The sequence below is a fragment of the Giraffa tippelskirchi genome, chromosome X, assembly GCF_054371585.1.
Source record: "Giraffa tippelskirchi isolate mGirTip1 chromosome X, T2T-mGirTip1v1.2.pri, whole genome shotgun sequence".
NCBI lineage: Eukaryota > Metazoa > Chordata > Mammalia > Artiodactyla > Giraffidae > Giraffa > Giraffa tippelskirchi.
Window position 1 is genome coordinate 51,385,055 of NC_137289.1, and position 444,946 is coordinate 51,830,000.

General features: G+C 39.9%; 8 protein-coding genes, 1 long non-coding RNA gene and 1 pseudogene across 23 annotated transcripts in view; 5 read left to right on the top strand and 5 right to left on the bottom strand.

Annotated features, from left to right (window-relative positions):
* Window positions 1–12,720: 12,720 nt before the first annotated feature.
* Window positions 12,721–13,413, bottom strand: CLDN2 (claudin 2). Its single transcript, XM_081565384.1, has one exon. It carries the CDS (start codon window positions 13,411–13,413, stop codon window positions 12,721–12,723), a length of 693 nt encoding a protein of 230 aa, XP_081421510.1.
* Window positions 13,414–39,868: 26,455 nt separating this feature from the next.
* Window positions 39,869–51,769, top strand: RIPPLY1 (ripply transcriptional repressor 1). The gene is made up of 5 exons (XM_081564042.1): window positions 39,869–42,198; window positions 43,074–43,149; window positions 43,769–43,833; window positions 44,395–44,587; window positions 51,587–51,769. Exons 1-5 carry the CDS (start codon window positions 42,053–42,055, stop codon window positions 51,767–51,769), a joined length of 663 nt encoding a protein of 220 aa, XP_081420168.1. The 5' UTR covers window positions 39,869–42,052.
* Window positions 51,770–70,697: 18,928 nt separating this feature from the next.
* TBC1D8B (TBC1 domain family member 8B) lies at window positions 70,698–146,760 on the bottom strand. 2 transcript variants are annotated; one of them, XM_081565385.1, is made up of 21 exons: window positions 146,468–146,760; window positions 130,000–130,110; window positions 126,586–126,704; window positions 125,849–126,074; window positions 124,872–125,112; window positions 121,083–121,290; window positions 120,258–120,425; window positions 107,860–108,009; window positions 106,904–107,054; window positions 104,059–104,273; window positions 93,496–93,613; window positions 92,123–92,408; window positions 87,454–87,583; window positions 86,818–86,916; window positions 82,001–82,069; window positions 81,592–81,832; window positions 80,259–80,324; window positions 78,709–78,792; window positions 77,589–77,645; window positions 76,114–76,211; window positions 70,698–73,864 (listed from the first exon to the last, which is right to left on the bottom strand). In XM_081565385.1, the coding sequence occupies exons 1-21, from the start codon at window positions 146,595–146,597 to the stop codon at window positions 73,469–73,471; spliced, it is 3,363 nt and encodes a 1,120-aa protein (XP_081421511.1). In that variant the 5' UTR covers window positions 146,598–146,760; the 3' UTR covers window positions 70,698–73,468. The 2 variants fall into 2 exon arrangements, with proteins under 2 accessions (XP_081421511.1, XP_081421512.1); XM_081565386.1 differs by lacking the exon at window positions 107,860–108,009.
* Window positions 146,761–158,132: 11,372 nt separating this feature from the next.
* Window positions 158,133–261,308, bottom strand: RNF128 (ring finger protein 128). Of its 3 annotated transcripts, none has more exons than XM_081565394.1 (7): window positions 260,903–261,308; window positions 191,238–191,485; window positions 174,540–174,611; window positions 171,459–171,541; window positions 170,179–170,275; window positions 169,225–169,393; window positions 158,133–159,553 (listed from the first exon to the last, which is right to left on the bottom strand). In XM_081565394.1, exons 1-7 carry the CDS (start codon window positions 261,306–261,308, stop codon window positions 159,420–159,422), a joined length of 1,209 nt encoding a protein of 402 aa, XP_081421520.1. In that variant the 3' UTR covers window positions 158,133–159,419. The 3 variants fall into 3 exon arrangements, with proteins under 3 accessions (XP_081421520.1, XP_081421518.1, XP_081421519.1); XM_081565392.1 differs by lacking the exon at window positions 260,903–261,308 and adding an exon at window positions 221,924–222,629; XM_081565393.1 differs by lacking the exons at window positions 158,133–159,553; window positions 260,903–261,308 and adding exons at window positions 167,940–168,755; window positions 221,924–222,629.
* A 6,285-nt stretch (window positions 261,309–267,593) lies between these two features.
* RADX (RPA1 related single stranded DNA binding protein, X-linked) lies at window positions 267,594–350,806 on the bottom strand. 6 transcript variants are annotated; one of them, XR_014075742.1, is made up of 15 exons: window positions 350,027–350,806; window positions 341,147–341,289; window positions 339,311–339,503; window positions 320,371–320,479; window positions 320,081–320,172; window positions 319,851–319,973; window positions 316,827–316,931; window positions 315,308–315,472; window positions 313,971–314,131; window positions 310,827–311,002; window positions 295,614–295,687; window positions 286,074–286,364; window positions 281,749–281,926; window positions 276,866–277,033; window positions 267,594–267,777 (listed from the first exon to the last, which is right to left on the bottom strand). XR_014075742.1 is itself a non-coding variant. In XM_081565389.1 (14 exons), exons 1-14 carry the CDS (start codon window positions 350,667–350,669, stop codon window positions 267,647–267,649), a joined length of 2,574 nt encoding a protein of 857 aa, XP_081421515.1. In that variant the 5' UTR covers window positions 350,670–350,806; the 3' UTR covers window positions 267,594–267,646. The 6 variants fall into 6 exon arrangements, 4 of the variants coding, with proteins under 4 accessions (XP_081421515.1, XP_081421514.1, XP_081421517.1 ...); XR_014075741.1 differs by having other exon boundaries at window positions 286,074–286,367; XM_081565389.1 differs by lacking the exon at window positions 281,749–281,926.
* Window positions 350,807–350,935: 129 nt separating this feature from the next.
* LOC145536301 (uncharacterized) lies at window positions 350,936–378,140 on the top strand. Its single transcript, XR_014075744.1, has 3 exons — window positions 350,936–350,980; window positions 370,228–370,308; window positions 373,497–378,140. It is a non-coding gene; the product is annotated as an uncharacterized LOC145536301 (long non-coding RNA).
* A 124-nt stretch (window positions 378,141–378,264) lies between these two features.
* On the bottom strand, window positions 378,265–394,692 carry LOC145535647 (nuclear RNA export factor 3-like). The gene is given in 19 exon segments (XM_081564043.1): window positions 378,265–378,441; window positions 378,444–378,492; window positions 379,038–379,110; window positions 379,671–379,716; window positions 379,812–379,924; window positions 380,031–380,089; window positions 380,210–380,317; window positions 380,422–380,474; window positions 380,557–380,625; window positions 380,986–381,022; window positions 381,618–381,727; window positions 381,875–381,979; window positions 382,309–382,407; window positions 382,511–382,591; window positions 382,704–382,808; window positions 382,912–382,995; window positions 383,598–383,751; window positions 383,969–384,039; window positions 394,530–394,692. Coding segments are annotated over 19 exon segments (1,587 nt in total). The 5' UTR covers window positions 394,575–394,692; the 3' UTR covers window positions 378,265–378,315.
* Window positions 394,693–406,793: 12,101 nt separating this feature from the next.
* Window positions 406,794–408,507, top strand: LOC145536993 (E3 ubiquitin-protein ligase RNF168 pseudogene; annotated as a pseudogene).
* Window positions 408,508–414,343: 5,836 nt separating this feature from the next.
* On the top strand, window positions 414,344–423,426 carry LOC145536302 (nuclear RNA export factor 3-like). 4 transcript variants are annotated; one of them, XM_081565395.1, is made up of 18 exons: window positions 414,344–414,607; window positions 416,898–417,054; window positions 417,276–417,429; window positions 418,077–418,178; window positions 418,267–418,371; window positions 418,495–418,575; window positions 419,109–419,216; window positions 419,364–419,473; window positions 420,026–420,062; window positions 420,426–420,476; window positions 420,559–420,614; window positions 420,715–420,822; window positions 420,943–421,001; window positions 421,107–421,222; window positions 421,319–421,361; window positions 421,871–421,943; window positions 422,488–422,622; window positions 423,120–423,426. In XM_081565395.1, coding segments are annotated over exons 1-18 (1,500 nt in total). In that variant the 5' UTR covers window positions 414,344–414,603; the 3' UTR covers window positions 423,121–423,426. The 4 variants fall into 4 exon arrangements, with proteins under 4 accessions (XP_081421521.1, XP_081421522.1, XP_081421523.1 ...); XM_081565396.1 differs by having other exon boundaries at window positions 418,077–418,160; XM_081565397.1 differs by lacking the exon at window positions 420,026–420,062 and having other exon boundaries at window positions 419,364–419,483.
* Window positions 423,427–433,556: 10,130 nt separating this feature from the next.
* Window positions 433,557–444,946, top strand: part of LOC145536304 (nuclear RNA export factor 3-like) — a 12,926-nt gene continuing 1,536 nt past the window's right edge. The window contains exons 1-18 of one of the 4 annotated variants that reach the window (XM_081565399.1): window positions 433,557–433,858; window positions 439,997–440,153; window positions 440,359–440,494; window positions 441,110–441,193; window positions 441,297–441,401; window positions 441,514–441,588; window positions 441,699–441,768; window positions 441,921–442,009; window positions 442,126–442,209; window positions 442,357–442,466; window positions 443,037–443,073; window positions 443,435–443,503; window positions 443,586–443,641; window positions 443,781–443,888; window positions 444,016–444,074; window positions 444,180–444,295; window positions 444,392–444,434; window positions 444,944–444,946. The exon at window positions 444,944–444,946 is cut by the window's right edge and continues 70 nt beyond it. In XM_081565399.1, the coding sequence (XP_081421525.1) occupies window positions 433,579–433,858; window positions 439,997–440,153; window positions 440,359–440,494; window positions 441,110–441,193; window positions 441,297–441,401; window positions 441,514–441,588; window positions 441,699–441,768; window positions 441,921–442,009; window positions 442,126–442,209; window positions 442,357–442,466; window positions 443,037–443,073; window positions 443,435–443,503; window positions 443,586–443,641; window positions 443,781–443,888; window positions 444,016–444,074; window positions 444,180–444,295; window positions 444,392–444,434; window positions 444,944–444,946 (1,681 nt within the window). In that variant the 5' untranslated portion in view covers window positions 433,557–433,578. Of the gene's footprint in view, window positions 433,859–433,957; window positions 434,126–439,996; window positions 440,154–440,358; window positions 440,495–441,109; window positions 441,194–441,296; window positions 441,402–441,513; window positions 441,589–441,698; window positions 441,769–441,920; window positions 442,010–442,125; window positions 442,210–442,356; window positions 442,467–443,036; window positions 443,074–443,434; window positions 443,504–443,585; window positions 443,642–443,780; window positions 443,889–444,015; window positions 444,075–444,179; window positions 444,336–444,391; window positions 444,435–444,943 lie in introns of those variants that run through there. The other 3 variants (XM_081565401.1, XM_081565400.1, XM_081565402.1) reach the window with 3 other exon arrangements.

Sequence of the window (444,946 nt, forward strand, 5' to 3'; positions counted from 1 at the left end):
AATTCCCTTCTGACTTCAGCCATGCTCAGTTGATTCTTCTCACATTCCAGACAGAAACCATGTTCCATCCAAGCTGAACTCTCAGTTTCTGAATCTGCCTTGAGATTTTTCTTCTTTTCCATCTTTGCCATTCTATTCTTTTTACCTGGATTATTTCCTTTCATCATCTTTCTTTTGGCTCTAATATCACCTTCTTTCCTGAAAATTCCTCTGATTAACCTAGCCAGATAAGAATCTCCTTTGAACATATAAGTTTGTTGTCACTTAGGCTCTTATCACAAGTGACCTTGTCCTAGGTTTCCTGTTAGAAAGCTCCACATTCAATAAGTTCAACTGCCTACTTGACATTTGCACTTCTAGGTCTCACAGACATTTCAAATAAAACCTGTTAAACAGTGACACACACACTCTGGGACTATTCCCCCAATTTTACTCATTTTAGAAAATGACACCTCCACCCATTCAGTTGCTTAAGCTAGAAACCTGGAAGTTATCCTTAATTTTCTTCCTCTAGTCCCACAATATCCAGTCTGTCAGAAAGTCTGTCAATTCTGTCTTCAAAGTATATCTTGACTCCACTCATATTTACTACATCTACCTTAGTCCAAACTACCATCATCTTCCTTCTGCTATTCTGCTTAGTCACTTCAGTCGTGTCTGACTCTGCAATCCTATGGACTATAGCCCACCAGGCTCCTCTGTCCATGGCATTCTCTAAGCAAGTGGGTTGCCATGCCCTCCTCCAGGGGATCTTCCCGACCCAGGGATCGAACCCATGTCTCTTATGTCTCCTGCATTGGCAGGCATGTTCTTTACCACTAGCGCCTGCAACTTCTAACTGGTTCCTTGCTTCCATTTTTGTTCTCACAGCTGTCTTACACTGCAACCAGAGTGATTAAAAAAAAAAAAAAATACAAGTCCGAGTACATGGCTCCCTGTTTAAAGCCCTTCCTCACTGCACTTAGAATAAAATCCTCACTCCTTACAATGTCCTATGAAGACCCCTGCCTGCTGCTTTTACTTAGTCTCTTACAACTCTTCATCCTATCTCACTTTTCCTCTTGCTCATGGTGGTCTTCCCCCAGAAATAGTTCAGGCTCTTGCTTCAGTAGAGCCTTTCTCCAGACTGTTTCCTCTCTTGGAATGCTCATATCTCCAGTCTTGGCATGGCTGACTATTTCTCATGCTTCAGGCCTTAATGAAAATGTCAGCTATGTCAGACAGGCTTTCCCCTGCAGCCATTTTTCTCTACCCAATTCTATCATGTGTCTGGTTTTGTTTAATCCATAACACTTCTCACAGTTTGCTGTTATAGATTTGGCTGTTTAATTTCATTTATTTAACGTATTTATTGGGTACCTACTATGTGATGTGTGATATGCAGTGGAGAGAGAACACGACACAGTTCCTGTCTAAAGTGAAGTGAAGTCACTCAGTCATGTCTGACTCTTTGAGACCCCATGGACTGTAGCCTACAAGGCTCTTCTGTTCATGGAATTTTCCAGGCAAGAGTACTGGAATGTGTTGCCATTTCCTTCTCCAGTTTCTGTCTGCCTCTCACTAATAAATTCCATGAGGGGAGGGACCACACCTGTTTTTGCCAGTCACTGTACGCCAGAGCTTATCATGGTACCTGGTATAGAGTAGATAACCAATAGTTGTTCATGAATGAGTTAATGATGGAATGTGTGTTTTGCTCCTATATCCATCTCCTTCAAGAACCTGAAACAGTGCCTCGATTATAGGAGGGGGTAAAAAAATACAGTATGGGTGAGGTAGATAATCCTGGGCCTTAAACTCTGAAAATGAAAGACTTAAGTAATTTCTGCAGGTTATGGGAGGCAAACACTGTGAGCTGGAGTGGCCTAGTGTTTCTCCTTAGCTGATCTTAGAATAATTAGAAAGGCTACCAAGAAGAAAGGGAATACGGGTGTTCTTTATAACAAATATTTGAATATTATCACAAGGAGGCTCCCTAGATTTCAATTTTAAAATACTGAGAATTATAGAATATAATCACAAGTTTATAGACACCAGATCTTGAGAATGAGAACTCAAAAGGAAAAAAAGAATTCTGAGGAATCTTCTCAGTTTTTCCAAGAGCAGTGATAGTTACTTCAAGGGAAGAGGAGCTATCCTTTTTCAAAGGACAGACAACACACCTCAAGGAAATGCAGTCATACCTCATATTGTGCCTTGCAGATACGCGTGGGTTTTTTTGTTTGTGTTTTGGTTTGTTCTGTTTTGGGTTTTTGTTTTTGTTTTTGTTTTTTAACAAATTGAAGGTTTGTGGCAACCCTGTGTGGAGTAAGTCTATCAGTGTCATTCTTCCAACAGCATTTGCTCACATCATGTCTCTGTTTTACATTTTGGCAATTCTCATGATATTTCCAACTTTCTCACTATTACATTTGTTATGGTGATCTGTGATCAATAATCTTTGCTGTTACTCACTGAAGCCTCAGATGATGGTTAGCATTTCTTACCAATAAAGTGTTTTTAATTAAGGCATGTACACTGTTTTGTTAGACATAATGCTATTGTACATAAATATGCTACAATATAGTGTAAACATAACTTCAACATGCTCTTGGAAACCAAAAAATCCCTGTGAGTCTCTTTATTGAGATATTTGCTTTATTGTAGTGATCTAGAATCAAACGTGAAATATCTCTGAGGTATGCTGGTAAGTTTCCAGAACATGTTAGAAAGTCAGTACAATTGGCCCACCAAATCCTGAGTTCTGCATCCACAAATTCAACCAACCACAGATGGAAAAAAAACTTTTTTAATCCAGCAAGTTCCAAAAAGCAAAACTTGAATATGCCTCATTTAGGTATATAGCATTTACATTGTATTTACAACTATTTGCATAGCATTTACATTGAATTAGGTATAAGTAATCTAGAGATGATTTAAAGTGTAGGGGAGCCTGTGTATAGTTTTTATGCAAATTAAACACCATTTTATATAAGGGACTTGAGCATCCTTGGATTTTGGTATCTGATGGGATCCTGGAACCAATCCCCAACAGATACAAAGAGACAATTGTATGTACATGCTTGTTGGATGAACAAATGGGCACCTTCCAGAGGACCAGATCAGAGACTTTGTGGCCCCAGGGAGGAAGATTTTGCTTGCCCAAGTCTGGTGATTGCAAATAATCTAGGGTAACAATTTAGAGACAGAGGCTTAATTGGTAGGCTCCCAGTTCCTACAGGTAATCTCCAGGTAGAATATGTTTCAGAGTTCTCTACTATGTACTAAAACTTCTTTATGTAGTACTGTGTTATGAGTGAAGCATGGGAGTATGCTCAGGAAAGCTAGGGGTGAGCTCAAGCTAAATCAAGTGTACTTGCCCCAAAAGAGTAACTTGTACTTGATGACAAAGTAGTAGTCGTTCAGTCGTGTCCAACTCTCTGTGGGGCTGTAGCCCACCAGGTTCCTCTCTCCATGAGATTTCCCAGTCAAGAATACTGGAGTGGGTAGTCACTCCCTTCTCCAGGGGACCTTTCTGACCCAGGGATTGAACCCACATCTCCTGCACTGCAGACAAATTCTTTACTGTCTGAGCCACCAGGGAAGCCCGCTTGATGACAAGGACATCCCTGACTCATAAGTTATCTAGGCAGAGAGGAAATTCAGGAACCACACTTTCTGATTCCAAAGTCAGGGTACGTGGTTGGATAATAAACTACATAATTAGAATGGATTTAGATACTCTTGGTTATGTTAAATCTTTAGTCATTAAGTGAGACATAAATGGCATTCATTTTATAATGGAAAATAAAATCTGTAAGAGACATGTTTTGTTACTTGCCTATACCTATACCCAGAGTTTTGATGTGAATCATCAGAAATCCCTAACCCACTTTTAGATAATTCTTCAAATGTTCGGGTGCCAAACACATTCCATACATTTGGCCATTGAGTCCTCAGGGACAGGCAAGATTTCTTTAGGCAGAGGCTCAGGAAAGTGTTCCCAAAGGCCTGATTTTCCAAATGGGATGTGGAAACCTGTGAGGATTGGGGAGGTGGAGGTGTGTAGGGAGGGTTTTCCAAGTGTAGGGAATGGTATAAGCAAAATCACAAGACTGGATGTGTGGTAAGTTAGGGAACACACAAGAGGGTTTGAGGAATAGTGAATTACCGGTTTGGGGCATAAGGAACAGAATGGACCAAGGGCTTGAAATGCCAACAAGAAGGAGGCTATGCTAAATTTCTTCAACAATGGACCCTTCGTCTGATATGAATTAGGAAAGTGGCTAACGAAGTCTCCCCAGTTGTCATTGAGCTTGGGAAATTCCCTTGGACTAAATTTTCTCTAGCAGTGGGACCTGATAGATCATGATTCTGTTCCTCCTCACGTTTTCTTAAATCTGGATGAAGGTCAAAGAGCTATCACCACCTCTTTCCTCTCCAGCTTCTCAAGTCTGTTTTGCCCCTGGCTTCTGTTAGTGGAATCTGATGTGCCTGTGTGCCAAGTTGCTTCAGTCGTGTCCGACTCTTTGTGACCCCATGGACTGGAGCCTGCCAGGCTCCTCTGTCCATGAACTTCTCCAGGCAAAAATACTGGAGTGGGTTGACACACCCTCCTCCAGGGGATCCTCCAGGGGATCTTCCCTGCCCAGGGATCGAACCCACATCTCATGTCTCCTGAATTGGCAGGCATGTTTTTTACCACTAGTGCCACCTGGGAAGCCCAGAATTTGATTCAAAGTCTTCAAGGTATTAATTCAGACTTTTGGGAAGAATCTTGAGAAGTTTTGGCCTGGAAAAAGAATATCCCCCTGTTAATGTAGATTCCTATCTGTGGTAGAAAATGTACTTTGTCTGTCTCCAATCCCCAAAGACACATGACACGTTTTAGTGAACTTTGTTGTGACTTTTTAGGTCACCAATATGCTTAGAATTGATGCTTTTGAACTTTGGTATTGGAGAAGACTTTTGTGAGTCCCTTGGATTGCAAGGAGACCCAACCAGTCCATCCTAAAGGAAATCAGTCCTGAATATTCATTGGAAAGACTAATGTTGAATCTGAAACTCCAATACTTTGGCCACCTGATGTGAAGAGCTGACTCATTTGAAAAGACCCTGATGCTAGGAAAGACTGATGGCGGGAGGAGAAGGGGACGACAAAGGATGAGATGGTTGGATGGCATCACCGACTCAATGGACATGAGTTTGAGTAAACTCAGTTGGTGATGGACAGGGAGGCCTGGCGTGCTGCAGTCCTTGGGGTCGAAAAGAGTTGGACACAACTGAGTGACTAAACTGAAGAACTGAACTTTGAGACTCTGATATTACCCTGTTTCTCCTCAAGCTTTTGGCCACTAATTTAAGCATCCATCAATGTTTCCTGCTTAAAAGAAATACTACTGTGGTGTTTGCCTCTTGGTGATTATCTATTTCCATTATTCTTTCTACATTTATTAATTAGAATTCTTCTGTAAGAAAGATCTATCCCTCCCCTACTTTGTTTATTCACCTATTTACTTACATGTGTATGGATCCAAGTATACTTGTTCTATTCAGAGCGACTGAACTGACTGACTGACTGAACTGATGCTTAGAATACAGTTAACCATTTATTGAGGTTCTACTATATGCCATGGCCACACTGAGAGGCAGGTATAATCCCCATTTACAGATGAGAAAACTAAAGTGTAAAGAATTAAAAGTGACTGGTGGCTCAGATGGTAAAGAATCTGCCTACAACGCAGGAGACCCGGGTTCAATCCCTGGGTTGGGAAGATCCCTTGGAGAAGGGAATGGCAACCCACTCCAGTATTGTTGCCTGGAAAATTCCATGGGCAGAGGAACCTGGCAGTCTACCATCCATGAGGTCACAAAGTCAGACGTGACTGATCGACTTTCACTCACTCCCCAAGGCTACACAGCTAAGAATGCAGCTGAAGAGCTCCCAAAGCCCAGGCTATTTTCCCACTATCCCCTACTATCTTAAAAACTATTGGTCTCATCTCCTTCCTCTTGATAAGAGAATGCTACTGCCAGCGCACACTAATAGTAATGTCCAAGGAAGAAAGTTCCATAATCCCACACAATGTTTAACTGCCCTCATGATCAGGAAATCGTTCACTTATGTAACGAATATGCCTCCAAACAATGTGGAGACTCATTTCCTCTTGACTGGGTTTTTACTCAGGGCTGTTTCTTGGCAGCTTTCCTGATACCAAAACAGCCACCAAGATCCTATTCTTACACTCCAGGAGGTCTTGGAATTGTTGGCCTCTGCTTTTGAGTGTTCCCACTGGCTCCTTTGCACCACCCCCTCTAGACATTGCTGAGTTGAGCAAGTCTCTTGGGGAGTGAGAAAGTGACACTTGAGAACATATTGGTTTATTATTACACACAGAAGAGTAAAATTAACCACATGAGGTGCGTCTGGAACTGCCAAGGGGAAGATGGCACTGCCTTTCTCATCTTCTCTCTCTCTTTTTTTTTTATTTCTACCTCATCTCCATTTTTAAAGCTGTTGAATCATTTAGTTGAAGGGTGTGTGTGTGTTACTCAGAGACATCCCTGGCCCCCTAAATTCGTGTCCATAGTCTCTGAATTAGTGTTATATTTTTTAAACTCATTGGCCTCATCTCATTTTGGCTCTTTTAAGGGTTAAACTGAGAAACTAGTGCAAATTATGGTGTTAATGGTTAATCTATGACTGAATGTATGTTTCTTCCCAGAAAATATACTTGCTTTTTAATCAGGGCATTCAGTGCCTTTAAAACCAGGGGAGCAGAGTCCTCACAATATCCTCAGATATCCTTTGTGGGGTTGCTGATCCATCCTCTTGCATCCCATTGTATAATTCCAGAAATCAAGTCAAGAGCATCTTCTCTTTGTACTTTTGGTGTGACTGGCCTTTTTCCTGAGCAACCCACACAAATTCTGTCAAATTCTGTCAAGCACTGGGCTTCCCTGGTGGCTCAGTGGTAAGAATACACCTGCCAATGCGGAGATGCAGGTTCAATCCCTGGGTCAGGAAGATCCCCTGGAGAAGGAAATGGCAACCCTCTCCAGGATTCTTGCCTGGGAAATCCCATGGCGAGAGGAGCCTTGCTGGCTACAGTCCAGAGGATAGCAAAAGAGTCAGACATGACTTAGCGACTAAACAACTACTGAAAGTACTATTGGAGAAAAGGAATTAACCAGTGAAATGCTGGGTTGCCTGCCACACTACTCACACTCATTTGGCATCTAATTTCATATCCAAATTTCACTCCCTAATGTCTGTTTGAAAGCCTGTGAGTTTTCTCAAGGTTTTCTCCACAAGGCCTTATTTATGAAGAGAAAGTTCTTCAAGGCCCTCCTAAGAAGTGACTTATAAGGTGGTGAGGGTGCTGTAGTGGAAGAATGGGACTTTCAGGATGACAGGAAAGCAGCACCTCCTGGTTTGCCCTTGTATGGTGACTTCCTGCTTTGTTAAGCCCAAAGAACCTCCTGCTTGTCTTACAGAGAAATGAGGCCTAGAGCAGGGAATTGTAGGCAAGTTTTAACTAGGAATTCCTGATCTGCAATTCTCAGGAAGGTGGTGGGTCGTATGAGGTGGAGGGGGTGGTCAGATTATAGTTTTTGTATAGCTGTTCCTGATAACAGCCTGTTAATATTTTATCAGTGATCGCATCACAGCATGTAGGGAGCCACGTTTTAGGGCAAGAGAGAGAGATAACCTGCTGGACTTCCTGTTTGACGTTCACCCCCCACCTTCCCATTGAGATAACAGAAATTCTCATCAAAGCTGAGAGCCGCTCGCTGGGGCCTCGAGACCAGACTTGGCAAAGGCTGGTCTTCAGCCCGCTGAAGGGAAACACATGGACTTTCCAGCCTGGGGTCTGCATGTCCCAGAGCAGGCAGCTGCAGCCATGAAAGAATCCCACATCCGTGAGCGTAGGGCTGAGTGGTTGACCCTGCGAGGCCTCATTTGGCTTCCATTAGCACTGGGCCCCTCCTCTCTCCCTTCTTCCATGTACAGACATGTTTCACCTCTGGTCCAGAGCCCAAAGGCCTCAGGTTACCTGGGTGGACACTGCCTCTGCGGCTTCCAGCAGTTTCCAGAGCCCTGCCCAGGAGAGAGAGATGATAGGGGAGACGCTGAGCCCCAGTGTCTCTCTCTCCATTAGAGCCACTTAGGGTCCTGTGAGGCAAACTCAAGGAGCTTGCAGGTTAGCTGTGTGGCATATCCCTGTTTCTTCCTTAGTATAGCCCTCTCCCCTACTTCTCTATTCCCTATGGTCCTTCAGCTGGAGGAAGCCGTTTTCTTTGTTTGAACATCCTTCCCCCAGAAGCTCAAGTAGTGCCAGACCCTCCTTTTCTATGGATTGGGATTTAGGGGATTTTCAAACCATTTTTAACTAGCCCCTGATATACCCTTATCTTGTGGCACTTTTCCTTGTCTCTCACAAAACAGACCATATTATATCTTGTACCACAGGTGGGTGTGCATGTCTTATCTCCCATAGATCAAGTATCACCTGCTACTAGGCACAGACGTTACCTTGTTCACCCTTGTTACCATCAAAGCCTTCAGCACATTGCCTGCCACCAGGTAAGAGGGCAGTTGGTATGTGCCGGTTGGTAGCTTGCCAGCTGGAGAGCTGGCTGGATGGCTGTTTGACTGGTTGAATGAAGGTCTTTCAGAAAGTTGAAGTTCGTCTTTCCACCAAGAAGCCAGTTTTGGCCTCCTCCTCCCCTAGTAATAATCACATAGCCGTGGGTCAGTAGGGCCCCCAGGGGGGAAAATATGAGTCACACCATTATCAGAGGAATGAGGGAAGGCAGAAACATCTCTCCTTGTGCAAGGGTCAGAACTGTGAGGCCAGGGAATAGACGCAATGGCCTTCACTGTCCCCTGGGTCTGTGGCTAATCTAAATTACTTTATGACGGAAGGCAATGGGGTGACCTGAAAGCTGTTCAACTTGGACCCAGACTCAGAGTTCTGGGAAAGTAGCTAGAGTAGCTAGAGCAAGGCTTTTCTTGCTCAACCACCCAAATGGATCACTTGCTCTTTATCACGCCTGCCCCAGTTTTTCTAGTTGACGATGAATGTCTAACTCCTTCCATAGAATCTTCCCAAATTAAAAGAAAGGAGGAGCTCTCAGACAAGCCTCAACCTAACATGATGGGAAGCTCTGTGCCCTATTTTCCTCAAAAGCCCTTATACTGTAGTGAAAGACAGGAGCAGGAAGGTGGCAGGAATCTGAAGAATCACAGGCCGCCGCCCACTTACACCTTCTGAGACAGAATCTCAGACCCAGGTTTGCCGTGGGATGGGTTTCCAAGCTTATGTTAAGATTCTGACACTGTGACTTTAAGGAATTGACTCACCTCTTTGGGCCTCCCTTTTGTCTCCTGTAAAAGACCTACTTCATTGCGGGTATTTGGAGGAGGCAGTGAAATCATGGATCTGAAAGGGCTTTGGCTACCAGGTGGTGGGTCATCAAAGCCCATATCAGGTTGCAACTCACTGACTCAGACAGTAAAGAATCAGCCTACGATGCAGGGGATGCAGCAGGAGCCGCAGGTTCGACCCTTAGGTCAGAAAGATCCCCTGGAGGAGGAAATGGCAACCCACTCAAGTATTCTTGCCTGGGAAATCCCATGGGCAGAGGAGCTTGGTGGGCTACAGTCCGTGGGGTCACAAAAAGTTGGACACGACTGAGTGACTAAGCACACACAGCCCAGCAGAGTCAGCAAGGCTAATCCATTTACCAAACTCCGGCAGCCCCCAGTCAAGGGCTCTGGGGTTCTTGGTACCAGGCCAGAGATATGACCTCTTATTAAACTTGTGTTCAGGGAGCCCTCTCCCCACTGCCATTACTCCCTCTAAATGGGATTGGATGGTAGGGTCCTAGCCTCTCCCACAAAGAAGGCTCACCTCAGGAATGCAAGGGTAGTGTGACTTATAACAGGCTCCTGTGTGCTGAGGCCCACCAGGTCTAGGGACTGGGGAGTCTGAGTCTTGTAGGGCTCCTTGTCAGGGTTGCCACAGTCAACATGTTTACACATCAAACTTGGTTAATTCCCAATGAGGTTAGAACAGTGCTAAATCACTGGCTTTCCAAACTCCCACACCTCCAGAGGTAGAGGAATTGGAGTTGAGGTGTCATGTCTTATTTAAATGTAAGCTTGGCATTCCCCCTAATGGGCCAGTTAGCTGGACCCAGGCTGGCCAACTGGCCAGCATGGCAGGACAGGCAGTTCCAAGTGGTTCACTCAGTGAATTTGTCCTGCTCACCCAGATTTCTCTCATGGGAGACCAGCAGACCCTATATGTCCCCAGTTGTTACCTTACTGGCCACACATTGTTTTCCTCAGACAACTTGCGACATCTGGCAGGCTTTCGGTACTGGCTGTTAATATTGTTTGATTGGCAGAGTCCTATTTTGGAAGTCAGGAGACTCAGGCACCTACACGAGCAGTGTGGCCCTGCAAAAATCTTTTTACTGATATGTGCCTTAGTTTCTCCATCTGCCAAATGGAGATTTGCTGATCTATTTCACCTTCCACATAATGGTGGTTCAGAGATGAGTGGAATAACTATGCAAGCATTTAACAAATAACTTAAAGGAAATAACTTGTAAGAAGGGAGGGTCCCTGGACATTATGAAAAGGTTAATGTTTCCCTAAGAAGGGGCAAGAACATCCTGCTTTCTTAATGTCTCCAGTAAAGTCTAGAATTTTCTATTCACCTAGTGGGGAGAAAGGCCAATTTCCATTCTACCCTCCCCTTCACCCAGTTCCCTCAGTCACACCTGCCCTGTCTGAATTAATTAGAATTAATAAAACAGTTGTTCAATCAACAAGTGTTTATTGATCACCTACTATGTGCTCAGCACTCTTACAGATAGTCTGGGAAATATACACATGGCTAAGATATGGATCCTACCCTTCAAGAGCTTACAATGTACTTGTGAAATCAATTACATACACATGGAAAGATAATTATCCATCAAAAATTCTGAATAATAAGCATCAAAGAGTGATTTTTTACATTGAGGGTTGGAGGATGGAGGGGTAGGAGAGGGACGGAGTGGTCAGAGGAGGCTCAGTGAAGGAGGTGGTGCCAAGTGACTTCTCAAAGCATGAGGAAGACTTGGCTAAGGAGAGAGGGCCTTCCTGCTTAGGAGAGGAGCTTAAATACAGGCAAGAACTGTGAAAGACATGTTACAGACAATGACTGGACCCCTCCTGCTGGCGCTGAGGTTTGGGGCAGTGTACTGGAGTTTGTCAGAAGTTGGTCATGCTCAAGCCTTTGGTTTGTTTGTGACTGTCACCCCCACCTCCACCCCCAGGGGAAAGGGGGCATTTTGAAATCTTGGAGCTGAAACTGTCCGCCTGGGAATCCTCTACTTTTCCATCTCAACCAAAATCCCAGGCGGCAGTTCAGCTATAACTCAGATGAGGGCCACGGCACCTGGGTCAGGATGACTCTGTGCTGGAGCCCTTAGATGCCTTCTAGCAATTCCACCATGTCTGGTAAAGGATGGTGAGGGGAACATAAAGGTGACTGACAGGAGGCCCACCTGGGGCTGTGGTCTTTCAGAGGTGCTACTGTGCTCTGTGGGCAGACGCCAGGGGCCTGATCTCAGCCTTCAGGTTGGTTCTCCATTAAGTCTGAAGACTCTCCTGGGGGCTACCTCTCTCTGGCCCAATAGAAACACTCACTGTAGTTCCCACCCGTGTCCACCCGTGCTCCCATGCTGTCACCCCCAGCCAAAGGCCATTTCTAAACAAAACCAGTTTCCTTTTCCTACAGAAACCATTGTGTGGGCCCTTTTGCCTTGTTGTTAGCAGGATGCCAGGTCAGAGGGAGACAGGGTCTTCAGTCCAAGTTGGAGCTGTAGCTTTTGAGGGAGCTCCTCGGTACAGTCAGAGTCTGCTGCTGCCTTGAGTGCTCTGTCATTTGTTCTTTCCTTGTGCTTTCCTCTCTCTGGAAGCTATGTCCCTGGGCCATGATTCTGGCCATTTTTTGTTTTTTGTTTTTTTTTGGTTCTCAGCTTTGGTCCTTGCCCTCTCATCCTCCACCCAGTTGCTCTCTGTTCCCTCAGTACAGTGGGGTGGCTTTATTTCAGTTCATACACATTCAGTTAGACACATTCAGTCTGGACATGTGGAGTCATAAGAGTGGGATGGAGGAGGCTCCAGGGCCCATTACTGGCCAATCAGTTTGTTTGGAGAGAGGCTTGCAAAGGAGATTAGCGCCATGCCCATAGGAGCCACCACCCCTTCGCACCCACTGCCATCCCCCAGCAACGAGCTAAGAGCCAGCCTCAGCAAGAGGAAGGGTCTTTGATCACAGAGAGGGTCAGTCAGTGGGACATACTTAGTGGGCTTTTGGATGGACTCCCAGGTAAATCAAAGGGTAAAGGGGAGACGCTGGGCCTGACTTCTGGTGCGGGATGGTTGGAGTTGAAGGTTGGGTATTTGAAGGCTGGGGGGTGGGGTGGGGGGAGCCAAGATGATGGAAACAGAAAGTCTGGCTTAGCAAAAGTCTTGACAGTTTATCCCGCATGCTGTCACACCAGCTCCTGTTTCTGCCTTTGTTTGATCCAGTGGCCAAAGTCAGTCTATCTTCAGCAGCACCTTCTGACACGATCCAGTGCCAATATCCCTCACCTGTGGGCCTGGGGTGGGGAACTGTCCACCGGTGTTCACAGACCCAGCCACCACCCCCCACCCCAGCTCTGGCCCCTGGTTCTTCACACATACCCTGTCAGGCTGTAGGAGTTAAACTCACTCTTGCCTTTGGGCGCTTGACCAGGCCTTGGAGAGCTCCTAGTGGCCAGGGGCTGGGCCTGGTAGGCATCGTAGTAGTTGGAGCGATTTCCCTGGGGTGAGCAGGAAAAGCAGAGGAAGATTCCAGCTACCAGGGAGAACAGGGAGGAAATAATGCCCAAGTAAAGAGCCTCTCCGATCTCAAATTTCATGCTGTCAGGCACCAGCGGGGAGTAGAAGTCTCGCAAGATCCCGTGAAGATTCCAGGCAACAGGGATGAAGCCCAAGAGGCCTCCAAGGATGAAGAAGACTCCACCCACCACCGCCACTCTGTCTTTGGCTCGAGACTCCTGGAAGAAGACTGTGCATCTCATGCCCACCACAGAGACAATGCAGGCCAAGGAGGACATGGCGCTGGACGTCACCATCATGGCCTGGGCAGCTTGGATGTCAGCGGGCAGGCCTAGCATGGTGCTGTAGATGTCACACTGGGTGATGCCTGTGCTGTGTGTTGCACACTCCATCCAGAGGCCCTTGGAGAAGCCAACCGCAGTCACAATGCTGGCACCAACATAGGAGCTTGTTCGCCAGCTGGGGAGCAGCATGGCAATCAGGGTGCCCAACAGCCCCAGAAGGCCCAGGATGTAGCCCACAAGCTGGAGGCCAAGAGAGGCCATGGCAGACCTCTCAGCACACGCGGCTTCAGGGCAGGCTCCCTTGTCTGCTGGCTGTAGCTTTGGCTCCTTGGATCCCGGCCTCTAATCCCTCATTTCACAGTGTCTCTGCCAGGCCGACTTCTCTCCTCCTTACAAGTGTCTGTGGGTGGCCACAAGCAGGCTCAAGAAGGCATCTAGAAGACCTTAAAAAATCCATAAACCAGATTAAATATTGACCAGAAGCTTATGAGAAACCAGAAAATGCTGGATGCCTTTTGACCTTTGTTATCTTTAGAAAAAACACATGAGAAAGAAAGAAAGAAAAAAAAAACTTTGAAAGTGGAGCCAAAATGTCATCAGCTCCTGCGTAGGCACATGCTTTATATTGGCAGGCAGACAAAACCAGGAGCCAGACAGGTGACTGCTTTCCGAGAAGGTGGCAATGGCAGGATCGGTTGTGGCGACTATGTTAACTCCAGGTAACACTGTTGGCTGGTTCCGTCTCCAAGGCCTGCTGTTTAATGCATTGCCCAGCAGTGGTGCCACAGGGCCCCTCAACTGCACCTTGGGGCCAAATTCCAAGGCACGGGAGCAGGAGGAACAGACCCTAAGATATAACCTTGGACTCTAGGTTCTCAGAGGCCTCTTGACTCTACAGAAGCCTAGAGATCAATGGTATAGCCCTGGGTCACCCTGTCCAAGGTGAAAGTCGACTCCAGGGCAGGTTGGGGCAGACAACGGGGCATCTGTCCACACTCTCAGAGTTCAAGTCCTCCCAGCCCTGCCCCAATCCTCCTCCACAGGCTAGCCTGAGGCCTCCCGCGTGTATCACACACCCAGACATTTCCTGTCTGCTCTCCTAATAGTTGTGCTACCATCCCCTAGGCCTCTCAGGAGATGTGGGAGGATTTAGGAGCAAGGTTGTTCCAGGGCCTGGAGGGAGCCCTGACATTCCTGGGCTGTCTGTTTAGGGGCACTAAGGTAGACAGAGAAAAAGGCAGCTGCTCCAGAATGGAGGACTTTGTAAGAGGCAGGCATCCAAGTCAATCCTTTAGAATCACAGAGCTGCTCAGGGTTTTGCAATGTTCAAGGAGTGTCCCCCACCGGTGCCCCCGACTCTTACCAAGGTTCAAGACACTAAGAGTCAAGGGCACATCCTTGTTTCCATCCACCTCAAGACCCTCTGACCCACTTGTTTTTCAACCCACCAAAATCTGGCTGTTCAATTTTAGCCTTATTCAAGACAGCTCTTTCTGTGATCATCTCTTAAATGTGAGTATTCCTTGGAAGTCCATCCTTTCCTCAATCAACACTCTGTCCCTGAGCAAATGTATCCATCTCCATGATGTAACCTCCCCTGGCACTCCCAGATCTGTGTTTCCAGCATAGACCTTTCTCCTAAGCTTCAATACTTCTAGACCAATCACCATCCACTTGGAAATCTCATGGGCAGCTCAAATTTGACACATTCAGAAGAGGCCTCATCACACACACCCCCACTGCATCCTTCCCCAAACAGTTCTTCCATGGGTTCACTGAATGATACCTATGATATCTATCTCCTCGCACCAGACCCAAATCCTAGAAGTGATTCTTGACACCTCTCTCACACATACCCATCACCTTCTACTGTCACAGTCTCACCAATTCTTGCTGTTGTTGCTCAGTCACTAAGTCCTGTCTGACTCTTTGTGATCCTATAGACTGCAGCATGCCAGGCTTCCCTGTCCTTCATTATCACCCAGAGTTTGCTCCAATTCATGTCCATTGAGTTGGTGATGCTATTTAACCATCTCATCCTCTGATATCCCTTTTTTCCTTCAGTCTTTCTGAGCATCAGGGTCTTTTCCAATGAGTTGGCTCTTCACATCATGTGGCCAAAGTATTGGAGCTTTGGCTTCAGTAACATTCCCTCCAATGAATAGTTGGGTTGATTTCTTTTAGGATTGACTGGTCCCTTGCAGTCCAAGGGACTCTCAAGAGTCTTCTCCAGCACCACAGTTTGAAAGCATCAATATTTCAGTGCTCAGTCTTCAACTCTCACATTCATACATAGCTACTGGAAAAACCATAGCTTTGACTACACAGACCTTTGTCAGCAAAGTAATATCTCTGCTTTTTAACATGCTGTCTAGGTTTGTCATGGGTTTCCCTTGTGACTCAGCTGGTAAAGAATCTGCATGCAGTGTAGGAGACCTGGGTTCGATCCTTGGGTTGGGAAGATCCCCTGGAGAAGGGAAAGGCTACCCACTCCAGTATTCTGGCCTAGAGAATTCCATGGAGTGAACAGTCCATGGGATCACAAAGAGTTGGACACAACTGAGCAACTTTCACTTTCACTTTCAGGTTTGTCATAGCTTTCCTTCCAAGGGGCAAGTGTCTTTTAATTTCATGGCTATAGTCACTGTCTACAGTGATTCCATAGCACCCTTCTCTCCATCCCCACTGCTACTTCCACAGTCCAGGGCTTCATCATTCTCTCTCCCCTGGACTATAGCAACGACTTCCTAACTGGTCTTAACTCCATTCTTGCCTCCTCCAATTCATTCTCCATGCCGTTGCTAAGGTGATCTTTCAACATTAATCTGATCAAGTCTCTACTCTCCATACAACATTCCAGCGCCTCCCTATCCACTAAAGGATAAAGTTCAAACATGTTTGGACTCTATGACTTGTCAAACTTCACTCTTGCCATTGCCCTTCTCATATTCTATGCTCTTGCTGAACTAAATTACTTTATGTTTCTCAGCCATGTCCTGTTGTCTTTTGCTTCCAAGCCTGAGCTCAGGCTGTTCCTACAGTGCAGAATGCCTGGCATTCTTTCTCTCTGGTTAGCACCTTCTCATCCTTTAAGGCTCAACTCAGGTGTCTTTAGTCAAGGTCAAGTTCCCCCTCTTTGTGTTCTTATGGTATCTTGTGTTTACTTACCTCCATCATAGTACAACTACTACTACTAATGATGATGATAAAATAGCAGCACTCACATCCTATGCAACCATTATAAACAGTTTATGCATCTTAATTCATAACCATGTCTTGTGGTAGGTACTAATCCCTATTGTATACTTAAGGAAATACAGAAAATACTCATTTCACTGTGTTGCAATTTCTTGTTTAAATCCTTATTCTCTCCCACTAGTCTGGGAGCTCCTTGAGGGCAAGGACCATGTCTTACTCATTTCTGTATCTCTAATGCCTTGCACCATGCATTACCCATCCATTTCACACTCAAAGCAGATGTTCAAAAATATCCTCTCAATGAATAAAGAAAAGTGGTAAGGAGGTTTGAGGGACTATAAGATATAGACTTTCTAAACAAACCAGTGACACTTGTGTAAGGGACCAGAGCTGCTCAGTGTTGGGAAAGAGGATTGAGAGAGAGAGTCAGAGGAAGATTAAGGGAATGAAGAGGAGGTGGGGAACACAGGAGAGACAGAGAGTTTCACCATTTGATTTTGTTGTTCTTCAGTCACTAAGTCGTGCCTGACTCTCTGTGACCCCATGGACTGCAGCACGCCAGACTTCCCTGTCCTTCACTATCTCCCAAAGTTTGCTCAAACTCATATCCATTGAGCCAATGATGCCGTCCAACCATCTCATCTTCTGTCACCCCCTTCTCCTCCTGCCCTCAATCTTCCCCAGCATCAGGGTCTTTCCCAATGAGTCGGCTCTTTGCATCAAAGTATTGGAGCTTCAGCTTCAGCTTCAGCATCAGTCCTTCCAATGAATATTCAGAACTAATTTCCTTTAGGATTGACTGGTTTGATCTCCTTGCTGTCCAAGGAAATCTCAAGAGCCTTCTCCAACACCACAGTTCAAAAGCATCAATTCTTCAGCACTCAGTATTCTTTATGGTCCAACTCTCACATCCGTATATGGCTACTGGAAAAACCATAGCTTTGACTATATGGACCTTTGTTGGCAAACTGATGTCTCTGCTTTTTAATATACTGTCTAGGTTTTTCATAGCTTTCCTTCCAAGGAGCGAGCGTCTTTTAATTTCACGGCTGCAGTCACCATCCACAGTGATTTTGGAGCCCAAGAAAAAAAAATCTGTCAATGCTTACACTTTTTCCCCTTCTATTTGCCGTGAAGTGATGGGAGCAGATGCCATGATTTTAATTTTTTGAATGTTGAATTTTAAGCAAGCTTCTTCAGTCTCCTCTTTCACCCTCATCAAGAAGTTCTTTAGTTCCTCTTCACTTTCTGCTATTAGAGTGGTATCATCTGCATATCTGAGGTTATTGATGTTTCTCCTGTTATCATGATTCCAACTTGTGATTCATCTGGCCTGGCATTTCACATGATGTACTCTGCATGTACTCTTTATTTTTTTGGGCTCCAAAATCACAGCTGATGGTGATTGCAGCCATGAAATTAAAAGACGCTTACTCCTTGGAAGGAAGGTTATGGCCAACCTAGATAGCATATTTAAAAGCAGACACATTACTTTGCCAACAAAAGTACGTCTAGTCAAGGCTATGGTTTTTCCAGTGGTCATGTATGAATGTGAGAGTTGGACGGTGAAGAAAGCTGAGCGCCGAAGAATTGATGCTTTTGAACATGTTGGAGAAGATTCTTGAGAGTCCCTTGGACTGCAAGGAGATCCAATCAATCCATCCTAAAAGAGGTCAATCCTGGGTGTTCATTGGAAGGTCTGATGTTGAAGCTGAAACTCCAATACTTTGGGCACCTCATGCAAAGGGTTGACTCATTGGAAAAGACCCTAATGCTGGGTAGGATTGGGGGCGGGAGGAGAAGGGGACGACAGAGGATGAGATGGTTGGATGGCATCACCGACTCAATGGACATGGGTTTGGGTAGACTCCAGGAGTTGGTAATGGACAGAGAGGCCTGGCGTGCTGCAATTCATGGAGTCGCAAAGAGTCGGACATGACTGAGCGACTGAACTGAACTGAACTGAACTCTGCATGTAATTTAAATAAGCAAGGTGACAATATATAGCCTTGTCATACTCCTTTCCCAATTTTGAACCAGTCTGTTGTTCCATATCTGGTCCTAACTGTTGCTTCTTGTCCTGCATACAGGTTTCTCAGGAGGCAAGTAAGGTTCTCTGGTATTCCCATCTCTTTAAGAATTTTCCACAGTTTGTTGTGATCCACAATCAAAGGTTTTAGTGTAGTCTTTGAAGCAGAAGTAGATGTTTTTCTGGAATTCCCTTGCTTTCTCTATGATCCAATGAATGTCGTCAACTTGATCTGTGGTTCCTCTGCCTTTTCTAAACCCAGGTTGTACATCTGAAAGCTCTCAGTTCACATACTGTTGAAGTCTAGTTTGAAGGATTTTGAGCATAACCTTACTAGCATGTGAAATGAGCACAATTGTACAGTAGCTTAAACATTCTTTGGCATTGGCTTTCCTTGGGATTGAAATAAAAACTGACCTTTTCCAGTCCTGTGGCCACTGCTGAGTTTTCCAAATGGGCTGACATATTGAGTGCAGCACTTTCACAGCATCATCTTTTAGGATTTGAAATAGCTCAGCTGGAATTCCATCACTTCCACCAGCTTTGTTCATAGTAATGCTTCCTAAGGCCCACTTGACTTCATACTACAGGATGTCTGGCTCTAGGTAAGTGACCATGCCATCATGGTTATCTGGGTCATTAAGACTTTTTTTTTGGTATAGTTCTTCTATGTATTCTTGCCACCTCCTCTTAATCTCTTCTGCTTTCATTAGGTCCTTTCTTGTCTGTCCTTTACTGTGCCCATCCTTGCATGAAATGTTCCCTTGATATCTCCAATTTTCTTGAAGAGATTTCTCGTCACCATTTTATAAGTACATGCATTTGTTGACTATCTTGTCTCCTCAAACCAAATTCTAAACCATATATGAAACCTCTATTGTGCCTCTGCAGCATTGGACCCATGGTTGATAATCAATACTATTCATCAGTGATGGATATGATGATGCCAATGTGGATGAAAAGCACTGCAGAGCAGGGGCCAGAAAACATTCAATGGGAGGTGCAGAGGGAAATCTACTTTAATCTCGGCTCTGTCACCTTATCAGCAGAGATGCTGTGCAAGTAAGTCTTTTCCAGCCGTTGGTTTTCTTATTGCTAAAATGGGCATAATTTTACCTGATCATGATTCTGTATTTCAGTGGTATCTTTAGAGCTGTTTGGAAGTCTTTCTACTTGTCCCTGGTGAACATCTCCTGGTGACCACTTCAAATACTTACCACTTTCTGAGCTTCCTATCCTACCTCATCCCTACACAGCTATTACCCTCTCCTCATCATTTTCTTTGCAGCCAAGCCTCTTAAATAAGCCATTTAATACTGGTGTCTCTACTTCTTCCCCCTCCCACTCACTGCTCAACTTTTGAAGGCTGGCCTCTGCCATTAGTCCTCCACTGAAAATATTCTCACCAAGGTTACCAAACTTGTCCCCAAATCCCTCATATCTCTGTCATCTCACCTTGTCCTTCTCCTTCATAAAATTATCTTCTCATTTGTTTTCTGTAGCATCAGTCCCAGTTTTCCCTGCTCCTCAAAATGATTCTCCTAGGTCTCCTTTATAACTTCCTCCTCTTCTACCCACTCTATAAATCTGACTATTCGCCCACCCCCAGGGTTTCAGCTAGACTTCTTTTTCTTTACATTCTCCATGAGTGACATCATCCAATCCATCTCTATGCCAGTGACTCCTAAACATATCTGGCACAGATCTCTCTCTCTCTTGAACTCAAGATTTTTATATGCAACTTCATTTGGAATGACTCCATCTGGATGTTTTAATGGCACCTCAGACTCAACATTTTGCAAAGTTGAAATCATATTCACTCTTCTCTCCACTGCCAAACTATTCTTCACACAGTGTTCTCTAGCTCAGTGAGACTATCATTCATCCAGCAACCCAAGCCAGTCATCCTTGGTTCCTCACCTCTTCTTGACATATAAGCAGTTATGAAGTCCTATGAGATCTATCCTCAAAATATATCCAAAATGCATCCTCTTTGTTCCATCTGCACCAGATAGACTTTAGTTCAAACCTGATATTATCTCTTGTCCAGTTGAAAACCTCACAGGGATCTCAAATTGGTCCCTCTAATTCCACTTCTGCCCTGTCCCTGTGATCAATTATCCATCCAGTAGCTAAGGCTCTTTCTGAAATGGAAATCAAACAATTAGTATCGCTCCATCTCTTGACCACACTCAAAAAACTCCAGGACTTCTTCATTGCTTTCATGATGAAGTTCAAACTCTCTAGCCCAGGAAGCCAGGAAAGCTCTCCAATGTCTGAATCCTGCTTTTCATCCCAGGCTCATCTCTCACCAATAACCTACAACTTCATGCTTTATGCTCCTATGTGCGTGCACACACACACACACACACACACACAATCTAATGCTACCTGCACATGTATGTGTACTTCTCTGAAGTTGCCTTTCTATGTGTCTCCAAACCCTTAAGCATGCTATTCAACTACCCAACGTTTGCCTGGGTAATTGCTAGTTGTCTTCAGGACTCATCCTCTCCTTGAAATCTTCCTTGTACCACTCTTCCCCCCAAGTTGGCTTTAACATTTTCCCCTTTGTACTTCCCTATCCATATCTAAGCTTTCGGTTGGGATTGGTGAGCTATCTTGAGAATTCATGGGGAGAAGACTCCCTGCCTCCCAGAGGAGCAGCTACTGCTTCAGCTTTCCCGGGACGATGGCAGAAGAGCTTGGTTTAAGTTTCCTATGAGAGTCAACAGTGTCCCCAAGAGGAGAGCCTCTCCCCAGAGCCAGTCCTGACTCAGTAGGAGTAAGTGGGAAGTGATTTGGGACAAGGGGCTGGCAGAATTTATATATGTATTTTAATTAGAGGATAATTACTTTGCAATATTGTGTTGGTTTCTGCCATACATCAACATGAATTGGCCATGAAGTGAAGTGAGGTGAGGTCGCTCAGTCGTGTCTGACTCTTTGCGACCCCATCAACTATAGCCTACCAGGCTTCTCCATCCATGGGATTTCCCAGGCAAGAGTACCGGAGTGGGTTACTATTTCCTTCTCCAGGAATTGGCCATAGGTATACATATGTCCCCTCCCTCTTGAATCCATCTCCTTTCCCATCCCACCCCTCTAGGTTGTCACAGATCTCTGGCTTTGGGTTCCCTGTGTCGTATATCGAACTAACACTGGCCATCTATTTTACATACAGTAATGCATATGTCTCAATGCTATTCTCTCATATCATCCCACCCTTTCCATCCCCCACTGTGTCCAAAATGTCTGTGTCTCCTTTGCCCCAACATTTAAATCATAGGTGTCCCAGAAGAAGACAAAAAGAAAAGGCATAAGAAAATATTCAAGGAGATTATAGTCAAAAACTTCCCTATAATGGGGAAGGAAATAGCCATCCAAGTCCAGGAAGCCCAGAGTCCCATACAGTATAAATCCAAGAAGAAATACGCCAAGACACTTATTAATCAAACTAACAAAAATTAAACACAAAGAACAAATAGTAAAAGCAGCAAGGAAAAAGCAACAAGAATTTTTTAAATGCCATCACTGAGGCTTGGAATCTGTTAAGAATCTGACATGGCAGAGCTGAGCAAAAGGAAGAGCAAGTTGTTGGAGCTTATTCAACTGGGAGAAATGGCCCAATGGGGTCAATTTTCAGCCAGGCTCAGAAAGGCATGGGGTGGACAAAATGGCAAGTAGTTGAGCAGTGAGCCAGTCTAGATTCTGCTCTGGTTTGTGTGATAAGCAGTAGAGGGTTTAGAGAACCAGTCCTAGCCTGAGAATCAAGACTAACTTCTCATCTCGGTTCTGCCGGGAACATGTTGAGGTAGTTCCCTCACTTCTCCAGGCCCTAGTTTGATGAGAAGTTTTGAGTCTCAACTAAGGCCATGGGGACAGGAAGCCACTTGGACAAATAGAGAAAACTGAACAGCTGTCACTAGAAGCAGAAAACTGAACAGAAAACTAGAAAACTGAACAGCTGTCACTTGAACAAAACTCCTCTCTCTGAGGGGTCCTCCTAGAAGCCAAGCCCTGGTGGCTTTGGAGGGACAGAGAACTCTGGGTCTGGCCAGCTGAACTTGTCTTCTGGGCATGAGGCCAACGCACTCCATGGTCCAGGGGCTGGGCAAGAAGGCTTCATTTAGGATTCTTACTTAATCTTCCTTAGGGGAGGGACTGGAACTGCAGGAGAGGATTAGGAGGGTCAAGACTGACAGCAGTTTCTGAATTAACCCCTTCTTGCCTAGGTCCTTGCCCTGCCATTCCCCACTTCTTGCTCTAAGAGTCTTGTGAGTGGTACCCTTTCTTTGAGGGTACTTTCGTGAGACTCTGTGGGATAGGTGGGGCCCACGGGTGCAAGGAAGGAGATGGAGGAGATGGAGGCCACCACAGCCCTCTTCTGTCAGCCAGTCTCATTTCTCCTCCCCTTGATCTCATAGTCCCTCCCAGAAATCTGAGACACTTTTTCCACTCCACACCTCACCCCCAGCTCCCAAGCACTCTGGTAGGTGGCAAAGCCATTCCTTTGAAGCCCGGTTCTCTGGAAAGCTTGTCCTTGGAGCAGTTCACAGGGAACTACAACTGGATGGAGAGATTTTCTAGTTGCTTTAAAAAGAAGTTGCCCCTGGAGAAGGAAATGGCAACCCACTCCAATATTCCTGTCTGAGAAATCCCATGGACAGACTAACCTGGCGGGCTACAGTCCATGGGGTCGCAAAGAGTCGTTAGTTATTCATTCCAGGTGTACAACATAATCATTTGATACATTCATATATTGCAAACTTATGGCCACAATAAGTTTGGTTACCATCCATCACCAGAGTTACACACTTTTTTTCTTTTTCTTCTGATGAGAGCTTCTATCATCTTCTCTCTTAGCAACTTTCAAATCTACAGCACGGTATTAACTATAGTTCCCATGCTGTACATTACATCCCCAGGATTTATTTATTTTATAACTGAAAGCTTATACCTTTTGGCCCATTTCACCCATTTCACCCACCCATCCCCACCCCAACTTCTGATAACCATCCATCTGTTCTCTGTATCTATGTGCTAATTTTTTGTTTTCCTGTTTTAGATTCCACATTAAGTGAGATCATACAGTATTTATCTTTGTCTGACTTATCTCACTCAGCATAATACCCTCAAGATCCATCCACGTTGTCACAAATAACAGGATTTTCTTCAAAGAAGGACTTTCTAATGAGACACTTGGAGACCCGTGGGAGAGAGTTATTTAAGGGCCTAAAGGGGAGACTTTAGGACTTCACTCAGAAATCCATCTTCTGCTGACTCCGTGAGCCTTCATGGCAAGGAAGGCACTGGAACTGGTCATGAGGAAGCACCCTTCCAGTCCTCTTCAGTGCCTCACCCCCACAGTTAAGCAGAAGGGTAAACTGTACCTCCCTTCCTCCCATTCCTTGATCTCAGTCCTTTTGCCCTCAAAAGCCCCATCCAGAAATTATCTGACTTGAAGAGTGCTTCTGGCCCCACAGTTTCAAAGACTGGAAACTTTGTGGTAGCCTTGAGGAAACAAACACTGCCAATCCAGGTGCCTCCTGAATTTTCCCTCCCATACCCTCCCATCAGAAACCCAAGGTGGCCCAGCCTGGCTTCACCATAGGCCAAACTGATAACGACTAGAAATTTAAAAGGTAGCAAATAAATCAGAATTGAGACACTTACGAAGCAGTTCTTTTGCAGAGCCTTGGAGGAGATGTATAGCCCTGGAGAGGAAGGAAGGGACCCTGAGGGAGGGTAGGAAGGTGCAAGGGGCCCCAGGCTGAGGTGATAAAGGATTTCTAATTGTTAGCTGCAGCTTTGCAAAATCCATCTGCAAATCTCAACCTTGGGTCAGAGACTTATTACAGATCAGAATTAAACCCCTGGAGGCTGTGGAAGATTGAGGTACTTAAAAAAAAACTTCGGTGAGTTTTGTGTTTTTCCTGTCAAAAACTCCAGCTGGGCTTTTGTGTGGTGACCTCTGTAAGCCCAGGAAAGATCTTGGGGGGAGAGGGGTTTGGCCCAAGAAAGAATTTGGAACATTTCAGCTTTGGGATGGGAAGAGGAGGGGGCTCTACTAACCCCCATTAGGTGTTCCTGGCTAGTGGCCCTGAGAGCCAGCAGGAAGTAAGCTTCATAAACATGGCCCTGGTAAGCTAGTACCTCAGCAACCCTGCTCTGCCCACAACCCCACAGACTCGTCCACCCAGCTTCTTCTCCAGCAAACCCCAGCCCTATCCCACCCCTAAAACTGACTCCAAGGGCAGACATGTGAACTGTAGGGTCAGACTCTGGTGGCTTCAAAGAGGAGGTCCCGGTCCCTACAAGGTGGGAGCAAGGTGGCCATGATCATGGTGGACCTCCCCTTTGTACCACGCTCTATGTCACTCCAGTCTCTCCAAAGTTCTGTGGAGTGGAGTACGGCCATGGGTTTCCTCTCCAAATGGAAAATAAAAAGCTTTCCTATTATTTTTTTCTGATTAGAAACATGCTAGATGTGATTGCAAAGAATTTTAAAAAGTATAAAGAGGAAAATAGAGGGCTCTGTAATACCACAAGCAAGAAACATAGTTTTAATCACTGATAACACTTTGGTGTACTATAGAAGACATGAAAATAATTTTTTTATGCAACTGAATCACTTTATTATTTACAATTCTGTAATCTGCTATCATTTCTAAATAATATAATAATATGACATTGACAAGATCCATTGACATGGCCCTATTTTCATGTCAATTGAAAATCAGATCTGCATCATTCTCTTATGGATATGCTACACTCTATCATATAGGAATATAATTAAACCATTAACTATTAGACATTTTAAATTTTCCATTTTTTACTATTATAATCTAGCATCTTTGCATGTAATACTAACAATTTCCTAGGAATAGAATTGCTAGGTCAAAGATTATGAATGCTTTAAAGGCTTATATAGCATATTACAGAAGTAGGGCAGCTACTATTAATATTTCCAGATGAGAAACCCTGAGCCCACTGAGATGAAATGAATGACTCACCCAGAAACTCAAGCTGAGCAGTAATAGTTAGACCTGGAATCTAGAGCTCTCAATGTCTGGTCCACTAAACTTGCCAGTGCATCACACTGACTCCTTACCAAGAATTCCTCAGTAAAAATGATAAGGCCAATGGCCACTATTCACTGAACACTTTCGGGTGTCAGGCACTGTGCTCAGGGTTTCATGTACATCATCTGACTGAGATACTGCAGAGCAGAACCACGTATGGGCATTAAGAGCCCACCCTGGAGCCTGACTCTTAATCACCACGCTCGACTCCATTTTGGAAGCAATATTAAAGCAAAGAGATTTGCTGCCTAGTGTGAATTCAACAAAGCAAATCAGAAACCATCTTTCTTCCAAAGGTGGCCTATAACTGTCTTCCAGGTGCAAATGGGGTACTGACCCCCAGACAATGTTCCTAAGCCAGGATCTCTCCAGGGGGCTGCCCCATGGCAGGCTGGGACAAGCTAAAAGGGCAGCCGTGCCTGAGCACAGGCCTGAGGAGGCCTGTGGGCATGAAAGCAAGCAAGACAGAAGCAGTAGGAGGGAGAATGTGCTAATCCTCTACCCAGCTGTGTGACCTGGGGCAAGTCTTCCTATCTTTCTCCTGCTGACTGCTAAGTCTGGGCTTACGTAGAGGAAGGCATTTTGATGTGTAGAAAATGCTGGTTGAAGCACAATAGAATTTGTAGTAGAAGGGCACCTTATCAGCTCACAGTGATTCTATGCAACTGAGGAGAGGAAAAGGCAGAACCTTAGGGGCAAGTGCCAAGGCGGATGAGGGCAGGATGTGGTTAGCAGATTGGCAACCACTCAAGGACTAAGTTCTAATGCTGCATTTCCTCCAGGTCAGCACTGTCAGATTCTGATGGAATAGTGCCAAGCTCTGATTTGTCAGTGTTAAGGCTGGGAGGCTATATCTGCTAGGACACCTGCTGAGATCCAGGGAGCCTAGATAGTAGGGAAACGAAGATGAGTCTGAAAGGAAAAAGAAGAGCAGTCTGAGAAGAGCAGTACTGTTAAAGGAGAGGAGTCCATGGTGAGAGAATAACGGGAGGAAAATTAGATCTGGGAAGAGATGGCTTAGGGAAGAGAGCAGGAGAAGAGGCAGGAGTGGGGACTTTAAGAAAGAAAATCAAAGAAAGATTTGTATAAAGTGAGGTTTTGTGGGAGAGGGAGGAGATGGTGCTATAAAAAGAGGAGTCTAGAAGGAGAAAAACTATGACAAACCGAGACAGCATATTAAAAAGCAGAGACATCACTTTGCCAATAAAGTTCTGTCTAGTTAAAGCTATAGTTTTTCCAGTAGTCATGTACAGATGTGACAGTTGGACCATACAGAAGGCTGAGCGCCAAAGAATTGATTTCGAACTGTGGTGTTGGAAAAGACTCTTGAGAGTCCCTTGGACAGCAAGAAGATCAAACCAGTCAATCCTAAAGGAAATCAGTCCTGAATATTCATTAGAAGGACTGGTGCTGAAACTGACACTCTAATACTTTGGCCATGTGAAGCAAAGAGCCGACTCACTGGAAAAAACTCTGACGCTGGGAAAGATTGAGGGCAGGAGAAGTGGGTGGCTGAGGATGAAATGGTTGGATAGCATCACCAATTCAATGGACATGAGTTTGAGCAAACTCTGGGAGATAGTGAAGGGCAGAGAAGACTGGCGTGCTCCAGTCCATGGGATCACAAATAATCAGACACAATTTAGCAGCTGAACAACAAGGAGAAATAAAAAAAGATTCTAGGGGAACTTCCCTGGTGGCCCAGTGCTTAACAATCCACCTTCCAGTGCAGGGGACTCGGGCTCGATCTCTTGTCAGGGAACTAAGATCCTATATGCCGCAACTAAGACCAAGCCAAATAAATAAATACTTTAAAAAAAAAAGAGAGAGAGAGGTTCTAGGGACAAAGGAGGAGGTATGAAAAGACCATGGGAGGAATCAGAGCTGATGGCAGAGAGGGTCAGACACATGTCAAACCAAGAAATTCTCATCAAGTTCATGAATGACCCCTAAAGTCATCAAATCCAAAGGCCACATCTCAATTCTTAACTTCTAGAATTCCATGCAGAATTCAATGTCCTATTAGGGACAGTCTAAAGTTATTAGACTTTGCCCTTCTTAAAATGTTTTCTTCTCCGGGCCTCTGTAATATAACTTTCCCCTGATACTCCTCCTATCTCTCTGGCTACTTCTTCATTGATTCCTCCTCCTCTGCTAGATCCTTATATATGTCTTTCTCAGGAGCCTGACCTTCTTCCGCTCTCACTCTGCATCTCCACTCTTGGAAGTCTCATTTATCTCTTATGGTTTCAATGACCCTCTATAGTCTCATTGACTTCCAGTCATCACTTTCAGCCCAGACTTCTGTGAAATCCAGACCCCTATATACTGATGTGCATCTGTGTTTGTGTGCTAAATTGCTTCAGTAGTGTCTGACTCTTTGCAATTTCATGAACTGTAGCCTGCCAGGCTCCTCAGTCCATGGGAATTCTCCAGGCAACAATATTGGAGTGGGTAGCCATTCTCTTCTCCAGGGGATCTTCCCCACCCAGGGATCAGACCCAGGTCTCTTGTGTCTCCAGCATTGGCAGGTGGGTTCTTTACCACTAACACCACCTGGGAAGCCCATGCCACCTACAAACATCTCCATTTAAATACCTCAAAAACATCTCAAAATCAGCATGTTCAAAATTGTATCCTGGATTGCCTTTGAACTAAAACCAATCCTCCTTCAGTTTTTTCCTTTTGAAAAAGTTGGCTGTTTAAGCCAGAAACCTCAGAGTTAATCTCACTCTTTTCTCTCTTTCTGACCCTCCACACCCCATTGCATCTGATCTTTAAATCCTTCCAATCCTATCCCCTCTGAAATCCAGACCCCTATCTACTGATGTGCATGCATGTGTGTGTGCTAAGTCGCTTCAGTCATGTCTGACTCTCTGTGATCCCATGAACTGTAGCCTGCCAGGCTCCTCTGTCCATGGGGATTCTCCAGGCAAGAATACTGGAGTGGGTAGCCATTCCCCTCTCCAGGGGTCTTCCTGACTCAGGGATCTGCCTGCAATGCAGGAGACCCAGGTTCAATTCCTGGGTCGCGAAGACCCCCTGGAGAAGGAAATGGCAACCCACTCCAGTATTCTTGCTTGGAGAATCCCATGGACAGAGGAGCCTGGCAGGTTACAGTCCATGGGATCACAAACAGTTGGACATGACTGAGCAACTAAGCACACACACACACATATCCATCCCAAACTCATTAACTATCCCTTCCCCCCATCCTTCCCTCTGGCAACCATAAGTCTGTTCTCCTTAGATAATCCATTTATGTTTTGTAAGTAAATTCATTTGCATCATTTATTTTTAGATTCCACATATAAAACCACTTTAAACTTTTAAAAACTATTTAGGAAACAACTCAATGTCTTTCAGCTACTGAATGGATAAATAAACTATGGCACATCTGTACAATGGAATACTCTGTGTATGTGTCTGTATTCTTAGTCATGTCTGATTCTTTGTGACCCCTCTGACTGTAGCCTGCCAGGCTCCTCTGTCCATGGAATTTTCCAGGCAAGAATACTGGAGTGAGTTGCCATTTCTTCTTCCAGGGGATCTTCCCAACCCAGGGCTTGGAACTGCGTCTCCAGCATCTCCTGCATTGGCAGGCAGATTCTTTACTATTGTGCCACCTGGGAAGCCCCACAATGGGATACTACTCAGGAATAAAAAGGATGTATTAATACCACTGATACAGGCAACCACATGCATGAAGCTCCTATGTATTATGCTGAGTGAAAGAAGCCAGATTCAAAAGGCCTCTTACTGTGTGATTCCATTTATATGACATTCTTCAAATGACAAGGCTATTGGAATGGAGAACAGATTAGTGGTTGCCTGGAACTGGGAGTAGGGACAGGGGTTGACTACAGTGATGTGGCACAGGAAATTGTTTTGGATGTTGTAACTGTAAAGATTGTTGTATAAGTCTACAATTCATGGAACTGTACACCCAAAAGAATGAATTTTAAGTATATTTTCACATTTGGTCACACAATATAGAATAACATGTATGTCAATTTAACAATAAATAAATAAAAAGTACTAGCTAAAAAACTATTAAAGATTCCATGTTACGTGCCAGCCTAGATGGGAGAGGAGTTTGAGGGAGAATGGATACATGTATATGTATGGCTGAGTCCCTTTGCTGTTCACTTGAAACTACCACAACATTGTTAATCAGCTATACCCCAATACAAAATAAAAAGTTTAAAGTTTGAAAAAAATTATTAAAGACTCCAGAAAGGCTTTACTTTTAATGGGTTATATAATTTGATATTTAACATAATAGAAATTAAAATGGATAAATTTTAAAACTTTTTTTAATTCAAAATCACAATAATAAAGCTATTGCATGTTAACATATATTTAACAAATCAGGAAAGGAGTACGTCAAGGCTGTAAATTATCACCCTGCTTATTTAACTTATATGCAGAGTACATCATGAGAAACGCTGGGCTGGATGAAGCACAAGCTGAAATCAAGATTGCCGGCAGAAATATCAATAACCTCAGATATGCAGATGACACCACCCAGATGGCAGAGAAAGCGAAGAAGAACGAAAGAGCCTCTTGATGAAAGTGAAAGAGGAGAGTGAAAAAGTTGGCTTAAAGCTCAACATTCAGAAAACTAAGATCATGGCATCCAGTACCATCACTTCTTGGCAAATAGACGGAGAAGCAATGGAAACAGTGAGAGACTTTATTTTTTGGGCTCCAAAATCACTGTAGATGGTGACTGCAGCCATGAAATCAAAAGACTCTTGCTCCTTGAAAGAAAAGTTATGACCAACCTAGACAGCATATTAAAAAGCAGAGACACTTTGCTGATAAAGTTCTGTTTAGTCAAAGCTATGGTTTTTCCAGTGGTCATGTATGGCTGTGAGTTGGACTATAAAAAAAGCTGAGTGCTAAAGAATTGATGCTTTTGAACCATGGTGTGGAGAAGACTCTTGAGAGTCCCTTGGACTGCAAGGAGATCCAACCGGTCCATCCTAAAGGAAATCAGTTCTGAATATTCGTTGGAAGGACTAATGTTGAAGCTGAAACTCCAATACTTTGGTCACCTGATGTGAAAAACTGACTCATTGGAAAAGACCCTGATGCTGGGAAAGATTGAAGGTGGGAGGAGAAAGGGATGACAGAGGATGAGATGGTTGGATGGCATCACCAACTCAATGGACATGAGTTTGAGTAAACTCCAGGAGTTGGTGATGGACAGGGAGGCCTGGCGTGCTGCAGCCCATGGGGTCGAAAAGAGTCAGACATGACTGAATAACTGAACTGAACTGATTTAATGAAAAATTACTATTTTCCAGAACAAAAAATATTAGCAAGAAAACTGGCATTGTACTACATTTTTGCAAATTTCTTTAATATCCGATGGTATAAAAAACAGCTGGATTCTCATACCTGCTTTTGCATTCAGTCTGTTGCAATATGTTGTTTTGGTTAAAGTATATGAGGAGAATATAGCCTCACAAAGTTATGTAGTTAGAGAAGGGAGTTATTTAATAGTTTTTAGGTAGAATTCTAAGAATGACCCCCAAAATGACTCTCACTAGTGTATAAATGTCCTCTCGTTTGAAAGTGGGTGTTAACGATGTTTATCACTCCCATGATTATGTTAGTTATTTGGCAAAGAGAGATTTTCAGTGGGACTCATCTAATCATATGAACCCTTTAAAAGCAGATTGCTTTCTCTGGCTAGGGGCAGAGAAGGAAGAGAGATTGGAAGCATGACAATGTGCCATTGACGGTTCGAACATGGAAGGGGCCACATGAGAGGAAATGTGGGCAGCCTCTGGGAGCAGAGAGTGGCTTTTAGATGACAAGCCAGCAAGGCAACAAGGACCTCAAACCTACAACCCGAAGGAACTAAACTTTTCTAACATTCTGAGTGAGCTTGGAAGCAGAAATTTTCCCCTGAGAGCTTCTAGGTAACAATCCAGCCCAGCTGACAACTTGGCTAAGCAGAAAACTCAGGTGAACCCCCCTGGACTTCTGACCTACAGAAGTGTGAAATAATAAATGGTTATCATATTAAGTTGTTAAGTTTGTGGTATCTTGTTATGGCAGCAATAGAAAACTAATACACTGTGAATATTCTTCTTTGATGCTACACCTAAACTTCACAAGTGGTAATTTCTTAACGTTTATTGGCAATGTTGAATCTGAAACCATATCAATAAACCTTTTGTACTCTGTTACATTAAAATCCATTGGTCTAGCTTGCACTTTGAATGGATCTATTATCCATGATTTTGTAATATCATACATTAGTCATTTGGAAAATGACTCACCCAGTTATACAGATCTTCCAGTTGTTGACTCATTTTGTAATTATACAATATAAAAACTCACATTCATTAATATAACTATTAATCTTATCAAAGATGTCTTTAGGGTATTGAGAAATTCTCAAGCTTACAGTAACAGTTACAGGTTTTCCAAAATTTGACTTCTTACTTGAAAGCTTAGAGCTTATCATTGACAACAGATACTATCAGTTATTTCCCTTGAGATGACAGGATCACTTGATTCATTTTCAACAAAATGTTGGCCAAATACTGAAGTCTAAATAACCATAGTTTTCCTGTCAATTGTTCTTTCAAGTTAAAAAAAAATGTTCCATGAAAAACTGGCTAGTTTAGCTTGCAATTCAATCAAACAAGTGCTTTTCCTCGTGCCAACATCATACTGCAGTATGAGGTAGAAGTGCCTTAGATATCCTTCCTATTTGTCATACAAACTGTTAAAAACAAAATATACTCAGAGGGTTGAGATTATACTCAAAGTTTATATTAAAAATGAAATTTCACTGTTCAATCAAAGCATTCTTTTTTTTTTTTTTTACCTTTTTGGTCAGACCTTGTGGCATTCAGGATCTTAGGTCCCTATCCTGGGATCAAACTCAACCCCTGCATTGGAAGGCAGAGTCTTAACCACTGGACTGCCAGGCAAGTCCCCCAGAACATTCTTAAGTGAAACTCATATTTCTTCTACCAGGAATATATTGATGATGAAGAATAACATGAATGCAGTTTAGTGCTACTGCCTTGATTCATGCTTAGGTACTTTGACCCACTATTGCTTTTGCTCCATCAGTGCAAATGTCAACACAATGAAAATGGCAAATAATGTCTCAGTATTACCAAGCAAGTAGCTTTGACTGAACCCCCTGATAGAATCTTAGGAGCCCCCAGAGGTCTTTGGATCACATTTTAGGCCTGCTGGTCTAGGCTGAGGCTAGAGGAGAGGGAAAGAAGGAGGGTGGAGGTGAAACTTTAAACATGCTTAGAAATGTTCTGTCAATAGATGCGACAACTGGAGATAAAGTGGAGAGAATTTCTAGATTCCTTCCCTCCAAGGACCTCTGCTGTGCTCCTTTTACTTCTAACCTGCCTTGTTCCTGAGCTGCCCCAACCAAGTCAACAACTACCCTCTAAATCTCCCCCATCCTGGGATCATGGATACTCCGTCTTACAAGGCCAAAATACAAACAGAGAAACCCATCCTGGCCTGTGCACCTGTCATGGCTGTTTGTCCCCTTACCCTTGAGCTCCTAAGGCTCTGCTAAACTGACTAAAATTAGTCTTCTCAGACCAATTACCCTGTGTTGCATGGCTTTCCAGTCACATGGAATGAGTGCCCTCTGTGTACCCAGTCCTGTGCCAGGTGCTGATAGGGGGTGTGGGGAGATGACAAAGACACAGCCCCTCCCCTGATCACTTCAATAGGATGCCTTGCTTCACATCTGAGGAGGGAGCTTAGATGATAAAGCCATGGAAGTAGGTGGATATTGGCATGTCCTGGAATAACTGTGGGTCAAAGGGACAGGGAGAGGTAGAATATGAGACATGGGGAAGAGAGAAGGCATTCCAGACGTAGGCAGGCAGGAGTAGAGATGGCCGTGTGCAAGGCCAGTGTAGTAACAAGCCCGCTGGAAGTGAGAGGAGGAACTGGGTGGAATCAGAAGTGAGGCTGAAGTTACAGGGGAAATTGTGAATGCCTGACTTACTGGTCATGGGTTGCCAGTGTGGGTGTACGAGCAGCCTGGAAGGTGTGTTTTAGAAAGCTGAATCTGGCCGTGTGTGCAGAAAATACCTGAAAGTGTGTGGGAGAAAAAGAATTAATACCAGTTTACCTATACTATTTCATTCCATCCTCACTCCAGCCCTGTGAGATGGGTACTATTGTTTTCATCTCCAGAAGTAGAGGCTCAGAGAGATTGGTTAATTTACCCAAGATCACCTGGATGGTAAACTACAGAGGAGGGATTCCAACCCAGGCCTGCTTCTGAAGCCGATGTTCTGAATAACTACAGTGATGAGGAGAAAAACAGAATAATTACAATAACTGATAACAGCCAACATATACTGAGTCCTAAATATGTGTCAGGTTGAACAATCGACACATTCTTTCATTCAGCCTTCACTACAACTCTGTGAGATAGGCACCATTATTATCTCATTTCACAGATGGGGAAATTGAGATATGAAAAGTCATTTGCCCCAGGCCACACAGCTAAGTGCCAGAGCTGGGACACACACTAAATTGATCTAACTCTAAAGCCCAATATTTTCCACTTTAAGGTCTACTGCAAAAATACTGACATTAGAGGATAAGGGCCTGAGCTAGAGTGGTAACCAAACCATTCTATAACAATGGCTACTGAAGGCTGAGTACAGAGCTGTCATGAAGCAAGAAATGACAACAATTCCGGTGGTCCCCATTTCCTAGTCAAGAAGTAGTGCCGTTGACAGGTCAGGTCGTGTCTCAGAGCACTGGTGATGGCCATGGTGGAGTTGTATTTGGCTTGTGGCACCAGTCACCCACCTCCATTGGCCCCCTCTGCCATCTGCCTAACTCCATAGCAGCACAGGGGCCTCAAAGTGGGGCACCCGGGGCAACTGTCAGAAGGACCATACCCTACACGGATGGATTCTCAAGTCTCAGACAGCACTGAAACACAACAGACTTAAATCTCAATCTCAGATCTTTTCCTCAATAGCTATTTGCTAAGTCACTTTATCTTCTGTGTCCCAGTTTCCTGAATGTCTTTAAATGAGGGGAATCATAGTATCCACCTCCTAAGATTTCCATAGGAACAAATGAAATAATAAAGCAATAAAATACTTAGCACAGTGCCTGACACATCACAAGTGCTCCATAGTAGTAGTGTTATTTGCTCGGTCGTGTCCAACTTTTGGGACCCTATGGACTGTAGCACACCAGGCTCCCCTGCCTATGGAATTCTCTAGGCAAGAATACAGGAGTGGGTTGCCATTCCCTTCTCCACAGGAAGTGCTCCATGCATCTTACCTACTCAGTGGCTCAGCAGCAAAGAATCCTGCAATGCAGGATTGCAGTAAAGAAACCTGCAATGTAGGAGATGCAGGTTTGGTCTCTGAGTGAGGAAGATCCCCTGGAGAAGGAAATGGCAAACCACTCCAAAGTTCTTGCTGGGAGAATCCCATGGACAGAAGAGCCTGGTGGGCTACAATCCACAGGGTCGCAAAAAGTCAGACACAACTGAGCATAGAACAGAACATTTTTGTTGTGGTGGTGATTATTCTTACTAGTTTGTCAGGACCCACCTCCCAAGAAGATATCGGCTGCTGGTTACCAGTAGGTGTTATTTACCTAGGCAGGATCTGCAGGATGCCAAGACTAAAAAGAAAAGAGAAGAGAATGCACTACTGAGAATTCAGTACTACTGACAATTCGGCATCACTGCATCTTCCCCAGGCCTCAGGCCAGGCTGGGAAAGGAGGCTGGCCAGAGGAACCAGGGCTGGACAGATTGAATAGAAGAGGGAGTGACGTTCCCAGGCACCCTCCCTCCTACCCTCTTGCTTCCTCAGCACTCTGTTTTTCTAAGCCCCTGCCATCCAAATGAGGAGCAAATGGAGAGCTGCGAGGGGCTCTGCCCAGAGAGCCCAGCACCACATGGGCCACAGGCCCTGGACTGGATGGTGGCCAAGAGGGAAAAAAGTGTAGGAGGAGAGCTGACCTGGCAACAAACTGTTCTCCAGAGGGGACCCCCATCCCAGGCACCCAATGGGCTGGGTCCAAGGCTTGGCACATTTGGGACATTTGGACTTGAGGGCAGAGGCCCCAGGCGCCATTTGCTAGTTTTGCTCTGGGGACAGGCTTGGGTGGGAAGAGAATCGCCCCCATCCCTCCTCTCTCAGAGCAGAGGCTGTCTTACTTCTCGCCTCCATGAGGCCCGCATTCTGGTTTCTAGGCTTCCTGACCGCCACCCCAGGGACCCTGGGCCAAGAGGCAAAGGCTAGAGGGAACAAGTAACATCTTCTTTCCCGAGGTGAGAGCAGAGCCTTTTCTGGATTTTTCTACCTGGCATTCTAAGTCCTCCTCTAGTTTCCTGCTGGCCTAGGCTCTCCCTTTACCCTGCTTGGCCCCCTTTCCACACCAGATCCCCAGTAGCAGGGCAGGTAGCTCAATGATTAAGAGAACTGAGACCACCTGAGTTCAAAGTTCAGCCTAGTCACTTTTGGTTCTGTGACCTTGTTGTTGTTTAGTTGCACAGTTGTGTCTGACTCTTTGCCACCCCATGGACTTGTAGCCCACCAGGCTCCTCTGTCTGTGGGATTCTCCAGGCAAGAATACTGGAGTGGGTTGCCATGCCCTCCTCCAGGGGATCTTCCCCACCCAGGGGTCAAACTGATGTCTCCTGCATGCACAGTCGGATTCTTTACCACTGAGCCACCAGGGAAGCCGGGATGTGACCTTAGGCAAGCACCTTAACACGTTATTGACCAGAGACGTTTCAATGCCACAGCCATCAGTTTCTGCAATCCCCCCCAACCCCCGGTCAATAATGTGTTAATCTCACCAATAAATGAGGCTGGAAATAGCATTTTCTTCACAAGGTTGTTTGTGAGACCAGTTAATCCATGCAAAATGCTTAGAACAGTGCCTGCTACATAAATGTTTAACAAATGTTCTGTCCTGTTACTATCCACTCCTGTGCCAGGATTACATTCCCTCTTCTGTCTGCCCACATAAGCCCCACCCTGCTCAATCATCCCTCTTCCATGAGGCCTCCCTGGCACCACCTGTTCTCCTGACCTCTATTACACTCCCCAGAGAGAACAAGGACTCTGACATAAACAGCACTAATTAAATGAGTCCCTGAATAACATATAGTCCCTTGCATGCCTGCTTAGTCGTGCTCATCTCAGAAGACAGGCATCAGCAAGCAACACACACACACACACACGCGCGCACACACACACACACGCACATACACACACACACACGTGTATGTGTGTGCTGTGCTTAGTTGACCAGTCATGTCCAACTCTTTTCGACTCCATGTACCATAGCTCTCCAGGCTCCTCTGTCCATGGAATGCTCCAGGTAAGAGTACTGGAGTGGGTTGCCATTTCCTGCTCCAATCTAGTTCCCCAAGTGTGGTCAAATTTTATGACTGGGACCCACAGTAAGAAATGTTTTTTATGGCATAAACCAGGACATGCATTTATATATTTTTCAATCTAGATCTAGAGATGTATGACTAAAACGAAAGCTTCACAGAACAATATATACCCTTACCCCATGTGCTTCACTCTTCCATTTGCTGTTCATTCAATTTGTTAAATGCTCGCTGCAACCCACTAAATCAATTTTAAGCTCTGCCACTGGTTGTGACCCACAGCATTCCCTGTGATTAACCCTATACGGGATGGGACTGAGACCTTCAGAGGCTCTAAACCATGAAAAGATTACAGGCGAAAGGCGTGGCCTGTTTATAGAGTGGAGGTCTCTAAAGGGGAGCTGCAGTGGAGGGTGCATGGAGGGCCTTGGAGGCAGAAGGCTGGAGAGGAAGGCTGGGTTTAGGCAGCAAAGGGCTTCAACTGCCACACAAAAGAGATTGGACACTTCCCATAGGCAACTGGGAATCACTGTAAGTGTATAAGCCCAGAAAGAGCAAAGTTTGACCCATATTATAGAAAGATCACAGGATGAGCTGGGAAGAGGATGATTGGAAAGACCAAGTCAAGATGGGGGAATCTATCTGGAAGCTGCTTCCAGCATCCACATGAGAGAGGATGGATGAGACCGTAATTGAAGAAACAACCAGGAGAATGGGGAGCACAGAGGAGACAAAAGTGAGAAATGGTTTTCTCATTTTCTCAAGCCCAAAATCAATAGGACTTGGCGGCTGAGGTTTTTAGCTTGAGTGACCGGGCCAATATGATACTGATTATCGAGGCAAGTACAGAGGAGGTTGGTGGGAACAAAATCAGTTCAGTTTTTGAACAGGTTTGAGACACCTATCAGGAACATTTCAGGCTGGAAATACATCTCAATTTTTCATTCATTGAATAACACATTAATGGGACTGGACATTTCTATCTTGACAAATAGGGACGTTAAAGAAATAAATTAATATCTGCCATTGCCATCATTTCAGGAAAGAGAGAATATTTTGCCACCAAAACGTTTTAAAAAGGCAGAATGTCAGAATAAAGGGCAATTGTTTACAATTAGATGCATTGAGATTATTGAAAAACTTTACTTTTGATGTTTTCCCCATTTTGCCATGACCCGTTGAAAACATTACTGTGTATCAGCTTCATTTGTGGATTGTAACTGACAGCCACATATTTGAGGACTGAGCAGAAGAAAAGTCAGCAAAAGATAGACAGGTGGGTTGTTCCAGAAGTAGGAGGGAAAACCAGCAGATAGTGACCAAGAAAGAAAGGAGAGCCTCAGAAATGAGGACTTGGCCAAGAGTGCCTTTGGCCACCGAGAGTTCAAAGAGATCATTGAACTTGGCACTTAGGTGGTCACTGGTGACCTTTGGTAGTGCCCTTTCACAAGGAGGATGGGGCTAAAGCCAAATTGCAGTAGGTCGAAGTATGAATGGGAAATTGGGAAAAGTATAGACTCTACATTTAACAAATTTGAGGGTGAAGGAAAGAAAACAGAGTAAAGGAGGGAGGGGAAGAGAGAGAAAGATATTGAGAGTTAGGGGAGCAAGAGAATACATTTAGGAAAGGAGGGACTTAATTCTGGGGGATAACAGAGACAGGTACTTTATAATCAGGAGGGAAAGAGCTGGTATAAAGAAGCCGAAGTTTCCTGAAGAGAAGGGTCATAATGCCCAGAGGAAGGCCCCAGAGAAGGAGGGTGGATGAAGCCAAGGCCCGGGTGAACAGATTAGCCTTTAACGAGAGGGGCACCTTGTCCCCTGAGAAGGGAGGGCTGGAGGGGAAGGAAGTTGGAGAGGCAGGCCAGTTTGGTGGGGGGGGGGGGAGTGGGGCAGGGCACTGAGGTAATTCACGCTTCAAAGCCTGTGTTTTCTCAGGGAAGTGGGAGGAGAGGTTGTTCTGTGGGGAGAGAGGCGGGGCAGGAACATGGTAAGAGTTGAAGCAAGTTTGGAATGTGGCCCAGGGAATGGGGACTCTCGAGCTGGGGAGAGCAGAGGAGTGGACAAGGGAACATGCTCCAAGGTGGTAGGGGGTACAAGGCCCCACTGACATTGATTGAACCAGTCCCGTGCAGGTCTTGTCTCCCTCCCTAGCTGTCAGCACCATGAGGCAGAGTCTGTTCCTCTTTCTAGTTCATTCTCTTGCCTGGCAAGGTCCAGAAGTGTTTAGTCCAGAGGAGGCATCAAGCCCTCTCTGAATGTTCTGGCAAAGCATCACTGACAAAACCCAGAGGCACCATAAGGCTGTTAGGGGTAAGAGAGGTAGGATCATAACTGCCGTGACAGAAAGTTCTTCATTTTGATTGTTCCAGACCTTTCTTGCCACCTTGCTGGCCACCTCACTCCTTTTGTGTGCTGAGAGCAAAGGAGAACAGCCAGGTTCCCATTCTTACCCAGCAACCCTTGCGAGTCTTAAATCCTTCAGACTGAGGAGAGGTCCCCGAGAGGGGCCAGTGGCTTCATCTCTGACGAGCTAAATGAGGCTGAGGCAATTCTTAGGGAGGTAGTGAGACAGAGCAGCTGTGCAGCTGGAGAAGAAAGATCCACAGACATAGGCCTGAATGCTACCTGAGCTCTAGGAGAAGATGCCAGGAGCTGGCATGAGGGGAATCCCCAGGCCTGCAGCTCAGGGGAGTGAAGGGGCTGGATGGCCCTGATTGTGAAAGATTGTGGCTGAATGAACACAAGTTCAAGATGGTTGGGCATGAGCCCTGGGCTCTGGAGGAATATCTACCTCTTCTCTCTCTCCCCACTCTGCCCATTTTCAGGCCACCTAGAAGTCAAAAAGATCCCCAGGTATGACAATAGGTCTGCTTCTTCCTCCTTCACATGCCATCTCCTTCCAGCCCAGTCTCTTCGTCCTGGCTCCCTCTCAGCCTCGCCCCTCCTTTGAGCCAGTGGCACAATACATGCACATTTTCATCTCCTGGAGGTAAATTTAGCAAGAACCCTCAGAGACTGATAGAAACTCAGGCTTCCCATCAGCTCTGCTTGCCATGCCCCACTCCCCCCTCCCTCTGGATTTTCCACTCCAACATCCAGGATCTAGGATCCAGCTGGCACTTACACAATTCAGGGACACAGGGCTTAGCCCAGTCCAAGACTCCACTCATTTCACCACATATAATAAAGCTCTGTTTATGGAGAACCAGTACAGTGCCAGGTCTCTGGGTTAGGTGGTGGCTGAGCTGTTACAAAGTTTTCCTTCGACTGAGCCAAAATGTGTCTCCCTGTAGTTTCTACCCATGGGCCTCAGTCCTGCCCTTTGAAGTCACACAGAACAAGTGTAATCTCATTTCAGTCAAATCCTCAGATATTTGAAAATGGCGGTCTTTTCCCCAGCAGTTTTCTCTCTCTGTGGATAAACATTTCTTTCTTTCTTTTTAATTTTGTGTCTTTACTTTTTATTACCCAAACAGTATCAGGGCTTGTGAAACTTTCAGAAAAACTCAGAAAGGCCTAAAGAAGGAAGTAAAAGTCTACCATAATCTTATTCCCAGAAACCATTGTTACTTTCTACTTTCTTCTAACCAGACTCTTTTTTCCCCCCTGCATACACTTCTTTTTTTTCTTACAAAAATATGATCATCCTCCAAGTTATATGGTACAGGCTTCTTCTTTTCACTCTTCAATATATTAACCTTTCTCCAATCTTCTACCATGCCAGTTTTAATATGAACCTGTGTAACTGTTCAATGATTTATTTAACTGGCTTTCTAAAGTAAGACATTTGGCTTGTTTCCAGTTTTCCTTTGCTACAAAGAACACAGTAGGGTTGAAATTGGAAATGGGGGTTATGTGAACAGAGGTAAAAACAGCACTGGAATCAAATTATTCACACTTCAAGCATTTTTTTTAAACTTTCTGTGTTGATAATTATACTTCCTAGAACATGATTATGAGTGCCTGCTTAGTATTCGGTGGTAAGGACTTACCCTAAATAATCGAACTTGTTTCCTATCATTGGACATTGAGGTGGTTTCTAATTTTTGACAATTACACACCCGGCTGTGATGAATATCCAAGAAGCTAAATAAATCCGCACCGGTGCTCGACACTGAGGTCAGTAGTCATATTTTCAAACCTCTGAAGCATAAGGAACCTGCCAGGAGTTGTAACTGCAAACTTTTTGGCAAAGGCCCAGAAGATTGGCTGAGGCTGAGAGGATTGTGGCCCAGGTGCTGGGCTTGCCCGGGGTCAGTACCCATTTACCCAGCACCCGTCAGAGTGTTCAGCCTGATGGGGCCCTTTGGGACCACTAGGCTCGCATCCTCCTCTCACACTAGAGGGGACTGGGGCGCCGGGGCCAGAGATGGTCTTTCAGCAGACCTCCCCCAGCACCCTGGCGCCCGGACTGGAAGCTGAGCTCTGAGATCAGCAATCTGACCTGGAAACCCTACAAATGCTGCCTGTGCTCCCTTCTCAAACCACTGATGGCTGAGGCTGGAGAGGGGATTCAGTCAGGCACTTCTGCAAATGTACTGCCCAGTAAAGGGGAGGGCATGGAAAGAAGACTTGAGGTCCAGCCCACAGGCAGCCAGACCAGCCTCGCCCAGACTCTCCATTTTTCTCTAACCCGGGGGATATGCTTCATAGTGGTCACCCCATATCAGGTCCACCTGGCCAATCTATCTGGGGTTTGAACTGAAATAACGTGAGTCTCTCACTCGCCTCAGCCGAGTCAGTTGTCCCTTCTCACTGGAAACCAGCTTTGCTACAGGTCTCTCTCCCCAGCGCCTGACAACTTTCTGTGGTTTCTAAGGCATTTCCCTTGTTCCCTTCCTTCAGGCCTTGCTACCGCCTGGGGAATTCGCACAAATGGTGTTCGATTTGCCCCTTTTGTGTTTTCCTTTCTGACTTGGAGGTAAAGAACCCCCCCATTGACTCTCTGCTTATTCAACTGGGAGAAATTTCACACCAAGGAACACGGGTATCCCTCCCCAAGCCCCTTTTCCTAAATCTTCACACACACACACCCCGACTGCTCCCCAGGTGTCTCACTCCGGCATGTCCCTGAATAATTTATGAGTCCAGGCAGGCCTTATAAAAAGGTCTCCCAGGAAAAGCCAGAAAAGTGTGGGACATTCTGAGAAATCGCAGCCCCCACAGCCTGCCTGGCCTTTACACCCTAAGGATGGACCCTCCTGATCCCACTGCTGCCACCCCTGCCCTGGCCCTGGCCTCAGCTCCAGCCCTAGCACAGGGCTCCCTGGCACTGCCCTACCTGGGAAACCCATCGCCCCTTCTCTCCTCTGGACAAGAAGTAAATAAACATGAACGGTAAGTGGAACTTGGCCTTTGGTCATTTGAACTCAAGCTTAGTGGGGTTCCTGGGACAACAAAGGAAATGAGAAGTTCAGGGCCCCCCTGTTCTCTGTGCTCCCTCCACAGCTCAGACTCTAATATCTCAGCTGGCTCTTCACCTCACTAATCCCTCTGACTGACAGGAGGAGACTTGGGGACAGTGGGCATTGCCAAAGCTGAAAACTGAGCAGCCAGGCCCTCATGTGCCAAGCTGCTCATTCCACTGAGGGGCAAAGAGGAGACTACCAGGAAATCTGGGTTGGACAAGACCTAGGCTGAAGAGCAGGGAATGAGGTTCAAAGTGCCAAGAGGCTGATGACCAAGGGACGCTCTCTTTCCTGACCACACCATAAGCTTTCCATTTGCTTTTTTTCTTACCTTTTGAAGTCTAGTGAGGAAGCAGTGGACCCAGAAATATATTTGGCCCCTTTCCCCATCCCAGGAAGAGGGCAGAACTGTGAGCTCTACTTTTTGGGGCAGGAGGTAGGGGGCAAGATAGTTTCTACCCATCCCTCATTCATTCCTCCAAACGTTTAACCATTCACTAAACATTGACCAAAACACCTACTGTGTACCAGGCATTATGCTTAGGTGTTGGGGATTCAGCTACCATCGAACATAAATCTGCCCTTAAGAAGCTCTAAGATAACTAAACATAACTATCCAATGAGTGTGACAACATTGTTGAAGCAGAGAGGAGGGCCATCTGTCTTGACCTGGACTCAGGGTCCTTAGGAAAGTCTTCCTGCAGGAGATGGAATCCGAGTCAAGTTTTTGGAGGGCTTCTTTTCTTATCTCAGGGAGCCCAGACTCTTTCTCCTCCACCAACTGATCTCTCCTCTTTGTCCTAGAGAAGCTTGTCTTTGGAGGCCCTGGCTGTCCTCTACAAATGACCTACCCAGGCAGGTGAGGAAACATGTGGATTTGGTGAGTTGGAGCTCCTGTCCCACGTGTTCATGCACACACATGACCACGTGCAGGCACGCAGACCTGGTCCCTTCCCAGAGGGCCCCCAACCTCTGACCTCCAACTTGGGCTGCAGACCCGGAAAAGCACTTTCCCAGCCTTGCCCACTTTTGATTCCCACAACAGCTCTAGGAGGAAGGCAGGGAGCTGAGGCCTCTGGGGCAATTTAGCTGTGCAGAAAGCTGAGCCCCAGAGCATGAGAGGGATGTGAGCAGGCTCCACGGTGCATGTGCAGTAGGGCTGGTGCTAGAATCATGGTCTTCTGGCACCCAACCCCGGCACTCTTTCCCATCCCCCACCCCCCCCCACGTCTTTGCTGCTCCAGTAGAACTCTGTCCCCTGGACCATCTCCAAACAGGTGTTAGAACAAGGACAGGAAAGCAAACAACCCCCTGGACTCTGTCCACTTGTTGTTCAACTAGAACCAGGACAGACCCCCTTATGGGGGGTTACTGAACCCCAGAGATGTCTAAGGTCTCTTCTAGATCATCTTACCTACAGGTTGCTGACCCCTGATACAGAAGAGGCAGTTATCTGACCATGCACTTTGAGCCACATGCTAGTTTTTGGCTTTGGACAGGCTGCCGGTGGGACAACAGGTGCCAAGGTCACCAAGGCTGACTTTGAGTTCCATCACCCGGTCAGGTAAGCTTCTGGCACCAGGCGCAGAGCCTGATGTAGATCTATTAGCCCTTTAAGTCCTCACAACAGCACTATGAGGCAGGAGGAGGGAGGTACTGCTACGATCACTCTTTCACAGACCAGGAAATGGAAGCTCAGAGAGGTTAAGGGACTTGGCCAAGGTTGCCTTCCCTGGAGTCACTGTCAGTGACCCCTAAGAAGGAGTCCCTGTGGAGAGATCAGTGAAGAAAGCCTTAGTAGGAGATGGAGGACACAGGGCTAGAAAATTCTTGGCTGCAGGCCTTCTGGGGTGGGGAATAGGGAGTGGGACCAGTTTCAGGATTGATACATGCCAGGCCTGGGTCTCTTCACAGCTATAGGCCCACCGGACATGACCTTCCTGCCCGGAGCCATTTTGTAACACTCCAGAAGGTTCTGTTACAAAGCTCCCTTTCTTCTTTTTCCATCTCACCCCATTACTGCAAATAGAAGGAGTTTAGGGGCTGGCTTCCTTCTTGGCCCTACTGACCCCTCTGCACATGGCAGCCTGTCTAAGTTGGGGCCATATTTCTTCTCTGTTCACAGACTCTTCTGGCCTAAATCCTGCTCCTTTGACTACCTGTACAGTGATGGGGAGATTTTACTACAGAACTTCCCTGTCCAGGCAACCATCAACCTCTATGAGGACTCAACCAGCGAGGAGGAGGAGGAAGTGGAGGACAGAGAAGAGGAGGAGAAAGAGGAAGCAGATGGAAAGGGGCCAGAAGGGTGTGTGAAGGTACCAGGGTCAGCATCACAGAGGGCCACAGCTCATTCTCCCTCCCTGCCCCTGACCTGTCCCAACTGAACCAGTCAGTCTGATGGGGTTCATTATGCCTGGCAATGTTTCAGGGCATTGATTAGCCAGGAATCCCCAGGAACAGTTCTCTGGATTGAAAGTTGGGTCCTCAAGTTACCAGCTCACCCTGGCTACACCCAACAGGTCTGCGAGCCCAGGCCTCTGGCATCTTATTGGGTTGCTGTTGTGCTGCCAGTGAGAGGGTCCTAGGAAATCTAGGGGAAGGAACACTAGCTTTCTGAATCCCCCAGGGAGCAGATGAGGATGGAGCATGCCTATGCAGAGGAGAACTGCCACTCTTCAGGGCTCTTTGACTACTCAACCATTCAGGTGGCCATGAAGTCCTGTCTTCCTGTGGTAAGCCTAACTTCTGGCTTCACCTCCACGGATGCGATACCAACATCAGTTGGGGTGCCTTTCTGACGGACCTCGCAGGAAGGAGAGGGGACATCTAAAACATCAGTCTACTTTGGGGACCTTTTGGCCGTTTTGGCCGTTATCTACTGGGGTCTGTACTTTGGCATGAGACGAATCAGGAGAAAAATAAACTAGATGATGTTTACCTTTTTTCCTGGAACTGGACTGATTTCTTAACTGAACTCTGCCCATGTTGTGAAGTCATGGGCAGAGGGTCAGAAACCAGCTCAAGGCCAATCCATTGCTTACCTGAGGTCAATCTACAGATCTTTCTTCACAGGGATGTACCACGGGAGGCTCAACATGGGGCCAGGCCTTCTTGGTCAACTTGTGCAATCAGGTTTGATTAAACCTTAAAGACAGCTTGGAAATGGAACAAAAAGGACCTCAGAGGGCAGCTTAAAAGTCAGAAGCAGAGCTGGAGGTGGGGGAAGGCGAGAGATGCAGCATCAGCTGAGCCTTGGTGATGAGCCTGTGCATATGGGGAGGGGCCTTGAGAGGCGACCAAGTCCTAACAATGTTACCTTCTCAAGTCCCTTTGTATCTGCCATAGCTCAGCTCCTCAGGCCCACCCCTGTCCTAAACAGCCTTTGAGTCATTTTCTTGCCTCCAGCATGTCCCGCTGCAATTCATCCTCCACTTGTGTGTGTGTGTGCTAAGTTGCTTCAGTTGTGTCTGACTCTGTGTGACCCCATGGAGTATAGCCCACCAGGCTCCTCTGTCCATAGGATTCTCCAGGCAAGAGTACTGGAGTGGGTTGCCATGCCCTTCTCTAAGGGATCTTCCTCAACCCAGGGATCAAACCCTTGTCTCTGGCGTCTCCTGCATTGGCAGGAGGCTTCTTTACCACTAGTGCCCCTGGGAAGCCTACAGGCCACTAGATCAGACCATGCTGTGCCCCCTGCTTAAAGCCCTACCACAGCTTTTCATTGCCTGAGCAATAGTTGGACTTTGTTTTTTAAGTCACAGATCTTCCTGGGAATCTATTGCTTCTCCACTCAGACAAATGAAGTCCTCGACTTGATATTCTAGGCTGTTCGGTTGCCTGGTTCTTGCTTGTCTCTTTAGACTTATCTCTCAACAATTGAAGCTCATGCTTCCTGTCTTTGAATGTGTCATGGATTCTAATCCCTCTGTGGCTTTAATGCTGTCTGGAACGCTTTTTCACTTTTGTGTCTGATAAGCTCCCATGCATCCAACAGGACTAGCTCAGACACCTCTCCTGTGAGAAGTCTCCCCAGACTCCCGAGCCCAGGCTGGGTGCCCCCATCATTCAGTACCTCAACCATCTACCATAGCATCTACCTCTCTTCCTCTGCAGTAAGATGGGGCCATGTTTGATATCACCATGTGACTTGTTTGCACAGCACACTGTCTGGCACAAGAGAGGTGACCAAGAAATGTTGAAGGAAATAGATTTGCAGATCTTAAGGCAGTTCTTAGTAGAACCACCTCCATCCCCTCACTTGCTGGCTTCCCATGTCTTTGCTGAGCTACAGACAGGACAGCGTAGCATTATCTGATTCAGGAGCAGAACACTGCTCATCTTTCTTTCTTTCTTCTTTCAACTTAAGACAGGTTGCTTCAGTTCTGAGCCCTCATTGGGACTTCCCTGAATTGGACACAGCCTTGGGCAGCCCACCAAACACACACTGGTGCCATCTATTGGTCAAAATTTAACTTCGTTCCTTAATTAAGCCTGCCAGGCAGTTGACCTTCGATCACTTTAATCCTGTTAGGCCATTCTGTTTCTGCTTGTAGGTAAAGTGGAATTTACCGATCTTCTTCTAGCTGTATAACCTTGGGCTAGTTACTTATCCCCTCTGAACCCCAGTCTCCTCATCTGTAAAATGGGAAAAGTCATGATACTTCCTCTCAGGGTTGTTGTAAGGATTCAGTGAGATAATATATGTAAAGTACTTAGCACAACTCCTGGCACATAGTAAAAGCACACAATAAGTAGTGGTATTCATAGTAATCATAGTTGTAGCAGTGGTTATTATTAATTTTATGATAGAAATCAGCTAGTAGGCTAGAGTCAGCTGATGACTGGATTTATTCAACTAAAGATGGATTTATCAGTCATTTCCACCTGATCTCCCTGGCACCATTTGATGGTTTACCAGTCACAGCATGTATTGCTTGTCCCCCATTAAGCAAACAAACAAAAGGAAACAGAGGCCAAATGTGGCTTCAACTTATTTTCTGAGCTTCAGCAGGAACACCCTTCTTTTGAATTGAATGCAGAGGGCCAATGTACAAGCCAGATAAAGATGGAGCTGCCCTGGGAGTTACAATGGGAGACACAGAATTCCTACTTTGGTGTCCTCTCTCTATAAAGGAATTCTCTTCACCCCCTTTTTGTGAGATACCATCAGAGGTCTCTAGATGGTGTGAAAGACTATTTGAAACCACTATCCCAAGGGTTAAACCAAAGTTGATTTGGAGTTGAAGAGGGATTAGTATTTTTAACATGTCCAGTGTTTGGATTAAGATCCTTGTTTTGGGTCCTAGGCTCCTAGCATTTCATTTCATTTGAGCATTTCATAGCTCAAAAATTGCTCAAGTCCTTGTACCATAGGTAGTAGGAGTTTAAAATCTTTGGAATCCCAATATCTTTGGTTTTAGGGTATTATGTAGCATAGAATTACAAATCCCTAAATCCCCAGTGGCTTAAAGACCCTAAAACCCTTGGGGAAGTAATTCTTAACTCAATGAGCTCCTCTCACTTCCCTCTCTCCTCCTCCTTACTGCTGCTGCTGCTGCTGCTAAGTCGCTTCAGTCGTGTCCGACTCTTAGCGACCCCATGGACTGTAGCCTACCAGGCTCCTCCATCCATGGGATTTTCCAGGCAAGAGTACTGGAGTGGGGTGCCATTGCCTTCTCCTCCTCCTTACTGAGCATGTGCCATTGGTCAGTGGCAGTCATTTTGTCTCATTTTCCTCCCAGTCCCTTGCCCTGAAATGGCTTCTAATCCTCTTCCCCCGACATGGTTGCTAAGTGATTGGAAGTCACTGTTCTGACTAATCAGAGTACAGTCTGAGTTGCTTTGTTGTCATGGATGTATCCAGTCGTTGTAGCAATGTCAAATCCAGTGCACAGACTCAGAGGGGGTGGAAATCTTTGCAAAACTGAGTCCTTCCTCTGGCTCCACCTAGCTGGCCCATCCTAGTTGCCCATATTTCCTCATCCCAGCACTACTCCTCCTGTTTTCCCCATAGCAATGAGAACAGGGTACTTTGGTTGAGTGCCAGTCTTCATTTGAGCTGGGCCTTGAAGGATGGGCCCAGGTAGAGATGGAGAGAGAAAACTTTCCACAAAGAGGCAGCTGTGTGAATTCCTTCATTAAATGAATGTTTACTGAGCATCTCCTCCATGCCAGGCATTAATATTATAGTGATTAAGAGCATGGGCTTTGGAGGCAGATGTACCTCAGTTCAAATCCCATACCTGACACTGCTGGTTCCATCCACAGGCCCACTCCCCTCAGGTGTCAAGATCAGTTCTCTATGCTCAGCCTTCTCACTACATCTCTGTAGTCCTTGATTATATCACTCACACAGTCACACACATACATGCTGCATGTGCTCGTTAAGAGTTGCCTATTTTCTCTTCTGAAAATTTCTGGGCAAGGAAAGCCCTTTCTCCAACCCCAGTGGTTGTTACCAACCCCACCTCTCTCCTCTTCTCCCGGACTGTACCTGTGTGGTTATCTAGTGGGCAGTTGGTCTCCTCTTCGACCCAGGCCCCTGTTATAAAATGGTGGCCAATCTTCCTCCCAAACAAAGTTGCTAGGTGGCCTGAGTTTACTGTTTGAACCTCTCAGGGGCCTGGTGTTGGTTACTATGTTTTGGGTTTACTCCCCAGCTGGCAAGGCTTGTAGCAACCTCCGGGCAAGCGCACAAACCCAGGTAGAAAACCTGGCAAAGAGTGAGTCTTTAGGAAGTGGTAGTCACATGTTCTCCAAGGCACTTGCTGCTCACATTACCCACTATGATCTCCTTTGGTACTATAATCACAACAATCCTGAGAGAGACAACACTGTTATGCCTATTTATGAATGAGAAACTTAAGGTTAGTAAGGATTTTGTCCCTGGGTCTGTGTGTTTGTGTGGAGGTTACTACGAGCATGGCCACTTCTTAGGACTGGGCACTTTACCCTATTACCTCATTTAATCCTTACAACAACTCTGATACATAAGTACTGTTATTATCCCCACTTTAGAGATGAACAAACTGAGGTTTGGAGAGTTTAAGGAATCTGCTTAAGGTCACACCATGAATCAATGGCTGAGCCCAGATTTGAATGATTACAGCACTTGCCCAGGTTACCCCAGTAATAAGCAGCAGAACCAGGCTTTCGGTCTGTCTCACAGCAGAGCCCCAGTGCTTTCAGAAAGTGGAGTCTACAGAGATCGGTGAAGGATTCAATTTGTGAGAGGGCAAGAGAGAAAACGTTTCAACTCCGGCTAGAGGGAAGTAAGTCAGACATTAGGAACAATTCTGAGCCAGGAAGAGCTGAGGGCTGCTGAAAGGTGTCACCAAGAGAGGGACATTTGGGGGCCTCCTGCTGGGCAGTGGCAGCCTCTCACAGAGCCTGGGCTCTTTGGGGCACAGGGCTACCAGAGGCCAGGGCCGGATGAGGGACTTCTGTTCCCACCTCTCAGCGCTGTGCAACCTCTGTGTGGACTCCTTCCTGGCTGGGTGAGCTTCCTTCTGGCTGAAGGGTCTGGGCCCAGAAGGAGAAACTTCCAATAGCCCAGCTCTCCTGAGATGCACCAGGCACTGAGCTCAGCATCCCACATGCTTTATCCTGAACACGGCTCACCAAATCCCAGCAGGGTGGGGAGGTGCTATCCTCATGTTTACAGACAGGAAAAGGGGGCTCAGAGAGTTGAAATGACCTCAGCAAGGCCAGAAATTGGGGAACCTGAGGGAGACCCAGACAGTGTAGTCATAGATTTCTGGCTCTAAACCACTTGGCTTCTCCTTCTACTCATTTCCCTTCAGAGTCCCGAGAAGGCAGGCACCTTGCCTGGTCTCCTGTGGCCTACATGGAAGAGAAGCATATAAACTGATGTACAAGGCATTTCTATCCCCATCACTGGGGACGTCTGGGCCCTGGGGCTAAGTGTGAATTAAAAGGGGTTGAGCGAGAACTCAAGAACAACCTGGAGTCAGGCTCTGGGTTCTTCCAGAATTCTTCCCTCCCTGAGAGAATAGCCAGCTCTGGCTTCCCTGGAGGCTCAGATGGTAAAGAATCTGCTTGCAGCGCAGGAGACCCAGCTTCATTCCCTGGGTCGGGAAGATCCCTTGGGTGAAAGCATGCCAACCCACTCTAGTATTCTTGCTGGGAGAATCCCATGGACAGAGGAGCCTGGCGGGCTACAGTCCACAGGGTCACACAGAGTGGGACACGACTGAAGCGACTTAGCATGCAGCACGCACAAGTCCCCAGCAATTCAACCACTGCCCATTAACAGCATGGAAGGCAGCGCCTTCTGGTGGCTGAGTTCTAAACTGACCCTAGACTTTTAGCACTGGGTGAGGGATCAGGAGGTCCAGGCACCCAGGAAATTCTATGGCCAACAATTTAGTAACAGGTGGTTATACGAACAGGCTGTGGAGTCACACTACACACACTACACCTGGATTACAAATACGGGTTCTTTGCTAGCTAGACAATGACAGCCAAAATAGCAAATTAATCTCTAAGCCTCAGTTCCTTCGTCTATAAGGCAGGTGTGATAATACTTTCACAGGGTAATTGTAAGGATTAAATTAGATAGTACATGTAAAATACTTAGCAGAGTACTTGGCATGTTACAGATCTGAGACTCAGTGTGTCATGTGTTGTGTGTTGTGTGTGTGTGTGTGTGTGTGTGTGTGTGTGTAGCTAGATAGATAGAGATTTATAAAATGTGTGCATATATATAATCATTTTCCTTCTCGGACACACACTTCAGGGCTCAGTTGTGTCCTACTCTTTGCAACTCCATGGACTGTAGCCTGCCAAACTCCTCTGTCCATGGAATTCTCCAGGCAAGAACGCTGGAGGGGGTAGCCATTTCCTTCTCCAGGGGATCTTCCTGACCCAGGGATCGAACTCAGGCCTCCCACATTGCAGGCAGATTCTTTACCATCTGAGCCACCAGGGAAGCCCCATCATGGTATCATTTTAGTAATCACATCCTTGGCTCCCCTTGACACTTCCCTTGTTGTTGTTCAGTCACTAAGTCATGTTCAATTCTTTGCAACCCCATGAACTGCAGCACTCCAGGTTTCCCTATCTTTCCCTATCTGGCTCTATTAGGTCTCTGGTGCCTCCAAGCTTGCTGTCTCCCCTGAAGGGAGGCACTGTCAATACTTACCCAAGGCTTATGGGCAAGAAATGGGTTAAAACATTTGCTTTTCTCCATGGATACTTTCAAGTACCTTGGACTGTACATCTTTGTCCTTCACTATCCTGTGAATGTTAGTAAGCTGGCTTTACACTCAGGCTGGGCTCTTTCTGCACTTCAGAGCAGCTTGGCATCCATGGTCTCATTTGAGTCTCTTACTACTCCCCATGAGATATTCCCATCTTTCAATGAGGAAATTGAAGATGATGAGAAAAGCGATTGGTTCAAGGTTGCCCCACAAGTCAGTACAGGAGCCAAGACTGGACCCCTAAATCTTATGTTGAGTCCAAGGCTTTTCCACTAACCCTTGCAATCATTCTGAGCTCTGGCTAAACATGAAGCATCTATAATCCAGGATACAGCCTTATTGTGTGGAAGCCACATCACTGCACTCTGACAAAAGGTTTCCTGTTTCTAAGGCCAGGACTGCATCTGCTGTAAACTGTCAAACCATGTTATTTTCCTAAAAGAAATGACAGCAACTTCCCGGGACTGGTTACCCAAGATAGCCACATCTCCAACACATGCCAAGAATACAATTAAATGTCAGATGATAGATTTGAGGTGAGATGAACATTATCTCCCCTGCCAACCTGTGGGAGAAATTAACTGCTGTCCTGTACTCACAGCCAACTTGGTTAGCCAATTGTGTTGGACCGAACCATCGGGGCCTCAGAAGGGTGAATCTGCCCTGAGTCAATACAAACATTGGGAGATGCTGATGTGTGTCATCAGTGTGAGTCCTGATTGGTAGCACGTGTTTGCAGGTACTGAGGAAAGCAATATGATAATAGCCCTCGGTGTCATTTGACATGAACACAGGCTTGAGTGTCAGTACCAGAGGCTGGGATCCTCTCATTCTGATACATTGGTAGCAGCACAAGCCCTGCAGAGATAACAGGTCTTTGAGCCCAAAGACCTCTTCCTCAGGCCCTGTGTTACTTGGAAGCCCCAGCAAGTTTGGTTCTACTGTGAGGGGAATCTTGTTACTTCCTCCTAGAACACTGAATCTCTGGATGGCACTGGATTTCTCTTTATGCTGTCACTTACTCCTCTCTGTCATCACCATGGCAACCTGAGAGGGAGCCAACATCAAAATCAACTCTTCTCCAGCAAACATATGTGGAACAGTGAGTGTATTCTCTCTCATATTAGAAAAGGAAACATTTTTAAGCCTCCTCTCCATGCTTCAGCTTTGGTCCATGGTGGAGAGCAAATTCTGTTACCTACAACCTGACGTTTGCTATACCTCTTTCTTAGCTCTTCCTGCACAGAAGCTGCTAATCTGGTGGGTCTGAGATCAATCATTACGCTACATCTCACTGGTAAGCAGGGTCATCACAGTGAAAAGTGATCTATACATCTGTGACTATATTGTTGGTTCCACCTGCTCAGAATGATTTAAGTTAAGTAAAAGTCTCTCAGTCTTGTCCGACTCTTTGGTCCATGGAATTCTCCAGGCCAGAATACTGGAGTAGGTAGCCTTTCTCTTCTCCAACCCAGGGGTTGAACCCAGGTCTCCTGCATTGCAGGCGGATTCTTTACCAGCTGAGCCACAAGGGAAGCCCAAGAATACTGGAGTGGGTAGCCTATCCCTTCTCCAGGGGATCTTCCTGACCCAGGAATTGAACCAGGGTCTCCTGCATTGCAGGCGGATTCCTTACCAACTGAGCTATCAGGTCAGGCCACATTTGTTCTGACCACCTTAGATTCTCAGATTCAGAGGAGGAGTTGCTTAAGTTGTGTTTTCTGATTAATTTGTAAAACCAGAGAACTCTAAAACAGAGAGAATGAGGGGAGGAGGGATTACCATGTGTATCTGAATTCTCATATCAAGCTTTTATTAATAAAAGACACTTCCCTTGCTGTTCTAATCACTCTGTGTGCCTATAGCTTTCTCAGTGGAAACTTTTTTTTTTTACTATTAGTTTTATTTTATTTTTTTAATTGGAGGATAATTGCTTTACAATGTTGTGTTGGTTTCATGCAACAATGTGAATCAGCTATAAGTATACATATATCCCCTCCCTCTTGAGCCTTCCTCCCACCCACTCCCTATCACACTTGTCTAGGTTGTCACAGAGCACCAGGTTGAGCTCCCTGTGCTAAACAGCAGCTTCCCACTAGCTATCTATTTTACACATGATAGTGTATATATGTCAATGCTACTCTCTCAAATTTGTCCCACCCTCTCCTTCCCCCGCTGTGTCCACAAGTCCATTCTCTATGTTGGTGTCTCCATTTCTTCCCTGTAAATAGGTTCATCAGTACCTCAGTGGAAAACTTTGAAGAGAAGAAGGGTGAGTGGTGGGATTCGGGCATGAAAACTCCTCCTTGAACCAATGAAACCTAGGAAGATTGGTCTAGGGTCAGTGTCTTGTCCTAGCCGATGTCTACACTGAACAGAAAGGATGTACTTGTTCCATTTCCTCACGTTCCCCTGATCTCTGAGGGTGTAGGGGAGCAAATTCAATTTAAATTCAAATTTCATATTGAGTGTATAGATGTGTGTAACTCTTTCATGGACGCCCAGGAGTGACAGGACTATGTTATGAAATTGTGAGCCTGGGAGTAGTGGCTTTACCTTGGGCTAACAGTGAAAATGTCCCCTCCTCAAAAAGATCCAAGGAAACTTGTCTAATTATCAAAGAACCTTTGGAAAACTGATGACAATTTCCACAGGTAAGAAAAGTTTAAAATAAAAATCCATTGTGTGCAAACTTATCAAACATTTTTCTTCTTTTCTTCTGGTTTTACATTTAGGTCTATGATCCATTTTGAGTTAATCTTTGTGTATAGTACAAGGTATGATCAGTTGTTGCTGCTGGTTTTTGCATAGAGGTATTCAAGTTTTCTAGTGCCGTTTGTTGTCCTGCACCACATGACATGTGGGATCTTAGTTCCCCAATCAGGGATCGAACCCATGACCTCTGCACTGGAAGGTGGAATCTTAACCACTGGACCACCAGTGAAGTTCCTATCAGATTTTATTATGGCAAATATTTTCTGAGGTAGGGGAGCACTGTGAGTAGGAGACTTGACTGAGGTACTTATTCAGGTTCTGTCGTTTATTATCTGTAATATGTTGGACTATTGACTTAGTTTCCTCATTTCTAAAGGGGGGGCCAGTCCTTAGCCTATCAACTTCTTTGGGTTTGTTGGAAATGAGGTTTGGGTGGGTGATTATATAATGAAATCACTCTGAAAATTGTAAAAAATTTATATAGAGTTGTATTTTAATAAGCACCGTGAAGGAAACTTCAGTATAATAATAGTCTGCCTTTCAAAATGCAGGCACAAGCCCCAGAAATACCTAGGAGAAACTCTTAGAGATTTGGCATAAAAGCCATTCAGGTAAATTACTGGAGGAGCTGAAGCTGGTGGCTTTACTCCTAGAGGTAGCTGAAATATTGCCATTTTTATGTCCTGTCCAACTTTCCTGGAAACTCCATCTCCTGGTCAACTTGGGAAATCTGTCCAAGAGGCTCTGTGTACAAACCTGTGAATATGGGAGCAGAACAGTAGTTTTGCTTGAGTTGCTGGGAGTGATGATTTTTGGTAGTTGCCATTGGCAAGGGCTTACAAAATCCTCAGTTCATACTATTTCTGCAAATCTAGGCTGCCTTCACATTTGAGTAAAATGAACATATTATACCACTCCAAATGTAGTCAGTGTGTTTGTTAGGAAAAATGGATTTTTTTCCCTAGAAGCCACTTTAAGGACTCACACTATTCAAATTCCAAAAAGATACTGGAAATTTAAAAAAATTCTCTAAAATGATGGGAAAACTTAAAAATAATCTATAAAAGAATTGGCACAAGAACAACAGTAAAAATGGTAGGAGACATCTCAACTGACTAAAACGTTTGCTGAAACATAAAACGTAAGATAAAAGGAGAGTAATGGGAATAAAAATAAAATTATTGAAAGTATCACAGGAAGAGCCATATACAAAGAGTTTGGATTCATGGAAGAACATGAACTTGAGGGATCAGCTTCAAAAGTAAGTGACGAAAAAATGGAACCAGTCAGGAACGCAGTGAAATGGCAGACGGCCACGTGTTCCTTGATATGGTCTTTCTCTCATAATATCACAAATCTTGAGGAAAAAGACAAAAATCATCGTGTACTTATTGTGTTTTTTTTGCAGGAAGGGAGACCCCTTCCAGGGCCCAGGAGTGGGCTCGTGTTTAACACGCAGAAATGAATTGTCCAAGGAGACACACATGCTGAAAAAGCAAGAGACTTTATTGGGAAGGAGTGCCAGGGCAGAGAGCCGCAAGGTAAGGGAGCCCAAGAGGACTGCTCTGCCACGTGGTTCACAGCCTCAGGTTTTATGGTAATGTGGTTAATTTCCAGGCTGTGTCTGGCCAATCATTCTGACTCAGGGCCCTTCCTGGTGTTGCTCAGCCAAGATAGATTCCAGTGAGGAGGATTCTGGGAGGTGGTAGGACACATGGACTGGCATTTCCTCTCTCCTTTTGACCTTTTCCGAATTCTTTCAGTGGTGGTGGCTTGTTAGTTCTGTGTTCCTTACCAGGACCTCCTGTCATAAAATAACTCATGCAAATGGTTACTGTGGTACCTGGCCTGGGAGGGCAGTTTCAGTCAGTGTTTCCCCTAACATTTTGATTTCTTTTAGAAGATGGTGAGAGGGCTAAAGTTTTTGGCCAGGTTCTGATTAGAGGCACCAGAAAGTCTGTGTGCACATAGAAGCAGAGAATGATTCAGAGAAACAGAAGAAAATTGAAGAAGTCTGAGTTTCCTGTTATCCTGGAATTGGGATTCAAGCCAAATATACTAAATCTTTGATGAGGGCTAGGATAGGTATGGTAGCTTGGTGTTCAGCTCCATTCCACCCCCCATCCTAGTGTGTCATGCAGTTGATGGAAAGTATAAAAAGACACACACACACACTTTCTGGACTTCCTTTCAGCTGAGATTCTGAATATGATTTAGGTTCAGCTAATCAGATGCATAGGCTTCCCTGATGGCTCAGCCGGTAAAGAATCTCCCTACAATGCTTCCTCCTTAAACTAGCTAGAGTGGCTTCTGATCTCTGCAACTGAACCCTGACCAATGAAGGGTGTAGTACCATGAGTGCTCAAAGGCAATAGTGTTAATGCAAGTTTGGGTGCCCAATGCACAGTGAGGCCAAACAAACTGAAACGTTGGAGTTTGGAGCAGAGAAAGGTTTATTGCAGGGCTATGCAAGCAGACAGGTGGCTCAAGCTCTAAAGCCCGGAACTCCCCAAAGGGTTTCAGCAAAGCACTAAGGTCCTACTCTATAGCACAGGGAACTCTGCTCAATGTCATGTGGCAGCCTAGATGGGAGGGGAGTTTGGGGGAGAATGGATACATGTATATGGATGGCTGGGTCCCTTCGCCCTCCACCTAAAACTATCACAACATTGTTTGTTAATTGGCTATGCCTCAATATGGGCTTCCAAGGTGGCGCTAGTGGTAAAGAACCCATCTGCCAATGCAGGAGACGTAGGAGACGCGGGTTCAATCCCTGGGTCAGGAAGATCCCCTGGAGGAGGGCACGACAACCCACTCCAGTAGTCTTGCCTGGAGAATCCCATGGACAGAGGAGCCTCGTGGGCTATGGTCCATAGGGTCTCAAAGAGTCGGACATGATTGAAGTGACTTAGCATGCACGCACATACCCAATACACAATAAAAAGTTTTCAAAAATAAAAGCCAGGTGAGGGAGGAGGTTCACAGGGTCTGAGATCAACTTGTGCACATTTCTCTGACTGGCTGATGGTGAGGCAGCAGGGTGGTATCACAGGGGTTAACATTATCAGTCCCTAGGCTCCAGGAGGCCTGGGACTCTGTCAAGTAGTTAACATCTTCCATTCTTGGATAGGGGAAGGTTTTTTACATCTGCAAAACAACTCAGAAAATGTGCATCAAATACTATTATCTAGATACTTCAGAGAGGAACTAAAGCAGAGGATATGGAAGAAGGCCTATCTCCTCACAGCTCCCTCCCCCACCAAGGCTCCACGGGGTTCTTGCTGTTGTTCAGCTGCTCAGTCCTGTCCAACTCTTTGTGACCCCATGGACTACAGCACCCCAGGTTTCTCTGATCTTCACTATCTCTAGGAATTTGCTCAAACTTGTGTTCATTGAGGCAATGATGCCATCCAACCATCTCATCCTCTGTCACCCCCTTCTCCTCCTGCCTTCAATCTTTCCCAGCATCAGGGGCTTTTCCAATGAGTTGGCTCTTTGCATCAGATGGCCGAGGTTTTGGAGCTTCAACTTCAGCATCAGTCCTTCCAATGAATATTCAGGGTTGATTTCATTTAGGATTTATTGGCTTGATCTCCTTGCAGTCCAAGGGACTCTCAAGAGACTTTTCCAGCACCACAGTTTGAAAGCATCAGTTCTTCGGCACTCAGCCTTCTTTATGGTACAACTCTCACATCTGTACATGACTACTGGAAAGACTGTAACTCTGACTGTACAGATCTTTCTTGGCAAAGTGATGTCTCATGCTTTTTAACATGCTGTCTAAGTTTGTCATTGCTTTTATTCTAAGAAGCAAGCATCTTTTAATTTCATGGCTGCAGTCACCATCCACACTGATTTTGGAGCCCAAGAAAATAAAGTCTGTCATTGTTTCCATTGTTTCCCCATCTATTTGCCATGAAGTCATGGGACTGGATGCCATGATCTTAGTTTTCTGAATGTTGACTTTTAAGGCAGCTTTTTCACTCTCTTTCACCATCATCAAGAGGCTCCTCAGTTCCTCTTCACTTTCCACCATTAGGGTGGTGCCATCTACATATCCAAGGTTACTGGTATTTCTCCCGGCAATCTTGATTCCAGCTTGTGCTTCAAACCAGCCCGGCATTTCCCATGATGTACTCTGCATATAAGTTAAATAAGCAGGGTGACAATATACAGCCTTGATGTACTCCTTCCCGATTTGCAACCAGTCTGTTGTTCCATGTCCGGTTCTAACTGTTGCTTCCTGACCTGCGTACAGATTTCTCAGAAGGCAGGTAAGGTGGTCTGGTATTCCCATCTCTTGAAGAAATTTCCACAGTTTGTTGTGACCCACACAGTCAAAAGCTTTGGGAACTGTGCTCTAGAGGTTTAAAACAGAAAATGTGGGCTTCCTTGGTGGTCCAGTTGTTAACAAAAATGCATAGCAATGCAAAGGACACCAGTTTGATCCCTGGTCCAGGAAGATCCCATATTAGTTCAGTTAAGTCGCTCAGTTGTGTCTGACTCTTTGTGACCCCATGGACTACAGCACACCAGGCCTCCCTGTCCATCATCAGCTCCCAGAGCTTCCTCAAATTCATGTCCATTGAGTCGGTGATGCCATCCAACCATCTCATCCTCTGTCGTCCCCTTCTCTTCCTGCCTTCAATCTTTCCCAGCATCATGGTCTTTTCCAGTGAGTCAGTTCTTCCCATCAGGTGGCCAAAGTATTGGAGTTTCAGCTTCAGCATCAGTCCTTCCAATGAACATTCAGGACTGATTTCCTTTAGGATGCACTGGTTTGATCTCCTTGCAGTCTAAGGGACTCTTCAGAGTCTTATCCAACACCACAGTTTGAAAGCATCAATTCTTTGGCACTCAGCTTTCTTTCTTTTTTTTTTTTTTAATATTTTACATTTATTATATTTTTAAAAATCTGAGTAATAGTGTTACAGATCATGGAAATACTGTTTTATTTTATTTTTTTAATATAAATTTATTTTAATTGGAGGCTCATTACTTTACAATATTGTAGTGGTTTTGCCATACATTGACATGGATCTGCTACAGGTGTACATGTGTTCCCCATCCTGAACTCCCCTCCCACCTCCCTCCCAATCCCATCCCTCTGGGTCATCCCAGTGTACCAGCCCCAAGCACCTGTCTTATGCATCAAACCTGGACTGGCGATCCATTTCACATATGATAGTATACATGTTTCAATGCCATTCTCCCAAATCATCCCACCCTCGCCATCTCCCATAGAGTCCAAAAGACTGTTATATACATCTGTGTCTCTTTTGCTGTCTCGCATATAGGGTTATTGTTACCATCTTTCTAGATTCCATATATATGCGTTAGTATACTGTATTGGTGTTTTTCTTTCTGGCTTACTTCACTCTGTATAATAGGTTCCAGTTTTATCCACCTCATTAGAATTGATTCAAATGTATTCTTTTTAATGGCTGAGCAATATTCCATTGTGTATATGTACCACAGCTTCCTTATCCATTCGTCTGCTGATGGGCATCTACGTTGCTTCCATGTCCTGGCTATCATAAACAGTGTGGCGATGAACATTGGGGTACACGTGTCTCTCTCAATTCTGGTTTCCACGGTGTGTATGCCTAGCAGTGGGATTGCTGGGTCATATGACAGTTCTATTTCCAGTTTCTTGAGGAATCTCCACACTGTTCTCCATAGTGGCTGTACTAGTTTGCATTCCCACCAACAGTGTAAGAGGGTTCCCTTTTCTCCACACACTCCCCAGCATTTATTGCTTGTAGACTTTTGGATAGCAGCCATTCTGACTGGCATGAAATGGTACCTCATTGTGGTTTTGATTTGCATTTCTCTGATAATGAGTGATGTTGAGCATCTTTTCATGTGTTTGTTAGCCATCTATGTCTTCTTTGGAGGAATGTCTGTTTAGTTCTTTGGCCCACTTTTTGATTGGGTCGTTTATTTTTCTGGAATTGAGCTGCAGGAGTTGCTTGTATATTTTTGAGATTAATTGTTTGTCTGTTGCTTCATTTGCTATTATTTTCTCCCATTCTGAAGGCTGTCTTTTCACCTTGCTTATAGTTTCCTTTGTTGTGCAAAAGCTTTTAATTTTAATTAGGTCCTATTTGTTTATTTTTGCTTTTATTTCCATTACTCTGGGGGGTGGGTCATAGAGGATCCGGCTGTGATTTATGTCGGAGAATGTTTTGCCTATGTTTTCTTGTAGGAGTTTTATAGTTTCTGGTCTTATGTTTAGATCTTTCATCCATTTTGAGTTTATTTTTGTGTATGGTGTTAGAAAGTGTTCTAGTTTCATTCTTTTACAGGTGGTTCACCAGTTTTCCCAGCACCACTTGTTAAAGAGATTGTCTTTTCTCCATTGTATATTCTTGCCTCCTTTGTCAAAGCTTTCTTTATAGTCCAACTCTCACATCCATACATGACTACTGGAAAAAAATCATAGCTTTGACTAGATGGATCTTTGTTGGCCAAGTAATGTCTATGCTTTTTAACATGCTGTCTAGGTTGGTCATAACTTTTCTTTCAAGGAGCAGGCGTCTTTTAATTTCATGGCTGCAGACACCAACTGTAGTGATTTTGGAGCCCCCCAAAATAAATTATTTCACTGTTTCCATTGTGTCCCCATCTATTTGCCATGAAGTGATGGGACCAGATGCCATGATCTTCATTTTTTGAATGTTGAGTTTTAAGCCAGCTTTTTCACTCTCCTCTTTCACCTTCATCAAGAGGCTCTTTAGCTCTTCTTCGCTTTCTACCATAAGGGTGGTGTCATTTGTGTATCTGAGGTTACTGATATTTCCCCCAGCAATCTGATTCCAGCTTGTGTTTCATCCAGCCCGGCATTTCGCATGATGTACTCTGCATGTAAGTTAAATAAGCAAGGTGACAATATACAGCCTTGATGTATTCCTTTCCCAATTTGGAACCAGTCTGTTGTTCCATGTGCGGTTCTAACTGCTGCTTCTTGACCTGCATACAGATTTCACAGGAGGCAGGTCAGGTGGTCTGGTATTCCCATCTCTTGAAGATTTTTCCACAGTTTGTTGTGATCCATACCGTCAAAGGCTTTGGCATAGTCAGTAAAGCAGAAGTAGATATTTTTCTGGAACTCTCTTGCTTTTTCTATGATCCGAGGGATGTTGGCAATTTGATCTCTGGTTCCTCTGCCTTTTCTAAATCCAGCTTGAACATCTGGAAATTCACAGTTTATGTACTGTTGAAGTCTCGCTTGGAGAATTTTAAGCATTACTTTGCTAGCTTGTGAGATGAGTGCAATTGTGCGGTATGCAGATCCCATATGCCGAGGGACAATTAGGCCCATGTGTCACAACTATTGAGCCTGCACTCTGCAGCCCACAAGCCACAACTACTGACCCCTCATACAGCAACTACTGAACACTGAGTGCCCCAAAGCCTGTCCTCTACCACAAGAGAAGCCACCACAATGAGAAGCCCACACACCACAAGTAAAGAGTAGCCTCTTCTCTCCAAAACTAGAAAAAGCCTGCACACAGCAATGAAGACCCAGCACAGCAAAAAATAATAATAAAAAAAAAGAAAAATGACAATCTTAAGATTTAAATTGCCAGCTCAAAAAACAGAGGATGGTAAGTTTCTATTATCTCTTGTTGATATAGATCCCAGACCGATTGGAACCAGAAGGTTGTTGATGCTGAGTCACACTTATTTCACCACCTACCGATCAGCAGAATGTCCACGAGCTGATCATGCCCTTTTTGAACTCTTAAAAGAACTTCTCTCTACCCTCGCCAGGTTGCAACACAGTTTTGAGGGCATTAGCCCACTGTGGCCTCCTTCACCTGACAAAGCAATAAAGCTATTCTTTTCTACTTTACCCAAATATCCACCTCTAAGAATTAATTCAGTGTCAGGGTACACAGGCCAGATTCAGCTTCACGTAGCTGAAAATTAGAGTCTTATCCTATAGGTATTTGAATTACAATATATAATTAACTCACAGCCTTGTCATGTGTCACTTTGGGGAAAGTAAAGGCATTTGTTTGATTAGATGAAATCTCCTAGATAGAAATGAGGATATTTGGGTGAATTCAGATGATTCTAAGTACCTCATCAATGAGACTTCTTTGCCCTAGAAGCCATCCTTAGTTAATGAAGCTGGCCCTGCCTTGCTTCAGCATCCTCAAGTTATTAGCAAGGGAATGCCAATTTTCCTCTTGTACCATCCCTACCACCTCTCATTGCTTCCAGACGTACAACTAGAGTTAGGTCACGATATAGTCATGTATGGATGTGAGAGTTGGACTATAAAGAAATCTGAGTGCTGAAGAATTGATGCTTCTGAACTGTGGTGTTGGAGAAGACTCTTGTGAGTCCCTTGGACTGCAAGGAGATCCAACCAGTCCATCCTAAAGGAAATCAGTCCTGAATATTCATTGGAAGAACTGATATTGAAGCTGAAACTCCAACACTTTGGCCACCTGATGTGAAGAACTGACTCACTGGAAAAGACCCTGATGCTGGGAAAGACTAAGGACAGGAGGAGAAGGGGACAACAGAGGATGAGATGGTTGGATGGCAGAGGGACATGAGTTTGAGAAAGCTCCAGGAGCAGATGATGGACAGGGAGGCCTGGTGTGCTGCAGTCCATGGGGTCGCAAAGAGTTGGACAAGACTAAGTGACTGAACTGAACTGATTCTTTAAGAATACAAATATAAGTCTGAACTGGAAGGAGAAAATTGCAAAATTTTGCTAATTTATAATAGCAGAAATTTGGAGAATATGTGTGGGAATGTATTTTAAGGATACTATGCCTTGGAGGAAGGAATGTAATTTTAATTGGGCCAAATATATCAACATCTGAATACTTATCAGAGATTCTGGATTCAATCACTAGTTTGCCCACTTGAAAGTGGTTCTATTTGCTTGGTTGACTGAAGTCAAGGCTGAAAATTAGCCCATATTAAATGAAGTTGATATGCCAGATATCCTTGGTATAATGTAAAGAAGTTCTCCAAAGGATTAAGGAAATAGAAACATTGGAATACATTTATGATATATGATCCACTCACCTACATCCTAACCGTGTCCTCCGATAGGACCTAGGGGATGTTCTCCTCCACAAGACACTGAAAACTACATTGACAAGAGGAGCCTTATCACTCTTGGAACATGGTACAGTGGAAGTCTTCAGTAGGCCAGAGATAGAGGTGAGAGATGCTGCCAATGAAGGTAACTTGCTAATTTCAATAAGAATAATGGGATCTTAGAATAGCAGAGAACAAGCAGCAGCACTTAATGACCAGAGATGGGGTGAGCATGGTTAACATGACAGGAGCATAGCTAGAGAAGTAATCTGAATGTTCTGACCTGCAGAGAAGTTTGGTAATGGCTAATTACTCTTCAGATCCCTTAGATGGAAACAGATGAGCAACCTACTAATTCCTACTTGATCTGCGTAGTGAAAACAATTCTACCTGGTGAATAAAGATCTAATCTGAGTTATTACGATGGAGATTCATGGCCTCTTGAAGCCAAATCCAGCCTTTGTACCCCAATACCGAATTAATTCTCAGAGACAGAATTTTGGGTGATGTGGAAAAGAATAGCTTTATCGCTTTGCCAGGCAAAAGGGGCCACAGTGGGCTTATACCCTCAAAACTGTGTGTCTTGAGTGGGTAGTGAGGAGTTTTATAGTAATGATTCAAAGAGGGCATAATAAGTTCATGGACATTCCTCTGACTGGTTGGTGGTGAGGCAAGTGGGAAAGAACGTCATCAACCTTCTGGTTCCAACTGGTCTGAGGTCTATGTGTGTGGGCAGCATACTGTTAACTTCTTCCATCTGGTAGGGGTTTCAGCATCTGCAAAACAGCTCAAAGATAGTGTTACCTGTATCCTTTGAGGGGGCAACCAGGACTCTGCCCCAAGGCTGCACTATTGTTTCTTTTGACTGTCTTGTCTCTGCATCCGCTCCCTTTCCCAATTAGCAAATGTTTGGACCTGCTCCTTGGAACTCAGGGAAGGTCATAGAGGCCGAATGAAGCCTATTTCCTGTAATCAAGAAATGGGGGACACAAAAAGACTTTTGTGCCCAGGAGCCCCACAGGGTCCTGCTTGGTATCAGTTTCACTTACTTGCAGATCTGAGTCAGTTCACACACCCAGAGACCCTGGAAGGGAAAGCCAGGCCCCCCTTGAAGAAGGACTCAGCAATACCATAAGCATGTGCTGTAGATTTTCTCCCTAGCTTTCCTCTTTCTTTCTAGCCAGAAGGGCCTTTGGTCATTTACCAGGGTAGCCATGCACTAGGAAATTGGAAATGTAATAGGGAAGAACTAATTCTGACTCCATGTTGGATCTGTTTATTTGACTTTAACCTTTGCTTTTCATTGCTTTTGTTATTATAATCATACATAATGGCCTGCCTCAGGGAACCCTGCCCCTCTGCCTGAATGGTAAAGTGGCTTTGTTCAGCTCACAGGGAGACAATCTGACCCTGCCAATCTGTGAGTGGCTGAAGAAAAGATGAACACATCCCCTCCTATTTTGCAAGATAAATGGCCTTTTTACTTTACTTCCTCACCTTCTCTCCCTCTCTGTTCTATAAAAGAAACTAGTATCCAGACTCCAATAAGATGCTTATTTTGGAGATACTACTCTGCCATCTTCTCAGTCTGCCAGCTTTCCAAATAAAGTCATTATTCCTTGCCTCAACACCTTGTCTCCTGATTCATTGGCCTGTTGTGTCGCAAGCAGAGTGAGCTTGGACTCAGTAACAGAAACACTCATACTTTTCAGTGTTTTGAACACTGATTATGAATTCACATTCATCCAGGACCAATGTGGGTGGGGGTTGGGGGGAGAGTTTACAACACAATGGTCATTGATTGGTCAGAGTCAGGGCTTAAGGAGTCCAGAAATAAAATTTTATCCTAAATCCATCTACAATGGATCCAGTAGATCTGCAAATATATCATATGATTCTTAGTTTATGAATGAATATTTGAAATAGTAATACTCAACAACTGGCAGACCTACCACATTTGCTCCTGACCAGTGTAGTAAGGGCTATTTATAGTAGAAATGGCCAAGTAGAATTCACTGTATCTGTCAGTACTGCACCCCCAAGGAAATCACACAGCTGAGTGCCCACCAAATATCTGAAGGATGTATGTATGTATGGGAGGTGATTTCTATTACATCCTCATTTAATTTGTCTGTTTGGCTTGTGCAAAAAAGCATGCAGGTCTTGGAGAATGATGGTTGATAATCAAAATTTAATAATGTCAAACATGACTTTTTTAAAAGCTAGATAAATCATAAGAAACTGCAGAACATTGGCAACACCAAGATCTTAAAAAGCAGCCATAAAGAAAACACATTACCCTCAAAGGAAGACAAGTAGAACTAGAGAATAGGAAATCTACTGCTTGGTGCTTTTGGGATGGGGGAAAAACTGTAGTTCTGATGACAGAAATGGAAGCTGCAGTAAAATGTGAGATTAAGGATTAAATGCCCTTCTGCCAGTGAGTGTAAACCTAGGAATGTAGCTACCAGGATAATTTGCTTGCCTGGCCTCAAGGGAGACGGTGCTACAGGGCTCCCAGGGTCACATGTATCAACCTTACTTTAGATAGCCAATGAAACGGATTCTGGCTGGCAAAAGCAGAAAAAGACTTTATTGAACTGTTGGGCTCACAGATGTGTTAGGGGAATTGCTGACTGAAACTGCCCACCCTGGCCAGGTACCACAGTAACCATTCACATGAATTACAACAGGAGATCCTAGTAAGGAACATGGAACTAACAAGCCACCACCAACTGGAAGAATTCAGGAAAGGTCAAAAGGAGAGAGGAGATGCTAGTTCATATGTCCTACCAACTTCCAAGAGTCCTTCTCCTTGGAATCCATCTTGATTGAGTGATGTGCCACCAGGAAGGACCCTGAGACAGAATGATTGGCCAGAGAAAACCCAGAAACTAACCCTATCACCATAAATTTGAGACTGTGAGCCATGTAGTAGAGCAGTTCTCCTGGGTTCCCTTACTCTGCTGCTCTTTCCCTGGGTGCTCCTTCCCAATAAGGTTTTTGCTTTGTCAGCATGTGTGTCTCCTTGGATAATTCACTTCCAAGGTAAGACAAGAGCCCATTCTTGGGCCCTGCAAGAGATACACTAAGAAGCTCCTCCCCCTCAAAAAGGGGGGGATAAAGTCTGCATCCATAAGCACTTGAAGTCCTACTTCAGAACCAGAGTGTTGCTGTGAAGATGCCACTACTGCCACCAGAATGTCTTCTCTACTTTCTCTCCTGCTCTGTTATAGATTGAGAAATTCAAGCAGAAGCATGTCATTAACCAATTCTTTGTCACATGGCTACAAGGGGCAGGGATTTGGGGAGAGCAAACATCTGGTCTTTTATATGTTGGGCAAAACCCTGATGATAAGTGGTTATTAGGGGTGGGGAGAGAATGTGACTATGAAAGGACAGACTGCTTCAGGGAGTTTTGGGAGTGATGGAATTCTAATTGTGTTCTGTATTCTAATTGTGGTGATGGTTACAGGAATACATACCTGTGTTAAAAATTCATAAAAGTGGGACTTTCCTGATGGTACAGTGGATAGCAATCTGCCTGCCAATGCAGGGGACACAGGTTCAATCTCTGGTCCAGGAAGATCCCACATGCCACAGAGCAACCAAGCCCATGTGCCACAGCTACTGAGCCCATGAGCAGCAACTACTGAGCCCATGTGCTGCAACTACTGAAGCCTGTGCGCCTAGAGCCTGCCCTCCACAAAAAGAGAAGCCACTATAATGAGAAGCCCATGAGGCACAACAAAGAGTAGCTGCTGCTCGGTGCAACAAGAGAAAAGCCCGTGTGTAGCAACAAAGACCCTGCACCGCCAAAAAAAAAAAAAAAAATCATAGAGGTGTACATCAAAAAAAAGCTAATTTATCGTATGATAATTTTTTAAAAAAACAAAAATAAAACACAACTACGGTTGTGTTGTAGAAATGAGGACTACTGTAGCTATCCATAGTTTCTGCCTTTCTTTTTTAGGTACATAATTATATACAGGAGGCAGTGATCAAGAACATCCCCAAGAAAAAGAAATGCAAAAAGGCAAAATGGTTATCTGAGGATGCCTTACAAATAGATGAGAAAAGAAAAGAAGTGAAAGGCAAAGGCGAAAAGAAAGATATACCCATTTGAATGCAGAGTTCCAAAGAATAGCAAGGAGAGATAAGAAAGCCTTCCTCAGTGATCAGTGCAAAGAAATAGAGGAAAACAATAGAATGGGAAAGACTAGAGATCTCTTCAAGAAAATTAGAGATATCAAGGCAACATTTCATGCAAAGATGGGCACAATAAAGGGCAGAAATGGTATGGACCTAACAGAAACAGAAGATATTATGAAGAGGTGGCAAGAATACACAGAAGAACTATGCAAAAAAGATCTTCATGACCCAGATATCCATGATGGTGTGATCACTCACCTAGAGCCAGACATCCTGGAGTGTGAAGTCAAGCGGGCTTTAGAAAGCATCACTATGACCAAAGCTAGTGGAGGTGATGGAATTACAGTTGAGCTATTTCAAATCCTAAAAGATGATGCTGTGAAAGTGCTGCACTCAATATGTCAGCAAATTTGGAAAAGTCAGCAGTGGCCACAGGACTAGGAAAGATCAGTTTTCATTCCAATCCCAAAGAAAGGCAATGCCAAAGAATGTTCAAACTACCGCACGATTGCATTCGTCTCACACACTAGCAAAGTAACGCTCAAAACTCTCCAAGCTAGGCTTCAATAGTGCATGAACCGAGAACTTTCAGGTGTTCAAGCTGGATTTAGAAAAGGCAGAGGAACCAGAGATCAAATTGCCAACATCCATTGGATCATGGAAAAAGCAAGAGAGTTCCAGAAAAACATCTACTTCTGCTTTACTGACTATGCCAAAGCCTTTGACGGTGTGGATCACAATAAACTGTGGAAAATTCTTCAAGAGATTGGAATACCAGACCACCTGACCTGCCTCCTGAGAAATCTGTATACAGGTCAAGAAGCAACAGTTAGAACTGGACATGGAACAACAGACTGGTTCCAAATCTGGAAAGGAGTACATCAAGGCTGTATATTGTCACCTTGCTTATTTAACTTATATGCAGAGTACATCATGAGAAATGCTGGGCTGGATGAAGCACAAGCTGGAATCAGGATTGCTGGGAGAAATATCAATAACCTCAGATACGCAGATGACACCACCCTTATGGCAGAAAGCGAAGAAGAGCTGAAGAGTTTCTTGATGAAGGTGAAAGAGGAGAGTGAAAAAGCTGCCTTGAAACTCAACATTCAGAAAACCAAGATCATGGCATCCAGTCTCATCACTTCATGGCAAATAGATGGGGGAAAAATGGAAACAGTTGAGAAAATTTATTTTGGGGGGCTCCAAAATCACTGCAGATGGTGATTGCAGCCATGAAATTAAAAGATGCCTGCTCCTTGGAAGAAAAGCTATGACCAACCCAGACAGCATATTAAAAAGCAGAGACATTACTTTGCCGACAAAGGTCTGTCTAGTCACAGCTATGGTTTTTCCAGTAGTCATGTATGGATGTGAAAGTTGGACTATAAAGAATGCTGAGCACTGAAGAATTGATGCTTTTGAACTGTGGTGTTGGAGAAGACTCTTGAGAGTCCCTTGGACTGCAAGGAGATCCAACCAGTCCATCCTAAAGGAAATCAGTCCTGAACATTTATTGAAAGGACTGATGCTGAAGCTGAAGCTCCAATACTTTGGCCACCTGATGTGAAGAACTGACTTATCGGAAAAGACCCTGATGCTGGGAAAGACTGAAGCAGGAGAAGGGCACGACAGAGGATGAGATGGTTGAATGGCATCACCGACTCAATGGACATGAGTCTGAGCAAGCTGCTGGAGTTGGTGATGGACAAGGAAGCCTGGCGAGCTGCAGTCCATGAGGTCGCAAAGAGTCTGATATGACTGAGCGACTGAACTGAATTATATACTTCAATTTCTTTCCCTACTTCTGTACTTTACATAAGGTGAGTTGATGGTAGTTAACTTTTTGTAGTTCACACCTCAGATGGGATGGAGATTGAATTAAGAATAAAAACTTGGATTTTCCCTTAGGAGAGAGGATTAGCACATTTTTTTTGGTATGAGGATTTCTGCTGTGACAGGCAGAAGCATACCACTGATGCTATTAGCTCTTCTGCAGAACTATGAGAAGGGTATGACTATGTGGGAAAAGAGGTGGGTAACATAGATTATTGTGGTGAATAGACTCCACAGTGCACTCCATAGAACCTTTGCCTCCTGATGTTCGTGTGTAATCTTCCCCCCTTTAAAGTGGACAGAACTCGTGACTTATCTTTAATTAACCAACAGAATATGGCAAAGGGGATATGTCACACTGTGAGATCATGTGACATTATATAAGACACTGTCTTGCTAGCAGACTTGCTTCAGAGACTCTCCTTGCTGGATTGATGAAGTAAGTGGCCATCTGAATGAAGCCCACATGGCAAGGTCAGGAAGCCTGAAGAATCAGTTGCTGGGAACTGAGTAAAGCCTCTAGGAGCTGAGGGTGGCTTCCAGTCAACCACCTGCAAGAAGCTGGGGCCTCCAGACCTATAACCATATGGAAATAACTCCTGTCAACAGCCTGAGTTAGCCTGGAAGTGGATTCTTCCCCAGTTAAGCCTCTACAATGAGAACCACCTTGGAAAAGACCTTGGTTTTGCAGCTTGTGAGATCCTAAGCAGAGAACCCAGCTAAGCTGAGCCTGGAGTCCTGACCCATTGCAATGGTGAAATAATGTGTATTGAGATAATTTGTTACCCAGCAAGAGAAAGTAAACACAGTGCTCGGTGTCCATTCCAGCCTCTTAGTGTGCCTTTCTGTACTGCTGGGGCTAAGAAACTAAGGCTATTTCCCAGATTCCCTCACAACCAGGACTCTGGACATATTATAGGGCAGTCAGATACACACGTGTGAGGCAACTGGCAGAAGGGAGGTGGAGTCTATGCTTCTGCCATTTCTGCTGGTAAACATGGTTGTGCAGCTGTTTGGTTGTCCTATTGCAATTTAGTCACTAGCTTGTGGGTGCTGAGAGGCAGGATGCTTGGCATCCATTTCACTGGTGTAAATAGTAGCAGGTGGAGTGTGGTTCTGGGGACAGGAATCGTACAGCTGGCTTTTCATCATGGAGTAGGAAGTGGCAGTTTCCTAATCAGAGAAGAATTAGCAACTCCCTTGGTGACCTGATGCTGTGGTATAGCTTTGGAAGTTGTTCTTGAATGCTCAATTTAGAGTCAGTCCTCTTGATAATTCTATAAGCCACTTAATGTCTGGTAAATCTTTTCCTGCCTAAACTAATTAGAGTGAATTCTGTTCTCTGCAACTGAATCTTAACTAATATAGGAGGGAAGTCCTCAAGTGATAGAGTTAAATATAAATACATCATAATAAACAATAGTAAGATCTCTAAGTAAGCCATTTTCATGTTTATTTAATAGATTTATAACATTTATTTTTATAAAGACAAGTAAAGCCCACCTTATAACACTTAATTTAATGTATAAGGTACAAAGCACTGGTTCAGTGTGACACATAAGAAAAACCCATTTGTTCAACAGGGTAGTGACTAAACTATGTGTTCAGTTTATTTCTCCTGCAGACTCAGAAAATAAATGTTTGTCTTTTTAACTTGCACTTATAATCTTTTTGCAACTCAAAAATCTCTTTAGGTATTCAATTTTAACTAGTCTAGGCTAAAATACAATACTAAGTGATTTTCAATATTCTGATTTTAAAATCATATCAAATATCAGTAACATATGCTCTTAAGAAAGTATCTTTTTGTAAATACAACTGACAAAATATTGAACAAAGTATGTGCAACAGTGCATTTGTATATAAGCATAGAGCCTTGTGTCTTTAGAGCTACTACAGTATAACAATCATTGCTTAAAAGCAGATGTGTGATAGTTCACATACAAACTATTAACTAAACTCCAAAATTTGGACACATTTCAGGCAAATCATTTCTGAGAAAAGGCACAGATGTTTATTTAGCAATTATCTCTTTAAGTGGTAATTTCCTTGAAAAGACAAAGCTGACAAAATCATTTTAAAGACACTACTAGTAAGTGTTTGGCCAAGTCCAATTTACAAAATTTTCAAGGGGTCAACTTTAAAATTCTTGAATCTCTCTGAAAATAACACATTTTGTGGTGATGAAACCCTCTGGGTTAAGCCTTGTTCACAGTGGATTCTTGCCAAAAGCTGACTATACCAATTCTTTTCCACAAAGGGAGACTTCTTAGGTCATTCTTAAAGGATGTCTGCCTTCTCATGGTTTCAAATCTGAAAAGTCAAAAGGCTTAAAACCAAAGTCTTTTGTGAAGAAAGAAGTTCCAATGGATGCCTTCTCCTCAGTTTTCCAAATCAGTTGATTTATAAATTGCTTTTATCAGCAACAGTACAGAATATTAGACAGCTATTGGTTTTTTTTCTCTTTAAAGTGCTAACAAAGCCCATTATCTCTAAATGAACTTTCACTGTAACAACTGAAATATAAGCAGCATAAAGTATATAGAAATTACACATTTAAATCAGATAAATTACAGCTTTTTAGATAGATGCCAAAATTGTATACATTATCTTAACAATCCTTATGCACAAGTACAGGCATACCTTGGATATTGCAGATTTGGTTCCAGATCACTGGGATAAAAGCAAATATTGCAATAAAGCGAATCACATGAATTTTTTGGTTTCCCAGGGCATATAAGAGTTTACACTATAGTGTAGTATATTAAGTGTACAAAAGCATTATGTCTAAAAAAGGAACAAACTTTAATTAAAACTATTTTACCACTAAAAAAAGCTAGCCATCATCTGAGCCTTCAATGAGTTGCATTAGTAACATTAAAGATCACTGATCACGGATCACCATGACAAACATAATAATAATGAAAAAGTTCCAAATATTGTGAGAATTACCAAAATGTGACAGAGACACAGTGAGCAAATGCTATTGGAAAAATGGCACTGATCAGACTTGCTCAATGCAGGGTTGCCATAAGCCTTCATTTTCAATAAACTGTAGTATCTGTGGGAATTTCCTGGTTGTTCAGTGGTTAGGACTCTGCACTTTTACTGCCAAGGGCCTGGGTTCAATCCCTGTGGGGAACTACCATCCTGTAAGCCTGGATCCCACAAGCCCACCAGTTACAAATCACATGGTGGCCAAAAAAAAAAAAAACAAAAAAAACCCCACAAAGACAAAAACTAGTATCTGTGGTGCACAATCAAGCAAAGTGCAGTAAAACAAGGTATGCTTGTATACTTTATGAACTTGTCAGACTAATACAATAATTCAATCTATCTACTATAACTTAAAATATGACTGGTGAAAATCTAAAATTAGAACCAAACTACTCTGAGAAAAATACCACAAAGAGCAGTACTCGGAATTTCAAGTAACTTCTCAGTCCAATGAGAGACCTGTACACAGTTAACTGTACATTTATTTACCCTTCTGAATTGGCTCATTTTAACCAGCTCAAATCCAAATCCAATATTGTTTTTCCTCATATCAGCCGAGTATTTGAGTTTTTTATTTTTGTCAGTAACAGAGCTAGAAGTGTGTCAGTAGCTTCTGAACTGCTCAGGTTATGGAGAAGGTAGAATTTACTTAAAAAAAAAACCACGTAATACTAGAAGACTGAATGAGATTAACTTTAAGAAGTTAATATTATTTCAGTTAGATAACTTGAAAATGAGGTTCCCATATGGTAATCTTCTAGATAATTAAGGCTACAGATCTCAGAGTCTGATTTTCTAAAGCATTGTAATAGGACTGAGGCAATTTGGAAAGTAAGATTTATCATTATGGCATGTCAGCATCACTAATATTCAAACATAACACCACATTTTCAAAAATCATCACTAATTCATATGTAAATAGCAGCACAAACTAGTTATTTCCTTACTAAAAGTGATATGGTGGTGCCCTCTGGTGGTGACATTTAGCATACTCCCCCGATACTGCATGTCTTGTGAAATATAAAAAGTATATTCGTATTATAGAATATCAAAATTAGATATTACCCCAAAGGAATAAATTATTGTGCTTACAATATCTTCTTTTTAACCTTCCAATAAATTGGTAACAAGATAAACCCCTGATCCCTATTTCCAGGAATCAAGCTAACGGTTATAAGAATCTTGGTAAAATGCCTGTTAAGAACTTTACTTCTTGGTTCTAGAACTCAACTGAGAGGTTTTTGCATTTTCTAGTTTGGCTTTTAGATCTATGGATTTCTCAAAAAACTTCACCAATGCCGGTTCATTCAACAAAGAGGCAAGAATCTGTTCAAACGCAAATGACCACTGAGGTTCTTCCCTGGGCGAGGAGGGTTCTTTCTCCAAGGGTTTCTCTGCCTGCCCCTCACTGGGTACTCCAGAAACACAGACTGCACCAGACAGTCCTTTCATTGCTGACGTAGGGCTATGGAGTTTCCTTCCAACTTCTTCCATCCTGAGCAAAAGGCTGGTTACAACAGCAATGGCTTGATATAATGCCTCTTCTTCAGGGTCCCCATGAAATAAGTTATATAGTGTCTTTGAAAACTGAATAAATTGTGACTAGAAGACACAAGTTAGAAATATCACATTTGATATTAGACTTAGCAAATATATAAAGAGAACTTAGAAGTGAATAGTCTTCTATTTAGAATTTGCACCACATAACCTATACCATAGAAGTTATAAGAACTGATGATTAATCCCCAAGTAAATTTTGGTTCTAGAAAAATGGGTATGAATTATGAAAGAAAATTCCACTTAAGTTTTCTCATCTGTTGCCTAATAACAGTAAATCGTATATAGTGTGTAGTGTTAGTCCCTCAGTCATGTCTGACTCTTTGTGACCTCATGGACTGTAGCCCACCAGTCAGTGTGATTTTCCAGGCAAGAATACTGGAGTGGGTTGCCATTTCCTTCTCCAGGGGATCTTCCTGACCTCGGGATTGAACTCGGGTCTCCTGCACCGCAGGCAGATTCTTTACCATCTGAGCCATCAGGGAAGCCCCCAAACAGCATATATGTACATAGTTGATATATACAATACTTCCTGAACAGTATCTGCCAGCATTCCTTCAATGTTAGGTGATACTTTAAATTAGGCAAAGTCCCATATTTGCCTACATACAAATAATTCATTCATTAATCAATCTTAATGAACAGATTAAGAATGAGTTCCCCTTGATCTCCTCAAAGGGCTGGAGGGGGCAGCTCAACTAGGATGACTTAAATTTAAGGAAGAATGTTTTGGAACCAATCCAATAATAACAAGGAGGTCATGTGGACATGTTTCTTTTTAAAGGCTAAGGAGGGGCCCTAGAAAGAAAATAAACTGGATTGTTTGCTAATTGTCCCTAGACAATCCATAGACATTCCTAGAAGATACTTGCCAATATAAAAATTTTTTTCCAACACAAAAGTCCTGTAAGTCAATCATCCTACTAGAAAAGTTTATCTGTAAATAAAAAGCAAATAAAAAAAGATATACTTTGGGCGGGGGCTGCACTGTATGGCATGCAGGATCTTAGTTCCTCAACAAGGGATCCAACCTATGCCCCCTGCAGTGGAAGCATGGATTCTTAACTACTGGACTGTCAGAAAAAGGGGAAGTGAAAGTCGCTCAGTCATGTCCGACTCTGTGCGACCCCATGGACTAGACAGTCCATAGAATTCTCCAGGCCAGAATACTGGAGTGAGTAGCCTTTCCCTTCTCCAGGGGATCTTCCCAACCCAGGGACTGAACCCATGTTCTCTCGCATTGCAGGCAGATTCTTTCCCAGTTGAGCCACAAGGGAAATCCAAGAACACGGAGTGGGTAGCCTATCCCTTCTCCAGCGGATCTTCCGGACCCAGGAATTGAACCAGGGTCTCCTGCACTGCAGGTGGATTCTTTACCAACTGAGCTGTCAGGGAAGCTCCAGGACTGTCAGGGAAGTTCCCCCAAAAGATACACTTTATAAAAATTTATTGTACCAAACTTCAAGCTTTATTTTTCTTTCTTTCTTAGTCTGTAACACTGTTTATTTATTAAAATTTTAGTATTAATATATTGATTAATTTTAAGAAGTACTTATTTAACTATCAAATTACCTACGCCACTGAGAAAAATTAAGTTATTTCATATTTCTCGTTTTGATTAAGTTCTGAGAATCCTCAGTATCTGTACCAAAAGAATTTATTTAAAAAATATAAGAACATACAATGACTGAATAGTGTGCAAGAAAGAGATGGATTTATAATTGTGTCAATAGAGAATTCCCTGATGGTCCAGAGGTTAAGACTCTGTGCTTCCACAGCAGAGGGTGCAAGTTTGATCCCTGGTCTAGGAACTAAGATCCCACATGCTACATGGCATGGCCAAAAAAAAAGTTGTGTTAACAGCAGTCATTAGTACTATCTGAGTAGATTCAAGATGATTAGGAACCAAGGTATAACCTATTTTAGTTATTTCTTATTCCTACTACCTAGTATTGGGCATGTCATCTAGTAGTCACTAAAAAATGTCTACTGAATAAATGAACATTTCTAATAAAGCTAGGAGTAGAAAACATTGAAATATATGTTATACGCACATCTTTTCTATAGGTACAAATGTCACAGCAGAGGACTGTACTGAAACTCTAGATGCATTTAAGTGTTTAAAGTAGAAAATCATTTAAAAATTTACTCCCACTCTTCTACACTCATCTGAAACTTACAGAGATGATGCAGAGATTATTTTTGTAATAGCATGTTAGCTATTTTAGATTTGGAAACACCCGTATTCATTTTAATAAAACACATAAGAAAACCAGAATTTATGAACTGAATACCTGAGTCATTCTTGGTAAATCCTTAATGTTTTCTTCTTTTTTTAGCAGTTCATCTTGCCATTGACTTAGATATGCTTGAATATTGACTTTTTCTTTTTCTAAATGAGGGGAATAAAATCATTTCATAATGAACAGCCCACTATATTTTCCCAAATCCTCAAAAGAACAATTATTATTGAAAGATATTTCATTGAGATATAAGATTCTACTTTTTTCTCCACAAATTGATCTGACTATACCTTTTCTTTCACTTACTGGCTCCCAAAATATTCTCCATTTCCATTAAATTAAAACTTTTACTTTGAAAAGGTTGGGGACTAGAGAAGATGTAAGGTGAGGGGAAGAAGAATGCCTTTTAGATTAAACAGTACACCCTGACTTGATGATGTAAATTTCAGGTAGATGTTCTCATGTATACCACTAAGTTTAAAATAGCTTCTATATGATGTTCTTAATATGCAGATACCAAAGTGGTCTATGGTGACTCTTTTTCAAAAATTCAAACCAGTACTTATTCATTCATTCCTTTGAAGGGTTTAATCACAATGATGTTAATGTGACTTCATTATAATTATTTAGATCTCTTGGAAAACTAGGATATACTGAACAACCTGGTGAAGTGGTCATATCTAAGCAGATCTTCAAAAATTATTTTTTAGCTGTTACTCAAAAACATAAAAAGAATGATGGACTTTTGTAGAACAATTTGACAGTCTCTATCAAAATACTAAATGTGCATATTCTTTGTGACCCAGCATTCTCATACCTCTATGAATTTATTCTATCTTAAAGAAATATGCCCAAAAGTATCATTAAAGGTAAGTATAAAAATGTTTGTTGGAGCATAGTTTGCAATATAATTAATTGGAAATAACCTAAATGGTCATCAATATTGAGCTAGTTACTGAAATAAATGACAATACAACCAAACTCTGCACCCCAATACTCAATACATGTCAGATCCACATGTACTGACATGAAAAGATGTCCATGATATACTATAAAATAGAAAAACAAGTTATAAAACGGTATTTATGAAGTGTTTCTTTTTTAAAAATAGATGTCTGTTTATATTTGTTTATATGCAGAAACAGGTCTGGAAAGAATATAGGCCAAAATGTTTTCACACCTACTTCAGGGTGGGGTTGGGTCGGGATATGAGCATTTCTGTACCATTTAAATTTCTTTTATATGAATTATCTATTACTTATACAATTAAAATAAATATTTTTAAAATAATAAATAAATGTGGGTCATTTATTGTTATATTTTCTATAACTTCTGAGACTGAAGTATCCAGAGAAGAATAAATTGTTAAACTTACACAAAGGAACTGAAAAAGCTCTAAGGACAAATCAAGAGATTTTAAAAGGAATCCATGTCTCCCCCTTGTGTAGTTAACCTTATTTGCAAAAACAATAACTTTTTTTTTTTAAACAATAACTTAAACTAAATGATACTCCTAAATCATATACCTTTTTCAGGGCTCTTTTTTGCTGACTTTGCTTCCTTCTCCTTTGCAGGCTTGGAAACTTGAAGAGAAGAGGACAATTGCATTTTGTAAAATATTTTAAAAAATACCTTAATGAAAGTAAAATAGTATTTTGATAGACTTATAAACACACATTATTTTCTTCAATTCAACAAACCAATTATAGCTAATCTGACCTCCTATCATGAAAAGACAAAGTATTCAAGAACTTTAAAAAGAACACTGGGGAAAAAAATCCACATTAAAAAATCTTAGATAGAAGTATACGAATTATTAATTTATTTCTGGGTGGTATGTGATATTTCCTTCCTTGTGATTTTCTTCAAATTGAATAGTATTACTTCTTTTATTAGGAAAAAAACATATTGAGAGTCAAAAGACTGAGCTAAAAAAAAAAAAAAAGACTGAGCTACTAGTCCTAACTGTGGTAAAACCTCATTGAAAAATCTCACACGAGTCACTTCTCCCTTCTGGGCCTCAGTGTCCTCTATATAATTAAGGGACTTGACTAGATGATTTGTAAGGTTGCTTCAAACTTAATATTCAGACACCGTCATACAGTAACCATACACAAGGTTACATACGGACTTCTCTCTAAGATACTAGTATTTATGAAAAAGTAGCAAAAGACACAAAAATAAGCCCATAATACTTCCAAATTTTGTCTCAGAGACAGACTCATCCCTATCTCCTATACCTACAGTGATTTATAATAAGTATTCACTGTTTGAATAATAGCTATGACCTTCTATCATCCGAGATTCTATTATTTTCATTGCATTTTAACAAGGCATTAAAAAAGTCTGATACATTTCAGAAATTTCTGCTCAAAAGTAGAAACAAAATGCATTTTCTTTCAAATTCTCCAGTAAACAAGAAATTTCATAAATAAAAATCCAAAATGTAGTTTAGTTAATCAGTCAAATATTTATGGAATACTTATTATGCATTTAGGACTATGCTAAGGGCTATGGTAGCACAAAAGAAGAGTAAGGTATAATTAACTCAAATTTTACTAGTGGTACTGGGTAAAGAATGTTTAAACCAGAAACATCTCTAAGTGACTAATCAGCAAAACAGATATATTCAAAACAGATATTTACCATGGAGTTGACTGAAGTACAGCAATTCTTCCTTGGAAAGTTCATCTCCCTTTGAAGGGTCTTTATACTGCACTTCAGTATAAGCTGAAAATAGATAACCCAGATCATATTTGTAACAATGAGAGACAGAAACAGGTCCTATAATGGATCAATTAAATCTGGGGACAGAGAATTAAACAAAGGGTCCCTGTAAAAGAAAGACATATGTGAAGAAGTATGGAAGTGGTACTACTCTACTGTATAGCAAATATTTTAACAAGAAGTATTTGATTCTTTGAATTCTCTTATTTCTCCAAATTACTTGCTTTTTAACAGTTTTCCAAGAGCCATTACAAGTTGAAATTTAAAAATATGACACTTTGGAATCTCTAAAAACGTGACTGTGGTCATTTAGAAACATCATTAATAATAAGGAAAACATGAAGCTGAGTGCTCTAACAGATATACAGTGTTTTTTCTATTTTTGATCCTTCTATGGAAAATCATACTCATTTCATTACAATATTAGACAATCTAATGACAATTTGACTTGACAATGTAAGTCCTTCATGGTTAAATTATTATTTGATTTGTCTTTGGTTTTTAACACTGTGTTTGTGATTTGAGTTAGTGAAGGTTAAAGATGACTTTTAGATTTTTGGTGTGGTAAAGAATGGTTCCCAGCAATCCTGGGAAGACTTTAAAAGAGACCTCAGGTGTAGCTTTAGACAAATTATGAGGTGCTTTTTTTTGTGTGTGTGAATCACCCTAGTTAAGCTAAAATGTACTTTTGCAATGTTCTTTTAAAGTTTAAGACTAGATTCCCAATTATGGATCAGGCTGGCAAAGGCAGCCTCTTGAGCTCAGAGGGAAACACTTAAGTAAACTGATGTGGTAACAGTAAGGCAGTATGGTAGAATAGAAAGAAGCCTGCATTTTGGAGTCAAACCTTAGTCTGAATTTCAGCTAAGCAATTTACTAGATATGTTGTCTTCAGCAAATTTAATCTTTCTCTTAGTTTCCATATCGTCAAAATTGGACAGATAATACCACCTTTCAAGGATATCATGAGAATTAAATAAAAGAATGCATATAAATTCCTGAACAGAACAAGTGCTCAATAAATGGTAGTTTTATTTTGTTTCCTCCTCCAAATGTTTAATATCTCTTGCTGCCTGGTCTCACTTGTTTGAATAATTTGTAGTATTTCACAAGTTTGGCAGTTTGTCTAAAGTTAAATTCTACTGTCTAATGACAGCAACAATAAAAATTCAACATTATGCCAATATTCAAATGATAGTTCTTACTCATAAACTACTTATTAAATTGACTGACCACTAACAGGAAGGAAACCTATGAATCTATATATTGCACAGAATCTCCTCTACAGATTTTAGTGTAACTATATATTAGCAAAAATATTGCTAACATGATCCATGGGCCACAATTAAGCAATGACCTTATACCATATGGAAAATTATATTATTCGTTAAAATGTAATGATATCTGTAATTATACTTGTTAAAAACGAGTCAACTTCTATACATCACTAACAACTATTAAACTCTTACCTGGAGAAATATGCAGCTTAAAAAGCAGCTTAAGCTTCTCAGTAAAACTTCCGTTGTACATTATGTCTGTTTAATAAAATTAAATTGCAAATAATCACAGCCAAAGAACATTCAATCAATTATAGCAACACAGATTAATTAAGACACAGATATGAGCCAGGATTCAGAAACCTTCTGTTACTTAAACTATCAGTTAACCAACACCCAGTAGGCCACATTCTCTCCTTGAAGTACATAAGCAAAATAAAGGGATAAATAAAATGCTCTCCTACTGAACTCACTCCTCAACCCCAATCTAAAATTTACTTTTTCTTTTGAATGCTTCATCAGAGGAGAGAACTCCTCTTCAAGGGTCAATCTCTGATAAGAAAGCACATTAGGGTGTCTGGAAAAGCAAAGGAACGATATAACTGGTGGACTATTTACAGGCACAAAATGTTCGTTGACTATTTCTCTACCACTTTTCTACGCGGTTGCACTTTTTATTGAGGTAGAACAGCCTCCTGAAGAATCTATATGCCTGAAGGTGGGGAAATCAGGACATTCTCTTCCTTCATGTTAACCATTAAAACAACCACATCTAACAGCTTGTTTTTTCTGGGAGGGTTGGGGCAAGATGAGATGAAATATTTAGACTTAGTAACTGTCAGGATACATTTAATAGAAGGCTTCCTGTGTGCTGTTTTCAGTCTTGCATGAATTCTATGTTCCTTAACAGCACCTGAATACAGGTGCCAGAGAGCCGGCAAGCCGGCTTTTGGGGATAATAGAAATTCATGTATCTCACTCGTATGGAAATTCCATATGGTTAACTGCAGCCATTTACAAGTCTCCTCCTTTCTGATATGTAAAGTAACTTTTACAACCCCCTCTCTTGAGAATGATTCTAGCCTCTGGCTTTCTAGATGACTTGTTAGATTTTTGATCCCTGTCTCTGCTAAAAAGGGCTATCTTGTAGGAGAGCATATATATGCCCACAATATGTTAAATAAATGCCTCTGTTCCATCAGAGCACTGGTCTTTCTCTCTCTCTCCCTCTCTTCTCTCTCTCTCTCTCTCCCCCTCTCCTCTGTCCCCTTCATGCGGCTCAGCCTCTTTTTTTCTTTCTTTCACTTTTTTATTGGTTGACTCTCTACCCCCAAATTCTGGTCCATTAAAGGACCACAACAGTAACAAACAAAGAAAACGGTCCAGTTATTGCTAAAGCTGGAGATAGATTTTATCAGCCTGATTTACACTGACTAAATTGGCAATGACAGGCAGTACTAAGTATTTCTAGGGGTACCTTTATTTTTCTGCTTTAAAAAAGAAAAGTTATTGGACATCATCATACCAATTGCAGAGGAGAATTCTTTGAAGTTGATAAGGCAGTCGGAGTTTTCATCCAACAATCTGAATGTCCATAAAGCTAGTGAATCTCTGTTTGCAGAATGAGCCCAGGGACTCAACAAGTGATACAACACTCTGAACTGCTGGCAGTCAATCTGATACTGCTCCAAATATGGCAGACTGGGATCATGGTGCTTCAATATTGGAGAACTCAAACACCAATAATAAGAAAAAAACAACTCTTTCTATTTAAAAAATGGAAAAAAAAAGAGAAAAGCAATTAAATCAGAAAAGTAACTTCATAACATTTTTTAAAACCTGTCTACTAAAATAATTAAAGATAAAATAGTTGGGTGGTTGTGGTAAAATTCTGCTAAGAATATTATTTTTCACTTAAAGAAGGAAAAGAGTACCTTAAAGATGACATAAAGTTCATCCAGTTCATGAAGGCTCAATTTCACATCTTGTGATACAACACGCAACTTTAAAAAGATTAAAAGCAATTTAGAATTTAACACTTTGGTATATAAATTCTCTTTGAACCCATTTAGAAAACTCCCTCTGCCAGGATACAATATTTTAAACTTTACGGAATAACAAAAGGTAAGTGTACCTATTTTGTCCTTTAAAAAAGCTGTGCATAGAGTATAGTTAAATTCTACTCTGATATGTAATTTGACCTTTGTCTCTTCATACCCAGAGATACCCACCAGAGGACAGCCAGTTAATATCTGTAAATATAAGCCGCAGTATTCTATATCTTTTTCCTTATATTCCTGTCTTACTCCATAGGCAATTTGTCAAGTCACCCTGTGGGGTTGTCATTAAACACTTCAAAGGCACTGGGAGATGTACATTCCCTCTCTGTGCCAAAAAAAGGAAACCCAAGAAGGAATAATCTCAGAAAATATGCAACATCATTCTACTCCAGGAAGAATAAGCACTGATGGTACAATGATTTTGGTATTTAAGAAATTTTAAAGCAAGGGTCAAGATAAAGGCTAGAATTAATGAAACAGGAGTAACTAAAAAAAAGTATACTTCATAAATAAAACAAAGAGCTTGTAAACTGAAAAAGTAAAATAAATATCTGGAAAGTTTGATAAAAGAAAGCATGAATAAATATCATTGAGAAGGAAAAGAATACTATAAACATAGACATATAAATTATTGTGTCCGGCATATAGAAAATAACATTAATTATCTGTTTAATGAATTCCACAAGCTGTAAAACAATATATCTGAAAGTCTAGATGAAATGGGTAATCTCCATAAAAATATAAATGACAAAAATTAACTCAGGAAGAACAAGTTCTGAATAGACAAAACTGAAAAAGTAATCAAATGCCCACCAAAGGCAGCAGATCCAGATGGTTTTACAGGTTCATCTCAAACTTTCAGGTACCGGGTAATTTCTATGCAGTTTAAACTATCCCAGCACATAGAAAAATATGATTTGTTCAAAACTCCATTCTATGACAAGAGTACAATTCTAATATGAAAACTAAAGTTAGCACACACACACCACACTGTAAGTCAATGTCACTTTAACATATGTAAAGAACCTAGCTAAACTATTCAGGAAAACTATCAAAGCAGAATATTAAAAGAATAACACAACATGAACAAATAGGATTCATCTCAACAATTAAACAGAAGTTCAATCTAGGAATTCTTTAATGTACTTTACTATATTAATAAAGTAGAAAAATATATAATCTCAAGATCTGGAAAAGTTATTTGATCAAAGTTAACACTCAATATTGATTTTTTTAAATGTCCCAAATCTCTTAACCTAGAAACTAAATGAAACTACTAAATTTGATTAAAAAGAGTCCTTCAAAACTTAACAGCAAACATCATACTTGATAAAATACTAGCGGCATTTCTATTAAATTCCAGAATGAGACAAGGAAGCTTGCTTCTACTGTTATTATTTAATACTTCTCTGAAGATTCTACCCACTACAATAACACAAATAAAAACCTAAAAGAGGTATACATATTAGGAAGGGTCAAAACTCTTAAGCCTAGAAAAGATATGCCTGTCTATTTAGAAATTCAACTGAAAAAAATCAGAATTAATGAGAGTCAGTAACACAGTCATTAAAAAAGAAACATGTACCAATCAATAGCTTTTATATATACTATAATAAATGAATTAGAAAATATAAAGGAAAGAAGATCTCATTCATATTAGTAACAAAACCATAAACTACACAGGAGACAAACCCAACAATAAATGTGTAAGATCTATATAATGAAAATAAAATTTATACTAAAGGACATTAAAAAGACATTCAAATGGATTTTAAAAAGGGCTTCCCTGATGGCTCACTGGTGAAGAATCTGCCTGCCAATGCAGGAGACGCAAGAGACACGAGTTCTATCCCTGGGTAGAGAAGATCCCCTGGAGTAGGAAATGGCAACCCACTCCAGTATTCTTGCCTGGAAAATTCCATGGGCAGAGGGGCCTGGGGGGCTACAGTCCACGGGGCCACAAAGAGTCAAACATGATTGCGTGACTAAGCACACTACCAGATTTCAAAATGGATTACAAAGCCACAATAATTAACAGTGTGCCGTTATAGGGAAAAAAAGAAACTCCAGAAATAAATCCATGTATGTATATAAGTATTTAGCATATGAAAAAGGCAGAGTATAGAAAGGATGGACTAGTCAATAAATGGTATTCAAAAAAATGGATTGTTTCAGCTGGAAAAAGTACCATTAGAATCCTATATCACACTATTAACAAAGTATATACTTTAGGTGTATTAAAGATCTAAATGTTTAAAAAAAAGCAATACCAGTATTAAAAGCTAGTATGAGAAAATGTGTTTATAAGTTACATAATTTTATATGGGGAAGGCCTTGCTAAGTTTGACATGAAACCCACACAATATGTAAGAAGAAAGAGGTTTGACTACATAAAGTTTTGAAACTTACACACTCTGAAATACATCATAAAAAAATAAAGAAACAAGATTGGGGGAAAATATTAGCCACAAATATAACTGACAAAGAATTAACACCACTAATATTTTTTAGTAAGTAACACTAGTGGGAATGTGGGAAAAGGGGCATTTTTACACACTGTCAGTGGGATTATAATTTGATACAAATCTTTTAGAAGACAACTTAGCAGGACTTGTCAATTTTTAAATGGGCACACCCTTTGACCCAGCTGCCACTTCTAAGAATCCACCTTATAGAAATACTTTTACAAATGTGTAAGATTAGAAATACAGTTGACCCTTGAACAACATGGGGGTTAAGGGTGTTGACCTTCCACACAGTCAAAAATTTGCATATAGGGCTTCCCAGGTGGCTCAGTGGTAAGGAGTACACCTGTCAATGCAGGAGACACAGGTTTGATCCCTGATCCAGGAAGATCCCACATGCCCAGAACAACTAGGCCTGTGAGCCACAACTACTAAGCCTGTGCTCTAGAGCCCAGTAACTGTAACTTCTTAGCCCACATGCCACAACTACTAAAACCTGAAAGCCCTAGAGACCATACTCCACAAGAGAAGCCACTGCAATGAAAAGCCCACACACAACTAGAAAAAGCTCACGCACAGCAACAAAGACCTAGCAGAGTTAAAAATGAATAAATAAAAAAACCCTGCATATAACTTTACAGTTGGCCCTTCATATCCATGGTTCCACATCTGCAGATTCAACCAACCATGGATCCTATAGTACTAAAGTACATGTTCATTGAAAAAAATACACATGTAGGTGAATCTGCACAGTTCAAACCCATGTGATTTAAATAAGGGATTACTTGTAAGAGCAAAAAATAAAATAAAATGAAAGGGGGGTAGACATACTAAATGCATATTAACAAGGAATAGTTAAGTCAAGCATAGCATATCCATACTGTGGTATACTATTCAGCGCATTAAGAAAAGTGAGTTATACAATGATATGCAATGACTGTGATATATTTCTGAGTGAAAAAAGTAAGTTGCAGAACATGCAACTAAATGGCATGATCTCATTTAGAAAGCTATATTGTCCCTCTGGTAGGCTGCAGTCCATGGGGTCGCTAAGGGTCGGACACGACTGAGCGACTTCACTTTCACTTTTCCCTTTCATGCGTTGGAGAAGGAAATGGCAACCCACTCCAGTGTTCTTGCCTGGAGAATCCCAGGGACGGCGGAGCCTGGTGGGCTGCCGTCTATGGGGTCGCACAGAGTCGGACACGACTGAAGTGACTTAGCAGTAGCATTGTCCCTCTCACCCCTCCCTTACACACATAGACATGTATGTCTATAGATATTTAGAAAAAAGATCTGAAGAATACATGCCAAATCATTTTAAATGTTGATTACTCCTAGAGGAGGTAAGTTCTATATGTTTGAATTATTCACAATGAATATGTATTCAGAAATGTTAATTTTCCCAGATTTGTATATCTGATGACTTAACCTTTAAGCAAGTAGGTTTACAAAACAATATATTCTCATGATAAAAGCTCGAACAGTACAAAAGATTCATGTGCATGTGTGCATGTTCAGTTGCTAAAGCATGACTGACTCCTTGCAACCCCATAGACTGTAGCCCACCAGGCTCCTCTCATTCATGTGTGTGTGTGTTCAATTGCTAAGTCGTGTCCAACTCTTTGTGACCCCATGGTCTGTAGCCCACCAGACTCCTCTGTCCGTGGAATTTTCCAGGTAAGAATACTGGAGTGGGTTGCCATGTCCTAATCCAGAAGAATTCTTTCAACAAAGTAAAACGCTCCCTCTTTCAACCAGCAATCTATTAATCCCACTCACTAGAGGCAATCAATATTAACAGCTTCTAATGTAGTCATCCAAATATTAAAAAAAGAGTACTTAAAACACATTGTTTCATACCTTTTATACTTTATCTTGAGTATCCAAGGATAATAATATATATTAGCAACCTAGACTATTATGTAGGTCAGCTGTTCTTATTGATAAAGTATATTACAAATATGTTATGCTTAAATGCCAGCATCATAGCATTCAATATCAAAGGTCAAATAACACAAAACATGCTGGAGAAACCAATATGTTTCAACCAGAAGAAAATCACTTATTTCCTCTCAAAAAATTTACAGTAAGCTAAGCTGTGACAAGACTCTAGCTCAAATGTATAGTTATTTTATTTTCTTCACATGAAATGATAATTTTTTAAAAGAAGTTGAGGAAAAAAATGTTATTCCAATTGGTTTCCCCCATTTGGTGGATACTCACCACATTCTGCTTTGTCGTTTCCTCTAGGGTCTGTATCACATACAACCTGTTTCGACAGCGCATGCTGTGTATATCTTCATAGCGAATACTACCATATTTCTGTAAGAAATATGATTTCAGTGGATACTCATTCATAATAAATACCCACTTCTCCTACAGTTGAATTTCATCAGATTCAATTCTCAGAGGCTTTGGTTCTATTTCTAGTTATTTTCCCAACTTGTTCAGTGATTATGCAAATTTTCACCTCCCACATTTCAGTTTTTCTATATATTTGCAGGAGAGCATTCCATCTACTATGGGCCTAGACTAAGTACAAGAACATTGGTAAAATTCTTAGGCTCTACAAAGAGAATATTTTTCACCTTTAAACATAGTGATGAATATTTAAAGGTGGTCATTATTTGTGAAATCATGTGAGTAATTTCATTTAATGAAAAGCAAACTGAAGCAGAGGAAACTATATAACTAAGGAACAGTTTACAGAACTCATTTTTAAAGTGAAATAAGATTTTAAATTACTACATCTTTACTTGTATTATTATCTTACTCTCAATATACTACTCTAGAGATACAGCTATAGTATCTATCATTTTAAATATGCTATGTAATTATATTTATGGAATAAAAACTTACCTCATTAGATTCTCTAATCAAATCTGTAATATCCACTCTAGTATGACTGCTTTTTTCATCACTTACATTTGAACCCTGCTGCACACTTGAAGGCAGTGGGCTATCCTTATTAGTGACATTGTTGAAGAACCTATGCAAAAGTGACAGTAATACAGAATTAGTAGAAGTATGCAGAGAAATGCAGAGAAAATGACAACTAACTTCTGCCTAGTTAGTCAAAGGTTAATTTCAACTGAGAGGACAAGGGACAGTTTGATGAAGAAGTAGAATTTAAAGATGCTTGGATTTCACCCCAAAACAATGAATTTCACCTTTTTTTCAAGGACACACGGAACCTTCTCCAGAACAGATCACATCCTGGGCCATAAATCTAGCCTTGGTAAATTCAAAAAAATTGAAATCATTCCAAGCATCTTTTCTGACCACAATGCAGTAAGATTAGATGTCAACTACAGGAGAAAAACTATTAAAAATTACAACATATGGAGGCTGAACAACACATTGCTGAATGACCAACAAATCACAGAAGAAATCAAAAAAGAAATCAAAATATGCATAGAAATGAATTAAAATGAAAACACAACAACCCAAAACCTATGGGACACCGTAAAAGCAGTGCTAAGGGGAAGATTCATAGCAATACAGGCTTACCTCAACAAACAAGAAAACAGTCAAAAAAATAAACTAACTCTACACCTAAAGCAATTAAAAAAGGAAGAAATGAAGAACCCCAGGGTTAGTAGAAGGAAAGAAATCTTAAAAATCAGGGCAGAAATAAATGCAAAAGAAACAAAAGAGACCATAGCAAAAATCAACAAAGCCAAAAGCTGGTTCTCTGAGAAGATAAATAAAATTGACAAGCCATTAGCCAGACTCATCAAGAAACAAAGGGAGAAGAATCAAATCAACAAAATTAGAAATGAAAATGGAGAGATCACAATAGACAACACAGAAATACAAAAGATCATAAGAGACTATTATCAGCAACTATATGCAAATAAAATGGACAACTTGGAAGAAATGGATAAATTCTTAGAAAAGTACAACTTTACAAAACTGAACCAGGAAGAAATAGAAAATCTTAACAGACCCATCACAAGCATGGAAATTGAAACTGTAATCAGAAATCTTCCAACAAACAAAAGCCCAGGACCAGATGGCTTCACAGCTGAATTCTACCAAAAATTTAGAGAAGAGCTAACACCTATCCTACTCAAACTCTTCCAGAAAATTGCAGAGGAAGGCAAACTTCCAAACTCATTCTATGAGGCCACCATCACCCTAATACCAAAACCTGACAAAGATGCCACACAAAAAGAAAACTACAGGCCAATATCACTGATGAACATAGATGCAAAAATCCTTAACAAAATCCTAGCAAACAGAATCCAACAACATATTACAAAGATCATACATCATGACCAAGTGGACTTTATCCCAGGGATTCAAGGATTCTTCAATATACACAAATCAATCAATGTCATATACCACATTAACAAATTGAAAAATAAAAACCATATGATTATTTCAATAGATGCAGAGAAAGCCTTTGACAAAATTCAACATCCATTTATGATAAAAACCCTCCAAAAAGCAGGAATAGAAGGAACATACCTCAACATAATAAAAGCTATATATGACAAACCCACAGCAAACATTATCCTCAATGGTGAAAAATTGAAAGCATTTCCCCTAAAGTCAGGAAAAAGACAAGGGTGCCCACTCTCACTCACCACCACTATTCAACATAGGTTTGGAAGTTTTGGCCACAGCAATCAGAGCAGAAAAAGAAATAAAAGGAATCCAGATTGGAAAAGAAGAAGTAAAACTCTCACTGTTTGCAGATGACATGATCCTCTACATAGAAAACCCTAAAGACTCCTCGAGAAAATTACTAGAGCTAATCAATGAATATAATAAAGTTGCAGGATATAAAATTAACACACAGAAATCCCTTGCATTCCTATACACTAACAATGAGAAAACAGAAAGAGAAATTAAGGAAACAATTCCATTCACCATCGCAACGAAAAGAATAAAATACTTAGGAATATATCTACCTAAAGAAACAAAAGACTTATATATAGAAAACTATAAAACACTGGTGAAAGAAATCAAAGAGGACACAAATAGATGGAGAAATATTCCATGTTCATGGATCAGAAGAATCAATATAGTGAAAATGAGTATACTACCCAAAGCAATCTATAGATTCAATGCAATCCCTATCAAGCTACCAACGGTATTTTTCACAGAACTAGAACAAATAATTTCACAATTTGTATAGAAACACAAAAAACCTCGAATAGCCAAAGCAATCTTGAGAAAGAAGAATGGAGCTGGAGAAATCAACCTGCCTGACTTCAGGCTCTACTACAAAGCCACAGTCATCAAGACAGTATGGTACTGGCACAAAGATAGAAATATAGATCAATGGAACAAAATAGAAAGCCCAGAGAGAAATCCACACACCTATGGACACCTTATCTTTGACAAAGGAGGCAAGAACATACAATGGAGAAAAGACAATCTCTTTAACAAGTGGTGCTGGGAAAACTGGTCAACCACTTGTAAAAGAATGAAACTAGAACACTTTCTAATATCATACACAAAAATAAACTCAAAATGGATTAAAGATCTAAACATAAGACCAGAAACTATAAAACTCCTACAGGAAAACATAGGCAAAACACTCTCCGACATAAACCACAGCAGGATCCTCTATGATCCACCTCCCAGAATATTGGAAATAAAAGCAAAAATAAACAAATGGGACCTAATTAAAATTAAAAGCTTCTGCACAACAAAGGAAACTATAAGCAAGGTGAAAAGACAGCCTTCAGAATGGGAGAAAATAATAGCAAATGAAGCAATGGACAAGGAAATAATCTCAAAAATATACAAGCAACTCCTGCAGCTCAATTCCAGAAAAATAAACGACCCAATCAAAAAGTGGGCCAAAGAACTAAACAGACACTTCTCCAAAGAAGACATACAGATGCCTAACAAACACATGAAAAGATGCTCAACATCACTCATTATCAGAGAAATGCAAATCAAAACCATAATGAGGTACCATTTCATGCCAGTCAGAATGGCTGCTATCCAAAAGTCTACAAGCAATAAATGCTGGAGAGGGTGTGGAGAAAAGGGAACCCACTTACACTGTTGGTGGGAATGCAAACTAGTACAGCCACTATGGAGAACAGTGTGGAGATTCCTCAAAAAACTGGAAATAGAACTGCCATATGACCCAGCAATCCCACTGCTGGGCATACACACTGAGAAAACCAGAATTGAAAGAGACACGTGTACCCCAATGTTCATCGCAGCACTGTTTATAATAGCCAGGACATGGAAGCAACCTAGATGTCCATCAGCAGACAAATGGATAAGAAAGCTGTGGTACATACACACGATGGAATATTACTCAGCCATTAAAAAGAATACACTCAAATCAGTTCTAATGAGGTGGATGAAACTGGAGCCTATTATACAGAGTGAAGTAAGCCAGAAAGAAAAACACTAATACAGTATACTAACGCATATATATGGAATTTAGTAAATTGGTAAAGACAACCCTGTATGTGAGACAGCAAAAGAGACACAGATGTATAGAACTGTATTTTGGACTCTATGGGAGAGGGTGAGGGTGGGATGATATGGGAGAATGGCATTGAAGCATGTAAATTATCATATGTGAAACGAATTGCCAGTCCAGGTTTGATGCATGATACAGGGTGCTCAGGGCTGGTGCACCAGGATGACCCGGAGGGATGGCATGGGGAGGGAAGTGGGAGGGGGGTTCTGGAAGGGGAACACATGTACACCCATGGCGGATTCATGTCAATGTATGGCAAAACAAATACAATAGTGTAAAGTAAAAAAATAGATAAATAAATAAATTTAAAAAATAAAAATAAAGATGGTTGGGAATTAGGAGGACATGGGAGTGAGAGATGAGATGGTGATGAAATGACTTCAGAGGTAGACTTACTAAGATGGAACTTAGGGCATGTAGAAGCATGTAAGGAGAAATAATTTAAGACAGATACATTGAAGCCTTAACACTGAGAGTTCTAAATGCCAGAGTGAGGTGTTTATACTTTATTCTGTACATAAATGGGATCTGATGCATCATTACAACAGTTACCCAAATATTCATATATTCATTCATTTAACATATAGATAGTGTATACATATACACACACACATCTCCATATATGTGCTTTAATACAAAATAGAATTTACAGAAAAGGTACCAGGAAAATAAAGCTCAGCCTACACAATTGAAAATACCTAAAAACCAGAACAATTTCCCCACTGTATATTTAATATTATCAATCAACTTTCCCCCCTCAAATTACTCTTACACACTTTATAGCTCAAACAGGGACTATGAAAGTCTCAGCATATTGAATCAACAATATTAGTGTAAATGTGTATATAACCTAGCAATTTCCTCCAAACTGATTTTTGTTATATTCTATTTGGAAACAGAGGAGTGGACTTTAGGCCTAGGCTTTTCATTCAACTAGCTAGCTTTGTGACTTTGGGCCAATTATTTAATGTTTCTAGGGATCAGTTTCTTCACCTATAAAATAAAGGGCTTGAGCAACATAATCTCTAAGAGGCTCTCCAGATTTAAATGTTATGGTTCTCACATTACCTATTTAAAGCTGTCACGGCTTCAGCATCATCTTTACATGCCAGCAGATTGTCTAAGTTATAGTCAAGTATTGCCAATCCCAGTTGTAAAATGGCCTTTATTCCATCATAGAAGAAACAGTCCACCACATTCACTGCACTTTCAATAGGTAGCACACTAATAAAAAGTGTGAGGAACCATGAGAGAGAAACTGAGGAAAAGAATGTCATATCAGTCATATGCTCAGTCAGCTGGGGAAGGTGATCTCTGATAAGTTCTTCAAAGACTGCCTGATCCACCAAGGCACCTGGAGAACATAAAAAGAAATTTAAAAATGAACACCTTTCAAAAGGACTTGTTTTCAATACCTTCCCACTACTATTAGTAGGCTGATATATCTCATTTCTCTTCCTTAAATTATGAACTTCTTCAGTGCCTTTTCTATCTTTCACACATCTCTTTATCTGATAGCAGTATCATGCATTAAGAAGCACTTGAGAAACTCAATTCATATTCATTTGACAGTTACTTATAGAATCTTTATTATGTGCAGAAACCTGTACTAGGTGCTATAAGAGATGTACCAATTAATTAAAATGTTCTCACCCTCCGAGAGTTTAATCTCTAATAGAACTTAAGATAAATACACAAATAACTGTAACACAAGATAATATAATCAGTGACCTAGCCATGATACAGAAGGCTTAGTGAAAGTTGCTCAGTTGTGTCTGACTCTTTGTGACCCCATGGACTATACAGTCCATGGAATTCTCTAGGCCAAAATACTGGAGTGGGTAGCCTTTCCATTCTCCAGGGGATCTTTCCACCCCAGGGATCGAAACCCGGTCTCCTGAATTGCAGGCGGATTCTTTATAAGCTGAGCCACGAGGGAAGCAAACAGAAGGCGTATGAAAGTACAAAAAAAGACCACCTACAGTTTTAAAGTAAGGGATCACAGATCTATAAATATTTGATGACTGAAGAAAATGTTATGTAATTAACAAACTAAGAACTTGATCCTTCTTTCCAAGCTTGCATATATCTATATAATTCAAAAAAATGTGGAGATTTTAAGATGATTAAAATCTCTCTCAAGAAACTTAACAATAGTAAACTTAAAACTTTGATTGTATAAAGAAACAGGCCAGGTACTTTCTTTTTAAAAAGCAATATATTAAGCAATCTTTCCAATCATATGTCGAGTGCAAAAAGCTCTTCTCTTGAGCATGTCAGTGAATGTGGTATCTTGATATTGCTTACATTTTATACATTTCAAAAACTTAATTGATCAGTTCTTCCATTTGATAGGTAACTGGATAGACAAGAGGCCTATAAATTCTTTAGAAAAGAAATATGTGTTTGTATATGTATACATGTGTGTGTGTGTGTTTTACCAATGATTCGACGATTAAAATAATCAGGTAACATTCGTTCACATACAGCAACCAGAAGCCAAAAAGCCTCTTCCTCTTTTGCATACAGGAGCAACACTGAAGTCAAAATATTCATTGCCTAAAATTCATAGAAAAATAAAACATAAATGTTGCTTGGGTAATAATTACATCTCTTCTTCAAATATAGTAGTTTTCAGTAATAACAACAACAATAAGAGTAATCATAATGGAAACATGAGAACTCTGAGCCAGTCCAAGGCAAAACAAGTTGAAGTCAGTCTATCATTTGCTAATCAGTTATTTTCCATGGTAAATTCCAGGAAAATGAAATAGTAATATCATGACATAGAACACAGTTAAGTAAAACCTCTCTAATTTAGACTAATTTCAATGAGTAAAAAGTATAAATTATCACAAGTCTTAAAAAATACATACTTTCTCAGATCATTGCCAAATTCAGACTTAAATTGAAGAAAGTAGGGAAAACCACTAGACCATTCAGGTATGACCTAAATCAAATCCCTTAAAGTTATACAGTGGAAGTGAGAAATAGATTCAAGGGATTAGATCTGATAGACAGAGTGCCTGACGAACTATGGATGGAGATTCATGATATTCTTCAGGAGACAGGGATCAAGACCACCCGCAAGAAAAAGAAATGCAAAAAAGCAAAATGGCTGTCTGAGGAGGCCTTACAAATAGCTGTGAAAAGAAGAGAAACAAAAAGCAAAGGAGAAAAGGAAAGATATACCCATTTGAATGCAGAGTTCCAAAGAATAGCAAGGAGAGATAAGAAAGCCTTCCTCAGTGATCAATGCAAAGAAATAGAGGGAAACAATAGAATGGGAAAGACTAGAGATCTCTTCAAGAAAATTAGAGATACCAAGGAAACATTTCATGCAAAGATGGGCTCAATAAAGGGCAGAAATGGTATGGACCTAACAGAAGCAGAAGATATTATGAAGAGGTGGCAAGAATACACAGAAGAACTATGCAAAAAAGATCTTCATGACTCAGATAATCATGATGGTAAGATCACTCACCTAGAATCAGACATCCTGGAATGCACAGTCAAGTGGGCCTTAGGAAGCATCATTACGAACAAAGCTAGTGGAGGTGATGGAATTCCAGTTGAGCTATTTCAAATTCTAAAAGATCATGCTCTGAAAGTGCTGCACATAATATGCCAGCAAATTTGGAAAACTCAGCAGTGGCCACAGGACTGGAAAAGGTCAGTTTTCATTCCACTCCCAAAGAAAGGCAATGCCAAAGAATGCTCAAACTACCGCACAATTGCACTCATCTCACATGCTAGTAAAGTAATGCTCAAAATTCTCCAAGCCAGGCTTCAACAGTATGTGAACTGTGAACTTCCAGATGTTCAAGCTGGATTTAGCAAAGGCAGAGGAACCAGAGATCAAATTGCTAATATCCATTGAATCATAGCAAAAGGAAGGGAATTTCAGAAAAACATCTACTTCTGCTTCATTGACTATGCTAAAGCCTCTGACTATGTGGATCACAAAACACTGTAGAAAATTCTTCAAATTTCTTCACCTGACCTGCCTCTGGAGAAATCTGTGTGCAGGTCAGGAAGCAACAGTTAGAACTGGACATGGAACAACAGACTGGTTCCAAACAGGGAAAGGAGTAAGTCAAGGCTGTATATTGTCACCCTGCTTATTTAACTCATATGCAGAGTACATCATGAGAAACGCTGGGCTGGATGAAGCACAAGCTGGAATCAAGACTGTTGAGAGAAGTATCAGTAACCTCAGATATGCAGATGACACCACCCTTATGGCAGAAAGCGAAGAACTAAAGAGACTCTTGATGAAAATGAAAGAGAAAAGTGAAAAACTTGGCTTAAAACTCAACATTCAAAAAACGAAGATCATGGCATCTGGTCCCATCACTTCATGGCAAATAGATGGGGAAACAATGGAAACAGTGAGAGACTTTATTTTCTTGGGCTCCCAAATCACTGCAGATGGTGATTGCAGCCATGAAATTAAAAGACGCTTACTCCTTGGGAGAAAAGTTATGACCAGCCTAGACAGCATATTAAAAAGCAGACACTACTTTGCCAACAAAGGTCCGTCTAGTCAAAGCTATGGTTTTGCCAGTAGTCATGTATGGATATGAGAGTTGGACTCTAAAGAAAGCTGAGGGCTGAAGAATTGATGCTTTTGAACTGTGGTGTTGGAGAAGACTCTTGAGAGTCCCTTGGACTGCAAGGAGCTCCAACCAGTCCATCCTAAAGGAAATCAGTCCTGGATATTCATTGGAAGGGCTGATGTTGAAGCTGAAACTCCAATACTTTGGCCACCTGATGCGGAGAATTGACTCATTAGAAAAGACCCTGATGCTGGGAAAGATTGAAGGCGGGAGGAGAAGGGGACGACAGAAGATGAGATGGTTGGATGGCATCACCAACTCAATGGACATGAGTTTGAGTAAACTCCAGGAATTGGTGATGGACAGGGAGGCGTGGTGTGCCGCAGGTTCATGGGGTTGCAAAGAGTTGGACATGACTGAGCGACTCAACTGAATGAACTGAACCGAGGACATATTAAGATTGGAAAAACAAACGTCATCTGTATTTTCATCTACCCACAGGGTAACATCCTTAAATGTCATTCTCAATTGTGTCTAAAATTAAATCTTCTTTCTTCTATTAAATAGCGTTTTCTTTGCTACCTTAATTTTGATCATGCTAGAAACCCTTTATCTGTCACATCCAATTTGTCTTCACATCCTAGAGTCTCTTCTTATAAGAAGTCTTTTATTTTTATGTATTTATTTTTCTGGCTGCACCACACAGCATGTGGGATCTTACTTCCCCCACCAGGTATTGAACCTGTGCCCTCTGCAGTGGGACTGCAGAGCCCTAACCACTGGACAACCACGGAATTCCTAAAATGTCTCTTAGATTTGCTTTAACCTCTCCATTCTCACTACCACCCTAACTTTCTCCTTCTTCTAATCTATCTTCCATACTAATGTCAGATCATTACTTTTATATAACATTTGGTCATAGTGCTGATTATAAAGGTAATATAATGTATAGAATCTGGAAAGAATGGAAAGATGTGAAGAAAATCAAATTTCTTGCATCCTACCTAGCCAGAGATCACCACTGTTAATGAGTTGATGTACTTTTTTCTGTGTTTTTATTTCCTTTTTCCCCTTCTAAAATTTAGACCAAACTGTATATTAAAGTTTGGTTTTTTTCACTTAACATTACATTATACATTTTCAATGCCATCAACTCATCAAGTAGCTCTTCTAAAACAGTATTTTAATGACTGTAAAAAATCTAATAAGTTGAATATACTATAAATGATTTAGCTATTCTACTATTATTGGACATCTAGGCTGATTTCAGCATTTCAGTATTATATATAATACTGTTAACGAATATCTCTGTATGCAAATCTTCATCCAAGTGGTTTATTATTTTCTCAGTAAAGATACATAGAAATCAAATTATTTGGTCAATTAATATTATTTTTAAATGACTTGATATTACTGCCAAATTGTATTCCAGAAAGACTGTACCAATTTATATTCCTGATTTGTAGTATTTGAATGTTTACTTCCCCGCACCTTTGCCAATACTAAGAACTGTGACAATTATAATTGTCTTTGCTGATTTGATAGTGAAAATAGTATGTCATGGTTTGAATTTGACTTTCTTTGAGATTGAACCTTCTTTTTTAAACTTTATTATCTGTATTTTTTTTCTGTGACTAATCTTTTCATGTCCATTGCTCATTTTTATAACTCAATACTTTTCTTATAGATTTGTATATTAAGTATATCAATCCTTTGTCAGATCTGGAGCAATATCTGACTTCAAGTTCAGTTTTCACTCCATCACTTTCCTGTTCAAGAAGCCATAATGGGAGCAGCATCAGTGAAAATGACAGAGTAAGGCCCTCTGAAAAAAGCTTTCCTCGGTAAAAGCAATAAGAACACTAGCAAAAGTCATCAAAATCAATTTTTCAGAGCTCTGAAAGTTCGCCAAAAGCTTACAGCAATTCAGGAAGCATTTATTTAATAAAATGGATGAATCTCAGTAAAAACAGTGAACTCTGTGGTATTTTAAATTGTCCAAGTCCCACCCCTCCTGAGCTTCACAGAAGCCTGAAAAATCAACACTCAGGAATCATGGTGAAAAGCAGCACCTAGCAGCCATGGAAGGAAACAGAATGGGGCTGAAGTGCCTCCAAAATCCCATTCCCAGTGAACTGTCATTATTTGACCTATCCGGTCGTTCCCTAGAAAACTGCACTCACAAGGCTGTCTTTATTTGACCCAACACAGAGCTTACCCAAGGCAAACAGCCTTTCCTTGAAAAAATCAGAAGCGGTTGTTGAACATGTGGCTTCCTGAGGTAATGGATAACAACTGGGCCAAAACAGGCTAATAAGGGGTGAAAATGAAAAGCTGGAGAATGAGACATCCATGGGGGGCTTTGGAAAGCTCTACTTTATTCCTGGGAATCTAGAAGGCCAAGTGCATGATATGGCTTTATGCCTGCCCAGAGCTGTATGCACATTCAGGAAAGAACAGAAAAAGCCATAAGCTCTTATCTCTGGCTAATCTTGAGGCTCTGCACAAACAGGAAGTGATAAAGAATAGAAAAAAAATAGGGAAAACTCAACAAAATCAAAAGCTGGTTCTTTAAAAAGATTTTAAAACCTGAAACACCTTTAGGTAACCTAACCAAAAAGATAAAAAATAGAAAGAGACAGAGAGACTGACTCAAACTAAAATCAAGATATAGAGAACATTACTACCAATGTTAACAGAAATAAAAAGGATTATTAAGGGAATACAAGGAACAACTCTATGCTAAAAAATTAGACAACTTAGATAAAATGGACAATTTCCTAGAAAAACCAAGACCAACTCAAGAAGAAACAGAAAAATCTGAAAATACTTATTACAAGTAAAGATACTGAACTAATGATAATAAAAAAAAAACTCTCTACAAAAAAACTCTAGGAACAGATTGCTTCATTGGCCAATTCTATCACAATTTAAAGAATAATTAACACCAAATGGGAGGGCAAGAAACATTATCAAGCTCATTCTTTGACGTGCATGCATGCGTGCTAAGTCACTTCAGTCACGTTCAACTCTTTGCAACCCGATGGACTATAGCCTGCCAGGTGCCTCTGTCCATGGGCATTCTCCAGGCAAGAATACTGGAATGGGTTTCCAATCCTCTCTCCAGGGGATCTTCCTGACCCTGGGATCGAACCTGCCATCTCTTATGTCTCCTGCATTGGCCGGTCGGTTCTTTACCAGCTGCCACCTGGGAAGCCCAATTCTTTGACACCCTGACACACCCTGACACTAAAACCAAAGACATCACAAGAAAATTATTATCAATACATTTTATGAATATAAATGCAAAAATCCCCAACAAAATACTAGAAAATTGAACATAATAGCCTATAAAAAAAAAGGATTACACATAATGACCCAGTAAGATTTATCCTGGCAATACAAGTGTGGTGAAACATGACAACAAAAGTAATACATGATGTAAAAAATTAACAAATTAACAAATTAAAGAGTTTGGAGACCAGAAGGGGGTGCTCTCATGCCCTGCAACTACAGCAGAGACTAACAGGAATAAGACTTTTCTTTCCTGGCAAGGCCAATGCAAAGCTATGGACTCTTAGTTTACTATAGCCCTTCCAACTTCCTTTTCTTCTCTATAAAAGTTTTTTCCTCCCCTTGCCATGAGGGGACTTGCCTATGGCTCGCCATGGTTGTAGACCCCAAACTGCCGATTCTCTGCTCATCCTAAATAAACCCATCTTTGCTGAAGAAATATCTGGTGGTCTATTTGTTTCAGGTCAACAATGATATTACTGAAATAAAGGGAAAAAGTCTCATGATTATCTCAACAGACACAGAAAATTACTTAAAATCCACTACCCTTTCATGATAAAGACACTTAATGAACTAGGAATATAAGGGAACTTCCACAACATGATAAAGAGAATCTATAAAACGCCCATATCTAACATCTACTTAATGATGAAAGACTGATTGCTTCCTTTTAAGATAAATAACAAGAAAGGAATATGCATTCTCACCATTTTTCTTCAACAGTGTACCTGAAGGTTATAGCCAAGTCAACCGGACAAGAAAAAGAGGGGAAAAACACATCCAGGCTGGAATGGAAGAAGTAAAAATATTCACTATTCAGATTCCATGATCTTGTATACAGAAAATCCTAAGTAAGGAATCCACAAAAGAAAAAAAAAATACTCCAATAGAACTAATAAGCTCAACAAGATTACAGGGTACAAAATCAATATATACAAAAATCAACTGTATTTCTATATAATGGCAAATAAGCAATCCAAAAACAAATCAAGAAAACAATCCCACTTATTGTAATGTCAAAAAGAATAAAAAATTTAGACATAAAATTAACAAAGGAAGTAACAATCTGAGCCTTTCACATAGGAAACTACAAAACAACCTTGAATAAAATCTAAAAAGAATTAAATGGAAAAAGAAAAAAATCCTGTATTCATGGATTAGAAGACCAGGATTTTTTTGCTTTCTTCAGAAATTGTCAAACAGATCCTAAAATTCGTATGGAAATGCAAGAGATCTAAAAATGCCAAAATAATTTTTGGAAAAATTGTTAAAGGACTCAAATTTCCCAGTTTCAAAACTTACTGCACAGCTGCAGTAAAAAAAAAGACAGTGTGATATTGGCATAAGAACAGAAACATAAATCAATAGAACAGAATTGTGAGTCAAGAAATAAACCCTAACATTTATAGTCAATTGATTTTCAGCAGGGTGCCAAGGCAATTCAGTGAGTAAAAGATTGGTTTTTTTCAACAAATGGCACTGGGACAACTGGCTATTCACAAGTAAAAGAATGAAGCTGAACCTTTTCCATAAACTACACATGAAAATTAACACAAAAGGGTCCAGAAACCTAAATTTAAGCATTAAAACTATAAAACCCTTAGAAGAAAACATAGGAGTAAATCTTTTTAACCTTGGATTAGGCAATGGCTTCTTAGATATGACATCAAAAGCACACACAACAAAAGAAAAACATAAAAATAAATATTAAAAGTTTTGTGCTTCAAAGAGTACCATTAAGAAAATGAAAAGACAATCCATGGAATAGAAGAAAAAATTGCAAATACTATATTTGATAAAGGATTAGTATCCAAAATATATAAAGAACCATTACAACTCAACAATAACAAGATAAAATTTAAAGATGATAAAGAAGAGATAAAGCCAGTCAGCCAGCCGTAATGAGTCAGTATGGTTCACCTGAGTTTTTGATAATAAGCAATAAAACCTGCTTACCATATTAAATTCAAACTTTTCCCAAGCTTAAAAGATTCACCACAATCTTGCTTCACACAAACTTATTTACTTCTCGAGTCCAGCATGAACCTAGCCAGTCTGACCTCCATGGCCGACTTACTTTCACCTGAATGATAGTGCTCATAGTGTTACCTAACTCAGTAACTTTCCTCTGGCCCTCCAAGTTTCTAACTTTGCTTTCATTTTTTAGAAGTAAAAAATCGAGTATTGCCTACTTTGAAGCTGCCTCTAAACTACTGCATACAGATAATATCTCAGGCTTTGTGAGTGTAAGCTCTTTGAGAAAAGAAGCATTATGCTTCCTTTTTACCTTTCAGAGACCCTAAAACAGGCTAAATACTTGTCATTTAGATGATCCATTCACTTAAATTGCTTTTCAAACTTTCCTCTCTATTGATAAGTTTCAATGGATAGATAGGATTGATATGTAGTCATAGTGGTTTGCTATTGTTGTTTAGTCGATAAGTTGTGTCCAACTCTTTTGCGCTGCCATGTACTATAGCCCACCATGCTCCTGAGTCCATGGGATTTCCCAGGCAAAAATACTGGAATGGGATGCTGTTTCCTTTTTCAGGGGATCTTCCCAATCCAAGGATTGAACTCATGTCTCCCATACTGGCAGGTGGATTCTTGACCACTGAGCCACCAGGAACTGTAAAACACTGTAATTAACTCTGTAAAAGGCCTGTAATTTTTCAAATATCTGAACCTACAAATAGATGTACTAATTCAAATTTTCTTTTGGTTTCTTCACAGAACTATCTAGCCTCTTGCTTCAATCTTTAGTAGCTGCTCTCAAAGCATGTTTCCTTCAGTTCCTTTCCTAGGTTGATGTCCTCTTTCTGAGAATCATCTCTTCCTTTTTTCATCCTCCTCAGCTTATTTTGTGGGCTTCTTCAGGTGGACTCAGTGGTAAAGAATCCACCTGCCAATGCAGGAGACACTGGAGACGTGTTCAATCCCTGGGTCAGGAAGATCCCCTGGAGGAGGGCATGGCAACCCATTCCAGTATTCTTGCCTGGAGAATTCCATGGACAGAGGAGCCTGATGGGCTACAATCCATGGGGTTGCAAAAAGCCGGACACAACTGAGTATACATGCAGGCACACAACTTATTTTATAAAATCATACATTCCAGTAGCTTCTTAAGAAAGGATACATGGAAGAAAAATGTTTTAAATGCTTGCATTTGACATCTAATTGATCGTTTGATTAAATATAGACTACCTAGTTAAAGATTTTTTCCTCAAGATTTAAAGGCATCGTTTCACTGTTTACTACCTTAAGAGTTACTGCTGAGGAGTCTGGTGACATTCTAATTTTGTTTCCTTCTGGTGATGTATTTCTCCCTTCTCTGGGAAGTTTAAAGATTTTCTTTTAACTTTTGGAATTCTTTTTACTTTTCTTTTAACACTTTTGGAATTCTCAAATTTCACAGAGATGTAACTTGGTCCATTTCCATTCATTGTGATGAGGACTGGATGAGCCTTCATTATAAATAAATGTGTGGTTAAGAGTGCTAGCTAGTCACCATAATCCAGTCTCCCTTTTTCCCACAGCATCTGGATGTACATGCGCGTAATCATGCTGGATTTTTGAAGATTTCTTTATAAATATGTGTGGCCTGAGACCAAGATCCTCCCATAATATGTGGGTGAAGTGATGTATACAACTTCCAGGCCTGGCCAAAATAATTTCCCATAATTGTTTCTCTATGCTCTCTCCCTTCTTCCTGTGAGTAGCAATGGCAATGAAAGAGCACCGTGGAAAGCATGTTTTGAAGATGACAGAGCCTGCTGTCATCGTATACCTCTGAATAATCACATGGAGTAGAGCTACCTACTGACCTGAAAACTCGCTCTCCTCTGTTTATTCCTTTAAGTAAACTTCTGTGTTTGGAGCTATTATCTGTTTGAGATTAATTGTTAGCAGTCAAGCATACCCTTTAGTGCCCTCCTAAAGGATTTCTTTGAATGATTCCCCCACTGTCTACAAAGTAAAATCAAACTCTTGACTTATCCCAATCTACCTTATTGGGACTAGATCTGATAGACAGAGTGCCTGATGAACTATGGACAGAGGTTCATGACATTGTACAGGAGACAGGGATCAAGACCATCCCAATGGAAAAGAAATGTAAAAAAGCAAAATGGCTGTCTGAGGAGGCCTTACAAATAGCTGGGAAAAGAAGAGAAGTGAAAAGCAAAGGAGAAAAGGAAAGATATTCCCATCTGAATGCAGAGTTCCAAACAATAGCAAGGAGAGATAAGAAAGCCTTCCCCAGTGATCAATGCAAAGAAATAGAGGAGAACAACAGAATGGGAAAGACTAGCGATCTCTTCAAGAAAATTAGAGATACCAAGGGAACATTTCATGCAAAGATGGGCTTGATAAATGACAGAAATGGTATGGACCTAACAGAAGCAGAAGATATTAAGAAGAGGTGGCACGAATACACAGAAGAACTGTACAAAAAAGATCTTCACGACCCAGATAATCACAATGGTGTGATCACTCACCTAGAGCCAGACATCCTGGAATGCGAAGTAAAGTGGGCCTTAGAAAGCATCACTACGAACAAAGCTAGTGGAGGTGATGGAATTCCAGTTGAGCTATTTCATATCCTGAAAGATGATGCTGTGAAAGTGCTGCACTCAATATGGCAGCAAATTTGGAAAACTGATCCCTTCATCTAGAATAGTCTTTCATTCCTTCTCCATATATCCAAAATTCATCGATTTCAAGACCTACAAATGCCACTTCTTCCATGAAGTCTTTTCTGTTCTTCCAACTTATTCCTTTTATGAATCCTGGTGAGACTTAATATTCTCTAATAAACTGTCTCATTTGTTTTTCATTTGCCAGTGAATCTGTTTTAATACCTGCCAGCCCAAGTATTTTTAAGGGGAGGATTGTTATCTGATTCAGCATTATGTAGTCCTGAGCACCCAGCACAGTATCTTTCACAGAGAAGGAATTCAGTTAATATTTGTTAAATATAAAAGAGAAATGAATTAATGGAGTATCAATTCTAAATATTTCTACTACCATTCTTAGATTAATAATATCCACTATCAATCACAGACCAACCTCTGTTCTTATTAGTAGAGTTGGATTTGATATGATTTTATCATTTGGAACATGTAAATAGTTGAGCTCATAATGACATCATACCTGGCAATATCCAATTTTTGGATTTCTGAATGCATAAGCAGTAAGTACCCGCCTCAGAGCAGATATACCAGTGTCACTCTGAAAGGCTGGATGCTCAGGCAGGGAGCGACGCAAATCACGTTCAATTTCTTCAGTAGCCAAGTTGCAGGTCCCTAAGGACTGCTCAACCACTTCAGCATAATAGCCAGGATTAGCAGCCATGTCATTAACAGCACCTGTAGAGATGATTACATTGACATACAAAAGAAGAGGAATATAAAAAAGCTACTACTTGCATATATACATGAAGAACTGGATTACTTTTAAATTTAGCTCTATGGTCAAGTGTTCTCTGAGTACAAACAAAAGGAAAAGCTTCACACTATACAGCAATCCAAGAAGAAAAAGAAATTAAAGGAATCCAGATAAGAAAAGAAGAAGTAAAGCTCTCACTGTTTGCAGATGACATGATACTGTACATAGAACACCCTAAAGATAGTATCAGAACATTACTAGAGCTAATCAGTGAATTTAGCAAAGTTGCAGGATACAAAATCAATACACAGAAATACTTGCATTTCTATGTACTAACAATGAAAAATCAGAAAGAGAGATTAAGGAATCAATCCTATTCGCCACTGCAACAAAAAGAATAAAATATCTAGGAATAAACTTACCTAAGGAGACAAAAGAACTGTACATAGAAAATTATAAGACATTAATGAATGAAATCAAAGATGACATAAACAGATATTCCATGTTCCTGGGTAGGAAGAATCAATATTGTGAAAATGATTATACTACCAAATGCAATCTACAGATGCAATGTGATCCCTACCAAATTACCAATGGCATTTTTCACAGAAATAGAACAAAATTTTCACAATTCATATGGAAACACAAAAGACCCCAAATAGCCAAAGCAGTCTTGAGAAAGAAGAATGGAGTTGGAATAATCAACCTTCCTGACTTCAGATTATACTACAAAGCTACAACCATCAAGACAGTATGGTACTGGCACACAAACAGAAATATAGACCAATGGAACAAGATAGAAAGCCCAGAAATAAACCCATGCACCTATGGGTACCTTATTTTTGACAAAGGAGGCAAGAATATACAATGGGGCAAGGATAGTCTCTTCAATAAATGGTGCTGGGAAAACTGGACAGCTACATGTAAAAGAATGAAATGAGACTACCTCCTAACACCATACAAAAAGATAAACTCAAAATGGATTAAAGACCTAAATGTAAGATCAGAAACCATAAAACTCTTAGAGGAAAACATAGGCAGAACACTCAATGACATAAATCAAAGCAAGATCCTCTATAACACACCTCCTAGAGTAATGGAAATAAAAACAAAAGTAAACAAGTGGGACCTGATTACACTTAAAAGTTTTTGCATAGCAAAGGAAACTATAAGCAAGGTGAAAAGACAACCCTCAGAATGGGAGAAAATAATAGCAAATGAAACAAATGACAAAGGATTAATTTCCAAAATACACAAGCAGCTCATACAACTCAATACCAGAAAAACAAACAACACAATCAAAAAGTGGGAAAAAGACCTAAACAGACATTTCTCCAAAGAAGATATACAGATGGCTAACAAACACATGAAAAGGTGCTCAACATCGCTCATTATTAGAGAAATGCAAATCAAAACTACAATGAGATATCACCTCACACTGGTCAGAATGGCCATCATCAAAAAGTCTACAAGCAATAAATGCTGCAGAGCATGTGGAAAAAAGGGAATGCTCTTGCACTGTTGGTGGGAATGTAAATTTATACAGCCACTATGGAAGACGGTATGGAGATTCCTTAAAAAACTAGGAATAAAACCACCATATGACCCAGCAATCCCACTCCTAGGCCTACACCGTGAGGAAACCAAAATGGAAAGAGACACACGTATCCCATTGTTCATTGCAGCACTATTTACAATAGCTAGAACATGGAAGCAACCTAGATGCCCATTGACAAATGAACAGATAAAGAAGCTGTGGTATACATACACAATGGAATATTACTTAACCATAAAAAGGAACATATTTGAGTCAGTTCTAATGAGGTGGATGAACCTAGAACCTATTATACAGAGTGAAGTGAGTCAGAAAGAGAAAGATAAATACCGTATTCTAATGAATATATATGGAATCTAGAAAAACGGTATTTAAGAATTTATTTACAGGGCAACAATGGAGAAAGAGACATAGAGAATGGACTTATGGACATAGGGAGAGGGGAGGAGAGGGTGAGATGTATGGAAAGAGTAACATGGAAACTTACATTACCATATGTAAAATAAGATCGCCAACAGGAATTTGCTATATGGTTCAGGAAACTCAAACAGGGGCTCTGTATCAACCTGGAGGGGTGGGGTGGGGAGGGAGATGGGAGGGAGTTTCAAAAGGGAGGGGATATATGTATACCTATGGCTGATTCATGTTGAGGTTTGACACAAAACAGCAAAATTCTGTAAAGCAATTATCCTTCAACAAAAAATAAATTAAAAAAGAAAGGAAAAGCTTCACACTAAACCCTCTAACATCAGGTCACCAATATTATCCAAAAGAATAACATTTTCATGAAATGTCATTTCCCCTTAACTTTCCTCTGACACTAAAGGTTCCCATTCCATCCCTTGCAGTTAGCTATATATTGCCTCATAAACTAATTTGCTCAGGCAATGGATGTGTGTATATAAAGGTAAGTACACATAACAATTGTACTCTCTTTGACTAGTCTGAACTCATGATGGGATGATGAGTAAGACTTTGTTCTAGCCATCTTTGTAATTATTTTTATTGGGGCATAGTTAATGTCTGTTAAATGAATAAAGTGAATAAGTGTAATACCTGAAAAAAGCATCCAGAGCTCTCCTCTTAAGGTCTCTGGAATCCCTCTTACAACCAGATCTCGAGTCTTTTTGGTCCGAAACATGCTAACACCACGTCCACATTCAGAAAATAGAATGTTCCAGGACTGTTCCTTCATCTTTTCTTTCAACTATAACAAAAAAAAAAAATCAAAGCTATTAAATATGGTGAGAAATTAGCTTAATTTGAAATTAAGTTTCAAATAACTTGACAACTTCCTTCACCACGAAACAATACCTATGGAAAATAAGAACATAGAAAGTCAAAATCGGTATTCACAGATGGGCTAACCACTGGACCACCGTCATCACAAAAATCTTCTAAATCCATGTGAGCATAATGGCTTTAATTTACTATTTTAGTTCTTAGCTAAACCCACATTAAAATGGGAAAATCAGGACACTTAAGAGGTAAAACTTTGAACCATCATTCTCACCAATCACTTCAATTAGGATTGACTGTCAGAAATCTATGCAAATAAAATCCAAGATTCAACTTTCATCTTAATTCTAGATAATAGTCATATTTTGTATCTGCTGCTGCTGCTGCTGCTAAGTCGCTTCAGTCGTGTCCGACTCTGTGCGACCCCATAGACGGCAGCCCACCAGGCTCCCCCGTCCCTGGGATTCTCCAGGCAAGAACACTGGAGCGGGTTGCCATTTCCTTCTCCAATGCATGAAAGTGAAAAGGGAAAGTGAAGTCACTCAGTCCTGTCCGACTCTTAGCAACCACATGGACTGAAGCCTACCAGGCTCCTCCATCCACGGGATTTTCCAGGCAAGAGTACTGGAGTGGGTTGCCATTGCCTTCTCCTTGTATCTGCTAGAAAAATCTTTTTAAGCTCTAAAAGAAGAATTTTCAGTTGCAATACATTCTAGTCTAATATTTTTAATCAATTGTTTCAATCCATAGATTTAAATATTTTGCTTTCCTACCATTTTGGAATCAAGAGTCTCCAAATTCTGAGGGTGAAATACTGTCATTAAAGCTTCAGTGTTCACAGTTTTGCTGCATTCTCTCTGACATGTCAAAGACTGTACCTTGGTATCATCAGATGGGTCTACAGAATCAGAACTAACAGGAACCTGGAAAAGAAAGAATATAATTGTCCCAAATGTATGCCTAAAAGTTTCTGCAAGAGGAAAAAGTGCTAATGTTTTATCTGTCATTTATGAACCATGATTTATATATAATAAATATTAATGCAATGTCTCAGAACATTGTTTTTCTATCAAAATTAGAGATGTCAACAAACCAATGTCAAGAACATCAAACTCAGGACCTTAGTGAATCAATTCCCCTATATGGGCAATAAAATACTGGCAAAATATTAAAAAGCAAAAAACAGTTCAGAACACTGGAAATTAACCAAAGGTACAGAATGAACTGAAAAGTATCAATTAAAAAAAAAAAACTATTGAACTTCAGTAAAAACACCAGTCTGTTAAGTTTTAACTTGAGGTTATTCCCATCCTCCCTCCCTTCCAAGTTCAAAGGTGTGATAGTCATGAAAGCCAGCACTATCACAGCCAATGGATCTTTTGGAGGTTCATTAAAAGCCCCATCCCCAGAACACACTCAATATTTTCACCGAATTAGTAGCTACCCAGAAAACTCCATTCCCAGGGTGTTGTTACCATTGGATTTGATTCAGAACTCAGTTCTTTGTAAAAAGTACTTTCTCCAGGGCATTCCAAGAAAACCATAGCAATCTGCTGATAATATCACAGCTGCCTAAGGCTATGATTTCAATTTGGAGCAAACAAGAGCCTGGCTAAAATGTTAAAGGAAGGCTTTGAAAACAAGATGGCCAAAAGGGAACTTTGAAAGATTCCAACATATTCTTGGGAATCTGAAAGTATACAACTGTGAACCTGCCTAGGAACAAAATGGGACAGGAGAAGGCCCCAGTCACTCAACTCTGGCTGATTTTGGAAATAAGAAATGAAAACTAAGGCTGATTGATAAACTGCCTAAAGTTTGAGGAATACCTTTACACAAAGATCCCCTTGGTAAAAGGTGGAGAACTTTATGGTTCAAGGCATTTAAGGAAATCTTCTGACCCATCATTGGCTGACCACTGATTTATAATGACTGAGGGAGTGATCTGAAGAAGCAGGCTTAAAAATACAAACAAGGGGCTTCCCTGGTAGTTGAGTGGTAAAGGAGACAATGCAGGAGACACGGGTTTGATCCCTGATCCAAGAAGATCCCACATGCTGCGGAGCAACTAAGCCCATGCACCACAAATATTGAGCCTGTGCCACAATGAGAAACCCATACACTGCAATTAGAGAGCAGCCCCTGCACGCCACAACTAGAGAAAAGCCCTTGCGGCAATGAAGACCTAGCACAGCCAAAAAATTAATTAATTAAATTATTTTTTAAAATACAAACAAGAATTTTTTTTTCGAAAAAAGGCAACCAACAAATGTCCCTGAAGGGCCTCACTTCTTAGATTTTTTTAAACTAAAAATGGAAACCAGCTATTATACATATATTCAAAGAACTAAAGGAAACCGTTCAAAAAAAATAAAGGACTCAGTTAAAAAGTAGGCAAAAGACCTAAGCAGAGACCTCACCAAAAAAAATATAAAGATGACAATCATATGAAAAGATGCTGAATATCATATATCTTTAGGTAACTGCAAATTTAAAGAGTGAGATACCATTTCATACCTATTAAGATGGCTAAAATCCAGAATACTGGTAACATCAATGGCTACTGAAGATGTGGAACAAGAACTTATTGCTGATGGGAATACAAAGCAGTACAGTACTTTAAGAGATGGTATGACAGTTTCTTATAAAGCTAAACATAGGGTTACCTTATTGATTCAGCAACTGTGCTCCAAGGGATATACCCAAATAAGCTGAAAACGTACATCCACACAAAAACCTGCACATGAATGTTTATAGCAGTTTTATTCATAACTGCCAAAACCTGGAAGCAACTAAGGTATCCTTCAATAGGTAAATGGATAAACACTGCCATATCCATTTTAGATATATATATATATATATATATATATATAAAATATATATCCAAGTATATCCAAAAATGGAATATTTTTCAGCAATAAAAAGACATGAACAATCGACACAACTAAGAGCTGTTTTTTTAAAGATAAACAAAACTGATAAACCTTTAGCTAGATTTACCAAGAAAAAAAGAGAATTCAAGCAAAATTAGAAATGAAAGAGAAGACTTTGTCTGATGACACAGAAATTAAAAAGATCATAAGGACTACTATGACTGATTATATGCCAATAAATGGGATGACACTGAAGAAATGCACAAATTCCAAGAGACATACAATCTACCAAGATGTAATCATAAAAAATAGGAAATCTGAACATAACCAATGATATGTAAGGAAACTTAATCCAATACAAAATCTCCCAACAATAACAACAAAAATCCCTGGCTTCATGGGTGAAATCTGTCAAATATGTAAAGAAGAATTAATGCTAATCCTCAAACTCTTCCAAAAAATTAAATTGGAATCAACACTCCCAAACTCCTTTTACAAGGCCAGCAGTCCCCTGAAACCAAAGCCAGATGGGAACACTACAACACAAGAAAACTACAGGCCAAAAATCCATGATGAATACAGATGCAAAAATTCTCAAAAAATACTGGCAAACTGAATTCAACAGCACATTAGAAGGATCATACACCATGATCAACTACAATCTCTGGAAGGCAAGGATGGTTCAAAATATACAAATCAATAAAATGAATAGAATGAAAGGCAAAAACCATATGATCATTTCAATAGATGCATAAAAATTATTTGATACATATTCAACATCCTTTCACAATAAAAACTTTCAATAAAGTGGATATAGAGAAACATACCTCAATATTTATTATATTGAGCCTTTATTAGGCTATGTGTGACAAGCCCAAAGCTAACATCATACTCCATGGTGAAAGGTTAAAAGCTTTCTCTTTAAGATTAAGAACAAGAAAAGGGTACCCACTCTTACTACTACTATTCAACAAAGTACCATACATCTGGGGCAGAGAAACTAAAGAAGAAAACAAATGAGATATAACTACACACTTGTTAGAATGGCTTTTATCAAAAGATAAGAGTTAAGTGTTGGCAAGATATGGAAAAAAAGAGAGTACAAGCACACTGTTTGTGATGATGTAAATTGGTACTGCACTATGGAAAACATGTATGAAGGTTTCTCAAAAAAATTAAAACTAAAACTACCACATAGAGACTTCCCTGATGGTACAGTGGTTAAGAATCTGCCTGCCTCAATATAATATAGGAAGGGGACACGGGTTTGATCCCTGGTCTGAGAAGATTCCGCATGCTGCAGAGCAACTACTGAGTCTGTCCTCTAGAGCCTGTGCTCCACAACAAGAGAAGCAGAGAAACCACTACAGTGAGAAGCCCGTGTTCCACAATGAAGAGTAGCCCCTGCTCGCTGCAACTAGAGAAAGGACGGGCACAGCAATGAAGACCCAGCACAACCAAAAATATAAATAAATAAAGTTTTAAAAAAAGAACTACCACATGATTTAGTAATCCTACTTCTCAGTATATATTCAAAGGAAATGAAGTCACTATCTTCAGGAGATAACTGCACCCCTTATGTTCACTGCAGTATTGTTCACAAAAGCTAAGGTAAATCTAACTGTTGACAGATTAATCAACAAAGAAAATGTGGTATACAGATAAACAAAAAATTATTATTCAGCCATAAAAGGGAAGTTGTGCAATGTGCAACAACACTGACAGACATTAAGGGCACTACACTAAGTGAAATAAATCAGACAGAGAAAGAAAAATACTGTATGATCTCACTTATATGTGGAATCTAAAATAGCCAGCTTTACAGAAGCAGAGTAGAGTGGGGGTTTCCAGGGGCTAGGAAAGGGGGAAATGAAGAGATGTTGGTTAATGTGTACATACTTTTAGTTTATATGAGAAATAAACCCTAGGAATCTAATGTACAGCATGATGACTATACTTATCAATATTATATATCTGAAAGTTGCTATGAGAGCAGAATTTAAATGTTTTCACTACAACTACAAAGTTGTAATTACATGATAAGGTGATAAGTTAAATAACTTTACTGTGGTAATCATTTAATTGACATATAAATTGTATAAGTTTGAAATGTATGATGTGATGATTTGATACCACATCATACATCTTAAACTTACACAATTTGTCAATTATCACAATAAATCTGGGGGGTGGTGAAAGAACCTGGCAATTCCTTATATACATAGTTGAAGCTTAACAAATATCTGTTGAATTTTTTTTAAATTTAAAAAATGAGATATCAAACCACAAAAAGATATGGAGGAACCTTAAATGCATACTGCCAAGGAGTCAGTCTGAAAAGAATACATATGTTATATAAAATTTTGGAAAAGGCAACCCCTCATTCATAAAACTAGGTTCATGGCAGCTGATCCCATCACTTCATGGCAAATAGATGGGGAAACAATAGAAACAGTGAAAGACTTTATTTTCTCAGGCCCCAAAATCACTGTGGATGGTGACTGCAGCCATGAAATTAAGACGCTTGCTCTTCGGAAGAAAAGCTATGACAAACCTAGACAGCATATTAAAAAGCAGAGATGTTACTTTGCTGACAAAAGTCCATATAGTCAAAGCTGTGGTTTTTCCAGTAGTCATGGATGGATGTGAGAGTTGGACCATAAAGAAGGCTGAGTGCCGAAGAATTGATACTTTCAGAACGTGGTGTTGGAGAAGACTCAAGAGTTCCTCAGACTGCAAGGAGATCAATCCAGGCCATCCTAAAGGAAATCAACCCTGAATATTCACTGGAAGGACTGATGCTGAAGCTGAAGCTCCAATACTTTGGCCACCTGATGCGAAGAGCCAACTCATGAGAAGAGACCCTGATACTGGGAAAAATTGAAGGCAGGAGGAAAAGGAGGCAACAGATGAGAAGGTTGGATGGCACTCAGTGGACATGAGTTTGAGCAAGCTCCAGGAGATGGTGAAGGACAGGGAAGCCTGGCATGCTGCAGCCCATGGGGTTGCAAAGTGTTGGACACAACTGAGCGACTGAACACACAACACAGAAGGGTTGAAAGTTAAGAGGATTCAGGGAAAGTTTAAAAGGAGTATTCAAGACAATGTCTGAATATAAGGGTAGGACAGAAGAATCTTAGAAAGAAAAAAAAAAAAACAATTATTAGTGAGTATATGTCCTGTGTTACAATACTTTCTTTTTAAAAAAAGCTTGTTTTGACTAGTACGTGTCTGACTCTTTGCGATCCCATGGACTACAGCTGGCCAGGCTCCTCTGTCCATGGTATTTGCCAAGCAAGAATACTGGAGTGGGTTGCCATCTCCCTCTCTACTTGACAAGTGTACTTTACTATTAATGCTAAATTTTGATGTTCTAATTAGGGATTATGTTTCTCTAAAACCAATTCAAAAATTCATGGTTGTAGTCTGGATCTCAAAGTAAAGTGCATTCTCTTAATTCAGGACATATGACTGAGACTCCAGTTTATCTATTAGTTGTATATCTAAACTATAGTAAAAGTAGACAAGAAGGAAAATAAAAATAACCCTTATAAAATGCCAAATATCAACATATAAAACAGATGGCAAGTGTGCTACTTCTCTCCATGATTACCTTTTAAGTATTCACAAAAGTCACATTAACATGCTGCTGCTGCTCAGTTGCTTCAGTTGTGTCTGACTCTTAGTAACACTATGGACTGTAGCCTGCCAGGTTCCTCTGTCCATGGGATTCTCCAGCCTAGAATACAGGAGTGGGTTGCCATTCCCTTCTCCAGGGGATCTTCCCAACCCAGGGATTGAACCGGCATCTCGTGCGTGTTTCAATTTACCTTCAAAGATGTTTGTTTAAAAATCAATTTAATATTTGATTTGAAGAGAATAATAAAGAATTAGGAAGATAAGCTTAAATTTCTTAACTTTTATTTTTGTTCTGGCACTTTGAATGGGAGGATTTTACCCCAAGGCCATAACAATTCTATATATCCATATAGCTATATAGATATGTAGAATATGCTGTATATAAATATATGCTCACACTTGTGACGGTTATAAATTTTGCACTGTTCAGACATTTAGTGCCTGAGCAAAATCCAATCACATGAGGAAGCAACATAGGTTGCTTACTTTATAAAGGCTGTTCTTAGACTGGTTTGGTTTTTGGTATCTGCCACTGACTTCAGAAATAGCATATGGCTTCTAAAAGTGAAGAAAAGGCAGAGGAAAGATGAATATTTCTGAATGTGTAACTTTAACTTTTCCACAATTAGATTTAAATTAGAATATCTCATTAAACTCAGCATAATAATGATGACTGGGGACCACAGTTGACCTGTAAAATCAAAAACTACAACAAAAATACAAAGAAATACTTCCCTTAGATATCACAAGCTTATCTTAAAATATGCTCCTGTACATTGTTGTTGTTCAGTCACTCAGTCGTGTCTGACTCTTAGAACCCCATGGACTGCAGCACACCAGGCTTCCCTGTCCTTCACCATCTCCCGGAGGTTGCTCAAACTCATGTCCATTGAGTTGGTGATGCCATCCAACATCTCGTCCTCTGTGGTCCCCTTGTCCTCCTGCCTTCTATCTTTCCCAGCTTCAGGGTCTTTTCTAATGAGTCGGCTCTTTGCACCAGGTGGCCAAAGTATTGGAGCTTCAGCTTCAGCATCAGTCCTTCTAATGAATATATTCAAGATTGATTTCCTTTAGGATTGACTGGTTTGACCGTACATTGTACATAATTTTAAATTAGTGCTAATTTTATTTTTAATAAAATTGCTGATTTCCTAATGTTGAAATTCCAGTCCCAAAGAAGGGCAATGCCGAAGAATGGTCTCAAACTACCGCACAATTGCTCTCATTTCACATGACAGCAAGGTAATGCTCAAAATCCTTCAAGCTAGGTTTCAACAGTATGTGAACCAAGGACTCCCAGGTGTCCAAGCTGTATTTAGAAAAGGCAGAGGAACCAGAGATCAAATTGCCAATATCCACTGGATCATAGAAAAAGGAAGGGAATTCCAAAAAAACATCTACTTCTGCTGCATTGACTATGCTAAAGCCTTTGACTTTGTGGATCACAACTTACTGTGGAAAATTCTACACGAGATGGGAATACCAGACCACCCTACTTCTGCTTCCTGAGAAAACTGTATGCAGGTCAAGAAGCAACAGTTAGAACTAGAGGTGAAACAATGGACTGGTTCCAAATTGGGAAAGGAGTACGTCAAGGCTGTATATTTTCACCCTGGTTATTTAACTTATATGCAGAGTACATCATGCGAAATGCCAGGCTGGATGAATCACAAGCTTGGAATCAAGATTAGCTGGGGAAATATCAACAACCTCTGATATGCAGATAATACTAGCGACAGAAGGCAAAGAGCAACTAAACAGCCTCTTGCTGAGGGTGAAAGAGGAGAGTGAAAAAGCTGGCTTAAAACTCAACACTCAAAAAACAAGATCATGGCATCCAGTCCCATCATTTCATGGCAAATAAATGGGGAAAAAAATGAAAACAGTGACAGACTTCATTTTCTTGAGCTCCAAAATCACTGTGGATGGTGACTGCAGCCATGAAATTAAGACACTTGCTCCTGGAAGTAAAGCTATGACCAACCTAGACAGCATATTAAAAAGCAGAGACATTTTGCCAACAAAGGTCCATATAGTCAAAGCTATGGTTTTCCCAGTAGTCATGTACAGATGTGAGAGTTGGACCATAAAGAAGGCTGAGCGTTGAAGAATTGATGCTTTTGAATTGTGGTGCTGGAGAAGACTCCTGAGATAGCAAGGAGATCAAACCAGTCAATCCTAAAGAAAATCAACCCTGATTATTCATTGAAGGATTGATACTGAAGCTCCAATACTTTGGCCACCTGATGCAAAGAGCCGACTCATTGAAAAAAACCCTGAAGCTGGGAAAGATTGAAGGCAGGAGGAGATGGGAATGACGGAGGATGAGATGGTTGGATGGCATTCAATGGACATGAGTTTAAGCAAACTCCGGGAGATAATGAAGGACAGAGAAGCCTAGCATGCTGCATTCCATGTGGTCACAAAGAGTCAGACATGAAATGGTCAACAAGAAATGTTGAAATAAAGCTACTCCACACAGCTTAAGCATCTCTAATTTACATTATAGATACATAAAATATATTGCTTTATTCTGACAAAGCAAACAAAACACCAGTTGTGTGGGTTAGATTATTATTCTTTTTTAAGAAATTATTTATTTATTTATTTTTGGCTGTGGTGTGTCTTCATTGCTGCATGGACTTTTCTCTAGTTGCAGTGCTCGGGCTTCTCATTACAGTGGTTTCTCCTGTTGCAGAGCATGGGTTCTAGAGGCTCCCAGGCTCTAGAGCACAGACTCAAAATTTGTGGAGCTCAGGCTTAGTTGCTCCAGGGCATGTGGGATCTTCCCAGATCAGGGATTGAACCCTTGTCTCCTGCATTGGCAGGCAGATTCTTTACCACTGAGCCACCAGGGAAGCCCTAAACTATTATTCTTATCTGCATTATCATGGAGGATAAGGAAGCCGTTAAGTAGGGTTGGTTATGAAAACTAATGAAACAAGTATATTTATAAACACTTCAATAATCTGTAGAAGATTTTGCCCTTATAAACACTCCAATGCATAGCTCAATTTCTACCTCTTCTTGACATTCTATAGTTCCTATGATCCACTTATAATGTAGTTGCAAAGCATCAAGTAAAGGATCTTTAGCAGTACTTTCCCTCTTAAGTCACTTTGCTTAAAACTAACCTAAAAGGGCCCATTTTTCTTTTACTTATTATAGTTCTGAAAAATTATCATATCTGGTAATATTTCTTGAGTATGCTGCTAAGTCGCTTCAGTCGTGTCCGACTCTGTGCGATCCTATGGACAGCAGCCCACCAGGCTCCTCTGTCTACAGGATTCTCTAGGCAAGAATACTGGAGTGGGTTGCCATTTCCTTCTCCAATTTCTTGAGTATACGTGTTAATAAAAATAAAAGATTAATGTGTTTTCTAAGCATTTGATTGGAAATATTCAAAACCTGTATATGCACCCAGATTTAACTTAACAAAATGTGGAGAATTTTAATTGACATATTTAAAAATTTAGACAGAACTGATACTTATGCATACTCCCAGTTGTTTCTGGCAGCATTTGTTCTTTGTTTCACAATTTGATATACTCATGGGAAAAATTTCCTAGTCCTTCCTGTATTCATATTTACATTTGTTGATTTAGACTTCTTTGAGATTTAGAATAAAAACTCTTGTTGTTTGTGTATAATTTTTAGTATAATTTTTTTCTTTGTTTCAGTGCTAGGTGTAGCTATAAAATAACTACAATGTCTGTCATTTAGAAATCAAATGGAACCACTCCTCTTTAAAAAGCTCTCTTTACTATTTTTAAAAATGTAGTATAAAAATAAAGCTAGACATATACAGATTATAGTAAAACAAGTTAATATTCCTCCTAATTGCAAAGATAAAAATCTTAAGTGAAAATAGAATGCTATGTAAATTAAAAAAAAAAATTTCCAAGCAAGCCAGTTTACTAACTGGTATTTCATACATATCTTTGTTAAAACCTTTAAAAATGGGCAAGAGAAACTAGAAAACCTTAGAACTTGGACATACATCTGAAAAGACGGCAAACTCATTTTGAAACAAAATCCTTTCTTGACAATTGAGCATATCCAGCTATTAGACGCACCTGAGAATTTTCAAAGCATTTCAAAGAATGCTCAAACTACTGCACAATTGCACTCATCTCACATGCTAGTAAAGTAATGCTCAAAATTCATCAAAGCATTTCAAAGAATGCTCAAACTACCGCACAATTGCACTCATCTCACACGCTAGTAAAGTAATGCTCAAAATTCTCCAAGCCAGGCTTCAGCAATACGTGAACCATGAACTTCCAGATGTTCAAGCTGGTTTTAGAAAAGGCAGAGAAACCAGAGATCAAATTGCCAATATCTGCTGGATCATCAAAAAAGCAAGAGAGTTCCAGAAAAACACCTATTTCTGCTTTATTGACTATGCCAAAGCCTTTGACCATGTGGATCACAATAAACTGTGGAAAATTCTGAAAGAGATGGGAATACCAGACCATCTGACCTGTCTCTTGAGAAACCTGTATGCAGGTCAGGAAGCAACAGTTAGAACTGGACATGGAACAACAGACTGGTTCCAAATAGGAAAAGGAGTACATCAAGGCTGTATATTGTCACCCTGTTTGTTTAACTTATATGCAGAGTACATCATGAGAAACGCTGGGCTGGAAGAAACACAAGCTGGAATCAAGCTTGCCGGGAGAAATATCAATAACCTCAGATATGCGGATGACACCACCCTTATGGCAGAAAGTGAAGAAGAACTAAAGAGCCTCTTGATGAAGATGAAAGAGGAGAGTGAAAAAGTTGGCTTAAAGCTCAACGTTCAGAAAACTAAGATCATGGCATCTGGTCCCATCACTTCATGGGAAATAGATGGGGAAACAGTGGAAACAGTGTCAGACTTTATTTTTTTGGGCTCCAGAATCACTGCTGATGGTGACTGCAGCCATGAAATTAAAAGATGCTTACTCCTTGGAAGGAAGGTTATGGCCAACCTAGATAGCATATTTAAAAGCAGAGACATTACTTTGCCAACAAAAGTCCGTCTAGTCAAGGCTATGGTTTTTCCAGTGGTCATGTATGGATGTGAGAGTTGGACGGTGAAGAAAGCTGAGCGCTGAAGAATTGATACTTTTGAACTGTGGTGTTGGAGAAGACTCTTGAGAGTCCCTTGGACTGCAAGGAGATCCAATCAATTCATCCTAAAAGAGATCAATCCTGGGTGTTCATTGGAAGGTCTGATGTTGAAGCTGAAACTCCAATACTTTGGGCACCTTATGCGAAGGGTTGACTCATTGGAAAAGACCCTAATGCTGGGTAGGATTGGGGGCGGGAGGAGAAGGGGACGACAGAGGATGAGATGGTCGGATGGCACCGCCGACTCGATGGACATGGTTTTGGGTAGACTCCGGGAGTTGGTGATGGACAGAGAGGCCTGGCGTGCTGCAATTCATGGGGTCGCAAAGAGTCGGACACGACTGAGCGACTGAACTGAACTGAGAATTTTCAGGGGATAAAAATTCCAGGTATTCAGGTTTAAGAGAAACAGATAAATTAAAGGAAAGGGAAAGATAAGCAGAGTATTACGTCCAACACAGAGACTGAATCTGAAGTGAACTAGGACTGAAAAACAAAAGTGAGATAAGCAAGAATATGTGAGCAAGACTGATCAGTTTACTTATGTCCTCACATCAAACTGTGGTATATTGTGGGTTGATATATTTGACGAGAATGAAAGATTAGCAAGTTGGGGCACGAAAACTCTTAATGGCCACCATGAAGGTTCTGTGTCTGGAACAGAGATTGTTGTCGTTGTTCAGTCGCTAAGTCATGTCCAACTCTTAAACTGAAATATATACATATTTTAAAAATATATGCTTTCACTATACTTTTCTATTATCAAGTAGAAAGTTAGTCTTGTCAATTCTGCATTCTAATTGACTTAGCATAATATTTTCAGTCTTTGTTCTAGAGGAAGAAGTAAAAGCCTTTATAATCCAATCCAAGTAAAATAATATAGCTAGTGAAGCCAATGCTGATGTTTTCTTTGAATTTTTAATTAAAATAAAAGTAGTTATAATGTAATGTTTTATCAATCTATTAAAACATGAAATTGAAACAGAAAAATTAATTTGAATTAAAACTACATTTACATAAAAGACAAACATCGAAATCAGGCTTTTAATTATCCTTTGCCAAGAATATTTGCCTTGTCTAATATTTTACAAGTAAACAGATATGTCACTATTTTGCTTTGGCCCAGATTATATAAACAAGGCTGACCTGCTTGATGTTAAATAAAAAGATTGTCAGCCCATCTCCCTACAGCAATAAGAGTCCGTTTTCAATGCCTCATTGAATTCTCAAACATAGTTTGAGTTGTTAAAAGCCATGTTATGTCAAAGTACAAGGTATGTATATATGATTAAATAACAAATATAATCAAGAAAAATAACAAGATAATTTTTTAAAAGTCTGAATTCCTAAAAAATGATAACGTCCCTAATTTTCACTTCTACTTTATGATGTGACTTAGAGAATACAATTTCTTTGGTATTCATCTTTTATAAAAACTAAACATAAGTATAAATAGGAAAGGTACTATGAGTTCCTTTTAAAGAGTGGACCACACAAACATAAATCTTTTTTTCAAAATGATTTGATCGGTATATAATTACCTCTGTGCTAATATTGTGATATTGAGTTGAAGTTGCCCCACACTTGAGCCTGAGTTTTGCCACCAATTGCTCAAATTCTTTTACTTCACTGAAGCGAAAAGCTGTTTTTCCTTTGACGCTAATGATGACAGATTTGCTGGAATCATTTGTCTTATCTATAGCTAAGACCTGGGGGATGAAAACATAAGTGAATCACTTTTTTTTTCTCATTTTTGACAAGGTCAGGAAAAATGGCTTAGCTTATTATTATTTGTTTTTTGTGGCAACAAGTTTTGGTCTGTGGTAGGACTTAGTAAGGAATAGATTTTGGGTACAAGTAGTATCACTGATACAAGCAATCTCAGCACAAGTTATTTCACTTCTTAAGGAAAAGGTTAACTAACATGTAACCTTTAAAAATGACAAATGTAAAAATTCAACGCTGCAATACTGACAACTGATTTTTGACTTATAGAAAAGCTATCAATTCTATTCTTTCTGACCATGTATATACATCAAATGTGATAGTGTAAGTTTTGGCATTCATGTCATAAATGTCTGAATGATTATACTCCATGTTGCATCACCCCAAACCCTTATGTTGTATATAAACTTTTAGTTGTTTTCATTTTCAATAAGAGCTATAAGGTTCTTATCCTAGTACTCTTATCCTTAGGAATGGTACTCATCCTGGAGAATATTATGGAACTTAAAAAAGATTATTTAAAAATTACTAAAAAGATGTTGCACATTGTTTTTAATAATTTACAAAATTAAAGGGTATTTTACTCTGTGAATGATAACATTTTTGAACTAAAAACTGATATGCAACTAAACTTACTTTACCTCTCGTAATGGAATGATTACACTACACAGATTGCCATCCTGGCTAGCAAAGCAGATATAGTTTTCCGAGATGCACATTTTTCCATGAGTGTTGAAGTGGCTGAATGGTACCCATAAGAAACATTCATGTACTTCTTTCAAAGTCTCTTCCTTGGGCAGCCTAAAAAAAGCATTAAATTGCTCACTGTGGGCTCGGTTCTCCAGACCTCTATAGGAAAGAAAAAAAGAAGGGGCTCAAATGATGCCTTCTGAAGTGTACACATGTCTACAGTGATTAAGTGCACTGTAAAACAGAATGATTAAACACTACATGCTATGCTCTTCAACAAATTATGCAATGGAAGAAACCCATTGATTCCTAACCAATTTGTTTGTTCTCTTTTCCAGTTTTGTATTATTAGTAGATTCCAATGCACAACAGTTAGAGGTGACGTAGGTCTTCAAACCATCTGTTAAAGGGTGATTTGCTAGGAGACTACTCTATTATTATATTCATATGTGAATATGGCTAAAACAAATCTTGGAAGACAATAATTTTTACACCTGGTTATCAGGACAATCAAGAGAGTTACCCAGTTCAAACAAAATGATGAAAATTTACGGCATCAAAATTTAGATGGGAAGACTAATACATAAAAATAACATTAACATCAAATGAAGCAAAAATCTAAATGAATGTTTAAAAAATTCAAAGTAGAGACACAATAAAACAGCGTTGCTTGCACAGTTTTGGGCACAGGATAGGTATCAATAAATACAGATGACTTGTTAACTGACACATAAATATATAAATAAAAAACAATTGCTTAAAATAGCACAATTTTTCCAGAGGCACTAAACACTTGTGCTAAGCAGCAAAGCCATCTGGGGTAGTTAGTAAATTATGCAAGTTCTAACTCTAAGCCACAAAAGTTAAAACTAAATTTATCCTTCCAGCATATACTGTTTGAATATACGGCAGTTCACCCTGTCTTTTAAAAATAATTCTGATAAATATGAACAGAAAATCACAATTTTTACCTCACTTAAATTGCAATTTGGTGGGGTTTTCCACTATTATTGAAAAACATAAGATCTTTTTATATGAATGAAAAGATGTCTGTGATATATTATTTTAAGGGGGGAAGTAGATTGTAGCATAATATGTGATGTTTAATCCCATTCATGCTTTTGGCAAATATTTTTTTAATTCATGCATTAAAAGGCCTGGAAGGATACACACTGAATTTAGCTACTATAATACATATTTGTAAAAACAATAAGCCAAAGCAATAGATTCCATTTTATTAAAAAAAAAAAGTCATTTGGAGACAAAGTCTAAATAATCTATTTTTTTTTAATGTACTAGGGAAAAGGATTTAGATATATATGATTTTCAATGCTTGTGCTCAGTCATTTCAGTCACGTCCGATTCTTTGTGACCCAATGGACTACCAGCCTGCCATGCTCCTCTGTCCATGGGATTTTCCCTGCAAGAATACTGGAGTGGGTTGCTATTTCCTCCTCCAGGGGATCTTCCAGACCCAGGGATCAAACCCACATGTCTCCTGCATTGAAGGTAGATTCTTTACTGCTGAGTTGCAGGGGAAGCCCTAATTTTCAATAGGCTCTTTTAAAAATGCACATAGCCAAAAATGAATCTACTATACCTCATTTAAATACAGACTTGGTAATGAATAACTCATTGATAAGTGGCCTTTTAGGATATTTTAAGAGAAATAAAATAGCTAAAATGTTTATGTTTAGGGTAGCCAATCAAAACAACCTATATAAACAAATGCTTCACTATAACATAACATAACTTATATTCTTAATCCTTATAGAGTTCTACTGATAAATCATGCACATTGGGACCTAATTTTGATAGTAAGGTGTAAAACAAATTCACCCTGCCGATCTATTTCCAGAAAAGTAAGAAGGCTCACAAAGGGAACCCTTATGTATATAGATTTTAGGAATGGTTTAAGAATGGGCAAGAGGAACAACTGTACCCAGGTTAGGGCTATGTAACAATCACACAGGATCCAGGTTACTAGTTCTGTTCTATCCACAGGACTGCAGCTTAGCTTCCTTTTATTTACACTTTCCCAAGGAAATGGCAACCCACTCCAGTGTTCTTGCCTGGAGAATCTCAGGGACGGTGGAGCCTGGTGGGCTGCCGTCTATGGGGTCGCACAGAGTCGGACACGACTGAAGTGACTTAGCAGTATACAGTCTATACTCTCATCCTTCTTGCCAGAAGCAGTTCTCACTAGCTATTTCTGGATCCTCTCCCCTTTGGCACGCTCATTTCAGTCAACTGTTCTGAGTGTTGAGCAAGATGAAAGGGCTCTGGTCGGTTTCAGCAAACCAAATATAGTGGCAAACAGCTATAAGACAGACACTTCTGATGCAGGCACTAATAATGGTTACTATTTATCTAGTGCTTAATATTTTACAAAGTGCTTTCACATGTTATATTGTTCATTTCTCACAAGTGCTCTTGGAGGTACAAATGACAGATGAGAAAACTGAGGTCCTGGGAGGTTACAACTTTTCCCAGGGTTGCTCTAATCTTATTCTAAAACTCATGTTCCATTGATTCTACTAACTTATCCTTATACTAAAAAGTGAAACTCTCAGGGGGAGAGGGTTGGGAGAGGGAAAAATTGGGAGTTTTGGATTAGTAGATGCAAGCTATTACATATAGGATGGATAAACAAGATCTTACTGTATAGCACAGGGAACTATATTCAATATCCTCTGATAAACCATAAAGGAAAAGAATATGAAAAATAATATATGTATAGCCAACTGAGTCACTTGGCTATATAGCAGAAATTAACACAACATTGTAAATCAACTATATGTCAATAAAATTTTGTAAACAAAGAAAAAATGAAACTACCTATAAAATGTGTTTAAAAACAAACAATACATTTAACAATTTCAGCCTTAAATCTATCTAGGCTACTCCTCAGACTAACCATGCACACAAAAACCTCTATGTTTCTAAAAGCACTCTGGAGCAAATCCTACTGAAATCTTAAGAAATAATTTTCAAATCTAACTTCTATTACTTCTTAACATTAAATTTCTCAGAGAGGATACTATTTGTGAAATGCATATGAATAAACTTTAAAAACTCACACATCAATGATTACTCCAAAGAAAAGCTATCATATAGCATAGAACAGTTAACTTTTTAAAAATTTATTTAATTGGAGGCTAATTACTTTACAATATTGTGGTGGTTTTTGCCATATATTGACATGACTCAGCCACGGGTGTATATGTGTCCCCCATCCCAAACCTCCCTCCCAACTCCCTCCCCATCCCATCCCTCTGGGTTGTCCCAGTGCACCGGCTCTGAGTGCCGTTTCATGCATCGAACCTGGACTGGTCCTCTATTTCACATATGGTAATAAATATGTTTCAATGCTATTCTCTCAAATCATCCCACCCTCATCTTCTCCCACAAAGTCCAAAACTCTCTTTTTTATATCTGTGTCTCTTTTGCTGTCTCATGTATATGGTCGTTGTTATCATCTTTTTAAATTCCATATATATGCATTAATATACTGTATTGGTTTTTTTGTTTCTGACTTACTTCACTCTATATAATAGGCTCCAGTTTCACCCACTGCATTAGAACTGATTCAAATGTGTTCTTTTTAATAGCTGAGTAATATTCCATTGTGTATATGTATCAGAACTTTTTTATCCGTTCATCTTTTAATGTTATTCAATGCTACCATTCTTTGGTCAAACAATACTTTAAAAAATAAATATTAATTAAGCTTTGAATACCTTTTAGTGATTTGTAGAGGATCATCAAGGACTGGGTCATTATCAAATGTTTCCTTATCAAAAATTCTTTTTATAGCATAGTTTGCCAGTTGTTCCATAAGAAGGTATGTTTGGTTAATATGCAAAAACATCGAAAAGTAGTGATTCTCCCCTTGGGAACACACATGAATACTCTCTGTCAGTATGACATTTGAAGTCTTTTCAAGTTTTGAGACTGCATCCCAGGAGATAATGAGTTTTACTGCAAATTAAAGTTATAAGCAGATATGATTAAATTTCTCAATGTTGATTAATGTTTATCAATCAGGTATTTCAAAACAAACAATAGTCACTTAAAAAATGCTATGAACAACTAAAACACTTTTGAGTTCAAGATTAGTTTAAATTTTGCAGCATAACAATGAACATACAACAACTGATGATTCTAGGAACAGATATAATTCACCGGGGAAGTCCCTAATTTTAAATAATTTTTAATCTTTTTTTTCTGATTTGATATTTAAACCTGATATTAAATTTGGTATTTCAATTTATACAATTATATAACTATTGGTATAAAAGCTGTACATGTGCTATGAACAGTGCTGCTTGATTCTTCTTTGTAGCTGTTGGCCATTAGGTACTATGATTACTACACATATTGTGTATTGTATGTTTAAAACAATTATTTAAACATAGATTGAAGAAAGTGCATAGTTTAGAACAAGGGGAAAAAAGGATATGTCAGATCACCATCATCGTTTAATATTCATTTGCTTCCCACAACAAGCAAGGCATTATATATACAATTCAAATGGTTTTTATGTTAAACAACCAGTCTTAAAAGTATTCTTCCCCAGATGAAGTGAACTTTTAAATGTATAGTTTAATTACCTTTAATATCTATCCTATTACTTTATATGCAACCTAATACCATCACAAAGTTGATAGGTAAGTTTGTAAATTCAAAGTCATAGTAAACAACAAAAACCACTTACTTTCTGATCCTAACAAAAAAGAATAGAAGCTCAGAAAATTGGTGCTAAGATATAGCCAACCCTGACAAGGAACTCGTCCTTTCCAATAACTGCACGAGTAATAGGTCACTAACTTTTCTTGCTCTGGCAAACCAAAACATTTTTCAAATTTCAAAAGGGCTTCTCGAAATTTTTCAGGATCGTCTTCTTTTGCAAAAGAATGTTTTCCCTCTTCAGCAATTAATCCCTAAAGGAGACAAAATAATTTCTGAAAATTAGTAATTACCCATCAACAAAAATATACCTCACATGTTTAAACAGTTCCTTGAATAAAACTGTGTATACACATACACACATACCTACAGCTCTTATGGCAGAGGTGAGCAGACCTTCTTTAATTTTGTAATTAATTTTGCAATTCAATTTCTCTAAATTTGCAATTTTGTAATTTAATCTTTTCCTAATGCCTCAAAAGAAGCTACCAAAAATACAGGTGCTAAATATTATTTTGATTGAGTGAAGGGTTCATTCAAAGAGATTCTGAAATGAAAATATCCCTAAGTGCTCTCACAAGGGCACCAAAGACTAACCACTAAGTTTACAACTCTCTTTAGCTCTGATTCTGATATTCATATGTGTGCTTCTGCCAGTCCTGAAAGGTGCCAGTAAAACAATGAGCTTCCATGCAATTTTCATCCTCAAATAAAAGGGTCGAAGAGTTTAGTATTCCATCTACAAACTATCTCCATGCCACTTACTCTTATCTTTCCTTGTACAAAATTAGTAATATCTTCATTTGAATCAAACACAGATAAGGTCTTCATGATATTTTCTTCTAACCATTCCCAATGTTTGGTTATTTCTTCTCTGTCAGCTCCTGATTAATAATAAAAGAGAAAGAGAGACTCAAAGAAAACGTCACACACACAAAAAAACTGCTCTTGATATTTATAAGCTTAGTTTAAAAAGATATAAAATTATATTTGCTCTTTTTAAAAAATGATCATCATCAAGGAACAGGATACAATGTTTATTCTCCATGTCATTCCTAAATGTGAGTATGAACACTAGTTTTCATTATAAATAGAAAGAATAAAATATTTAATGAAAGTGGAGAAAAATAAATACAACTCACGAGAAAAGATATAAAATTCTGAAAACAAGGTACCAGTAACTGGTGCCTACAGTAACCAGTTCTTTTAAGAGAATGTATCGAGTGTGTGCTCAGTTGCTCAGTCGTATCCGACTCTTTGCGACCCCACGGACTGTAGTCCGCAGGCTCCTCTGTCCATGGGATTTTCCAGGCAAGAACACTGGAGTGGATTGCCATGCCCTCCTCCAGGGGATCTTCCCAACTCAGGGATCGAACCTGCATCTCCTGCAGCTCTTGCATTGCAGGCAGATTCTTAACTGCTGAGCCACTAAGGAAGCCATGATATATAGAGTGTGTGTGTTTGTTAGTTGCTCAGTCGTGTCCGACTCTTTGTGAGCCCATGGACTGTAGCCCGCAGGCCCCTCTGTCTATGGGATTTTCCAGGCAAGAATACTGGAGTGGGTTGCCATTCCATTCTCCAGGGGCTCTTCCCAATCAAGGGATTGAACCTGGGTTCCTCACATGGCAGGTAGATTCTTTACCATCTGGGCCACCAGGGAAGCCCAAATATATAGAGTACCAGAATATAAATATACATAATTTAATCTTTAGTCTTCAAATAATACAGTCAGCACTGTGCCTGTGTGACTGAAAACAGCATGCATATGACAATCCTATGCACACTGCGGAAACATGGATCTCAACTGTGGCAACTCTCAGGAGTATGAAGCCTTCTCTCAGTCAATTCTTTCATTAAAAAGCCTAGTCAACTTACCGAAATTTTATCAAAGAGATTAGAAATCCTGTAGCAAGGTTAAATCCTTGTGATCTGCTGAATCAAGGTTAGGTGGTTTACTGAGGGTCAGAGTACTTGCATTGACAGTCAGTATTACACTTAACTCTGGGTTGCTTTGGTTTGAAGAACATTATAATATCTATCAACTTTCCCCTATAACTAACATACCTTTAAGATCTCCCCAGCACTGTAGATTATACAAATCTCACTCAAAAGAAATATTCTGATTTCTAAGTACGTTTTATGACATATGGAGAGTGATACATTAAAAAATTTATTGATGGGTTTCGTTGGTGGTCTAGTGGTTAAGAATCCATTCACCTGCCAATGCAGGGAACATGGGTTCTATCATTGGTCCGGGAAGATATCACATACGGCAGAGCAACTAACCCCATGCCTCACAACTACTGAGCCCACACACTGCAACTACTGAGCTTGTGCACCTAGAGCCCGTGCTCCACAACAACAGAAGTCACCACAATGAAAAGTCTACACTGCAATGAAGACTAGCCCCTGCTCACTGCAACTAGAGAAAGCCCATATGTAGCAACGAAGACCCAGTGGCAGCCAAAAATAAATAATTTTTTTTAAAAAAGTATTGACACTTCACAACTGCCTATTTCCTACAGATCAGTTAGAACTGTATTCATGTTACTCAAGTCATCTTACCATGTGTAATAACTTCCTTTAATGAACCACAAATAAAAGCCATGGGGAAATTTTAAGGCCTTTATTGTGGCCCTTTAGGTATAAAGAAGCTTCACTAATAGGTAACTACTATATTTCTGTGCATTTCCCAGGTGGCTCAGAGGTAAAGAATCTGCCTGCCAATGCAGGAGATGCAGGTTCAATCCCTAGGCTGGGAAGCTCTCCTGGAGGAGGAAATGGCAACCCACTCCCATATTCTTGCCTGGAGAATCCTATGGACAGAGGAACCTGGCAGGCTACAGTCCATAGGGTCACAAAAAGTCAGACATGACTGAGTGACTGAGCACACATGCACTGTGTTTCTGCATCAGGTTAATTTGGGAAGTAAGTTGTATAATCATCCTTTTTTTTTAAGAAATGAGGGTATAATTTCTACCAACTCAACTTAGAGTTGAGGTTATAGACGTCTCATGATGTCAGCAAGTACAATATCTTCCATATTTAGTTTAAATGGTATTCAATTTGAAAGAGTCAGGAGAAAACACTCATCAGAAACACTAAAGGAAATTGAGAGGGAGATGCAAAAAACAAGCCACACAGCTTTAAAAATTAATTGTATGCTATATGTTTACACACATGAACTGTCCAGAAATTCACATGCTTTTGTATTTTTTAAGTATATCTACTTAAAAAAAAGAGAGGGGGAGAAGAGAGAAAGAATCAGAAGAAGACAACCTTTCAACATTAAAAAAACCCATAAATCTCAGATTCTAATTTAGACCCACACTGTAATGGCATCATTAAAGTAGTAACAATTGTCACTGTATTTTTTCTTAATTTTGAGTTGCTATGTTAAGAAGAATCATCCTAATTCCTTTTCTACCACATTAGATAAATGTGGAAGAATCTGAACCACCTGAATGTGGACGCATTTGAACATATTCATGGATGAATATGTTACACTACGTGTAAGTTATCCCTTTATATTTCAGGATATGATGCCTTGTTCAGGTTTTCAGGCTTATATTTTCTTAGAGATCAGCCTTTAAGTTTTGGGCTTGATTCTCCTCATCTGAATTATTCGAGATGAAACAAAGAACTTCATGGGGGAGGTTCTCATCTTCCTAGCAGTTGGGTTAAGCAGGAAAGGTGAGTTGAAGAAAGGAGTCAGATTAGCAGTAGCACTGACCAAAGTTTACTCAGAATCAACACTGCCAGAACACATGCTTCAGGTCTCACATATTAATGGATTTTAAAAAAACCTGTAATCCTTCTTAAATAGATATTTTTCTAGTCTCTCAAAGTAGAGCTGCACATTTAACTCAATTCTAAATCAAAACAACTGGGGAGATTCTATTCCCATATAGGTCATTAAAAAGTATTGAGTAGAGTTCCCTGTGCTATACAGTAGGTTCTTATTAGTTATCTATTTTATAGTAGTGTGTATATGTCAATCCCAATCTCCTAATTTATCTTTCACCCTTCCATATACCTCATTTGTTTTCTACATTTGTAAGTCAACTATACTTCAATAAAAATTAATTTTAAAAAACTGGGGAGTATAAATAAATTTAAATATTCAGTTTCTTAAGATCCTTATTTGTTTGAATTCTATGTTTTAAAAATCATACTTACCACATGCAATTGACAGGTAAATTTGAGAATCTGGGGTCTGGTGTAGGATGCGAAATGGAGCTACTTTTGCAGTAGAGTCTAAGACTGAATCAAGAGTCCCAACCAAAAGTCCTGTTGTAATAAAGAGACTGTTGAAACAAGGATCTTACAAGAGATAAAATCAATACTGCTTCACATGACTAACAACCAATGGATTTTTTTTTTAAATTTCTAACTCAAAGCTTCCTTACAGAGATTTTTCTTAAAGAAAAAAATACAATCGGGATGAAGAGATTACAATGTTCCAATGTCAGTAGTGCTTTAAAAAATTATCTTCCAATAAAATAAGAAGTCAGATTCATTTGTCTAAGCCTCATGATATATTTGCAGCACTTATTTACCTCCTTTACAAAGTTATATATGGAGCAGATAAGAATGTAGATTCTAGTACCAGAGATTTCCTAGGTTTGAATCCCAGTACTAACTTGTGTCAACTTGACCCAGTTGTACTTACCTTTTCTTCATCCTCATTTGTAAAATAAGGGGGTAAAACTGAAGCCTACCACAAAAGGTTGTTGGAAAGATAAAATGAGTTATTATTACACATAAAACACTTAGCACAATGCTTAGCATATAGTAAAAGACTCAATGTTAGCTAATACTATAAGAAAAACAATGGATTTTAACAAGATAAAAATCTTGATTAATTAAAATGCTTAAAGGGGATTTTTTCTTTTTAACATTTAATTCCTCAATTTCAAATTCAAGGTTTTGATCATTTAGCTTCAATTTAATTATCTGATATTTCCTACTCCTCCTAGAGTAAGTTTCCTGTTTTCTTAATTTCTCCCTTAAAGTCTTTGCATAGCAAGTCTGGGCTTCCCTGGTGGCTCAGTGGTAAAGAATCCACCTGCCAATGCAGGAGACCCCAGTTTTATCCCTGGTCCTGGAAGATTCCACGTGCCATGGAGCATCTAAGCCCGTGAGACAACAATTAAGCCAGTGCTCTAGAGCCAGAGAGCCACAACTACTGAGCCCATGTGCCCCAGAGTCCATGCTCAGCAACAAAAGAAGCCTGGGCACTGCAGCTAGAAAGTAGACTGGGCTCTCTGCAACTAGAGAAAAGGCCCACGCAAAGCAACAAAGATCCAGTACAGCCAAAAATAAATAAATAAAAACTTTAAAAGTCTCTGCTAAGCAAGTCTCTTTTTTTTAACCTAGAAATGTTAATGGAAGTATTGTAGCCCAGTGTGGCTAATCCAAATTCTATGTTTTCTTCAAGACCCAATTCCCCTATGAAATCTTCATTGGCAACCCCAAGCAATTATGCCTTCCCTTGTCTCTGATTACTCACAGCACTTAAAGTCCGTATGATACAACCCAGCATTCTGATTATTAGGTTAGTTATTACAACTACTTTCTAAGTACTTCATGTATATTAATTTTGCCTCCTTACCTAGATTATTAGTTCTCTGAGGACAATAACCATGTCTTCTACCTCTAGGTTTCTATCCCTAACTTTCAACATACCGCTAGACACAACGGGAGCAAAATTTGTTGACTTAACTGTATCAGTGAGATGGCCGAGAAACATAAATCAACCTTTCTTTTTTGGAAGCTTTGACTGGTTGAGTGTTGGTTTTACTTTATGAGGCATTCCTCTTTGATTTAGCATACAGACTTGAGAATAACTCAACTATAAAATAGGCCTTTGGCTATTTTCCTATCTTTACCCACTAAGATTTCAAGCAAGATTTGAATGAGAATATAGGTACATTGGCAGATGTGAGGCAGAGAGTTATTATAAGCATAGAGGGAAGTAAATTAGAAGAGTAGAAGATAAAACAAAGAAATAAAGAGAAACTTGGCTCAGTTGAAAGGAAAGGGTGGGAGAGAGATGTAGGAATTGGTAAAAAGTAAAACAGGGGTCACAAATACAGCATATCAATTAACAGTCTTAGAGGGCAGTCTTAGAAAGAAGATTTTGGCAATCACAACATGTGCAGCTTATGGAAAAAGCAATTATCTGATATGAAAAAGTTATAATATGCATTGAAGACTAAGAAAAAGAAATATGAACACCCAGACAAATATTATGAAAGAGACGGTACGGGGGAAGAGAGAATGGGAATGAAGACGCGAGATATAGGAAGTGATTCTATGTCAACTAATGAGGGAACTACTGAAGGGTTGGAGATAAAAGGAAAAATAAGTCTATCACTTTCAGTATGAAAAAGTGACTGTGAGAAATTGGAGATCTGGCTAAGAGATTAGGGATAAAGTAAGACAAGTGGGAGCTGGTGAAAAAGAAAAGTGGGAGTTAAACATACGCAGATAGCCTCTTCAGAGCAATGTAACTGAAATTATTCAGGAAATAGAAAAAAAGGAAGATGTTTTCAGTTTGAAGATGGGAAAGTGAAAATACTAAAGATAAAAGAGGCAGTGAAAGAAAACCAAAAGAGGGAACTATCTTCAGGTTGAAAAAATGGAATCAAGTATATGAATGTCTGTTTATATAAATAAACATGCAATAACTTAACAAAACTGTCAAAATAAGGAGTTCAAATAAAAGCATTAATTAAAAACAGCACTATTTAAGCTGCTGGATTTGGCTGCCATGAATTTAAGTTCTAAAAAAGCTTTCAAAAAAGTTTTTGCAAGTTTGCAAGGAAAATTATTTATTGCACATTTTGCCACATTTCAAAGAAAAGGAGCTCAAAGTCTATTTCCTTCTTCATATACACTAGAAAAAGCAGTATTAGAAGGATGGGAAAAAGAACAAAGAGGTAAAGAAAAGTTTGGCTCAGCTGAAAGTTAACATGGGAGTGTGGATGTGTGAGGAGGCAGAAAGGAAAGGAGAGACTACAGATCATTATTCCTGAGTAACGTAAGAAAAATTAGTTCTTTGATAGAAAGTTTGAGACTGGGGACAAAGTAGTCAAAATCACTGGCATGAAAGGTCATTTTTTTGCAACAGAAATGTTTGCAAGATTATAAGTGCTTTACACTATGCAGAAAGGAAATTGGTCAGTTTTGGTAAGTGCTTTAAATCTGGCAGCTAATGCAAAATCATGCAACAAATAATTTGGAAGCTAGTGTAACACATTTCAAGTCACTTGGGGAAGTCTTCCAGCTCATTAAGCTATAATCATCATCACGTCCCTGCAAGTCATTCAGGAATTAATATGTACCAATGTCTGGGTTCTAGAAGTACAAGAAAATAAGCAGAGAACTTTGGGTTGATTTTCCATATACACAGAGGTTTATCATCTGACAGCCTGAACATCCAAGGTCATGGATCAGCCTACATATGGGAAGGTCTATAGCAATAGAAACGGGCTTCCCTGATGGCTCAGAGGTAAAGAATCCGCCTGCAATGCAGAAGCCTCAGGAGACATGGGTTCGATTCCTGGGTGGGAAGATCCCCTGGAGGAGGGCATGGCAACCTACTCCAGTCTTCTTGCCTGGAGAATCCCATGGACAGAGGAGCCTAGTGAGCTACAGTCCACAGGGTTGCAGACAGCTGGACATGACTGAAGTGACTTAGCACGCATGCATAGCAATGGTAAATTGGGAAAAGAATACTGTCTGTCAGCTGCAGGACAGAACAAGAGTTAAAAATATCAAGAAACTCAAATCATTTTTTGAATGTCTATAACGCAGTAAGGTAATGTTCTAGACCCTGTTTGTGCAGTTTATAGCACTCTGTCATATAAGTAGCAACAAACTTCTGAAAGAAACCATCACCATAGTTGATGTGAAATATTTTTTATTAAATGATACAGCAAGATAACAAAAAACAAAGTTCTATGATTTTAAAAAACAGACAACTTGTGGGTAATGAACTGTTCATGAACCAATTATTTTTAGATGGATAGAGATAGAGCACCATTGATGTCAGAGATGAAAAAATATCCTAGCATGTCATATAGTCCAACTACCGAGACATTCATCTATTCTACAGTATCCTTGATAGGATGCCTAGCTTTTCCCTTTTTAACTCCAGAGTTCTCCCAAGGCAGCCTATTGCACTGGTGGGAATTTCTACTAATTAGAAACATTTCTAAAATATTTTTACAATTGACCCATGAACAACGCAGGGGTTAGAGGTGTCGACCCCCACGCAAGTCAAACTGCATATAACTTCATAGTTGGCCTTCCATGTCTGCAGCTCTGCACCCTCAGATTCAACAAACTGAAGACTGTATAATACTGTTGCATTTATTGGGGAAAAAAGCCACATAAAGTGGACCCATGCAGTTCAAACTCCATGTTGTTCAAGGGTGAACTGTAAATATCTAGATGTTATATAATTAAAGCTGGCTTCATGAGCTTATGACCTGTCCATAGGGCCTCATGCCAGAAGGGCCCCATGCTTGCTTTAATACTCTGCTGTTACATTTTTAAATTCTTAATTTTATAACATAGAGCCCTGCACATTTTCTATTTTTTTCCCCTGCATTTTCATTTTGCACTGTGCCACATACATTAGGTAGCCAATCCGGGTTACAGTGGTTATCTCTGGGCAGCAGGATGATGGGTGGTCATTATTTTCTTTTTCACACCTATACATATTTTCTGAAATGAACATTTTTTTAACCTTTAAGATAGAAAAATGAAAGTATTTCTTACACACTTTAAAAAAACAGAAAATGATGGTCTTCCTTAGGATAAATACCACTTTTGCAACTTTGGGACCATACAAAATATATGCTCTATTCAATATGGTAGGCCTTCAAATATTATTAATATGATTATAGTTCTCTTGTCTCCCCATGCTTATTATTCTAGTCTCCTGGCTTAAAATATACCGAGTTCTTTCATCTGTTTGTTGTAAGAGATTGTCTGAGTCTCTTATTATTTCTTCTGCTATTCTCTTAACATACCTATTTGTCAAAGTCTCATAAAATGTGTCTTTCAAACCTGAATATGAGATAAGATCTGAACAAATGCAGGTTTTTTATACTGTAGGCTACATGGTTCTATTAATGCTGTCAAAGATCATACTAGCTTTTTAGTCATGATGTCATATTATCATCATACTAACCTTGTGATAAATTAACCTACTTTGTCCTTTTTCACAAACACAAGCACCAACTTAGGTATTCTCTGTCCTGTACAGTTGATTTAAAAAAAAATAAAACGCAGTTTACATTTACCTATGCAGTTTACATTTACCTATGTTAAATTTTATCTCATTGATTTCAACTGAGCTTTTAACTTGTCCAGATCTATCTGAATCTTGACTTTCTTTTCCATGATAGTGATTCTCAACTGTAACTGCAAGTTTGAATCATTTGGGGGAGGTTTTTTTAAGGTTTATTTATTTTAATTTATTTTATTTCTGGCTGTGCTGGGTCTTCGTTACTGCACAGGCTTTTCTCCAGTGGCGGCAAGTGGGGGCTACTCTCTAGTTGTGGTTTGAGGGTTTCTCATTGTGGTGGCTTCTCTTGTTGCGGAGCACAAGCTCTAGCATGTGTGGGCTCAGTAGTTGCAGCTCCCTAGCTCTAGAGCACAGACTCAATAGTTGTGACACAAGGGCTTAGTTGCTCCAGGGCATGTGAGAGCTTCCCCCATCAGGGATTGAACCCATGTCTCCTGCATTGGCAGGCAATTCTTTACCACTGAGGCACCAGGTAAGCCCTGGAGGAGTTTTACAAACTACTCAAGCTCAACTTTTAAAACCACTAAAGCCTCAAGATTCTAATTTAATTCATCTGGGGTAGGGCCCAGGTATTTTATTTTTCATTAACTGTGTTTTATAAAAATTTTCAAAATGAGAATAATAAACTAAAACTTCTATGTGCCCATGACATAACTTCAATAATTACCAACATTTTGCCAATCTTCTATCATTATTTCCTCCTAGAGTATTTTAAAGTAAATCCCAAATATCATATCATTTTACCCATAAACACTCCAGTGTCATTTAGTTTATTTAAAAAGGTTCTCAGTTGAATCTAATATGCAGCCAGTATTGAGAAAACTGATCTATGGTATTAACTGTCACTTACAATTTTCAGACACCTGCAAATTTGATAAACATTTTTTTCTTATATTAGGTTAATGATAATATGAACAAGTAGGCTGAGTGTTGGAGGAAGGGACGCTATAAAATAGCCAAAGCTTGAAGATGGTACTCATTATCGATGTGCTAGTTTAGTACACTTTCATTTGACAAGTGGCTTTTTCTGCCTGTACACTAGATTGAGGACACTGTAAGGCAACACTGCTCGAGCTCCAGAAGTTATTAAAACGCACTTCCTAATACAAATAACATTTAATTTCCATTCTAAGTGAAACACTCAATTATAAATTGTGGCCATAGAAATGACTGTTGAAACTTTATTCTGTATCTTGTCTTCAGTTGCCAGGTTTACAAAGTCAAACAAGTACACCTTTACTGAATTTTTTATAATCTCAGGTTCATTAAATGTTGATGAATAAGCTAATTAGTAAACTTAGTAGGAAACACATTCAAATAGGAGAAAGTAGTGTTCTCAGTAAAGGCCGTAGGTCTTCCTCTTTCTACTGCTTTTGCTGCCAGTTCTAAGTCCTTAAAACAAGATTGTGAACTCTTCTTTTACAACAATCCAATAGACATAGTTGACATTTTGAAAGCTGCCAACTTTACACTAAAAGCTTTAGAAAACAGTTAATAAAAATAATTCTCTTGCCTTATTTTCCCTTTCCTTGCATTTTTTACAGGCATTTACTTGAAAACTAGATATACATAAGCACTCATTCCCTTCCCTAACTGAAAATAAAGCTTTGTTTCATTAAAGAATTTAGAATTTTGTAAAGATAAGTAACTGAGCATAAATGGCAGATTACAATGTCATGGGGAAAAAAAGAATGTAAGAATTATCCATCAAATCCAGCTATACTTCTAAAGATTAAAACAGAGAAATATGAGATTGTTACCATCTTTATTTACAGCACCTTAATACACTTCAAGACTTATGCATCAAGGCACAAAAAGAGTAGCCCTCAGAAAATTAAAGAAAATAACAATATCTGAATTCCCAGGGGCAAAGCCAAAAGCAAGCGTGGCAGCAAATGGAAACTCATATATAGTACAGTATTTTAAAAATATTGTTAGCAGAACTAAAGCTGGCTATGATTTTGGTTAGTGTAAAACAAGAGGGCAACCAATTTAAGGATAAAAATCAACAAATGTGATTACCTCTTGTTTTAAAACTTCACTTTTTTATACTGGAATGAAAGAGAAAAAAACAAAACCATCTAGACTGGAATTCAAAGGGAAGTGGAGACAAAAAACAACAAAGGTTTCATTCTCAAGTCCTTTTGATTTTCTATCTCCAGTTTTCCAGGTTTTCCTCTTCTATAGATGAGGGCGTTGCTCTTCAACAAACCCTTCTGGTTGCTAAGGGCAATATAGCTTGAGTTTCCTATTTTCAGCCACAAATAAGTGAATCTGGAGTACTTGCTGTGTCCCCAACAACTGCCATCTTTTGCTTCTGCACTAGCATATTATTCCTCCCGCTTACAGCGTCCTCCCCAGTTCTCTCTACCAAGCCACATCCCAGATCTTGTTAGTGCTGAGAGATGGCTGATTTAATTTAAAAAAAACAATCCAAACTGGCTTTTGACAAGTTGCTCCACAGATGTCAAGCTGGAATTCTGCCACCAGAATACCACCTATTGTTATTAATCACTGCTTTTAGGAAATCTTTGTATCATTTAACAGGAAATTAGATAAAGCATCCTTTACACCAGATCTGGCCCTGGAAAATTGCTTTGGGAGTTTCAAATACTCCTCGTGCATGACTATTTATAAGCCACTCAAACCAGGCAGATATTATTACTGACTACCTCAATAATTACATATTTGCTTGCTTACTTATTATTTGTCTGTCCTACCAGATTATAAAGTCTGTGGGGGTAGAAACTATTTTTGTTTTATTCACCACTGTATACCCAACACCCAGACCAGTAGCCAGCTACCACCTATTTCTCTGTTTCTTTTCACAGCGAAATTCCTAGACAGAATTATGTATATTCAGTCTGTTCCAAAATATCTGCTTGGCTCATGTACTGTAGTTGGAGAAGGAAATGGCAACCCACTCCAGTGTTCTTGCCTGGAGAATCCCAGGGACGGGGGAGCCTGGTGGGCTACCATCTATGGAGTGGCACAGAGTCGGACACGACTGAAGCGACTTAGCAGCAGCAGCATGTACTCTAGTCCCTCTGGTCTCTACTCATAGGTCACCTTAAGGAAGCATTCCTAAACCACACTTATCTAAATTACCAATCCCCTCCCCTCTCTATTAGTATACCTTACTTTATTTTTCTTCATAGCATTTACCGCTACCAGCCATATATTAATTTGTCTCCCTCAACTAAAATGTTAGTTGGACATGATTGAGTGACTGAACAAAAACTACTCCAAATCAATTTCTATAAGTTGTCGTTCAGTCATGAAGTCATGTCTGATTCTTTGTGACCCCATGGATTCCAGGCTTCTCTGTCCTTCACCATCCCCCAGAGTTTGCTCAAACTCATGTCCATTGAGCCAATGATGCCATCTAACCATCTCATTCTCTGTTGACCCCTTCTCCTCCTGCACTCAATCTTTCTCAACATCACAGTCTTTTCCTGTGAGTTAGCTCATCGTATCAGGTGGCCAAAGTATTGGAGCTTTAGTATCAGTCTTTCCAATGTGTATTCAGGGTTGATTTCCTTTAGGATTAACTGGTTTGATCTCCTTGCAGTCCAAGGGACTCTCAAGAGTCTTCTCCAGCACCACAGTTCAAAAGCATCAATTCTTCAGCACTAAGGGCTTCCCTCATAGCTCAGTTGGTAAAGGATCTGCCTGCAATGCAGGAGACCCCAGTTTGATTCCTGGGTTGGGAAGATCCACTGGAGAAGGGATAGGCTACCCACTCCAGTATTCTTGGGCTTCCCTGGTGGCTTAGCTGGTAAAGAATCCACCTGCAGTGCAGGAGACCTAGGTTCGATCCCTGGGTTGGGAAGATCCCCAGGAGAAGGGAAAGGCTACCCACTCCAGTATTCTGGCCTGGAGAATTCCATGGACTACACAGTCCATGGGGTCGCAAAGAGTCAGTTACCACTGAGCGACTTTCACTTTCACTTTCAAGCCTTCTTTATGGTCCAACTCTCACATCCATACATGACTACTAGAGAAACCACAGCTTTGACTATACAAACCTTTGTCAGATACAACATGAGAAAAGTAATTACTAGAAAAAAATGGTACAAATATAGATCCTTATTTGCTCTTCAGGTAAAGAAAATGGCACTAACAAAGACAGAAATATAAATCAACGGAACAAAATAAAAAGCTCGGAGATAAATCCACGCACATATGGACACCTTATCTTTAACAAAGGAGGCAAAAATATACAATGGAGAAAAGAAAACTTCTTTAACAAGTGGTGCTGGGAAAACTGGTCAACCATGTGTAAAAGAATGAAACTAGAACACTTTCTAACACCATATACAAAAATAAACTCAAAATGGATTAAAGATCTAAATGTAAGACTAGAAACTATAAAACTCTTAGAGAGAAACACAGGCAGAACACTCTCTTGACATAATCACAGCAAGATCCTCTAGGACCCACCTCCCAAAGTAATGGAAATAAAAACAAAAATAAACAAATGGGATCTTATTAAATTCAAAAGCTTTTGCACAATGAAGGAAACTATAAGCAAGGTGAAAAGGCAGCCTTCAGAATGCGAGAAAATAATAGCAAATGAAAACAACTGACAAACAATCTTCAAAATATACAAGCAGCTCATACAGCTCAATACCAGAAAATTGAACAATCCAATCAAAAAGTGGGCCAAAGAACTTAACAGACATTTCTCCAAAGACATACAGATGGCTAATAAACACATGAAAAGATGCTCAACATCACTCATTATTAGAGAAATACAAATCAAAACCACAATGAGGTATCATCACACGCTGGTCAGAATGGCTGCCATCAAAAAGTCAAAAAGTCTACAAACAGTAAATGCTGGAGAGGGTGTGGAGAAAAGGGAACCCTCTTACACTGCTGGTGGGAATGCAAACTGGTACAGCCACTATGGAGAACAGTGTGGAGATTCCTTAAAAAACTGGAAATAGAAATGCCGTATGACTCAGCAATCCCACTGCTGGGCATACACACCAAGGAAACCAGAATTGAAAGAGACACATGTACTCCAATGTTCATTGCAGCACTGTTTACAATAGCTAGGACATGGAAGCAACCTAGATGTCCATCAGCAGATGAATGGATAAGGAAGTTGTGGTACATATACACAATGGAATATTACTCAGCTATAAAAAGGAATGCATTTGAATCAGTTCTAATGAGGTGGATGAAACTGGAGCCTACAGAAAGAGAAACACAAATACAGTATATTAACACATAAATGCAAGGCAGCAAAAGAGACACAGGTGTAAAGAACAGATTTTTGGACTATGTGGAAGTAGGGGAGTGTGGGATGATTTGAGAGAATAGCATTGAAACATGTACATTATCATATGTGAAATAAATGGAGAATGTAAGTTTGATGCATGAATCACAGCACTCAAAGCCGGTGCTTTGGACAGCCTAGAGGGATGGAGTGGGGAGGAAGGTGGGAGTGGGGTTCAGGATTGGGGGACACATGTGCACCCGTGGGTGATTCATGTTGATGTATGGCAAAAATCATCACAATACTGTAAAGAAATTATCCTCCAATTTAAATTAATTAATTTAAAAAAAAGAAAATGGCACTAAACACATCATTCCTTTATCAACAGATAAATGAGTGTCAAATGTTTAATCAGTTGCTCACAAGTTTCAAAACTCATTTGACTCACAAAACAGTGCTGTGAGATACTGAAGATAAGTTCTGTTCCCATTTTACATGTTACCAAGCTTTTATAAAACAATCGTAATTGTTTTATAAAACAGACACATAAAAATATTAAAGAATCAGGGACGATAAAGGAAATAGGGTTAATGGGGTACATTGAATCACTGGACTAGGTGGTGCATTCATGCATTTGTGGATTTTGGCTTGTAGTTGACTTACTAAAAAGAAAAATCTCATTAGGGTAACCCCTATGGAAGGCAAATCACACTGTGCTCACTTCCCTTCCTGGGACATTTTGATACAGGTGAAATTAAGTAAAAATTACCTTCAAAGATCTCTTTTAATGATATGACAAGAACAAACAGGTCTGCAGGTTTTGAAAAATGAAGATTGGTCAGTGTCATCACTTCTTAGTATTCTTTTTTCATTAGAACAAAATCTACTTGACAGCCAATATTAATTTCCCACTTACATTATAAACTTCCAATATGTTAACCAAAAAAAGAAAAGAAATCAACTTCTTTGCATACAATTCATTATCACTTTAACTCTTGAGGATTGAGGATTCATGACCCTAAGGTGAACTGGGGTGGTGGTTCCCAGGCTATGCTTAAGGGGAGGAAAGACCCTAGCAGCAAGCAGAGGAGCGAAAAGGCCAAGAGAGCAGTGTATTAACAGGTATCTGAAGAAAGGCTTGAAGCTGACAGGTATGCACTCAATAATCCTTCCATTACTACCTAGAAAAAGTAATGACACTGACCATCCTTTATATCTCAAAACCTCCTACAAAGCTGTCCTTCATCATTCTAAGAGATCTTTAAAGGCAACTGTTTACTGGATTTCACATGGATACATGTTCCAGGAAGGGAAGAAGAGAGGGGAGCATAGAGTGTGATTTGCCTCCCTAGGGGTTGCCCCATGGGATTTTTTTCTTTACTAAGCCAAAATGATATTTATTAATTTACAGTGTGGTGGTGTGGGGGCGGTGGACTGGGTGGGAGGGTTGATCTTTCCTTATCTAAAATGAAATGTCAAGGCCACTATTTGGCACCCAGGTCCCAGTAATGAGGTATCTGGGAGGCCAAAATTTTATCAGCTAGTTCCTTTGTGAGTATGGAATGCAGGACTATTTTGCTAAGGAAAACTTGAGAACATTTTCAGAGTTAGGTCCTTGAGTTGGGAGTAGGGAAAAGGGAGAGAAAAACCTTGTATTTTTGAGGGATGGTCATGAAGAACTTTTTTAAAGGCTACCTAATTGATTTTTATGTATTGTTTATTTATGATAACTCACATAGTGATTTATTAAGTTTATATAAATATCATAAAATGGGGAGCTCATTTCAAATGTTATCATGTTCCAGTGTTTACAGATGGTTTAATTTCAAAGTATCAGTGCCAAGATGCAAGAAGGGATAAAGAAACATCCTCCATTTTCATGTTTTATTTCTTAGTCTAGTTCTACACCACAAAAAAAATAAGGTCTACTAAAGGAGATTGTCAGTCTAACACACAAGAACCTGCTCACACTATTCAGATATGAGAAATTCAAGAGTAAAATACTGGGACTTCCCTGGTGGTCCAGTGGCTAAGACTCTGAGCTCCCAATGCAGGGAGCCAGGGTTTGAAACCTGATCAGGGAACTAGATCCCACATGCTGCAACTAAGACCCAGTGCAGCCAAATAAATATTTTTTTTTTAAAAAGAGTAAAATATTTTCAACAAACCATCTAAATTAAAGCTTCCTAATTGGCAGACCTTCCTAGGTCTCATACTAGAGTACTTAATAGAATGTAGCCCCATAATTTCACTCATGTAGTAGCTCTCATCTGACAAGCAAATTGTTGATTTGTGCTTAATAAGCCAAATATGCATAAATTATTTTTAACTACATAAAGCCAAGTAAGTTATGACCAACCTAGACAGTATATTAAAAAGCAGAGACATTACTTTGTCCACAAAGGTCCGTCTAGTCAAGGCTATGGTTTTTCCAGTAGTCATGTATGGATGTGAGAGTTGGACTATAAAGAAAGCTGAGTGCCGAAGAATTGATGCTTTTGAACTGTGGTGTTGGAGAAGACTCGTGAGAGTCCCTTGGACTGCAAGGAGATCCAACCAGTCCATCCTAAAGGAGATCAGTCCTGGGTGTTCATTGGAAGGACTGATGTTGAAGCTGAAACTCCAATACTTTGGCCACCTGATGTGAAGAGCTGACTCATTTGAAAAGACCCTGATGCTGGGGAAGATTGAGGGCAGGAGGAGAAGGGGACAACAGAGGATGAGATGGCTGGATGGCGTCACCGACTCAATGGGACATGAGTTTGGGTGGACTCCAGCAGTTGGTTATGGACAGGGAGGCCTGGTGTGCTGCAGTTCATGGGGTCGCAAAGGGTTGGACATGACTGAGTGACTGAACTGAACTGAAATGAACTGAACTGAAGTGGTAAATCTAGGTGCCAGAGAAAAGTCATTACCCTTATCATCCGGGAGGAACAAGGAATACTGCAAGGTAACTGCAAAACTCTAGAAGGGTGAATTACTTCTCTAAATGAAAATCAATTTATCTGAAAAATAATCTTATGTATAAAAAATTTTTCACAAGATATTCCACACTGCTGGGAACTAGGACAATTAAGTAAGATACAGTTAGGTAAATGCTAAGTAATCTACCAGATATCCACTAGAAGTGTTTCAGAAAATTTAGAAAAGGACTTCATAATTCTAACTTCCAAGTTAGTCACCTGCTAAAACCATCCTAGGGTTCTCTGTTGCTCCAATTCCATTATTAGAATAAAAAAAAGAGCCAACTAACTTCACCAAATCCACAGCTACATTCATTACAGTGCTGGTGCTTATTGCCAATTATCACATGGCCAAGAAATGAAATCTTAAAAAAAGTACAATATTAGCATCTCTAGGTGTTCATTTTCTTCATTAAAACAAAATGTATAAACGAAACTCTTAAAGGGGGAGCATGTAGCATTGGATTTTAGCAAACAAAATGGACAAAGGCAAGCTTATGCTGGCACAGAATCAATCTCCTATGAGAGCGAATCCAAATGTGTATTTGTGGTAAAGCACAGCAAAGCTGTTGGGCTCACAATTTTAAGAATACAGTAACTGAGCAGCCATGAAAATCAGCACACACTTTTGCTCTGGACCAAAAAGAACCAAATAAACCTTAAAAACACCTCCTTGCTCCATTCTGATCCATTTTAATTTACACGAAATATAATAGTGGTAGCTCTCACGTGGTAATTTCAAGCATCCTACCACACAACAGATAAAGACAAATATGCTGAGATACGAACTGACCACAAAAATGGGGCTACAGCTGTTCTCATCATACAGGTATGGCAGAAATCTTGGTTTACTTCTTCAGACAAACCCTCTCTTCTTTTAGAGAGATGGGGCTAGAGTAAATGCGAATGGGTGGGAGAGAGATAAGAAACTGGTGCAACTGATGCATGCTTTAAGAAAAAGCATGTCAAAGGAATTCCCTGGTGGTCCAGTGGTTATGACTCCCGGGCTCTAGATGCCAAGGGACCTGGGTTCAATCCCTGGTCAGGAAACTAAAATCCCACAAGTCACGTGGCAAAAAATAAACAAACAAAACAAAACAAAAAAACCCAGCGTGTCAAATGAAAACCCAAATACAGAAAACAAGGAGTGATTATATAAAGAAAATTTGCAACAAGTAAAAACATATTTATGACTACATAACAGTGATTTGATTCTCAAAAATCTGATTTACCTATTACTTTTCAGGAACACAGTAGTTGTAACAAAGTGAAATAAACTTTGGTAAATGTGGACAGGAGCACCAGAAAAATTCTTGTCAAATAAAATTATGGGGAACCAAAATTTTATGCTCTAACACTGGGCTGGAAAATATATTTTAAATATATTCTGATCTGTTTTCAATGGACTCAAATGGGCAAATTACATCACTGGGCAATTATGAATACTGATTCTCAAATTTTAATCTGGAAAATATATACATCTATTAAATGGAAAGACTCCTCTGCAAAATAATACTTCTAATTTTTGAAAATTATAAAGTGGCAAAACATGAAGTTTAATCAGGCAATTTTTGTGGTGGTATTTTCAAGAGGGCTCTTTTAGAAGCTGAATAGGATGAATAGGTCAGGCAAGATATTTTTTTAAATGTCCCATAGAACCTCAGAATTCTCACCACACTACCGGAATCTTAAAAAAAAAGGAAACAATAGCACATGTTCATCACCATCTCAACAATACACATTGATATGGCGCCTATAATCTTTCATTTTATCCTCTCAACTCTGAGGTAGACACCATTTAACAGAAGAGAAAAAGCAATGCCTTCAGTTATTTGGTTCTAATTACAATTTGCCTGGTTTAGCAGTTACAGGTCATAATTATAATTTGCCTGTTTTCTGATTATTTCCCTCAAACCCGACCCTCTGCCACTTATCTAGATTATGAACACTTCAAAGACAGGGAACTGAATATTAATTATCTTTGTATACTAGCATTCCATATGGCACACAGTAGACTCTTAAGGTTGAATGAATGAAAGAATTTGTGCAACATCGTTCAACAGGAGATTATGATGGGACTAACAAGCAGGTTTTGAGACACGTCCTTCTCGTTCCATCTCGCTGCTGAATTAATCCTGGACCATCACTTCAAGGCCACAATATCAAACTAGAAGTTGTCACGAAAATGAGCTCTAGTCTCCCCAGTGACCAAAAGTTTGCACGCACCTGCCCAAGAAGGCTGGTCTCAAAACAAAGTTCCCAGACTAGACCTAAATAGAGTTCTCGATTTGTAAATCAAAGAAATGAAGGCAGGATGAATTAGGCGGGAAGAGAAACTCCCGTTTGTTCGGTCGGTTTGCTTTACAACCTTGACTCTGAAATAAAGGGCAGCCAGCGCCAAACACTCAAGAGAGAAACGAGTACACCTGTTACTTTGGGAGGGGATCCCAAGGATGGAAAACTTGGAGACAAAGTGAAAAACGCTAAATGGGGAGGAATTAGCAATTCTGAGACCTACTCCTCACTTCCCCCAACCCCCCGCACTCCGACTCTCTCTCCCCGACCCCGACTCCCTAATCTCTCTTTTGACGCCAAACCCCTAGCTGTGATTGGAATTCCTCCCTTTCTCCTCATCCGTCCTCCCACACAATTACACCCCCCACCCCCCAGGGTAGTGGCTAACGATGGGGGGGGAGGGGAGGTTGTGGAAAAAAGTTAAGTGCACAACTGCGAACTGGCCCTGATCACTAGCCTAAAAGCGATCTGCCCACGTCTAACGCTTGTCACCAGCGCCCTCCCCCATGGGAAGCGACAGAGCAGGTACTCTGCCTCTGAAAGAGCCCCTCCTTTACCTCCGATTCTTCCTTGGCTTCAGAAAGAACCCCCTCCTCCCTTTCGCTGTCCCACCCAAAGAGCGACTGCTGGTCCAGGGAGGCGTTCTCAGGACTCAGTGAGGGCGACGGAAAGGTGGTGGCGAGGGGAGAAGAATTCGAGTCCCACTACCCCCCCTTCCCCGCCCAGGGTTTAGGATCTGGCGGCGGGCAGCGACGAGTAACTGTGTCCCTCGCCTCCTTTTAAGTACCAGCGAACACGGGGCCCGAAGCAGGGAGGGTGGGGGTAATGGCCAGAGCTTACCTGTGAGCCCCCCGCCGCCTTCCTCCCCGTAGCCCCGACGCCGCTGCAGCACGAAGTAGTCATTGGACCTTTCCATCATCCACAGCTTCAGCGCATTTTTCAGGAGCACTTCCTCGGGCTTCAGCCACATCGCGAAGAACTTTATGCTGCCCTGGAGCCGCCACCCAGATGCCCTCCTCACCTCACCCCTCTACTCTTTTCCTCCCCTCTACTTCTCCTCCCACCAAATCTGCCTCAGGCGGCAGCCGCTCAGGTTCTGCTTTTCCACACTTCCCCCAACCCTCCCTTCTCTCCCACGTAGGCAGCGAGATTGCCAGTTCCCTCCCACAGCACTAACGCCCGACTGGGAAATAGTCCTGTTCCTTTCCCTTCTGGGAATTGTAGTTTTCTTCCCGCTTTTCTGTACTCAAGCACCTGGAGCGCGGGACTACACTTCCCACAACCCATTGGGGGTGAGAACTGGGTGCGGGTGCTTTCAAAGCGAGTCCAGCCACTAGTTAAGTGGATTTTGCCAATCGAAAGTTTAAAGTGGTTTTTGGAGCAAATAAGTGAGGCCCGGGTATAGAAGTGTTGTTTCTTCTCATCCTTTTAGAGCTGAGAGTGTTAAACTGTAGTAAATAGTTTCCGGAATTTGGGAGTAACGAACGGCCATTCTGGGAAGGAGCAGTAGCGGTAACTAACGTTTTGTTGTTCAGTAGCTCAGTCGTGTCCGACTCTTTGCGACCTCATTGACTGTAGCCCACCAGGCTTCTCTGTCCATGGAATTCTCCAGGCAAGAATACTGGAGTGGGTTGCCATTTCCTTCTCTAGAACTAACGTTTAATGAGCTCTTACTATGTACTAAAGCGATTTCACTTACAGTGTCTCATATAATCCTTACAGAAGTCTCACAGTGTATATCTCATCCCCCACTCTGTACATAAATAAACAAATGCGCAGTCGGGTTCGGTGACTTGGCCAAAGTCACACAGAAAGTGGAGTCTGATATTAGTCATTGTCTGATTGAAAAATCTTTCTTGGATTAAGCTCTTTTCTGCCCGTACAATAAAAATATAAAATCTCCAGAGGCCATATAGTGTTTTTCACGCCGTGTGCTCCTTCCTTCTCAGATTTGTTCTAAATGTTGTAATCAGCCACAGAAAATGTCGTCCAACTTTGCTTTACTGGATATAAACAATTTATGAGCGATTTTTTTCTTAAGTTCTTTAAGAATCCCTTTCAGGGCAGCCTATACCTTGTTAATGATACGCAGCTGCTTAAACACTTTGAAGTCAGTAGTTTGTGAGACATCATTATGAGAAATTATTTGCTGCTGCTGCTGCTGCTAAGTCGCTTCAGTCGTGTCCGACTCTATGCGACCCCATAGACGGCAGCCCACCAGGCTCCCCCGTCCCTGGGATTCTCCAGGCAAGAACACTGGAGTGGGTTGCCATTTCCTTCTCCAGTTCATGAAAGGGAAAAGTGAAAGTGAAGTCGCTCAGTCGTGTCCGACTCTTAGCGACCCCATGGACTGCAGCCCACCAGGCTCCTCCGTCCATGGGATTTTCCAGTCAAGAGTACTGGAGTGGGGTGCCATTGCCTTCTCCGGAAATTATTTGAGGGACACTTTTATTTACTACTGTCACTAAGCCCACCAGAATTAAAGAGGCTTCTCTGGTGGCTCAGACGGTAAAGAATCTGCCTGCAATGCAGGAGACCTGGGTTCAATCCCTGGGTCGGGAAGTTCTCTGGAGAAGAAAATGGCAACCCACTCCAGTATTCTTGCCTGGAGAATTCCATGGACAGAGGCTACAGTCCATGGGGTCGCAAAGAGTCAGATAAGACTGAGCGACTAACACACAACTGAAAGTGAAAACACGTTTATAGGAAGGAAAGAGTTGAGAGGCAGCGTACAAAAAAATAACAACAACAACAACAACAAGGGGCTCTTGGCAAGCTATATTGAGAATGAAGCCTCAAGAATATGACTTAAAAAAATGGGGTGGGGCACACCGGATGCCAAGGAGCCATAAAACTCTGCCTCAGAGCAGCGCCTGTGGCTTAACCCTCACAAAATGTGGGCCAGCTCAAAGAAAGCAAGCATGTGCTGCAAGCAGGGATTTTTCTTGAAAGTGGAAAAAAAGCCCAATTTGGGATTCTTTTTCTCTAAAATGCAGTTATTAGTCCCAAGGCAGCTTTTTGGAAGCGGGGGGAAGGGGTGGGGTGGGGGTTGGGGGGAGGGGGGAGTGGTGGTGGTGGACAGCAATCTTCCCAGAGCTGCAACTGCAATGTATCCTTGGGAAAAGCCATCCTAATTTGGATATGTATTAAGGAAGATAATTTCTTAAATCTTCCTGGTGAAAGATCAGTAAATGTGGCAAATAAAAAGAGATGTGAAGTATCCTTTATTTTTTACCTTTCCTTCCCCTTTTTATTTCCTTCCTCATCAAGCCACATTCTTTTCCAATACCCTTAAACTGTAAGAGTTGTGGCAAGGGCTGTGCAGAGCTGGATGGTTCTTCTGTCTCTTTACTGGGCAACTCTATTCAGATTAAACCCACATGCTCCCTGTTACAGAAGTGGACCCACTTTTGGCTCGGAGCAGGGCATTTAGAGAGCTCCTGCTGTAGTAAACAAACATTTTGTTGATTATGTGAATAAAACACGTTTAAATTACTCCTGGAATATAACATTTTGTCTTGATCATCAACTGTATTTCAAGCCTTTGCAAATAGAAGTATTTTTCTTAAAATGACTTAAAAAATAGACCATGTCACTATTCAATTGTGTATATTAGTGTACATTGTTTTTAGAGAAGTAGGACAAGAATTACAAACTGCCATGGATATCACTGCTGGTACTGTGCTGGTAATATCTATAGCTATCTATGACTGGATATACAGATAGTCATTTGACCCTCATTAATAAACTTGTACATTTTAACATCCTTAATTTGCAGATGAACAGGAGGCTCAAAGAAATTAACTTGCCTAAAATCAGATAACTAAATAAATGGTGGAGCTAGGGTTGGAACCTGGGTTTATCTGAGTACAATATGTCTGACAATATGGTTTATAGATACCTCAAACACAATATGTCCAAAGCCTAATTTATTTCTCTAATATCCTCCCTGCCCAAAGTTGTCTCTTCTACTACATTTTCATAGTTCCAAGCACCACTGTTTACCAAGATGCTTAAGCTAAGAACCTTGGAATAGTCTTCCCTCCCCCATTTTTTTACATTTAAAAAATGAGGTGTTAGTTTCAGGTGTACAGCAAGGTGATTCAGTTATATATATATATATATATTCAGTTATATATATATATTCAGTTATATATATATTCAGTTATATATATATATTTCAGATTATTTTCCATTATAGGTTATTATAAGATAATAATAAGATAATAATAATGATAATATTCCCTGTGTTATACAATAAATACTTGTTGCTTGTCTATTTTATATATAATAGTGTGGATCTGTTAGTCCCATACTCCTAATTTATCTGTCCCCCTTTCTTTTTTGGGAAAGTTTGTTTTCTGTATCTGTGAGTCTGTTTGTTTTGTCAATAGATTCATTTTTATTGTTATCATATAATATTTGTCTTTCAATGTCTGGCTTACTTAGTTTGATATTTTATAGGTCCATCCATGTTGCTACAGATAGTATTATTCCATTCCTTTTTTATGACTGAGTAATATTCCATTGTGTGTGTTTATTTATATATATGTATACTACATCTTTTCTATCCATTCATTTGTTGATGGACACTTAGGTTGTGTCTACATCTTGGCTATTATGAAAAGTGTTGCTATGAACATTGGGGTGCTTGTAAGGAACCTGAGAATAGTCTTAAACTTCCTACTCTCACCACCTCCACTGTTACACACACATACCACTCTACTCTTTTTTTTCAAAAGTCCATTCCATCCTCCTATTATCACTTCAGATAAGCCTTACATCACTTTGCTCCTGCACTGTAATAGCTTCCCAACTCATCTGTCTACTACCATGTTCATTTTCTGATTTATCCAAGCCACATATTTATGGACACAATGTTATACTATGCGGGGCTGAATAATACCCCATTTATTCAAAAGTCAGTCTTCCAGCTGACTCAGCCTTCTAAATCATAGTCTCAAACACCTATGTGAAAGGTATTGTGAAACACCAAATAGCAATTCCAAACCCTGTGCCATGGAAAGGCTTAGGCTGTCACTCAAGATTCCACTGGATTCTTATTTGAAGTGAATTTCACAAGCTTAGTTGATATTTTACAGTCTGAAGCAGGTTTAGAAGCAGTAAGATTCAAAACAGGTGGAGCATTGCTAGAGGAGAGCCGTTTAAAACTTTAGTACTCAAAATACAGACCCTGGACCACCAAAATCTGCATCACCAGGGTGCTTGCTATTAGGCTGGTGCAAAAGTAAAAGAAATTCAGAATCTCAGAACCCATTCCAGGCCTTAGAATGAGAGAGTGCATTTTAACAAGATCCCAGTAATTTGTAGGAACATTAAAGTTTTAGATTCTCTAATTGAAAGCAAATGAGGTATTTGAAAATCAAATTTTACAACAAATTGGAGGTGATTAATCACGTTTCTACTAAGAGCTAATAGGTATCTTTTAAAAATTAAGCTCTATCAATGAAATTTAGATGACTGAGTTTTTTAAAGTTCATATCAGGACATGCCAATTAAAATTTTCTAAGGCTCAGAACTGGGATGTTAGTTGGAGGAGAAATTGACACTAGGTATCCATGCTCAGTGAAAGTGAAGGTCACTCAGTCGTGTCCAAATCTTTGCGACCCCATGGCCTATACAGTTCGTGGAATTCTCCAGGCCAGAATACTGGAGTGGGTAGAGTGGGTAGCCTTTCCCTTCTCCAGGGGATCTTCCCAACCCAGGGATCAAACCCAGGTCTCCCGCATTGCAGGCAGATTCTTTACCAGCTGAGCCATCCAGGAAGCCCAGCCATGCTAAACACTGTTTATATATACTACTATTCTCCAACCGGGGCTTCCCTGGTGGCTCAGCTGGTAAAGAATCTGCCTACAATGCAGGAGACCTGGGTTCGATCCCTGGGTCAGGAAGATCCCCTGGATAAGGGAATGGCAACCCACTCTACCCACTCCAGTATTCTGGACTGGAGAATTCCAAGGACAGGGGAGACTAGTAGGCTACAGTCCATGGGGTCACAAGAGTTGGACACGACTGAGTGACTAACACACACACAAACACTCCCTGAAGTGAAGTGAAGTGAAAGTCGCTCAGTCATGTCCAACTCTTTGAGACCCCATGGACTATACAGTCCATGGAATTCTCCAGGCCAGAATACTGGAGTGGGTAGCCTTTGCCTTCTCCAGGGGATCATCCCAACCCAGGGATGGAACCCAGGTTTCCTCCATTGCAGGCAGATTCTTTACCAGCTGAGCCACCTAACCATCAAAAATATCTAGGTATGTCCACAAGTGTCTCACATTTATGAGATTGTATGTTTCTGGAAGAAAAAAGGTTAAGAACTTGTGAGTAGTAGTTTTCAAACTTTTCACTGAATTGCCTCTAAGGTAGAAGACAATGAACATTTTTCTCTGGAGGTCAAAGAGCCCACTGTAATAATGAACTTCTTTTAAATCCCATGTAGTATGCAAATCTAATTTTATATTGTTTAATATGCTTAAAAATATTTTTAATCTACTCTAAATGAAAGATACAATGAATAAGGTAAATAACTGAAAATTTTTATAACCTAAGGAGATAAAATTGATCCAGATATTATAGAACATAACTAGAATATTTAGTAAATGAACCAAAACCTTATGGAGAGGGGAGAAGTATTATATATCTAGCATTCCAATTGTATCTTTAAATATATTTTTACTGACTTACCTGAGAACCATGTATATTCTTAATTATAACACAATGTGACTTATTAAAAAAATTAATTTATTTCTTTTAATTGAAGGATAATTTATTTACAATATTGTGGTGTTTTTTGCCATATATCAACATGAATCACCCACGGGTGCACATGTGCCCCCCATCCTGAAACCCCATCCACCTCCCTCTCCACCTCATCCCTCTGGGTTGTCCAGAGCACTGGCTTTGAGTGCCCTGATTCATGCATCAAATTTACACTCTCCATCTGTTTCACATACGGTAATGTACATGTTTCAATGCTATTCTCTCAAATCATCCCACACTCCTCTTCTTCCACATAGTCCAAAAATCTGTTCTTTACACCTGTGTCTTTTTTCCTGCCTTGCATATAGGATCGTTGTTACCATATTTCTAAATTCCACATATATGTGTTAATATACTGTATTGGTGTTTCTCCTTCTGACTCAGTTCACTCTGTATCCTAGGCTCCAGTTTCATCCAACTCATTAGAACTGATTCAAATGCATTCTTTTTTATAGCTGAGTAATATTCCATTGTGTATATGTACCACAACTTCCTTATCCATTCACCTGCCGATGGACATCTAGGTTGCTTCCATGTCCTAGCTATTGTAAACAGTGCTGCAATGAACATTGGGGTACATGTGTCTCTTTCAGTTCTGGTTTCCTTGGTGTGTATGCCCAGCAGTGGGATTGCTGAGTCATATGGCATTTCTATTTCCAGTTTTTTAAGGAATCTCCACACTGTTCTCCATAGTGGCTGTACCAGTTTGCATTCCCACCAGCAGTGTAAGAGGGTTCCCTTTTCTCCACACCCTCTCCAGCATTTACTGTTTGTAGACTTTTTGACTTTTTGATGGCAGCCATTCTGACCAGCGTGTGATGATACCTCATTGTGGTTTTGATTTGTATTTCTCTAATAATGAGTGATGTTGAGCATCTTTTCATGTGTTTATTAGCCATCTGTATGTCTTTGGAGAAATGTCTGTTAAGTTCTTTGGCCCACTTTCTTGATTGGGTTGTTCAATTTTCTGGTATTGAGCTGCATGAGCTGCTTGTATATTTTGAAGATTAATTGTTTGTCAATTGTTTTCATTTGCTATTATTCTCTCGCATTCTGAAGGCTGCCTTTTCACCTTGCTTATAGTTTCCTTCATTGTGCAAAAGCTTTTGAATTTAATAAGGTCCTATTTGTTTATTTTTGTTTTTATTTCCATTACTTTGGGAGGTGGGTCCTAGAGGATCTTGCTGTGATTTATGTCAGAGAGAGTTCTGCCTGTGTTTCTTCTAATAGTTTTATAGTTTCTAGTCCTATATTTAGATCTTTAATCCATTTTGAGTTTATTTTTGTGTATGGTGTTAGAAAGTGTTCTAGCTTCATTCTTTTACACGTGGTTGACCAGTTTTCCCAGCACCACTTGTTAAAGAGATCGTCTTTTCTCCATTGTATATTTTTGCCTCCTTTGTCAAAGATAAGGTGTCCATAGGTGCGTGGATTTTTCTCTGAGCTTTCTATTTTCTTCTATTGATCTATATTTCTGTCTTTGTGTCAGTACCATGCAGTCTTGATGACTGTAGCTTTGTAGTATAGTCTGAAGTCAGGCAGGTTGATTCCTCCAGTTCCATTCTTCTTTCTCAAGATTGCTTTGGTTATTCAAGGTTTTTAGTGTTTCCATACAAATTGTGAAATTATTTGTTCTAATTCTGTGAAAAATACCGTTGGTAGCTTCAATCTATTGAATCTATAGATTGCTTTGTGTAGTATACTCATTTTCACTATATTGATTCTTCTGATCCATGAACATGGTATATTTCTCCATCTATTTGTGTCACCTTTGATTTCTTTCACCAGTATTTTATAGTTTTCTATATAAAGGTCTTTTGTTTCTTTAGGTAAATTTATTCCTAAGTATTGTATTCTTTTTGTTGCAATGGTGAATGGGATTGTTTCCTTAATTTCTCTTTCTGTTTTTTCATTTTTAGTGTAGTGCCTGGAAAATCCCATGGATGGAGGAGCCTGGTAGGCTACAGTCCATGGGGTCGCTAAGAGTCGGACACGACTGAGCGACTTCACTTTCACTTTTCCCTTTCATGCAGTGGAGAAGGAAATGGCAACCCACTCCAGTATTCTTGCCTGGAGAATCCCAGGGACGGCAGAGCCTGGTGGGCTGCCGTCTCTGGGGTCGCACAGAGTCGGACACGACTGAAGCGACTTAGCAGCAGCAGCAGCATAGGAATGCAAGGGATTTCTGTATATTAATTTTATATCCTGCAACTTTACTATATTCATTTATTAACTCTAGCAATTTTCTGGTGGTATCTTTCGGGTTTTCTATGTAGAGGATCATGTCATCTGCAAATAGTGTGAGTTTTACTTTTTCTTTTCCAATCTGGATTCCTATTATTTCTTTTTCCTCTCTGAATGCTGTGGCTAGGACTTCCCCAACTGTTGAATAGTAGTGGTGAGAGGGGGTACCTTTGTCTTGTTCCTGATTTTAGAGGAAGTGCTTTCAATTTTTCACCATTGAGGATAATGTTTGCTGTGGGTTTATGTATAAGGTTTTTATTTTATTTAGGTCTGATCCTTCCATGCTTGCTTTCTGGAGTTGTTTTTTTTTTAATCATAAATGGGTGTTGAATTTTGTCAAGGGCTTTCTCTGCATATATTGAGATAATCATATGGTTTTTATCTTTCAATTTGTTATAATGGTGTATCACATTGTTTAATTTGTTATATTGAAGAATACTTGCATCCCTGGAATAAAGCCCACTTGGTCATGATGTATGATCTTTTTAATATGTTGTTGGATTCTGTTTACTAGCATTTTGTTGAGGGTTTTGCATCTATGTTCATCAGTGATATTGGCCTGTAGTTTGTGTGTGTGTGTGTGGCATCTTTGTCTGGTTATGGTATTAGGGTGATGGTGGCCTCACAGAATGAGTTTGAGAGTTTATGTTCCTCTGCAATTTTCTAGAAGTGTTTGAATAGGATAAGTGTTAGCTCTTCTCTAAATTTTTGGTAGGATTCACCTGTGAAGCCATCTGGTCCTGGGCTTTTCTTTGTTGGAAGATTTTTGATTACAGTTTGATTTCCATGCTTGTGATGGGTCTGTTTAGATTCTGTTTCTTCCTGGTTCAGTTTTGGAATGTTATACTTTTCTAATAATTTGTCAATTTCTTGCAAGTTGGCCATTTTATTGGCATATAATTGGTCGTAGTAGTCTCTTATAATCTTTTGTATTTCTGTGTTGTCTGTTGTGATTTCTCCATTTTCATTTCTAATTTTATTGATTTGATTCTTCTCCCTTTTTTTTCTTGATGAATCTAACAGTTTGTCTATTTTATTTATCTTCTCAAAGATCCAGCTTTTAGTTTTGTTGATTTCTGCTATAGTCTCCATTTCTTTTTATTTCTGCCTTAATTTTTATGATTTCTTTCTTTTAATAACTTTGGGATTCTTCTGTTCATCTTTTTCTAGTTGCCTTATGTGTACAGTTACGTTGTTTATTTGATGTTTCTCTTGTTTCTCGAGGTAGGCTTGTATTGCTATGAACCTCCCTCTTAGCACTGCTTTTATATGTTTCAGGTTGTCATGTTTTCATTTTCATTTTTTCTACGCCTATTTTGATTTTTTGATTTCTTCCATGATCTTAACACAATGTGACTTTTACAAATGAATTCTCATAAAACCCCACCATCTTAAGTTGGAGACTATGTATACATACACATATATCTACTGTCACTGTTTAAAAATATCAGCCTATATTTTGAATGTTGTGTTTGTGTTGTTTAGTTTCTAAGTTATGTCCAACACTTTTGCCACCTCATGGACTGTAGCCCACAAGGCTCCTCTGTCCATGGGATTTCCCAGCAGGAATACTAGAGTGAGTTGCCATTTCCTTCTCCAGGAGATCTCCCTGACCCAAGGATTGAACCCCCATCTCCTGCATTGGGAAGCGGATTCTTTACCACTGAGCCACCAGGGAAGCCCTATATTTTGACTATGTGAAAATAATAAAGTCTGTTGCTCAAACTCTTATTTATAATGAAAATATAATACCAGGAAGAAAATTCACAAGTGACATGGATTCATCTTCTTTGCATATATCCAAGATAATTGAAAGCATAAATCTACACAAGGACTTGTACACAAATGTTCATAAGAGCATTAGCCATAATGGCCATAAAGTGGTAATGATCCAAGTGTTCCTTAGCTGATGAATGGATAACCAAATATGGGATACCCATAGACTGGAATATTACTCAGCAGTTAAAAAGGATGAAATACTGATGCATGCTTCAACAGGGATAAACCTTGAAAATATGCTAAGTAGAAGAAGGCAGTCACAAAAGACCATATATTATATGATTCCATTCAAATGTAATGTCCAGAATAAGCAAATCTATGGAGACAAAAGGCTAGTTGATGGTTCCCTGGGGCTAGGAATGGGAGCAGAAACTGAGTGAAAATGGATATGAAGGGATTTGGGGGGATGATGTAATGTTCTCAAATTCACTTGTGGTGAGCACAATTCTATCCATCTTTAGAACCACACATTTACAATGACTGAATTTTTGGTATATAAATTATATGTTCATACAGCTAGTAACTATTCAAAAATTATAACTGCCTCCCCAGAAGAACCCCTGCAAAGCTTGAGATGATTAACTTCCTAAGAATATAGACAAACTTTATAGTGTGGCATCACACACATTGGGCATATTGCCACATAAGACTTATGTATATCCTGGATTCCATAATCACGGTTCTGAAGTGTTCCAAACAACTGTTTATTCTTAACATGTTTGCCAAAATAAAGAGCTGCTTTTAACCCATTAACAGCATCTCAAGAATGATACTTCCAAAGAGAAGACCGAAGGAAAAGGTAATTATAAAGCAATAAAATGGCCTTATGTTTTGTGTAATATAAAGATGAGATGTTTCCCTGGTGGCTTAGTGATAAAGAATCTGCCTGCAGTGCAGAAGACCTGGGTTTGATCCCTGGGTTGGGAAGATCCCCTGGAGGAGGGCATGGCAATCTACCCCAGAATTCTTGCCTGGAGAATCCCCATGGATAGAGGAGCCTGGTGGGCTACAATCCATAGGGTCACACAGAGTCAGACACAACTGAAGCGACTAAGCAGCAGCAGCAGTATAAAGATGGACTGGCATCATGGTCCTTTTCTAACCTTAAATTATCAGTGATCAATAGGAGGGGGATTCTGAAGAGAGCGGACATATGTATACCTGTGACTGACCTGTGTTGATGTATGGCAGAGGCCAACACAATATTGTAGAGCAATTTTCCTCCAATAAAAAGGAAAAAGAAAAAACTTATCAGTGGTCAACCTCATTATTACCTTGCTGACATTTAAAAAATAATTCATGATAGATTCAGTTATTTTATTATGGCAGCAGTTCCTCTCTATGTAGTGAAATATGTAAACACACTGTGCTGTGCTTAGTCGCTCAGTCATGTCCGACTCTGTGACCCCATGGATTGTAGCCTGTTCCTTTGTCCATAGGGATTCTCCAGGCAAGAATACTGGAGTGGGTTGCCATGATCTCCTCCAGGGGATCTTCCCAACCCAGCGATAGAACACAGGTCTCCCCCATTGCAGGTGAATTTTTTTTTACCATCTGAGCCACCAGGGAAGCCCAAATACTAAAGTTTTGGTTTTTATTAATCAAATATATCAACAAACATTTAAATTAAACCATTTTCCTCCTAAATCCAAGCATATATTAAAAGTTAGTATATGATTACTAAACATCAGACACAAACTTTTATTGGAATATTTTATTTACATTTTATATTTAAAGAGAATCAATACAAATCGGGACCTATTTACAGCATTTCAAATCAGTGTACAAGAATGCAATGGTTTCATCCACTCTACATTTAGCCAACAAAAATACATGTCTATTCTGCTTTTGCTTAAATTCTGCTGCAATTTGTACTGGAAACAAAACTCTAAAACCAAAGATAAGCCACAGAAAATATAAAGTGCATTTTTATAATAGCTCTATTTAACTTTGGTGGATGAAGCTTCAAACTTTATATTAAGGCACCTGAAATTCTCCCCCCCCAACACCAATTCTTTTATAACACCAAAAAAATGCATTCATGAAATTTATAGCTACATGGATAGAATTTTATTTTACCTAATGTTATTTTATAAAGCCCATTTAGGTAAACTGTAATCTCAATTTTCAGTCAACTTTGTTTGGAAAACATTTTCTATAGACTAATTTCTGTAGACAAATTCATACACAGAGATTAATTACCAATTTTTGTGTGACTTATTCATAATCATTTTCAAATGGTATGATGATTTATATGTTCTGCTTTTGAAAGTCCCATAAGTAAGGTTTGAGAAATGTTTTTGTAAGGAAAGTTTTTGTCTATGATCTTTTGTCAAATTGGTGTCATTAATATACCAATCAAGCCAGTCCAGTCCATATTCTCTAAGAAACTATGCTTGACACTCAAATGAAGTACATTTAGCCTGATTTTAAAAATAAGAAATTGTTAAAATGAGTACTTTGCTTTAATCTTGTTCTATCAACTTAATGCAGCTTAAATAGATATTTCATGAAGTACTAGCCTAAGTTTGCATTGTTTTTTAAATTACAATTCCAGATCAATATAAGCACCTGGAGAAAAACCCTGACACATATAGCCCAAGCTAAAATAGTATTATTTTTAATTAAGATACTATCATAAAATAAAGTGATTACAGCTGTTCCACATTTTAAAAGCAACATGTTTTGATAAGAAAATTGTTATAAATGGAAAACACGATTACTTGACAAGAGTTTTGAATGTTTAAAAATGTTGCTACTGCTATCGAGAGGAAACTTGCCTATGAAAAACATTATAATGTGTTTGTGGAAAAAGTTAATAGGTTTAGTATTTTAAGTCATTTAACTATAGCATAATATTAGTCATCTCAGCACTTTCAGTATCATTCTTATTTTATTAAGTTTATCCAGTTCCTTAGTAGTAAACTAGGCCCTGATTGGCAGTTCTGTTATTACTAAAGGTTCAAGTTTTCTATTGACACAGATTTTATGATTTAATTTCTCGAACAGTGGTCTCCTGATCAGGACTTTCATCTTCTTCAAAGGTTGGGTTGTCAACGTGAGGAACAACATCCACTGCCATGGAATTTGCTTCGTGGTTTACCAGCTGTAGATTTTCATCTTTAAAAAAAAATGGCATTTGAATCAGTTCTAATGAGGTGGATGAAACTGGAGCCTATTATGCAGAGTGAAGTAAGTCAGAAAGAAAAACACCAATACAGTATATTAACACATATATATGGAATTTAGAAAGATGGTAACGATGACCCTATATTCGAGACAGCAAAAGAGACACACATATAAAGAACAGACTTTTCAACTCTGTGGCAGAAGGCAAGGGTGGAATGATTTGACAGAATAGCATTGAAACATGTATATTACCATATGTGAAATAGATCACCAGTCCAAGTTCAATCCATGAAACAGGGTGCTCAGAGCCAGTGCACCGGGACAACCCAGAGGGATGGGATGGGGAAGAAGGTGGGAGGGAGGTTCAGGATGGGGGACACATGTATACCTGTGGCTGATTCATGTCAATGTATAGCAAAACCCACCACAATATTGTAAAGTAATTAGTCTCCAATTAAAATAAATAAATTAATTTTTAAATGGCAATTTTAGGATGCTTTCACCCCTCTGTTCTTTAAGACAAAATTCAACACACATGTCTAAGAAGCTTTTCTTATCTAATTTAATCATACTCTGATTATCACACTAATTTCCTGTTTCTTTAATATGATTTTGCTGCCTTACATAATGCACTTATATGTGTGTGCTCAGTTGCTTCAGTTGCCTGACTCTTTGTGACCCTATGGATTGTAGCATGCCAGGCTCCTCTGTCTATGGGATTTCCCAGGCAAGAATACTGGAGTGGGTTGCTATTTCCTCCTCCAGGGGATCTTCCCAATCCAGGAATCGAACCCTTGTCTCTGGTAATTCCTGCATTGGCAAGCGGGTTCTTTACCACTGCGCCCAGGGAAGCCCTAAAGCATTTATGGCATTATATTAATTTACAGTTACTATTTTGTTGATTCATACGTGTGCTAACTTTTACCTACATTATAGCATCCTTAAGAGCAATGGTTATATCTTCTGCTGCTTCTCTATTCTAAATATAATGGCTCTTAAAATCAACTTCAGGTTTGAATCACCTGGGCAATTAAAAAAAATTATCTATGTTTTTTTCATGTACATAGATAGATAGATCGATAAGATAGATCTATGTGCATGCTCAGTCAAGTCCAACTCTTTGTGACCCCATGGACTGTAGCCTGCCAGGTTCCTCTGTCTATGGGATTTCCCAGGCAAGAATACTGGTTGTCATTTCCTTCTCCAGGTGATCTTCCCAACCCAGGGATTGAACCCGCATATCCTGGGTCTCCGGCATTGCAGGCAGATTCTTTACCAACTGATAGATATATTAAGATAGATAGACAGAAGGACTAAAGCTAATCAACCAGGAAGTTGTGGAGGGAGTTCCCAAAATGGAATACAAGTAGTAACAAGTGAATATAATTATTTTACAGATGAAATATATATATAATTATTCTGAAGAGAGTGGGAAAGACAAGAACTAATCTAAGTAATTTTGGAAAATGATATTTTGACTATATCCTATAAGGTTAAAACCAAAAAACTACACTAGTTAGTGAAATTGTTTTTCATAAGGGTACGTTAGCAATGTTACAACTTACATGTACTTTAGGATTGAACAAATAATATATTGAGGATAATAACAGCTGGGTTTCTCAATGTCCAAGAATGGAGTTAAAAGTAAGGAAGGCTAGAATAAACTCTGTGATGTTGGATTAGAATCATACATCAGCATGAACTAGCTGTTCTTCAGATAGGTGAATGTAGATGTGTGTATATTTGTGTGAGTACATACACATATTTCCTCACTTTGTTCCTTGAAAGGGCTAATAGCAATGACACTCCAAAAGCAATGAGCGTACCTAATGCCCGATCTTGACTCTGAGGTGCTGTTCTCCAATAAAAGCCCCCACTCCCCGAAGAAATAACTGATCCTAGGGTTAGGGCAAGAGAGCAGATTAACCTAGATTCTAGCCTAGGGGCCAGCAAACTAAAGCTCGCAAGCCAAATCCATAGCTAAGAGTGATTTTTGACATTTTTAAGAGGTTGGAAGATAAAACAACACTGTCTCAGCCCCCAAAGCAACAAAGACCTAAAGTCTTCAAAGCCTAAAATATTTACTATCTGGCCCTTTACAGAAAAAGTTTGCAATCCTTGGCCTAGAACATCTTGTGATACCAGAAAGTAAGGAAGTGCTCAAAAAAAAAAAAAAGAGAGTGGTTATTTTGAAAGAAAATCAACCAACTTGAGGGAGTTTCCAATGACCAAATCTAGGACAATCTATGCATGAATAAATCATGAGAATAATATTATGGAGAAAAATAAATATCTGTGAGTCCAAATTATTATAAATAGTTGAATAAATAAGTGGAGAAATGAAGCTCTTCTTTAAATTAGAAGCTTAATTAATGTAGAAAGAAGGATGGAAATAGAAAATCACCATTTGGCACACACTTCAGTAATAATTATTGTAAGCAAGAACTATCAATGATTGCCAAAATTAGTAGGTAAAAAGTACGATGAGAAACAGGACATTTGCATAGTTTCCAAGTGTCTTTCTATAAAACAATAATTATAAAGGGAAAAATAATAACTTTAAAAGAAGAGGCTTGGCAGATACCACCTTAACCAAGTGAACAAAGTTAAAAACATTGATAATAAGACATGGGCATAATGTGCCTCATTATATGATATGAGGCAGACAAGATAAGATATGTGGTTTTCTTGCCAGAAACAGACAATGGACAATGAATTCAATCATTGGGAAATAGCAGAATTGAAGGATATTCTTCAAAGTAACTAACTGGTGGCCTTCAGAGGTGTCAAAGTCAAGAAAAATGAAGACTAAGAAACAGTCACATATTAGAGACTAAAAGAACATGACAGTTAAATGTAATGTGGACCTCTCAGCAAATTGGGTATAAAAAGAACATATCCTAGATGCCCATCAGCAGACGAATGGATAAGGAAGCTGTGGTACATATACACAATGGAATATTACTCAGCCATTAAAAAAAATACATTTGAATCGGTTCTACTGAGATGGATGAAACTGGAGCCCATTATACAGAGTGAAGTAAGCCAGAAAGAAAAACAACAATACAGTATACTAATGCATATATATGGAATTTGAAAGATGGTAACGATAACCCTATATGCGAGACAGAATAAGAGACACAGATGCATGGAACAATTTTATGGACTCTGAGGGAGAAGGTGAGGGTGGGACGTTCTGGGAGAATAGCATTGAAACATGTATATTATCATATGTGAAACAGAACACCATTCCATGTTCGATGCATGAGACAAGGGCTCAGGGCCGGGGCAATGGGATGATCCAGAAGGATGGGATGGGGAGGGAGGTGGGTGGGGGGTCCAGGAGGGGGAACACATGTAAACCCATGGCTGATTCATGTCAATGTATGGCAAAAACTATTGCAATGTTGTGAAGTGATTGGCCCCCAACTAAAATAAATAAATTTATAAAAAAAAAAAAAAAGAACATATCCAAACATAAAGGACATATATAGGGACTTCCCTGGTGATCCAGTGGTTAAGATTCCAAGCTTCCAATGCAGGGGGTATGGGTTGGATCCCTGGTCAGGGAGCTAAGATCTCACATGCCTCACATGTGTGAGGTGAACTGACATTTGACAAGGGAACCAAAAACACCCAGTAGGGAAAAGACAGTCTTCAATAAATGGTGTTGGGTAAGCTGGATAAATACGCAACAGAATGAAACCGGACCCCCATCTTACACCACTTAAAAAATTAACTCTAAATAGATTAAGGACTTAAAATGCCAAAATCAACAAATGGGACTACATCAAACCAAAAAGCTGTTGCTCAGCAAAAGAAATAATCAAAAGAATGAAAAGGCAAGCTACAAAATGGGAGAAAATATTTGCAAACCACAGATCAGGTAAGGAGTTAATATCCAAAATATATAAGGATCTCATACAATTCAATAGCAGAAAAGTAAATAATCTGATTTAAAACTGGGCAGAATTGAAATTTGGTGGGGGGGAGATATTTTCCCAAAGAAGATGTGCGTGCATGCTCAGTTGCTCAGTCATCTCCAACTCTTTGCCCCCATGGACTGTAGCCCATCAGGCTCCTCTGTCCATGGGATTTTCCAGACAAGAACACTGGAGTGGGATGTCATTTCCTCCTCCAGGGGATCTTCCCGACCCAAGGATTGAACCTGCATCTCCTGTGGCTCCTGCATTGGCAGGCAGAATATTTACTGCTGACCCATCTGGGAAGCACCCCAAAGAAGATATGTGGATACAAATGGCCAGTAGGTACATGAAAAGATGTTAATCACTAATCATCAGGGAAATGCAAATCACCACAATGAGATATTGCCTCATACTTGTTAGAATAGCTATTAACAAAATGATAACAGATGAGTGTTGGCAAGGATGTGAAGAAAAGGGAACTCTGGTGCACAGTTGGTGGGAATGTATATTGGTACAGTACTATGGGAAACATGTATGGAGGTTCTCAAAAAACTAAAAATAGAACTACCATATCATCTGGCAATCCAACTTCTGGGTATATACCCAAAGGAAATGAAATCATTATCTTGAAGAGACAGCTGCATCCATGTTCACGTCAGCATTATTCACAATAGCCAGACATAGAAATAACCTGTTGCTATTGACTGATCAACAGATAAAGAAAATGTGAGATACATATATACGTACACACACACACACACACACACAGGAATATTACTCAGCCATGAGAAAGAAGGAAATACTGCCATTTGCAACAACATGGATAGATCTTGAGGACACTGTGCTAAGTGAAATAAGCCACACAGAGAAAGACAAACACTGTAGGATAACACTTATATGTGGAATCTTTTTTTAAAAAGTCAAATTCATAGAAACAGAGAATGGTGGTTGCAAGAGGCTAGAAGCAGGGGGGAATGGGAATGGGGAAATGTCCATCAAAGGGCACAAGTTTCCAGTTATAAAATGAATAAGTTCTAGGGAATTTAATATATAGCATGGTGACCACAGTTAACAATACTGTAGTAAATACTTGAAAGTTGCTAAGCATAGATCTTAAATGTTCTCACCACACACACACACACACAATTTGTAATTATGTGAGATGATAGATTTGGTAACTAATCTTTCTCTGGTTATATGTCAAGTATATTTCAATAAAACTGGGGGGAAATGAGAGAAGAGGAAATGCAATGTGGGATCCTAGGACATAAAAAGGACATTAATAGGTCAACTGGTGAAATTTGAGTAAGTTCAGTTTAGTTACTAATATTTTATCATATAATTTCCTGATTTTGATAACTGTATATGGTTATATATGATATTAACACTTGGAGAAGTTCAGTGATGGGCATTCTGTTTAATATCTTTGAAACATTTTTTTAGTCAGGCTGAAATTATTAAAAAAAACAAACCTATGCTTGGGCCCCACATCTCAAGGATTCTGATTGAACTATTCTGGGGTAGAGTCCAGGTATCAGTAATGTTTAAAGTTCTTCTGGGTGATTCTAATGTGCAGCAAGGATTAAGAAGTAGGGGCCCTATTCTGTGGTTCTCAAAGTGTGGTCCCTGGACAAGCAGTATCATTATCACCTGGAAACTTCTTAGAAATGAAAATTCTCAGGGCCCATCTCAGACCTATTGAGACAGAAACTAGTGGTTGCCACTCTGCTTGTTTTTTTTTTTTTAAATAAGCTTATTCATTTATTTTATTTTGGCTGTGCTGGGTCTTTGTTGCTGTGCACGGGCTTTCTCTAGTTGCAGCAAGTGGAGGCTACTCTCTAGTTGCAATGCGTGGGTTTCTCGTTGCTGTGGCTTGTCCTTGCAGAGCATGGGCTCTAGAGCGCTGGCTTCAAGTTGTGGCGCAGGGGCTTGGTAGGCCCGCGGCATGTGGGATCTTCCTAGGCCAGGGATTGAACCTGTGTCCCCTCCATTGCAAGGCGGATTCTTAACCACTGAACCAGGGATGGCCCTCCCCTCTGTTTAAACAAGCCCTCTAGGTGACTCAAGGTATGCTTAAGTTTGAAAACAGTGCTCTAATAAAACTCAGCACAATGATGGAACACACAGGCACGAACTAACCAACTGTATGTTTTCGAAGCTATTTAAACCAACTACCACCGTAATAATCAGTGGTTAATAGGAAAGATGCCGAAACAGTTAATATATAATTGTGTGTGAGTGTGTGTGTGTGCTCAGTTGAGTCAGACTCTGCAGCCCTGTGGACCGTAGCCCTCCAGGCTCCTCTGTCCACGGGATTTTCCAAGCATGAATACTGGAATGGGTTGCCATTTCCTCCTCCAGTTGACAAGTCTGCTGCTGCTGCTGCTAAGTCGCTTCAGTCATGTCCAACTCTGTGCGACCCCATAGACGACAGCCCACCAGGCTCCCCCGTCCCTGGGATTCTCCAGGCAAGAACACTGGAGTGGGTTGCCATTTCCTTCTCCAGTGCATGAAAGGGAAAAGTGAAAGTGAAGTCGCTCAGTCATGTCCGACTCTTAGCGACCCCATGGACTGTAGCCTACCAGGCTCCTCCATCCATGGGATTTTCCAGGCAAGAGTACTAGAGTGGGGTGCCATTGCCTTCTCCGGTTGACAAGTCTACTTTACTATTAATGTTAAATCTTGCTGTTCTAATGTTTTTGCAAAACCAATTTAAAGATTCATGGTTATAATCTGATCTCAAAGCAAAGTGGTGGTGGTGGTGGTGGTTTAGTCCCTCAGTCATGTCCAACTCTTGCGATCCAATGGACTGTAGCCTGCCAGGCTCCTCCATCCATGGGACTCTCTAGGAAAGAATACTGGAGTGGGTTGTTGTCTCCTTCTCCCTCAAAGCAAAGTATATTCTCTTAATTTAAGACATATGACTGAGGCACCAATTTATCTCTAAACCACGGTATCTCTAAACTACAGGGGAAGTAGCCGAGAAGGGAAAGTAACCCTTAAATTATGAAATCCCAAATATCAATATATAAAAGAGATAATAAGTGTGCTACTTCTATCCATGATTACATTTTAAGTAGTCAACTAAGCTTAAGTTTCTTAACTTTTATTTTTGCTCTGACTCTCTGAATGGGAGGATTTTACCCCAAGGCCATACCAATTCTATATATCCATTTATTTGGTTGCTCACACTTGTGACGGTTGTAAATTTGGCATGCCTCAAACATTTAGTGTCTGAGCAAAATCCAATCATATGAGGAAGTAACATAGGTTGTTGACTTTATAATGGGTCTTCTTAGACTGGTTTGGTTTTTGGTATCTGCTACTGACTTTAGAAATAGCATACGGCTTCTAAAAGTGAAGAAAAGGCAGGGTAAAGATGAATATTTCCGTATGTGTAACTTTTCTACAAACTATTAGATTTAAATTAGAATATCTCACAAGCTCAGTATAATGATGATGACTGGGGAACCACAGTTGACCTGTAAAATAAAAAATTACAACTAAAATACAAAGAAATACTTCCCTTAGATATCAGAAGCTTATCTTAAAATACATGATTTTAAATCAGGGCTAATTTTATTTTTAATAAAACGTCTGGTTTTCTAATGTTGAAACAAATCTACTCCTCACAGCTTAAACATCTCTGTCTAATTTATATTATAGTTACAGAAAATACATTACTTTATTCTTATTAAGGAAAACAAACACCATTTGTGTGGGTTAAACTATTATTCTTTTTATTTATTTATTTATTTATTTTTGGCTGTGCTGGGTCTTATTTGCTGTGCAGGCTTTTCTCTAGTTGTGTGAGTGGGAAAAATCTATTCTGAGTGGTCACTTATTCAACACTTATTTGAGTATTTGCTGTGAGGCAGCTTGTGCTAGGTGCTGGGTGTACAATAGTGAACAATAAGACACTGTCCCTACCCAAACGGAGTTTTTAAGGTTTTAGTACAATTCAGTGCAATAAGCGCAATGATAGAAGTCTGTGGACGTAGACAGTAGGGCCACACATGTAACTAAAGATAGGCTCCTCAGGGGAGCAAGTTTTCTTTTCAACATTTTATTTTGTATTGGGCTAAAGCCGATTAACAATGTTGTGATAGTTTCAGGTGAACAGCAAAGGGACTCAGCCATCAATACATATGTATTCTTTCTCTCCCAAACTCAAAGGGGAGCAAGTTTTAAAGGAGGAACAGGAGTTGGACTTGGCTTCCCCAATTTCTTGGTGGAGGAAGAGTGGAAGGAATGGGCAGAGAGAAGAGAGTGGTTCAAACTATGACTGTTGAATTAAGGTTAGAAATTAGGAGATGGTTTAGAGGAAAAATTATATTGAATCGAAAGGAAAGGGCGAGGGAAGAATCTAGGATTCTCCCTAAGTTTCTGGATTGAGGCACCTGGGTTGGTGAACCTACCATTTATGTAGATAAAGAATACAGGAGAAGGAATATGAATCATCATTTTATTTGCTTCTCAAATTCTCTGCAAGAACTGTTCTGCCTTCCACCCTCCCCCATAAAAACAGAACACCAAAATAGTAGGTTGGGACTTTTTTTCTTCTTTTAAACTGATTTGGCAATAAACTGAATTATTCCATACACTCAGGCCTCCTGCGTAGCAGGCAAGAATTCTACCACTGAACTACCAATGCTGCTAAACTGAATTATGCCATACCCTCTCCTTTATCTTCACTGAATTCTATTAGCACACAGTTATAGGAACCAAAAATGCATCTGAGGCTAATAGACAATGATTATCTATTATAGGTAGAATAAAACACAGATTATTACGATTCTTATGACTACTTTGTACTCTACGAAATTATCAAAGATTAGATTACAATATGAGGTTTGCGTTTGCATGATGGTATTCCTTGTGACCTCTGTACAAATGGTATTTATGGCACTGATAAGCCTACCAAGGACAAAAGTTCATGTCAAAGGAAGCTGCAACTTTTATAAGTCATCTTGACATTTCATTTTCCTCCTATTTTTAGGCCAGAATTAGGTCATCTCAAAATGGGGACTGAGGAAAAGCTATCAAACCAACAAAAACCAAAAGACAAAGGTGGAAGTTAAAGAAAGAGAAAATAATTTGTATAGGGGTTTTCTCTAAGGAAAAAAGTAACAGAATTCCCTAAAATCTCTCTACTGGTATGGCATTACTATTTTGAAATTAATACACTCACTTTTAGTTTCCAAGGTTTGTTCATTTCATGGCAAATAACAGGTGGTAGCACACTGTTCTTAAACACAGTTTCCCATCTGACAAAAAAAGGAGGGGGTGGTTCTGGAGAAGTTGTGTGTAAATCAAGGTTTTGGAAATTAAATTATATTTTATAATTCCATAACTTCTTTATCATAATTTCTGGTTGATATGCAATAAAGAATGGCTTCTAAATTTGAAAAACTTCTCCTTAGCCTCTGTAAGTTAATAAATCAACACTTAAATGCATTGGAGAGCAACTTTCCAATAAAAAATCTTTTCTTCTGTGAATAATCCCCATTCTTAAAGCATTTAATCTGTTTCAGGTATATTTGAATATGTGTATATTAAGTCAAGAGAGGGGTGCATCCTGCATTGCATCACTGTCACTAGAAAAAACCTGGAATGTGTTAATTGTGTTAATGGATGAACAGAATAAATGCCAAAAAACAGGAGTACTCTGCCTGGGTGTCTAATCTCCAGTGGATCATTTGTGGGGCACTTGGGGCCCCTCAGCCTGGTGCTCACTTGCTGAGTGTGCATGTTCCTCCAAAGGTGGTTCATCCGCTCCCTGAACTGAAGCATATCCAGATGACGCAGTCTCACTGTGGTTATCCTCTTCATGAGGAGAGGCACTACTGGAAGTTTCATTGGATACAGGAACTTGTAAAGACACTGACCCATCTTCGACATCCACCTGTGGAAAGCATTTGACCACATTAAGAGGCTCTCAGAGTACATGCTTTTCCTTGACATAATATTAAAGTTTCTTCATAGGTGACTTAGAGCAAGGCTTCTTGACTTGTGAAACTTACAATCCATTTTTTGATGATCACAAACATCTCTTGCTGGTCCCAGCCAGAGCACTGGAGTTAACTGGGTCCAATGGGGTGAAAGATATTACAGGCAGACTACCATCAACATTTGACATGTTTATCTGGGTGAACACTTCATAATATAATGCCTGAGACAAGGAAGGCACTCAAGAAACAAATTCCTATGCTGTCCCCTAGGAGTATTGAGAATCACTGTCATCTATATATCTCTTCAAGTCAGGAAGATTCTGTTGAGCTTGACTCTCTATTGTGTGTATTGTGAAACAAGTAGTTTTTTCACTTATAGAATATAATTCAATATTTATTATACTTTCTCAAACTTTACATGCTCATCTAACTACAAGTTTGGTTGCAATGCAATAGTAAGATAATAAAAAACAACAAGGGGTATCAGAAGTCAACTGGGGTTATCACTTCAAGTTCTGACCACATAATAAGTACATTTGAGGAGGGAGAAGAAGGAGGAAAATAGAGGTGGTCAAACATGGCATCTCACTGTCACTATAAGTAGGTCCCATTTTTGGTATAACCTATAAGTCTAGCACATTGTATAGTTAAAAAATAGGATGATAACTTCCTGAAGGTTAAGATATATAAATAACACTCTGCTTAAGTTCCTTTGTATAAATAGTTTAGCAAGACTTACCTCAATTCCCAAAGCTTTGAGTATGTCACATTTGCACATGGGGCAAGTCCTGTGTTCTAACAGCCATGGGTCAACACATGTCTTATGGAAAACATGACTAATGAAGGAAAAAACATATAAATTGGTTATCTGTTGTGAAACAGTATCACTTTGCCTAATATACTAACAGGTTACTCTATAAGTTTACTTGGTCTTTTAACAGATGACTTTTTTCCCTTTAAAACACACAATTACAGAAACAAAATTTAGAAATTTCATAATGCAGTACTTTTAAATATAAAAGCCTCACTGCCCTATGGAGAAGGCAATGGCACCCCACTCCAGTACTCTTGCCTGGAAAATCCCATGGACGGAGGAGCCTGGTAGGCTGCAGTCCATGGGGTCGCGGAGAGTCGAACACGACTGAGCGACTTCACTTTCACTTTTCACTTTCCTGCATCGGGGAAGGAAATGGCAACCCACTCCAGTATTCTTGCCTGGAGAATCCCAGGGACGGGGGAGCCTGGTGGGCTGCTGTCTATGGGGTCGCACAGAGTTTAGGACACGACTGAAGCGACTTAGCAGCAGCAGCAGCTGCAGCATTACCCTAGCTTCATAAAAACTATTTTCAATACCACTTACTTAAAAAATAGTTAAGATAGCACCTGACCTAAGATGTACATTAATTCGGATCTTGATTATTTTGTTATACCCTAACTATAAAATAGTACAGCTAGTCATTCTTGATAATATAGACAAAAGTATTGAGTGCAGAATAATTCTGATAATTTAGGAAATGTGACAAATTCCAAGAATACCACTATTTAATAGGAAAAAGGAAGAATGTTAAGAATAACTTCCAGGAGAGGGATAATGAGAAGCTAACGAAGACTTCCAAATAGGTGCTCATAAATTGATTTTATTTTCTTCTCAACAGGATGGGCAGAAATCTTTTCAATTAAATTATCCAGTACCACACACACACAAACACACAAATAAACAGTGGTGCTGGCTACACACACACACACACACACACACACAATAAACAGTGGTGCTAGCTAGGTTCTCAGTTTTTCACAGAAGTAGTTTCCAAATTGTACCAGATTATGGAAACTTCATATAATTAGCCTTATACTATTTCCAATGATATTAAAAATGAAGGAATCATCTATATTTAAGTGAAAAGAAGTTTAAAATAAACACTTTCTTTATTTGGAGACATTCAAAATAGTTTCCTGCACTATAATCATTTTTGTAAATCAGCTATTTTTATTGACAACATAAAAGAAAGTCAAACTTACTTGCAGGTTAAGATGCGCACCAAATCATTTGGTTTATATAGTTCAATACACACGGCACAACTATCTCCATCAGGGCCAATTTCCTAAGAGCAAAGAGTTGCTGTTATTCCGAAGGATAAGAAAAATACACTAAACTACAGAGCAAGATCAGTATATACATGTATTTAATACATTACTTAAATTCCTACAGAAGGAGCATCACATCACTAAAATGACTTTCAATAAGAAATTTAAAATTATATAGACTTAACTGGAATCTAAAAAAAAGCCAAACTTATAGAAACAGAGTAGAAAAGTAGTTTCCAAGGGCTGAGGAGTGGGGAAAATAGGGAGAAGTTAGTAAAAGGGTACACACTTTCAACTATGAGGTCTGAAGATCTAATATAAAACATGGCAACTAGAGTCGATAACACTGTGTATTATGTAATTGAAATTAGAAAATAAAATACTTAGACTTTAAAAAGTAAAAGAAGAGGATTCCTGAGTAGCCTGGTGGTTAGGATTCTGGGCTTTCACTGCCATGGCCTGGGTTCAATCCCTAGTCGGGGAACTCAGATCCTGCAAGCCATGTAGCATGACCAAAATAAATAAATAAATGTAAAAGAATAAAGTGAACCCAAGAGGAATAGTATAAAGAGAAACATGTCACACTGACTTAAACTTTTTCCTGGTTTTAGAATTTACACAGTGCCATAAGTTCTTTGGCTATGTTTTTCCATTAAAAAATTTAAGGTGTAATTCACATGAAGTTAAGCTCATTCTAAATGTTGAGTAAACAGTTTTGCAAGTTTGGAGAAGCATGCAGTCACTTAATCCCCACCATAATCAAGATACAGGATAGTCCTGGTACTCCAATAAATTCCTCTATATCCCTTTGTAATTAACCCCCTCCTTTTACCTCTATCTTCTGTTACCCACTGATCTGTTTTTCAGTGCCTATAGTTTTGGCTTCTCCAGGGTATCTTATAAGTGGAATTGTGTATTATATAGCCTTTGAGTCTGACTTCTTTTACTTAACATAACGCATTTGCAATTCATCCCCATTGGTGAATATATAAGTAGGGTTCTGCCGTTTTTACGGCTAAGTAGTACTCTAATATAGATGTACCACAGTTTTTTATCCATTCACCATCTGAAGGACATTTGGCTCCTTTTCAGTTTTGGGTAATTATCAGTAAAGCTTCCCTGAAAAATTTTGAACAAGCCTTTACATGAATCTCACCTAGTAGTGAGATTGCTGGGTTCTTTGAAGAGTGTATATTTGACTTCATAAAATTGCCAAATCGTTATCCAAACTGGCTGTATATTACATTCTCACCAGCAAATGCATGAAAGTTCCAGCTGTTCCACATCTGACCAGCTATTGGTATTGTAGGTTCAACTGGTTTTAGCCATTCTAATAAATGTGCTGTGGGTATTTCACTGTGGTTTTAATTTGCACTTCCCTAATGATGAATGATGTTGAACAATATTTTATGTGCTTCTTTGCCAGCCATATATTTCTTTGGTATTTTGTTTTGCCCATTTTTCTACTACACTGTTTTTTCTTTTGTTGAATTTTGAGAGCTCTTTACATATTCTGGATACAGTCCTTTATCAGATATGTGATTTGCAAATATATTCTCTGAGTCCATGGCTCATCTTTTCAGTCTCTTAATAGTGTCTTTCAAAGAGCAAAAGCTAATTTTAACAGTCAAATTTCTCATTTTTTCCTTTAATGGAGTTGTTTTTGGTATCATAACTAAGTAATTTCTGCCTAACTCAAGTGAGATATTTTTCTCCAAAGTTCTCTTATAAAATTTCATAGTTCTAGGTTTTATATTTAAGTCTGTGGTCCATTTTGAGTTAATTTTTACAGAGGGTATAAAGCATGGACTGAGGTTCATTTTTCATTTTTTCTGTATATGGATATTCAGCCATTGTTTATGGCGAGCCAACAAATGGCTGTCCTTTTTTAATTGCTTTTGAATCTCTGTCTAAAATCAATTGATCATATATATGTAGGTCTATTTCTGGACTGTCTCTTCTGTTCCAAAGATCTAAAGGTCTAGCCTTTTCCTAATACCACACCTTCTTGACTACTGTAGCTTTAAAATAACTGTGCAAATCAGGAAACATCAGTCATCCAAATTTGTTCTTTATCAGAATTATTTTGGTTATTCTAGTTCTCTTGCTTTTCCAAATAAACTCAGAATCAACTTGTCAATTTCTACAAAAGATGCAACTAATATTTTGATTGACACTGCATTGAACCTTTAGATCAGTTTGGGGAGAGTCTTCTAACTCATGAACATGGTATATCCCCATTTCTTCAGGTCTTCTTTGGTTTCTTTCTTTCTTTGATATTTTGCAGTTTTCAGCATATAGATCTTGAACATATTTTGTAAGATGTATACCTAAGTATATAATGTTTTTGGTGCTATTATAGATGGTATTTTTTTTATTTCAGTACGTTCTATAGCTATATTTTCATTGTAGTACAAACCTCTATAGCTATTTTTTTATATGGGTTTTAAACATCTATGGCACTTTTCAACTGTGCTAAATCTGAAAATCGATGTTCAAGTAAAGTTGTACTTAAGTACTATATTCATTTTCTGTTGTTGCTATAACAAATTACAATAACTTAGTGTCTTAAAATGACACAAACTTACACTCTTAACTGTTATTGTTCATGGACCCTTTCTTGTACCACTCCAATCTCTTACTTCCATTGTCACATCTCCTACTTCACTGCCAAATCTCCTCTTTCCTCCCTCTTATAAGAACACTGTGATTATATTTAGGCCCCACTAGGATAATCTAGGATAATCTTCCCATCTCAAGATCCTTAACTTAATCACATCTGCAAAGTCTTTTTTGCCATATAAGATAACATTTACAGGCTCCAGGGATTTAAAAAAAAAACCTAGATGTCCTTGGGGGTCATTATTCAGCTGAGCTCCAGCATTAAATAGATTAAAAAATCAGTTATATTTATAAATTCCAATTAAAATCACACTTTGGAAGAACATGTAACTTTAAAAAATGGATTGGTAGTGCTGCTTTAAAACAAACAGCATTTAAAAGTCATAAATTCACCTTGTCTCCTTGCTTCAGTGTACGGAGTTGAAGTCTTCCAATAGCTTTTTTAGCATCTGCCTTTAACTGTCTCTGTAATAAAAAATAGCAGGTATTAGAAAAAAATTTTTTAAACAAATATGATAAAAGAGGTAGAGAGGATTAATATTTATAAGGTAAAAGTCAGTGTATAAGTAAATTCTGAAAGACACAATTTAACTAACCATAATAAATGTCCATTTATCTCATATCAAACAGGATTTTTTAAATTACTGAAATCTTATGTTTCCTACCTTCTTAAACAGGAGCTTTGGGCCACAGTGATAAAGCTCTGTGTCCCTATTCCAAATGAATTCAGATGCTATGAATTTTCAAAGCAGTTTTCCTATTTTCAAAAGCCCAGAGGATCTTAAAGTACATATTTTCCAATTTCTTTCTTTTTTTTTTTGAATAGTGTCTTGTTTGGTAGAAAGTGCATAGGATTTGGATTCAAATGAACCTAGATTCAAAATCTGACTTTGTCATTTATGAAATGTAAAATCCTGGACAAGTCATTAAATCTTTGAGCTTGTTTACTCATCTATAAAATGAGGATAACATTAATCCTTCCAGTGTTATTCGGTACTAGGGGGGAAAAATTGCTGTTTATAACCACTACTGCCTTGTAAGGTGGGTGGATTCTGAGAGTGGTGGATTCTGAGAGTTTTTTTGTTTGTTGCACTTAACATATACCTAGATGAGTCTGGATATGCAAAGGCAAGTCCATGGTTCATTTAGGGAATAAGGACTAAAATATTACATTTATATCTATCTATCCATATATACACATATATTTGAATCAAAAGTGAGGTTTTAATATGGAATCTAGAAAAATGGTACCAATGAACCTATTTGTAGGGGAAGAATAGAGACTCAGACATAGAGAATAGACATAGATACAGCGGGGGCAGGAGAGGGTGGGAAAAATTGAGACAGTAGCATTGAAATGTACACATATTACCATGTGCAAAACAGATAGCTAGTGGGAAGTTGCTGTATAACACAGGGAGCTCAACCTGGTACTCTGTGGCAACCTCGAGGTGGGGGATGAGGTGGGAGATGGGAGGGAGCTTCAAGAGGGAGGGAGCATATGTATACCTAAGGCTGATTCATGTTGATGTATGGCAGAAACCAATGCAACACTGTAAAGCAATTATCCTTCAAATAAAAATAAAGTAAAAAAAATAAAATTTAAAAAAGTGAGGTAGAGATATGAGGGAAATCTAAAAGGCAAGGGAAAAGTGAGAAAGAAAGGAATCAATGAGAGACTATCTCTTTGTGTGGGATGAACTGGCAGGTGGGGGTGGGGGGAAAGCCAGGTAGTATGATATATTCAGTCTTAATTTGAAATAATTTGTGATGCCACAAATAAACCTTCCTTCTATTTCAGTAAAATCTACCACATATACGAATGCCTCAAGAAAAGATAATACATATGTAAATTGAAGAAGAGGCCAGGTTTCACGCCTGGGTGGATGCTGTATGGAATAGAGAGAAAGCATGTTTAGCAGGGCAAGATGATAAGCAATCTTCCTATTTTGTATTGTGAAATGAACAAACTTAGAGAAATTCAGCAAAAAGTAGATGGGCAGAACCAGAGGTCTTGTGAGAATGTCAACAGCTTCCTCATTCCTCGGTATGTACCTCCATCCCCAGCAGGGAGACCCCCTAGCTGACATCAAGGCTATATGAAAATTAGAGATAATTTAAGTAAGTGTTTGTCACTCAGTCGTGTCCCACTCTCTGCGACCTCATGGACTGTAACCCACCAGGCTGCTGTGTCCATGGGATTTCCCAGGCAAGAATACTGGAGTGGGTTGCCATTTCCTTCTCCAGGGGGATCTTCCCAACATAGGGATCAAACCCGGATCTCCCACATTGCAGGCAGATTCTATACCATCTAAGCCACTAGGGAAGCTATGTAAATAAAGTATCCAGCATAATGTCTGTCTGATAGCAGACACTCAATAAAATGTTTATTAAATGAAAATACAAAGTATTTTCATCAATAAGCATATTTATATGTGTCTGTAGTAAATATATTTTGGAAGGGAATAATCCATGAGTATAGGTATGTGAGGCTATTCCCCAAGGTGATTACTGCCAAAGTATTTTTCTGCTGTCACAGTAGCAACAGAAACTTCTCAGATTGTTATCTGACTGGCAAACATAGCTCATAGAAACAGTTAATAGAAAGGCCTAGCCCTTAGAAGGAAAGAAGTGCTAACTGAAGCCCTTTCACTCCCTGTTTGGGAGACTTAATCATGGAGTTCACTCACAAGGGGAATTTTATGATGGTACTTAATTTTGAGCCTAAATATTTCCCTTCTATTTTGTTACTTGCATCACAAGTAAATAATAGAATGACAGTGAAATGAAGCACACTTAGGGTCTTTAGAGCTGGAAAAATTCTTGGAGTTCACCTAGTCTGATATCTAATCTGACAGATAAGAAAACTGATGCCCAAAGAGAAAGAATACCTTACTCAAAATCTCAGAGTTGGTTAGTGTCAGTCCCACTAAAGCCCAGAGTTTGGGAACATTTAACTCTGACATCAAGGTAGTCATCTTTTGTTTACTGTGGCTTGGAGTAGGAAGCTAGTACTACTACTTCCTTATATTTACATAATTGTTTAAAAAAAATTAGTTTTGTTTTTCTTTCTTTTTTATTTTTTTAAATTGTGAAAGTATGATACCACATTTATAGGAGACTTAGAAAATAGCTGTTATATAACTATAATCACAGAAAACTAGCCAATCCGATCACACGGACCACAGCCTTGTCTATCTCAAAAACTAAGCCATGCCGTGTGGGGCCTCCCAAGACGGACGGTCATGGTGGAGAGGTCTGACAGAATGTTCTCCACTGGAGAAGGGTATCGCAAACCACTTCAGTCAGTATTCTTGCCTTGAGAACCCCATGAACAGTATGAAAAGGCAAAAAGACAGGACACTGAAAGATGAACTCCCCAGGTCGGTAGGTGCCCAATATGCTACTGGAGATCAGTGGAGAAATAACTCCAGAAAGAATGATGGGATGGAGCCAAAGCAAAAACTATACCCAGCTGTGGATATGACTGGTGATAGAAGCAAAGTCTGATGCTGTAAAGAGCAATATTGCATAGGAACCTGGAATGTTAGGTCCATGAATCAAGGCAAATTGGAAGTGGTCAAACAGGAGATGGCAAGAACGAACATCGACATTCTAGGAATCAGCAAACTAAAATGGACTGGAATGGGTGAATTTAACTCAGATGACCATTATATCTACTGCTGTGGGCAGGAATCCCTTAGAAGAAATGGAGTAGCCATCATGGTCAACAAAAGAGTCTGAAATGCAGTACTTGGATGCAATCTCAAAAACGACAGAATGATCTCTGTTCGTATCCAAGGCAAACCATTCAATACCACGGTAATCCAAGTCTATGCCCCGACCAGTAATGCTGAAGAAGCTGAACTTGAACGGTTCTATGAAGACCTACAAGACCTATTAGAACTAACACCCAAAAAAGATGCCCTTTTCATTATAGGGGACTGGAATGCAAAAGTAGGAAGTCAGGAAATACCTGGCATAACAGGCAAATTTGGCCTTGGAGTACAGAATGAAGCAGGGCAAAGGCTAATAGAGTTTTGCCAAGAGAACGCACTGGTCATAGCAAACACCCTCTTCACATGGACATCACCAGATGGTCAACACCAAAATCAGATTGATTATATTCTTTGCAGCCAAAGATGGAGAAGCTCTATACAGTCAGCATAAACAAGACCGGGAGCGGACTGTGGCTCAGATCATGAACTCCTTGTTGCCAAATTCAGACTTAAATTGAAGAAAGTAGGGAAAAACACTAGACCATTCACGTATGACCTAAATCAAATCCCTTATGATTATACAGTGGAAGTGACAAATAGATTTAAGGGACTAGATCTGATAGACAGAGTGCCTGATGAACTATGGACAGAGGTTCGTGACACTATACAGGAGACAGGGATCAAGACCATCCTTATGGAAAAGAAATGCAAAAAAGCAAAATGGCTGTCTGAGGAGGCCTTACAAATAGCTGTGAAAAGAAGAGAAGCAAAAAGCAAAGGAGAAAAGGAAAGATATTCCCATCTGAATGCAGAGTTCCAAAGAATAGCAAGGAGAGATAAGAAAGCCTTCCTCAGCGATCAATGCAAAGAAATAGAGGAAAACAACAGAATGGGAAAGACTAGAGATCTCTTCAAGAAAATTAGAGATACCAAGGGAACATTTCATGCAAAGATGGGCTCAATAAAGGACAGATATGGTATGGACCTAACAGAAACATAAGATATTAAGAAGAGGTGGCAAGAATACACAGAAGAATTGTACAAAAAAGATCTTCATGATCCAGATAATCACGATAGTGTGATCACTCACCTAGAGCCAGACATCCTGGAATGTGAAGTCAAGTGGGCCTTAGAAAGCATCACTACGAACAAAGCTAGTGGAGGTGATGGAATTCCAGTTGAGCTGTTTCAAATCCTTAAAGATGATGCTGTGAAAGTGCTGCACTCAATATGCCAGCAAATTTGGAAAACTCAGCAGTGGCCACAGGACTGGAAAAGGTCAGTTTTCATTCCAATGCCAAAGAAAGGCAATGCCAAAGAATGCTCAAACTACCGCACAATTGCACTCATCTCACACGCTAGTAAAGTAATGCTCAAAATTCTCCAAGTCAGGCTTCAGCAATACGTGAACCGTGAACTTCCAGATGTTCAAGCTGGTTTTAGAAAAGGCAGAGGAACCAGAGATCAAATTGCCAACATCCGCTGGATCATCGAAAAAGCAAGAGTTCCAGAAAAACATCTATTTCTGCTTTATGCTGCTGCTGCTACTGCTGCTAAGTCGCTTCAGTCGTGTCCGACTCTGTGCGACCCCACAGACGGCAGCCCACCAGGCTCCACTGTCCCTAGGATTCTCCAGGCAAGAATACTGGAGTGGGTTGCCATTTCCTTCTCCAGTGCATGAAAGGGAAAAGTTAAAGTGAAGTCGCTCAGTCGTGTCAGACTCTTAGCGACCCCATGGACTATAGCCTACCAGGCTCCTCCGTCCATGGGATTTTCCAGGCAAGAGTACTGGAGTGGGGTGCCATTGCCTTCTCCGATTTCTGCTTTATTGACTATGCCAAAGCCTTTGACTGTGTGGATCACAATAAACTGTGGAAAATTCTGAAAGAGATGGGAATACCAGACCATCTGACCTGTCTCTTGAGAAATCTGTATGCAGGTCAGGAAGCAACAGTTAGAACTGGACATGGAACAACAGACTGGTTCCAAATAGGAAAAGGAGTACGTCAAGGCTGTATATTGTCATCCTGCTTATTTAACTTATATGCAGAGTACATCATGAGAAACGCTGGGCTGGAAGAAGCACAAGCTGGAATCAAGATTGCCAGGAGAAATATCAATAACCTCAGATATGTAGATGACACTACCCTTATGGCAGAAAGTGAAGAAGAACTAAAGAGCCTCTTGACGAAAGTGAAAGAGGAGAGTGAAAAAGTTGGCTTAAATAAGCTCAACATTCAGAAAACTAAGATTATGGCATCTGGTCCCATCACTTCATTGGAAATAGATGGGGAAACAGTGCAAACAGTGTCAGACTTTATTTTTTGTGGCTCCAAAATCACTGCTGATGGTGATTGCAGCCATGAAATTAAAAGACACTTACTCAATGGAAGGAAGGTTATGACCAACCTAGATAGCGTATTGAAAAGCAGAGACATTACTCTGCCAACAAAGGTCCGTCTAGTCAAGGCTATGGTCTTTCCAGTAGTCATGTATGGATGTGAGGGTTGGACGGTGTAGAAAGCTGAGCACCGAAGAATTGATGCTTTTGAACTGTGGTGATGGAGAAGACTCTTGAGAGTCCCTTGGACTGCAAGGAGATCCAGCCAGTCCATCCTAAAGGAGATCAGTCCTGGGAGTTCATTGGAGGGACTGATGTTAAAGCTGAAACTCTAACACTTTGGCCACCTCATGAGAAGAGTTGACTCATTGGAAAAGATCCTGATGCTGGGAAGGATTAGGGGCAGGAGGAGAAGGGGACGACAGAGGATGAGATGGCTGGATGGCATCACCGACTCTATGGACATGGGTTTGGGTAGACTCCAGGAGTTGGTGATGGACAGGGAGGCCTGGCGTGCTGCGGTTCATGGGATACCAAAGAGTTGGACACGACTGAGCATTTGAACTGACTGAATTTAAAATTATTTTTGATATCTATTACCTCACTTAATCCTCAGAATATCCCCTAAAGGAAACAATATCTCTATTTTAATGTCGTTCAAATGGAGGCTTGCAAAAGTAAAACAATTTGTCCAAAAGGGAATGCAACGTCTAAATGACAGAGTTAGTACAGTAAGTCTGCTCTTCATATCCCAAGATTCCATTATAATACAGCCATCCAAAATCGTTTGAAGTTTTTCTAACTCCTGGATTCTATGGCCTGGCAAATTGTGGCCAGTTCTTATAGTGAACAAGCAGTATGCCCACAGGGCTCTGGCCTTGGCCTAAACTTCCAAACATTACTACTTTCGTTTCCTATAGAATATAAGCTATTTCGACATGAAGAAGAGAAAAATGCAGACGACACAAAAATAGAGCAAACAAGAGAAAATAAGACAAGGAAAAAGTGAAGTTGATGAGAAGTCTTTGACAGCCATTTTTCACTTTGTCTTTAGAGCGCTTCTGACTTAGGTTTAAGTAACCAGCTCCACAACTGGGGAAATGCACTCACAAGGAAGAGATACATCTCTAGTGTATTTACATGATTAAGCCTGCACAGTTTGATTTCTCATTCCAAAATATTCAACAAAATATAAATGCATGAACCTCCAGTGCTAGTGCTTATCAGTTCATCAGGGATGAATGCTAACTATACAACTTTGATTATATCCAAGACTAACTGCAAATTAATTTGAGAGGTGGGATCAAAAGCAAACTTTAAATGTAATGTTCAAGTCTATGTTGATGAGAAAAATGGAACTTACAATAAGATGAATGCTTTTCTTTTTTAAAGTGAGGGTGGACAAAAATACAGGGAAAAATCCAAGATGTCAGAATATCCTAAGTGACTTGATTATGAAGGATCTCTAAAAGATTTGCAGCACAGCATATACCAGTGTTTAAGGAAGCAGCCCTAGAATTTTAAAAAGCCTTTGAAAGGAAATCTGAATGTTTCCAATAACTCCTACCAAGCTTTCATAAGGAAAATATATTTCTTTCAATATGGAGGTGTGACTTGTGGTTTTGTTAAGAAGCACAATTTTTAGAACCTGAATAAAGGTCACTTTTAAAACTGCCATCAGCACTTAAAATATTAACATTTCACTGTCACATTGATAGTAGGAGTTTCCAAGATGCGCCCATTCCTCTAAAAACTGACATATGAAAACAAGATTAAGACCAAGTAGTTTATATGAAGGGCTTCCCATGAGGAGAAGAGGATGACAGAGGATGAGATGGTTGGATGGCATCATTGACTCAATGGACAAGAGTTTGAGCAAACTCCAGGAGATGGTGAAGGACATGGAAGCCTGGCATGCTGCTGTCGATGGGGTCACAAAGAGTAAGACACAAAGAGTAAACCTGGTGTGCTACAGTCCATAGGGTTGCAGAGTCAGGCACGACTGAGCGACTGAACAACAGGTGGCACTAGTTGTAAAGAATCTAACTGCTAATGTTTGAGACACAAGAGATGCAGGTTCGATCCCTGGGTCGGGAAGATCTGGAGTAGGAAATGGCACCCCACTCCAGTATTCTTACCTGGAAAAATTCCATGGGCAGAGGAACCTGGTGGGCTACAGTCCATGGGACCGCAAAGAGTCAGACATGAATGAGCACAGCACACCACAGTTTGTATTAAAAACGTTGAGATTTCCCTGGTGGCTCAGACAGTAAAGCATCTGCCCACAATGCAGGAGATCCCAGTTCATTCCCTGTGTCAAGAAGATCCCCTAGAGAAGGGAATGGAAACCCACTCCAGCATTCTTGCCTGGAGAATTCCATGGACACAGGAGCTTTGCAGGCTACAGTTCATGGAGTCACAAAAAGTCGGACATGACTAAGAAATTAACATTTTGGGAAATATGAAACCTCTCTCCAACTCTGTCTCCTCACCAGTAAGTAGGAATACTAATAATCCTATATAGGATTGGTACAACAATATTTTGGGCTTCCCTGGTGGCTCAGCGGTAAAGAATTCACCTGTCAATGCAGGAAACATAAGAGACACAGGTTCAATCCCTGGGTTGGGAAGATCACCTAGAGAAGAAAATGGCAACCCACTCTAGTATTCTTATCTGGGAAATCCCATAGATAGAGGAGCCTGGTGGGCTACAGTTGTAGAAGTGTCAGACACAACTTAGCAACTAAACAACATGCTTGGATAATATTAAGCCAAACCTTTGGGTGCCCCTATATGCTTTAATATTTAAAGACAATGTGCCCAATGCAAACTATAATTTATGTTTTACTTCTTAAAAAACAGAACTTCAAGAGTGTATCTACTTTGGTACACAAATTACTTTGGACACCTTTTCAGTACCTCTCCATCATATCAGAATTCCTATCTTATAAGTTCCAACAGCACATTGTTTCCACCTCTTATATTCTGTAGTTGTATTATTCATGTGTCTTTTTCTCCTAGTAGACTGTGAGTAGGTGGAAGACTGGGCCTTAATTATTAAAAAAAATCCCCATAATGCTTAATCTTTGCTCAAAGAATAGCTTTTGAATTTAGAAAAACAGATTTTCTCATCTAAGTTTTATTCATTAAAAGCCTCTACTCAATCAATTTTGAGGGGAAAAAAAGGTTTAGAGAACATGTATTGGACTCCTGACATGTGTCAGGTTTAACCCTAAGCTTTTTACATGTGTCATCTTGTTTAAACAGTAACAACCTTATGGAATAGGCATTTTAATATCCAAATTTTATAGATAAGAAAAGATCCTGAAGCTTGACTAAAGGCCAGGCAGCTGGTTAATTGCAGAGCTGTGATTCAATTCAAGCCCAGGTTCTATCTGGCTGTAAAGCCCATGATCTCTCCACTAGAGTACACTGCCTCCATTGTGTAAGAGCAAAGAAGCCTTTAAAGGGCTTCACATTCCTTGTGAAGAAGATAAATGAAAGAATAAAAAAAAAACCCTCAAAGTCAGCTATTATCCAATCTTCAAATCCTTCTTCATTTGACTACTTACTGTGATTTGGCGAACTCTCTTAAACAAGTATTTTATATCAACATATTCTATCCACCTCCTCCCCAGTTCTAAGAGATACCTGGTCTAAGAAAATTTGGCAGAGTAGAAGACTGATTCAAAGCAGCTTGGTTGTTGGCCAATTTTCTTAACAGAAGCTTAATGTCATTACTCTATTCAAAAGCTGGGATGGTTCTAGTCACTGACGAATTTCAGCTGTACAGTTTCTTTTGTTGTTATTCTGAGTGACACTTTAAGTGGGCCAGAAATGAAGACTTGTGGCAATTCTCATCCTATACTACAATGTTCAATTTTTAAATTACAGTGAACACAAAGATATTCTACCTATTTTACCTATAAATTTATATTGAACTAAGTAAAATAAATGTTTTAGTCTGGTTATTTGTCAGCCTGATTTTTGGTCCCAAGGTATTCAGCTTTCAGTTTAACTGAAACCCACATAAATAACACTAGGCATGTAGTCGAACCTAATTACTTGATGGGGGGCTGGGCAGGGCGAGTATATAAAAGAAAGAAAAGAATGTGGATATAAGTAAACTAGATTTTCCTGTTCTTAAGCCACCACTTTTTTAAAAATAAAAACTTTCATAAAAATTTGGCTCAGAATTTATAAAACAGAAAACTTAAAATCAAGAATTATGGTAAGAGGATTCTTTTACTCAGATTCCTGTGAACAAAATCAAAATCTGAGTGTGGTAGCTATTTTGATATATGAGAACTGAGAGAAATCTATTTTTCCCCCAATCAAAAACCTATGCATCGAATCACTGTGTCATACATCTGAAACTAATATAATATTGTATGTCAATTATACTTCAGTTTAAAAAGCTAAAGTTTGCATGCTGCAACTAGAAGATTCCACATGCTGCAACAAAGACCTGACACAGCCAAATAAATAAAAATAATTTTTAAGAAGAGTAAGCAAAAACACCCCTATGTATAACATTTGAATGGGAGGATTCCTAAAGGAAAGAGGAGCTGCAGACTATAACACAGCTTCCCATAAGTCCATGGAATTACAGAAATACGAGTACAGACCATTTGCATGAAGATGATCCCTGTGAACAGTGTGAAGAAATACACTGTAAGGAAGAGCATTGAGAAAAGGGGGAATTTGACCCAGGGGATAGGTTATGACTCAAGAGTATAGCATTTTTCAAAGAAACAACCAAAACCTTTATTATAGTAAGTGAATATTTTTTAAAGTCCTGAGAGACTCATTGTAATAGAGCTTCCTTTTGTTCAATGAGAAAATCACAGAAAGACTATAAAACTAGGTCCTACTCAGATAAGAATTTGTTTAATCTGCTCATCTCACGTAAGAGCCAAACTAGTAGTTTTGTAAAGGGTTCTAAACCTCAAATTTAAGCAGGAACAGATACATACAAATGCACCCACTATAAATATATATATACTGGTACAGTATGCAGACACCTGGTAAGTCTTCCAGTTAATTTCATATACTAGGAGAGCAGAGAAAATTTAATGTGACCAGAAATGTTTCAGATATTTTTAGTCATGCTTTAAGTTCAAGGACAAATTTTAAGATATTAATGTAGCTAAGTTCTTCCTCATCTGAGACCACACAGGAGTGCTATCTCTTTGGCAGCAAACTGCAAGGACACATGTGACATATCTCTTCCCAGGAAGCCAATTTGAATCTCAGGATGTGAGGCTCTAGATGGGGAACTGACTGGTCACTACCTAATTCTGCTAGCAGCAGGCCATGCTGCCCCAAACTCAGGACCCCAACAATGAAGCCAAGTGCATATTATTTATCTTGACTGTCGTGCCAAGTACCCAAGACAAACTGGTACAACATGGTCCATTGTTTCAGATGTATATAACAAAATTATCAACCACTAACATAAAGAACACTTGAACTAATCTATTTTGTAAATGAAAGTCTGTACCACCTAATCTCCATCACCTATTTCTGGCCCCCATCCCGATCTCCCTCACCTTTGGCAACCACCTATTTGTTCTCTGTATCTATGACTCTGTTTCTATTTGGTTATGTTTGTTCATTTGTTTTGTTTTTTAGAATACACATATAAGTGAAATCATACACTATTTGTCTTTCTCTGCTTGATTTACTTCACTCAGCATAATATCTTCTAGGTCCATTCATGTTGCCACAAGTGGTTAAGATTTCATTCTTTTTTATGGCTGAATAATATTTCACTGTATATAGGAGATAAAGAGGTACAAATTTCAGTTACAAAATAAATGAGTCACAGATATGAAATGCACAATGTGTGGAATATAGTCAGTAATTATGAGTGTGTGCATGCTAAGTTGATTCTCTAGGCAAGAATATTGGAGTGGATTGCCATTTCCTTCTACAGGGGATCTTCCCAACCCAGGGATCAAACTCAAGTCTCCTGCATTGGCAGGCAGGTTCTTTACCACTAGCGCCATCTGGGACGCCATCAATAATTATTCAATATCTTTTTATGGTGACAAGTAATAACAACACAATCATGGTGATCATTCTGAAATGCACAGAAATATCAAATCATTGTGTTATGTACCAGGAACTAACCTAGTGTTATAGGTCAATTATACTTCAAAAACAAACAAACTTATAGAAAAAGAGGTCAGATTTGTGGCTACCAGAGGCAGAGAGTGGGGGGAGGGGGGATTAGATAAAAGTAGTCAAAAGCTACAAACTACTAATTATAAGATAAGTATGTACTAGGGATACAATGTACTATATGACAAGTATAATTAACACAGTTATATATTATAAATGAAAGTTATTAAGAAAGCAAATCCTAAGAGTTCTCATCACAAGTAAAAAAAATTGTTTTTTCTATCTCTTTAATGAGTATCTACATGAGATGATGGATGTTCACTAAACCTGCTGTGGTCATCATTTCAGGATGTATGTAAGTCAAATCATTATGTTGTATATCTTAAACTTACACAGAGCTCTATGTCAATTATATCTCAATAAAAGTGTAAAAAACAGAAAATCAAACAAAACAAACAAAATAAAACCACCTTGAGGACCATTTTCCCAGGGTTGGCTAAGGGCCAAGCATGGCTTCCTGGGAGACTCTCAAGGAGTAAGCAACTAAATCTATTGTATTGTCTCTTTACAATGCACTTCCTTTCTTTCAATCAAGGTCTTTTTAACAATGAAACAGTCATATTTGGGCTTTTACAATTAGTACAGCATTTATATATAAGGTAAGCAAGAACAACATAACCATATCTAATACTTGCAGAAGGCAATGAAGGATGAAAACAGGCTGAAACAAATTATTCTTCTAATCAATAAGACCATTTAAGACATCTTTATATTGATGTAACAATTTAATTATCTGTTTACTCCCTTGATCTATGGCCACTTGAACTTTGTGATAAACTTGTACAGAGCTATTTAAAGTAATGAACTACATCTAATTCTTCCTCAGGCTAGTCATCTCCATTGACATCGCATGCTGGGAGGTTTTAGCTCAGTTACCCAATACATTTGATTATCATAAAATTTGTTTATATAAGGCAGCTGAATTTTACCAACAATACCAGTATTACACCGTCACAATATAGTTATGATACAGTTCCATTTGGTTACAAAAGAAATTGGGAAGTATCACAGAAGTGTTTATTAAATCTTCCTAGAATAATTGTTCTTTGCCCACATATCAGATATCATGGACAAGTGTTATCACCAGTGGTGATGATTCTGTCATTTCTAGGTTCCATGTTAGCTGAGGACAAAGCCCATCATTTGTCTCAAGTCACACTATTATACAGTTTTCCCATTGACTGTTGTGCAGCAAGAGCATCTCCCTTCCATGGGGAAAACATGTGTATCATTCATCATTATTCCTATACCGCATCTCATTTTGGTCCATCCTTTGGTAAAGGTCAGTCAGAGATCAGTAATGTAAGTTACAATTTCACCCAGAAAATTTCCATAAGTTTGAGGATCTGCATGTGTCTCAAAGATGCTCTTCAACTTCCATAAGTAAAAATGGAAAGCCCCTACCCCATGATTACTTGGATTTCCATTGAAAGTAAAATAGTTAACAGACCCTGTTGTGTCAGAGTATATGCTCTTTCCCAGTGCTGAATGCTAGCATTCTCTAGCATTATGTATTGGCTCTATGTGACCATATTACCAAGTCTTTATCATCTTTCCAAGTAGATTCCCATTCTTTCCTTTGCTCTTAGAAGATGATTCCTACCAATCTGTCTATGTCAGAGTAATTTCTTTTCTTCTGAAAGACACTTTTCACTAAAAGTGAATTCAGCTTGTTCCATTACACCAAGGCCAGCTTCTATTTCACCTAGAGCTCTCTTTGGTTTCACTGGCCGATGTTTAACCCAACATGTATCTTGTTTCCATTGAGTATTGATTGCTTGAATAAGGTTAAGGTACATGCACTGCATCCCCAAAATGCAGGGTGTCCCACGCCAGAGTCACGTGTATAGTGGTCACTCCCAAAGTCAGTTTTGTCTGAGCATGCCATAAAGTTTTCCATAATCTTTCTTGTCTTAGGTTACGGTGGTCCCCAGTGAACACATGAATCCACCATATAATGCCTAATACGTTATTTTCATTTACAACCCATTGATACTTTTTATCTTGTTTAAAAGCTTTCCATCCACAAAACCAGGGATAATGTGTGTTCTTACACAGCATACTATGGCTTGTCAGGCATACAACCACTACATGCTGTCCATTATACTTTGGCATTTTGGTCATCAAATTTATGGTTATACATTTATCGGTTTGCCTGACATTATCTGCTATGTGTCAAAATGGTTCAGAGGGAAGACATACCCGAATATTTTAATCAATTCCTAATGTTCTAATGAGGGTAAATTTTTATAGCTCAGTTTCAGCACCATTTTGACCAGTGAAGTGGAGATAATGCAGTCAAATATTTAGTGAGTTATAACTATCATATGCATCAAGCTCTACATTTTAAAAATGAATAGGAAGTTATGAAAATTAAATAATATGTAAATGACATTTCAGCACTCTCAAGTATATATAAGCAAAAGGGATTATCGGTCTCATATATTTAATCTTTTAGTCACCAAAGAATAAACAGATATAGCCCATTAAATAGTGAAAGACACCCTCTCAAAGCCTTCTCTAAAAGGTGAGAATTTTAATGCTATTCTTAACTATTTGTACAGAAGTTAATTTTTTTAAGAAATAAAACTATGAAAATTACTTAAGTGATGAGATCAGAGTTAAATATCAACATGGCTTGTGCAACACCAGGTAGTTCTTTATGAACTATATTATTTGCTTATGGGGTTTAATGCCATGTTAATAGACTTCATATAGCACTTGGAGAACAGAAATACATACCTCACCATGAACATTCACAAACCAAACACTCTTCTCATTGTAACTATAACCTTTGAATAGTTCATTATACTGGATACCAATTTCTTTCCAATCTCAGAGATAAAAACCAGCACAATATACAAATGTCAAATATTAACACAGTGTGAGACTACTGAATCGTCTGGCACAGGAATTTTAAACATCCTTTTCACCACAACTAGTAACAGGCTGAACCTGTCACCAATGTGATAAGCTGTTTCTTTAAAGAGAAATACAGAAGTCAATTAACTTTAAACATCGAGATAATCATCACTCTTACCATATGCTGGTGTCTAAATCTTTACAAAGGTTTTATAATAAGATTTTAATTTTTCATCTATTCCTAAGCTTATTTTCTTGCCATCTAGAAATCCTCACTGCTCTTCCACTCTCAAATAAATTGGGTTCATCTTTGCTTACTGGAGAAAGAGTGCGTGAAATAGTCAGAATCTGTCTTCGGAGAAACTTTTAAGTACATATAAAATATAATCTTGTCCCCCACTATGTGATCAGCTGAAAGCCTTAAATCCCTAGTGAGCATGCTGGAGACATGGCACACAGCTTTGCTGTTGTGTTTAGAATTCTTGAGAGGGAGAGGAGATTAAGAAATGATTGTGGTGTGGATCAGAGTGGAAGCAAAGGAAGTGGTGAGAAGTAATCAGATCCTGGATATATAATGAAGGTAGAAACAAAGGACTTACTGATAGAGGTTATACAGGAAGTGAGAGAAAGAGAAGAATAAAGAATTAACTCCAAGTTTTCTGGCCTGGGGTCAAAAGAAGTTCTTTTGAAAATAGAAGCAATTACTAGTATGTTTGGGTGTCTACAGTAACAGAAGACAAAGCAGAGGATAGCGGGTATAGACACAGATGCAGAAATGTGGTGGAAGCTTGTGGAAGTACTCTTGATTACTTCAATTTTCTCAGTGGAACAAGACCCAAAACACAAGTTGAGAGTAAAACTGGAGGTAAGTACTAGAGATTTGAAGAGAAAGGAATGTGTATGATTAGTCACCTATGAAAGGAGAGGAAATGGCTAAGAAAAGATGGTATGATTGTTGGGCAGCATTAAGCAAACTCACTCTGAGTTTGTGGTCACAAATTTAAAGTGAGATTAGCCAGTTGTAGAGATGCTAATGTTTTTCTGTTACTTCAGCTAAGCAAAGAACAGGCACAGAATAGGTGGAAAGTAGGATGTAATCAGGATTGGGTTTTGACAGCAAATATAACAAACAGAGAGAAGGGCCAAGAAAACTGAAGATACATGCATGGGAATGGCTATGGAAGTTAAGCTGAGTAAGGAAGTGAAGTGAGGATATCAGAGGGATGAGGGGCCGTTTAAAGGTAGCAGGATCAACATTAGACAAACAGGTACTTCCCTGTTCAATGATACATCAGTATTTTTGTTCTATTATTTCTATACTCTGTACTTGTTTATATACACCAGTTGTTAATATGTGGGAGAAATTATGACTTTGTCACTCTGTTTGGAATCTAGCACTATATTATGCACAATTAGATCTTTAAATTTGCCTACTCATAATATTCAGCCTAGTCTCTCTTCCCAGCCCTGCCCCCAAATGCAAATGGACACATGCACAGGCACATAGGAGAAGGAAATGGCACCCTACTCCAGTATTCTTGCCTGGAGAATTCCACGGATAGAGGAGCCTGGCAGGCTGCAGTCCATGGGGTCGCAAGAGTGGGACACGACTTAGTGACTAAACCACCACCTTGTACTTTCTAGTTTCTAAATTTTCTATATTGCATATAGAAATGCTTTTGTCATTTACAAAAATGTGCAAAAGAACATATGTATTTATACCCATATATACTTAAATGCTTGCTGTGCTCTCTAATAAAGTATTAGAAGATTTAACCCAGTAGAATTAAGGCCTTAGGCCAGTTTCAGAAAATAAGAGATCTGAGAGTACAGAAGCTGACATACTTTTAAAAACTACCAGTTTTCACAAAATACATGCATGGATCATTGTCCAGCAAGAGAAGCATACTAAAATGCATGACACTGAATCTACAATTAAAACAGTAAAATAGTTTTAAATTGGAAGAAAGGACCATTACAAACCTGCTTTCTGCTTTGAGCTCTTGCATTCCGTAATCTTCGAGCAGAATAAAAGATAAAATAGCCCACAGTTGCCGCCGTAATAATGAAAAAGGACACAGAAACAAAAAAAATCGAATAGTGATTCACCCAAGGACCATGTTTTTTCCCTACTTCAATGACCATTGTTACTTGTATGCCTCTTTGAATAGATTGTAGAATTTTGGTGCCTTTCAGATTGCCAATCATGATTGCAACAATGTCTCCTGCACCTGTAAAAGAAAAGGAATTCAGTTTTAGTTTGGGAAAGCTAAGGTATAAAATTTTTCTTAGTATAAAAATCCAATTGCTAGAATGATTTTAAAGGACACTCAATGAGACAAAGGAAGGACACTCCTTCATTCAATTAACATTTATTGGGCACATATGTATACATAAGTTACAGGGAATACAAGCATACTGAGACTTGGTTACCAACCTTAAGGAACTCATAGTTTAGTAAGGAAGCTATGATATTAATATATAATAAATACCTCCCCCCTTCTCAGGTTTGCTACCCATAATTCAGAAGTATTGGGTTTGGGGCCCAATTTGCCTCTTACATGAAGGTTTTCTTAAAGTAGTCACCTGGATAGTAGGGAATTCTCCTAGAGAATCTGAGATTTGGGAAAAAGGAAAAATTTAACTATATATTTCTGAATTTATAAAGTGATAAACTATCTCATGAGCCTGCTACTAAAATGTATAAGGAAGGGACTTCCCTTGAGGTCCGGTGGTTAAGACTCCACATTTCCACTTCTAGGGGTATGGGTTTGATCCCTGGTTGGGGAACTAAGATTCCACATCCCACATGCAACATAGTCAAAAAAAATAAAGAAAAGAAAAATAAAATGTATAAGGATATATATATCAGGATTAGTAATTTGTGATAATGATTACAGCCCAAATGGACAACCTATATACACACACACACACACATATGTATATATATATACTATATATGTGTGTGTGTGTATATATATACACTATATATGTGTGTGTGTGTGTATATATATGTGTGTGTATGTGTGTGTCCATGTGCCATTTTTCTATATCTTCAAAAGCAATATAAAATTTGTCCAAGGTGCCCTAAGGTTTTGCATGGACCTAATCAGGTTAGCAATGAATGTAACATGTACAATAGATAGAAATGTGTTTCTATTCAACTCCAACTAAAGTCAAGTCTGAAATTAGACTAAACTTTTTACTTAGTCTAATAGTCTATAAGTCTTAGTCTAAAGATTATTTCTCTGTAACATCTTCCACTTTACCAACTTTATAAATCTTGTGATAAAAATAAAGGACAGACATTATCTTTCCCAATATTTCCCAGTGGTGTGAGAATGTTACTCTTACCAGTCCAATGCTTATCATGGTTTATATTCCTTCTAGTTTAAATGACCTGAGACCAGTAATGTTTAGGAAAAGGTTAGAGTTCTTTGCTATTCACACTTTCAATGATCAAATCAAGAGTACAAACCTCAAATGGCAATGTCTATAGCAGAATTATTACCTAAGTAATCTCTTAAATTTATGGCCCCCAGTGGCCAAAGTCTACAAAAGATCAAGATTCTCCCCTCACTTGAAGTTACTAACTCAAAAAATATATTCATAGGGTATTAGAGATCCCTGAAGTTCCAAAAGACATTATTTTATCACAGGATAGCCATTCAGTTAAACCCTTTTATATTACTGCTGACTCATTTGCCATTACTCAGTTTGGTAACACTGAAGACTCACTTTCTCCTCACTTCAGTTCAGTTCAGTTCAGTCGCTCAGTCGTGTCTGACTCTTTGCAACCCCATGAACCACAGCACACCAGGCCTCTCTGTGCATCACCAACTCCCGGAGTCCACCCAAACCCATGTCCATTGTGTTGGTGATGCCATCCAACCATCTAATCCTCTGTCGTCCCCTTCTCCTCCTGCCCTCAATCTTTCCCAGCATCAGGGTCTTTTCAAATGAGTCAGCTCTCCGGATCAGGTGGCCAAAGTATTGGAGTTTCAGCTTCAACATCAGTCCCTCCAATGAACACCAAGGACTGATTTCCTTTAGGATGGACTGGTTGGATCTCCTTGCAGTCCAAAGGACTAGAGGGATGGGATGCGGAGGGAGGTTCTGGAAGGGGAAAACATGTACACCCATGGTGGATTCATGTCAATGTATGGCAAAACAAATACAATTCTGTAAAGTTAAAAAATAGATAAATAAACTAATTAAAAAAGAGTCTTCTCCAACACCACAATTCAAAAGCATCAATTCTTCAGCGCTCAGTTTTCTTTATAGTCCAACTCTCACATCCATACATGACTACTGGAAAAACCATAGCCTTGACTAGATGGACCCTTGTTGCCAAAGTAATGTCTCTGCTTTTTAATATGCTGTCTAGGTTGGTCATAACTTTCCTTTCAAGGAGAAAGCATCTTTTAATTTCATGGCTGTAATCACCATCCGCAGTGATTTTGGAGCCCAGAAAAATAAAGTCAGCCACTGTTTCCACTGTTTCCCCATCTATTTGCCATGAAGTGATGGGACCAGTTGCCATGATCTTAGTTTTCTGAATGTTGAGCTTTAAGCCAACTTTTTCACTCTCCTCTTTCAGTTTCATCAAGAGGTTCTTTAGTTCTTCTTCACTTTCTGCCATAAGGGTGGTATCATCTGCATATCTGAGGTTATTGATGTTTCTCCTGGCAATCTTGATTCCAGCTTGTGCTTCTTCCAGCCCAGCATTTCTCATGATGCATAAAATTTCAAAAGCAGCAGGAAGTGAAGGAGGCTAAAATGCCTTCTGTTCTATCTCTTTCCTCTATCAGTATATAATGCAAATGGTCCTAAATAACTGGCTATTTTGCAAGAGAAAGGCTGATTTTTCTCTTTATTTAGGAGCTTTAAGTTTCTAGCCTTGGCACTGAAAGCACAGAAATTATTTCAATTCAATTTTGTAATTATTTGGCTTTTCTCTACAAGCTATCTGTCAGGAAAGCTTCTGGTTATAAAGCTTTGATTAACTATAGCATTCACTTCTGATACTGTAAAATGTATAATCTTTGCATTGATCATTCTAAAAATGAGGTTTAGGAATATATGATATTTCTAAAGGCTTCTTTTTAAATCACAGATGTGTCCTTCCAAATGTTTTTTTTTACTAATAGAAGTACATTTTCATTCTTTTAGAAGATATGAGGTGGGTGGCAGGGGTGGATGCTCAGGAATATACTGGTCTTTATGGTCAAATGGAGATTAAAAAACAAGGAGAGTCAAGAAATGTACATTGTCTACACATAAGGAACAATGTTGTGCTTCAATCACCCCAATTCATATTCATATATGCTATATGTAGTACAACTATCTATTGAATTAGCTTTCTAACCCTATAAAAGTCCTATTTCTAAGCATTATTATACATCTCCTAGTCTCTACACCCTTTCGACTATTTAAAAACTGCTCCCCCTCCACTGTTCCTGGTTACAGTTAATGGCATCACAACCCACTGGTCACCAGGTTTAGTGACGTCAGAATCACATTTGAATACTCCCTGCTAACCTAGTCAGTTGTGTATTGGGTTGGCTAAAAAGTTCGCTTGGGTCTTTCCATAACATCATACAGAAAAACCAAAATTAACATTTTGGCCAGCCCAATAGATAATACGGGCTTTCTGGGTGGCTCAGCGGTAAAGAATTCACCTGCAATGCAGGAGATGAGGCAGGAGCCACAGGTTCAACCCCTGTGTCAGGAAGATGCCCTGGAGGAGGAAATAGCAACCGACTCTACTATTCTTGCCTGGGAAATCCCATAGACACAGGAGCCTGGCAGCCTACAGTCCACGGGGTCCCAAAGAGTCAGACATGACTTAGCAACTGAGCATGCATGCATGCAATAGATAAAACTTCCTTAGCATCTCTCATTTTCAGAACCTCCATTTTGTTCCTGTTGCCTATATAATAGGCCCTCATAATTTCTTCCTGAACTACCTCAGTAACCTAACTGCTGCTGCTGCTTCTGCTGCTAAGTCGCTTCAGTCGTGTCCAACTCTGTGCGACCCCATAGACAACAGCCCACCAGGCTCCTCCATCCCTGGGATTCTCCAGGCAAGAACACTGGAGTGGGTTGCCATTGCCTTCTCCAATGCATGAAAGTGAAAAGTGAAAGTGAATTTGCTCAGTCGTGCCCGACTCACAGTGACCCCATGGACTGCAGCCTACCAGGCTCCTTCATCCATGGGATTTTCCAGGCAAGAGTACTGGAGTGGGTTGCCATTAACCTCTCCGAGTAACCTAACTGGTCACTCTTAACTGCAAATTTCCCCCTTCCCTTAAAGTTTCATCAGTGTTTACCTTCCTGGTTGACTTTTGCCATTATGTAGTTGGATCATGACTCTTCCCTGCTCAAAAATATTTAGTGGCTCCTTATTACTCATTAAATTTCTGACTTCTTGACCTAGTATTTAAAGCCTTATATGATCTGGTCCCAAACCAACTTTTCCAGTTTGATGTATCTCCACTACAACTGTATCTCATGAACACTTGGATCCATCCAGTCACATAGGATCGGCTAGTATCTTTCACTTTTCATAACTTTCCTTTTGTTCATTCTGTTCTCTCAGCCTAAAATGTCCTACATCTGCTGACACTCCTCCTCCCTTTTCGGCCTATGTATTACTTAACTCCCAGTTCAAATGTTGCCTTCTATGCTATTTTCCCCCAAGTTCCAAGTGAGAATGTAAATATTTCCTCCTTGTTCCCCTGTCACTTGGGTTTTAACTTCTAGCTAGTACTTCATTTTCTTCTGCATTTCAATTGGCATGCCATACTCCCTCTCTAAATTAAGAACATTTTAAGGGCAGAGACTGTCTTTTAGTTAACTATAGCAACACTCTCCTTTATCTAGTATTGTCAGGGAATTAGGTATTCCATATAAGCAAAATTCCCAAGTTTAACAAACAAGTTTTATACAAATACTTAATTTCAACAATTTTGAATGGACATTTAAAAAAGCCATCCATACTGCCCTACTTTCCTAACTAGGATATACTGATTATGATTTACTATTGATAGTGGATCATCTTTGTAAACCATTATTTAATATAGTAGTTAAGTTATTTGTCCCTAAACTGTTATGATTTTCCAGCAAAGTCATAGATTTGGGGAGCTAGAATCAACCTTAGAGATCATCCAGTCTGACTCATTTATGAGCTCTCACTTTGGGTAATTTTCTTTGGGGGAGAGAGCTTGTCACTTGTTGCTTCTTTTCACTGTTTCTAATTTTATACTTCTAATCTACTGTCAGCTCTGAAAAGTCAATCAAGCTTGGATCTAAGCAAAGAGTAAAACAGGCTTCCAGAGAGAACTTGAGGGGTTCGGGGCAAGTACCCTCTGATATTTAGATTGGTTGCTCAGTGATATTTTTGTTTACTTCCTGAATCCTGGCTACTTTCTGGATAATTAAAGTTGCCAGATAAGATCTACAAACTAGACCTTATTCTAAGTGCTTTACCTGTATTAACATATTTACTCCTTATATCAACCCTACAAGGTAGGCATTGCTATTATCCCATTAGAGATAAGACTAACTTACCTAGGATAACACAAGCTAATACATGCAGAATTGGTATCTGAACCCAGGCAGTTTGGCTTCAGTGCCTCTGCTCTTCACCATCATTCTACATCAGTTCTCTATCTTCAGTAAAACCTAAAGCTATTATTTGACAGTAAAAAATGAAAATTAAATAGGTACATTGGAAGAGGGAGTGGTAAGATTTAACGACTGGCTCTTGAGGGAGATGGAAGAAGCCTTGATTTGTAGTGTGTGCCAATTTCCATGTCATAAATACTACTCCCATGGCCATATAAGTGGCTTCCCTGGTGGCTCCAGTAGTAAGGAATCTGCCTGCCAAGCAGAAGACGTGGGTTCAATCCCTGGGTCGAGAAGATCCCCTGGAGAAGGAAATGGCAAACTACTCCAGTATTCTTGACTGGGAAATCCCACAGAGGAACCTGATGGGCTACAGCCCATGGGGTCACAAAAGAATCAGACATGACTTATTGACTAAACAACAAACAACAACAATGGCCATAAAAATGTGGAGTTAGGAAAATATGGGTACAATTGGCTGAGTCAGAAGACTCCAGTGCACCACTGGACATTATAGAGTCAAAACTTAAATACATGTAGCATACAATTATAACAAAATTATTAATACTTTGCTTATTCTTTTCACTTTTTCATACTTACTTTAAAAAGTCAGTCAAAGTTCATGTACAGCCCCAAGTTAAATTTGTTTTTCTACTTGCTACTCTGTTAAAACCCAAAGAATATGTACCTTAAAACTTCAAAGAAGAACAGTCAGACTTCTTTTTGTGGAAAAGAAAAAAGAAAAAACCTTTTTCTGACTGGGGCGTGTGAGTGAGTGAGTCTGTGTGTGTCTTGCCACAGCAGGCATGCCAAGTCTTCTTCTCCCTTAAGTTTTCTTCTTGTCTTTAAAATATTGGAGATTCAGGAGGCTGTTATTATGATTCAGCTGATTCCAAACCTCTCAAATTAAAATTAATAACTTTGTAAGTGATTTTTTTAAAGTCTCACACAGCATATTCTGTATAAAAAGTTAGTCATTTATTACTAACCTATATCATTGAACCTATGTTCCTTATGCTGTAGAATTTTGCATATCAGTTTATTCTCTCATAGTAGTACAATAACATATTACATGTAAATATTTTTACCACAATCTTTTAATATTATTGTTATTTCTTTAAACCATTCTTACAGTTGATCTTTAAAACCAATGTTAGTGCACTAATACATATTCTTAAACAAGTTGTCAAGCATTCCATTTTTCTTTTTTTTTTAATTAGTTTATTTATTTTTTAACTTTACAATATTGCATTTGTTTTGCCATACATTGACATGAATCCACCAGGGTGTACATGTTTTCCCCTTCCAGAACCCCCCTCCCCGCAAGCATTCCACTTTTCTATCCAACAACTTTGCTATAACAACTATCTCCTTTGGAAAGGACCAAGCCTAGGAAGCCAAATATGGGTTGCACAGCTCAGCTAATTACAACATAGTGTTAAAAAGATCAAGGCTATGGTTCAATTAATCTTCTTGTGGATCACTTATACAGAAGATAATACCTCAAAACTCATTAAGTATTTTGTAAGTATTTACACACACGACAGACACTATGCTAGGCCTTGGGGCCACAGAAAGGAATAAAATATAGTCCTTGTCCTCTAGGCATTTGCAGATGTCTCCTGTATATTAGCCTTTCACCATTAGGAATATGAACTAAGTCTGAGAAATGAATTGTATATATCTATTTTCATGGTCAGTAGTAGAAAACAATAATTTCCAAACCACATTCTGAACTGATACTGGGTTAGTAGAATTGCTTCCTACATAAAAAAGACTATTTTCTTTCAATGTCCAATAATTTGCAATATAACAAACTATACTTGTTTTGATATTTCTGAACTTAGTAGTACTCTTTATTTAAAAATTGGAAACCAGAAATGGACTAGAGTTTGAGGGAGGGAAGAAGTATAATGTGGCAAAAATAACTTTGAAGTGGGAATCACACCACCGGGTTGCAGCTTTTGCCTGAAGGAGACAGGGCTGTACTAAGGTTCTAAAATCAATTCTGGCAAAGGAGTAAGACAACATTTCTCCTGCTACCCTTATGGAATTTTCAAACTAGCTATTTATTAATTTCATTGTTTTTCCAAAAATCATAGCACCTCTTCCCCACCAAAATAAAAATATTTAACAGACTAAAAGTGTCAGATGAAGAAAACTGATCATTAATTGGAGAATAAACGTTAATGGCCTAAACCCTGATCACAGAACAGCTGTCATTTTAGGATTTAAATCTCTCTAAATCTGCACTTTGTTTTAAGGACTTATTTATAAATTTTAATGCTTTGTCTCTGATAAATTTTCAGAGTTAAAAAGCAAAAAGGAAAAGATGTCATGTTTACAATTCTAGTGTGTTAACATCACTTTATAGTTGACAATTTAATGGTCAAGAATAGCTAATCTGAACCCTTGTTGCTTAAATACACATTCCTGGATCCAGCAGAACTTCAACACTTATCTTGATAGACAAAATGTAGCAGTTACTCAATTCTACAGGGAATCCTTGAACTTCCCACTTAAAAACCATTAATAACACGATGTGGCTCAAGTTTCTAACATTTTCACTCTGCTATCTAGGGTATTTTGAGAGAAGAGACAGATTAGCAATAGATGATAATTTAGCATAAGATGAAATTTAGACTCTAATCTCAAATGTTCAACAATGAATAATGGATACATGTATATGTATGGCTGAGTCCCTTCGCTGTTCACCTAAAACTACCAAAACATTGTTAATTGGCTATATGTGTGTGTGTGCTCAGTCATGTCCGATTCTTTGTGGCTCCATGGACTTTACCCTGCTAAGCTCCTCTGTCCATGGAACTTTCCAGGCAAGAATACTGGAGTGGATTACCATTTCCTACCCCAAGGAATCTTCCCAACTCAGGGATCGAACCAGCATCTCAAACCCAAGTCTCTTATACTTGCAGGCACATCCTTTACTACTAGTGTTAATCAGCCACACCCCAATACAAAATAAAAAGTTTAAAGTTGGAGGAAAAAAAAACAATGAATAAAGGTTTTGGCATGTGCTTATCTTGAGAACAAAGGTAATAAAATAGGCTGTAGCAACTCTTACTACTGTTACTGAATATCATTCAATTAAAATACCATTTAATTATAATTAGCATCCTCATCACTACTGGAAAAAAATACTTCATAGTTATTCTTCATAATATATAGAAATTTGACACTAGGATCCTGCTGGTGACCAACCTCATTCATTTCTTTCAAAAAACTAATGAAATTGTTGTTGTTGCTTAGTCACTAAGTCATGTTTGACACTTTTGTGGCCCCATGGACTATAGCCTGCAAGGCTCCTCTGTCCATGGGATCTCTCAGGCAAGAACAATGGAGTGGGTAGCTGTTCCCTTCTCCAGGGGATCTTCCCAACCCAGGGATTGAACCCACGTCTCCTGCATTGACAGGATTCTTTACCGGTGCACCACTAGGGAAGCCCAATGTTACTATGCTTGCTTCATTTGCCTCAGTTGTGTCCGACTCTTTGTGACTCCATGGACTGTAACCCACCAGGCTCCTCTGTCCATGGGATTCTCCAGGCAAGAAGACTGGAGTGGGTTGTCATTTTCTTCTCCAGTATCTCCAATGATATTATGGTCTGGGTCTAATCTTATTTATTTGTGAACATAGACAAACTCATTGAATAAATTATTTGTCAAATGCAAAAACCATGTAGTGAGCTCTGTGCTTCAGGATCTTTCCCTCCCACCTTTTAATATTAGCATGTCAAAATGTAAAATGAACTCTAAAATATTTTATAAAATATGAAATATCCTAAGCATAATGATGACATACTACAGCATCTTGGCATTCAAACGCAAAATACAAGGAGGTGAGGAAAGCTGTTCTAATATCTCTTTCAACCAGGTTTTCACTTTTAATATTAGAAAAGAAGTCTTCACAATGAATGACTTACAAATAATAAGGGCAACTGAAAGCCAAAGTAGCTCTTAAAAAACTAAACTCACATTCATTCTGATGATACAATGGGGTCAACGCTTCTGAATTCACTTGTATCTGGAATGAACAAGATCTAGGTGTGGTGAATTTCAACACAATTTTCTAACCAACATTTCCTCCTTTAGAAAATCTGGAAGCAATTCAAGTGAACTTCTTAAATATTCATTTTGTCCACAGTAGCTTTTTTTTTTTGGCCCACACCACCATGGCGTTTGGGACCTTAGTTCACTAACCAGGGCTTGAATCCGCACCCCTGCAGTGGAAGCACAGTCTCAACCACTGCACCACCAGGGAAGTCCTCACCAAGTAGCTTTTAAAGGCTCAGTTTCCTTCGCTGTAGCCCAAACTCTTTGGACAACTGGGGAAGGTCAATGTACTTCAAAGAGGGATACCAAAGCTCCCCAAACCAAGCAGTCCTAAGTGGAATTTTTTTTAAATGAGTAAAAAAAAAATTATCTAAACTTTTAAGCCAAACTTGCCTCTCTTTATGCAAGTTCCTGTTTTGTGACAACTTGTTTTTTTGCTCACTTCTGGTTACTACCAGTTACCAACAAACCAAATTTAGTTTCTTCAATTGACTGCTTCATAGCAGCTCTCAATTGAAAAAAAAAAAAGTTCTTATCACTGCACCTCAACAAACAAATAAACAAGTGCTTTCTTAAAAGTATCTGGAAATATATGTCTGTGGTTTACTGGGAACCAGACAAACCAGTACTGCACATCCCTTTAATGTGTTATGGGGCTTCCCTGGTAGCTTAGAGGTAAAGAATTCGCCTGAAATGCAGGAACCGCAGAAGTTCTTGCAGGAATGCAGGGAGGCGATGGTTTGCTCCCTGGATCAGGAAGATCCCCTGGAGGAGGGCACGGCAACCCACTCCAGTATTCTTGCCTGGAGAATCCAATGACAGAGGAGCCTGGTGGGCTACAGTCCATAGGGTCACACAGAGTCGGTCATGGCTGAAGTGACTTAGGACAGACGGACACTCCTAACTAGCCTTTAGGTAAATTCTAGTCTCTTGAAAAATATGAAACAGGTATTAATACAGGTTACCTGTTGGTTAAAGCCATGGTTCTTAACTTTTTGCACTGCTACAAATCGTCTTTTTGAGGGAGGGGTGGTGGCAGTAAAGATGACCAAAATCACCTTTTATTACTATCATCCTTTTAAGCCAACAAGTGAAACAGGCACACAGCTATGGGTAGTTCAACAAGTTGACTTTCTTTCTGCCCTGTATCCTCAAGTAATTCTGCTGTAAGATTTTGAAGGTAATAATACTTTAGGGAATAGGTGACAGATTTGATATGGCACCAAAAAATTTCAGGCAGCTGGAACTTTCAGGAAATAGCATATTAAAGGCACTAGAAAATTAGAAATAATACTGTTCAAAAGGTCACAGATGCATAATTTTTTGATGATATAATATTCACAGGTAAACAATTTTTAGGATTCTTACTAAAAAAAACCTAGTCCTGCCAGGCCTATTCTGATTTCCACAAGTGGTAATGTTTAGCACATTGTTAAGAACCCAAGGGCTAGATCAGCATTTCTCTAAATTTCTGGAGTTAGGATTCCTTTAAATTCTCCAAATAACTTTTGTTTATGTAGATTATTTCTATTCATATAAACCATGTTAGAAATTAACAGGAATTTTAGAAATATTTATTCATTCATATATAACAGCTATAAATATATATTAATGTAACTAACATTTTTATTAAAAATAACTATTTTTCCAAAAAATGTCATGAGTGGCATTGTCATTTGTGCAAACCTCTTTAATGTCAGACAATGGAAGACAGTTGGATCTCCATACCTGCTTCTGCATTAGACCTAACTGTGATCTGTTTTTCTGGTTGAAATATATGAAGGTAAATCTGTACTCACATAAATATGTAATCAGAAGATTGAAGAGTGTTTTAATAGCATTTTCAAATAATTGTACATATTCTTCTTTTATGTTACAACAAAACTCAATAAGTGGTAGTTTCTTAAATATTAGGTGCAAGGGAGAATTTGAAATCCTATCAATCAATTCTTTGTACTTAGTTAAATGAAAATCCATTGATCTAATATATTGAATGAATCCTTTATCTACGCATGGTTTTGTGACAACATGCATTGGTCATCTGGAGAGTACTGATTCACTGAATTATGCAGATTTTAAAAATGGTGACTCATTTCAAGATTATACAATATCAAAAAATCATGGTTGTTAATATTGCTACAGTTTTCACTGGAAAAGTCTAAGTTTTAGAAATTGTCAAGCTCATGTGGTAGGTAAAAGTTTTCCAAAATCCTAATTTTTGCTTGAACACTTAAATTTTATCATTAGCAGCAAATGCTGTCATTTGTTTTCTTTGAAAGGGCTTCCCTGGTGGCTCAGTGGTAAAGAATCTGCCTGCAATGCAGGAGCTGCAAGAGCCACAGGTTTGATCCCTGGGTCAGGAAGATCCCCTGGAGGAGGGTGTGGCTAACCACTCCTGTACTCTTGCCTGAAGAATCCCATGCACAGAGGAGCTTGGCAGGCTACAGTCCATAGGGTTACAAAGAGTTGGAATGACTGAAGTGACTTAGCATACAAAGGACAGATTCACTTAGTTCATTTTTGACAAAAGGTCTTCCAAATACCCCAGGCTGAATAACTATTGTTTGTCGGTAGTCCTTTCAAGTTAAAAAGCAGTTATTTGGAGATAACAGCTAGTTTGGCTCACAACTCAGTCATATGAGTGCTTTGCAACTACTTCTCATTGTCACCACACAGAACAGGCCAAAAAAAAAGCTGTGTAGAGATTCAAAAAAATTAATTATTCTTACTGTTACATCAAGAACAGTCCTAAGTGAAACTGGCATTTCCTTTTTACTGCAAATGCATAGAATGTATACAATATAGTTTGCTGCTTCTGTCTTAATTGGTGCTAAGGTGCCAGCAGCTTTTATCCACCACTGCTTTTAAACCACCCGTGTAAATGTCACCACAGTGAATTCTGCAAATAATGTCTATATAGTATTATGAAAATAGTTTTGACCTCACGGGTCCCTGAAAGAATCTCAGGAAGCAGTGCTCTGAGATCACATTTTGAAAACTATGGGACTGGATCAATGATCCTCAAATTTGAACATGTATGAGAATTACCTGGGAAACTTGTTAAAACATTGAAATCCCGGGGCCCCATTCCCTAATTCAGTATGTCTGGGGTGAGACTTGGAAAACTGCAGTTTAACAAGTTCTGTGGGTTCGTTGACTGCATGTAGTCTGTGACCCATACTTTTAGAAGTATTGGCTGGAGTTTGATTATAACTTGACTGATGTTATGGCCAAGGAGTTTCAAGACAGTGGTCCAGTCACTCTAGCCAGAACAATGCCAATCCTTGACTCTGCATAGAAAGACTTTGCCAACAGACTTATTTTGTTTTTATCAGTAGTTCAGAGAGAGAAGTTAGAAAATCAGCCACAGAAGAAACAGGCCCATTTCTTTTCTGACACAGCTCCATTGTCACCATTGTGTCTCACCTAAATCACTGTGCTGTGCTAAGTCACTCCAGTTGTGTCCAACTCTTTGCAACCCCATGGACTATAGCCCACCAGGGTCCTCTGTCCATGGGATTCTCCAGGGAAGAATACTGGAGTGGCTTGCCATTCCCTCCTCCAGGGAATCTTCCTGACCCAGGAATCAAACTTGCATTTCTTACATCTCCTGCACTGGCTGGTGGGTTCTTTACCACTAGTGCCACCTAAACCACTGTAAAACCTCCTAGCTAGTTTCCAAGCTACCAGTCTCAGTCCTTCAATTCAGTCCCCTCATGGCTACCAGATAAAGTTTTCTAAATGGGAAAAATGTTCACGTAATTCCTTTGCCAAAGGCTCTTAAAGAGTTCTTTGCCAAAGACCCCTAACCAGACTCCATAAAGCACTGTAGCTTTATTCACCTACAAAATAAAGTTCAACCTCCTTTCATAAGATCCGGACTCATCTACATTAGATAGTCAGGTTTTACATTGCCCGGTGCAGGCTTCCTTGAGGTTATCTGGTTTACCTGAGTTTCACTCAACTATGGACTCTTTCACATTAGGGACTGGGTTTTTCATCACTGAAACTACAATGTCTAACAGAGTGCCTGGCACATAACACATGTCAAATGTTTGATGAATGCAATTTAAGAATGCTATATTTAGTGACAATTTGAATCTTGATTGAATCTGAAAACAAATTCATCATTAAAGAAAATTGTGTGAACAGTCTAAGATGTGTCACCTCCCTACATTCAACAATGGCGTATCTTCAAGACACGTCTGCCTACAGAAGGACATATCTATAATAAGTAACAAATTAAATACTAATCCTACTCTGCAGATCCTGTGTTTAGTGTGATGGTTACTGTGTCAGTGCTGATCCCATTGAAATCAACATACAGCCAGAGCAGTACTAATGGTCTCAATAATCCCTCTCCATCCTGAGGTTTGAGTTCACTAGTTTCACACTTGCATTCAGGAGATGGACAGATATCATTTTAGTGCTAAGTTCAAGTTAGAACCCAGTCAGCCATCCTGGTTCACTAGGAGATTGGTTGTTTGGGCACTTATGAGGAAGTTCAGAGGACATAAAAGGTCTTGAAGCACTGGAACAGGTTGAGTGTTTATACCACCTTAAATTTTTGCTGATACTGAGGAAAAGAAAATAATAAGATATGCTATTGCCAAGCCAGGCAGAAATTACAGTATGTATGTTATTTGGTTAAAAGGGTATTCTGTGATAACATTAAAATGTTTATGCTAAAGTTTTCTATTGCTACAGTTGAGAAACCAATTCAACATTTGTTGTTGCTATTTATTACTGTTTTCCAGAGGAATGCTAGTCAGTAAACTCCATAGCATCAATGTATTCAATCCTTTGGGATAATAAACTGCACAATATCCAGAACTATTCAGAATCTGATAAGAATATTTAATGGCTCAAGGTAAAGCAATTACTGACTTACAATATATACATCACAGGTTAAAAATAACCTGATCTTTGTTGAGCAGTTAAAAAAAAGTTAAACAGGAGATTTAGGGGTTTCAAGGAAAGAAAACTTATACAAACAATGTCAGAAAATTATGGTGCTCTTTTCTCCTTGTAGTCATTGATTCTGTTTTCTTGTAATGAGACCCTGAGAAGAATTCCACTGAATAAATTACTACTGTATTGGGTGGGGGATGGGATGAGCACAAAAGGAGGCCATAGCCTAGGCATAAAATAAAATTCAGATATGGCCTCCATCACTTGCGACTTAACCCTCAAATTTCCAGATTATGTGAAACTAGTACAAGAATGTATGAAAGGAAAATATACTCGGAACCATAAATACGGCCAGACTGTAGAGAGTGACATTTTTGTGTAGGTCTAAAAGCCCTAGTGACTGCAGCCGTGAAATTAAAAGATGCTTGCTCCTTGGAAGAAAAGCTACAACAAACCTAGACAGCATGTTAAAAAGCAGAGACACTACTTTGCCTACAAAGGTCTGTATAGTCAAAGCTATGGTTTTTCCAGTAGTCATGTATAGATGTGAGAGTTGGATTATAAAGAAGACTGAACACTGAAGAAGTGATGCTTTCAAACTGTGGTGTTGGAGATGACTCTTGAGAATCCCTTGGATTGCAAGGAGATCCAACCAGTCCATCCTAAAGGAAATCAGTCCCGAATATTCAATGGAAGGACTGATGTTGAAGCTGAAGCTCCAATACTTTGGCCACCTGAGGCAAAGATCCAACTCACTGGAAAAGACTCTGAAACTGAGAAAGATAGAAGGCAGGAGGAGAAGGAGACAACAGAGGACAAGATGGTTGGATGGCATCACCGACTCAATGGACATGAGTTTGAGCAAGCTCTGGGAGATGGTAATGGACATGGAAGCCTGGCATGAGGTTGCAAAGAGTTGGACATGACTGAGCGACTCAACAACAAAAAGCCCTACCTTTATTGATATTTCAGTGCCAAACAAAAATATCACTATTAGCCAAAAAATAGGCAACATAGGCTGAAAATGTAACCTAGATGGAAAGGACCAGGTCATTGTTTATCTTCACCTACTTCCTGTTACTATTCTACTACAATATCCAGTCACAAGGCTGGTCATAAAGGGGTGTTCAAACTTTTGTTTCAGTTGGAACCTCTTTTTGTGTGTCTTCTCTTCACATATAGTTTGTAACAGGGGAATTAGATTGGAGATTGCATTAATCATTAAAATCAGAAAGAGCATTATGTTGAGAGATAAGGTATTCATTTTGATCCTGCCACAAGAACCTATGCAGGCAAACGTTACAGATGTTATATTAGTATTCTATTAGGTATCTGAATCAGAGAAAAAGAGAATTTGGTATGCCTCTACAGAAATTGTGGTACCATTTAGTATAAAAAATTCATAAATAAGAACAATCTGCTAACTGAAAATACTAAATTTCCTCCTGTATTATTACAAAAGCTAAGTTCTGTACTAAGGCCCATACACTAATTTATAAAAACAAACACAAACCTGTCTCATTTGTTTTTACCCTTTTACAATAAATTGTTTCTGCAAGTCAATAAGGAGACTAAACCTGTGGAACTATGAAGTTACATTAACTTGATATAAAAGTTACCATATCAGTACCAAGAATCATAACTTAAATGTTTGTCATCACAGCTGAAAACATCCTTTCTTATCATAGTGAGATAACTGGTGTAGTCACTCCTTGACACTGACAGGACTTTGGTACAGTTAAAGTATGAGGTCAATCTAAGAGAGAGTACAGAAAGACAGGGGGAGGGGGAGAGAAGGAAAGAGAGGAAAGAAGTTATCAAGTGCTTGGTAATCAGTGTTTTCCAAATTATATTTCAGATGTTTAGTATTCTGAGATAAAAGTCATTCTATAGATAAATAAGTTTAGAAAATAATGCATTAGACAAAGTTAAAGTGTTTTAGACTCATCTAGAATTCTCAGAGGTTCTGAGAAGTCCTGCAGAGATATATATTGCCAGTCTCCAAGGTAGGGCTATACATGAGGGTAAGGAGGTCGTTAACCTATTTTTTAATGAACAAGGCTATGTACTAAGTGCATTATATATTGTCTAATTTATCCCTCATAATAACTTTATGAAATAGGTACAACTATCATCCCCTGTTCAACAGATGAGTCTTATAGAGCAGTGATCCCCAACCTTTTTGAGACCAGGCACCAGTTTCATGAAAAACAATTTATCCATGGACTGGGGTTGGCGGGAGGATGGTTTCAGGATGATTCAAGTGCATTACATTTATTGTGCACTTTATTAATAGAAATTATTAATTTACTATTAATAATTATTATTAATTTATTATTATTACATCAGCTCCACCTGAGATCATCAGGCATTAGATCCCAGAGTTTGGGGACGCCTGTTATAGAGGTTAATTTGGTTAAGGTCACAAAGCTATTACAGGATAGATCTGGGATTTAAGTCAAAATCTACCTCATTCCTCAGTTCCCGATCTTTGGACCACTTTGCCATCAAAAGGTTCAAAGCCATTTCAATTGTTAGAGCTTAACATCTTGATTTTAAGGTCCTGCTGCTGCTTAAAATGGAAATACACAGGGGAGAAGGACAAAAGTTGTTTCAGTTTCTTGATTATGTGATTTCTACCTGCATTTCTCAAAAACTGCCAGAAAAATAGCAATTTGGATGCCACATTTTTTCCCTACTTCTACATATAAAGCAATTACTTATTTGAAAATGTGGTAGTGAACAGCTGTAATAATCAAAGTTGAAATATTATGTTTGGTTAAAAAAAGAAAAAACTGTCAACAAAAGGTTCAAGAGAACTAACAGTCACAAAACACCTACCTCAGGCCAAACACTTTATTTACAATATCACAGGAAATGGGCATTATTATCCCCCTTTATATAATCAAGATAAATGAAATCCAGGTCAACAACTTGCCCAAGACTACATGTATATTAATTGATAGGAACGGAATTCAAAAAGAGCAGTCTGACTCAAGGACATCTGTTTTTCCACTGAAATATGCTATCTCCCAATTTCAAATAGAACACATTCACCTTTGGTACAATAGGTTGAAATAAAAAAGAGTAATCATGTATCTTTCCTTGCTAACAAAGGGTAATCCCTTAGCCTTTAATTACATTAGTCAAAGTAAGCCAATTTCCTTGTCTCCATTGCCAGTTCAACCAAAAGACATCAGCCAGACAGAAGCAGCAAAGTAGGTGGAGGGTTGAGGTCTAGGGCAAGGGAGGTGACTGATGCTTTTGCACTGGCCAGTTTCCATTTCTTTTACACATCCCGCTCTCTTGCCAAGATGAAATGATGGTGGTGGGAAGCAAAACTTTGAAGCACTCCTATAACTCAAAGCACTTTGGAATTCTGTTAAATATAGGTTGCTTGTGTATATCTACTAATGAAAACCTTACTCAATATAGTCACACTTTTCTAGCCTTCATCTGAATGACTGTTGGAATCCTCTAAAATGAGAAAAGATGTAACGACTTGGAAATCTGTTAATGGCTAAGCCACAAATCAAAATTCCATTCTTGAAACTTTGGGGAACATTACAAATGCTATTAAAATAAGCCAACCTCCGAGATGATCATAGGTTAGGAAAACAAAATGGAGATTCCTTAAGGTAAAACACATGTAAAAGGTGAGGTAGTGCTTTGGTCAACATCACAAAGAAACTGTAAGTAGAGAAATCTCTCTAAACTAGCATGATTGGGGAGAATCTAATAAACTATATTTAATGGAGCTATCATTATGAACAAAAACCACAACAGAAACACTGATGGGTTGCGTTTCAAAAATTCATCTGCAAATGAGTTGTCTGGAACTAGAGACAATACATTTTCCCATAGTAATGTTGGTAAACAGAGTTTGAGCTCCCAAATTAACCCCCAGATTATTACCATGTGAAACGCTTTGAGGACTAAAAACTTCAAAGCAAATATAAATTATTATTTAACCAAAATTTACAATAAAACTTCTCAGAAAAAAAAAATCTCAGAAATACTTAAGCAAGCAAGCAAAAAGACCAAAACATTTAAAATATCTTAAATGCCTGGACATAAGAAAAATGCATATTTAATCAGGAGGACTACATGGTTGATGGGAAGTTTTTGTAGAGACTGTGGGAGTTAGTTATGGACACATGTAAGGCTGTTAAGATATTGACAGCACTGGCTTCTTTATGCCTAATTTCATTTCAAAAGAAATGGCATCACATAGAAAGAAGCACAATTTTTTTTGTAAAGATGGGACTCAGCAAGAGAGAATAAAAGCGAGAGTGAGAAAGAGAAAGAAATAGAGAATATATCTAAGGTAGAATTGATTAAGCTATGAAAGGCAAAGGAAGCAGGTAGAAAAATTGGACACAAAATGTATCCTAAGAGGAAAAGAAGTGGTACAACAGCTACCCTTGAATTTGACAGTTTCTTGTGCAAACCACTAACTTGTGCATAGCAAAGTATTAAAAAACAAATACATGCATGCTCAGTTGTGTCCGCCTCTTTGCAATCTCATGGACTATAGCCCCTAAGCTTGTCTGTCCATAGGATCTTCCAGGCAAGAATGCTGCAGCGGATTGCCATTTCCTATTCCAAGGGATATTCCTGACTCAGGGATCGAACCAGCATTTCTTGCATCTCCTGCATTGGCAGGCAGATTCTTTACCACCGTGCCACCTGAGAAGCCCCCCAAAAACAAGTACAGAAGGTTCCCAACTTACGATGGTGTGACTTATAATATGAGTGGTACAATCCTCTCTTGAGACACTGAGCAGCAGCAGTCAGCCATGTGACCACGAAAGTAAACAACTAATACATTTACCACCATTGTGTACCCATACAATAATTCTGTTTTTCACTTTCAGTACAGTGTTCAATAAATTACATGAGATAATCAACACTTTGATTCATGAGATCAACACATGAGATAATCAAATAGGCTTTGTGTTAGATGATTTTGCACAACTATAGGCTAATATAAATGTTCTGAGCATGTTAAAGAACATGATATCATGTTAGGTAGGTTAGGTGTATTAAATGCATTTTTGACATATGATATTTTCAATTTATGATGGGTTTATCAGGATGTAACTCCATCGTTAAGTCGAGGAAGATCTGTAATTCAATATTAATGATGTGTTAAATATAATTTTGATTGAGCTTGTATGTTCTGCACATCATTAATAAAGTGTAAAATAAGAATACCATGATTCTCCTTTGTCCTTATTCTCACAAAATTTCTTCCTCTTTTCTACAATGACAAAAGCTATCGTCGTCAGTGCCTCCTGTACAATTTACGAACTTCTGTCTGTCCACAGTTCTTCAGGAACTCTATCAGATCTAATCCCTTGAATCTATTTGTCACTTCCACTGTATAATCACAAGGGGTTTGATTTAGGTCATACCTGAATGGCCTAGTGGTCTTCCCTATTTCTTCAATTTAAGTCTGAATTTTCCCATAAGGAGTTCATGATTTGAGCCACCAGATAACTATGATAGTGTGATCACTCACCTAGAGCCAGACATCCTGGAGTGCAAAGTGGAGTGGGCCTTAGGAAGCATCACTACAAACAAAGCTAGTGGAGGTGATGGAATTCCAGCTGAGCTATTTCAAATTCTAAATGATAATGCTGTGAAAGTGCTGCACTCAATATGTCAGCAAATGTGGAAAACTCAGCAGTGGCCACAGGACTGGAAAAGGTCAGTTTTGATTCCAACGCCAAAGAATGTTCAAACTACCTCACAATTGCACTCATTTCACATACTAGCAAGGTCATGGCTAAAATTCTCCAAGATAGGCTTCAACAGTATGTAAACTGAGAACTCCCAGATGCACAAGCTGGATTTAGAAAAGGCAGAGGGACCAGAGATCAAATTGCCAGCATTCATTGGATCATCAAAAAAGCAAGAGAGTTCAAGAAAAACATCTACTTCTGCTTCATTGACTACGCTAAAGCCTTTGACTGTGTGGATCACAACAAACTGTGGAAAGTTCTTAAAGAGATGGGAATACCAGACCATCTTACCTGCCTCCTGAGAAATCTGTATGCAGGTGAATAAGCAACAGTTAGAACCAGACATGGAACAATGGACTGATTCAAAATTGGAAAAGGAGTACATTAAGATTTTATATTGTCACCCTGCTTATTTAACTTATATGCAGAGTACATCATGCAAAATGCTGGGCTGGATGAAGCACAAGCTGGAATTAAGACTGCAGGGAGAAATATCAATAATCTCAGATGTGCAGATACCACCACCCTTAAGGCAGAAAGTGAAGAAGAACTAAAGAGCCTCTTGATGAAGGTGAAAGAAGAAGAGTGAATAAGCTGGCTTAAAACGCAGCTTTGAAAAAACTAAGATCACGGCATCTGGTCCCATCACCTCATGGAAAATAGATGGGGAAACAATGGAAACAGTGACAGACTTTATTTTCTTGGGCTCCAAAATCACTACGGATGGTGACTGCAGCCATGAAATTAAAAGACACTTGCTCCTTGAAAGAAAAGCTATGACAAACCTAGACAGCGTATTAAAAAGCAGAGACATCACTTTGCTGACAAAGGCCCATATAGTCAAAGCTATGGTCTTTCCAATAGTCATATATGGATGTGAGAGTTGGACTATAAAGAAAGCTGAGCACTGAAGAATTGATGCTTTTGAACTATGGTGTTGGAGAAGACTCTTGAGAGTCCCTTGGACTGCAAGGAGATCAAACCAGTCCATCCTAAAGGAAATCAGTCCTGAATATTCATCAGAAGGACTGATGCTGAAGCTCCAATACTTTCGCCACCTGATGCAAAGAGCTGACTCACTGGAAAAGACCTTGATGCTGGGAAAGATTGAAGGCAGAAGAAGGGAATGACAGAGGATGAAATGGTTGGATGGCATCACAGACTCAATGGATGTGAATTTGAGCTAACTCCAGGAGATAGTGAAGGACGAAGCCTGGGGTGCTACAGCCCATGGGGTCACAAATAATTGGACACGACTGAGTGACTGAACAACAAATTGTCATCAGATGAACTCAGCATGTCATGGGTGAAAACTGCCAATATATTGGATTCTTCATATTAAGCTATTAAATTTAGCATTAATTTTTAAAGTATTGAATGGAAAACATATTGAAGAGGGCTTGTGAGGGCAAGGAGGCCTCTTATGGAAAAGAAATAGATAAAAAACCAAGAAAGGTAAGGTATGTATAAAAGGGGGGAAAGGAAAATTACCAATCGTAATACAAAGGGTAAAGAGAAGAGAAACATTCTATATTATAAATAGAAAAAGTCAGTCTTTAAAGTTCTTTAGTGTTCAAGGCTTATTTTACATATGAAAAAAACAGTATTAATAAGAAAGGACCACGCTAACAATTTTGTGAGCTAGATATATTCAAAAGATCAAAGTAATTCCTCTTTAAATTCTCATAATAGTCTATAAATCATTTCTATCATTAGGTATGCTTTGTTCCTGCTATTGGTATTGTCAGATAATTAATGCTTTCTTTTGGATTTATAAACACTATAGGAGTATTTTGGATTTTTAAATAACATTATTTTTCTGATTACAAGTATAAAACATTCATTTTAGGAAATTCATAAAATAGAGACAAATTATAATGAAGAGAACAATAATCACCTATAACTCCACCAACCGGATATAACCAAGGTTAACATTTTGGTGTGTTTTCTTTTCAAAGGCTAAGACTTTTTAGTTGCAGGCAGCATTTAACTAAGCATATTCAACATTTTATCTGAAATGATAATGACTGATATCCTGAGAAAAACATACACACACACCAAGTGAGTTCAAGCACCATCTTCTTTCAAAAAAGGTCAAAATAAATAGGGTTAACTCAAAATCACTGATTTGTATCTAACTTGAGCATTCAAGCATTAAAACCAAGTAAATCATGTCTAGGTTCTGAACCTAACAGCCCCCATGAAGTCAGGCATGAATCACCAAACTTCCTTTCTGGAAGCAATCAATATTGTAACAAGCCTACGGGCAAATTCAGGCAATAATTATATGTCATGATATACAGAAAGACATACATACAGCTGAAAGAGGCAGAACAGGAAATGGAAAAATAACAAAGAGTCCTTGTGCTCTGCTTTGCCCACAGGGCTCCAAAGTGGGTGTTAACAGCAAAATGTGGCAATTCTGAACTGGCTTAATAACTTGGTCAAAAAGTGCTTGGAAATAACTCCCTACAGTGTGTAGCTGAGGATCAACCACAGTTAACCAGCTCCAATGCAGTGTAGGATTTGTTTCTGTGGGTGAGTGGGCTCCTACCACATGCTGCAAGAAGTCATTTCCTCCGAAGACAAAGTTGACTATTGTGCTGCTTCAAAGATTCTTCACTGTGGGGCACAAGGTAGTCTTCTGGGGTTCTGGGACTATTCTGCTTCTTGATCCAGGTGCTGGTTACACAAGTGTGCTCACTTTGTGAAAATTCACTGAGCTATACACTAATTATTTCTGTACCTTTTTGGTATGTACATTATTCATCAATAAAATTTACATAGCAAAAAATTATTCATCCCTAAGCAGTATTTGTGGTACCCTATCAAGTAAACTTTGGGGAAAACCCCAACAATAGTTTCTAGTTCAGTGGCCATCATGAATACGAAAAGCCATTTTAGTCAATGAGGTGCTGCTTAACCAAGCAACAAGGAAACTGGGTGTAAACCTCATTTGTGACCTAATTCATATAATATAGGAATATTATAAGAATACTATAGAAGAAGAGGAACTAAGGCACAAATGGTGATCAAATCTTTCAAAAGGCCAAGGCCACAATAGGCAATGAATATGGGATAGATCAGATCATGTTTTTGACTAGTTAGTATATTTTATGTAAAGCTCTCGGGGGTATATTTTTGTTTTAAATGTTGCAATTCACATCCCTCCATATCACCATTTCTGCACTTCTTTTTGCTAGTTAATGGAAATGAAGCTCAATTCCCACCCCCACCAAAGACTGCCATCTTCAGCTTATAAGAGAACCCTCTTTCTATTTTTAATTATATGGGAAAATGCTTACAACAAGAAGTGGGATACAAAACTGCATATCTAGTATATAATTGTAATTCTTTACATAATACATATGCAGAGCAAAGGGAGAAAACGACAACAAAAACACCCCAAAATGCTAAAATGGTTACATTTATGGCTTTTTCTGTTTTCCTTTAAATTGCCTGTATTTTCTTAATACTATATTAATATTCATGATAAAAGTAGGATACCAAACTATACCTATACATGGAAAAAGAGACAAGAAGGGATATTAATGATACCATCTCTGTATTGTGGAATTATGTGGAGCTCTTAATTTTAGTTTTCTGTATTTTCCAAGTTTTCTGCAAGAAGCATAGTTAAGTTTACAATCAGAAAATAATTTAGACAACACCTTTGGTACTCTCCTCTATTTCCTCCATTGAAGCCTAAGAATAGAGACTAAATGCATTCTAGATGAGACAACACACATCTTCCATGGACTAGGGGAAATAGTTCTTTATGTGCTTATAAAAACAATTCATCAATCAAGCTATATTGATTTTTGTATTATGGAATTTTTATATTATGGAATTAAACATTCACCAACATGTTCAATGGAAGCGCTTTAGTTGGAGACATAAATTGAATGGTATAAATCAAATTTTTTAAATATCAAAAAAAATAGAAAGGGAAGGTTCAATGGAAATACTCATTGTCATTATTTCTTTGTTATCTAGGTCATATTACTATTTAAAAACCATAAACTAGTACATGATGGTGACCACCATAGAAGTTAGGGTGCTTGCAATCTTAAAGTATTTATATAATCTTATTTCTCCTTTTTTTGTACATTGAGGCAGGAAGCTTGGTACTTAGCATATAGTTAGACCCTTGACAAATGTTCAGTGAACTGAATTTCAATCCCTTTTTTCAGATATTTTTCTAGGGAACCTTATGATCCTCTGTCATTCTTGTGTTATTTAAGGCCACTCAACAAGTATTTGCAGAGCACATACAGTAAAAAGATTTCTAAATTGTTGTTGTTTAGTCACGAAGTCAAGTCCGACTCTTTTACTACCCCATGTACACCTGCCAGGCTCTTCTGTCCATAGGATCTTCCAGGCAAGAATACTGGAGTGGGTTGCCATTTCCTCCTCCAGGAGATCTTCCCAACCCAGGGATAGAACCTGCATCTCCTGCATTGGCAGGCAGATTGTTTACCACTGAGCCAACACGGAAGTTCATAAAGGTTCCTATGGGGAATATGAAATTAATAAAACATTAAAATGATTACAATACAGTAGGAAGAGAAAATACACGAACAAAAACTACCAGCAAAATGCAGAAAGTACTTACAAGGGATGGAATTCTATGGGAAATAAGAGATTATTTTGTTTTTGGTTGCAGGGGTTGTGGTGAGAAGAGGAAAAGAAGGAATTATGAAAACCTTCAAAGATGAGGAAGCATCTGTGTTGGGTTTGAAGGATGGGTAAGTTTCTGATCAACAGAGCTGGGAAGAAAAGGGTACATAGGCAAAAGCAGAAGTATGAGCAAAGGAATGATAATGGGAAAGGGTAGAGAATATGTTTCAGGATGAATATCAAACAAGAGGTACATAAAGCTTCAAAAATAGGTTGGGACTAGATTATTAAGAGTTTATATGCCATGCTGAGAAACATAATCTAAAAATTATAAGCAATGGGCTCTTGAGTAATGGCATATGCGTGTCCAGAGCTATGCGCCAGTGGCCATGTGGAAGAAGAACTGAAAGGAAGAAGTGACTGAAGGCAGGGAGACCAATTAGGAGGCTAAGCAGTTGTTTCCATTAGAAGACATTTGGAACTGTAAGCAGTGTAACGACAATTGCGAGGGAGAAGGGAACATATGTAGAAGATGGAAAAATCTTCTGGACGTGGCAGATACTTATTAGAGGGAGAGTGTTGGGGGCCTGGATGTGAATGCAAGGAAGAAAAGGTGTGCGATGAATGTGTTAATAAAATAACAGAAATGACACAAAAGAGAAGCAAGAGACTGCTTGGGAAGGAGTTTCAAAGGAGTGGTCAACAATATCAAATACAGTTCTGCAGAGAGATCAAAAAGCATGAACATGAGAACAGATTTTGGAATGGTATTTCACCTTGGTAAATCATCACCACCCAATCTCTTCTCAACTTCTTTTTGAGCCTAAAGAGGTTCTTTTTGATGTCAACTTACTAGGGGGTAAAAAATAAAAATTAAAAAACAAACAACAGCAAAACTCAAAGCAGAATAAAAACTAAATGTCAAATGGTTGAGATGGAACTGGGTGGTAATAAACCAGTGGAAAATCCTATTCCAAAGTCCTTGTGAATGGAAAAGAGATTGGTTACTCAAGGGACAAGCAGTTATTTGAGAAAAGAACGACAAACATATGCAGGCCAAAAGATCATTTTCTTGTAAAGCATTCAGTTTACTCAACTTATTCCTAAAGAGTTACAGTTAGATGTCAGATAATACGGACCTTGGAGTACTCTTGGCTATTCATTTTCAAATTATATACCACAAACATACAAATCAATTTTCATCTTCTAAAATACAGTTAACTATCCCTATCCTAACTCTAAATGTATTTCTAAAATACATTTAACTATCCTATCCTAAGAAAAATTATAGTTGCTTCCTATATGTCAGGCTTTGTGTTAAACACTTTATCTGTATTATATCATTTAATTCCATTAGCCTTATCAGGCAAGTTTTTTATTATGTCCATCTTACATAGGAGAAAACTAAGACATAGAGAAGTAAAATACTGGCCTAAGATTTTAAAAATAGTAAGTGGCAGGGGGAGGGAGTTTGAGATTTACATATACACAGTACTTTATATAAAATAAATAATCAACAAGGACCTACTGTATAGCACAGGGAACTATACTCAATATTTTATAATGTATAAATATAAGGGAATTGGGCCTTCCCCAACGGCTCAGCAGGCAAATAATCCACCTGCAATGCAGGAGACACGGATTTGATCCCTGGGTTGGGAAGATCCCCTGGAGGAGGGCATGGCAATCCACTCCTGCATTCTTGCCGGAAAAATCCCACCAACAGAGGAGCCTGGCGGGCTATGGTCCATGGGGTCACAAAGAGTCAGACAAGACTGAAGCAACTAAGCATGCACATAAGGGAAAAGAATCTGAAAAAGAATATATATGTGTGTGTGTGTGTGTGTGTATATATATCTGAATCACTGTGCTATACACCTGAAATTAACACAACACTATAAATCAAGTATATTTCAATTAAAGAAAAAAAAAAACTTGGGGACTTCCTTGGCAGTCCAGCAGTTAGGACTCCTGACTCCCACTGGAGGCGGAACAGGTTCTATCCCTGGTTGGAGAACTAAGATCCCACATGCTGCACTGAGCAGCCAAAAAGTAAAAGATAAATAAATAAATAAATAAAAAGTGGCAAAGGTCATCTTAATATGCTCTAAGAGGTCTTTCAACAATGTATACAACAAGCAACTGTTTTATATAGCAAACTCTATTCCAAGGGAGACCACCAAATCGTTAACTTAAATGGCTTGGTTCATTCACTTTTTCACAGCCCTCAGGAATAATGCTTCTCCTGCCATCACTTTGAATATGTTTCAAGTTCTTGTAAGCACGTCATGGATTATGAAGGTGGAAGCTTTGTACAGGTCTTTCACTAAACTCATGCCTGCACATGTTGACTCAAGGAAAACTATACAAGGAAGTACTGACACCACTTCAGCCCGTGGGCTGTGTTCAATTAGAAAGCATGCAAGGCTCAGGCTCATCTGCTTGGGAAAGCAGACTAGTTAGTTGTGCAATAACAAGAGCATGCGCAACGTGTCTCATCGTGACAACCCTGTATTTTAGACGGCTTTAGTGCTTACTCTAAGTTTTGGCCGCTTCTTATCTGATTTTCATATTTAAATAAGACACGAATAGTGATTTAACTGTGAAACCAAAATTTTCTCTGAATTTTCTTCCCCGTTTCTGGATCAATTTGAATGAAAAATATCCAGAGATTGCAGGATCAGCTGTTAATAAAAATCTGTCATTTACAAATTTTTTATCTGAGTGAATCAAGATTTTCTGGAAGATAGTATACAGAAATAAACTGCTAGGTTGCTGCAAGGCTATAGCTACCCTTTGGGAAAATTTGGTATCCATAAAAACAGCCTGATTTTTCTAATTGATCATGGTTATATAGTGGAGTTTCTCTCCATAGACAAAACTTTTAAAGCTACTGCTCTAAACCAGTTAGCTCTATTACTTGAACAAATGGATCTTCGTGGTCACAGGACTGTGATAGGTAGGAGTGTGGATGATCAGCACAAATTCCATTGAAGGACAATTCAAGCACAGGCCCCTGTGAGAGGGGGTGGAGAAAGGTTTTGTAAAACAAAGTTCACAGCAATGACTTTTCCACATTCGGCAGCCCTTGTAGAATTCATGGCAATATATATTAAGTTAATCAACACTTAAACTTCAGTCTTACCTCTGCCACTAGGATCCAAATCATTTTTTGACCAGAGATTACAACGAACCCTGGGATTACTCTCAAGAATGAGCAAAGCAAACAACACAGCACTTTGCAAACAAAATATTTAACAACATACGTGGATAAAATGCAAAGTGATTTTCCCCTGTGTTGAAAAGTAGTTTCTCCAGGAGTTAAAGGGAGAAATGTGATTCCATTCCTCAAGTAACTAGCTAGCTCTTTCAGCTAGTTAACCTAAGTGTAACATTGCTACAGTCAGATAATAATTCATTGCTACATCTCAGATAATAACTCATTTTTAAAGTGTCAAAACACTCTTCTGAGTTTTAATTAAGTGATCGACATTTAGGGCTTTATTTCTATATAGTATTCTGAAACAAAAGAGCCATGCTTAGATTCCCAATGTATTTGCCTTTACCCTGACAGTTGTGTAAGCCTTTGTTTGCTCATTAATTTTTTTGCATCTTGTTAGCATTAGCCTATTATAATAACTAACTTTTAACTGAGTATTTATTATCTGCTAGGTAGTTTACATACATTATCTTTAATGATCACAGTAATGTAAATATTTCCATCTTACAGATGGGAAAACTGAGACTCAGTACCAAGTTAAAAAATCTGACCAAGGATACAAAGCTATTATGTGGTAAATTCAGAATTTGATTCTCATTCTTGACTACAATGCCTGTGCTTTTCCTAGTACACCATACTATCTCTCCACAAAGTGTAAGTAAGATGTATGCAGAGTGCCTGGAACATAGTAGGAATGCAAAAAAAATTAATTTTATTGTCCCCTAAAACCATCAGATAAATATAAGCTTATATCCTTAAACAGAAGTAGGATGAAAGCAGTCTAAACCAGAACTCTCTAATTAAAGAGTACTTTTCAATTCAAATCATCCGTGCAAACGAATCTCATTTGGAGGAGGCAAAGTCAAAACCTTGCATGTGAGTAGCCAATTGAAATGGAAAGACTTTAAAATTTATGAGGGCTTATTCTTCCTTTCTATCAGCCTTTAAAAAGTCTTTTCATTCTAATCAATGAATTATCAACCAAAAAGGATGGAGTTGCTGCTGTCTTTACCCAATATAAAATCTAAGAATCACAGCATTTTAGAGCTGGAAGGGAGTTTATTTGGTTCATTTTTGTCTCTGCACAATCTGCAACTTGGCCTCCCCCTCCTACTTCTGTACTATCATTTGACTAAGTGAGTAACATGTACAAGGTCACAAATCTGGTAGAGGCACAGAAGGGACTAAAATGAGCTCAAATCTCTTGAGTTCCAGTTCAGTGCCCTTTCCATTATACCACCCAGCCACTCTCTCTACAAGTGCTCTCCAGGCAGGGCCAGACACATTATTTTAGGAAAAACACAAAACCTCCAGTAGCTAAACAAGCAGATTCATCTCTCCAGTGACTCCTAAAAGGATAATCACTTCGTCCTCCTGGCAAACCTGTGGGAGTGGTTCATTCTTAGTTCTTTCCCATTTGATTGAGGAGGGAACCCAGGCTAGACTTCAAATAAGTTGCTCAAGGTCACAGGACTAGTAAGCAATGGAGCTAGAATTTAACCAACATCTGACTTGAGGCCCAGCTCTCAATAACTATGATATACTGCTAGTATGTGTCTCTGCCTTTTTATCCCCCGACATTTTTTTCTTTGTCTTTTGGGGCCCAGGATCACTATGTACACATGGTATGGATACCTAAATATAAATAGGGAGAGGGTTTCTGGAAGGATAACTGAAAAGGGAAAGAGAGTAACCCACCTCATCTGCACAAATGTAAGATCTACCTGGATTACATTTTCCAAAGTCTAGGTCCTTGCTAGCTAGCCTCGTGCATAAACCTCTCCCCTTTAAGTAACACTAATCACCTGTTTTGTCACTCAATAAGCGAAATCAGATTTTTTTTTTTTCCAGAGGCCAAAGAAAGCAGTGATGCCAACAATCACTTGGGACCTGAGACCCCGAGGCAGAGAAGGATCCGAGGGCTGGACATAGTTTCCAACAAAACTGGAATGAGGTTAACAGGGCACAGTAACACAATCTTGTACCTGATACGAGGAAACACGCAGAGAAAACAGGGAGAGCGGAGGGAAAAAAATCTGCGGCGGGCCTGAGGCTGCGAATCAGGACAAGATTGAGGAAGGGATTTTCCAGATAGGCTTCTCGGTTAGGCTGCCTCCCAGTCATAGCAAACCCAATGCCCACCACCAATGCCCACCCCATGCAAGCACCCTCAAAAACAGCAGGAAAAGACGACGCAAAGAACCCCAACAGTTCTCGAGTTGCCAGCCTCCGCACTCCGTTGGTTTTTACCCTTTTCTACCAAAGAGGCAAATTCTGAAGGATTTTTCCGCCCAACCCCCATGTAGGGTGAAGCTCGGGGAAGAGAGGACCCTGACTCACTCGATGGGGACAGAAAGGACACTCGTCTTCCTTCGGAGCAAGGGGACTGGGGGAGGAATACCCTGAGGGAAATATGGAAAAAAATGGCCTTGGCAGGGGTTTGATGGGGCGCAATCAGATAGCTGCACTCACCCGGGTGAGACATGGGGATGACCTCATTGCGGGTCCCCGGGAAGTTAAAGATGACGGCTCCAGACGCCCCTCTCTCGTAAGCCAGATGGATCTTGTCTGCGAAGGTGCAACCCCCACCGCGCTGGATGAGGGCCAACCAAGACACTTGCACGCTGCTGCCCCAGTCCCCCGGGACCGTGGGCACCGTGAAATTCGTGTGCGGGTTACAGGCGTTGAGCGCCCCCGGCCCGTCGGGCGGTACCAGGACCCCAGCCACGGGCTCGAGCGGCGAATCCTGGCCGTACACGCCCTCCTCGCTCAGCTCCCACACGGTGCGGTTCACTCCGGTGTGCGGAACCCGCCAGGACACGTTGAGGTACGCGGTCCACACGGCTTCGGCTCCCCTGGAGCCGGGGGTTTGCGGACTCAGAACCAGCAGGAAGCACCAGGCCAGCAATCGGGAAAAGCCACAACCACCGCGGCAGAAGACCCCGGCCACTGGCAGCGGCCCCATGGTATGCGCGCTCTGCGGTTCCCTAGGGCCCCTGGCACGCGCCTTCCCGACTCTCGGTGGGACCCCGGCCTGGGCCAGGTGCGCGCCAGGTAGGGAGAGGACGGGGAGAGACTGGCACGCGCGGCGGGCTGGGTCAGAGCCGGCGGGCACGTAGCGGCGCCGAAGATGTTGCCGCAGAGGAAGCCCTTTGTGGCTCCACTCCTCTCCGCGACTGCCGGGGCCGCGTCGGGCTCCGGGGTTTTAGCGCGAAGCTCCGCCCCTCCGGCTGGGGGTAGAGGTGGCTGGGAGGGAGGAAAGGACACTGCGGGACCGCCTCTTAAAAGGGTAGCAGGAGCGGAAGGCTTTAGACTAGGATCGGAAGCTGTGTGGTCAGGTGTGTCGAGTCGTATGAAAAATGGACAGGTGAGGAACTGTGGAATCAGCGCGAACAGAAACGCTCGCTGGTAGGATTCGAGTCCATTTTGAACTGCAAGAATGTATTTGTTTCCCTCGTAACCTTTGCCCACAAGGCTGTTCAGGCTTAAGGTGCCAGAATGCGAAAAGTACTTCTAAAAAGCCCAGCTCTTAAGGGTCTGAGTTGCAGTCCAGAGAATTTGGGTAGGTGGGTGGTACCTAGGCAGGCTATTTACTAATTCTCTAAGGGGGGAGGGGCAGGAAGAGCGCATTACCTTTTTTTTTTTTAAATTTTTCCTTTCCTGCTCTAAACAAGCGTCATACCTGTGTATGTTCCTTTACCCTTACCTCATCCTAAATATACTGCATTAGATGCCCCTTCTAAAGCTAGTCTTAGCTCTCAAAAAAGAATGACTGTTTTCATACTCCTCGAAACTAAGCCTCTTCCATCTTCCGGAAACCAGATTTACCCAACCGGATATGTCTCCGCCAACTCATGACCTTAACTACATAATCTTTCTCCATTGCCCACTAACAAAAATGAGCCTGATTCACCTTGACAATTCTCTCATGGCACTTTGGCGTTAAGATTTCTCCTTACTTTAAGTATAAAATTTTCATTTACCCTGTTAGTTGTTAATTTAGTATGTGCTCAATAAATAAGCATGGATTAAACTGAATTAATACTTCTAGTGTCTGACACATAGATAACCTTCGACCTTGGCGAAATTACTTCTCCGTGCCTCAGTTTCCTCATCATCTGTAAAATGGCGGTGATAATAGTACCTACCTCATAGACTTGTCCAGGTGACCAAATGAGTTCATACATATAAAGCCCTTAGAACAGTGCTTAGCAGAGTATAGGGCTTCCCTTGTGGCTCAGCCGGTAAAGAATCTGCCTGCAATGTGGGAGACCTGGGTTGGATCCCTGGGTTGGGAAGATCCCCTGGAGAAGACAAAGGCTACCCTCCAGTATTCTGGCCTGGAGAATGCCATGTACTGTATAGTCAATGGGGTCGCAAAGAGTCAGACAGGACTGAGAGGCTTTCACTTCACTAGCAGAATATAAAAATTATATCTGTTAAATACTATTATTATTAAACAGTCAGGGACCCAGTACTTTTTAAAGAATATCAGGGTTGTTACTTTGAAGTAATAATCAGAGAAAGAATGTCTAGTTTTAACAATTTTTTTCAGTTCAAATAAATATAATTTACTTTATCCAGCCCAACATTTGTTAGGTTCCTAATCAATCATTTCACACCCATGGCCCAATGTTTACTTAATCAATATTATTTGCAAAGATTAAGCGTGGGACAATTCTGCACTTGATACCCTTATGGTTTGAGAGAAACCTAGAGGAAAATTAATACCATAACTAAACAGCACCTAGAATCCAAATAAATGGGCAGTTTTGTGAACCATGAACTGTAGGTGTTGAAAGAGACGTTAGAGATCAAGGGAAGTATATGGGACCAATAGCATGGCACCCCCAACTACTGATTATGTTACTCTCTTAGATAAAAATTACCTAGAGTAAAATAAAAGGATAGCATCTGCCATCTAAAGAAATGGTATGATTCCAGAAGTTGTCTGAAATTGCTGGTAAAGAGCACTCCACATTCAATCAATATTACTTGCGTGACAAACAACTATATGGTCCTTTGAGGAAACAGTGTGTTCAAAAGAAAAGAGATCTTTTATGAGGTGTTTACAATAATGAAGTTTGGAGAGACATTTATCAATATTCATTCTGTCTTTTCTTAAATATTTATTGCAATCTCCTATATGCCAATCATGGGCTAAGCATTGGGATTAAAAAATAAGACATTAACTCTGCTCTCAGAAAGCTCATAAATTATCGTGATGAGACAAAGAAGCAAACTGATCATTGTGCTATGTATAGAGTGCTGGATGTATATAGTGTAAGAGAGATGCTAGAGGTAGGTGTAGGGCAGTAGTGGGTGTTGGAGAAGAGGAACTAACTCAGACTGGGAAGTTAAGAAAAAGCTTCCCAGAGGAGGTTACAATTGTGCTGATTTTGAAAGTGTCAGCCTTTCTAGACAGAGAACAATACAAGAAAAGGCACTGACGCATGAAACTGAAAATGTTGAGAAACAACAAGTACTACAGACTCTATAAACACCAAGTGTTTGGAACCCGGAGTACAAGAGAGAGAGTTATAGAGGTTCAAAGGGGTCAGTTCTTGAGAGTCCTTTGGGTAAAGCTAAGGAGTTTGAACTTGATCCAAAAGCAAGGAGTAATATAATCAGGGTTTAAGCAGGGAGTCACAAAATCAGATCTGAATTTTAGTGATTATTATGGCTTCTCTGTGAATAAAAATTTGGAGGAGACAAGAGTCTCCTGCAGGGAATCCTCTGTCTGCAGGGAACCCAGACACAGGATTGTTGGCAGTGCTCTCCAGGTGAGAAATGAAGGTGGCCCAGACTAAATAGGTAGTGGAGATAAAGAGAAATGGACAGATTGTAGTGTATTTTGGAGATAGAATCAACGAGACTTGTTTGGAGGATGAATGAGAGGGAAGAGTTAGGGACTGCTCTGAGGTTTTTGACTTGAAAGACTGAATGGCATTTAATTAGGAGGAGGGTTTTAAATATGTAGAGTCAGTAGGAGGAGAAATTATTTCAGTTTAGACATGTTGAATTCAAGGTACCCATGATGTAACTAGGTAGAACTGTCCAGCTGGCAGTTGAATTTTCTGATTACTGAACACCTACTAAGCACAAGACACTTGAGAGGTACAGGTATACAGGGACAAATGAAACAGTCCCTGCCCTCAAGGAATTCATAGTTTAGTAAGAAAGTCAAAGTGTTAGTCACTCAGTTGTGCCCGACTCTTTGTGACCCCATGGACTATAACCTAACAGGATCCTCTGTCCATGGGATTCTCTGGGCAAGAATACTGGAGTGGGTTGCCATTTCCTTCTCCAGGGGATCTTCCCTACCCAGGGATTGAACCCTGGTTTCCCACATTGCAGGTAGATTCTTAACATCTGAGCCACGAAGAGAGGCAAGCAAATAACAGCAGAGCGTAATACATGTTATCACTGAGAAGAGTATAGGCTGCAACATGGGCATGGCTGTCTTTACGAACAAATAGAGTTAATCAAGGAAAAAGAAACTAAGGATATTCAGACATAGGCAATAGGTAATAAATAGCAGGGAACATTCAGGGAACTCCCATTCAATAGTTAGATATGTCTGGGTTGCAAAGGGGGAGCCAGGAGGAGTGGAGCAGGTCAAGTGGGTTGTGCCAGAGCATGAAGAGTTCAGCAATCTATGTTAAACAGTGTAGGCTCAATGCACATGTGTGCACACAGAGACATAAAGTAAATATGGCAAAATGATAACAATTGTTGAATCTGGATGGTGGGTATATAGGTGCTTGCTATAATATTTTTTCAACTTTTCTCCATATTTTAAACTTTTCGTAATGATGAGTGTAGATTGTACATTTATATTGAAGTGGATCAAGTGAATGATATTACCAGACCTAGGCTTACGTATATCATCTGAATTGTATGAGGGCAAAACAGACTTGGTATTGAGGCTAACACCCTCACCCTAGACCATTCTAGCCCAGTGGTGGAGATGGAGGTATCAGACTATCATAGATTGATAACATGAACTGTTAAAATCATCCTATGAACTCCCCTTGCTATGAGTCCATCCTCACCAAGCAACCTTCTTATTATCATTTAGCTCCTCCTGTAAATATGCCTACAGGGAGATAATGCACTGATCAGAAAACACTAGTATCTGTTCCTCTTGGAAGTTATACTTCTCATTAGAAATTAATCAGTTGGCATTCTGACTTGTATATGGGTCTCTTGTGAATTTGGTTAAGCATGAGTCAGTCCCCAGGAGCCCAGGCTCTGGTTATACTACCAATCAAATTACAAAGCTTATGAAGCTAAGGGCCAGACTGTAGATCCTGACTGCATCAGAGTGCTCCCATTTTATGGAGCCTTGTCTGGGTAACTCTCTAGCTTTCCCTAACCAAATCCATCTGTCTCATTATGATTTCTCTTCAAACTGCAACAGAGCCTTTGCTACTAAGAGTGAGATCTGTTGATCGGGAGCATCAGCATCGTCAGTGAGCTCCTGAGAAGTGAAAACTCTCAGGTTCCACCTAGACCTGCTAAATCAGAATCTGCATTTAAACAAAATTCCCAGGTGATTTGTAGTCTACTCTGGGGTAGACTAGAGTATTCCTGACAGGTGGCCAGCACCCAGCTTCTGCTTGAACACTCCCAGTGTCAAAGCTTACTACCTCCCAGAGCACTGCATCCTGAATAGTACTGCGCTTTTCTTGTTGGAAAGTTCCTAGAGATGTACTGTGATTTTGCTTCAGTCTTTCCTCTTCCTCCCATCCAATTCTTCCTACCCCAGCTCCCCAGAGTTTCCATGCTCTTCCCCAGCTGTATTATCAGCACTCCACCAGGGTCTTTGCTATGAGCAGTTTCCCTGTACCAGACTTCACCTTTTCCCAGCTCTCAAACTGAGTTTACCAGTTATAGATGTATTCCTTCCGGGTCCTACTGTCCCAAAGGCTAATAAGAGCTATTGTTCATTGAGTGTTTACTATGCTCTTTACATGCATTATCTCATTAATTCTTACAACCCTCCATTATTATCCTTATTTTCATTATTATTATTTTTTTTTGCTGCACCTTTGGCATGTGGGATCTTAGTTCCCCAACCAGGGATGGAACCCAACCTCCTGCCTTGGAAGGCAGAGTTTTAACCACTGGACCACCAGGGAAGTCTGCTATTATCCTTATTTTCAGAAAAAAAACTGTTTCAGAGAGGATTAGCGACTCCCTAAGCTCATATAGCTAGTAATAGAGTCAGGATTTCAATGCACTTCTGACTTTAAGTATTAATAGCCAGTAATGACCCAGTATCTTTCCTCTTGAGAGTGGTATTTGCATTCTAACATTGCCTTACACCCAAGAAGGAAAGTTCATGTGAAAACTTTCTTGCATGCATTTCAGTCACTGTGACCAGTGACAGAGATATATTTGGGCCAGGAGTCTTTTTCAACTCCTCAAATCCTACCACAAAGGCTAACCTTGCCAAATATGTATATCAGCAACACTGAACTGAAAGCCACCCTGAGCAGTGCACTATCTAATGATGAACTGGTAAACAGAGCAGCATACTGCAGAAGCAACAGCAGGGTACCACAGCAGCTGATTAAGTTTCCGGTCACATGGGGTTTCTGTAGTGGTGCAGAGATGAACAAGAGTGTTCAGCCTTTAATATGTCTCCAGGAAATTAGACGCCACATCTGGCTTCTTACCTTTAAATAAGTGGCAAAGTACCATCTGGGACAACTGGTGACCTGGCATCAAAGCCATGCTGTAGCCAAACAGCTTGACAATATAGGTGCAGAGAATGTATGGCAACAAATTTCCACTTGAGGCAGTTGCCCTTTGGATAGCAAGAAGAAGATGGCAGTGCGGAGACAGCAAACAGCCAAACGAAACAGAACCCTAAACCCCGAATGTGGTGCTGTGGCATGCTTTCAAATTATGTCCCATGACTTGCAAGTGCAGGTAAACCTCAGTCAGCTCAAGTGGGTATACAACCATTAGAAAACAACAGATTTTTTTTAAACAAAGATTTCATGCACTCAAAGAAAAGACAGAATTTCAGAGAGGGGCTTTACAATAGTAGGTGTGCTATATATGAATCTAAGAACAGTCTAAGAACAGTCTTCTCATACCTGTAACAGTAATAGCTACCATTGAGAACCTGCCAGGAGCCAGACACGTTATACCCATGTGTTAAGTATTATATGCTACATCTTACCAGAGGAGAAATGTGTGCTCAGGTTAAGTAACTTGCTGAGATCACCCATTAGGGAATAACTTAATGATCGAATTGGAATTTGACTCCATGTCTTAGAACAAAACTACACTCTTCTTGTACAACTTTTCATTCCATAAACTACCTACCACAGTAGGAGTAGGAAGGAAACATATTTATTGAGAACTTACTATGTGCCAGACACTTTACATGTATTATTTATATCATTTGATTCTTACAACCAGTGATAAAATCCTATTATTTTCAGATGAGAAAAATGAGGCTCAGAAAAGTGAAGTTTCTTGCTGAAGGTCACACAGCTAGTAAGTGGCAGAGTTGGAATTCACATGGGAGTTACATTTGACTCCAAATTCTATGCCATTTTCACTTTGCTGTACTTCTTCTCCACATACATAGTGACGGTATTACTACAAGGGGGAAAGATTTGTTGTTTTTCAGTCAGATCCGGTAACACATTCAACCTACTAAGAACCCCTTCACCAGAGTGCACTGATTTCTTGCTGAGCAGCCCTAAAAAGCCTAGATAACAGAAATAATGAAAGTCCATTTAGTCAAGTGCTTCATCATCCTTTATAAATGTCTACATCGATTGTACACACTGGCTCCCATGCTTGTGTGAAGAGGAGTGCTTGAACATGTGTTATGTGTGGAAAGGGTGTTTTCTGTTCACTGATGCAAACTAGTACAGAAAGGAACCATACTGATAAGGACAGTGAAGACAACTGGAAGTGAATTGTGTCAAGTTGATTGCTATGGGGAAGGGCAATCAAGTTAGCTATCTTGAGGTTGGGGGATGATTGTGGGGATCCCAGATTGCTAAAAAGGGATATGAGTAGGGAAGAGCCCAAGGCATGGGATCAGCAATGGTTCCAAGGGGAAAGTTGGGCAAGGGAGGTGCTTGGAGGGAACGATGGATGTGAGTGATTTTTTACCCTCACCTGCAGTATCAGGACAATGTATTGGGTTGGCCAAAAAATTTGTTGGATTTTTCCATAAAATCTTACAGAAAAACCTGAAAGAAATTTTTCTTCAACCAAATACTTGGGAAATTAATCTGTTCTCATGCAATCTCTTCTCTCTCTCTAACTCTCTCTTTTTAGGTTTCTAGTAATATGACTTTCAAAGAATTAAATCTGTGAACACAAGAGATTTCTGTGTATTAAAAGAAAGAAAAACAACTGCTTGGGGAAAATGTTTTTGATGAATTGTGCCCTTCAGATATGGCCACATACCTGAGGTTTACTTCCAATCTGTTTGAGCTACTCAGTAGACTAGATCCTGTTGTTATTTTTAACTTTGCTGTGGACTGGTTATGTGACACCGAGGAAGTTTCTGTTTCTTCTTTCTCAGCTACAAAATAGGGATGATAATAATAATGAAAAAATTGTGTAGATATATTCTGAACCACTTAGTGTTCCTTCAGATTAAAGCCTACCAGATCAGCTAGTGTAGCTAAAATAAATTATCTATGATTTTGCCACTGCCTAGGACAGATGACAGAATTGCTGGAGAAGGGAGTAGGCCTGGCAGGCATGGAGAAGATCAGTTTACTAAATTAGGGAGGGGTTAAGTTCTTCAAATGTACATGGGCAGTATTTTTTTAACCTACAGGCAGAATGGCATTCCTTTATAATAGGAGCCTGATGTGGTAATTCCTAGTAAAACTGAAGCTTCTGAAAAGCAGTTTGAGAATAAACATAGTTATAGTGTAGTGCATAATCACAATCACCTGTGAGGCCAAGGTTTACTCTTTAGAAGCTAAAGTGTGGGCAAAGGTGGCCTTTGTATTCCAAGGGGCAAAGTCAAAAATTCACAGCTGCCAATAATATGCATTAGGATTAGCTGCTGCTGGCCAGAGCTCAAAATCAATCAAAAACGGGGAGTAAACAAGTATCTGGCAATAATGATCAGGTACTAACACACAGTTGAGACAACTGAAATTAGCTGGTCTCCCACTCATGATTCACACAGTAATTAAGTTCAGTCACACCAGAATTAGATAAGTGTCATGGTTGTGTTGGTCGCAGGAAACAGGCAAGAGACAAGCACACCTTCAACAAAAGGGTATTTTATGACTACAAAACTTACTTTGGTTTGACTTTATCACAAATCATGCCATATAAAGTATAGGAACTTTAATGACCAAAAGTACTAACAGAACCATCACAAGGAAAAAATGCCCAGATCCATTGAACAACAGCACATCCAGGAATCCATAAAATACATTCTCCCTTAGCTGCCATTCTTCCAGTTAGCAGAGGGTGGATATACTCTTTTCTAAGCTGTGTCTGTGTAACTCTGGGGCCAGATCGGATCAGTATTCTTCATGTTCTTTAGAGCAAAGTAGTTTGGATGCAGAGACCAATGACTGCTTAATATTCTGGATGTTGTCAGCTCTGGTGCCACAGAAAGCCTTTTAGCAGAGGCAATGAAGTGGCTTAGCAATGATTGTTTTTTGTGTGGTGGGGGGAAAAGAGAGGGAGCAAGTAGATATTGAAAGCCTGAACTCCTATTTGTTTGAAGAGGTTCATCAAGTTTATTTTAACAATCCCACCAGTTCATTAAACATCTTAGTTTTGCTGAGGTAGTGATGGTTGAGGTGTTTGTTTAGAGACCCGATGAGAGCATATGTTTGGGCTCTACAGGTGTTTAGGGCCCAACATCCTGCTGGTTTTAGGACCTTCTGTTTGTTTGGATTCAAGGCAGGATGAACACTTTTCAGCACGTACATTCCAGGAACCAGGCTATCTCAGATCAGTGCCTTGAACTCTGCCGCACATACGGTATTTTCAGCAGAGATTTTTGAGTTCCAAGATAGATGGAATAGTCGATTACTTAAGGGTAATGTGTGCATGGTAAGTCACTTCAGTCATGTCTGATTCTTTGTGACCCCATGGACTGTAGTGTGCCAGGCTCCTCTTTCCATGGGATTCTCCATGCAATAATACAGGAGTGGGGTGCCATTTTGTTCTTCAAGGAATCTTCCGGACTCAGAGATTGAACTAGTGTCTTCTGCATCTCCTCCATTGGCAGGCAGGTTCTCTACCACTAGCACCACCTGGGATTCTGGCCTGGAGAATTCCATGGACTGTATAGTCCATGGGGTTACAAAGAGTCGGACACGACTGAGCGACTTACACTTTCACTTAACTTTCCACCTGGGAAGCCCAGGGGTAGTTCTAGTACTCATCTACTAGAACAAAGTAGATTTATAATGCCTGCTGTTACCCTATTTTTTTTTAAACAGAATCTTAGCCCTGTCACTGCAAGTCGTGTTACATAGCAGTGAACAAGCAAAAAATGGACTTTCCAGGGAAAAAATGTGCTAGACTAATCCCACTGATCACTGCAGTCAGAATTCAAATTAGGAAAATAAAATGTTTCGCTAACCTCAACCCTCTGGGCTGTCGAATGACATACAAAATGTTAAGTGATAAGCATCACTGAGCATGAAGGATTTATGCTTTTCTCTTTTGGAGCTTTGGTGATTTAAAAGAAAATTCACACATTCTTGAATTTATTCATTAGAATAATAAATATCTTTTAGAGCTGCTAATGTCTACAAAGTCTTATGACAGTTGCAACAAGGTCCCTCCTTTAAGAATCTTAGTCTACTGGGAGTCAGTTGTACCAAGGAAAATTTTGTGAGCCCTCTTTTTGTTTTTGCCTACATGCATCTAGATTATAAGCAGTACAGGCTTTAGTTGAAAGCCTAGTCTAATCTCAATAGCCTACTAATAAGGAAGAAAAGTGATATTAATTCTCTTAGACAATTGTAAATAGCCTTCTAATTGATCTCCCTGCTTTTAGTCTCTGTCCCACTCCAAGTCATCCTTCATATTACTGCCATACTGTACTTTCTAAAACATAGCTATGATTATGTTACTTCTCATTGTGTATTGAATAGAATAGAAATTTCTAAGCTTCGAGGGCTAGGACCTCAACAATCTAGGTCTATCTGACCACTGTCTCCTTTATACCTCCACTGTATCATATATAGTATCTTCCATGCTATGGTGCATTTATTTATTTACATATCTTCTCCATCAGAGACTGAGTTCCTTGTGAGAAGGGATCATGTATTTTTCTTCTTTGTAGCGCCAGCTTTTAGCCTGGCACGTTAGAATACATTTGAAAAACAGTAAGTGGATGGCAGGATTTCCCAGGTGGATCAGTGGTAAAGAACCTGCCTACCAATGCAGGAGACGTGGGTTCGATCCGTGGGTCAGGAAGATTCCCTGAAGGAGGAAATGGCAACCCACTCCAGTATTCTTGCCTGGAAAATTCCATGGACAGAGGAGCCTAGGAGGGTACATGTAGCCCATGGGGTCCCAAAGAGTTGGACACGACTAAGCACACACATGCAAGTGGATGGCAAGAACTGTAGGGCAGCCTGTTTAGTTTGCTGACTAGCTGGAATTAATTTTTTCCTACTGTGTTTGTTAAGGTATAATTTACACACAATAAACTTCTCTATTATTTAGTATACAATTCCATAAATTTTGGCAAATATATAGTCATGTAGCCACTACCACAATCAAAGTATAGAAGTTTCATCACTCCCTCAAATTCCACATACTATGCCTTTATAGTGAAGTCTCCCCCTGCACCCATCCTTTACCCCTGGCAACCCTTCATCTGTTTTCTGTCCCTACATTTTTTCCTTTTCTAGAATGTCATGTAAATGGAATCACTAAGTATATAGTTTTTTTTGCATCTGATTTCTTAGTAAAATGCGTTTGAGACTCATCTATGTTATTGCAACGGCAAGACATTTAAACAAAAGAGTGGTTAGAGAGATGGATGCTGGAAGGGGGTACAAAGTCCTGTGTGAATGCTTGGTTTTGACTTAATGATTTGGGGGAGATTTCATTGAGAAAGTAGCATCTGTCTGAGCAGGGCCTTGAGGGGTGGGTAGGTGGGATTTTTATAGGTGAGAGAAGATATTTCAGTAAAGGATATAGCAAAAACAGAAGCTCAGAGTCAGGAAAGAGTGGGGGAATTGAGGGAACATTATTTCAGTTTGTTTAAGCATAAGAGGAGGAGTATTGGGAAACAGGGGAGAAAAGGTAGGTTAGGGCTTTGTTGATCTTCAATAATGTATTTAGGAATTTGGTCTTGATTTATTTGGTGATGGTGGTAAAGAACACGCCTACCAATGCAGGAGACGTAAGAGTACTGGGTTTGATCCCTGTTGGGAAGATCCCCTGAAAGACGGCATGGCATCCCTCTCCTTGCCTGGGAAGGAGACATGGACAACGTTCTTGCCTGGGAAATCCCATGGACAGAGGAGCCTGGCTGGCTACAGTCCATGGGGTCACAAAGACTCGGACAGGACTGAAGTGACTTAGCACGCATACCCGGATGATCACTGCAGGTATTTGATTCAAGCTCTTCTTCATTCAGTTCAGTTCAGTCGCTGAGTCATGTCTGACTTCTCTGCGACCCCATGAACCGCAGCACGCCAGGCCTCCCTGTCCATCACCAACTCCCGGAGCTTACCCAAACCCATGTCCATCGAGTTGGTGATGCCATCCAACCATGTCATCCTCTGTCGTCCCCTTCTCCTCCTGCCCCCAACCCTTACCAGCATTAGGGTCTTTTCCAATGAGTCAACTCTTCGCATGAGGTGGCCAAAGTATTGGAGTTTCAGCTTCAACATCAGTCCTTCCAATGAACACTCAAGACTCATCTCCTTTAGGATGGATTGATTGGATCCCCTTGCAGTCCAAGGGACTCTCAAGAGTCGTCTCCAACACCACAGTTCAAAAGCATCAGTTCTTCGGGGCTCAGCTTTCTTCACTGTCCAACTCTCACATCCATACATGACTACTGGAAAAACCACAGCCTTGACTAGACGGACTTTTGTTGGCAAAGTAATGTCTCTGCTTTTAAATATGCTATCCAAGTTGGCCATAACCTTCCTTCCAAGGAGTAAGCATCTCTTAATTCCATGGCTGCAATCACCATCAGCAGTGATTTTGGAGCCCCAAAAAATAAAGTCTGACACTATTTCCACTGTTTCCCCATCTATTTCCCATGAAGTGATGGGACCAGATGCCATGATCTTAGTTTTCTGAACGTTGAGCTTTAAGCCAACATTTTCACTCTCCTCTTTCACTTTCATCAAGAGGCTCTTTAGTTCTTCTTCACTTTCTGCCATAAGGGTGGTGTCATCCGCATATCTGAGGTTATTGATATTTCTCCCAGCAAGCTTGATTCCAGCTTCTGTTTCTTCCAGCCTAGCATTTCTCATGATGTACTCTGCATATAAGTTAAATAAGCAGGGTGACAATATACAGCCTTGACGTATTCCTTTTCCTCTTTGGAACCAGTCTGTTGTTCCATGCCCAGTTCTAACTGTTGCTTCCTGACCTGCATACAGGTTTCTCAAGAGGCAGGTCAGATGGTCTGGTATTCCCATCTCTTTCAGAATTTTCCACAGTTTATTGTGATCCACACAGTCAAAGGCTTTGGCATAGTCAATAAAGCAGAAATAGATGTTTTTCTGGAACTCTCTTGCTTCTTCAATGATCCAGCGGATATTGGCAATTTGATCTCTGGTTCCTCTGCATTTTCTAAAACCAGCTTGAGCATCTGGAAGTTCACGGTTCACGTATTGCTGAAGCATGGCTTGGAGAATTTTGAGCATTACTTTACTAGCGTGTGAGATGAGTGCAATTGTGCAATAGTTTGAGCATTCTTTGGCATTGCCTTCCTTTGGGATTGGAATGAAAACTGACCTTTTCCAGTCCTGTGGCCACTGCTGAGTTTTCCAAATTTGCTGGCATATCGAGTGCAGCACATTCACAGCATCATCTTCCAGGATTTGAAATAGCTCAACTGGAATTCCATCACCTCCACTAGCTTTGTTCATAGTGATGCTTTCTAAGGCCCACTTGACTTCACATTCCAGGATGTCTGGCTCTAGGTGAGTGATCACACCATCATGATTATCTGGGTCATGAAGGTCTTTTTTGCATAGTTCTTCTGTGTATTCTTGCCACCTCTTCTTAATATCTTCTGCTTCTGTTAGGTCCATACCATTTCTGTCCTTTATCGAGCCCATCTTTGCATGAAATGTTCCCTTGGTATCTCTAATTTTCTTGAAGAGATCTCTAGTCTTTCCCAGTCTGTTGTTTTCCTCTATTTCTTTGCATTGATCGCTGAGGAAGGCTTTCTTATCTCTCCTTGCTATTCTTTGGAACTCTGCATTCAGATGGGAATATCTTTCCCTTTCTCCTTTGCTTTTTGCTTCTCTTCTCTTCCCAGATATCTGTAAGGCCTCCTCAGACAGCCATTTTGCTTTTTTGCATTTTTTGCATTTCTTTTCCATGGGGGTGGTCTTGATCCCTGTCTCCTGTACAATGTCACGAACCTCTGTCCATAGTTCATCAGGCAGTCTGTCTATCAGATCTAGTCCCTTAAATCTATTTGTCACTTCCACTGTATAATCATAAGGTTTTTGATCTAGGTCATACCTGAATGGACTAGTGGTTTTCCCTACTTTCTTCAATTTAAGTCTGAATTTGGCAATAAGGAGTTCATGATCTGAGCCACAGTTTGCTCCCGGTCTTGTTTTTGCTGACTGTGTAGAGCTTCTCCATCTTTGGCTGCAAAGAATATGATCAGTCTGATTTCGGTGTTGACCATCTGGTGATGTCCACATGTGGAGTCTTCTCTTGTGTTGTTGGAAGCGGGTGTTTGCTATGACCAGTGCGTTCTCTTGGCAAAACTCTATTAGTCTTTGCCCTGCTTCATTCTGTACTCCAAGGCCAAATTTGCCTGTTACTCCAGGTGTTTCCTGACTTCCTACTTTTGCATTCCAGTCCCCTGTAATGAAAAGGACATCTTTTTTGGGTGTTAGTTCTAAAAGGTCTTGTAGGTCTTCATAGAACCGTTCAGCTTCAGCTTCTTCGGCATTTCTGATCGGGGCATAGACTTGGATTACCGTGATATTGAATCTGACAGAATGTGGTCCACTGGAGAAAGGCATGGCAATCCACTTCAGTATTCTTGCCTTGAGAACCCCATGAACAGCATGAAAAGGCAAAAAGATAGGACACTGAAAGATGAACTCCCCAGGTCAATAGGTGCCCAATATGCTACTGGAGATCAGTGGAGAAATAACTCCAGAAAGAATGATGGGATGGAGCCAAAGCAAAAACAATACCCAGCTGTGGATGTGACTGGTAATAGAAGCAAAGTCCGATGCTGTAAAGAGCAATATTGCACAGGAACCTGGAATGTTAGGTCCATGAATCAAGGCAAATTGGAAGTGGTCAAACAGGAGATGGCAAGAGTGAATGTCGACATTCTAGGAATCAGCAAACTAAGATGGACTGGAATGGGTGAATTTAACTCAGATGACCATTATATCTACTACTGTGGGCAAGAATCCCTTAGAAGAAATGGAGTAGCCATTATGGTCAACAAAAGAGTCCAAAATGCAGTACTTGGATGCAATCTCAAAAACGACAGAATGATCTCTATTCGTTTCTTTCTTTTTTTTTTTTTTTAATTTTTTTTATAAATTTATTTATTTTAGTTGGGGGCCAATCACTTCACAACATTGCAATAGTTTTTGCCATACATTGACATGAATCAGCCATGGGTTTACATGTGTTCCCCCTCCTGGACCCCCCTCTATTCGTTTCTAAAGCTCTTCTTAGAGGAGAGTAATAGTTCTGCCTGTAGGTAATTCTGCTGCCCTGCCTGAGTTGAAGTAGATAGCTCTCTATCTGGGTGAGTATATACAACTGTGACCCATAAAACAAGGCCATAAATGACATCTAAATATATCAAAAGCGTACCAAGGCTATAAAATATCTGTGCTGCTGGTACTTTCTAGAAAACATGTTCATGAAAATTGTGCTGCTGGTACTTTCTAGAAAACATGTTCATGAAATGACCTAATCTGCCCTGCCTGAGCTAAAGTAGACAGCTCTCTATCTGGGTGAGTATAGACAACTGTGACCCAAAAAAACAAGGCCACAAATGACATCTAAATATATCAAAAGCATACCAAGGATATAAAATATCTGTGGTACTGGTACTTGCTAGAAAACTTGTTCGTGAAATGACCTAATCTAATTTAACCAAAAGCTCTCTTATCTCTCCATTCATTTGTAGTCTCTCAATTCTCTTTAGGTCAAGGTATCAAAAAGCCAAGTATTGCTCCTGGATTCTGTTTTTCTACTTCTCCACAGAAACATCTTCACCTGAATGGTGCTGGTGGTGGTGGTTTAGTCACTTCAGTCATGTCTGACTCTTTGCAACCCCATGGACCATAGCCCACAAGGCTCCTCTGTCCATGGGATTTTCCTGGCAAGAATACTGGAGCAGGTTGCCATTTCCTCCTCCAGAGAATCTTCCCGATCCAGGAATTGAACCCATGTCTCCTACAATGGCAGGCGGATTCTTTACCATTGAGCCACTGTAAGTATCAATTAATGTTAAGACTTCTATCTTAGCAGATAGCCAGTAAAATTCCTGATTGAACAGAATTTCTTTCTTTTATAAAACTATATTATCCACTGGTATTATTCAAGTTCCTATGTAAAAAGAACCCATTCCTATTTGAGATGCTTTCCCCCCCCCCCCGGGATAAGAACACACATTTCACCAAAGAGGATATACAGATGGTAAATGAGCACATGAAAAGATGTTCAACACTATTAGCCATTAGGGAAATGTTCATTAAAACCACAATGTGCTATCACTGCATACCTATCAGAATGGCTTAAAAAAATGACCACACCAAATGATGATGAGAACGTGGAGAACCTGCATCACACATACACATACACATACACAGCTGGTGAGAATGTAAAATGGTATAGCAAATTTGAAAAACAGTCTGGTAGTTTCTTATAAAATTAAACATATAACTACCATATAACTCAGCAATACTAGTCTTGGGCCTCTATCTTAAAAAAATGAAAAATTATGTTCACTAAAATATATGTATATGAACATTTATAGCAGCTTCATTCATAGTTGCCCCAAACTGGAAAGAACCCAAATGTTCTTTGATAGGTGAATGGTTAACCAATTGTGATACATCCATACCATGGAATACTACTCAGCAGTAAAAAAGAATGAACTATGAATACATGCAACAATCTGAACGGATCTCCAGAGAATTAGAGTGAAAAAACCCAATCTGCAAAAATTACATGCAGTATGACCCCATTTATATAACATTTTTGAGATGAAAAATGGTAGTAATGAAGAACAGATTAATGGTTGCCTGGAGTCAAGGAAAGGGTATGGGGTGGAGGTGTGTGTCACTATAAAAGGGCCACATGAGGGAACAATGTGGTGATGGAATTGTTCTGAACCTTGACTGTGGTGGTGATCACATGAACCTACACATGTGATAAAACTGCATAGAACATGTAATAGAAAGTAAAGTCGCTCAGTCATGTCTGACTCTGTGACCTCATAGATTGTAGCCTACCAGGTTCCTCCATCTATGGGATTTTCCAGGCAAGAATACTGGAGTGGGTTGCCATTTCTTCCTCCAGGGTATCTTCCCAACCCAAGGATTGAACCCGGATCTCCCACATTGTAGGCAGACACTTTACCGTCTGAGCCACTAGGGAAGTCCCAGAACATGGAATGAGTGCATGTAAAACTAGTAAAATCTAAATAAGCTCAGTGGATTGCATTAATGTCAACTTCCTGGTTGTAATATTGTTCTATAGTTACATAAGGTGATAACATTCAGGGAAACTAGGTGAATGGTATATGGGATCTCTATTTCATACAACTGCACATATATCTACAATTATCTCAAAATAAAAAGTTTTTTGAAAAGAGAAATGCGTGTTGGTTGTAGAAATGTATAATACATTACTTGAATTTAACTCTAGGAAATTATCTTTTTTTTTTTTTTTTTTGCTGAGGGATTCCGATGTTTTCTTAAAACATTAAATTTTTGAAAAATCAATAAAATTCACCAAGTTTCTAGTTCTAACTATGTTGTTAGGAGGCATACAGCCCAAACAGGGGCACTACTTCTGCTTTTGCTTTGATTCTTAACCTTTTGGGGGGCCAGAATTCCTTCTGAAATTTTGATGAAACTTTGTTGTTGTTCAGTTGCTCAGTCGTGTCCGACGTTTTGTGACCCCATGGACTATATAGCAAACCAGGCTTCCCTGCCCTTCATTATCTCCCAGAGTTTGCTCAAACTCATGTCCACTGATGAAACTTATGTACAGAGTAAATGAACACACACAAGTATGTGCACAATTTCAAGGACTTCATGGACCTCACGAAGCTTATCCCAGTGACCCCTTGTTAATGTTCATCTAAGGCTATACTGTTCAGTACAGTAGTCAACAACTTCACGTGTCTATTTAAATTTAATACAAGTAAAAATTCAGTTCTTCAAGCACATTGGCCACATTTCAAGTGCTCAACTGCCACAAAAGGCTGTGGCTATATATATTGGACTGCATGGAGATAGAAGTTTGTATCATTGCAGAATGTTCCATTAAACTGCATTGCTCTTGACATTTAGAATGATTTTTGAAAAAAATCTACTCCATGTACTGGTAAGTTCAAGAATACTTCACCGTGGTGCTTGCCTGGTGGTTCAGTGGCTAAGATTCCACCCTTTCAATGCACAAGATGCAGGTTTGATTCCTGGTCAGGAAACCAAGATCCCACATACCATGTGGCCCAAAAAAAAGAATACTTCAGCTGCATAGAGACTTTGTATGACCTATCTGTGCATCTCCAAGGACTCCAGCCTAAGAATTCCTCCTTTAGATTGATTCTATTTTATCCACAAATGTCTTATTTTTGTATTGGTCTTAATCAAGGGACTAACTGAGATGTCTGTGAATTAGGTAGGCTCTAGACACTAAATGTTTACCATTTAAAATATTCTATATAATGGAAGAAGAAAATAGGGCTGGCACTTGCAAATAGGAAGAATTGTTTCAAATGTATTATTTTGGAAGACAACAGAGATACAGATGAATAATTTCAGGAGATATTCAAGACTCAGGCTTACTTACATAATAGCAAAACAACTGGCTAAAAGTAGAACATTCAGCTGCCTTGTTCAACTAGTATTTTTTATTTATTTTGGTGTCATGTAAACATTCAGTTCAGTTCAGTCGCTCAGTCGTGTCAGACTCTTTGTGACCCCATGAATCACAGCACGCTAGGCCTCCCTGTCCATCACCAACTCCTGGGGTTTACCAAAACTCACGTCCATCGAGTCGGTGATGCCATCCAGCCATCTCATCCTCTGTCGTTCCCTTCTCCTCCTGCCCCCAACCCTTACCAGCATTAGGGTCTTTTCCAATGAGTCAACTCTTCGCATGAGGTGGCCAAAGTATTGGAGTTTCAGCTTCAACATCAGTCCTTCCAATGAACACCCAGGACTTATCTCCTTTAGGATGGACTGGTTGGATCTCCTTGCAGTCCAAGGGACTCTCAAGAGTCTTCTCCAACACCAAAGTTCAAAAGCATCAATTCTTCGGTGCTCAGCTTTCTTCACTGTCCAACTCTCACATCCATACATGACTACTGGAAAAACCATAGCCTTGACTAGACGGAACTTTGCTGGCAAAGTAATGTCTCTGCTTTTAAATACACTATCTAGGTTGGTCATAACTTTCCTTCCAAGAAGTAAGCGTCTTTTAATTTCATGGCTGCAAGCACCATCTGCAGTGATTTTGGAGCCCCCCAAAATAAAGTCTGATACTGTTTCCACTGTTTCCCCATCTATTTGCCACGAAGTGATGGGAGCAGATGCCATGATGTTAGTTTTCTTAATGTTGAGCTTTAAGCCAACTTTTTCACTCTCCTCTCACTTTCATCAAGAGGCTCTTTATTTCTTCTTCGCTTTCTGCCATCAGGGTGGTGTCATCTGCATATCTGAGGTTATTGATATTTCTCCCGGCAATCTTGATTCCAACTTCTGTTTCCTCCAGCCCAGGGTTTCTCATGATGTACTCTGCATATAAGTTAAATAAGCAGGGTGACAATATACAGCCTTGACGTACTCCTTTTCCTATTTGGAACCAGTCTGTTGTTCCATGTCCAGTTCTAACTGTTGCTTCCTGACCTAGACTTGACGTACTCCTTTACCTATTTGGAACCAGTCTGTTGTTCCATGTCCAGTTCTAACTGTTGCTTCCTGACCTGTATACAGATTTCTCAAGAGGCAGGTCAGATGGTCTGGTATTCCCATCTCTTTCAGAATTTTCCACAGTTTATTGTGATCCACACAGTCAAAGGCTTTGGCATAGTCAATAAAGCAGAAATAGATATTTTTCTGGAACTCTCTTGCTTTTTCGATGATCCAGCGGATGTTGGCAATTTGATCTCTGGTTCCTCTGCCTTTTCTAAAACCAGCTTGAACATCTGGAAGTTCACGGTTCACGTATTGCTGAAGCCTGACATGGAGAATTTTGAGCATTACTTTACTAGCGTGTGAGATGAGTGCAATCGTGCGGTAGTTTGAGCATTCTTTGGCATTGCCTTTCTTTGGCATTGGGATGAAAACTGACCTTTTCCAGTCCTGTGGCCACTGCTGAGTTTTCCAAATTTGCTGGCATATCGAGTGCAGCACATTCACAGCATCATCTTTCAGGATTTGAAACAGCTCAACTGGGATTCCATCACCTCCACTAGCTTTGTTCGTAGTGATGCTTTCTAAGGCCCACTTGACTTCACATTCCAGGATGTCTGGCTCTAGGTGAGTGATCACACCATCATGATTATCTGGGTCGTGAAGATCTTTTTTGCATAGTTCTTCTGTGTATTCTTGCCACCTCTTCTTAATATCTTCTGCTTCTGTTAGGTCCATACCATTTCTGTCCTTTATCGAGCCCATCTTTGCATGAAATGTTCCCTTGGTATCTCTAATTTTCTTGAAGAGATCTCTAGTCTTTCCCAATCTGTTGTTTTCCTCTATTTCTTTGCATTGATCGCTGAGGAAGGCTTTCTTATCTCTCCTTGCTATTCTTTGGAACTCTGCACTCAAATGGGAATATCTTTCCTTTCTCCTTTGCTTTTCTCCAAAAAAGATGTCATTTTCGTTGTAGGGAACTGGAATGCAAAAGTAGGAAGTCAGGAAACACCTGGAGTAACAGGCAAATTTGGCCTTGGAGTACAGAATGAAGCAGGGCAAAGGCTAGTAGAGTTTTGCCAAGAGAACACACTGGTCATAGCAAACACCCTCTTCCAACAACACAAGAGAAGACTCTACACATGGACATCACCAGATGGTCAACACCGAAATCAGATTGATTATATTCTTTGCAGCCAAAGATGGAGAAGCTCTACACAGTCAGCAAAAACAAGACCGGGAGCAAACTGTGGCTCAGATCATGAACTCCTTGTTGCCAAATTCAGACTTAATTTGAAGAAAGTAGGGAAAACCGCTAGACCATTCAGGTATGACCTAAATCAAATCCCTTATGATTATACAGTGGAAGTGACAAATAAATTTAAGGGACTAGATCTGATAGACAGAGTGCCTGATGAACTATGGACGGAGGTTCGTGACATTGTACAGGAGACAGGGATGAAGACCATCCCCATGGAAAAGAAATGCAAAAAAGCAAAATGGCTGTCTGAGGAGGCCTTACAAATAGCTGTGAAAAGAAGAGAAGTGAAAAGCAAAGGAGAAAAGGAAAGATATTCCCATGTAAACATATATGATACTAACTGTGGCAAAGGGTCATTAAAACAGAGGGGAAAAGCAAGGTTTTAACTGCTTTGATGGGAAGATAAATAGCTGAGTTGAGTAACAGTTTAGATGTGTGGGCAGAAAAAAAGATGGAGAAACATGTAAGAGAACTGGTGTCTTGCAATTTTCTGATTCATTGCAGTTTGTCAAGTATTTAGAAATAGAGGGCACTCATGCTTAAAGTTGGAGAAGGCAATGGCACCCCACTCTGGTACTCTTGCCTGGAAAATCCCATGGACGGAGGAGCCTGGTAGGCTGTAGTCCATGGGGTCGCTATGAGTCAGACACGACTGAGCGACTTCACTTTCCCTTTTCACTTTCATGCATTGGAGAAGGAAATGGCACCCCACTCCAGTATTCTTGCCTGGAGAATCCTAGGGACGGGGGAGCCTGTTGGACTGCCGTCTATGGGGTCGCACAGAGTCGGACATGACTGAAGCGACTTAGCAGCAGCAGCATGCTTCAAGTAGTAGTCATTTGCCAAAGCTCTGATATCTTTCTCTTATTAGAAGAATTATATTCTTAAAATGCAAATAATATTCTTGCCTGTCTCACTTTCTCCTTCAAATATTGAAATCAACTTTTTTGTTTTTTTAATTGAATTTCATTTTCCACCTAAACTAGGTGCACACCAGAATTATTATACTGAAGGTTTAGATTTCTCAGGGTCACTGTTTATTAGTCCCCTAAGAAAGAGTTGAGTCAGCTCTCAGTTTTAGATACAAATATATGGGAAGCAGTGATATAGATAATACAAAAGAGAAGATTATCAAAAAGACACTTGGAGTTGGCTTTGAAATACATTTTTCAGCACATTTCCATCTTATGTTTTATGCAGGCATTCCCTTCAGAACCATAAGAGGTGACTCTGAAGTAGCTTGAGTGATCAAAGAAAATTAGCCTGAGATTTAAACACTGCCAGTGGACTAGCTGCATGCAGATAACTAAATTAATGGCATAACTTAGCACATTTATATTCTGCCTATTGCCTTACTCCCATGAGCATGTAACCACTAAAGAGGATCTATGAACTCACTGGTCTTATTCATTCTGGGAATTGATTCACATCTTCAAGGTGGTTGGTTTTAAAGTAATCAATTAGATTGATTTTTGTTTTATTTAAATCTATTTGGCTGAACTTGACTGAGTATCTTGGTGTTCTCTTAATTGAAAGAGTTGCCATATGACATCAGAAGACATTGGAAATTTTACTTCAGATGCAAATATAGCATGTTACTGCTTAAATATCCTTGAGGCAAGTACCAAGGTGTTTGGATTAGTCATAAAAATGCTCAACATGCCCTCTGCTGGGCCTTTCTTTTATAAGATTGGAATTGAAAAATGCTGTGTCATCTGGTTGTACAGCAGGTTGAGAAAAGGAATTCCCCACAATGATCACATGCAATGAATAAACCTTAAGTACAGATTCATGAGTCTTTCTGGCATGAATAAGTCTGGCTCACTTAGCTCATTTCAAAAGGAAGATTTAAACGTTATCTCGACCCAAAGAAACGAAGACTTCGTCATGCGTTTGGGAATTCCCTTGTGTTTTATGAAGCAAGAACATCTGGTTGTCAGGTAATCGCTCCATAAATATGTAAACCAATGGAACAATTCTACCATTATTATATTTTATGTAATTATTACATTATTACACAAACCAACTAAATCATTCTGCTCTGTGAAGAGGTGAATTTTAATTCAAGATTTTTGCAGGGTTTGCAAAGATGCATTTCTACCTATCCTCTCCCCCTATCCCCAGGGTTTTATCTGAGACCAAATCCTATGAATCAGTAGGTGTTCCTTCCTATAAATTAAGAGGCTGTTTTGATTTTAGAGAAGAACGGAGATTTAAGTTCAGTGTTTTTTCTTTAAGCGAAAATTATTTTTATATTTTTGTTGTATCAAAATATTTTTTAATATCCTCTGTGGTATAGTAACAAATATCCATTGAGGATTTTCCCCACAAATTCCTTATAGTCAAATGTGAGTGTACACAGTTCATTTGTATAAACTATAATCGCCACATTTTAGTTGACCACATGGTTCCTGCTTATAGCTTCAGAAGAAGCAAATCATGAAAATAGACAAAATCCGGAGACTGTTGCTTCTCCTCTACCCAGTGCCAACTGGCACTCAAAAAAATAGAACTGGCCAGAATATAGCTGGCTATTTTTTTTTTAATGAATTTCTCGCTAAGGCACCAAGATCAGCTCTTGTAGCCCTGGGAGTCAAAAAGGTTTTCATTTTTATCAAACTGAAAATTCTTCCAGACTCATTTAAGTCAATGCCCTCAATGAAATCATTGTACTCTGAGTTTTCTGAAGCACCCAATTGCTTCTACTATTAACAAAATAAATAACTGCAAAGATAATGATTGGAGCATTATAGAAATCTGTCTTGTGGTGTATATTAGTCTTTGCTGCTTTCCTTTTGTTATGAATGTTAGTGGTATGTCAAAGACAAGGGTGAAACTAACTACAGGACAGGAAAACAAATATACTAAAGGAATTTAGATTACTTATTTTTTCATATTTCAGTAGAACATGGTGCTTTACTGTGTAGCCTTTCAGAAATCAGAATACTACAATCTATGAAGTAATTAAATTTATCTGAACGTACATTTAAGACAATAGGGGTTTTATGTTTTTTTGTTTCTTTTTGCCCTTTTGTTTGCTGAATGCAAAGAAGTCTTGAATTACCCTCTTACTCTGAGTAATATTTTCTTTCTCTCACGTGCAATAGGTACGTAATTTGAGAAGGTTTTTTAAAAATATGGATAGGCCAAAAAGTTCATTTAGGTTTTTCCATCACATCTTATAGGATATAAGTATATCCCATAAGAGTATATCCCATAAGAGTATATATAAGTATATCCCAGTATATACTATCTCCAAGATCTTATTATAAGGGAATGGAAGTATTCCCATAAGAAGTTATAGCATAAAAATATCCCAAATAAATGTCAGAAAAAACCCATAGAACACCACAACTGCATGTTTTTAAAATGTAATTACAGGTTAAGAGCATAGGTCCATTAAATGGCAGCCTAAGGGACCAGGTATGTGAAGTATTAGTGCTTGAAGGAGATGCATCTTTTATTTACCACTTTACTAACACTTTAAGTATTCACAGAGTGAGGATTAATGGGCTGTGGACATTGATTTTTTTCAGAGAAGTATTTATAGGATATCCAAGAGTTTAAACAATTTTCACAAATGAACAATGTGGATATTCTTTTAGATTTAACTTTTTTCATTGCTAGAAATACAGTCCAAGTATACGGAATAAAGCAAATAGAACTCTACTTTCATTATGACATTATTTTGCAGAGAGAGAAAAACTTTACTAAATCAGACTTGCTTGAAGTTGGCAAGTGCTATAATTTGAATTATAGAATAATATTTCATTATTGTGGAAAAGGGCTAGGGCTCATTCTGTGATGAAAGGAAATTTATGGTATAGATAAGTTCTGCACTGAGAACAGTTACCTTGTACAAGAAAACCAATTTTTCTAGTGCCTTAGGAAGCATTCATTTACATAAAAGCAATTAGACTATTAATTAAAATCATTTTCACTGTTCTTTGAAGCAGATTTCTATATTTCATTAGCTTTGATTACATTACTGTTATATGCCTGAAAAAATATTCTTTCAAATGCCCTTCCAGAGTTCAGTGATTTCGTCACATAAGCCTTCCTCTTAAAATTTTAACAACATACAAATTGCAGCTTTATTGTTTTCAAGTAATACAGTAACACAAATGAATTGGTACTAAAATCATGTCAAAGAGAAGCACTACTGGGGATCTTTTAATGAACAGGCAAAGATTGTTTGCAGGAAAATAGTTGCTTTTATGTACCGCATAAAAACAGTTTTCTGTTCTTTGAAGCAGTTAATCATCTCCCCATTTCTCTAAGTGCCAACCCCACATTTTTAACTTAGATTAAACACTGGTGAGAATTAATGAGGTTTTTCTTACACGTTACCCAAATTCACATAGTATGATACAGATCACTACATCTACAATAGTTTATATAAAGAAGTGAAAGAGTCATTTTAATTCCACGATATTGTGCAGTGAAACAAGACCTGAACTGGAATTTGGATCCTTCACCCTATGACCCTGTGTGGGTGTAAGCCCTCTGTGTAGGTGTGTGAATCACTGGTGGTAATCTAGGCAGTTCCTACTGCCAGGGCTTTATATAGAAGTAGCCTAACAAAAGTCATGTCCTAACTGCCAGCTGAAGGTGAGACACCAAATAGCTTCAGGGAGAGATGATGGAGATAAAAAGAACATGTTAATAGCCAGCAAGGCTATTATTAAGTTGAGGAACTCCAACATTTCTGGTATTACTATAGACAGAGTTGTGACGTAGGTAACATTTGTTTGGGAGAGTATATGCTTCTCTTTTTAGCCTCATTCATCAATCATCAGTGAGGGCTTTGTGTTAGTCAGTTACTGTGCTAAGTGCTACGTATATTGACATGAATGAAACAAGGTCCCTGGATCTCCAACTGTCTAGTACTGCTTCTAGGTCACACCTCATCCCATCTGCCATTTTGCACTCAAGTCACTATCAGTGAATTAATCCTTGCTATGGTATCTGTTGGGCTTCCCTAGTGGCTCAGTGATAAAGAGTCCACCTGCCAAGGCAGGAGACATGGGTTCAATCCCTGGGTCAGGAAGATCCCCTGGAGAAAGGAATGGCAACCCACTCCAGTGGTCTTGCCTTGAAAATCCCAAGGGCAGAGGAGCCTGGTGGGGCTACAGTCCATGGGGTCACAAGAGTCAGACATGGCTTAGTGACTAAACCACCACCATACCAAAGGAGAGATCAGGGTAAGTTGTTAGTCAAGAAAGTCTTCTAATAGGACATAAATTTTGGCCAAGATTTTAAAGTGAGAAAGAATTGGATAGGAAAAGAGAGGGAATAAATCAAGAAGTGGAATTACTTCATCATCATCATCCTACTATTACCATTTTTTGAGTGTCTATGATAGAATAGGCACCATGCTAAGTGCTTTCTTTACATGTGTTATCTCATTTGATCCTTACAACCATGCTATAAGGTAGTACCATAGTATACCCACTTTACAGATGAGATGACTAAGATGAGAAGACTGGAATTCAGAGAAGTTAAATAACCTGTTCAAGATCACACAGCTAGAAAACAAACAGTAGATCTGATATTCAAATCCAGATCTGTCTCCCTACCAAGCCTATGCCCTGAATCACTATGACATGCCACTGCTTCTCATAGAACCCTTGTTACATTTTTTGAAGGCTGAGAGAGAGCTATGAAATGTAAAATTTGGGAAGATAGGACAAATAGTTGGTCCTTAGCACGTATTTGTTAAATGAATAAGTAAATCCTTGCTTTTTAGATGAAAAAAAAAGACCCCACATTTTATGTCTCTTTCTATTCCCATGTTAGAAAACCCAACTGTCAGCCAGAACTTGCTCTCCCTAGGAGCTATCCCTAGGCACAGGTTATAGATATGTAAACAAGGACAAGTGGCACCAAGGGTTTTATGCCCTAGTGTTTAACCTCACCTCTTGTATCCCAGGGGTGATGGGGGAGGTGTCATGTATAATATGCATCAGGTTAGGGCCCTAGCATTTCTCTTTAGGCCTTCTTTAAGCTTCTCTTGTTCAGATAAAGAGCTGCAGTTTTCTGAGGAGAAAGGATGTGTTCTTTGTGAAATGGTCAGAGAAACCATACATCTTCCTTCAGCCAAAATGCAACTTACCCCTCTCTCTCCATCTGAGTTCTGTTCCAAGAATTCTCCACAAAGCCCTCTGGTAAATACTGCCTTTCTGCATATCCTGGCTTTTTGATGAGACTAATTTTCTAAGAACATTTGCCGTAGAGTTGGAATAGCAATACATTTCTAAGAATTAACCACTGTGGCCTCCAATTGCAGCTGATCTTTACCATACACAAGTTACTGAGCATTTAGATGTGGTTATATCTTATATGAGGCTAATAAAAATAATCAGTGGGAAAATTAATTTGACAAATGGTTATTTGGTCCATGTAAGTATTTTTTAGAGCTAAAATAATGTCAAACATCCTATTTGACTGATTCTCCACTCCTTCTACTCAGCCTCCATCACTGAATTGACTGCTCTGAGGAAAAGAACTCAATTTATATTTCCATTTAAAAGCTAAAAATACACACAAGTAAATGTAGGTTGGATTTAATTCAATTCTGGAATGCAGGGCAACCAGGCATTTAATCATTGCAGTTTTGACATCCTAAGGCCTTGACTAGGTTTCTACCAGTTTTCACTAAAAGCATTAGTCATAACAAACAAATCATTTCCCAGAACATTTAATTTATTAAATGGACCCAAATAATTTTTTCATGAGCTCACTCTTTATAAGGATTTCATATTTTTATGAAACATCCTCTAGATATCTATGTAACACTGGATGCAAGTCCCAACTTACACCTGATTTAAGACTTTAAAGAAGTTCCATTTGGAAACTTAAGGCTGGTTAGTTTTCCTTTCGGGTCATTCAGCATCTATTACCTTCAGTGTACTCTCCCTCCCTGCCCAAACATTAACATTCCCCTCTTTCACTCTTGTAATCTATAGCCACAGCTCTAGAACTCTACTGATCTCAATTCTTTCATATTTTCATCTTTACTGTATTGAGCTCTGCCCTTCTCAACTTTTTCAAGAGTTCCTGCTCTCTTGTGAATAATTCTCTTATGTTTTATATACATTGCCAGCCTTTTACACTGGTAAACCAAGTCCTCTATTTGTTTGAGACATCTTTACCTTCACACTAATGCTTCCTGGTCTCACATTCATATCATCCTAAGTTATTGTCCCAAATGGAAGCTAATTTGTTTAATCTTCATTCTGTGCTCCCCTCTCTGTACTGTTCATTACTTTCTTCTTCCAGTGCTCTTTCCCCCAAAGTTTCCATTGAGTCTTCCAGATCGCTGGTTCCATGACACATGCTTAACTGGTAAAATTCCCTCATTTCCTCTTCACTGAGGGTTATACTAAAACTTATGGTATTTCCTTATGGTCCCTGACCCATCTTACCCCAGAGGACACCACTTTTCCTTCAGTTACTTTTAATAGAGACAGCTCATCCTTCTGTATCCCACATATTTCAGAGCTATAAGGGGTCTCCTCACTCCCACATGGTTGTTTCCAGACCACTTCCCCCCCCATCATGAGTAAACCCCATTTCTTGGAAACTCATGGCAGTCAAGAGACTCATGGCACTTGGTTTTACCACCTCCAAGTCCTTCCCTCCCTGTTTTGTCATGGACCAACTTCCTAGTCATTCCCTCACGAACATGAAGACTTTGGCATTTGAATCACAGTCATTCTCTCCACCCTAAGATCTTCCATCATCCAACAGTCTGGCCTCCTTGTGATTCAACCTCAGGGACATTTGTCTCTATTCCACTGTAGTCACTCCACTGTCATGACCAGACTCTGGACATTATTATCATCCTGATCTGCTCAACTTATGAAATCTTAACAGAAATATTTCACTTCCTAATTGCTTACTCAGGTAGCTCTCCCTTTTATATTCCCACTCCTGATCTTTGAGTTCTCTGCTATCATCTTCTATAACTTTAACATCCACCCACGTTGATGACCTTTCCAACACTATGACCTCATAATTTCTTAACCTCATCAGCTCCAACAATCTTAACACTTCTCTGAATAGTGCTTTTTATATTCTGCCTTTTACTAATTGTGTAAATATCAGTTCTCCCTACTACATTTTCCTCCTTGAGGGCAATGATCGTGTTTTGGTACTATTTTTGTATGGCACCTTGTGTTGTGTATGCTCACCAGAAAGGTATTATTGTGTACTGTTTAAAAGCACAGGTTCTGATGTCAGGATTGCGAACCTTAGTTTTGTAATCTACTAGTTGTTATGACTATGGGGGGAAAGTTACCCAACCTTTCTATGTCTCAGTTTTCATAGATATGAAATGTGAATACTAACACTTTGTACCTTATGGATTTTTGAAATGATTAATTACACTATGTGCAGCACATAGCTAATAGAATATTTACTGTTAACAGCTGCCCTCATAAAGGGCAAGTAAAACCAGTTTTAAATAGGAATTAGGTACAATACTGAGCGAAAAGAGCTCCAGATATTAGGGATAATGATATGGAGACAATCATTTTTTAAAAAATTGAGAGCAAGTGAATTATTAAGCAAATTTTCATTTCCCTCTATTTGTACTTTCCACTAAGGAGATGCCAATGTACTGATCATTGCCAGAGACCTATTTAACCAAATAGTAAAACTATGCATCACTGCATGTAAAGTCATTAGAAAATCACATAATAATATATATTATTAAAATTTAGATACAAATATATGTCTAAAAATCTAAAATGTTAGGTAGAGTACATTGCTCCTTGTATGATATAAGGGATGCTGTGAAATATGATTTCCTCCAATTTCCTGTTCCACAGCTCTGTCAAAGGTCCTGATATTATCATCAGAAATCAGGTTTGTTTATTTATTTTTTTATTTATTTACTTATTTTTTTAAATAAATTTATTTATTTTAGTTGGGGGCTAATTACTTTACAATATTGTAGTAGTTTTTGCCATCCATTGACACGAATCAGCCATGGGTTTACATGTGTTCCCCATCCTGAACCCCCCTCCCACCTCTCTCCCCATCCCATCCCTCTGGGTCATCCCATTGCCCCAGCCCTGAGCATTTGTCTTTGTTTAAATCATGTTGTTTCTAGAGACAACTAGTAAAGTTCTCCCTGGGATACTTTATTAAAGTAGCTCTGGCATATCTAATAATTACCTAAATGAGTAGGACATCAGACTTCTGAGTTTAGATGGAAATGGATATAATTTCTTTACATAAAGTCCTTGCTGTCTAGGGAAAGTAAGCTTGAGTGATGGAAGATAACTAGCTAGGGTAAGAGGACTTAGGAACCAAGGATTGCTGAAAATGGAGAGGTTACTTAAGAGGAACTGTTCTATTGTATGCGATGCTATTCAGGCATTTCTCTGTCTAGTTTAGGAAAAAGAGGACAGGAGTTAAGCAGAGAATATATCAATAAACAAAAAGCACATGTTTAGACTTACAAAATATTCCTTGATTAAAAAATATATTCCTAGATTTTAAAATGGAGAAAGGGGAGATAAAATGTCCTTTAAATAGCTCATAGTGAATTTACTCATTTTTTTTTCTGGAAACCAGCATTCAGAAATACTGTATCTTTAACTCACTTACAAAAATATAAACTTATGCAGTTGTGTATGTTTGTGTCTATATGGTGGGAGGTGGGGGCGGTGAGAGAAAAAGAGAGACAGACACTTGGGAATTTATGTGAGAATATGAGAGAGAGCTACTAAAATCCTGTTATTGTAAGCCAGGTTATAGTAAGGCTTATGATATTTTCAGAGTTTTGTGAATTCCAAGCATAACCATGGTATTTTCCAGACCTAACATATTATATACTTGCTGGTACATCTCATGATCATGCTAGTTTTAAAATAACTGTGTGTCTTTCTTTATTTAACTTGTGGTACAATGTGACTGGGCTTCCCAGGTGGCACTTGTGGTAAAGAACCCACCTGCCACTGCAGGAGTTGCAAGAGATGGAGGTTCAATCCCTGGGTCAGGAAGATCCTCTGGAGGAGGGCATGGCAACCCATTTCATTATTCTTGCCTGGAGAATCCCATGGACAGAGGAGCCTGGTGGGCTATGGTCCCTAGGGTCGCCGAGTCAGACACAACTGAAGTGACTTAGCACGCATGCACAATGTAACTGTCAAATATTTTGGTTATAAACCTGTCTTAAGATTTTTCTATTTTACATCTGTCTCTATGTTTATTATTCTTTACTATTTTCTGTGGCACTTCATCTTGTTTTAATAGACACTTTATCTAATTTGTCAAGATATTTTTAAATTTCACTTGTGTCTTACAATTTGACCCTCAACTTGAAGTCATATGTATAAGCAACAAAAATGTTTTCAATCCTTTTATCAAGGGCACCTGGGAATTCCCTGGCAGTCCAGTGGTTAGGGCTTGGCACTTTCACTGCTGAAGGCACTGGTGGGATCCCTGGTTAGGGAACTAAGACCCCTCAACATGTGTGGTGCAGTCAAAAAAAGGCACCAATACAATGATATCTAAAAAAAAGAACGAAAAACAAACTGTCCCTTTTACCTACTGTTCCTGTAAATATACGCCTATACATATGTATTTATATTATAGCTTGCCAGTAAAAATAACAAGATTCAAAAGCCTTACTAAAGTCTTGAAACTTGATAAAGAGTGTCTCCCAGAAACTTCTCTCAAACAACACACTTATTGGTGGAACAGTGGGAGCATTTTTGTAGTAAAGTCAGGAACAAGCCAAAGGGGTACATTTTACCACCACTGGGAACCTAGACAGTAGAATAAGACCACTGGAAAGAATGAAGAGGTACCATTAGTATAAAAGGCAAAACTTTGTAGAGAAAATGGTCATTTATCTTGAAAATTCAAGAACAAATTATTAAAATAAAATAGTTTAACAAAGTGGTCAGATGTAAGAGCAACATCAATAGTGATGCAAGGTCAATGTCATTAGCTTCCTTAGGTATCAGCATTAATTATGTTCATTGGAGTATTGTCTATAAAAAAGCAAAGTTGAAAACAACCTAATTGTTCACTAATAGAGGAGTGGTTGAATAGGTTATGAGTGTGCTTGCTTGGAGATTGAAATATTATGCAGTAGTTAAAAATGGATACAATCTAAATATGAATTTATTAACATGGAGATAACTCCAGTTCCTACTGTTGAGTGACAAAAGCAAGTTGCAGAATAACTTCATTAATGTGAAAAATAAAAGATAGATTGATTTTGTATTTTCTATCGGTATACATATGCAATAATTAATACAAAAAGCCTGAAAGGTTACCTACTGAATGAATAGCAATGGTTATCTTTTGGGAGAGGCCTGAGATTGGGGGCATGGTCAAGGGGAACTTTACATTTTGTGTTTTGTTTTTTTAAAAGAGAAAGTATTACCTGCATAGAGAAAAATAAAAACAATTTTAGAGTGAAATAATTTGCTGAATTCACCTAAACTTCATTTGAACTTGTCCGTCTTTTCATATATAAAAGGGAATTGCTTTTTAGTTTCTTAACCTTTTGTTCATTTAACAACTAGTGAAGACTATGCACTATGCTCTGTACAATGAGTGACACGTTCTCTGCCATCCTGGAACTTACAATCAAATGGGAGAGACGCATAATAAGCAAACGAGACAGTCATTACACTTTATAAGAGATTTCAACAGAAATGAGCACCGGGTTTTGATTGAAATTAATGTGGTCGGGATATTTCTGTGAAGAAGAGACATTTAAACTGGGATTCAGAGTACTGAATACAGTATATCATGTATTGTAGTGATGATGGTGATGAGGAGAAAAACAAGCCCAAAGGGCCTCGCAGAAAAAGCTTTGTGGGTTGGTGAAAATATCTGAGGGTCAGAGTGGTTAGGCTTTAGGCAGGGTGGGTGGCACTGTTAAGTTGGGAAGGTAGGCAGAGGCCAGATCATACAAGTCCTTTCAGGCATGGTAAAGTTTAGATTTTATTTGAAGAATAATGTTAAGTGACTGGGGGTGGGGGGTGGTTTTGAGAAGAGAAGCAATGTGATCTGACCTCTATTTTTAGAAGATCGTTCCAGCTGCCATGTCGAGAAAGTAGTGACACGGTTATATTTTTGGAGGCAGCATTATATGAAAACATGAGAGAGAAATGACTTCAGTAGAGGGGACAGCAAGTGCAAAAGCTAGCTCTTTTGGTTTAGAAACAAGAAAGACAAGAGTGGCAGAGGCATAGTAATGTGGGGGAGAGGGGTGTGGAATAAGGTCTCATCACCCAGGGTCTTGTAGGACCTGCATGAAGCCTGGGTTTTATTCTAATTTGGACTGAATTCCATTTTCCACAGGATCACTCTGATTGCTAGGTGGAAGACAAGACTCTGTAGGGGGGCGAGAGTAGGAGAGAGAGCTGCTGGGAGATTATTGCCATGGTCCAGGTCCCCAGTGGCTCAGCTGTTAAAGAACCCACCTGCCAAGGCAGGAGACTTAAGAGACATGGGTTCGATCCCTGAGTCGGGCAGATCTGCTGGAGGAAGGCATGGCAACCCACTCCAATATTCTTGCCTGGAGAATCCCATGGACAGAGGAGCCTGGCAGGCTATGGTCTATAGGGGCGCAAAGAGCTGGACATGACTGAAGCAACTGAGCACGCATGCAGGTGAGGCATTATATTGGCCTGGGCTTGGGTTGAAGCAGCAGAGGTGGGAAAAGGGACGGGTTTCAGGAATGCTTGGAGACTGAATCAACAGGACTTGATGCTTAATGAGATGTAGGAGTGAATAGAAGAGAGTGCTTTCAAGTACTTTCAGGCTCAAGGCAGGGGATGGTTTAGTGGGACTGAGGGCCTGAAAAGAACCCAGTGTGGCTGGAGCTCAGTGTAGGGGGTGGTGTACAGGGAAGTGAGAGGAGATGAGGTCAGAGTGGTGGGCACGAGCCAGGTGGTTCATGGCCAGATGAGGACATGGAAAGGTGTCTGAATGTACTCTAAGCACCATGGGGAGCTACTGAAGGGTTTTAAACAAGGTGTGGTTTGGTTTTATTCTCAAAAGCCACTTTGGCTTCAGAGTGGGTAGTGGGCTTAGAGGGGGGACAAGAGAGGCAGGGAGATGAGGTCTGAGGATGAAGTCTTGGAGATGGTGCCAGGCAGATTTGAGATTCATTTGAAGTGGAACTGATTCGTTTCCTTGAATTAAACACACACACACACACACACACACACGAGTTTATATATAGAAGTGAAAGTCAGTTGCACAGTCGTGTCTGACTGCAATCCCATGGGCTGTAGCCTGCCTGGTTCCACTGTCCATGGAATTCTCCAGGCAAGAGTACTGGAGTGGGTTGCCATTTCCTTTTCCAGGGGATCTTCCTGACTCAGCGATCAAACCCGGGTCTCCTGCGTTGCAAGCAGATTCTTTACCAACAGAGCCATTAGGGAAGCCCGTGTGTGTGTGTGTGTGTGTGTGTGTGTGTGTGTGTGTGTGTGTGTGTGTGTGTGTGTGTGTGTGTGTGTGTGTGTGTGTGTGTGTGTGTGTGTGTGTGTGTGTGTGTGTGTGTGTGTATCAGAGTCTAAGCCTTATTGAAGTTTTTATCATTTTCTCATTTCATTTACATACTATATTTTTATTTACCCCCTCATTTCTAGGAAAACGATTTTCTAAAACATGTGAGTTTGCTGTTCTGATGAAACTCTTCCTTTCCATTTTTATTTACCCCCTCATTTCTAGGAAAACAATTTTCTAAAACATGTGAGTTTGCTGTTCTGATGAAACTCTTCCTTTCCATGCACATAACTGCTTGGGAATTGGTGAGTTTGGGGGATTCTGAAAGACTATAGACATCACCCTGTAATCCACTTCGTTGAACATAGTCAAATAGATAAAGAACCATTTTATCCCTCTCAAATTACTGACTTTACTGAAATAAACTACAATACATTCAAATCTAATTGCTTCTTAGGGCAATTAACCTATTAATAGCATGTTTAACTTTCAAAAAAACCCGTTCGGTCAGAAAGCCAATACTTAACGTATTCTGAATTTTCTGCATTAATAACTGAGGAGTCCTGCCTTTTCTTGCACATCTGGGACAACTGGATAGATAGATGTCTCCAAAATATTTGGAAAGGGTTGTTAAGAAGTTACATAATTACTTAAGGATACCATAAACATATCTTTCTATTTCCAGTCGCATCAAAATGCAAATCCAAACACACTGCAAACTGGGAAACTTAGAATTAAAGCTTTACTGGGCTATACACCATTCTTCCTCAGTGAGAGCACATCTCAGACTGAAGTTGTCCCCATCAGAAAAAGGATTCTGCTAGTAGGGGGACTATGAATGAATTGGGCCCAGGAGTAAAGACATTCTGTATCCATATCATGAAACCGTGAGAGGTAAGGGGTGCAGAAGCATCTCTTGGGCTTCTTGGGGACCTTGAAGGCAGAGTATAGGGGGTGGGGAAGCACTGATATATAAAATGGGGGGAGATAATGTATTCGCACAGCAGTAAAGACATAGACATAGTGTATTGTTGATGAGACAGAGACAAGCAGCCTCTGATATCTGGGACCTGGCTTGGTACTAACAATTAGGACTTGGTGTTTTCTTATTGAACATAAATAATTTCACAGAGCATCAATAGAGCAGGTCATTCTGTACCCATGATGGATCAAGACAAAGACAAGACCATTCTGTAATTATGTCTGAATCCAGTCAAAATATGAACAGCATCCAAGGCACAAAAATGACCAAACATCTCCCATCCTGACAAACAAGAGTGACAATTACTTCTTTACCAATTATCTGCCAGTTCAGGTTAGTCTTCCCCACTTACAAATAAGATTTATTTAGAAATCCAATCACAGAATTACCCCCTACTTTCTGATAGCATCCAAATCAAAAACAATGCCAGCTAGAGTGACCTACTCAGCTTGGTTTTCCCAAGAATTTCCTGGCTTTAGCACTGCAAGACCCACAACCCAGGAAATTCCTGTCTCAGGCAAACTGGGATGTCTGGTCAAAGGCCTGTTTCCTTAAATCCTCCCCTAAGTCATCTGAAGCAAGCCCAAATCCTAGAAATCCTTTCTAAAGCCCTCTTACTGAGATACCCCACTGTGTTTGATGGTATACATTCCCCCTTTGCTGCAGTAAGTAATAAATCCAACTTTTAAAACTACAGGTCTGTTCCTAGCAGCCTTTGGTTGGAGGATGTTGACATCAATAAGACATAAAGAGGCTCAGCATTGTGGAAAAGCTAGGGAGGCCTAGCATGGAAAATGCGACTGAAGGAATGAAGAGGTAGTGGGAACCAAGGAAATGAAAGGGTGCTACAGCCCTGAGGGGGCTAGAGTGTGGTTTTTGAAAAGGTGGTTTTCAGGGGTGATAAAAGATAAGGCGATGGAAGGTAAAGCCTAGAGCTTTTGTAGGAGGAGCAGGAGTTGTTCCCCCACGCTCTGTGCCTAAAAAAACACACACACACACACTAATGAAAGATAGCAAAAACAAACACAGTTTTGGCTTATGTTATAAAATAATGACTCAGTCTTTAATGGTCTAGGGGCTGATCATTGAGTTTTCATATCCACACTTACTTCCCTATGTTTGTTGTTTGTCAACTGCATTATATAATAGTTTCTATCTAAGAGAAATTTCTAGGAAGAAAGAACTACAATGACATACTAGCTGACAGGTCTTGTAACTGCAAAACACTAAACTTACAATTTTAATTCTTTGGGGTTGAGATCATTCAGTGTTAAAGATCACCATTCATTAGTTAAAATAACGACCCTAAAACAGTGCCTGGCATATATTAAATGGCAATAAATATTAACTATTACAATTACTATGATAATGCTGTCTTTTCCCATGTGCTTATTTTAAAACAGGAGCAATGCTGTAGTTTTTACAAATGTTTTTTACCACATAGCCTTGATTATATTGGTATTATATATTCAATGATAAATGTAATTGCTTTGTTTCTTAAACTCTACTCAGAGACATATACTCAAATGACTGTGCTTGTTTTTTGGAGAGATTTAATGTTTTGGTCAATCTTTTAATTCAATAGCTGGGCACCTACTTTTCAGTAGTTGGCCCTTCATGTTGCAAAGCAAGTTTTGAAAACATGACTACTGTTTAGTCTGATACTGTTTACACTTTCAGAAAACCAGAAGATTTAGAAAACAGAAACAGTCTCACAGACATCAAAAACAAACTTACGGACTTATGGTTACCAAAGGGGAAAGGTGGGGAGGAAAGATAAATTAGGAATTTGGGTAATAACATATACACGCTACTATATATAAAATTGATAACCAATGAGGACCTACTATATAGCATATATATATAGCATATCTGTGTGTGTATATGTGTGTGTGTGTGTGTATATATATATATATATATATATATATAACTGAATCACTTTGCTGTACACATGGAAACTAATACAACATTGTAAATCAACTATACTTCAGTTAAAAAATTATGCTAAATAAAACAGGGGAGTAAACAGCAGAATGTGATTGTCCATGTAAAAGGAAATCTTGAATACTTAGAGTCTCTAATTTGAAACAGAGCACATAGGTTCCTTAGAAGAGGTTTAACTCCTAATTTTCAACAGAAACCTGCCTCATTTTATTTTTACAAGAACAAAAGTCATCTGTAAAATATAGGAACACAGGGAATGCTTATGGAGTACTCTTAACTTCAGAAGAAAAAAAATGTGAATACTTGGGTTCTGGTGATGTCCGGCATATGTTACAAAAGGTAGCAAGTAGAGTTTTGTACATTTACAACAATTTTGTACTGCTAAAGACCATGTTACCTGGTTTTTCAATACCCAGAGAAACAAGCAGCTTAGTTTTCAAACATTAGTACCAAATTGCCATATTGTATGTACACAACCTGGATGTTTCAATCATTCTACTACTCAACACAAATTTGATTTTTTTCTTACAATTCTGAAATCTGGTTGATTTAATTTACATTAATTTTCTCAGACACAAAATTTGGTGGTGAGAATACTAATTATCCTGATATTGCATTCGACCAGATCTTACTGTTTGAAATTATTTTTTTCCTTTGGCCAAGTCTGGGGTCGAAAATACCTATATCCACCTAAAGTACAGAAGACTTGTTTCAGAAGTCTACTTTTTCACTGGTTTAAAACCATTTATTTCGAAACTGGCATTTTTTACAAAATAAACAAAATAAAAACAGTAATTCTAAGAGGTAAATTCCTTTACAAAGTTAATAAATTAGATAATTATATTTACTTGAGTCATAAGTAAACATTTTAAAGGGAAATCTTTACTTTTGGTGTGAATTACAGAGATATCCAATTTCAACCATACCATTTTAAATGTATAATGTTTCTTACAGAGTAGTTTTATATGTATTAGTCCCACAAATATTAAAATCTCACATGCATACAGCAGATAGTTGAATTCTCATTTCTGTAAACATTTTGAACACTTAAAACATGCTACTGTTTGATCATAATAGTTAATCAGTTTTGCAGTTACAGCATACTTAAATACATACAACCCTGAATCAAAATGAAAAGTACAAATTAAGAATGAAATTAAAACATTTATATTTTCTTTAATGTTTACAGGTAAAGGCACATTTATTAAAAAGCAGTTATATAATATGCACTGAGAAAACTAATAGAGCTAAGAATATCATGAAGGAAAACAGGAACCACTTTCTGAATTGCTTTTGTTCTTGAAACAAATTAATTCCAAATATTAATAGTAAAGTAACTCAATAGCACTGGGCAAAAAATTTAAAATACACTTGTTTAACAGTCTCATTGCCAGATCCTAGAGCCATTCTAGATAGAAATACCATTTTAAGATAAACAAAGACATTAACCCTCTTTGGGAATCAGTTCTTACCGGAATTTGCCATCTGTATCGTCTGGTTGCCAGTCTCTGGAAGATTGTAAATCACAACAGCATCAGCATTTCTTCTGTCCGCTGTTTGAATTTTTTCTGAAAATGTACAATTACCTCTTTCTATCAGCGCAATCCAGGGCTTCTTAGTATAGGTAAACTCAGTGTTGTAGTCACAAGCTTGGTAGTTATTGTTCTTAGGGATGCCTACCACCCCCATAGCATTAGCCACTGGTGAGGCTAAGCCATAAACACCACATTTGCATGTCTCTATTGAAGTGTAGTTGCTGGTTCCATTGTAGTAAGTCACAGTCACATAGGCATTAATTGAAAAAGGTGCTGTAATTTTAAATAAAAAGGTAAAAATTACCAGCAGCCGAAAACAACTGGACTTAGTCTCCTGGTTCATTGTTCATTCATTTGAACATAAAATTTAAGATGTCTGCTGATTTTTCCAACTATCAGTCACCATTTGTCCATGCAGGTCCGGGCTAAGCAGAAGTTTGAAATTTCAGTTGCAAGTAGGTAACTGATCTCACCTCTAGCAATGTAAGCTCTGAATACATCAGCTCTATTTCACTTTACTTAGCTATATTCCCCTTTGCCTGTCCCTCCTCCAACTGTACACACATATAACCCTTAATCAGGACTGCCTTAGCGATAAATAACACCGTCAACTTTATTCTACATGTCAACTTATCAGGATTGGATGACTTCCTGCATTGACATTTTTTCCTTCTTACTGTTCCAGCTAATGAACTTTCATAAACATGGAGTGGATTGGAATGAGGAACTGGACTCTTGGGACTCTCACGTGACAAAATGAAAGTCACCTCTCTCAGATTATCTAAAACACCAAACTGGTTTACCAAGCCCTGCTGAAATATGCTATCAACCAGTTCAGCCGGAAGTAAGTTAAGATCTGTCATTTTAATTGCTATGGCATTGGTGGAATTGATTTTGCAGCTTTTTTTTTGGTTTTATTTCTTTGTGGAATTTTTCTTAACAGTCTCCCCAAGGAATATCTTCTGCTACCTTGTTTATTCATTGAAAGGGAAACATATTCCAGTCACTAGAGATTTGAAGTATACTTGAAGTACAATGCCTTGCCAGTGGTGGGCACTCAAATATTTCTCAACTGATTGATACCTATGATGTGATGCATTCCATTAATTTTTATGTCGCATGTCTTATACTCTAACAAAAGATTATTCAAGGTTTATCTCCTAACATTTAGAATTAAAAAAAAATTATTGGAGTGTAATTGCTTTACAATATTGTGTTAGTTTCTGTTGTACAGCAAAATCAATCAGCTTTATGTATACATATACCCCCTTTTTTGGACTTCTGTCCCATTTAGGTCACCGCAGAGCACTGAGTAGAGTTCCCTGAGCTAAAAGTAGGTTCTCATTAGTTATCTATTTTTCACACTGTTGTTTAGTTGTTAAGTCATGTTTGACTCTTTTGTGACTCCATAGACTGTAGGCCCCCAGGTTCCTCTGTCTGTGGGATTTTCCAGGCAAGAATATTGGAGTGGGTTGCCATTTCCTTCTCCAGGGGATCTTCCCAATGCAACCTGCATCTCCTGTACTGGCAGACAGATTCTTTACCACTGAGCCATCAGGAAAGCCCATATTACACATAGTAGCGTATATATGTCAATCTCTATCTCCCAATCCATCCCACCCCAATCCTGTTCCCCCCTTGATGTCCATGTTTGTTCTCTACATCTGTATCTCCATCTCTGCTTTGCAAATCGATTCACCTATTTGCACCACTCTTCTAGATTCCACATATATGTGCTAATATAGGATAATTTTCTCTTTCTTCACTTTGAATGTCTCTAGGTCCTAGAATTTTTAATTCTGGTTATTTTAAACATATAGATAGCTTTATTTACTTCATTGCTTCCTTTACTGTAAGCTGTTTTTAATCAAGAGTACACTGGACACTAGCAGCAGTTGGGCATACATTGGTGTGGGCTCGATTGGTCTGGATAAGTTGCTGGGAAAGGCAGATTGCAATGTGTGCCAAGGGCTGGTGAAGGAGTAGACAAACGGACAAGACAGAGATATCAGGAGTCTGATTGGGCCAAAAGTCAAAAAAAAAACGGAGAAATAGGTATCAGACTGACAGAGAAGTAAAAAGACACCAGGTCAAAAGGAAGGCAGAAACAATGGTAGTCTGAAGTCCAAGGAAAATAGTCTGGAATAAGGAATACCACTCGAGTCAACGGGACAGGACAACACAAAACAGGAAAATAGGAGACATTGTTGAAGAAGATGACCAATGAAGCTATTTCCATCCCACTCCCCCACTTGTCCATTCCTGGGCATCTGAAGTATTAGCGTTGGGAGTGGACCCTGCAAGTGGAAACAAACAGTTAACATCAGAGAGGAGTTCAGGGAATCTGCAGTAGAAGCTTGTGGACAAACCCTAGCAAATGCACAATACAAATATTATGAACCTTTCTATCCTGTTACAGCTGCTGATTACTCATCGGTGTATCCCCTCCCTCACAGTACCTGGTATTAGTAACAACTTACACACAGTAACCACTCAATAATTATTCACGGAATTGAACTGAAAAGTTTAAAGGTCTTGTGTATTAGCTTATGGTCTATTTCAGAGTAAATCCAAGTAGTTTATTATTTTGCTATTAGCACTATCACTTTGACGTCAAAACTCACAATAAAGACTACTCACTAGACAAAGAAAACTATCAAACTGAAAACAGAAGTATTATTGTCAAAATGATTAGTCTGCTGATTGTTAACAGACATCTGTGATCAATTCAACAGGTAATTCATTAGTAAAGTTCTAGAGATTTAACCTTCTATACCAGTTATTAAATTGATTCTAAAAGGAAAATCATTATATGATTTTAAATGACAACTTTGCATAACACTTTGTGGCAGTGCTCATGAGAAAACTTTGCCAAACAATTTTAAATTGCTCTGATGGTTGAAGTGCATGACTTTATATGGTAGCCAGCATTATATACCTTGTATGTAAGTGCCTTTATGTTTCCTTTTATGGCTTTCAGAGAGTCACACCTTACAAAGATAATTTAAAATTGTTTTTAAAATTTTGCAGTTAAGTAAAATTAGTCCTAGAACAATAAATACTCATCAGTGCAATTTTCCAGTTGACTCAAGGTAATTTGCTGGGGGATGAGTAGTCTAGTATTTATTCAGTGTTTTTAAGATTTTCTCTGTGGAACACCTACAGTAGAATCACACACATACATGTGTCCATCCTCCTCCAAACTTCCCTCCCATCCAGGCTGCCACATATGAGCAGAGTTCCTTGTGCTATACAGTAGGACCTTGTTATCCATTTTAAATGTAGCTGTGTGTACCTGTCCATCACAAACTCCCTGACTATTCCTTCTCCCCAAGGTTTGATGTTTGTTTGTACTTTAGGTGCTTCTCTGAACATCCCTGAATTCTCTTACAGGACAAAAGGTTGTGCATGTGCTGACACAGCAGCAGCTAGTATTACATCCTCAGGAAAACAGTAAGTTCTCCTGGACTTTTTCTTCATTGACACAATGAAAGAGGTTGGATTAGAATTGACCTATCAAGTCTTTTCTGGATCTGACATGCTAGAACTCTTACAAAAACGAAAGTTGTTTCAAAACTATGAGGTTTTAATTTTTCTTATCAGAACAATTCAAGATGAAGCTGCATCGAGTGTAGGTGAAACTACAGCACCGAGATAGGAGGTTAAGTTCCATGTACTGTGTAAACCTTGAGCTCTAATAAAACTAGCAAGTGCTTGAAATGGGACTATATACCCATTTAGTGGTATATAACTTTAGTGGTGTACAAACTTGTCTGCATATTAAAATCACCTGGGGAGCTGTTACCTATCTTGATGTCCAGGCTACACCCAGATCAGAAACTTGGGGTGAGGGTGACATGTTGGCATAGTCATTTTTGAAACTCCCCAGGTGATACCAATATGAAGCCAAGTTTGAGAACCACTAGTGTGTTTCAAACATTTGATACTATTGGACTTTTTCTATTGCTTGTACCTTAATATTAAGTACCTTAATACATATTAAGAATATCAGGAAAGGTATGTAACATTAATAAAGGCATAGAGAAGGGAATTACATCCCTTAAGCAAGAAAAATTTCAGATTTTTCCATATGAATGAATAAGAGGTATGACAAACCTATCATTTATAGATGAAGTACAGGGCTTACTAGATCCAGGAATGGTGTCTAATACAGATACTCCTTGATTATTCATAGCAAACTTCCAATTCTGGGCTGGGCGACTAACTTGGTGTATGTTCAAAACAACTAAGTTAACTTTAATATTAGCCCAAGCCAAATAAAAGTGTCACAAGGCCATATCCAGCTACAAAGGAAGCAAGGAAAAGTATTGTTTATTCTAGGTAGCTATCTGTTTAGCTAAAAATGGAGAGAACTGTTCCTCTATGAGAAGAATAGGTATTAGGGTATAGCTAGCAGTCTCTGCTAACCTCCTTATATTCCATTCTCTTTCCAGGAGACAGTGACCACTCTAAAACATTATGAATCCAATTAAAGCATATCACTGGCCACAAACCATTTACTGGCTTCCTAGAGCTCTGAAGGGGCTTCTCAGGTGGCTCAGTGGTAAAGAATCCGCCTGCCAATGCAGGAGACACAAGATCGAATCCTGGGTTGGGAAGATCCCCTAGAGAAGGAAATAGCAACCCACTCCAGTATCCTTGCCTGGAAAATCTCACAGACAGAGGAGCCTGATGGACTACAGTCCATGGGGTCACAAAGAGTCAGACAAAACTGAGCAACTGAGCAAGGACACAGCATGGATACTCCCTATTGGCAGAAGGTACCTAGCTAGATTTGATAACACCAAATGTTATCAGTGTCACAAAATAAGGGTTTCAAATTTCTTTAAAGACCTATTCTTAATGTGAATAAAATTAATGCAGGATAAGTCCAACAAAGAAATAAAAGTGACAGAACATAAAGGTGCTCAGATTCTTAATAGCTTACCAAAGGATTTAAATGTGTAGATCTCATATACCATCTAAAATTAGAAACTTCAGTAAAAGATTGTGGTCTTGTGGTACAACTATGTAATATTTAATAATTTATAAACCAGTTTTTTAATATAAAAGTGATGCAATAGTAGTGTATTTGTGTTGATTTGGGAAGAATCAGTACTTATTGTCACTTGAAGATAAGGTCTTCTGATGTGACAGTTTGCTATTTTCCTTAGGAAATCACCACAGTACCTATCCAATTTTTCTGTAACTGGAAATACATGTAGACACAGATGTTAAAACTCCAAATTTGGATAGAAACATTACTATAAGATAAATTGCCACAGAAGTTGTTTTTAAAGATCTTGAATCTGAAAAAATATTTCATATTTCTCATTCAATATGAGAACAGAAATCACACCTGTTAAAGTGTAATTTTGCAATCTCAGCCTGAGAGTTTTTTAGTCAACAGTTACTTAAGTATTAACTTTTCCCTTCTCCAAAATTTATGTGGCACTAAAACTGAACTATTAAAGTTTATAATAGCTTAATATGAAAACCCAGATTCTATTTGATAAACAACAGTTTTCAACCCATATGGAAGAATCATACTGGCTCATTTAGCAAGTACATGTAGGTCTATTATAGGTCAAAAATATGGAGGAAAGACAACAACTACATTCAGAAAGAGACAAGTTTTAACTTCTTTAATAATACTCAAAATTTTTAAATGAGGAGGATTCACTATTTTAATTAACTTTAAACACAGTTTTAAGAACAAAAGACCACACACTGGTCAAAACATTTAGAAATTCAAAGGGTATGAAGTCACAATAGAGTGGAAAACCTTATGAGAACTGAATTCAGTGTGCTCGTTGTACAGTGGACCAAACTAAAGGCCAAGGCAACTGGAATATAACAATCCACACGTGCTTTTGAAAATGACAGAAACTACCTCGGTTATGAGAAATGCAGGTTGACCGCTTTAGGGGAATGTAATCCTCAAATTAGCAATTTAGAATTCTCTACTGTAATCTATGGCCGTACCACCTGTCTGTGCCTGATGTTGTCCAATCTCAGAAGCTAAGCAGGGTCAGAGTATGGTTAGCTTATGACCACAAACTTCTTCTGGTTAGAACTTGGATGGGAGAATTTCATCATAACCCAATAAAAATGGAAGGATGCTAAATAAATGTCCATGAAAAGTTAACTCTTGTAAGTTGGGATGCCTTAATGCTGAGGCTGTAGAATAAAATGGCCACACAAACAGCCACCCCTGGTGGCTCAGATGGTAAAAAAAAAATCTGCTAATGCAGGAGACCTGGGTTCCATCCCCGGTCGGGAAGATGATCACAGGGAAGGGAATGGCAACTCACTCCAGTATCTTCCCTGAAGAACCCTATGGACAGAGGAGCCAGTGGGCTACAGTCCCTGGGGGTGGTAAAGTCAGTCACGATGGACACTTTCACAAATAGAACAGTTAACACAAATTCTACGTCAAGATAATACTCATATAGAACAAGTAACATGAATTTTGATACACAAGAATTGTTTTGATGACCTTTTCAAGTAATGAATTTAAAATGAAGTGTGCTAGCTCCAAATACAAGATGAACAGAAAACCACTTTAGAATTTATGTAATATTCTTGCTGAGAAACGGTTATTGAAATCACCAACAAAACGACAATATCTTTAAAGCAATGCTTTATTTATAACCTTTTAGTAATTTCATTTGCCAATTTTTAAGAAGTTTTATTTGGTTTATAAATTTTGTGCAAATAGACTTCTGCTTTATTGTCCCCCAAACTACAGATATCCAAGATACAGATGACATGCGCTTTATCCATTTTAGCTACTGTTTTGATAACATCACCTAAAAGTAAAACAGATGGAAAGTATTATAAAGTAAATATTTACTCGGATTAAGTATCACATAAGCTAATTTTTCTTATCATTAACAATGTCTCTTATTTTCTCCCTCTTCCAATTCATTACATACATCCATTTAGTTATGTTACAGTAATTTCTGCAGATAACAGTGAATACATCAAACAAATGCTACAAAAAATGTCAAGATACAAGCTGGTACTCCCCATAATTAATTAATTAACTATTCAGTGGAGCAAAATAAATCTACATATTTTCAAGGTCATTTAGGTGCCAAGTAAAGTTTCCTAGTACTCCTCAAGGAAATACAAAGAATAAACTTTTCTATTTTGAAATTCAATTGTCAATTATTTACAAAACTTCTAAGACATAAAGCGAAATAAGAATAATAATTGAAGCTGCTTTTAAAGTATATTTCCAGGACATGGAAGCAACCTAGATGTCCATCAGCAGACGAATGGATAAGGAAGCTGTGGTACATATACACAATATTACTCAGGAATGAGATGGATGAAACTGGAGCCCATTATACAGAGTGAAGTAAGCCAGAAAGAAAAACAATACAGTACACTAATGCATATATATGGAATTTGAAAGATGGTAATGATAACCCTATATGCGAGACAGAATAAGAGACACAGATGCATAGAACAATTTTATGGACTCTGAGGGAGAAGGTGAGGGTGGGACGTTCTGGGAGAATAGCATTGAAACATGTATATTATCATATGTGAAACAGAACACCATTCCATATTCGATGCATGAGACAAATGCTCAGGGCCGGGGCAATGGGATGACCCAGAGGGATGGGATGGGGAGGGAGGGGGGAGGGGGGTCCAGGAAGGGGAACACATGTAAACCCATGGCAGATTCGTGTCAATGTATGACAAAAACTATTACAATATTGTAAAGTAATTAGCCCCCAACTAAAATAAATAAATTTATAAAAAAAAAGTATATTTCCTTTTAAGTAGCTTTATTAACTAACACTTAGCTTTGGATATTCTTAAGAACCTTTATCAAGAGGGGATTGGGTGAGACATTGATGAAAATGGCAGAGTACAGAATTTCAGGGCTCTCTCCCTCCACTGCTCATATAAAAATGCGGGAGTGTAAGCTAACCTCTGGTTTTAGAACTCCAAAGAACCTGGTTTAAAGATAATATATTAGTTGAAGCTTCTCTGTTTGCCTGGAGGTGAATATGCTTTAATATGATCCAGATAGTTACTAGAGTTAAATGTGCAGAATAACTCTTGTTTTCCTGTGGTAAAGTAGTAAATAAATACAAATAGTAAATAAGATTCATCTAGAATCTCTGATCTTTCAAATGCTTTTGCCAGTAATAGACTTGCTATTGATCATATTTAATTCATTTTTTAAAGACACATTCGTAAGTTTAAATTGTGAATTGCTTATTCAAGTTTTCTGTGGTATAGAACAGGGATATTTATAAATAAAATTTATAGGTAAGACTTTTATATAAAACACTTTTGCTTTTATTTACTCTAATTAGGTATTTTTGAGACTTAAACTTTCATTTGTCTGTCATTTTTGACAAAGGTCCAGATAAATCAAAATGAAGGGAAAACCAAGGGGTCACTTTAGGGATGCTAGAATTATTTAACTATTATTAAGAATACGTATGGAGAAGGCGATGCACCCCACTCCGGTACTCTTTCCTGGAAAATCCCATGGATTTTCCCAACCCTGGTAGGCTGCAGTCCATGGGGTCTCGAAGAGTCGGACACGACTAAGCGACTTCACTTTCACTTTTCACTTTCATGCATTGGAGAAGGAAATGGCAACCCACTCCAGTGTTCTTGCCTGGAGAATCTCAGGGACGGTGGAGCCTGGTGGGCTGCTGTCTATGGGGTCGCAGAGTCGGACACGACTGAGGCGACTTAGTAGCAGCAGCTCCCTCCACTAAAGCAACTTATAAGCTGGCAAAAAGCTCTCAGATCAGCTTTTGCAGAACTCTGTAATTTAGAACAAAATTAACAACCTGGTGAAAGATTAATGAAGAGAGATTCTGCTTCACTGTGGTAAGAGTGTGCTGGTTTTGAATTGCCCACCTAACTCCCCAAATCAGCAACAGTCATGAAGATGGCAGCTTGCCCTCCTGGTACAGGTTGCTAGCATCAGAGGGAGCAATGCTGACCTTTTTCTCAAAGATGTGGTTGTGTATTTTTGATCTCTTAGGCAGCTCCCTCAAGGTCAGATGCAAGAAACTGCTTTTGTTTTACCCAATTTGGAGCATCCCCACGACTAGGGTAGCTTTCCCAGTGGCTTTTGCCGAAAGCACATAAAGGCAAAAGCATTGATTAGGGCAGATAGAGCAGGGGATAAAGTTGGGACAAGCAAGAGACAGACCAAAAAGGCTGGGGAGGAAGGAGCTGGGAAAAGAGATGTGGGGGGAGTATTATTGGCTTTTAAGACTTCCTGTGTATTTCAAGGAATCAAGGTGGCCATGTATATGCCCAGTGCTGGATGCACGTTCAGAAAAGGCCTGAGAAAACGCTCATTGTTCAGCTCTGGCTAACCATTAGTCTCTGCAGAGCAGAAGTGAGGGCTAAGACAGGGTCATAAACAGCCTGACTAAGCACTGAAGGGGGTTCCCTGGTGGCTCAGTAGTAAAGAATCCACCTGCCAATGTAGGAGATGTGGGTTCAATTCCTGGGTGAGGAAGATCCCTGGAGAAGGACAGCCTGGCAAACCACTCCAGTATTCTTGCCTGGAGAATCCCATGGACAGAGGAGCCTGGCAGGCTACAGTCCATGGGGTCACAAAGAATTGGACACAACTGAGTGACTAAACAACAACAAAGCACCAAAGGGGTGCTACAACGCAGAGTCAATCTGCAAAAAATGAGAGAGTACTGTTTTTCTTTTCTTCCTTTTTTTGGGTAAAATGGTATTTAAGGAATCTCTTTCAAAACACTACCTGACCATTACTAAGCTACTGTATCACAGATTTCTGTGACTACACATGACAAAGATTTCATTTTAAATATGAAAAGATTAAAACATTTAGAGGTTAAGTAAAATAACCAAAGTCATAGGGTGATGCTAAACTGGACAGTCTGGCATCAAGGTATGGGCTCTGAACCTTTTGTGCTAGAGCTGCTTCTCTAAAAAATTGTGCTAAAAGGCTAGCAGTGCACCTGCATTTTATGGGGCCTGAAAAGGTACAGTATTTGGGGGCCCTCTTTATGAAACAGAAAGAAAAATACCTCCAAAAAAACCCCAGAAGGGCCTTGGAAGGGATTTATGCAAGTGAGAACTCCTCAAGCTTAGATTTCATCAGCTTCACATGAAAGCCACATCTGCCACAAAATCTGATGATTTTTTTAAATCTTTAATAATTTTATTTATTTTTGTCTCTGCTGGGTCTTTGTTGCTGCATGGGCTTTTTTTTCAGTTGCACAGAGTGGGGGGTAGTTGCAGTGCACAGGCATCTCATTGTGGTGGCTTCTCTTGTTGTGAAGTACAGGCTCTAGGCACGTGGGCTTCAGTAGCTGTGGCATACGGGCTCAGCAGCTGTGCTGCATGGGCTTAGTTGTTCTGAGGTATGTGGAATCATTCTGGACCAGGGATCGAACCCATGTCTCCCACACTGGCAGGTGGACTCTCTACCACTCAGCCACCAGGGAAGCCCCTGATGAATTATTTAAAATTGTGCAAGTTCACTAACACACAATGAATATAATAAAAGTGCTAGGTCTTCCCTGGTGGCTCAGTGGTAAAGAATCCACTTGCCAGTGCAAGAGACCTGGCTTTGATCCCTGATTAGGGATCCCACATGCTGCAGAGCTACTAAGCCTGTGTGCAACAACTACTGAGCTTGTGCTCTAGAGCCCGGGAGCCATAACTGCTGACCCCATGTGCTGCAAATACTGCAGGCCTCATGACCTAGAACTCGTGCTCTAAAACAAGAGAAGCCACCAGAATAGAAGCCGTGCACTGCAACTAGAGTGTAGCCATCCTTCCCCACTCCACAACTAAAGAAAAGCCCATGCAACAACGAAGATGCAGCACCGTCAAAAATTAAAAAAAAAAAAAAAACAACTTGCTAGTACTGTATAGTTTTCTTCTTCTTTGATTGGAATGGACTTTAATCCAGATGCTTTGGAAAGATTTTAAGATCTTCAGATTTGATGCTAACAACAGAAACCCAAACCTTAATAATTCTAATTGTTATCATGTCATTTATAAATATTGAGTTACGCAGTACCTGCAACAAAAAGTATAAGTCAATCTTCTGTTTAGGTGACTCTGCCTACTTGTGTAAATGACAACCTCTCTGTGCTTCAATCTGCTCATGTAGTAACTACATCATAGGCTGCTGTGAGGATTAAATGCAAGAAAAAGCACTTTGGTAGGTGACATAACAATTAAATGTCAGCAACCATCATTTTCTACTTAAGAAAAACTGGTATTAAATTACAAACTTTTAGAGGTTTTCGTTAAATGTAATATTGCTTCTCTTGTTACCATACTGATTCTTTTCTATTTATAAATGTATTTTGATGGGCAGTAAAACAAAGTGTCTTAAAAGTTTTAAATAGATAAAATGTGCTTCACACAGTTGCCTATAAAAAGTGCTTTATGTAACCCAAGCAATTCATACTATAAACTTCACTCTTACTGTTGTATGCAACTTTTTCTATCATGTAAATAAGTTTAAGTAAATAGAACTAATAGATACCCTGCTTAAAAAAATACCCTGCTATTAAATTACAATGTTATTATTTATATTACAAAGGAATCATTTTAAGAGGATTATAGATTTTACCTATAAAATGAGCTTCTCTACATCTCATTTTAAATTGTTAGAATTACAAAAATTGTGTATTTTTAGGAACATCATATATGGATAAGGTGAGTGTGACAAAGGAATGCTATGTGTTTACCACTCCATTTCCTATTCACGGTCACATGGGAGACAAAGTGCCCTGGCCTCCTTTTAGTTAGGTTAGCGTTAGTCGCTCAGTTGTGTCCAACTCTTTGCAACCCCACGGACTGTAGCCTGCCAGGCTCCTCTGTCCACGGAATTTCCCAAACAGGAATACTGGAATGGGTTGCCATTCCCTTCTTCAGGGTATCTTCAAAAGCCAGGGATCAAACTTGGGTCTCCTGCACTGCAGGCAAATTCTTTACCATCTAACTGAGCCACCAGTTAGGTTGAGATCATGTAAGTAAGTTCTGGCTAATGAGAATGTGAGTGGAAATCATGTAGCAGTTTTGCTCCAACACAATTACAAGCCAGTCTCCTTCATCTCTTTCTTCCTCTGCCTGGACAACCCTGGAAGTCATTTGTTCCTGTTGCAGCTGCAGCAGGATGGAAGCAGGCTGCGTTCCTGAATCACTGTTGGGGAGAAAGCTAATAACTGATTGCATCAGACTTGACTTGAGCAAGAAACAAACTTTTACTGTGTTAAGTCACCGAGACTTTGGAATTGCTTTGTACTGCAGCACAGTCTAACCTATCTTGTAATATAGTGTGTCATTCCTTTCTCTGAACATAATATCAGAAATCCGGATTACCTAGAGGATAATAAAATTATTTTCTTGGATATGTTAAAATCTTTCCATACCATGTTATGCTTCTGAAATGTTTACCAATGGAAACTGCTTTCAAAGAGGTGGGATGTGTGTGTGTGTGTATATACACATACATATATTCTTGTACTTAATAGTTAAAAGTATAATACCAATTTCAATATCGTATCAGTATTATTCAACAAATGATTTGGGAACTATGGCTAATCCCTTGGAAAAAATTAAGCTGGATCCCCCATCTCATTCTCTATACCAAAATAAATTCCAAATGGATTAAAATTTTAAACTATAAAAATGAAACCATATTAACAAAAGCAAAAAAACAAAAACAAAAACAAAAACCCCCAAATAACCCAATTCAAAAATGGGCAAAGGACTTAAACCAACATTTCTCCAAAGAAGATATACACATGGCCAATGAGCTCATAAAAATATGCTCACTATCATTTGTAATTAGGGAAATGCAAATCAGAACCACAATGAGATATCACTGTAGGACGGCTGTTATAAAAAACAATCAAAAACAGAGCCAAAAAAAAAACCCCCAAAATTATGTGTTGGTGAGAATGTGGAGAAATTGGGATCCTCGTAGACTGCTTATGGGAATGTAAAATGGTACAGCTGCTGTGGAAAATGGTTTGCTGGTTTCTCAAAAAGTTAAATATAGAACTACCATACGACTCAGCAATTCCAACCCTAGGGATATTCTTAAACGACTGAAAGCAGGGACTTAAACAGGTACTTGCACACCAATTTACATAGCAGAACTATTCACAGTGGTCAAAAGATGGAAACAACCCAAATGTCCAACAACAGATGAATGAATAAAAAAAATGTGGTACATACAGTCACCAGAAGATTATTCAGACGTAAAAAGAAATGAAATTCTGATATATATTATAACATGGATGGACCTTGAGAATATTATAACAAGTTAGTAAGTCAGACCGAAAAGGACTAAACTGCATTACTTCACTTAGATATCTAGAATGAGCAAATTCATCAGGACAGAAAGTAAAATAGAGGTTATCAGGAGCTAAGGAGAGGAGGGAATGGGGAGTTATTGTTTAACAGGTATAGTGTTTCTGTTTTCAGATGATGAAAATGTTCTGAAAATGGTTAACACTGATGGTTGCACAACACTGTAAATGTACTTAGTGTCACTAAATTGTACACTTTAAAATGGTTAAAGTGGTAATTTTATGTTATGCATATTTTACCACAATACAAATTATATGTGAGTAAAAAAAGATATAAAAGTATCAGAAAAAAAAAACAGTAAATTTAAAAAAAATCTTGGACTGAGTGATGTCTTCTTGAGTCTAACATAAAATCAACAGCCACAAAAATGAAAGACTGATATATTTGAGTACATAAAAATAAAATTACTTAAAAAATCAAAACAAGATTCCCACTGAATAAATTTCAAACTGATAAAAGTATTTGCAACACACAATGAGGGTTAAATTTCTCCAATATGCAGAAAGAACTTACAAATTAATTAAAAAAAGAACTCATAGAAAAATGGAAAAAACTAGCAGAGAGAGTTCCAGAAAGTTCACAGAAAAATATAAATGGCCAATAAATATATGAAGATATTGAACCTTAGAAATAATTAAGAACCGCAAATGAAAATAATGATACAATACATTTTGCCTATCGTCTGCCAAAGATTAACAAGACGGATACTATCTAGTATTTTTAAGGGAGTGAGTCAAGTGGCACTCTTTCTTTTGGTTCAAGTGTGAATCGTTATAACCTTTTTGAAGGACATTTTGACAATACCTACCAAAATTTTGGGCTTCCCTGATGGCTCGGACAGTAAAGAATCTGCCTGCAATGCAGGAGACCCAGGTTCAATCCCTGGGTTGGGAAGATCCCCTGGACCAGGAGATGGCAACCCACTCTAGTATTCTTGCCCGGGAAATCCCTTGGACAGAGGGGCCTCATGGCTACAGTCCACGGGTCACAAAGAGTCAGACACAACTGAGTGACTAACACTTTCACTTACACCAAAATTTTAAATTTGGTGACATCTAAGAAATACGGAAAGGAGTACATCAAAGCTGTATACTGTCACCCTGATTATTTAACTTATACGCAGAGTACATCATGAGAAATGCTGGGCTGAATGAAGCACAAGCTGGAATCAAGATTGCCAGGAGAAATATCAATAACCTCAGATATGCAGATGACATCATCCTTACGGCAGAAAGCGAAGAAGAACTAAAGAGCCTCTTGATGAAAGTGAAAGAGGCAAGTGAAAAAGTTGGCTTAAAGCTCAACATTCAGAAAACTAAGATCATGGTATCTGGTCCCATCACTTCATGGCAAATAGATGGGGAAACAGTGACAGACTTTATTTTTTTGGGCTCCAAAATCACTGCAGATGGTGACTGCAGCCATGAAATTAAGACGCTTACTCCTTGGGAGAAAAGTTATGACCAACCTAGACAGTATATTAAAAAGCAGAGACATCACTTTGCCAACAAAGATCCGTCTAGTGAAAGCTATGGTTTTTCCAGTAGTCATGTATGGATGTGAGAGTTGGACGGTGAAGAAAGCTGAGTGCCGCAGAATTGATGCTTTTGAACTGTGGTGTTGGAGAACACCCTTAAGAGTCCTTGGAGTGCAAGGAGATCCAACCAGTCCATCCTAAAGGATATCAGTCCTGAATATTCATTGGAAGGACTGATGCTGAAACTCCAATCCTTTGGCCACCTGATGGGAAGAAGTGACTCATTTGAAAAGACCCTGATGCTGGGAAAGATTGAAGGCGGGAGGAGAAGGGGACGACAGAGGATGGGATGGTTGGATGGCATCACCGACTCAATGGACATGAGTTTGAATAAACTCTGGAAGTTGGTGATGGACAGGGAGGCCTGGCGTGCTGCAGTCCATGGGGTCACAAAGAGTTGGACACGACTGAGCGACTGAACTGAACTGAAGAATTCATCTTACAGATATATAAGTGCACAAAGATTATAGATTATATATATACATACACATAGGGCTTCCCTGGTGGCTGAACGGTAAAGAATCTGCCTGTCAACACAGGAGACACGAGTTCGATCCCTAATCCAGGAAGATCCCCTGGAGGAGGAAATGGCAACCCACTCCAGTCTTCTTGCCTGGGAAATCCCATGGACAGAGGAGCCTGGCAGGCTACAGTCCATGGTGTCACAAAAGAGTCAGACACAACTTAGCAACTGAACAACAACAACATATATATACACACACACAGATAGATATAGATACTCACTGCAGTACTGTTTGCCAGTATAAAAAACATTTGGAAACAATCTAAATGTCCATCAATACGGGACTAATTAATCTATCCAATTTTATTTTAAAATATATTCTCATTTATCTTTGGGTACTTTTACCAAATAACTCTTTAAACTGTATCAAATGTTAAAGCTAGAACTGTTTATATAGTAACATCTTAAGCTTAGGACCATTTGCATTATTAATTAATTTTATTTTCTGACTGCAAAGATCCTGTGATTGTCTTACCTGCAAGTCCTCTTGAACCTGTCAATTTTTCACAGGCAGTTGATGCCTGTGGATACACACAGCTGTAATTCATGCAGGTTAATAATGTGTCTACTTGAGATGTTTGGAAATCTCGTAGAGAATACATGGGGAGGAAAGCCACATCGATTGCTATCTCATGGTTCAGACCTGTTATAGAAAAATCACACATTATTAAAAGTGTAGTTAGTACATGGTGCTAATGAGGCCAGATCTGATGGTCTGATCCTCACATGTGCCAGACAGCTTCATAACTGTAAAAAAATAACTTTCAAAACTAAGAGACTAAACCCTTTGCTGTGCAAATGCTTATGAATACATTCTACTGATTGAAAGAGGAGACACTTTGGAGCAATCCTCAGCATCACTGTTGGAAATAACAGTCCCAAATCTTTTACATATTGATGGATGGCTTAAACTTTAATATCTAGAGAACAGCCTAGTCACATAAATGAAGACATGCAGAGAATTTTCATCATCATTTATGATAGGTACCATTACAGGACAGGAGAATTCAGAGGTAACTACTGGTTCTCTTACTGCCATTTTGGACTTAAGGATATAAGACTCAAGCAAGGCCAGGGATGGAAGTACCAAGGTTCCATTTGTCCTCAAACATACAAGAAAAATTTCAGTCACTCACCATTAGGGCTAGACAAGGTTGCAGCTTGGGGGAACCACCACCATGCACCCTGTCCTGTCTGTTGTCTCTTTATGAGGGTCAATGTCAACTAGGGTGGATTAAAAAAAAGACTTCTGACAGGCAAGGGTTTCAGCTGGGTATTCAAGCATGAGTAGCATTTAAATAAACAGAGAGAAGGGTATTTCAGGTAGGGCAGGGAGAAGCCAAAAGTACAGGCCAGAGCGAGGAAACCATCTTGACTGGATCAAGGAAAGATACACAGAGCACAGCTTGAAAACTCTGAATTCCACCCAGACACTCAAACCAGAAACTTAGAAGTTATCTTTAACTCTTCCCTTTCATTCTTCCCTGATATTTAGTCGGCAAGTCCTATAGATTCTATGACTTCAGTATCTACCCTATTCATCCCATAGCAATTCTTAAGTATAGAGCATGAGCCAATGATAGGTAAACAAGTCCTTCCAGTTAAGCTGTAAACTGATCCAGAAATGCAAGTCCATTCTTTGTTTTTTATGGTTAAACAACACTAAGTTCCATAGCTTTAACTTAACAAACAACTAAGGGCTATTTAAAGCTTTTTAAGGATCACTAAAATTTGGTATTCAAAAACTAAAACAGTCATACCATCTAGAATTTACTGTGGATTCCAATTCAGTATTATAATTCCCTCATAATTCAGCAATGCTGCAAAACTCATGTCAGTGTGCACATACTGGTATCCTATTTCCTTATTTTAATACCAAATCTAAGGCATCCTGTCAATTTAATAATGGGTTTTTAATAAAAAGAAAACACTGCATTAAATGTACCCATTGACCATAAGATGCATTCCAACTTGCAAATGTAAAAAAAGAGAAAGAGTGCTTTAGAATTGAGAAAATATCAAGTTGGAAACCTTGATTTTTAGGAAGATAGCTTTATTATCATTGTGTCATTGATACTATTATGAGTTGCTTTCTAAATTATAGAATACTGTGTGTTTAGCTTCAACATTACTGGTAAAATTTGTCATGAGTTGTTTGGCTAAAACTAGAGTTCAGAGTGCAAATGTATAAGTAAATATGCCCAAGGCCTCTGTACTTGATGTTCCTGTACATAGAATGTTCTTTCCCCAGATTAACACACGACTTGCTCCTTCACCTCCATTAGGTGTCTGGTGAAATGTTATTTTCTTAGGGAGACCTCCCTGACCACTCCATTTAAAATTTAGACATTTCTAATGACAGCACTCTCCAACCCCTTTCTTCTAGCATTGATCACCATATCTCATTTCAGCACAGGGCTCTGTTATCTTTTGCATTAACTCATGTAACCTCAGTCCCCAGAATAGCACTGAGCATGCCTTAGGTGCTCAGTAAATATTTGTGAAATTGAGTAAAAGAATGTATACGTGCACATTTCAATGTACAATTTTCAACTAATTAGACTTTAGGATATTTGTGCACTGTATTCAAATATGAATTCATCCATATTCACAATAGCAAAAGAGATGAACACACATATCTTCCCCACAATGTACAGGTATAATGCACTTCAATGGTGACAATTTATGTGTTACTTAGGTAACTCACAACATACTACCTGGGTAAGTGTGGCAATATGTGTGGATTATATTAAAAATTAGAGGGAAATAGAAAATCAAACAAATAAGCTCATATTCCTCTTTTGTAAAGTGTATTGTATGCAATTTATATATCTTCCTCTCAAATTCTTCATTATCATTGTATTCCTTTTCCAATGAAAGTCTGTGTGTTTGTGTGTGTATGTGTTGGGCAGGATCCCACCACCTAGCATAGTACTTGGTATATGCTATATTTTATGAAATCTAAGATATCATTGTTTTTTAAGATGATCATTATTTTATACACCACTAAGGAAAAAAATACTACCAATTAAACAGAGGCAGGGCATCAATTATAAGATCCATATCCATTTTAAAAGATATTAACATATGGGGAAAAAAGTGTGTCTTACACTGATGAAATCTGATAGTAGGTACTTAAGGTTTAAGGATTAAATTACTTTTATTATGCAATGGAATAAGGGACAGAATTAAGGGGTAGCAACAGTAACCCATACAATCCAGTGTGCTGCTCCATTTGAGATATAAGAATGAGAAGCATGTCAGTGGAATAGGATATCTTAAGGATACAGCCAGTGAGGAAACCAAGAGTGAGGGAAACCAGTTCTACTCAGATTTTAATGGTTCAAGTAGGCTTCAACACGGAAGGAGGAATACCTCAGGGCTACAAATAATTGGCCCTGAGCCTGCAGGCTAGTACCAGGGAGGGCAGGAATTATGTTGCTCTGCTTGGTTGCTTTAATAGGAGAAAAAATCAAGATAAGTAAAGCCTTATGATTTCCATGTAACTAACTACAGCATATTACATTACTTTGATGTTACAGTTAATGCAATTAATTACTTACAATTTGTGATGATTTAAATGCATTTTTCAGAAAAGGAAAAGAATGACACAAAATTTTTTGACAAAAAAATCTTGATAAAAAGTCTAGAAAACACTATCGTAACAGCTCTCCTTAAATCATACCTACTGTTACCGGAGTTTGTATCTCTTGAAATCCAAGAGATAAACAGGTGGCTTTCACAGGTTTACTAAAGGTTGGTTGAGTAATTATTTTCCTTATTGTCTAAGTCAAATGCAAATTGAAGAGGGAACTCTTAAGCTTTAATTGACTCATAGAATTTCATGGGCAACTATTAATAAATTAGTGCTTGCAGAATCAATGATGTACTAATGCCATCTTTGAGTCCAAACTTTTGAGAAGTATCTTCTTATATTTTAAGGGAGAAATAATTCTTAAAATTCACCAACAGATTAAAAAGCTTATACTTGGGCTAAACGCATTGAAAATTTCATCTTACTTCATTCAAATGTCTTCTCTTTGAAGTGTTATTATGTAATAGGCAATGGGCTGAGATTTTAGCACATAGTATCTACTTATTTGAGTCAAGTGAGATGGCATAACGAGAATTATTAACACAAGAATTGGTACTTTGGGGATAGGTTTCTGATATTGCCACAGTACCCAACTGGTTGTTGGGAGCCATTTGAATTGTGGGAAGGAAGATTACTAATTCCATGCAGTATTTTCAATAATGATTTGCCCTAGACCAGTCAGAGCTAATAACCAAGTAATGGGATTATGGTCTGAATAAACTTTCTGGCTCCCAGAATAAGACACTTCAAAATTACTAGGTCCTTCAGTGATCAGCAAGATAAAGCTGAGGGATAATAAACTACTAGAAGGTAGTATCAGTGTAGGTTGGACAGTCTTCATGTCAGAAGAACTTTAAAAATCATTCAGACTTATCTTCCTTCATTGGTTTAGCCAGTTATATATGAAAACAGGGATCTAGAATAGGGGTCAGCAAACTACAAGCTGAGGGCAGAGATCAAATGTAGCCTCTACCTGGTTTCGTTGAATCCATGGCCTAGGAAACTTTTTTTCATTTTAAATGGTTGTAAAAAAAAGAGAATATTTCGTGATACATGAAAATTGCATGCACTTCAAATTTAACTGTTTATAAATAAAGTTTTAGTTAAACCCAGTCAGGTACAGCAAAAACAAGACCGGGAGCCGACTGTGGCTCAGATCATGAACTCCTTATTGCCAAATTCAGACTTAAATTGAAGAAAGCAGGGAAAACCACTAGACCATTCAGGTATGACCTAAATCAAATCCCTTATGATTATACAGTGGAAGTGACAAATAGATTTAAGGGACCAGATCTGATAGAGTGCCTGATGACCTATGGACAGAGGTTCGTGACATTGTACAGGAGACAGGGATCAAGACCATCCCCATGGAAAAGAAATGCAAAAAAGCAAAATGGCTGTCTGAGGAGGCCTTACAAATGGTTGTGAAAAGAAGAGAAGCAAAAAGCAAAGGAGAAAAGGAAAGATATTCCCATCTGAATGCAGAGTTCCAAAGAATAGCAAGGAGAGATAAGAAAGCCTTCCTTAGTGATCAATGCAAAGAAATAGAGGAAAACAACAGAATGGGAAAGACTAGAGATCTCTTCAAGAAAATTAGAGATACCAAGGGAACACTTCATGCAAAGATGGGCTCGATAAAGGACAGAAATGGCATGGACCTAACAGATACAGAAGATATTACGAAGAGGTGGCAAGAATACACAGAAGAATTGTACAAAAAAGATCTTCACGACCCAGATAATCACGATGGTGTGATCACTCACCTGGAGCCAGACATCCTGGAATGTGAAGTCAAGTGGGCCTTAGAAAGCATCACTAGAACAAAGCTAGTGGAGGTGATGGAATTCCAGTTGAGCTATTTCAAATCTTCAAAGATGATGCTGTGAAAGTGCTTCACTCGATATGCCATCAAATCTGGAAAACTCAGCAGTGGACACAGGACTGGAAAAGGTCAGTTTTCATTCCAATCCCAAAGAAAGGCAATACCAAAGAATGCTCAAACTACCGCACAATTGCACTCATCTCACACGCTAGTAAAGTAATGCTCAAAATTCTCCAAGCCAGGCTTCAACAATATGTGAACCGTGAACTTCCAGATGTTCAAGCTGGTTTTAGAAAAGGCAGAGCAAACAGAGATCAAATTGCCAACATCACTGAAAAAGCAAGAAGAGTTCCCGAAAGACATCTATTTCTGCTTTATTGACTATGCCAAAGCCTTTGACTGTGTGGATCACAATAAATTGTGGAAAATTCTTAAAGAGACGAGAATACCAGACCACCTGACCTGCCTCCTGAGAAATCTGTATGCAGGTCAACAAGCAACAGTTAAAACTGGACATGGAACAACAGACTGGTTCCAAATAGGAAAAGGAGTACGTCAAGGCTGTATATTGTCACCCTGCTTACTTAACTTATATGCAGAGTACATCATGAGAAAGAGTGGGCTGGAAGAAACACAAGCTGGAATCAAGATTGCCAGGAGAAATATCAATAACCTCAGATATGCAGATGACACCACCCTGATGGCAGAAAGCGAAGAAGAACAAAAGAGCCTCTTGAAGAAAGAGAAAGAGGAGAGTGAAAAAGTTGGCTTAAAGCTCAACGTTCAGAAAAGTAAGATCATGGCATCTGGTCCCATCACTTCATGGCAAATAGATGGGGAAACAATGGAAACAGTGTCAGACTTTATTTTTTTGGGCTCCAAAATCACTGCTCATGGTGACTGCAGCCATGAAATTAAAAGACGCTTACTCCTTGGAAGGAAGGTTATGACCAACCTAGATAGCATATTTCAAAGCAGAGACATTACTTTGCCAACAAAGGTCCGACTAGTCAAGGCTATGGTTTTTCCAGCAGTCATGTATGGATATGAGAGTTGGACGGTGAAGAAAGCTGAGCACCGAAGAATTGATGCTTTTGAACTGTGGTGTTGGAGAAGACTCTTGAGAGTCCCTTGGACTGCAAGATCCAACCAGTCCATCCTAAAGGAGATCAGTCCTGGGTGTTCATTGGAAGGACTGATGTTGAAGCTGAAACTCCCAATACTTTGGCCACCTCATGCGAAGAGTTGACTCATTGGAAAAGACCCTAATGCTGGGAAGGATTGGGGGCAGGAGGAGAAGGGGACGACAGAGGATGAGATGGTTGGATGGCATCACAGACTTGATGGACATGGGTTTGGGTAGACTCCAGGCGTTGGTGATGGACAGGGAGGCCTGGCGTGCTGCGATTCATGGGGTCACAAAGAGTCAGACACGACTGAGCAACTGAACTGAACTGAGTCAGGTACATTCATTTACACATTGTCTATGACTGCTTTCACATTAAAACAACAGAGCAATGAAGTATCACCTCACACCTGTCAGATCAGCCATCATTAAAAAGTAAAAATGGAGCTACCATATGACTCCTGGCTATATATCCCCCCAAAAACCCCCACATACATGCACCCCAATGTTCACAGCAGCATTATCGATAACTGCCAAGATATGGACGCAACATAAGTGACCATCAGTAGATGAATGGATAAAGGAGATGTGGTATGTATGCACAATAGAATACTACTCAGCCATAAAAAAAAAAATAAAAATTTGCCATTTGCAGCAACATGGATGGACTTGCAGGGCATTAAGTGAAATATTAAGTGAAATAAGTCAGAGAAAGACAAATATATGATATTGCTTATATGTGGAATCTAAAAAATAAAACAAGCTAGTGAGTATAACAAAAAAGAGGCAGACTCACAGATATAGAGAACAAACTAGTTGTTATGGGAAGTGGGAAGAGAGAAGGGGGAGGGACATTATAAGGATAAGGGATTAAGACATGATTTCTAATCATGGCCTCACTTTTACCTATCTAGTAGGTAAGACTAGAAGATATCCAGGCTTCTTTTATCTTTAAAATTAAGTACCTCATCAGGAATAATCCTTTTTCTCCCTTCCCGCAAGAAAACTCACAGAAAATTACTACTGAATGCTGGTAATTTGTTATTTACAGGCACCTAGTAATACTTACTTTTTCTGTTTTATTTTAATTGTTCTGTTTTATTTAACCCACATGTAGCTTATTTTTCAATGTTTTTATCCCTGTAAATCCACTTACATCCTTGAAAAATGGTAGGATATAAAACAGCTCAATTCTAACATAAATTACAGCTGGTTAGGTATAAGAACAAATTAGCCTCCTTTACATCTGATTCTTGCTTTTATGCTATGCTAAGTCGCTTCAGTCGTGTCCGACTCTGTGCGACCCCATAGACGGCAGCTCACCAGGCTCTGCCGTCCCTAGGATTCTCCAGGCAAGAATACTGGAGTGGGTTGCCATTTCTTTCTCCAGTGCATGAAAGGGAAAAGTGAAAGTGAAGTCGCTCAGTCGTGTCTGACTCTTAGCGATCCCATGGACTGTAGCCTACCAGGCTCCTCCGTCCATGGGATTTTCCAGGCAAGAGTACTGGAGTGGGGTGCCATTGCCTTCTCCGGATTCTTGCTTTTAGGTGATGCATAAGACAGCTGAAATGTTTAAGAGGATCAGTAACATGTTGAAAAGAAGAAAAACATTCAATTTCTTTGACTCCAAATGAACTCATGATTTTCATGGTTACTTCTTGTGATGTATGGGAAATCTCTGCCGTAATTTTTGTTTCCTGGATATACAACTAAGATTGATAAACTACCCAAAGAGACCAAGCAATGCAGTCTAGTAAAAAGAAGCATTTGAAACTTAGATCTGAGACTGTCTAACAGTCAGTGGGAATTCATACTTTTCATAGATTATATACACATACACAATCACATGGATGTAATATTTATATGTGAGGAGGTAGGGAAGGAAGAGTGGGAGAGAGTAAAGGGGAAAAAGCAACCTTGATAAAGGTCAAGGTAATTCATTCCAGTACCACAGATATAAAAATCTAGGAAATGCATTTTCTTTCAGGCATTAAATTAATTTGCTAATGGCATTTCATCATTCTTTCACTTAAGGTAATCAGATCTTCCTTTCAAGTACAAATAAAAAATTTCCCTTGATCTAGAGAGTATCTCACTTTGGCTAAGATTTTATTTTATAATAATTTTTTGTGCACATTTTTCATTCACGAGAAACAAAATATAAAAATGAAGTTTAAAAATGTGTTGACTTTAAATTTTTATAAGTTCCATAGCTACATGTCAGTTTAGAACAACCTGAGAAAATAAGTTTATCATCACTTATCAGACAATATAGTTTGCGGACTTCCTGGGTGGTCCAGTGGTTAAGACTTCGAGCTTCCACTGTAGGGGGCTCGGTTTCGATCCCTGGTAGGGAACGAAGATCCTCCATGCTGTGCGGCATGGCCAAAAAAAGAGAAAAGACAAGATATTTTTTTCAGTAGCTTCTTTCTTTTCAACTTAAGTTACTTGAGAAATTTATTTTCTTCACAGGCTAAACAGACAAAAGTTCACAGGATCTTCTCGATTATCCCTTTCTCTTTAACCGACATTTTACCCTTCAGTGGTCAGATGCACTGAGAAAGAGAGGCAGAAAATATGAGCAAGAAAGTGGTGGCTAAAGGAAAAGAGAATCGGTTTTAGAGAGAGTCAGTCACGGGTTAGAAAAGTTCCCTTGGTTCCCACTCTTCTCTCCTCAAATACTTTCCAAGGATTTGCCAATATTTAAAAGCCCACAATTAAAGCTTCATGTACTCTAGGATGTGTTCCCTGTTCCCATTCCTTTGGTTTGAGCCAAACAAGAGCTCTCTTTGAGTTTAACTTTTTTGGGGGGTGGGGGGAGGTGGAGTGTTTAGTTTTTTTAAAGCAAAATAGTATCATCCGTATTTAAATGTCAAATAAGTAACATTCACAAGGGCTTCCCTGGTGGCTCAAATGGTAAGAATCCACCTGCAATGCGGGAGACCTGGGTTGGATCCCTGGGTTGGGAAGATACCTTGGAGGAAGGCATGGTAACCCACTCCAGTATTTGTACCTGAAGAATCTCCATGGACAGAGGACCCTGGCGGGCTACAGTCCATGGGCTCGCAAACAGTTGGACATGACTGAGCAACAAAGCACAAGGAGACAGTAACATTCAAAGAAAAGAACAGGAGACTTACCTAAGATGGTTAATTCAAAATGTCCAAGGCTTCGGGCGCTCTTAAAATTATCAAGATTTGGGACACTTCCTTCTGGTGGTATGTATTTTGCAGGCTGAGAATTAAACTGGCGACTAAGAAAATGTCTGTGATTGAAACTAAATTTCCGTGGAATACTTTCAGGATAAACCCGGTTGTAATGCAGGTGATCTATCAAGCCGAACTTCTTCTTTCTCCACAGCTGACTTTCCCATTTATTACTTATAGTTTTTCTGGCTCTCGCTACGAAGCCACCACTGGAGTTTTCTCGACCTGCTGAAGAAACAATGAGATAAACACAACTGACCTATAAACTAATGAAATAGGTAATTCAGTACAAAGAAGCCGATTAATAAGAAATGGCTTAATTAACTGTAAAAATGAAACAGCCACCTAGAAAACATAAACTGAATGTCCAAAAGATAAATCTTATTAAAGTGAGGAATGAACTAAAATTCACCTTCAAAATAAACTTTTACTCCAAAGTATTAAAAATATTGTTTTCTCTGTTGCTGGTTTAATGAGATTTTTAATTACCTTCTTTATACTTTTTCTATCTTTCCTAAATGCTCTTAAACAAACAAACATTCCTTTTATTTTCAGTGATAAATTCAAGTTAAGTCAAATTCATGAGAATAAGAACATTTAGAGATTGAACCACTCCTCACTACTGGTGGAAGGTAAGCTTAAAATAAATTTTGTTAACTTATGCTAAAAGTACCCTGAACAAATAGAAAATATAGTCTATTTCTTGGATATAATGCTCTTTCAAAAGGACCATTTATATGATATTCCTTTCAGATATAGATAACATATGAAAAACAAAGAGGGAACCAAATTGAAAGACCACTTCAACTCTTGATTGTTCTCTGTCATCGAGTCCATTTATCATTTATGTACAACTTACTTAACATATTTAGTTTCTAAGGCAGAACATAATTTATCTCTTACACACTATGATATTCATTCACTCATTCATTCATTCACTCAGCAATACCTATTATGTACCAGATACTGCACTAAGGAATTTGGTAAAATAGCATTTTAATTGAATAATATACACTGGAAACTGAAGACATAGAGTAGAATCAGTAAAAAAAAAAGCCAGATTTTAGCACTTCTCCCTTTGTCAGTTCTGCTAGCTCAGACAACCTGAAGCAAGTTGTTTTTTTGGAACTCCATTCCTAAGTTTAATAAAGTTGCTGAATTGCTTCCGTATGTTGCCCGTGTCTTAGTGTTCATTATTTTCCTAATATAAAAGACCTTGTAGAGACAGAAGGGCGTTTCAACAGCGAGGTTTCAGTGTGGTTAATATATCACTTCTGCTTTTGGACTTTATTCCATATCCCCAGACTACTTTCTTGGTTTCTAAACCATAGACAGAGACTGAACATTTATTACGAGGTAAAATACTAGACTGAATTTTAAGAGAAGATGAAGAAGTTGAACTTCTTACCAGGAATTTCAAATACTGCAATATTACAAAAGAGTTTCTTTTTAATTCTCAAAATTTAGTTGATGAACAAACTTAACTTCCTATAATACCGCTAGATAATGAAAAGGATAGAACATTTAATCACATGTGAAAAGGAAAGGACTCAATAAAAGCGAAGAGGAAAACTCTAACAGGACTAAACTGGAGATTGGGCAATGGATTTAATCCTTTTTATCTTCTAGAAATGAATTCCTCTTATCTAAACTAATAAAAGTACATAATCAGATCAGCAATAAGTAGATATTACAACCCAATATAGTGAGAATTCCTGACTGATTTGTTCTAGAATATATTATGCAAAGAACAAGTTATAGGCCATTCCAATTTTGAAAAATTAAATAATTACATCTACTCCATAGGAAAAAAATTCCTCTGATTCACACTGTCAGGAATAAGTCTGATAGTCTGATATATTTTCTGTGCTTGTTTTCTCATTTGAGTGTTAAGAACTGGCAAGGTTTAATGCTCACATGAAGAAGTTCCTCTGAAAAAAATCATGCATTGTTTTTTAATTTAGTAACTTGGGACTGTCAACTATCCCAATTGTATGTTTCATAATTAATACAAATGGGTATGAAATCAGTACAGGAGATATTGGCAGTCATTGGTTGTGAATAGTAAGATTTCAAAGGCAATAATTAGGAAAGAGACAAAATGTATCTAGAGTTCAGGTTTTTCTAAAAATAAAATGGAAAATCATATACTATAATTCTTTCACTTTTAGCTTTAATATTACTAATATTACCATACAAAACACATTATGTTTTAGGCCCAATACATAACTAAGATGGGCTTCCCTGGTGGCTCAGTGGTAAAGGATCCACCTGCGAAGCAGCAGATCCAGGTTCAATCCCTGGGTTGGGAAGATCCCCTGGAGGAGGGCACGGCAACCCACTCCAGTATTCTTGCCTGGAGAATCCCATGGACAGAGGAGCCTGGTGGGCTACAGCCCATAGGGTCACCAAGAGTCAGACACGACTGAAATGACTGAGCACGCACATATACACATAACTAAGATATAGCTTAATTACCTAGCAAAATTATACATACATACATATAATTATTTATCAGAATTATAGTAATCATTCTTATTTTAGTGAATCATTTTACCCTTATTCCTGGTGAGAACAGATATATATTTTAATGAGGAAAAATTTCAGAAGACCACATTTAGGTTGTGAGTTGAAAAAGGACATCGTATCAATGTGTATGTATGGTGATTTTCTTTCTTCACTGAATCTACACTAAGCATTTCACTGTGTGGATAAAAGTGACAGGTAGGGGTGTATGAAGGCATAGGGGAGTGGGAAGAGCTATTTCCTTTGCCTCTTTCCTGCTTGCCTTCAACGACCCCATGCTGGTGCAAGATCTACAAGACTGGAAAAAAACAGGGTATTCCAGTCAGTGATCAGGTCTGTGCTTGGTAGCAACCATATAATAGACTTTGTAAAGGATTGTGTAAGTCAGAAGCTACTTATAATGTCTTATGATCTCAGTAGTACTATCACTGTTTATTGCTAGCTTTTCAGTGTATGTCTCATTTACTTAAGTTACCAGATACAAAGGATAAGATGTTAAACTCTGTAATTTTCAAAATACCTAACACAATCAAATTGTATACACAAATTAGCTATATATTCACAAAATGAGTACTTTTGAATTTACACATATAATAATTTCCAAAGCTAACATGAAACATATCTGGGAATACATTAGTAACCATGTTAACACATATGGACCCAATTCATTCATTAAACCTGAAGCATAATAAAACAAAGGGAACTATGGGCTTCTGCATGGCAAAGGAAACCATCAACACAATGGAAAGGCAACCTACTGAATCGGAGAAAATGACTGCAAATCATATATCTGATATGGGATTAATATCCAAATATATAAAGAACTTGTTTACCTCAGTAAACAAAAACAAGCAATATGATTAAAAAGGGGGCAGAGGATCTGAATAGACATTTTCCCAAAGGCATACAGTTGGCATACAGGTGCATAAAAAGATGTTCAACATTATAACTAGGAAAATGCAAATCAAACCCACAAGATATCATCTCACACCTGTTAATATGGATATTATCAAAAATACAAGAATAAACAAGTGTTGGTGAGCATGTGGAAAAAAGTCAACCCTTATGCACTGTGGGAATGTAAATTGGCACAGACACTATGAATAACAGTATGGAGGTTCCTCAAAGAAATAAAAATAGAACAACAACATGACCTAGCAATTCCACTACTGGGTATTTATCCAAAGAAATAAAAAACACTAACTCATAAATATATATATACCCCCATGTCCACTGTAGCATTATTTACAATAGCCAAGACCTGAAAACAACCTAAGTGCCCATCAATGAATGAATGGATAAAGAAAATGTGGTATATATACAAAGGAATATTATTTACTCATAAAGGGAAATCTTAACTTGGATGAATCTTGAGGACACTATGCTAAGTTAAATGAGTCAGACAAAGACAAACATTATATGATCTTACTTATATGTGGAATAAAAAAAAAAGACCATCACTCAAAAAAACAACTCACAGATACAGAAAACTGACTGATGGTTGCCAGAAACAAGGGTTTGGGAGGGGGTGGATGAAGTGGGTCAAAAGTTATAAAATAAATAAGTCATGGAGATGTAATGTACAGCTTGGGGACTATAGTTAATACTATACCGCATATCTGAAACTTACTAAGAGTAGATCTTTTTCATCACAAGAAAAAACATTTTTATAACTATGTATGGTAATGAATGTTAACTAGACTTATTGTGGTAATCATTTTGCTATACATACAAATACCAAATCATTATGTTGTACACCTGAAATTAATATAATGTTATATGCTAATTATACCTCAATTTAAAAAAGAAAAAATGTAAAAGAGTTTCGTAAATTAGGAAGAACCATTATCAACTTCATGTATCAGACACTTCTTGAGAAACTATCTCGTTAACAGAAATGCCATATTGGGGGTTTGGGACACTACACTAACTGAATAAGATTTGATCTTTTGCTCAGACTCTAGTTACATTTCTGTATTCTTTTTAACAATTCTGGCCATTTAAATTTAATTATCAGTTTCTTTAAGGTTTCCTTGCTCCAAACAGCTAAAAGTTATCAATATATTTTAAATATTGATAATAATCACGAAAAAACATACAAAGAGAAATGAAATATAAAGGCAATCATCTATAAGCCTGGCCAAAATAATTTCTTATGAAAATCATATAGATTCAAAAAAAGTAAAAAATTAAACCAATCATTCATATGGTAACACATCCAAGGGTTTATACTCACATAATCTGTAAGAATTAACTGATTATTTTTACTTAGTTTCCAGATTTTTTCTGTAGAGGGATGCTATACAAATGTGACAACTTTGAGAAACATTTACAGTTTAAAAAGTACTTTAGAACATCTGTTTAAAAGTCTTAGGCTAATTTTATGAAGTAAATAAAGGGATGCTATCATCCCTTTTAAGTGCATGCCAGTCGCTCAATCACATCCAACTCTTTGCAACCCCATGGACTGTAGCCAACCAGGCTCCTCTGTCCATGGAATTTCCCAGGCAAGAATACTGGAGAGGGTTGCCATTTCCTCCTCCAGGGGATCTTCCCGACCCAGGGATTGAACCTGCATCTCCTGCACTGGCAGCTGATTCTTCACCACTGAGCCATCTAGGAGGCCCGCTGTCAATTTCAGAGATGAGTAGGTTGCCATATAGAGTGACTGAGTTGCCTCTGTTCACACAAGTTAAAAAACAAACAAACAAACAACCCTGAGGTATAGTATTACGGTACATGAACAAAAAATGAAAATACAACATAAAAACTTACAGGATTCAGTGAAAGTAGTGATCAGAGGGAAATTTATAGCATAAATACTGATATTAAAAAAGAAAGATCTCAATCAATAATATAACATTAAACTTAAAGGAACTAGAAGTGACAGAAGTAATTATGCTTAAAGTAAATATAAATGAAATAGAGAATAAAAAACATAATAGAATCTAAGAAACCAAAAGCTTGTCCTATGTAAAGACCAACAAAATTGATAATCTTCACCTCTACTGACCCAAGGAGTGAAGACATAAATAACTAAATTCAGAAATAAAATGGGACTCATTACAGAGATAAAAAGGGTTAAAATAGAATACTATGAACAATCATACACCAACAAATTATAAAACTGAGATGAAACAAAATCATAAAAGCAAAAAAAAATTACCGAAACTCATTCAAAAAAAAAAATCTCCACAGACCTATAGCAAGTAAAGAGATTCAAAAGAAAATTTAAAAGGCTATTCCATTAAAAATAGCAACTAAAAGAAGAAAATACCTAGGAATAAAATTTAAGCAAGGAGGTGAAAGACTTCTATACTGAAAACTACAAAACACTGTTGAAATAAATTAAAGAATACCTAAAAATGAACAGAAAGAAATCCCATGTTCATGGACTAGAAGAGTTAATATTATTAAGACATCAATACTATCCAAAACCATCTGCAGACTCAAAATCCGTATCAAAATCCCAAAAGCTTATTTTGCAGAAATGGTCAAATGGATCCTTAAATTCATATGGAATTACAAGAGTCCTCAACGCTAAACCAATCTTGAACAACAGGAACAAGTTGGAGGGCTCATACACCCCAATTTCAAAAGCTGATACAAAGCTACAGTAATCAAAATACTGTGATCCTGGCATAGGCACATACATATAGACCAATGAAAAAGAAGTTGATATTTAACAACAGTTTGCTAATTCAATTCAGTGGGTACTAAGTCAATGCAATTTTTCCTACTCATTGTCCAGGGAATACAGGAAGCTCCTTGATACTTCCCCATGTTGATGGCAATAATTTATCTGACCCTTAATAACCTTTCAAGTTTATATTGGTTCTACTGAAAATCCAAGAGGCCAGTGGTCTAGACTCTGCTTTCTAAGTAGTTATTACACCTCAGTCTATGATCATTTAGGCCACTAGTTCTTAAATGTCCATGAGCAGTTTTAGTTTTAGTTCTTACTCACCACTAAATTTAATCTTTTTTCTGCCACTTCAGTTCAGTTCAGTCACTCAGTCGTGTTCGACTCGTTATGACCCCATGAACCGCAGCACGCCAGGCCTCCCTGACCATCACAAACTCCCCGAGTCCACCCAAACCCATGGCCATCGAGTCAATGATGCCATCCAGCCATCTCATCCTCTGTCGTCCCTTTCTCCTCCTGCCCTCAATCTTTCCCAGCATCAGGGTCTTTTCCAATGAGTCAGCTCTCCGCATCAGGTGGCCAAAGTATTGGAGTTTCAGCTTCAACATCAGTCCTTCCAATGAACACCCAGGACTGATCTCCTTTAGGATGGACTGGTTGGATTTCCTTGCAGTCCAAGGGACTCTCAAGAGTCTTCTCCAACACCACAGTTCAAAAGCATCAATTCTTCGGTGCTCAGCTTTCTTTACCGTCCAACTCTCACATCCATACATGACCACTGGAAAAACCATAGCCTTGACTAGATGGACCTTTTTTGGCAAAGTAATGTCTCTGCTTTTAAATATGCTATCTAGGTTGGTCATGATTTTCCTTCCAAGGAGTAAGCATCTTTTAATTTCATGGTTGCAGTCACCATCTGCAGTAATTTTGGAGCCCAGAAAAATAAAGTCTGACACTGTTTCCCCATCTATCTGCCATGAAGTGATGGGACTAGATGTCATGTTCTTAGTTTTCTGAATGTTGAGCTTTAAGCCAACTTTTTTACTCTCCTCTTTCACTTTCATCACAAGGCTCTTTAGTTCTACTTCACTTTCTGCCATAAGGGTGGTGTCATCTGCATATCTGAGGTTATTGATATTTCTCCCAGTAATCTTGATTCCAGCTTGTGCTTCATCCAGCCCAGCATTTCTCATGATGTACTCTGCATATAAGTTAAATAAGCAGGGTGACAATATACAGCCTTGACGTACTCCTTTTCCTATTTGGAACCAGTCTGTTGTTCCATGTCCAGTTCTAACTGTTGCTTCCTGACCTGCATACAGGTTTCTCAAGAGGCAGGTCAGGTGGTCTGGTTTGCCCATCTCTTTCAGGATTTTCCACAGTTTATTGTGATCCACACAGTCAAAGGCTTTGGCATAGTCAATAAAGCAGAAATAGATGTTTTTCTGTTACTCTCTTGCTTTTTCGATGATCCATCGGATGTTTGCAATTGATTTCTGGTTCCTCTGCCTTTTCTAAATCCAGCTTGAATATCTGGAAGTTCACAGTTCATGTATTGCTGAAGCCTGGCTTGGAAAATTTTGAGCACTACTTTATTAGCTTGTGAGATGAGTGCAATTGTGTGGTAGTTTGAGCATTCTTTAGCATTGCCTTTCTTTGGGATTAGAATGAAAACTGACCTTTTCCAGTCCTGTGGCCACTGCTGAGTTTTCCAGATTTGCTGGCATATTGAGTGAAGCACTTTCACAGCATCATCTTTCAGGATTTGAAATAGCTCAACTGGAATTCCATCACCTCCACTAGCTTTGTTCATAGTGATGCTTCCTAAGGCCCACTTAACTTCACATTCCAGGATGTCTGGCTCCAGGTGAGTGATCACACCATCGTGATTGTCTGGGTCGTGAAGATCTTTTTTGTACAATGCTTCTGTGTATTCTTGCCACCTCTTCTTAATATCTTCTGCTTCTGTTAGCTCCCTACCATATCTGTCCTTTATTGAGCCCATCTTTGCATGAAATGTTCCCTTGGTATCTCTAATTTGCTTGAAAAGATCTCGGTCTTTCCCATTCTGTTGTTTTCCTCTATTTCTTTGCACTGATCGCTGAGGAAGGCTATCTTATCTCTCCTTGCTATTCTTTGGAACTCTGCATTCATATGGGTGTATCTTTCCTTTTCTCCTTTGCTTTTCGCTTCCCGTCTTTTAACAGGTATTTGTAAGGCCTCCTCAGGCATCCATTTTGCTTTTTTGCATTTCTTTTTCTCAGGGATGGTCTTGATTCCTGTCTCCTGTACAATGTCACAAACCTCCATCCATAGTTCATCAGGTATTCTGTCTACCAGATCTAGTCCTTTAAATATATTTCTCACTTCTACTGTATAGTCATAAGGGATTTGATTTAGGTCATACCTGAATAGTCTAGTGGTTTTCCCCACTTTCTTCAATTTCAGATTGAATTTGCCAATAAGGAGTTCATGATCTGAGCCACAGTTAGCTCCCGGTCTTGTGTTTGCTGACCGTATAGAGATTCTCCATCTTTGGCTGCAAAGAATATAATCAATCTGATTTTGGTATTGACCATCTGGTGATGTCCATGTGTAGAGTCTTCTCTGCCACTTAGGGATTTTTAATTCTTGCTTTCAGCTTGGTTATATATTTATACTGTAATGATTTCCCCCTTATTTTCTATCTTTTATTTGGTGGTGGTGGGGGGGGTTACAATCCAGATCCCTTTGTGGGTTCTTAATCTGTCAGACTGACTAGAAGTCAATTCTCAAATAAGAATAACTCATAAAGCAAGAGGGATCTAAAGTATTAAAATGTCTACAGAGATGACCCCTTATAAGATCTGCTTTAAACAAACTCACTTTAAGGATACCCTGCCACAACTAAATCTGTGTCATGAAATCACTTCAGAAATGAACCTGAAAACTGCAACTACAACTATCTTTTAAGCTTTAACTACGGTTATTGTCAAATAAAAATTAAACTTCCTACTTCATTCTTTTGTTAATTAAAAATAGTACATCTGAAGGAATGTAGTACCAAAGAATCAATTTATTAAGTGTAGTACTGGTCCAAAATTCAGAACAATTTGGGACTAGTACTTGTGACAGGGATTTAAGGTAATATAAATAAAAATAGAAACAAAAATAACTAGCTACATATCTATTTAAAGCACTTATATTATGCTAGTGGCAGGCACAACCCCAAAATGCAGAATCAAATCAAACAGCAATACGTATATAATAATAGTGTTCCACAAAATGTTCATAAAATCATCATCATCATCAAAGCAACATACAGTGGGAGGAGCTTGGCATGCTTGATGTACTTCCTTTTGTTTGTGAAGAAGTTTCTGGCTGAGGTACAGGAATTCTACAAAAGATTAAAAAAAGATACCAAATAGTTATAAAAACAGACTTGAATGGGAAAACTGCTTCCATTTGGAATTTATTCTAATCCAATACATCTAGAAAATTTATAGGTTTAGTTTCTTGAAAGTAATGCATTAGAAATGTAAGGAAAACGCATTCAAATTATGAACAAATATCCATACTAACATAATTCAAATACTGAAAGTTATATGCTTTTTTAAGGAGTATTACACAAAAGAAAGTATTCAACTTTTATTAAATTAGTTGACACTAAAGATGGATATATATATATATATATTTCATTCTCTACAATATAAATTAAATTATTCAATGGCCTCCTTTCATGTTTGCTTTGTTCAAATATTCTGGAAAACAACCTGGCCTAACTCTCCAACCTCATTTCAGAGTTTTCTATAAGCCTCATGCTGCTTCTAAACTTCACATTTTTCTTTCAGCCAGAAAAACCTTATTCCCCCGTTCCTTTGCCTGGTTAACTCTTATTCATCCTTCAAAATTTAGCTCGTAGCATTATTTTCTATAAGAAGCCATCCCTGATCTCTGCTCAAGGTTCACTAATCCTTATATATGCTGTCATAGCACTAAGAGTAAACATTATCATACCACTCACCACACTGTATTAAAATTACTGCCTTTTCAGTTTACCTCCTCTACTAGATTCTACTAGTTCTACAAAACATAGACTTTATCTATTTTTGTATCTCCACAGAATAGCCACTCAATAATTGTTTACTGAAAGAAAAATAAGTGAAAAGGAAGCATCTTATTTTGAAGCTGATGAGAGAAACTTGCACTTCTAACAAAGACCTCCTTCTTAACAACTTTCAGTATATTTCTATGCTGAGTATTTTCTGCTGCTGTAGTTCCAAAACTAAAGCATAAAGCAAAACAGAAGTGTCCTGTTGTAGAGTACCACATAATACTGCTCAACCTACTTCAGCAATAGAAATGTCTGTTACAATAACAGTATTCTTTATTTTATGAATGAGTTCTTAATGAATGCAAAGAACAAGCTTTCATGAAGGAAGACTGCATTCACTTCATTTAAAGAACTCCAGGAAATAAAAACACATTTTATAGTTGTACTTAAAACTTGTTTCTCAGTATCAAAAAATGGTTTTTTCTAAAAATTAATAAACTCATAATATCAACTCTGAGAGATATTTAAATAAATAAAAATAGTTAAATTATATGTATTTTGAGATCATTAAACAGTATGTATACACTTTTAAATAGGGCCTTTCCAGGTGACACAGTGGTAAAGAATCTGCCTGCCAATGCAGGAGATGCGGGTTTGATCCCTGGGTTGAGAAGATACCCTGGAGTAGGAAATGGCAACCCACTCTAGTATTCTTGCTTGGAAAATTCCGTGGACAGAGGAGCTTGGCAGGCTACAGTCCATGGAGTTGCAAAGAGTCAGACATGACTGAACAACTGAGCACACACAGCAGCATATACTTTAAAATACATGGTGTTATAAAGTGATTTTTTTCATCTGAAACAAATTAGAACTAGTTTCCCAAATTCTAACAGCATCATTATATTGTATAGAATTTTTTTCAAGTGGCTAGGAAATTTTTACTGGAACATACAATCATTCATTTATACACCTTAAGTGTCTTAAGGGTGAGGGCCTAAATGACAGCGGTGGAGGTATCAATGTCTATGGGTATCAACTGAGGAAACTGAAAAAAAAGAGATGAAAAATTAAAGCATAAGAAATATAAAAGGATGCCTGAGGAAAGAAAGGGAACAGACGGCTAAGACATAATGTTAAATATGGTGGATAGTAGCTGAATATTATAAAAATTATGTCAGAGGCAATAGGCTGTACTCTTCATCAGCTTATTGACCTTAGATAAAAGTCATATAGATTGTATAGTATGCCATGCCCTCATCGATATAACAGTATTATAATTAATATTGTAGTCTTTCCTATTGTTTTCCCCAGTGGCTCAGTGGTAAAGAATCGCCTGCCAATGCAGGAGACATGGGTTAAACCCCTGGGTCAGGAAGATTCCCTGGAGGAGGAAATGGCAATCCACTGCAGTATCCCTGCCTGGAAAATCTCATGGACAGAGGAGGGTGGCAAAGAGTTGGACACGACTGAGCATGCATGCACAACAAAAGTCATTCCAATAGTGCCTTCTCCTTTCTTAGGAGACACTGATAATGATTTTTAAGGATTCATATAACCCTGATATGGTGTACTTTCTTTCTTTATGAAGTAAATACCACCAAGAGAACACAAGTAAGTTTTAACGTCCCATTTATTATATTTTATTTCTCAGTGCTAAATTTTGAATGAGTTGATATACTTTGACTACATTTTACTATCCACTAGAGAGCACCATAGGTCACTATCTCCCTTTCAGATTAAAATGTTCATTGATACAACCTCTTAAATGGTCATATTTATTACTACCATAAATTGTACCAATGGAAACAGACCAACGGGTAATACAGACACTGGAGTCAGCAAGCCAGGATTTAAAATACAACAATGTGCCGGAAGAGTGGCATGCCCAGATTCCACAAGGAGAGCGCACAGAAGCTCCATGTTTCTTCTCAGACCTTTCTTCTCTATGTGTCTCTTCATTTGGCTCTTCCTGGTCTGTAACCTTTACAATAAAACTGTGATTTTGAGTATAGTATTTTTCATTCTAGTGAGCTACTAACTCTGAGGGGGTCATGGGAACTCCTGAATTTGTAGCCAGTTGGTTGGAAGTGAGGGGGACCTGGGGACCAGCTGAACTGTGGCCATTAGCATCTGAGGTAAGGTCAATCTTGAGGAGGACTAAGCCCGTAAGAATCTAATGTTAAGTCTGGTTATTAGTATTAGAACTGAATCACAGTACGGCTAGTTGGGTTGGAAACCCCACAAGAGCTCAGTGAACCTAACTGATAGGTTTAACAGCACACAAGACATAGTAAAAGAGTAAATGGAGTGACAGGTCCAAACTGAAACACAGAATCAAAAATAGAAATGAAACATGTATATGAATAAAAAATGCAGTGTAAGAAACCTGTTGGTCACAGTCAGAAGTGCTAATATATATGAAATAGGAATCATGGGAAAAAAAGGAAATAATGAGGAAGAAAATATATTTGAAGAAATATGGCAGAAGGTTTTGCAAAACTGATGAAAGATATCAATAAACAGACTCAAGAAGCTTCATAACCTACAAGCAGTATAAAGCAAAGAGAATCACTCCTTGGCACATCACATACAAACAGTTGAAAATCAAAATGAAAATCTTAAAAGCACTCACAGTAAAAAGACACAGTACCTTTGAATGAACAATCAGAAGACATTAGTCTGATTCTTAATAGAAACAACGAAAGCAATAAAACAGTTTCAGACATTAAAACAATATACCTGCAACCAACTGAAAATATCCTTTTAGAAGTACAAGTGAAATAAAGATGTTTTTAAACAAACAAAAATAGAGAATATATCATCAGCAAGCTGTAATACACTGAAATAAATGCTGAGAGGAATTCTTCAGTCAGAAGGAAAATGATCCCAAAGAGAAGCATGGAAATATAAGTAGGAATGAAGAGAACTTAAAAAAAACTGTGGTTAAATATAAATAAATGCTAACCATATAAGAAAAACAATATTAAAAATGTCTCTTAGAATTTAAAATATATGTAGAATTAAAATATAAAGCAAAAATAATGAAAATGGAGATAAATGGAATTATCCTAAAGATCTAGCATTATCAGGAAATGGTAAAAAAATTTGCATTTATTTATTTACTTATTTTATTTATCTATGTGCTGGGTTTTCGTTGCTGTGTGGGCTTTTCTCTAGTGGCGGCAAGCAGGGACTACTCTCTAGTTGTGGAGCGTCGGCTTCTCATTGCAGTGAATTCTCTAGTTATGGTCTAGGACACATGGGCTTCAGTAGTTGTGGCTCGCGGGCTCTAGAGCACAGGCTCAATAGTTGTGGCACAGGCTTAGCTGCTCCATGGCATGTGGGATCTTCCTGGACCAGGGATCAAACCCGTGTCTCCTGCACTGTCAGTTAGATTTTTTTTTTTACCACTAAGCCACTAGGGAAGCTCTAAATAATTTGTATTTTTCTACAATAAGTCAAGCGTCGAGGTTGTAATTTATAGAGTAACCACTGAAGAACATGTATCAAATTAAAAGAGGGGAAATTGAATAATGAAAACTATTTGATTAAACAAATAGTATAAAAATTTATATAAGCAAAAGCTTTTAATTTTAATTAGGTCCCATTTGTTTATTTTTGCTTTTATTTCCAATATTCTGGGAGGTGGGTCATGGAGGATCCTGCTGTGGTTTATGTCAGAGAGTGTTTTGCCTATGTTTTCCTCTAGGAGTTTTATAGTTTCTGGTCTTACATTTAGATCTTTAATCCATTTTGAGTTTATTTTTGTGTATGGTGTTAAAAAGTGTTCTAGTTTCATTCTTTTACAAGTGGTTGACCAGTTTTCCCAGCACCACTTGTTAAAGAGATTGTCTTTTCTCCATTGTATATTCTTGCCTCCTTTGTCGAAGATAAGGTGTCCATAGGTGCGTGGATTTATCTCTGGGCTTTCTATTTTGTTCCACTGATCTATATTTCTATCTTTGTGCCAGTACCATACTGTCTTGATGACTGTGGCTTTGTAGTAGAGCCTGAAGTAAAAGCTTTTGCACAACAAAGGAAACTATAAGCAAGGTGAAAAGACAGCCTTTAGAATGGGAGAAAATAATAGCAAATGAAGCAAAACAGACAAACAATTAATCTCAAAAATATACAAGCAACTCCTGCAGCTCAATTCCAGAAAAATAAACGACCCAATCAAAATATGGGACAAAGAACTAAACAGACATTTCTCCAAAGAAGACATACAGATGGCTAACAAACACATGAAAAGATGCTCAACATCACTCATTATTAGAGAAATGCAAATCAAAACCACAATGAGGTACCATTTCACACCAGTCAGAATGGCTGCTATACAAAAGTCTACAAGCAATAAATGCTGGAGAGGGGGAGAGAGAAAAGGGAACCCTCTTACACTGTTGGTGGGATTGCAAACTAGTACAGCCACTATGGAGAACAGTGTGGAGATTCCTTAAAAAACTGGGAATAGAACTGCCATATGACCCAGCAATCCCACTGCTGGGCATACACACCGAGGAAACCAGAACTGAAAGAGACACGTGTACCCCAATGTTCATCACAGCACTGTTTATAATAGCCAGGACATGGAAGCAACCTAGATGTCCATCAGCAGACGGATGGATAAGGAAGCTGTGGTACATATACACAATGGAATATTACTCAGCCATTAAAAAGAATACATTTGAATCAGTTCTATTGAGATGGATGAAACTGGAGCCCATTATACAGAGTGAAGTAACCCAGAAAGAAAAACACCAATACAGTATACTAATGCATATATATGGAATTTGATAGATGGTAATGATAACCCTATATGCGAGACAGAATAAGAGACACAGATGCATAGAACAGTCTTATGGCCTCTGAGGGAGAAGGTGAGGGTGGGACGTTCTGAGAGAATAGCATCGAAACATGTATATTATCATATGTGAAACAGAACACCATTCCAGGTTCGATGCATGAGACAAATGCTCAGGGCTGGGGCAATGGGATGACCCAGAAGGATGGGATGGGGAGGGAGGTGGGAGGGGGGTTCAGGATGGGGAGCACATGTAAACCCAGGGCTGATTCATGTCAATGTATGACAAAAACCATGACAATACTGTAAAGTAATTAGCCCCCAACTAAAATAAATAAATTTATTTAAAAAAAAATTGATATAAGCCCAAAATACAGGTCTCCATCAACTTATGATGGGGTTAAGTACTGATAAACCCACTATAAGTTGAAAATATAGTACCTTGCGAATGAATTTAATATACTTAACCTACCTAACATCATAGGTTAGCCTAACCCACCTTAAACATGCTCAGAACACTTAGAATACCCTACAGTTTGGCAAAATCACCTAACACAAAACCAAATTTATAATAAAGTATTGTATAGCTCATGTGATTTATTGAATACCACGCTAAAAGTGAAAATCAGAATGGTTGTCTGGGTACAGAATGATTGTAAGTGTATCAGTTGTTTAGCCTTGTGACTGCATAATTGATTGGGAGGTGTGGCTCACTGCCACTGCCTTCCATCACAAGAGAGTCTAGTACTGCATACCACTAGCCCAAGAAAAGATCAAAATTCAGAATTTAAAGTATGTTTTTTACTGAATTTGTATTGCTTTCACACCATCATAAAGTTTAAAAATCATAAATTGAAACATAAATTGGGGACTGTATCATTAGTTTCATAAAATTGAACAGAGTGATATCAACATCATGGCAAAGGAAGATGCTCTCTTTGTCTCTCTCCTATCTACAACCAGGAAAACATCCACAACTCAACAAAAGTGCTTCTGCCCAACATACCAGAGCACTGCAGATTTCAACATAACTGTATCTAAAGGTGGGTGGACTAGAACATATAGAGTATGTGGAATTTGGGGAACAGTGGAGTTGGTGCCTGTAATCCTGGTCCCCCAAGCCATGGCAGCTGAACTTGCAGTCCCAGAGAACTCGGTGGCAACAAGGTAAGCAGTGGGTACAACTCTGGCCTCCTGGCTACAGCGGTGCCCACAGCCACAGATTAACTGGATGGCACTGGGAGTAGGGTCTGGGACCCTGCCTCTCTAGCCATGGCGTTACCCATGATTCTGACCCCTCCCCCCGTTACAGCAGCAGAGTCCTCAAATCTGACAACACTGAACATGGCAGAGGTTCCTATGCCACCTGGGTTACCCCCCAACCTGCAGTGGGAAAGTCTGTGCCTCAGAAATCCTAGACATGACAGAACTGTCCACCATCCTGGTGCCCCAGGCAGTGACACCAGCCATACCACCAACGACTCTGGAGGCATAAGCAGTAACAACGAAGGCACTGGGAGATGCCTCTGATGGAGGCGGTTAAGAGTGGAAAGTGCTGACTGTCAAATATCACCAGAGGCAGCGCAAGTAAGAGAAACCAAAAACTTGTGCTATAGCGCCACCTACTGGAAGATAAAAGAAAGGCCTAATCTGTTGAATTGTTAAAAAAGTTTTCCCTAGAAATGAAAGGGACTTCCCTGGTCACTCAATGCTAAAGAATCTGCCTGGAATGCAGGGGATACAGGTTTGATCCCTGGGTCAGGAAGACTCCCTGGAGAGGGAAATGGCAACCTATTCCAGTATTCTTGCCTGGGAAATCCCATGGACAGAGGAACCTGGCGGGCTACAGTCCACAGGATCTCAAAAGAGCCATACATGACTTAGCGACTAAAACAACAACAAAAAAAGAATAAAGGTGTTTGCCACTTGAAATGGGCCAGCAGAGTAACACCTCATTAAGCACCATGAAAAACTGCAGTAACATTGCACCACAAAAAGAAAATGACAATTCTCCAGAAATCAAACTTAAAAACATTAAGAATACTGTGATCTAACTGATAAGAGATTTTGAAATAGCTATCATAAAATTCAATGAGCTACAAGATAAATCAGGATACCAATGAGTTCAGGTATAAAATTAATAAACACAAGGAATACTTTACCAAAGACACTGAAAGTAAAATGAACCAATAAGAAATTCTGGAGCTGAAGAACTTAATAAATGAGTTGAAGAATGCATTACAAAACACTGGAAATAGAGCAGACCAAATGGAAGAGAGAATTAGTGAGCTTGAAGATAGAAATATAGAGATGATATGAGATGATATAAGGAGAAGAGAAAAGAGAATTGAAATATTTTTTTAAATGAGTAAATGCAAAGAAAGCTAGCTGACTCTTTTAAGAAGGGCAGCATTAGGGTAATGGATATCCCAAAAGGAAAAGAGAGGGAGAAAGGAGCAAGTTTATTTGAAGAAATAATAGCTGAGAATTTCCCACGTCTGGGGAAGGAATTATATATACAAGTCCATGAAGCTAGGAGAACTGTTGCCTCAATGCAAAAAGATCTTCTGCAAGATGTACCGTACCAAAGTTGTCTTCATTAGTCAGTGACACAGAAACAATTTCAAAGGCAGGGGAAAAAGGATGGTAACCTACAAAGGAACCTACATTAGGCTATCAACAGATTTCTTAGCAGAAACTCTACAGGTCAGGAAGGAGTGGAATGACATTCTCAAAATACTGAAAGATAAAAACTGTCACCCAAGAATACTCTATCCAGCAAAGTAATCATTCAGATATGAATGGGAAATAAACAGTTTCTCAGACAAACAAAAGCTGTGCCTTACAAAAAATGCTGAGAAGAGTTCTTCTACCAGAAACAAAAAGGCAAAAGAGTACACAAAAGTTTGAGTAAGGTAATAAACAGAATCATAAAACTGTAACTACATCAAAATAGGCTTTTTAACATTTTATTATAGCATAAAGGTTAAAGTAGAAAAGAGGAAAACATAACCATAGCTACTTCAATTTGGTAACAAACTCACAACATAATCTGAGAAACAAAAACATGAACAGGAATGAGGAAAAAGACATAACCTATATAGGTAAGTGAAGATAAGATGCTATCAGCAGAAAAAGGACTGTTTTATCTTTGAGATGTTGTATACAAACCTTATGGTAACCATAAAACATAAATCTAAAGCAGAAACTTTTCTGGTGGCTCAGTGGTAAAGAATTTGTCTGCCAAGAAGGAAACGTGGGTTTGATCCTTGGGTTGAAAAGATACCCTGGAGAAGGAAATGGCAACCCACTCCAATATTCTTGCCTGGGAAATCCCATGGACAGAGGAGCCTGGTGGGTTACAGTTGGTGGGGATGCCAAGAGTCAGACATGACTTAGCAACTTAACAACAAGCAGAGACACCAAACAAAAGAAAAAAAAAAACGCAGGAGGGCTTCCCTGGTGGTCTGGTGGTTAAGAATCTGTCCTGCAATGCAGGGGACACTGGTTCAATCCCTGGAGCAGGAGGATCCCACATGCTATGGAGCAACTGAGCTTGTGCCCAATAACTACTGAGGCTATGCTAAAGAGCCTGTGAGCCAAAGCTACTGAATCCATACACTGCAACTACTGAAGCCAGCACACCTATAGTCTGTGCCCTGCAACATGAGAGACGCCCAAAGTGAGAGCCCACACACCACAACAAAGAGTGGCCCCCACTAGCCGAACTAGGGAAAGCCGAAGTTCAGCAATGAAGACCCACCAAAGCCAAAAGCAAGAGGAAGAAACTGAGAAAAACATCAGAGAAAACCAGGAAACCAAATGGTAGATCAAAAAAGAATGAAAAAGAAATAATGGAGATATAGAGCAACCAGTTAGAACTCGACATGGAACAACAAACTGGTTCAAAATTGGGAAAGGAGTACGTCAAGGCTGTATATTGTCACCCTGCTGATTTAACTTATATGCAGAGAACATCGTGTAAAAAGCAGGGCTGTATGAAGCTTAAGCTGGAATCAAGATAGCTGGGAGAAATATCAATAACCTCAGATATGCAGATGACACCACCCTTATGGCAGAAAGCAAAGAAGAACTAAAGAGCCTCTTGATGAAAATGAAAGAGCAGAGTGAAAAAGTTGGCTTAAAACTCAACATGCAAAAAACTAAGATCATGGCATCTGGTCCCATCACTTCATGGCAAATAGATGGGGAAAAATGGAAACAGTAATAGACTTTATTTTCTTGGGCTCCAAAATCATTGCGGACAGTTACTATAGCCATGAAATTAAAAGACGCCTGCTCCTTGGAAGAAAAGCTATGACAAACCTAGACAGCATATTAAAAAGCAGAGACATCATTTTGCCAACAAAGGTCCATCTAGTCAAAGCTATGTACGATTTTCCAGTGGTCATGTATGGATACGAGAGTTGGACTATAAAGAAGGCTGAGTGCCAAAGAATTGATGCTTTCGAGCTGTGGTACTGGAGAAGACTCTTGAGAGTCCCTTGGAGATCAAATCAGTCAATCCTAAAGGAAATCAACCCTGAACATTCACTGGAAGGACTGATGCTGAAGCTGAACCTCCAACACTTTTGTCATCTGATGCGAAGAACCGACTCATTCGAAAAGACCCTGATGCTGGGAAAGATTGAGGGCAGGAGGAGAAGGCAGTGACAGAGGATGAGATGGCTGGATGGCACTCAATGGACATGGGGAGAAGGAACTGGCAACCCACTCCAGTATTCTTGCCTGGCGAATCCTGTGGACAGAGGAGCCTGGTGGGCTTCTGTCCACAGGGTCGTATAGAGTCGGACATGACTGAAGTGACTTAGCATGCATGCATGCATTGGAGAAGGAAATGGCAACCCACTCCAGTATTCTTGCCTGGAGAATCCCAGGGATGGGGGAGCCTGGTGGGCTGCTATTTGTAGGGTTGCACAGAGTTGGACATGACTGAAGCGACTTAGCAGCAGCAGCAATGGACATGAGTTTAAGCAAACTCTGGGAGATAGTGAAGGACACTGAAGCCTGGTGTGCTGCAGTCCATTGGGCTGCAAAGAGTCAGACAGGACTGAGTGACTGAACAACAACAGAGCAACCAGAAAACAGAAGCTAACATGGCAGTAACTAAATCCTCATCTATCAATAATCACCCTAAATGTAAATGGATTGAATTCACCAATCAAAAGATACAGTGGCTGGATAGATTAAAAAGCATGGCTGGATGGATTAAAAAGCAAGACACAATTACATGTTGCCTCCAGGAGACTTATCTCAACTCTATAAAGAGAAACATACGGTCAGAATGAAGGCATGCAAGATGATGCATCAAGCAAAGGGCAGACAAAAGAAAGCAGGTGTAGCCATACTCATATCAGACAAAATAGACTTCCAGCCCGAAATTGGACAAGTTAGAAGAAATGGACAGATTTTAGAATCATACAAGCTTCTAAGACTGAATCATGAAGAAACAGAAAATCTGAATAGACTGATCACTAGTATAGTGACCAGTAAAATGATCAAACGGTAATAAAAAACCACCCCCCAAACCAAAACTCCAGGACAAGACAGCTTCATAGATGAATTCTACCAAACATTCAAAGATGATTTAATACCAATCTTTTAAAATTCTTTAAAAAAATTGAAGGGAATGCTGCCTAATTTAAAATGTCTATATCACCTAAAGCAATCTACAGATTCACTACAATTCCTATCAAAATCCCAAAGACATTTTTCCCAGAAATAGAACAAAAAATTCAAAAATTTATTTGGAACCACAGTAGACCTCAAATAACCAAAGCAATCATGAGAACAAAACTGGAGGTATCATTCTTCCTGATTTCACACCATATACACAGCTATAATAATCAAAACAGTATGGTATTGGCAGAAAAACTGACACATAAATCAATGAAACAGAACTGAGATCTCAGAAATAAACTCATACATATATGAACAATTTATTTATAACAGGGGAACAAAGAACATACAGTGGTGGAAGGAGTCTCTTCAATAAATGGTATTGGGAAAACTGGACAGTCACATGCAAAAAAATGAAACTGGACCACTATCTCCCACCACACAAAAAATTAACTCAAAATAGAGTAAAGACTTGAATGTAGGTCCTGAGACCATAAAACTCATAGAAGAAAACACAGGCAATATGATCTTTGACCTTGGTTTTAGAGTTATCTTTATAGATAGGTCTCCTCAGGCAAGGGAAACAAAACCAAAAATAAATACAAATGGGACTACATTAAACTAAAAAGCTTCTGTACAGCAAAGAAAACCAGCAACAAAATGAAAAGACAACTTACCCAATGAGAGAAGATATTTGCAAATCACATATCCCATCAGGGGTTAAGATACATAATATATAAAAAACTCATACAACTCAGCTTCAAAACAATACACAATCTGAATAAAAAATGAGCAGAGGACCTGAATAGACATTTTTCCAAAGAAGTCATACAGATAGCCAACAGGGACAGGAAAAGATGTTCAACATCACTAATTATCAGGGAAATGCAAATGAACACCACAATCAGATTATCATCTCAAACCTTCACACCTGTCAGAATGTCTATTATCAAAAAGACAGCAGGGACTTCCTTCGCGGTCCAGTGGTTAAGACTCTGTGCTTCCACTGCAGGGGGCACAGGTTTGATACCTGTTTGTGGAACTAAGATCCTGCAAGCTGCATGGCACGGTCAAAAAATTTAAAAAATAGAAAAGATACATGCACCCCTATGTTCACAACAGCATTATTGGTAACAGTCAAGATAGTGGAAATAATCTAAGTGCTCATCAACAGATGGATAAAGATGTAGTATATACAGTGGAATATTACTCAGCCATAAAAAGATGAGATCTTATCATTTGTAACAACATGGATGGACCCTGAGATTATCATACTAAGTGAAATAAGTCAGACTAGAAAAGACAAATACTGTATGATCTCCCTTATATGTAGAATTAAAAAAAGACAAAAATGGTTATTTTCTTTTTGTAATTCCCTACTTTAAACTTACATTCAATTAGTCCATGCTGAACATGGCAGATAAGAGTTTATGTTATAGGTTGAACTGTGCCCCCTCAATATTCACATTGAAGTCCTAACCCCCATTACCTTGGAATTTGACCTTATTTAGATATAGGGTCATTGAAGATATAATTTAGTTAAGATGTGGTCATATTAGAGTAGGGTGGGCCCCTACTCCAATGACTGATGCCCTTATTACACAGGGAAATTTGGACACAGAGATTGGAGTGATGTTTATACAAGCCAAGGAAAGCCAGAGATGGCTGGCAAATCACCAGATGCTAGGGGTAAGACATGAGGCAGACTTTCTCATAGCCCTCAAAAGGAATCCATTCTACTGACACCTTGATTTTGGACTTAAAAAGCTGTGAAACAATAAATTTCTGTTGTATAAGTCAAACAGTTTGTGGTACTTTGTTATAGCAGCCCTAGAAAATTAATACAGATTTTGGTATCCGTAAGTGGTGTGCTGCTATAACAAATACATAAAAACATAGAAGTGGCTTTGGAATTGGGTATTAAGTGAAGGGGGCTTTCCTGGTGGCTCAGCAGTAAAGAATCCACCTGCAATGCAGGAGATGCCAAGAGATGTGAGTTCATTCCCTGGGTTGGGAAGATTTTTGAGGTGCATTTTTGAAGAGAATGTTGGTAGAAATATGGATTTTGAAGGAGAATCTCTTGAGGCCTCTGAAAGAAAAGGAGTGGTAGAGAAAGCTTCCTCTGTGTAAGAGAATACATTCAGTGTCATGAACAGAACTAGAAATGTGAATGTAAAATGTGCTTCTGGTAAGGTTTCAGACAGAAATGTTATTGGAAACTGGGTGAAAGAAAATCCTTGATACAAAGTGGCAGAGTACGTGACCAAACTGTTCTGTTGGATGGAAAGTGAAACATGTATAAGATGAACTTGCATATTTAGATGAAGTGATTTCTAAGCAAAGTGTTGAAGACACAGTCTGGTTTCTTTTTGATGCTTATAATAAAATACAAGGAGGGAGAAGAGTTGAAAAGGAGTTGTTAAGAAAAAAAGAATCAAGGAATTCCCTGGAGGTCCAGTGGTTAGGACTCCACACTTTCACTGCCAAGGGCCTGGGTTCAATCCCTGAGTGGGGAACTAAGATCCCACAAGCTGTGCAGCATGGCCAAAAAAAAAAGAAAGAAAGAAAAACGAAAAAAAGAACCATCAATACTTGAAAAATTATCAGCCTTTCCATATTGGAAAACATATGAAAGCTTGCTTTGGGAAGCATACTAACAGCATTGCTAGATAACCATTTGCCCAAGAGATTACAACTTGTGGATCCAGTCAACCAACTCAGTAGGCATGCTATTAGCTTCAATTGAAAGGAACATAGGTGGGAAGAAATGCAGCAATGCGATGCCATTGGACTTCTGGGATTCTACAGTCAGGAAATGAGCTGACAAGAGATATCTAGCTAGGATAATATCAAGCATTATCCTTCAAGAAAAGAGAAAAATGACCCTGTGGAGTGAGGCCATTTCCTCCATTCTAGAAGGCAGGGACACCTCCTGATTTCCAGAAGCCAGGCCACTTTCTCAGTTCCAGAGTGCAGGACCACCACTCAGTGCCATGGGAGTGGGGCTGCCATCTCAGTGGGCCCAAAGGACACAGTACTCTGCCAGAGAGGATAATTTTTGGGCCTTAAAGCCAAATGGTATTTGCCTTGCTAGGTTTCAAATTTGTCTGTGACCCATAACCTCCTTTTTCTTCCCAATTTCTCCCTTTTGAAATGGGAATACTTATTCTATGTCTGTCCCACCATTGTATTTTGGAAGATAATATGTCTAGTTTCATAGGCTCACCGATGGAAAAGAATTTTGTTCCAGGATGAAACACCCTGCATCTCATCCATATAAGATTTATATGATATTTAGGAATGAGAGTTAATACTGGTATAGATTAAGAGTTTGGGGGATGTTCTGATGGAGTGAATGTATTTTATATGTGAGAAGGACATGACTTTTTAAAGGGAAGACTGTTATGGATTGAATTATGTTCCTGCCAAACACCACCCTGACTACCAATATGTAACCAATTACATGTTCAATGACCATAAGAATATGACCTTATTTGGAAGTAGGGTCATTGAAGATATAATTGGTTAAGATGAGCTCATACTAGAGTAGACTGGTACTCCAGCTGCTGCTGCTGTTAAGTCGCTTCAGTTGTGTCCGACTCTGTGCGACCCCATAGACGGCAGCCCACCAGGCTCCTCCATCCCTGGGATTCTCCAGGCAAGAGCACTGGAGTGGGTTGCCATTTCCTTCTCCAATATTGGGTACCTAATCCAATATGGCTGGTGTCCTTAAAGAAAAACTTGGACACATATATGCCCAAAGGAAGAATGCCATGTGAAGACAAAGGCAGAGATTGAAGTGATAACTTCCATAAGCCAAGGAATGCTAAAGATTGTCACTAAACCACTAGAAGCTAGGGGTGATGCATGGAACAGATTCTTCCTTATAGCCTTCAGAGGGAACCCACCCTGCCTATACCTCGATCTTGGACTTTGGCAGCTGTAGAAAACTATACAACTTCTAGTAGCACTGCTCATTTTATAGGATAGAAACAAATGAAAAAGCATATGCTATGTATATACTTAATACAAATGACTTACCGTGTGCCACTTGGGGTTTGCATAATTCTTTTCTTCGTGATAGGGCTTGAACTTGCACATGCCAAACAACTACACTGAGAACTCCCAGAATCATCATCATGATGACGTTTACCATCTTCTTCCTGACTTTGACTTTTTTGTCTAGCTGCTTTGGATGTTGAGGGTCGGTTAGCATTCTACAACCAAAAATTTGAAGAAAACATTTTAAACTAATTCACAAAAATTATTTCTCTCTTAAAAGACTCTACATTTTTAGCGTATTCATTTTTCGTGACTTGAGTTGTGACAAAACTTTGTAATCATAACAATGCTTTTACAAAGTTGATTTATCTTAATCTAACTGCTAGTAATATATTTCAGAAAGATAAACAAAAGTCTTTCTTATATAACTGTAAAGTTGGATTAGATGCTTCTTTCCATAAGAATAGTAATCTTAGAAATAACTTTTAAAAACATAAACTCATGGAAAAAATTAACTTGTCTTGATTTTGCCTAGAGTCCAGAAGTGGCCTCTTCTACAGCATTTATCCTCCAAGAGTCACTGCTACCTCTTAATAAAATCTGGGTAGAACTGGCAAGTCTGACAATAGAGCTAAAAACTTCCAGTGAGAATGTACCTATACTTTTGACCTGGACAAAAGGTAGGAAATGAATGTAATCATAAATACCACCTGGAAATCTAAATAAAGACTATCATAACAGGCTCATATTACATAGAAAGCAAAAACAAGATACCAAGTTTGGAGGGCCTAGGGAAATATACAGTCAGCAAAAACAAGACTGGGAGCAGACTGTGGCTCAGATCATGAACTCCTTATTGCCAAATTCAGACTTAAGTTGAAGAAAGTAGGGAAAACCACTAGACCATTCAGGTATGACCTAAATCAAATCCCTTATGATTATACAATGGAAGTGACAAATAGATTTAAGGGACTAGATCTGATAGACAGAGTGCCTGATGAACTATGGACAGAGGTTCGTGACATTGTACAGGAGACACAGATCAAGACCATGGAAAAGAAATGCACAAAAGCAAAATGGCTGTCTGAGGAGGCCTTACAAATAGCTGGGAAAAGAAGAGAAACGAAAAGCAAAGGAGAAAAGGAAAGATATTCCCATCTGAATGCAGAGTTCCAAAGAATAGCAAGGAGAGATAAGAAAGCCTTCCCCAGTGATCAGTGAAAAGAAATAGAGGAAAACAACAGAATGGGAAAGACTAGAGATCTCTTGAAGCAAATTAGAGATACCAAGGGAACATCTCACGCAAAGATGGGCTCTATAAAGGACAGAAATGGTATGGACCTAACAGAAGCAGAAGATACTAAGAAGAGGGGGCAAGAATACACAGAAGAATTGTACCAAAAGGATCTTCACGACCCAGATAATCATGATGGTGTGATCACTCACCTGGAGCCAGACATCCTGGAATGTGAAGTCAAGTGGGCCTTAGAAAGCATCACTATGAACAAAGCTAGTGGAGGTGATGGAATTCCAGTTGAGCTATTTCAAATCCCGAAAGGTGATGCTGTGAAAGTGCTGCACTCGATATGCCAGCAAATCTGGAAAACTCAGCAGTGGCCACAGGACTAGAAAAGGTCAGTTTTCATTCCAATCCCAAAGAAAGGCAATGCCAAAGAATGCTCAAACTACCGCACAATTACACTCATCTCACACGCTAGTAAAGTAATGCTCAAAATTCTCCAAGCCAGGCTTCAGCAATACGTGAACCGTGAACTTCCAGATGTTCAAGCTGGTTTTAGAAAAGGCAGAGGAACCAGAGATCAAATTGCTAACATCCGCTGGATCATTGAAAAAAGCAAGATAGTTCCAGAAAAACATTTATTTCTGCTTTACTGACTATGCCAAAGCCTTTGACTGTGTGGATCACAAACTGTGGAAAATTCTTAAAGAGTCGGGAATACCAGACCATCTGACCTGTCTCTTGAGAAACCTGTATGCAGGTCAGGAAGCAACATTTAGAACTGGACATGGAACAACAGACTGGTTCCAAATAGGAAAAGGAATACGTCAAGGCTGTATATTGTCGCCCTGCTTATTTAACTTATATGCAGAGTACATCATGAGAAATGCTGGGCTGGAAGAAACACAAGCTGGAATCGAGATTGCCGGGAGAAATACCAATAACCTCAGATATGCAGATGACACCACCCTTATGGCAGAAAGTGAAGAAGAACTAAAGAGCTTCTTGATGAAAGTGAAAGAGGAGAGTGAAAAAGTTGGCTTAAAGCTCAACATTCAGAAAACTAAGATCATGGCATCTGGTCCCATAATTTCATGGCAAATAGATGGGGAAACAGTGGAAACAGTGTCAGACTTTATTTTTTTGGGGCTCCAAAATCACTGCTGATGGTGACTGCAGCCATGAAATTAAAAGAGGCTTACTCCTTGGAAGGAAGGTTATGACCAACCTAGATAGCCTATTAAAAAGCAGAGACATTACTTTGCCAACAAAGGTCCGTCTAGTCAAGGCTATGGTTCTTCCAGTGGTCATGTATGGATGTGAGAGTTGGACAGTGAATAAAGCTGAGCGCCGAAGAATTGATGCTTTTGAACTGTGTTGTTGGAGAAGACTCTTGAGAGTCCCTTGGACTGCAAGAAGATCCAACCAGTCCATCCTAAAGGAGATCAGTCCTCATTGTTCATTGGAAGGACTGATGTTGAAGCTGAAACTCCAATACTTTGGCCACCTCATGCGAAGTGTTGACTCATTGGAAAAGACCCTAATGCTGGGAAGGATTGGGGGCAGGAGGAGAAGGGGATGACAGAGGATGAGATGGTTGGATGGCATCGCTGACTCGATGGACATGGGTCTGGGTAGACTCTGGGAGTTGGTGATGGACAGGGAAGCCTGGCATGCTTCGATTCATGGGGTCGCAAAGAGTCGGACACGACTGAGCGACTCAACTGAACTGAGGGAAATATCAGAGGCTGTGACTTTCAGTCCAGACTGCTCCAAAATGACATAAAAAGAAAACAAACTAAAAATGAAGCTTTTCCTTTTAGGTTTACATCATTAAGAGCTAATACATGTGAGTTCTGAATGAAATGTACAATATATAATACCAATTGTGATTATAATCACAGTGCTTTCAGAGATATACTATTAATTCTCTGGCACCATACCCATAGTGTTTCAGATGCTGAGGCACTTTGAGTTGCACTGCTATGCGTGACATACTTTATAACAGTAATTATTCCCTGAATTGCAATGCGCTTTTGTTCCCTATACTGCAAGTCTTCAATCTCCATCTTTACTTCACTTATAGCTGTCAAGAGTGATTCAACTGCAAAAGAGTAATTCCAATTAAACTGTAAGTTTTAAAGAACTGAAATGATAAAAATAAGAATTAGATTTGCAATGTAATTTCACAACATGAAAATTATAAACTTGCTACATAACTTAAATATGTGAGACTTTGTGCTTATATTTGGCATCCCCTTATGTAATGTCGGTAAAACTGGCAAAACATATTTGTCAGTTAAATTGTGATACAGTCTTCTAGTATGGTGTCTTAATTTGAAACAGAAATTTTATTGCAGAAATATTGAATACAATTTATATATTATATTTCAAACTATAAAGTGCTTAGCCATTGCATAGAAGCACACACGTTAATATTTTCTATATTCTATATGCTATACATAGCATATACTACATATTGCTAGCATTATGAAGTATAGAAGGATGCCAATATTTAGCTGATGATAGATCAGTATTTCAAAGTTTCTCTTTTTTTCCAAAGCTGTGCAATTATCCCATAGCTTTTCAAAAAGAATATATGCTAAACTTTTCTACTAAAATAAATTAACGTTGTCTCTCATCAGTACTTATTCTGAATCTCACTAATTTTGATATCATTTTTATTTAAAGGTGGAGCCTCAACTGCGTTATATCCAATACATAGTCATCCACAAGTTTTGCAATACACATATCCATAAGTTTTGCAAACCTGTGGATACAAAGAGCCAACTGCAATCACTGTATATCCCTTATGTAAGGCATTTGAGCATCTGTAGATTTAGGTATCCATGGGGCTCCCTGAACCAATCCACTATGGATACCAAGGGATATCTATGTATCATTCTATAAAAGTGGCCTAATACAGTTATCTGTATCTTGATATCAAATTGTCCAATGTATCCTTTCATATGTTTAGTCTAAATAATGTTATAGGAGTTGGGATCTACCAACTCAGATTTGATCTCAAAGACTTTAAATCAAGATATTATCTCCATTTAGTTGTCTATATTCCTTTTTTCTTACAGTCTAATAAAATCAAAATATCCACCTTTATGGGACATGACATATGTTTTTATATCTTGATAAAGATAAAACTATTAACAGTGAGTGTTGCTACACTTTGGCCTACTCAAATTAAAGAATAAAGATGACTAAATGACAAGGCATATACCATACATAATAGCATATAATCATAAACGACTAGTAATTTCATCAGTACCTTTAAGAGAACTACTATACTTTGAAAATGTTTCTGGCACTGGTGGATAGGGGTAATATCCACCCATAACAGTATTCTTCACTTCGCCAGAATCGTTCTTTGCTTCAACCCACTGAATAAAGTTTTTTACCTTGGTATCGTCGGTATACGGCTGGCCATTAAGACCTCGTTGCACGAAGGGTAAAAAATAAGGAAAAAAAACACAAATCATTGCAGTAAACCGCCTGGACTTTTTTGTGTATAAAAACATTTTAAAGAAGATCAATCTTATGTCACTAAGAAATGTCGTCAACTTATTCACTATGTAGCACATAATTATACTGAATATGCATACAAAAATTATCAAAGATGTTTAACAAATCCTAAATCTAGAAGGAAATCAAACATATTACAGTTTCTATGGACTACACTGTAGCTGTCTGTAGGATACCAAAAAAGCCAGAAGAAAAAGAAAACTAATAGTCTGAACTTTTCTAACTATCCAACTGGTTAGCATCTTCTTAGAAAACCGATTTTTATGTATTAATTTGAAGGTATGATAGCACGTATGAACTAAATTTTCTGTGAATATAGCTCAGCATTTAAATTCATGCTTTTGAAATGTACTTAAGTGTCATTTACATCTGATATTATTAGTATATATTAGATCTGATATTATTCATATTTATAAAATGAGGTATAAACAAAAATGTGTATTACATCATTTCTAGGACTTTTCTTTGACAAATTTCCTAATTACCAAGATGGTAGCATTCTAGGAAGTACAACATTCCACAGTACTCTCTCACCCATCTGATGTTTTTGCCCACATTATCAGAGGGAATGGAAAAAAATAATAAACTTGTAGATAAGCAGTGAGACTTTGCTTGCTATGTAAGTAAAAGGCAAGTCTGGGGACCAAAATTTAACATACATTTTCATTTTAATATTTTAAAACTACTGTTAGTTGAATCCTTATTGTGATATAGGGCCAAACAGTCTTCAATCTGTGAAGCCATTTATGATTATCTAACTTAACATTAAGTAGGAATTAAAGTTAATCAAAGGACATAAAATTCTTCAGAAATTCTTCAGAAAGTCAGAAAATCATTGCTTGAATTGTAAATCATCTCAAAGCAATAGATTTCATAGGCTGCATTTTCTTTGTTGGGGCTTCCTGGTGGCTCAGATGGTAAAGAATCTGCCTGCAATGCAGAAGACCCGGGTTTGATCCCTGGGTTGGGAAGATCCCCTGGAGAAGGGGATGGCAACCCACTCCAGTATTCATGCCTGGAGAATCCCATGGACAAAGGAGCCTGGTGGGCTACAGTCCACGGGGTTGCAAAGAGTCAGACAGGACTGAGCAACTACTGTGTGCACGAGCGCGCACACACACACACACTTTTTGTTAAACCAATCTTATAGTGAAGGAGTTCAAAATAAGGCTATCTTGTGGTTGAATGTTATAATAGAAAAGTTAATTTAATGAAGAGAAAATATATTAGAATTCCAATTAAGTATATACAAAGAAACTGCTTACCAGTAATAAACACGTGACTCTTGTTTGTAGTGGTGAGGTAAAGCAGTTTAGGTATTTGAGCATCATTTCTGACAACTTTCAGCTGTGTACACATGAAATATGTCACTGCAGGAAAAGAAAATACTTATGAAATTATTTATGCATTTCAAAGGGAAATAACTAGATCACGATCTAACAGAGTGCTTCTAAAGTTTTACTGAACTCAGGAATAACTTGGGATGATTGTTAAAATGTAAATTCAGATTCAGTAGTTTTAGTGGGGCCTGAAATTCTTTGCTAGTGAGATCTTAGGTGATACTAGTGCTGTTAACCCTTTTGACTACACTTGGAGCAACAAAGATCGAACACTTTTCCTTTAGGAGTATTAATACAGCAGCTGCACATAACCCAAGGCCCTGCTTGCTGGACAGTTGAAGAGTGAGTCTTTTAACTGGCCACACAACTGAGTATGAACTGTTATTTCCTAAAGAGAAAAAAAGCTTCTCCATGATGTTTTCACTGATTAACCCAATCTAACCTTGATCTCCAAAACTACTCTCACTCTTTCCACCAGATAGGGCTACATACACACTATTAATGTGAATTTGTTTATGCAAGTGTTTTAATTGTGTTTATCTCAATTAGACTTTAAATCTCAAAGACAGGGCTTCTACCACGTATTCTTTTCTGTTGGCTTTCCTCACCAACTAGATAGACTAAAAAGAATCCTTGAAAATGAGATTATCGTGTCTTCAGATTTCAACCACTTTCAAAAGCTATCAACTGTTTTTTAACTATCAGGTTATTTAGGAAGAGTTTACTTATCCAACAATATCTTTAAAATTTTAACTTACTATGTGCCAAAACAGTTGTCTTACAAATTAGGAAATGAAGAAATAAATATAAATACTTGCAATTTCCTATCAACAGTAAGCTCTCATTTGAGAATAAGTATTTCCCTAGAGCATGATAATATCTATAAATTCATTTCCTGTATCTCTCATTTACTAGTTCTTTATTTTGGAGCAATGAAAAGAAATAAAATCTGTTGAAATGACTAAGAATAATTCTCTTGATTTATACTGCTTTTCATTTATTTCAAAAACTGTACAAAGATGTGAGTATTCATGATTAAAGATGCTGACATAAAAATACTAAAGAAATCTCTAATTCTAATTTCATGGTTGCTAAAAATAAGACATTTGAACCTAACACCTTCTAGCTGTTTAAAATCTCTCTTGACCTTTATTTCCTCACCCACAAATTTGTAAAAACATCATCTCTTTAAAAGGTAACTGTGAGTACAAAATTAAGTAACATCTATGAGCAACTAATATATAGTAAGCAGTGAAAAAATTTTCCCCTTAGTTTTTCACTTTCCTTAATGAAAAGTAAAAAAGGTGGCCCTGGGCCAGAGGTGCCCCAGAATGCACACACCATGGGCCCTCCACAGCACCATGAATTGCCAAAGCCTGTGATTCTGAGCACACACACACACATGGTAAAACAGATGCCCTACTACCAAAGGATTCTGGTATTGTTCCAGAAGATCCTTAGTCATGTTCTCCTTCATAGGCCTGAAATGCCCTTAATATTCACCATTTATTTCACAATTTTTTCCTTCACTCTTGGTCAAAAGATGAAAATGAATAGTGATTGCTGCCAACTCTTGTACTAGAGTAAATCTCATTAAGCTCCATATAAACTTTTCTTAAAAGATATATTTCATGTTTCCATAAGAAATAGAATGTGACTACATGGCAACATTTCTCTGAAAAATCATTTGCGAAAACCTGTCAGTTAGCTATTAAAACAGCTATAGTGGCTATAAAGTGAGAGGGACCTGGCCATAAAACCCATCTAAATTGTCATGAGCGATCATCACTATCAACCATCTATGCCCTGAGAGAAGTTATATGAAAGGCCATAGCCCCACTTACCTTGGAAACCCATACCTTGGTTTTGGTCAAAATTCTCTTTCTACTCTTCCCTCCAATCATAGTTGGGGTAATGTTTAGTTCTGTTCATATATATATATATATATATTAACAATTTAATCTCACAAGCATAAGGTGGATTCTAATGAGGTAATATCTGAATAGTGGGTAATACTATTTTACAATAGAGAATAAAGGGGTAGCAGAACAGCCCTATATGTGGTCTCTAGGTATCCTGATGTTCTACAGTTTCTATGTTGTTGCTGATCAAAAACAGTACATGTAGTCAAGACTGGGAATTTCCCCAATTTTGGCAAGCATTTAACAATCAGTATTTCATTCATATAGTCATTTGGAAAATAGCTCACCATATCTAAAATAGCTTTATGTTACAAATTCAAATGAGGAAAAATTTCACTTAAGTTGTTATAAAAAAGTATTAAATATATTTTTCCTCATCAAAATAGATTTGTAGACTAAGTTGTTACATAAAATACATAGTAGGACATACTTTAAATGTCTTGAAATAAATAAAAGTAGTGGAAAAAATACCTATGTATATGAATATATATAAGGGGAAAAATCAACACCAAAGTAAGTAAAATATTGACCAGGTGGTATAACATCATTAACATAATATTAATTTCATACTCAAATGACATCATATTTACCACTGTCATTATTTAATTACATAGTTTCCCAATCCTCTACCAGTTAATTCTACATTAGTAAAGCCTTCACTGTCTTAAATGGGGTCTATTAATTCAGTTTCCAAATGGATACAAAGGAAATGGTCTATGTTTTAGTTTCACTGAATTTTAAGCTTTTATGTCTAAAATGCTAAAAGTGAGAATTAATAAGAGCACTTGTTTTCTGAAAAACTAGTTTTAATCCCAAATTAATTCTGAATAGAAAACCAGAAGACTGTTAATATCTATAATACCACTTATAATATTAATATAGAAAAAAAATTTATATGTGCTATCAGACTGCTTGAATTTGCTAGCTCAGTATCATGACATTCTGTAAGTCAGTATACTCTACTATTTTTTTAAGTTAATGCTCCCATTTCCACATATGAAATGATAATAATATTTGAACTGAGTACTTGGGTAAATATGTTCAAAGATTTCTGGCTGAGATGTTGAAAACAGCTCCACTATAAACGGTTGTTCTGAAGTCCCGTCAGCAACATGAATCCAGCGATATGACCAAAAATCTTCACAGCTATCTATATGGATAGAATATTAGAATAAAGGAAGACAATGGATCATGCACATATGAACACAGAATTATTCACTGAAATACATTTTATGACTTTCAATATCAAAAGCTTACCTTTCTTTTTTGCCCGCTGGACCCTTCCTACAAAAACCAAAAGGCCAATAATACCACAGATACAATTATTTGGCATCTTATCCAGTTCTGATCTAAAAGAAGGAAAAGTATTAAATAGATATTTTATTTTTAAATAGCAAAAGAGCATTCTACAAATATGAATGAAAATGCATATCTATTTAATTGCTACAGCATAATTTGGGGTAGATTTTGAGCAAATTATAATACCTTGTTTCAGTGACTAACAGTGAAAATTAATATTTAAGATATTTTACAAGAATCTATTTCACCTCGTAACAATATGGTGATTTAATTTTGGCAATCTCCATTCTGGTTTCACCTGCTTTTCTGGGATGATAATTATATTAGTTGGAGAATCTTGAGTATTTAGGCAGATTTCTGAAAACGAAATATATTACTTTAATATGATATACATATAAAATAATATACACATGTATATATTACACAGCAAAAAATAGATTGAATGCTTTGAGTCCACCGCTAAACCTAAGAACTAGATCATTATCAATAGCTTTCTTCTATCTATTCTGACACATCCACTTATCTTTGTGTTTTATCATATACTTGTATTCTTAAAAAGAGGTTTTTTTTATAAAAAATTACTTAAGTGTTTTTGCCCAAATAGTACACTATTTGGACCTGTTTTTGAACTTTAAATGAATGGAATAATACCGTAATGTAGTATTCCAGGGCTACTTTTTTCCCCACTTAAACATTATGGTCTTAAAATTCATCCATGCAGCTGCATGTAGCATTTTTTTTCTCATTTCTACTGCGAATAATGTTCCAGGGTGTTGATACACTACAATTCTATTTACTCTTCATCATATTGCTGAACATCTGGATTATTTCCAGCTTTTGTCATAACAAACAGTCACTATGAATTTTTTTCTACATATCTCCTTGTACACACAGGCAAACGTTTTCTAAGGTATTATATCCAGAAGGGAAACCCTGGATTATAAAATGCGCAAATGTTCCACTCTATAGGATAATTCCAAACTATTCTAAAGTAGTATTTATTAACTCTTCACTTAGTTTATTAATATTATTAATATTTACTAAATATTAAATATTAATTTAAACTATTAACAGTTTCAGCAGCAATGTGCAAGAATTCCATTGAGCCACATGCTCTACAAATTTTGGTTCTGTTAAATTTATTTATTTATTTATTTATTTTGGCTGTACCACACAGCATATGGAATCTTACTTCCCTGACCAGGGATCGAAGCTGTGCCCCCTGCAGTGGAAGCACAGAGTCTTAATCTCTGGACAGCTAGGGAAATTTCTAAATTTCCTATTTTTTGTCAATCTAATGATACAAAATGGCAATTTGTCCTGGTCTTCTTTTATACTTCTCTTACTACTAATTATGTTCAACAACATTTCATATACCTATAGCTCATCTACGCATCCGCTTTCGTGAAATACCTCCTAATATTTTTGAACATTTCTTCTACTGGATTGTCTTCTTCTTGTTTGTATTAGTTCTTTATACATACTGAATACCTTTGTTGATTATACTACTGCAAATATAGTCACCCAGTTTTTGGATTTATTTTAGGTGTGTTTTGATGGACAAAAGTTCTTAGTTTTTGTTTTATCCTTTTAAAAAATATTTTATTTATTTATTTGGCTCTGCTGGGTCTTAGCTGCAGCATGCAGGATCTTTTACCTGTGGCATGTAAACTCTTAGCTGTGGCATGTGGGATCTAGTTTCCTGACCAGGAATAGAACCTGGGCCCTCTACACTGGGAGCATGGAGTCAGCCACTGGACCACCAGGGAAGTCCTAAAAGTTCTTAATCTTAATGTAGTTAAGCTTATTAATCTTTCTTTTATGGTTACCATTTCTGTGTGCTATCCAAAAGATGCTTCCTTATCCCAAAGGCAAACAGATACTTTCTATAAGTTCTTCTAAAAGTTTTGCCTTTCATATTTAAGCATTTGATATGTCTGGCATTGATTTTTATAGGTAGATATAGGAATATAATGTTATTTTTTTCTCTTAATATTGTATGCTCAGTCATGTCCAACTCTGTGACCCCATGGACTGTAGTCGACCGAATTCCTCTGTCCATGGGGTTTTCCAGGCAAGAATACTGGAATGGGTTGACATTTCCTCCTCCAGGGGATCTTCCCAAGCCAGGGATGAAACCTGCATCTCCTGCATTGGCAGGCAGATTCTTTACCACTATGCCACTATTATCCTTAATAGAATTTATCTAAAGCTCTTATTTCATTTACATTTTCTGTCCTTAAAAGTTTCTTCATACCAAGTTCCTTTCCTTGCTGACAAATTTGTAATAACAAACATTAATTTCATATATTAATTTGATTCTAAATATTTCCCAGCTCATGTGAGCCTGAAATTCACTTAGCTTAATTTCTTCTGTATTTTGAATTGTTTAGTTTGTAAGCACTTACTTTTATTTAAGTCAATTAAATAGAGTTCTTTTACAAATCAACCAAGGCAATGTTATCCAAAGTCAAAGATACATACACACACACAGAGACCTCAGTTCTTATTTCAAGATTTCAGTCCTGAGTCAGGTTCACCAATATAAAACCTATCAGTTTACAAAAGAAGTTGCATTAAAATTGGGTTTCTGACAGATGAAACAAGTCAAATTCACTTGGCTAGATGGCTAAATATTTGCAGAAAAAGCATTTAGGATTTCTATTTACCTCGGACAAGCCAACTTCTCATTTACCGCCTCTAAAATTTGCATTTTAAAAGACAGCAGAGATGAGCGGTCTTGAGAGGACCAGATAGGACACTTGCATCTCAAAGATACAGGCAAGTTCTTCCTAGGATGACTTTGTTTCCCCTTTTTGAAAATATTTACAAGCCTCTTAAGATAAACATGGGAGATTTGGGAAGTGGTAAAAGGATTGGTGGGGTTTTGGATTAATTTTGGAGCCACCTTTCTGGTCCTGTAAAGATTACATTTGTAAAACAAGGATAGTTTTGTTTTTCCTCTTTTTAAAAAAGAATTGTATGAAACTGAAGGACTGACATACCAATTTACCTATGTTGGAAAGTTTTACTTTTCCTTTTCTAGCTTAGGGAAGAAGGCCTGTTGGGAAGGCTCAGAGGCAACACTTAGCCTCCTGTAAATCAATCTGGACCAAGGGGGAAAGATGTGAAGGTAATAGGAAAGATAGGCTGAGGAATCCACCTCATAGTCTTGCCAGGAAGGCAGCGGCCAGGGAAAAGTGGGCTCAGTGTTATGCTTGAACTAGATGTGTCTGGCATTGCACAGAAGTTGTCCTGTTGAGGGGGGATACCCTAGTAGCCTGGTCCATTCCGTGATCCCCCTTATCCTGTCAAGGGAGTCTTCAAGCAGAGGCACCCTAATGCCTTTTAAGTGCCTGATCTGTGCTTGCACAATTTTAATTGGCCTGGTTCTCAACTTAAGACAGAAAGAAAGAAGAGCCTTCACTCGCTTGGGTGGCAGATACTATGGCACAGTGGGCCGTGGGGCCTTTGGAACACACCAGAGAGTAACCCTGGCCAGGGTTCCTCAATTGCTTCCATAGCCACTTGCCTGTTGGCAGAGGGTCTGAGGAGAAAGAAACAAGAAAACATAGAAGAAGCCTTAGAGGAAGCAGTTAGTACCAGATGTCTGTCCAGTACCAAAGTAACCAGATAACACTAAAACCTAGCCAGCCAGAGTCACATTAACATGACTTCCCAGTTCCATTAGACCTGTAACCTTTGTCCAAAAGGTCAGAGTTTTCAAAACACATACATAGAAACACACAAACACAGAATGTTCTAGGAAGATCAGATAGAACATTTACATCTCAAAGACAGAAATGCAAGTTTCCCCCTAGAAAGCCTTTGTTAAAGTTTTGTCAAGTTTTTGTTTTCTCCTCATTGGATCATAACAATAGGTCTACAAATCACTTAGGATTTTTCCTAGGGGACTCTAAGATGGAACCTTAGAGGAAGCAGTTAGTACAAAATATCTGTGCACTCAAAGCAAAGTAAACAAACCAAACCAAATCAAGCCAGCAGGAAGTTACCCCAAAAAAGCAAATGGCAAAGAGATGCCCAGAAATTCAAAAAACCAAATGGCAAGAATGCCCCAAATGTGACTTCCAAATCCCACTAAGCCTGTGATATTTGTGCAAAACAGTGCCTTACAAACTGGGTGCCCTGTCTACAGGGAGAAACCCCTGAACTGGAACTGCATCAGTTCCTTAAATGGAAAACATCAAGAGACCTTGGGGGACTTATCAAAATGCTAATGGGTGTCTCAACACATCAGATGCCCTCTTTCTGATTCTCCAATATTTAGTGTTTACTCAAGAGTGAAAGTTAGGGATGACACAGACAAGAGAAGAGAAGGTGTCCTTAAGGTGAAAGAAACCTTGCCAGGGCAGCCTCTCCCCCATTCTCTGCTGCATCCTTGAAGTTCCACAGCCAAGTCTGTGGGTCAGGTGTGATTGGGGCTTGGCCCTATGGCAGAAGTCTCTGGCCTAGCCACCCACCAGCTAGTCAGCACCAGTCCTGGGACACCTCCATATCAAGCAGCTAGTCCTGCAGTAACCCAGGCCCACCCACCAGCAGGCTGGCACTAGCCATGGACCCACTTGACAATCCCATCCCTTGCCCAGGGACTGGCCCCCACCTTCCAGTGGCCAGCAGCCTCCACACAAGGTAAGGTCTGGCAGCCAACCAGGCCAGGGGCCGCCCTGCCTACCAGCATGCCCACAGTAGTCATTCACAATAGGAGGGCTCACACAACGTACATAGGAGGCACCCCTAAGCATATAGCCCTGGTGATCCATGCTTATATGGTCAATTAATCCATGACAAAGGAGGCAAGAATATACAATGGGGAAAAACAGCCTCTTCAATAAATGGCATTGGGAATACTGGATAGCTATATGCCAAAGAATCAAACTGGACTACTTTCTCACACCATATACAAAGATAAAACTCAAAATGGATTAAAGACTTAAATGTAAGACCTGAAACCCTAAAACTTCTAAAAAGAAAACAGGCAGTATGCTCTCTGACACTGGTCTTAGCATATATTTTTGGATCTGTCTCCTCAGGCAAGGGAAATAAAAACAAAAGTAAACAAATATGACCACATCAAACTTTTGCAAATCAAAGGACACTATCAGGGGCGGGACTAAGATGGCAGAGAAATAGGACGGGGAGACCACTCTCTCCCCCACAAATTTATCGAAAGAACATCTGAACACTGAGCAAACTTCACAAAACAACTTCTGAACACTGGCAGAGGACTTCAGGCATCCAGAAAAACAGCCCATTATCTTCGAAAGGAGGTAGGACAAAAGATAAAAGATAAAAAGAGAGACAAAAGAGTTAGGGACGGAGACCCGTCCCGGGGAGGGAGTCGTAAAAGAGGAGAAGTTTCCAAACACCAGGAAACCCTCTCACAGGCGGGTTTGGGGGAAGATTTCGAATCTCAGAGGGCAACATAACCGGGAGGAAAAATAAATAAATAAAACCCACAGATTACGTGCCTAAAGGCAACTCCCAGCAAAGAACCCCAGACGCTCGCATCCGCCACCAGCAAGTGGGGGCTGAACGGAGAGGAGCAGGCGGCACTGCTTAGGGTAAGGACCGGGCCCGAGTGCCCTGAGGGCAATCTGAGGGAGCTAACGTGCGATAGCAACCTAAACTGTGGGACAGCCAGAGAGAGAGTACTATCTCGCGAAAAGCCCAAATCTAAGGCACTGCCGGCCCCGCTGGACGCAGTGGGCAGGTGGGGCCAACCAGAGCCGGAAAGGGGCAAACTCGGCCCCAGAGAGGACACCCCCTACCAAACTGCAAACAGGCTTCCAGTTTCTAAGCAAAGACTGCCTGAGATTCTGGAGGGCTGACATCCGCCGGGAGGGTCGCAGCCAGAGACCAGCTCCCCAGAACTGACACAAAGCACACCGGAGCCGGGCGCTGCTCTGACCGAGGATCGACACAAACCGTGGGCCCAACTGAGTCTCCGCCTTTGTGGAGTACCCGAGAACCTGAACCTGAGCGGCTAAGACCTGGGAAGTGCACGCATCTCAGGGCCCACACCCCGGCAGAGTAACCTGAAGCCTGGGCAGGGCAGACTGGGAAAGCACAAACGCCGTGAGCGGGGGCAAACCCAGTGCGGCCGAGACACTGCGAGCTCTCCACACACACGCCAGTGACATTGGTTTGCAGTGTTCCTCCCTCCCCACAGCACGACTGAACAAGCGAACCTAAAGAGACCACCTCCGCCCCTTTGTGGCAGGGCGGAAATTAGACACTGGAGAGACCTGCAAACAGAAGCCAAATAAACAGAGGGAACCGCTTTGGAAGTGACAGGCCAACAGATTAAAATCCCTGTAGTTAACACCAACTACATTGAAAGGGGCCTATAGATCTTGAAAAGTATAAGCAGGAACAAGGATCTATGTGAAAATGAACTGACCCCACACTGCTCACAACAGCTCCAGAGAAAGTCCTGGATATATTTTTACTACTATCATTTTTTAAAATTAAAATTTTTTTTTCTTTTTTCTTTAAGTCCTCTATTACACCTTTAATTTTCATTTTTATAATCCACTATTACCTTGCAAAAACAAGACCCTATTTTTAAAGCAAACTGCATACATATATCTTATACTTTTTGTGATTTTTTCTTTCTTTTATATTGTATTTTTTTAAGAATCTAATCTCTACTCTAGATTTTTAATCTTTGTTTTACATATTTAATATCAATTTTGTACATTTAAGAACCCAATCTTTAGTACCCATTTTTACTCAGGAGTGTGATTACTGGCTTGATTACTCTCTCCCGCTACTGACGCTCTTTCTTCTCCCCCAGGGAACCTCTATCTCCCCCCTCCTCCTTCTCTTCTCAACCCAATTCTGTGAATCTCTGAGGGTGTTCTGGGCACCGGAGAACACTTCGGGAACAGAATACTGCCCAGATCTCTCTCTCCCCTCTTGATTCCTCCCTTTCTACTCATGCTCACCTCTATTACCTTCCTCCCACCTCTCTATGTATCTCTGTGAACCTCTCTGAGGGTTCCAGACTGTGGAGAGCACAGAGGGAAGTGCTTACTGGCTAGACTGCTCTCTCCACGTTTGAGTCCCCCTCTTCTCCTCCTGGTCACCTCAACCCCCCCCCCTTCGCCTCTCCATGTAACTCAGTGAACCTCTCTGGCTATCCCTCACTATGGAGAATCTTTTCACCATTAACCTAAAAGTTTTATTATCGATGCTGTATGGATGGAAAAGTCTTGAGGCTACTGCAAGAATAAGACTGAAAACCAGAGGCAGGAGGCTTAAGCCCAAAACCTGAGAACACCAGAGAACTCCTGACTCCAAGAAACATTAATTAATAAGAGATCATCCAAAAGCCTCCATACATACACTGAAACCAAGCTCCACCCAAGAGCCAATAAGTTCCAGAACAAGACATACCACGCAAATTCTCCAGCGATGCAGGAACATAGCCCTGAGCATCAATATACAGGCTGCCCAGAGGCACACCAAACCCACAGACATCTCAAAACTCACTACTGGACACTCCATTGCACTCCAGAGAGAAGAAATCCAGCTCTACCCACCAGAACACCGACACAAGCTTCCCCAACCAGGAAACCTTGACAAGCCACCTGTCCAACCCCACCCACAGTGAGGAACCTCCACAATAAAGAGGAACTTCAAACCACCAGGATACAGAAAGGCCGCCCCAAACACAGCAATCTAAACAAGATGAAAAGGCAGAGAAATACTCAGCAAGTAAAGGAAAATGATAAATGCCCACCAAGCCAAACAAACGAGGAGGAGATAGGGAATCTATCTGAAAAAGAATTTAGAATAACGACAATAAAAATGATCCAAAATCTTGAAAACAAAATGGAGTTACGGATAAATAGCCTGGAGACAAGGATTGAGAAGATGCAAGAAATGTTTAACAAGGACCTAGAAGAAATAAAAAAGAGTCAATATATAATGAATAATGAAATAAAGGAGATAAAAGACACTCTGGAGGGAACCAACAGTAGAATAACGGAGGCAGAAGATAGGATAAGTGAGGTAGAAGATAGAATGGTGGAAATAAACGAAGCAGAGAGGAAAAAAGAAAAAAGAATCAAAAGAAATGAGGAAAACCTCAGGGACCTCTGGGACAATATGAAACGCCCCAACATTCGAATCATAGGAGTCCCAGAAGAAGAAGATAAAAGGAAAGGCCATGAAAAAATACTCGAGATAATAGTTGAAAATTTCCCTAAAATGGGGAAGGAAATAGTCACAGAAGTCCAAGAAACCCAGAGAGTCCCAAACAGGATAAACCCAAGGCGAAACACCACAAGACACATATTAATCAAATGAACAAAGATCAAACACAAAGAACAAATATTAAAAGCAGCAAGGGAAAAACAACAGATAACACACAAGGGGATCCCCATAAGGATAACAGATGATCTTTCAATTAGAAACTCTTCAGGCTAGAAGGGAATGGCAGGACACACTTAAAGTAATGAAAGCGAATAATCTACAACCCAGATTACTGTACCCAGCAAGGATCTCATTCAGATATGAAGGAGAATTCAAAAGCTTTACAGACAAGCAAAAGCTCAGAAAATTCAGCACCACCAAACCAGCTCTCAAACAAATGCTAAAGGATCTTCTCTAAACAGAAAACACAGAAAGGGTGATTAAACACGAACTCAAAACAAGGTAAATGGCAACGGGACCATACTTATCAATAATCACCTTAAATGAAAATGGGTTGAATACCCCAACCAAAAGACAGAGACTGGCTGAATGGATACAAAAACAAGACCCCTATATATGCTGTCTACAAGAGACCCACCTCAAAACACGGGACACATACAGACTGAAAGTGAAGGGCTGGAAAAATATATTTCATGCAAATGGAGACCAAAAGAAAGCAGGAGTCACAATACTCATTTCAGATAAAATAGACTTTAAAATAAAGGCGGTGAAAAGAGACAAAGAAGGACACTACATAATGATCAAAGGATCAATCCAAGAAGAAGATATAACAATTATAAATATATATGCACCCAATATAGGAGCGCCACAATAAGTAAGGCAAATACTAACAAGTATGAAAGGGGAAATTAACAATAACACAATAATAGTGGGAGACTTTAATACCCCACTCACACATATGGATAGATAAACTAAACAGAAAATTAACAAGGAAACACAAACGTTAAATGATACAATAGACAAGTTAGATTTAACTGATATTTACAGGACATTCCACCCCAAAACAATCAATTTCAACTTTTTCTCAAGTGCACACGGAACTTTCTCCAGGATAGATCACATCCTGGGCCATAAATCTACCTTGGTAAATTCAAAAAAAATTGAAATCATCCCAATCATCTTCTCTGACCACAATGCAGTAAGATTAGACCTCAATTACAGGAAAAACACTATTAAAACTTCCAACATATGGAGGCTAAAAAACAAGCTTCTAATTACCAGCAAATCACAGAAGAAATCAAAATATGCATAGAAACGAATGAAAATGAAAACACAACAACCCAAAACCTATGGGACACTGTAAAAGCAATGCTAAGGGGAAGGTTCATAGCAATACAGGTGTACCTCAAGAAACAAGAAAAAAATCAAATAAATAACCTAATTCTACACCTAAAGCAACTAGAAAAGGAAGAAATGAAGAACCCCAGGGTTAGTAGAAGGAAAGAAATCTTAAAAATTAGGGCAGAAATAAATGCAAAAGAAACAAGAGATCATAGCAAAGATCAACAAACTAAAAGCTGGTTTTTCGAGAAGATAAACAAAATTGACAAACCATTAGCCAGACTCATCAAGAAACAAAGGGAGAAGAATCAGATCAACAAAATTAGAAATGAAAATGGAGAGATCACAACAGACTACACAGAAATACAAAGGATCATAAGAGACTACTACCAACAGCTATATGCCAATAAAATGGACAACTTGGAAGAAATGGACAAATTCTTAGAAAAGTATAACTTTCCAAAACTGAATCAGGAAGACATAGAAGATCTTAACAGACCCATCTCACAAGCACAGAAATCAAAACTGTAATCAGGAATCTTGCAGCAAACAAAAGCCCAGGACCAGACGGCTTCACAGCTGAATTCTACCAAAAATTTAGAGAAGAGCTAACACCTATCCTACTCAAACTCTTCCAGAAAATTGCAGAGGAAGGTAAACTTCCAAACTCATTCTATGAGGCCACCATCACCCTAATTACAAAACCAGACAGAGATGTCACAAAAAAAGAAAACTACAGGCCAATATCACTGATGAACATAGACGCAAAAATCCTTGATAAAATTTTAGCAAACAGAATCCAACAACATATTAAAAAGATCATCATGACCAAGTAGGCTTTATCCCAGGAATGCAAGGTTTCTTTAATATCTGCAAATCAATCAATGTAATACACCACATTAACAAATTGAAAGATAAAAACCATATGATTATCTCAATAGATGCAGAAAAAGCCTTTGACAAAATTCAACATCCATTTATGATAAAAACCCTCCAAAAAGCAGGAATAGAAGGAACATACCTCAACATAATAAAAGCTATATATGACAAACCCACAGCAAACATTATCCTCAATGGTAAAAAACTTAAAGCATTTCCCCTAAAGTCAGGAATAAGACAAGGGTGCCCACTTTCACCACTACTATTCAACAGAGTTTTGGAAGTTTTGGCCTCAGCAATCAGAGCAGAAAAAGAAATAAAAGGAATACAGATAGGAAAAGAAGAAGTAAAACTCTCACTGTTTGCAGATGACATGATCCTCTACATAGAAAACCCTAAAGATTCTACCAGAAAATTACTAGAGCTAATCAATGAATATAGTAAAGTTGCAGGATATAAAATTAACACACAGAAATCCCTTGCATTCCTATACACCAATAATGAGAAAACAGAAAGAGAAATTACGGAAACAATACCATTCACCATTGCAACAAAAAGAATAAAATACTTAGGAATATATCTACCTAAAGAAACAAAAGACTTATATATAGAAAACTATAAAACACTGATGAAAGAAATCAAAGAGGACACAAACAGATGGAGAAATATACCGTGTTCATGGATTGCAAGAATTAATATAGTGAAAATGAGTATACAACCCAAAGAAAACTATAGATTCAATGCAATCTCTATCAAGCTACCAACGGTATTTTTCACAGAACTAGAACAAATAATTTCACAATTTGTATGGAAATAAAGAAAACCTCAAATAGCCAAAGCAATCTTGAGAAAGAAGAATGGAACTGGAGGAATCAACCTGCCTGACTTCAGGCTCTACTACAAAGCCACAGTCATCAAGACAGTATGGTACTGGCACAAAGATAGAAATATAGATCAATGGAACAAAATAGAAAGCCCAGAGATAAATCCATGCACCTATGGACACCTTATCTTCGACAAAGGAGGCAAGAATATACAATGGAGAAAAGACAATCTCTTTAACAAGTGGTGCTGGGAAAACTGGTCAACCACTTGTAAAAGAATGAAACTAGAACACTTTCTAATATCATACACAAAAATAAACTCAAAATGGATTACAGATCTAAACATAAGACCAGAAACTATAAAACTCCTAGAGGAAAACATAGGCAAAACACTCTCCGACATAAACCACAGCAGGATTCTCCATGACCCACCTCCCAGAATACTGGAAATAAAAGCAAAAATAAACAAATGGGACCTAATTAAAATTAAAAGCTTTTGCACAACAAAGGAAACTATAAGCAAGGTGAAAAGACAGCCTTCAGAATGGGAGAAAATAATAGCAAACGAAGCAACAGACAAACAATTAATCTCAAAAATATACAAGCAACTCCTGCAGCTGAATTCCAGAAAAATAAACGACCCAATCAAAAAATGGGCCAAAGAACTAAACAGACATTTCTCCAAAGGAGACGTACAGATGGCTAACAAACACATTGAAAAGATGCTCAGCATAACTCATTATTAGAGAAATGCAAATCAAAACCACAAGGAGGCACCATTTCACACCAGTCAGAATGGCTGCTATCCAAAAGTCTACAAACAATAATGCTGGAGAGGGTGTGGAGAAAGGGGAACCCTCTTACACCGTTGGTGGGAATGCAAACTAGTACAGACACTATGGAGAACAGTGTGGCGATTCCTTAAAAAACTGGGAATAGAACTGCCATACGACCCAGCAATCCCACTGCTGGGCATACACACCGAGGAAACCAGAACTGAAAGAGACATATGTACCCCAATGTTCATCGCAGCACTGTTTATAATATCCAGGACATGGAAGCAACCTAGATGCCCATCAGCAGACGAATGGATAAGGAAGCTGTGGTACATATACACAATGGAATATTGCTCAGCCATTAAAAAGAATACATTTGAATCAGTTCTATTGAGATGGATGAAACTGGAGCCCATTATACAGAGTGAAGTAAGCCAGAAAGAAAAATACCAATACAGTATACTAATGTATATATATGGAAATTGAAAGATGGTAATGATAACCCTATATGCGAGACAGAATAAAAGACACAGATGCATAGAACAGTCTTATGGACTCTGAGGGAGAAGGTGAGGGTGAGACGATCTGAGAGAATAGCATTGAAACATGTATATTATCATATGTGAAACAGAACACCATTCCAGGGTCAATGCATGAGACAAATGCTCAGGGCTGGGGCAATGGGATGACCCAGAGGGATGGGATGGGGAGGGAGGTGGGAGGGGGTTAAGGATGGGGAACACATGTAAACCCATGGCTGATTCATGTCAATGTATGGCAAGAACCACTACAATGTTGTAAAGTGATTAGCCCTAAACTAAAATAAATTTATTTTAAAAAAAATAAAAAAATAAAGCATGTGCTATAAGGTTAAAAAAAAAAAAAAACCAAAGGAAACTATCAACAAAATGAAAAGAGAGCCCATTGAATGGGAGAAGGTATTTACAAATGATAATTCAATAAAGGGTTAATATCCAAAATAGACAAAGAACTTATACAAATATCAAAGAAAAAATAAATTAAAAGCTGGGAAGAGGACCTGAATAGACATTTTTTTTCCTCAGACAATAAAAAGATGACCAATGGACATGAAAAGATGCACAACATCAGTAATCATTAGGAAACTGCAAATCAAAACCATAATGAGATACCACCACACACCTGTTAGAATAGCTATCATCAAAAAAGACAACAAATAACAGATGTTGGCAGGTATGTAAAGGAAAGGGTACTTTTGTGCACTGTTGGGATTGTAAATTGATGCAGCCCCTATAGAAAACAATATAGAGATTCCTCAAAAAGTTAAAAACACAACTACCAGATGACTCAGCGATTTTACTTCTGGCTATTTACCTGAAGAAAACAAAAACACTAATTCAAAAAGGTATATGCACATTTAGTGTTCAGTGAAGTGTCATGTATAATAGCCAAGATATGGAAGCAACCTAAATGTCCATTGATAGACTAATGGATAAAGAAGATGTGGTGTGTGTGTCACACACACACACACACACACACACACACACACACACACACAGTGGAATATTACTCAGCCATCAAAAATAATGAAATCTTGCTACTTGAAACATGGATGGATACAGAAGATATTACACTACGTGAAATAAGCCAGATAGAGAAATATAAATACCATATGGTCTCATATATATGTGGAATCTTAAAATAAATTCAACAAACAAAATGAAACAAAACAGACTCACAGATACACAGAATAAATCAGCTGTTGCCAGGGGGTGGGGATGAAATAGGTGATGGGAATTAAGAGGTACAAACTTGCAGTTATATAATAAAATAAGTAAGCCAAAGGGATGTAATATACAAAATAAGAAGTTATAACTTTATAAAAACATTATAATAACTTTCTTTGGGGACAGGTGGTCACTAGACTTATGTTGATCATTTCATAATGTATGCAAATGTCAAATCACTATGTAGGACACCTGAAAATAACATATTGTACAGCAATACAGCAACTGTGTTGCGCTGTGTTTAGTTGCTCAGTCGTGTTCGACTCTTTGCAACTCCATGGACTGTAGCCAGCCAGGCTCCTCTGTCCATGGGATTCTCCAGGCAAGAATACTGGAGTGGGTTGCCATGCCTTCCTCCAGGGGATCTTCCCAACCCAGGGACCGAACCAAGGTCTGCTGCATTGCAGGAGTCTTTACCATCTGAGCCATCGGGGAAGCCCAAGAATACTGGAGTGGGTAGCCTATCCCTTCTCCAGGGGAACTTCCCCACCCAGGAATCAAACGGGGGTCTACTGCATTGCAGGCAGATTTTTTTTACCAGCTGAGCTACCCAGGAGGCCAATACATCAACTATACCTCAATAAAAAGCTCTTATGCTTTTAATGGATTTTATCTTCTCACTAGGTGGTGCAGTGGTAAAGAACTGACCTGCCAATGCAGGTTTGATCCTGGGTTGGGAAGATCCCCTGGAGGAGGAAATGGCAACCCACTCCAGTATTCTTGACTGGAGAATTCCAAGGATAGAGAAGCCTAGTGGGCTAGAGTCCATGGGGTCACAAAGAGTCAAGACACAACTGAGCACAGAGGCACTCACGCATCCCCACATTGGCAAGGGCAGCCTGTACAACATTAAACAGAAATAGTAATAAGAGGCCATTAGTGGTCCCCATTTTAAAAAAGAGTGTTTCAGGACTTCCCTAGTAGTCCAGTCATTAAGACTCTGCCCTGCCCTTCCGCTACAAAGGGCTCGGGTTCAATCCCTCGTTGGGGAACTAAGATCTGGTATGACACAAGGCTGCTGCTGCTGCTGCTAAGTCACTTCAGTCGTGTCCAACTCTGTGTAACCCCATAGACGGCAGCCCACCAGGCTCCTCTATCCCAAGGCATGGCCCCCCAAAAAATTTTGGAGTGTTTCTAAATTTTCCCCATTAAGAGTTGTGTTTGTTTTCATTTGGTTTTGCAAACATCCTTTATCATTTATGGAAAGTTCCTTTTCTTGCCATTTTCTTTTTAAAATTTATGAATGCGTGTAAAATTTTAGCAAATGACTTTTATGGCTCTACTAGGACAACCTTCTTAAATCTATTAATGTGGTAGTGACACTTGTCGATTTTTCTAAGTAAAATCAACTTTGCATTGCTGGAAAACAATACAACTTAGTCACAATGTGTAATCATTTTTTTACATATAACTGAATTCAGTTTGCTAACCTTCAGTTTTGTGTATCTGTATATATGTTCATAGCTGAAGGTAGCCTTTAGTTTTCCTCCTTCATAAAATTCTGATTTGGTTTTGATTATCAAGGTTATATTGGTAGCAACGAATAAGTCAGAGAGTATACCTTCTTACTTTATTCTCTGGAAATTTTGGAATGATACATTCCTTGAATGTTTGCTAGAATTTGCCTATAAAATGATACCTGCCTGGTGGGTGTGTGGTGGGAGTGTGTGTGATTATTTTAAACCTCTGATTCACTTTAATAGTTATAGAACTATCTGGGTTTCTTATTTCTTTAATGTCAATATTTTTCTAAGGATTTGCTATGTAGCAAACAAAGATTAAACCGGGATGAAGATGACTGCTTTCTCATTTTGCCTATTACCATCCATGTGACTACAAAATGAGTGAAGAAAGTTTGTATTACATGGTATTACCTTGCACCTAGAAAATAGTTTGCATTTTACTTTGCACTTTCATAGCGATAGTTACTCAGTTATACTCAAGGTCCTTCCCAGCTCTAAAATGCTAGGATTTCAAATGAATTAAAAACCTCCTTCACCCCAAACGAAAAACACTTAAGGTTATTACCTCAATATGTATTATGTAATACAGTATGAAAATCTCAAGACTTTAAAAAGTTTATTATTTGTGTATGTCAACTGAACACTATTTTGTATAAGATAAGCCAGAATAAACAAAAAGGCAATATACAGAAATCATACATTACCAGAAAATAATGTCCTTTTTTTACAACAGAATTTTCATCTTCACAAGCTTCCATTTATTTAGTTCCTTTAAACTTACATTAGTTTCTATAACTTACAACTATATGTGTAAGCATGAAAAAATAAACCAAGCTAAATTACCCCAACAGTTTGTGTTCCAACATCAACACCTAGAAGGCAGTGGTAGTATCACAGATCCTTACTTCTGTACTGACCAAACTGGCCCTCATTGCATACTCTCTCTCATGTATTCTCTCATAACATTTAAACCACCCTGTTCTCATTCCTAACCCTTACTTACGTTTTCTCCAATTCAACCCATTCTCCTACTCTCCAGACCATTCATTCTTTCCTCAACTACATTTCTGTTCATTTCCTCTCCCCTTCCATTCATCCTTTTTTCTTCCCGTTTACTGTCAGCAGTCTTTCAGGTTAATGTAATTTGTTCATCTTACATATCTGTTACCCTGTTATTTTTTTTTTAAATTGGAGGATAATTGTTCTGTTGGTTTCTGCTGTACAACAACATGAATCAACTATAAGTATACATATATCCCCTCCTTCTCGAGCCTCCTTCCCACTCCTTAGGTCATCACAGAGGACCTAGTTGAGCTCCCTGTACTATACAGCAGCTTCCCACTAGCTATCTTTTTTACATAGAGTAATGTTTATGTTTCAATGCTACTCTCTTTAATTCATCCTACCCTCTCCCCTTCCCCTGCTGTGTCCACAGGTTCTCTATGTGTTAGATTAATTCTAAAGGTAGAATTCTATATTATTTATCTTTGTGTCCCCTGTGCCTAGCACAGTTTACAGAACTATTTTTTTCCCTTTAAAAGATGATTAATCACACTGAGATTTTTAAAGATCATAGATCAATAGTTTTTAACCCTGGCTGTACATTAGAATCCACCTGAGGAATTTCAGAGACACATCAATGTGTGGTCCCCTCCTCAGAATAATTATTAATAATTCAAAATCTCTTGAGAGTGGGGTGGTCATGGTTCTTTAAAGCTCTCCAAATGATACTAACGTATAGCCAGTATTGAGATCCACTTATACACGAACACTAGGCAAACTATGGCTTGTAGATGGCTGCCTGTGTTTTGCAAATAAAAATATTACTGTAACACAGCTATGTCCATCAGTTGACATATTATCTTTGGTTGCTTTCACTCAATAAAGACAGGCAAAAGCAATACAATATTGTAAAGTTAAAAAGTAGATAAATAAACTAATTTAATAAAAAAGAAAGAAAAAAAAAGAACCTGAAAAAAAAAAGACAGAGCTGAGTTGTTGTGAAAGAGACTGTACTGCTTATACATCCTATAATATTTACTTTCCAGCTATTTATAGAAATAGCTCACTGACCCTTGATGAAGAGGGAAAAAGTCCTATTACTTATTAAAAAGGTGTGGGATAACAGAGACTGATGCTAACACTGATTAAGTAAAACTGTTCTAAAGACTAAAAGGTGCATTTTAAACATCTTCTCATCAAGGCTCTCATTTTAAAAATGATTTCTGTATTTGTAATTATCCACTTAAAAGTATAAATAGCTTCTCATATCTTAAAAAGAGTTTATATTATGAAAATCTGGCCCTATAATTCTATGTAGCAGAGGTAGCATAGAGCTCAATTCACTTTCACTGCTATGTTTTAATAACTATTTATCTACTGACCACATGCTGTCTATTGTCCCATTTTCCATATGTTTTTAAGGTTTAGAAGCAGCTATTAGTACAGACTCATGTCTAGATTTGTCCACAGCCACACAGAAACTGTGATTGAAGTTAATTTTCTTTATATCAGAAAACACTGTATTTAGTAAAAAGAACATTAGGTTAAGTATCAGGAGAACTAGGTTTCAATTTTCACTATGCCAGTGATCCATTATATGGCATCAACAAAGTCACTTGCCTTATCTGCTATTGACAAAGAATGTCTCAATTTTCACTAAAAAGCAATTTTGTCACCTGGAGATGCATGGTTGTGGGAAAGAATTTATAAATTGGCAGACACAATAATACACATGTAGAATTAGCTTCCTCCTGCCAACTTTCACTACATTTTCTTAATTAAATCTCAACAGCAATATCAATTTATCTTCTCCTATGATAAAGAGTAATGCGATAATGGACTAGTCGTACCAAATTAATTGATATCTTGTTCACCCAGCCAGATTGATGTCTACCATCAATAGCCAGTAGACACTAATACAGAATCATATGAAATTGTCCTAAATATATGTTTCAGTAAACAGTGAATAAAGGCTACATTATCTGAACATTCTTTATGTAATTAACCTTAATAGGTCAGCTAAGGAGTTCAGGATACATAGAAATACAGGTCCAGTATAAAACTACGACAAAACAAAATAATGCTTAAAACTGTTGGGTGATGTGTCCTACAATTTTGAAAAATGGAAATGCAAAGAAGTCATATCCACACATTGAGCAATCACTTAATATATTAATTCTAATGTTCCCCAAATATTAAGGATGATGCCAAGATATCAATACTGTGATTTCAATACTAATTAGGAAGAGTCCTTTCAAGACTGCAATAGTTGGCAATATTTGAATACTGATCTTAAGTTATATAACATTATTATATCAACTTTAAATTTCCTAGTTTTGATAACTATACTGTGACTGTGTAATAGAATGTTCTTGTTCTTAGGAAACAGACAGTAAAATATCACCGAAGTGTTTAGAGGTAAAGGGATATATATATATGATGGCTGCCACTTACTCTCAAATGGTTCAGAGGTGAGATCTAGCTAGCTAGCTAGCTACAATGGAGAAATGATAAAGTAAATGTTACCAACTGCTGAATCTGTGTGAAGGGTATACAGGAGTTCTTTATACTATTCTTTCAACTTCTGTGTAAGTTCGAAATTATTGCAAAATAGAATGCTGACAAAAGCCCTTTGAAATGGCACCTTGAAGTAACAAAAACTATATTCAAGTCACTAATTTAATATTTTAATACAAAAAAATGAAAGAAAAGAAAAGTAAATCCAAAGTGGCACTCATTCATTAATCAACAATAAATATCTCAGATGCTTTTCCTTAATAAATGAATAAATATACTTATTAAGTGATTGCTCAAAATTTTTTATGGATAAAGGAATTTAAAGGTTTGTCAGGTTCTAACAGCTTCAGTAATTTTTAAGGTCTTTTGACTGATATGGTACTTTGCAAATTTATAAAACAAAATACTGATAAAATAACAAATTCACGGAATACTTAACCCATTGTAGAAATTAGTTTCATCTGCGGATCCACAGGAAGAGGCTGCATCCTGAATGGATAACTCTTTTTAACAGAATAATCTTGAAGCAGAAGAACTAAACCAACATGCAGACTTTTGTACCACTCAGGACACAGGGTATTACACATAATCATGGACACTGTGCCTGAGCTGTCAGCAACTTCCAAAAAGGTCTAGGAAGAAAAAAGTAAAAGCATATTTTACTTAATAAATGCATATTTGTTACTTCTACCTACATGGTGTTCAAATTTTATTTTTTAAGAATGAGGAAGCATAATTATAGGAGAACCACTGAGTAATTTATGATGTAATATGAGAGACTCTGTAATGATGAAAAGTTATGAATGAAGAACTTTTGGTAATGTGAAAAAATACTTAAGAAAATGTTAAATGATACAAAATATTATATATACTATGATTCCCATTTTGTAAGAAAATTCACTATGATATATGACATAGTTATACATAATATATGATAGGGGACTTCCCTAGTGGCTCAGCGATAAAGAATATACCTGCCAATGCAGGAGACACGGGTTTGATCCCTGGGTTGTGAATATCCCCTGGTGAAGGAAATGACAACACACTCCAGTATTTTTGCCTAGGAAATCCCATGGACAGAGGAGCCTGGCAGGCCATAGTTAACGCGATCGCAAAGATTTGGACATGACTTGGTGACTAAATGACAACAAATACATGATAGGAATACATATATGTGTAGATGTGGTATATATGACATACATATGATATCACAGACATATGCATATATGAGAGATACATATATGTATCTATATATATGATCTATACATACAATACAGGGGAATGAAACACACTAATATTAACAGTGATTCTCACTGAGTGGTAGGATTTGGGTTGATATTATTTATCAGCTTTATATATCTTTATACACTTTGCAAATTCCCTAGAAATATGTATAACTTTTATTATAAAAGCTTAGCAAAGCACTCAAAGTAATTTTTGATAATGTGGAAATACAGTAAAATGTTAAGTTTAAAAAAATGGGACAGAAATCAGCATCATATGTACAGAGTCAAGATAACAGAAAAGTGTCAGATTTGACAACTAAGTTCTCTATAGTGAGTGACCAGCTGAAGAAAAGAGCCAAATTAATTGTGTTGAGAAGTAAACAGGAGGCAAGACAGTGAAAACAACTAGTGTAGACTACTTCAAGGAGCTTGCCTGAAGAAAAGAGAGAATACAGGCATCTTGATGTCAAAGATTTTTTTCCTTTTTGAAAATGGAAGACTAGACTATGTATCTGGGCTTCCATGGTGGTTCAGTAGTAAAGAATCTGCCTGCAATGTAGGAGATGCAGGCGACACGGGTGCGATCCCTGGGTCCAGAAGATCTCCTGGAGGAAGGCATGACAAGCCATTCCAGTATTCTTACTGGGAAAATTTCATGGACAGAGGACTACAGTCCATGGGGTTGCAAAGAGTCGGACACAACTGAAGCGACTGAGCATGCCCACACAGACTATATATTACTAATATTTATATGCTGGTATAGAAATCCTACTCAAAAAGGAAAATGTTGAAGATACAGAAAAAGGTGTGAAGGAGACTATCTGGATCAAGGGAACTAAAGAGCACTAATACAGAAATAATTCCTTTTTGTATAAGAAACTACACAGAAAAATAACTCTGAAATACATATTTATGTTCATTATTTACATTACTAAGGTGAACTTTTAACATGTTATTTAAACATAAATTATCCTAATGAAGATATCAGGTCTGCAAGTTGTAATTTATGATTGATAAATTAACATATAACAGCTTATCACTATTCATACCTGGTATGGCTCAATCATCTTTTTATTGGGTTTTCCATAGTACTGCAGTTTTGATTTATGCAAGATTCTCACAAGCAGTGCAGGAAAACTGTTTCTATTAGACCAGGTCATTTCAAGGTGAGAAAGGGAAATTATTTTGGTATCTGGAATACAAAAAAGAAAAAATGTCATAGTGATTTCAAAATTCTATTAGTTAAAAATGGTAGCCAGATCAGACCCAAATCAACTCCTTCTCACCAGCTAAGCCAGTCTATATACTTCTCACATACAAAACTTGGCAATAAACAGTATCCTTAATAATAATGATTAAATACATACATACACACACACACACACACACACACACACACCCATGATTTACTATGTGACTGGAATATAGGTAAATACCTATGTTAACTAACACATTTAGATGGAATTGTCCATCTATAATACTCTCTATCTTGTCAAACTGTGTAATTACTTCCTGGAAGACTTGGATCAAAACTTACCTCCCTTAAGAAAAAACTCAACACCATGGAATATTTTCCCACTACTAATTATAGAATTTTCATGATATATTTCTTTATTGCCCTCACCTTAGTCTCATATGTGTAAGTTCAATTTTCCGCAAACATTCCAGACATGGTCCTGTATCAGGGCCTTTGCACTTGCTGTTCCCTAGGTCTGGAATGTCTTTCTCTTAGGTATCTGAATGACTTTTTCTTCTTCAAGTTTTGCTCAAACGTCACTTTCTTAGTGATGCTAGCTCTAACCCCCCTATAGAAAACTGATCCCCTTACTTATCTCCATCCCATTTTATTTTTCTACATACCAATAGCACTTATTACATTTTTATATGACATATAATTTACTTAGAAATGTTTTAATCTCCAAGCCTGTTGGTAAGTGCCAAAACTGTTTAAAAGCTATTCATCATCTTTAAAAGATTAATTTGTATTTCTAATTTTATTCTTCTTTGGGCTAAGAGGGATTCCATCTGCAATTTTCTCCACATTTTGCTCTCATAGGCTACAGTCCCAGTTTTAAAACCTGAACTTGTATTTGTTCAAACATTTCATTTATTTCTCTAAGGCATCCTCCACTTCCATTTTTATTTGTATAATGTATCACCAACTCAACTTTGGTATTAAAAGTATTCTTGCAATTTGTTTTCAGTAAGAGTTTAAATGGCCTTTTATAATTACAACACTACCATTAATACCCACCCCCATTTTCAGTATTAGGTATCTTGTATAAATTTCCCTCCAGATTCTCCCAAAACCTTACTAGTCCAGGATCACAGAGACTAGTATTTGATCTGACACAATTAAGTAATTTCCTTTTCAATATGGTGAAACAAATTGTAGCTCACCTCTGAATTACCCAGAGTGTATGTAGAACACTCTTGATCAATGAAGGCACATACACCTCCTTTACAAGTGGAATAAATTCAAAAGCTACACACTTTTATAAAACCAGAGTTGTAAGAGCTACTATTTCTGCTACAGTTGAGTCCAGACAGCCATGATCAGACATTTGCCTGGAGAACATTTTCCCAGTTTGGGTAAAAAACAACAACAAAAAAGCCTCATTAACTTCCTAGAATATACATATCTCTAAAATCTAAAAAAGAAATTACAAGTTATACATAGACAATGGGGAATCCATGTAAATTCATAGAAATAAGTGGATTCTTTATCAAAAGAAAGAATGAAAATAATAAACTACATATTCAATATAAAAAATTAGTAAACAATGCAATAGTGTTTCTCAAACCTGGTGGTCTCAGGACCCCTTTATAGTCTTAAAAAATTACTGAAGACCTCAAAAAGCTTCTGTTTATGTGGGTAATATTTACCAATACTTCCCATATTATGTAGTAAAACTAAGAAATAAAAATATTTATTAAGTACTTTAAAACAAAAACAATAAATCTGTTATACATAGTAAAAAGATGTATTTTTGAAAAATGACTACATTGTTCAAAACCAAAAATGTAGTGGGAAGAGTGGCATTGTTTTACATTTTTTGCAGATCTCTTTAGTATCTAGCTTAAAAGAATACAGCTGGATAAATCATATTTTCTTTGGCATTTATTCAGTCTGTTTCAATGTCCTTGACATGCAGCCTCTGGAAAACTCCACTCTATACTTCAGAAGGAGTTTTAAAAAAGAAAATAAAGCCTTAATATTATTATTACATTGAAAACCGCTTCAAAAGAATAAATCTAAGGAATAGAGAGAGGAATAAAGATAAAAACTGAAAATAATGAATTAGAAAACAGTATAACTGTTAAGTCCAATTCCCTGGAAAAATTAATAAAAAGGTAAAACCTTATAAGTGCATTCAGGAAGAAAGCAAACAAAAAGATAACACCCATAATGTGATAACACCCATAATGTTTATGTTTCTCTATAAACATAGAGAAAATCATTTTAAAGATTATATGATTATATATATAGCACTAAACTGAAAACATCAGTAAAATTGATAGTCTTCTAGAAACATATGAATTACCAATATCGTTGCCCTAAGGAACAGAAGAACACTGGAACAGATCAATAACCATGGAAGAAAATGAAAAAGTTCCTAATAATGATCTTCCAAACTGCACCAGATTCACATGGTTAACAATTTTCAAAGAATAGCTTTCTCTTCAGTTGTTTTAGAACATAGTAAGTACAGAAATTGTACCAATTCATTTGATAAACTTAGATAAATCTTAAAAATTATAACAAATAGTAAAAGAGAGAGAACTAAAAACCCAAAACATTTATGATGGCAAAAATCCTAAATCAAATACTTTTAAATCCAATGTAGCAGTATGCCAAAATGCATCATGATTAAGTAGAGTCCTAAACGTCTTGTTCAGGAAAATATTATAAACTCTAAATAATTCTGGAGACTGACATAAAATGCAAGTTCAAATAATTATGCTAAAACATTGAAGAGAATAAAAATATATAACTCAAATCACTAGGATAAAAAATTTCAAATAGTTAAAAAAATGATGCATGGCATATAATAAAGTAGGACTGCAAGAATAGGTACAAACATCATTAATTACATAAAACAACTTGATTAACTTCATCTCTTGAAAGAAAAAGAATTTGGGTAAAAAAGAAAAATCTTAAAAAAAAAAGAAAAAAAAACCTTATCTATAAAGAGACACCTAAAACAAGGATGATTTGAGAGAAAGCATTGAAACATGTATATTATCATATGTGAACTAGATCACCAGTTCAGGTTCGATGCATGCGGCAGGGTGCTCAGGGCTGGTGCACCGGGATGACCCTGAGAGATGGGATGGGAGGGAGGTGGGAGGGAGGGTCAGGATGGGGAACATATGTACACCCATGGCTGATTCATGTGAATGTATGGCAAAAACCATTCTAAAAAAATGGAAATAAAGTAATGAACAAGGAAATATACACTAAGCCAGTGGTTATCAAAGTGTGGCCTTTGCATCAGCAGAATCAATGTGTTAGAAATGTAAATTCTAGGGCAGATGTACTGAGAATCAGAAACTGGTGGCAGGGCCCAGCAATCTGAATTTCTGAGGTCATATGGCTTCTGAGGTCATATGGCTTCCCTCATAGCTCAGTTGGTAAAGAATCCATCTGCAATGCAGGAGACCCAGGTTCTGCAGCAGGGATATCCATTCTCCAATGGATAGGCTATCCACTCCAGTATTCTTGGGGTTCTTTTGTGGCTCAGCTGGTAAAGAATCCTCCTGTAAAGCGGGAGACCTGGGTTTGATCCCTGGGTTGGGAAGATCCCCTGGAGACGGGAAAAGCTACCCACTCCAGTATTCTGGCCTGAAGAATTCCATGGACTGTATAGTCCGTAGGGTTGCAAAGAGTTGGACATGACTGAGCAACTTTCACTTTCACTTTGAGGTGATGTGGATGCCCACTCAGGTTTGAGAATCATGGGTCTAAATGCCAACTAAAAGACCATGGAAGTGGTAAACAGTACTATTAGACAAAATATAATTTGAGGCAAAAAGGGACCAAGAGAAATTCTATGCTGTTAAGAGTAAAATCCACCAAGATATACTCAAGTTATGAAACTTTACATATTACAGGAACATCTAAACCTAAAACTTTTAGAAATATAAGGAGAAATGAACAAAATCACCTTCATAAAGAGAAGCCAATATTCCTCTCAAAGAAATGGGCAAATAAAATAGATTTTAAAATAAGGATATGGAATGTTTTAATTAAAAATTTTAAAACCTGGTATAACAAGGAACTGCATAGCTAATAAGCAAACTTTTTCTAAACTTTTCGGGGTAAACAGAAACTCAAATTTAAAATCAGAAAATATGAGTAGTGAGTAATAATAAAAATCTCCATACTTCAAAACCTGGGGTATACAGCCAAAACAGTAACTGTGTGAAATTTCAGAACTGTTAAAGCTTTTGGAAGAAATAAAGAAGGGAATAAATAAACCAAGCATTCAACTCTAGAAGGAAGTACCAAAAATAAAAATAAAAAATGAACAAAGGACGTAAAAACAAAGAGCACAGTACAAATAAAGTAGAAACATCTCCCTGATTCAGACTTCTTAATTAGTAAAGCTAAAAGTCTTATTTTTGATTACCAAGAAAGTAGACGAATCTCTGGCAAGGCTGATCGTGAAAAAGGGTGAAGACTTGAACATTAGGATGTAACTGACAAGATAGAGATTAAAACATGTAGATTATGTACAACTTTGAGATTTAGGTGAAATGAGATTTCCTAGTGAAATATCAACTCTCAAAAATGCACTCAAAAGCGTTACTGGTTTTACTACTTTCTCAAAAATTGAAAAGGAATCATTTTCCCAACTCCCAATGCTCACCCCAGGTCCTAGGTTCAAACAGTTTTAGGGGTAAATTCCACCAAACCTTCAATGAACACGTTATTTCTCTAAGTGCAGAAAAACAGGCAAGCTTCCTAACTCATTCTATTAGACTAACATTAATTAATCTTGTATCAAAATTGAACTGAAATAGTACTTTCCTAAAATATAACAAAACTTTTGGCTCAAATTCACTTGAATATATAGATATAACAATAAAAACCATGACCAAGTAGAAACAGTAGTGGTTCAACATCAGAAAACCTATGAATGTAATCTATTTCATTAATTCCTTTATTTAATGAACACTTCTCAACTGCCTACTATGTGCCACACATTTTCCTGGCTATAAGAAAAATAGACCACAGCAGTGAAAAAAAAAAAAACAAAACACCACAAGTGCTTACTCCCAAGGATCTTCTAAATTAGAGGGAGGAGAAAGAAAACAAAATAATTTGAGTGTTATCAATTCTATTACAGTGATGTAATAACAATAAAGTGTTAGTCGCTCAGCCGTGTCCCGCTCTTTGTGACACCATGGACTGTAGCCCTCCAGGTTCCTCTGTCCATGGGATTCTCCAGGCAAGAATACTGGAGTCGGTAACCATTTCCTTCTCCAGAGGATCTTCCCGAACGAAGCATTGAACCCGGGTCTCTTGCACCTCCCGCATTGCGGGCGGACTCTTCACTTTCCTTGGTGGCTCAGATGATAAAGAGTCTGCCTGCAATGCAGAAGACGCGGGTTCGATCCCTGGGTCAGGAAGATCCCCTGGAGAAGGAAATGGCTACCGACCCCAGTATTCTTGCCTGGAGAATCCCATGGACAAGAGACTGGCAGGCTACACCCCATGGGGTCGCAAACAGTCGGACACGACTGAGTGACTCACCCACACAATAACAATAAAAGGGGAGGGAATACATATTTAAATAACCCTTTTAAAATATGTTTTATTTGAGTTGAAACCTGAGGATGGGAAGGCACTTTCCCAAAAGAGGAAAAAGCAGGCACAAAGTCCCTGCAGCAGGATAAAGGTTGGATGTTTAAAGATTGTGTGTGTGTTAGTCGCTCAGTCGTGTCAGACTCTTTGCGACTCTATGCAGTGCCCACCAGGCTTCTCTGTCCATGGTCTTCTCCGGGCAAGAATACTGGAGTGGGTTGCCAGTTCCTTCTCCAGGGGAATCTTCCTGACCCATGGACTGAACCTGGGTCTCCTGCATTGCACGCAGACTCTTTAACCTTCTGAGCCACAAACGGCAAGGGGGAAAAAAAAATTAAAATGGCGGCTGGTGGGCGGGATGGAAAAAAATGGCGGCTGGTGGGCGGGATGGAAAAAAATGGCGGCTGGTGGGCGGGGTGGAAAAATGGTGGCCGGTGGGCGGGGTGGAAAAAATGGCGGCTGGTACACTGAAACAAAATGGCGGAGGGGAGCCGTAAGGAAGGCTGCAGTTGTGTACGGCAGGGCTCCGCAAACTGTGGTCCTCAGGACAAATACAGCCTACTGCCAAGATTTGTTAAGAAAATAACCTATACATTTACATATTTTGTGCTGCTTTCCATAAACAACGGCAAAGTTCAATAGCTGCAGCAGAAACCATAGGTCTCAAAAAGACAAAAATATTTACTGTCTCTTTACAGAAAGAGTTTGCATCCGCCATAGGGCCACGTGGATCCCGGTAGGCGGTCTAGATGTTTGTCTAAGTGCAATGGGGAGGCCTGGGGAGGGGTTTAGGCAGGAGAGTGGCACAGTCTAACTTTCATTTTATTTTTTGCCCAGGCCCTCCACTTGCAGGATCTTAGGTCCCCGACCAGGGATGGAACCCTGGACCTGGGCAGTGGAAGCGGAGTCCTAACAACTAGACTGCCAGGAAATTCTCCTAACTTGCATTTTAAAAAGCTGTCTCTGAAGTATTATCGATTACTTTTGGAATAGGGTACTGAACCAAAAGAGGAAGACTTTTGGGGTTCCTGAAATGCTCCGTATCTTGATCTAGGGGGGATGGTTACACAGATATATATATATATATATATATCTGTATTTTTAAGATTTTTCTATTTTACTGTGTATACAGTATACCAAATAGAAATGTTTTAAAAGCACAAAATCACACAAATCTAAGAGAAGAGGGACTGAGTGGGAGAAAATAACTTGCAACATACAGCAGGTAAAAACTTACTGCCCATTAGCAAAGAAATCTTATAAATTAGAAAAAAGATATAATTAAAAACAATAGTATAAAATGGGGAAATGGGCACTCTACTAAATATGTTGATGGAAATGTAAATTAGTACCACCTTTTCAGAAACCACTTTGTCAATACCCATTTAAAAATTCAAATACTCTTTAACCCAGTAATTTCACTGCTAGGAAGCTGTCCATTTAACAGAAATACTTGAACATAGTGAACAAACACAGGCATATCCTAATGAGGTTCAGCACTGGATCTAAAACTGAAAAACTAATAACTGCCTAAAACTATGAATTATCCATTAAAATGGGCGTGATTATATAAATTATGGTACACCCCCACTATAGAAAAGTGTATAAAAAGATGTATGTTAAAGACACTTGAGAGAAGTAGAAATAACAAATCATAAAATGTAATATCATTTTCCCCCTTTTGAGTGGAAAGTTGAAGCCAAAAGAGGAGGTAAGAAGGGTCTTTTACTTCATCCAAACATTTTATTATTAAAAACTTTAAACGTACAACAAACCTGAAAGAACACCAATACTTCTAGATTTGTCATCAGCACTTTACTGTACTTGGGTCTTACACTTTTAATACAATATGCTTTTAAATATAAAGTTTGGATTTTTTAGCACATGGACCTTGCCTTTTGCAATAAAAATATGCTTTAAATAATGAATAAATACTACTTTCATAATCAGAGAAATGAAATAACTTTTTACAAATTATTATTCTCAATTCTTCTAGAGCACCAATTTTTCATTTGTACATTCAATTCTAAAAACAAAAATATTCAACAGAGTAGTAATGCACTACTGCCTTATTCCATGCTTGAGATAAAAAAAAATCATTCCATTATTTCATCCCTGAAACGAGTATCTTGTTTTTAAAGTTTAAGTTTTTTAAATCATCCTTAGCTACACATTTCTACAGCCATCTTCTTTTTCTTATAACTGGGTATTACTTTAATTGCATATTTTTGTCCCAATTATCTTCTCACTTTCAAGTCTGTTGCTGTTACACATCATAGCATTACTACTGCAATGTTGAAAAAAAAAACCTGAAAAGCAGTAAATGCAGAAAATTATCTTTCTTGCTCCTGTACTTTCGCCTTTATTTTTTGCACTTTATTTCTTCCCCTTTCCATATACCTACATACCTATAATCCTGCTCATTTCCATCTCTTATAGATAAAAATGTATTTTAGAGCAGTGGCTGATGACTAAGGAGCCAGCATTATCAAGTTAACTTCCTTCTTATGAAACTGAACTTAGATCAGTTTTGTTCGTGGTAAGTAATAAACACAAAAACGAGAATTTCGAGCTTTTCCACAAAAATCACACATTCCAAAAACAGTATTTACGTAACTGCTACAGTTAACGGTATAAAAATGGCATTTCATTAAATGTAAACTAAGGAATAAATCACGGAACATCCTTTTTTGAATCAAAGTTAAAAAAGGCAAACCCCCAATTTTTACAACTTTTATGCCGAATTCAAATCTTTCCAACCAACACAGAAAGTACTACTTCCAAGACTGGAATGGGAATAGAACTAAAATGAATTTCACTCCGTCAAACGTATAACAAACACATGAGGAACACTGATCGCAACGAGACTACGTTCGTCAGATTAAATTTAAACCGCATGCAAGACACTTGCCGAAATGGCCCCTTTTTACAATCAACCCAAGACACAAGCTGTGCAAATTTCATTAACCAACCGTCTCTCTGTCATCCTGCAAAGCTTGTCTCTTACCATTCCCGGCTTATAATTAACAAGACCTAAACACCTTCGTTTCCTTTTCCATTAAAGCGAATTCCTAAAAACTATTTTTTAACCGCTCTGGCGTTCCCTCCAATTACTTACTGTCAAAATTGTGCTCCTCCGGTTGCTTATTGTCTAGCCAGATATCTCCATACGGATCTTCGTTATTCCACAGGGGCAGGTAATGACTTCTTCCGCCTCTTAAAGGTCTCTCGGGGACCTCTTGGTGCGCGCTATTTCTGAAGGGAGTTTCTAGAGAAACAGACTCCAGCACTTCCCCACAGAGAATGTTATCTATGCACAAGATTGCCTGGCCTACTCTTTTCTCGTTGTAAATGCACGAGACTCTGGAAATTCTCATTTCTATGCCAACTTTGAGAATATTTTTATATACGAGAGAATTCAGGCTGGGGTCCAGGTAGCACTTCTCCTGGTACACCCCGTCAGAGATTGTCACATCAAAGCAGTAAAGTGAAGGTTTAGGTTCCACGTCTTGTGGCTCATCCTCTAACAGGTATCTCTGGACGGCCAAAACTGCGACAGGAACCACCTCCGATGGGGTGACCCACTGGAGAGGTGAATCTATTACTTGCTCAAGAACCTTTTGAATCCAGGACCGGTGCCCTAAGGGACAGACCCTTCGGATCACACCTCCCGGGACCCCAGTCCGATTTCTCTCAGGGTGAAGTATATAGACCTCAGCCTGGGATGGGCCAGCCTGAGGCTGACCCGACTCACCAGACATTGCGGGGTGACTGCCTATCCTCTTCGCTTCAAAAAGTCAGCCTACCCAGTCTGAAACTAAAAGAATAAGAAACTGCGCGCGCGAGAGCCGTTAACGTTACTCGGCCCCAGGGGGCTGACAAGGCTCCGCCCCGTCGCGAAGCTACAAAGACGTTACGCGTGTGTGCTTCGGCTCTCTGGCCCCGCCCCTCGCCAGGCGGGCTTCTGTATCCCGGGAACTATCACTAGCCAGTAACACACGTGGTTGCGCGGCAGGTTCTCTAACTTAGAGCCGGCTGGAATGCCCGGATTGGAGAAGCGGGAAAAGAGCTGGTCGCCATGGTTTCCACAGCGAAGTAACCGGGGGGAGGGGGGAGCCTTTGTGACTCTTCTAGTAAGGAGGGTGCCGAGAGGCTAAGGTGAAGAGAACCTGGCTGGAAGCCGGAAGCAAGTAGTCAAAGCTCAGGGCTTGGGGGGGCGGGGCCTTTGGCAGAATCTTTACCATCTGAGCCACCAAGGAAGTCCCCATGAGCCAGCGACAGAAAGTAAATGGGGGTTTCCTAGGTGGCGCTAGTGGTAAAGAACCCGCCTGCCAATGCAGGAGACGTAAGAGACGCGGGTTCGATCCCTGGCTTGGGAAGATCCCCTGGAGGAGGGCATGGTAACCCACTCCAGTATTCTTGCCTATAGGGTCACAAAGAGTCGGACAGGACTGAAGCGATTTAGCACACACGTACACAGGAGACCCATGTTATCACGCTCACGTATATTGTGTGCATGCGTTTTAAGTCACTTTAGTCGTGTCCTACTCTTTGCCAGCCTGTGGGCTGTAGCCCGCCAGACTCTGTCCATGGGCTTCTCAGGCAAGAATACTGGAGTGGGTTGCCATACCCTCATCCAGGGAATCTTCCTGACCCAGAGATCAAACCCGCGTCTCTTATGTCTCCTGCATTGGCAGGCAGGTTCTTTACCACTAGTGCCACCTGGGAACCCTGGGCTTTTGGTAGTATGAACAAAACTGGATAAAGTATGCACAACCTTTAGGACAGCTCCTGGCGCAGAAAATCCTCCATAAACATTAGCTGCTGTTGCTATTAGCGTTCACATAATTGTAGTGGCTCACTGAGTGCAGGTTGGGTGAATTTATGATTAAGTGCAAATGAAGACAGAAAACTATAGAACTGGCTTGTGAAGGGCTGCCTTTAGTTTACAATTCTTAAAATATACTTATGTTTTATACAATATCTGGCTTAAAATACAGGCAGGATATAGAATTTCAGAAGCTGCATTTCTAAACTACAAGGAATATATAGGGAATGAATGTAATGTGAAAACACTGATAAGAATAGTCAGAATTTATATATATTTATACATCTCCAGCTGCGCCATTATACACAGAATGTAGCGATTGTCCAAGAATATTTTCAAAGATAGGAATAAGCATGCCTTGATTATATTTATCTCTCTTGGCTCTCTATTTCATCATTCTTAATTCACTATTTATGAAGTCCCTACCAAAAGGCAGGCACTATTCTAGACAATTGGAGACAACAGTAGTCAGGCTCCTTTACTCAAGCTTCTCACTGCTCGGGCTGAAGAACCCTACCATTATTAATATTTAACCAATTCACTAATTCTACATGTATCTATTGAGTATCTGCTCTAGACCAGGTGCAGTCTTGCCTTGGAGACCAAAAAACATATTAGGAGGAAAGTGAGGAGAGGGGGCAGGAGTTAATGTGTATTAATACAATATGATTAAGGGAGGGTTTTCTATTCAGAAATTGAACAGAGCAGAGACCTGCAAGAAGTGAGGGAGTGAGTGTGTGGACTTCTTGGGAAGAGACACTGAAATTGGAGAGAACAGCAAAAATAGATTCTGTGAGAGAGAAGCATTCTTGATATCTTATTAATTAATTTATTTATTTATTTTGATTGGAGGATAATTACTTTACAATATTGTGATGGTTTTTGTCATATATCAACATGAATTGGCCATAGGTATATGTGTGTCTCCTCAATCCTGAACGACCTCCCACCTCCCTCCCCACCCCATCCCTCCAGGTTGTCACAGGGCACTGGCTTTGGGCGTCCTGTGTCATACATCAAACTCCCACTGGCTATCTATTTTACATGTGGTAATGTATATGTTTCAATGCTATTCTTTCAAGTCATCCCACCCTTTCCTTATCCCACTGAGTCCAAAAGTCTGTTCTTTACATCTGTGTCTCCTTTGCTGCCCTGCATGTAGGATACTTGGTACCATCTTTCTAAATTCCGTGTATATATATATATATACGTATATGTATATATGTATATATATATATATATATGTATATATATATATATACATATACGTATATATATATGTATATATATATGTTAATGTACTATATTTGTCTTTCTCATTCTGACTTACTTCACTCTGTATAATAGGGCAGAAGACCTAAACAGACATTTCTCCAAAGAAGACATACAGATGGCTAATAAACACATGAAGAAATCTCAACATTGCTCATTATTAGAGAAATGCAGATCAAAACCACAATGAAGTATTATTTCACACAGGTCACAATGGCCATCATCAAAAAGTCTACAAACAATAAATGCTGGAGAGGGTGTGGAGGAAAGGAAACCCTCTTACACTGTTGGTGGGAATGCAAACTGATACAACTGCTATGGAGAACACTATATAGATTCCTTAAAAAACTAGGAAAACTCCTATGTGTGCATGCATGATTAATTGCTCAGTTGTGTCCAACTCTTTGTAACCCCATGGACTGCAGCCCATCAGGCTCCTCTGTCCATGGGGATTCTCAAGGCAAGAATATTGCCATACCCTCCGCCAGGAGATCATCCAACCCAGGGTTCTAACCCAGGTCTCCTGCATTGCAGGCAGATTTTTTACTGTCTGAGCCACCAGGGAAGCCCCAAAACTACCGTACAATCCAGAAATCCCACTACTGGGCATATACCCTGAGGAAACCAGGATTGGAAAAGGCAGATGTTACCCCAATGTTCATTGAAGCACTATTTACAATAGCTAGGACATGGAAGCAACCTAGATGTCCATTGGCAGATGAATAGATAAGGAAGTTGTAGTACATATACACAATGGAATATTACTCAGCTATGAAAAGGAATTCATTTGAGTCCGTTCTAATGAGGTGGAGGAACCTAGAGCATTCTTGGTATCTTAAAGGAAATGCAAAAACCCAGTTGACTGGGGTGGAGGGATGAGAGGAAGAATTGTAGGAAACTCAAGAGAGGTAGCAGAGCCGTTACACTTTCCTCTCTGTTGAGCAGAAGAGTGACCTAACACTTCATCTTGACCCCACTTCCTTCATGAAGCCTCCCATAATCAATTTATTCTAGAATGATCTTTTTCTTATCTGTTTCACCTTGTATGTATCAATCACTTAAATAAGACCTTGGAATCAAAAACAAAACTTATTTTAATATTTTCATCTTGTTTTGCTTTGCAGTTTTAAAAATTTTAATTGGAGTATCATTGCCTTACAATGTTATGTTAGTTTCTGCTTTACAACAATGCTCATCAGCTATATGTATATATGTGTCTCCTCCCTCTTGAGCCTCCCTCCAACCCCCCAACCCCCCAACCCATCCTACCCCTCTAGGTCATCACGGAGCATTGAGCTGAGCTCCCTGTGCTATACAGAAGCTTCACACTAGCTATCTATTTTTCACATGGTAGTGTATATATGTTAATGCTACTCTCTCAATTCATCCCACTAAAAAGAAAACTTCTAATGTATGTAGCTCATCTCCCTAACTCAGGGTTTCTCAGCCTGAAGAGTCTTGACATTTGGGACTGGAAAATTGTTTGTTGTGAGAATGTCTTGTACACTGGAGGATGTTTAGAAACATTCCTGGCCTTTAGCAACTAGATGCCCTCTCAGTTGTAACAACCAAAAATATCTCTAGACATTGACAAATGTTCCCTGGGAGTCAAAATTACTCCTTGTTGTTGCTGCTGCTGCTGCTGCTGCTGCTAAGTCGCTTCAGTCATGTCCGACTCTGTGCGACCACATAGACAGCAGCCCACCGGGCTCCCCCATCCCTGGGATTCTCCAGGCAAGAACACTGGAGTGGGTTGCCATTTTCTTATCCAATGCATGAAAGTGAAAAGTGAAAGTGAAGTCACTCAGTCGTGTCCGACTCAGCGACCCCATGGACTGCAGCCCACCAGGCTCCTCCGTCCATGGGATTCTCCAGGCAAGAATACTGGAGTGGGTTGCCAGTTCCTTCTCCTTGTTAGGAGCCACTAATTTAGCTAGACTATAAGCCTTTTGAGAGTAGAAATTTATTTTTCTTTATTGTTTGCTATACTTCTTTCATAACTGTTATATGTAAAAGGCACCCAAGTATTTTAAATAAGTGAAACATGTTATTCCCACTGACTCTCCGCTACAGGGAATATATATATATTCTAGCATATAGTAGGTGCTCAATAGTAATTGTTGAATGAATAAATGAAATGGTGGGTTTTTATTGGATTTCCTGCAGGAGTCATTAAATATCAACTACCTCTATTTATCCAAGAAGAACTGGTTTTAAATCTTTCAAATCTGTTCCATCAGTACCCCCTAAACTGTATGCGAAGTGTGAAAGTCACTCAATCATGTCTGACCCTTTGTGACCCCATGGACTGTAGCCCGCCAGGCTTCTCTGTCCATAGAATTTTCCAGGCAAGAATACTGGAGTGGGTAGCCATTACCTCCTCCAGGGGATCTTCCCAACCCAGATATATATACATATATATATATATATATGTATATATGTATATATATATGTATATATATATATACATATATATATACTTGGTCATGATGTAAAGTGTTTTTCTTACTATAGATTGTGATCAGAAAATTAAAAAAAAATGACTACTGTAGTTCATCCCTCTTTTATGACAATTAAAGAAACTGAGGCCCAGAAAACGGGACTCTTGTGACCAAGATCACACAGTGGTAAGTGATAGAGCATCAGAACTATTAGCCAAGACTCCCTGGTAGCTCAGTTGTAAAGAATCCACCTGCTATGCAGGAGACTCCAGTTAGATTCCTGGGTCAGGAAGATCCCCTGGAGAAGGGATAGGCTCTGCACTCCAGTATTCATAGACTTCCCTGGTGGCTCAGGTGGTAAAGACTCTACCTGCAATGCAGGAGACTGGGGTTCAATACCTGGGTCAGGACGATCCTCTGGAGAAGGGAATGGCAACCTGGAGGGAATTTCATGGACAGAGGAGCCTGGTGGGCTACTGTCCATGGGGTCACGAAGAGTCAGACACTGCTGAGTGACTAACACTAGAGAACTGCTTATGAAAGCAATGTCCTTTCCATGACATAAAGTTGCACAGATCCTGGATTATCTGCCCCCCCACACACACACACCAGTCTACCAATTTTTTATTGAATAATCTTGTTTTGGTTATTTTGGCTATTTTTATTTGAATAATCTTGTTTGATCTCATTCATTTAACTATTCTTTCATTTGTTTGCATTGGGCGGGCATATCAGCATCATTCTCTGGCTGTGTGCATTGGGCATTGGAGATACACTTGTAGGTTCATCAAACTCGTAAGATTATGAGAGTATGGGTAGAGATGTGAGGGCGGAGGAATAACAAATGTCATGACTAGCTGGTGCTAAAAGGATATGAAGAGTTTAAATGGTATGTCAAAGCGTATTTAGGCAAGCTCTCCAAACATCACCACAGTAACAAAAGAGGCCCTCAGAGTGGCTGCCTAGCAACCAATGCACTATAGCCTCCAGCTCAATGCTGCCCTTTTCCAACAGCCTTCCCTTTTAAGGCTACTTTTGATGATTTTATTAACTAAATTGCCTCTATATACAAAGACGTATCGGCACAGTTTCTAATAATCCTTGAAAAGAAAGAAAGTGTTAATTGCTCAATCGAGTCCAACTCTTTGCAACCCCATTGGCTGTAGCCCTCCAGGCTCCTCTGTCCATGGAATTCTCCAGGCCAGAATACTGGAGTGGGTAGCGATGCCCTTCTCTAGGAGATCTTACCAACCCAGGGATTGAACCCAGGTATCCTGCATTGTAGGTAGATTCTTTACCATCTGAACCACCAGGGAAGCCCATAATAATCCTTACCCCATTGGAATCAATGATGTTCCTATGTTACCTTTCCATCAGATGACAAATCTGTTTTCATTTATTTGTTAAATGTACCTAAACAGAAGTCTCTAACACAGGCTTACCATAACAGTGGTTCCAGACTCCTTCTGCCCCTCAGAATCTCAAACAAATTTTCATATTTGTCTGCATTCCTTTGCTTATCCTGAGCATATATTAGATGCACAATAAACGATTGCTGCTGCCTTCCCTTCTCTTCTTTCAAATTCTATTATTTTTCATAAATATCTCAGTGTGTTAGTTTTTCTTCTGAGTCTCAGTATTATATATGTACAAGAGACTTGGAGTTTAGAATATAGATTTGATAATTTTCAGTTTATTAGGTCTCTGTTTCCCTGATTATTAGATAAAGGGAGACTGCCTGTAAACTCTCAGTATTCTACAGGTTACTTTATCTTCATTTATCTTCATTGGTCATCCTAACATCCTAACTTCATTGGTCATCTAGCATGCTTCAGTGTTTGCATTTCTTCTCTCAAGAATTTCTGTTTGTTGAAATGTGGCTAAAATTTGATGACATTTTTGAAATCCAAACACCAGTGTGTTTGTTGGATTGTCTTACATGAAATAGAGCTGGGTCAGAAAGTTGGTTCTCAGTAGCCTATTTATCTAAGGATGTTTGTGTTAGTTTATTATTAAAATAGCAGTTTTATTGAAATATAATTCACAAAACACACAATTCATTCATCTAAAGTAGAGAACTTGATTGCTTTCAGTATACTCAAAGAGTTATACAGCCATTGCCGCAGTCTAATTTTAGAACATTTTATCATACCATAGAGGAACTCTACACATTAGCAGCCATTCTCAATTCCAACTCCTTGCCCCAGCTACTGGCAACCAGTAATCTACTTTCTGTCACTGTGGATTTGCCTATTCTAGATATTTCATATAAATAGAAACATGTATTGTGACAGAATACTTTCATTTAGCATAATGGTTTCAAGTTTCACCCATGTTGTAGCATATTTCATTTTTTTGTTTGCTAAATAATGTTTCACTTTATGGACTCACCACATTATGTTTATCAGTTCATTAGCTAATGGACATTTAAGTTGTGTTCACCTTTTAATTCTATGAATAAGGCAAGAGAGGGCTACCCTCTAGTTGCAGTGGGCAGGCTTCTTATTGCAATAACTTCTCTTGTTGCAGGGCACAGGTGCTAGGGCGTGTCGGCTCAATAGCTGTGGTGCATGGGCTTAGTTGCTCTGTGGCATGTGGGATGCTCCAGGATCAGGGATCAAACCCATGTCCCCTGCAGCGTTGGCAGGCAGATTCTGAACTTTTAGACCATCAGGGAAGCCCTGTCTAGTTATTTTTGATGTAGTTAAGTTGTTCAAATCCTGGATATCTGGTGGTCTTCAATGTGCTTGGATAGCCTGGACCTTGAATATTTTGCTAATTTTCATAAATACAGGACTTCATAAGATAGAAGCCTTAATGGTATTCTCTCTTAAACAGCTTCAATAAAATTCTTATCACTAATCTGTGCTGGTGCTGTTGTAACATCTGGTTACACATGGTTAAGGTCATGCTATTCCTTTTCTAACTAGACACAGTTTTCTGGAGGACCCAGTTTCCTTGCTGGTACCCCTCAGTTCAGTCACTCAGTCATGTCTGACTCTTTGTGACCCCATGGACTGCAGCACGCCAGGCTTCCCTGTCATCCCCAAATCCTGGAGTTTGCTCAAACTCATGTCCAGCGAGTCGGTGATGCCATCCAGCCATCTCATCCTCTGTCGTTCCCTTCTCCTTCTGCCTTCAATCTTTCCCAGCATCAGGGTCTTTTCTAATGAGTCAGTTCTTTGCATCAGATGGTACCCCTAGGCTGTTGAAATTATTTCATGTACCCTTATCCTTTTCCAAAGTAGCCTATATTCCGGAGAATTATGAGAAATTGTAACACATCTCAGAAGACAAGCATCAGTAAATATATATATTCTCTATCTATAGTTTGCATCTAGTTTAACTAACGAGAAATGGAAGTGTGTTAGTCGCTCAGTTGTGTCTGACTTGTGTCCGACTCTTTGTGATCCCCTGGACTGTAGCCTGTCAGGCTCCTCTGTCCATGGAATTCTCCAGGCAAGAATATTGGAGTGGGTTGCCATTCCCTTCTCCAGGGGATCTTCCTGACCCAGGCATGGAACCTGGGTCTCCTGAATAGCAGGCAGATTCTTTACCATCTGAGCCAAAGCTAGCTTTTAATTTGACTAATACAAATTTAAATTCTCATTCTCCTACTTACCATTTGTTTGGTCTTGACCAAGTTACCTAAACTCTCCAAACCTGATTCCTCTTTGTAAAAATGGAATGGAGGAAATTCCCTGGCAGTCCAGTGGTTAAGACGCCAGGACTTCCACTGCAAAGGGCACAGATTCAATATCTGCCTGGGGAACTAAAGATCCCACATGCCGCACGGCATGACCAAAAAAAAAAAAAGAAGAAGAAGAAAAAGGAGAAAAATAAATAATCAGGACTTTTCTGGTGGCTCAGCAGTAAAGAATCTGCCTGCCAATGCAGGAGACACAGGTTCAATCCCTGATCCAGGAAGATCCCACATGCCGTAGAGCAACTAAGCCCATGTGCCACAACTACTGAGTCCATGCTTTAGAACCTATGCTCCACGACAAGAGAAGCCACTACAATGAGAAACCTGTGCACTGCAACTAGAGACTATTCCTCACTCACTGCAACTAGAGAAAACCCCATGAGCCAATGAATGCCCAGCACAGCCAAAAATAAATAAATGAATAAACAAATATTATAAAAAGAAACAACAGAAAAAAGAAATAAATAATGATAGAAAAAGTATCCTAACTCTTTTAGTAGTCAAGAAAATGCCCATTAAAATTATTTATAAAATTGCCCCCCCCCCAGTTTTGAAGCATCATAATTTGTTATTCATTGGCTGTCATTTTGTCTCACTTCCAAGTTGTTGGATATTAGTTAGGCCAGAGGAACAGGAGGAAGATGATCATATCATTAATAACCAAACTACAGGGAAAGTGCCAGTCTCAAGGATACTCAGCTTCACTGGAATATGGCCAGACTGCTCGTGTATCTTTTATGTATTTTCTTCTCCCATCCTATGAGACTAATCAAAGCTCTCAACAACATGACAAGGCTAGAAGATATCTCTTTTCTTTTCTGTACTACAGAGAATTATATCTATGTTAATGAAGAAGAAATATTCGTGATATATTGAGCTAAATACATACACACACACTGAATATGAGAAAAGTGTGGAATAATACATAGAAGGTTATCTGGAGTTTGCAAGTGAAGAAGGAAAAGGGGTGAAATTATATATATTTTTATAAGATCAACATATTATTTCATTTCATTGTTTTCAATAAACACATGCTAATTTTATAATTCTGGAAGAACATTTGATCACAGATTGAAGAAATATACAAATTTGAAAACTTTTAATTTAATATGGATATATAGTTGAAAAATATTTTTATTATCATTTATTATTAATATAAGCTTAAAACATAATAAACTTATCACCTTAAAGTAAAAATATATTTTTATATTTTGGCTGTGCTGGGTCTTCATTGCTGTGCTTGGGCTTACTCTAGTTGTGGCAAGCAGGGGCTACTGTCTAGCTGTGGTGCACGGACTCCTCATTGTGGTGGCTTCTCTTGTTGCAGAGCATGGGCTCTAGGGTGCGCGGGCTTCAGTAGCTGTGGTGCTTGGGCTCAGTAGTTGTGGCTTGTATGCTCTAGAGTGCAGGCTCAGTAGTTGTGATGCATGGGGTTAGTTGCCCCAAGGCATGTGGAATCTTCCCGGAGCAGAGATCAAACCAGTGTCCCCTGCACTGCAAGGCGAATTGCTAACCACTGGACCACCAGGGAAGCCCCAGAAAAATTAATATATTGCATAAACCTGACTATTCAGTGACAGGAACATAAAACTTATGTTTAATTTAGAGTCATTTCACAGAAAAATTTCTACTTGTAGTATACACTTCTTCCACCAAAAGGGCCAAACATCATTCCAATAATATGAGTTATGAAGTTTTATTTATTATTGCATATGCTAAGTCGCTTCGATCGTGTCCGACTCTTTGAGACCCCATGGACTGTAGCCCGTGAGGCTCCTCTCTCCAGGCAAGAATACTGGAGTGAGGTGCCATTTCTTTCTCCGTCATTGCATATAATCTTTGTGAAATAGATGCAATAAACATGATTTCTTCTTTGAAATCACCCGTAGATCATTTGGTATTTCACAGAGGCACTTTGAGGAACACACTTTAGAAACTTTGGATTAGAAGAGTGATTTCCATACTCTTTAAACAATGCACGCTTTCCAGTAAAATATTGACTATAAATATTTATCTTTTAATGATAAATTATACATTTATTTCTCTTCTAAAATTTTATGTACATTTAAAACCTACACAAAGTTAAAAAATTATAATGATAAAATCAAAGTAAATTATGTTTTAAAAATACTTTATATTAATGCCACAAAAATGTACTTTTAAATATTTATCTTCAGGTATAGTATTTTATTGAGCTCTGTGTTGTTAAACATACTTTTTTATTTTGTGATACAATGATTAAAAGGATTGGTTCTAATTTAAAAGAAATCCTAATTGCTGACAGATAACGGTTGGATAAAATTACTTAGGAGGTATGGTACTATAGCATTTGCAGAAGCCAGATAAAAGGATAATACAAACAGCTCTTTTGAGAGGCTCTTCAGGGTTATTTGCTTGCTTTTGCTCTGTGTTTCCTTTTCAAATTTCTATTTTAGCTTGTAATTTTGGAATAGCTCCTGATTATAGTAAATGACCACTGTTCTACAAAATTTATGATGTTTCAGCAAAATGAAATAGCCTGTATCACATTAATTTTCTTCTTGTCAATACATTCCAATCATCATAGTCTTTAATCTGTTGCAGAGGTTGCAACGGTGTCAACAATTTCCCAGTCTGTCAAAAACTGGTAAATGACAGAGAACTGTCATAATCTGTATGTTACAAGTGGTACTGCCATGATGTCAGTGAGATTATCTGCAGCAGATGTTAATGGTCATAATCACAGCTTAGTGGATCACCATGTCATTGTGCACCCTGCAGTGTATAGAACAATTAATTCAATGCTTCCTGTGTGCCAGGAACTGTGCCAAGCATTGTAGAAGCATAATATCATTTAAGATAAACAGTTATCCAGTTAGATGTGCTTAGTTGCTCAGTCGTGTCTGACTCTTTGTGACCTCATGCACTGCAGCCCTCCAGGCTCCTCTGTTCATGGGGATTCTCCAGGCAAGAATACTGGAGTGGCTTGCCATGCCCTCCTCCAGGGGATCTTCCCAACCCAGGGATCAAACCCAAGTCTTCCGCACTGCAGGCTGATTCTTTACCAACTGAGCCAACAGGGAAGCCCATCCAGTTAGATAAGTATTATTATCTATAAAGACTCATAGTTTAAGCCATTTGTTAGGTGGCAAATAGCGAAGCTAGGGCTTGAATTTAAGGTTTGTGACTCCAGATGTGCTCTTTACCTATAAGCTATACTGCTTCTGGTAGTATCTGAGGTATACATTATGAAAGCACAAAAATATTTGGTTCTCTTCTATTTTATGCATGTTGTGTGTGTGTGTGTGTGTGTGTGTGTGTGTGTGTGTTGCTCACTTAGTCATGCCCGACTCTCTGTGACCCCATAGCCCACCAGGCTCCTCTGTCCATGGAATTTCAAGGATATATTTCCTAGTGTTCTTGTAATTGGTAAGGGCCACCTAATGAGTTCTGGCCAAGGGGCTGTGAACAGAAGTGATATCTTTTGTTTCCAGGTAAAAACACCTAATTGCTAATATGCAACTCTCTCTTACCACCTTTCTTTTGTGTTCAGATCCTATGCTGCTAAGTCACTTCAGTCGTGTCCGACTCTGCGACCCCATAGACGGCAGCCCACCAGGCTCCCCCGTCCCTGGGATTCTCCAGGCAAGAACACTGGAGTGGGTTGCCATTTCCTTCTCCAGTGCATGAAAGGGAAAAGTGAAAGTGAAGTCGCTCAGTCGTGTTCGACTCTCAGCGACCCCATGGACTGTAGCCTACCAGGCTCCTCCGTCCATGGGATTTTCCAGGCAAGAGTACTGGAGTGAGGTGCCATTACCTTCTCCATCAGATCCTATAGCTTCTCAAATTTGAAGAAACCTGATAACTCTGGAGAGTTACCTGAATCCATATTGTAATTTGTGTGAGTTAAAAGCATACTTTTGTTCTGTTAAGCTACTGAGGTTATATGACTGTTTGTTAACATATGTTTGTATGTGTGTGTGTGCTCAGTCGTTAAGTCCTGTCCAACTCTTTGCAACTATAGACTGTAGCTGGCCAGGCTCCTCTGTCCATGGGACTTTCCAGACAAGAATACTGGAGTGCATTGCCATTTCTTTCTCCAGGGAATCTTCCCAACCCAGGGATCAAAATTCTGCTTGGCAGGTGGATTCTTTACCACTGAGTCACCTGGGAAACACTAGCTTACTATAACCTGATTACTTCAGAAAACTGGTACTGGAAGTAGAGTAGTGCCACAACAAAACCCTGAAATATGACATTGGCTAAGTGGTTTTGTGGTAGGATTTTTCAATGGCAAAAATGTGATGAAATTGTAACTTGCAATAGACTCAGCATATATAATTAGGGAATTTGTAACTCCAAGAGATTGGAAAGCAATGCTAGTGGGGAAATATGGGGAAGAATCTAGAAAATAAGATGTTAGTACTGTTTGTAATAGTGATGGCAGTGTTCGTCGATAGCTGCTGGCTTTGATTGGTGTGATGGTTAATTTTATGTGTCATCTTGATTGGGCTAAATGCCCAGATAGCTGATAAAACTTTATTTCTGGGTGTGTCTGTGAGGGAGTCTCCAGAACAGATTAGCATTTGAATCAGGAGACTGAGTGAAGAAAACTACCATCACCAATGTGGGTAGGCATCTATCAATTTGTTGAAGGCTTGGATAGAACAGAGGCTCTCTGAAGGAAGAAATGTATAAATATGAGCAGTGTAGAGAGGATCCCTTCTCCATCACACACACACAAAGTATATCCAGTGACAAACAAGCAAAAGGGATGAGAGAGAAAGAAATCAGAAAACTTGAATACAGAAGGAGGAAAGAATTTAAACTGATACAAAGGCCCACAGTTTAGTCCAGTTGGAAATCTAGAATTTGCTAAAAGAATTTCTACCCAGGTAAGATCTTTGTCCTTGGCCGACAGGTGTCTTATTACCGTGTCCTCACCATGGCCTTTTCTTTTTTTAGTGTTGGTAGTGAGCGAGAGCTCTGTGGTATCTCTTCCTCTTCCTATAAGGATACCCTTCTGTTGGATTACACCTCCATTCTTATGATGTCATTTAATTTTAATTAGACATTAAAGGCCATATCTCCAAATATAGTCACATTGAGGGCTACAGTTTCAGCGTACCCATTTTGAGAGAATAGGATTCACCGGCTCAGGATCTCTGAGTACCTTTATTTTGAGGATGGCCCAATATATGGGCGATGGTTGCCACTCTATACTCATTTGTAGTACAGGGCCAAGAAGTGTAGTTTTTTGCACTAGTGCCCTATGGGCAACTTACAGGTGTCATGGGTGGTCCAGAGATGCAGGGAGGTGCATAGGAGAGATTACTAGAGCCTCAACAAGGAAGGAATCTCTGGAGACACTAATGGAAGTGTCCATTGATTTAGATCTGGAAAGATTCTAGAGTCTTTTGTTGTAAGGTTTGTTAATATAAATCAGTATAGTAAATTCTGGCTTTCTAATTGGATTAAATTGTAACTTTATAGACAGTAATAAAAAACAAGTTTATATATTGACTGATTGATGAAAATGTTGTGACCAGAGGCTCATAGGAACCTAACCCATTATTTCCCCTGGGATTAATGTTTTAGTAGTCACTAATTCATTTCTTGTATTGACTTTAAGAATATATAGACTATAGAGTGAAAAGACACAAACACATTGCAGTGACTGATATTCCTTGGTCATCATTTGAAAGTACCGTAGGATCACAGTGACGCTCAGTGACTGTTCCTGTTCCTATGTCCTTTGGGGAAAAAATAGCCCTGCTTAAGGTCAGGTATCTTGGGTGAGCAGGTCAGAAAGCTTTGGAAAGGCAAACTCTCTGCAGGGCTTAGGCTGGGTACTTGTGTTTACTCATTGAAGACATCTCCAGTCTCAAAGCACATGATTAACAAGAGAAGTGCTTGCTTGCTTGCTCCCAGAATGAATGTCTTTAAGAAGACACCATTGAGGCCTAAGAATCTGAAATGCTTTTGCTGGTAAGGGCCAGAAAGTTCTTTCTCAGTGTCCAGCCATTTCCTGGACCTAAAAACAGGTATACAAGAGAAAGGTTGATATGGATGTGACAACAAAATGTCAGTCCCAGCTCATATAATGTAACTTTGTGTTGGAGAATGTAGACTGGTTACCTCAGCTCAGGAGGACACTAAGGGGGGAAGATTACTTTTCCCATGGCAATCAGCTGCCCCTGGATGAATCCCCACCAACATGGAAAGCTGTGTCCATGTTGATTCCAAGATGAGGCTCTTTAGGGGACTGACTTAATGCTTTTTTTCTGTGGACTGCCCCCTGTATGCTTCCTCTCTTCTCCACTTGCCTGAATGCCTGCTCCCTGTAGCCCAGCCCCTCATTCTGCCTGTTGACATGGACCCAGTCCTCTGGATAAAAGCTGTGGAGGAGGAGGAGGAGGCTTCCTCACCATATGCTTCTGGCGGACTCACCGTGGGGATAGAAGGGGATGGGGTAAAGAATGTGTACAGGTATGACTAGATACGTCTACATGTGTGCCATAGAAGGCATGACCCTGGAAAGGTGACAGCTGGGGTGTTCTCTGTTGTTTGTTCTCTGGGAAATAATGTGACATTTACTGATGACCAAGGACTTCGTTTCAGCAACAACTATGCAAATGAAAATGGTTGTGAAGGTTTCGGACAGGGTGCTGATAGCACATTGTGTCCATCTGAATCCGTATGTTGGAGGTAAGCCGCTTCTACACATTTGAGGCTTTTTCTTTTTATTGAAGTATAGCAGTGTTATATTAGTTTCAGGTACACAACATAGTGACTCGGTTATACATATTTAGATATCCTCTTTTTATATTTTTTTCCATTATGGTTTACCACAGGATATTGAATATAGTTCCCTGTGCTATACAATAGGACCTTGTTGTTTATGCATTCTGTGTATCATAGTTTGCATCTGCTGGTCCCAAAATCCCAATCCATTCCTTTCCTACAACCTCCCCCTACCTCCGCCTTGGTATCAAGGAGTCTGTTCTCTGTGATCTGTAATCTGTTTTTGTTTCATAGATATGTTCATTTGTAGCCAGGTGAAGGTTTATAAATGAATCTTTTTTTATATTGAATTGTTAAATATTTGTTTACTTGTTTATGTTGGTCTTAGTTGTGGCATGTGGGATCTTCATTGACACATGCAGGAACTTTAGTTAAAGCACAAGGGATCTTTTAGTTATGGTATGCAGGACTTTTGTTCAGCATATGGGTCTTCAGTTGCAGCATGGGGGATCTTTCATGCACCATGTGGGATCTATAGTTGTGGCATGGTGATCTGTTTTGCAGCATGTAGGATCTTTAGTTTCAGCATGCAAGATCCTCTGTTGTGGTATGTGGGATCTTTGTAGTGGTGTGTGGGATCTTTTGTTGTAGCATGTGGGATCTTTAGTTGTTTACTCACAGCATTCGGGATCTTTCAGTTGGGGCACGTGGGATCTTTAGTTGTGACATGTGGGATCATTGTTGTAGCATGTGGGATCATTTTGTTGTGACATACAGGATCCATTATTTGTGGTATGCAGGATATTTGCTGCAGCATGAGGAGTCTTTGTTACACTGTGTGGGATCTTCACTTGTTTAGATAATGGAATGGGGCATCTTTTAGTTATGGTATGCAGGATCTTTGTTGTGGCATGTGGGATCTTTGTTGAAGTATGTGGGATCTTAATTGTGGCATGGGGGATCTTTAAATTGGGTCATGTGAGTTCTTTTTAGTTGAGGCATGCAGGATATTTTAGTTGCAGCATATGAGATTTTTTTTGTTGAGACTTTCGTATTAAGTTGAATAGAGCTGAAACACAGCAAACCAGCCCCACCATGTATACTTAGCAGTGGCATTCCCCAGGCTCTACATTTTGCCTCCCGAGATTGCAATTTCCTGACTTGCAGAGAACTGCAGTTGGGTACTCCCAATTGCAGACTTTTCGCCCTGATCCTGCAATTTCTCATACTTCTCTGGCCTCCCAGGCCAAAGGCCTATGCTCTTTCTATACTCCCTTGAGAAGGACCAACACCTGAAGTACACTTCCTGGTGTGACTGAAGGAGCACTACCCACAGAAATGTGTGTGCAGGCCAGAGGGTGCTATGCTGCTCAAGATAGACTTTTCTGCTCCATCTTGCACACTCTGTGGTGAGGGCTCTTGAGCACACATTCACTACATCTTGGCTTCTGACTCTACTGAGTTTGCTAAAAACTGAGTCTTGTCTACCTCACATTCCCCAACCCAGTTGACATGACTTAGCGAATAAACAAGAACAGAAACAAAAATGTCAGGCTTTTTTCTCTACATGTCGGGGCCAAAACGCTGGAGCATTAGAGTGGCCTCATCTCCAGGGGCCAGTTGCCCTGAAGATCTGATACACTGACCTTTGCCTTCTTTTCCCCTTCTATGATGCCAGCCAAGAACCCTCACTTCACCTTTGCCTCCCTTAGCTAAGGGAGGGGGGCAGTCTGAGAGCCCAGTTTCTGTCCTGATGAGGTGCCAGAGCCCTATCATAAAATGCATTGACTGACCCTCTTCCACCCCTTCCAGAGGAGAGGCACTCTGGTTCACTGGAAGCCCAAGGGTCTGGCAGTGACCCCTAGTCAACTATCTCCTGATCTCTCAAAGGTGTCCAGATCTTTCATGATTCATCCTGGGCAGTCAAATGAAACACAGAAGGAAACTCTTGGGCATAAACTGTTTTAAGCATAAAGCAGATTTTGCATTTTTAGAGGGTAGGTGCAGGGCGGGGTGCCCTGGGCCCCCAACCCCGACCCCTCTCTCCAGCTTCCAGGGAGCTCGAGCTGAAGCTGAGCCAGCAATGACTGCAAGAACCAGAATGAGCAGAGGGCTGGGTGGTGCCCAAGCCATGATAGGAGGCAGGATCCGGCATCTTTTTGAATGAATCTTGGCATCTGCAGGATTTGCTAATCTCGCTATGGCATCAGGGTGGGTGTAGCCAGTTGTGCACCAGGCTTCCTCCTCCCTATCTGGCAGCTGGATGTGCGTCAGACCCATTGCTCTTAGAAGCCAAGGGATTGGTTCACAGCATGCTTCATGGAGTCGAGCTGCTGGGCTGCTTCTCGCCACTCCCAGGCTCGGTGGCCCTGATCAATTCCAACCTGAGAGGCGAGTCTTTGTGGAAGAACAAGCTCCCCGTCCCACCTTGTGGTTAGCCTGCTCACCCCCTGCTCTATATTCCACCAGGTCTCCAGCGGTGACACCTCCCCCATTACAGACACATAAGGTATATCCAGTGACAAAGAAGCAAAAAGGATCCAAGAGAAAGAAATCAGAAAATTTGAATACAGAGGGAGGAAGGAATTTAAGTTGTTACAAAGGCCCACAGTTTAATCCAATTGGAAATCTAGAATTTGGTAAAAGAATTTATACTCTGGTAAGACCTTTGTCCTTGGCCCACAGCTGTCTTGTTACTGTGTCCTCACATGGTATTTACTTTGTTTAGTGTGGGGAGAGAGCGAGAGCTCCCCTCCAGTTGGATTACAGCTACATACTTATGACCTCATTTAATCTTAGTTACACCTTAAAGGCCGTATCTCCAAATACAGTCACGTTGGGGGTTAGGGTTTCAACATACCCATTTTGAGAGAATAGGATTCACTGGCTCAGGGTCTCTGAGTACCTCTATTTTGAGGATGGCCCAGTACATGGCTGACAGTTGCCACTCTATAATCGTATGTAGTACAGGGCCAAGAAGGGTAGTTTCTTGCATCAGTGGCCTGTGGGCAACTTTTAAATGTCATGGGTGGTCAGAGATGCCACTGGGGCATAGCAGAGGTTACTAATTCCTCAACAATGAAGGAACCTCTGGAGACAATAATGGAAGTGTCCATTGATTTAGACTTGGACAGATTCTAGAGTCTTTTGTTGGAAGGTTTTATCATTTTGTTAATATAAATGGTTTATAAATTCTGGGTTTCTAATTGGATTAAATTGTATCTTTAGATAGAAACAGCTATAAAAACAAGTTAATAAATTGATTGATTGATGAAAATATTGTGACCAGAGGCTCACAGGAACCTAACCCTTTATTTCCTTTGGGAGCAATGTTTTAGTAGTCATTAATTCATTACTTGTATTGACCTGATATAATATAGCGTGAACAGACACAAGCACATTGCAGGGCTTTGCCATCGTCTGAAAGTACTATAGGATCACAGTGATGCTCAGGGACTGTTCCCATTCCAATGCCCTTTGGGAGGAATTATCCCTGCTGAAGGTCTCGGGTATCTTGGGTGAGCATGTCAGAAAGCTTTGGAAAGGTCAACTCTCTGCAGGGCTCAGACTAGGTACTTGCCTGTCCTCATCCAAGACACCTCCAGTCTGAAAGCACGTGATTAACGAGAGAAATGCTTGCTTCCAGAATGAATGTCTTTGAGATGACACTCTTGAGGCCTAAGAATCTGAAATGATTTTGTTGCTTGATGGCCAGATGGCTCTCTCAGTGTCAAGCCATTTGCTAGCCCTAAAAAGAGTTGTATACCAGATCAAGGTTGATGTAGATGTAATAACAAAATGACAGTCCCAGCTTAGGTGGGAAAATGTGACTTTGTGCTGGAGAATGTAGACTGGTTAGCTCAGCTCAGGAGGGCACTGAAGGTGGAAGATTGCTTTTTCCGGGGCAATCAGCTGCCCGTTTGGATCCCCACCAACATGGAGAGCTGTGTCCATGCTGATTCCAAGATGGGGCTCTTTAGAGGGTTGAACTAATCCTTTTTTCTGTGGGCTGCCCACTGCCTGCCTCCCCTCCTCTCCACTTGCCAGAATGCCTGCCCCCTCTACTCCAGCCCCTCATCCTGCTTGATGGCATGGACTCAGTGTTTGTACCCCATCATCTGGATAAAAGCTGGGGAAGAAGAGGAGGGTTCCTCACCACAATCTTCTGGCTCACTCACTGTAGGGAGAGAAGGGAGCTGGGGAAAGAATGTGTACACTTACTACTGTGTGTCTACATATGTGCCGGAGAAGGCACAGCCTCGGCAAGGTGACAGCTGGGTATTCTCTGTTGTTTGTTGTCTGGGAAATAATGTGACATTTACTGATGACCAGTGACTTGTCTGTTTCAGCAGAAACTATGAGAATGGTTCTGAAGGTTTCAGACAAGGTGCTGACATCACATCATGTACATCTGAGTCCATGTATTGGAGGTAAGGCACTTCTACACACTTGAGGGTTTTTTTTTTTAATTGAAGTATAGATGATAGAGTGTTGTGTTAGTTTTAGGTGCACAGCATAGTGACTCATTTTACATATTCAGACATTCTCTCTTTTCTTTTCCATTATGGTTTACCACAGGATAGTGAAGATAGTTCCCTGTGCTATACAGTAGGACCTTGTTTATCCATTCTGTGTATAATAGTTTGCATCTGCTAGTCCCAAACACCCAATCCATTCCTCTCCTACAACCTCCCCCCAACCCAGCCTCAGTAACCAGAAGTTTGTTCTCTGTGCCTGTAATCTGTTTTTGTTTCATAGATATGTTCATTTGTAGCCAGATGAAGGTTTTTAAATGAATCTTTGTATATTTAATATTTAAATATTTGTTTAATTTATTTGGCTAAGTTGGGCTTAGTTGTGGCATGTGGGATCTTCATTGCCACATGCAGGAATTTTAGTTAGAGCACAAGGGGTTTTTTCATTGTGGTAGGTGGGATCTTTTAGTTACAGCGTGCGGGTTGTTTAGTTGTTTAGTTGCAGCATGCGAGATCTTTTTAGTTGCAGCATGCAGAATATTTGTTTGTGGCATGTGGGATCTTTATTTGGGGCATGCGGGACCTTTAATTGAGGCATGCGAACTCTTAGTTGTGGCATTTGGAATCTAGTTGCCTGACCAGGGATCGAACCTAGGCACCCTATATAGGGAGTACAGACTCTTAACCAGTGGACCACCAGGGAAGTCATGACACTTGACAGTTTTGTATTAACTTGAATAGAGCTGAAACACAGCAAACCAGCCCCACCACGTAAACTTACCAGTGGTACTCCCTCAGGCTCTACACTTTTTCCTCTTGAGATCCCAACTTCCTGACTTGCAGAGATGAACAGTGGGGTACTCCCAGGCTTCTAACCACCAGGCTTTTTGTTCTGATCCTGGAATTTCTCCCACTTCTCTGGCTTCACATGCCAGAGGCCTTCTGCTCTCTCTACACTCCCTTGAGAAGGAGCTACACCTGAAGCACACACCCTGGTGTGACTGCAGGAGCACTACCCACAGAAACGGGTATGCAGGCCAAGGGCACTATGCTGCTCAAGATAAAATTTTCTGCTCCATCAGTCAGGCTCTATGGGGAGGGCTCTTGTACCCTGGCCTCTTACTCTATTGAGTTTGTTAAAAACTGAGCACATGATCTCTGTCTTGTCTATCTCACCTACCCTGACCCAGCTGCTTGCCTGTTGGTTCAACCTCTAGAAAACATCCCACCTCTGTACTCATCTCTGCCTTGATCATAAGCCATCCCCAGGTCAGCCCTTGGACATCTTCCTCCCGAATTACTGCAACAACGTCCCAACTTCTTTATTCCCTGATATTAGTGTTGGTCCCTCTAGTCTGTTCAACACACTGCAGTCAGCATGATCTTTATAAATCCAACCTGATTATGTCAAGAACTTGTAATCACAGTAGCTGTCAAATAAAATCCAAACTAGCCTAGCATTGAGATTTCTAGATCAGACATGAGAAATGGTGAAGAAACATAAACACAAGCCACCATGAAGCTAATGAGTCAGTTATTTCTGTATTCACTCTGAGCCTTCCCCTTGGAAAGGGCAGGTAGCCTGGACCACACAGCTCGATGTGACAGGAAACCCACCCTGACTCCACAGAATAAGAGTAGTATTTTCTTCCACAGGGCCCACCCAGAACCATAAATAAATGACAAAGAAAGGGTACACTGAATAGAGGTTGTATAGAAGGTTGAACAAAGGATTCCCAGATGGCGCTAGTGGTAAAGAATCCACCTGCCAATGCAGGAGATACAAGAGAGGCAGGTTCAATCCTGGATTGGGAGGATTCCCTGCAGGAGGGCATGGCAACCCACTCATTTTTTTGCTTGGAGAATCGTGTGAACAGACCAACCTGGTGGGCTACAGTCCATGGAGTTGCAGACTCAGACATGACTGAAGCAACTTAGTGCATACACACACACACACACACACACACACACACACACACACACACAGGAGGTTGAACTACATGTGAAATCTATAAGGTTAATGAATGTTAATATTCTAGATCTGTGGAGGTGGAATAGAGGTCTTCTGAATTTCCAGGGACTCTACCCTAAAGAGCACACAACTGTGAGGATTTGGCAGCTATGTTTAAACCAGTGAGGGTAACCAGTGAGGGTAAACCAGTGAGGGAGCTTCCTTGAAAACCAAGGTCATTGCCATGGGCCCTGAGTTTTGGAGGTGAATCAGGTGACTATTGCTTTCTTCTTGTTCCATTGTTCCCTCCAGAATGTGAGGGGATAAGATGTGCGGCACATGTTCCAGGGTGAGTGTGTACCTAGGGGCTGGGATGCTGATATGGAAAAGGCAGAGAGCAAGATCCTGTACCTTACCTTATAAGGACAGTGCTTCTAGGTGGGGCCCCTAGGGAAGAGACTGAGGGTCAGAGGACTGGGTGTAGGAGAATTCAGGTGTTGGAGCACAGACAACTCCCTTGCATGATAACTTTTGGGTCAATTGGGCCAAGCACTGGTGGGTGTCAGGAGATTTGCTCCCTCATGGGAGTCTTAGATGTCATGGGAGTTGCTACCTCATGACTTGCTACCTCATGTTCTCCTGTATTTCAGCAAAGGCTAACAGCAGCAATTTAAAAACAGTAAGCACAGTTTCCCATTGTTTTAAGCAAGATAGCAGAGTCAGACACGACTGAGCGACTTCACTTTCACTTTTCACTCTCATGCATTGGAGAAGGAAATGGCAACCCACTCCAGTGTTCTTGCCTGGAGAATCCCAGGAACGGCGGAGCCTGGTGGTGTGCCATCTATGGGGTCGCACACAGTCTGACACAACTGAAGCGACTTAGCAGCAGCAGCAGCAGCAGGCATCCAGGGTCAGAGGGAGGGAGCATGGACCAAGGTCAAAGTCTAGGGATTGTCAGATGTAGATAATACACATTATCTCTGAGGCACTTTACCAGTGTCTTTCAGATTCTGATCTGTTTACACCTGATACCTTAGTTGGGAGAGGGTGGGATACATTATCCTTTTTTGTCATGCAGATCTGGGACATATGAGAAAAAGGTGGTCCCTGGATTGATTTGGCCAAGCCTTCACTCAAGGCTTGGCCACCCTGCTTATATTGTCACCCTGATTATTTAACTTATATACAGAGTACATCATGAGAAACACTTGGCTGGATGAAGCACAAGTTGGAATCAAGATTGCCAGGAGAAATATCAATAACCTCAGATATGTAGATGACACCACCTTTATGACAGAAAGCAAAGAACTAAAGAGCCTCTTGATGAAAGTGGAAGAGGAGAGTGAAAAAGTTGGCTTAAAACTCAACATTCAGAAAAGCTAAGATCATGGCATCTGGTGCTATCACTTCATGGCAAATAGATGGGGAAACAGTGGAAACAGTGAGAGACTTTATTTTTTTGGGCTCCAAGATCACTGCAGATGGTGACTTCAGCCATGAAATTAAAAGACGCTTGCTCCTTGGAAGAAAAGCTATGACAAACCTACACAGCTTATTAAAAAGCAGAGGCATTACTTTGCCAGCAAAGGTCCGTCTAGTCAAAGCTATGGTTTTTCCAGTAGTCATGTATGGATGTGAGAGTTGGACTGTAAAGAAAGCTGGGTGCTGAAGAGTTGATGCTTTTGAACTGTGGTGTTGGAGAAGACTCTTGAGAGTCCCTTGGACTGCAAGGAGATCCAACCAGTCCATCCTAAAGGAAATCAATCCTGAATATTCATTGGAAGGGCTGATGCTGAAGCTGAAACTCCGATACTTTGGCTACCTGATGTGAAGAACTGACTCATTTGAAAAGACCCTGATGCTGGGAAAGATTGAAGGCAGGAGGAGAAGAGGATGAAAGAGGATGAGAATGGTTGGATGGCATCACCGACTCAATGGATACGAGTTTGAGTACACTCCGGGAGTTGGTGATGGACAGGGAGGACTGGCGTGCTGCAGTTCATGGGGTCACAAAGAGTCGGACATGACTGAGTGACTGAACTGAACTGAACTGGATGAAGAAGGGAATGCAAGAACTTTAGACTCTGTTTAGACAGCACAGAGCACAGCTGGCACTAAGTCTCAGGCTGTCGTGTGTGTGTGTGTGTGTGTGTGTGTTGGGGAGGCCAGTAGGTTGGGCAGTTACTTATGAATGGAGTGTGTGACAGGGTTGGGGAAAGCAGAGAACAAACATGAACACTCTGGTATAGGTATCCTAGAGCATAGGTTCTCTGCCTGGCCTACAACTGCAGCATCATCTGGAGAGGAAGGGTGCTCAGCCCCAAAGAGCAGAAGAGGATGGCCGGCACCTACCAGGGGCCTGTAAGTACTGCAGGGGCAAGGTTAAAGTTGCTGGGGTGTCATGCTGGGATAAAAGAGGACTTGAGAAGATATTTGCAACTTGAATGTGAAAGAGAGTGAGACTCTAGGAGTCAAGGAGTGAGCATTACTGGGTTATATTGTGAATTGCATTTAATGGAAGAAAGAGAGAGGCAGCAGGAGAATGAGAGCTGACACTGGACACAGATGAGTAGTCAGGAGAGAGAGGATGAGGGATGAGGAAAAGAAGCACAGTGAGAATGGGAAAGAAAGCATTGCCAAGATAAGTGGTAGTTTCATGTCAACAGTCCTTGAAACCCATTCAAACCAGTGTATTCTCCACAGGCAAACTGAGCCCAAGCCCATCACCTGGTCTATGAGGTAATCAGTGGCAAGAAGGATCCAGGCAGTGGCACTCAGCCCGTGAGAGTCACCTCTCCTCCCACCTCTCCCTCTCTTCAGGCAGGACTTTGGGGAATTTGTTTCAACAGCCTCAGAGTTTGGGGACTCCTAGATCTCCCTGTGCATGTTCACACCAGACTGAATCAAGTCTTTGTGTCAGAGGTGAAGTAGTGTCTCAGACTAACCCATTCTTTCTCTTTCCCAACAAGTTCACAAGCAGACACCTTAATAACTTTGTCCCATTCAGGTTCAGTTAGCACCTTTAATGTTCTTTGAGAAGGAAGGGGCAGTGAGAAGAGGAAGAGGAGGAGGTGCCAGGATGAAGCTAGCACAGCTTCCTCCCTCTGGGCCAGAGACCTGGAAGCCAGAGTGCTGTAAACAGCAGCTGCTTGAGAGCTTATACTCTGCATGTAAGTTAATAAGCAGCCTGTCAACATAAGCAGGGTGGCCAAGCCTTGAGTGAAGGCTTGGCCAAATCAATCCAGGGACCACCTTTTTCTCATATGTCCCAGATCTGCATGACAAAAAAGGATAATGTATCCCACCCTCTCCCAACTAAGGTATCAGGTGTAAACAAATCAGAATCTGAAAGACATGGAGATAATGTGTATTATCTACATCTGACAATCCCCAGAATTTGACCTTGGTCCATGCTCCCTCCCTCTGACCTTATATGCCTACTGACATGCTCAAGAACTGACTCATTTGAAATGACCCTGATGCTGCAAAAGATTGAAGGCAGGAGGCGCATCACCAACTCAATGGACATGAGTTTGAGTAAGCTCCAGGAGTTGGTGATGGATTGGGAGGCCTGTTGTGCTGGCCCAGGCGGTCACAAATAGTCGGACACAACTGAGCGACTGAACTGAACACACTCACTCAATAAAATGCATGCTTATACATGCATTCCCTCAAACCTGCTCACGTTCACACACACACACACACACACACACACACACACACACACACACACACACACACACACACACACACACATTCTATATGTTCCCGATCACATATTCATACATTTCCTCAGGTACAACATACTCACAGAGAACATCATACTCATATGCTTACAGATGAATATGCTCACACTTAACATAAAGTTCACACATTTACACACACACACACATAGAGATGCTCTAATATACTCACATGCACACACTTGCACATTAACTCACAGAAATATACTCTGCTTTCACATGCTCATACACATATTCATTCACATACACATGAATATGCTAACATTCATGTCCATAGTCACAAATTCACTCATCCATAGGAAAAGTCCCATTCACTTTACACATGCAAACTCATATTTGAATAGGCACCCACAGTCACTCTCACATGTGCTTATAGACATGTACAAGGTCACATTCACTTGCACAGACATGCTCATACACTTATTTGCTCACAGTAACTACTAATACATTCATGTGAGTGTGCTGGGAAATTCAATCATTGTCATGCTTACATTCTACACTCATACTCACTCACATATACATTAACATGCTCAGAAGTAGGAATGTGTTCACATGCACAAAGAAGCTCACACATTTACTCATATACACTCTCATAAATTCATTCAAAGATACTAACGTCATTGACCCTTGTGTGATGCAGGGGTTAGGGGTACTGACTCTCCATGTGCACTTAAATATATGTAACATATAGTTTGCTCTTTGAATATCAGGTTCCTGTGAATCCAGGATTTTACCTCACAACTAATACACATTGTGTAGTACTTGGTATTGAACAAATCTGCATTTATGTGGATCTGCACTGTTCAAACCTTTATTGTTTTAGGGTCAGATGTGCTTTTAAAATATCATGTGGAAATTGCCTGGCAGTCCAGTAGTTAGTACTCCACACGTTCACTGCTATGGCCCTGGGTTCAATTCCTGGTCCAGAAACTTAAGTCCCATGAGGCACATGGCATAGGCAGAAAAACAATAGGAGACAAATAAGCATGCTTACATTTTCACTTACGCACACAAGCATGCTAATATCCCTGTGCATTATCACCTGTTCACTTATATACATGAACTTGCACAAACATTTACTTAATCACACAAGCATATTCCTATGAACACACTCATACCTGGAAAAGACACACCCATTTATTTTCCAACACAGACATTGTTATATAATGGGGTCAAAGATGGTCTCTCTTCATGTCTTCACAAGCTGGAACCCACTAGCCAAAAAGCCAGCCAGCACCAAACTCAATTTTCACACATTCAGTTGCTTTAAATATTGGCTTGCCCAAACAGTTTGTTTGGACTTTTCCCTAACATCTTATGGTAAAACACAAACGAGCATTATGGCCAACCCAAAATATTCCAGATGAGCAGATTTTAATCCATTTAGGAGACTTCCCTGATGGCTCAGTGGTAAAGAATGCCTGCCAGTGCAGGAGAAACAAAAGATTTTGGTTTGATCCCTGGGTTAGGAAGATCACCTGACTGGGACAAATACACAGAAAAACTAGCCTTTTGGGTGGATGATTGTCAGTTAAGTGTTGGCTTCCCAGCTCCAAGCAGACCTACGGCTCAGTCACAGGGATATACTCAGATTGGATGTAAAATACAACAAAGATGATGAGGATGAAGATGATGAAACCCAAGGGTTTCTTGTCAAGACTGTTCTAGGGATCCTAGATCAGTCTGTGTGAAGGCTTGCTGTAGGATCTTGTGCTAGGCCTGGAGGAAATGACGGGAGAGAGTTGGAAAATGAACAGAACCAGGAGGTCTGAGTCTCATTTGCTGATCACCTGGCCTCTTGGCCTGAATTCCCAGGCCTCACCATGGGAAGAGGGAGAACCTGAATGGCACCTGTATTAATCTCAGTGGTTGCCAGAATGGCACCTGAGATGGAGGAAGAACAGATAATATCTATTAGGAACAAAATGGATACACTGACCATACAGTGTCATCTCCTAAACTATAGGTCAGAAGTGGCTTCTATGTTTACTGTGACATATGCAGCAGAGTGAGCTCAGTGTGTAATGGGAAAATTTCCTGAAAACTAAATGTCTGTCAATAAAGGAATAAGGTTCATGGAGTTCAGAAAAGTAATGCACACCTGTTCAAAACAACTAGGTAAATTAATATGTACTGAGAATGACATACGCAGGGTATTAATGAGTAAAGAAGCAAAAACAGTTATCTTCAAGATCCATTTATTAACTCCTCTACTCCTTCCAGGTCCTTTCTGTCCCCATGCACACCTAGCACTTACTTCTGAGACTACTCAAGTTTCATCCCAGACGGGATGAAGAAAGCCTGCACCATTTCCTGCTGCTCCTGGGAGAGGGTGTGCATGGAACTGGAGATGAGTGTAGGTACAGGGGTGGAGAATGCAGATGCTGAGCCTCACTGGGACTGGCTTCACTCACAAACAGCTCGTCATTCACTATACAAAGACTGGGGGAAAAATGCATATTTGGACGACTGATGGATGGACCACCCACACCCCCAAACTTGACTGCTCCCACTGCCAGTCAGCAACCAGATTCCTTCCATCCCCCTCCTGTGTCTGTCCCCAAGCTCCCTGACTGTTCCTCTGCCCCTTGCATAGAGCCCACCTTCAGAGAGACTGTCTACCAGCTTCACTCAATGGATAGGCTGATCCCTAACCCAGGGACAACTTTACAATTACCCTGAACAATAGCCCAGTACACTACAGTAGAAGAGTGTACAGTCTGATCCCCATTTTCAGAAGAAGACACTGAGTCACAGACAGATCATGTGACTTGACCAAAGTCACAGAGAGAGTGAGTGTTGGGTCAAGGAGAGAGCCTATATGCCAATTCCAGAGCCCATGCTCTTCCTAACCACTAGGCTAGACTGCTCCTTGGATCTCCCTGCTGGCTTTCCACAATACTGAGTAAACCTAAGGTCTGCATCTACATGCCCAGGACCCTGAGCCCAGGCTGGATGGGGATTTCTGCCCACAACAAGGCTCTCACCTGGAAGAGCTGGCAGGGGTAGCAATGAAGGTCCGGGTGAAGGCACACACACAGCCAGAAGACCTTCCTTCCACTTCAACAACAAACAGTAAGAGTACCCCTTACAGCCCCCACATAATTTACAGGCTCCCACGTCATTCCTCAGTCAGGGTCTGACTTGACACTTAGGCTGAGGGGACAGTTGTTCACTTGGGGAGCCAGGGTGTTGGGAATGGGGAGGGCAACTGTAGGAGCCGTCTGCTCCCAATGACATGTCCCCATGACAACAGCTTCACAAGTTCATGCGATGCATTTTTCACATCTGCCCAAGATGTGGACATTATGACTCCATTTTGAAAATGAGGAAACTATAATGGCCCAGTTCTCAATGTAAGGATCTGGGACGGGAGCCACCAAACTCGACAGCCTATGTCACCAATGCCCAGGCTGGAAAGGGCAGGCACGGATGAAGTTCAAACCTGAACTGTGGGAAGACTGAGGGAAGACTTGAGGGCTGGAGGGGAGGGGAGGGGAGGAGAAGAAAGGGGAGTGGAGAGGAGTGGACTGGAGGGAAACTGGAAGAGTTCTGGTGGAGGGGATCCATGAGGGGGGTAGGGAGCAGTGGGGCCTATAGGGGGAGGGATCTACACATACCTTCCTTGAACACCCTGTTGACAGAGAAGCATAGCATCTTTTCCTGAGAGAGAAGAACCCAGTTACTCAGCCACCCCTAAACATCTTCTCTACAATGTGGCTTCCTGCCTCCCCCCCACCAAGGGAGGAGCAGGTGCTCATCTGGAAACACATGTCCACTATGAAGGAGCTGAAGTCATGCTGAGTTTTGGGCAATGCACAGAGGGCATGCACAATGCCATGTTTTGTGTGTTTCAGCAGCTGGATACGTGGGTCTGGGGGAGAGGGGAAGAAAGCAAAGGTCAAGTCTGCCATGCCATGGACCCTATGATTGGTCCCCTTACCACCCTTTCCGGCCCAGTCTTCCCACCACATGCTCACTGGGGTTTTTGAGCATCTTCACATTCCTGTTGTCCAAGAAGTACGCACACATGCTACTTCTAGGAGACACAGAGGAACAGTGGGTGGTGGTCCGGTCAGCATAGGTGTCAGCAGGAGCTGGCCTGCATCTGTTGGGGAACCACACGGCCTGGGGGAGGAGTCTGGGCTGTGATACTCACAGGGCTGGGTCCTCAGGTTGGAATGGAATGGTCAGGGAGAAGCAGGCCTCCTCATGATAAGCACCCAGGAGTCCCTGGCGGTCCCCATAGTCATGGATCAAGTAATACCTGAGGGGGAGCAGTGAAGACAGTCTATCTGTGTGGTCTGGAGCTTCGGTGGCCTCCCCTGTCCTAGCCTTCCCCTTGCTCAGATTCTCGGGAGTACTTCCGGCTGCAGGAATTGCAGGATTAGACTCTTCAACTCTTCAGATCCAAAGAAGCTTCCCTAGAATCAAAACAGTCCTCAGGACCAGGGTTGACACCTCCTCACGTACCACCTAGAACCCTGCTGGATCCTCTGTGCTCACCTCGCACACTGGTAAGCACTTGGGGGCTTCAATAGCACACTTAGACCCTGAGGTTATCTCCTGGCCATCCTGGGGGAGGGAAGAGGAAGTCAGCAGTGCAGTCCAGGATGTGGTGCTGGCTGATCGGGGAAAAGGATGGGCCAGGGTGGGGTGGGGCCAGAGGTCGGGGGAAAAAGAGTCCTGGAAATGCCAGCAGTAGGACTACATTTTCAGTCATCTCCATGGTTTACCTGAAGCCTGTGGCAAACATGCCTGAAGAAGATCCAGAGCCTTTTCAGATTCCCACAGAGAATGGTACACACCCCTCCCCCAGGACATTTAAGGGTCAGGTTCAAAAATGGAACTGAACAGGTCCTAATAGGTTTCAGAGTAGTTTGTGGGCACTGTCAATGCTATTTAGAGGAGTCTGTGACCAAGGAATGCACTTACCAAGCTTAATAACCTAGGGAACAATTCCAGGATGGTGCTGTCAAAATCAAGACAAAAGAGAAAAGTCAGTGAAATGGTGGAGATGACCTTCCTCATTGGAGCAAGTCACTTACAGCATCACAGTCCTGTGTGCCCCCCACAGAGCCCAGTATCCTAGCATTCCAGGCTCTGAGGTCATCTCACCCAGGTCACAAATCCATGGACTGACTCAGAAGGAGACTGTTCATTCCATTCCTTCCTACCACCCCCTCTTCCATCTCCTTCCCTGGGTAGCTCCCAGCCAGACTGTCCTGACTCCCTTCTTCAGTTCCACAAGGGCCAGTACTTCAAATCCAGTCTTCAGGCCTTCTTCCCCTCCTTCCCTCCCTCTCTTCCTTCCTCCAGGGCCCAGTGAAGGCTGTGGAGAGAAGAGAATATGGGAGGAGAGCCCGGTGCTTTGCTGCCTCACTGGGGGTCCATCACTCTTTCAAAAAGTCAGGACATAACTCAGGGATGGCCCAGGATGCTATGGCAGGGAGGTGATTGAGGTGGGGCTCAGGAGGTAGTGAGGGAGATGGAAAGGGATGAAAATGGAGTGGATGGAGGAGGGAAGAGGGGAGACATAAGGGTGTAGAGACAAGGCAGAGGAAGACCTCATGTTTGTTGACTTATCACGGAAGGTGGGGCACACAGTATTTCTGTCTGCACACATCCCATCTGGTTCCAGCTGCTGACTGTTGTCCATCTCCCCTGCAGCCTTCACCTGGAATTATGGGGAATACCCACATGGACCAGATGGCTCTGCATCCATACCCTTCCTTTCCCTACAAATCCACTTCTGCTCCTCTGTCACCACCCCATGAGCCCTCCCACGTTTCTTTCAAAGGAGGATCTAGGTGGCCCATCTCACCTTAGTGTTGGAGAGGTTCAAGTTTTTGGTGGAAGCATTCTCCATAATGGTGGACAGGCCATGCACCAGGTAGGGCTTCTCATTGCTCAGGTCCAAGGACAAAAGCTATGATGAGAAAAGAGAGTGAGGATCCCAAAGTGAATAATTGAGACAAATCTGCTTTTTCTACCTGATCTACATGACCACCCTCACCATCAGCCCCAACATTGGGCCTAGGTCCTCAAGTTGGGCATGATCACTGGATGGATGTGCATGGAAGCAGCCATGCTATTTCTACAGTTCCGTGTCATTCCAATATCATAGGTCATCAAGTCTCCAGGAAGCCAGGATGAGGGAGACAGGCTGAGATGGTCCCAGCTGGTGTACTTTCAGCACCAACCCCTACCATGATATCATCTCTGAGTGCTCTACCCAGACAGACCCTCTACCCTCACCTGCCCTACAATTACTGCTGTAGCCATACCAGGGCCAAAGTGGAGTCTCTGGATGTCAAGAGATTGCTGGCAGGCATCCTATGGTTTGTTCATGGTGAGCTGCAGAGTTAGGGATGGGGTTCAGTGGCTCTGAGTCTGAGGGTGAGCGGGGGAAGAGGACTGTCTGGGTATGAGGGCACAGCTTGTGCTGAGTTTGCATTACCTTTATCTTCCCCACCTTTTCAGACTTCAGCACCTTCTACACAGACTGGGGTGACTCACAGGATTCAACAAAGATAGATATCTGTAGAGAATACAAGAGGGGCTGGGTAAGCTCCAGGAAATCTGTGCATGGGATCAAGCAAGACCATGCCCCTCCCCTGCTCTCTTGCCCCTAGTCAGCCCCTGACACACACTCTTTCATTATCCTCACTGAAAATCTTGCCGTTGACATTCTTCAACACACAGGCAATGTTGACATTTTCTACAAAGAACTGGGCTTGCATTTTCTCATAGTGAAACTGTAGGGAGAGTGACAAGAGAAACAGAATATGAGACTAGAGCAAATTCTCTGTGCCTGCCACCTACCCCATTTCCATTCATCACTTCCATGCCCTCTCTTACTTCGACTGGAATGAAGGGCACACTGCATTGCTTCAGAACCAAATTAAGCAGCCACTTCTCATCATATTTTATACCAAAGGGAATCTAGGAGCCAAAGAACAAATGGGAAAAAAAAATGATACAACAGAATCCAAGATTAAGGTAAGACCCAATTGTTTCTTGCTTTAGGACCTTTTATCAGGCTTTAAATCATTTTTGAAAATAGGACAATATCTGTTATCACTGACTTTGGCACCAGATATGGATTTTCTAGGTACTCTTTTTTTTTTTCATTCAAATACTTTTCCTGAAAAAATCAAGTTAGTATGTTTCACAGGTACTTCTTTTAATAAAGTTCCACATGAGGTACACCTCGCCTGCCCCTCTGACATGGACCCCAGAGACTCAACCTCCTCCTACACCCAGCTAGAGCCAAACACGTGATCTGGTGTGAAGTGCTCCATCTCCCTGGCAGTAGGTTTCCTCCTTTGCTTTTAGACAAACTCTCCCATATTCCTCCTTGCAGCCAGTCTGTTTCCTTTCTGTTGCTTCTCTGAACTCATCCTTAGAAGATCTAAGAAGATACCTCCTAGTAATAAGATGGATTACGAGCTCCACTGCCCCAGAAAAGTTCCCAGCATCTCTACACAATCCAACATGACTCTGTCATCTTCTACACATTAGGTCCACTTAGCCAGGACACTCACTATGATCTTGAACCAGCTCCCAAAGGTCTTATCCTGTCTGTTTCTCTCCATTCTTCTCTCTGGAGGCTTTTGATTTGTCTCCACGTTAATATGCATTTGGTCTTGTTTCTGAAAACTACTTCTCTGACAATGAGGCGGAATGGCATATGGAGCACTGTGGGGAAGTGGAGAGAAGAAAGTGGTCCATATAGGCTTGGAAAGTCTTCTCTACATTTTCCCAAATACCAGAGCTACAGTGAAGAATGCTCAAACATTAACTTCATCCTGTCATTTTTCACTCTGCCAGGTTGGAGAGAAGAATGACATGTTTAACAACAAAGTTTTGGTTTTCACTGGTTGGTACATGTCAGTCATGCTGACTGGTCACTTACTGTGTTGCTTGGTTGTCCATATGAGCATCACTTGCTTCTGAATGTCTCCCTTGGTGCTGCCGGGAAGTGACCTGTTCAGACCAATATTTGTATTGCCTTTGGTAAATACCCCAGCTTTGTGTTCTTGTTTGTAAAAGGTTCACTTTATCAGTGTGCTCTAAAATTGACAACAACAGGTCAATGGTCACAGTACCAGAAGAAGTCCTCAGTAAATATCATGGCTACTGAAGAAATATCATTGACTTTATAATCTTCACAGAAATGTATCACAATTCTAAAACTAAAGACTGAGGGGGGCGGTCCTAAGATGGTGGAGGAATAGGACGGGGAGACCACTTTCTCCCCCACAAATTCATCAAAAGAACATTTGAACGCTGAGCAAATTCCACAAAACAACTTCTGAATGCTGGCAGAGGACATCAGGCACCCAGAAAAGCAGCCCATTGTCTTCGAAAGGAGGTAGGACAAAATAGAAAAGATAAAAAGAGAGACAAAAGAGGTAGGGACGGAGATCCATCCTGGGAAGGTAGTCTTAAAAAAGAGAGAAGTTTCCAAACACCAGGAAACACTCTCACTGGTGGGTCTGTGGCGAGCCTTGGAATCTCAGAGGGCAACATAACCGGGAGGAAAAATAAATAAATAAATAAATAATTAAACCCCACAGATTACGTGCCTAACAGCAACTCCCAGCAGAGAAGCAGCCCAGACATTCATATCTGCCACTAGCAAGCAGGGGCTGGACAGGGAGGCACAGGGTGCATTGCTTATGGTATGGACTGGGCCTGAATGCCCCAAGGGCAATCTGAGGGAACTAACGTGAGATAGCAACCCAGACTGTGAGATAGCTATCCCCCGAAAAGCCCTAATCTAAAACACTGCCAGGCCTGCTCACAGAACAAAGGACTGAGCAGAGCTAGCCGACTGTGGACAGTCCCATCCCCCACCGGAGACAGGCAGGCGAGGGCGCCCAGAGCTGGAAGGGGGCACTCACGGCCCCAGAGAGGCATCCTCTACCAAACTGCAAGCAGACTTCGTTGCTAACCAAGACTTCTTGGGATTCTGGATGGTTGACATCTGCCGGGAGGGTCGCAGCCAGAGATCAGCTCCCCAGAAGAGACACACGGCACACGTGAGAAGGTGTGCCCATTGTACACCCAGAAAACCAAGCGGCTGGGATGGGGGAGGCGATAAGACGCAGCCTCCAACTGGGGGTGACAGCGCTCGCCAAGCACCTGGTCACCTGAGCTACTCGGACCTGGGAAGGGCACACAATGCAGGCCCAACCAAGTCTGTGCCTTTGTGGAGTACCCGAGAACCTGAACCTGAGCGGCTTAGACCTGGGAAGTGTATGCAACCCAGGGCCCACCTCAGACAGTTCCTGGCAGAGCAACCTAGAGCCTGAGCAGTGTAGACTGGGAAAGCACACACGCCGTGAGTGGGGGCAAACGCAGTGTGGCCGAGACACTGCGAGCACTCCCTACACATGCCAGTGATATTTGTTTGCAATATTCCTCCCTCCCCACAACACGACTGAACAAGTGAGCCTAAGAAAAAAGTGACCACCACCGCCCCCTTGTGTCAGGGCGGAAATTAGACACTGAAGAGACCAGCAAAGAGAAGAAGCTAAAAAAAACAGAGGGAACCACTTTGGAAGTGACAGGTGCAATAGATTAAAACCCTGTAGTTAGCACTGACTACATAGGAAGTGGCCTAAGGTCTTGAGAAGTATAAGCCAGATCAAGGAACTATCTGAAAATGAACTGACCCAACACTGTCCACAACAGCTCCAGAGAAAGTCCTAGATATATTTTTACTATTATCATTTTTTTAATTAAATTTTTTTAATTTTTAAGTCCTCTATTACTCCTTTAATTTTCATTTTTATGACCTACTATTACCTTGCAAAAAAAAGACCCTATTTTTAAAGCAAACTTCATATATATATATTTTGTAATTTTTGTGACTGTTTTGTTTTTTTAATATTGTACTTTTGAGAATCTAACCTCTACTCTAGATTTTTAATCTTTGCTTTTTGGTATTTGTTATCAATTTTGTACCTTTAAGAACTCGATCTTCAGTACCACTTGTTACTTGGGAGCAAGATTACTGGCTTGATTGCTCTCTCCCCCTTTTGACTCTGCTTTTTCTCCACCAGGTCGCCTCTATATCCTCCCTCCCCCTTCTCTTCTCTATCCAACTCTGTGAATTTCCTTGTGTGTTCCGGGCTGTGGAGAACACTTAGGGAACTGATTACTGGCTGGGTCTGTCTCTCTCCTTTTGACTCCTCCTTTTATCATCCTGGTCTCCTTCCTCCCTCTTCTCTTCTCTTCTCTGTGTAACTCCATGAATATCTCTGAGGGTTCCAGACTGTGGAGAGCACATAGGGGATTGATTACTGGCTAGCGTGCTCTCTCCCCTTTTGATTCCACCTCTCCTCCTCTTGGTCACCTGTATCTCCCTCCTTCCTCTTCTCTTCTGCATGTAACTCTGTGTACCTCTCCAGGTGTCCCTCACTGTGGAGAACCTTTTCATCATTAACCTAGATGTTTTATCATTGGTGCTGTATAGATGGAGAAGTCTTGAGGCTACTGTAAGAATAAGACTGAAAACCAGAGGCAGGAGGCATAAGTCCAAATCCTGGAAACACCAGAGAACTCCGGACTCCAGGGAACATTAATCGATAGGAGCTCATCAAAAGCCTCCATACCTACACTGAAACCAAGCACCACCCAAGGGCCAACAAGTTCAGGAGCAAGACATACCACACAAATTCTCCAGCAACACAGGAACATAGCCCTGAGCTTCAATATACAGGCTGCCCAAAGTCACACCAAACCCACTGACATCTCAAAACACACTACTGGACACTTCATTGCACTCCAGAGAGAAGAAACCCAGCTCCACCCACTAGTACACCGACACAAGCTTCCCTAACCAGGAAACCTTGACAATCAACCCGTCCAACCCCACCCACAGCGAGGAACCTCCACAATAAAGAGGAACAACACACTGTCAGAATATGGAAAGGCCACCCCAAACACAGCAATATAAACAAGATAAAAAGGAAGGGAAATACTCAGCAGGTAAAGGAACAGGATAAATGTCCACCAAACCAAACAAAAGAGGAAGAGATAGAGAATCTACCTGATAAAGAATTCCAAATAATGATAGTGAAAATGATCCAAAATCTTGAAAACAAAATGGAGTTATACATAAATAGCCTGGAGACAAGGATTGAGAATATGCAAGGAATGTTTAACAAGGACCTAGAAGAAATTAAAAAGAGTCAATATATAATGAATAATGCAATAAATGAGATCAAAAACACTCTGGAGGGAACCAACAGTAGAATAATGGAGGCAGAAGATAGGATAAGTGAGGTAGAAGATAGAATGGTAAAAATAAATGAAGCAGAGAGGAAAAAAGAAAAAAGAATTAAAAGAAATGAGGACAACCTCAGAGACCTCTGGAACAATGTTACACACACCAACATTCGAATCATAGGAGACCCAGAAGAAGACAAAAAGAAAGATCATGAGAAAATACTAGAGGAGATAATAGTTGAAAACGTCCCTAAATGGGGAAGGAAATAGTCATCCAAATCCAAGAAACCCAGAGAGTCTCAAACAGGATAAACCCAAGGCAAAACACCCCAAGACACATATTAATCAAATTAACAAAGATCAAACACAAAGAATAAATATTAAAAGCTGCAAGGGGAAAACAACAAATAACACACAAGGGAATTCCCATAAGGATAAGAGCTGATCCTTCAATAGAAACTCTTCAGACCAGAAAGGAATGGCAGGACATACTTGAAGTGATGAAAGAGAAAAACTTACAGCCCAGATTACTGTACCCAGCAAGGATCTCATTCAAATATGAAGGAGAGAAATCAAAAGCTTTACAGACAAGCAAAAGCTGAGAGAATTCAGCACCACCAAACCAGTTCTCCAACAAACACTAAAGGATCTTCTCTAGACAGGAAACACAGAAAAGGTGTATAAAGTCGAACCCAAAACAACCAAGTAAATGGCAAAGGGATCATACTTATCAATAATTACCTTAAATGTAAATAGGTTGAATGCCCCAACCAAAAGACAAAGACTGGCTGAATGGATACAAAAACAAGACCCCTATATATGTTGTCTACAAGAGACTCACCTCAAAACAAGGGACACATACAGACTGAAAGTGAAGGGCTGGAAAAAGATATTTCATGCAAAAGAGACCAAAAGAAAGAAGGAGTAGCAATACTCATATCAGATAAAATAGACTTTAAAACAAAGGATGTGAAAAAGACAAAGATGGACACTACATAATGATCAAAGGATCAATCCAAGAAGAATTTATAACAATTATAAACATATAAGCACCCAACATAGGAGCACCGCAATATGTAAGGCAAATGCTAACAAGTATGAAAGCGGAAATTAACAATAACACAATAATAGTGGGAGACTTTAATACCCCACTCACACCTATGGACAGATCAGCTAAACAGAAAAATAATAAGGAAACACAAACTTTAAATGATACAATAGACCAGTTAAACCAATCAAAATATGCATAGAAACGAACGAAAATGAAAACACAACAACCCAAAACCTATGGGACACTGTAAAAGCAGTGCTAAGGGGAAGATTCATAGCAATACAAGCTTACCTCAAGAAACAAGAAAGAAGTCAAATAAATAAACTAACTCTACACCTAAAGCAACTAGAAAAGGAAGAAATGAAGAACCCCAGGATTAGTAGGAGGAAAGAAATCTTAAAAATTAGGGCAGAAATAAATGCAAAAGAAACAAAAAAGACCACAGCAAAAATCAACAAAGCCAAAAGCTGGTTCTTTGAGAAGATAAATAAAATTGACAAACCATTAGCCAGACTCATCAAGAAAGAAAGGGAGAAGAATCAAATCAACAAAATTAGGTATGAAGATGGAGAGATCACAACAGACAACACAGAAATACAAAGGACCATAAAAGACTACCATCAGCAAATATATGCCAATAAAATGGACAACTTGGAAAAATTGGACAAATTCTTAGAAAAGTACAACTTTCCAAAACTGAACCAGGAAGAAGTAGAAAATCTTAACAGACCCATCACAAGCATGGAAATTGAAACTGTAATCAGAAATCTTCCAACAAACAAAAGCCCAGGACCAGATGGCTTCACAGCTGAATTCTACCAAAAATTTAGAGAAGAGCTAACACTTATCCTACTCAAACTCTTCCAGAAAAGTGCAGAGGAAGGTAAACTTACAAATTCATTCTCTGAGGCCACCATCACCCTAATACCAAAACCTGACAAAGATGCCACACAAAAAGAAAACTGCAGGCCAATATCACTGATGAACATAGATGCAAAAATCCTTAACAAAATCCTAGCAAACAGAATCCAACAACAAATGTAAAAGATCATACATCATGACCAAGTGGGCTTTATCTCAGGGATGCAAGGATTCTTCAATATCTGCAAATCAATCAATGTAATACACCACATTAACAAATTGAAAAATAAAAACCATACAATTATTTCAATAGATGCAGAGAAAGCCTTTGACAAAATTCAACATCCATTTATGATAAAAACCCTCCAAAAAGCAGGAATAGAAAGAACATACCTCAGCACAATAAAAGCGATATATGACAAACCCACAGCAAACATTATCCTAAATGGTGAAAAACTGAAGGCATTTCCCCTGAAGTCAGGAACACGATAAGTGCCCACTCTCACTACTACTATTCAACATAGGTTTGGAAGTTTTGGCCACAGCAATCAGAGTAGAAAAAGAAATAAAAGGAATCCAGATTGGAAAAGAAGAAGTAAAACTCTCACTGTTTGCAGATGACATGATCCTCTACATAGAAAACCCTAAAGATTCTACCAGAAAATGATTAGAGCTAATCAATGAATATAATAAAGTTGTAGGATATAAAACTAACACACAGAAATCCCTTGCATTTCTATACACTAACTGAGAAAACAGAAAGAGAAATTAAGGAAACAATTCCATTCAACATTACAACGAAAAGAATAAAATACTTAGGAATATATCTACCTAAAGAAACAAAAGACCTATATATAGAAAACTATAAAACACTGGTGAAGAAATCAAAGAGGACACAAATAGATGGAGAAATATACCATGTTCATGGATCGGAAGAATCAATATAGTGAAAATGAGTATACTACCCAAAGCAATCTATAGATTCAATGCAATCCCTATCAAGCTACCAACAGTATTTTTCAGAGAACTAGAACAAATAATTTCACAATTTGTATGGAAATACAAAAATCTCAAAGCGCCAAAGCAATCTTGAGAAAGAAGAATAGAACTGGAGGAATCAACCTGCCTGACCTCAGGCTATACTACAAAGCCACAGTCATCAAGACAGTATGGCACTGGCACAAAAACAGAAACATAGATCAATGGAACCAAATAGAAAGCCCAGAGATAAATCCACGCACCTATGGACACCTTATCTTTGACAAAGGAGGCAAGAATATACAATGGAGAAAAGATAATCTCTTTAACAAGTGGTGCTGGGAAAACTGGTCAACCACCTGCAAAAGAATGAAACTAGAACACTTTCTAACACCATACACAAAAATAAACTGCAAATGGATTAAAGATGTAAACATAAGACCAGAAACTATAAAAGTCCTAGAGGAAAACATAGGCAAAACACTCTCCAACATAAATCACAGCAGGATCGTCTACGACCCACCTCCCAGAGTAACGGAAATAAGAGCAAAAATAAACAAATGGGATCTAATTAAAATTAAAAGCTTTTGCACAACGAAGGAAACTATAAGCAAGGTGAAAAGGCAGCCTTCAGAATGGGAGGAAATAATAGCAAACGAAGCAACTGACAAAGAATTAATCTCAAAAATATACAAGCAACTCCTGCAGCTCAATTCCAGAAAAATAAACGACCCAATCAAAAAGTGGGCCAAAGAACTAAACAGACATTTCTCCAACGAAGACATACAGATGGCTAACAAACACATGAAAAGATGCTCAACATCACTCATTATCAGAGAAATGCAAATCAAAACCACAATAAGGTACCATTTCACGCTAGTCAGAATGGCTGCTATCCAAAAGTCTACAAGCAATAAATGCTGGAGAGGGTGTGGAGAAAAGGGAACCTTCTTACACTGTTGGTGGGAATGCAAACTAGTACAGCCACTATGGTAAACAGTGTGGAGATTCCTTAAAAAACTGGAACTAGAACTGCCATATGACCCAGCAATCCCACTACTGGGCATACACACCAAGGAAACCAGAATTGAAAGAGACATGTGTACCCCGATGTTCATCACAGCACTGTTTCTAATAGCCAGGACATGGAAGCAACTAGATGTCCATCGGCAGATGAATGGATAAAAAAGCTGTGGTACATATACACAATGGAATATTACTCAGCCATTAAAAAGAATGCATTTGAATCAGTTCTAATGAGGTGGATGAAACTGGAGCCTATTATACAGAGTGAAGTAAGCCAGAAAGAAAAACACCGATACAGTATACTAATGCACATATATGGAATTTAGAAAGATGGTAACAATAGCCCTATATGCGAGACAGCAAAAGAGACACAGATGTATAGAACAGTCTTTTGGACTCTGTGGGAGAGGGCGAGGGTGGGATGGTTTGGGAGAATGGTATTGAAGCATGTACATTGTCATATGTGAAATGGATCGCCAGTCCAGGTTCGATGCCTGAGACAGGGTGCTTGGGGCTGGTGCACTGGGATGACCCAGAGGGATGGGATGGGGAGGGAGGTGGGAGTGGGGTGTTCAGGATGGGGAACACACGTACACCCATGACAGATTCATGTCAATGTATGGCCAAACCACTACAATATTGTAAAGTAATTAGCCTCCAATTAAAATAAATAAATTTATATTAAAAACATTTTTTAAAAGGAAAAAAAATAAAAATGAAGACTGAGAGACCTCACTGTGGCCCCATTTTTCAGGAAATGAGAGGTATGGAGCAGTCACAGCCAGGAAGAAAACAGGCACTAAGGAAAGGGTCTGGATATAGAGTGTAGTCTGTGATGTTAGACCCGGCCGTACTTGGTTCAGACTAGGTGACCTGGGACAAGTGGCTTTTCATCCCCAAGTCTCACCTCTCTGTTCTGCTCTAGGAGCACAATAAAACATACTCTTAAATCTACCATGGTGTGATGGTTCAAGTGTCAAAGTGACCTATCTCCCTGAAGAAAGAAATAGAGAAATGAAAGATAAGTCTGATGAAAAGATCCAGAATGGTGTATGGAGAGATATAATATGGAGAATACCAAAAGAGAAGTATAAAGAATTACAGGTGATGCAAGGAGTATACCTAACACATGGCTAATGTGAGTTCCAGAGAGGAGAGGGAATAGTGGAGAAGAGGTATTTGAAGAGAACATGGTTGAGAAGTTTCCAAAAGTAACAAGACATCAACTCAGTATAAGAATATTAATAAGAAAAATGTATAATGGAGGAGAAACATTCTTAAAAGAATATACATTCATTTCATCAGCATGTAGCAAAAACTTGGAAATTTGTGACTAAATGTTTCAATCGATCTAAAATATTATAGACTCTTCCGAGCAGAAGAAATATCATGCCTAATAGAGGCACGTAGACACTATAAAGACTAATAGCATTGTGAATATATAGGCAAATTAAAATGAGTGTTGGCTATAGAACACAATTGACATTTCCTCTGGGGATTTAAATATATAGACAACGATAATGTGTGACAATAAATTTGGAGACGGTTTAGAGAATCAAAGTGTCTCATGGTCCCATAATTCTCTGAGCAGTTTTAAACAACTAATTAACTACCAACCTAGACAGCATATTTAAAAGCAGAGACATTACTTTGCCAACAAAGGTCCGACTAGTCAAGGCTACGGTTTTTCCAGTGGTCATGCATGGATGTGAGAGTTGGACTATAAAGAAAGCTGTGCACCGAAGAATTGATGCTTTTGAACTGTGGTGTTGGAGAACACTCTTGAGAGTCCCTTGGACAGCAAGAAGATCCAACCAGTCCATCCTAAAGGAGATCAGTCCTGGGTGTTCATTGGAAGGACTGATGTTGAAGCTGAAACTCCAATACTTTGGCCACCTGATGTGAAGAGCTGACTCATTTGAAAAGACCCTGATGCTGGGAAAGATTGAGGGCAGGAGGAGAAAGGGACAACAGAGGATGAAATGGCTGGATGGCATCACCGACTCGATGGACATGGGTTTGGGTGGACTCAGGGAGTTGGTGATGGACAGGGAGACCTGGCGTGCTGCAGTTCACGTTCACGGGGTCGCAAAGAGTCGGACACGACTGAGCAACTGAACTGAACCGAACTGAATTAACTACTATTAGACTATGAAAATGCAAACATGTACATTGTAATCTGAAGGGTGAACACTACAAGAATAGCAAAAGAAAGTTTAACTAGATAGCCATGTGAAGTAACGATTTGATAGCTATAAAACATTAACCATATCAAAGGAAAGAAAAGGGAAAGGAACTTAGAAGAGGTAAAAATAAATATACAGTAATATGATATACATAAACCAAATTATATCTGTTTATATTAAAAGATTCAGGCTAAATACTCCAAATAGATATTTTATTAGACTGGACAAGAAACCTCTCATCAAATACTCCTGAAAAGAGACATATGCAAAATTTAATCATCAGGAAAATCAGAACATAAAAAATGGCAAAATGTACACCTTTTCCACATTAACCTCAGAAAACTGGTATAACCATATCAGTAAAAGGTACACTTTAAAGGGAAATTTCTTTATGATAACAGGTTCAATGCAATAAGAAGACAGTAATACAAATTCTAAATTTGTATGCATTTTAAAGCCAACATACAAAGCAAAAACTGACATAAATAATGGACAAATCCACAGTCCCAGTGGGAAATTTTAACACATCTCACTGAGTGACACATAAAATGGCAGACAAAATATAAGCTAGAGGGGAGAGGATTTTAAAATATGACTTAAACAAATTTATTTAATTGACGTAGAACAATGCACATAAATACTCATCAACATTCCAGACTAGATCACATGCCAGGCAATAAAGCCTCAAAAAGCTTCTACGGACTAATACAATTTACCCTGACTAGTTAATGTGGTGGGTTTTCTGCCCCTCCCCCACCTCTAGTATAAATCCAAAGAATATTAGTTTACATAGTCCTACCCTCTACCTAGGTGACCGTCACCACTGCCCAAACCTTGGACTTGAGACAATCACATGACTCATGCCTTTTCCTTAGCCATGGAAAAAACTTCGCGTCAGCCATGGCCATTTTCACTAGAGGGGAGGTTTACCACCTACAATCAGGATGGGTGTGTCAGAACCCACTTGGCCCATTTCCTCAAGAGAGTGGAAAATAGTCAGTCTGGGCCCTCTCCCCCCCTTTCCCTAAAGGACAGTCAAGTGGTTGTGAGGTCCTGTGGTTTTGGGTGGGGGAGGGAACACAGACCCTTCCTGCTTTGGGGGGATCTGAAGAGAAGGTCTCATGCAGACCACTCACCCATAGGGTGGCCTGAAGGCAGAGATCTGCCACCACCATCTTCATAGGCTGCCCTGGAAGAGAATCTGTGGGTTTGGAGCTGGAAGTTTGTAGAAGATCAAGGAAGGCTGCGGAGGAAGGAGAGTGCAAGCCCCAGAACACTGCATCACAGCCACACAAACAAGATGGCGTCCTAACAGGAAGTCCTTTCCCCAAAGACGTAGAGGAGGAGAGTCTTGGGGGCTAAAGGAGATTAAACTTCCTGTAATCACTGCGCTCTGTGTTTGCTACCAGCCTATCATCCAGGGAACTCGTTCCAACAGTATCACCCCTGCATCGAAGGCCAATTAGAATCAGGAGGCTTAGGGATTTTGATACTTGTAGCTACTAACAGAGAACTCTCTGTGCCAGACTCCGCATCAGCTACATTACACTGTGTTCCTTCATTCTGCAGACCCAGAGAACTATGAGGGCCAGCAGTAGGAAACGCTCTGTCCTTGCTACATTGCATCTCTTTTTTCCTGTATTCCTCACAAGGGGACTCTGATACTAGAATCATCAACTTTCCAAGGTTGCTGAGGCTTATTGAGGTGCTGCACTTGTCTAGGGTCATTCAGATGCTACTGGGAGAAAGAGCTCAGAATTGAGCTGCATGGAATGGAAGATGACTTCTTGAAGCATAGCTTTACTAAATACTTGGTGCAATCTAGGGGTTTTTCTGAAGTTTATGCAAAGTACCTGACTATTCTAAAAATAATCAGGTGGCTAGAATTAACTCTAACCCATTCCAGAGAGATCATACCAAAACAACAACAACAAAAAACCTTGAAAATATAAAGTAAATACCAAACAGAGCTTGGTAGGTTACTGCAATGACAGTAGAAAAAAACAAAGTAGTCCTTCCTTTTTTAAAAAAATGTAGTCAATGTAGGCAGATATCCCTTAGTGCCAGAGTCCCCAACTCCTATTGGGAACCGGGCTGTACAGCAGAGGGTAAGCTGAGGGGGGAGTGAGTAAGGGAAGCTTCATCTGCTGCTCCCCACAGCTCCCCATTGCTCACTTTACTCTCAAACATCCCCTTCCTTAGAGCCAGAACTGTAGATCTGAAAGTCTCAAATCAGAGGTTTTCTAAAGATAGAAGGAGGGAGAAGCCTGGGCTCTAGTTCATGAGCTAGAATTTTCTGAAATTTTTAATATCTTCTTCCCTTTCCAGTTCTCTGGGCCCTGAGAGAAGTCCAACCCCTGAGAGGTGAAGAAAATCTTCACATGAATGTGTGAACATCTGAGGTGAGGGAAATGTAAGATGCAAATGCACACGAATACACAGATACGTTGTCAAGTCAAAAGTTGAAAATTTTGACTTTCTATGAAACAACATCATGTGAACATTTTTATAACATGTAAATATACAGGACCTTTTTGTCAGTTATTTTCAATTATTCCTATGAACAAATTTAGCCTAATCACAAAATCTCAAACATTAAAAATGTATACTTAGAAAATAAAATTATTCTTAACCTTCCATCTACATGATCACCTTATCATGACTCACACATACCCAAGATATCCAATGTAAAACGATTAGTGCACATTTTCCAGATGTGTTTCTCTTTTGGTAATGCGTATACCTATGTTAAAGCATTTGTGTAGGTTTGTAGTTCTAGATATAATATTGTTTATAATTTTCAATTACAGGGACTTCCCGATGGTCCAGTGGTTAAGACACTGCATTCCCAATGCAAGGCGCACTGGTTTGATCCCTGGTTGGGGAACTAAGATCACACATGCAGCAAGGTACAAAAATAAATAAATAAAATAAAAATTTAAGTTACATAAGTAAATGTATGCAAATTAGCTTTTCATTTATTATAACATCTTTAGATTTTCATTTCTTCAGTTAATGATTTGGCATCTTTCCAAATGATTACTGTAGAAGCATTTTGTTTTTTAGATGAATTGAATTGTTTGTGGTTATTTTTTGTCTTTTCTCTATTGATTATCAGAAATCCTGTTTGCTCTTGCACATGAGCAGAAAATCTGTAATTTTGTTTGAAATGTTGTCTCACAACTTTTCAATATTGTAAGTTTCTTTTTCTTTTGACAGTAAAGAAATTACTTTCATTTTTGTGGATTTTTTAAATATAAAAATAGCACAGCTATGATTAAAAAGGGCTTCCCAGGTGGCACAAGTGGTAAAGTGCCTGCCTGCCAATGCAGGAGACACAAGAGACACAGATTGGAAAGATCTCTTGGAGGAGGGCATGGCAACCCACTCCAGTATTCTTGCCTGGAGAATCCCATGGACAGAGGAGCTTGATGGGCTACAGTTCATGGGGTCACAAAGAGTCGGACATGACTGAAGCAATTTAGCATGCATGACTGAAAAAATGAGTAATGCATAGGGTTGCAGCAAATACTAATCCCCTGGGAATTCTAGATTCAAAGACTTGAGCACCTCATGGCAAAATGGAAAAGAGCTTTAGACCACAATCTACATTGTTGAATAATGGGGAAAGTACTTGAATATGTGTTTGCTTATAGAAAATACTATGTAAAGTGCATCTGGCCTAATATAATTAACTCCATAAATGATCATTTCCTTCCCTCCATGGAGTCTAATTTCCTCTGCTTCAACCTGAGCCCCATGCAAATCCCTCAGGACATTTCAATCCCTGGGGCCCTATATCCAGGGAGTGGATTTCACCTACATCATCTTCAAGACGAAGACATAGGGGAGAGGGTTGTCTGAGCATCCTGTCAACATGGCATTGACACCAGGACAACCAAAACTATATATGAGACACAAGAAAAGCTTAGAGCTCTGTTACAAATTTAATTAGAGCAATTGAAGGGAAGTTATAAAAAGCCCAAGTCTCTCCCCACAAAAATGTCACATATAAAGGAAATCGAATTATTTGTAAAATACTTAGAACATATTTTAGACCAAAAATTTAACATTATATAATATAAATAAATCTGATCATTAAAGAGGGTCATTTAAAGTCTCTCAAAAATTTTGAATGAGAACTGTGATTCACAAACATATAAAGATCAAACAAATACAAAAACAATTATATATGCAAGTATATATGCATGTACAATGCTGGGAAAGTTTGAAGGCAGGAGAAGAAGGGGACAACAGAGGATGAGATGGTTGGATGGCATCACCGACTTGATGGACATGAGTTTGAGAAAGCTCCAGGAGTTGGTGACAGACAGGAAAGCCTGGCGTACTGTAGTTCATGGGGTCACAAAGAGTCGGACATGACTGAACTGAACTGATACGCGTGTACATATATTTACATATGCATATATACATAAACAGGAGAATGCAATGGCAACCCACTCCAGTATTCTTGCCTGGAAAATCCCATGGACTGAGGAGCCTGGTGGGCTATGGTCCATGGGGTCGCGAAGAGTCGGATATGACTGAGCAACTTCACTTTCATTTTTCACTTTCATGCATTGGAGAAGGAAATGGCAACCCACTCCAGTATTCTTGCCTGGAGAATCCCAGAGACAGAGTAGCCTGGTTGGCTGCCATCTATGGGGTTGCACAGAGTTGGACATGACTGATGTGACTTAGCAGCAGCAGCAGCAGCATGTACATAAGCATGCATATATACATATGGAACATAATATATATACATACTGTGAGCAAAATTTGGAAGAAAAGATGTTCATGTCAATTTACTTATATAATATTGTACCCAGAGAATTGTATCTGGGGAACGTAAACTAAATGATCAAGAATATACTTCTTGTTATGGAAAAAGATAAAAAAACATAAAAAATATTTTTTCTATCATATACACATCCCTGCATTTCATTAGTTTTGAAAAGAAAGATATTAATTTGAAATCAAGAAAATAAATAATGTAAATTTTATAACATTACAGTATATATCTAGTTGTGAATTTCATTGAAAAAAATAATATATGTGACTTAGCTGTGTTTATATATGAATCTATATTTTTTTCACATTACCCTTGTCTTTCAATATCACATTTATCGGTTTTCAGTCACAGTTGGAAGGGAGGGGCTGAAGAAAAGTTCTTGCCCCTAGATTTAATGTACATGGGCTCTGACTCACCCTTACTGCTTCATTTACCACAAACCCTACCAGATATTTTCTGGTGATGGGCATCTTGCTCTTTTCCTTCTTCCAAGGCTTTTATTCCAGATGTGTTCACCAGGTGGCACAGACCTCCAGTTTTTGAATTTTATCCAGTGAGAAATGTTATTTGGGAAAAGGAATGAAAAATGTTTTAAAAGTTGCTTTGAATTGCAAGTGGTGGAAGAACATATAAAATAAATTCATGCTCAAATTGCTTTACCTAACGATTTTCTTCTTCCCTGTGGTTTCCCAGATAGAAATCATAGTAATAATATGACTCTTCTTCAAGGACTACTGGTTAGTATATGCCTGAGGTGGGAGCAAGGAAGGCAGAAGGGTTTCATGTACATCTCTCTACAGCTGTCCTGTTAAGGTTCACAAGGTATTTCCCTGAGTGATAGACTGATGGGTAAAGGATTTCCACTCTGGGTTTTCCAAAGGGATGAACCAGGTTACAGGGTATTTCCTTCCTGTTATATTTGGCTCGTCTCCACCCTTTCTTCTTCTGCTGGCTAAAGCCTCCTTAGCCTCAGATATCAGCTTAAAGGTCACTTCATGTGAGAAGTCCCAGACACACCCTACTGGTTTTATTACCACTAGGTGTATAGTGGGGTTCCCTTGTGGTTCAGCTGATAAAGAATCTGTCTGCAATGTGGGAGACCTGGGTTTGATCCCCAAGTCAGGAAGATCCTCTGGAGAAGGAAATAGCAACCCACTCCAGTACTCTTGCCTGGAGAATTCCATGGACGGAGGAGCGGGACAGGCTGCAGTCCATGGAATTGCAAAGAGTCGGACACGACTGTGCAACTAACTTTCACTTTTTCACTTTTTTCAGGCATATAGTGACTCCATCACATTTGCCATCTCCAGACACACTTTGCATGTGAAAGGGGACCAAAGGCTGTGAGCTCACAAGTTTTCATAGGCTGTAGCATCATACAGTGGACTTCAGATGCTGAAGTTTTCAAGTATCTTGTCTAAAGATTCACCTAAAATTCACTCTTCCACTTTGAAGGGGGATGCCAGAAACACAGGACACTTCAGCAAAGGAACTGCAGTTATTCCTCAGACAACAACCAGAGTCTGTATTTCTGAGAACCTGTGGCAGCTGGGGATTGTTGCTCCTTCTCTAAAAGAGCCCATGTTAGCGCTGTAATGACAGTCTTTTAGTAGATGTAGTTTTGCATTACAAAGACCAAATGAATCTTCTAGAGGTAGAATTGCAAGTCTTAAAATTTTTGAATAATTTGCTTTGTGGAATACACTTAAATATATTTCAAAATATTTAAATGAACTTGGAAAATAATAAAACAAATAAAGAAGAAGAAAAATGTTCCATTAACCTCTGATGAGATATCACCATTTTTATATTCTCATTAATTATGTGCATAAGATGACAGTGGCTTATCTCTTAATCTATGTATAACATTTAATCCTTTTGCCATAACTACAAACTCCACTTTGTGATTCATTCCTTATAGGTGACAAAACTGAACCTCAGCCAGACCTGACTGAGACTAAAGCCTCTGGGTGACCTTTACTGTCTTGTGATTTCAATAAATCCTGACAAGGACCATATGAGGGAGGTAGTGCTCAATCCCTGGATGGGAAACCTGAAGTTTGGGACCTACTTTAATGGCCCACACTGCCGCACGTCATGTTCCTATTCATTGGCTGGTTCCAGACTGGGACCCATGTCTTCTGAACCTAAACTTTATTCTTCCTACTGATTCACTCAACCTTGCCTGAATTATAGATACAAATGTATATTGGAAATATTGTGAGTTGGTTGCACACCACTGCAAGAAAGCCCATATTGCAACAAATTTAATAACAAATTTTTTGGTTCTCCATGTCTTATATTGTACTGTAGACTATTAAGTGTACAATGCATTGTCTAAAAAACGAAGTATATATCTTAGTTAAAAATACTTGATTGCTGAAACTTGCTAACAAATATCTGAAAGTTCAGCGAGCCATAATCTTTTGGCTGGTGGAAGGTCATGTGTGTTTTTTGATGGCTGCTGACTGATTAGGGTGGTGGTTGTTGAAGGTTGAGGTGGCAGTGGTAATTTCTTTAAATGAATCAACGATAAAGTTTGCTGTACCAATTGACTCTTCTTTCTCAGAAATGATTTCTCCATAGCGTGCTATGTTGTTTGATAACATTTTACTCACTGCAGAATTTCTTTCAAAACTGGAGTCTGTTCTCTCAAAGCCTGCCACTGTTTCATCAACTAAGTTTATGTAACATTCTAAATCCTTTGTTGTCATTTCAGCAATCTTTACAGCATCTCCACCAGGGGTAGATTCCTTTCAAGAAACCACTTTCTTCACTCTCATAAGAAACAGCTCCTTGGGGATAAAGTTTTATCATGAGATTTCAAAAAATGCATTCACATATTCAGGCCCCTTTTCTATTTCTAGTCATCTTGCTATTTCCTGAAACCATAAAACTCCCAGGTGAAAATATAAGAAAAAACTCCTTGGCATTGGTCGTGGCAACAATTTTTAGATATGTTATAAATGCACAAGTGACAAGAGCAGAAATCAATAAATGGGACCACAAAATGAAACATCTTGCACAACAAAAGAAGCAGTCAACAAAATAAAAAGGTAACCTATGGAATTGGAGAAAGTCTTTGTAAACTATATATATAATATGGAATTCATTTTCAAAATACGTAAGGAAATCATACAACTCAATATAGAAAAATCTGATTAAAAATTGGCAAATGACCTAAAGAGACATGTTTCCAAAGATTATATACAAATGGTCAACATGTATATGAAAAGGTGCTCAATATCATTACAATTGCATAAAGAAGAATAAAATACATAGAAACAGATTTAACAAATGAGGTGAAACACCGCTATAGTGCAAACAGTAAGACACTGGTGAAAGAAAATGAAAAAAACACAAATAAATGGAAAGATATTCCATCTTACGGATTGAAAATCTTAATGTTGTTAAAATGACCATAATACCAAAGCAACCTACAGATTCAAATCACCCTCTTTCAAAATGACAATGACATTTTTCATAGAACCAAATCAAATAATTCTAAAATTCGAACAACAAAAGAACCTGAATAGACAAAACAGTTTTGATGCTCACTGGAGTCATCAGAGACTCCTGAAAGAGGAGCTGGGCCTGGGACAGTGGGCAAGACTTACGAGGGGGTGGATGGAAGGGAGGAGATGGGGAGTCCACTCTGATTGGAGTGAAGAGTGGGGGCTCCCAGGTGAGCAGATAAGGCTCAGAGGTAACTGATGGGGCACTCCAGGGGACTGAGGCTATATGGGTGTAGGACTGATTGGGGAAGGACCATATTTGCCTCCACAGACACTACACAGCCCTTTTATACACTGAAATGGCACTGCAATGGTAAGGAGTAAAGTGCCAGTGTCACTGGTCCATGGGACAGAGAAGGACCAAGTCCACTGACAGTAGGGAAGCTGTGCTGATACTCAGTTCCCTGAACCTCCTTTAAAGTAGGAAGCAGACATAAAGGGGAAGGATTCATGACTAAAGGATCCCCCACACTATCTGGAAACCATACACCCTCATTAGATTCTATCTGACTCTAGGTCCCATGGACTCCATCTACCAGTGAGGTCTTACCAGCCTCCTGGAGTCACATTCCTAACCAGAGCACTCTGTCCACCTGTTAGCTCTCCCCACACTCTGGTTTGTTTCATCTCTACATCTTCGCTGATATCACTCAGGCTTTTCTCCTCCTTTGTTGTCTCATATCCTTTCATCAGCTCAGTGAGGTATATCACAACACATCACTGCTATGACAGGCTAACCCCAAATTTAATATTCACCTACACTATCATTTACATATTGGTTTTTTTTGCATTTCCCATTTCTGCAGAGCTAAAATCTGACAGCCACAACCTGGTCGAAAAAGACAGTGACTGCAAGGAGTGTGTTTTCCTGTGTCCACACTAACATACAAGACTTTTGTTCACTTTATGGATGCCTCAGTCTTGAATGTGATCTAATTTTGTATTACTAGCATTGGGCCTGTGTGTACATTATTTTAGGTTGCTCAAAGAAGGTGTTTGCTATACAAAAAAGATCTTAATGACTGGGAAAACAATGATAATGTAGTCCCTCACCTAGAGCCAGACATCTTGAAGTGTGAAGTCAAGTGGACCTTAGGAAGCATTACTACAAAGCAAGTGGAGGTGATGGAATTTCAGCTGAGCTATTTAATCTCCTAAAAGATGATGCTGTTAAAGTGCTACCCTCAATATGCCATCAAATATGGCCACAGGACTGGAAAAGATTAGTTTTCATTCCAATCCCAAAGAAAGACAATGCCAAAGAATGTTCCAACTATTGCACAACTGCACTCATTTCACATGCTAGCAAAATCTTTCAAGCTGGGCTTCAACAGTATGAGAACCAAGAACTTCCAGATGTATAGTCTGGTTTGGCAAAGGAACCAGAGATCAAATTGCAAACATCTGTTGGATCATAGAAAAAACAAGGGAATTCCAGAAAAACATCTACTTCTGCTTCATTGATTACACTAAAGCCTTTGACTGTGTGGATCACAAGTCTGTGGAAAATTTTTAAAGAGAGGAATACCAGACCATCTTACTTGCCTCTTGGGAAACCCGTATGCAGGTCAAGAAGCAACAATTAGAATCAGACGTGGAACAATGGACTGATTCCAAATTGGGAAAGGAGTACATCAAGACTGTCTACTATCACCCTGTTTATTTAAGAGTATATCATGTGAAATGCTGGGCTGGATGGATCACAAACTGGAATTAGATTGCTGGGAGAAATATCAATAACCTCAGATATGCAGATGACACCACTCTAATGGCAGAAAGCAAAGAAAAACTAAAGAGCCTCTTGATGAAGGTGAAAGAGGAGAGTGAAAAAAATGGCTTAAAACTCGACATTCAAAAAATGAAGATAATGGCATCTGGTCCCATCACTTTATGGCAAATAGATGGGGAAAAAATGGAAACAGTGTTAGATTTTATAGTCTTGGGCTCCAAAATTACTGCTGATGGTGACTGCAGCCATGAAATTAAAAGGCATTTACTCCTTGAAAGAAAGCTATGACAAACCTAGACGGAGTATTAAAAAGCAGAGAACATCACTTTGCCGGCTAAGTTCTGTATAGTTAATGCTATGGTTTTTTCAGTAGTCATGTAATGATGTGACAGTTGGACCATAAAGAAGGCTGAGTGCCAAAGAATTGATGCTTTTGAATTGTGGTGCTGTAGAAGACTCATGAGAGTCCCTTGGGCAGCAAGGAGATTGAGCCAGTCAATCCTAAAGGAAATCAACCCTGAATGTTCACTGGAAGGACTGATGCTGAAGCTGAAGCTCCAATACTTTGGCCACCTGATGGGAAGAACTGACTGACTGGAAAAGGCCCTGATGCTGGGAAAGATTGAAGGCAGGGGGAGAAGGAGGTGACAGAGGATAAAGTGATTGGATAGTATCACTGACTAAATAGACATGAGTTTGAGCAAACTCCGGGAGAGTGAAGGACAGGGTAGCCTGGCATCCTGCAGTCCATGGTGTCGCAAAGAGTTGGACATGAGCAGTGACTGAACAACAACAACAAGAAAGGTACTTCAAAGGTGAGTTCATTTACCTCTGTTGACTGTTTTTGGGGACTTCGTCTGAATGATACTTGGGCTAAACTTTCCCTCTGGACCCTGCCCTTTGAACAGTTTCCCCTCTGGATGTTGTGGGGCTGGGTGATCTCATGGAGACTCTCGATCTTTCCCTTCTCTGTGGTTTCACTGCTTGGCTATCTGGGTAGTTGAACCCACAAGCTTGCCTTCATTTCAAGGGAGTTTATTTGGAAAGGATAGAGCAATGCATGTTATGAAAGTACTTTCAACTCAAGACCTTAGTTAAAATCCTGGAAAGTGGAGACAATTCCTAACTGTTGAATGTAACATTTGTTTAGAGACAGATACTCTTCTCTTACCCATGTGATTTCCCTGAATCTGCTCAATTGGGATGATCATATGGTAGGCTCACAAATGACTCCTGGGCGCACAAGTATTACCTATGTCCTGTGTGAGTATGTGTACCTCATCTTTGTCCCCTGGTGTCCCCTTTCCTTGGGGCAGCTCCTACATGCTTGATCCTCCTGGAAATTGCTGGCAGGGAGTGTGCTGGGCTGAATGTACCCCACATGCTGCAGGAGGCAGCATGTGGTCATCCTGGGGTCTGGGGCCCTGAGGGGATGTGTGAAGAAATTGTGGCATCAGGTGTTTAGAGGGTTACTGAGGGTTATGAAGGTAAGGCTCAAACAGGGAGCTGGTGACAGCTTTCCATGGCAAAGCCACCGGGGCTGGGGGAGCCAATCATGGCCTGCTGAAGGCTTTGCAGATCCCCACAACTCCCCCACTAGGCAGCAAGCCGACTAGGCCCACTTGTTGGCCTCAGTCTCTTGGTTCACTCCATCCAGAGCCAGCTGGGATATTTCAAACCTTCACACCCTCGATCTTTGACCTCATGGAAGCTTCCAGATATGGAGGGAGGGCACTGAAACATACCTTCAATGAGTTCAAAGGACAGACCCAGAACTTCCTCTGCACCCCAAGTCTCTGCAAGGCCCTCCAGGCTGCCCTCCAAGCCCCATTCTCTGAAGTGGGACTTGGCCCACCTCCCACAGGGAGCAAGTGGCCAGGCTTGTGGAGGGAATCTGAGAGTGGGAACAGCAGGTGACTACTGTGCTGGGAGCTGGAGGATTTGCTAAGTAAAGGATTTACTATGGAAGCACCCAGCAGCATCGTCAGCGTGGACTTCCTCTTGCCATGGAGACAGATGTTAGTCTTCAGCCCCCAGGCAGCCTCACGGGAGCCAGGACGGGCTGTGGGGGGTCACTGCCCTGGGAGGGGCCACTCATGGGAAGGGTGGGCTTTATGCCACAAAAAGATGTCTCCCAACGCCTGACTTGCCCCCAGTCAAGACCTTATGGGACAGTAGTATATTTGGAACCCTCCAGGCCCTGACTAGCCCAATGATGAGAGGCCTTGGGCAGATGCAAGAGGGGAACTGGGGGCACATGGGGTGATGCCCATGACCTGCACTGACTGTGGGAATGGCGTTTGTGTGGCTGGAAGTGCTTCCATCCCCTGTAGGTATTGGGGCATGTTTATTTCTGGAGGTGGATTGGAATCCAGGGGCCACCTAAGGAGCGGCTGGGCATGGACTGAGGGTTCCTGAAAGGTGGCTGGTCCAGGACCTGGGGACAGCAGACACAGTGGGCCCAGAAGGAAGCCCCCTGGGAGTGGTGGCTGGGTGAGAACCCCAGCAGGTGGTAGGGGTGGGGAGGGGACCTCCTTCAGAGGGTGAGAGCCCCTAGCACAGTGAGGCGCCCAGACCCTGGAGTATGCCAGCTGCCCCATTCTCAAGCCCCGAGACAAAGATTCCAGAACTCCAGGGCCTTGGGTTGATATGAGGCTTCCACAGTTTTCTGCGAGGGGCCTCTGTCTTGCTGTTCATCTTCTTGAAACCTAAGGTTGAAGAGTCTTTGAAACTGCTGTTTAGTCATTCATTTAAAACAATAAAAACTCATTAGCTGTTACCACACCCCCAGAAAAAAACAAAGCAAAAGGAGAGAGAGTGTTGTAACTTCCCAAGCCCTTGCAGGACTGCTAGAGCACTGCCTCCAAGATCAGGCTTTTTAGCCGACCTAACAGAGGGGAGGGTGGGCTCCGAGCCCTGAGAAGTGCACAGGCACGACCCCACAGCAAAGGTCAAATGGAAGTCTCTTTGCTGAGGAACCCGGAGTCCTGACAGAAGCAGCTTTCTTCACTGAAGGGTGGCCCAGAGGCCTTGAAACTCGGGAGCCTTGAGCTTGGCTGCCCTGAGCTAAGGGAGAATCCTCAGCTGGTAAGAGAGAGGAAGGGAACTTGGCGCTTGCCTTCTGCCCTGCTCATAAGCCATTGCCCAGCATCTGCCCTTCTGCAATTGTTGTTAATGCCTGGGGGCAGCCAAGGTTCATGTGTTTCCTTTCCAGATACTTGTCTTAAACATGGACATATACACCGCCTTCTGCAGTCATATTGTTTACCTGGCCCTCAGAACACCTTTTTATGTCAAGTCGTTTGATGCTCCCAATCCCAGAATTGTGGTATTGATGTTGAATACATCTTATTAGCATACTAAAATGCCTGTACCAAAAGACACCATCCCTTCCTTGTTGGAATGCCAGTGCCAGATCTGTATGGAAATCCTCATTGAGCCAGTGACACTGCCTTGTAACCACACACTCTGTAAAGCATGCTTTGAATCGACTGTTGAAAAGACAAATTTGTGCTGTCCCTTCTGTCACCACCGGATTGCTTTCTGGACTTGGCACCATATGCAAATAAATTCTCTTGTCAATATGGAACTGTGGGAAATAATTCAAAAACACTATCCAGAGGAATGCAAGCTTAGAGTCTCTGGGCAGCAATCAGAGGAAATCATTGATGACTATTGGCCAGTTTGCCTATTAAGTCAGCCTGGGGAATTAAGAAGAGAATATGAAGAGGAGAGAAGAAAGGTGGAGGCAGAGCAACGAGCCATTCAGGAGAAAGAGAACAAATCCAGTGAAGAATACATACAGAGATTACTGGCAGAGGAGGAAGAAGAGGAAAAAAGACAGGCAGAGAAAAGACACAGAGAGATGGAAGAACGACTGAAAAGTGATGAAACGCTGGCAAGAAGGCTAAGCTTTCATATTAGCAATATCCGTGAGCAAAGTGTCTCGGCTTCCCCCTCAGATTCCAGAAAAATCTGATCCTGTCATAACCAAGTCACAAAGGAAAAGGAAGAGCAAACAAAAAACTACTGATGATATTCAGAAGTATTTGTCACTCTCACCTTGGGTCAGCATCACAGTTTGAAGTTGTACAAGAAGACACGAAAATCTCCATGTCCAAGGAAAGTGACAGCGGTTATGTGAAGAACCCTACGTGGCAAGACACAGAAATTGAGGAAGCAATGCCAGCACTTTCTCCTCAAATATGCCTTGAAGTTCAAAAGCAAGATGCAGAATCTTCAGTGGAGTCACCTAGACCTCAGTTATGTGCCAGTGGTGGAGAATGGTGCCTTGAAGGAAAAGTCAAAATAAAGCAAAGCAGTCATGAAAAAATGTTATGTGTCATAAGTTAGGAAGAACCTAAAGCCGGAGTTCCTTCTTCTAGAGAAGGTGCAGTTAAGCCTTATGGTGAAAAAGAGAGTGGATGTACAGTATCAGATATGACACAGACACTTAAAAATAACACAGTTGTGACAGAAAATGAGGAGTCTCACCTACTGACCAATACAGATATCTCCAAAACAGAAAACCAGGAATCTTTGTTTGAAGCAGTCAGCAATCTATGTTGTTCTACAAAAAGAAGAAAAATGTTCCCCAAAGCTTCCTCAGACCAAGAGTAAACAAGTCCACTTTACTCCAAAACATAGATTTGGAATGTCTGTTTCTTGAGAGACATAAACAAGAACAGGACAGGTTATTAGCATTACAGCTTGAGAAAGAGGTGGCTCAAGAACCAAACCTGACCTCATGAGGCCAACCTGGTAAAAAGGATCCCCAGATGAATATCAGTTATGGGCTATGTCTTCACCTCCAGACAAATTACTAAATGGACAGAGGAAGGATGCCAAAGAAAGAAACTTCAAAAGACAAACTGATCTAGAGCATCCAGAACCTCAGAGAGCCTCAAAAAATGAAAACTGGCAACCTTCTTTTAAGATCCAGTTGAAATGTTAAGATCCAGTATGCAAGAAAGATACCAAGTTTTACTACAGAGAATTGTTCCTAACACTACTCATCCCTACAGCCTACTCAGTCACAGAATAGTATTTTTCAGATGTTTCAGAGATACACAGAGTAATGCTTGGGTAAGAAGAGTGTTTTACATTCTAGTAAAGCAGGATTGTGAAACTCTCTATCATAGATTCTTTATAAATTTTTCATTCTGCTGTGTGGGCACACTTACTGTCCCTAATTAAAGGACTATGTGATTACAGGGGGGGAATATACAAACGTGTTTCTGCCAAACTCAGTTGTAAGCAAGAGTCCCACTCTTTTCTTTTTTAATAACTGTGATGTACTAAGTTTTAGTTGACAGTCCTTATGGCTATAAAAATACCTTGGCCAACTGTCAAGAAAACTTCATTTCCATGCATGTCCCCCAAATGCATATTTTATTGCCTTTGAGCACCTTTTTGTCTTGACTAGTAATCAAAGCAACATTATAATATACCAAGTAGCTACGTAATCCAGGCAGAGTTTAAAGTCTGTTTTCTTGTAACTTTACCATTATATTTCCAGAGCACTTGAAATGCACCTTTGGCAACACTAATTTCCATCTCTACTTTCAGTATAACAGCATTTTCTTTGATGTCAAATGGCTTAAGATCAACATGAAGTCCAAAAAATCAGACTTTCTTGGAAAAGTTAGACTTAGTGTACAGAAAGAAATTAGACTTTTGATGCACAAGGAGTTAATCTTGGGGTGTGACTGAGTGGGTTAGATTGAGAATTTGGAAGCACCGGAACTGAGTGGATGATCAGACTACTGGGTCTAGGATGGAGTAGCAGGTGCGGTTTGGCAAAATATTCTTCCTCGTCCTTTCTTTGCTTAATGTCACAGAAAATTTTGGATTTTACAGCTTTTCACACTATTCTATGTAATCTGCTATTCTACAACACAAAATTGGAATTTATTTTGGCAAGAGTTTTGTCAAAGTATCCTATGTTGTAGAACCTGTGTAAGCATGTATTTATTTTATTCTGTTATCATTTGTATTGATACTGACTTTTGAGTTTAAGGACAAAAGTAGAAAGTATGATACTTGGATTTTGCCTTGTCATACCCCCAAATGTTAAATCAGAAGAGAGCAATTATTTTATGTGAAGTTTAGAGATTATTACTTTTTTGTTTCATTATTATCAATAACTTTGAGCAAACAAGCAACACTTTTAACAGCATTTCTACTGATGTCTACTTTGTCATCCTTTTAAGGTCATAATACAATAAATATCCTAGAGCTAATAATTCTAGGTTAAGTTTGTCTGTGTTTTTATACATTATTAAGATTTTTTCCTCCAAATTTTGAAACTGAAATTCTGTAATCTTTGCATACTTGATGGCATCTACTTCAATATCGGTTGGATAATTATGTGTAGAATTCTGATGCTAATTTAAAATTTAGTTTGCCCTCTCTCATAAGTGGTTATCCCCTGAGTAATGATAGAGTTGAAGTGTAGATAGCAACTAACCACATTTGTCTAAATAGACAAAAATCTGTCCTTTCATCAGACCCATATTTTTTAAGACCAGTTTTGGTTTAGATTTTAGGGACTCCTCAAATTTAAAGTTATGTAATTAAATCTTCCTGGAATAGTCCATGACCAAAAAGGAGGAAAATAGTGTAATGTCTTAAGGTTTACATATATAACCACTTGTTTGTCTGTGAAAAGTCTTCCTGACTATAGTTGATTTGCAGACAATTTTCAATGTCTCAATTAGTCTTTCTTATTCTTGTACCTTATATGAATTTTTGTGAAACACTAGTAAATGTTATGTATTAGTCATTAGAATGTACTGATAGCTTTCTTATCATTTTTGTGCAAGTGATATGAGAGTGTTTAATTTCTCAGAGATTGCTAAAACTGTGTAGAGGTTGAGAATCTGGAAATTAAAATAATTGTTAAAAAGAAAGAGAAGGAGAGAGAAATGTCACACGGAAAAGAAGGCCATGTGAAGATGGAGGAAGAGATTGGAGCTATGCAACTACAAACCAAGGATCCAGAAGCCACTAGACCATAAAAGAGTCAAGAATGATTCTCCCCCAGACCTTTGGAAGAAGCATGGTCCTGCCCAACACCTTGATTTGGGCTTGCGGCCTCCATGATTATGAGAGAACACCTTTTTGATATTTTAAACCACATAGTTTCTGGAGATTTGTTCAATGGTTTTTGGTAACTGATACTCTCAATAACAGCATACTTAAATGTATTGTGAATAATCCTAACACTATATTCTATAGTTTTCAGCCTATGTTGATAGAAGTGCCAATAAAGATATGTAAAATGAAATAAAAATGAAATGCAGAAATGTGTATGTCAGAGAAAATATTTTTCTGTATTTTTAATCTTTTTCATCACAAGTATATTCTTGATAGTTTAGCTTATCTTCCCCAAATATATTTCTCTATGTACAATATTATATAAATATTTTTACATGGACATATCTTTTCTTCCAATTTTTGCTCACAGTATGTGTATATACTATTTTTCATATATATAACTGCATGTTTATGTATATATGCATATGGTAATATATGTGCACTCATATGTACTTCCATATAGACTTGTTTTTGTAATCTTGTTTTGTTTAATCTTTATATGTTTGTGATTCATGGTTCTCATCCAAATTTTTTTAATAACTCTGAATGACCCACTTTTACTAATAAGATTTATTTATATTATAGAATATAAAACATCTGGTCTTAAATATATTGTAAATTCTGCTGCTGCTGCTAAGTCGCTTCAGCCGTGTCTGACTCTGTGCGACCCCACAGACTGCAGCCCACCAGGCTCCCCCATCCCTGGGATTCTCCAGGCAAGAACACTGGAGTGGGTTGCATAATTTGCCAATAATTTGATTTCCTTTATATGTGACATTTTCATTTGGAAGAGTTTCGGCCTTTTTTCTAACTTCTCTTCAATAGTGCTAATAAAGTTTGTAACAGAATTCAAAGCTTTTCTTGTGTCACATATCTAGTTTCGGTTGTCCTGGTGTCAATGATATGCTGATAGGGTACTCAAACAACGCTCTCCCCCATGTCTTGGTGTTGAAGATGATGGAGATGAAATCCACTCCCTGGATACAGGGCCCCAGGGACTGAAGTGTCCTGAGGGATTTGTGTGGGGCTTTGGTTGAAGCAGAGGAAATTAACTTCCACGGAGGGAAGTAAATGATCATTTATAAAATTATTTTAGGCCAGAAGCACTTTACATGGTATCTCCTATAAACAAACATGTATTCAAATATTATGTGATCTAAAGCTCTTTTCCATTTTACTCTGAGGCCTTCAAGGTTTGAATCTAGAATTCCCAGTGGACCTGTATTTGATGCAACTCTATGTATTACTTATTTTTTCAGTCATAGCTGTACTATATTTAAATATAGAAAATCCATGAAAATTACAGCAATTTCTTTGCTGGCACAGGAGAAAATAATTTAAAAATTGAAAAGGTGGAAGACAAAATTTCAAACGATATTACAGGTTCTGTGCTTACATGCAAAAACAAATAGGATTTCTGTTAATCAGCATAGAAAAGGACAAAAGATGACTGTAAATAATTCAACTCAGCTAAAAAGCAAGTGCTCTTCAATCAAGATCTGGAAAGATACTAAATCATTAACTGAGGAAATGAAAATCTGAAGATGTCATAATAAACAAAACAATGAATTTGCATATAATTATTTATATAAATGAAAATTTTATTTTATTTTTTGCACCTTGTGGCATGTCAGATCTTAGTTTCCCCATCCAGGAATTGAACCCTGGCCCCCTGAATTGGGAGTGCAGAGTTTTAAATGCTGGACCATCAGGGGAGTCCCTGTAATTAACAATTATAAAGAATATTATATCTCAAACTACATAGGTACACAGATTTTTTTTTTAATTTAATTTATTTATTTTTTAATTTATTTTTTTACTTTACAATATTGTATTGGTTTTGCCATACATTGACATGAATCCGCTATGGGTGTATATGTGTTCCCCTTCCAGAACCCCCACCTCCCACCTCCCTCCTTATCTCATCCCTCTGGGTCATCCCGGTGCACCAGCCCCGAGTACCCTGTATCATGCATCAAATGACAACCTGCCCCAGTATCCTTGCCTGCCAAATTCCATGGACAGACGGGGCTGGCAGGCTACAGTCCATGGGGTCACAAAAGAATCTGAGATGACTTAGGGTTTAAACAACAACAACAAATATGGAATCAAACTGTCTCAAGGTCCTGTAATTGTCTGAACTGTTTTAAAGAAATAACAAATGCTATACTGTGAAAAGGCAAAAATGTACATTGTAATCTGAAGGGTAAACATTCCAAGAATGACAAAAGAATGTTTAACTAGATTGACCCATGAGGTAACAATTTAACAGTTACAAAATATTAACCATTTCCAAGGAAAGGAAAGGAAAAGTAACTTAGAAGATTACAATAATATGAACTGAGTGACTTATCACACACCCACCCCACCCCACCCTACCCCCACCTTCCCAAAACACATATACACAAAACACACATTACCAGAAGAGAAACACTTCAGGAAAATGTGCACTAATCCTTTTACATTGGATGTCTTGAGTATCTGTGAGTCATGGTGAAGGGATCATGTAGATGTAAGGTACAGAATCATGTGAGTTTCTAAGAATATATTTTTAATGTTTCAAATTTTATGACTAGGCTAATTTATCAAGAGGAACACTTGAAAATAGCTATAACTAATTGACAGAAAAGTTCATATATTTATGTGTTATAAAAACATTCATATGATAACGTTTCATTAAAAGTCAAAATTTTTATCTTTTGACTTGACAGTGTATCTGTGTATTCATATGTATTTCTGTCTTACATTTCCCTCACCTCAGATGTTCACACCCTCTTGTGCGGGTTTTCTTCACCTCTCTCGGCCCTGGACTTCCTCTTTCAGGGCATAGAGATCTGGGAAGGGAATATATTGGAAAATTCCAGAAGATATTACAAATTCCAGAAAGTTCTGGTTCATGAACTGGAGCCCAGGCTTCTCCCTCCTTCTCTCTTTAGAAGTCTGTCTGATTTGAAGCTTTCAGAGCTACAGTTCTGGCTCTAAGGGAGGGCGGGATGGTTCAGAAAGTAAACCTAGTGGTGGGGAGGTGCAGATGAATCTTTTCTTGCTTGCTTGCCAGTCCTCTGCTCACCTCCTACTGTGAGATCCTGTTCTTAGCAGGCCTGGGACTGGTATCTTTCCGTGGCCCAGGGGTTGGGGACGACTGCACTAGGGGATATCTTCTTACATTGATTACATATTTTTAAAGGAAAGGCTATGGTTTAGCTTTTTTTCCCCTACTGTCATTATAGTGACCCATCAAACTCCGTTTGGTATTTTCTTTATACTTTCAAGGTTTTTTGTTTGTTTGTTTGTTGTTATTGTTGTTTTCATATGATCCTCTGGAATGTGTTAGATTTAATTTTAGCCATTTGATTATTTTTAGAATGGTAGGGTACTTTGCATAAACTTCAGAAAACCCCCTATATTGCACCAAGTATTTAGTAAAGCTATGCTTCAACAAATCATCTTCCATTCCGTGGAGTTCAGTTTCAGCCTGTTTCTCCCAGTAGCATCTGAATGACCCCAGACAAGTGCAGCACCTCAGTAAGTCTCAGCAACCTGGGAAAGTCCATGATCCTGGTATCAGAGTCCCTTTGTGAGGAATACATGAAAGAACAGATGCAATGTAACAAGGACAGAGGTTTCCTACTGCTGGCCCTCCCAGTTCTCTGGGTCTGCAGAATGAAATAACACAATGTAATGTAGCTGATGCAGAATCTGGCATAGAGAGTTCTCTGTGTTTGTAGCTATAAGTATCAAGATCCCCTAAACCTCCTGATTCTAGTTGGCCTCCTCTGAAGGGGTGGTACTGTTGGAAAGAGTTCCCTGGATGTTAGGCTGGTAGTGAACTCCGAGGGCAGTAATTACAGGAAGTTAAGTCTCTGATTCCCAGGGCTCTCCTCCTTTATGCCCTTGGGGAAGCGACTTCCTGAAAGGACTCCATCTTTCTTGACCCTGAGAGCTTGGGGCCTGCTGTCTTCTTGCTTGCCAGCGTTCCTTGATATTCTCCAAAACTCCAGCTCCAGACCCACACAGTCCCTTCTAAAGCAGCCTGTGAGGACAGTGGTGACAGATTTCTGCTTTCAGGCCATCCCATGGGTGAGTTGGTCTGCGTGAGACCTTCTCTTCAGATCCCCACTAAGCAGGAAGAGTTCTGGGTTCCCTACCCCACTCCAACCCACAGGACCCCAACCAGCTGACCCTCCTATAGAGAAAGCGGGGAGAGGGCCAAGGCTGGTTAATTTCCACTCTGAGGAAATGGACCACGTGGGCTCGGACACCCATCTTTACTCCACAAGGAAAATATCCCATTGTATGGAATTTTTTCCCTATTTAAGGAAAAAGCCTGAGTCATGTGGCTTAGGGCTTGGAGAGGGGGGATGGTAACCTAGGTGAGGGGTGGGGTTCATATAAATTACCATTCTTTGGATTAATAATAGAGGTGAGAGAGTAGGAAAATCCACCAATACTACTTCTATTAGAAGAATAGAATCTTCTAATAGAATCTTCTATTAACTAGTCAGGTAAATTGTATTAGTCCATAGACACTCCTTGAAGCTTGCTTTATTTTCCAGCATATGATTGATTCTGCAACATTTCATCAGAGTTCCTATGTATGTGGATGGTTCTATATCAATTAAATTAATTTGTTAATATATTTGTCATATTTAAAAATCTTCACCCTCTAGCTTATTTTTTTTGTAATTTGCCACTTCATTCATCACTAGGTGAGCTGGGTTAAAGTTTCCCACTGTGACTTTTGTTTTGTCCATTCTCTATTTCTGTCAGTACTAGTTTTCAATATTTTGGCTTTGATTTAAGGCATGCATTTCGAATTTTCTGTTAATATCTTCTTACAGCATTGCCTCTGTTAGCCTAAGAAAATCTCTCTCTTTCTCTGGTGATTTTTTTTTCTTAAAGTCTACATTTTCTTTTGGTATAATATGGTTATACCAGCTTTCTGTAGGTTCATGTGGAAAAGGTATACATTTTGCCATTTTTTATTTTCAAATTTTCTAGATGATTAAATTTTGCATGTGTCTCTTTTCAAGAGTATTTGATGAAAGGTTTCTTCTCCTTCTGATAACAGCCTTTTGTTTGTTGTTTGTTTTTTTTTAGTAATATTTAGTATGAATCTTTTAATGTAAAAAAAGATGTAATTTGGTTTACATATGTCATATTAATATATATATACATATGTATTTTCCTCTTCTAAATTCCTTTGAAATGATTAATACTTTATAACTATGAAATTGTTACTGCATGTGGCTAGATTGTTAAACATTTTTTTGCCATTCTTGTAGTAGTTACCCTTCAGATTACAATGGATATTTTTGCCATTTCATAGTCTAATATTAGCTAATTAGTTCTTTAAAACTCCTGGGAGAATTATGGGACCTTGAGACACTTTGATTCTGTATACTCCCTCCAAACATATTGTCACACGTTTTCATTCTCCCTATATTTAAATTTCCAGAAGAAATTAGTATCATTGTGTTATACAGTCAGTACTCATTTAAAGTTGCTCACACATTCACAAATGGTATTAGGCTTTCTTTCTATGTGACTCTACCTGGGAAGTTATTTCTTCTGCCTGAAGAATAACATATAAATTTTCTTTTAGTTTGAATCTTTTGATCACAAATTTTCTGAGTTATTGTTGCATGATGATGAAATGAACATAGTTTCTTTTAAAAATATTTTTCCTTAAAGCATACTTTTAATCGGGTTAATATTGTTATCTTCTGTTGATATCTTGCTACTTTTGGAAACTCTTCAACCAAGTTCTCATCAGCTACCATTTCTCCACTCTTTTCCTCTCTTCCTCTCTGGCACTCACATTAACCATGTGTTAGGTATACTCCTTGCATCACCTGTAATTCTCTACACCTCTCTTTTGATATTCTCCATATTATATCTCTCCAGACTCCATTCTGGATCTTTTCATCAGACTTATCATTCATTTCTCTAATTCTTCCTTCAGGGAGGCAGATCACCTTTGACCCTTGAACCATCACACCATGGTAGATTTAAGGGTATGTTTTATTGTCCTCCTAGAGCAGAGCAGAGAACTGAGACTTGGGGATGTGCCGCTTGTCCCAGGTCACTTAGTCTGAACCAAGTAGAGCAAAGTCTAACGTCACAGACTACACTCTAGATCCAGTCCCTTTCCTCAGTGCCTGTTTTCTTCTTGGCTGCTACTGCTCCCTACCTCTCATTTCCTGGAAAGTGGAGCCAGAGTGAAGTCTTTCAGCTTTTTAATTTTTTTTTTTAGCATGAGATGCATTTCTGTTTATCACGAAGTCAGTGATAATTTTTCTTTAGCCATGATATTTACTGAGGACTTCTTCTGGTACTGGGACCACTGATCTGTTGTTGTCAATTTTAGAGCGCACCGATAAAGTGAACCCTTTACAAAGAAGAGCACCAAGCTGGGATGTTTACCGAAGGCAGTACACTTATTGGTCTGAACAGGTCACTTCCCAGCAGCAGCAAGATAGAGATTCAGAAGAAAGTGATGCTCATATGGACATCCAAGCAAGATAGTAAGTGACCAGCCACCATGGCTGACATGTTACCAACCAGTGAACAACAAAACCTTGTAGTTAAACCTGTCATTTTTCTATCCAACCTGGAAGATTGAGGAATGATGGGATGAGGTTAATGCTTGAGCAATCATCCTTGTAGCTCTGGTATCATGTGGGAAAATGTAGAGAAGACTTTCCAAGCCTATATGGACCACTTTCTTCTCTCCACTTCCCCACAGTGCTCCCTGTGCACTTCCATCCCATCATCAGAGAAGTAGTTTTCAGAAACAAGACCAAATGCATATTTACATGGAGACAAAACAAAAGCATCCAGAAAAAAGAATGGGGAGAAACAGACAGGATGAGACCTTGGGGAGCTGGTTCAAGATCATAGTGAGTATCTTGACTAAATGGACCTAGTATGTAGAAGATGATAGAGAGAGTCATGTTGGATTTGTGTAGAGATGCTGGGAACTTTCCTGGGGCAGTGGTGTTGGTAATCTGTCTTGTTCTTACTAGGAGCTGTCTTCCTAGATCATCTAAGGGTGAGTTCAGAGAAGCAATAAAAAGGAAACAGATTGCCTGCAAGGAGGAGCATGGGAGAGGTTGACCAAAAGCAAAGGAGGAAACCTACTGCCAGGGAGATGGAGCACTTCACACCAGATCACATGTTTGGCTTAAGCTGAGAGTGGGAAGAGGTTGAGTCTCTGGGGTCTGTGTCAGAGTGACAGGCCAGGTCTATGGATCCAAGTCTATATGATCCAAGTCATATGGATCTCTTGGAAATTTATAAAAGGAAGTACATGTGAAACATATTAAGTTGACTTATTCAGGAAGAGTGTTTGAATGAAAAGAAAGTTATATAGAAAATCCATGTCTGGTAAAAAAAAAAAAAAAGTTAAGATAACAGATATTGCCCTATCTTTAAAAATGATTTAAAGCCTGAAAAAATGGTCCTAAATCAAGACACAGTTGAGTCTTATGTTAACCGCAGGTTTCTTTGTATCCATTCTCTTTCCCATTTGTTCTTTGGCTCCTAGATTCCCTTTGGTATAAAATATGATGAGAAGTGGCTGCTGAATTTGATTCAGAAGCAAAGCAGTGTCCCCTTCACTGCATTCGAAGTAAGACAGGACATGGAGGTGATGAGAAGAAATGAGGTAGGTGGTAGGCCCAGAAGGGAAATGGCACTGGTCTCATATTCTGCTTCTCTTATCACTCTCCCTACAGTTTCACTATGAGAAAATGCAGGCCCAGTTCTTTGTAGAGAATGCCAGCATTGCCTATGCATTGAAGAATGTCAATGGCAAGATTTTCAATGAGGTTAATGAAAAGGTGTGTGTCAAAGGTGTGATCAGGCCTGACTAGAGACAAGAGGGCGGGGGAGGGGTATGGTCTTGCTTGATCCCGTGCACAGATTTCCTGGAGCTTACCCAGCCCCTCTTGTGCTCTCTACAGATATTTATCTTGGTTGAGCCCTGTGAATCACCCCAGTCTGTGCAGAAGATGCTGACGTCTGAAAAGGTGGAGCAGATAAAGGTAATGCAGACTCAGCATAAACTGTGCACTCAGAGCCAGACCCACTGCTCCCCCCCCGCTCACCCTCAGACTCAGAGCCACTGAACCCCATCCCTAACTCTGCAGCTGACCATGAACAAACCATAGGATGCCTGCCAGCAATATCTTGATATCCAGAGACTCCGCTTTGGCCCTGGTATGGCTACAGCAGTAATTGTAGGGCAGGTGAGGGTAGAGGGTCTGTCTGGGTAGAGCACTCAGAGATGATATCATGGGGAGGGGTTGGTACTAGAGGTCTACCATCTGGGACCCTCTCAGCCTCTGTGTCCTTCGTCCTGGCTTCCTGGAGACTTGATGACCTGTGATACTGGAATGACACAGAACTGTAGAAATGGCATGGCTGCTTCCCTGCATATCCATCCAGGGATCAGGCCCATGGTGAAGACCTAGGCCCAATGTTGGGACTGATGGTGAGAGAGGGAGAGATTAGGTAGAAGAGGCAGATATGTCTCAGGTATTCCCTTTGGGGTCTTCACTCTCTTTCCTCATCATAGTTTTTGTCTTTGGACCTGAGCAACAAGAAACCCTACCTGCTGGATGGCCTGTCTACCATTATGGGGAATGCTTCCAACACCAAGAACTTGAACATCTCCAACACTGAGGTGAGGTGGGGCACCCAGATCCTCCCTTTGAAAGGAAGGTAGGAGGGCTCATGGGGTGGTAACAGATGAGAGGAAGTGGATTGTAGGGAAAGGAAGGATGTGGATTCAGAGATATCTGGTAGATGTAGGTTTTACCCATGATTCCAGGTGAAGACTGAAGGGCAGATGGACAAGGGTCAGCAGCTGGAACCAGAAGGGATGTGTGCTGACAGAAATGCCATGTGCACCAACTTCCCTGATAAGTCAACCAACATAAGGTCACCCTCTGCCTTTTCTCTACATCCGTATATCTCTCTCATCTCTCCCCTCCTCCCTCCACTCCCTCTCCCTACCTCCTGAGTCCCACCTTGCTCACCTCCCTGACATAACACCTGGTCATCCATGAGGTATGTCCTGACTGGACAGAGTGCTGGACATCCTGTGATGTAGCAAAGTACTGGACTCTCCTCCCCATTCCCTCTTCTCTCCATAGCCTTCAGTGGGCCCGTGAGGAAGGAGGGGAGGGGAGGCAGGCCAGGCAGACTGAATTTGAAGTGTTGGTCCTTGTGGAACTGGAGAAGAGAGTCAGGACAGTCTGGCTGGGAGCTACCCAGGAGAAAGGAGATGGAAGAGGGAGTGGGAGGAAGGAGTAGAGGGAACAGTCTCCCTCTAGGTCAGTCCATGGAGTGGTGACCAGGGCCCTGGAATGCTAGGATACTGGGTTCTGTGGGGGGCACACAGGGCTGTGATTGCTGTAAGTGACTTGCTCCAGTGAGGAGGGTCATCTCCACAGATTCACTGACTTTTCTCTTTTGTCTTGATTTTGACAGCACCATCTTTGAATTGTTCCCTAGGTTACTAAGCTTGGTAAGTGCATTCCTTGGTCACAGACTCCTCTAAATAGCATCGACAGTGCCCTCAAACTACTCTGAAACATGTTAGGAACTGTCCACATTCCATTTTTGAATCTGACCTTTAAATGTCCTGTGGGAGGGAGGTGTACCATTCCCTGTGGGAATCTGAAAAGGCTCTGGATCTTCTTCAGCCATGTTCTCTACAGGCTTCTGGGAAACCATGAAGATAATTCAAAATGTAGTCCTGCCACTGGCAATTCCAGGACCCTTTCTCCTCTGACTTCAGACCCCTACCCCATCCTGGGCCCATCCTTTTCCCTGATCATCCAGTACCACATCCTGGACTGCACTGCTGACTTCTTCTTCCCTCCCCCAGGATGGCCAGGAGGCACTCTCAGGTTCTAAGTGTGCTACTGAAGCTCCCAAGGTGAGCACATTGGATCCAGAAGGGTCCTAGGTGGTACATGAGGGTGTGTCAGCCCTTGTCCTGAGGACTGTTTTGATTCCAGGGAAGTTTCTTTGGATCTGATCAGGTGAACAGTCAAATCCTGCGATTCCTGCAGCAGTAAGTACCCCTGGGAATCTGAACAAGGGGAGGGCTAGGACAGAGGTGACCACCCAAACTCCAGACAAGAAAGACAGACTGTACACACTGCTTCCCTCAGGTATTACTTGATTCATGACTATGGAGATCGCCAGGGACTCCTGGATTTTTATCACGAGGAGGCCTGCTTCTTCCTGACCAATCCATTCCACCCCAAGAACTCAGGCTTGTGAGTATTACAGCCCAGACTCCTCCCCCAGGTTGTGTGGTTCCCCAGCAGACGCAGGCCAGCTCCTGCTGACACCTATGCTGGCCGGACCACCACCCAAGTTTCCTCTGTGTCTTCTAGAAGCAGCGTGCGCCTGTACTTCGAGGACAACAGGAATATAGAGAAGAGCAGGGACCCCAGTGAGTGTGTGGTGGGAAAGCTGGGCGGGAAGGGCAGTGAGGGGGCCAATCATAGGATCCAGGGCATGGCTGCCCTGACCTTCCCTTTCTTCCCCTCCCCCACAGACCTGCGTGTCCAGATGCTGAAACACACAAACCATGACATTGTGCATGCCCTCTGTGCATTGCCCAAAACTCAGCATGACTTCAGCTCCTTCGTGGTGGACATGTGTTTCCAGACAGTGAGCACCTGCTCCTCCCTTGGTGGTGGGAGGCAGGAAGCCACTGGCAGGGAAGAGGATGAGGGGTGACTGAGTACCTGGTCTCTTCCCTACCAGGAAACAATGCTCTGCGTCTCTGTCAGTGGGGTGTTCAAGGAAGGTGAGTGTGTGTAGCCCGCTCCCCCCAGATGCCGCACTGCTCTTTCGCCTGGTCAGACTCCCTCCCACCAGAACTCTTCCTTCCTTCCCTCCCCGCCCCTCCGCCTAGCCCTCAGTCTTCCCACAGACAACCCAGGTCTGAACTGCGTCCATGTCTTCCCTGCCCACCCTGGGCATTAGGGACACAGGCTGCGGAGTTTGGTGGCTCCCATACCAGATCCTTACACTAAGACCCTGGGCTACTACCTAACCTCACAGTTCCCTCATAATATCCATCTCTTCGGCAACTGAGAAAAATGCATCCCATGAACTTGTGAAGTGGTTGCCATGGGGACATGTCACTGGGAGCAGACATCTCCTACAGTTGCCCTCCCCATTCCCAACACCCAGGCTCCCCAAGTGAACAGCTGTCCCCTCAGCATGAGTGTCAAGTCAGACCCTGACTCGGGAATGATGTGGGAGCCTGTAAACACGTGGGGCTCTAAGGGGTACTGTTGTTTGTTGTTGAAGTGGAAGGAAGTTCTCAGGGCTGTGTGCGTGCCTTCACCCGGACCTTCATCACTACTCCCACCAGCTCCTCCAGGTGAGAGCCATGTTGTGGGCGGGATGGCCCATCCAGCCTGGGCTCAGGGCCCTGGGCATGTGGTGATGCAGATCTTAGGCTGACTCAGTGTTGTGGAAAGCCAGCAGGGAGATCCAAGGAGCAGTCTAATCTGGTAGTTAGGAAGAGCATGTGCTCTGGAATCGACACATGGGTTCTCTCTTTGACCCAATGCTCACTCTCTGTGTGACCTTGGTCGAGTCACATGATCCGTCTGTGACTCTGTCTTCTTCTGAAAATGGGGATCAGACTGTGCACTCCTGTACTGTAGTGTACTGGGTTACTGTTCAGGGTAAATGTGAAGCTGTCCCTGGGTTGGGGATCAGCCTGTCCATTGAGTGAAGCTGGTAGACAATCTCTGTGAAGGTGAGCTGTGTGTGAGGGGCAGAGGAACCAGTCAAGGAGCCTGGGGACAGACACAGGAGTGCATGGAAGGGGTCTGGTTGCTGAGTGTTAGTGGGAGCAGTCAGGATTGGGGTGCGGGTGGTCCATCCGTAAATTGTCTGCCTGTGCACTTTTCCTCCAGTCTCTGTATAGTGAATGACGAGCTGTTCGTGAGGGAAGCCAGCCCCAGTGAGGCTCAGCGTCTGCATTTTCCATCCCAGTGCCTACACTGTCGACCACGTTCATCTTCCGCCTCTCCCCTGAGTAGCAGGAAATGGTGTGAGCTTTCTCCTCCCAGTGTGGAATCGCCTCCCGTGGTCTCAGAGTGACTGCTGGGTTTGCATGGAGTTGGGAGGGAGCTGGGAGGAGTAGAGGAGTAATTAATGGGAACTTGAAGGTAAATTGTTTTCCTTGTTTATTTCAGTTATTTTTACCCTGAACATTTCATTCTTAGTACATAGGAAGCTACTAGTTGTTTTGAGCAGGCTTGAATCATTTATGTGAGTTTGGGGAACCCTGTGCCTGTCTGAACAGACAGTTGGGTTTTCAGGCACTTTTATCTTGATACACTGTGAGTGAGGTTCATTCCACTCTGTATGTCACAGTAGATGTCCAATGTGGAGCAGGGAAAATCGTTGTTACACAACATAACACCCAAAGATACCCCTTTAATGTTTTCATCTTCATTATGTCTTCCTTGAAATCTGCTTATGTAGGTATATACATATTTGTGTGTATATATATATATATATGTTTGTGTATTTTTATCTACAGAAAATGAGATCTCATCATGAGAGAAAGAAAAAGAAACCAGAGACAGAAACGAAGAGAAAGAGAGGCATGTGGCTGAACGGGGAAGAGAAGTCCAAGGATTGATTATTTAATCTTCAATGCCTTGAAACTTGAGCAAGATTAAAAGTTAATGTGAAGGAGCCATCCCATCTCATTTTTTACCCTTAAATTTGCCCGTACACTTATTTTCCTTCATAACCTCTTATTCCTACTGTTGAGTTAAGAGACATTTCAAATGGGATAGTGTAAATTGTGAGCCCAATAAATATTGAGTTATTAGTGAATGAAAGAATGGAGCATTGTATTTCAATGAAACGGTAGTACTTTTTAGTTTTTTGTCCCGCATGGAGGCAGCAGATATTGGAAATTCTGGTGTGACATGGCTGGATGTTGCATGATCTGATCCCCCCCTGCAGTGTTGAATGGGAGGCAGGTCCAGAATTTTCCTATCAGTGTATTAACATAAGGAGCAGTCCAGGAGCAGCAGTTAGGCAACACCACAGCTTGCTGCCCTGTTGCCATCTCTCACTGAAATCACCAGGTGAGTCAAAGGCAAGCCTGTCTTCCCAGTGCGGGGACTGGATCAGAGTCTGCTCAGAGGCATGATGTTGGGCGGCTCTTAGGAGTTTCTTAGTCTCCCAAGAGACTAGCGTTCCTTCTCTCTTGAGAAGTTTGAACTCCAGCCATATCAGAGAGTCCACTGCTTCCTTTCTAGTGATATCTACTGTATCATTAAGGAGAACTGTGAGAAATGACTTTATACAGTGCCTGCCTTAGCCCCAGGCTTTCTCGCTCTGTGTTAGAGATGAGTCCCATTTCACAGATGACAGAGCTCCTCCTCTTATAGCTTCTGTCGCCTGTCCAATAAGCGGGAACTTGGGGTGAGGTTCTGTCCCTTGCCCTCTCTGGAGGACAATGGAGTAGCCTCCCTTGAAGAAAATGGGCCAGAGAAATGGTCATTTTGCTCTCCTGTGATATAACAGGCTCAAGGGGTACTCCCTCGAAAGCCCCTATTGATGAATATGATACTGCACATACATGTGCACATGCATTCATTACCTAAGAAAAGCACTCATTATGTTCAGTTTCACGAGGAGATGAATTAGAATTAAAATGAATTGTCAGCATATCTGTGTGTGTGTGTGTGTGTGTGTATCATCGGGGTGTGTATAGGAAATGTATGAGGTCATTGCTTATAAAAACATAGTATGTAGGGTAAATATGTGGAGATGACACACCTCTGGGAGAAAGACATTTCCTTCTTTACCTCGGAGTCTCGCTTGCATAGTGTGCAGGACAACTTTTGAGGACTGGGGAAAATAGAGTATCTTTTGTATGTGGAAGCCCTTTAAGAATCAAGTCTGGAAGCTTCCACAGGGGGATCTTTTCTGATACCCAGAAGCAAAGAGCTGGGAGAGAGCAATGGAAGGGCAGCTATGGTGGCCTTCAGTGGAGCAAGAGCTGATCAGGGCAGAGTGCTTCAGCTAGGCACTTCCCTGGCAACCCCCAGGTCACCTCTGTGTGCAGCTGAGAACCAGGAATGCTGCTGGGTAAGAATCTTTGCTGGGTCATTAGAGGATGGGCACAGGGCCAGGCACCCAGGGAGAGCCCAATTCTTGTCTGCATCCCTCGCCTCCACACTGTGTTCACTTTCTATATACTCCACTTTCAGCTGGGTTCATCCCTAAATTCTTGCTAATTACCACCTCCACCATTCATATTTTGGCTGAGTAGTAGTAAGAAAAATAATAATACACATAAAACTGAAAAAAATCCCAAGCACACATATTAGATACATTACTAATTTATCAAGGTAAATCAATCAGCACACAATGGTTCCCAACATCAAATCTTGGTCTTCTGATCGAAAAGGCTCTGCCCATCACCTCTGTTTCTATAGTGAGTGTACTTCTGTGTTAGGGCTGAGGCCAACACAGGTAAGGGACTCAGCCCAGGTCCTGTGGTCAGTTGATGACTCTCGAACTGGACATTTGCTTGATGACTTCTGTCTAGCTGACCTGTGCCTATTCTCTGCTCTCCTGTACTAATCCTTTCTTGGGGATTCAATAAGAAGTTACTTCTGGTCAAAGTAGAATTTGAAAAATGACACCAGAAAGTGTGAGGAAATAAGAAATGATGAGATGGAACCAAAGTTTACTTGATGCTGCATTTCCAGATACTTTTTTTCAAATCTTCTATTTAAGAGGACATAGGCAGCAACGTTCTGATGTGGTGCTAGTGGTAAAGAACCTGCTTCCCAATGCAGATAGACATAAAAGATTGGGTTTGATCCCTGGGTCAGGAAGATCCCCTGGAGAAGGAAATGGCAACCCACCCAGTATTCTTGCCTGGAGAATCCCATGGACAAAGAAGCCTGGTGGGCTGCAGTCCATAGGGTTGCACAGAGATAGACACAACTGAAGCAGCTTGGCATGCACACACAAGATGCAAGGTGGGCCAGGAGTAATACATCTCAAAGTCCCGTTGTATATGAGTCATTCTTTGAGGTTTTCTCCTTTTCTTCTAACAAGTCTAGAAGTAGGCACCCGCAGTCCTGTTTTTACAGATGGTCAGCCTCAGGCTGACGGAGAATGTAAAATTTCCAGGGTCAGATGTCTACCCTTTGCCCTCTGCACAGGCCAACCTGCAGCTCCATTTTAGATGATGGATTTCCAGGGCTTAAAGACTGATAGTGGAAAACTCACCTGATGTAGAATCTAGGTTGTATCATGCTCCCCACTGGACATGAAGATGATAATGGGGATGAAGTCCTACTCCCTGGGCCAGGAGGAAGAGGTGTGGGGGCCACAGTGATAAGCTGATTCCTGAGGTGCTGAACTGAACCCAGGAGGCAGCACAAGCTGTTACTCTTTGGAAAGAGGACCTGAATTGTAGGATAGTAACATGTTCACAACTACTATATGAAATCTGTTTTACATTTTATCTCATTCAGCCCTAATCTCTATTCAAGGCCAATATGCACATACAAACAGTGAGAAAGAGAGTTTATTTTGTGTGAATTTTTTTAATTGAGATACAGCTGATGTAAAGTATTAGTTTCAGGTATACAGTAAAGCAATTTGGATATATATATGTATTTCAGATTATTATCCATATATTGTTATAAATTAATCAATATAATTTCTGTATCTTACTGTAATTCCTTATTGGTTATCCTTTTTGTGTATAAAAGTTTGTATCTGTTAACACCAAATTCCTATTAATTAATTCCTGTCCCTCTCCACTCACTATCCCCTTTGGTAATCATAAGCTCAGTTTGTCAGTCTCTGAGTCTGGTTCTGTATTGAATATAGATTCATTTGTATTATTTTTAAGATTCAACATATAAATGATATCATATAATATTTACTTTCTCTTTCTGACTTACTTGACTAATTATAATATTCTCTAGGTCTGTCTATGTTGCTGCAAATGGTAATATTTCATCCTTTTATGGCTGAGTAATGGTCCATGGTTTGCGTGTGTGTGTGTGTGTGTGTGTGTGTGTGTGTGTATCATATCACATCTTCTTAAGCTAGTCATCTGTTGATGGGTACTTGCGTTGTTTGAGTGTCTTGGTTACTGTAAATGGTGCTGCTACGAATGACAGTTTTCTTTTTTTTCTGGTTATGTACCCAGAAGTGGAAATTCTGGATCCTATGGTGGCTATATTTGTAGCTTTTTCTGGTACTTCCATACCATTCTCCATAGTGGCTGCACCAATTTAATTCCCACCCACAGTGTATCAAGGTCCCTTTTCTCCACACCCTCTCCAGAGTTTATTATTTGTAGACCTTTTGATGATAGCCAGTCTGACCCGTGTGAGGCATAACCTCATTGTGGTTTTGATTTGCATTTCCCTAATATTTACTTATGTTGAGCCTCTTTTCCAGTTCCTCTTGGAAATCTGCATATCTTTGCAAAAATATTTAGATCTTCTCCCCATTTTTTGATTTTATTGTTTACCTTTTGTTATAGAGTTGTGTATTTTGGATATTAAATCCTTGACAGTCACAACATGTCAAATATTTTTCCGTCATCCCATAAGTTGTCATTTCATTTTGTTGATGGCTTCCTTTGCTGTGCAAACCCTTTTAAGTTTAGTTAAGTTCCATTTATTTATGTTCGCTTTAATTTATTTTGCCTTGGGAGACTGATCTAAGAAGATATTGCTACGACTTTTTGTCAGGGTGTTTGGCTTCTGTTCTCAGAATTCTAAGAGTTTATGGTGTCATGTTTATATTTAGGTCTTTAAACCATTTTGAGTTTATTTTTGTATATGGTGTGTGGGGGTGTTCTAATTTCACTGATTTACATGTAGCTGTCCAGTTTTCCCAGCACCACTTGCTGGAGAGACTGTCTTTTCTCCATTGTATATTCTTGCCTCCTTTGTTGAAGATTAAGTGACCACAGGTGCATGGGTTTGGGTTTCCCAGGTGGCACTAGAGGTGAAGAATCCTCCTGCAATGCCGGAGACGTGGGTTCAACCCCTGGGTCAGGAAGATGCTCTGGAAGAGGGCGTGGCAACACACTCCAGTATTCTTGCCTGGAGAATCCATGGGCAGAGGAGCCTGGTGGCCTACAGTCCATGGGGTTGCAAAGAGTCGGACACGACTAAAGCGACTTCACATGCAGGCACACACTCTTGGGATTATGTCTGGACTCTCTGCTGCTGCTAAGTCGCTTCAGTGGTGTCTGACTCTGTGCGACCCCACAGGCAGCAGCCTACCAGGCTCCTCCGTCCCTGGGATTCTCCAGGCAAGAACACTGGAGTGGGCTGCCATTTCCTTCTCCAATGCAGGAAAGTGAAAAGTGAAAGTGAAGTCGCTCAGTCGTGTCCGACTCTTCACAACCCCATGGACTGCAGCATACCAGGTTCCCCTGTCCATGGGATTTTCCAGGCAAGAGTACTGGAGTGGGTTGCCATTGCCTTCTCCGAAGGAGATAAGAGGGTGGTTCTATCCATTTAGTCATCTGACAGGTCCATTTGGGATGACATGGAATTCCAGCTTTATGAAGATGTTCTCTGCCAGTCAGAGGGAGCCTGGCATGTATCCATAAGAGATGGAAAAGAGTAGAGACTGAGCTATCAAGACAAACACAGGATGAAGACTCTGCTCCAAATGCCCAATTCTCTTGACTTAAAGAATGGTTTTGCCAGATTTCTCACATGATGGCCACTTGTTTTCTGGGTTCCTCTTACATCTGACACTCGAATATGATCCTTTTCTCTCTTTCTCCTGTCCACATATATACACCCACAGTAAATTCCTCTAGAAGCTAGTAGTTGAGAAAAGTTTTCCAAAGATGACTTCAAATCCAGAAGCAGGAAGGGCAAACCATGGTCACGCTAGATTCCATTAAAAAATGCATGGCAAAAAATCACACAAGCAAAATAAAATGAAAAAATCACACATTGTGGAAAATACACAACTTATCTCACCAACGAAGTTTATCTACTTGTACAGAAAGCTTATGAAAATAAAAGGCAAATTAGAACATTCTGAAGGAGATAGTGTACTACATACAAAGAAATATTTCCAGAGACTATGTTCCTTAAATATGTTAAAAAACTATTTAACCTAACTCTTGATTAAGAGATGCAAAGAGAAAAAAAAAACAAAAAACCAAGATGCCTCTTCTCATCATTTACATAGTCTGTGAAGTAATATGGAGACATATACATTGCTGGTTGTAATATGACATGGTACAACTCCTAACCAGGGGATTTGTTATGATGTTATGAAATTACCAGGATACTTACCATGGAAATCAGCAGTCTCTTCTAAGAAATTACCCTAAAGTAACAATGTAAAAAGAAAAAAAGACTCAAGTACAAAGTCATTCCTGCCAGAATAATTCATACATACATAATTCATAAGAAACAAGACATATACACCAACAGGGGGCTGGTTGAATAAACTGTGGGCCATCTACATCCAAAAGGACTGTGCAGGTATAAAAACCAATAAGACTCTCTTTCTCTATTGCTATGGAGTCATCGCCAGCATACAACGTTCAGTGATATTAAAAAACAGATGCAGAAAAGTGTGTAGAGCTGCTGCTGTCCAATAGGCTAGCCACTAGCCTCAAGTAACTACTTACAGTAAATTAAGTTAAAATTACATGACATTAAGAATCAATCACAGTTGCCACATTTTAGTAGCTAAATGTCCAATTCCTGAATAAAACGTCAGTTAATGACTGCTGTGTTGAAGAGCACAGATACAGAATATTTTCCCAGCTCCACAGAAATTTCTATTGGATAGCATTGGTGTAAACTATGACAACTTTTACATCTGAAAGGAGAAACAAATGTATGTTATCTTTTCTTATATTCTCTAAACTGTGCAGTAAGTAAATTGACAAAAATCAAATCAAAAATCAATCAAAATTGATAAAAATGTGTACCTATAAGGGGACAGAAGAGCAATTCAGGATGCATGACAATGATGTAGATTTTCTGACTATGAGATCTACGTTTACTAGCTCTATTCGCTGAAAGGGGCAAGAAACATTGACCAACCTCGTAGCAACCAGCAACTGTAGTCCCTGCACTGAATTTTCTAAACACATTTCCCACTAAAAGGCACCAGGCTTCCTGGAGAAATGCCTGATTTCTGGTCTAGGTAAGGATTGTACAAGGTGGGTCTGGACTGAACTCTCGTAACAGAAATTATATCAAAAATGATAATAACCTGAGGGGCTCCCACTGGCCAAAGACAGAACAATTTGAACATCAAAAACATTAATGATTATAATGGTGACTGCAGCCATGAAATTAAAAGACGCTTGCTCCTTGGAAGAAAAGCTATGACCATCCCAGACAGCATATTAAAAAGCAGAGACATTACTTTACCAACAAAGGTCTGTCTAGTCAAAGCTATGGTTTTTCCAGTAGTCATGTATGGATGAGAGAGCTGGACTATAAAGAAAGCTGAGCGCTGAAGAATTGATGCTTTTGAACTGTGGTGTTGGAGAAGACTCTTGAGAGTCCCTTGGACTGCGGGGAGATCCAACCAGTCCATCCTAAAGGAGATCAGTCCTGAATATTCATTGGAAGGACTGATGCTGAAGCAGAAGCTCCAATACCTTTGGCCACCTGCTGTGAAGAACCGACTCACTGGAAAAGACCCTGATGCTGGGAAAGATTGAAGGCGGGAGGAGAAGGGGACAACAGAGGATGAGATGGTTGGATGGCATCATCGACGTGATGGACATGGGTTTGACTAGACTCCGGGAGTTGGTGATGGACAGGGAAGCCTGGCATGCTGCAGTCCATGGGGTCACAAACAGTCGGACACGACTGAGTGACTGAACTGAACTGACTTAGGGAATCCTGAAGCTCCCAGCATGGGAGTCATCTGCTGTTCCCGCTCTCAGCTTCCCTCCACAAGCCTGGCCACCTGCAGCCTGTGGGAGGTGGGCCAGGCCCAACTGCAGGGAATGGGTCTTGAAGGGCAGCCTGGGGGGCCTTGCAGAGACTTGGGGTGCAGAGGAAGTTCTGGGGTCTGCCCTTTGCACTCAGACATTGAAGGTACATTTCAGTGCACCCCCCACCAATATCTAGAAGCTTAAATGAGGCCAAAGATTGAGGGTGTGAAGGTTTAAAATATCTCAGCTGGCTCTGGTCGGGGTGGACCATGAAACTGAAGCCAGAAAGCGGGCCTAGGGGGGCTCACTGCCCAGTGGGGGAGCTGTGAGGGGTCTTCAAAGCCTTCAGCAGGCCACGATTGGCTCCCACAGCCCAGGTGGCTTTGCCAAGGAATCCTGTCTCCAGCCCCCCAGCTTGAGCCTCACCTTCATACACTCCAGTAACCCCCAGAACACCTGATGCCACAATTTGTTCACACATCCCCTCGGGCCCCCAGACCACAAGATGACCACATGCTGCATGTGGGTACATTCTGCCCAGCGCACTCCCTGCAGGAATTTCCAGGAGGATCAAGCATGTAGGAGGCGCCCCAAGGAAAGGGGACACCAGGGGTCAAAGATGAGGTATACATGCTCACACAGGAGATAGGTAATAGTTGCGGACCCAGGAGTCATTTATGAGTCTGACATATGATCATCCCAATTGAGCAGCTTCAGGGAAATCACATGGGTAAGAAAAGGGAATCTGTCTCTAAACAAATGTTACATTCAACAGTTAGGAAGTGTCTCCACTTCCCAAGATTTTAACTCAGGTCTTGAGTTGACAGTAGTTTCACGACATGCATCACTCTCTCCTTTCCAAATAAACTCTCTTGAAATGAAGGCAGGCTCATGGGCTTAACCAGCCAGTTAGCAAAGCAGTGAACACCACAGAAACGGGAAAGGTTGAGAGCCTTCATGAACATCCAGAGGGGAAAATGTTCAAAGGGCAGGTTTCAGGGGAAAATTTAGTCCCAGGATCATTCAAAGTCCCCACAGACAGTCAACAGAGGTAAATGAAAGCACCTTTGAAGTACCTTCCTTGTGGTTGTTCAGTAATTGCTCATGTCCGGCTCTTTGCAACCCTATGGACTGCAGCACACCAGGCTTCCCCGTCCTTCACTATCTCCCGGAGTTTGCTCAAACTCATGTCTATTGAATCCATGATACTATCCAACCATCTCATCCTCTGCCATCCCCTTCTCCTCCCGCTTCAATCTTTCCCAGCATCAGGGTCTTTTCCGTTGAGTTGGCTCTTCACATCAGGTGGCCAAAATATTGGAGCTTCAGCTTCAGAATCAGTCCTTCCAGTGAACATTCGGGGTTGATTTCCTTTAGGATTGACTGGCTCCAACTCCTGCTGTCCAAGGGACTCTCATGAGTCTTCTATAGCACCACAATTCAGAAGCATCAATTCTGTGGCGTTCAGCCTTCTTCGTGGTCTAACTGTCACATCATTGCATGACTACTGGAAAAACCATAGTATCACACGGACCTTTGCCGGCAAGCTGATGTCTCTGCTTTTTAATACGCTGTCTACGTTTGTCATAGTTTTTCTTTCAAGGAGTAAATGTCTTTTCACTTCATGACTGCAGTCACCATCAGCAGTAATTTTGGAGCCCAAGACTATAAAATCTAACACTGTTTCCATTTTCCCCCATCTATTTGCAATAAAGTGATGGGACCAGATGCCATTATCTTCATTTTTTGAATGTTGGGTTTGAAGCCATTTTTTTTCACTCTCCTCTTTCATCTTCCTCAAGAGGCTCTTTAGTTTTTCTTGGCTTTCTGCCATTAGAGTGATACCATCTGCATATCTGAGGTTACTGATATTTCTCCCTGCAATCGAATTCCAGTCTGTGATCCATCCAACCCAGCATGTCACAGGAGGTACTCCGCAGATAAGTTAAATAAACAGGGTGATAATAGATAGCCTTGACATACTCCTTTCCCACTTTGGAACCAGCCCTTTGTTCCATGTCTGGTTCTAACTGTTGCTTCTTGACCTGCATACAGGTTTCCCAAGAGGCAAGTATTCCTAGCTCTTTAAAAATTTTCCACAGTTTGTTGTGATCCATACAGTCAAAGGCTTTAGCGTTACCTATGAAGCAGAAGTAGATGCTTTTCTGCAATTCCCATGTTTTCTTCTATGATCCAACAGATGTTTGCAATTTGATCTCTGGTTCCTTTGCCAATCCAGCTTGTACATCTGGAAATCCTTGGTCCTCATACTGGTGAAGCCTAGCTTGAAGGATTTTGAGCATTACCTTCCTGGCATGTGAAATGAGTGCAATTGTGCCGTAGTTCGAATATTCTTTGGCATTGTCTTTCTTTGGGATTGGAATGAAAACTGACTTTTTTCCAGTCCTGTGGCTGTTGTTGAGTTTTCCAAATTTGATGGCATATTTTTTTTTTAAAGGAAAGACTAATTTTTTTTTTCTACTGTCATTGCAGTGACCCACCAAGTTCCGTTTGGTATTCCCTTTTTATTTTCAAGGGTTTTGTTGTTGTGGTTGTTGTTGTTTTGGTATGATCTCTCTGGAATGGGTTAGAGTTAATTCTAGCCACCTGATTATTTTTAGAATAGTCAGGTACTTTGCATAAACTTCAGAAAAACCCCTAGATTGCACCAAGTATTTAGTAAAGCTATGCTTCAAGAAGTCATCTTCCATTCCATGCAGCTCAATTCTGGGCTCTTTCTCCCAGTAGCATCTGAATGACCCTAGACAAGTGCAGCACCTCAATAAGCCTCAGCAACCTTGGAAAGTTGATGATTCTGGTATCAGAGTCCCCTTGCGAGGAATACAGGGAAAAACAGATGCAATGTAGCAAGGACAGAGCGTTTCCTACTGCTGGCCCTCATAGTTCTCTGGGTCTGCAGACTGAAGGAACACAGTGTAATGTAGCTGATGCAGAGTCTGGCACAGAGAGTTCTCTGTTAGTAGCTACAAGTATCAAAATCCCTAAGCCTCCTGATTCTAACTGGCATCCTCTGCAGGGGTGGGTACTGTTGGAAAGAGTTCCCTGGATGATAGGCTGGTTAGCAAACTCAGAAGGCAGTCATTACAGGAAGTTAAGTCTCCTCTGGCCCCCAAGACTCTACTCCTCTATGACCTTGGGGAAAAGACTTCCTGTTAGGACGCCATCTTGTTTGCGTGGCTGTGACGCCGTGGTCTGGGGCTTGCAGTCTCCTTCCTCCGCAGCCTTCCTTGATATTCTACAAACTTCCAGCTCCAGACCCACATTCTCTTCCAGGGCAGCCTGTGAGGACGGTGGTGACAGATCTCTGCCTTCAGGCCACCCTATGGGTGAGTGGTCCGCATGAGACCTCTTCAGATCCCCCCAAAGCAGGAAGGGTTCTGGGTTCCCTCCCCCACCCCAAACCGCAGGACCCCCCACCAGTTAACGGTCCTTCAGGGAAAGGGAGGGAGAGAGCCCAGACTGACTATTTTCCAGTCTCTTGAGGAAATGGGCCAAGTGGGCTCTGACACACCCATCTCGATTCCACGTGGTAAACCTCCCCTCCGATGAAAACGGCCGTTGCTGACTTGAGTGTTTCCCTGGCTAAGGAAAAGGCATGAGTCATGTTATCATCTCGGGTCTAGGGTTTGGGGAGTGGCGAGGGTCACCTAGGTGGAGGGTGCTGCTGCTGCTGCTGCTAAGTCGCTTCAGTCGTGTCCGACTCTGTGCGACCCCATAGACGGCAGCCCACCAGGCTCCGCCGTCCCTGGGATTCCCCAGGCAAGAGTACTGGAGTGGGTTGCCATTTCCTTCTCCAATGTGCGAAAGTGAAAAGTGAAAGTGAAGTCGCTCAGTTGTGTCCCACTCTTAGCGACCCCATGAACTGCAGCCTACTAGGCTCCTCGGTCCATGGGAGTTTCCAGGCAAGAGCACTGGAGTGGGGTGCCATCGCCTTCTCCAGGTGGAGGGTAGGAGTATATAAACTAATAGTCTTTGGATTTATACTAGAGGTGGGGGAGGGGCAGAAAGCCCACCATTACTACTGGATATTACATGAAAAGTTAGGGTAAATTGTATTAGCCCCTAGAAGCTTTCTTGAGGCTTTATTGCCGGGCATGTGATATATTCTGGAATGTTTGATGAGTAGTCATGTGCATTGTTCTACGTCAATTAAATAAATTTGTTTATTTAAGTCATATTTGAAAATCCTCTCCCTCTAGCTGAGATTTTGTCTGCCATATTATGTGTCACTCAGTGAGATGTAAAATCTCCCACTGTGACTGTGGATTTGTCCATTATTTATTTCTGTCAGATTTTGCTTTGTATGCTGGCTTTAAGAGGCATACGAATTTAGAATTTGTATTACTATCTTCTTACTGCACTGAACTTGTTATCATAAAGGAATTTCCCTTTTTTTTTTTAATAAATTTATTTATTTTAGTTGGGGGCTAATTACTTTACAATATTGTAATAGTTTTTGCCATACATTGACATGAATCAGCCATGGGTTTACATGTGTTCCCCTTCCTGGACCCCCCACCCACCTCCCTCCCCATCCCATCCCTCTGGGTCATCCCATTGCCCCGGCCCTGAGCCCTTGTCTCATGCATCGAACATGGAATGGTGTTCTGTTTCACATACGATAATATACATGTTTCAATGCTATTCTCCCAGAACGTCCCACCCTCACCTTCTCCCTCAGAGTCCATAAAATTGTTCTATGCATCTGGGTCTCTTATTCTGTCTCGCATATAGGGTTATCGTTACCATCTTTCAAATTCCATATATATGCATTAGTATACTGTATTGTTGTTTTTCTTTCTGGCTTACTTCACTCTGTATAATGGGCTCCAGTTTCATCCATCTCGGTAGAACCGATTCAAATGTATTTTTTTTAATGGCTTCCCTTTTAAAGTGTACCTTTTCTTTTATCGATATGGTTATACCAGTTTTTTGAGGTTAATGTGAGAAGGTGTGCATTTTGCAATTTTTTCATTTTCTAATTTTCCTGATGATTACATTTTGCATATGTCTCTTTTCAGGAGTATTTGATGAAAGGTTTCTTGTCCAGTCTGATAAAAATCTGTCTTTCTATTTGGAGTATTTCGCCTGAATCTTTTAAAATAAAAATAGATATAATTTGGTTTATGTATATCATATTACTGTATATTTATTTTTGCCTCTTCTAAGTTCCTTTTCCTTTCCTTTGATATAGTCAGTATTTTGTAACTATCAAATCATTACTCTGCATGGTTATCTAGTTAAACCTTTTTTTGCTATTCTTGTAGTGTTCACCATTTAGATTACAATGTACATTTTTGCCTTTTCACAGTCTAATATTAGTTAGTTAGTTCCCTAAGACTGCTCAGTCGTGGGACTTTGAGACACTTTGATTCCATAAACTCCTTCCACATTTATTGTCATGCATTTTCATTCTCTATATATTTAAATCCCCGAAGGAAATTATTATCCTTGTGTTATATAGTCAGTACTCATTTAAATTTGCCTCCATATTCAAAATTTCATTCGTCTTTCTTTCCTGTATCCATGTGCCTCCACCTAGGATGATATTTCTTCTGCCCAAAGAAGAGCCTGTAATATTTCTTTTAGTTTGGATCTTTAGGTCACAAATTTTCTGAGGTTTTGTTACATGATGATGAAATGAATGTCTCTTCTTTTAAGGATGGTTTTCCTTAAAGCATACTTTTTGTCCTATTAATATTGGTCTTTTAAAAATAGATTGATTGATTGATTGATTGATTTAATTTATTTATTTTTGGCTGTGCTAGGACTTGTTGCTGGGTGAGGGATTTCTCTAGTTGCAATGAGCAGGGACTACTATCTAGTTGCAGTGCACGGGATTCTCATTACCGTGGCTTCTCTTGTTGCACTCTTGCTGCAGATCACAGGCTCTAGGGCACAGGCGCTTCAGCAGTTTTGGCTCATAGGCTCTAAAGCACAGGTTCAGTTTCTGTGGCACAGGGGCTACGTTGTCCTGAGGCATATGGAATCTTCCCAGACCAGGGATTGAATGTATGTCCCCTGCATTGGCAGGTGGATTCTTAATTATTGACCCACAAAGGAAGTCTTCCTATTAATATTGTTTTTTCTTTTTAAGTTAGTTTATTTTCTATTTTTTAACGTTACAGTATTGTATTTGTTTTGCCATACATTGACATGAATCCACCACGGGTGTACATGTTTTCCCCTTCCAGAACCCCCCCTTCCACCTCCCTCCCCATCCCATCCCTCCGGGTCATCCCGGCGCACCAGCCCCGAGCACCCTGTATCATGCGTCGAACCTGGACTGGCGATTTGTTTCACATATGATAATTTCCATGCCTCAATGCCATTCTCCCATATCATCCCGCCCTCGCCCTCTCCCATAGAGTCCATAATACTGTTCTATTTATCTGTGTCTCTTTTGATGTCTCGCATACAGGGTTATCTTTACCGATTGACTAAATGCCATATATATGTGTTAGTATACTGTGTTGGTGTTTTTCTTTCTGCCTTACTTCACTCTGTATAATAGGCTCCAGTTTCGTCCACCTCATTAGAACTGATTCGAATGTATTCTTTTTTAATGGCCGAGTAATATTCCATCGTGTATATGTACCACAGCTTCCTTATCCATTCATCTGCTGATGGGCATCTAGGCTGCTTCCATGTCCTGGCTATTATAAACAGTGCTGCGATGAATATTGGGGTACACGTGTCTCTTTCAAGTCTGGTTTCCTCAGTGTGTATGCCCAGCAGTGGGATTGCTAGGTCCTATGGCAGTTCTATTTCCAGTTTCTTGAGGAATCGCCACACTGTTCTCCATAGTGGCTGTACTAGTTTGCATTCCCACCAACAGTGTAAGAGGGAGCCCTTTTCTCCACACCCTCTCCAGCATTTATTACCTGTAGTCTTTTGGATAGCAGCCATTCTGACGGGCGTGAAATGGTACCTCATTGTGGTTTTGATTTGCATTCTCTGATAATGAGTGATGTTGAGCATCTTTTCATGTGTTTGTTAGCCATCTGTGTGTCTTCTTTGGAGAAGTGTCTGTTTAGTTCTTTGGCCCACTTCTTGATTGGGTCGTTTATTTTTCTGGAATTGAGCTGCAGGAGTTGCTTGTATATTTTTGAGATTAATTGTTTGTCCGTTGCTTTGTTTGCTATGATTTTGTCCCATTCCGAAGGCTGTCTTTTCACCTTGCTTATAGTTTCCTTTGTTGTGCAAAAGCTTTTAATTTTAATTAGGTCCCATTTGTTTATTTTTGCTTTTATTTCCAATATTCTGGGAGGTGGGTCATAGAGGATCCTGCTGTGGTTTATGTCGGAGAGTGTTTTGCTTATGTTTTCCTCTAGGAGTTTTATAGTTTCTGGTCTTATGTTTAGATCTTTAACCCATTTTGAGTTTATTTTTGTGTATGGTGTTAGAAGGTGTTCTAGTTTCATTCTTTTGCAGGTGGTTGACCAGTTTTCCCAGCACCACTTGTTAAAGAGATTGTCTTTTCTCCATTGTATATTCTTGCCTCCTTTGTCAAAGATAAGGTGTCCATAGGTGCGTGGATTTATCTCTGGGCTTTCTATTTTGTTCCATTGATCTATATGTCTGTCCTTGTGCCAGTGCCGTGCTGTCTTGATGACTGTGGCTTTGCAGTACAGCCTGAAGTCAGGCAGGTTGATTTCTCCAGTTCTGTTCTTCTTTCTCAAGATTGCTTTGGCGCTTCGAGATTTTTGTGTTTCCATACAAACTGTGAAAGTATTTGTTCTAGTTCTCTGAAAAATACCGTTGGTAGCTTGATAGGGATTGCATTGAATCTATAGATTGCTTTGGGTAGTATACTCATTTTCACTATATTGATTCTTCCGATCCATGAACATGGTATATTTCTCCATCTATTTGTGTCCTCTTTGATTTCTTTCACCAGTGTTTTATAGTTTTCTATATATAGGTCTTTTGTTTCTGTAGGTAGATATATTCCTAAGTATATTATTCTTTTCGTTGTAGTGGTGAATGGAATTGTTTCCTTAATTTCTCTTTGTGTTTTCTCGTCGTTAGTGTATAGGAATGCAAGGGATTTCTGTGTGTTAATTTTATATCCTGCAACTTTATTATATTCATTGATTAGCTCTAGTCATTTCCTGGTGGAGTCTTTAGGGTTTTCTATGTGGAGGATCATGTCATCTGCAAACAATGAGAGTTTTACTTCTTCTTTTCCAATCTGGATTCCTTTTATTTCTTTTTCTGCTCTGATTGCTGTGGCCAAAACTTCCAAACCTATGTTGAATAGTAGTGGTGAGAGTGGGCACCCTCGTCTTGTTCCTGATTTTAGGGGAAATGCTTTCAGTTTTTCACCATTTAGGATAATGTTTGCCGTGGGTTTGTCATGTATAGCTTTTGTTATGTTGAGGTATGTTCCTTCTATTCCTGCTTTTTGGAGGGTTTTTATCATAAATGGATGTTGAATTTTGTCAAAGGCTTTCTCTGCATCTATTGAAATAATCGTATGGTTTTTATTTTTCCATTTGTTGATGTGGTGTATTACATCGATTGATTTGCGGATATTGAAGAATCCTTACATCCCTGGGATAAAGCCCACTTGGTCATGATGTATGATCTTTTAAATTTGTTGTTGGATTCTGTTTGCTAGGATTTTGTTAAGGAGTTTTGCATCTATGTTCATCAGTGATACTGGCCTGCAGTTTTCTTTTTTTGTGGCATCTTTGTCAGGTTTTGGTTTTAGGGTGATGGTGGTCCCATAGACTGAGTTTGTAAGTTTACCTTCTTCCTCTGCAATTTTCTGGAAGAGTTTGAGTAGGACAGGTGTTAGCTCTTCTCTATTAATATCGTTATCCTCAGTTGATACCTTGATACATTTGGAAACTTCTCAACCAAGTTCTCTTCAATACCACTTCCCCACTGTTCACTCTCCTTCTCTATGGGGCTCACATTAACCATGTGTTAGGTATACTCATTGCATCACCTTTAATTCTCTCTTTTTGCGGGGGAGGGTATTCTCCATATTTCATCTCTCCAGGTTCCATCTTGGATCCTTCAATAAGACTTACCTTTCATTTCTCTAATTCTTCCTTTGGGGAGACAGATCACCTTTGACCCTTGAACCATCACACCAGGGTAGATTTCAGGGTAGGGTTTATTGTACTCATAGAGCAGAGCAGAGAAGTGAGACTTGGGGATAAAAAGCCACTTGTCCCAGGTCAACTAACCTGAACCAAGCAGAACAGAGTCTCACATCACAGACTACACTCTAGATCCAGACCCTTTCCTTGGTGCCTGTTTTCTTGTCTGTGACGGCTCCCTACCTCTCATTTCCTGAAAAGTGGAGCCATGGTGAAGTCTCTCAGCCATTTTTTAGCTGTATGATACATTTATGCTTAGATTATAAAGAATGATATTTCTTCATTAGTCATGATATTTACCCAGGACTACTTCTGATACTGGGACTACTGATATGTTGTTGTCAATTTTAGAGCACACTGATAAAGTGAACTCGTTACAAAGAAGAGCACGAAGCTGGAGTATTTACCGAAGGCAGTACACCTATTGGTCTGAACAGGTCACTTCCCAGCAGCAGCAAGGTAGAGATTCAGAAGAAAGTGATGCTCATGTGGCCATCCAAGCAAGATAGTAAGTGACCAGCCACCATGGCTGACGTGTACCAACCAGTGAACAACAAAACCTTGTCATTCTCTCCAGCTTGCCAGAGTGAAAAGTGATTGGGTCAGGTTAATGTTTGAGCAGTCTTTATTATAACTCTGGTATCGTTTGGGAAAAGGTAGAGAAGACTTTGTAAGCCTATATGGACCATCTTTTTCTCTCCACTTCCCCACAGTGCTCCCTATGCCATTCCATCCCATCACTGGAGAAGTCGTTTTCAGAGAAAAGACCAAATGCATGTTAACGTGGAGACAAAGCAAAAGGCTCTGGAGAGAAAAATGAAGACCCTGGGGAGCTGGTTCAAGATTATTGTGCGTATCCTGGCTAAATGAACCTAATATGTAGAAGATGATAGAGTCGTGTTGGATTTGTGTAGAGATGCTGGCAACTTTTCTGGGGCAGTGGAGTTGGTAATCTGTCTTGTTATTACTAGGAGGTATCTTCTTAGATCATGTAAGGGCAGGTTCAGAGAAGCAGTATGAAGGAAACAGACTGACTGCAAGGAGGAGCATGGGAGAGGTTGACTAAAAGCAGACGAGGGAACCTACTGCCATGGAGATGGAGCACTTCATACCAGATCACGCAGTTTGGCTTGAGCAGGGTGTGGGAGGAGGTTGAGTCTCTGGGGTCCTTGTCAGAGTGACAGGCCAGATGTACCTTATGTGGATCTCCTGCAACTTTATAAAAGGAAGTAGATGTGAAACATATGAAGTCAACTTTTTTTCGGGAAGAGTATTTGAATGAAAAGAAAGTGTATATAGAAAATCCATGTCTCGTACCAAAGTTAGTGATAAGAGATATTGTCCTATCTTAAGAAATTATTTAAAACCTGAAAAATGGCCCTAGAGCAAGACACAGTTGGGTCTTACCTTAATCTTGGATTCCACTGTATCCACTCTCTTTCCCATTTGTTCTCTAATTCCTAGATCCCCTTTGGTATAACATATGATGAGAAGTGGCTGCTGAATTTGATACAGACGAAGTGCAGTGTCCCCTTCACTGCAGTCGAAGTAAGACAGGACATGGAGATGATGAGACGAAATGGGGTAGATTGCAGGCCCAGAGAAATGGCGCTGGTCTCATATTCTGCTTCTCCTGTCACTCTCCCTACAGTTTCGCTATGAGAAAACGCAGGCCCATTTCTTTGTTGAGAATGCCAACATTGCCTATGCATTGAAGAATGTCAGCGGCAAGATTTTCGATGAGGATAATGAAAGGGTCTGTGTCAAGGGCTGACTAGGGGCAAGAGGGCAGGAGGGCGGCATGGTCTTGCTTGATCCCGTGCACAGATTTCCTGGCGCTTACCCAGCCCCTCTTGTGTTCTCTACAGATATTTATCTTGGTTGAGCCCTGTGATGCACCCCAGTCTGTGCAGAAGGCACTGACATCTGAAAAGTTGGAGCAGGTAATGGTAATGCAGACTCAGCACGAGCTGCACCCTCACAGGCAGACCCACCTCTTCCCCCCGCTCACCCTCAGACTCAAGCTCACTGAACCCCATCCCTAACTCTGCAGCTGACCATGAACAAACCATACGATGCCTGCCAGCAAGCTGTTGACATCCAGAGACTCCGCTTTGGCCCTGGTATGGCTACAGCAGTAACTGCAGGGCAGGTGGGGTAGAGGTTCTGTCTGGGTAGAGCACTCGGAGATGATATCATGGGGAGGGCTTGGTGCTGGAGGTGTTCCAGCTGGGACCCTCTCAGCCTGTGTTTCCCTCCTTCTGGTTTCCTGGAGACTTGATTACCTGTGATATTGGAATGACATGGAACCGTAGAAATAGCATGGCTGCTTCCCTGCACATCCATCCAGGGATCAGGCCCATGGTGAGGACCTAGGCCCAATGTTGGGGCCAATGGTGAGGGAGGGAGACATCGGGTAGAAGAGGCAGATATGTCTCAGTTGTTCCCTTTGGGGTCCTCACTCTCTTTCCTCATCATAGCTTTCATCTTTGTACTTGAGCAACACGAAACCCTACTGGGAGATTGCTTCCACCACCAAGAACTTGAATCTCTCCAACACTGAGGTGAGGTGGGGCACCCAGATCCTCCTTTGAAAGGAATGTGGGAGGCCTTATGGGTGGTGACAGACAAAGGAAAAGTGGATTTGTAGGGAAAGGAAGGGCGTGGGTGCAGAGCCATCTTGTCCATGTGGGTGTTCCCTATAATTCCAGGTGAAGGTTGCAGGGGAGATGGACAAGGGTCATCAGCTGGAACCAGAAGGGATGTGTGCAGACAGAAACGCTGTGTGCACCACCTTCGGTGATAAGTCAACCAACATGAGGTCTTCATCTGCCTTGTCTCTACACCCCTATGTCTCTCTCATTTCTCCCCTCCTCCCTCCACTCCCTTTCTGTCTTTATTCCCCTCCCTATCTCCTGAGCCCCACCTAAATCGCCTCCCTGCCATAGCACCTGGTCATCCCTGAGGTATGTCCTGACTTGACAGCATGCTGGACTCCAAGTGAGGTAGCAAAGCCCCGGGCTCCCATCCTCCCCTGTCTTCTTTTCTCTACAGCCTTCTCTGGGCCCTGGAGGAAGGAAGGAAGGAAGGGATGGAGGGGAGTAAGGCCTGCAGACCGGATTTGAAGTGCTGGTCCCTGTGGCCCTGCAGAAGGGAGTCAGAACAGTCTGGCTGGGAGTTACCCAGGGGAAAGGAGATGGAGGAGGGGGTTCAAGGAAGGGGTGGAGGGGACAGTCTCCCTCTTGGTCAGTCCATAGAGTGGTGACCAGGGCCCTTGAACGCTAGGATACTGGGGTGTGAGGGGGCTGTGATTACTGTAAGTGCTTGCTCCTCTGAGGAGGGTCACGTCCATAGTCTCACCGACATTTTTCTTTTGTCTTGATTTTGGCAGCACCCTCCTGGAGTTGTTCCCCAGGTTACTAAGCTTGGTAAGTGCATTCCTTGGTCAGACTCCTCTAACTAGCACTGACAGTGCCCTCAAACTACTCGGAAACCCGTTAGGACCTGTCCAAGTTCCCTCTTTCAGCCTGACCCTGAAATGTCCTGGGGGAGGAAGGTGTACCATTCGCTGTGGGAACCTGAAAAGGCCCTGGATCTTCTTCAGCCATGTTCTCCACAGGCTTCGGGGACCCATGGTGATGACAGAACATAGAGTCCTGCCTCTGGCATTTCCAGGGACACTTTCTTCCCTGACCTCTGACCCCCACCCCACCCTGGGCCCATCCTTTTCCCCGATCATCCAGCACCACATCCTGGACTGCACTGCTGACTTCCTCTTCCCTCCCCTAGGATGGCCAGGAGATACCCTCAGGGTCTAAGTGTGCTATTGAAGCCCCCAAGTGGTTACCAATGTGCAAGGTGAGCACAGAAGATCCAGCAGGGTTCTAGGTGGTACCTGAGGAGGTGTCAGCCCTGGTCCTGAGGACTGTTTTAATTCCAGGGAAGTTTCTTTGGATCTGATCAGGTGAACCGTCAAATCCTGCAATTCCTGCAGCAGTAAGTACCCCTGGGAATCTGAACAAGGGGAGGGCCAGGACAAGGGAGGCCACCCAAGCTCAGGTCTGCTCATGGGAGTTTTCGAGTCTTCTTTGAGCTTCAGACCACAGAGAGAGATTCTCCTCACGGCTTCCCTCAGGTATTACTTGATCCATGACTGTGGAGATCGCCAGGGACTGCTGGATTTTTATCACGAGGAGGCCTGCTTCTCCCTGATCATTCCATCCCACCCTAAGGACCCAGACCCGTGAGTATCACAGCCCAGACCCCTCCCCAAAGCCATGTGGTTCCCCAGGAGATGCAGGCCAGCTCCTGCTGACACCTATGCTGGCTGTACACCTATGCACCACCCAAGTTTTCTCTGTGTCTCCTAGAAGCAGCGTGTGCCCGTACTTCAAGAACGACAGGAATAGGGAGCAGCTCAAGGACCCCAGTGAGTGTGTGGTGGGAGAGCTGGGCGGGAAGGGCAGTGAGGGGGCCAATCATAGGGTCCAGGGCATGGCTGCCCTGACCTTCCCTTTCTTCCCCTCCCCCACAGACCTTTATTTCCAGCTGCTGAGACACACAAACCATGACATTGTGCATGCCCTCTGTGCATTGCCCAAAACTCAGCATGACTTCAGCTCCTTTGTGGTGGACATGTGTTTCCAGACAGTGAGCACCTGCTCCTTGCTTGGTGGTGAGGGGCAGGAAGGTGCAGGTGGGAAAGAGGTTGAGGGGTGACTGAGTACCTGGTCTCTTCCCTACCAGGAAACAATGCTCTGCGTCTCTGTCAGTGGGGTGTTCAGGGAAGGTGAGTGTGTGTAGCCCGCTCCCCCCAGATGCCGCACTGCTCTTTCACCTGGTCAGGCTCCCTCCCACCAGAACTCTTCCTTCCTTCCCTCCCCGCCCCTCCGCCTAGCCCTCAGTCTTCCCACAGACAACCCAGGTCTGAACTGCGTCCATGTCTTCCCTGCCCACCCTGGGCATTAGGGACACAGGCTGCGGAGTTTGGCGGCTCCCATACCAGATCCTTACACTGAGAACCTGGGCTACTACCTAACCTCACAGTTCCCTCATAATATCCATCTCTTCGGCAACTGAGAAAAATGCATCCCATGAACTTGTGAAGTGGTTGCCATGGGGACATGTCACTGGGAGCAGACATCTCCTACAGTTGCCTTCCCCATTCCCAACACCCAGGCTCCCCAAGTGAACAGCTGTCCCCTCAGCATGAGTGTCAAGTCAGACCCTGACTCGGGAATGATGTGGGAGCCTGTAAACACGTGGGGCTCTAAGGGGTACTGTTGTTTGTTGTTGAAGTGG

Bases quoted from the DNA above. Each gene is read 5' to 3' on its own strand.
- RADX (XM_081565388.1), bottom strand. From the start codon at position 350,669: ATGTCTGGTGAGTCGGGTCAGCCTCAGGCTGGCCCATCCCAGGCTGAG. The intron at 320,173-320,370 runs GTGAAATAGATT...TCCTTCTTTTAG, and splicing joins AATCACCATATTGTTACGAG to ATCAGAACTGGATAAGATGC. The intron at 311,003-313,970 runs GTATGGTGCCAG...TTTTGGTTGTAG, and splicing joins CAGCATCTGAAACACTATGG to AATGCTAACCGACCCTCAAC.
- TBC1D8B (XM_081565385.1), bottom strand. From the start codon at position 146,597: ATGTGGCTGAAGCCCGAGGAAGTGCTCCTGAAAAATGCGCTGAAGCTG. The intron at 121,291-124,871 runs GTATTCAAAGCT...TCTTTCCTATAG, and splicing joins CCTCTACAAATCACTAAAAG to AGGTCTGGAGAACCGAGCCC. The intron at 87,584-92,122 runs GTAATGTGAGAA...ACTTTTGCATAG, and splicing joins GCCGTGACAGCTTTAAATAG to GTTCTTCAACAATGTCACTA.
- RIPPLY1 (XM_081564042.1), top strand. From the start codon at position 42,053: ATGGACCCTCCTGATCCCACTGCTGCCACCCCTGCCCTGGCCCTGGCC. The intron at 42,199-43,073 runs GTAAGTGGAACT...TCTTTGTCCTAG, and splicing joins GAAGTAAATAAACATGAACG to AGAAGCTTGTCTTTGGAGGC. The intron at 43,150-43,768 runs GTGAGTTGGAGC...GGCTTTGGACAG, and splicing joins TGAGGAAACATGTGGATTTG to GCTGCCGGTGGGACAACAGG.
- CLDN2 (XM_081565384.1), bottom strand. From the start codon at position 13,413: ATGGCCTCTCTTGGCCTCCAGCTTGTGGGCTACATCCTGGGCCTTCTG.
- RNF128 (XM_081565392.1), bottom strand. From the start codon at position 222,416: ATGGGGCCGCTGCCAGTGGCCGGGGTCTTCTGCCGCGGTGGTTGTGGC. The intron at 174,612-191,237 runs GTTTGTAATGGT...TTTTTATTACAG, and splicing joins GAGCTCAAAGCAGAAAGCAG to AGACAGTTAAAGGCAGATGC. The intron at 159,554-169,224 runs GTGAGCACCAGG...TTTTTTTTAAAG, and splicing joins GGAACATGCACACTCAGCAA to ATGAAAATCTACAGCTGGTA.
- LOC145536302 (XM_081565395.1), top strand. The intron at 420,615-420,714 runs GTAAGTACCCCT...TGCTTCCCTCAG, and splicing joins ATCCTGCGATTCCTGCAGCA to GTATTACTTGATTCATGACT. The intron at 421,362-421,870 runs GTGAGTGTGTGT...TTGTTGTTGAAG, and splicing joins CAGTGGGGTGTTCAAGGAAG to TGGAAGGAAGTTCTCAGGGC.